Genomic DNA, 576,716 nt, shown 5'->3' on the forward strand with positions numbered 1-576,716 from the left:
AAAACGATAAAAAAGGAAACCAGCATTGTCTACGGAAAAAACGTCGCAAAAATCACGTCGTTAACGCAAAAAATAAAAAAGTTATAGCCATTTAACTAACAAGTGCTAAAAATGCCTAAACGGTGTCTGGTCCTGAAAGCTCAAAATAGCCCGGTCCTGAACTGGGTAAAGTTACTGGCCGACGCTAGGTGGGGGATTATGCAGTAAGGGGGAGGGCTAACCATCTAACTGACGGCAGCTAGCTCTATGGGGGGGATAATAGTTTCCCCCCATAGAGCTCTCTTCAGTCAATTAGACGCTCAACCCCCCCCCCCCCCCTCTTGCAGTATAGTAACTACTGAGGACCCTATGTGGGAAGGGGGGATTATTCCTAGAGCCCTCTGCCTGCAGTCAGATGGTTAGACCCCCTTGCAGTATAACTCTCCCCCCCCCCCCCCCATAGAGCTCTCAGCAGTTATTATATATATTTTTTTTAATAAAAATGTTTGGTGCAACTTTGTAATTACGTTTTATTAAAAAATATTTTCACTTTTTGAGATACAGCTGCTTTCTATCCTGTATCCGTCAGGTCAGCAGGACTGACAGCATCAGTGAAACGGGCCTGAGCTAAATTATAATCTTAGATGTGATAGATTTGAGGTAGATCCTGCGTGTCACTGATCCCGTCAGTCCTGCTGACCTGACGGATACAGGATACAAAGCAGCTGTATCTTAAAAAGTAAAAATATTTTTTAATAAAATCAATCAATCACACTGATACACACACATACATTATATATATATATATATATATATATATATATATATATATATATATATATATATATAATTATAATATAACGTTTTTAAATGTGTACATAACCTTGTGGCACTATATACAAGGGGGAGCGCTGTGAGGCACTATAAACAAGGGGGAGCGCTGTGAGGCACTATATACAAGGGGGGGCTGTGTAGTGCTATCCACAGTGGTATGTGTGTGGTGCTCTATATAGGGGGGGCTTTTTGGTGCTATTTACAAGAGGGGGAGGGCTGTGTGGCGCTCTCTACAGGGGGGCTGTATGGCACTATCTATAGGGGGCTGTGTGTAGCGCTCTCTATGGGGGGGATGTGTGATATATAGAGGGGGCTGTGTATGGCGATATCTATGGGGGTGTGTAATATCTACAGGGGCTGTGTGTGGCACTATGTACAGGGGGCTGTGTGTATGTGGTGTTTTATAGTGTGTGGTATTATTCAGACGCGCAGTGTTTGGTGCTATTATATTTAGCGGTACAGTATGTGGCACCATGATAACTTTATTTTCATTTATAGGTGTGGAAATGTTGGAAAAGTAAGGAACCAAAAACATCTGAGTGGCAAATTCTGCAGAAATGCGTTAAGGCCGGGAGAAGTCGTCATGAGCGCTGGACCGGATGGAGAAGAGGAAAAAAACTACTAGAATCTGAGACGTCGTCACCTGTGAGTCACTAGATTTATAGAGAATCTGTCACCTCTCCTGACATCTTTATTATAGGAAATCCATGTATTTCACAAAAAGTCTTTCTGCAGTCCAGGACTGATAGACAATTCCCCTTGTCAGGAGGATGTGTCCCTGTACAGTGTGATACTGTCAGTATGTAGGGACACAGCCCTGTGACAAGCGGAATCGTAACACTGTTAATGCTTGCCCAAAAAAGTAGTGTTAAAAATAGTTACGGCGCGGCGGTAAATATGGGTGGCCCAAGTTTGGGTAACAGCCCAGGGCCCATGGTCTACTTAATCCGCCACTGCTCTGGACTATAAGAAGGGCCCTGCCCCTTCCTTCATTGCCTGAGAGTTGTTTGTACCTTCCCGTGTCAGTCTTTGCAAATGGTCCCTTGACGGTTCTCCAGTTCCCAGTGTTCCCGTTCCTGCTACCTGTATCTCGTGCTACCGTGTTCCTGTGCTGTACAGAGTTGGAGTCGTGTTGTGTTGCATGCTACACCCACTGTGTTTCACCGCACCTGTTGTCTGCCTGCTGACAGAGTTCCATCCAAGCCTAAACCATCGCTACTGTTTGGATTGCCACAGGTACCTTAGACATTGACCTTGTACCCTGTTTGGCCAGCTGCTATACCGCTACGGCGGTACGGCCGGGTGGGTCCACATACCCACAGATCATGACAGATAGACTACATCATAGACATAGAGGAGATCTCAGAAGTAATCATTGACAAATTCCTGGAAGACAGCGGGAGCGTTGCACAGACCGAAGGGCATCACCAGGTATTCGCAGTGCCCATCTCGGGTGTTGAACGTTGTCTTCCACTCGTCCCCTTGATGGATTCGGATCAAATTATAAGCCACACGGAAGTCTAATTTTGAAAAAATCCTGGCTCCTCGTATACGGTCAAACAGTTCTGATATAAGTGCCAACGGGTATTTGTTCTTGAAGGTGATCTGGTTGAGACCACGGTACTCAATGCAGGGTCGAAGTGATCTGTCTTTTAATTTAGAAGAACTCGGTCCCGGCCGGGGAGGAAGACTTTGGTATGAAAACCCTCTCAAAATTCTCCTTGATATAGGCTGACATGGATAGAGTCTTTGGCAAAGAGAGAGGATATAGCCGTCCACGGGGAAGAGAAGCATTTGGAACCAGTTCAATGGGGCAGTTATAAGTCCGATGTGGGGGCAGCTTCTCAGCCTTCCTCTTGCTGAAAACATCCGCAAACTGAGCGAAATGAGGGGGTAATCCTGCCAATGACTGAGGCAGAGGAGGCTGGACAAAATTGATCTGCAATAGACAGCGACCGAGACATTTGGAGCCCCATTGGAGAACCTCTCCAGAATTCCAGTACAGGACTGGGGCATGTAGGTGAAGCCAAGGCGGGTCCAGCAGAACAGGATTGATGGCTTTGGGCAAAACAAGAAACTAAATTAGTTCCGAATGAAGGGCTCCAACCTGATGTCTCCAGGGGAACTGTGGGCAACTGGAGATGATAAACTAGATCCTTTTGGATGAAGTTTGCAGCGGACTCGGAGTCCAGATAGGCAGAAACTCAGCGCGTCTTTTCGCCGGACACTATGGTCACAGGACTGGTGAGTTTGGAATATAATTTTTTATTCGGTACCGTTCCGCCTAGGGTTGTCTCTCCAACCAATCCTAGGCACTGGGGTCTCTCTGGCCTCTGGGGACACAAACGCACAACATGACCTCCGAGGCCGCAATACAGACAAAGTCCTGAAGTGCGTCTGCGTTGTATCTCCTAGGTAGACAATTTGGCCCGGTCCATCTTCATAGGCTTCTCTGGTGGCACGACTGAAGAGGACAGTAAGGATTGCTGGAAAGCAGAAGCCAGCCTAGGAAATCCTCTCTGCTGGAGAACCTCTTGGGAACGCTCCCAGATCCTCATGTCAACCCAGGTGGCTAGTAGGATGAGATCATCCAGGGTAGGTGGCAGATCGAGAGCGGCCATCTCGTCTTTAATACCACAAGACAGTCCCTGCCAGAATGTAGCCACCACGGCCTCATTGTTCCAGGTTAGTTCAGCAGCTAGGGTACGAAATTGAATGGCATACTCGCACAAGGAGAGGTTTCCCAGGTGTAGGGTCAGCAGGGATGCAGCAGCAGAAGAAACTCTCTCCGGTTCCTAAAATTTCGAACGGAAAGTACTGCAAGTGACGGGTCTCTGGTCCCTGATGTTCCCACAGAGGATTTGCCAATGCCAGGGCTTTGCCAGTAAGGAGAGAGATTATGGAGGTGATCCTGGTATCATCAGAAGAGAAGGCCCTGGTATGTAGTCTGAAGTCTATCTGGCACTGATTCCGAAATCCCCTGCAGGCTCTCGTGTCTCCGTCATAGCGAGGAGGTAGCGGCAGGAATTGGCACTGGTACAGACAGGAGGTGTAGAAGGAGGAACAGCAGGAATAGGTGCGGTGACGACTGTGGCTTGAGCAACCAGCCGATGTGCAATGGCGTTCACCAACAGGAGGAGTTGGTCTTCCCGTGACTGAAGGTCTTGCATCTGGGCCAGCATGGCTTGTGTCAAGGTCTCGGGTTGACCAGCGGGGTCCATGGCCTGAGTGTACTGTCACGGTCTGTGGGTATGTGGACACACTAGACCGCACCGCCGTAGCGGGGAGTCAGCTGGCCAAGCAATAGAGCACCCAATCAAATACAAAGTCCCGCACTAGGGTACCTGAATAGTCCAGACAGTGGCTGAGACTTTAGCATGGATGGAAGTGGGTGCAGAAGGTTGCGCCAGATGCGGTGGATGACACTGGACGTGGCAGAAGGCAGCACGTGCAGTAGGACACGACTTCAACACTAACAGGCTCAGGAACAAGGACACAGCACGGAATACAGGTTGCAGGGCACGGGAAACAACAGGAACAGGATAACACTAAGGGACCATTTGCAAGACTGACAAGGGAATACTAACAAGGTTCAGGCAATGAGCAAAGAGACAGGACCCTTCTTATAGTCCATGGGAATCATGGGCTAATTGATGATTACCATGTGCGCACGCTGGCCCTTTAAGGCCGGGCCCGAGCACCCTACGGGATACAGCGGACCGAAGCACAAGTGAGCGCTGGCGTCTCCTGGGAAGGAGATGCAAGCCAGTGCTCACAGATCCATGGCTGCGGCTGCCGGGGGGTAAGTAATACCGACGGTCTGCGGCCATGGACGCTACATTCCCATTGGCTAAATTAACCTATTTAAAGGCGTCCCAAACACCTCCTAAATCACACCTCCTGAGAACTACGACTAAACGCGCGTCGGGGCGGTCAAACACGCTAGTCACTCCACTACTCTTGTGTTCACCATGTCATGTAAGTAAAGCTGCTTCTTTTTTGTCTGTGTGAATCATTATTTTGACATTGATATTATTAGTTGGCTATTGCTACTGACGCATAATACTGATGATAACTTATACAATATCTTTAATTGTATTTATGTGATTGTATTCTATACCTCCACTACTATTGCAAGAGTATGGGCAGATTCCATATTGGCATACTAATATAAACATGTTCTTTCGATATTTAACATAAATCTTTGCAAATAATAGGTGTAATAAAAGCGTTGTATGCATATTGTTGATCACATCCTTTTTTTTAACTCATTGTATGTTTTCACTTTGTTTCGTTTATATTATTGTCTAATAAAATATATTATATTTTTTAAATTTAAGTTATCCATCGTTTCCATGCTTCTATATTTTTTCGAGTTAGTTACAAAAAACATAGTGTAGGTGAAACACAATTTTTTTGTGACAGTGTTATTCTGGCAGCGATTCTCTCTTCTTCTCTTCACACTGAAACAATGTGTGAGGAGAAGAAAAAAGGCAGAGATTCACTGCCATAATTTTTCTATATAAACACAAATGTGATCGCTGTGATAGGTTCTTACAGCGACCACATGATCAGGGACTAACAGATTGGTCCCTGATACTCTGCCCAGGGCTGTTGGCAACAGCAGGGTTACAGGGCTGTATGCACGTGATCGCGTGCACACTATATTTTCTATGGAAATCTGTGTGATCGCTGTGATTGTTCTCACAGCGATCACTTGATCAGGGACCACACAGATTGGTCCCTGATCTTGTACCCAGGGCTGTTGGCAACATCCGGGACACAGGAATGTGTGCACGCGATCACTGTAATTAGTCTATATGGTGGACTTGAGAGACCCCGACCGCTGGCCGTAAAAACTCAGCCAATGGTCGGAAATCTGTTAAATAAGCAATACATTGTTTGGCTATCCTCTTTCTGGCTTGTTGTGCAAGAAATGTATCCGGTCTGTTATTTTGGGCATGTAATTTATATCTATGTAATATACGTTCCTGATTACGCATAAGGAGGAGTTGCAACTTATATCTAAGAGTTTTAGGTTTAGTGGATGTAGTCAATGAGAGAAGAGTTTTATTGGATGTTTCTAAAGCTGTGGTTCCCGAAACAATACCCTGAATCTCAGAATTTCTATGTTGTTTAATATATGAAGCTGTTTGCATAAAGATACCCTTCATGACCACCTTTTGGTCATTCCAAAAAGGAAAAACATGGGTGGATTTTTTTAAGGGTGCATTTAGATGAGACTTTTTTTGCTGCGCGGCGATGAATCAATCAAAAATTGTTGCAAAAACGCACATGATTTTACCAAGATTTTTCTCTGTGCAGTTTTTACAGGTGAAAATTTATTTTACAAATTTCACTTGTAAAAACTCCACAGGCAAAAACTGCTTCACAAACGGCGGCCATACCCTGTAAAACTATGTGCGTTTTGGCGCGATTTATGATGCGTTTTCCTTATTGCGCGACCAACAACTACTCATGTAAATGCACCATTTTACAATACTTGAAAGTTGTGAGGTATGTGTATACTGGCCCAACAGATGCCAAAAGGAGACTATTGTGTCAGGTGCTTTCCCAGCGTATATGCCAAACATACATTGAAGACGTACCGTAGTGTTGGAGTGGCAAGAGAGGCGAAGGTGTTCAGTACTAGGATACGTTCCCACTATTAGGTTATGTTTTTCAGGCGTATTTCGATGCGTAAAACGGTTGCATTACGCTCTGAAATACGCCTTGAAAAAACCTGCAAGCACCACAAAGCCTACAGGAGCATGGATGTTATACATAGCTAGGCTCCTGCCGGAATTGAAGAGCTCTCCAATTCTGGCAGTTTAACCCCGTAGATGCCACTGTCGAAAGCGACCATGGTACCTTATGTTTTTGACAGAGGGAGGGAGCGGCCTCTGTCACCCCGTAGGCACTCCCGCAACAAGATCGCAGAGCGTTGATGAGTTTCCATGGCAGCCGGGGGCCAAACAAACGCCCCCAGGTCTGCTTTCAGCAACTGCCAATTAGGCCATGCCAGAGGCAGTTTGAGGGTATGTTCACACTGCCTATTTTCGGGTGTTTTTTGGGCCGTAAACGCCCAAAAAACGGCCGAAAAATCGGAAGCAGAAAAAGCGTTTTTCGCTGCGTTTTTTTATGCGTAAAAAAACGGCCGAGAAAAACAAATGCAGGTCACTTTTTGGGACGTTTTTAGAGCCGTTTTTCATTGACTCTATCAAAAAAAGCTTCAAAAACGGCCATAAAAAAACGCAGCGAAAAACGCAGCAAAAATCGCGAGTGGCTTAAAAAACGTAGGAAAATCAGGAGCTGTGCTCTGTATTTTCAGACGTTTTTAGTTAAGCATGTGAACATACCCTTACACTGACAGGCAATAATGCTTTGGTATACTAAGTATACCAAAGCATTATATCTGCGAACAGAAGATCGATAAGTGAAAAAAAATGAAAAGTTAAATAAAGTTTTGGAAAAAAATAAATAAAGTAAAAATAAACCACTTTTTTCATAAGTGGTTATATTTAGTAAAAATGGCCAAAAAAAAATAACACATACATAAGTTAATCAATAAGTCCCATGTACCCCAAAATAGTGATAATGAAAACTACACCTTGTCACGCAAAAAATAAGCCCACATATATTTACATTGACAGAAAAATAAAAAAGGGGGTTTTATTGTGTAAATGTAGGAAAACATATACAACCTCTACATATTTGGTATCCCCGTAATCGAGCCGAACCCATAGAATAAAGGTAACATGTTATTTACGCCACATAGTGAACGGCGTAAATTTCTAACACGAAAAACTATGCTGGGATAACTGTTTATTGTCAATTCTCTCCTAAAATAAAGTGAATAAAAGTTAATCAATATATTATATATTCATCCAAAAATCGTGCGATTGAAAAATACAACTCGTCATGCAAAAAACAAGCCTTTATACGGCTATGTCGACGGAATAAAGAAAAAGTTATGACTCTTGGAATGCGACAGTGAAAAAATAAATAAAAATCTTTGGTCCTTAACCCCTTCCTGCACCTTGACGTAACTGCACGTCGAGGTGTGCAATAACTTTGCGCACCTCAACGTGCAGTTACGTCAGTGCTTTGACAGTTAACCACCGTGCGGTGCTACACCACAGCGGCGGTTAACTGTGCAGGGTTTCTGCCCTGCATTCCCCGTTGCTGATCAGCAGCCCATCGCCACTGATTTCGGCAGTTAACCCCTTCGATGCGGCGTTCGATTGCGATCGCCAAATTTAAGGTGTTTAGCGCAGATCGGCATCCCCCACGTGAAATCACGGGGGCTGGCGATGGTACCCATGGCAACTGGACGCCAGACAATGGCTTCCAGGCTGCCATGTACAGAAGCCTATGAGGACCAGCCAGAGGCTGGTCGCCGTAGGCTTCTTGTCAGTGTAAGGGTATGTGCACACACACTAATTACGTCCGTAATTGACGGACGTATTTCGGCCGCAAGTCCCGGACCGAACACAGTGCAGGGAGCCGGGCTCCTAGCATCATACTTATGTACGATGCTAGGAGTCCCTGCCTCGCTGCAGGACAACTGTCCCGTAGTGTAATCATGTTTACAGTACGGGACAGTTGTCCTGCAGCGAGGCAGGGACTTCTAGCATCGTACATAAGTATGATGCTAGGAGCCCGGCTCCCTGCACTGTGTTCGGTCCGGGACTTGCGGCCGAAATACGTCCGTCAATTACGGACGTAATTAGTGTGTGTGCACATACCCTAAGGGTATGTGCACACGATAACGACCATTACGTCTGAAATTACGGAGCTGTTTTCAGGAGAAAACAGCTCCTGCATTTCAGACGTAATTGCATGTACTCGCGTTTTGCGAGGCGTCAATTGCGGCCGTAATTTGGAGCTGTTCTACATTGGATTCAATGAAAAACGGCTCAAATTACGCCCCAAGAAGTGTCCTGCACTTCTTTGCCGAGGCAGTCACTTTACGCGTCGTCTTTTGACAGCGACGCGTAAAATTAAAGGTCGTCGGCACAGTACGTCGGCAAACCTATTGAAAGCAATGGGCAGATGTTTGCCGACGTATTGAAGCCGTCTTTTCAGGCGTAAATTGAGGCGTAAAACGCCTTGTTTACGCCTGAAAATAGGTTGTGTGAACACAGCCCGACTGTTATGTCACAATAACAGTTGGAATGCATTAGGGTATGTGCACATAAGAACTGTCTTTTACGTCTGAAAAGACAGACTGATTTCAGGAGAAAACAGCTGCGTCGTTTCAGACGTAAAAGCTCCTCCTTGCATTATGCGAGGCGTCTTTGACGCCCGTAATCTTGAGCTGCTCTTCATTGAATGCAATGAAGAACGGCTCAAATTACGTTGCAAAGAAGTGTCCTGCACTTCTTTGCTGAGGCAGTCAATTTATGCGGTTTCGTTTGACAGCTGTCAAACGACGACGCGTAAATGACAGGTCGGCGGCACAGTACGTCGGCAAACCCATTCAAATGAATGGGCAGATGTTTGCCGACGTATTGGAGCCCTATTTTCAGACGTAAAACGAGGCATAATACGCCTCGTTTACGTCTGAAAATAGGTCGTGTGAACCCAGCCTTACACTACGTAGGTAGTGTAATGTGTTCCAGCAGCGATCAGAGCTGCAAGTCTAAATGTCCCCTAGTGGGACAAGTAAAGAAAAAAAGAAGAAAAAAGTTTTAAAAAAAAGTGTAAAACTAAAAGTTATAAGTTACATAAACAAGAACTGCTTTTTTTCCTATAATAAGTCTTTTATTATAGGAAAAAAATGAACACGTAAAATAAACGACACATATTTGGTATCACCGCGTTCGTAACGATCCCCAACTATAATAATATAAACTATAAAACTATAATATTACTTTTACCGCACGGTGCACACCGCAAATAAAATAAATGAAAAACAATGCAAGAATTACTATTTTTTGGTCACCACCCCTCCCAAAATAAACAATAAAAAGGGATCAAAAAGTTGCATGCATGCCAAAATAGTACCAATACAAACTACAACCCGTCCCGCAAAAAACAAGCCCTTACACAGCTTTTTTGACTGAAAAATAAAAAAGTTATGGCTCTCAGAATATGGGGACACAAAAAAATAATTTATTTTATAAATAAGTTTTTTATTGTGCAAACACTGCAAAATGTGAAAAAAACTATATACATATGGTATCGCCGTAATCGTACCGACCGACAGAATAAAATATGATGGTCATTTATAGCCCAGGGTGAACACCGTAAAAAATAAATAAAAAACATTGTCACAATTGATGGTTTTTGGTCACCATGCTTGCTGAAAAATGGAATGAAAAGTGATCAAAAAAATCGCATGTACCCCAAAATGGTACCAATGAAAACTACAGATTGTCCCGCAACAAATAAGCCCTCACACGGCTCCGTTGGTGAAAAAATAAAAAAAGTTCCGGCTCCCAGAATATGGTGATGCAAAATGTGCAGTGTTCCAAAAGAGGATAAGATCGGGCGCCATTTATAAATGCGACAGTGGCCACATATCTGCGGATTATTATTTATTTACCCCATTATTATACCCTCTTATTATGCCCCTGATGTACTCTGCCCAGCCTACATATGCTCCCACATTCTAAACTGAAATACCAGCAAAACGTCAGAGCTACTACCAAGCAAAATTTGCGCTCCCTAAAGCCAAATGCCGCTCCCTCCCTTCTGAGCCCTACAGTGTGCCCAAACAGCCGTTTATGTCCACCGATATGGCATCGCCATTCCTGGGATAACCCGGTTAATATTTTATGAGGTATTTGTGGCACAAACTGGGCACAACATATAGTGCACTAAAATGGCACATCATTGAAAAATAATTTTCACTCTGCACCATCCGCTGCACATTAAATCCTTTGCGCACCATGACTTAATAGCATGTCGTGGTGTAGGGGGTGCTATATGGAGCGTCTCACGCTCTGAGCTCGCGCCATACGCTGCGGGTGTCATTAGTATTGCAGTGTATTCTACCAGTGGTCTAATGATTGCTGGTTCAAGTCCCCTAGGGGGACTAATAAAATGTGTAAAAACAAAAGGAAATTATTATTAGTGAAAATAAATAAATAAATATTTAAAGTCCAAATAGAAACCCTTTTCACATTTTTTCCCTAAAGTAATGTAAAAAAAAAAAAAAAATACACAAAATTGGTATCGCTGCGTCCGTAAAAGTCCAAACTATTTCAATATACCATTATTTAACTCGCACGGTGTACGCCGTGAAAGATAAAGAATTTTAAACTGCAAAATCGCTGTTTTTTGGTCACCTTGGCTCTACAAAATATTTAATAAAAAGTACTCAAAAAGTTGTATGTACCAAAAAAATTGTACCAATAAAAACTACAGCTCGTCCCGCAAAAAATAAGCCCTCACACCACTCTATTGACGGAAAGTTATGGCTCTCGGAAAGCGGGGAACGAAAACGAAAAAGCAAAACATGGATCAGTTCGGAAAGGGTTAATTACTTTCTTTTTTTTGTCACATTCTTTTTTATAAAATTTTTCAAATAATACAAACATGTAAGCGTGAAACAAAGCTTACGTATATAACAAAACTAAGTATACATAGTTCAGAGGTATCATAGGTATTACAAAGTAATATATTGTAAAAGAGGAAGGAACCAAAGCGTGAGACCTGGTAGTTCACATTCTACCATTTGAAACAGGGTATAGGTTATGGAAAGATGTCTCAATGAATTTCAGTACAGTGTTGACTCGAAGTCCACACATCCCATGCATTATCGAACACTCTTTTCTTATTCAAAGAAGAAGCGATCATGGACTCAAACCAGCAGTTGTTATTCATACCTTGTATCATTTCTGATAGAGAGGGGAGTCTATCAGATTTCCAATATTTCGCAATTTTTGATCTAGCCACTATAATAGCGTGTAAAATAACTGTCCTATGTGTACGATCAAATTTATCAGCATCAATAGCTAATAGACTCAATGGGGCATTTAATATGATCGGATAACCGCAGATAGAGGACAAAAAACGGCCAAATTTCCTCCACAACGCCAGAACGGAAGGGTATTCCCACCAAATGTGTATCATAGATCCCGTGTCGTTACATCTCCAACATTTCCTAGAAGCTTGGTAAGACCTATAAAGTTTGGAAGGTGTAAGGTACCATCTGTATAAAAGTTTTCTGTCAGTTTCAATATGATTAGTGCATCTAGAAATTGAGGAAATAGCTAAAAAAGCCGAATTCCATTGATTAGTGGAAAAGGTGATATCAAGGTCTCGCTCCCATTTTTGTTTATAGATATGCAGGTCGTTTGGATGAGTCCAATATTAGCTTATAGCAATAAGATATATTGCCTTTGGATAAGGAAGTAGACGATAGACACATACTAAGGAGTGATTCTGAGGAGGAAAGGGGTAGGGATGAGGATGAGATTGCATGCCGAATTTGCAAGTATTTGTAAAAGTAATGTTTGTGTAATGTGTACAATTGAACTAACTTTTCAAAAGATAAAAGCAATTAGTCATTCCATAAATCAGACACTGTATGGAGACCATTGGACATCCAGGAGGAAATATTAAGGTCCGGAATGAGAGCCATAAATAATGCAATACTGGATTTTCTATAGTCGGTGGAAAATAAACTGTTCTTAGAGACTAAATTATGCCATAAGTCCATGACCGCTCGTATGGTGGGATGAGTGGACTTCACAGGACTACCAAACAAAGAGGAAGGAGTAAGAGATCAATAGTGATGTCTTTCCCAAAAAGTAAGATTCAATAGATACCCATAATTTAGAGTCATCAAGTGACCATAAAGATTTAAGTTGGTCCAGGATGGAAGCTCGATAGTATTGTAGTAGTGAGGGGCATCCCAAACCACACTCTCGCAGGGGCCTATAGAGAATGTCTGCTTTGACTCATGGTTTGGTTTTCCCCCATATGAATTTCATCACCATAAATTGTAGTTTTATAATAAATGCATTGTGAACATTCCTAAAAATGTAGAGTATTTTAGGGAGGGTTAACATTTTAATTGCTGCAATTCTGCCTAACCACGAAACACCATGATGTTTGTAATTATGTAAATCCTCAGCAATTCTTTTATGTATAGGTGGATAGTTTTGAGCATAGAAATTTGATACTGGGAACAATAGATTAATACCTAGGTATGGGAGGGCATCCTTCACCCATTTGAACGGGAACCTCGCTTGAAGACATTGGGTAGTCTTCAGTGGAAGGCCCATATTGAGAATTTGCGATTTTGTTGTATTCATTTTGTAATAAGAGACTTTGCTGAAATCTGAAAGGACGTTGTTTATTTCAGGCAGAGATATTAAGGGGGAACAGCAAATTATTATTATATCGTCCGCAAATAGACCTATACGGTGTTCATAGTTCCCTATGGTAATACCAGAAATCAAGCGAGAAGTTCTAATTTTCTCAGCTAAGGGTTCCATTAGAAGGGCGAAAATTAAAGGGGAAAGAGGGCATCCCTGCCTGGTGCCATTTGTGAAGTCAAAGCGTGAAGATAAGAATCCTGCTGTGTACACTGAGGCAGAGGGACTAGAATAAAGAGCTAAGATAGCTCTACCAATTGGGCCCACTATGCCTATTTTATGCAAAACCGATTTTAGATAACCCCAGTGGATCCTATCGAAGGCCTTCTCCGCATCAGGTGATAAGAGCAGAGAGGGAATGTTATGTGCTTCAGCAAAGTGGAGAAGATTGATCAGTCTCCTAGTACCATCAACCGTTTGCCTATTTTTAATAAAACCAACTTGGTCATTTTTAATCAAAGAAGGTAGAATATCAACAAGCCTATTGGCTAAGACTTTAGCGTAAATTATGAAATCACTGTTCAACAATGAGATTGGTCTAAAGTTTTTGGGCCTATCTGGGGATTTGCCAGGTTTCGGGAGAGTTATTACTAATGCCTGTAACATTTCTTTAGGGAAGCAGCCAGATGCAGTTGCTTGTTTAAACACTGATAATAGATGAGGAGAAAAATGTTGAAAATATTCATTTGTAAGACCATCTGGTCCAGGTGACTTATTGATTTTAAGTTGTTTAATAACTGTTTGGATTTCCAATAACGTAAAGGGCGAGTTAAGCGTTGACAGCGTATCGCTCGAGATTGGGGGCAATTTGGCAGTGTCCAAAAAAATCCAGAAATAAGCTGTTGGGAGGATTGACTAGTGTTAGGATCTTTATTTAGGTTATATAGCTCGCCATAATAGTCAGCAAAGGAGTTAGCCGTTTCTTGGGGTTCAAAATTTTTTGTCCAGAAGAATTAATAATATAGGGGATTTTAGCTTTCAGGGTTTTGTTTTTAAATTTGTTAGCCAGCATTTTCCCAGCTTTGAAACCTTGCCAGTAGTAAAGCATTTTATTTCTCCTCAATGCGTACTCACATTTGTGATATAACAATTGATGAAGCTGAGTTCTCAGCGTTTTCAATTCCAGTATTAGGCCTCTGGATATTTTGGCCTTATTAAAGAGGCTCTGTCACCAGATTTTGCAACCCCTATCTGCTATTGCAGCAGATAGGCGCTGCAATGTAGATTACAGTAACGTTTTTATTTTAAAAAAACGAGCATTTTTGGCCAAGTTATGAGCATTTTTGTAGTTATGCAAATGAGGCTTGCAAAAGTCCAAGTGGGTGTGTTTAAAAGTAAAAGTCCAAGTGGGCGTGTATTATGTGCGTACATCGGGCGTTTTTAATACTTTTACTAGCTGGGCGCTCTGAAGAGAAGTATCATCCACTTCTCTTCAGAACGCCCAGCTTCTGACAGTGCAGACACAGCCGTGTTCTCGAGAGATCACGCTGTGTCGTCACTCACAGGTCCTGCATCGTGTCAGACGAGCGAGGACACATCGGCACCAGAGGCTTCAGTTGATTCTGCAGCAGCATCGGCGTTAGCAGGTAAGTCGATGTAGCTACTTACCTGCAAACGCTGATGCTGCTGCAGAATCAACTGTAGCCTCTGGTGCCGATGTGGCCGACACGATGCAGGACCTGTGAGTGACGTCACAGATCTGCACTGTCAGAAGCTGGGCGTTCTGAAGAGAAGTGGATGATACTTCTCTTCAGAGCGCCCAGCTAGTAAAAGTATTAAAAACGCCCCGATGTACGCACATAATACACGCCCACTTGGACTTTTACTTTTAAACACACCCACTTGGACTTTTGCAAGCCTCATTTGCATAACTACAAAAATGCTCATAACTTGGCCAAAAATGCTCGTTTTTTAAAAATAAAAACGTTACTGTAATCTACATTGCAGCGCCGATCTGCTGCAATAGCAGATAGGGGTTGCAAAATCTTGTGACAGAGCCTCTTTGAGGTCCTCTAGTTTCCTAATTTTAGACAAGTCTTGTGTTTGGGCTAATCTCAATTTCTTTGCTGTTGCCAATATTTTAAGAAGGTGACCCCTAATAACAGCCTTGTGAGCACACCAGTTATTAAAAATTTAAGTATCTTCAGAAAGGTTGATATAAAAAAAATCGGTCAATGCCTTTGTCGTGGAAATCAATGGCTCAAAATATATTAGACTGAAATTTATACGAGTCCAAACAGACTCTCAGGCCAGCCCCCATTATTCAGTATCCTAATTAGGATATTTCACCGATATACACTACCGTTCAAAAGTTTAGGGTCACTTAGAAATGTCCTTATTTTTGCAAGAAAAGCACAGTTTTTTTCAATGAAAATAACATTAAATTAATCAGAAATACACCCTATACATTGTTAATGTGCTAAATGACTATTCTAACTGCAAACGTCTGGTTTTTAATGCAATATCTACATAGGTGTATAGAGGCCCATTTCCAGCAACCATCACTCCAGTGTTCTAATGGTACATTGTGTTTGCTAACTGTGTTAGAAGGCTAATGGATGATTAGAAAACACTTGAAAACCCTTGTGCAATTATGTTAGCACCGCTGTAAACAGTTTTGCTGTTTACAGGAGCTATAAAACTGACCTTCCTTTGAGCTAGTTGAGAATCTAGAGCATTACATTTGTGGGTTCGATTAAACTCTCAAAATGGCTAGAAAAAGAGAGCTTTCATGTGAAACTTGACAGTCTATTATTGTTCTTAGAAATGAAGGCTATTCCATGCGAGAAATTGCCAAGAAACTGAAGATTTCCTACAACGGAGTGTACTACTCCCTTCAGAGGACAGCACAAACAGGCTCTAACCAGAGTAGAAAGAGAAGTGGGAGGCCCCGCTGCACAACTGAGCAACAAGAGAAGTACATTAGAGTCTCTAGTTTGAGAAATAGACGCCTCACAGATCCTCAACTGGCTACTTCATTAAATAGTACCCGCAAAACGCCAGTGTCAACGTCTACAGTGAAGAGGCGACTCCGGAATGCTGGCCTTCAGGGCAGAGCGGCAAAGAAAAATCCATATCTGAGACTGGCTAATAAAAGGAAAATATTAATATGGGCAAAAGCACACAGACATTGGACGGAAAATTGGAAAAAAGTGTTATGGACAAACGAATCGAAGTTTGAGGTGTTTGGATCACACAGAAGAACATTTGTGAGACGCAGAACAACTGAAAAGATGCTGGAATAGTGCCTGACGCCATCTGGCAAGCATGGTGGAGGTAATGTGATGGTCTGGGGTTGCTTTGGTGCTGGTAAAGTGGGAGATTTGTACAAGGTAAAAGGGATTTTGAATAAGGAAGGCTTTCACTCCATTTTGCAACGCCATGCCATACCCTGTGGACAGCGCTTGATTGGAGCCAATTTCATTCTACAACAGGACAATGACCCAAAGCACACCTCCAAATTATGCAAGAACTATTTAGGGAAGAAGCAGGCAGCTGGCATTCTATCTGTACTGGAGTGGCCAGCGCAGTCACCAGATCTCAACCCCATAGAGCTGTTGTGGGAGCAGCTTGACCGTATGGTAAGCAAGAAGTGCCCATCAAGCCAATCCAACTTGTGGGAGGGCCTTCTGGAAGCATGGGGTGAAATTTTTCCCAATTAACTCAGCAAATTAACAGCTAGAATGCCAAAGGTCTGCAATGCTGTAGTTGCTGAAAATGGAGCATTTTTTTACGAAAGCAAAGTTTGAAGGAGAAAATTATTATTTTAAATAAAAATCATTATATCTAACCTTGTCAATGTCTTAACTATATTTTCTAGTCATTTTGCAACTCATTTGATAAATATAAGTGTGAGTTTTCATGGAAAACACAAAATTGTCGGAGTGACCCCAAACTTTTGAACGGTAGTGTATATCGAGAGAGGAGAAGAAAACACACAGACGCTACTGATATGCTCAAAATACTCCTCTGAAAGTTTATTACCAAACTAAAACTGTAATACTGAAATTCAGAAGGGGTGTAGGCTTGAGGTTAACCAATCAGAGACAATGTGACAATATTTGTTATTCAGTACAAAGCATACAATAAAATACATCCCAGATACATCATTATAATTCTTCACACATTAGGTTTGCAGGTGGCCTTATCTCTCTTGGACAGAATGTTCCCGTGGAGATGGGGGAGACTCTCTTCACACACATATTTTGGCCCTCCCTTTTCACTCACTGTTCCTTCTTTGCAAGCTTCGCATGGGAACCAAGGTCAAAGATAAAACATACGAAATCAACATTACTTGTATTAAAGGAAGAATGACTTTCCTATTCACTACAAAAGAACCAAAATGGGAACTCCAGACAAGATGGCTGCTGCACGAAACTAAGTCATTTAAACATTATTACTATAATCACTTTCACATAATACATATCTTAGTAATTCGGCATCCTGCTTGATTATTCATAATGTAATTTCATACAGAGAATATAAGCAAATAAACCATCCTTCACAAACCCCCCTTTTTCTCATATTAAATTACAGATATCAATAGGGCCACAACTAATATGATGCCATAACCAATGTCCGGTTTGGGTATGGGGTCCCACCAGTGTATTGACAAGTCCTGTACATCATCGTCCTCTTCTTCTCCTGTCTTCTGATTAAAACACTTAATACTGCTGACGGATTCACTCAGGTCTTTGGTCTTTACTTTGAACTTTGCTGATGTCATCAGGACTTGGTTTGGACCTTCTCATCTGTCAGACACCGACTCTTTTAGTTTACGTCACCGGGCTGTACATAGCACCTCATGCTGTGAGCCCGGGGTGAGATCCCACGTAGGCGGATTAGTGGAGTTTTATTGTGACTACCACAAACCCTCCGCATCTGTCCTCTTCCTCCGGTAAGTTACTTGTCTGGGCGGCTGCTTGGAATTGTGACACTGCCGTCAGTTCATGACAAACGCATTGTACTGGCTCCGGCTGCGCCTGCCGCATCTCAGTGATAGAGTTCATCGTGTTAAAAGTCTTTTAGTTCATATTTACTGGCACTTGCTGGGGACCCCCAACCCTTGTCAATTGTTAAAATAAATGCTAATCTGGTGATAACAGCTACATAATATAAAAGTTGTTCTAAGAAAATACAATAACAATGTTAGGCCCTTAAACTAAATCAAACAAACACCTTTATATAAGAAAAACTTCTCTGTTCCAATGGACATGGCACCTAGAAGATGTGTAATTACTGGGTACATTTCATTTGCACTTGGTGTCACACTTTCCAGCAGGATATGTACCTTGATCTGAGCTGATTGCCTGGAACATCTTCTACCCACAGAAATATACACAGATTCCACATGTTTATCTGACAAGTGTCGCAAACCAATTTGTCTTACTCTAATTTGTATTGCATGGGAAGGCCTCTCAAAGTCGGTTCTCTTTGTGGGAGGCGGGTATGATAAGGTTGGCACCGGTCTGCCAGGACTGTTCTGTAGGCAAATCAAACAGCTCTAAGAGAATTTAGCAGCATCAGCTGTAAAGCCTGGGACATACCAATTAGATCTTACCAAATCGATCCTTGCAGTCTTGGGGCATATGTGAGGTCATACACCATCAATACAAGTGCTATCAAGAGTGCCTTGGGTGTTACCGGTTCACCTTCCTTTATCCGTCCACATTCTGTTAGAATCTGGTTCTCACGCCTTCCGCTCCCAGTTGGACTCTTCCTGTGGAGAACAAACTTTTTCATCGTATAAACATTAATTGATCTTAATCAAATAATTAATTTAAAAAAAAAACATTAACAAATAACATCTTTACATCAAACGTTCACATTGAGCAATAACTAGAAGTGATACATACAAACTCATTTTTCTTCTTTATATATATATATATATATATATATATATATATATACACACAGACACTGCACAGAATTTTCCTTTCACAATAACAACAAATAACAAATAAATAAAAATGTTTTCAAATGGGAATATTCCCCTTCTGTACCTTTTATCTGACGCATGCCTCCAATAGTAAAATGCTAAGGCTGATCCAGAACTTTACATAAAACTTAACCTCAGTATTTAATATTCCCACAACACTTCTTGAATATCGTTATTAAACAAACTAACTTTGGGATAACATCTGGAGAACTGCTGACATCTTATCATTGTACAAATACCAGTTCAATACTTGGGATAAAAACTATTCCCCTGAAGATACCGGCCGGGCTTCAGGCCCCCCTGAGAACAGGTCTACACACACGAGCCCATTGTCATACACTTCTACCTCGGGTAGTTGTATGTTCTGCAGTCGCTGGGACGGGTAATCTGGCCGGGCTGCGCTTTTCACAGGTATCTTTGCTGTTTTACCTATGTCATGCCGTGCGCACATCATGCAGGCTGCTACAAACCTAGTGGTGGCGTTATTGTATCCAGGGACAAGCCAATTTACTGACACCTGGCCGCACATTCTCTTGTTGTCAGTTCTGTCTTCTCTTGCTCTCTCAATTGGCTTACCCGATAATCCAATAAAATTCCTACTACCAATGGGCCCATAATTGTGGGCGATGCCAAAAGCGTACCTAGAGTCAGTGTAAATGTTGGCCGTCTTACCTTCTGCCAGGTTACAGCCTCAGCGAGCACCCCCAGCTCCGCTCCTTGAGATGAACAAGAAGGTGAGAGTGGTTTCTGGATAATTTACCTGGTGCATCGTATCCTGTCTTGTACATACTGTATATGATCAAGTTTCTCTTCATTACAAAATTACATTGGAAACCCATGTCACATATAGATAGAACATTTCAAAAGGGTGGAGTTTTATTGTTCCACATTCATCTGATGATCCAGGACACTTGTAAATCCCACCCAGCAGGACCTGTAAATACCTGATTAATACAAAAACAAACAAATTATGTTACTGAAATCTGGCATAAAATAAACAATGTTCAGACAATTTTTTTTTTGGTTTTGCCTTCTCCCCCATCTAAACCTGTAAAGACTCATCTGTGGGTGACGTCACCTCACCTCCTGTGTAAATTTGCTGGAGGGGGATGGTCTTTTACACAATACCTCATATTGGGTGGAGCCTACAGCACAGCATACCCAGTGCCATATTTACCGTTCTGGAAGGATCTGGAACCATCTATACAGGAAAAACCTCAAAATTATTGTCATACACATTTAATCTGGATTACTCATTAGGGTCTCATACACATTTTGTAGACCTCCTAGAACCAAATTCATTAATTCAAAACAAAATAAAACACAAAACAAAACTACCTGATCAGTCCCTTCACCATTCCCTCCTATTTGGACTCTGCAAAAGTAATGTAGCAGGGTCAAAACTACAGGTTAACATAATAAGGTTGGGCACTCTATCTGGGGGGCACTAGTTTAACCCCCTGTAATACACAACAGCCTGGAACAAAAATAACTTTCTCCTGACAAAAACACATTTTATCTTTAAAATGACTTGCAACCATTTACCTGTAAAACATCTCACATTTTCAAAAATAACATTTAGGCAGCACTATAGCACGTGCCTCATGTGTGAAAACAAAAACAAAACAATTGTAATTAGTTATTCAATAACACAGAAAATAATATATCTGGTAATATTAATTACTGCAAACCAATAAACTATACATAAAAATAGGGAACAGTGGGGGCACATACATTTTCAAGACCCCGTGTCTCACAATATCTGTATTTTAATTCATTTGAATTAACATCAAAACATTCCAACATTAAATCTTATCACATCATAACACAAATATGCAGCGTAACTTTTATCCTTTTACTGACAGATCCAGTGGTCTGTAATATTTTTCTCGCTGGATGTAGTTACAGACAACAGCGCGTGCGCAAAGATAAGACACATTCCATTAAGAAATGGAACTGATTTTAACCCCATACACAAAAGACTAAAAATTGTAGACATTACTGCTGTTAAAGATAAGAACATACAATATAGATCTGCTATATTGTGGCCACTAGTTTCAAACTTCAGACATGTTACATTACACACATCACACAGATGTCACATCACACCTGTTCACATTACACTCCCCCCGTTCTGACCCACATTAGTCACTGCAATGTACCCGGCTGCTCCGTTTTCTTCACTCTTCCAATAAAAATTTTTTTACACCTGTATTTAAATTGTTCTTTCTTACATCATCTTACTTATAACCACCTGTAATCACCTACTTTTTCCTTTTAACTTCTCAACTTTCCACAAACCATTCTATTTATCACATGCAAACATCCATTTTACAGCTGCCAGCCTCTTCAACAATTTTTTTTTACAGTGTGTTATTTTGCCTCCACATACTTTACAATGAAAGCCCCAGCTCCTTTTGCTCATTCTACTATAATGATGGCCGGGACCCGTGCCCCAAAGCATTTTTGTCTCACTTCCTCCTGACCCCATGGTCGGAGAGCAGTAGGGTGATTTCCGGTAAATCCCCCACCTCCAGGCAAACTGGCCACGTTTGCTGACAGATATCTCAGACCAGTCTATCTTCTAGACTGCCTTACCAATGCGATATTAAAAGTCGTTCCTCCAGACATTCTAGCAGTAGGATCCCCTTTCCTCTGATCCCTCACTGTATTGAACATCAAGAACAGACAAAATGCTGCCAATCAACAATTACAAGAGCAAATTCTTCAACACAATCGACATTCATGAACCTCCATTGATTCAAGCAGGAGTTGGTCATATTCATTTATGCAGAACACTTGCTGCCGGGGTGTGTCTTTCGGTTCATACAGCCCGTGATGTAGCATATATCCCAAACTCTTTCCACTAGCACTTTGCAATGGTTTCACATGCAAATTATATTTGGTAACATATATGTTATCCTCCCCGCTCAGCCGTTCACTCTGTGGGTTGTAGTTTAGGGGCCTGTTATGTATGTTGGTGATGATTTCTTTAGGGGCTCTGGGTCTGAGCCAATACCAATGTCCTTCACTGTAATTACTACTACGACACAGGTGGCACCTGGGGTAAGTGTCAGGGTCATTCATTGAATACAGGATGTTATATTACAACGGCATTCAATCCAGCAGTCTGATGGGCTTGAAAAAACAAGTGGTTTGTATATCAAGTGGAGTTCCAAAAACCGGATTGGCTTACTGTGTTGTGTGTGACAAAGTGGGGGGCCATTGTATGTGATATATGTATTGATTGCTTGCTTGCTAAAAAGTTTGCAAAAGTGACATAATTTAAAACTATTTTTTCTTTGCAGCTTACTTCCTGCTGAGCAGCTGACTAGGGGGAGGGGTCAGCTGGTCCCAGGTGGTATAAATTAGGCCTCAGTACTCTGTGGAGCCTGCTCTGTGGGCTTGAAAAAACAAGTGGTTTGTATATCAAGTGGAGTTCCAAAAACCGGATTGACTTACTGTGTTGTGTGTGACAAAGTGGGGGGCCATTGTATGTGATATATGTGTTGATTGCTTGCTAAAAAGTTTGCAAAAGTGACATAATTTAAAACTATTTTTTCTTTGCAGCTTACTTCCTGCTGAGCAGCTGACTAGGGGGAGGGGTCAGCTGGTCCCAGGTGGTATAAATTAGGCCTCAGTACTCTGTGGAGCCTACTCTGTGGGCTTGAAAAAACAAGTGGTTTGTATATCAAGTGGAGTTCCAAAAACCGGATTGACTTACTGTGTTGTGTGTGACAAAGTGGGGGGCCATTGTATGTGATATATGTATTGATTGCTTGCTTGCTAAAAAGTTTGCAAAAGTGACATAATTTAAAACCATTTTTTCTTTGCAGCTTACTTCCTGCTGAGCAGCTGACTAGGGGGAGGGGTCAGCTGGTCCCAGGTGGTATAAATTAGGCCGCAGTACTCTGTGGAGCCTGCTCTGTGGGTTTGAAAAAACAAGTGGTTTGTATATCAAGTGGAGTTCCAAAAACCGGAGTTCAAAAGAGGAGTTAAAGCCCCAGTAAGTACTCTTCTTCTTTTTCTTTTTGCATTAACAACTGTTCGCTGTTTTTTTTTTGTAACTGGGATAATGGCCAGCAAGATTGGAGGTTTTCTTCAGTGCACAGTTTGCCATATGTATGCACGACTGGAGCCAGAGTTCCAGGGTGAATATCTCTGTGGCAGATGTGAGCATGTTGGTCACCTGGAAGCTCGTATTAGAGATCTGGAGGAGCAAAATGCAACACTGAGGAGGATAGACAATCTTGAGCGAAGCATGCTGCTCACGGAGCATGCAGTTAGTGGGTTAGAACTGGAGGGTGAAGACATGGGTGAGCAGGATCAGGTAAGTAGCTGGGTTAATGTAGTTAGGGGCAGTAGAAAGGGGTCAAAGAAAAGGAAGGCCGATCCGGTTTCTGACATTCCAACCAAAATTGCCAAGTTGGATGATGATGCGAGGGTGTCTTTCTCAGAAATGGCAGCCCTAGTGGATACTGATCTCCCTAACAGCCGGGAGAACAGCCCATCTAGTAGTCGGCGGAATGGTAATGCAGGTAAGCTAAGACAATTGATAGTCGTAGGGGATTCTATAATCAGGAAGACGGATAGAATAATTTGTCGCCAAGACCACCTCAACCGAATGGTTTGCTGTCTCCCTGGTGCCAGGGTTCGGCATGTGGTGGAACGGGTGGACAAATTGCTGGGAGGGGCTGGTGATGATCCAGCTGTCGTGGTCCATGTCAGTACCAATGACAGAATAAATGGTAGGTGGAGGAGCCTTAAGATAAATTGTAAAGAACTAGGCTACAAGCTGAAGGGAAGGACCTCCAAGGTTGTATTCTCAGGAATACTGCCTGTGCCATGCGCATCACAGGAAAGACAGCGGGAGCTCAGGGAGTTAAATGCATGGCTTAAGTCTTGGTGTAGAGGAGAAGGATTTGGGTTCCTAGAGCACTGGGCTGACTTTTCATTGGGGTACAAACTGTATTCTGCAGATGATTTGCACCTAAATGGAAGGGGGTCCGCTGTGCTGGGGGAGAGAATTCTAGCTGGGGTGGCGGAGTATTTAAACTAGGGCTGAGGAGGGAGGTCAATGTAGAAAATAAAGGGGTAGCCAGGTTAGAGAGGGGTCAGACTATATTGGTGGGGGGAGAAACAGAATGTGGGGAGAGGACTAGGCAACAAGATAAGGAGATCCTTTCATTACAAAACAGCAGTGTAAATAAAAATGCCCAAATAATGTCAAATCACATTTCTGATAATAAAAGTGAAAAACTGACAGGCAAGTTAAAGTGTATGTTCACAAATGCCAGAAGTCTAGCAAGCAAAATGGGGGAGCTGGAGGCCTTGATACTGGAAGAAAATATAGATATAGTTGGTGTTGCTGAAACATGGCTGGACTCTTCACATGACTGGGCTGTAAATCTACAGGCTTTTACACTGTTTCAGAAAGACACGACAAATAGGAAAGGCGGTGGTGTATGTCTGTATGTGAGAAATTATATGAAGGCGAGTGTGAAAGAGACAATAGTGGGTGAATACTGTGAGGAGGTTGAAACCTTGTGGGTGGAACTAGAAAGGGAGGTAAAGACTGAAAAAATTACTTTTGGTGTAATCTATAGACCCCCCAATATAACTGAGGAGATGGAAGGTCAGCTATATAAACAGATGGAGCAGGCTGCACAGGCGGGTACTGTAGTGATAATGGGAGATTTTAATTTCCGGGATATTAATTGGTGTCATGGTTCAGCTTCAACTGCAAAGGGGAGACATTTCCTCAACCTGTTGCAGGAAAATTTTATGGGCCAGTTTGTGGAAGACCCGACTAGAGGTGAAGCTCTGTTGGATCTGGTTACATAGTTACATAGTTACATAGTTTGTACGGTTGAAAAAAGACACATGTCCATCAAGTTCAACCAAGGGATGGGAAAGGGGAAGTGGGATGGGAAAGGGGAAGTAAAAAATTTCTACACATAGCAGTTAATATTTTTTTGTTCTATGAAATTATCTAAGCCTTTTTTAAAGCCATCTACTGTCCCTGCTGCGACCAGCTCCTGCGGTAGGCTATTCCATAGATTCACAGTTCTCACGGTAAAGAAGGCTTGTCGCCTCTGCAGGTTGAACCTTTTAGTTCTTTTAATCTTTCCTCATAACTTAGATTCTCCATGCCCCTTATTAGCTTCGTTGCTCTTCTTTGTATTTTTTCCAACTCCAGGGCATCCTTTCTATGAACTGGAGCCCAGAACTGGACTGCATATTCTAGATGAGGCCTCACTAATGCTTTGTAAAGTGGTAATATTACATCCCTGTCCCGCGAGTCCATGCCTCTTTTGATACACGACAATATTTTGCTGGCCTTTGAAGCAGCTGATTGACACTGCATGCTGAAATTTAGTTTATGATTTACAAGTACACCCAGATCCTTCTCAACAATTGACTCCCCCAGTGTAGCTCCCCCTAGGACATATGATGCTTGCAGGTTTTTCGTACCCAGATGCATAACTTTACATTTATCTACATTAAACTTCATTTGCCAAGTGGACGCCCAAACACTTAGTTTGTTTAAATCTGCCTGCAATTCACAAACATCTTCCATAGTCTGAACTATATTGCATAGCTTGGTGTCATCTGCAAAAATAGAAATAGTGCTATTAATCCCATCCTCTATATCATTAATAAATAAGTTGAATAATAGTGGTCCCAGCACTGAACCCTGGGGTACACCACTTATAACTGGGGACCATTCAGAGTAGGAATCATTGACCACAACTCTCTGGATACGGTCCTTGAGCCAATTCTCAATCAAATTACAAACTATACTTTCTAAACCTATAGTCCTTAATTTACCCATTAGATGTCTATGAGGGACAGTGTCAAATGCCTTTGCAAAGTCCAAAAACACTATATCCACAGCGGCCCCTCTGTCTAGGCTTCTGCTTACCTCTTCATAAATACAAATCAGGTTGGTTTGACAGCTTCTGTCCTTTGTAAAACCATGCTGGCTGTCACTTATAATACTATTTATTGTCACATAATTCTGTATATAGTCATTTCTAATAATGCAGATCTTGTTGGGAATGTGAATGTTCGTGAAAACCTCGGTAACAGTGATCATAATATAGTTACATTTTACCTATACTGTAAAAAACAAACGCAGGCTGGGAGGGCAAAAACATTTAATTTTAAGAAAGCCAAATTCCCCAGGATGAGGGCTGCAATTCAGGATATAGACTGGGAAGAACTAATGTCATATAATGGGACAAATGATAAATGGGAGATTTTCAAATCTACTTTGAGTTATTATAGTGCAAAATTTATTCCTATAGGTAACAAGTATAAACGACTCAAATTAAACCCCACATGGCTTACACCTTCTGTGAAAGGGGCAATACATGACAAAAAAAGGGCATTTAAAAAATACAAATCTGAGGGTACATCTGCAGCCTTTGTAAAATATAAAGAGCTTAATAAAATCTATAAAAAGGTAATAAAATTAGCAAAAATACAAAATGAAAGGCAGGTGGCCAAGGATAGTAAAACAAATCCCAAAAAATTCTTCAAGTATATAAATGCTAAAAAGCCAAGGTCTGAACATGTAGGACCCTTAGATAGTGGTAATGGGGAGTTGGTCACAGGGGATCAAGAGAAGGCAGAGTTACTAAATGGGTTCTTTAGCTCTGTATATACAACTGAAGAAAGAGCAGCTGATGTAGCCGGTGCCAGTGCTGTTAATATATCAGTTGATAAACTGAATTGGATGAATGTAGATATGGTCCAAGCTAAATTAAATAAAATAAATGTGCACAAGGCCCCGGGACCAGATGGGTTACACCCTAGAATTCTTAAAGAGCTTAGTTCAGTTATTTCTGTCCCCCTTTTCATAATATTCACAGAATCTCTAGTGACTGGTATAGTGCCAATGGACTGGCGCAGCGCAAATGTGGTGCCTATTTTCAAAAAGGAAAAGAGAGAAGGATCGCCAACAGGCGACAAGCCCAATTTCCCAACTACCAAAAGATTAGAATTTAATCTTTATTAGCTACGTGTAGCAGAACAGACCACATAAACAACTTTAAAATTCTCACTGCCAAGGACCGGACAGCTTGCCTATAGGTGCAAGCATAGGTAAATACTGACAATGCAAGTGTTCCTAGGTACGGTAAGTTAGATTGACTAAATAGATCGTAAGTCCGGTCAGTGGTAGGTATTAAAAGATTAGAAGCCCCCCCGACATGTTTCGCTAACAAGTAGCGTCCTCAGGGGTACAAGGCTTGTACCCCCCCTTGTACCCCTGAGGAAGCTACTTGTTAGCGAAACATGTCGGGGGGGCTTCTAATCTTTTAATACCTACCACTGACCGGACTTACGATCTATTTAGTCAATCTAACTTACCGTACCTAGGAACACTTGCATTGTCAGTATTTACCTATGCTTGCACCTATAGGCAAGCTGTCCGGTCCTTGGCAGTGAGAATTTTAAAGTTGTTTATGTGGTCTGTTCTGCTACACGTAGCTAATAAAGCTTAAATTCTAATCTTTTGGTAGTTGGGAAATTGGGCTTGTCGCCTGTTGGCGATCCTTCTCTCTTTTCCTGTCAATTAATAGTGTGCCTGCCAACTACCTGGGGTCCCCCCTTGCTTTTTTGTGTTCTATTATCAAAAAGGGCTCTAGGTCTTCCCCGGGTAATTATAGACCAGTAAGCTTAACATCCATCGTGGGGAAAATGTTTGAGGGGCTATTAAGGGACTATATACAGGATTATGTGTCAAAAAATAGTATTATAAGTGACAGCCAGCACGGTTTTACTAAGGACAGAAGTTGTCAAACTAACCTAATCTGTTTTTATGAAGAGGTAAGCAGAAGCCTAGACAGAGGGGCCGCTGTGGATTTAGTGTTTTTGGACTTTGCAAAGGCATTTGACACTGTCCCCCATAGACGTCTAATGAGTAAATTAAGGACTATAGGTTTAGAAAATATAGTTTGTAATTGGATTGAGAATTGGCTCAAGGACCGTATCCAGAGAGTTGTGGTCAATGATTCCTACTCTGAATGGTCCCAGGTAATAAGTGGCGTACCCCAGGGTTCAGTGCTGGGACCACTATTATTCAACTTATTTATTAATGATATAGAGGATGGGATTAATAGCACTATTTCTATTTTTGCAGATGACACCAAGCTATGCAATATAGTTCAGACTATGGAAGATGTTCATCAATTGCAAGCGGATTTAAACAAACTAAGTGTTTGGGCGTCCACTTGGCAGATGAAGTTTAATGTAGATAAATGTAAAGTTATGCATCTGGGTACCAACAACCTGCATGCATCATATGTCCTAGGGGGAGCTACACTGGCGGATTCACTTGTTGAGAAGGATCTGGGTGTACTTGTAAATCATAAACTAAATAACAGCATGCAGTGTCAATCAGCTGCTTCAAAGACCAGCAGGATATTGTCGTGTATTAAAAGAGGCATGGACTCACGGGACAGGGATGTAATATTGCCACTTTACAAAGCATTAGTGAGGCCTCATCTAGAATATGCAGTTCAGTTCTGGGCTCCAGTTCATAGAAAGGATGCCCTGGAGTTGGAAAAAATACAAAGAAGAGCAACAAAGCTAATTAGGGGCAATGTAGAATTTAAGTTATGAGGAAAGATTAAAAGAATTAAACCTATTTAGCCTTGAAAAAAGACGACTAAGGGGGGACATGATTAACTTATATAAATATATTAATGGCACATACAAAAAATATGGTGAAATACTGTTCCATGTAAAACCCCCTCAAAAAACAAGGGGGCACTCCCTCCGTCTGGAGAAAAAAAGGTTCAACCTGCAGAGGCGACAAGCCTTCTTTACCGTGAGAACTGTGAATCTATGGAATAGCCTACCGCAGGAGCTGGTCACAGCAGGGACAGTAGATGGCTTTAAAAAAGGGTTAGATAATTTCCTAGAACAAAAAAGTATTCGCTCCTATGTGTAGAAATTTTTCCTTCCCTTTTCCCGTCCCTTGGTTGAACTTGATGGACATGTGTCTTTTTTCAGCCATACTAACTATGTAACTAGGTAACTATGTTATTCTACTACAGTGTAAAGGATCTGCCAGGCACAACTTTTGTGTATACACCCATAGGTAATCAGTCTGCACCTGAGTCTATGTCTCTGAGACTGACTCCATCTTCCACCACTCAGGATGGCAGGCTTAGGAGTGGGAGAGCCTATCGCAGCCTGGCCAGACGGAGCTAGCTCCCGCCCTCTGTCTATTTATACCTGCCTTTCCTGTTCCTCCTTTGCTTGTGATTCTTCTCGTGTGGTTTCCTGGCCCAGCTACAGCTTCTATCTATTTGATCCTGCTCCATACTGACCCTGGCTTACTGACTACTCTCCTGCTTTGCGTTTGGTACCTCGTACACTCCTGGTTTGACTCGGCTCGTTCACCACTCTTGTTGCTCACGGTGTTGCCGTGGGCAACTGCCCCATTTCCCTTAGCTTTGTGTACACTTGTCTGTTTGTCTCGTGCACTTACTGAGCGTAGGGACCGCCGCCCAGTTGTACCCCGTCGCCTAAGGCGGATCGTTGCAAGTAGGCAGGGACAGAGTGGCGGGTAGATTAGGGCTCACTTGTCCGTTTCCCTACCCCCATCATTACATAATCACAAGCCCATATACCTAGTCTACCCTGGTCCCTGACACTACTATGGACCCCCTTGAGAGCCTGGCCCAGCAAATGCAGGGTCTCTCCCTACAGGTCCAGGCCCTGGCTCAGAGGGTCAACCAGCCTGACGCTACCATGGTAGTGCCCCTCACCTCACCTCTTGAACCCCACCTCAAGTTGCCTGACCGGTTCTCAGGGGACCGGAGGACTTTTCTCTCCTTTCGGGAGAGTTGTAGGCTCTACTTTCGCTTAAAGCCTCACTCCTCAGGTTCTGAGAGCCAGCGGGTGGGTATAATTATGTCCCGGCTCCAGGAAGGGCCCCAAGAGTGGGCCTTCTCCTTGGCTCCTGACGCCCCTGAACTTTCCTCCGTTGTTCGTTTATTTTCCGCTCTCTGACTCATTTATGACGAGACTGACAGGACTGCCTTTGCCGAGAGTCAGCTGGTGACCTTACGTCAGGGTAAGAGACCTGTTGAGGAGTATTGTTCTGACTTTAGGAAGTGGTGTGTAGCTTCTCGGTGGAATGACCCTGCCTTAAGGTGCCAGTTTAGCTTGGGTCTGTCGAACGCCCTGAAAGACCTGCTAGTTAGCTATCCCTCTTCTGACTCCCTAGACCGGGTTATGGCTTTAGCGGTACGACTTGACCGACGTCTCAGGGAACGACAACTTGAACATTTTTGTGTTTTCCCCTCTGACTCCCCCATGATGCTTCCTGAGGTCCCGTTGCTTCGCTCTTCCACGGAAGAGTCGGAGGTACCTATGCAACTCGGGGCCTCCGTGTCACCCCGACAACCTAGAGAGTTCCGCAGGAAGAATGGTCTCTGCTTCTATTGTGGGGATGACAAGCATCAAGTGAACACCTGTCCTAGGCGTAAGAATAAGCAGCCGGAAAACTTCCGCGCCTAAGTGATCATCGGGGAGGTCACTTGGGCGCACAGGTATTTCCCGTAAATATGAAACGTAATAAAATCTTTCAGGTCTCTTTTGGTGGTAGGTCTGCTACCGGCAGTGCCTTCGTGGATTCAGGGTCTTCTGCTAATATCATGTCTGTGGAATTTGCTATGCCTTTGATTGATTTGCCTAAACCTGTCCCGGTAGTGGGTATCGACTCCACTCCTCTTGCTAATGGTTATTTTACACAGCATACCCCTGTTTTTGAACTCCTTGTTGGCTCCATGCATTTGGAGCAGTGCTCTGTACTGTTGATGCAGGGATTATCGTCCGATTTGGTTTTAGGCCTTCCCTGGTTGCAGTTGCATAATCCCACGTTTGACTGGAATACTGGGGAGCTTACCAAATGGGGTAATGAATGCTTGACGTCATGTTTTTCTGTTAATTCTATTTCTCCCCCTGAGGAGGTGAACACGCTACCTGAGTTTGTTCAGGACTTTGCTGATGTTTTCTCTAAGGAGGCCTCCGAAGTGTTACCTCCTCATAGAGAATACGATTGCGCTATCGAATTGGTACCAGGAGCTAAGCTCCCTAAGGGTAGGATATTTAATCCTTCTTGTCCCGAACGTGAAGCCATGAGAGAGTATATCCAGGAATGCCTGGCCAAGGGTTACATTCGTCCCTCTACTTCTCCGGTAGGTGCTGGCTTCTTCTTCGTAGGGAAGAAGGATGGTGGTCTTAGGCCATGCATTGACTACCGTAACTTGAATAAGGTCACTGTAAGGAACCAGTATCCCCTTCCTTTGATTCCTGATCTCTTTAATCAGGTTCAGGGGGCCCAATGGTTCTCTAAGTTTGATCTACGGGGGGCGTATAACCTTATCCGCATCAAAGAGGGGGATGAGTGGAAGACTGCGTTTAACACGCCCGAAGGTCATTTCGAATACCTCGTCATGCCCTTTGGGTTGTGTAATGCTCCTGCGGTCTTCCAGAATTTCATAAATGAGATTTTAAGAGATTACCTGGGGGTATTTCTTGTAGTGTACCTTGATGACATACTGGTGTTTTCCAAGGACTTGCCCTCCCACATTGAGCATGTCAGGAAGGTGCTCCAGGTCCTACGGGAAAACAAACTGTTTGCGAAAACCGAAAAATGTGTGTTTGGGGTACAGGAGATACCATTTTTGGGTCAAATCCTCACTCCTCATGAATTCCGCATGGACCCCGCCAAGGTCCAGGCTGTGGCGGAATGGGTCCAACCTGCCTCCCTGAAGGCGTTACAGTGTTTCTTGGAGTTCGCTAATTATTACAGGAGATTTATTGCTAACTTCTCGGTCATCGCTAAGCCTCTTACGGACTTCACTCGCAAGGGTGCTGATCTCCTCCACTAGCCTCCTGAGGCTGTCCAGGCTTTTGAGGTCCTTAAGAAGTGCTTTATCTCGGCCCCGATGCTGGTTCAGCCCAACCAAATGGAGCCATTTATCGTGGAAGTTGACGCATCCGAGGTGGGAGTGGGGGCTGTCTTGTCCCAGGGTACCAGGTCCCTCACCAATCTCCGTCCCTGTGCCTACTTCTCCAGGAAGTTTTCGCCCACTGAGAGTAACTATGATATTGGCAACCGCGAACTCTTAGCCATTAAATGGGCATTTGAAGAGTGGCGCCACTTCCTGGAGGGGGCTAGGCACCAGGTAACGGTCCTTACCGACCACAAGAATCTTGTTTTCCTAGAATCTGCCCGGAGGCTAAACCCGAGACAAGCTCGATGGGCGCTATTTTTTACCAGATTCAACTTTTTGGTTACCTATAGGGCTGGGTCTAAAAATATTAAGGCCGATGCACTGTCGCGTAGCTTCATGGCCAGCCCTCCTTCGGAGGAAGATCCTGCTTGTATTTTGCCTCCTGGTATAATCATTTCTTCTATTGATTCTGATTTAGTCTCTGAAATTGCGGCTGATCAAGGTTCAGCTCCCGGGAACCTTCCTGAGGACAAGCTGTTTGTTCCCCTGCAATTCCGGCTAAGGGTACTTAGGGAAAATCATGACTCCGCTCTATCTGGTCATCCAGGCGTCCTGGATACCAAACACCTCATTGCCAGAAACTATTGGTGGCCTGGGTTGCCTAAAGACGTTAAGGCCTACGTCGCCGCTTGTGAGGTTTGTGCTAGGTCCAAGACTCCCAGGTCCCGACCAGCGGGCTTACTACGTTCTTTGCCCATTCCCCAGAGACCTTGGACCCATATCTCCATGGATTTTATCACCGATTTGCCTCCATCTCAAGGCAAGTCGGTGGTGTGGGTTGTAGTAGACCGTTTCAGTAAGATGTGCCACTTTGTGCCCCTCAAGAAACTACCCAATGCCAAGACGTTAGCTACCTTGTTTGTCAAAAACACATCCTGCGTCTCCATGGGGTCCCTGTCAATATTGTTTCGGACAGAGGGGTACAATTTGTTTCATTGTTTTGGAGAGCCTTCTGTAAAAATCTGGAGATTGATCTGTCCTTCTCCTCTGCCTTCCATCCTGAAACTAATGGCCAAACTGAGAGGACTAATCAATCTCTAGAACAATATTTAAGGTGTTTTATCTCTGACTGTCAATATGATTGGGTCTCATTCATTCCCCTCGCCGAATTTTCCCTTAATAACCGGGTCAGTAACTCGTCAGGGGTCTCCCCCTTTTTCTGTAATTTTGGGTTTAATCCACGGTTCTCCTCCGTTTCACCTGGTAGTTCCAACAATCCCGAGGTAGAGGTCGTTCATCGTGAACTGTGCACAGTCCGGGCCCAAGTTCAGAAGAACCTAGAGGCGTCCCAGAGCGTACAAAAAACTCAGGCTGATAGAAGACGTTCCGCTAACCCCTTGTTTATGGTCGGGGATGTGGTGTGGTTATCGTCTAGGAACTTGCGCCTTAAGGTCCCGTCCAAGAAGTTTGCTCCCCGGTTTATTGAGGGGGTGGAATTCGAGGTGGCCAAGATTGTGGACAGCAAGATGGTCCAAGGCTCCCTCCAGTACCTGGTCCATTGGAGAGGATACGGGCCTGAGGAGAGGACTTGGGTACCCGCCCGGGATGTTCACGCTGGGGTATTGGTCAGGAAGTTCCACCTTCGTTTCCCCAATAAACCAGGTCCACTTAGAAAGGGTCCGGTGGCCCCTCATAAAAGGGGGGGTACTGTAAAGGATCTGCCAGGCACAACTTCTGTGTATACGCCCATAGGTAATCAGTCTGCACCTGAGTCTATGTCTCTGAGACTGACTCCATCTTCCACCACTCAGGATGGCAGGCTTAGGAGTGGGAGAGCCTATCGCAGCCTGGCCAGACGGAGCTAGCTCCCGCCCTCTGTCTATTTATACCTGCCTTTCCTGTTCCTCCTTTGCTTGTGATTCTTCTCGTGTGGTTTCCTGGCCCAGCTACAGCTTCTATCTATTTGATCCTGCTCCATACTGACCCTGGCTTACTGACTACTCTCCTGCTCTGCGTTTGGTACCTCGTACACTCCTGGTTTGACTCGGCTCGTTCACCACTCTTGTTGCTCACGGTGTTGCCGTGGGCAACTGCCCCATTTCCCTTAGCTTTGTGTACCCTTGTCTGTTTGTCTCGTGCACTTACTGAGCGTAGGGACCGCCGCCCAGTTGTACCCTGTCGTCTAGGGCGGGTCGTTGCAAGTAGGCAGGGACAGAGTGGCGGGTAGATTAGGGCTCACTTGTCCGTTTCCCTACCCCCATCATTACATACAGACTTAATTACTTGGATGTTATTTTACATCAAAGTGTATATGCCGGATTATCACATGTGCTAGAAATCAGTCTGTACTGATTCCCACCTTATGCCAGTCTGACAATGCATACAACTGGTTTAAGGACCGTTAACATATAAATGATTTTCTAATACAGTATTCAAAGTTTTCCCTGTTGCACTGGATTCTCCATTATCAGGACTTAACCATTGAAGCCCCTGTGGTACTACAGGATATTACTCACAACTATCCAACTTTTCTCTCACCTACAGTCAGTACCTCCCAACTATAATCCCAGACAAACGAGTAACAGAACAACTATTAATCCTCAACAATTTTACACAACTAAATAACAGATGACACTACAACAGAGCAGCAAGCACAAGTTTTTTTCTTACTGTCCAGACTGCAATCTTTTCATTTCAAATACTTCACATGTGAGTTACGACTTCTCTCCGCCATGCGCTATGTCACTGCATTTCAAAGGCGGAGGTCTTACACTTCTCACAATTTTCCAGGTTAACAATGTAATTGCTGGCAAAAATTCTCTCATGTCTTTCATATCAACAGTTTAAGATCACGTACACACCTGCAATCCTTCATCACACAAAAAGCTTCAACATACCTTTTTGGATCCATCTTTCAACCCACTGCTGAATAAGGGGGCCCCGTCCAGAAGATGTGACGTCATGTCAGCTAGATTCCAAGGCTTACGCAATACATGTGTGAATGGTGTAAGAATAAGCTCCTTACCTAACGTGGTTTTTTTGTAATTCACAGATGCAAAGCCAGACCTCTCCAGTGACAGCTTATCAGACGTGCAATCTCGCGGGTTTTATCGGCACCATTACTGTCGTGGAAATCAATGGCTCAAAATATATTAGACTGAAATTTATACGAGTCCAAACAGACTCTCAGGCCAGGCCCCATTATTCAGTATCCTAATTAGGATATTTCACCGATATATATCGAGAGAGGAGAAGAAAACACACAGACGCTGCTGATATGCTCAAAATACTCCTCTGAAAGTTTATTACCAAACTCAAACTGTAATACTGAAATTCAGAAGGGGTGTAGGCTTGAGGTTAACCAATCAGAGACAATGTGACAATATTTGTTATTCAGTACAAAGCATACAATAAAATACATCCCAGATACATCATTTTAATTCTTCACACATTAGGTTTGCAGGTGGCCTTATCTCTCTTTGACAGAATGTTCCCGTGGAGATGGGGGAGACTCTCTTCACACACATATTTTGGCCCTCCCATCTCACTCACTGTTCCTTCTTTGCAAGCTTCGCATGGGAACCAAGGTCAAAGATAAAACATACGAAATCAACATTACTTGTATTAAAGGAAGAATGACTTTCCTATTCACTACAAAAGAACCAAAATGGGAACTCCAGACAAGATGGCTGCTGCACGAAACTAAATCATTTAAACATTATCACTATAATCACTTTCACATAGTTACATAGTTACATAGTTACATAGTTACATAGTTACATAGTTAGTACGGCTGAAAAAAGACACATGTCCATCAAGTTCAACCAAGGGAAGGGAAAAGGGAAGGAAAAATTTCTACACATAGGAGCTAATATTTTTTTGTTCTAGGAAATTATCTAACCCTTTTTTAAAGCCATCTACTGTCCCTGCTGTGACCAGCACCTGCGGTAGGCTATTCCATAAATTCACAGTTCTCACTGTAAAGAAGCCTTGTCGCCTCTGCAGCTTGAACCTTTTTTTCTCCAGACGGAGGGAGTGCCCCCTTGTTTTTTGAGGGGGTTTTACAAGGAACAGGATTTCACCATATTTTTTGTATGTGCCATTAATATATTTATATAAGTTAATCATGTCCCCCCTTAGTCTTCTTTTTTCAAGGCTAAATAGGTTTAATTCTTTCAATCTTTCCTCATAACTTAAATTCTCCATGCCCCTTATTAGCTTCGTTGCTCTTCTTTGTATTTTTTCCAACTCCAGGGCATCCTTTCTATGAACTGGAGCCCAGAACTGAACTGCATATTCTAGATGAGGCCTCACTAATGCTTTGTAAAGTGGCATTATTACATCCCTGTCCCGCGAGTCCATGCCTCTTTTAATACACGACAATATCCTGCTGGCCTTTGAAGCAGCTGATTGACACTGCATGCTGTTATTGAGTTTATGATTTACAAGTACACCCAGATCCTTCTCAACAAGTGAATCCGCCAGTGTAGCGCCCCCTAGGACATATGATGCATGCAGGTTGTTGGTACCAAGATGCATAACTTTACATTTATCTACATTAAACTTCATTTGCCAAGTGGACGCCCAAACACTTAGTTTGTTTAAATCTGCCTGTAATTCATGAACATCTTCCATAGTCTGAACTATATTACATAGCTTGGTGTCATCTGCAAAAATAGAAATAGTGCTATTAATCCCTTCCTCTATATCATTAATAAATAAGTTGAATAATAGTGGTCCCAGCACTGAACCCTGGGGTACACCACTTATAACCGGGGACCATTCAGAGAAGGAATCATTGACAACAACCCTCTGGATACGGTCCTTGAGCCAATTCTCAATCCAATTACAAACTATATTTTCTAAACCTATAGTCCTTAATTTACCCATTAGGCGTCTATGGGGGACAGTGTCAAATGCCTTTGCAAAGTCTAAAAACACTAAATCCACAGCGGCCCCTCTGTCTAGACTTCTGCTCACCTCTTCATAAAAACAGATTAGGTTAGTTTGACAACTTCTGTCCTTAGTAAAACCGTGCTGGCTGTCACTTATAATGCTATTTATTGTCACATAATCCTGTATATAGTCCCTCAATAGCCCCTCAAACATTTTCCCCACGATGGATGTTAAGCTTACTGGTCTATAATTACCCGGGGAAGACCTAGAGCCCTTTTTGAAAATAGGCACCACATTTGCCCTGCGCCAGTCCCTTGGCACTATACCAGTCACTAGAGATTCTCTGAATATTATGAAAAGGGGGACAGAAATAACTGAACTAAGCTCTTTAAGAATTCTAGGGTGTAACCCATCTGGTCCCGGAGCCTTGTGCACATTTATTTTATTTAATTTAGCTTGGACCATCTCTACATTCATCCAATTCAGTATATCAACTGATATATTAACAGCACTGGCACCGGCTACATCAGCTGCTCTTTCTTCTGTTGTATATACAGAGCTAAAGAACCCATTTAGTAACTCTGCCTTCTCTTGATCCCCTGTGATCAACTCCCCATTACCATTATCTAGGGGTCCTACATGTTCAGACCTTGGCTTTTTTGCATTTATATGCTTGAAGAATTTTTTAGGATTTGTTTTACTATCCTTGGCCACCTGCCTTTCATTTTGTATTTTTGCTAATTTTATTACATTTTTACAGATTTTATTAAGCTCTTTATATTTTACAAAGGCTACAGCTGTACCCTCAGATTTGTATTTTTTAAATCCCCTTTTTTTGTCATGTATTGCCCCTTTCACAGAAGGTGTAAGCCATGTGGGGTTTAATTTGAGTCGTTTATACTTATTACCTGTAGGAATAAATTTTGCACTATAATAACTCAAAGTAGATTTGAAAATCTCCCATTTATCATTTGTTCCATTATTTGACATTAGTTCTTCCCAGTCTATATCCTGAATTGCAGCCCTCATCCTGGGGAAATTGGCTTTCTTAAAATTAAATGTTTTTGCCCTCCCAGCCTGCGTTTGTTTTTTACAGTATAGGTAAAATGTAACTATATTATGATCACTGTTACCGAGGTTTTCACGAACATTGACATTCCCAACAAGATCTGCATTATTAGAAATGACCAGATCCAACAGAGCTTCACCTCTAGTCGGGTCTTCCACAAACTGGCCCATAAAATTTTCCTGCAACAGGTTGAGGAAATGTCTCCCCTTTGCAGTTGAAGCCGAACCATGACACCAATTAATATCCCGGAAATGAAAATCTCCCATTATCACTACAGTACCCGCCTGTGCAGCCCGCTCCATCTGTTTATATATCTGACCTTCCATCTCCTCAGTTATATTGGGGGGTCTATAGATTACACCAAAAGTAATAATACATAATACATATCTTAGTAATTCGGCATCCTGCTTGATAATTCATAATGTAATTTCATACAGAGAATATAAGCAAATAAACCATCCTTCACACCTTGAATATCTGGGCATTATATTCCTCATTATTCAATAACGAATTGTTTATCCGCCAGGGAGAAGTACGAACATTATTGAATTGCTCATTGATAGACACCGAAACTGGGCCGTGGTCCGACCAAGTTATGTTCCCAATGGAAGGGTTAATGGCACGTTAAAGCAACCATTGGTCAACAATAATAAAATCGATCCTGGAGTAGCGTCTGTGAGGGTGGGAAAAGAACGTGAAATCCCTTTCTGAGGCGCTAAACGTTCTCCATGTATCGTAAAGATTTTCCCTATGCATAATATTATAAATATGTGTGTTCTTTTCGTTCTTTTTGAAGTGACTCTTATCCACCTGAGGATTCAATACCTTATTGAAATCTCCGCAGAGAACAAGAGAACCAAACTTGTTGTACTCAATTCGCTTAAGTAAGCATTTGAGAAACCTTCCCTGATGTTTATTTGGGGCATACAATGAGACCAAGGTGTATTTTTCATTATTAATAATGAATTGTAAAATTATAAATCTATTCAATTTATCATAAGTAACTTGAATAAGTTGGAAGGCCAAAGATCATTTGATAGAGATTAATTTTACCTGTCTTTTTATATGTGTTTGGGGTGCAGAATATATGTGGAAATTGTGCATTTTTAAGCCTGTGAATGTCTTTTTCCAAAAGGTGTGTCTCCTGTGCACATAAAATATCGCATTTAAGCATTTTACATTCTTTCCACATAAGAGAACGTTTAAAAGTGCTGTTGAGGCCCTTTACATTCAAGGATGAGATTTTAACCCCTTCCCTCTTTAGCCACTTTTGACCTTCCTGACAGAGCCTCATTTTTCAAATCTGACATGTGTCACTTTATGTGGTAATAACTCCGGAATGCTTTCATCTATCCAAGCGATTCTGAGATTGTTTTCTCGTGACACATTGGACTTTATGTTACTGGCAAAATTTGCTCGATATGTTCAGTATTTAATTGTGAAAAACACCAAAAATGAGCGAAAAATTGCAAAAATTAGCATTTTTCTCAATTTAAATGTATCTGCTTGTAAGACAGGCAGTTATACCACACAAAATTGTTGCTAATTAACATCACCCATATGTCTACTTTAGATTGGCATCGTTTTTTGAACATCCTTTTATTTTCTATGACCTCACAAGGCTTAGAACTTTAGTAGCAATTTCTAACATTTTCAAGAAAATTTCAAAAGGCTATTTTTACAGCGGTCAGATCAGATGTGAAGTGGTTTTGAGGGCCTTATATATTAGAAACCCCCAAAAAGTCACCCCATTTTAAAAACTTCACCCCTCAAAGTATTCAAAACAGCATTTAGAAAATGTCTTAACCCTTTACACATTTCACAGGAATTAAAGCAAAGTAGAGGTGAAATTTACAAATTTCATATTTTTCTGCAGAAATAAATTTTTAATACAAATTTTTTTATAACACAGAAGGTTTTACCAGAGAAATGCAACTCAATATTTGTTGCCCAGTTTCTGCAGTTTTAGGAAATATCCCACATGTGGCCGTAGCGTGCTACTGGAATGAAGCACCGGCCTCAGAAGCAAAGGAGCACCTAGTGGATTTTGGGGCCTTATTTTTGTTAGAATATATTTTAGGCACCATGTCAGGTTTGAAGGGCTCTTGCAGTGAAAAAACAGTAAAAATCCCCCAAAAGTGACACCATCTGGGAAACTAGACACCTCAAGGAAATTATCTAGGGGTGTAGTGAGCATTTTGACCGCACAGGTTTTTTACAGAAATTATTGGAAGTAGGCCGTGAAAATTAAAATCAACATTTCTTCAAAGAAAATGTAGGTTTAGCGATTTTTTTTCTCATTTCCACAAGGACTAAAGGAGAAAAAGCACCGCAAAATTTGTAAAGCAATTTCTCCCGAGTAAAACAATGCCTCACATGTGGTAATAAACGGTTGTTTGGAGACACGGCGTGGCTGAGAAGGGAAAGAGTGCTATTTGGCTTTTGGAACTCAAATTTAGCAGGAATGGTTTGCGGAGGCCATGTCACATTTACAAAGCCCCTGAGGGGATAAAACAGTGGAAACCCCCCACAAGTGACCCCATTTTGGAAACTACACCCATTGAGGAAATTATCTAGGGGTATAGTGAGCGTTTTGACCCCACAGGTTTTTTGCATAAATTATTGGAAGTAGGCCCTGAAAATGACAATCTAAATTTTTCAAAGAAAATGTAGGTTTAGCTAATTTTTTATTATTTCCACAAGGACTGAAGGAGAAAAAGCACCACAAAATTTGTAAAGCAATTTCTCCCGAGTAAAACAATACCCCACATGTAGTAATAAACGGTTGTTTGGAGACACGGCGTGGCTGAGAAGAAAAAGAGCGCTATTTGGCTTTTGGAGTTCACATTTAGCAGGAATGGTTTGCGGAGGCCATGTCACATTTACAAAGCCCTTGAGGGGACAAAACAGTGGAAACCCCCCACAAGTGACCCCATTTTGGAGACTACACCCATTGAGGAAATTATCTAGGGGTATAGTGAGCGATTTGACCTCACAGTTTTTTTGCAGAAATTATTGGAAGTAGGCCCTGAAAATAATAATCTACATTTTTTCAAAAAAAATCTAGGTTTGGCTAATTTTTTCTCATTTCCAGAAGGACTGAAGGAGAAAAAGCACCACAAAATTTGTAAAGCAATTTCTCCCGAGTAAAACAATACCCCACATGTGGTAATAAACGGCTGTTTGGACACACGGCAGGGCTTAGAAGGGAAAGAGCACTATTAGGCTTTTTGAGATCACATTTAGCAGGAATGATTTGCGGAGGCCAGGTCACATTTGCAAAGCCCCTGAGGGGACAAAACAATGAAAACGCCCAAAAAGGGACTCCATTTAGGAAACTACACCTCTTGAGGAATTCATCTAGGGGTGTAGTGAGCATTTTGACCCCACAGATGTTTCATAGAATTTATTAGAATTAGGCAGTGAAAATAAAAACAGTCCTTTTTCTTCAATAAGACGTAGCTTTAGCGCAAATTTTTTCATTTTCTCAACAAATAAAGGAAAAAAAGAACCCAACATTTGTAAAGCAATTTCTCCCGAGTACGGCAATACCCCATATGTGGTCATAAACTGCTGTTTGGGCAAACGGCAGGGCTCAGAAGGGAAGGACCGCCATTTGGAGTGCAGATGTTGCTGGATTGGTTTCTGGGAGCCTGTGGGCCCAAAACAGTGGAAACCCCCCAGAAGTGACCCCATTTTGGAAACTACACCCCTCAATGCATTTACCAAGGGGTGTAGTAAGCATTTTAACCCTGCAGGTGTTTTGTAGAAATTAGTGTTCACTCGATGTTGCAGAGTGAAAATGGGATTTTTTTCCATAGATATGCCAATATGTGGTGCCCGGCTTGTGCCACCATAACAAGACAGCTCTCTAATTATTATGTGGTGTTTCCCGGTTTTAGAAACACCCTACATGTGGCCCTAATCTTTTGTCTGGACATATGACAGGGCTCAGAAGTGAAGAGTATCATGCAGAGTGGAGGCCTAATTTGGCGATTTACAAAGTATTGGTTCACAACTGCAGAGGCTCAGATGTGAAATATTAAAAAGAAACCCCTGATAAGTGACCCCCACTATGGAAACTGCACCCCTCAAGGCATTTATTAAGGGGTGTAGTGAGCATTTTCACCCCACAGGTCTTTTCCATAAATGAATGCGCTGCGGATGGTGCAAATTAAAAATTTATATTTTTCCCTAGATATGCCATTCAGTGGCAAATATGTCATGCCCAGCTTATGACGCTGGAGACACACACCCCAAAAATTGTTAAAAGGGTTCTCCCGTGTATGACGATGCCATATATGTTGAAGGAAACTGCTGTTTGGGGACGCTGTAGGGTTCAGAGCCGAGGGAGCACCATTTGGCTTTTGGAGAGCGGATTTTGCTTGGTACTAAATTTGTTTGAGTATTGCTGGTGTTTTATAATGTGGGGGTACATGTAAGCGGGGCGGAGTATATAAGGGGCATAGTCAGGTGGTATATAAAAAAAAAAAATCCATAGATGTGTGTTACGCTGTGAAGCAATCCTTTCCGCACAGGCCAGTGTCGCACTGATAAATGGTGTCATTTCTTATCCCCCTTTTGGTCCACACTCCGCACCTTTTGTAGTTTGGGGAATTTTGCTGGGAAAGTGTTGTCCTGGTATAATACGGGCACTGTCGCTTCCAGCGGATATGTTTGGGCTCTCCCCTTCCTCGTTCCCTAATTTTAGGTCCTTGATAAATCGCCTCTTGAAACAGAAGAAATGTTCCCCTCGGGCACAACTGCATATTTTTTTATTTCCTGACTTATTGGAGCCATAACTAATTTTATTTTTCATAGACGTAGCGGTATGAGGGCTGGTTTGTTGCAGGACGAGCTGTAGTTATTATTGGTACCATTTTGGGGTACATGTGACTTTTTGATCACCTTTTATCCTATTTTTTGGGATGCCAGGTAAACAAAAAAACGCAATTCTGGCACAGCTTTTTTCGTTTTTTTTATACAGCGTTCACCATGCGTTATAAATTACATGTTAACTTTATTCTGTGGGTCAGTACGATTCTGGCGATACCTAATTTATAGCACTTTTTTATGTTTTACAACTTTTTGCACAATAAAATTACTTTTGTAAAAAGAATGTATTTTTTCTGTCGCCAAGTTGTGAGAACCATAACTTTTTAATTTTTTTGTCGACGGAGGTGTATGAGGGCTTGTTTTTTGCGGGACGAGCTATAGTTTTTATAGGTACCATTTTTGGATATGTGCGACTTTTTGATCACTTTTTACTCTAATATTTGTAGGGCAAAGTGACCAAAAAACAGAAACTCTGGTAAAGTTTTTTAAGTTTTTTTTTTTACGCTGTTCACCGCATGCAATAAATAATATAATATTTTGATACCTCAGGTCGTTACGGTCGTGGCGATACCAAATACATATGGTTTATTATTATTTTTCAATAATAAAGGACTTGATAAGAGTAAAAGGGGGATTGTGTTTTATTTGATTACTTGAAACTTTTATTGTTTTCAAACTTTTATTTTTTGCACTTTTTTTTACACTTTTTTATACTTTTTTTACACTTTTCTTCAAGTCCCACTAGGGGACTTGAAGGTCCAACGGTCATATTTTTTTTTTTCTAATACATTGCACTACCTATGTAGTGCAATGTATTAGATCTGTCAGTCATTCACTGACAGCAAGCCGATTAGGCTTCGCCTCCCGGCGGGGCCTAAATCGGCTTCCGTAATGGCAGAGCAGGAGACCATTGTGTCTCCTGTTGCCATAACAGCAGTCGCCAGTGCCGATTGCCTCTCAGGGCTGGCGATCTGCTAGTAACCGCTACGATGCAGCAATCGCTTTCGATTGCTGCATCGAAGGGGTTAATGGCAGGGATCGGAGCTAGCTCCGGTTCCTGCCGTTACAGGTGGATGTCAGCTGTACAGTACAGCTGACTTCCACCGCTGATGACGCCGGATCACCTCCTGACCCGGCGCCATCTTGCCGGCAGCTACGGAAGCCGATCAGGCTCCTCTGCTGGGCGGATCTTGACCGGCTTCGGTGCTAGGCAGACCGGGAGGCCAGTATTAGGCCTCCGGTTGCCATTGCAGTCACCGGAACCCCGGCAATTTCATTGCTGGGGCTCCGATGAGCTGAAAACACCTTAAGTGCAGCGATCGCGTTTGAGCGCTGCACTTAAGGGGTTAATGGCGGGGATCGAAGCTAATTTCGGTCCCCGCCGTTACAGTCGGATGTCAGCTGTAAGATACAGCTGAGATCCGACGATGATGGCACCGACTCAGCTTCTGAGCCGGTGCCAAACATTTGACGTAAATGTACGGCATTTTGCGGGAAGTCAATGCTTTCCATGACGTACATTTACGTCAAATGTCGGGAAGGGGTTAAAGACCATAAGAAAGCAACAAACAGGGTTTTACAGTGGAAGTCTTTAGGATGACCAAAGCAGTCCCCCTCCCCACAACACCATGCATAAATAACCTGGCGAATTTGGAGATCCCTGACAATATAAAGCAATATACAATAATCCTCTTGCAGTACATTAGTGATACTGTATAACAAGTAAACCTGAGAACAAGTACAAAAATATGTTCAAAGTGAACCAACCATGACCTTGTAAGGGTATTAGGCCATATGGAGGGGTGGCAAAACATTATAAGTCAAAATCTTTACAGTAGTGCCGACCTAGCCTACTGAGTGATGTAAAGGCTTATTAAATAAACATAAACCAATATGTCAGTATTTTCAAGTCATGAAGTGAATATCAGGAGCATAATATTGAGGCAGAGATCAGAGTAAGTGCAAGGGTGAACTCCACACTGTTCAACCAGGTTGAGAAGAAGATTTCCTCGGTGAACCAACATGTGTCCATTCTTGGGCTAACAGAGGGGATTTCATTTTTTTCAATGATTGTTGGTCCTGTGGTTGAAAGTCAGGAAACCATTTTTTTAATAGAATCGCAGCTTCTTTAGGCGTGTTGAGAATATGAGTATTGCCATTCCTTGAAAATATAAGCTTGACTGGATACCCCCATTTATAGGGTATTTATTGGTCACGTAGTTGCTTTGTAAAAGGCGCAAATTCTCTTCTGCGGTTGAGAGTAGTTGACGATAAATCAGCATACAATGAGATACCTGCGAACGGCCAAAGAATACCAGTAGTTTTGGTCACTGATCTTAAGATGGCCTCCTTTGTTTGGTAAAAGTGAATTCTTGCCAGCACATCTCTCGGTGTAGTTTGCGGAAGGTGCTAAGGTTTAGGCAGTCGATGCACCCTATCAATAATCAAATCTCTTTGATCTGCGTCTGGGAGCAGTACAGAGAAATAATCAATCAGGAATTCTCTAAGTTGAGCAGGCAAGATGGATTCAGGAATGTCGCGTAACGGTATATTGTTCCTGCGGGAGCGGTCTTCTAAATCAGGCAGCTTTAAAAAAAAAATGTAACTTGTTTTATTGAAAAAAAACTGTCAGTGTCAAACGTTCATATACATCAGGATAACAGTATACATCCAGCAGTCCAAATACAATAAGAATTTGATAACAATTGATCATACATTGGCCTGTCAGTGGTACGCAGACCACTTAATTGCAATACAATTAAATCAAAACAATAGTATTAATTGTGCAGTTGAATACAAGAGATAGATGCCTGCAATCCAATAACATTCAGCTAGGAACCAAAACATCCCAAAGACAAGAACACACGGATATGCGTTATGCACCAGTTTCCTTTACCCATTCCCACCCCCAGCAGATGTCAAAGCAGCAGTCAAACACTGGACCATACAGTGAGTGAGACTCGACGAGCACCAACCATCCCAAATCAGATCAAATTTAGCCGGCCTTCCCCGATGCTTATACACCACCTTTTCAAAAGTAGGAATGTCTTTAATCAATTTACGCCACTGTGCCACTGTCGGTTTCCTATCCGCCATCTATCTTATAGCCACCGCCTTCCTTGCCATAAAGAGCGACTCCCTAAGAAAGGTCCTCTCATGTACCGACCACAGCTCCTCGGATATCAGTCCCAGTAAATACACGGCCGGCCTGCGAGGTACCGTCCTCCCCATCACTGCTGTCAATAATACGACTACCTCCTCCCAAAAGCCGAGGATCCACCGACATCCCCACATCAAATGTATAAAATCAGCCCTATCCTCCCCACACCGATGGCATTGTGAGGATGTCATCCGGCCCATACGGTGCAATCTTAGGGGCGTTAAATAACATTGGTGTATGATAAACAGTTGTACCAGTTTATTGTTAGCAGTAGGTGAAACCAGCAAGTGGGACCTCCGAGCCTCCTTCCAATCCTCATCCATGAGTTCTGGAATAATTTCCCGCCATATATCCTCAACCACTAGGGGTTCGAGTCGCAGTTTAGCGTCCAATAAAAAGGAATAAATCTGTGATACAAAACCACTCATAGAGTGGGTACCCAAACATTCCACCAAGTCATAGCTAGAAATTTTTGGGGAGTTCAGCAGAAATTGTGCGGTCAAAGCATGGTGAAGCTGTATAGAGTAGATCTCATCCCCCGGTGGTATATTAAAAGCCGCTCGAATCTCACTCACCGACATGACAGAGCTATGTACTGTAAGCATTTGTGATAGGGTATGTACATCTCTAGAAGTCCAATAATTCTTCCCCAATAAACCAAAAAGATGAGAAAAGCTCGGATTATCCCACATCGGACTCCCTGCCACCACCCCCTCAAGTCCCAGTAGATCTTTAGCTTGCTGCCAGACACGCCTTGCCAACCTATGCAAGGGTAAGAGAGAACGGTGTCTAAAGTCATGCGGCTCCAAAACCGGCCATAGGATTTTAATCCCAGGACCCGAGCCAAATGACTCTCTGTAAAGGATCTGCCAGACACAGCTTCTGTGTCGACGCCCATGGTTAATCAGTCTGCATCTGTTCCTAGGTCTGATAGAGTGACTCGATTTGCTACCACTCAGGCTAGTAGGCTGAGGAGTGGGAGAACCTATCACAGCCTGGCCAGACGGTTCTAGCTCCCGCCCTCGGTCTATGTATACCTTCGGACGTATTTCAGCTGCAAGTACCGGACCGAACACAGTGCAGGGAGCCGGGCTCCTAGCATCATAGTTATGTACGACGCTAGGAGTCCCTGCCTTGCTGCTGGACAACTGTCTCGTACTGAAAACATGATTACAGTACGGACAGTTGTCCGGCAGCGAGGCAGGGACTACTAGCGTCGTACATAACTATGATGCTAGGAGCCCGGCTCCCTGCACTGTGTTCGGTCCGGAACTGCGGACGAAATACGTTCGTCAATTACGGACGTAATGACCTTGTGTGAACATACCCTAACTATTGACCTCTGCTTCTTATTGACCCTGGCTTTACTGACTACGCTCCTGCTCTGCGTATGGTACCTCGTACACTCCTGGTTTGACTCGGCTCGTTCACTACTCTTGTTGCTCAAGCTGTTGCCGTGGGCAACTGCCCCATTTCCCTTAGCTTCTGTGTACCCTTGTCTGTTTGTCTGTCGTGCACCTACTGAGCGTAGGGACCGTCACCCAGTTGTACGCCGTCGCCTAGGACGGGTCGTGCAAGTAGGCAGGGACTGAGTGGCGGGTAGATTAGGGCTCACCTGTCTGTCTCCCTACCCCGTCATTACACACTCAGCATTAGTCGTCAGGGGGGGGGGGGAACCCAAGATACCAGATACCGGAGCTGACCCGCCAAATAATATAAAAATACATCCGGCAACGCAGCCCCTGCCTCATCCTTAGGTCTCTGAAGTTTAAGTTTAGATCTCCCCCCCACACAAACGGCGCAAACAGTGAGTTCACAATTTTGAAAAAGCGTTTAGGCACTATCACATCCATGTGTTCCAAAACATACAAAAATTTGGGTAGGACAATCATCTTTAGTATATTGACACGGCCTGTCACCGACAAAGGCAGACTTTTCCACACCTGCATTTTATCCCTAAGGTAAATCAATAGGGGTGCTACATTTAGCTCATATGATCGAGAACTGTCTCTAGCAATAGTAATTCCCAAGTATTTGAAGTCAGGGTTTACTTTTAAGCCATGTGAAAATGATTAGAATATGTTTAAAAGATAACATTTTGCATGAACTCCATTTTGTATGGTAGGCGTCCATTTTGGATCATTGGAATCCATCTTTTGGCCTGAAGGAGCCATCTTGAGATTAATAAGTAAAAAGTAATATGTCAGCAGATGTCTTGAAGAAATTCTATGTAACTATGTAACTATGAATTGAATGTTTTATTACTCTTGTGAGGAGCAGATCAAATAGCCTTGGCCGAATGAACAATGACATTGTTTACCATGAGGGAAGGGGATTCAGCCCTCTGTTTAAATGATTTAAACTTATCTGCAGTCTCCATTCTCTAGTGAGATAAGAAGGAGACAAATTAACTTGTGTCTCTGAAATGTGTGTCTTCCCATGGGACAAGGTTCAGGCCACCTGGGGCTTGGAGGGTGAAGAATTATTATGATGCATTGAAATATTCTCATTGGCTGAATCAGAGTCATTATCATATTGTAGATGATTGGCTGAAACCAAAGCCTACACCTTTCCTGTCATTATACTTATATACTTGTTTGGATCAATAAACCGCAGAGAAGGATTTTGAGCATACAAGCATGGTCTCTTGTGTCGTCTTTTCTCTCAGATATATATATCTATCACCTATGATTTGGAAACTGGATAAATCACTGGAGGGCGGGTATCGGTTGACATACCCATTACAAATTTCAGTCTAATATATTTTGGCCCATGATTGCGTTAACAAGCCACAAAACTCAGTGCCCCACCCACAGCCTCAGAGGCATCAAATACGACTTTTGCCAGTTAATCAATAAACCAGAATACCTCCCGAATTCATTGATAATGGAAATGGCCCTAGGAAGAGTGGCATTAGGATTAGCCATGAATAACGCCATGTCGTCTGCATACAGCCCTATACGGTCCTCTCTGGAACCTATTCTAATCCCCATATATGCGGAATCACGCCTAATATAAATAGCCAGGGGTTTAATGGCCAATGCAAAAAGAAGTGGCGAAAGGGGGCACCCCTGCCTCGTGCCCCTATGGAGGCAGAAGGAAGGAGGCAGTACCCCGTTCACTAGCACCTGTGCCCTAGGGGAACGATACATCAAGGATACCCATTTAATGAAACCCTCCCCAAATCCAAACCTGCGCAGCACTGCCAGTAAATAAGGTCATTCAACTGAGTCAAAAGCCTTGGCAGCATCCAGAGATGCCAAGGCCCAGTCCTGCTGCTCTCTCCAACCAATCTGCGACGCCACCTGTACCCGTCGAATATTCTCCGAGGTGGATTTGCCCGATATAAAACCACACTGATCTGGATGAATAACCTCCTGTATCACAGTACATAGCCGATTAGCTAGCATCTTGGTCAAAATCTTGTAATCTACTGTTAGCAGCAAAATCGGCCTATATGAACCACATTCGCCAGGTTTTTTCTCTGGTTTTAACAATACGGTTATGGTGGCGTCACGCATGGAATCCGGAAGAGCATAACTATGCTCAAACAGGGCCAACAATTGAGGAGCCAGCAACTCCCCATACTGTAAATATACTTCAAGGGGAATTCTATTCGGCCCTGAAGCTTTCCCCTTAGACATAGACGCCATCCCTGCCATAATTTCATCCACAGTAAAAGGTGCATCTAACATCGCTACCTTCTCAGCTGTCAAAGTAGGGAAGGCTATTTGTAAGGGATTTACCAGACACAGCTTCTGTGTCGACACCCGTGATTAATCAGTCTGAATCTGCTCCTAGGTCTGATAGAGTGACTCAATCTGCTACCACTCAGGCTGGTAGGCTGAGGAGTGGGAAAACCTATCACAGCCTGGCCAGACGGTTCTAGCTCCCGCCCTTGGTCTATGTATACCTTCATTTGCTACTTGTCCTTTGCCTGTGATTCTGTCTGGTTTCCTGGCTCTGCTGTTCCTGCTAGTACTATTGACCTCTGCTTCAATTTGACCCTGGCTTTACTGTCTACTCTCCAGCTCTGCGTTTGGTACCTCGTGCACTACTGGTTTGACTCGGCTCGTTCACTACTCTTGTTGTTCACTGTGTTGCTGTGGGCAACTGCCCCATTTCCCTTAGCTTCTGTGTACCCTCGTCTGTTTGTCTGTCGTGCACTTATTGAGCGTAGGGACTGTCGCCAAGTTGTACGCCGTCGCCTAGGACGGGCCGTGCAAGTAGGCAGGGACTGAGTGGCGGGTAGATTAGGGCTCACCTGTCTGTCTCCCTACCCCGACATTACATAATCACAGGCCCATATACTTTTTCTACCCTGGTTCCCACACTACTATGGACCCCCTTGAGGCCCTGGCTCAGCAAATGCAGGGTCCCTCCCTACAGGTCCAAGCCCTGGCTCAGAGATGCAACCAGCGTGATGCTACCCAGGTAGTGCCCTCCACCTCACATCCTGAACCCCACCTCAAGTTGCCTGACCGGTTCTCAGGGGACCGGAAGAATTTTTTCTCCTTTCAGGAGAGTTGTAGGCTCTATTTCCATCTAAGGCCCCACTCCTCAGGTTCTGAGAGCCAGCGAGTGGGTATAATTATGTCCCGGCTCCAGGACGGCCCCCAAGAATGGGCCTTCTCCTTGGCTCCTGACGCCCCTGAACTTTCCTCTGTTGACCTTTTTTTTTCTGCTCTCGGGCTCATCTATAACGAAACTGACAAGACTGCCTTTGCCGAGAGTCAGCTGGTGACCTTACGTCAGGGTAAGAGACCCGTTGAGGTGTACTGTTCTGACTTTAGGAAGTGGTGTGTAGCATCTCGGTGGAATGACCCTGCCTTGAGGTGCCAGTTTAGATTGGGTCTGTCGAACGCCCTGAAAGACCTGTTAGTTAGATATCCCTCTTCTGACTCTCTAGATTAGGTTATGACTTTAGCGGTAAGTCTGTGTAAAGGGAAGTGTCTGTGTATATATATATATATATATATATGTATGTGTATATATATATAGTATGTATGTATACAGTGTATGTGTATATATATATATACACATATATATAATATATATGTGTGTGTATAGTACATATAATGTATCATGAGCCAGGGCTGTAACAACAACAGCCCTGGTCATGAAAACGGTTGGAAGCAGAGCAGGACAATTAGCATGTCCCTGCTTTGTTAGGAAACCATGGAGACAAGGGATAGTTATCCCCTGTCTCCATTTCAAGTCTCCCGCGCGCACGGACTGTCTCGTGCGGGCTCTCATGAGTCGGCTGGTGATACATTATCAGCATGCTGACCCATGCTAGCCTGGGGCAAGCGCCACACTCCCCGCTGCGAGTGTACCGACAGGGTTAAATAGCCCTGCATCGGTACGCTCAGGAGCCGAGCTCAGGAGCCGAAGCTGAAGAAGATCAGCTGAGAGCTGCCTCACACACCACCGACAACGGCTCACCTCTCTCTCTCTCCTCCAAAGACCTGGGTTCCTGCTGCTGCCTCTGCTGCTCCACAAAGTCACGCAGCAGCTACACTTAACCCTGTCTCTCCCTGTCTCCTCCTGCTGTAACCCTTGCTTCCCTGAGTTACTATCCCTACTGTCCCTGAGTTAACCCTTGCTTCCCTGAGTTAACCCCTTGATACTGTCCCTACTGTCCCTGAGTTAACCCTTGCTTCCCTGAGTTAACCCTTGCTTCCCTGAGTTAACCCCTTGCTCTCCCTGAGTAAGTTAACCCCTCGCTCTCCCTAAGTTAACCCTTGCTTCCCTGAGTCCCTGAGTTAACCCCTTGATACTGTCCTGAGTTAACCCTTGCTTCCCTGAGTTAACCCTTGCTTCCCTGAGTTAACCCCTTGCTCTCCCTGAGTAAGTTAACCCCTTGCTCTCCCTAAGTTAACCCTTGCTTCCCTGAGTCCCTGAGTTAACCCCTTGCTGTCCCAGAGTCCCTGCGTTAACCCTTGCTGTCCCAGAGTCCCTGAGTTAACCCTTGCTGTCCCCTTGTTCCTCCTTATCCCGTATTAACCCTTAGTGTATAGGGAAAGTTATATTAGGAGGGAGTGGGATAGAGATAGAGAGCGTGTGAGAATCACAAGTAACTTATGTTTATTGTGTTGTAACGTAACTGTATTCTGTGTATGTTTATGTAAGTGGGTGGCGGTATAATATCTTGATTCCGTGTTTATACTGTACGGTGATTAGTTACTGTATTATACATATGAGAGTGATTACTGTATGTTAATAAATATTACCTTTATTTACTATACGGTCTTATTCCCTTGAGTAGCCGCTAAAGCAATTAGATCGACGTTAGTATAAGGAAAAGGTAGGGGAACTAGGCATAACGCTAGTGACCATGTTTATAAAGGCGGTAGTAATAGTGGGTGTCACTAACCAGTGAATCCCGCTATTACCCAAATCCCCTTTAACATTGGCGAGCCAGCCCGAACTGTTGTCAATTTATTTCTGTATTTTTGTACAATAAAATTGTGTTAAAACGTGAACTGCACATAGGCGGCGAGGCGTGGACAGGTAACGTACGTACACGGTGTAGTGTCGTGTTATGCTGTGCGCCTAAACCTTTTTGAAGTTCAGACGAGTAACACAGTTTTATTTAAGGCTTGGTACAGGATACAATTGATCAGCGAACCTATTGTTTTTTGTTTTATTTTCTGAGGTATTAACGTCTTTTATTTTGCTTTGCGGCATGCTGCTCTACGGCGACGAATCGTCGGGCGAGCGAGCAACTTATTCAAAGGTGTTTGCAGAAGTATCAACGTCGGTGTTCTTCCGGTGAAGTCCAGCTGATCGGGAAAAGGCGTTCCGGAAGAAAAGGACCTTTTTCAAAACAGCGGGTGACAAGGAGGACAACGCAGACGGAGATGACTTCTGCAACAGTGAGTATGGACTTCTCCACACTTAAACACCTCGCCAAACACAGTAAATTTAATCCAGTAACACCCACAACATACAAGTCAGCAGGAATGCTGTGGTCCACTCTGCTGGACGAGGCTTATGCACATGATAAGTTGTGTATTAGCAAGAGGAGTGTTCTTAACAAAACCTCCAAACGTCTCCACATGCTCGCTAAACTTATCTGTGTGTAGGAGACGTGGAAACCTGATCACTCAGAAATGAAGAGTGATTCCCCAAATCTTCACTGCCATTGTTGTGTCAACAATGTGAAGCAGGTTTGTGATTTGCAGACACAACTGGCAGAGAATGCCCAATGTAGAGATCAGCAAATTTGCATGCTGGAATCGCAGGTGATAGATTTGAGAAATCGTGGTGATGATATTGATGCACGGCTGACTGGGTCTTATGCTGTCATCAATGCGTTTAAGGTTAAGGCAGCATCTACGGATGCGATTATTGCCAAGTTGAATGATGAGCTTGCTGCTAGGTCACAATTGGTTGCCAGTATGCAAAACATCATAAAATATTTCTCAAAAATGTTACCGGCCTTGTCTTTTTCAAGGCCTGATTCCGCTGTAAGTTTGCCCTCTACAGGGCAAAAAGGGGGGAGTAGTAAGAGTGATGGGTCAGATGCCCCAAATCGTGATCCCATCCGGAAACCTGAAGGTGACATTGTTACGAATGTGTTACGCAGATGTAAGCGTACTATATTTAGAAGTGCGTCCCTAGCCATGCAGAACTTTAAGAGATCATGCACTGCTGACTGCCCTAAGTCCAGCAGAGCATGTACTGTTAAATGTTTTGCATGTGCCAGATCAGGCCACATTGCAAAGTACTGCGAGTCTTTGAGTACTAAGCAATGTGGTCCTGTTAAATTCTTTAAATGTGGTCAGATGGGACATATTGCGAGGAACTGCCACGGCATAAGCAACCATGGAAAGCCCAGTGAAATGGCAATAGAAAATGGCCACGTCACAACAAAACGTGGGTTTAGACAAAATGGCTGCACAAGAGTCTCCTTACAGCCTTATGTGCTCAACCACGTGCTCAAGGATCTAAATGACTAAAGACAACTAGGGAGGAGTTTAGGAAGTTGGCCATAAATTGCATGTTCAGTCTGGTGTTACGTCTGTAATGGTTGTTTATGGTCTATTGTGTTTGTCCCCAGTTGTCCGTTTGTTTTCATTTGTATTTTTTATTTTGTGTTTCTTTCACATATTCTATTGTGGTATATCCCTGGTTATGAGTAATATGTATTTATACTATATGGGTGCTGCCTGTATTTATAATGCATAATTAGAAAACCACTCCAGGAAAACAACTGGAGAATCAACCATTGGATAGTGGTGTTTTTGCGCCCAATGTTTTAATTGCTCTCTATTAGGATAACGTTGAAGTTGTTATTATACTGTGTACTCAGGTTGGGCGGTGCGAACAGGTAACATAAGTTCACTGTGTAGTGTTTTATGTTATTCTGTGCACCTAGACCTGGGGGGTTCAGACAGGTAACACAACTTCATCTGAGGCCTATTGCGAGTGCAATTAAATACAGCGAATAACAGTATGGCTGATTCTTTTGTGTTTAACTGGAGTTAGGAAACTTTGGACAGGGGGAGGTAATCCCTGGCATTACACCCATATCTTGATTTTAAGATAATGGGTTTGGTAAGACAGGGATATAGTTCTACAAACCTGAGAATTTTGAGGAACCACAAAAACAGTGCTTCATCCACAGCCCCCCTCGGATATCCTGACCGACACCAGTGTTGGGATACCGAGGGGTCCTGTGATATGAAGGCTAATCCAATGCCCTCCTCAAGACATGGGTCAAGGATATTTGTGCTGGTATCTAATGCAGAATGCCACGCGACTAACTGCACCGAAAGAGGCATACTCCTCCCAGGAGCATACTGTACCCTTAATCCCGTATTAGGCGTTGATGTGGCGGATCAGAAGGGAAGAACTCCGGTGACACCTGAAAAAAGGCTCGACATCCGTCCAGACACCCCTGTGAGACTCCAGACGATTCCTCTTGGGTTTGGCATCGAACTAAGAAATCTCCTACTAGACTTCAATGAGGAAGAGGATGTCGTGGAGAAACTGAAAGATTCCCAACACCGAACCACTATTCAGTTGGAACATGACACTAAAAAGATCACAGGAGAGGGGCGTGACCGGATGTCAATGGAGTAGGACGCACGATCCGGAGCTCCTCTACTAACCACCCTTTTAGCAGCGGTTAATTTCGGATTTAGCCTCCCGATAAGCCCGCAAGATGGTGAAACGTGGTCCTAAGAAACCGGAGAATAAGCTGGCACCCTCCGGAGCGCCAACTCCCGGAACCCTGGAGGCATTCCTCCGTGCAGACGCGCAGACAGAGCAGGCGCCATTACTGGCACCCTCCTCGGACACAGCATCGCAGGCTTCATGGTGCCCGTCGGAAGCCCTGGAGGGAGACCCGCATACAGAACCGATCACAGGGCAAGTACAGACCCAGATACCGGAGCCACCTAGTTTGACAATTGCCGACCAGAGATATTACCAGAGGAAGGAGGGCAGCCACGTGGAGATCAGTCCGCCATCTTTGGATGCTTTGGATGCCTCAGTGCAACATGCAGAGACTCTGCCTATTTTCTCGAAGGGAGTCTTCCCAAAACACAAGAACCTGCAGGTTAGTGACTTACCTCTTACCTTGGAAGATTTCCCACTTTTGCCCAGGGCTCCGAGACCTCCGAGAGATGAGACCCCCTCCCCCTCCTCCTCCTCCTCCTCGAAACGCCTTAGGGACAGGGGAAGGGAGGTATGTGATACGGAGCGAGAAGCTTCCTCCATCTTAGTGCGTCCATCCTCATGTGACCGAACCCTTGATCTTCAGGCGGATCTCTCATCCTCAGATTCTGAGTACCCTGCACCTAAAAGGGCAGACTGGCATGCCATCTTAAGTCAGCTTCCTACCAGAGAGTATTTTAAAGTGCTTATAGCGGAGGTAAAAGATACCTGTAACGCCGCCATTGCAGCTGTAAGACAAGACATAAGATATGTAGCAAATAGAGTGGAAACGCTGGAAGATGACCACGACTCCACCCGCCAATATATTTCCCAGCTACAATCCACGGTAGTGGCCCAAAATACGGCTCTCAGTGATTACCATAACCACCTGGAAGACCTAGATAATCGGGGTAGACGCCACAACATCAGAGTAAGGGGTGTGCCTGAACAGAAACAAGACGAAAATGTGAAACAGATCCTGACTACCATTTTTAACAAAGTCATAGGTGCAGCCGCGGACCAACCTATCAAATTAGACAGAGCTCACAGAGCCTTACGACCTAAAGGAGCCAGCACCCTGCCACGAGATATAATTTGCTGTGTCACGGATTTTGAGTTGAAGGAAACCATAATGGCCAAGGCTAGAACCCAGCGAACCATTGAATATGGAAATGCTACAATCCAATTCTTGCCGGATCTCTCTTGGATAACCCTACATAAGCGGCGCCAACTGCGCCCGCTGCTCTCCATCCTGAAAGATGCTAATATCCTGTATCGATGGGGCTTCCCCTTTAGTCTTATAGCTAGAAAAGATGGACGCTCTGCAGTTTTACGGTCGCCTATAGATGTTCAGGACTTCTGCGCCACATTGGATATCTCTGCACCGAAGTTGCCCAGTTGGGATCTAATCTTACCCCCTCCACCTCCTCCACCCATCTGGCATAAAGTCCTACAAAAGAAGAAACCTGATACACGGGAGAACCCTAGTGTTGACAGGGGTCGCAGATCTCCAATCCGGAGATAAAGGAAACTGTTGCGGGAGGCTATTACTCGAATATGCACTTCCTAGTGCACAAGCCGCATTGAATGTTTTCTTGATGCAATTGTTATGTGTTAATTCTCTATCTTTTTTCTTTCTGTTCAAAAATTGTATTATACTCGAATGGGTGGGGGTGGAGGACTCTCAGGCCAAGTCACCAGATTTGGCTGATCTTCGAGGAAAGGATGCTAGGACGGGTCCTGGCTGTATCGACTTCTAGGGAAATGTATCCCCTAGGGAGACGAGTCACTTTCCTAGGGCATTATATGCACCTAGTGTTTTCATTGATTTTTATGCATAATACTAGGTTGAATTATTATGTCTCCATATGGAAAGCATTTTCCATTCACAGTCAATTGTATGACTTGATAATATTTTATGTGTTTTTATGTCTATGTCTCCCCTTCTTTCTCTGGTAGTGAAACATATATTAGGAGTTATCCTCGAGAACCTGGCTCAAAAGAAAAAAGGAGGAACTGCGGTCTCTTGCCACCATACCATGGATACAGGTTGGGCCCCTTACAGGGGTTAATATTTGTGTTTGATCAACAGACATTGGATCTGTCATGGCGCGTATAGTTTCATTGAATGTGAAAGGCCTAAACTCTAATGTGAAACGGAGATTAGCGCTCAAAGAATTAAAGGATTTGAAAGCGGATATTGCTTTTCTCCAGGAAACGCACCATGACAGATCGGGTTCCTTTAAATTTGCACAGTCCCACTTTCCTATGGTATACACGGCGACACAAAATAAGAAAAAAGCGGGAGTCGCGATTCTGGTATCTAGAGATTGCCCCCTGCAAGTTAGTAAGTCCATTATGGACCCAATGGGGCGATATGTTATCCTGGTAGGGACATTGAGAGGAGTCCCACTTACGTTATGTAATATTTATGCACCAAATACCCTGCAGGTCCCTTTCCTAGAGAAAGTGTTTGCAAAACTCGCACGTCTTCCGCCTAACACTCTTTTCATAGGGGGAGACTTTAACCTTCCAGTATCGGACATAAGGGATAGACAGTCCCTCACTGTACCCACACCACCAACAAACTTACGCAGACATACCCTAGCCTTTCGTCGACTGATCCGTAAACATAATCTCTATGACCTGTGGAGGGTAACTAATCCTTCGGCTAAACAATACACTTTTTACTCCCACCCACACAACACTCATACAAGGATAGACCTCTTTTTAGGTAATGTACCGGGCTTACGCTCTACGTCCTCGACAGATATTGGCCCTATCACGTGGTCGGACCACGCACCGATCATACTTGACCTCAGTTCGGACTTGCGGACTACAAGACAATGCCACTGGAGACTAAACGAAAGGCTGATTAAAAATCTGATACACCGAGAGGCTCTTAAGAATCACATTGACACATATTTCATCCTTAACAAAAACTCAGTCCCTACGCTATCTACAATATGGGAAGCTCATAAAGCAGTTCTTCGGGGGCACTGTATCTCTATTTCTTCACGTATTAAGCGAGACACAAAACAACAGCAGAAAGATCTGACAGTGACACTTGCTTCCCTGGAGCGTAAAATGGCTATATCGCCTTCTACAGTTACTCTCCGTCGCATTATTGAGACGCGAGGAAAATTGAAAGATCTCTCCATAGCCAAGGTGGAACGGTTATTATTATATACTAAGCAGAAATATTACGAACGGGGAAACAAGGCACACTCACTATTAGCAGCACAGTTACGTACTAAACAATTAAATTCGACCCCAGCGGTACTTAAAAACTCACAAGGACAGTTACTCTTTGACCCTAAACAACAGGCTGACCTATTCCATCAATATTATACAAAGCTATATTCATTACCGTCCCAACTCCCTACGGATCCCACAACCCGAACCCAATGTCTCTTGGAATATTTAAAACCCAGCTCTCTACCTACTCTCACAGCATCAGACATTAACATGCTTAATGCACCCATTTCGTTAGAAGAAATGCAAGATACGATCAAGGAGCTCCCTAGCGGCAAATCACCAGGGCCTGATGGTTTCTCTTATCTTTATTACAAAATTTTTCAGGACTCACTAACTCCACACATGATAGATCTCTTTAACTCTTTCCTGATGGGGGAACAGATACCTCCCTCAATGCTCCACTCTTTTATTACGGTTATTCCCAAACCAGAAAAGGATCATACTGATTGCTCTAACTATAGACCGATATCGCTGCTGAACGCGGATTTAAAAATATTTACTAAGATTTTAGCCAATAGACTGAGTTCCCTACTACCTGGGCTAGTCCACAAAGACCAGGTGGGATTTGTCATGCATAGACAGGCAGGGGATAATACTAGAAGAACTATAGACCTGATAGATGTGGTTAATCAAACAGAAACATCGGGCTTACTCCTGAGCTTAGATGCTGAGAAAGCTTTTGACCGATTAGATTGGTCCTTCCTCTTCGCCACCCTAGAGACAATCGGCATTTCTGGCCCTTTCCTCCAAGCGATACGAGCACTATACTCTTCTCCAAACGCGGCGGTAAAATTGCCACATGCTACATCCCAAACCTTTTCTATATTCAATGGTACCCGCCAGGGCTGCCCGCTCTCTCCCCTCATTTTTGTACTTTGCGTAGAGCCACTGGCTTCATATATCAGGAAAAATCCAGACATACAGGGTATCATGGTAAGAGACAGGGAATTTAAGATATCCCTCTTCGCGGATGATGTTCTCCTGACTCTACGCAATCCGCAAATATCCCTGCCTAATCTGCACTTGGTTCTGAAGGAATATAGTCGATACTCAGGTTATAAAATTAACAACTCTAAAACAGAAGCCTTGCCGATCAATCTAGCCCCAGCGCTCATAACAACCCTGCAGTCTTCCTTTAAATATACTTGGAAGACAGATACAATAAAATACTTGGGCACTCAGATCTCTAGCTCATATACCTCCTTGTACAAACATAATTATGTCCCCTTCTTTCAGGATATAAGCAAACTCATAGCTAGATGGTCTGTCCTACCCCTGTCGTTTTTTGGCAGGATATCGGCGGTTAAAATTAATATCCTACCAAAATACTTATACCTTCTGGAAACCCTCCCGGTCCCTGTACCACGAAAAGACATTTGCAGATTTCAAACAACGCTACTGAAATACATTTGGGCGGGTAAAAGACATAGAATCCCAGTATCAGTCATGCTTACATCGGTGGTGGCAGGTGGATTGGCGGTTCCAGACGTTTACCGGTACTATTTAGCGGTACATTTGAGAAGGATACCATGTTGGACCTCTCTAAGGGCATATAATAAATGGACTGAGATTGAGAAACTGTGGATAGCACCTACACACCCAAATGCATTATTATGGTCGGGGACGACGGACACTTTAGCGACCCCCCTCCTACACACAATGACATTCACTAGGAATATCTGGAGGTTATCGAAGGCGAAATATGCATTATCTTCCTTAAAGTCTCTAATGACACCTTTCCTATATAATCCCTCCCTACCAGAGAGCCTCACTACAAAGATGTCACAGCCATGGTCGAGAGCAGGATTATTTTACTTTGCTGATATAGTAGACCCTTGTCAACGCACAATTCTACCGTTTTCAACGTTGCAAGCTAAATACAATTTGCCCAACAACTCATACTACAGTTACATTCAAATCACACACTTTGCTAGCTCTATACGAACAGAACAGGGTTTCTCTAAGCCCACAGCCTTTGAAAGGCTCTGCAAAACAACTGTTTCAACTAGAGGGTTAATATCGGAGATGTATGCTATTCTGGCCGACTCCCCCCTTCAAGAGCCAGCCAGACATAGATATATGGCCAGGTGGGAGGCATATTTGGGTAGGGAGATACCCAGGTCGCTGTGGCAAATCATCTGGTCCCAGGCAGCGAAGTCATCTTTATGTGCGGCTTATAAGGAGAACCAGTATAAAATTCTAATGCATTGGTATCACACCCCGGAATTCCTCCATCGCATTTACCCGTTGGTATCGGATAGGTGCTGGAGATGCCACAGCGACGTGGGGACACTTCCTCATATTTTTTGGGACTGCAAACTAGTGCGACCCTTTTGGGGGGAAGTAGAAAATCTCATTCAAGAAGTATTTGGGAATAGACCCGCGAACCAAGCATTGACTTATCTTTTAAATGTGCCTCCGAAGGGTTGGGGGAAAGTTCAGTCACGGTTACTTCTACATATACTGACAGCAGCGAAATGTCTTATTGCGGCCAATTGGAAAAGTAAAACGCCTCCTACGCTAGAGGCCCTTTACAACAGAATAAAGGAGGTCAAGAGATTGGAATCATTGACGGCCTCACTGAATAATTGCGTAGACCGCTTTACAAGTGTGTGGAGGTTTTGGGACATGTACGACTCCTCTAAACCTCCATGAGAGAGAGAGACCACTGTTCTTAAAGTACATCCAGGTTTAATATAGAGATTAAGATATCTCCTAAAGCTACAATTCTTACCTTATCCCTTCCCTATCCTAATGTGTCTGTCGATTGTCGTGTTAGTATTGTTGGAATTAATCTTTATTTTGGGTAGGCGAGAGATACAATTGTGAATTGAGGAACGAGTTAAAACTTCATATCCTTTATTCCATACTCAGAACAGACAATAACCTCTTTAATGTTTCTCGGATATATAAATAGATAGAGGGCAATTTGCATATGGAATCCATATGCTACACTGGGGTAATAAGATGTTGACGTCTGTAAAAATGACCAATATACTATGCAAAATTTTGTCGCCTTTATTCGAATAAGATGTATCTACTTGTCTGAATTTACTACGGTTTTGTATATTTATGTTATGATAAATGAAAATAAAAAACATACAATTATAAAAATAAAAAAAAAAGATCACAGGAATTGTGAACAACCTTGAGGCGGACGCGGAAGTGTCTTGGTGGAAGAGCTTGTTCGGATATAGTCCCAAGGCCACTTCCTTATTCAACTTGCTCATCCACCCAGTGATAATCCTTCTCACTCTTGTGGCGATTATGTACGTTGGACTGTTCTGCGTGTACCGACGAATGAAAGGACTGGTTGACCAAATACAACGAGGTCAAGCAGAAAGCCACGAATACATTCGTAGACGGGGTCTAAGGACATAGTGATACAGTCCTGCGACCCAGAATTGTTTATTATTGTATGTGTATATATATATTTGTAAAGTGTAAATCTTAATCAATGGGTCGTACAAAATTTTCAAGGTGTACATATAGACATTGTAGGTGTTGATATGTGTCCGCAACATAGGCATACTCAGTGAGGACGTGCCCGTCCCACAGCGAGTGAGTATGTACATGGAGGCGGGCATATATTTACAGCCTGTAGTCACCTCATTTACATGTGTACCTTGCACGTGTTTATGGAGGAGTAGTGTGAGATGCTGTTTGAGCATGAATCTCTATATGTACATATACCTATGGTTGGTGGGGGAATATTTTTGCATGTTTGGTTATTTTTCACTTTGTTTGTATGATTGGGTAGTGTGTAGGTACCCTTAGGGACAGGTAAGGTATTCACACACCCTTGTAGGTATTTGCCACCTCAACCTGAGAACTGGTATGGTCAATATGATGATGGATTGAATGTCAGAGGGGAAATGGAAGGCGATGCTCCACCCCACAGTAGATTCCTGGGTACCAAGACCTCACCTCCTCCTCGGGGATGATAACCTGCCATGATGAAGACCTGGATATCGGCCCACAAAGATTGTTTCGTCTTCAATCAAGATGCTGGGAAAAGTTGGAAAAGTAATGGATCACGTACAAAAGGTTGTTGAAAGGCGGGCTAAGCCATTCCAAGGCTGACAATATGAGGGCACAAGTAGCCTTACACGGGTCGGCATGCTAAAATTGGATCGGCCACTGGAAAGACCTGCTGACGCCACTTAAGAGGAAGAAACTCCAAGCAAGAAAGAACAAGAAATCTGCGGTTCATGGACTTTGAGGTTGTTTGATGAGCTTTGAGGCTTCGTTCTATGGACTGTGAGTTTATTTCAACCCCGTTCTATGGACTATGAAGGTTTCTTCGTTCTATGGACTATGAAGGTTTCATTTCAACTTCGTCTGATGAGCTTCGAGGCTTCGTTCTATGGACTATGAAGGTTTCTTCGTTCTATGGACTATGAAGGTTTCATTTCAACTTCGTCTGATGAGCTTCGAGGCTTCGTTCTATGGACTGTGAGTTTTATCTCAACTTCGTTCTATGAACTAGGAGATTTAATTTCATCTTCATTCTGTGAACTTTGAGGTTTCGTTTCTTTGGACACTAGACTCCAGAGTCAGAGGACTGGCGGGAAGGTGTCCTTGAGAAGATAGCTGATGTCGAATATCTAGGTCTAATAGTATACTTCCTTCCATCTCAGACCATTACCAGTAACGGGGGAGGTTGAGGGGGTAAATAGAACCCCACAAACACTTCCCCAAATTGCATTGTCGAGACCCTGACAACAGGGGGATTGTAAAGGGAAGTGTCCATATATATGTATGTTCATATATGTATATATGTATATATATATATATATATATATAGTATGTATGTATACAGTGTATGTGTATATATATATATATATATATATATATATATACACATATATAATATATATGTGTATGTATAGTACATATAATGTATCATGAGCCAGGGCTGTAACAACAACAGCCCTGGCCATGAATACGGTTAGAAGCAGAGCAGGACAATTAGCATGTCCCTGCTTTATTAGGAAACCATGGAGACAAGGGATAGTTATCCCCTGTCTCCATTTCAAGTCTCCCGCGCGCACGGACTGTCTCGTGCGGGCTCTCATGAGTCGGCTGGTGATACATTATCAACATGCCGACCCATGCTAGCCTGGGGCAAGCGCCACACTCCCCGCTGCGAGCGTACCAACAGGGGTAAATAGCCCTGCGTCGGTACGCTCAGGAGCCGAGCTCAGGAGCCGAAGCTGAAGAAGATCAGCTGAGAGCTTCCTTCACACACCACCGACGACGGCTCACCTCTCTCTCTCTCCTCCAAGACTGCAAGGACCCATTGTCCACCTTACCTGCCCAGGACCTTATACCATCCTTCATTAAATAACACACCAACACCTTCTTTATGGAAATGTGGAAGTGGCCACAGCTTTATTATTATATTTACACCATCGGCATGAAGACATATATATATATTTCTTTCTCTCCTTCTCCTGAAATGCCGATGCTCCATGTCTCCATCAGGCATGTAGGGTGCTACCTCTGTCTTCTTCTGCCGTACTTTCCGCCAGGTGTGACATCTACGAAAAATCAGAAAAAACGCCAGAACAAGAATATAACCGTAGAAAAATTTGCAAAAAACAAAACCAACACCACCAGGGGAGGGAGGGCGGGTGTTTCTTCCACTGCAGCTTGAAGGTAAGAGGGCTTTCTGCCCCAAACCCCTGCCTTATATCTTCTTAACCACGCCCCTCTCAACCCCTTGTTCACCAATCCTGGTCCTGGGCATTATTAACACGTTCCATCCTTCTTAACCCCTTGCAGTCCCTGACACTCTCCCTAGGCGCTTCAGTGTCTGCAAGACTGCAAGGACCCATTGTCCACCTTACCTGCCCAGGACCTTATACCATCCTTCATTAAATAACACACCAACACCTTCTTTATGGAAATGTGGAAGTGGCCACAGCTTTATTATTATATTTACACCATCGGCATGAAGACATATATATATATTTCTTTCTCTCCTTCTCCTGAAATGCCGATGCTCCATGTCTCCATCAGGCATGTAGGGTGCTACCTCTGTCTTCTTATGCCGTACTTTCCGCCAAGAAGGGGAACTGAGAAACCTACTCAGTCCCCCGACTACCCCCACCAAGCAACGCCAGCCCTCTCTCGGCACCATCCAACAGATCCAATAAAAAGATATCGAGCCCGATATCATTGAGGTGCACTCCATCCGGCGCCAGCAAATCCGCATTATCCCCCTCCAGGGATTGGTGCCGCAACCCAATTCCACCTATTGAGCGAATGAACCGCGACACCCGTTCATTAATCAACCTGCGCACTCTCTCCAATGCAGCCATGTTCCTCGCTCCCCGCCACACTGTGCGCGCCACTATCTCAGACCAAACCACAACACATCGAGCGAACAGGTCCTGAAAGCGCGCCAAATCAGCCCGTATAAACGATAATAACTCGGCCATTTTAACTTGGCCGATATCATTCCCCCCGGCGTGGATGATCAGGACAAAAGGTCCTTCCGTGTGCCTCGTAACTGCCACAACCTCTGGCAGTAACTGCACCCACCGTAGTCCCCGGACACCTCTCCAGTGGACGTCGGCCTGTGAGAGGCCCAAATTCGGACCCAACGGCCTCCGTACTGCTCGGACCGCCGCCCAATGCACATATGTGTGCCCCAGGATCCACACCTGGGGGCCCGAGACCCTAACAAAAGAAAAGTCAAGCTAAATTCCCGGACAAATGCGAAAAGGATACAGACAGGATTAGCATAACACGATACCCTAAGGAAACGAGGAAGGAGGGGAGGGGTGGGGAGGGGGGGGCATCTGGGGGAGGAGGAGAAAAAAGAAACTAACAGGGGAACCACCATGATTAATCACACTTTAAAACCAAATCCGGTCGCACATACGACTTATAGCTATTAGAACACCATCTACCCAAACGCATGATAGCCACTGAATCCAAGCCCAAGGCATCTGCTTCCGTGGCAGCGCCAATCCTAAACGAATGCGTGCCAAACTCGCCCTGTGGCAGCCCCAGGTACTTTAGCCCGGCCTTAAAAACCGCCTCAAATTGAAAACGCGACATCGCTGAACCATTTTGATGTATCAAGAATTGAGCCCCGGGCGCACGTACAGACATAAATTCTTGAACCAACCTTACCGGACACTCCTGGCCCCCAATCTTCCTAATCGACAACCAAGCTCCCCTCCCTGCCGTATCTGTCTTTGAACTCCGAACGCAGACCCGGAGGGAATCCCCCAAAACCACCACATCAGATTCGAGGAGCACACCGCTTGTATTCACGCTGGGTGGAACCAGCTCACTAACCCGTAATGCGGCGAAGAAAGCCAAAGAAAAAGCCGCGCCAAACAACGAAACCTCATATTCATCCCAGCACACAAAACACAACACGGATAGAAGCCGACCCAAGAGCGCAAAAGATACTGGACGCCTCGTGTCCCTGGAAAACGCCTCTTTCCTCCACCCTTTCAAAGACTGCCTAACAACAAATTCTTTTGTAACATCTCTACATCCCCACAATTTTAACATAAAGTCCACACCTGCTAAATGTTTTCCTGCAGTGGCCGCACTGCAACCCTCCTGACGTAACTGCACCAAGCTTGCAAGGGTGATATCAAGGTGACAACCATCCTGCGATGGGAAATTACCCCCCGCAATCTCCAACCACCGATCCCACGCTCTGCAATGACTCTTCCAAGTCGCTGGCGCCACAGAACCCCTCAACAGTCTCATAAGTTGTCCTCGACCAGGGACCATAAGTGAAGGGGGGGGGACTCCCCTTCTGCCAAAGCTGCCAGGTGCAATTCCCGAAACCAGGACATCTGTGAACGAGACAAAGCATCGGCCATCACATTACGGACTCCCGGAACATGTTTTGCACGAAACCACACATTTAACTCCAAACATTTTAAAGCCAACCATCGTAATAACGCTAATACCGGCAATGAACTAGACGACAAACCGTTCACCGCGTGCACCACCGCCATGTTGTCTGTCCAAAATACAATCCGCTTATTCACCATCACGCTACCCCACAACTCTATAGCAACTATAATCGGAAACAACTCCAATAACGTCAAATTACGTACCAAACCTAACTCCCCCCAATGCGAGGGCCAAGGGGATCTACACCAACTTCGGCCCAAAATTGCTCCAAAACCATCACTCCCAGCTGCATCCGTGAACAATTCCAAATCTATATTAGACAACTCAGCGTCCTGACACACCGACCTACTATTAAATGAACTCAAAAAGGAATGCCAGACAAACAAATCCTTTTTCATCCAGGACGTTACCCGGATGAAATGATTCGGTTTCAATATACCCCTAGTGGCTAAGGACAAACGCCTAGAAAAAACACGACCCATTGGAATTATCCGACAGGCAAACACCAGCAGTCCCAATAACGACTGTAACTGTTTTAACGTCACTTTTCTAGACCCCATGACCTGGTCAACTTGCGACACCAGACTTGCCAATTTGTCATCAGGCAAGCGAAAAATCATCTGCACGGTATCAATCTCAATGCCCAAAAATGACAAAACAGTTACCGGGCCTTCAGTCTTGTCTTCCGAAATAGGTACCCCAAAACCCGACATTACCTGTCGAAACACCCGTAGCAACGTGCTGCACAACCCAGAGCCCGCAGGGCCCACAAAAAGAAAATCATCCAAATAATGAATGACCGAAGCAAAACCAGATTCCAAACGAACTACCCATTCTAGAAAGGACGCAAACATTTCAAAGTAACTACACGATATGGAACAACCCATGGAAAGGCACATATCAACATGAAAAGCATTATCTAAATAACAACCCAGCAGGTGAAAACACTCCGGATGAACCGGCAGTAAACGAAAAGCCGCTTCAATATCTGACTTAGCTAACAACGCACCCTGTCCTGCCGCCTGTACCAGCCTCACTGCAACATCGAAAGATGTATACGAAACCGCCGCATCCGCCCTGGGAATCCCATCGTTAACAGAACCGCCACGAGGAAAGGAAAGGTGATGAATCAGCCTAAACTTCCCCCGCTCCTTCTTCGGAACTAAGCCAAGGGGGGAAACTCGCAGATTCGGATACGGCGGCTCGCAGAATGGACCTGCCATTCTCCCTAACTCCACCTCTTTCGCCAACTTTAGACGCGCAATGCCAACATTCTCATTGATCGACTTCAAATTGTCAGCCAACGACAATGTTGCAGAATATTCAAAAGGAATCTCAAAACCAAACGAAAACCCGCTAGTGAGCACCTCTGCTTCCCGCCTCCTGTGGTATCGCTCTAACCATGGGACCATCTCGAGAACGTTCACCGGCGTTCTCCACTGCGCCGGAAGGAGGTGCCTTGACCGGCTGCTTGCCTCTCCGGAAACACCGGAGCGCCGAATGAGCGCCCCCACAGATGGAGCATTTATGTCGGAATTTGCACGTGGCAAAGAACCGACAGTGGCCCTCGTTGTAGAGCCAACAGGCCCCCGTGGGCCTAGCGGCCGCAGCTCCAGGGGCGGGACCTGGCGCTGCGGCCGCATCGGGAAAGGGTCGTTGCTGTCTGCTCCCTTGCGCTAAGATGAGCTGCAACTACACGTCCGTTGCCTTAGTCGCCTAACTAATATCGGGCGACAAAGTGAAACGACGCCGAAATTCTTCATCATAACGCCACCAGGCCGCACCACCGTGCAGCCTGTGGGCGCTGAAAATTGTGTCAAAATAAACAAACAACTCGGCCCCTTTCCCGGGATACCGCTGGCAAATCACGTGAGCCAGTGTAGCATAACACTGTACCCAGTTGCCAAACGTTTTCGCGACTTTTGCTTTCCTATCCGAACCTCTCTCAAAAACCCGCTCCTTATCAACAGTCACCTGCTCCACTGAGACCAAAGACCAAATATCCACAAATTCATTCTTCCAAATCTTGTCCTTGGTCTCAGCTGACAAATGAGTCCCGAGAGGAGCGACCCCACAAAACAAAGAATCTCGAAACGTCAAACTAGCTAAAGTATTTTCTCTCTCAGATGGGAGTTTAGCCCCCCTGGTGGCACAGAGGGAACCGACGTTCCCTCATTCACATTCAAACCAGCCACCACGGCTTTTAAAACGGAAATCAAATCAGCACCCGAAGCATTAGATTTATTAAGCCATGCGTCACCGCAGGCCGACTCACCGCTCCCAGAGGTCCCACCGACTCCAGAGGGTCCGTCAGCCACTTGCCGCGGCACTGGAACCACGGCCTGAACCTCCTCCACCGGCCCGGCGGGAGGGACAACCTGGGACAGCTGCTCGCGATCCACCGACAAGTGCCGCACCTCCCGGCGTCGACTGTGTCTCTGCGGCCGTGACGATCTCCGCGACGACCTCCTCCACGACCCTGACGAGGCAGATGCCGATGTCGCTGACGAGGAGGAGAATCCCTCACTGGAAGACGAGGAAGACCGCCGACCATGCCTCTTCACGCCACCTGATCACGCCACCAAATCCAAACCTGCGCAGCACTGCCAGTAAATAAGGTCATTCAACTGAGTCAAAAGCCTTGGCAGCATCCAGAGATGCCAAGGCCCAGTCCTGCTGCTCTCTCCAACCAATCTGCGACGCCACCTGTACCCGTCGAATATTCTCCGAGGTGGATTTTCCCGATATAAAACCACACTGATCTGGATGAATAACCTCCTGTATCACAGTACATAGCCGATTAGCTAGCATCTTGGTCAAAATCTTGTAATCTACTGTTAGCAGCAAAATCGGCCTATATGAACCACATTCGCCAGGTTTTTTCTCTGGTTTTAACAATACGATTATGGTGGCGTCACGCATGGAATCCGGAAGAGCAGAACTCCCATAACTATGCTCAAACAGGGCCAACAATTGAGGAGCCAGCAACTCCCCATACTGTAAATATACTTCAAGGGGAATTCTATTCGGCCCTGAAGCTTTCCCCTTAGACATAGACGCCATCCCTGCCATAATTTCATCCACAGTAAAAGGTGCATCTAACATCGCTACCTTCTCAGCTGTCAAAGTAGGGAAGGCTATTTGTAAGGGATTTACCAGACACAGCTTCTGTGTCGACACCCGTGATTAATCAGTCTGAATCTGCTCCTAGGTCTGATAGAGTGACTCAATCTGCTACCACTCAGGCTGGTAGGCTGAGGAGTGGGAAAACCTATCACAGCCTGGCCAGACGGTTCTAGCTCCCGCCCTTGGTCTATGTATACCTTCATTTGCTACTTGTCCTTTGCCTGTGATTCTGTCTGGTTTCCTGGCTCTGCTGTTCCTGCTAGTACTATTGACCTCTGCTTCAATTTGACCCTGGCTTTACTGTCTACTCTCCTGCTCTGCGTTTGGTACCTCGTGCACTACTGGTTTGACTCGGCTCTTTCACTACTCTTGTTGTTCACAGTGTTGCTGTGGGCAACTGCCCCATTTCCCTTAGCTTCTGTGTACCCTCGTCTGTTTGTCTGTCGTGCACTTATTGAGCGTAGGGACTGTCACCAAGTTGTACGCCGTCGCCTAGGACGGGCCGTGCAAGTAGGCAGGGACTGAGTGGCGGGTAGATTAGGGCTCACCTGTCTGTCTCCCTACCCCGACATTACATAATCACAGGCCCATATACTTTTTCTACCCTGGTTCCCACACTACTATGGACCCCCTTGAGGCCCTGGCTCAGCAAATGCAGGGTCTCTCCCTACAGGTCCAAGCCCTGGCTCAGAGGTGCAACCAGCGTGATGCTACCCAGGTATTGCCCTCCACCTCACCTCCTGAACCCCACCTCAAGTTGCCTGACCGGTTCTCAGGGGACCGGAAGAATTTTTTCTCCTTTCAGGAGAGTTGTAGGCTCTATTTCCATCTAAGGCCCCACTCCTCAGGTTCTGAGAGCCAGCGAGAGGGTATAATTATGTCCCGGCTCCAGGACGGCCCCCAAGAATGGGCCTTCTCCTTGGCTCCTGACGCCCCTGAACTTTCCTCTGTTGACCTTTTTTTTTCTGCTCTCGGGCTCATCTATAACGAAACTGACAAGACTGCCTTTGCCGAGAGTCAGCTGGTGACCTTACGTCAGGGTAAGAGACCCGTTGAGGTGTACTGTTCTGACTTTAGGAGGTGGTGTGTAGCATCTCGGTGGAATGACCCTGCCTTGAGGTGCCAGTTTAGATTGGGTCTGTCGAACGCCCTGAAAGACCTGTTAGTTAGATATCCCTCTTCTGACTCTCTAGATTAGGTTATGACTTTAGCGGTACGTCTGTGTAAAGGGAAGTGTCTGTGTATATATATATATATATATATATATATATATATATATATGTATGTGTATATATATATAGTATGTATGTATACAGTGTATGTGTATATATATATATATACACATATATATAATATATATGTGTGTGTATAGTACATATAATGTATCATGAGCCAGGGCTGTAACAACAACAGCCCTGGTCATGAATACGGTTGGAAGCAGAGCAGGACAATTAGCATGTCCCTGCTTTGTTAGGAAACCATGGAGACAAGGGATAGTTATCCCCTGTCTCCATTTCAAGTCTCCCGCGCGCACGGACTGTCTCGTGCGGGCTCTCATGAGTCGGCTGGAGATACATTATCAGCATGCCGACCCATGCTAGCCTGGGGCAAGCGCCACACTCCCCGCTGCGAGCGTACCGACAGGGTTAAATAGCCCTGCATCGGTACGCTCAGGAGCCGAGCTCAGGAGCCGAAGCTGAAGAAGATCAGCTGAGAGCTGCCTCACACACCACCGACAACGGCTCACCTCTCTCTCTCTCCTCCAAAGACCTGGGTTCCTGCTGCTGCCTCTGCTGCTCCACAAAGTCACGCTAAGTATCAAGTGTAGCAGCAGCTACACTTAACCCTGTCTCTCCCTGTCTCCTCCTGCTGTAACCCTTGCTTCCCTGAGTTACTATCCCTACTGTCCCTGAGTTAACCCTTGCTTCCCTGAGTTAACCCCTTGATACTGTCCCTACTGTCCCTGAGTTAACCCTTGCTTCCTTGAGTTAACCCTTGCTTCCCTGAGTTAACCCCTTGCTCTCCCTGAGTAAGTTAACCCCTTGCTCTCCCTAAGTTAACCCTTGCTTCCCTGAGTCCCTGAGTTAACCCCTTGATACTGTCCTGAGTTAACCCTTGCTTCCCTGAGTTAACCCCTTGCTCTCCCTGAGTAAGTTAACCCCTTGCTCTCCCTAAGTTAACCCTTGCTTCCCTGAGTTAACCCCTTGCTGTCCCAGAGTCCCTGCGTTAACCCTTGCTGTCCCAGAGTCCCTGAGTTAACCCTTGCTGTCCCCTTGTTCCTCCTTATCCCGTATTAACCCTTAGTGTATAGGGAAAGTTATATTAGGAGGGAGTGGGATAGAGATAGAGAGCGTGTGAGAATCACAAGTAACTTATGTTTATTGTGTTGTAACGTAACTGTATTCTGTGTATGTTTATGTAAGTGGGTGGCGGTATAATATCTTGATTCCGTGTTTATACTGTACGGTGATTAGTTACTGTATTATACATATGAGAGTGATTACTGTATGTTAATAAATATTACCTTTATTTACTATACGGTCTTATTCCCTTGAGTAGCCGCTAAAGCAATTAGATCGACGTTAGTATAAGGAAAAGGTAGGGGAACTAGGCATAACGCTAGTGACCATGTTTATAAAGGCGGTAGTAATAGTGGGTGTCACTAACCAGTGAATCCCGCTATTACCCAAATCCCCTTTAACATTGGCGAGCCAGCCCGAACTGTTATCAATTTATTTCTGTATTTTTGTACAATAAAATTGTGTTAAAACGTGAACTGCACATAGGCGGCGAGGCGTGGACAGGTAACGTACGTACACGGTGTAGTGTCGTGTTATGCTGTGCGCCTAAACCTTTTTGAAGTTCAGACGAGTAACACAGTTTTATTTAAGGCTTGGTACAGGATACAATTGATCAGCGAACCTATTGTTTTTTGTTTTATTTTCTGAGGTATTAACGTCTTTTATTTTGCTTTGCGGCATGCTGCTCTACGGCGACGAATCGTCGGGCGAGCGAGCAACTTATACAAAGGTGTTTGCAGAAGTATCAACGTCGGTGTTCTTCCGGTGAAGTCCAGCTGATCGGGAAAAGGTGTTCCGGAAGAAAAGGACCTTTTTCAAAACAGCGGGTGACAAGGAGGACAACGCAGACGGAGATGACTTCTGCAACAGTGAGTATGGACTTCTCCACACTTAAACACCTCGCCAAACACAGTAAATTTAATCCAGTAACACCCACAACATACAAGTCAGCAGGAATGCTGTGGTCCACTCTGCTGGACGAGGCTTATGCACATGATAAGTTGTGTATTAGCAAGAGGAGTGTTCTTAACAACACCTCCAAATGTCTCCACATGCTCGCTAAACTTATCTGTGTGTAGGAGACGTGGAAACCTGATCACTCAGAAATGAAGAGTGATTCCCCAAATCTTCACTGCCATTGTTGTGTCAACAATGTGAAGCAGGTTTGTGATTTGCAGACACAACTGGCAGAGAATGCCCAATGTAGAGATCAGCAAATTTGCATGCTGGAATCGCAGGTGATAGATTTGAGAAATCGTGGTGATGATATTGATGCACGGCTGACTGGGTCTTATGCTGTGATCAATGCGTTTAAGGTTAAGGCAGCATCTACGGATGCGATCATTGCCAAGTTGAATGATGAGCTTGCTTGCTAGGTCACAATTGGTTGCCAGTATGCAAAACATCATAAAATATTTCTCAAAAATGTTACCGGCCTTGTCTTTTTCAAGGCCTGATTCCGCTGTAAGTTTGCCCTCTACAGGGCAAAAAGGGGGGAGTAGTAAGAGTGATGGGTCAGATGCCCCAAATCGTGATCCCATCCGGAAACCTGAATGTGACATTGTTACGAATGTGTTACGCAGATGTAAGCGTACGATATTTAGAAGTGCGTCCCTAGCCATGCAGAACTTTAAGAGATCATGCACTGCTGACTGCCCTAAGTCCAGCAGAGCATGTACTGTTAAATGTTTTGCATGTGCCAGATCAGGCCACATTGCGAAGTACTGCGAGTCTTTGAGTACTAAGCAATGTGGTCCTGTTAAATTCTTTAAATGTGGTCGGATGGGACATATTGCGAGGAACTGCCACGGCATAAGCAACCATGGAAAGCCCAGTGAAATGGCAATAGAAAATGGCCACGTCACAACAAAACGTGGGTTTAGACAAAATGGCTGCACAAGAGTCTCCTTACAGCCTTATGTGCTCAACCACGTGCTCAAGGATCTAAATGACTAAAGACAACTAGGGAGGAGTTTAGGAAGTTGGCCATAAATTGCATGTTCAGTCTGGTGTTACGTCTGTAATGGTTGTTTATGGTCTATTGTGTTTGTCCCCAGTTGTCCGTTTGTTTTCATTTGTATTTTTTATTTTGTGTTTCTTTCACATATTCTATTGTGGTATATCCCTGGTTATGAGTAATATGTATTTATACTATATGGGTGCTGCCTGTATTTATAATGCATAATTAGAAAACCACTCCAGGAAAACAACTGGAGAATCAACCATTGGATAGTGGTGTATTTGCGCCCAATGTTTTAATTGCTCTCTATTAGGATAACGTTGAAGTTGTTATTATACTGTGTACTCAGGTTGGGCGGTGCGAACAGGTAACATAAGTTCACGGTGTAGTGTTTTATGTTATTCTGTGCACCTAGACCTGGGGGGTTCAGACAGGTAACACAACTTCATCTGAGGCCTATTGCGAGTGCAATTAAATACAGCGAATAACAGTATGGCTGATTCTTTTGTGTTTAACTGGAGTTAGGAAACTTTGGACAGGGGGAGGTAATCCCTGGCATTACACCCATATCTTGATTTTAAGATAATGGGTTTGGTAAGACAGGGATATAGTTCTACAAACCTGAGAATTTTGAGGAACCACAAAAACAGTGCTTCATCCACAGCCCCCCTCGGATATCCTGACCGACACCAGTGTTGGGATACCGAGGTGTCCTGTGATATGAAGGCTAATCCAATGCCCTCCTCAAGACATGGGTCAAGGATATTGGTGCTGGTATCTAATGCAGAATGCCACGCGACTAACTGCACCGAAAGAGGCATACTCCTCCCAGGAGCATACTGTACCCTTAATCCCGTATTAGGCGTTGATGTGGCGGATCAGAAGGGAAGAACTCCGGTGACACCTGAAAAAAGGCTCGACATCCGTCCAGACACCCCTGTGAGACTCCAGACGATTCCTCTTGGGTTTGGCATCGAACTAAGAAATCTTCTACTAGACTTCAATGAGGAAGAGGATGTCGTGGAGAAACTGAAAGATTCCCAACACCGAACCACTATTCAGTTGGAACATGACACTAAAAAGATCACAGGAATTGTGAACAACCTTGAGGCGGACGCGGAAGTGTCTTGGTGGAAGAGCTTGTTCGGATATAGTCCCAAGGCCACTTCCTTATTCAACTTGCTCATCCACCCAGTGATAATCCTTCTCACTCTTGTGGCGATTATGTACGTTGGACTGTTCTGCGTGTACCGACGAATGAAAGGACTGGTTGACCAAATACAACGAGGTCAAGCAGAAAGCCACGAATACATTCGTAGACGGGGTCTAAGGACATAGTGATACAGTCCTGCGACCCAGAATTGTTTATTATTGTATGTGTATATATATATTTGTAAAGTGTAAATCTTAATCAATGGGTCGTACAAAATTTTCAAGGTGTACATATAGACATTGTAGGTGTTGATATGTGTCCGCAACATAGGCATACTCAGTGAGGACGTGCCTGTCCCACAGCGAGTGAGTATGTACATGGAGGCGGGCATATATTTACAGCCTGTAGTCACCTCATTTACATGTGTACCTTGCACGTGTTTATGGAGGAGTAGTGTGAGATGCTGTTTGAGCATGAATCTCTATATGTACATATACCTATGGTTGGTGGGGGAATATTTTTGCATGTTTGGTTGTTTTTCACTTTGTTTGTGTGATTGGGTAGTGTGTAGGTACCCTTAGGGACAGCTAAGGTATTCACACACCCTTGTAGGTATTTGCCACCTCAACCTGAGAACTGGTATGGTCAATATGATGATGGATTGAATGTCAGAGGGGAAATGGAAGGCGATGCTCCACCCCACAGTAGATTCCTGGGTACCAAGACCTCACCTCCTCCTCGGGGATGATAACCTGCCATGATGAAGACCTGGATATCGGCCCTCAAAGATTGTTTCGTCTTCAATCAAGATGCTGGGAAAAGTTGAAAAAGTAATGGATCACGTACAAAAGGTTGTTGAAAGGCGGGCTAAGCCATTCCAAGGCTGACAATATGAGGGCACAAGTAGCCTTACACGGGTCGGCATGCTAAAATTGGATCGGCCACTGGAAAGACCTGCTGACGCCACTTAAGAGGAAGAAACTCCAAGCAAGAAAGAACAAGAAATCTGCGGTTCATGGACTTTGAGGTTTTCAAATGAGCTTTGTTCGTTTGATGAGCTTTGAGGCTTCGTTCTATGGACTGTGAGTTTATTTCAACCCCGTTCTATGGACTATGAAGGTTTCTTCGTTCTATGGACTATGAAGGTTTCATTTCAACTTCGTCTGATGAGCTTGGAGGCTTCGTTCTATGGACTATGAAGGTTTCTTCGTTCTATGGACTATGAAGGTTTCATTTCAACTTCGTCTGATGAGCTTCGAGGCTTCGTTCTACGGACTGTGAGTTTTATCTCATCTTCGTTCTATGAACTAGGAGATTTAATTTCATCTTCATTCTGTGAACTTTGAGGTTTCGTTTCTTTGTACACTAGACTCCAGAGTCAGAGGACTGGCGGGAAGGTGTCCTTGAGAAGATAGCTGATGTCGAATATCTAGGTCTAATAGTATACTTCCTTCCATCTCAGACCATTACCAGTAACGGGGGAGGTTGAGGGGGTAAATAGAACCCCACAAACACTTCCCCAAATTGCATTGTCGAGTCCCTGACAACAGGGGGATTGTAAAGGGAAGTGTCCATATATATGTATGTTTATATATATATATATATATATATATATAGTATGTATGTATACATATATATATATATATATATATATATATATATAGTATGTATGTATACAGTGCATGTGTATATATATATATATATATATATATATATATATACACATATATAATATATATGTGTATGTATAGTACATATAATGTATCATGAGCCAGGGCTGTAACAACAGCCCTGGCCATGAATACGGTTAGAAGCAGAGCAGGACAATTAGCATGTCCCTGCTTTATTAGGAAACCATGGAGACAAGGGATAGTTATCCCCTGTCTCCATTTCAAGTCTCCCGCGCGCACGGACTGTCTCGTGCGGGCTCTCATGAGTCGGCTGGTGATACATTATCACCATGCCGACCCATGCTAGCCTGGGGCAAGCGCCACACTCCCCGCTGCGAGCGTACCAACAGGGTTAAATAGCCCTGCGTCGGTACGCTCAGGAGCCGAGCTCAGGAGCCGAAGCTGAAGAAGATCAGCTGAGAGCTTCCTTCACACACCACCGACGACGGCTCACCTCTCTCTCTCTCCTCCAAGACTGCAAGGACCCATTGTCCACCTTACCTGCCCAGGACCTTATACCATCCTTCATTAAATAACACACCAACACCTTCTTTATGGAAATGTGGAAGTGGCCACAGCTTTATTATTATATTTACACCATCGGCATGAAGACATATATATATATTTCTTTCTCTCCTTCTCCTGAAATGCCGATGCTCCATGTCTCCATCAGGCATGTAGGGTGCTACCTCTGTCTACTTCTGCCGTACTTTCCGCCAGGTGTGACATCTACGAAAAATCAGAAAAAACGCCAGAACAAGAATATAACCGTAGAAAAATTTGCAAAAAACAAAACCAACACCACCAGGGGAGGGAGGGCCAGGTACTTTAGCCCGGCCTTAAAAACCGCCTCAAATTGAAAACGCGACATCGCTGAACTATTTTGATGTATCAAGAATTAAGCCCCGGGCGCACGTACAGACATAAATTCTTGAACCAACCTTACCGGACACTCCTGGCCCCCAATCTTCCTAATCGACAACCAAGCTCCCCTCCCTGCCATATCTGTCTTTGACCTCCGAACGCAGACCCGGAGGGAATCCCCCAAAACCACCACATCAGATCCGAGGAGCCCACCGCTTGTATTCACGCTGTGTGGAACCAGCTCACTAACCCGTAATGCGGCGAAGAAAGCCAAAGAAAAAGCCGCGCCAAACAACGAAACCTCATATTCATCCCAGCACACAAAACACAACACGGATAGAAGCCGACCCAAGAGCGCAAAAGATACTGGACGCCTCGTGTCCCTGGAAAACGCCTCTTTCCTCCACCCTTTCAAAGACTGCCTAACAAATTCTTTTGTAACATCTCTACATCCCCACAATTTTAACATAAAGGCCACACCTGCTAAATGTTTTCCTGCAGTGGCCGCACTGCAACCCTCCTGACGTAACTGCACCAAGCTTGCAAGGGTGATATCAAGGTGACAACCATCCTGCGATGGGAAATTACCCCCCGCAATCTCCAACCACCGATCCCACGCTCTGCAATGACTCTTCCAAGTCGCTGGCACCACAGAACCCCTCAACAGTCTCATAAGTTGTCCTCGACCAGGGCCCATAAGTGAAGGGGGGGGGGGACTCCCCTTCTGCCAAAGCTGCCAGGTGCAATTCCCGAAACCAGGACATCTGTGAACGAGACAAAGCATCGGCCATCACATTACGGACTCCCGGAACATGTTTTGCACGAAACCACACATTTAACTCCAAACATTTTAAAACCAACCATCGTAATAACGCTAATACCGGCAATGAACTAGACGACAAACCGTTCACCGCGTGCACCACCGCCATGTTGTCTGTCCAAAATACAATCCGCTTATTCACCATCACGCTACCCCACAACTCTATAGCAACTATAATCGGAAACAACTCCAATAACGTCAAATTACGTACCAAACCTAACTTCCCCCAATGCGAGGGCCAAGGGGATCTACACCAACTTCGGCCCAAAATTGCTCCAAAACCATCACTCCCAGCTGCATCCGTGAACAATTCCAAATCTATATTAGACAACTCAGCGTCCTGACACACCGACCTACCATTAAATGAACTCAAAAAGGAATGCCAGACAAACAAATCCTTTTTCATCCAGGACGTTACCCGGATGAAATGATTCGGTTTCAATATACCCCTAGTGGCTAAGGACAAACGCCTAGAAAAAACACGACCCATTGGAATTATCCGACAGGCAAACACCAGCAGTCCCAATAACGACTGTAACTGTTTTAACGTCACTTTTCTAGACCCCATGACCTGGTCAACTTGCGACACCAGACTTGCCAATTTGTCATCAGGCAAGCGAAAAATCATCTGCACGGTATCAATCTCAATGCCCAAAAATGACAAAACAGTTACCGGGCCTTCAGTCTTGTCTTCCGAAATAGGTACCCCAAAACCCGACATTACCTGTCGAAACACCCGTAGCAACGTGCTGCACAACCCAGAGCCCGCAGGGCCCACAAAAAGAAAATCATCCAAATAATGAATGACCGAAGCAAAACCAGATTCCAAACGAACTACCCATTCTAGAAAGGACGCAAACATTTCAAAGTAACTACATGATATGGAACAACCCATGGGAAGGCACATATCAACATAAAAAGCATTATCTAAATAACAACCCAGCAGGTGAAAACACTCCGGATGAACCGGCAGTAAACGAAAAGCCGCTTCAATATCTGACTTAGCTAACAACGCACCCTGTCCTGCCGCCTGTACCAGCCTCACTGCAACATCGAAAGATGTATACGAAACCGCCGCATCCGCCCTGGGAATCCCATCGTTAACAGAACCGCCACGAGGAAAGGAAAGGTGATGAATCAGCCTAAACTTCCCCCGCTCCTTCTTCGGAACTAAGCCAAGGGGGGAAACTCGCAGATTCGGATACGGCGGCTCGCAGAATGGACCTGCCATTCTCCCTAACTCCACCTCTTTCGCCAACTTTAGACGCGCAATGCCAACATTCTCATTGATCGACTTCAAATTTTCAGCCAACGACAATGTTGCAGAATATTCAAAAGGAATCTCAAAACCAAACGAAGACCCGCTAGTGAGCACCTCTGCTTCCCGCCTCCTGTGGTATCGCTCTAACCATGGGACCATCTCGAGAACGTTCACCGGCGTTCTCCGCTGCGCCGGAAGGAGGTGCCTTGACTGGCTGCTTGCCTCTCCGGAAACACCGGAGCGCCGAATGAGCGCCCCCACAGATGGAGCATTCATGTCGGAATTTGCACGTGGCAAAGAACCGACAGTGGCCCTCGTTGTAGAGCCAACAGGCCCCCGTGGGCCTAGCGGCCGCAGCTCCAGGGGCGGGACCTGGCGCTGCGGCCGCACCGGGAAAGGGTCGTTGCTGTCTGCTCCCTTGCGCTAAGATGAGCTGCAACTACACGTCCGTTGCCTTAGTCGCCCAACTAATATCGGGCGACAAAGCCAAACGACGCCGAAATTCTTCATCATAACGCCACCAGGCCGCACCACCGTGCAGCCTGTGGGCGCTGAAAATTGTGTCAAAATAAACAAACAACTCGGCCCCTTTCCCGGGATACCGCTGGCAAATCACGTGAGCCAGTGTAGCATAACACTGTACCCAGTTGCCAAACGTTTTCGCGACTTTTGCTTTCCTATCCGAACCTCTCTCAAAAACCCGCTCCTTATCAACAGTCACCTGCTCCACTGAGACCAAAGACCAAATATCCACAAATTCATTCTTCCAAATCTTGTCCTTGGTCTCAGCTGACAAATGAGTCCCGAGAGGAGCGACCCCACAAAACAAAGAATCTCGAAACGTCAAACTAGCTAAAGTATTTTCTCTCTCAGACGGGAGCTTAGCCCCCCCTGGTGGCACAGAGGGAACCGACGTTCCCTCATTCACATTCAAACCAGCCACCACGGCTTTTAAAACGGAAATCAAATCAGCACCCGAAGCATTAGATTTATTAAGCCATGCGTCACCGCAGGCCGACTCACCGCTCCCAGAGGTCCCACCGACTCCAGAGGGTCCGTCAGCCACTTGCCGCGGCACTGGAACCACGGCCTGAACCTCCTCCACCGGCCCGGCGGGAGGGAGAACCTGGGACAGCTGCTCACGATCCACCGACAAGTGCCGCACCTCCCGGCGTTGACTGTGTCTCTGCGGCCGTGACGATCTCCGCGACGACCTCCTCCACGACCCTGACGAGGCAGATGCCGATGTCGCTGACGAGGAGGAGAATCCCTCACTGGAAGACGAGGAAGACCGCCGACCATGCCTCTTCACGCCACCTGATCTGCGACGTCTGTGATGGCCGCGATGACGATGTCTTCCAGCTCGGCGTTTCCTCCCTCGCCTGGAACGCTCCCTCACCGGACCTGCAGGAGAAAAATGAGACAAGGCAGGAGAAGGGCAAAACGGGTCCACCGCTCCCCTGACCCTATCCTCACTAGCACGCTCCCCTCCCGGCCTCGACCCCTGCTGACAGGGAACCGGGGGAGATTGGAGTTGAGAAGCAGCAGGCGCAGCAGAAGCCCCCGCCCCAGGGCTATGCCGCGTATTCACCGCTCGCTTCCTTGTACTCGCCGCCATCTTCTTTCCATGGGCGCCGCCATCTTGTTTCCTGGCCGACCTGCGCCGGCCAGGAAGTCCCGCCTCTGTTCTCCCCACAGCCATTTCCGGCTGCACAGAGAACAGAACGGGGAGCGATGGCGTCGGCCCCGGCGGTTCACGGGAACCGGAAGTAAGTCCCAGCTCCCGCGAACATGCCTCGTGGTACGCGACCATGGCGGACCAGTTACCTGGGCCCGCCATACTCACCCCGCTGTCCCGGAAATCGGCCGCCGCATCCGTGCCCGCAACTGCAGCTCGAGGTGGGTTGTACCGTGCCTGCGCCGGTTTAACAGCAGCCCTCTTACCGCCATAGGGAGGGACGCCAGCGCGACGAGTGGACGGGGGGAGGGCGGCACTATGTCGACCGACGAGGCGCCAGGCGAAATAGGCCTAGGGGACCTGCTGGGACCAGCGCACAACGGTGCAGCAGTCATAGCGCCCCGAACAGCAACGGGGCTAGGGCTCAAACGAACTGGGGGGCGAATAACGCGTTGCGGCCTACCTCGGGTAGCCGCTCCCGGCTGTTCCATGACACGCTCTGATCCACTTCGTCCCCCATCAGCTAGCAGGGATTCCAGCCAGGCAGGCCCTTCCAACGCCACCCGCTGTGCAACCTGCCGCAAAAGATCTTCCGCCATCAGTCCTGAAGGATCACGCTCCGAATCTTCCAGCAGCAGCAAAGAGAGCTTCCTTCACACACCACCGACGACGGCTCACCTCTCTCTCTCTCCTCCAAGACTGCAAGGACCCATTGTCCACCTTACCTGCCCAGGACCTTATACCATCCTTCATTAAATAACACACCAACACCTTCTTTATGGAAATGTGGAAGTGGCCACAGCTTTATTATTATATTTACACCATCGGCATGAAGACATATATATATATATTTCTTTCTCTCCTTCTCCTGAAATGCCGATGCTCCATGTCTCCATCAGGCATGTAGGGTGCTACCTCTGTCTTCTTCTGCCGTACTTTCCGCCAGGTGTGACATCTACGAAAAATCAGAAAAAACGCCAGAACAAGAATATAACCGTAGAAAAATTTGCAAAAAACAAAACCAACACCACCAGGGGAGGGAGGGCGGGTGTTTCTTCCACTGCAGCTTGAAGGTAAGAGGGCTTTCTGCCCCAAACCCCTGCCTTATATCTTCTTAACCACGCCCCTCTCAACCCCTTGTTCACCAATCCTGGTCCTGGGCATTATTAACACGTTCCATCCTTCTTAACCCCTTGCAGTCCCTGACACTCTCCCTAGGCGCTTCAGTGTCTGCAAAGACCTGGGTTCCTGCTGCTGCTCCACAAAGTCACGCTAAGTATCAAGTGTAGCAGCAGCTACACTTAACCCTGTCTCTCCCTGTGTCCTCCTGCTGTAACCCTTGCTTCCCTGAGTTACTGTCCCTACTGTCCCTGAGTTAACCCCTTGCTCTCCCTAAGTTAACCCTTGCTTCCCTGAGTTAACCCCTTGCTGTCCCAGAGTCCCTGAGTTAACCCTTGCTGTCCCAGAGTCCCTGAGTTAACCCTTGCTGTCCCCTTGTTCCTCCTTATCCCGTATTAACCCTTAGTGTATAGGGAAAGTTATATTAGGAGGGAGTGGGATAGAGATAGAGAGCGTGTGAGAATCACAAGTAACTTATGTTTATTGTGTTGTAACGTAACTGTATATGTTTATGTAAGTGGGTGGCGGTATAATATCTTGATACCGTGTTTATACTGTACTGTGATTAGTTACTGTATTATACATATGAGAGTGATTACTGTATGTTAATAAATATTACCTTTATTTACTATACGGTCTTATTCCCTTAAGATAGCCGCTAAAGCAATTAGATCGACGTTCGTATAAGGAAAAGGTAGGGGAACTAGGCATAACCCTAGTGACCCTGTTTATAAAGGCGGTAGTAATAGTGGGTGCCACTAACCAGTGAATCCCGCTATTACCCCACCCCCTTTAACAGTCTGGACCGACGTCTCAGGGAACGACGACTTGAACGTTTTTGTGCCTTCTCCTCTGACTCCCCTATGATGGCTCCCGAGGTTCCGTTGCTTCGTTCTTCCACGAAAAACTCGGATGAACCAATGCAACTCGGGGCCTCCGTGTCTCCCCAACAACGTAGAGAGCTCCGCAGGAAGAATGGTCTCTGCTTCTACTGTGGGGATGACAATCATCAAGTGAACGACTGTACTAGGCGTAGGAATACTCCAGCCGGAAAACTTCCGCGCCTAAGTGACCATCGGGGAGGTCGCTTGGGCGCACAGCTATTTCCCGTAAATATGAAACCTAGTAAGATCTTGCTTCCCTTTCAGGTCTCTTTTGAGGGTAGGTCTGCCACCGGCAGTGCCTTCGTGGATTCAGGGTCTTCTGCTAATATTATGTCTGTGGAATTTGCTATGTCTCTAGCTATGCCATTGATTGATTTGCCTAAACCTGTCCCGGTAGTGAGTATCAACTCCACTCCACTTGCTAATGGTTATTTTACACAGCATACCCCTGTTTATTATTGCGGAGATTATTGCGGTGCGACCTGTTCTCTAAGTCGTCGGCTTTCTGTCGCCATAGATCCACTTTACGGTGTAAATCCTGGATAGCAGCAGGCATACTTGCAGTGCGATCCTCCAAGGATGAGATCCGGCCCTCTGCCTCAGTAACTCTCTCCCGCACATTCTGTAAATCCTGTCTCAACAGGCCCACATCCACTCTCACCTCATCAATCTTGGCAGTGAGCGATGTACGAGTATCCAGGATGGCTGTCAGCAGTTTATCCGAGGCCTCCAGCAGCGTCCTCAGGGGTACATGGGGCTAATACCATGTACCCCTGAGGACGCTGCTGGTTGGCGAAACATGTCGGGGGGGGGCTTTAAAGTGTGTTTTTAATTCCTGTCCTAGCCGAATTTGATGCCGATTCACTAAGTGTGGCTTCTATCTTGTAACTGACTCCAATTCAGTCAGTATTCACCTTGGCCATTTGAATGATCTGCCGAGCCTTCCAGCTGGCTGTTTTCACTTTCACTTCGGCACTTTGACAGTGATAATTTTAAACTGACGTTTATGTGGTCTGTCTTTTTGCTACACGTAGCTTAATAAAATTTGTTAGTTTATTTTCCTATTAAATTGTGGGTAGTCAGGAAATAAGGGTTTTTGCTTGCCTGCAGGCATTCCTGTGTTGATTATATATTTTACCTGCTGACTACCCAGGGTCACAATTGCTCTCTAGGTTCCAAAATGGGGTCACTTTTGGGGGGTTTCCACTGTTTTCATCCCTCCAGTGCATTGCAAACACGACACGGCACTGAAAACTATTCCAGCAAAATCAGAAATCCAAATGGTGCTCCTTCTCTTCTGAGCCCTGCTGTGGGTCCAAACAGCAGTTTATTACCACATATGGGGTATTGCTATAATCGGAAGGCATTGCTTTACATATGTTGGGGTGTTTTTTCCACTTTATTCCTTGTAAAATTTAAAAGTTTCTAAATTTTTTTCATCTTCACATACTAATTCAAATAAATTTAGCAAAAAAACTGTGGGTTCAAAATGCTAACTATAACCCTAGATAAATTCCTTGAGGGGTGTAGTTTCCAAAATGGGGTCACTTTTGGGGGGTCTTTACTGTTTTGGTACCACAAGACCTATTCAAACCTGACATGGTGCCTAAAATATATTCTAAAAAAAGGAGGCCCCAAAATCCACTAGGTGCAACTTTGCTTCTGAGGACGGTGTTTCAGTCCATTAGCACACTAGGGCCACATGTGGGATATTTCTAAAAACGACAGAATCTGGGCAATAAATATTGAGTTGCATTTCTCGGGTAACCTTCTGTATTACAAATAAATTTTTGAAAAAAATAAATAAATTTGTAAATTTCACCTCTACATTACTTTAATTCTTGTGAAACGCCTAAAGGGTTAAAACACTTTCTGAATGCTGTTTTGAATACTTTGAGGGGTGCAGTTTTCAAAATGGGGTGATTTATGGGGACTTTCTAATATATAAGGCACTCAAAGCCACTTCAGAACTGAACTGGTCCCTGAAAACATAGCCTTTTGAAATTTTCTTGAAAATATGATAATTCGCTCCTAAAGTTTTAAGCCTTGTAACGTTCTAGAAAAATAAAAGAATGTTCAAAAAGCGATGCAAACATAAAGTAGACATATGGGAAATGTAAACTAGTGACTATTTTGTGTGGTGTTTTACAAGCAAATAAATTTATATTTATAAAAATGTTAATTTCTCTATCAGTGCTGGATAGAGAGAAGGGACAGCCATTTCGGGCATAGTTTCCGCAGCGATAGAAAGAAAAAGAAGTTCATACGCACGGTCGCTTTTACTGTCATGTGCATGGGGCTTCAGTCAGTCCCTCGTGCCTGATTGGTTCAGTGAGAGCGAGTCCATGCAGGATCCTCCTGTAAACGATCACATCTAAGTTCAAAAGGGCTTATTCAGACGAGTGTGTAACACGTCCATGTGATGGCCGTAAAAAAAAACAGCCGTCACACGGACGCATTTATTGCAATGGGGCCATTCACATGGCCATTGATTTGAAGGGTCCGTGGAAAAATATGACATGTCCTATTTTCGTTTGTTTTTACAGATCCAGTCCAAGGATCCGTGAAAACAGGTCCTGCACAGGTGAAACTTGGATGTGAAAACTGCCGTTTGTCACATCGGAGTTTGTACTCGTTCGTGTGAATCTGCCGTAACTTAGATGTAATCGATTACAGGTGGATCAGGACTAGTGTTCCCTATAAGGTGCGTGGCCGCGCACCTTCCACGATCCACCCGCTCACTAAACATTAAAGCTTGCGCACTGTCACGGGCGGATGCAGTGGCGTCACTAGCAATGGAGGGGCCTCCGGTGCTAGCGACAGCCACATTCACTTGTATGTGCGATATAAATGAATACTATAGGCTGCAGGCAGGGCCGGCCTTAGGGGTGTGTGAGCGCACAGGTCGCTGCACCCTCCCAGCATGTAGGGGGCGCCGCTGGCCTCTGCCTCTACTCTGTACTCTGCTCTTAGTTACACACACGGAGTAAATAGGAGCTGAGAAGCAGAGGAGGAAGGTCCCCCTACAGCCTGTCCTGCAAGAAGCATGTGATCCTGTCAGCAAGGAGAGATGGTGAGTATCTATGTGTCTGTGTGTGTATATACAGTGTGTCTCTGTGTATACAGTATGCGTCTCTGTGTTTGTATGTGTATATGTTACAGTGTGTGTCTCTCTGTCTCCGCATGTGTTTATGTCTCTTTGTAAAAGTGTGTGTTCAATATTAAATGAAGATATCTGTCCTGCCTATATACCCTGCTGCCCCCTATATATCCTGCTGCCCCTATATAACCTACTGCCCCTTATATACCCTGTTGCCCCTTATATACCCTGCTGCCCCTATATACCCTACTGCCCCTTATATACCTTGCTGCCCCTATGTATTCTGCTGCCCCTTATATACCCTGCTGACCCCTATATACCTTACTGACCCCTTTATATCCTGCTGCCCCTTATATATATATATATATATATATATATATGCCTCTGTGTGTGTGTTTATATGTGTCTGTGGGTATAGTTAGCATCTTCGACATTATCTGTACCTAGAGAGTTATCACTGTGTTATCTGTGGTGTTACATAGTGTCAGGTCCGTATTTCAGGGTAGCTTCCTTCTCCCTGTTATTCCACACCGAATAACCACCTCTGTAAATTGAAGGCTGAAGGCATGCCTGGAAAGAAGTAAACCAGCCAGAGATGTTGGTACACAGCTTTCCCCAAATCAGACAGGAAGCAAACTGAACTTTATTCAGAACAAAGAAACACAGGAAAAGACACATGCCCCCTCCCTAGAGATGTGGGAGTGCCCAAGCCCCCACCGGCTTCTCAGCTGCAAGTTCTTCTGTACACTCTTCTTGCATTCCAGGGGGTGGTGTCTTCCATAGGTGTGTCCGACATGAACAAAGAACTTGTTATATATATCAGTATATTACACAAAGAACTGAAATGTATATAGATATGTGTGAGGATAATATTTTTGCAAACAATATACATGGTAATGATCCCTGACAATAGGTCTGCAGGTAACACTACTACATTATCTGTAATCAGAGTTATCACTGTGTTATCTGTGGTGTTACATAGGACTGTAGGTAACATCTACTACATTATCTGTACTCAGAGAGTCATCACTGTGTGTTATCTGTGGCGTTACATAGGACTGCAGGTGACACTACTACGTTAGCTGTACTCAGAGAGTTATCACTGAGTTATCTGTGGCGTTACATAGGACTGCATGTGAAATCTACTACATTATCTGTACTGGGTATGTATGGGTCTGTTTGTGAATGTGCCTTTTATGTATTTGTATATGCTCCTGTCTGTGTATTTATCTGCCGGTGTGTGTGTGTATATGTGTCTGTACATCTATATATTTACCTGAATGTGTGTATGTATATTTGCCTGTATGTCTAAATATCTGTCTTTAGAAGATGTGTGTCCGGGGGTAGTACCTCACATAGATGTTTGAAGGAATCTCTGGGGTAAGGTATATCTCTGTGTTTACATGCGCTAAGTTACCCTCTGACAAATGTGCAGCTAATGGTTTTCTGATGATTAATGTAACTGTATATGTGTCTGCTCTGCGTGGCAAGAACTTCTTGTGTCATTGCTATGGTCCTTTCCTTCTTGTTCTCTCTGGCTGCTTGGTTGAGTAGAAAGGGTGGGGGGTTATGGGTGGGTGTTTATTTTTGTGTACGTTACTGTATAACTTGAAAATGCACAATAAAAAGAATTTGATTAAAAAAGAAAAATATCTTTATGTATGTAGTTTATATCTTCTAGTATGTGCGTGTCTATATATGTGGTCAATTTTTGGTTTGTGTAGGGGGCGGCAATAGAGAGTCCCGCACAGGGCGCCACCCAACCTAAGGCCAGCCCTGGCTGCAGGTCACGTTAGGCCTGCAGCCTATAAGGCGCTAGGAGTCGTGCATGCTGGGGTGATGCTATCACATCATCACGCCGGTCTGCGCATGCGTCCCACCGGAGAGGCAGTGTAGCGCTCTGTCTATCACTGGAGCGTGGCAAGGTAAGTACAATCTTATTTATTTTCTTAAGGAACTGTGTGGCAGTATATACAGGGGGAAGGTGGCTGTGTAGAGCTACATACAAGGAGAGGAGGTGGGCTGTGTAGCGCTATATACAGGGGGAGGGGGGCTGTGTGGCACTATATACAAGGGGAGGAGGGGGCTGTGTAGCGCCATATACAAGGGGAGAGTGGAGCTGTGTAGCACTATATACAAGGGGAGAGGTGGGCTGTGTAGCGCTATAAACAAGGGTAGAGGGGGGCTCTGTAGCACGATATACAAGGGGAGAGGGGGGCTCTGTAGCACTATATACAAGGGGAGGAGGAGGGCTGTGTAGCTCTATATACTAGGGGAGAGGGGGCTGTGTAGCGCTTTATACAGGGGGGAAGGGGGAATTGCTGAGCAGCGCTATATACAAGGGGAGGAGGGGGGCTGTGTAGCACTATATATAGGGGGAATTGCTGTGTAGCACTATATACAAGGGGAGGGGGGCTGTGTAGCGCTATTTACAAGGGGAGAGGTTGGCTGTGTAGCGCTATATCAAAGGGGAGGAGGGGCTGTGTAGCGCTATATACAGGGGGGAATTGCTGTGCAGCGCTATATACAAGGAGAGGAGGGGGCTGTGTAGCACTACATATAGAGAGGAATTGCTGTGTAGCACTATATACAGGGGGGCTGTGTGGCACTATGTACAGGGGTGTGTGTGGCACTATCTACAGGGTGGTCTGTGTGGCACTATCTACAGTGGGGTCTGTGTGGCACTATCTACAGGGGAGGGGGTCTGTGTGGCACTATCGACAGGGGTCTGTGTGGCACTATCTACAGTGGGGTCTGTGTGGCACTATCTACAGGGGAGGGGGTCTGTGTGGCGCTCTCTACAGGGGGGTCTGTGTGGCACTATAAACAGGGGGGTCTGTGTGGCACTATCTACAGGGTGGTCTGTGTGGCACTATCTACAGTGGGGTCTGTGTGACACTATCTACAGGGGGGGTCTGTGTGGCGCTCTCTACAGGGGGGTGACACTATCTTCAGGCGGTCTGTGTGGCGCTATGTACAGGGACAGTGGTGTAAGAGAGTGATTCTTTCATTGATGCCTATAATTGGTGTTTATAACGGTCTATTTTACTGCTGGACCTGTAATATTATAGTATTTAAAAAATTAATTTAAAATGAATTTAAAATAAGTTTTCTTATTCTCTTATTTAGGCCTCATGCACACGACCGTATCTTTTCCCACCCGTAAATACTGGCGTAAATACGGGTCCGGTGTCACACGTATTCGACCCGTTTTGCACCAGTATGTACGAAACCGTGCCCGTAAATATGGGTCCGGTGTCACCCGTATTCCACCCGTATTTACGGGCTCGTTTTTGGCGGCAAAATAGCACTGCACTAATTGGCAGCCCCTTCTCTCTATCAGTGCAGGATAGAGAGAAGGGACAGCCCTTTCTGTAATAAAAGTTAAAGAAATTCATACTTACCCGGCCGTTGTCTTGGTGACGCGTCCCTCTCTTCACATCCAGCCCGACATCCCTGGATGACGCGGCAGTCCATGTGACCGCTGCAGCCTGTGATTGACCTGTGATTGGCTGCAGCGGTCACATGGCCTGAAACGTCATCCAGGACGTCGGGCCGGATGTCGAGAGGGACGCGTCACCAAGGTAACGGGCGGGAGACCGGACTGGAGGAAGCAGGAAGTTCTCGGTAAGTATGAACGTCTTTTATTTTTTACAGGTTTATTCTGATCGGTAGTCACTGTCCAGGGTGCTGAGTTACTGCCGATCAGTTAACTCTTTCAGCTCCCTGGACAGTGACTATTTACTGACGTCGCTTAGCAACGCTGCCGTAATGACGGGTGCACACATGTAGCCACCCGTCATTACGAGAGCTCCATAGACTTCTATGGACTGTCCGTGCCGTTATTACGGCCTGAAATAGGACATGTTCTATCTTTTTCAACTGCACGGGCCCCTTCCCGTGAGAAAACGGGAAGGCACCCGTCGCCAATAGAAGTCTATGAGCCCGTTATTACGGGTCGTAATTACGACCCGTAATAACGGGAGTTTTTACGGTCGTGTGCATGAGGCCTTAGTCTGCTATATCAGCGTTTACTGGGGTATTACTTTTGGTCATCAGATCGCCCACCATTGATGGAGACCTGTCCTGCTCCCTAACTGCCCCGCTCAGGAGCTGCCAAGACTAAGGCTGGGTTCACACGACCTATTTTCAGACGTAAACGAGGCGTATTATGCCTCGTTTTATGTCCTAAAATAGGGCTCCAATACGTCGGCAAACATCTGCCCATTCGTTTGAATGGGTTTGCCGACGTACTGTGCAGACAACCTGTAATTTACGTGTCGTCGTTTGACAGCTGTCAAACGACGACGCGTAAATGGACTGACTCGGCAAAGAAGTGCAGGGCACTTCTTTGCCACGTAATTTGAGCTGTTCTTCATTGAACTCAATGAAGCACAGCTCAAGATTTACGACGCAAAATGCGAGGAGCATTTACGTGTGAAACGAGGCAGCTGTTAACAGTCTGTCTTTTCACACGTAAATGCCTCTCATCGTGTGAACATACCCTTAGAGGGAACATTGCACAGGACCGGCTGACACTGAACCCGTCAGGTCCGCGAGACTGAAGGATTCAATGAAAAAGCGAACGATACTGCTATTCTGTATAAAGAATAGAGAACAGCTGTATCTCCAAAAGTAAAATAATTTTTTTAATAGAAATTAATTAAAAAGTTACACTAATCACACTGACTAATCTATTTATTAGAAAAAAAGCAAAAAAAAAAAGCCCTCAAAGCATTACGTGAGAAAGAATTGGCAGCGCATGTTGTCGCCGGGATTAATCGCTACGAGTTTATTCCTAATCATGTGACATATATGAGGGAGGGCGCTGAACTAACCGGCCTCCATTTCTCCGTGTGGGCCTTCTGACGTAAATCAAACAAGTAATGGACGCTTTAGCTGTAGTTCCGCTTTGAAGTCAAATGTTTTGGCTGTCGCGGACTGTTGCTTTGCGCTGTCGTTACAGTCACTGAGGTTACTGTGCCTCATGCGCTGCTGCCCGGTACTGTTTGTAAACAAGTTTGGGAAACCTCCATCCCCGTCCGCCTTCTCCTGCACCCGCCCACCGGAGCTTCCCCCATCCAAGATGGCGGCAGGAGGGAGCGGTGGCCTATCGTTCCCAGGGGTAGTAGGCAATAGCACCCCCAGCAACCGCGTTGGTTCGTCGGCATCCTCGTACAACTATAGCGGTGGTGCCGCGGCCTCATCCCCCGGTAACCAGGCAGCGTCTACGGTCTCCACGACCGGGGCCTCTCCTCCTGCGGCCCCGCCTCCGCCCCCCCCTGCGGCTGCTGGCCTCCTGCACCGGGAACCCGTGTACAATTGGCAGGCCACCAAGACCACGGTGCGGGAACGATTCACTTTTCTTTTCAACAACGAAGTGCTTAGCGACGTGCACTTCCTGGTCGGAAAGGGAGTAGGCAGCCAACGGATCCCCGCACACAGGTACTCAGTGTTGCATGAGGCTTACACAACATGTGATGTCACACCCACTACTGACACATTCCAGAAAGCGCTGCATAGCCGCATGTGTGTCGCATTGTCGTCTTCTAGTACTGGGTAGATTACTTATTCACGAGTGTACCGTAGCACGGAGCCATGGAAGGTTACTTCTTCTACTTGATGCGGTCAGGTGGGCTATGCATCGCTTGCTCGTTTGTGTGAGTCATTTATTTTGTCGTCCACATGATGGTAATAGAAGTGTATGATTGTCGTTCAGGTCGAAACGTCTCATTAATTAAATCTGACAGGATTTGGCGGATTCACGTTTCAGCATCGCACCTCATAGGGAGGTCATGCACATCAGCGTATTTACTCTGTGAAGTTCGTCCTTGGCATAGATGTGCTAGTGTTTCAAACAATGACAATAATTTGCAAAATTGTAAACAATGTTAAAAAATACCCTCCTATTTTTCATTATACAACATATCATCTCTCACAAGGTAAAAAGTGTTTACTACTGTTAATTGAGAGGCCACCGATAAATGATTTTTAGCAAAGTCCACTCCTTTTCAAAAGATGCCGATTAGCTGATGGTCCGGCTTACTAACCCCCGGCGATCCGCTATTGTTGCTGACACCGACTAATCGTGCTTCAAGTAACCTGAACTTGGATAACCATAGTATTCTATAATTATGACAGTACGGTTCACCAGAACTGCTGGGAGGCTGCGTTACGGCTGTCTGAATAAGGCCTTAGGATGGGGATTAACCACAGATTCAGGTAGTTTATCCAGTTCAGGATAGGGCTATTTTGCGCCTTCAGGACCAGACATCGTTTAGCCATTTTTAGCACATGTTAGTTAACCCCTTAATGACCGGGCCTGTTTGGACCTTAATGACCAAGCCAGATTTGTTAAATCTGGTATGTCTGACTTTATCAGAGAATAACTCTGAGAAAGTTTTGAATATCCAAGTAATTCTGACATTGTTTGTTCGTCACATGTTGTACTTTATTTTAGTGGTAAAAGTAGACTCATACGATTTGTGGAAATTAATTAAAAAAATAGAAAAATTGAAGAAATTTTGTAAAAATTATCATTTTTCCCTATTTTTAACTGCAATATGTCACATATGTACACACATACTGTACAATCGATCACCCTGTTTCTCCTGTTTTCAAACATGCCCCCATTGTGACCCTAATGCATTGCCTGGACACACGGCAGGGCCCGAAAGGAAGGGAACACCCGGAGGCTTTCAGGTCTCATATTTTGCTTGAAAATGTTTTAGGCCCCAATGTGCATTTGGAGAGGTTTTGAACTACCAGAACGAAAGAAACTCCCCATAAACGACCCCATTTAGAAAACTAGACCCCTTAAGGTATTTATCTAGGGGTGTAGTGAGTATTTTGACCCCACAGTTTTTTGCTAAATTTAATACATAGTTTGAAGACCGATTTCTTTGTAAAGCGACCATGAGAATGAAGAAACACACCCCAAAATCAATCACCCGGTTTTCAAAAATACTCTCATTGTTGCCCCAATCTGCTTATTAGACGTGTGGCTGGGCCAAAAAGAGAGGGAGCACCCTTTGGCTTTCAGGGCACAATTGAATAAATTCTAGGCCCCATATCATGCATTTAGAGGCATTGAGCTGCCTGAACAAAAAAAAAAAAAACACGCAGAAATTACCCCATTTTAAAAACTAAACCCCTAAAGGTATTCATCTAGTGGTGTAGTGAGCATGCGGACGAAACATTTTTTAAAGGAGGAAATAATGGGTATAATTTCAGACACTATGGGTATATAATGTTTTCTTCAAGCTTTTATTACGTTTCCACATGAAATAGAGGAGACGTGGTAGAAGGTTATTTTGTTAGAAATATTCCACATTAATAAATTTGTGCGGCATACAGAATAGAAGTGAAGCAGTGTATTCATAATGGATACATGTCGCTATAGACTTATTTGCCTGTACTTATGACTATGTCTTGCTGAAGAAGCAGTTGTCCCGCATCTGTGTCATTGTGGACAGAATTCTGTCCTAATATAAAATCAGTCAGAGAGGAAAAAACAAACTGTACTGGAGTGACGGGCAATATCTTCAAACAAATGGAGGAAAATGTACCCAACTATGATGCAAACTCGAGTCTGTTCACTAGATAGAAGAACACCTGCAGGGCTGTCATGACAAGCTTTTGTTTTTTTCAGTAACTGGTTGTACAACGTCTCTTTAGCTCCATCAATCCTTATGAGGGACGAATGTGCCAAGTGACGCGGTACACCATAACAGGCCCCTGCCCGGCAAGTTAGGAACCGCTATGTGCACAAAACAACCAATCACCTACAGAATATATAAAGGGACAGTGTCCAAAACCATCTATAGGAACAGTAAAGGAGAACTGTAACAAAGCCCATGGTGTATTGATAAGGAACAGCTCGATTATTAGAGGTCCTCCAAAAAAAAAAAAATATCATGCCCATATCACGATACAGAATTAGGAATGTAACAGCTGTATGTGGCAGGACATAGTCATAAGAAAAAGGAAATACATCCCCAATTTATTCTTGTAGTTATTGCTAAAATGCACGACTTCCACTAATTCAGAGGCGGCACGGGCCGCAGGTGTTGGATTTATCTACTAATAAATGCAATGCCCACATTTATTTTTTATTTCAAGAACACTTGTGGGGTCCATGTTCTGAATAGACAGATGTGGGCTCCTGCACAATAAACAGTATTCATTTGTGAGTGATCTTGGGGTGTGTTTCTTCATTCTCATGGTCGCTTTACAAAGAAATCGGTCTTCAAAGTGATACTTTTATGAAAAAAGTGAGATTTAATTGTCCAAGAAATGTATAAAAAAAAAAATCAAAAAGGGGAAAATTTGTTTTACAGTCTGAAACAAATAATTTACTACCTCCCCATGAGAATCCCTCCCTCCCTTGGAAAGCCCAGAAACGAAAAAAAAAAAAATATGAATAAATGAAATGGACTCCCTAAAATGAATCCCCCACCCCACCCTTTTTGTTGTTCCCTAAATTATATATAAAATCAATAATTAGAAACGGTGTGGTAGGTCTCAAAACAGGGGTAGTTGCACAGGCCTGGATTTGAAGGGCACATGGGGCAGTAAAACCGGGTATCCCTCCTCCTTCCGTGTTTACGGACGAGGGACACGATCGGTGGCAGCAGGGGGCCTAACAAGTAGTTTTTTTATCTCCTCTCACCAAACATACATAGTGAGAGGAGATAAAAACCTCATTTGCATCGGCACACTCATTGTAACGGCGGTCGCCGGTATGGTGACCGCGGTCCCCAGTCACTGCTCCAAGCCCTCAGCTACCTCCGGCAGCTGATAGCAGGGAGCTAAACCTCCCCCCGGTGGCGCTATTTTATTCCGATGCCGCGACGTAAAAAGTCTATGGCATCGAAATAAAGCCCGTTAGTGTCAGACGTAAAAAGACTATGGGTCGGTCACTAACTGGTTAAATGGCTATAACTTTTTTATTTGTTGGGCTAACGATGTGATTTTTTGCGACGTTTTTTCCGTAGACCATGCAGGTTTCATTTTTTATCGTTTTTATACACACCTTTTTTGCTATTTTAGAATTTTTATTCATAAAGTTTGAAAATAATAGTAAAAAAATAAGCTTTTTTACGTTTCAGCTATTTTTTTTTGGTAATAACATAGTTTTACCATAAAATAGACCTTTTATTTGTGATCGTCATTGTCTACCGTAAATTTTAATATATTACATGTCTAGTAAAGTCATAGCTAGTAAAAGAATTAAAAACGCCCCGATGTACGCACATAATACACGCCCAGTTGTACTTTAACTTTAAACACGCCCAGTTGGACTTTAGCAAGCCTCATTTGCATAAATACAAAAATGGTCATAACTTGGCCAAAAATGCTCGTTTTTTAAAAATAAAAACGTTACTGTAATCTACATTGCAGCGCCGATCTGCTGCAATAGCAGATAGGGGTTGCAAAATCTGGTGACAGAGCCTCTTTAAGGCTACAAACCTTTCCAAATACTTTGCTTACATCCAGTGGCTGAAAACCCTTTACAGGCTTTTTACTTCTTTGGTACGCAATCATTTTAGTTTTTTACGCCGTCTTCTAAAAGCCATAACTTTTTATTTTTCCGTCAACCTAGATTTATGACTGCTATTTTTTTGCAGAATTACAGGAGTTCTAGTTTTTAACCCCTTCTTGCAAAATCACGTACGGAAGCGCACTAGGCCCTGCCGGGAGGCGCAGCCTACTAGGCTTGCTATCAGTGAATAGCTGTCCGCTCGAATACACTGTATTATGTCGGTAGTGCAGTGTATTAGAATAGCGATCATGGCTTCATGCCTTCAAGTCCCATAGTGGGACAAAAAAAAAAAGTTTATAAAAATGTTGAAAAAAATACTAACGTTTCAAGTTAAAAAAAACAATAACCGCCTTTTTCCCATAAGTCTTTTATTATAGGAAAAAATGGAAACCATTAAAAATAGTACACGTATTTGGTATCACCACGTCCGTAACGACACAAACTTTAAAAATATCACGCTATTTTACCCGCATGGTGAACACTGACAAAATAAAATAAAAAACAATGCCAGAATCGCTGTTTTTTTGGACACTACGACTCCTCACTGCACTGGCTCTCAGAATATGGTGACACAAAATAAATTATTTTAAACAAAAGTGATTTTATTGTGCAGACGCTGCAAAACTATATACATATGCGATCGTTGTAATTGTATCGACACGCAGAATAAAGTAAATATGTTGTTTATGCTTTAAAAAAAAAAGAAAAAACATTGTCAGAATTCATGGTTTTTGATCAAAAAATCGTGTGTACCCCAAAATGGTACCAATGAAAACGACAGATTGTCCTGCTACAAATAAGCCCTCACACAGCTCCGGTGGAGAAAAAATAAAGAAGTTCTGGCTCTCAGAATATAGCGACGCAAAGTGTGCAGTGTGTTCCAAAAGCGGATAAGATCGGGTGCCGTTTATCAGTGAGACACTGGCCACATATCTATGAATTATGTATTTACCACATTATTATACCCTCTTATTATGCCCTGATGTACCCCGCACAGCTTACATATGCCCCCACATTATAAACTGAAATACCAGTAAAACCCCAAACGGAACTATTACCATGCAAAATCTGCTCTCCAAAAGTCAAATGACGCTCCCTCTCTTCTGAACCCTACAGCGTGCCCAAACAGCAGTGTACGTCCACATATATGGCATCGACATAGCTGGAAGAACCGGCTTAACAGTTTGAGGTATTTGTCTTCTGTGGCACGAACTGGGCACACCATATTGTGCACTAAAATGGCACAATACGCTCAAAAGGCCAAATGGCGCTCCTTCCAATTTTAGCTCTGCCATGTGCCCAAACAGCAGTTTAGGGCCACACATTTTGGAGTGCAGATTTTGCTTGGTGGTTGTTCTGTTTGGGGTTTTGCTGGTATTTCAGTTTATAATGTGGGGGCATATGTAAGCTGTGCGAAGTACATCAGGGTATAATAATGCGGCAAAATAAATAATTCATAGATATGTGGCCAGTGTCGCACTGATAAATGGCGCCCGATCTTATCCGCTTTTGGAACACACTGCACACTTTGCGTCACTCTATTCTGAGAGCCAGAACTTTATTTTTCTCCACCAGAGCTGTATGAGGGCTTATTTGTTGTAGGACAATCTGTAGTTTTCATTGGTACCATTTTGGGGTACACGCGACTTTTGATCACTTTTTATTCCATTTTTTGGCAAGCCGGGTCACCAAAAACCATCAATTCTGACCAAGTTTTTTCTTTTTGTTTATACGGCATTCAACATTCACCTTGCGCTATAAATTACATATTTACTTTATTCTGCGTGTCGATACGATTACAACGATAGCATATGTATATAGTTTTGCAGCGTCTGCACAACAAAATCACTTTTGTTTCAAATTAATTTTTTGTGTCACCATATTCTGAGAGCCAGTGCAGTGAGGGCCTTTGGAGTCGTAGTGACCAAAAAACAGCGATTCTGGAATGGTTTTTATTTTTTCACCGTGTTCACCATGCGGGTAAAATAGCATGATTTTTTTTAAAGTTTGGGTCGTTACGGACGCGGTGATACCAAATACGTGTACTATTTTTAATGTTTTCCATTTTTTCTATAATAAAAGACTTATGGGAAAAAGGCGGTTATTGTTGTTTTTTTTTTAACTTGAAATGTTTATTTTTTTACAACATTTTTATTAACTTTTTTTTTTTTGTCCCAGCATGGGACTTGGGGGCATGAAGCCGTACTCGGGAGATATTGGGTAAAAAAATTGTATGGTGTTTTTTCTCCTATTACCCCTTGTGAAAATAAAAAATTAGTAGCAAAATCGAAATTTTTGGAAAAAATAAAATTTTTCCTTTTCACTGCTTTCTCTAGTAATATCTATGAAACACCCGTGGGATCAAAATGCTCACTACACCCCTAGATGAATGCCCTGAGGGGTATAGTTTTCAAAATGGAGTCATTTCTCATGGGTTTCTACTGTACTGGTACCTCAGGGACTCTGCAAATGCGACATGGTGCCCAAAAACCAATCAAGCAAGCCATCTGCATGCCAAGTAGCACTTCTGCCGTTCTGAGCCCTGCGGTATGTCCAAACAGCAGTTTACCACATATGGGGTATTGCTGTACTCGGGAGAAATTGCTTTACAATTGTTGGGGTGCATTTTCTCCTTTATTCCTTGTAAAAATGAAAAAAATTTAACTTTAGTGGAAAAAATGTAGATTCCTAATTCTAATAAATTCAGCAAAAAAACAGTGGGTCAAAATGCTTACTATACCGCTAGATACATTTCTTAAGGGGTGTAGTTTCTCAAATGAGGACATTTCTGCAGTGTTTGCACTGTTTTGGCCCCGCAGGGGCTTTGCAAATCTGACATGGCGCCGCCAACCATTCCAGCAAAACTTGAGCTCCAAATGGTGCTCGAAGCCCTTCCATGTGTACAAACAGCCGTTTATTACCACATATGGGGTATTGCTGTTCTCAGAAGAGTTTTCTTTACAAATGTTGGGGTGCTTTTTCTGCTTTATTGTAAAAATGAAAAAAATCTGAGCTAAAACTACATTTTATTGGAAAAAAAAATAGATTTTCAATTTCACGGCCTAATTCAAATAAATTCTGCAAAAAACCTGTGGGATCAGAATGCTAACTATGACCCTAGAAATATTCCAACAGGGGTGTAGTTTCCCAAATGGGGTAATTTTTGGGGGGTTTCTTGGTCCCTCCAGAGCGTTGCAAACACATGGCACTGAAGACCATTCCAGCAAAATCTGCGCTTCCCTTCTGAGCCCTGCCGTGTGTCCATACAGCAGTTTATTACCACATATGGGGTATTGCCGTAATCGGGGGAAATTGCTTTACAAATGTTGCTGTGCTTTTTTCTCCTTTTATTCTTTGTAAAAATTAAAGATTTCTGAGTTTTTTTCAGAAATAAAAAGTAGATTTTCATTTTTACAGACTAATTCCATCAAGTTTAGCAAAAAATCTGTTTGGTCAAAATGCTAACTATATACCACTAGATTTCTTTAGGGGTGTAGGTTCCAAAATGGGGTGACTTTTGCGGGGTTTCCACTGTTTTGGCACCGCAAGGCCTCTTCAAACCTGACATGGTGCCTAAAATGTATTGAAAAAAATTGAGGCACCAAAATCCGCTATGCGCGCCTTTGCTTCTGAGGACTGTGTTTCAGTCCATTAGGACACTAGGGCCACATGTGGGATGTTTCTAAAAACTGCAGAATCTGGGCAATAAATATTGAGTTGCCTTTCTTGGGTAAAATCTTCTGTGTTGCAGAATTTTTTTTATTACAAATGAATTTTGGCCAAAAAATAAATATATAGTAAATTTCACCTCTACGTTGCTTTAATTCCTGTGAAACACCTAAGGGGTTAAGAAAGTTTCTGAATGCTGTTTTGAATGTTTGAAGGGTGCAGTTTTTAAAATGGGATTTATTGGGGCTTTTTAATACATAAGGACCTCAAAGCCACTTCAGAACAGTACTGGTCTCTGAAAAAATAGCCTTTTGAAATTTTCTTGAAAATGTGAGAAATCGCTGCTAAAGTTCTAAGCCTTGTAACTTCCTAGAAAAATAAAAGAACTTTTAAAAAAATGATGCCAACAAAGTAGACATATGGGAAATGTTAACTAGTAACTATTTTGTGTGGTATTACTATCTGTCTTACAAGCAGATACATTTTATATTTAGAAAAACGCTAGTTTTTGCAAATTTTCTCTGAATTTTACTTTTTTTCAGAAATACTGAATATATCGACCAAATTTTAAGTACAATGTGTCACAAAAAAACAATCTAAGAATCGCTTGGATACAGAAAAGCATTCCAAAGTTATTACCAGGTAAATTGACACACATCCGATTTGAAAAAATTGGCTGTGTCCTTAAGGTCAAAACAGGCTGTGGGGTTTAAGGGGTTAATGGCACCATTAAATGTTCCATCTAATGCATTAGTCGTCCTCAATAAATTATAATATCATCAAAAAGTTAATTTATTACAGTAATTCAATTAAAAAAGTGGAACTCCTATATTATATAGATTCATTACACACAGAGTGATCTGTTTCCAGCATTTTTTCTTTTAATGTTGATGATTATGGCTTAGGCTGGGTTCACACGACCATGTTACATCGTACATAACTATGATGCTAGGAGCCCGGCTCCCTGCAGTGTGTTCGGTCCGGGACTTGCGGCCGAAATACGTTCCGTCCATTACGGACGTAACATGGTCGTGTGAACCCAGCCTAACAGTTAATGAAAACCCAAAATTTAGTGTCTCAGAAAATTAGAATATTAAATAAGCCCAATTTCAAAAATGATTTTTAATACCAAAATGTTGTCCTACTGAAAAGTATGTACATTATATGCACTCAATACTTGGTCGGGGCTCCTTTTGCATGAATTACTGCATCAATGCGGCGTGGCATGGTGGCGATCAGCCTGTGGCACTGCTGAGGTGTTATGGAAGCCCAGGTTGCTTTGATAGTGGCCTTCAGCTCGTCTGCATTGTTGGGTCTGGTGTCTCATCTTCCTCTTGACAATATCCCATAGATTCTCTATGGGGTTTAGATCAGGCGAGTTTGCTGGCCAATCAAGCACAGTGACACTGTGGTTATTAAACCATGTATTGGTGCTTTTGGCAGTGTGGGCAGGTGCCACGCTTCGCTCCAAAAGACTGGAGGATAGACCATATCTTATTTATAGAATTGAGTAAGGGGAGGGAAAGGGGAAAGTGTGTGTGGTCTATTAATTAATAAATAACTTTTATTGGTTAGTTTAAAATAAACAAATAGGATTAAGATGGCTGAAGTTCAAAGGTGGGTATGTGTGAGTGACCCCCAAACTCACGTACCCCAGGGCCAATAAGGAATATACCAAATTGTGTCAAACTGCCAAGTAGATTGAACTTCTATATAAAATGTAAAAGCAGGGAAGCTGTCTTATCATGTGCGGTGTCAGATGGCACTTAGATTTAGTAAAGCAAAGCCCAAGTGTGTGACTGGGATGTCGCTATGGTATGTTCATGTATTATAGACTTTGTAGCAGACGGACCCCGAAAAATCAGCAGGGTATGAGTGCCATTAACTCCACCCGGTCAGGGTAGAAAATGAAGCAGAGAGATCCCTGGTTGTGAACCGGGAAGGACAAAGAAAATGTCCCGTTCGGGAAAGAGTAGCGTTTAATTGGTTAGTGCTGTGGATCCCCGAGTATCTCTCAGCGGTAGAACCAGGACCCGCAAGTTGCCCGGCAAGGACGAAGTGTCCCACCGGGAAAACAGACAGCAGTGCGCTCCCCGAGCGCCAGGTCTCGCTCTGCTGTCAGACCGGGACAGCGTGAATTCCCATGAGGTATCGCGGGATCTCGCTAGTCTTCCGGCAGAGCGTCTGACAGCTTCTATCAGAGGGCAGATTCAATTGCAGGTATGTATAGACTGCAATTGAAAGTTAGGACAGGAAGATGCACTTAGGTAGATTTAAAAACAGAGCCTTAAAGAGGCTCTGTCACCAGATTTTGCAACCCCTATCTCCTATTGCAGCAGATCGGCGCTGCAATGTAGATAAGAATAACGTGTTTTTTTTTTAAAAACGAGCATTTTTGGCCAAGTTATGACCATTTTTATATTTATGCAAATGAGTCTTTCTAAAGTACAACTGGGCGTGTATTATGTGCGTACATCTGGGCGTTTTTACTTCTTTTACTAGCTGGGTGTTGTGAATAGAAGTGTATGATGCTGACGAATCAGCTTCTGGCAGTGCACAGACACACAGCGTGTTCTCGAGAGATCACGCTGTGACGTCACTCACTTCCTGCCCCAGGTCCTGCATCGAGTTGGACGAGCGAGGACACATCGGCACCAGAGGCTGCATTTGATTCTGCAGCAGCATCGGCGTTTGCAGGTAAGTCGATGTAGCTACTTACCTGCAAACGCTGATGCTGCTGCAGAATCAACTGTAGGTTTGAAGAGTTGTTGAGGTGCCAAAACAGTAGGAATCCCCCAATAGTGACCCCATTTTGGAAACTACACCCCTCAAGGAATTCATTTATGACCACACAGTTTTTTCACAGCACCTATTTGAATTGGGCTTTGAAATTAAAAAAATTACATTTTTTCCAATAAGATGTCATTTTTGATCAAAATTTGTTATTTTCACAGGGAATAAAATATCCCATTTTGTTGCCCATTTTGTCCTTAGTGTGGCAATACCCTATTTGTGGTGATAAACTTCCGTTTGGGCCCATGGAAGGAAAGGACCCCAATTTGGCCTACTGAAGCTTTTCCGGTGCGAATTCATGTATGCAGAAGCCCCTGAGGAACCAGTACAGTTGAAACCCCCGAGAAGTGACCCCATTTTAAAAACGACACCCCTTAAGACATTCATCTAGAGGTGTAGTGAGCATTTTGACCGCACAGGTATTGTGTAAAAGGTAATGCGCTACAGATGGTGCAGAGTGAGATTTGCAATTTTCTATATGTGTATATATATATATATATATATATATCATGTCAGTGTCCGATATAGTGTGCCCAGCATGTGCCATCGTATATATACACCCCATAAGCTGTAATGTGGGTTCTCCCGGTTACGGCAATACCCTACATATGGCTGTTATCAGCTGCCTGGGCACACAGCAGGGCTCAGAAGGGAAAGATGAGGGGGATAAGCTGTGTGGAGTGCATCAGGGTAAATGAAAAATTAAGGGATGTATGATAAATTCGAAAACAATCTTTCATACAGAGCTCTGGTTTTTCGGGACACGTGTCGCATTGGTATATTGTTTCCTTCCTTATCCCCCTCTTTGAGTAGACTCTGCACCTCTTTTGACTTTTTTCCCTCCTTGCCAGTTTGGAGAACTTCTCCTGGAAAGTGTTGCCCTGGTACGATGCGTGTGGCCTCGCTTCCAAAAGTACTGGGTGCTCCCTTTTCTTGGTCCCTAAAGATTAGGTTCTTGATAACCACCTCTTGAAATTCCAGGAAAGTTGCCCTCTGGCCTGCACATCGACATAGCATGTACGCATTGTACAATGCCATCTGTATGATGTGCGCGGCCAGCTTCTTATACCACACCCTCGATTTCCGCATTGCGCTGTAGGGCTTCAGGACTTGATCTGACAAGTCAACCCCTCCAATGTACCTATTGTAGTCCAGGATGCAGTCTGGTTTGGGGGTCTCTGTACTGGTACCTCGTACAGGTACATGGGTACTGGTGTGGCCATGTATTGTCAATACAAGGACATCTCTCTTGTCCTTGTACTTGACACACAATATGTTGCTGCTGGATTGTGCCCTGCTCTCACCCCTTCTGAGTGTTTGCCCAAGCAGAGTCTTAGGGAGGCCTCTTAGATTTTTTTCTAGCAGTGCCGCATGCCACAGTACTACTGGAAGCGAGGCAGTTGAAGAGTGGGACGCTGGTGTAAAAATTATCCAGGTAGAGGTGGTAACCCTGGCCCAGCAGTGGGTGCACCAAATCCCACACAATTTTTGCATTAATTCCCAGTAAGGGGGGGGGGGGGGTGGCATTCTGGGGACTGAATACTGCTGTCCTTCCCTTCATCTAGCCTAAATTTGTACGTATACCCTGATGCACTCTCGCACAGCTTATACATCTTCACGCCATACCTTGCCATCTTACTTGGCAGGTACTGGCGGAATTGAAGCCTCCCTTTAAAATGTACCAGGGACTCATCAATAGAAATACACTTCTCAGGGTGTATGGTTAGGCAAACCGGGCACTGAAATGGTCTAATAGGGGTCTCAGTTTGTACAAACGGTCAAAACTGGGGTCGGCACTGCTCATTATTCATATAATGTAAGAAGCGAAGTATTGCCTCATGACGCATCCTGGACATGGCCATACTGTACATCGGGTGTGGTATAAGATGTCCGTGTTCCAGTAGGTCCTAATGGACAGCTTTTTCAGAAGCCCCATGTTCAAGTGAAGTCCCCAGAACTTGCCCAACTCTGCTGCATCTACAGGGGTCCACCTGTGGGATTGGGCATATAATGATGAGGGGTTCTTAGTAATATACTGTGGGGCATATAAATTCGTCTGGGAGACCGTAAGATCTATTAAGTCATCAGTGAAGAAGAACTTGAAAAAGTCAATTTCACTGAGCCCTGCCGTATTAAATTTTATCCCTGAGCTGCCCGTGTACTCTGGGATTTGGGGCTCAAATGTCTGGTGTGGGGGTCCAAATGGGGTTACTTCGCTCGGGGGCTTGAACTGCGGCGGGGTCATTTCACTCGGGGGCTTCAACTGTAGTGGTGATCCTGGGGCGTCTCCTAGGGGGTTCCTCTTCATCACTGGATGAGGAGGTGGATAAATAAGAGTCTCTCCATCTGACGAGTGTGTCGGAGGCAAGAAATGAATATTCCTCTTCGGCACTAAATGTCCGTTGGGACATGTTTGATTGCTTCCCTAACTAGGAGCAATAGGTTGCTACCTAAACCAGCCAAAAAAAATTGGTGTTTTTATTGAACGAGTGGGCTTCCCCGAGACTAAACCTAACTAGGGCGAGGGTTCCTAACACTAAACCTAACTAGATTATTCCGAGCTTCCCTAACACTAAACCTAACTACGGTGACAGGTGCCTGACACTAAACCTAACTAGATTATTCCGAGCTTCCCTGACGCTAAACCTAACTACGGTGATGGACCCCTAACGCTAGATCTAACTACGGTGACTGATTCCTGACGCTAAATTCCCTGACGCTATACCTAACTACGCTTTTTGTTCCCTGACACTAACTAACCCTAATACTAAACTAACCAGTTAAATTGTCTAAATGAACGGGGGTTTTTTTTTTTTTATGTTCTATAAAGAAAAAAAATAATCCCCAGGACCAAGAAATTGGTCCTGAAGACTAAGAAGTGGTCAGTGATAGGAGATCACTGACCAAAAACGTGGGGGGGGAACACAAGGAGGAAGGGTACAGGACTGGGTAGTGGATGGGAGAGGTGGGATGCCGAAAAAAGGTATTTTTTAGACTTTTTTTTTTTGGACTTTTTTTTTTAATTTGCTCTTCTCTCTCTCTCTTCTTACAAATGCTCTGAACGCTTCGCTATCTCCAACAGAGGCGCTCAGGGCGGGTGCGGCAGGATGTGATGTCAGGGAGAAGAAGTTTAGACGTCAATCGCCACTATTGGACAGTTAGGCTGGGTTCACACGACCATGTTACGTCATCGCCATTTTCCACCGGCGCGTGCACGAGCGGTGACAGCTGCTGTTTCCGGCAGCAGGCTATCACAGCTCAATACGCCGGGACCTGTTGCGATGGTCCCGCCTCCACGATCGCCACTATTGGTCAGACAGTAAGTAAGGCTGGGTACACACGACCATGTTACGTCCGTAATGGACGGAACGTATTTCGGCCGCAAGTGTCGGACCGAACACAGTGCAGGGAGCCGGGCTCCTAGCATCATAGTTATGTACGATGCTAGGAGTCCCTGCCTCTCCGTGGAACTACTGTCCCGTACTGAAAACATGATTACAGTACGGGACGGTTGTCCTGCAGTGAGGCAAGGACTCCTAGCAACAGGTCCCGGCGTATTGAGCTGTGATAGCCTGCTGTCGGAAACAGCAGCCGTCACCGCTCGTGCACGTGCCGGTGGAAAATGGCGATGCATTTTCCCTGCAACGTACTATTCCGTCGCTGAGCGCGAACGGGGCGGGCAGCGCGACGGAATATTACATCGCTGAGGATTAAGGGGTTAAAAAGGTTTTACCATAATTAATATTATGGATAGGGGACAAATATTTGATCGATGGAGGTTCGACCGCTGGGACCCCACTGGTCACAGTCCCATATGATTGGAGTGGTACTGTACGACCTCGGCCACCGCTCGATTCATTTCAAGAATACCAATAGATGTATATCAGATACACAAAATACTAGAGACAAATCTTTATTAACCCGTTAGTGACCGGCCCATAGTCTTTTTACGTCGGTCACTAACGGGCCTTATTCCGATGCCATAGACTTTTTATGTTGCGGCATCGGAATAAGTAAACAGAGCTGTCAAATCTCCCTGCTCTCAGCTGCCAGAGGCAGTATCGATCTCACCCGTTTAACCCGTAGATGCGGTGCTCAATAGCGAGCACCGCATCTGAGTGGTTTTGGAGAGAGGGAGGGAGCTCCCTCTCATCCCACCAACACCCGGTGATAAGATCGCCGAGTGTCTGTGTCTCCCATGGCAGCCGGGGGCCTAATAAAGACTCCCAGGTCTGCCTGGAGCGAATGCCTGCTAGATCATGCCGCAGGCATGACCTAGCAGATGCCTGTCCGTTTTAAACGGACAGGCAGTAATACACTGCAATACAAAAGTATTGCAGTGTATTATAATAGCGATCGGAAGATCGCATAGTGAAGTCCCCTAGTGGGACTAGTAAAAAAGTAAAAAAAAAAAGTTTAATAAAGTTAATAAAAAAAAAATGAAAACCCAGCTTTTCCCCTTACAAAATGCTTTACTATTAAAAAAACCAAAATAAAGTTAAAAAGTTACACATATTTGGTATCGCCGCGTCCGTAACGACCCCGACTATAAAGCTATTACATTACTTAACCCGCACGGTGAACGCTGTAAAAAATGAAGTAGAAAACGACGGAAAAATTGCAGTTTTCTGTGAATCCTGACTTTAAAAAAATGTGATTAAAAAGTGATCAAAAAGTCGCATCTACTTCAAAATGGTACCAATAAAAACTACAAGTCTTCCCGCAAAAAATAAGCCCTCAAACAACTGCATCGGCGAAAAAATAAAAACGTTACGGCTCTTCAAATATGGAGACACAAAAACAAATAATTTTGAAAAAAAAGCGTTTTTACTGTGTAAAAGTAGTAAAACATACAAAAACGATACAAATTTGGTATCGTTGCAATCGTAACAACCTGCTGAATAAACTTATTGTGTTATTTATACCACACGGTAAACGGCGAAGATTTAGGACGCAAAAAAGTGGCAAAATTTCAGATTTTTTTCTATCCCCCCCCCAAAAAAAGTTAATAAAAGTTAATCAATAAATAATATGTACCTCAAAATGGTGCTATTAAAAAATATAACTTGTCCCGCAAAAAACAAGACCTTATACAGCTATGTCGACGCAAAAATAAAAACGTTATAGCTCTTGGAATGCGACGATGGAAAAACGTAAAAAATAGCCTGGTCATTAAGGTCTAAAATAGGCTGGTCATTAAGGGGTTAAAGAGGCTCTGTCACCAGATTATAACTGCCCTATCTCCTAAATAATCTCATTGGCGCTGTAATGTAGATAACAGCAGTGGTTTTTATTTTGAAAAATTATCATTTTTGAGCAAGTTATGGGCTAGTTTAGATTTATGCTAATGAGTTTCTCAATGGACAACTGGGCGTGTTTTTACTTTTTTACCAACTGGGTGTTGTACAGAGGAGTGTATGAGGCTGGCCAATCAGTGACCAGTCAGTGTCATACACTTCTCATTGTTCCAGCCCAGCATGATCCACAGCACAGTTGCTAAAAACACAATACACGCCCAGTTGGAAATAAGAGAAAACACGCCCAGTTGTCCATTAGAAAGGCTCATTTGCATAAATATAAAATTGCTCATAACTTAGCCAAAAATGATCGTTTTTAAAAAAAAACAAAAAAAAACGTTACTGTTATCTACATTGCAGCGCCGATCACATGCAATAGGAGATAGGGATTTGATAATCTGGTGACAGAGCCTCTTTAACCCCTTAAAGAGGCTCTGTCACCAGATTTTGCAACCCCTATCTGCTATTGCAGCAGATAGGCGCTGCAATGTAGATTACAGTAACGTTTTTATTTTTAAAAAACGAGCATTTTTGGCCAAGTTATGACCACTTTCGTATTTATGCAAATGAGGCTTGCAAAAGTACAACTGGGCGTGTTGAAAAGTAAAAGTACAACTGGGCGTGTATTATGTGTGTTACATCGGGGCGTGTTTACTTCTTTTACTAGCTGGGCGTGTATTATGTGTGTTACATCGGGGCGTGTTTACTTCTTTTACTAGCTGGGCGTTCTGATGAGAAGTATCATCCACTTCTCTTCAGAACGCCCAGCTTCTGCCAGATCACGCTGTGACGTCACTCACAGGTCCTGCATCGTGTCGGCACCAGAGGCTACAGTTGATTCTGCATCAGCATTTGTAGGTAAGTAGCTACATCGACTTACCTGCAAACGCCGATGCTGCTGCAGAATCATCTGTAGCCTCTGGTGCCGATGTGTCCTCGCTCGTCTGACACGATGCAGGACCTGTGAGTGACGACACAGCGTGATCTCTTGAGAACACGGCTGTGTCTGCACTGCCAGAAGCTGGGCGTTGTGAAGAGAAGTGGATGATACTTCTATACACAACGCCCAGCTAGTAAAAGTAGTAAACACGCCCCGATGTACGCACATAATACACGCCCACTTGTACTTTTACTTTTCAACACGCCCAGTTGTACTTTTGCAAGCCTCATTTGCATAAATACGAAAATGGTCATAACTTGGCCAAAAATGCTCGTTTTTTAAAAATAAAAACGTTACTGTAATCTACATTGCAGCGCCTATCTGCTGCAATAGCATATAGGGGTTGCAAAATCTGGTGACAGAGCCTCTTTAAAGGGAATGTGTTGCCAGAAAAACATGTTTTGTTTTTTTTAATTAAACATTTAGTGTGTAGGTGATTAAACATTGTTCAAATTTTTTTTATTTTTTTCACGAGTCAGGAAATATTATAAATTAGATTCTAATTTATAATATTTCCCATTGCTGGTCACTAGATGGAGCTATTCCCAAAATTGCAGCATTGCAAAATTGGGTAAAAAGCCCTCGCTCTAGTGAGCTCTCAGCATCCCCCCCTCCTTTATCCTGGCTTGTGCCGGGATAAACGAGGGGTTTGAACGGTGTATCCTCCTACACTGTGTGTCGCCATTTTTTGAGCTAACACACAGTGTAGTAGGTTTACATACAGTAGTAAACGTACACAAACACGAACATACATTGAAATCTCTTACCGGCTCCTGCCGCCGCGGTTCCCTCCGGCCCGTCCGCTCCGTCTGCTGCCGCTGGTCCAAGTGCACAAGTCCGGAAGCCGCGACCGGAAGTAGTAATCTTACTGTCCGGCCGCGACTTCCGGTCCACAGGAAAATGGCGCCGACGGCGCCAATTTCAAATTGGACTGTGTGGGAGCGGCGCATGCGCAGTTCCCACACAGACGGCGTACATTGAAGTGGATGGGACGGGAGCCGTTCGCAGTCCCTATGGGACTGTGGCTGCCGTATTCCATGTCTGTATGTGTCGTTAATCGACACATACAGAAATGGAACAAAAAATGGCAGCCCCCATAGGGAAGAAAAAGTGTAAAAATAAGAAAAAGTAAAACACAAACACACAAATAAATATAAACGTTTTTAATAAAGCACTAACATCTTTAACATATGAAAACATTTTTTGTGATGACACTGTTCCTTTAAGGACGCAGCCTAGTTTGGGCCTTAAGGATCAGAGCCCATTTTTCAAATCTGACATATTTCACTTTATGTGGTAATAACGTCGGAATGCTTAAACCTATCCAAGCGTTTCTGAGTTGTTTTCTCGTGACACATTGGGCTTCATGTTCGTGGTAAAATTTGGTCGATATATTTAGTGTTTTATTGGTGAAAAATTATAAAATTGAGAGAAAATTTTGAAAAAAACTAGAATTTTTCAGAATTTAAATGCATCTGCTTGTAAAACAGACAGTTATACCACCCAAAATAGTTACTAGTTCACATTTCCCTTATGTCTACTTTAGATTGGCATAGTTTTTTGAACATTTTATTTTTCTTGGACGTTACAAGGCTTAGAACATAAACAGCAATTTCTCATATTTTTTAGAAGATTTCAAAAGCCTTTTTTTTAAGGTACCTCTTCAGTTCTGAAGTGGCTTTGAGGGGGCCTATGTATTAGAAACCCTGATAAAACACCCCATTTTAAAAACTAGACCCCTCAAAGTATTCAAAACAGCATTTAGAAAGTTTTTTAACCCTTCAGGCATTTCACAGGAATTAAAGCAAAGTGGAGGAGAAATTTGCAAATTTCATTTTTCTTGCTGAATTTCAATTTTATTTAAAAAAAAATTCTGTAACACAGAAGGTTTTACCAGAGAAATACTACTAAATATGTATTGTCCAGATTCTGCAGTTTTTCGAAATGTTCCACATGTGGCTCTACTGCGCTCGTGGAATAAAACACAAGCCCTAGAAGCAAGGAAGCACCTAGTGTATTTTGAGGCCTCTTTTTTTTATTAGAATATATTTTAGGCAGCGTGCCAGGTTTGAAAAGGTGTTGAGGTGCCAAAACAGTAGGAATCCCCCCAATAGTGACCCCATTTTGGAAACTACACCCCTCAAGGAATTCATTTATGGTAGTTACCATTTTGACCGCACAATTTTTTCACAGCACCTATTTGAATTGGGCTGTGAAATTAAAAAAACATTTCATTTTTTCCAATAAGATGTCATTTGTGATCAAAATTTCTTATTTTCACAGGGAACAAAATACCCCATTTTGTTGCCCAATTTGTCCTTAGTGCGGCAATACCCCATTTGTGGTGATAAACTGCCGTTTGGGCCCATGGGAGGGCTCAGAAGGAAAGGAGTGCTATGTGTTTGTTGGAGTACAGATTAGCTGGATTGGTTTTTGGGTGCCATGTCGCATTTGCAGAGCCCCAGAGGTATCAAATTAATGGAAACCCACCATAAGTGACCCCATTTTGGAAACTCCACCCCTCAAGGAATTCATTTATGGGTGTTGTGACCATTTTGACCACATCGTTTTTTCACAGAACTTATTTGAATTGGACTGGGAATTAAAACAAAATACATTTTTTCCAATAATATGTAGTTTTGGCTGAAAATTTCTTATTTTCACAAGAAATAAAATTCCCCATTCTGTTGCGCAATTTGTCCTGAGTGCAGCAATACCCCATTTGTGGTGATAAACTGCGGTTTGGGCCCATGGGAGGGCTCAGAACGAAAGGACCACCATTTGGCCTACTGGGGATTTTCTCGTGCAAAGTCATGTGTGCAGAAGCCCCTGAGGTACCAGTACAGTTGAAACCCGCAAGAAGTGACCCCTTTTTAAAAACTACACCCTTAAGGCATTCATCTAGAGGTGTAGTGAGCATTTTGACCGGAGAGTTACACTCCATAAACTGTAATGTGGGTTCTCCCGGGTATGGCAATACCCTACATGTGGCGGTTATCAGCTGCCTGGGCACACAGCAGGGCTCAGAGGGGAAAGACGAGGGGGGATAAGCTGTGCGGAGTGCATCAGGGTAAGTAGAATTGGGGTAAATTATAAAACAAGGGATGTATGATAAATTTTAAAACACTCTTTCATACAGAGCTCTGGTTTTTCGGGACACGCGTTACATTGATATATTGTGTCCTCCCTTATCCCCCTCTTATAGCAGACTTTGCACCTCTTTTGACTTTTTCCTTTCTTGCCAGTTTGGGGAACTTCTCCTGGAAAGTGTTGCCCTGGTACGATGCGTGTGGCCTCGCTTCCAGAAGTACTGGGTGCCCCCCCCCGTTCCTGGTCCCTAAAGATTAGGTTCTTGATAATCACCTCTTGAAATTCCAGGAAAGTTCCCCTCTGGCCTGTACATCGACATAGCACGTACACATTGTACAATGCCATCTGTATGATGTGCCCGGCCAGCTTCTTATACCACACCGCATGGCGCTGTAGGGCTTCGGGACTTGATCTGAGAAGTCCACCCCTCCGATGTACCTATTGTAGTCCAGGGTGCAGTCTCGTTTAGGGGTCTCTGTACTGGTACCTCGTACATGGGTACTGGTGTGACATCTCTCTTGTCCTTGTACTTGACACACAATATGTTGCTGCTAGAATGTGCCATGCGCTCACCCCTTCTTGTTTGCCCTGCAGAGTGTTAGGGAGGCCTCTCAGATTTCTTCTAGCAGTGCCGCATGCCACAGGACTGGAAGCGAGGCAGTTGAAGAGTGGGACGCCGGTATAAAAATTATCCAGGTAGAGGTGGTAACCCTGGTCCAGCAGTGGGTGCACCAAATCCCACACAATTTTTGCATTAACTCCCTGTAAGGGGGGGCATTCTGGGGGCTGAGTACTGGTGTCCTTCCCTTCATATATCCTAAATCTGTAGGTATACCCTGATGCACTCTCGCAGCTTATACATCTTCACGCCATACCTTGCCCTCTTACCCGGCAGGTACTCGCGGAATTGAAGCCTCCCTTTAAAATCCACCAAGGACTCATCAATAGAAATACACTTCTTGGGGGTGTATGCTTGGGAAAACCGGGCACTGAAACGGTCTAATAGGGGTCTCCGTTTATACAAACGGTCAAAACTGGGGTCATCTCGGGGTGGGCACGGCTCATTATCAGTATGATGTAAGAAGCCAAGTATTGCCTGATTTTTTATTTTTTTTTAGGTTACAGTTCAGTTCTGAAGTTGCTTTGAGGGGCCCATATATTAGAAACCCCTATCAAACACCCCATTTTAGAAACTAGACCCCTCAAAGTATTCACAACAGCATTTAGAAAGTTTATGAACCCTTTAGGTGTTTCACAGGAATTTAGAGCAAAGTAGAGGTGAAATTAAAAAATAAATTTTGTCAGAAAATCCTCTTTATACCATTTTTTTATAACACAAAAGGTTTTACCAGAGAAACGCAACTTAATACGTATTGCCCAGATTCTGCCGTTTTGAGAAATATCCCACATGTGGCCCTCGGGCGGTAATGGACTGAAGCACCGGCCTCCAAAGCAAAGGAGCACCTAGTGGATTTTGAGGCATCCTTTTTATTAGGCACCATGTCCGGTTTGAAGAGGTCTTGTGGTGCCAAAACAGTGGAACACCACCAAAAGTGACCCCATTTTGAAAACTAGTCCCCTTCAGGAATCCATTGTAGTTTTCTTGGGGCGCATGCGGCTTTTTGATCAGTTTTTATTCTATTTTTAGGTGGCGTGGTGACTAAAAAACAACAATTCTACTATTGTTTTTTTATTCTATTTTTTTTACAGCGTTCACCGTGCACTATAAATGACATATTCACTTTATTCTGCGGGGCGATACGATTACGGCGATACCAGATGTTTATAGTTTTTTTTTATGTCTTATGGCGTTTGCACAATAAAATACGTTTTGTAAACAATCATTCACTTTTTGTGTTACCATATTCTAAGAGCCATAACGGTTTTATTTTTCCATCAATAAAGCCGTGCGAGGACTTATTTTTTGCGTAACGAACTGTAGTTTGCATCAGTACCATTTTTAGGGACATGCGACTTTTTGATCTCTTTTTATACAATTTTTTGGGAGGTGAAGTGACCAAAGAATTGTGATTGTGGTTCGGTTTATTATTATTTTCTTTTACGGCGTTGACCGCGCGGGATAAATAACGAAATAATTTTGTAGTTCAGCCCGTTACGGACGCGGCGATACCAATTATGTATAGTTTATTTGTTTGTTTATATATTTTTATTAATAATAAAGGACTGATAAGGGAAAAGGGGGGATTTTTACTTTTAATACTTTTAGAACTTTTATTTTCTTATTTTTACACAACTTTTTTTAACTTTTTTTTTTACTTTATTACTTTGTCCCATTAGGGGACTTGAGGGCAGGAGGCCCTGATCGCTATTCTAATACACTGCACTACATGCGTAGTGCAGTGTATTAGAACTGTCAGCTACTCACTGACAGCAAGCATAGTGGGTCCTGACTTCGTCAGGACCCACTAGGCTTCCGTCGATGGCAGAGCCGGACGCCATTGTTTGGTGTCCGGTTGCCATAGCCACCATCGCCAGCCGCTATCGCGTAGCAGGCTGGCGATTGTAGCTTAACCCCTAAAAAGCCGTGATCACTATTGAACGCGGCTTTTAAGGGGTTAATCAGCGGGGACACAGCGATCGGTCCCCGCTGTAGAAGCTGTAACAGCTGCTGAACAAGACAGCAGCTGTCACAGCTCCTGTATGTGTCGGGAAGACGGCCGAAATGGCCGTTATCCCCGCGACGTAATAATCCGTCGCTGAGCGCTAACGATACAGTTAGCGCGACGGATTATTACGTCGCTGAGCGCGAAGGGGTTAAAGTCCCAGAGCACCTACCTTCTAATATAACTAACTTGTACAAGCATATAAGGATATAAGTATATAAGATATACAGTAAGTCTAAAACACTTCGGAAAATATTTTTGCTTTCACAAGACCAACTATATCTATATTTTCCTCCAGTACCAAGGCCTCCAGCTTTCCCATTTTGCTTGCTGGACTTCTGACATTTGTGAATATACACTTTAACTTGCTTTTGAATTTTTCACTTTCAGTATCAGAAATGTGATTATTTGACATTATTTGGGCATTTTTATTTTCATTGCTGTTTTGTAACAAAAGGATCTCCTTATCTTGTTGTCTAGTCCTCTCCCCACAGTCTGTTCAACCCCACCAATATAGTCTGACCCCTCTCTAACCTGACTACCCCTTTATTTTCTACATTGACCTCCCTCCTCAGACCTAGTTTAAATACCCCGCCACCCCAGCTAGAATTCTCTCCCCCAGCACGACGGACCCCCTTCCATTTAGGTGCAAATCATCTGCAGAATACAGTTTGTACCCCAATGAAAGGTCAGCCCAGTGCTCTAGGAACCCAAAGCCTTCTCCTCTACACCAAGACTTAAGCCATGTATTTAACTCCCTGAACTCCCGCTGTCTTTCCTGTGATGCGCATAGCACAGGCAGTATTCCTGAGAATACAACCTTGGAGGTACTTCCATTTCAGCTTGTAGCCAAGTTCTTTAAAATTATTTTTAAGGCTCCACCACCTACCATGTATTCTGTCGTTGGTACCCACATGGACCACGACAGCTGGATCATCACCAGCCCCTCACAGTAATTTATCCACCTGTTCCACCAAGTTGCCGAATCCTGGCACCAGGGAGACCGCAAACCATTCGGTTGAGGTGGTCTTGGCGACAAATTATTCTTTCAGTCTTCCTGATCATAGAATCCACTACAACTACCAATTGTCTTGCCTTATCTGCATTACCATCCCGCCCACTACCATCTGGGCTGTTGTCCCGGCTGTTAGAGAGATCATTATCCACTAGGGCTGCCATTTCTGAGACTGACACCCTCGCATCATCACCGAACTTGGCAATTTTGCTTGGAATATCAGAAACCGGATTGGCCTTTCTTTTCTTGGACCCCTTTCTACTACCCCTAACTATATTAACCCAGCTACTTGCCTGGTCCTGCTCACCCATGTCTTCACCCTCCAGGTCTACCCCACTAACTGCTTGTTCAGTGAGCTGCATTCTCCGCTCAAGTTTGTCAATCGTCCTCAGTGTTGCATTTTTCTCCTCCAGATCTTTAATGCGAGCTTCCAGGTGAACAACATGCTCACATCTGCCATACCGGTATTCACCCTGGAACTCCTGCTCCAGTTGTGTATACATATGGCACACTGTGCACTGAAGAAAATCTCCAATCTTGCTGTCCTTATCCCAGTTACAAAAAAACTGTGAACAATTAACTCCTTTTCAACTCCGGTTTTATAACTCCACTTATATCACAAGCCACTTAATTTGAGCTAGCCAGAAGAGAGCAAGCTCAGAGTGAGTCCTGCAGTCTAATTTATATCACCTGAGAGCAGTTAACCTCTCCCCCTAGTCAGCTGCGCTAATTCCTGTATTTCGATACTAATCTGTGCGGCCGCACAGCTTAGTATTGTAACACTGACCGTGTTACTTAGTAGTGTAATGCTGACAAGAAGTGCGTGCGCAGTCAGCATGATGTGATGTGACCGGTGCTGCACTAATGAGCGCCGGCACAGAAGACAGACATGTCGGGTGCACTATAGATATATGCCTGTACATTAAAGTTTCAAAAAAAATAAATCCCCCATAAATCACCCCATTTTAAAAACTGCACCCCTCAATGTATTCAAAACAGCATTTAGAAATTTTCTTAACCCTCTAGGCGTTTCACAAGAATTAAAGCAATGTAGGGGTCAGATTTACAAATGTGTTTTTCTTTTTACATTTTTTTTGCAGAAATTAATTTTTAATTACATTTTTTTATGTAACGGAAGGTTTTACAAGAGAAACACAACTCAATATTTATTGCCCAGATTCTGAAGTTTTTAGAAATACCCCACATGTGGCCCCAGTGTTTGGTCGTCGTGGGCCAGTTAAATGGCCCCCTAGGTCTCCCGATCTGACCCCCTTAGACTTTTATCTTTGGGGTCATCTGAAGGCAATTGTCTATGCTGTGAAGATACGAGATGTGCAGCAACTCAAACTACGGATACTGGAAGCCTGTGCTAGCATTTCTTCTGCGGTGTTGCTATCCGTGTGTGAAGAGTGGGAGAAGAGGGTTGCATTGACAATCCAACACAATGGGCAGCATTTTGAACACATTTTCTAAGTGGTCAGAAACTTGTAAATAACTCATGAAAGAATAAAGTAACGTTAAAACCAAGCACACCATTGTTTTTCTTGTGAAATTCTCGATAAGTTTGATGTCACATGACCCTCTTCCCATTGAAAAAACTAAAGTTGGATACAAAATGGCCGACGTCAAAATGGCCACCATGGTCGAAACCCAGCTTGAAAAGTTTCCCCCCTCCCATATACTAATGTGCCACAAACAGGAAGTTAAAGAGGCTCTGTCACCAGATTTTGCAACCCTTATCTGCTATTGCAGCAGATAGGCGCTGCAATGTAGATTACAGTAACGTTTTTATTTTTTAAAAACGAGCATTTTTGGCCAAGTTATGACCATTTTCGTATTTATGCAAATGAGGCTTGCAAAAGTACAACTGGGCGTGTATTATGTGTGTACATCGGGGCGTGTTTACTACTTTTACTAGCTGGGCGTTCTGATGAGAAGTATCATCCACTTCTCTTCAGAACGCCCAGCTTCTGGCAGTGCAGATCTGTGACGTCACTCACAGGTCCTGCATCGTGTCGGCACCAGAGGCTACAGTTGATTCTGCAGCAGCATCAGCATTTGCAGGTAAGTAGCTACATCGACTTACCTGAAAACGCCGATGCTGCTGCAGAATCATCTGTAGCCTCTGGTGCCGATGTGTCCTCGCTCGTCTGACACGATGCAGGACCTGTGAGTGACGACACAGCGTGATCTCTCGAGAACACGGCTGTGTCTGCACTGCCAGAAGCTGGGCGTTCTGAAGAGAAGTGGATGATACTTCTCATCAGAACGCCCAGCTAGTAAAAGTAGTAAACACGCCCCGATGTACGCACATAATACACGCCCAGTTGTACTTTTACTTTTCAACACGCCCAGTTGTACTTTTGCAAGTCTCATTTGTATAAATACGAAAATGGTCATAACTTGGCCAAAAATGCTCGTTTTTTTAAAATAAAAACGTTACTGTAATCTACATTGCAGCGCCTATCTGCTGCAATAGCAGATAGGGGTTGCAAAATCTGGTGACAGAGCCTCTTTATCACCAACCATTCCCATTTTATTTAGGTGTATCCATATAAATGGCCCACCCTGTACAATAACAACTTCATACATCGCATGAAATAACCGTACAACAATTGTCCGATAGCATTTACAATATCAAGGACGTGCTTTAACTACGTTTTGTTACATATAACATTAGAACAAATTAACTAATCAATCATAACCCCCACCCACCATAGCTCAAGGACCCATTCGTTTTTAATCAGATTGCTAAAAGAAAATAGAACATCAGATCTAGTAGTCATATCTGGCGACACCCAGAAGCATCTTATACCTCCTCTCCCAACTCCCAACCTTCACCGAGACCCCAAGTTACCAAGTGTCCCAGCAACAGTTCTGGTCAAATACCAGGACGTATAATGGAATGGAGCCATCAACTCCACAATCTCACTTGGTTGATAATGTTTACAAATAAAGATCTTCCACTTCTGGAAAAATGTTGAAGCTTTGGCTTCCGGAGTACGCTCTATATCTAATTTATCCATAAGTATACATTTGTTCATCTGGTACATAAGGTCAGTAAGTGTAGGTATAAGAGACGTAAGCCATTGGGCCAATAAGCACCATTTAACAATCCGCAGAAACTCATGAAGGGCTTGTGGTATACAATCAAGGTCAGGAAAAACATGAAATAAGAGGTAAAGGCTCCATGGTAAGTGAGATTTCCCAAGTATCCTTTATAAACTGCAATATCTCGGTCGAATACGGAACGAGTTTGAGACATCTCCATAGTCCATGAATAAGGTCCGTTTTGGGAGTGGCACATCTTGGGCAAGCAACTAATCTATCTGGCGCGTTAGGGTGTGGGGATATATTGAAACCATAAATAGCTTGATGTAAAAATTTAAAATGTGTTTCACGCCATTGCTCATTTACAACCGCTTTTCGCACTCTCATCCACCCCTTTAGAATTTGTTGAGTCAGATCCGAGACCGGAAACTCTCTATTCCAGGCCTTAAACAGTAATGAAGAGGTAGACCTCGCCTGTCGGTCCCTAAACGTTTTGTAGAGAAGTGATAAAGAGGCTTTAGATGGAGGAGAGCCAATCAAGGAATCAATAGGATTCTCCAAGCACATCAGCGAAATGTCTCGAAGTAGAGATCGTAGAAAAGAACGTAATTGGCAATAAGCCAGATAATGATGTGAAGGGACATTAAAAGTAGCTGCTATCTCCTGAAAGGACATTAAACGATTTTCAGAGGGGCGCAGGATGTGACTAAGTTGAGAGATGCCCAAGACGTGCCGCTGCCGAAAGTGAGGATTATCTCTCCCCTGGGGGAAACCTGGGTGTCCCCAAAGATTCATGTGTGTCCCCAAAGATTCAGGCGCTGAGGAAGCTTAAACGAAGACCTAAGAGACTTCCATGCCATTATAGTATCTCGTAGTAATATGCGTCGTCTCACAGTGGTAGGAAGAATACCAAAAGCAGTATGCAATAAAGAGAACTGCAGAGGATATACTATACCTGCCTCTTGAGAATAATTGGAGTAGTAGTTAGATTTCTGCATCCAATTAATCCCATGACGAGCAATCCTAAATTAAAACTACAGAGATCAGGGAAATTGAGACCCCCCAAGTCTTTAGGTATCATAAGTTTCCTAAGGGCTATCATTGGGCGTTTTTGAGACCAAATGAAAGAGGTAAAAGCAGCATTAAGTTTCAAAATATCGGTATGTTTAACCCCTTAATGACCAGGCCATTTTTTTACGTTTTTCCATCGTCGCATTCCAAGAGCTATAACGTTTTTATTTTTGCGTCTACATAGCTGTATAAGGTCTTGTTCTTTGCGGGACAAGTTGTATTTTTTAATAGCACCATTTTGGGGGACATATTATTTATTGATTAACCCCTTCCCGCAAAATCACGTACAGTTACGTCATGGGAGATGGACTGTTCCCGCATCTTGACGTAACTGTACGTCATGGAGATGAAGCTGGCTCAGGAGCTGAGCCAGCGACATCACCGCTGGGTGACAGCTGTATGTTACAGCTGGCACCCTGAGGTATCGGCCAGGACCGGAGCTAGCCTCCGATCCGACCGATTAACCCCTCACATGCTGCGTTGAATAGCGATCGCAGCATGTGAGGAGTTTATAGCCACCGGCGCCCCAGCAACATGATCGCTGGGTTGCCGGTGGCTGCAAAGGCGATCGGAGGGCTAATGCTTACCTCCCGGTCCGCCAGCAACGGAATCCTCCTATGCCCCGTCGTCGGCGGGGCCCAGGAGGCTTCCGGTACCATCGGCAAGATGGCGCCGGCTCAGCTTCCGGCTCAGAAGCTGAGCCGGCGTCATCAGCAGTGGGTGTCCGCTGTATGTTACAGCGGACACCCCGATCTATCGCCAGGAACCGGAGCTAGCTCCGATTCCTGGCATTAACCCCTTCGATGCAGCGATCCATTGTGATCGCTGCATCCTAGAGGTTTGTAGCAAATCGGCAGCCTTGCCACGCGATGGCAAGGCTGGCGACTGCTACCATGGCAACAGGAGCCCTAACAATGGACTCCTGTCTGCCATTACGTAAGCTGATTAGGCCCCGCCCAGAGGCGGAGCCTGATCGGCTTGCTGTCAGTGAACAACTGACAGTTCTAATACATTGCACTACATAGGTAGTGCAATGTATTAGAACATCAAACAAACTGTTGGACCTTCAAGTCCCCTAGTGGGACTAAAGAAAAGTGTCAAAAAAGTAAAAATAAAAGTTGTAAAAAATACAATAAAAGTTTCAAATAATAACACAAAACACAATCGCCCTTTTTCCCTTATCAAGTCATTTATTATTGAAAAAAATAATAAAGCCATACATATTTGGTATCGCTGCGACCGTAACGACCTGAACTATAAAAATATTATGTTATTTATTCCGCACAGTGAACGCCGTAAAAAAAATAACTAAAAAATACTGACATAATTGCTATTTTTTGGTCACTTTGTCTTCCAAAAATTGAAATAAAAAGTGATCAAAAAGTCGCATGTACCTAAAAATGGTACCTATAAAAACTATAACTCGTCTCGCTAAAAACAAGCCCTCATACAGCTCCGCCGACGAAAAATTTAAAACCGTTATGGCTCGCACAACTTGGCGACAGAAAAAATCCATTCTCTTTACAAAAGTTATTTTATTGTGCAAAAAGTTGTAAAACATAAAAAGTGCTATAAATTAGGTATCACCGGAATCGGACTGACCCGCAGAATAAAGGTAACATGTAATTTATAACACGTGGTGAACGCTGTATAAAAAGAACTAAAAAAATATGCCAGAATTGCTGTTTTTTGGTCACCTTGCCTCCCAAAAAAAAAAGGATAACAAGTGATCAAAAAGTCGCGTGTACCCCAAAATGGTACCAATAAAAACTACAGCTCGTCCCGCAAAAAAAACCAGCCCTCATACCACTACGTCTATGAAAAAATAAAATTAGTCAAGGCACCAATAAGCCAGGAAATAAAAATATGCAGTTGTGCAGCCCGAGGGGAACATTTCTTCTGTTTCAAGTGGCGAATTATCAAGGCCCCTAAAATTAGGGAACCAGGACGTGGGAGGGCCCAAACATATCTGCTGGAAGTGAGGGCGCCCGTATTATACCAGGACAAAACTTCCCAGCAAAATTCCCCAAACTTCAAAGGTGCGGAGTGCGGACCAAAAGGGGGATAAGTAAAGACCATTTATTAGTGCGACACCGGCCTGTGCAGAAAGGATTGTGTCACAGCATAACACACATCTATGGATTATTTTTTTTTACCCCACTATACCACCTGACTATGGCCCTTATATACTCCGCCCGCCTTACATGTACCCCCACATTATAAACGGAAACACCAGTAAGACTCCAAACAAAACTACTACAAGCAAAATCCACGCTCCAAAAGCCAAATGGCTCTACCTCCCTTCTGAACCCTACAGCGGCCCAAACAGCAGTTTACTTCCACATATATGGCATCGCCATACCCGGGAGAACCCTTTTAATAATTTTTGGGGTGTGTGTCTCCAGTGGCACAAGCTGGATATTGGCATATCTATTGAAAAACCATTTTCACTCTGCAACATCACGTGCACACCAATTTCTGCCAATCACCTGTGGGGTTAATATGCTCACTACACCACTAGGTGAATACCTTGAGGGGTGTAGTTTCCAAAATGGGGTCACTTCTGGGGGGGATCCACTGTTTTAGTCCCACAGGGACTTTGCAAATGCGACATAGCGCCCAGAAACCAATCCAGCAAAATCTGTACTCCAAAAGCCAAATGGCTCTCCTTCCCTTCTGTGCCCTACTCTGTGCCTAAACAGCAGTTTATGACCACATATGTGGTATTGTCATACACAGGAGAAGTTGCTTTACAAGTGTTGTGGTGCTCTTTTACATTTATTTGTTGAGAATATGAAACATTTTCAGCTAAAACTACGTCTTTTGAAGAAAAAGGTTTTTTTTTATTTTCACTGCCCAATTCTAATAAAATCTATGAAACACCTGTGGGGTCAAAATGCTCACTACACCCCTAGGTGAACTCCTCAAGGGGTGTAGTTTTGTGAATGGAATCACTTTTGGGGAGTTTCCACTGTACTGACACCTTAGGAGCTTTGCAAAAGTGACATGGTGTCAAGAAACCAATCCAGCAAAATCTGTGCTCCAAAAGCCAAATGGCACTCCTTCTCTTCTGATCCTTGCCGTGTGCCCAAACAGCAGTTTATAACCACAAATGGGGTATTGCCGTACTCCAGAGAAGTTGCTTTACAAATGTTGGGGTTCTTTTATTCCTTTATTTGTTGAGAAAATGAAAAATGTTGAGCTAAAGCTACGTCTTATTGGAAAAAAAGGATTTTTTTTATCTTCACTGCCCAATTCTAATAAAATCTATGAAACCCCTGTGGGTTCAAAATGCTCACTACACCCCTAGATGAATTCTTCAAGGGGTGTAGTTTCCTAAATGGAGTCACTTTTTGGGTGTTTTCACTGTTTTGGTCCCTTAGGGGCTTTGCAAATGCGACGTGGTCTACGCAAACCATTCCTGCTAAATTTGAGCTCCAAAAGCCAAATGGCGCTCTTTCCCTTCTAAGCACCGCCGTGTGTCCAAAAAGCCGTTTATGACCACATGCGGGGTATTGTTTTACTCGGGAGAAATTGCTTTACAAAAGTAGTGGTGCATTTTCTCCTTTTAGTCCTTGTGGAAATTAGAAAAAATTAGCTAAACCTACATTTTCTTTGAAAGAATGTAGATTTTCATTTTCACGGCCTACTTCCAATAATTTCTGCAAAAAACCTGCGCGGTCAAAATGCTCACTATACCCCTAGATAATTTCCTCAAGGGGTATAGTTTCCAAAATGGTGTCACTTTTGGGGGATTTCCACTGTTTTGGTGCCGCAAGAGCCTTTCAGATCCGACATGGAGCCTAAAATATTTTCTAATAAAAAGGAGGCCCCAAAATCCTCTAGGTGTTCCTTTGCTTCTGAGGCCGGTGCTTCAGTCCATTACCGCACTAGGGCCACATGTGGGGTATTTCTAAAAACTGCAGAATCTGGGCAATAGATATTGAGTTGCGTTTCTCTGGTAAAACTTTCTGTGTTACAAAAAAAATTGATGAAAAATGAATTTCTGCAAAAAAAAAAAGAAATTTGAACATTTCACCTCTACTTTGCCTTAATTCCTGTGAAACATCTAAAGGGTTAAGAAACTTTCTAAATGCTGTTTTGAATACTTTGAGGGGTGAAGTTTTTAAAATGGGGTGACTTATCGAGGGTTTCTAATATATAAGGCCCTAAAATCCACTTCACATCTGAACTGGCCCCTGTAAAAATAGCCTTTTGAAATTTTCTTGAAAATGTGAGAAATTGCTGCTAAAGTTCTAAGCCTTGTGATGTCATAGAAAAATAAAAGGATGTTCAAAAAACGATGCCAATCTAAAGTAGACATATGGGTGATGTTAATTAGCAACAATTTTGTGTGGTATTACCATCTGTCTTACAAGCTGATACATATAAATTTAGAAAAATGCTAATTTTTGCAATTTTTCGCTACATTTTGGTGTTTTTCACAATTAAATACTTAATGTATCGAGCAAATTTTGCCAGTAACATAAAGTCCAATGTGTCACGAGAAAACAATCTCAGAATCGCTTGGATAGGTAAAAGCATTCCGGAGTTATTACCACATAAAGTGAAACATGTCAGATTTGAAAAAATCGGCTGTGTCCTTAAGGGGTTAACTTTTATTTGGGGGGAAATAGAAAAAAACCTGAAATTTCGTCACTCTTTTTCGCGTCTTAAATCTACGCCGTTTACCGTGTGATATAAATAACACTAACTTTATTCAGCGGGTTGTTACGATTGCAACGATACCAAATTTGTATAGTTTTTGTATGTTTTACTACTTTTACACAGTAAAAACGCTTTTTTTTCAAAATGATTTGTTTTTGTGTCTCCATATTTGAAGAGCCGTAACGTTTTTATTTTTTCGCCGATGCGGTTGTATGAGGGCTTTTTTTTTGCGGGAAGACTTGTAGTTTTTATTGGTACCATTTTGGAGTAGATGCGACTTTTTGATCACTTTTGATCACATTTTTTTTAAGTCCGTATTCACAGAAAACAGCAATTTTTCCATAGTTTTTCATTAAATTTTTTACGGCGTTCACGGTGCGGGTTAAATAATGTAATAGATTTATATTCCGGGTCGTTACGGACGCGGCGATACCAAATATGTGTAACTTTTTAACTTTATTTTGTTTTTTTTAATAGTAAAGCATTTTGTGAGGGGAAAAGCTGGGTTTTTCATTTTTTTTCAATTTTTTTTTTAAAATTAACTTTATTAAACTTTTTTTCACTTTTTTACTAGTCCCATTAGGGGACTTTAATATGCGATTCTGCGATCGCATTTATAATACACTGCAATACTTTTGTATTGCAGTGTATTATTGCCTGTCCGTTTAACACGGACAGGCATCTGCTAGGTCATGCCTGTGGCATGATCTAGCAGGCATTCACTCCAGGCAGACCTGGGGGCCTTTATTAGACCCCCGGCTGCCATTGGAGACACAGATACTCGGCGATCGTATCGCCGGGTGTCGGTGGGGGAGAGAGGGAGCTCCCTCCCTCTCTCCAAAACCACTCAGATGCGGTGCTCGCTATTATGCACCGCATCTGAGGGGTTAAACGGGTGAGATCGATACTAATATCGATCTCACCCGGCAGAGCATGGACGCTCCCAGCCCTCAGCTGCCTCTGGCAGCTGAGAGCAGGGAGATTTGACAGCTCCCTGCTCTGTAAACTTATTCCGATGCCGAGATGTAAAAAGTCTATGGCATCGGAATAAGGCCCGTTAGTGACCGACGTAGAAACACGATGGGCCGGTCACTAACGGGTTAAGAAGAGGTATAGTCTGCATTGGATACAACAATCCAGGGAAGCTTACCATTTAACCCGTTAGTGACCGCCAATACGCCTTTTAACGGCGGCCACTAACAGGCTTTATTCTGATGCATATGCCTTTTTACGCCACTGCATCAGGATAAGTAAACAGAGCAGGGAGCCGTCAAATCTCCCTGCTCTCAGCTGCTCTGCCATGTGAGATCGATATTCGTATCGATCTCACCCGTTCAACCCATCAGATTCGGTGCTGAATAACGTGCACCGCATCTGAGTGGTTTTGGAGAGAGGGAGGGAGCTCCCTCTCATCCCACTGACACCCGGTGATAAGATCGCCGAGTATCTGTGTCTCCAATGGCAGCCGGGGGCCTAATAAAGGCCCCCAGGTCTGCCTGTAGCGAATGCCTGCTAGGTCATGCCGAAGGCATGACCTAGCAGATGCCTGTCCGTTTTAAACGGACAGGCAGTAATACACAAGTATTGCAGTGTATTATAATAGCGATTGGAGAATCGCATATTAAAGTCTCCTAGTGGGACTAGTAAAAAAGTTTAATAAAGTGAATTTAAAAAAAATGTGAAAAAAAATGTAAAACCCACTTTTTCCCCTTACAGAATGCTTTACTATTAAAAAACCAAAATAAAGTAAGAAAAATAACGCATATTTCGTATCGTCGCCTCCGTAGCGACCCCGACTATAAATCTATTACATTATTTAACCCGCACGGTGAACGCCGTAAAAAATGTAATAAACTATGGAAAAATTGCTGTTTTCTGTGAATCCTGACTTAAAAAAATGTGATAAAAAGTGATCAAAAAGTCGCATCTACTCCAAAATGGTACCAATAAAAACGACAAGTCTTCCCGCAAAAGAAAAGCCCTCATACAACTGCATCGGCGGAACAATAAAAAAAGTTATGGCTCTTCAAATATAGAGAGACACAAAAACAAATAATTTTGAAAAAAAAGCGTTTTTACTGTGTAAAGTACAAAAACTATACAAATTTCGTATCGTTACAATCGTAACAACCCGGTGAATAAAGTTATTGTGTTTATTTATATCACACGGTAAACGGCGTAGATTTAAAGCGTGAAAAAGTGTGGTGAAATTTCAGGTTTTTTTCTAACCCCCCCCCCCCCCCCCCAAAAAAAAAAGTTAATAAATGTTAATCAATATGTAATATGTATCTCAAAATGGTGCTATTAAAAAATACAACTTGTCCCGCAAAAAACAAGACCTTATACAGCTATGTAGACGCAAAAATAAAAAAGTTATAGCTCTTGGAATGCGACGATGTAAAAACGTAAAAAATGGCTTGGTCATTAAGGTTAAAATAGGCTGGTCATTAAGGGGTTAAAGTAAATTATATTTACCCATAAAAGATAGTGGCAAATGACGCCATCTCATTATTTCATTTACCATTTTAGACAACAAGGGAGTATAGTTTAGTGTATACACTGAGTCCGGGGTACGTCCAATATTGATCCCCAAATATTTGATCGAACTTTTGGAAATGACCACATGTATATTAAGAGTAGACAAGTTAGGCGAGGATCGTGTCCTAGATAAATCTAGTAATTCACATTTTGCCACATTAACCTTAAAGCCAGAAGAAACCTCAAAGGCCTTCAACAGATCAAAAACATGAGGAAGGTCTTTGAGTGGATCGGATAGAAAGACCAGAACATCATCCGCAAAATATGACGCTTTAACCACAGTCGAGCCCACCGTTATACCATGAACATCACCATCAGCCTCCAATGTCCTAATAAAAGGTTGAAGGGCAATATTGAAAAGAGGGGAAAGCGGACAACCTTGTCGCGTGCCCTTGGATAAAGGGAAAGGGGGCGACAAGAAACCAGGGGTATATACCCTTGCTGACGGTTCAGTGTAAAGTGCTGTCAAATACGTGTGAAAAGAACCTACAATGTGCATAGAATCCAGAGTTCTGCTTAACCATCCCCAGTCCACCATATCAAAAGTTTTTTCGGCATCTACGGTAAGAATCGCCGGGGACGGATGAGCAGAAGGATTAAGGTTTACTTCATCTAAGACACTCAGGATTCTACGTATATTCGATACCGCTGGACGGCCCTTGACAAAGCCAACTTGTCTAGGTGAGATTAACTTGGGAAGAATGGAGGCGAATCTATCCGCCATTATTTTAGACATCAGTTTCAGATCTAAATTAATTAACGAGATCGGTCGATATGATGATGCCACGTCAGGATCTTTATCTCGTTTCCGCAAAACCTTTATATATGCGACATTGGAGGCTGGTGGGATCGGCTGTCCAGTTAGGTAGCCATTGTAAAATTGAAGCAAACATGGGGCAATTTGATCCCTCATAGCTTTAAAATATTCACCAGTATAACCATCGGGGCCTGGAGCTTTGAGTTTCAAGGAGTTAATAGCAGATTTAAGCTCATCCTCTGTAATTGGGGAATCTAACAAAACCTTTTTTTCTTCAGTAAGAGCAGGTAAATTAAGGGAGTCTAGTGAAAGAGGAATCACATTAGGTGTATTCTGGTGGCTAGCATAAAGATTGGCATAAAAATCCTTAAAAATTGTATTTATCTGTTGGGGATGACTCTGCGGCTGACCGAACTGATCCTTCAACATTGCAATAACAGAGTGTGACCATGGACCTTTAGATAGTCTAGCCAAGAGACTGCCTGCTTTATTACCAAACCGAAACAATTTTGCCTCTAAGGCCGACCGCTTCAGTTTCTCACCCTTATCTGACCATAACTCGTAGTCACTTTTAGCTTTTTTCCATGATTCTCTATTTACTGGAGAAGGTGAATTCTGAAAAAGGGTGTAAGATTTCCTGAGAGTGTCAAACACCAATTTTTTGTTTAGTGACTTTCTTAAAGTTAGAAAAATGGACAAGGAGGCAGCACTTCCAAAATGTAGAAAAATCTTTAACCCATGCAACGTTTCAATCCCTCAGGATCTTTCTCAAGCATAATTATGCTTGAGAAAGATCCTGAGGGATTGAAACGTTGCATGGGTGAATAAAGGTTTTTCTACATTTTGGAAGTGCTGCCTCCTTGTCCATTTTTCTGCCTGATATTGAGGACCTTCGACCAGGTTCTGAAGAGGCGTGCACTCTCCTGGCGGTTCGGTGCTGTGGTAACTCTCTACTTTTTTGTTAAAGTTAGAGACATACGCCATAATGTGACCCCGCATTACTACCTTTGCTGTATCCTAGTAAAGCTGAGGGTTAATTGCATGAGCTCCATTCGTCAATTCAAATTCCTGCCACCAACCTTCAAGCCGGTTCTGAAAAGATTCCTCCATAGCTAGATTCGACGGAAATCTCCATAAGAAATCAGTACCATGGGGAAAACCATCATGAATGTCTAATAACACAGGAGAGTGATCCGAAATAAGCAGCTGCTCTATTGCACAATATCGTATTCGTTGCAGTAAAAGGGGAGATGCTAAAATGTAGTCAATGCACGACCAGGATTGATGTGGGTGGGAATAATGGGAATATTCCCTACCTTCTGGGTTGTGCAAACTCCAGATATCATTTTAAATCCGTTTCTGTAAGGAATGTCTTTAATACTGTTCCTCTTGTGGGCAAGGGATACCCTCCGCCCTGATCTGCATTGGTCTTATCTTCACTCGGGTGCAAAACTACATTCAGATCACCTCCTAAAATTTTATGCGGATGATGGTCTGCTCCAATTGTAGTGCTTAGACTATGAAAAAAGGATGAGCTACGGACATTTGGACCATATACACTACCGTTCAAAAGTTTGGGGTCACCCAGACAATTTTGTGTTTTCCATGAAAACTCACACTTTTATATTTATCAAATGAGTTGCAAAATGACTAGAAAATATAGTCAAGACATTGACAAGGTTAGAAATAATGATTTTTATTTGAAGTAATAATTTTCTCCTTCAAACTTTGCTTTCGTCAAAGAATGCTCCATTTGCAGCAATTACAGCAATGCTTTTGGCATTTTAGCTGTTAATTTGCTGAGGTAATCGGGAGAGATTTCACCCCATGCTTCCAGAAGGCCCTCCCACAAGTTGGATTGGCTTGATGGGCACTTGCGTACTATAAGGTCAAGCTGCTCCCACAACAGCTCTATGGGGTTGAGATCTGGTGACTGCGCTGGCCACTCCATTACAGATAGAATACCAGCTGCCTGCTTCTTCCCTAAATAGTTCTTGCATAATTTGGAGGTGTGCTTTGGGTCATTGTCCTGTTGTAGGATGAAATTGGCTCCAATCAAGTGCTGTCCACAGGGTATGGCATGGCGTTGCAAAATGGAGTGATGGCCTTCCTTATTCAAAATCCCTTTTACCTTGTACAAATCTCCCACTTTACCAGAACCAAAGCAACCCCAGACCATCACATTACCTCCACAATGCTTGACAGATGGCGTCAGGCACTCTTCCAGCATCTTTTCAGTTGTTCTGCGTCTCACAAATGTTCTTCTGTGTGATCCAAACACCTCAAACTTCGATTTGTCTGTCCATAAAACTTTTTTCCAATCTTCCTCTGTCCAATGTCTGTGTGCTTTTGCCCATATTAATCTTTTCCTTTTATTAGCCAGTCTCAGATATGGCTTTTTCTTTGCCACTCTGCCCTGAAGGCCAGCATCCTGGAGTCGCCTCTTCACTGTAGACGTTGACACTGGCGTTTTGCGGGTACTATTTAATGAAGCTGCCAGTTGAGGACCTGTGAGGCGTCTATTTCTCAAACTAGAGACTCTAATGTACTTGTCTTGTTGCTCAGTTGTGCAGCGGGGCCTCCCACTTCTCTTTCTACTCTGGTTAGAGCCTGTTTGTGCTGTCCTCTGAAGGGAGTAGTACACACCGTTGTAGGAAATCTTCAGTTTCTTGGCAATTTCTCGCAGGAAATAGCCTTCATTTCTAAGAACAAGAATAGACTGTCGAGTTTCACATGAAAGCTCTCTTTTTCTAGCCATTTTGAGTTTAATCGAACACCAACAAATGTAATGCTCCAGATTCTCAACTAGCTCAAAAGGAGGTCAGTTTTATAGCTCCTCTAAACGGCAAAACTGTTTACAGCGGTGCTAACATAATTGCACAAGGGTTTTCAAGTGTTTTCTAATCATCCATTAGCCTTCTAACACCGTTAGCAAACACAATGTACCATTAGAACACTGGAGTGATGGTTGCTGGAAATGGGCCTCTATACACCTATGTAGATATTGCATTAAAAACCAGACGTTTGCAGCTAGAATAGTTATTTAGCACATTAACAATGTATAGAGTGTATTTCTGATTAATTTAATGTTCTCTTCATTGAAAAAAACTGTGCTCAGTATAGTAATACATGAATGTATGGGAGCGCGGCTGCGGCTGCGGCTGTGTAATTCAGCCAACAGCCACGCTCCCGAGTCCTGGCAACCACACGGGGTCAGGATGATGCGATGCGGCCGGCGCTGCACTAATGATTGCCGGCACTGAAGACAGAACATTGGGGGCGCTCTACAAAACACCCCCATGTTCTGTCTCCAGTGCCTGAACTGCTGCTCATTAGTGCAGCGCCGGCCGCATCACCTCATGCTGACCGCGCGCGCACTTCCTGTCAGGAGCTGGGCAATGGCTATATTACACAGCTGCAGCCCCGCTCTATAACGGCGGAGATCAGAGAAACCTCTCCTCTCCGCCGTTATTCCCCTGAATGCTGCGATCACAGCTGACTGCAGCATTCAGGAGAAAATGAGAAGGGAGGATGCCCCTGGATCGCGTTACAGGGAATTCTTGTGACGCGATAGAGGGCCATACCATATATGGGCAGACAGCCCAGGGTCTATTGACGGACCCCAGGGCTGTCTTACCATATTTCATGTTGTTAGGACCATACCCAAGTATGTCCTAACAACTGCCTGTGTACTATCAGTACACAGGCTAATGTACTGGCACATATCTGATATATGTCAGTACATTAAAGTTTAAAAATAAAGTAAAAACAAAGTATTATTAAATTTAAAAAAAAATACACATTCACCTTTTTTACAATAAACATTAAAATAAGTCTCAATATATAAATTATTCACACATTCAGTAATGGCACGCACAACAATTTTTTTGCATCATTTATGATGTGTACGCTGTAAAAAAATGAAATAAACACTGCTTTCTTTCACTTATTAATGTGAGGCGCGAGGTGCGATGAATTTAACCTCCATGTTCCTCACATTAATAGTAATTAACCCCATCATGTACCTTACATATTAACCCGTTATGACTGAGAAACATGATGGGATTAATTACTATTAATGTGAGGCACATTCAAAATTCATCACACGTCGCGCCTCACATCAGAAAACGGAAGAATTTTTTTTTGTTATTACTGTTGTCAAAGTATCGAAATTGGTATCGAAATCGCAATACTAAACGAAGTATCGGTATCGCAGTCCAAATTCTGGTATCGTGACAACCCTACATTATACAGACTAATTTGTTCTGTAGGGCTAGTAAGTAGCACATTTACCCAATGTCCCTCAGAATCTTTAGACACTTGTGACACTTTATAAGAGAGCTTTTGATGTACAAGAATAAAAACTCCTGCCTTCGAGTCTATAGCCGGAAATCCAAATACCTGGCCTACCCATAGCCTTTTCATCCTAAAAAAAAAAATCTGCCTCTGACAAGTGCGTTTCTTGCAAGAGCGCTATGTCTGTACGTAATCGTTTTAGGTGGCGCAATACCATCATGCGTTTGTGTGGTGACCTGAGACCTTTGACATTCCAAGATATAATTCTCATATAAAAACAATTAATGAATACGGTATGAGTATAGGTGTCCCTGAGCATGGATTCCCTCATCACTAACAGCAAGACCAAACTTCTAACTTGCAACAACCGAAAAATCACCGCACTGGAAGTGTGGAGCATTACCCTAACTCCCACCCATTGGTGCAATAAGACTTCACTTATTTCCGACACACAGAAATACAATACTATAAAAGCATAAAAGTTACATCATAGAAAAAAATATAGTCAATGTCCTTCCTTACCCCCCCCCCCGCCTTCGTATAATCAGCCAGGTAAGCAAAGCAATAAAGACAAATTGAAATAGCTAATATGTCCATACCACCATTCCTAAAACGGCAACGCATAGGAGAAGACATGTAATGCAGCCATATCTCACCCGAATTTGGTAAGCATAAGAAGGTCCAACCCAAATCAGTCAATCATCTGTAAAGTAAGATAGTAGCTTTCCCTTTTGAGTTGAACATCTAAGCGTTGTCAGGTAGTATCTTAAGAGAGACGGCCGACCCTCTGTGGCTTCGGAGAAGACGGAGTAACTGAAGCAGTGTCCCGAATTTCTTCCTCATTCTGCCTCAGGAACCCAGAGGGAAGGTGAGTAGAGGTCGTAGGAGAATTTCTAGGTGTCGAGAACTTCAAGCCTGCTAAGGCCTCTTCCGGAGACTGAAACGATTCAAAAGATCCATCCGCGTGGAAGATTTTAAGGACCGCAGGATATAGTAAAGCGAATTTCACCTGACGATTACAGAGATCTGAGCATATTTGAGAGAAGGCTCGTCTTTTCTTTGTAACCTCCGCTGAAAAGTCTCCAAAAATGAGAATTCGATGCCCCTTGTAATCCAAACCATACTTTCTATTTTTGAAAGATTTTAGCACAGTCAGAGTAATCCAGATACTTTACAATTACTTGCCTCGGACGATACCTCACAGCATTAGCGTCACTGCGGGTGTCCAACTTTGATGCATGTAAATCGACTGCAATTCTATGTGCTCGTTCCACCCTACAAGGATGATGTATCCCCAGAGCTGCAGACAAATCAATCTCACACAGATGCCTCAAATCCTTAGATGGTACAGATTCCGGCAAGCCGACGATTCGTAAATTATTACGTCGAGATCGATTCTCGAGGTGCTCAACCTGCTCCCACAATTTCTTGTTTTCTAGATGGGTATCTCGGACATGTTGTCGCAGATCCTTAAAGGGAATGTGTCGCAAATTAAACCTTTATTTTTAAGTGTCGTTACTTATTTCTATTATATTTTTTACGTTTTTTGCTGTATTTTTTATTTTTTTTCCATATGGTGGAAAGTATTAAAAATTAAATAATAATTTGACATGTTTTCCAATGTTGGCCACCAGGGGGAGCACTTCCCAGAATTACAGCAAGGTGAATAAGGCAAAGCAACCTGACTCACAGCTGCTGTAAATGTGGGAGGGAATCTCACCCCCCCCCCCTCCCACAAGCCAGGAAAAGGTGTTTTCAAATTGCTAAGCAGTGTCCGGCAGCCATATTGGGTGTGATTCTGCAGCTGGCAGAAGTTATAGGACACACCAAAAGGCTAAGGGTATGTTCACACGCTTAAGCGGGATTCACACGACCGGGTCCCGCCCGAGCCCGAGTATCGGCCGGTAAAATCGGCCATTTTTCCCGGCCGGTTTGCATTATTTTTGCATCCGTTCCGGGCCGGGCAGATCTGGACAGTGACATCAGCGGCAACTCCTGAAGGGGAATCCCCATGTGTTCGGGGATTCCGCTTCAGGAGTTTCCCCTGATGTCTCTGTCCATATCTGGGCAGTGACATCAAGCGCTCTGTCCAGGAGCGGAATCCCTGAACACACGGGGATTCCGCTCCTTCAGGGAGCTAAAATGGAGCTAGCACATAGCAGAGTCGGGAGATACCTCCCTGCTCTGCTATAGTGGCGTCGCTACAGTAGTAGCAGCAGCAGCAGCTGCTAGCGGCGCCATGGAAGGTGTCGCCGGGCCAGGGCGCTTTTAAAACAAGCAGGGGAAGGGAGCCAGCGCAGTGTTTTCCCGGCCGTCAAAAAATCGGTCTTGTGAATAGCCCCATTAGGGGTCTATTATTCCTAATGCAGCCGGGTGCCGGCCGATTTATGAACGGCCGGCACCCGGCCGGGAAACCCTGTCGTGTGAATGAGGCCTTACTAAACAAAGGGAAAACAGCTCCTGATTTTCAGCCATTTTTTAATCAAACTCGCGTTTTTTAACGGCCGTTTTTGGAGCTGTTTTTCTATAAAGTCAATGGAAAACAGCTCCAAAAACGTCCCAAGAAGTGATATGCACTTCATTTTGGACGGGCGTCTTTTTACGTGCCGTTTTTGGAAAACTACCACGTAAAAAACGCCCTGTCGGGACGCTCCTGAGTTTTCAGCTGAAAACATTGTGTGTCAACATCCCCTTAGGGTATGTGCACACGCTAACTCATTTACGTCTGAAAGGACGGAGCTGTTTTCAGGAGAAAACGGCTCCGTCATTTCAGACGTAATTGCTCGTACTCGCGTTTTGCGAGGCGTCAATTACGGCCGTAATTTGGAGCTGTTCATTGAATTCAATGAAAAACGTCTCCAATTACGTCCAAAGAAGTGTCCTGCACTTCTTTGCCGAGCCTGTTATTTTACGCGCCGTCTTTTGACAGCAACGCGTAAAATGACAGGTCGTCGGCACAGTACGTCGGCAAACCCATTCAAATGAATAGGCAGATGTTTGCCGATGTATTGGAGCCGTCTTTTCAGGCGTAAATCGAGGCGTAAAACGCCTAGTTTACGCCTGAAAATAGGTCGTGTGAACCCAGCCTTAGAATGATGAAAGTGAAGTGAATGACTTTTCAGTTGACCGGTTTACACGCCGTGTATTTGACATGCTTTTTTTTGTGCACATTTTACGTGCAAAAAAACACATTAAAAATACGCTTGATTACACTTGATTTTGCGTGTTTGGGGGGGATTTGTGTGTGTGTGTGGGGGGGGGGGGGGGTGCTCGCCGCTGATTCTTCAAAACAGCTGATAAGCGGCTATGAAATATCAGCGGCACCCATGCACACTCCGCTCTGCCACACACACGGGAAAAGTCTTAAAGGGGTTGTCCAGGAAAACATGGCGCCGCACCTGTCCTCCGGTCGTGTGTGGTATTACAGCTCTGTCCTATTCACTTCAATGGAGGTGAACTGCAATACTAGACACAACCTGAGGACAGGTGCGGCGCTGTCTCTCCAATCCGGACACCCTTTCTGTCCTGAGATGTCCCGACGGGGGAGCCGGGTGTCAGAGCCACCCACCGCCATCACTGCAGACAGAACCATACAACTACGGAATGAGGGCAGGGCTTGTCCTGAGTGAACTGTCTCTTGTTATGGACAGATTTATATTCACTTGAACCCCATCTGATGAACCGGTAACCTAGGTCCAATCACATGACAGAGGGGGGGATCACCAAAAACCCTGTGCACCCTCAGCCCGTCCATCCAGCCCTTTCCTGGTTATATCTGCTTCAGGGAAAGCTGGGTGACCACCATTACCCCTCCTACTGGAGTGTTTGGGGATGTGACTAATGAACCTCTCAGTCTAAGCACAACAAGAGAGATTTATCGTTCAGAGGTCTGGGAAAGCTGGGTGACCACCATTACCCCCTCCTACTGGAGTGTGTTTGGGGATGTGACCAATGAACCTCTCACACTCCAGTAGGAAGGGTAATGGTGGTCACCCAGCTTTCCCAGACCCTTGAACGGTAAATCTCTCTAGTTGTGCTGAGACTGTTTGGGAATGTGACTAATGAACCTCTCAAACTCAGCACAACAAGAGAGATTTATCGTTTAGGGGTCTGGGAAAGCTGAGTATCACACGAACAGCGGGCATATTGTTTATCACCCAGCTTTCCCAGGACAGTTACATCATGTGTCCTTTATACAGTGTCTCCTGCCCGTCGGGGGAAAGGAGGAAGGGGGGGCGCCCGTTTAGGGGAGAGGGGGCCGTCGGGGGTCACGAGAGCGGGTGTCTGTGAGATAGAGAGTGGGACAGACAGACACACACCTTACCTGCAGGGCAGCTGGTCTTCATGATGGCGCCTGCTATCTCCCTGCAAACAGCTGTGTGACTCTGACCTGCGTCTGCGCAGTACAGAGCCAGAGAGCAGAGTCAATGGAACGGCTCCCATTCATTGACTCCTATGCACTGTAGCTGCCGTATTCCATCTCTGTATGTGTCGTTAATCGACACATACAGAGATGAAAAACAAAATGGCAGACCCCATAGTGAAGTAAAAGTTAGAAAGAAAAAAGTAAAACACAAACACACAAATAAAATTTATTTTAATAACATACTAAAAGCAATATTATATAAAAAAAAATAATTTTCCGCAACACCCGTCCTTTAAGCCCAGAATCCATATGCTGCACCTCCATTTCGAAGTTATCTAGGCGTTCATCATGTTTTGCCACAGAGGCATGCAACTGAGTCAATGAGGCTGCTATCGGTTTAGATAAGGATTCCTGCAGATCTGGAGATATCAATTGTGCCACCTGTATCGCCAATTTTTTTATAGTCAATGACACAAGATGTGTCACCCATGACATGTTCTTGTGAGGAACTGTGCTCTGTATGGTCAAGCGAGGTACTAGGCGGAAGAGGACCGTCCGCCATGATGGGAGACTGCTCAGCCCGGTACTGTTCTGTGTCCTGGATTTCCCCATAACGGAGACAAATCTGTCCATGCACTCACCAGACAGTCCGGTTCGGCGTCCGGAAGGTAGCTGGGTGGTCTATGCTTCCCCAGAGATGAGAAGTACAATCTGACAGGACGATATGTGGAACGGATGCCAGTGCCAGATCCCTGAACTCGTAGAAAGTCAGAATAATCTCCGCAGTGGGATAGTATGGATCAAAGAACTCATCATTACTGTAGCAACAGAGGCAAGTGCCGGGGGATGGGAAACTCTGGTTCAAGACCGACTTTTTCAGGGCAAATGGTCCAAAAATCTGGAAAAATTTTCTTCCAAATGCATAGAGCTAAGAGCAATCTGGGAATTGCTTGTAGCCTTTTCAAGACCTTCTCTTGAATCATCACGTCAGGATATACTCAGATAATTTTACCGCAGTGGCCTTCTTAAAGCATCAAGGTGGGACAAGGCACAACTTCAGTTCCTATCGTAGAAAATATTTAGATGGGCAGAATCAAGATTTCTTTTGGTTACGGCAGTTCACCTGAAAGGGGAAGAAGACTATCGGATTACTTAAGCCGGACACCATTCCTCCCGATCCAATTGTCTTTAAACCAGGAAATCTTAAACACGCTGACTATCAGATGGGGCTTTCCGGAAGTGGATCTCATTGCCCACAGGAAAAACAACAAATTGAAGAGGTTCTTCTCGTTGAATCCAAGGATCGAAGCATTTGTGATGGATGCCTTGGCACAAAATTGGAACTTTCAACTGGCACATGCTTTTTCGCCTCTGCCACGGGTACAGAGAGTTCTTAAAATCAAAAAGAAAGTCTTTGTCGCCCCATAGAGAAGCTGGTTCAGCCTCTTGAAATCGTTGGCAGTAAAGAAACCTGTTTCTTTTCCTCTGAGAAAAAAATCTTCTCCTACAAGGTCCCTTGTTCCATCCAAATGTGCCCAATCTTCATATGACGGCTTTAAAGTTTAAGGGACAGTGTTATCGAAAAAGGGTCTGTCTTCAAAGGTCCTTAACACTATCCTTGCTTCAAGGAAAAAAGTTACTTTGAAAATCTACCCAAAAATATAGACAAAATTCCTTTCATGTTGCAATGCGAACCAACCCGATCCATTTAACCCAAGTATTCCGCTGATTCTTGATTTTCCTCCTGGCTGGATTTGAGAAGGGTCTCTCTCACCACACTTAAGGCGCAAATATCACCTTTAAGTTCCATGTTCGATATAGAGTTAGCTGGTCATCAATGGATAAAGAGATTCTGCAGAGCGGTGTCAAGGTTAAAACCCAAAATTAGAAACATTACACCCCCTTGGGACCTAAAGTGGGTACTATCGGCCCTGACCAAAAAACCTTTTGGCTATTAAATTCATCACCTTACAAACTGTATTCCTGGTAGCAATTACCTCGGCTAGGAGGGTGAGTGAGCTACAGGCACACTCTATTCAAGAGCCTTTTTTGGTCGTCTAGGAAGACGGGCTTATTCTAAAGATACACTCAGCTTTCCTCCCCAAAGTGGTTACAGATTTTTATTGATTAAGGAAGAAGAATTCCATACTCTGGAAAACACATCTTAAACTCTGAAAAACGTAACTCTTAATCGTGTGATTTTGTTTTACCTTCAGTTAATTAAACCTTGGAGAAAGGATTAAAATTTGTTTTTTTAATTTCAAGGGGCCAACAAGGGCAGTAAAGCTTCTAACGGAACTATTGCACGCTGAATGAAAAGGGCTATTTGTGAAGCTTACAAGATCCTGGGAAAAGATCCTCCAGAGGCTATCCAAACTCGTTTCACCAGAGCGGTTTCAGTCTCCTGGGCTCAGAAATAATCTGCATCACTAGAGCAGATTTGTAGAGCAGCTACGTGGAAGAATCCACATACTTTCTTTAAGCACAACAGATTAGATGTACACTACTGTTCAGATTTAGCTTTTGGCCGCAGAGTTCTGCAGGCTATTGTCCCTCCCTAATTTCTTTTGATTTGGCACCTCTCCTCTGTTGATGCTGTCATGGTGAACAATATGTAAAGGTAGAATTATGCCTTACCGGCCGGTTTCACCATTCGTGTGAACAAGGCCCAAAAATGTTCTTAGATTTTTGTTTAAAAAATTATAAAAAACACATTTTATCGGCCTACTCTTACCACATAAATATAGTACAATATATCATAAAAAACAATGTCAGAATAACTTGGATACAAAAAGGCATTACAGAGTTATTTTGAAAAATGTGCACACACCAGATTTGAAAATCTGGCTTGGTCATTAACCCCTTCCCGACATTTGTCGTGAGTATACGTCATGGAAAGCCAGTGCTTCCCCAAGTTGTCGTATGCTTATGATAAGTGGATGACACGGGCTCAGAAGCGGAGTCCGTGCCATCATCCCGGGTTTTCAGCTTTATGTTACAGCTGACACCCTGCTGTCATGGCGGAGAGTGAATCTAGCGCCAATCCCAGCCATTTACCCCTTAAATGCAGCGATCAAAAGCGATCGCTGCATTTAAGGTGTTTGAATTGCCGTGGTGCCGGTGGCTGTAATGGCAACCAGAGGCCTAATACTGGCCTCCCAGTCTCATAGTATGGAAGCCGTCCATGCCCCGCCCAGAGGCGGGGCTTAAAAGGCTTCCTTAGCCGACGGCAAGATGGCGCCAGCTGCCGACTGCTGCTATGGCAACAGCAGGCCTAACAATGGCCTCCTGCTCTGCCGTTACGGAAGCCGATTAGGCCCCCGCCCGGAGGCGAAGCCTAATGAGTTTGCGGTCAGTGCAATGTATTAGAAAATAAATCAGACCGTTGGACCTTCAAGTTCTGGTTCTCACAACATGGCGACAGAAAAAATACATTCTTTTTACAAAAGTAACTTTATTGTGCAAAAAGTTGTAAAACTTAAGTGCTATAAATTTGGTATCGCCGGAATCGTACTGACCCGCAGAGTAAAGTTAACGTGTAATTCATAATGCATGGTGAATGTTGTATATAAAAAAAAAAACTATGCCAGAATTGCTGTTTTTGGCCTCCCAAAAAATAGCATAAAAAGTGATCAAAAAGTAACATGTACCCCAAAATGGTACCAAGGATAACTACAGCTCGTCCCGCAAAAAAAAAAACAGCCCTCATACCTCTACGTCTATGAAAAAATAGAATTAGGTAAGGCTCCAATAATAAAGGAAATAAAAATACGCAGTTGTGCAGGCTCGAGTGTACACTAATTTCTGGAAAACACCTGCCGGGTTCACATTCTCACTACATCCCTAGTTGGTTACCTTGAGGGGTGTAGTTTCAAAAATGGCGTCACTTCTGAGGGGTTTCCACTGTTTTGGTCCCACAGGGGCTTTGCAAATGCGACATAGCACCCAGAAACCAATCCAGCAAAATCTGCACTCCCAAAAAATTTTTTTTTTTTCATTTTCAATGCCCAATTTTAATAAAATCTATGAAACACCTGAGGGGTCAAAATACTCACTACACCCCTAGATGAATACCTCAAGAGGTGGTTTTTCGTAAATGGAGGCACTTTTGGGTAGTTTCCACTGTACTGGTATCTTAGGGGCTTTGCAAAAGTGACGTGGTGCCAAGAAACTAATCCAGGAAAATCTGTGTTCCTAAAGTCAAATGGCAGCGCTCCTTGTCCAAATTCTAATAAAATCTATGAAACACCTGTGGGGGTCAAAATGATGACTACACCCCTAGATAAATTCCTTGCTGGGTGTAATTTCTAAATTTGGTGTCTTTTTCGTTTTTTTTCTCTTTGTTTTGGCATCACAAGACCTCTTCAAACCTGACGTGCCTAAAATATATTCTAATAAAAAGAAGGCCCCAAAATCCTCTAGGTGCTTCTTTGCGCCTGAGGCCTGTGCTTCAGTCCTTTACCACACTAGGGCCACATGTGGGATTTTTTTCTAAAAACTGCAGAATCCCGGAAATAAATATTGAGTTGTGTTTCTTTGGTAAAACGTTGTTACAGAAAAAAAAAATTGATTAAATATGAATTTCTGCAAAAAGAAATACAATTTTACTACTGCTCTATTCTATTCTACTTTGCTTTAATTCTTGTGAAAAGCCTAAAGGGTTAAACATTTTAAATGCTGTTTTGAATACTTTGAGGGGTGCAGTTTTTAAAATGGGTACTTTATAGGGGTTTGTATTGTATAGGCCCCTCAAAGCCACTTCACAATGGAACTGGAACCTGTAAATTTTCTTGAAAATGTGAGAAATTTCTGTCAAAGTTCTAGGCCTTGTAGCGTCCTAGAAAAATAAAGGATGTGCAAAAAAAAAACATGCAAACATAAGGTAGACATATGGGAAATGTGAACTAGTAACTATTTTGTGTGGTATTGCTATCTGTCTTACAAGCAGTTACATTCAAATTTAGAAAAATGCAAAATTTTGGTGTTTTTCAAAATTAAATACTGAATGTATTGAACAAATTTTACCACTAACTTAAAGTGCAATGTGTCATGAGAAAACCATCTCAGAATCGCTTGGATAGGTAAAAGCATTCCAAAGCTATTACTGCATAAAATTACGCGTCTAACACTGCAGCGGGAAGGGGTTAAAGTGTTTGGCCACCATCAGTATAAAATATCCAAAGTGCCTCAGACCATAAACAGAGCCAAAAAGAACTGGTATTAGTGAAATGAAGTATGTATAGATAATATATATAGCCTCTCCACCTTACCAGGCTCCCATAATACTTCTCTCTCCTGCAAGCTTGTGTGGGTGGGACATCTGAAAAGTGTAACTAAAAATCCCAGCATACATCTCTACCTGTCATCTCATTGTGAGCGTAGCATTTCAGCCAGCGGCTCTGCTGACGTTCTACAGCTGTATAAAATGTGCCTCGCTGTACCCGAGAGAGTATAAAAAAAATTGTAATACACCCAGCCACATCTGCAAATAGTTTTTTCCCCTTCCCACTTGAAACTGTCATCTGTAGATCTGTATAGTTATCTGTTTTTCCCTAAACCGTCAGTATGTGGATGTTTGTTTTTTTTTTAATTTTTAATTCTAGACAGTTATGGATGTTATTATAAGTGGAAGTACTGCTAATGGTAATGGCTTTATTTATATTTAGAAAAGAACACACAAACTCAGCCGGTCTCCGACATTGCAGACGAGAGCAGTTGAAACTGCAGCAGGGCCAGGCAGATAGCGCTGAGTGGGCACTATGGGGAGAGATTACATTACAGTGTCTGAAGTCTGAGCAGGACCCTGTGCAGTACCGGACCCATGATGGGGTTTTAAATAAATGACATTAAGGCCAGATTCACGTGACTGTGATGGGACTGTGAAAAACCGTCCGTGTGTCAGTCGGATATCCCGACCCGACCATGGTACATGTGGACAGGACTCCTGGCATCATAGACATCTGGGCTACAGTCACACGACAGTGAAAAAAATGGCCATTAAAAATTGACCAACTGTCAGTTTTTCATGGCCGTTTTGCATCCGTGTGTCTCCAAATTTTCATCCATTTCCAGTCCATCTGTCTGTTTTTATTGTCCGTTCGTCATCCATTTTCCATTTGTTTTTCATGGGCGTTAAAAAAAATAAAATAAAAAAAAAAACGTTTGGATTTCATTTCAGTTTTTTTTTTTGGGTTCCAATCACCTGAAAACACCACAGTGCCCATGTAGATAGTGCCACAATGTGCCTGTAGATAGTGCCCACATAGTGCGATACTGCCACACCCTCCCATAAAGTGCCACAGTTCCCATTTAGATTGTGCCACACCCCCTGTAGATAGCACCCCCTTTTCAGATAGCATCACCACTCCCCATGCAGATCGCACCACCACTCCCCCATGTAGATTGCACCCTTTCCTTGTAGATCGCATCATCACCCCCCCATTTATAGATCGCCTCCCCCTCCCCCTTGCAGATCGCGCCACTGTAGTTCCCACTAGGAGCTGAATCAGCGGCCACATCGTCGGCAACCTCTGGCCGGGGATTACGCTCCTAGAGGGAGTCACTGATGTCAATGGATGCCTCACATATGGACAGTGACGTCAAGGGCTTTCCCAGAACAGAAGTCCCCGACCTGAGATCTTGCGATGCTCTGGCTGGGGACTCCGCTGCTATCGGGAGCCCCTGAAGTCACTGTCCATATATGGGCCGAGATGTCAGGGACCCTAACTAGGAGCGGAATCCTCGGCTGGTGTTTGCCGATGCCTTGGCCGGTGATTCAGCTCCTAGTGGGAGCTACAGTGGCGCTATTTTCTCAAGGGGGTTGCTACGATCTACAAGGGGGGAGCTATCTACAGTGGGGTGGTGGCGGTTTCTATAGGGTGGTGTGGCGCTATACTACAAGTCCTTCCCCACGGAACTCCTGTTTTCCGTAATGTGTAATTTTGTTCCGTACAGAACTGCAGTTCTGTAGGAAAGCCGGGACAGAACGGGGCGCAGCTTGTCAGACCAGGCAGGTAAAGAGGCGGAGCTTCCATCTGCATCGCGGCGTGACGACGCCACTAAAGAATCGACTACACGATTGTGTTAAACAGAATCGTCAGAGCCCTTGAGGGCGAATTAATTGGATTAATCACCCAGTCCTACTAGAGTGTAATTTTTTTTCAAAAACGTTTATTATTTGCAAATAATAATGTGCATTTTTCTAAATATGCTAGATTGGTTATACTTTCCGAATGGGAGGTTACTCTTTCTTTTCTCTCTGGACGTAATGTTTCCTGCGTGATGCTGTCCAATCAGCGTCATACAGTTCTTCTCTTTCCTGCCCAGCAACACAGCATGATCATATAGTATACAGCTTCCATTACTGACCTTGTTTTCAACTGGTGATACCTCTGGTTGTTTCACAGCTAGAACTGCGATCCTGGTGCCATATGACAAACTAGAATCTCATCTTTTGTATGCCACAGCCGGATATATGGCTATTTGAAGCGATCCCCCTTCCCTCCAGCCCCAGTCTCTCACACTGTGTGCGAAGCAGCTTCATGCTGATAGGACAGCGTCAGAGGCTGTGGGGTAGCGCCACCTCTCGAGAATCGCTGGTGTTGACGCCCACTTATCTAGGATAGCCTCATTTGCATATTTAGAAAAAAGCTCAGAACTTTTAAAATAATGTTTTTGGACATAATTTTCACTTACATTATCAATTTGACAGGGCTTATTAGATTAGTAATGCCCTATCTCCTAACTAAACTAGTGACAGATCCTCTTCAAGTAACTTTCCCTTTCAATCTGATCACCTGGCAATCTAATTAACAAGGCTGTTTGATATTGATATCTAAAAACATAAAAGAAAGAAAGCAAAATCTATATTTGAAAAAATAAAACCTAAATGATCATTTGACTGAAATCGTAATCATATTTAACTTGCATAATAATTTGGAACATGGTGTATAATGCCCTATAGTGCGCCCCACACAGTATAATGCTCCCATAATGCCCTCTAACAAACAGATGCCAGAGGCAGAATAGCCCTATTTCCCAGCCACCATTAAAAATATTTAGTATTCTTTATTATGCTATATTTAGCAAAAGGACTAACAGACACAACAGACATAAAGGGTTAAAATTGCCAATGCGTGGAGAGGGCTAATGAACTTAAGTACGTACGGCAGAGTGCATGTGTATACAACATCTATCAGACAAGGCGTGCAGCGTAAATACAGGGACCTCTGGGATCAGCAGAAGTCACCTAGGTATATAGGTATTATAAGTATGGCAGAGTGCACGTGTCGACAGCGTCTGTCAGATAAGACGTGCAGCCTAAATGCAGAGACCGCTGGTGTCAGCAGCAGTTATCTAAGTAAATAGATATTGAGCACAAAGACCAAGCATAAGTTAAAATTATAAGAGTAGCCCCCCCGACATGTTTCGCCACAGATGCAGCGCCCTCAGGGGTTATCGGGGCTAAATAGGCCCATAGTGCCCTCCACACAGAAAAATTCCCCCTCATTAGCCCCCTTACAGTATAATACTCCTATAGCTGCCCTCCACACAACCTAAAGCCCCCCATAGCTGCCTCTACGAAGTGTAATGCCCCATAGCTTCCCCCGGCACAGCCACAATAGTGCCTAAAAATAATACAACACATTCTGACCTAACCACATTCCAATGTAGAGTGGGGGAGATTCATCTGCTCCCAGTCTGTGTGGATTGGCACAGATTTGCGCAATGACGTCACTGTCTCGCACCTGTCGGTGCCGAGCCGCTCACATCTTTGCACAGAGAATCAATCATCTGTGCTGAATTTCGGATACTTATTTTTCTTTGATTTATTTCCCAGCCCTAGTTTGTTGGCTCCCCCCCCCCCCCCCAAATTTGTGGCCACTACATTCTCCACAGAGTTCAATGGTAACGTAGCAGCATGGTCCTCTCCATTGTAGTCTATAGGAGTTACATAAAGCAGCACTCCACTCTTTTTGTAACTCCCTTAGAATTTTAATGGACAGGGCAGTTTGCACCAGGCGCCCGTTCTCCGAGTGGGTGATGCTCCCATAGCTGGGACCTGCAGCTGTTGGACATTTATGTCATATCCTTTGGATATGCCATAAATTCTTAAGATTGGAATCCCCTTTTAAAGTACATTGTCACATTCAACATGCTGTCCTATCTGCGCATTCTTTAAAGTTTTTTTGGACGATATTTAGTATAGATTCAGTTTAATGGGTCACGCATGTGGTTGAATATTAAGTTAGTGCCATTAAAGACTTTCCAGACCTAATACTTTTCATTTGCATGAGCCTTAGGGTATGTTCACGCTGCTGAATTTTTGCAGCACATTCCGCCGCAAAACTACGTCTCCTATTAATTTCAATGGGAGCCGGATGCTTCTTTTTCCCGCTAGCTAATTATACAGCTTCCATTCCAGACTGTTTTCAACTGGTGATACCTCCGGTTGTTTCACAGCTAGAACTGCCATCCTTGTGCCATATTGAAGATCAGAATCTCATTTTTCATATGCCACAGCCGGAGATATGGCTATTTGAAGTAATCCCCCTTCCCTCCAGCCTCAGTCTCTCACACTCTATGCTGATAGGACAGCGTCAGAGGCTGTGAGGTAGCTACACCTCAGCAGAATCGCTGGCATTGACGCCCTCTTGTCTAGCATAGCATAATTTGCATATTTAGAAAAAAGCTCATAACAATTTAAATAATAAAAGTTTTGAGACAATTTTCACTAGCATTATCAGTGGGACCATGCCTATTAGATTAGCTAGGAGATTACTAAACTAGTGATAGATCCTCTTTAAACTTGTGGCCCTGTGCTCAAACAAGAAGTGGGGGTCTCCGGACATGTCTCAAATGCGTCTATCTGTTCTCAAACACGCAGAGATAAACAAGGGCAATGTCATTTCCATAAAACTATTCTCACATGGCTGTGTTGCAGAATTTGGCCTCCCCATTGAACTCAGTGGGGAAATTCTGCAACAAATACACAATATTTTCCACACCGAAATTGACCTTCACTGCAGATTTTGATATTCTGTGGATTTAAATTCCTTCCGCAAATTTTTCCCATTGAGTTTAATGGAAAGGTCAAAATTTGCAACAAAACCCAATTGTTGTGGATCTGCAGCAAAATCTGCAAGTCCAAATAGTAAAATAAGTTTTAAAAAACTATACTTGCCTCCCCTGGCGCTCCAGTGGGGGAACGAGGAATCGTTACAACGTGCGCCGCAGGAGATGTGAGTATAATTCGTGTTGTTTTGGACACTAGGCTATTGTCCACAGGGAAATCCACACGATTTGGTGCGGATTTGCCACTGTAGATTTCTCTGTGGCTGTTAGCGGATTTGCAGCAGATTAGCCTTACAACTCTTGCACATGACCGAGATCGGGCTGTGAAAAACATTACAGGTGAACGGGACTCCTGGCATCATAGACATTTCTAATGCTAGGAGTCCCTGCCTCCCAACGGAACTGTTGTTCCGTACTGTATATTTTTGTTCAGTACAGATCAGCAGTTCCGTGGGGAGGCAGGGACCCCTAGTATTAGAAATGTCTATTTTGCCAGGCGTACCGTTCACATGTACCGTTGTCGGGCTGGGAAATCTGGCCGACTCATGGACCGTTTTTCACCGCCCGATCTCGGTGGTGTTCAAGAGTTGTTACAGTTGTGCAAGAAATGTTGTTCAACTCATTGCAAGGTATTAACGTTTGCATTCATTTAAATACATTTTCATAAGACATTAGTGGATAAAAAAAAAGTTAGCCGTTTACCGTGATTACAAAATAGGGTTTATATATTCGACATTATACCTATTATACCTTTCTTATAACCATGCAGCAGTTACCGGTCTCTGCACGGTATAATGCAATGGCCAATAGAGACATAGCCACGCACACACTAACTGGAATTCAGTTAGCTACAGGGTTACATGTGCTGGGTCAACACACTAAAATGGTGGAGAAATGATTATTATTTGGTACTTCAATGTGTGTAATTACTATTGTTAGCCCAGATGTTAACAAACTTCATTGCTAATATACAGGCAACAATGTTTCATAGATTTCTAAAGGCTATCTGTAACCTTGAATATCTTTACAGCTCCCACATTTTTACAATAACATATAATACTGATGACTTGTAAAGTTTAGATTTTTTTATTTTTTTATTTTTTTTATTTTCCGTTGGAAACATGAACATCTGTTTAGTTTCGTCTCACGCCTGCACCAGTGTTTCCAATGTTCTGCTTTGTCAGAGGAGCAGAACGACAGAAATACCGCAACTTATTGACTTTAATGATTTCCGTTGGGGTAACCATGGTTTTACCGGAAACAACAGCGCAGCATGCTGCACTTTTGTTTCTGGTATTTTTGTCAAGAACTTGCACAGATGTGAACGAGGGCTTACTTAAAGCATAGCTAAACTTTTAAAATTCTTTTGTCATGTCCTAGCCGAGCGAGCTGTGTACGGGCTCATAGACTTTCTATTGAGCCTGTACACCACTTGCTCGGCTTTCCGAGGAAAAACTATCAGAAATTAAACAGTGCTGATTGAAACTTTTAACATATCGCTATGACATGTCAAGTTTTTTAAAAGTTTGGTTACCCCATATAGAAAGAGAATCTCTTTAAAAAGCTTTGTTGCTTTACATTGCATTACTTGACTTGTACTCCTCATCCCTCACTGTCTGTATTGTAGTCCAGAGCAAACTTTTCTGCAAGTTTCCGAGCTGGAATCTCCCATGCTTGCTTCAATGTATTCATAAGTATTACATGTTTACCGTATTTTTCGGACTATAAGACGCACCTGACCATAAGACGCACCCAGATTTTAGACAACAGAAAATAGGAAAAAAAAATATTTGTTAAAAAATAATTCTGTTTCACCTCATTCTGAGAGACTTATTTTTTTACACATTTTATTAGTTCCCCTAGGGGACTTGAACCAGCGGCCACTTGATTACTTGTGGAGTTATTGAAACAGCGTAACTCGCTGAGCTTCGCTGTTTCCCTAACTCTCAAAGTAGTGAATGGTCGTTACGGAAGCAGCGTAGCATGCGAGCTACCTGTATCCCGTAACTACTACGGGAGAGTACAGAAAGCTAGAACGGGGTTTAGGGGGCCCCGTTCTAGAGATATGTGCGGGTCCCAGAGGTGGGACCCACATCTACCTGACATTTATGACATATCCTGTGGATATTCAGAAAAAGCGTGGTGACCAGCAGCACACGTCTCCCAAGTTTCAATCATAAAGTTCTTTTATTGGTCAAACATCCAGTAAAAAATGGCAACGTTTCGACCCGTGACAGGTGGAGGGTCTTTCTCAAGCTTGATTGAAACTTGGGAGATGTGTGCTGCTGTTCACCACGCTTTTTCTGAACATTACATTACGTCAGACTGGGTTTGTCTGATTTTACAGCGTGACACCGCTCCTGATAACGGGATTTGTGCTGCTTCAAATATTGCATTTTTTGGATTATATCCTGTGGATATGTCATAAATGTTCTTCATAGAAAAACCCCTATAAATGCTGCGGTCGCTATTGACCGCGGCATTTAACTAGTTAAAGGGGTTTGCCATAAAACACATGTATCCCCTATCCACAGGATATAGGCTACATGACGGATCACTGGGGGTCTGACCACTGGGACCCCCAGTGATGAGAACAGGGGACTGAAAGTAACCCAGAGCGCTACATGAGAAGCCTGAACTTCCGGGTTTTGTGTCCGGCTTATTTGTTCCGCAGCTCCGTAGAGATCAATACATAGCCGCTCGAGCATGCGCATAAGAATCCCATTTATCTCTACGAAGCTGCCGGACACAGAACGCGGAAGTCAAAGCTTGTCATGTAGCGCTCTTGGTGAGTTTCGGTCCTTGTTCTCCTTATCGCTGGGGGTCATGTGTTTTATGACACAACCCCTTTAAACCTCCAGAAACAGCGAAATTGCTGTTCCTGGCTGTTACACCTGCTGTGTATGGAGCGGGCTCAGCGCGTGAGCCCGTTCCATACATCACCACCCCCGCTCCATGATGTGCCGGGAACGTCATGGGTCGGGAAGGGGTTAAGTAATGAAGCGGTCAGGGGGCCCGGGTTCCTTGACTGCGGACTATAAGACGCGGGGACTTTTTATCAAGATTTATTCTTGCTAAAAACTGCGTGTTATAGTCCGAAAAATACGGTACATAGTACGGTTGAATAAAGACACATGTCCATCATGTTCAACCAAGGGATGGGAAAAGGGAAAGGAACATTTTTTACACATAGGAGCTAATATATTTTAGTTCTAGGAAATTATCTAAGCCTTTTTTAAAGCCATCTACTGTAGCTACTGTGACCAGCGCCTGTGGTAGATTATTCCATAGATTCACAGTTCTTCTAGTAAAGAAGGCTTGTCGTCTCTGCAGATTGAACCTTTTTTTCTCCAGACGGAGGGAGTGCCCCCTTGTTTTTTGAGGGAGTTTTACATGGAACAGGATTTCACCATATTTTTTGTATGTGCCATTAATATATTTATATAAGTTAATCATGTTCCCCTTTAGTCGTCTTTTTTCAAGGCTAAATAGGTGTAAACCCTTTAATCTTTCCCTATAACTTAGATTCTCCATCCCCCTTATTAGTTTAGTTGCTCTTCTTTGTATTTTTTCCAACTCCAGGGCATCCTTTCTATGAACTGGAGCCCAGAACTGAACTGCATATTCTAGATGAGGCCTCACTAATGCTTTGTAAAGTGGTAATAATATATCCCTATCCTGACAAAGAATATACATTACCTGCAGCCAGGATGTGATGTCTATTCAGAATCCTGACACTTCGCTAACGTTTCTGTGAGATTTACAGCAAGGCAAGCGTAATCTCGTTTTAAATGACAGTTTACAGCATAATCTCGCGAGATTAGGCTTGCCTTGCTGTAAATCTCACAGAAACGTTAGTGAAGTGTCAGGGTTCTGAAAAGACATCACGTCCCGGCTGGAGGTAATGTATATTCATTGTCAGGACACTGCAGTAACGTTTGTGTATGTGGCTGCACATAGCGGTATAGCTATATCGCTATGTGCTGTGTAAATGAATGGAGAGAAGTGTATGACGCTGATTGGTCAGCATCATACACTTCTCTCCACAACGCCCACTTGGCCAAAAAGTAAAACACGCCCAGTTGTCCATTAAGAAACTCATTAGCCTAAAGCCAAAATAGGTCAGAACTCCGTATAAAATGATCGTTTTTCTAAATAAAAAAAAAACACTGCTATAATCTACATTACAGCGCCGATCACATCATGTACAAGATAGGGCACTTATAATGTGGTGACAGAGCCTCTTTAATACACTACAATATCTTTCTGGCCTTAGAAGCAGCTGTTTGACATTGCATGCTGTTATTTGGTTTATGATTTACAAATACACCCAGATCCTTCTCAACAAGTGACTCCCACAGTATAGCTACCCCTAGGACATATGATGCATGCAGACTGTTGGTACACAGATGCATAACTTTACATTTATCTACATTAACCCCTTCCCGACATTTGTCGTAAGTATACGTCATGGAAAGCCAGTGCATCCCGCAAAAGGTCGTAAACTTACGACAAATGCATGGCACCGGCTCAGAAGCTGAGTCCGTGCCAACATCTCCGGATGTCAGCTGTATCTTACAGCTGACATCCTGCTGTAATGGCGGGGACCGAAGTTAGCTTTGATCCCCGCCATTAACCCCTTAAATGCAGCCGTCAAAAGCGATCGCTGCATTTAAGGTGTTTGCAGCTCATCAACACCCCAGCATTGAAATCGTTGGGGTGTCGGTAGCTGCAATGGCCCCCTGGTGTGCCTGGCACAAAAACCTTCCAGCCCCTGCCCGGAGGTGGGGCCTGAAACGCTTCTGGAGCTGAGCCGGCGTCATCAGCGGTGGATGTCAACTGTATGTTACCGCTGACATACACCGGCAACGGCAGGAATTGAAGCTGCATCTTTATGGTTGTTAGCAGATTGGCAGCTGTGCCCTGCAATCGCACAGCTGCCGACTGCTATTATGGCAACAGAAGACCTATCAATGGCCTCCTGTCTGCTATTATGGAAGTCGATTAGGTCCCGCCCGGAGGCGAAGCCTAATCGGCTTGCTGTCAGGGAATGACTGACATATATAATACATTGCACTACATAGGTAATGCAATGTATTAGGAAAAAAATTTGACTGTTGGACCTTCAAGTCCCCTAGTGGGACTAAAGAAAAGTGGACTTTTCAAGTCCTTTATTATTGAAAGAAAATAAACCATACATATTTGGTATCGCCGCAACCGTAACGGCCTAAACTATAAAAATAATGTCATTTATTCCACACGGTGTTCGGTGTAAAAAACAATGCCAGAATTTCTGTTTTTTGGTCACTTTGCCCTACAAAAATGTAAATAAAAGTGATCAAAAAGTTGCATGTATCCAAAAATGGTACCTATAAAAACTATAGCTTGTCTTGCAAAAAACAAGCCCTCATACAGCTCCGTCGACAAAAAAATTCAAACATTATTGTTCTCACAACATGGCGACAGAAAAAAAAATTATTTTTACAAAAGTAATTTTATTGTGCAAAAAGTTGAAAAGATAAAATAGTGCTATAAATTAGGTATCGCCGGAATCGTATTGGCCCGCAGACTAAAGTTAACATGTAGTTTATAACGCATGGTGAACGCTGTATAAAAAAACAAAAACAAAGAAACTATGCCAGAATTGCTGTGTTTTTGTCTTATGGTGGCACAAGCTGGGCACCACATATTGGCATATCTATGGAAAAAATTCACTTTTCACTCTGCAATATCGAGTGCACACTAATTTCTGCAAAACACCTGCGGGGTTAACATGCTCACCACACCCCTAGGTGAATACCTTGAGGGGTGTAGTTTCCAAAATTGGGCCACTTGTGGGGGGTTTCCACTGTTTTGATCCCACAGGGGTTTTGCAAATGCTGCATAGCGACCAGAAACCAATCCAGCAAAATCTGTACTCCGAAAGCCTAATGGCGCTCCTTCCCTTCTGAGCCCTGCCGTGTGCCCAAAAATCAGTTTATGATCACATATGGGGTATTGCCGTACTCGGGAGAAATTGCCTTACACATGTTGGGGTTCTTTTTTTCCTTTTATTTTTTTAAATGTTTTGCGCTAAAGCTACGTCTTATTGGAAAAAATGTAATTTTTATTTTCACTGCTCAATTCAAATAAAATGGAGTCAAAATGCTGACTACACCCCTAGATTAATTCCTCAAGGGGTGTAGTATCCCAAATGGAGTCGCTTTTGGGTAGTTTCCACTGTACTGGTACCTTAGGGGCTTTGCAAAAGCGACATGGTGTCAAGAAACCAATCCAGCAAAATCTGTACTCCGAAAGCCAAATGTTGCTCTTTCCCTTTTGAGCCCTGCCGTGTGCCCTAACAGCAGTTTATGACCACATATGGGGTATTTCCGAACTCCAGAGATGTTGCTTTACAAATATTGTGGGGCTTTTCTACTTTATTTGTTGAGAAAATTAAAAATTTTGAGCTAAAGCTACGTCTTATTGAAGAAAAAGGATTGTTTTTTATTTTCACTGCTTAATTTTATTAAATTCTATGAAACACATGTGGGGTCAAAATGCTCAATACACCCCTAGATGAATTGCTCAAGGGGTGTAGTTTCCAAAATGGGGCCACTTGTGGGGGGGATTACCACTGTTTTGGTCCCTCAGGGGCTTTGCAAATGCAACATGGCCTCCGCAATCCATTCCTGCAAAATTTGAGCTCCAAATGGCGCTCTTTCCATCCTGAGCCCTGCTGTGTGTCCAAACAGCCGTTTATTACCACATATGGCGTACTGTTTTACTCTGGTCCAAACAGCCGTTTAGTACCACATATGGGGTACTGTTTTACTCTGGAGAAATTGCTTTACAAATGTTGTGGTACTTTTTCTCCTTTAGTCCTTGTGGAAATGAGAAAAAATTAACTAAACCTACATTTTCTTTGAAAGAATGTAGATTTTCATTTTCACGGCCTACTTCCAATAATTTCTGCAATAGACCTGTATGGTCAAAATGCTCACTATACCCGTAGATAATTTCCTTAAGGGGTGTAGTTTCCCAAATGGGGTCAATTTTGGGCGATTTCCACTTTTTTGGCACCGCAAGAGCCCTTCAAACCTGACATGGTGCTTTCATTTTCTAATAAAAAGGAGGCCCCAAAATCCACTATGTGCTCCTTTGCTTCTAAGGCCTGTGCTTCAATCCAGTACCATATTAGGGCCACATGTGGGATATTTCCTAGAACTTCAGAACCTGGGCAATAAATATTGAGTTGCGTTTCTCTGGTAAAACTTTGTGTTAAAATTTTTTATTAAAAATGAATTTCTACAAAAAAAAAAATGGAATTTGTAAATTTCACCTCTACTTTTGGTTTAATTCCTGTGAAACGTCTAAAGGGTTAAGTAACTTTCTAAATGCTGTTTTGAATACTTTGAGGGGTGATGTTTTTAAAATGTGGTGACTTATTGGGTGTTTCTGATATATAAGGCCCTAAAAGCCACTTCACAACTGAACTGGTCCCTGTCAAATTAGCCTGTTGACATTTTCTTGAAAAATGTGAGAAATTGCTGCTAAAGTTCTAAGCCTTGTAATGTCCTAGAAAAATAAAAGGATGTTCAAAACATGTCAATCTAAAGTAGACATATGGGGATGTTGATTAACAACAATTTTGTGTGGTATAACTGCCTAACTTACAAGCAGATACATTTAAATTTTGAAAAATGCTAATTTTTTTAATTTTTCACAAAATTTGGGTGTTTTTCACAATTAAATCCGAAATGTACCCAGCAAATTTTAACAGTATCATAGAGTCCAATATGTCACGAGAAAACAATCTCAGAATGGCTTGGATAGGTAAAAGCATTCCGAAGTTATTACCACATAAAGTGAAACATGTCCGATTTGAAAAATGAGGCTCTGTCAGGAAGGTCAAAAATGGCCAAAGAGGGAACGGTTTAAAATTAAGTGTTTTTGCCCTCCCAGCCTGTGTTTTGTTGTCCATTACCCAAGTTACAAAAACTCAGTGAACAATTTTTAAAGTAAAAGAAAAGAAGACGACGAGTACTTACAGGAACTTTAACTCCACTTGATATACAAGCCACTTAATTTAGCAAGGCCAAAACAGAGCTACTCTGGTGATTTGCGTTCTAATAAATGTAGTTTATAGCTATAGCACCCATTAGAGATACAGGAGTACCAACAACAGCACCCTGCAGAATGGTAAATGCAGCTCTGGTATAGAATACAGGCTGTAAAAGTCTTGACCAGTATGTAAGGTAAGAAATGTAGCCAAAAAACATTACAAATTAGGAGCGCTGAGCAAGACTGTATTTTTTAAATTCCATGTTTGTGTCATAGTAACACAGAATGTAAGGCTGAAAAAATCCATCTGGTTGAGCCTATTCTCCTGCAATGTTGATCCAGAGGAAGACACAAACCAATTTTCCTCAACTTAGGAGAAAAAAATCCTTCCTGACTCCAAATATGGCAATCTGAACAACTTTGTGGATGAACGACCCATCTACATCCAGGACCCTCTTGAACTCTTTCAGTGAAATCACCATAATAACTTACTCTGGCAGAGAGATCCATAATCTCACTGCTCTAACCGTAAAGAATCCCCTTTTTTGTTTTCTGTAGAAACCTTCTTTCTTACAGACATAAAGGATGCCCCTTGTTATAGTTACAGCCCTGGGTATAAATAGATCATGAAAGAGATTTCTGTATTGACCTTTTGATATATTTATAAATACACTCAACATTGAAATCGCAACACCAAGAAAGGAAAGTTTTGGAAATGTGGAAATCACAGGATCGATAGACATGGTAATGATATTCAAAAGATGAAAAAAATGGAAACAAAATATTCCAAACGTCTTAAATTATTGAGTATAGAGTATGAGCGCCACGCACTTACAAGCCTTGGCATACTCTCAATAAAGGTTATTAATGGTTGTCTGAGGAATGTTATGCACTCATCAAGATTGGCTGCTGGCAGCTCCATTTGCAATTGCCGACCAATGACGTCCCAGATGTGCTCGATGGGAGACCAGTCCGGAGACGCTGCAGGCCATGGTAGCACGTTTAGGCCACGCAGGCTGCGCACAATAGCATGAGCAACATGCGGCCTGGCGTGGTCCTGTTGGAAAACTGCTTCTGGGACGCTTTGGAGAAATGGCCATAACACTGGTTCCACAACCAAATCAATGTAAAGCTGAGCTGTTAGTGTACCTGAAATGAGGACTAGAGGTTTCTGGCTACAGTACATTTGGCCACTTGACACCATAAACCCGGGAGTAGGACTGGTGTCACGTTTCCTTTTGAAGGCCTCTTTATGGCATTGCCCACTTGGTCTCCAGAGCAATCTCCAGCTATCATTGTGTCCGAGACAAAAGCTGGACTCCTCGCTAAAGAGGATAGACCTCCATTCCAGCCCCCATTGCTGTCTTGTGCACCATGCTAGCCTTTGAGAGCCGTGGTGTGGGGTCAATGGAACACCTATTGCTGGACAGCTGGCTCGTAGCCCAATGTCATGCAAACGCCTTCTGATGGTTTGTGTCGACACTGGTTGCAGTCCTAAGCTTGGGATGTGACGTCCAATTTCACTTGTACAGAATTGAACCCAAGGCATGTTGATATGCACTATTAAATACACCCTGTGGGTAGCCCCTCCGTTTAAACCTGCCTCTCATGTCAGAGGCTGAAATCTTAAATTCTGTTATTGTGGACCTGTCCATGGCCGCAGGCAGTCAGGCTCACTCACCTCCTGAAGGCCGCAGCCATGGGTCTGCGAGCGCTGGCCCCAGTCTTCTCCTCAGTAGATGCCAGCGCTCACTTCTGCTTACCTCGGCCGGGTCCCGATTAACTTCAGGTGCGCGCTGGCCCTTTAAGAGTGGGCACGAGCGTGCGCGCGCCTGAAGTTAATGTTTAAATTAGCCCATGAGTACCCTGGACTATAAGAAGGGGTCAGCCCCTTCCTCCCTTGCCTAAGCGTTGTTGGCCGTATCCATGTCTATGCAGTGTTTCCCGTTCCTGTATGCTGTATCCTGAGCTATCCTGGTCAAGTGCCGTACTGAGCTGTAGTCGTGCTGTACTGTATTCCACGCCTGTCCTGCTGTTCCACGCCTGACGTCTACCTGCTGCCTAGTCCCAGCCGAGCCTGCCTTGCTACTTTCCGAGCTGCCACAGGTACACTATACGAACTATAGACTGTGAACTGCGCCCTATTGGCCAGCTGCCGTTCCGTCAAGCCGGTACGGTCCAGTGGGTCCACGAATCCAACGTGACAGTACGCTCAGGCCATTGACCCCGCTGGTCGATCCAAGACCAAGATGACGTCACAAGAGATGCGGGCGGATATGCTAGAACTTCGGTCTCGACAGGACCAACTCCTCCAGGCCTTGAACATTATTGCACCTCGGCAGGAGGTGCTAGCTGCCGTTCCTCCTACTACACCTCCTGGCAGTGTTGATCCTCGTTTTTCTTTGCCACTTCCTGACCGCTATGATGGAGACACAGGTACCTGTCGTGGATTTTTGAACCATTGCCCGATCCACTTCAGCCTGTATGCTAGGGCATTTTTGTCTGATGGCGCAAGGGTCGCTTTCATCATCTCTCTCCTCACTGGCAAGGCCCTTGCATGGGCGAATCCTTTCTGGGAGAGACCAGGACCAGAGACCCGTGACTTCCAGGGGTTCCTCCAGACATTTCGCACAATGTTTGAGGAGCCTGGACGAATTTCCTCTGCAGCGGCTGAATCTATGCCAGGGAGACACCTCCGTGGGCGGTTGCTGTCCTCAGATGCCGATCCTCCTAAGGAGTCTGTGAGGATGGACCAAAGTAAGCTATCTACCCAGGAGAGACCATGCAGACGCACCTCGGGACTCGGAGGCCATCTTGTGCATCTGTGTCCCCAATAGCCCCAAAGCCTAGGGTTGGTAGGAGAGACAACCTTGGGCAAAGAAGGGCTCCCGTCTAAATTGTCCATACCCGTGACCATAGTCTACGGCGGGAAAACGCATCTGGACTCTGAATCCGCTGCTAATTTCATTTGTAGAGATCTGGTGGATCTTCTTCAATTACCCACTACCTCTCTGGAGAGACCGTTTATGGTTGCATCGGTAAATGAACTACCTCTGCCAGAGCCAGTTATAGCTGTGACCAAGCCGCTGAGGCTCCAAGTAAGGCCTCTCCACTCCGAGCTTCTATCGTTCTATGTCTTGTCCAAGGCCGCTAACCCCATGCTGCTGGGTCTGCCTTGGCTCCGACTACATGCCCCAGTCCTGGACTGGGACTCTGGAGAGGTTCTCCAGTGGGGCCCCGAGTGTCACAGCCGTTGCCTGGTACAGAGTCGTTCGGCTCAGCCACCTCTGCCTCGGCCATTGGCAGGATTGCCTGGTCATTATGCTGCATTTTCGGACGTCTTCAGCAAAAGGGAGGCGGAGACACTGCCCCTAAACTGAGCGTATGACTGTCCTATAGAGCTGATTCCTGGTGCATCCCTTCCCCGTGGTAGGGTTTATCCTCTCTCCTTACCAGAGACACTGTCCATGTGTGCCTTTGTTAAGGAGAACTTGAAGAGGGGCTTCATACGGACGTCTTCCTCACTGGCAGGAGCCGGGTTCTTCGTCAAGAAGAAGGATGGTTCCCTGCGTCCTTGTTTTGACTACTGGGGTCTCAACCAGATCACGGTGAAAAATAAGTATCCATTGCCACTTATCTCAGAGCTGTTTGATTTGTATACATGGTGGCAAAAATTTTTCCAAACTAGACCTGCGTGGGGCTTACAACTTAATCCAGATTCGCCGGAGTGACGAATGGAAGACTGCATTTAACACCCGTGATGGACACTATGAATATCTAGTAATGCCGTTCAGCCTGTGTAATGCTCCCGCGGTCTTACAGCAGTTCATTAACCCCTTAGTGACCAGCCCATTTTAGGCCCTAATGACCAAGCTATTTTATTTGTTTTTCTATAGTCGCATTCAAAGAGCTATAGCTTTTTTATTTTTTCGTCTACATAGCTGTATGAGGACTTGTTTTTTGCGGGATTAGTTGTGCTTTTTAATGGCACCATTTTTGGGTATATATTATTTTTATATTAACTTTTATTAACCTATTTGGGGGGGATTATAAAAAAAAACTGAAATTCCGGCATTGTTCTATGCGTTTTTAAATTGACGCCGTTCACTATGCGACGTAAATAACATGTTACCTTTATTCTATGGGTCGGTACGATTACGGCGATACCACATATGTAGAGGTTTTTTTTATGTTTTACGACTTTTGCACAATAAAAACACTTTTGAACTAAAATTATTTGTTTTTGCATCATCGCTTTCCAAGAGCCGTAATTTTTTTATTTTTCCATCAATGTAGTGATTTTTTGGGCTTGTTTTTTGCGGGACGAGACGTACTTTTGATTGGTACTGTTTTGGGGTGCATGGGACTTATTGATTCATTTTTATTATGACTTTTTTGGGGGGCAATGGAAAAAAATTGCAATTTCGCCATGGTTTTTTGCGTTTTTTTTTTACGGTGTTCACTTTGCGGTTTAAATTACCTATTAACTTTATTAATGGAGTCATTACGGTCGCGGTGATACCACATATGTGTACTTTTTTTTTTTTTTTTACACTTTTACTAAATAAAACCACTTTTTATGGAAAAAAATGGTTTTATTTATTTTTTTACTGTACTTTTTATTAATAATATTTATTTCACTTTGATGACTGATTTTATTAGTCCCACTAGGGGACTTTACTGTGCGATGTTCCGATCGCTGCTATAATGCTCTGGTATACTTCGTATGCCAGAGCATTATTGCCTGTCAGTGTAAATCTGACAGGCAATCTGTTATCTGTTAGGACGCGCCGGAGGCACGTCCTAACAGGAATATGTCCAGGGCAGACCTGGGGGCTTTTATCAAGCCCCCGGCTGCCATGACACCCCATCGGAGACCCGCCGATGGGTGACAGAGGGAGCGCACTCCCTCTGTAAACAAAGTTAAATGCCGCGGTCGCTATTGACGGCGGCATTTAACGGGTTCATCAGACAGCAGAGCCCCGGCTCCTGCCTGCACGGGAGACCCGTGCAGGACTTAGACTAGGCTGACGTGAAAAGGCGTCAGCCTAGCCTAAAGCCCATTAGTGAATCACGTAAAAAGGCGTATTGGTGGTCACTAAGGGGTTAATAACATCTTCCGTGACCACCTCTATGTTTGTGTTGTGGTCAATCTTGATGACATCTTGATTTTTTTTTCTCCAGATTCTATGACTCATCAGAGTCGTGTCCGTCAAGTTTTGCTGCGGTTAAGGGAGAATCATCTGTACGCCAAGTTGGAGAAGTGCGTGTTTGAGAAAGATGCTCTACCCTTCCTGGGCTACGTAGTCTCAAATAGAGGTCTCAAAATGGATCCTGAAAAGGTAAAATCCGTCTTAGAATGGCCACTTTCTCAAGGCTTGAGGGCCATGCAGCGCTTTCTGGGATTCGCCAATTTTTACAGATCATCCCAAACTTCTCCTCACTGACATCTCCTATCTCTAACCTCACCAAGATGGATATGAACGTCAAGGTGTGGACTCCTGAGTCCGCATTCAATAGCCTGAAGAGCGCCTTCACGTCAGCCTCTATCCTCCATCATCCAGATGTTTCTTGACAGTTCTCATTGGAGGTGGACGCATCCTCTGTCAGGGCTGGTGCACTCCTGTTCCAGAGAGGTTCCAAGGGCAAGTCAATGGTATGTGGATATTTCTCTAAGCTCTTCTTTTCCGCAGAACACAACTATTCGATTGGGGATCGGGACTTACTGGCCATCAAATTGGCCCTGGAAGAATGGAGACATCTGCTAGAGGGCGCAGCTCATCCCATCCTGATTTTTACGGACCAGAAGAATCTCACCTATCTTCAGACGGCCCAACGGCTGAACCCTCGTCAGGCCAGGTGATCGCTATTCTTTACCAGTTTCCAGTTTGAGCTCCATTATTGTCCGGCCGACAAGAATGTGAGGGCCGATGCCTTGTCCAGGTCATTGGAGACAGAGGACACCATGGAGATTCCACAGAACATTATTGATCCGTCTTGCATTGTCTCTGTTAATCCCTTGCAAGTTGGGGATGTCCCTCCAGGGACTTCCTGCAGATCTGGATGCAGACTCGATCCTCCATCCTACTGGCAGTCGACCTCATGAAACGGAAGGCAGACACGAGGAGAAGAGAACCTCCTCAGTTTCTCCCTGGCACGAAGGTCTGGCTGTCCTCCAGGAATATAAGACTGAGGGTGCCATAATGCAAATTTGCTCCCATGTTCCTTGGACCCTTCAAGATCTTGCAGCAGATCAACCCTGTCCCATGCAAACTTAGGCTGCCTCCTAGCCTCAAGATCCCCAACTCCTTCCATGTCTCCCTCCTGAAGCCGGTAGTTCTGAACCGCTATACCAAAACTCCTAGCCCTGTGGTTGCCCTTCAGACACCTTCGAGGTTAAGGAGATCTTGGACACCAAGAAAGTAAGAGGAAAGACTTTTTATTTGGTGGATTGGAGGGGATTTGGTCCTGAATAGAGGTCCTTGGAGCCAGAGGAGAACCTCAATGGTCCTACCCTTCTGAAGAAGTTTCTCTCTTGCTCTGGCCTCAAGAGGAGGGCGCGTAAGTGGGGGGGATACAGTCTGGTACATGGCTGCGGGCCATCAGGTTCACTCACCACCTGACGCCCGCAGCCATGGGTCTGCGAGCGCTGGCCCCGTGTCCTCCTCAGGAGACGCCAGCGCTCACTTCCGCTTCTCCCGGCCGGGTCCCGCTATTAAAGGGCTAGCGCGCGCACCTGAAAATTATACAAAAATTCGCCCATGAGCACCCTGGACTATAAGAAGGGCCCAGCCCCTTCCTGCAATGCCTGAGCTTTGTTGTCGTTACCCTAGTATGTCTAAGAAATTGGTCTCCTAGTATTCTCCAGTTCCCAGTTTCCCGTTCCTGCTACTTGTAACCTGTATCCCGTATTATCCTTCCTGGGATTCGCCAATTTCTACAGAGAGTTTATTTCAAATTTCTCCTCACTGACCTCTCCTATTTTTAACGTAATCAAGAAGGGCATGAACGCCAAGGTGTGGACTCCAGAAGCAGAGGCCGCATTTAATAGCCTAAAGAGTGCCTTCACGTCCACCTTTATCCTCCATCATCCAGATGTTTCTCGTAAATTTTAGTTGGAGGTGGACGCCTCTTCTGTCGATGCTGGTGCACTCCTGTTCCAGAGAGGTTCCAAGGGCAAGTCAACGGTGTGTGGCTATTATTCTGAGCTCTTCTCTTCCGCAGAACGCAACTACTCGATTGGGGATCGGGAGTTACTGGCCAACAAATTGGCTCTGGAGGAGTGGATACAACTACTAGAGGGCGCAGTTCATCCCATCCTAATATTTACGGATCACAAGAACCTCCCTTATCTCCAGACGGCCCAACGACTGAATACCCGTCAGGCCAGGTGGTCGCTGTTCTTTGCCCGGTTCCAGTTTGAGCTCCATTATCGTCCGGCCGACAAGAATGTGAGGGCAGATGCCCTGTCCAGGTCATTAGAGACAGAGGACACTATGGAGTCTCCACAGCGTATCATTAACCCGTCCTGCATCATCCCTGTCAACCCTCTGCAAGTTAGACATTCCCCCGTGGAGGACTTTTGTGCGTCTGGCTGACTGGGGACACATTTCCAAATTGGCAGGTCACGCTGGTGTCCATAAGACCCGAGACCTGATTGCTTGTCAGTTCTGGTTGCCCACGCTGCCCAAAGACATCACAGACTTTCTCTTCATGCACGGTGTGCGTAGCCAGTAAGGTTGCCCACTCCAAACCAGCGGGCCTGCTCCAGCCGTTGCCTGTGCCCGATGCCCCCTGGCAACATATTGCTATGGACTTTTTGACGGACCTGCTTCTCTCTGCTGGTTGCAGTACGGTCTGGGTGGGGGTAGACCGATTCTCCAAGATGGCTCATTTCGTTCCACTGACCGGCCTACCGTCCGCTTCCCGACTGGCCAATCTCTTTGTCCAACACATCTACCATCTGCACGTCTTGCCTCTACATATTGTGTTGGATCGGGGGGTTCAGTTCCCCTCAAAGTTCTGGATAGCCCTCTGCGTACTCCTCAGGGTGAAGTTGGACTTTTCCTCTGCCTATCATCCCCAGTCCAATGGCCAAGTCGAGAGAATAAACCAGATTATTGAGAACTATCTATGACACTTTATCTCCAAGCAGCATGATGACTGGGTGCATCTGCTTCCTTGGGCTGAGTTCTCCTAAAACAACCACACTAGTGAGTCCACCGCTAAGAGTCCATTCTTCATTGTCTATGGCCAACACCCTCGTATACCTCTTCCTGTTTTGACTACGTCCCAGGTGCCTGCAGCTGACTCTGCATTCAGGGACTTTCTACAGATCTGGCAGCAGACTCGATCTTCTATTCTGCTGGCGGTCGACCGCATGAAGAGAAAGGCAGACACAAGAAGACGAGAGCCTCCCCAGTTCCTTCCAGGTACTAAGGTCTGGCTGTCCTCTAGGAATATCCGGCTGAGGGTGCCATCGTACAAGTTTGCTCCCAGGTTCCTTGGACACTTCGAGATTTTGCAACAAATCAACCCGGTCTTCTACAAGCTTCGGCTGCCTCCTATCCTCAAGATCCCCAACTCCTTCCATGTCTCCCTGCTGAAGCTGGTGATCTTCATCAGAGACTTTTGAGGTTAAGGAGATCCTCGACACCAAGAGAGTGGGTGGAACAACCTTTTATTTGGTGGATTGGAGGGGGTTTGGTCCTGATGAGAGGTCCTGGGAGCCAGAGGAGAACCTCAATGCCCCTTTTCTCCTGAAGAAGTTTCTCTCTCGTTCTGGTCCCAAGAGGAGGGGGCGTAAGAGGGGGGGGATACTGTCATGGTCGCGGGCCGTCCGGCTGACTCACCTCCTGACGCCCGCAGCCATGGAACTGTGAGCGCTGGTCCCCATCTCCTCAGGATACGCCATTACTCACTTCCGCTTCTCCGGGAAGTGTGCACCCTGGACTATAAGAAGGTCCCAGCCCCTTCCTGCATTGCCTGAGTGTTGTTGTCATTACCCTAGTATGTCTAAGCAAATGGTCTCCTAGTGTTTTCCCGTGTTATCCTGGTCAAGTGCCGTGTTGACCCAAAGTCGTGCTTTGCTGAGTACCACGGCTGTCCTGCTGTACCATGCCTATCCTGCTACACCACGCCTGGTGCCTGCCTGCTGCCTAGTCCCAGCCGAGCCTGTCTTGCTACTGTCTGAGCTACCACAGGTACACTATACGAATTATAGACTGTGACCTGTGTACTGATTGCCAGCTGCCATACCGTCAAGGCGGTACGGCCCAGTGGGTCCACGTACCCAACGTGACATGGGCGTTGTAAAGAGAAGTGTATGACGCTGACCAATCAGCGTCATATACTTTTCATCGTTCCAGCCCAGCTTCTTTCACTGCACACACAGCGTGATCTCGCGAGATCACGCTGTGCTGTCATTCACAGTGTGATCACGCTGTGCTGTGTGTGTAATTCCCACAGAAACTTTACCGAAGTGTCCGGAGTGTGAATAGACATCGCATCCTGGCTGGATGGGATGTCTATTCATTCTGAAAACACTTCAGTAAAGTTAATGTGTGAGTAAGTGACCGTATAGCGTGATTTTCCGAGATCACGCTGTGCTGTGAGTACAGCTAATCATGAATGAATAGAAGTGTATGAAGCTGATTGGTCAGCGTCATACACTTCTCTTTCCAACGCACAGTTGGTAAAAAGTTAAACGCCCAGTTGTCTACTAAGAAACTAATTAGCATAAATCTAAAATTGTTCATAACTTGCTCATAAATGATCGTTTTTCAAAATAAAATCCACTGTTCTCTACATTACAGCGCCGATCAGATTATGTAGAAGATAGGGCACGTATAAGCTGATGGCAGAGCCTCTTTAAATGCTGTGGTAAATAGCGACCGCTGTATTTAAGTGGTTTATAGAGGGAGGGGGCTCCGTCTATCACCCATCAGCGGCCCGCAAATGCAATTTCGGGCCTTCGATGGGGTGCTATGGCAGTCGGTGGCCTAACCAAGGCCCCCAGGCCTGCCCTGGCTATATATCTATTCGGCTGTGCCAGAGGCACGGCCTAATTGCCTGTCCGTTTTACGCTGATGGGCAATAATGCTTTGGTATACTAAGTATACCAAAGCATTATATCTGCAATCCGAAGATTGCATAGTGAAGTTCCCTAGTGGGACTAAAATATAAGTAATTCATGTTAAATCAAAATTATTAATAAAGATGCACAGTAAAAGGAAAAAAAAGTGGTTTTATTTAGTAAAAGTGTAAAAAAGAATTAAAAATACACATATATGTATCGTTGCATTCGTAATGACCCAAACAATAAAGTTAACATGTAATTGAAACCGCAAGGTAAGCGCCGTAAAAAAAAACCCGCAAAAAAACAAAGGTGCAATGGCTATTTTTTTTCATTGCCCTCCAAAAATAGTAATAATAGAAGTTAATCAATGAGTCGCATGTGCCCTAAAAATGTACCGATAAAAACTACGTCTCACCCCGAAAAAACAAGCCAACATATCACTACATTGACAGAAAAATAAGACCATGCAAAAACAAATAATTTTAGTTCAGAAGTGTTTTTATTGCGCAAAAGTAGAAAAACCATAAAAAAAACTATTTTTATTGAAGATTTTCAAGAAAAGATAAACTTCACATCAAACAATGCAATCAGCATCAGGGGGTCAAACCCCAGAAATGGACTCATGACAAACAAGTATATTCAGTATATTGCAACAGTACAAAAAATTATAAATCGAAGGGAGGGAAAAGGGGAAAAGAGGGGGGGGGGGAGGTAGGGGAAAGGGGGTCAAATGTCTTCTATGCAAAATGAACCTAAGAGATCATCCCAAGATAACTGAGCCATGGCTGCCAAACTTGAAGGAAGAACTTTTCTTTATCTGAGACCATTTAGTGTAAATGGTCATTGACCATAATCCAATTCAGTTTAGTCTTAACCAGGTGAAGAGGAATTACAGTATTTTTCAGGATGTAGCTATAGCTGCCAGGAAAAGAAAGGATATAAATTTGTGAGAGGCCTTTGATAATCCTGGGATGGTCTCATTAAGTAATGCCTGTGACGGGTAAAGTTTGAAGTTAATCTGATTTATAGAATATAACATGTTAAAGATTCATCTCAAAAACCGGTTAACCTTTGGACAATCCCACATATCCACAATCTCTAAAGCAAGAAGATGAGGAAGGGAACATCTTTGCCAGTCTAGAGGGAACTAAATACCATTGTAAAAATACTTTATAATTGGCTTCAGCCAGCGAGATCGGCGTAAATTTAAAACGCAAAGAACAATGGCGGAATTGCTGTTTGTTTTTTTTTCAGCCCTTATATTTACCCCAAAATGTTGCTATTAACCCCTTAATGACCGGGCCTGTTTGTACCTTAATGACCAAGCCAGATTTGTCAAATCTGGTATGTCTGACTTTATCAGAGAATAACTCTGAAAGTTTTGAATATCCAAGTAATTCTGACATTGTTTTTTCGTCACATGTACTTTATTTTAGTGGTAAAAGTAGACTGATATAATTTGCGGAAATGAATAAAAAAATTGAAGAAATTTTGTCAAAATTACAATTTTTCCCTATTTTTAACTGCAATACAAATCTGAGGGTACAGCTGTAGCCTTTGTAAAATATAAGGAGCTTAATAAAATCTGTAAAAATGTAATAAAATTAGCAAAAATACAAAATGAAAGGCAGGTGGCCAAGGATAGTAAAACAAATCCCAAAAAATTCTTCAAGCATATAAATGCAAAAAAGCCCAGGTCTGAACATGTGGGACCCCTAGATAATGGTAATGGGGAGTTGATCACAGGGGATCAAGAGAAGGCAGAGTTACTAAATGGGTTCTTTAGCTCTGTATATACAACTGAAGAAGGAACAGCTGATGTAGCCGGTGCCAGTGCTGTTAATATATCAGTTGATATACTGAATTGGATGAATGTAGAGATGGTCCAAGCTAAATTAAATAAAATAAATGTGCACAAGGCCCCGGGACCAGATGGGTTACACCCTAGAGTTCTTAAAGAGCTTAGTTCAGTTATTTCTGTCCCCCTTTTCATAATATTCAGAGAATCTCTAGTGACTGGTATAGTGCCAAGGGACTGGCGCAGGGCAAATGTGGTGCCTATTTTCAAAAAGGGCTCTATGTCTTCCCCGGGTAATTATAGACCAGTAAGCTTAACATCCATCGTGGGGAAAATGTTTGAGGGGCTATTGAGGGACTATATACAGGATTATGTGTCAATAAATAGCATTATAAGTGACAGCCAGCACGGTTTTACTAAGGACAGAAGTTGTCAAACTAACCTAATCTGTTTTTATGAAGAGGTGAGCAGAAGTCTAGACAGAGGGGCCGCTGTGGATTTAGTGTTTTTGGACTTTGCAAAGGCATTTGACACTGTCCCCCATAGACGCCTAATGGGTAAATTACGGACTATAGGTTTAGAAAATATAGTTTGTAATTGGATTGAGAATTGGCTCAAGGACCGTATCCAGAGAGTTGTGGTCAATGATTCCTACTCTGAATGGTCACCGGTTATAAGTGGTGTACCCCAGGGTTCAGTTCTGGGACCCCTATTATTCAACTTATTTATTAATGATATAGAGGATGGGATTAATAGCACTATTTCTATTTTTGCAGATGACACCAAGCTATGCAATATAGTTCAGACTATGGAAGATGTTCATGAATTACAGGCAGATTTAAACAAACTAAGTGTTTGGGCGTCCACTTGGCAGATGAAGTTTAATGTAGATAAATGTAAAGTTATGCATCTGGGTACCAACAACCTGCATGCATCATATGTCCTAGGGGGAGCTACACTGGCGGATTCACTTGTTGAGAAGGATCTGGGTGTACTTGTAAATCATAAACTCAATAACAGCATGCAGTGTCAATCAGCTGCTTCAAAGGCCAGCAGGATATTGTCGTGTATTAAAAGAGGCATGGACTCACGGGACAGGGATGTAATATTGCCACTTTACAAAGCATTAGTGAGGCCTCATCTAGAATATGCAGTCCAGTTCTGGGCTCCAGTTCATAGAAAGGATGCCCTGGAGTTGGAAAAAATACAAAGAAGAGCAACGAAGCTAATTAGGGGCATGGAGAATTTAAGTTATGAGGAAAGATTGAAAGAATTAAACCTATTTAGCCTTGAAAAAAAGACGACTAAGGGGGGACATGATTAACTTATATAAATATATTAATGGCACATACAAAAAATATGGTCAAATCCTGTTCCTTGTAAAACCCCCTCAAAAAACAAGGGGGCACTCCCTCCGTCTGGAGAAAAAAAGGTTCAAGCTGCAGAGGCGACAAGGCTTCTTTACAGTGAGAACTGTGAATCTATGGAATAGTCTACCGCAGGAGCTGGTCACAGCAGGGACAGTAGATGGCTTTAAAAAAGGGTTAGATAATTTCCTAGAACAAAAAAATATTAGCTCCTATGTGTAGAAATTTTTCCTTCCCTTTTCCCTTCCCTTGGTTGAACTTGATGGACATGTGTCTTTTTTCAGCCGTACTAACTATGTAACTATGTAATATGTCACATAAGTACACACATACTGTACAATTTTTTTTAATTAAATATATATTTCCATCTCTTTACTCAGCACTTTTGAAAAAATAAAATAAATTTTCAGCAATTTAGAGGACTTACAAATTGAATAATAATGTTATAAATTTTGAAGTACATTTTGTTTTCCTGCACCAAGCCAGGTTTTCAGAGGCTCATAGGTCTCAGAGTGATGGAAACCCCCACAAATGACCCCATTTAGAAAACTAGACCCCTTAAGGTATTTATCTAGGGGTATAGTAAGTATTTTGACACCACAGTTTTTTGCAAAATGTAATACATAGCAGGTGAAAAAAAAAATTATTTCACTTTTTTTCATAAAAGTATCAGTTTGAAGACCGATTTCTTTGTAAAGCGACAATGAGAATGAAGAAACACACCACAAAATCTATCGCCCTGTTTCTCCTGTTTTCAAAAATACCCAAATTGTGGCCCTAATGCGCTGCCTGGACACACGGCAGGGCCCAAAAGGACGGAAGCACCCGGAGGCTTTCAGGACTCATATTTTGCTTGAAAATGTTTTAGGCCCCACTGTACATTTGGAGAGGCTTTGAGCTGCCAGAACAATAGAAACTCCCCATAAACGACCACATTTCGAAAACTACACCCTTTAAGGTATTTATCTAGGGTTATAGTTAGCATTTTGACCACACAGGGTTTTCGCTAAATATATTGGAATTAGTCTGTAAAAATTAAAATGCGCTTTTTTCTGAAACATAGAAATTTTTAATATTTACAATGAATAACGAAGAAAATGCACCCCAACATTTGTAAAGCAATGTCTCCCGAATACGACAATACCCCCCATATGTGTTAATAAACTGCTGTTTGGACCCACAGCAGGGCTCAGAAGGGAAGAAGCGCCATTTGGATTTCTGATTTTGCTGGAATGGTTTTCGGTGCCATGTCGCATTTGCAATGCACTGGAAGGACCAAAACTGTGGAAACCCCCCTAAAAGTGACCCCATTTTGGAAAAACCTTCAAGGAATTTTTCTAGGGGTATAGTGAGCATTTAGACCCCACGGGACTTTTGCAGAGTTTATTAGAATTAGGGCGCAAAATTTTCTCATTTTCACAAGGGATAAAGGAGGAAAAAAAAACAACCATTTTTTATAAAGCAATTTCTCCCGAGTACGGAAATACCCCACATGGGGTCATACGTTTTTTCATTAGAAATTAATTAACCCTTTCAGGACTGATCCATTTTTTGCTTTCTTATTTTAGATTTTCACTCCCCGCTTTCAAAGAGCCATAACTTTTTTATTTTTCCATCAATAGAGCAGTGTGAGGGCTTATTTCTTGCGGGAGGAGCTGCAGTTTTTATTGGCACCATTTTTTGGTACATAAAAAGTGATTAAAAAGTTGTATTACATTTTTTTTTTAGAGCTAAGGTGACAAAGTGATTTTGGCGGTTTCAATTATAATTTTTTTTTAAGGTGTTAACTGTGCAAATTAAATAGGTGTTAACTGTGCAAATTAAATAATGGTATATTGTAATAGTTCGGACTTTTACGGACGTAGCGATACCAATTTTGTTCATTTTTTTTACATTACTTTAGAAGAAAAATTGGAAAAGGTGTTGTTTTTTTTTACTTTAAAAAAAAAAAATCTCACTACTAACTATAATTCTTCTACACATTTTATTAATCCCCTTAGGGGACTTGATCCAGCGATCATTGGATCGCTGGTACAATACACTGCAATACTAATGTATTGCAGTATATTGTTGTTCTTACAGGCTTCTGTAACAGAGCGATCGCTGTTCCTGTCCGTTAGTCCCGGGTGTCAGCTGTAATACACAGCCGACACCCGCAGCGTATGGAGCGGCCTCCGCACGTGAGACGGCTCCATACATCAACCCCCGCACCATGACGGGCAATTAAGTCATAGTGCGCAAAGGGGTTAATGCACAGCGGATGGTTCAAAGTGAAAATTGCAAGTTTCCACCGATATGCCATTTTAGTGCATAATATGTTGCGCCCAGTTTGTGCCACAGAAGACAAATACCTCATAAAACGTTAAGCGGGTTCTCTCGGGTATGGCGATGCCATATATGTTGGCGCAAACTCCTGCTTGGGCACGCTGCAGGGCTCAGAAGGGAGGGACGCCATTTTGCTTTTGGACCGCAGATTTTGCTTGGTAGTAGTTTTGTTTTGGGTTTCGCTGGTATTTCAGTTTATAATGTGGGGGCATATGTAATCTGTGCGGAGAACATCAGGGCATAATAAGAGGGTATAATAATGCGGTAAATAAATAATTCATAGATGTGTGGCCGGTGTCGCACTTATAAATGGCGCCCGATTTTATCCGCTTTTGGAATACTCTGCACATTTTATTCACTGTGCAATAGTAAATATACGTGGTTTTTCCCTTGAGTAATATATGTGTTTCACTGGATGAATACCAATGGGAATTTTTTGGTTAGAACCTAACCTTTAATGTGAGATTTATTTCATTTTTTAAGCAATTTCAGATAGTGATACAATTGTATCCATAAGGTTCGTTCACTAGCGCTTGCGCACTTTACATTGACATATGTAATAAGTTCAGACAGGACAAGGATGAGATTTAAATGGTTAATACCATCACACTCTAGTATTTATAATTTATTTTAGCATTTTCCTGGTTTTTATTTATTTTTATATTTTTATATTTTTTTATAGTTATTCAAAAAATATTATGTTTAAATATTTTTGTTCCAAGTTGGGACCGGTACCCTCCTTGTCACAAGGTGTGTGCCAGGAACTGAAGCAACATGAGCAGCTGCTCTAGGAGTTCCTCTATATGAATCTCTTGTATTTCAGCTACTGCTGCTATAGAGATGTCTGTGCAGCTCTCTTATTAGCAGATCAGCTGCTTTATCAAACCCAGTGTGTGCCAGTAGCTGATACAGCTTCAGCTGCTGCTGCTGTGGATTCCACTGTGAGGATCTCGTGTTTAGCAACACACTAATCCTGCCTATCTGTAGTTATCTAGCCCTACGCGTTTCCTTACTCATAAGTAACTCTGCAGTAATTCATCAGGGGCTCACAGAGTTAATAGATTAGACCTTCTGGCATTCCAGAGGTCTGTGTAGACAATGCACTGATTCTATGATCAAACGTGGACATAGTTGCTAGCACGAAACACGAGATCCTCACAGTGGAATCCACAGCAGCAGCAGCTGAAGCTGTATCAGCTACTGGCACACACTGGGCTTGATAAAGCAGCTGATTTGCTAATAAGAGAGCTGCACAGACATCTCTATAGCAGCAGTAGCTGAAATACAAGAGATTCATATAGAGGAACTCCTAGAGCAGCTGCTCATGTTGCTTCAGTTCCTGGCACACACCTTGTGACAAGGAGGGTACCGGTCCCAGCTTGGAACAAAAATATTTAAACATAATATTTTTTGAATAACTATAAAAAAATATAAAAATATAAAAATAAATAAAAACCAGGAAAATGCTAAAATAAATTATAAATACTAGAGTGTGATGGTATTAACCATTTAAATCTCATCCTTGTCCTGTCTGAACTTATTACATATGTCAATGTAAAGTGCGCAAGCGCTAGTGAACGAACCTTATGGATACAATTGTATCACTATCTGAAATTGCTTAAAAAAAGAAATAAATCTCACATTAAAGGTTAGGTTCTAACCAAAAAATTCCCATTGGTATTCATCCAGTGAAACACTCTGCACATTTTGCATCACCATATTCTGAGAGCCAGGACTTTTTTAATTTTTCACCACCGGAGCCGTGTGAGGGCTTATTTGTTGCGGGACAATCTGTAGTTTTCATTGGTACCATTTTGGGGTACATGCGATTTTTTTTTTTTTTGATTTACTTTTTATTCATTTTTTTTGCAATCCTGACCAAAAAACAAGAATCTGAATTTAGGTTTTCTTTTTGCGGCGTTCATCGTATGCTATAAATTACATTTTTACTTTTATTATGTGAGTTGGTACGATTACGGCGATACCATATGTATATAGGTTTGGTCCTTTTTTTTTTAGCGTTTGCACAATAAAATCACTTATTTATAAAAAAATAATTTTCTGTGTCACCATATTCAGAGAGCCAAAGCGAGTCAAATTCAGAGAGTCAAAAAAGCGGTGTAAGGGCTTGTTTTTTGCGGGACGGATTGAAGTTTTTATTGGTACTATTTTTGGGTACATGCGACTTTTTGATCACTTTTTATTTATTTAGGGAGCGGTGGTGACCCAAAAAAAAGATTGTCGTCGTTTTTTATTGATTTTTTTTGGGGGTGTTCATCGTGCGGGAAAAATAACATTACAGTTTTATAGTTGGGGTCGTTACGAACGCGGTGATACCAAATATGTGTACTTTTTTAACGTGTTCATTTTTTTTCTATAATAAAAGTCTTATTATAGGAAAAAAAAAGCATTTTTTGTTTATAGAACTTATAAACTCATTTTTACACTTTTTTTTTAAAACCTTTATTACTTTTTTTTACTTTTTTCACTTGTCCCACTAGGGGACATTTAGTCTTGCAGCTTTGATCGCTGCTAGAGTACATTACACTACACACGTAGTGTAATGTACTCTAACTGTCATTGTGACGTGACAGTCACACTGACAGGAAGCCTCGGAGGACCGGCAGGAGGCTGCTCCTCCGAGGCTTCCGTACATGGCAACCCGGAGGTCATTGTTTGACCTCCAATTGCCACGACAAGCATCGGTAGCACCCACGATCACTTCGTGGGGGCTGCCGATGTGCTTCAAACCACTTAAATGCGGCGACGGCAATCCGTCGCCGCACTTAAGGGGTTAACTGCCAAAAGCAGCAGCGATGGTCCGCTGTCCGGCGAGACTGATGTCTCAGCTGTCTAGGACAGCTGTCAGCGCGCGTCTGTCACTCTGTGTTTACACAGAGTGACAGTTTGAAATACTGACGAAAATGAACGTCATGGTGCGGGAACTAGCAGCCGACCATGACGTTCATTTTCGTCCTTGGTCGTGAAAGGGTTAAAAAATACTTGTTCCGCAAAAAAACAGTACTTACACAGCTATGTCGATGGAAAAATAAGAAAGTTATAGCTCATGGATGCATTACACAGGATTAATCAGTGGGTTATACAATTCTACACTGTGTGAAATTATTAGGCAAGTGAGTATTTTGACCATATCATTTTTATGCATGTTTCCAAATCCAAGCTGTATAAGCTTGACTTTTTATTGGATTGAAGCATATCAGGTGATGTGTATTTGTGTATTGAGGGCAGGTGTGGCCTAAGGAGATCATGACCCTATATCAAGGTGTGCAGAATTATTAGGCAGCTTGTTTTCTTCTGGCAAAATTGGCCAAAAAAGAGATTTAACGGACTCTGAAAAGTAAAAAATTAAGTCTTTCAGAGGGATGCAGCACTCTTGAAATTGCTAAGATATTGGGGCGTGATCACAGAACCATCAAATGTTTTGTTGCAAATAGTCAACAGGGTCGCAAGAAACGTGTTGACAAAAAACCCTGCAAATTAACTGCCAAAGATTTGAGAAGAATCAAATGTGAAGCGACCAGGAACCCACCTTGGATCCTCCAGTGCTGTCATATTCCTAGAACTGCAACCTCCCTGTAGTGCCCAGAAGTACAAGGTGTTCAGTGCTCAGAGACATGGCCAAGGTAAGGAAGCCTTAAACCGGACCACCACTGAACAAGACACAAAAGTTGAAACGTCAAGACGGGGCCCAGAAATATCTGGTTTTATGGACTGATGAGATGAGCGTGATTATTCACGGATTATTCACGGATGGATGGGCCTGTAACTGGCTCAGAGCTCCACTTCGACACCGACGCCAGCAAGGTGGTGGTGGGGTACTGCTATGGGCTGGTATTATTAAAGATGAGCTAGTTGGACCTTTTCGTGTTGAAGATGGACTAAAAATCAACTTCCAAACCTACTGCCAGTTTTTAGAGGACACTTTCATCAAGCAGTGGGACAGGAAAAAGTCTGCATTTTTCAAGAAAACCATGATTTTTATGCAGGACAATGCTCCATCGCATGCATCGAAGTACTCCACTGCATTGCTAGCCATTAAAGGTGTTAAAGATGAAAGAATGACATGGCCCCCTTCCTCATCTGACCTAAACCCTATTAAGAACTTGTGGGCCCTTCTTAAACGGCAGATTTAAACCGTACTCTTCTCTGAATAGTGTCTGGGAGGCAGTGGTTGCTGCTGCACAAAAAGTTGATCGTCAACAGATTTAGAAACTGACAGACTCCATGGATGGAAGGCTTATGACTTATTGAAAAGAAGGGTGGCTATATTGGTCACTGATCTTTTTTTTTGGAAATGTCAGAACTGTTTATTTGTACATTTTGAGTTTTGATTATTATTCTGACGTTAACAAATGAAAATACACAAGTGAGATGGAAAAATGTTCCTTTTTCATTTAGTTACATTATAATTCTGCACACTAAGGCTCTTCACACCACAGGGTCTGAGTGTCGGCTGATAAAAACTGCTGTTTTGGTCCATTTTTCTCGGCCGTTTTGCATCCGTTCCGTTTTCCGTTACGGGCCGTGTTTCCGTTTTTTAATGGCCGATTTTGACCCGTTTTGCATTCGTTTTTTCCCGTCTGTTTTAAAAAACTGATGAATTTCATTTGTACAATTTCCTCTAGATAATGCCACAGCTTCGTTGTAGGTAGTGCCACACAGCCCTCCTTGTAGGTAGTGCCACACAGCCCTCCTTGTAGGTAGTGCTACACAGCCCCCCAGTAGGTAATGCCACACAGCCCCCCTGTAGGTAGTGCTACACGTTCAAAAAAAGTCCGTCACACGGCGGAAAATCCCTGTCATGTGAATAGGGCCTGATAGTTGCCCAATAATTATGCACACATAGATATTCTCATAAGAAAGCCAAAACCTCACTTTTACTTTCTGAAATTTTCAGGTTTGAGGTTTATTAACATTTTGGATTGACCGACAGCACTGTAGTTGTTCAATAATAAAATTAATCCTCAAAAATACACTTCTCTAATAATTGTGCACACGGTGTACTGTGAAGAGGCAGGGGCTTACCGCACTGTTAGGATATGTAAAAATGAAAAACCGCTCCAAAACACGGCTCAAGAAGTGACATGCTACTTATTTTTATAAGCTGTTTTTTTAAAACCGTGGCATAAAAAAATGCCCAACCTGAACTAAATGCAGTTTTTCCCATTGAATTCAATGGGCAGATGTTTGTAGGCGTTTAGGTAAGGTAGCCTTTTTAACCCGTTAGTGACCGCCAATACGTCTTTTAACGGCGGCCACTAACGGGCTTTATTCTGATGCATATGCCTTTTTACGGCACTGCATCAGGATAAAGTAAACAGAGCAGGGATTGTCAAATCCCCCTGCTCTCAGCTGCTAGAGGCAGCTGAGGGCTGGGAGCGTCCCTGCTCTGCCGTGTGAGATCGATATCAGTATCGATCTCACCCGTTTAACCCCTCAGATGCGGTGCACAATAGCGTGCGCATCTGAGTGGTTTTGGAGAGAGGGAGGGCGCTCCCTCTCATCCCACTGACACCCGGCGATACGATCGCCGAGTGTCTGTGTCTCCAATGGCAGCCGGGGGCCTAATAAAGGTCCCCAGGTCTGCCTGGAGCGAATGCCTGCTAGATCATGCCGGAGGCATGACCTAGCAGATGCCTGTCCGTTTTAAACGGACAGGCAGTAATACACTGCAATACAAAAGTATTGCAGTGTATTATAATAGCGATCGGAGAATCGCATATTAAAGTCCCCTAGTGGGACTAGTAAAAAAGTTTAAAAAAAGTTTAATAAAGTTAATTTTGAAAAAAAAGGACTACCCAGCTTTTCCCATTACAAAATGCTTTACTATTAAAAAAACTAAATAAAGTTAAAAAGTGACACATATTTGGTATCACCGCGTCCGTAACGACCCCGACTATAAATCTATTACATTATTTAACCCGCACGGTGAACGGGGTAAAAAATGTAATTAAAAAACTATGGAAAAATTGCTGTTTTCTGTGAATCCTGACTTTAAAAAAATGTGATCAAAAGTGATCAAAAAGTCGCATCTACTCCAAAATGGTACCAATAAAAACTACAAGTCTTCCCGCAAAAAAAAAGCCCTCATACAACCGCATCGGCGAAAAAATAAAAACGTTACGGCTCTTCAAATATGGAGACACAAAAACAAATAATTTTGGAAAAAAAAGTGTTTTTTACTGTAAAAGTAGTAAAACATACAAAAACGATACAAATTTGGTATCGTTGCAATCGTAACAACCCGCTGAATAAAGTTATTGTGTTATTTATATCACACGGTAAACGGCGTAGATTTAAGATGCGAAAAAGAGTGGCAAAATTTCAGTTTTTTTTCTAAAAGTTAATCAATAAATAATATGTCCCCCAAAATGGTGCTATTAAAAAATACAACTTGTCCTGCAAAAAACAAGACCTTATACAGCTATGTCGACGCAAAAATAAAAAGGTTATAGCTCTTGGAATGCGACGATGGAAAAACGTAAAAAATGGCTTGGTCATTAAGGTTTAAAATAGGCTGGTGATTAAGGGGTTAAGGCATGTTACGAGGTGTTTACACCCTGAAATACGTCTGAAAATTCTGCATGTGAAGATACCCTAATAAGAATTGTATGTGAACAGAACTTCTAGTATACGTATATTGTAAACTATTCTACAAATAAATGTAAAAAATAAATAAATTGGGCAACCCCTTTAAAGGGAATGTGTTGCCAGCAAAACATGTTTTTGTTTTTTTTAGTTAAACAATTAGTGTATAGGTGATTAAACATTGTTCTAATTATTTATTTTTTTCACGAGTCAGGAAATATTATAAATTGGATTCTAATTTATAATATTTCCCATTGCTGGTCACTAGATGGAGCCATTCCCAAAATTGCAGCATTGCATGTGGTAAAGCAACCACATTGCTTTATGCTGCAAAATTGGGTAAAAAGCCCTCGCTCTAGTGAGCTCTCAGCATCCCCCCCTCCTTTATCCTGGCTAGTGCCGGGAGAAACGAGGGGTTTGAACGGTCTAACCTCCTACACTGTGTGTCGCCATTTTTTGAGCTAACACACAGTGTAGAAGGTTTACATACAGTAGTAAACACACACTGAACACAAACCTACATAGAAATCCCTTACCTGCTCCAGTCGCCGCCACTCCCTCCGGTCCATCCGCTCCGTCTGCTGCCGCTGCTCCATGTGCACAAGTCCGGAAGCCGCGACCGGAAGTAGTAATCTTACTGTCCGGCCGCGACTTCCGGTCCACAGGAAAATGGCGCCGGACGGCGCGTATTTTAAATTGAACTGTGTGGGAGCGGCGCATGCGCCGTTCCCACACAGCGGCGTACATGTTAGTGGATGGAACAGGCCCCGTTCGCAGTCCCTATGGGACTAGAGCTGCCGTATTCCATGTCTGTATGTGTCGTTAATCGACACATACAGAAATGGAAAAAAAAATGGCAGCCCCCATAGGGAAGAAAAAGTGTAAAAATAAGAAAAAGTAACACACAAACACACAAATTAATCCAAACGTTTTTAATAAAGCACTAACATCTTTAACATATTTAAAAAAAAATTGTGGTAACACTGTTCCTTTAATTTTGACTAATATTCCGAAGTCCTTTTCCATATCTGTTTTCTCTGTTTTTCCATTTATTAACCCCCCTTAACGACCGCACTATAGTGCTATTTCAGAGGTCGTTCTGGGAACTTTCTACGGCTGAGCTTTAGAATCCAATTGCAGCACTATACGCTGTACAATCCTTTTGCCCAGGTTGTTGCTAATAGCCTTGGGTGCAGATCATTGATTGGAGACGAGTTATGTTGATGTATGATCGATTAACCACTTAGATGCTGTGGTCGCTAATGACTGCAGGATCTAAGGTATTATAGCTATGGTGTTCTAGCGCTGCAATTTGATCCCTATCAGTGTACTGCGATTTATTGTGGCAGCGGGAGCCTTAGAAAAGTCTGCCGTAAGCATCTAACTATTAGGCTTTGTAGAACTGGCGGGCAATAATGCTGGGGTGACCTAAAAAAAAAGACAATTTAAGTATAATAAAGTTTCCTAAAAAAAAAAAAAAAAAGCCCCCACCTCCATGAAAAAACTAAGAAAGAAGTAATTTTTATTGCATGTTAAATGCAAAGTGGAAGCTGTAAATAATGGAAAATGGAGATAAGGGGATGTTCACAAGCAGGAGATTTTTAACATGTATTTTTTAAGCCAAATCCAGGAACGGAACCTAAACAGAATGGTGAGTTCATATGGAGGTTTTCATCGGGCAGAAAAAAATGCTTCAAAATTCCATAAGGATTTTCAAGACAGATTTTGACTTGTTAGCTTTCTTTAACGTGTTTTTTTTCTGCGTTTCTTTAGACTGTTTTTGAAATAATTCAAATGCAACGACCGTAGGTGGTTGTTAATCGAAAACCGCGCCAAAAAAAACCTTCGCACAAGCGGGGCATTTTTTTTTCTGCTACCCATTGATTTCAATGGAGGTTCAGAGACGATAGCCACTCCAAGATAGGGTTTGCCGCTTGTTGTTTTTTTCCGCAAGCGGTCAAAAGCCTCCTGGGGGAAATAACTCCCTCTGGGGCATTTTTAGCATTAATCCAGATGCTGACTCTTGTGAACTGGGCTTTAAAGTGAACTCTCCTGGATCCAATTCTGGTTTTGTTTTAAAAAAAAAAATGCATGCAAAATCTGCATTAAATATTCACTGTGTGAACAAGGCCTTAGGGTGACTTCACGTTGCAAATTTGTTGGAGTAATTTCTGTGACTGACCCATACATTCCATGGAGGTGCTCCACAAACAATCCCATTAAGGCCTCATGCACACGACCGTAAAAACTCCCGTTATTACGGGTCGTAATTACGACCCCTAATAACGGGCTCATAGACTTCTATTGGCGACGGGTGCCTTCCCGTTTTCTTACGGGAAGGTGCCCGTGCCGTTGAAAAAGATAGAACATGTCCTATTTCAGGCCGTAATAACGGCACGGACAGTCCATAGAAGTCTATGGAGCTCTCGTAATGACGGGTGGCTACATGTGTGCACCCGTCATTACGGCAGCGTTGCTAAGCGACGTCAGTAAATAGTCACTGTCCTGGGAGCTGAAAGAGTTAACTGATCGGCAGTAACTCTTTCAGCACCCTGGACAGTGACTACCGATCAGTATAAACCTGTAAAAAATAAAAGACGTTCATACTTACCGACAACTTCCTGCTTCCTCCAGTCCGGTCTCCCGCCCGTTGCCTTGGTGACGCGTCTCTCTCGACATCCGGCCCGACGTCCTGGATGACGTTTCAGGCCATGTGACCGCTGCAGCCAATCACAGGTTAATCACAGGCTGCAGCGGTCACATGGACTGCCGCGTCATCCAGGGATGTCGGGCTGGATGTGAAGAGAGGGACGCGTCACCAAGACAACGGCCGGGTAAGTATGAATTTCTTTAACTTTTATTACAGAAAAGGCTGTCCCTTCTCTCTATCCTGCACTGATAGAGAGAAGGGGCTGCCGATTAGTGCAGTGCTATTTTGCCGCCAAAAACGTGCTCGTAAATACGGGTGGAATACGTGTGACACCGGACCCATATTTACGAGCACGGGTTCGTAAATACTGGTGCAAAACGGGTGGAATACGTGTGACACCGGACCCGTATTTACGCCAGTATTTACGGGTGGGAAAAAATACGGTCGTGTGCATGAGGCCTAAGAGGTATGGAATGGATATTTCAGTCGCAGAAATGGTGGCTCAGTGGTAAGCACTGGAGTTCTAGGTTCAAATATGACCACTGGCCATATCTGAATGAATCTTGTATGTTCTTCCCGTGTTTGCGTGTTTTTTTTCCGGGGTACTCCTGGTTTCCTCCCACACAGGGCTGGCCTTAAGATAGATGGCGTCCCGTGTGAAATTATCACACCCCACCCCACCCCATCATAAAAAAAAAATTCCCCAGAGAAAAGTATAATGCCCCCCACGGTATAATATCCATTTAGTGCCCCCATACAGTATAATATTTAATAATATATTATAACCCCTTCAAGGACACAGTATTTTGTCCTTAAATTGTGCCACACAGTATATTGCCCCCTGTAGTGCCCCTACACAGTATAATGTCCGCTTAGTGGCCTCCGCACCGTATAATGCCCCTTTCCCCTGGCTGCCACACACAGACCCCCCTTGTAGATGCTGCCTCCCTGTAGATTGTGCTATAATCCCCCATCTCCTCCCTGTAGACTGTGCCATACAGCCTCCCTGTAGACAGTGCCATGATCCTCCACCTCCCTGTAGACCGAGCCATACAGCCCCCCCTTGTAGACAGTGCCCCCAAACAAAAAAATATTGTACTCACCTAGGCCCCGTTCCCATGACGAACTCAGCTGCTCCACAACGCGGATGACGGAATCCTTGTGTAGGCCGGCGTGTTCCTGTACCCTAGTACAGAGTTTCCCAACTTTTTCGGACTCTAGGCACCCCTGGAAAAAAAAAAATCTACCCGCCACTCACAGTGAAATGAGCATCAGCCCCCCACTCACAGTAAAATGAGCATCAGCCCCCCACTCAGTAAAATGACCATCAGCCCGCCATTCTTACTAAAATGACCATCAGCCCGCCACTCACAGATGCCCTCTGTAGGTAGTGCCACACAGCCCTCTGTAGGTAGTGCCACACTGCCCCCTTGTAGGTAGTGCCACACTGCCCCCTTGTAGGTAGTGCCACACTGCCCCCTTGTAGGTAGTGCCACACTGCCCCCTTGTAGGTAGTGCCACACTGCCCCCTTGTAGGTAGTGCCACACTGCCCCCTTGTAGGTAGTGCCACACTGCCCCCTTGTAGGTAGTGCCACACTGCCCCCTTGTAGGTAGTGCCATACTGCCCCCTTGTAGGTAGTGCCACACAGCCCCCTTATAGCTAGTCCCCCTCCTGTAGATATCGCCACTGAAGGAGTGGGAACCCCCTGTGTCCGGAGATTCCGCTTTTGGACAGAGGGCTTGATGTCTGTTCATATATGGACTGTGACATCAGGGGCAACTCCTGAAGCTGAATTTCTGTCCACAGAGTTGCCGACGCTGTGACCGGAGATTCCGCTTCAGGAGTTGCCCCTGATGTCACTGTCCATATATGGACAGAGATATCAAGCGCTCCGTCCAGGAGTGGAATCCCTGGCCACACGGGGATTTCACTCCTTCAGGGAGCTGCAGTGGCGCTAGTATATAGTATTTGCGTCCTAAGGACTAAGATACTATTAAATGTGGTGTCGCAGCCGGCCATGGGGGGGGCCCATCTCTATGGGCGGCACGTGTGCCCTCATGCCCGATGTCGTCGCTGGTAGCCGCTGTGGCTGCTACAGCGGTAGTGATGCCCCATAGAGAAAAAATACAAGCAGGGGAAGCGAGCCAGCGCAGTGCTCCCTTGCACCTGCTGGAGCAATGGCACAGGTTGCACACCCCTAAGGCCGTCCGACATTCCAAGATATACAGGTAGGGAGTTTAGATCGTGAGCCCCACTGGGAACAGCAACTTTGGACAACTTCTGTACAGTAAGGGATCATGCACACGACCGTAGTAGTGTGCACGGCCCATGATTTGCGTTGTCATCCGCGGGCCATCCGCAAATCGCGGGCTGTGCACATGGCCATGTGCATTCATTTCAAAGAGCCTGGACAGGCTCCCGGGCAATGCACAGACCGTGGAAACCACGATCGTGTGCATGGGGCCCATAGAAATAAATGGGACCGCAATTGCGGGTGAATTGCGGCCGCAAAAACACGTTCGTGTGCATGGGGCCTTACAGAAAGAAAGTAACAGAAATAAACAAGGCCTAATAAGAAAGGAGTGGTGTTGCCATCACTTATTTCTGTATTACATTTATGAACAATGCTGTAAAGCATAGTTTAGTAGATCTGGAGAGTGATGGAGTGAAGTGTTTAAAAAAGACACCTGATACTATTGATCATAGAGAAATATTTACGTAAATTGACTTAAAGACATCACATGTCTTTGTGTAAGGCCCTGTTCACATTAGCGTTCGGCATTCTGTTGTTCTGCTCCGTCAGAGGAGCAGAACAACGAAAATGCTAGAAAAACTGGGTCCCTTGAATAACGGAGACAACCGGCACCCCTACGGAACCCATTGATTTTAAAGGCTTCCGTTGGGCTGTCTGTGGATTTACCGGAAACAATATCGCAGCATGGTGCCTTGTTTTCGGTGGAATCTGCCACTGCGACCTCTAAAGGAGCCTCCAACGCAAATGTCAATTAGGCCTTATCGCTCTGTATGTGGGCACGTAAACCTTTTGCATTTGTGTTTGTGTGCAGTGCATTGGTTTAAAATATTTTAACGTGCAAATCTTTTGGATGTGTATTAACCTGCATGTTTTGTACTTCTTAGGTTTGTTTTGGCAGTTGGAAGTGCAGTCTTTGATGCCATGTTTAATGGTGGCATGGCTACAACATCAACAGAAATTGAATTGCCAGATGTTGAACCTGCTGCTTTTCTTGCTTTGCTGAAGTAAGTTCTTCTTAGACTGCTTTTTTTTTACCATGTTTCCTCTTTTTTTTTTTTTTTTTCCAACTTTATATTTAACTTTTATTGAAGAGATAACAGTACAATTTCAATACTGAGTGTATAATTTCTTTTTTTTTTTAGTAGGGAGGACAGGGGCGTAGCTAGGGGGGAGGCATGTTCCCCGGGCGCAACTAAGAGGGATGGTGGGGGGGGCAGGGCCGCACTGTCCATGACGGCAGCCTACTGCCTTTCTGAGGGGGTGGTGGCGCTACTGAAACCAGCCGCCGCCGCCCCCTCCTGCACTATAGACGATGAACGGCCGGGTATGTTATGTGCCCAGTCATTCAGTGCCCATTACTTATGTGCGCCGCTTGCGTCGTTGAAAGGCGCTGATTGACGGCAAGTTTTAATGCCCTGCCAATCAGCTCCTTTCAATTCTCAGAAGAGAGCAGGTCTGCATTGCCACCGGATGGTGCGGGAACTGGATAAGGTGAGTATTTAAAGTTGGTTTTTTTTTTGTAATCATAATAAGAATGAATGGCATTATCTACATGTGTCGGCGCTATATACAGGGGTGGGCTATATCTGGAGCACTATAGGGGGAGCTATATGTGAGACACTATATACAGCGGTAGGCTATATGTGGAGCACTATTTATAGCGGGAGCTATATGCAGGGCACTATCTGCAGGGTTGGGCTATAAGTTGGACACTATATACAGGGGTGGGCTATATCTACAGGGGGGCTATATTGCCTTGCAGCGCTGGGGTCCTGGGGTCAAATCCAACAAAGGACAACATCTGCATGGAGTTTATGTTCTCCCCGTGTTTGCGTGGGTTTCCTCCCACACTAAAAAAACATACCAATATGGAATTTAGATTGTGAGCCCCAATGGGGACAGTAAAAAAAGAGGACCTCTGTACAGCGCTGCGTAACATGTTGGCGCTATATAAGTAACTGAAATAAATAAATAAATAATATACAGGGGTGGGCTATATATGGAGCACTAGACGGGAAGCTATATGTGAGGCACTATATACAGGGGTGGGCTATATGTGGAGCACTATTTATAGGGGGAGCTATAAGCAGGGCACTATCTTCAGGGGTGGGCTATAAGTTGGACACTATATACAGGGGTGGGCTATATCTACAGGGGGGCTATATACAGGGGTGGGCTATATATGGAGCACTAGACGGGAAGCTATATGTGAGGCACTATGTACAGGCGTGGGCTATATGTGGAGCACTATAGGGGGAGATATATGCAGGGCACTATCTACAGGGGTGGGCTATATGTTGGACACTACAGGGGTGGGCTACGCCTACAGAGGGCTATATACATGGGTGGGCTTTATCTACAGGGGGGCTATATACAGGGGTGGGCTATATGTGGAACACTATTTATAGGAGAAGATATATGCAGGGCACGATCTATAGGGGTGGGCTATATGTTGGACACTATACAGGTGTGGGCTATATCTACAGGGGGCTATATACAGGGATGGGCTATATATGGAGCACTATAGGGGGAGCTATATGTGGAGCACTGTCTATAGGGGGCTATATGGGGGTACTATCTACAGGGGTGGCTATATATGGGACACTATAGGGGGCTGTATATGGGGCACTATAGGGGGCTGTATATGGGGCACTATCTACAGGGACTCTATGGGGGTCACTATACAGGGGATATATGTAGGGCGCTATCTACAAGGGCTCTATGGGGTCACTCTACAGGGGATCTATGTAGGCCACAATCTACAGGGACTCTATGGGGGGCACTATCTACTGGGGGTGTGGTGTGTGTGTGTGTGGGACATAGTGTATGGTGCTATTATAATTAGGGGTGCAGTGTATGGCACTATTCTATTTAGGGGCACAGTGTCTGGCACCATGAGAATTTTATCTTTGTTTATAGGTGCAGAAATGTTTGAAAAGTGAGAAGCTGAAGACATATTCGTTGCAAACTGCAGAAATGGGTTGTGACCGGGTGAAGTATTCATAGAGGACTGGACCGGATTAAGAAAAAAAGAGAAAAATAACAAATAGAATCTGACGTCACCTGTGAGTCACTTAATGTAAATGTTTATTCTGCCTCTAATCAGCACTGTAGTCACTGTATGATCTGCAGCAAGATGATGGGTGGTATGATTTTATCTTGTGAAACAGCATCTCCCAGCATATCCCTACCATTGTTTGGGCCATGCTGGGAGTTATACAATTTAGTTCAAACCTATACGGCAGGGGTTGCACTAAATTAAGCTGTATCGGTGCTGGTGCTGTATATATGTACTAAACTTGGTTCTGGTGCTGTATATATGTACTGAGCTTGGTACTGGCACTGTATATATGTAATGAGCTTTGTTCTGTTGCTGTATATATGTAATGAGCTTGGTTCTGGTGTTGTGTATATAGAACTATATTGCTTGTAAAATTTACAAATTATTTTATGCTCGAGTTACATAAAATTTTGTGGTAAAATAATGACACCTCATTGATTTGGTAGAGAAAACAAACATGTCAAGGGGAAGGAGATGTCGGGAAAGAGGTTCGGGGGGGGGGGGGGCAAACTGACTCGTTGCCCCGGTGCTGGAGAATCTAGCTACGCCTCGCGGGTGGAAGAGAAGGAAGGAAGTGATATAAGAGACATGCACAATAGGCATCAAACATGTTGTTTCATTATGTACTGCAATGTCAATTACATTGTGTTCCACGCCAAAATAAATTAGAGAGGATAACATCCATAAATCTTGTAGGTGGACCTTGGTTGGGATCAACCTGTTTATCACGTTATAAGTTCTCATTCTCTATAAGACCAGTAACACATGTTTTTTTTTGCTTTTCTTCTCTATATATAGTAATGTGTAGATGAAAAAGATTTATCACTCTAGTTGTGGTGAAATCTCCCCCTAAAGTCATAGTAAATAAACAGAATTGCTATCTCTGTGTCTGTAAAAGTTTGAACTATTATAATATAATGTAAGTTTTATTTACTGCATTATTATACCCTCTTATTATGCCCCTGATGTACTGTACCCCGCACAGCTTACATATGCCTCCACATTATAAACTGAAATACCAGCAAAACGCCAAACAGAACTACTACCAAGCTAAATCTGCGCTCCAGAAGCCAAATGCCACTCCCTCCCTTCTGAGCCATACAGAGTGCCCAAACAGCAGTTTACGTCCACAGATATGGCATCGCCATACCCGGGAGAACCCGGTTAATATTTTATGAGGTATTTGTCTTCAGTGGCACAAACTGGGCATAACATATAGTGCACTAAAATGGCATATCAGTGGAAAATTGCAATTTTCACCCTGCACCATCCGCTGCGCATTAACCCCTTCACGCACCACGACTTAATAGCATGTCGTGGTGTGGGGGGTGATGTATGGAGCGGGCTCACGCGCTGAGCCCGCGCCATACGCTGCGGGTGTCAGCTGTGTGTAACAGCTGACACCCGGGACTAACAGAGAGGAACAGCGATCGCGCTGTTACAGGAGCCTGTAAAAATTACAATATACTGCAATACATTAGTATTGCAGTGTATTGTACCAGCTTTCTACTAATTGCTGGTTCAAGTCCCCTAGGGGGACTAATAAAATGTGTAAAAATAAAAGAAAATTATTAGTGGAAAAAATGAAATAAATATTTAGTCCAAAAAAAAACAAACACCTTTTCACATTTTTCTCTAAAGTAATGTAAAAAAAAATAAACAAAATTGGTATCGCTCTGTCTGTATAAGTCCAAACTACTACAATATAGCATTATTTAACTTGCTTGGTGAACGCCGTGAAAAATAAAGAATTTAAACCGGCAAAATCGCTGTTTTTTGGTCACCTTGGCTCTACCAAAAAATATTATAAAAAGGGCTCAAAAAGATGTATGTACCAAAAAAATGGTGCCAATAAACGACCGCTCGTTCCGCAAAAAATAAGCCCTCACATCACTCTATTGACGGAAAAATAAAAAAGTTATGGCTCCTGGAAAGCGGGGAGAGAAAAAACGAATAAGAAAAAGCAAAAATGGATCAGTCCGGAAAGGGTTAATTACTTTCTAATGAAAAAACATTTATGACCAAATGTGGGGTATTGCCGTGTTCGGAAGAAATTGCTTTACAAATGTTGGGGTGCTTTTTCCTCCTTTATCCTTTGGGAAATTGAAAAAAATGCAACATTTTAGTGGAAATAATGTTGATATTAATTTTTATGGCCTAATTCTAATAAATTCTGCAAAAGACCTGTGGGGTCTAAATGCTCAATATACCCCAGATCAATTCCTTAAGTGGTGTAGTTTCCCAAATGGGGTCATTTTTGTGTGGTTTCCACTGTCTTGGTCTCTCAGGGGCTTTGCAAATTCTATGGTACACCATTTCAGCTAAATTTGAGCTCCAAAAGCCAAATAGCGCTCCTTCCCTTCTAAGCCCCACTGTGGGTCCAAACAGAAGTTTATTACCACATATGGCATATTTCCATAATCGGGAGAAATTGTTTTACAAATGTTGGGGTGCTTTTTCTCCTTTATTCCTTGTAAAAATTAAAAATGGCTACTTTTTTTCAAAAAAAAAAGTAGAATTTTTACCTTTACAGACTAATTCCAATGAATTCAGCAAAACAACTGTGGAGTTAAAATGCTAACTTTATCCATAGAAAAATTTCATGAGGGGTGTAGTTTCCAAAATGGGGTCACTTTTGGGGGGTCTCCAGTGCATTGCAAACATGACACGGCACTGAAAACTATTCCAGCAAAATCAGAAATTCAAAATCCAAATGGTGCTCCTTCTCTTCTGAGCTTTGCTGTGGGTCTAAACAGCAGTTTATTACCACATATGGGGTATTGCTATAATCGGGAGAAAAAAAGTAGATTTTCATCTTCACATACTAATTCAAATAAATTTAGCATAAAAACTGTGGGTTCAAAATGCTAATTATACCCCTAGATAAATTCCTTGTGGGGTGTAGTTTCCAAAATGGGGTCACTTTTGGGGGGTATTTACTGTTTTGGCACCGCAAGGCCTCTTCAAACCTGACATGGTGCCTAAAATGTATTGAAAAAAAAAATGAGGCCCCAAAGTCCACTACGTGCTTTTTTGCTTCGGAGGCCAGTGTTTCAGTCTATTAGCACACTAGGGCCACATGTGGGACATTTCTAAAAAACTGCAGAATCTGGGCAATAAATATTGAGTTGCATTTCTCGGGTAAAACCTTCTGTGGTACAGATTTTTTTTTTATTCCAAATGAATTTTGGCAAAAAAAAAATTAAATTTGAAAATTTGACCTCTGCTTTGATTTAATTCCTGTGAAACGCCTAAAGGGTTAAAACCCTTTCTGAATGCTGTTTTGTGTACTTTGAGGGGTGCAGTTTTCAAAATGGGGTGATTTATGGCGACTTTCTAATATATAAGGCCCTCAAAGCCACTTCAGAACTGAACTGGTCGCTGAAAACATAGCCTTTTGAAATTTTCTTGAAAATATGATAAATCGCTCCTAAAGTTTTAAGTCTTGTAACGTCCTAGAAAAATAAAAGAATGTTCAAAAGCGATGCAAACATAAAGTAGACATATGGGAAATGTAAACTAGTAACTATTTAGTGTGGTGTTACGATCTGATTTACAAGCAAATACATTTATATTTATAAAAATGCAAATTTTGGGAAATTTTCTCCAAATCTTGGTGTTTTTCACAAATAAATATTGAATTTATCAACCAAATTTTTTCACTAACATAGAGTACAATATGTCACGAGAAAACAATCTGAGAATCACTTGGATAGGTAAAAGCATTCCAAAGTTATTACCACATATATTAACACGTCCGATTTTAAAAATTGGCTTCGTCCTGAAAGCCAAAACAGACTCAGTCCTAAATGCTGCAGTTGCTATTTAACCCCTTAAGGACGCAGGCTTGTTTTGGCCTTAAGGCTCAGAGCCCATTTTTCAAATCTGACATATTTCACTTTATGTGGTAATAACGTCGGAATGCTTAAACATATCCAAGCGATTCTGAGATTGTTTTCTCGTGACACACTGGGCTTCATGTTCGTGGTAAAATTTGGTCGATATATTCAGTGTTTGTTGGTGAAAAATTGCAAAATTTTGAGAAAATTTTGAAAAAATAGCATTTTTCAGAATTTAAATGCATCTGCTTGTAAAACAGACAGTTATACCACCCAAAATAGTTACTAGTTCACATTTCCCATATGTCTACTTTAGATTGACATTGTTTTTTGAACATTCTTTTATTTTTCTTGGACATTACAAGGCTTAGGCCTCATTCCCACGACAGGATTTCCCGGCCGTTCATAAATCGGCCGGCACCCGGCTGCATTAGGAATAATAGACCCCTAATGGGGCTATTCACACGACCGATTTTTTGACGGCCGGGAAAACCGGCCGTCAAAAAATATGACATGCTCTATCTTCGGCCGGGTACCCGGCCGCCCGGCTCCCATAGAAGTCTATAGGGCCGGGTAATACACGGCCATCACCGAGATGTGTCCCGAGTGATGGCCGGGTTTTCCGGCGCTTGCGCTCTATCTCCTCCTCCTCACAGCGCAGAGTGAATGTGAGGAGGAGGAGTTGATGCCATTCGGACGAATGGCATCGCTGTACACTGTGTGGCAGGGCCGGGGTGTACAGCAGGTGGAAGGGAGCTCTGCGCTGGCTCCCTTCCCCTGCTTGTTTTAAAAGCGCCCTGGCCCGGCGACACCTTCCATGGCGCCGCTAGCTGCTGCTGCTGTTGCGGCTGCTACTACTGTAGCGACGGCACTATATCAGAGCAGGGAGGTATCTCCCAGCTCTGCTATGTGCTAGCCGCACTTTAGCTCCTTGAAGTGGCGGAATCCCCGTGTTTTCGGGGATTCCGCTCCTAGACAGAGCGCTTGATGTCTCTGTCCATATCTGGGCAGTGACATCAGGGGAAACTCCTGAAGCGGAATCCCCGAACACATGGGGATTCCCCTTCAGGAGTTGCCGCTGATATCACTGTCCAGATCTGCCCGGCCCGGCACGGATGCAAAACTTTTGCAAACCGGCTGGGCAAAATGGCCTTAGAACATAAACAGCAATTTCTCATATTTTTAAGAAAATTTCAAAAGCCTTTTTTTTAAGGTACCTGTTCAGTTCTGAAGTGGCTTTGAGGGGCCTATGTATTAGAAACCCCCATAAAACACCCCATTTTAAAAACTAGACCCCTCAAAGTATTGAAAACAGCATTTAGAAAGTTTTTTTTAACCCTTCAGGCATTTCACAAGAATTAAAGCAAAGTGGAGGTGACATTTGCAAATGTCATTTTTTCTTGCTGAATTTCAATTTTATTAAAAAAAATTACTGTAATACAGAAGGTTTTACCAGAGAAACACTACTAAATATGTATTGTCCAGATCTGCAGTTTTTAGAAATGTGCCACATGTGGCTCTAGTATGCTCGTGGACTAAAACACAAGCCATAGAAGCCAAGAAGCACCTAGTGCATTTTGAGGCCTCTTTTTTATTAGAATATATTTTAGGCAGCATGCCAGGTTTGAAGAGGTGTTGAGGTGCCAAAGCAGTAGGAATCCCCCACTAGTGACCCCATTGGAAACTGCACCCCTCAAGGAATTCATTTATGGTTGTTGTTACCATTTTGACCGCTCAGTTTTTTCACAGCACCTATTTGAATTGGGCTGTAAAATGAAAAAAATGACATTTTTTCCAATAAGATGTCATTTGTGATCAAAATTTCTTATTTTCACAGGGAACAAAATACCCCATTTTGTTGCCCAATTTGTCCTTAGTACGGCAATACCCCATTTGTGGTGATAAACTGCCGTTTGGACCCTTGGGAGGGCTCAGAAGGAAAAGCGCGCCATGTGTTTGTTTGAGTCCAGATTTTGCTGGATTGGTTTTCGGGTGCCATGTCGCATTTGCAGAGCCCCAGAGGTATCAAAGCAATGGAAACCCACCAGAAGTGACCCCATTTTGGAAACTACAACCCTCAAGGAATTCATTTATGGGTGTTGTGACTATTTTGACCCCATAGTTTTTTCACAGAACTTATTTGAATTGGGCTGGGAATTAAAACAAAATTAATTTTTTCCAATAATATGTAGTTTTGGCTGAAAATTTCTTATTTTCACAAGAAACAAAATACCCCATTTTGTTGCTTCATTTCTCCTGAGTGCAGCAATACCCCATTTGTGGTGATAAACTGCCGTTTGGGTCCATGGGAGGGCTCAGAACGAAAGGACCACCAATTGGCCTACTGGGGATTTTCTTGTGCGAAGTCATGTATGCAAAAGCCCCTGAGGTACCAGTACAGTTGAAACCCGCAAGAAGTGACCCCGTTTTAAAAACTACACCCTTTAGGCATTCATCTAGAGGTGTAGTGAGCATTTTGACCGGAGACATACACCCCATAAACTGTAATATTGGTTCTCACGGGTACGGCAATACCCTCAATGTGGCTGTTATCAGCTGCCTGGGCACACAGCAGGGCTCAGAAGGGAAAGATGAGGTGGATAAGCTGTGGGGACTGCACAGGGTAAGTAAAATTTGGATAAATTATAAACCAAGGGATGTATGATAAATTTTAAAACACTCTTTCATACAGAGCTCTGGTTTTTCGGGACACGCGTCACATTGATATATTAGGTTCTCCCTTATCCCCCTCTTATAGCAGACTTTGCACCTCTTTTGACTTTTTCCCTTCTTGCCAGTTTGGGGAACTTCTTCTGGAAAGTGTTGCCCTTGTACGATGCGTGTGGCCTCGCTTCCAGAAGTACTGAGTGCCCCCCCCCCTACCTGGTCCCTAAAGTTTAGGTTCTTGATAACCACCTCTTGAAATTCCAGGAAAGTTCCCCTCTGGCCTGTACATCAACGTAGCAGGTACGCATTGTATAATGCCATCGGTATGATGTGCACGGCCAGCTTCTTATACCACACCGCATGGCGCTGTAGGGCTTCAGGACTTGATCTGACAAGTCCACCCCTCCCATGTACCTATTGTAGACCAGGATGCAGTCTGGTTTGGGGGTTTCTGTACTGGTACCTCCTACTGGTACATCGGTACTGGTGTGGCATCTCTCTTGTCTTGTACTTGAGACACAATATGTTGCTGCTAGAATGTGCCCTTCTGAGTGTTTGCCCAAGAAGAGTCTTAGGGAGGCCTCTCAGGTTTCTTCTAGCAGTGCCGCATGCCGCAGTACTTCTGGAAGCGTGGCAGTTGAAGAGTGGGATGCTGGTATAAAAATTATCCAGGTAGAGGTGGTATCCCTGGTCCAGCAGTGAGTGCACCAAATCCCACACAATTTTTGCATTAACTCCCAGTAATGGGGGGGGGGGGCATTATGGGGGTTGACTACTGGTGTCCTTCCCTTTTATATATCCTAAATTTGTAGGTATACCCTTATTCACTCTCACACAGCTTATACATCTTCACGCCATACCTTGCCCTCTTACCCGGCAGGTACTCGCGGAATTGAACCCTCCCTTTAAAATCTACCAAGGACTCGTCAATTGAAATACACTTCTCGGGGGTGTATGTTTGGGAAAACCGGGCACTGAAACGGTCTAATAGGGGTCTCCGTTTATACAAACAGTCAAAACTGGGGTCACCTCGGTGTGGGCACGGCTCATTATCAGTATAATGTAAAAAGCGAAGTATTGCCTAATTTATTAATTTTTTTAGGTTCCAGTTCAGTTCTGAAGTTGCTTTGAGGGACCTATATATTAGAAACCCCTATGAAACACCCCATTTTAGAAACTAGACCCCTCAAAGTATTCACAACAGCATTTAGAAAGTTTATGAACCCTTTAGGTGTTTCACGGGAATTTAGAGCAAAGTAGAGGTGAAATGTACATTTTTTTTTTTGTCAGAAAATCCTCTTTATACCATTTTTTTTATAACACAAAAGGTTTTATCAGAGAAACGCAACTTAATACGTATTTCCCAGATTCTGCAGTTTTGAGAAATATCCCACATGTGGCCCTAGTGCGGTAATGGACTGAAGCACCAGCCTCCGAAGCAAAGGAGCACCTAGTGGATTTTGAGCCCTCCTTTTATTAGGAACCATGTCTGGTTTGAAGAGGTCTTGTGGTGCCAAAACAGTGGAAAACCCCCAAAAGTGACCCCATTTTGGAAACTAGACCCCTTGAGGAATTCATTGCAGTTTTCATGGGGTGCATGTGACTTTTTGATTCGTTTTTATTCTATTTTTAAGTGGCGTGGTGACTAAAAAACAGCAATTCTACTATTGTCTTTTTATTCTATTTTTTTTACAGCGTGCACCGTTCTCTATAAATGACATATTCACTTTATTCTGCGGGGCGATACGATTACGGTGATACCATGTGTTTATAGTTTTTTTTTATGTCTTATGGCGTTTGCACGATAAAATACATTTTGTAAAAAATCATTCACTTTTTGTGTTGCCTTATTCTAAGAGCCATAACTTTTTTATTTTTCCATCAAGAAAGGCGTGCGAGGACTTATTCTTTGCGTAACGAACTGTAGTTTCGATCAATACCATTTTTAGGTACATGCGACTTTTTGATCTCTTTTTATTCCATTTTTTGGGAGGTGAAGTGACCAAACAATTGTGATTCTAGTACGGTTTATTATTATTTTCTTTTACGGCGTTCACCTCGCGGGATATATAACGAAATAATTTTGTAGTTCAGGCCGTTACGGACGCGGCAATACCAAATATGTATAGTTTATTTGTTTGTTTATATATTTTTATTAATAATAAAGGACTGATAAGGGAAAAGGGGGGATTTTTACTTTTATTACTTTTAAAACTTTTATTTTCTTATTTTTACACATCTTTTTGTAACTTTTTTTTTACTTTATTACTTTGTCCCACTAGGGGACTTGAGGGCAGGAGGCCCTGATCGCTATTCTAATACACTGCACTACATGCGTAGTGCAGTGTATTAGAGCTGTCAGCTACTCACTGACAGCAAGCATAGTGGGTCCTGACTTCGTCAGGACCCACTAGGCGTCTGTCGATGGCATAGCCGGACGCCATTGTTTGGTGTCCGGTTGCCATAGTCACCATCGCCAGCCGCTATCGTGTAGCAGGCTGGCGATTGTAGCTTAACCCCTAAAAAGCCGTGATCGCTATTGGACACAGCGATCGGTCCCCGCTGTAGGAGCTGCGGCAGCTGCTGTACGAGACAGCAGCTGTCCCAGCTCCTGTATGTGTCGGGAGGACGGCCGAAATGGCCGTTACTCCCGCAACGTAATTGTCAGTCACTGAGCGCGAACGATACACTTAGCACGACGGATTATTACGCCGCTGAGCGTTAAGGGGTTAAGCATCCCTAACCTTTCAGGTGACTTTTAAGAATAAGCTGTAATGTATGTGTGTGCATGAGGAACAACACAATTTTTGGCCATTGTATGACTTGTATCCTGCATTTTTTTTGTATATGTATATTTTTCAGCAGCTTTCTTCTCTGCATGCTCTATTTCTAATTTTGTTTTCCCTGAGCTAGTAGGTAGAGTCTAACTGCTTTTATGCCTGCCATACATTTCACAAATGGGGGAGCAGGATGTTCTCTTCCCTATCTCTTTGTAGAACACCCTCTGAATCAGTAGCATCGTGGGGGGACATCATATAGCAGTACTGAGCAGTGCAACTATGAATCCACTACTGGAGTGAGAGAGAACACATGCTAGGATGCTGCTGCCGCATCTGTGTGTGTGTCTCTCTGTCTCACTCTGCTTATGCTCCCTCGTCCCACTCCCATTTTCATAGACTTCTATTGGCAGCATGTAGCCTGATCCTTCAGTAAGCTGATAGTCCGTCTCGTCTCTCAAGACGGATTTAGCAGTAAATTCAGAGTGATTGCACAAATAGATGGGGGGAAGAGACTAATAAGTGAAGAAAGGCATTTACAAGGTTTCTAATATTTGCGTACTATTGATTTATGCAACATTTGTGGCTATTAATAAGCAGCGTTGCACAATCCACACTTTGTGCTTTTACTTCGTGCCTTGTCAAAATATTCACCCTTTTAGCGTTTTTCCTATTTTCTTGCATTACAACCTGGAATTAAAATGGTTTTAAATGTGCTTTTATGTAATGGACCTTACAAAATTGTTACCGTGCAATGAGAAAAATAACTATACATTTTATTTAAAAAAAAATTGAAATGGAAAGTTTTGAATACATATGTGTTCACTTCTTTTGTTATGAAACCCCAAAATAAGGTCTAGTCAAACCAATTAACTTCAGAGGTTACATAATATCACATGATCTGTCACATGAAAGCCCCTAAGTCTGCAACACCACTAAGCAAGAAAACCAAGGAGCTCTCCAAACAGGTCAGAGGCAAGTTGTAGAGAACTATAAATCATGGATCGGATACTAAAGTAAAAATAAGAAATATCATAAACTTTGAACATCCAACGGAGCACCGTTAACCCGTTCCCGACATCCACCGTATATATACGGCGCTGCTGGGAAGGTGTTCCCGCAAAGCACAGTACAGTTACGGCGCAGTGATGGTGCGGGCTCAGGAGCAGAGCCGGCACCCTCACCGCGGGGTGACAGCTGTATTATACAGCTGGCACCCTTCTGTAACTGCCAGGACCGGAGCTATTCTCCGATCCGGCAGATTAACCCCTCAGATGCTGCGCTCAATAGAGCGCAGCATCTGATAGGTTTTTCACCCGACCGGCAACCCAGTGATGCAATCGCTGGGTTGCTGTGGCAATCGGACGCGGCGCGTCCTCATAGGCTTGCTGTCAGTGAATAACTGACAGCGCTAATACACTGCACTACGTATGTAGTGCAGTGTATTAGAGTAGCGATCAGGGCATCAGGCCCTCATGTCCCATAGTGGGACAAGTCAAAAAAGCAAAAAAAAGTTAATAAAAATGTGGTAAAACAATAAAAACACACACATTTCAAATAAAAATAAAGCTAAACTGACTTTTTTCCCATAGTAAGTCTTTTATTATGGGGAAAAACCGTAAAAATTAAAAAAAAAACTATACATAATTGGTATCGCCGCGTCCGTAACGACCCAAACTACAAAACAATTATGTAATTTATCCCGCACAGTGAACGCCGTAAAAAAAAAAACCATGAAAAACAACGCCAGAATCTTTGTTTTTAGGTCACATCTCCTTCCAAAAAATGCTATAAAAAGTGATCAAAAAGTCACATTTACTCCAAAATAGTACTAATAAAAACAACAATCCGTCCCGCAAAAAATAATCCCTGACACCGCTTTGTCAACGCAAAAATAAAAAAGTTATGGGTTTTAGAATATGGCGAAACAGAAAACAAATGATTTTATAAAAAAAGTGATTTTATTGTGCAAAAGCCGCAATATATATATAAAAAAACTATACATAATTGGTATCGCCGCGTCCGTAACGACCCAAACTAAAAAACTATTATGTAATTTATCCCGCACGGTGAACACCGTAAAAAAAAAACATGAAAAACAACGCCAGAGTCTTTGTTTTTAGGTCACATCTCCTTCCAAAAAATGCTATAAAAAGTGATCAAAAAGTCACATTTACTCCAAAGTAGTACTAATAAAAAACGACAATCCGTCCCGCAAAAAATAATCCCTGTCACCGCTTTGTGCACGCAAAAATAAAAAAGTTATGGGTCTTGCAATATGTCGACACAGAAAACAGATGATTTTATAAAAAAAAGTGATTTTATTGTGCAAAAGCTGCAATACAAAAAAAAACTATATAAATTTGGTATCGCCGTAATCGTATCGACCCGCAGAATAAAGCTAACATGTAATTTAGGGCGCACTATGGATGCCGAAAAAAAACCCAATAAAAAAACTATTCCAGAATTGCTTGTTTTTGGTAATTTCCTTTACCAAAAAATGAAATAAAAAGTGATCAAAAAGTCGTATGTGTTCTAAAATGGTAGCAATAAAATCTACAGCCCGTCTCGCAAAAAACAAGCCCGCACACCGCTCAATCACCTGAAAAACAAAAAAGTTATGGCACTAGTAATGCGGTGATGAAAAAACATCTCAATGCGCAGGCCGGAGGGGAACATTCCTTCAGTTTCAGGGCCATAGTATTTAGGAACTAGGAAAGGGAAGGGACATAACACATCCGCTGGAAGCGAGGGCGCCCGTATTATACCAGCGCAAAACTTTCTCAGTAATATTTCTGAAACTACGAAGGAGAAAAAGTCCCCAAAAGGTGCAGAGCGTTACAAAAGGGGGATAAGAGAGAAAACCGTTTATCAGTGTGACACCGGCCTGCGCATAACGGATCGCTTCACAGCGTAACACATCTATGGATAATTGTATTATTTACCCCATTATTATACCCTCTTATTATGCCCTGATGTACTCCGCACAGATTACATATACTCCCACACTCTAAACTGAAATACCAGAAAAACCCCAAACAGAACTATTACCAAGCAAAATCCATGCTCAAAATGGCGGTCTTTCCCTTCTTAGCCCTACAGTGTGCCCAAACAGCAATTTATGGCCACAACTAAGGCATTACCATACCCGGGAGAACCCGCTTAACTATTTAAAGGGTAAGATTCTCTAGGGGCACAATATCTTGTGCGGTTAATAGGCAGATCAGTGGAGAAATTGCAATTTTCACTTTGCACCATCCACTGCGTATTCATTTCTGAAAAACACCTGTGGAGTCTAAATTCTCCCTACACCCCTTGATAAATGCCTTTAGGGGTGTAGTTTCTAAAACGCGGTCACTTTTGTTTGGTAAATGCAGTGGTTTTGCAAATGCAACATGCTGTCCGCAAACCATTCCAGAAAAATCTACGCTCCAAAAGATAAATACCGCTCCTTTTCTTCTGAATGCTCCCATATATGTAAACAGCTGATTATAACCACATATGGGGTGTTACCGTACTCGGGAGAAATTACTTTACAAATGTTGGGGTGCTTTTTCTTCTCTATTCCTTGTAAAAATGAAAAATGTTGATCTAAAACTACATCTTTTTGAAAAAAAAAAAAATTTTCATTTTCATGGCTTAATTCTAATTAATTCAGCAAAAAACCTTTGGGATCAAAATTTTCACTATACCCCTAGACTCCTCAGGGGGTGCAGTTTCCCAAATGGAGTCACTTTTGGGGTGTTTCCACTGTACTAGTACTACAGGGGCTCAGCAAATGTGACATGGCGCCCAGAAACCATTCCAAAATCCAAATGGTGCTAGTTCCATTCTGAGCCCTACCGTGTGTCCAAACAGATGTTTATGACCACATGTGGGGTATTGTTTTACTCGGGAGAAGTTGCTTTACAAATTTTATGGTGCTTTTTCTCCTTCTGTCCTTGTGGAAATGAAAAAAAAATACCTAAACCTACATTTTCTTTGAAAAAAATGTAGATTTTCATTTTTACGGCCTACTTCCAATAAGTTCTGTAAAACACCTGTGGGGTCAAACTGCTCACTGTACCCCTAGATAATTTCCTCATGGGGTATAGTTTCCAAAATGGGGTCACTTGTTGGGGGTTTTCACTGTTTTGTCCCCTAGGGGGCTTTGCAAATGCGACATGGCCTCCGCAAACCATTCCTGCTAAATTTGAGCTCCAAGACCCAAATGGCGCTCTTTCCCTTCTGAGCTCTGCCGTGTGTCCAAATATCCATTTATTACCACATGTGGGGTATTGTTTTACTCAGGAGACATTGCTCTACAAATGTTGTGGTGCTTTTTCTACTTTAGTTCTTTTGGAAATGAAAAAAAAATTAGCTAAACCTACATTTTATTTGAAAAAATGTAGATTTTCATTTTCATGGCCTAGTTCCAAAAAGTTTTGCAAAAAAACTGTCCGGTCAAAATGCTTGCTACACCCCTAAATAAATTCCTTGAGGGGTGTAGTTTCCCAAATGGGGTCACTTTTGGGGGGTTTCCACTGTTTTAGTTCCACAAGACCTGTTCAAAGCTGACATGGTGCCTAAAATATATTCTAATAAAAAGGAGGCCCAAAATCCACCAGGTGCTCCTTTGCTTCTGAGGCCGGTGCTTCAGTCCAGTAGCACACTAAACTCACATGTGGGATATTTCCTAAAACTGCAGAACCTGGGCAATAAATATTGAGTTGCATTTCTTGGGTAAAACCTTCTGTGGTACAAATAAAATGGATTCAAAATGAATTTCTGGAAAAAATAATGAACTTTGTAAATTTCACCTCTACTTTGCCTTAATTCCTGCGCAATGTCTAAAGGGTTAAGAAACTTTCTAAATGCTGTTTTGAATACTTTGAGGGTGCAGTTTTTAAAATGGGGTGACTTATTGGGGGTTTCTAATATCTAAGGACCTCAAAGCCACTTCACAACTGAACTGGCCCCTGTAAAAATAGCATTTTGAAATTTTCTTGAAAATGTGAGAAATTGCTTCTAAAGTTCTAAGCCTTGTAACGTCCTAGAAAAATAAAATGATGTGCAAAAAACGATGCCAAACTAAAGTAGACATATGGGTGATGTTAGTTAGCAACATTGTTGTTTGGTATAACTGCCTGTTTTACAAGCAGATACATTTAAATTGAGAAAAATGCTAATTTTTGCAATTTTTCGCTAACTTTTGTTGTTTTTCACAATTAAATACTGAATGTATCGGGCAAATTTTGCCAGTAACATAAAGTCCAATGTGTCACGAGAAAACAATCTCAGAATCGCTTGGATAGGTAAAAGCATTCCGGAGTTATTACCACATAAAGTGAAACATGTCAGATTTGAAAAATGAGGCTCTGTCAGGAAGTTCAAAAGTGGCCAAAGAGGGAAGGGGTTAAATCCATTATAACAAAATTTAAAAAAACATGGCACAACTACAAACCTGTCAAGAGGAGGCAGCCCACCTAACACACAGATAGGGCATGGAGGACATTAACCCTTTCCTGACAAAGGATCATTGATGCCCCTGTGTCCAAGTCAATTTTCCATTTTTGATATGCACTGCTTTAAACGATAATATCTTTAGAACCGCTTTGAATATCACAACTATTTTTACTATATGTGTATATATATATATCTATATGTGTGTGTATATATATATATATATATATTTATATATATAATATATATATATATATAGCGAAGGAAATAAGTATTTGATCCCTTGCTGATTTTGTAAATTTGCCCACTGTCAAAGACATGAACACTCTAGAATTTTTAGGCTAGGTTAATTTTACCAGTGGGAGATAGATTATATTAAAAAAAAACTGAAAATCACATTGTCAAAATTATATATATTTATTTGCATTGTGCACAGAGAAATAAGTATTTGATCCCTTTGGCAAACAAGACTTAGTACTTGGTGGCAAAACCCTTGTTGGCAAGCACAACAGTCAGACGTTTTTTGTAGTTGATGATGAGGTTTGCACACATGTTAGATGGAATTTTGGCCCACTCCTCTTGCAGATCATCTGTAAATCATTACGATTTAGAGGCTGTCGCTTGGCAACTCGGATCTTCAGCTCCCTCCATAAGTTTTCGATGGGATTAAGGTCTGGAGACTGGCTAGGCCACTCCATGACCTTAATGTGCTTTTTTTAGCCACTCCTTTGTTGCCTTAGCTGTATGTTTCGGGTCATTGTCGTGCTGGAAGACCCAGCCACGAGCCATTTTTAATGTCCTGGTGGAGGGAAGGAGGTTGTCACTCAGGATTTGACGGTACATGGCTCCATCCATTCTCCCATTGATGCGGTGAAGTAGTCCTGTGCCCTTAGCAGAGAAACACCCCCAAAACATAATGTTTCCACCTCCATGCTTGACAGTGGGGACGGTGTTCTTTGGGTCATAGGCAGCATTTCTCTTCCTCCAAACACGGCGAGTTGAGTTAATGCCAAAGAGCTCAATTTTAGTCTCATCTGACCACAGCACCTTCTCCCAATCACTCTCAGAATCATCCAGATGTTCATTTGCAAACTTCAGACGGGCCTGTACATGTGCCTTCTTGAGCAGGGGGACCTTGCGGGCACTGCAGGATTTTAATCCATTACGGCGTAATGTGTTACCAATGGTTTTCTTGGTGACTGTGGTCCCAGCTGCCTTGAGATCATTAACAAGTTCCCCCCGTGTAGTTTTCGGCTGAGCTCTCACCTTCCTCAGGATCAAGGATACCCCACGAGGTGAGATTTTGCATCGAGCCCCAGATCGATGTCGATTGACAGTCATTTTGTATGTCTTCCATTTTCTTACTATTGCACCAACAGTTGTCTCCTTCTCACCCAGCGTCTTACTTATGGTTTTGCAGCCCATTCCAGCCTTGTGCAGGTCTATGATCTTGTCCCTGACATCCTTAGAAAGCTCTTTGGTCTTGCCCATGTTGTAGAGGTTAGAGTCAGACTGATTAATTGAGTCTGTGGACAGGAGTCTTTTATACAGGTGACCATGTAAGACAGCTGTCTTTAATGCAGGCACCAAGTTGATTTGGAGCGTGTAACTGGTCTGGAGGAGGCTGAACTCTTAATGGTTGGTAGGGGATCAAATACTTATTTCTCTGTGCACAATGCAAATAAATAAATATATATAATTTTGACTATGTGATTTTCTTTTTTTTTATATATATATATATATATTTCTCTCACTGGTACAATTAACCTAGCCTAAAAATTATAGACTGTTCATGTCTTTGACAGTGGGCAAACTTACAAAATCAGCAAGGGATCAAATACTTATTTCCTTCACTGTATGTGTGTATATATATATATATATATATATATATACACAAAAATACAAATCTTGCAGCACTCTGTGTTTCACAATGTGGAAAAATAGTGGTTTTATTCAGGCAACGTTTCTGTCCAACAATAGGACCTTTATCGAGCATTGTGACACACTAAGTGATAACAGTTTATATTGAGCAAAAAAAGCATGTGCATAATTAATCTCATTAAAATACAAATAAAGTGCATAGTGCAAGAAATACATTGTTTATACGATATCAAATACAATCGAAAAATGTATACATAAAGTGCAAGTGCATATACATATATAGCAAACAACAATACAACATAGCAAAAGTACAATATTCCATGATTATAGCATAATCATATATGCGCCAGTTGTGTCAGAACTAATCATGATAGTTCCACTCACCAATCAGAGCTTCAGGACCTTCTTGCTGAAAATCACCATCAGGTTGTATGTGTCACGATAATCATTCCACACCACGTTGTATTCGAAGTGTGAGTGAATTGCCGACATCCGGTTTAAGAGACCGGAAGTCCTACGTTGCTATGCAGCATGACGCTCCAAGAGCGTAATGACGACAACGTACGCTCTGCCCCGTAAACGTCACTCGCAGAGCGTCCCCCGTTGTCAGGCAACCACAGATCAATAGACCCTGTCTCCTTGGAGAGGTAAGGGTTATAGCACAATTGTTTATGGTATAGAGCAGGGGTCTCAAGCACGCGGGCCGCATGCGGCCCCTGGGGCTGTCATCTGCGGCCCGCGGGACACAGCGGCTAGTATCGGCTCTGCTCCGATACTCTGGAATTCCCTGACATCGCTGTCCACATATGAACAGCGATGCCTGGGGCTTCCCCAGAGCCGGAGTCCTGTGCAGAGCGCTAGTATCGGCTCTGCTCCGGGACTCTGTGGAATTCCCTGACATGACATCGCTGTCCATATATGGACAGTGTGTCAGGGTCTTCCCCAGAGCGGAGTCCCGAGCAGAGCGCTAGTACAGGCTTTGCTCCAGGACTCTGTGCAATTCCGTGACATCGTTGTCCATATATGGACAGTGTGTCAGGGTCTTCCCCAGAGCGGAGTCCCATGCAGAGCGCTAGTACAGGCTCTGCTCCGGGACTCTGGAATTCCCTGACATCGCTGTCCACATATGAACAGCGACGTCTGGGGCTTCTCCAGAGCCTGAGTCCCATGCAGAGCACTAGTATCGGGGGGGGGGGGGGGGGGGGTCACTGTGGCAGCGTGTACGGGGGTGGGCACTGTGGCAGCGTGTACGGGGGGGCACTGTGGCAGTGTCAGGTCCGTATTTCACACCGAATAACCACCTCTGTAAATTGAAAGCTGAAGGCATGCCTGGAGAGAAGTACACCACACAAATGTCTGAGGTACAGCTTCAATGTCAGCCAGGAGGAACTGCACTTTATTCAGAACAAAGAAACACACACAGAGAAGACACATGCCCCTCCCTATAGATGTGTGACTTGCTTGAATCCCATTGGCTCTTCTGCTGTAAGTCTTCCTATACATTCTTCTGCACACTCCTCTTTGCATTCCAGGGGGCGGTGTCTTCCATAGGCGTGTCCGACATGAACAAAGAACTTGTTATATATATCAGTATATTACACAAAGAACTGAAATGTATATACATATGTGTGAGGATAATATTTTTCAGACAATATACATAGTAATGATCCCTGACAGCAGCATGTACGGGGGGGCACTGTGGCAGCATGTACGGGGGGGGGGCACTGTGGCAGCATGTACGGGGGGGCACTGTGGCAGCATGTACGGGGGGGGCACTGTGGCAGCATGTACGGGGGGGGCACTGTGGCAGCATGTACGGGGGGGCACTGTGGCAGCATGTACGGGGGGGGGCACTGTGGCAGCATGTACGGGGGGGGGCACTGTGGCAGCATGTACGGGGGGCACTGTGGCAGCATGTACGGGGGGGCACTGTGGCAGCATGTACGGGGGGGGCACTGTGGCAGCATGTACGGGGGGGGCACTGTGGCTGCATGTACGGGGAGGGGCACTGGCAGCATGTACGCGGAGGGGCACTGGCAGCATGTACGGGGGGGCACTGTGGCAGCATGTACGGGGGGGGCACTGTGGCAGCATGTACGGGGGGGGCACTGTGGCAGCATGTACGGGGGGGCACTGTGGCAGCATGTACGGGGGGGGCACTGTGGCAGCATGTACGGGGGACACTGTGGCAGCATGTATGGGGGGGGCACTGTGGCAGCATGTACGGGGGGCACTGTGGCAGCATGTACGGGGGGGCACTGTGGCAGCATGTACGGGGGGGGCACTGTGGCTGCATGTACGGGGAGGGGCACTGGCAGCATGTACGCGGAGGGGCACTGTGGCAGCATGTACGGGGGGGCACTGTGGCAGCATGTACGGGTGGGGCACTGGCAGCATGTACGGGGGGGCACTGTGGCAGCATGTACGGGGGGGGCACTGTGGCTGCATATACGGGGAGGGGCACTGTGGCAGCATGTACGGGGGGGCACTGTGGCAGCATGTACGGGGGGCACTGTGGCAGCATGTACGGGGGGGCACTGTGGCAGCATGTACGGGGGGGGGCACTGTGGCAGCATGTACGGGGGGGCTGCCCAATCTTGACATGTGTGTCTGCTGCCAACTGAGCCTCCGGACTGCATTTAGCGACACTTAAACTGGAAAACTGGATTGTTGAAATTAGCACGTGAAGAAATCTCTCAAATTTTAAACCTAGCGGTATTATTATAGTAATGTAGTATTAATTTTATAGTAATGTAGTAGTAGTAGTATTATTATTATTATTATTATAGTAATATAGTGTTTATAGTAGTTCAAATAAGTAATTTATTAAAAATAATTTTGTATTGTATCAAATTTGAAAGTAATGCGGCCCGTCAACTTCCCATTTTTTCAATATGCGGCCCAATTACCCGGCCGAGTTTGAGACCCCTGGTATAGAGTATAGTACCAACCAAAAGAAAATCAAAACCTAATCTAGAATATGCTCCTAGGGATAATCCGTGTAGATATAATGGTACACATAGAAATGTCTAACGATTCGTGTATGTGAACAGATTAGAGGCACCAAAGGTCCACACGCGGGTATACAAGATCCCTGGCCACACTTCCGTGGTCAAAGGGTTCCAGCCCCCAGGATCTATAGGATTAAACCAATTGCATTTTCATGCATATGGGAAGTCCAAAAGATCACAAACGTGTAACGGAGCTGCGTATATCGCTGCAGTGGCTATTCCAAAATTCTGATATTTATATTAATTAAGATGTGTGTACCTGAGTTACCGACCCAATATCTCACAACTGATTATTCACAATGGAGACAAGAAATAATCAATATATATGAAAGAATACCTTTATTATATAGGTTGGGACTATACAAAACCAAAAACAATGAATTTTACAGTTTCATTCGAAAACATGATGATGTCATTATTGGTGTTCATGATGAAAGAATGGTCCTGAAGTTCTGCAGGGATCTACAATGATACAAAAACAAATATATTAGTATCAAATGAATTCTTAATAAAAAGTAATATAATTAAAACATGTGTCACAAAAAATGACCAATGAGGACCTATATACGAGAATCCGTGAGGAAGAAAGAGGGACAAAGCGTCACATTGTGATCCTATCCACATTGAACTCTACATTGAGCCCATTAGGTCTCAATGTATTTAATGAGAATATCTATCTCAATTCTCTCTTATGTAATGCCATGTGTCTATCACCACCATTATTTAATGGTGGAATGTGATCCAGGATCATGAATTTTAGATCCCTCTCGGTGTGTCCTTTCTCAGAAAAGTGTTTTTCAACAGGCAAATCCAATTTTTTTCTTCCTAATTGAGTGCTGCAAGATTTATATTTTTGTATATCGCTCTGTCTTTGGATCGGGACAACCTGCCTGGCACCTATACATCTATATTGAGCGAGTGATGCTGCTTTCTACTGTTTTTTATATATATATATATATATATATATATATATATATATATATATATATATATATATATATACACACACACACATGCTCTGTAACAATTAGTCCTCCTCTCTCTCCGTTAAAAAAATGCTGGTCAACAACGAATAAACTGTCAGTTTGTCATGGTTGTTTTGCATCAATATGTCAAAAAATTTGAATCCATTTCCCGGCCGTCTGACCGTTTTTTACCGACATTTGCCATCCGTTTTTCATGGGCGTTAAAAAAAAAAAATTGATGAATTTTATTTGTTAGGGTTTTTTGTCCCAACCCCTTTAAAACAATGCAGTGCCCATGTAGATAGTGACGCAATACCACTGTAGATAGTGCTAGTGCCCACTGTCAATAGTGCCACAGTGTCCACAAAGTGCCACAGTTCTACCTGTAGATAATGCCCACATAGTGCCACACACCATGCCCATGTAGATAGCGCCACAGTGTCACCTGTAGATAGTGCCAATATAATGCCACTGTGCCCATGTAGATAGTGCCACACCCCCTGTAGATAGCACCACACCCCCTGTAAATAGTGCCACACCTGTAGATATGTAGATAGCAACATCCTCCTTGTATTTAGCAATAAACCCGCTGCAGATAGCCCCCCCCCCCGTTAATGACACCCCCTTCCTGTAAATAGCCCCACTGTAGCTCCCTGTAGGAGCGGAATCCCTCTGGCCGAAGATTCCGCTCCTACAGGAAGCCCCTGATGTCTCTGTCCATATATGGACAGTGGCGTCAGGGGTTGACTCTAAAAGTGGAATCCCCTCCAGAGAGAGGATTCGGCTCAAGGAGTAGCCCCTGACGTCACTGTCCATATATGAATAGGGACACCAGGGGCTTCTCCAGTAGCGGAATCCCCAACACAGAGCGATCTGAGACCGGGGATTCCGCTCCTAGAGCGAGTCGCTGACGAACTTGTCCAAATATGGATCGTGACAGCAAGGGCTTCTCCTCCAGTAGCGGAATCCCCGCCACAGAGCGATCTGACACCGGGGATTTCACTCCTAGAGAGAGCCGCTGATGTAGTTGTCCATATATGGATCGTAACACCAGGGGCTTCTCCAGTAGCGGAATCCCTGGCCAAAGTGTCAGCCGGGGATCCCGCTCCTAGAGAGAGCGACTAACGTCACTGTCAAAATGGACAGTGATGTCAGGGGCTCTCTCTAGAAGCGGAATCCCCGGCCAGTGTGATCTGACACTGGGGATTCTGCTCCTAGAGTCAGTTCAGGTGGCGCTATCTACAGTGGGGGGTGCGATACATTATATGGATAATGAGCAGTTCCCACCCTGAGATGACCCCAGTTTTGACCGTTTGTATAAAATGATACCCCTATTAGACCATTTCAGTGCCCAGTTTGCCCAAGCATAAACCCCTGAGAATTGTATTTCTGTTGATGAGTCCCTGGTACATTTTAAAGGGAGGCTTCAATTCCGACATTACCTGCCGAGTAAGAGGGCAAAGTATGGTGTGAAGATGTATAAGCTGTGCGAACGTGCATCAGGGTATACCTACAAATTTAGAATATATGAAGGGAAGGACACCAGTATTCAGCCCCCAGAATGCCCCCCCTTACTGGGAGTTAACACAAAAATTGTGTGGGATTTGGTGCACCCACTGCTGGACCAGTGTTACCACCTCCTACCTGGATAATTTTTAAACCATGGTCCTACTCTTCAAGTGCCTCACTTCCAGAGGTACTGCGGCATGCGGCACTGCTAGAAAAAAATCTGAGAGGCGTCCCTAAGACACTGCTTCGGCAAACACTCATAAGGGGTGAGAGCAGGACACATTCTAGAAGCAACATATTGTGTGTCAAGTACAAGGACAAGAGAGATGTCCTTTTATTGACAACAATACATGGCCACACCATTACCCATGTACCAGTACAGAGACCCCCAAACCAGACTGCATTCTGGATTACAATAGGTACATGGGAGGGGTGGACTTGTCAGATCAAGTCCTGAAGCCCTACAATGCCATGCGGAAATCGAGCGTGTGGTATAAGAAACTGGCCGTGCACATCATACAGTTGGCATTGTACAAATGCGTACATGCTACGTCGATGTGCAGGCCAGAGGGGAACTTTCCTGGATTTCAAGAGGTGGTTATCAAAAATCTAATCTTTAGGGATCAGAAAAGGGGGGCACCCAGTACTTCTGGAATCGAGGCCACACGCATAGTACCAGGGCTACATTTTCCAGGAGAAATTCCCCAAACTGGTGGGAAGGGAAAAGTCAAAAGAGGTGCAGAGTCTGCTATAAGAGGGGGATAAGGAAGAATACAATATACCAATGTGACACGCTTTCCCGAAAAACCAGGGCTCTCTATGAAAGATTGTTTTAAAATGTATCATACATCCCTTGATTTTTAATTTACCCCAGTTTTACTTACCCTACTGCACTCCACACAGCTTATCCCTCATCTTTCCCTTCTGAGCCCTGCCGTGTGCCAGGCAACAGATAACAGCCAAATCTAGCGTACTGCCGTACCAGGGAGAGCCCACATTACAATTTAAGGGATGTATGTCTCCGGTGGCACATGCTTGGCACAATATATCGGACACTGAAATGGTATATATGTATAGAAAATTGCAAATCTCACTCTGCACCATCTGCTGCACATTACCTTTTACACAATACATATGGGGTCAAAATTCTCACTACACCTCTTAGATGAATGCCTTAAGGGGTGTGGTTTTTAAAATGGGGTCACTTCTTTGGGGTTTCAGTTATACTGGTACCTCAGGGGCTTCTGCATACCTGACTTCGCACCAGAAAAGTTTCAGTAGGCCAAATTATGGTACTTCGCTTCTGATACCTCCCACTGGCCCAAACGGGAGTTTATCACCACAAATCGGGTTTTGCCGCACTCAGAAGAAATTGGGCAACAAAATGTGGTATTTTATTCCTTGTAAAAATAAGAAATTTTGAGCAAAAACTACATCTTATTGGAAAATATTTCATTTTTTTTTAATTCACAGCCCAATTCAAATAAGTTCTGTGGAACCACTGTGGGGTCTAAATGGTCAAAATACCCATAAATGAATTCCTTGAGGGGTACAGTTTCCAAAATGGGGTCACTTTTGGTGGATTTCTACTGTTTTGGCACCACAAGACCTCTTGAAACCCTGCATGGTGCCTAAAATATATTCTTATAAAAAAAGAGGCCCCAAAATGCACTAGTTGCTTCTTTGATTCTGAGGCCTGTGTTTTAGTCTACTTGCACACTAGGGCCACATGTGGGGTATTTCTAAAAACTGCAGATTCTGTGCAATACATATTTGGTATTGTTTATCTGGTAAAAAATTGATTCAAATTGAATTTCTGCAAGAAAAATGAAATTTGCCAATTTCACCTCCACTTTGCTTTAATTCCTGTGAAACGCCTAAAGGGTTAAGAAACTTTCTAAATGCTGTTTTGAATACTTTGAGGGGTCTAGTTTTTAAATTGGGGTGTTTTATGGGGGTTTCTAATACATAGGCCCCTCAAAGCCACTTCAGAACTGGTACCTAAAAAAAAAAGGCTTTTTAAATTTTCTTGAAAATATGAGAAATTGCTGCTTATGTTTTAAGCCTTGTAACATCCTAGGGCAATAAAAGAATGTTCAAAAAATTATGCCAACATTAATTAGTAACTATTTTGTGTGGTATAACCATCTGCCTTACAAACAGATACATTTAAATAAAAAAATAGGCTTATTTTTCTCAATTTTGCTATTTTTCACAATTAAGCACTCAATGTATTGACCAAAGTTTACCACTAACATAAAGCCCAATGTGTTATGCGAATACAGTCTCAGAATCGCTCGGATAGGTAAAAGCATTCCGAAGTTATTGTCTTTGTGGAACTGTCTATTTGTAAAACAATGAATGAAGAAAGAAGTAGAGCCGCACTCACACACACACTTTTTGAGCAATAAAGCATATGAAAGTGGCAGATTTGGGTGTGTGTGTGTGTGTGGGGGGGGGGGGGGGACGGAGATGTTCACAGGCAACTGCTGTTTTGCGTAGAGGCTTGAGAAAGCGTGTCTACGCGAAACAGCGGTTGCCTGTGAACCTGTGAATCTCCGTCCCGTCCCCCACTTCTTTTTGAGCAATAAAGCATATGAAAATGGCAGATTTGGGTGAGAGCGGCTCTATTTCTTTCTTCATTCATTGTGATATTTATGAACTCTTCTTTCCGAGCTAGCACCTCCCTTGACACACACCGTGTCAGTGTACATGCTACCTGGGCAGTAATCTGCCAAACGCCTGGAGGACTATTGATTGCAGCAGTGACGACTTCTATTCTTTTGCTATTGCTACTGTCTATTAGTGAGTTCACACAATATTTAGCTGGAAAGCTGGGACTATCTGACTTTCCATCACTGATTAAACACACTGATATTTCTTGTATCTCATTTAGGACATTTTCCTGTTCTTTTTGCCGCTCATAGTAGGGCCGGAAACAAGAGTTCTTATTGGTTTGTATAGTAGGTTCTTTTGCCTATAGATTGCATTTTTAAATATTGAATACATTTCTGAATTTTATGGAAACTAGATCCACTGAACAGTACTTCTGCTGAAATCAAGATGTTCCCAATAGGCCTTAGACCCTCTTTAGGTTGACTGCCCACATTTGTTTTTTGATGTCCATTCTCACATTTCTCCTCAACCTTGATCAGTACCGTCTACTTTTTGTGAAATTTGACTACTTTCGTCGTCTTTGGCATGATTACCACATTCAGGATCTGCGTCCTCAAACATGTCCTCATCATTCCTACAAAAAAGGAAACTATCATCTGTGCCTCTTCATAGTCAGACTCCTGAAGTTTCGTCTGAAGGGTCTACCACAGTTGTAAAGGTTATTTCATGATTTACTTGGAATGTTTGAATGTCCATAGGCAGGGGCGTAACTAGGAAAGACTGGGCCCCATAGCAAACTTTTGACTGGGGCCCCCCCTCCCCTGGGTGTCACACAACCCCCCCCCTTGTAGATAGTGCCTTTTTTACAGCCCCCCTGTAGATAACGCCATACAGCCCCCCCTCTGTAGATAGTGCCATATATCCCCCTGTAGAGAACGCCATACAGCCCCCCTATAGATAACTCCATACAGCCCCCCTGTAGATAACGCCATACAGCCCCCCTGCAGAGAACGCCATACAGCCCCCCTGCAGAGAACGCCATACAGCCCCCCCCCTGTAGAGAACGCCATACAGCCCCCCCCCTGTAGAGAACGCCATACAGCCCCCCCTGTAGAGAACGCCATACAGCCCCCCCTGTAGAGAACGCCATACAGCCCCCCCTGTAGGGAACGCCATACAGCCACCCCCCCCTGTAGGGAACACCATACAGCCACCCCCCCCCCTGTAGGGAACGCCATACAGCGTTCCCCCCCCTGTAGGGAACGCCATACAGCGCCCCCCCTCCCAAAAAAATGCGACCTACAGTGTGTCCTACAAAATACATGTATCCCCTCTCCACAGGATAGGGGATACACGAGTGATCGCTGGCAGCGATAGGGAGAACGGGGGACAAAGTCCCCTGAACTTCTCCATGACAAACCTCTGACTTCCGGCGTCTGCGCAGCTCAATAAAAATGAAAGGAGCGCTGGTCACGCATGCGCTCAAGCACGACAGGCGCTCCATTCATTTCTACGGAGCTGCCGACACAGACCCCGGAAGTCCGAGGTTTGTCATGGAGAACTTCAGGGGACTTTCAGTCCCCCGTTCTCCCTATCGCTGCCAGCGATCACACATGTATCCCCTGTCCTGTGGAGAGGGGATACATGTCTTTTGCTCTATTTTGCGCCTTCAGGACCAGACACCGTTTAGCCATTTTTAGCACGTGTTAGTTAAAAGGCTATAACTGTTTTATTTGTTGGGCTAGCGACGTGATTTTTGCGACGTTTTTTCCGTAGACAATGCAGGTTTCATTTTTTATTGTTTTTATACACACCTTTTTTGCTATTTTAGAATTTTTATTCATAAAGTTTGAAAATAATAGTAAAAAAATAAGCTTTTTTACATTTCAGCTATTTTTTTGGGGGTAATAACATAGTTTTACCCTAAAATAGACCTTTTATTTGTGATAGTCATTGTCTACCGTAAATTTTTATATATTACATGTCTATATTAGGGTAATTGGGTCAGCACTAGCATTACAACAATGATTGGCGGGGGGGACTTTTTTTTTTTGGGGGTTGGTATTTTATGTGTATTTATTATTTACATTTTTTTTGCACTTTACTTTATTATTTTTTTATTACTATGGTCTGTCCCTCAAAGGTCAAAGAAGACCTTTGGGGAACTTTATATATTTTTTTTCTTTCTTTTACACCATGTTTTTCCACTGTAACTGGAGCTGCACAGCAGCCCCAGTTACAGGGGAAATCAGCCCGCTCATAGTGACGATTGTCACTAATAGGGCTGTGCTGGGTCTAGTAAGACCCAGCAGCAGCCTGCCACTAACGGCACCCGGCGATCATGTGACCAGGAGGAATAGAGACAGCGCCGCTGCTGCTCTCTCTATTCCTGTACACAGCGCGCATTCAGCACTGTGTACAAGTGAACAGAGAAGACAGAAGCAGCGAAAGCTTCTATCCTCTCCTCAAGGTCCCCGGCAGTCACTGACAGCCGGAGACCCGACATTCAGCTGCCCGATCGCGCGGGCAGCAAGTTAAAACCCGAGCTGTAGAAAGTCTATGGCTCGGGTTTTAAGGACCCTGACCGCTGGCCGTAAAAATACAGCCAGCGGTCGGGAACCAGTTAATGGCAGAGCGGGGAGATACCTCCCTGCTCTGCCGTAGTGTTCAGTGGCGTCCCGCTGTAGCAGCCATAGCGGCTGCTAGCAGAGCCTCCGGCCATGGTGGGGGCCCGTGCCGGCGGGCGACACGGGCCCCCTCATGCCGCGGGCCCCGTAGCAGCCGCTACTGCTGCTACGGCGGTAGTTACGCCATAGGCCTGCTTAGGTGCCAGCTTGTTGAAGAAAAGCCGGAGGCAAACTGATGCTAGAACGGATCCCATAGCTTTCTATGATATCGGTTCAGGCGCAGGGGACATCTGTTGTGGCACCGGACCTCCCTGGGAGCCGGATACAAAAACGTTACCTGCAGCGTTTTTGGTTCCTGCTCCCAGGGAGGTCTGGCGCTGTATCCTATGTATTCTAATTGTGGCTGGATGAACGCCGGGTGCTGCCGCATCCACCACTATACCTAGATGGAGGACACCAAACAGCTCCCTAGAAAATTCGTTCAAGATGGCCCTTCAATAGTAATGTATGGGCTCTATAGGGAACCGGGCCACAGGCCCATGAATGAGCATGGTGGTAACGGTGAACCCGCTAAATATGCAACACAACCTATAAATTGGAGTCTGACACACGAGAAATGGATAAAACAGTGAAAGTTTATTAAGTCAATTAAAATAAACAAATGTATAAACACATAGAGATGATTACCACATGGACAATGGACAACCAGAACATTGAGTGCAAATGGCGGCACTATGTAGATAGGCTAGAGCACAACTATAACAGATAACATTGATGATTGATAAATAATGTGCAAGCAGCCTACTGTCGATCACTACAAAGTGCTGGGTAATGCATGCAGTGATGATGGATGCACTGGCGTAGCTATAGGGGTCGCAGCGGTCGCAATTGCGACCGGGCCCCGAAGCCAGGGGGGCCCCCCGCACCACATCAATAAAAATTTACTATAGTAACTCGGGCCGCGGGCCCCTGTTACTATAGTAACATACTTTACTTACCTTCCTGGTTCCGGATCGCAGCGGAGGTCCTGACGTCAAGCGCTGTGCACAGCGCATGACGTCACAGCGCTATGCGCCGCGCACAGCATCGAGACGACAGAACTCCCGCCGCGGCCGAAGAGGAAGGTAACGTTAGCCCTGACTGGCGGGGTCCGACTCCCGGGACCCGCCAATCAGCTGTTTTGAAGGGGCCGCAGCACTCGTACGAGAGCTGCTCCCCTTCATTCCTGTCACTTCATTCCGGTCACAGCCCCTTCAAAACAGCTGATTTGCGGGTCCCGAGAGACACAATGAGGATAGGCCATCAATGTTTAGGGACTGTACAACCCCTAAGCCTACGATGTAGCAGGTTTAGGGGGCCCATGAGACAGGATCACAGATTGTGTGATCCTGTCTGCTGGGCACTGTATCTAAGCCAATCACATGGTAGGCTTAGATACATGGCCCATGTGTGATCCTGTCTGATGGGCCAGGTATATAAGCCTACCACACTATAGGTTTAGATACAGTGCCCCAGCACACAGTAATCTTATACTGTATAAGATTACTGTCTGCTGGACCCTGTATCTAAGCCTACGTTGTGGTAGGCTTATATACAGGGTCCCACAGACCGTATCACACATGGGCTATGTATCTAAGCCTAACACGTGTTACTAATCGTTTTTCTCTTGTGTTTTCTTACAGGTTCGGTCGTTGGACTACGTCGGATTCCAGGACTACTTCGATGACAGCTTTTTTTTTATTATCAATAAAATGGTTAATGAGGGTTGTGTGGGTTTCTTTTTTATTTCAATAAAATATTTTTTCTATGTCTTTGTGTTTTTTTTTAAACTATATTACTACCGCCTTAGTAATGGCCGCCGGCTGATTGACAGCATCCATTGCTAAGGCGGGGCTTAGTGTTAGCCGATGCAGAGGCTAACACTAACCCCCTTTATTACCCCGGTACCCACCCCCACCAGGGGTGCTGGGAAGAGCCGGGTACGATCCAGTACCCGACCATCTGCAGTGACGGTCGGCCACTGGGGTGGCCGCAGGCTGGTATTATCAGGAGGGGAAAGGCCAAAAACAGTGGCCCTTCCTACCCTGGTGATGCTAGGCTGCTGCTTCTTTATTGTATCTGGCTGGTTATGAAAAATGGGGGGGACCCCACGTCATTTAAAAATAAAATAAAAAATAATTGGAAAGAACGATGTGGGGTCCCCCCCAATTTTCATAACCAGCCAGATACAACACAGCAGCAGCAGGCAGCATTACAAGGGTGGGAAGGGCCACTGTTTTTGGCCTTCCCCAGCCTAATACTACCAGCCTGCGGCCACCCCGGTGCCTGCCGTCACTACAGATGGTCGGGTACTGGTTCGTACCCGGCTCTTCCCAGTACTCCTGGTGGCGGTGGGTACCGGGGTAATAATGGGGGTTAGTGTTGGCCTTTGCATCGGCTAACATTAAGCCCCGCCTTAGTAATGGAGGTAGTCAATCAGCCAGCGGCCATTACTAAGGCGGTGATAATAAACTTTAAAAAGATACAAGCACATAGAAAAAATATTTTATTGAAATAAAAAAACACAACCCTCATTAACCATTTTATTGAGAATAAAAAAAACGCCGTCATTGAAGTCCTCGAATCCGAAGTCCAACAACCGAACCTGTAAAAAAAACACAAACACACAAAAATAATCAGTAACACATAAAGAAGCAAAATTATTATTCTTATCTATCCTGGGTCCAGCGCTGGAGACGCAATGTCAGCGAGCTGGGCCCTGTATCTAATCCAATCATGTGTGATACTGTCTGCTGAGCTGTGTATCTAATCCAATCATGTGTGATACTGTCTGCTGGGCCCTGTATCTAATCGTATCTTGTGTGATACTGTCTGCTGGGCCCTATATCTAATCCGATCATGTGTGATACTGTCTGCTGAGCCACTGTATTTAATCCTATCATGTGTGGTACTGTCTGCTGAGCCACTATATCTAATCCTATCATGTGTGGTACTGTCTGCTGAGCCACTGTATCTAATCCTATCATGTGTGATACTGTCTGCTGGGCCACTGTATCTAGTCCTACCATATGTGATACTGCCTTCTGAGCCACTGTATCTAATCCTATCATTTGTGATACTGTCTGCTGAGCCACTGTATCTAATCCTATCCATAGTTTATAGGGTCGTAGTGCTATAGATATGCTATGCTGTCTCATATACACACTTTTTTTGGGGCGGACACATATGTATTGGGGCTATTTCCCTGACATTTTAAGCCCTGAGGGTATGTACACACGGCAGCGTCTGTTACGGCTGAAATTACGGTGCTGTTTTCAGGAGAAAACAGCACCATAATTTCAGCCGTAATGGCATGTGCAGGCGTCTTTCGCTGCGTCCATTACGGACGTAATTGGAGCTGTTTTTCTATTTAGTCCATGGAAAACGGCTCCATTTACGTCTGAAGAAGTGACAGGCACTTCTTTGATGCGGGCGTCTTTTTTACGCGCCGCCTTTTGACAGCGGCGTGTAAAAAAAAATACCGTCGGCACAGAACATCGTAAGACCCATTCAAATGAATGGGCAGATGTTTGCCAACGCTTTTGAGCCGCATTTTCGGACGTAATTCAATTCTAAAACGCCCGAATTACGTCCGTAAATAGGGTGTCTGAACCCAGCCTTAGTGACGCCCCGGCTGCTAGTGCTGCATTGTTGTCACTTAGGAGACCCAGCGATGCAGCTGAAAGCTGCGGACCGTCGGCCATGAGAAGTTTGCGGGGGGGGCCCAGTAAGAATTTTTGCATCGGGGCCCATGAGCGTTTAGCTACGCCCCTGGATGGATTCACTGTATGATGTCTCTATATAGTACATCTGGGACAACAGCCCATCAATGGTAACGAAAAGTAACTGGAACTATATGCACATCGTAATGCAAATGCCTGTAACAATGTATCAAAAATGAATCAATGTCTCTTACCCATTTTGAAGTGTCTGGCGTCCTTTGTCTGACATGTTTCTTTTGTGTCGCACACTTTTGTTTGTGCTTTGTTAATTTCCCCATAATCTATATTTATCAACTATCCACAGGATAGGTTATAAATATCTGATAGGTGGGGGTCCTACTGCTGGGTCTCCCACCGATCCCGAGAACGAGCTTACCTTGGCCTTCCCTGTGCATGTGAATAGCGTGGTACTTCGTATTCTCGAATACGAATCCATTTATATTCTGTGGGGCTGCCGGAGATAGCCATCTTGGATGACAGAAAAAGGGGCTTGGTAATCGGTGGTTCGGCGGCAGAACTTGCGGAATGGACGGCACTAGGTAAGTAAACTCTGCATTCCCGAGCAAGCGTAAATGTTTCTTGCTAAACCTGGAGGGTCACTTTAACATTTTCCCGCTACAGCCACTTTTGGCCTTCTTGACAGAGCCTTATTTTTCAAATCTGACCTGTCTCCCTTTATGTGGTTATAACTATCGAATGCTTTTACCTATCCAAGAGATTCTGAGACTGTGTTTTCTCGTGACACATTGTACTTGTACTTTAAGTTAGTGCTAATATTTGGTCGATACATTCTGTATTCAATTGTGGAAAACACCAACATTTAGCGAAAAATTGCAAAAGTTAGCATTTTTCAAAATTTTAATGTATCTGTTTGTAAGACCGTTAGACCACAAAAAATGGTTGCTAATTAACATTTCCCATAAGTCTACTTTAGATTCGCATTGTTTTTTAAACATTCTTTTATTTTTCTAGGACGTTACAAGGCTTAGACCTGTAGCAGCAATTTCTCACATTTTCAAGAAAATTTCAAAAGGCTATTTTTACAGAGGCCAGTTCAGTTGTGAAGTGGCTTTGAGGGCCTTATATATTAGAAACTCACAAAAAGTCACCCCATTTTAAGAACTTCACCCCTCAAAGTATTCAAAACAGCATTTAGAAAATGTCTTAACCCTTTAGACACTTCACAGGATTTAAAGCAAAGTAGAGGTGAAATTTACAAATTTCATATTTTTTTGCAGAAATAAATTTTTTAATACTAATTTTTTTATAACACAGAAGGTTTTACCAGACAAATGCAACTCAATATTTATTGCCCAGGCTCTGCAGTTTTTGGAAATATCCCACATGTGGCCGTAGCGTGCTACTGGAATGAAGCACCGGCCTCAGAAGCAATGGTGCACCTAGAGGATTTTGGGGCCTTATTTTTATTAGAATATATTTTTGGTGCCAAAACAGTGAAAATCCCCCAAAAGTGACCCCATTTGGGAAACTACACACCTCAAGGAAATTATCTAGGGGTATAGTGAGCATTTTGAAATCTAAATTTTTTTAAAGAAAATATAGGTTTAGCTAATTTTTTCTCATTTCCACAAGGACTGAAGGAGAAAAAGCACAGTAAAATTTGTAAAGTAATTTCTTTCGAGTAAAAGAATACCCCACATGTGGTAATAAACGGCTGTTTGGACACACGGCAGGGCTTAGAAGGGAAAGAGCGCTATTTGGCTTTTGGAGATCACATTTAGCAGGAATGGTTTGCGGAGGCCAGGTCGCATTTGCAGAGCCCCTGACGATTTACAAAGTATTGGTTCACAACTGCAGAGGCTCAGATGTGAAATAATAAAAAGAAACCCCTGAGAAGTGACCCCATTTGGAAACTACACCCCTCAAGGCATTTATTAAGGGGTGTAGTGAGCATCTTCACCCCACAGGTCTTTTCCATAAATGAATGCGCTGCGGCTGGTGCAAAGTAAAAATTTATATTTTTCCCTAGATATACCATTCAGTGGCAAATATGTCATGCCCAACTTATTCCACTGGAGACACACACCCCAAAAATTGTTAAAAGGGTTCTCCCGGGTATGACGATGCCATATATGTGGAAGGAAACTGCTGTTTGGGCACATTGTAAGGTTCAGAGCGCAGGGAGCACCATTTGCCTTTTGGAGAGCTGATTTTGCTTGGTAGTAGATTTGTTAGATTATTGCTGGTGTTTCCATTTATAATGTGGGGGTACATCTAAGCTGGGCAGAGTACATCAGGGGCATAGTCAGGTGGCATAATAATGGGTTAAAAAAACAAAAAAATAAACCATAGATGTGTGTTACGCTGTGACACAATCCTTTCTGCACAGGCCGGTGTCGCACTGATATATGGCGTCCTTTCTTATCCCCCTTTTGGTCCACACTCCGCACCTTTGCAGTTTGAGGAATTTTGCTGGAAAAGTGTTGGCCTGGTATAATACGAGCACCCTCGCTTCCAGCAGATATGTTTTGGGCCCTCCCCTTCCTGGTTCCCTAATTTTAGGTCCTTGATAAATCGCCTCTTGAAACAGAAGAAATTTTCCCCTCGGGCCGGCACAACTGCATATTTTTTATTTCCTGACTTATTGGATCCTTAACTAATTTTGTTTTTTCATAGACGTAGTGGTATGAGGGCTTTTTTTTGCACGACGAGCTGTAGTTCTTATTGGTACCATTTTGGGGTACATGCAACTTTTTGATCACCTTTTATCCTATTTTTTGGGAGGCCAGGTAAACAAAAAACCGCAATTCTGCCATAGTTTGTTTAGTTTTTTTTTATACAGCGTTCACCATGCGTTATAAACTACATGTTCACGTTATTCTGCGGGTCAGTACGATTCTGGCGATACCTAATTTATAGAACTTTTTTATCTTTTACAACTTTTTGCACAATAAAATTACTTTTGTAAAAAGAATGTGTTATTTTCTGTCGCCAAGTTGTGAGAACCATAACATTTAAATTTTTTTGTCGACTGAGCTGTATGAGGGCTTGTTTTTTGCAAGACAATGTATAGTTTTTATAGGTACCATTTTTGGATACGTGCGACTTTTTGATCACTTTTTATTCCAATATTTGTAGGGCAAAGTGACCAAAAAACAGAAACTCTGTGTAATGACCGGGGGGTAGGGAAACGGACAAGTGAGCCCTAATCTACCCGCCACTCTGTCCCTACCTACTTGCAACGACCCGCCCTAGGCGACGGGGTACAACTGGGCGGCGGTCCCTGCCCTCCGTAAGTGCACGACAAACACACAAGGGAATACAAGCAAGGGAAAGGGGCAGTTGCCCACGGCAACACCGTGAGCAACCAGAGTGGTGAACGAGCCGAGTCAAGCCAGGAGTGTGCGAGGTACCAAACGAAGAGCAGAAGAGTAGTCAGTAAGCCAGGGTCAGTATGGAGCAGGAACAAAATCGAAGGAGCTGTAGCTGGGCCAGGAAACCACACGAAAAAGAATAACAAGCAAGGAGGAACAGGAAATGCAGGTATAAATAGACAGAGGGCGGGAGCTAGCTGAGTCTGGCCAGGCTGCGATAGGCTCTCCCACTCCTAAGCCTGCCAGCCTGAGTGGTGGAAGCTAGAGTCAGTCTCAGGGATGTAGATTCAGGTGCTGACTGATTAATTAAGGGAGTTAACCCCGAAGCTGTGCCTGGCAGATCCTTTACACTCTGGTATCGTTTTTTACGTTTTTTTTTACGCTGTTCACCGCGTGCAATAAATAATATCATATTTTGATACCTCAGGTCGTTACGGTCGCGGCGATACCAAATATGTATGGTTTATTATTATTTTTTCAATAATAAAGGACTTGATCAGGGAAAAAGGGCGATTGTGTTGTATTTTATTACTTGAAACGTTTATTGTTTTCAAACTTTCATTTTTTTGACAGTTTTTTTTGACACTTTTTTTTTTGACACTTTTTTTTTGACACGTAGTGCAATGTATTAGATCTGTTAGTTATTCACTGACAGCAAGCCGATTAGGCTTCGCCTCCCGGCGGGGCCTACTCGGCTTCCGTAATGGCAGAGCAGGAGGCCATTGTGTCTCCTGTTGTTATAGCAGCAGTCTCCAGTCCTGATTGCCTGTCAGAGCTGGCGATCTGCTAGTAACCGCTACGATGCAGAAATCACATCGAAGGGGTTAATGGCAGGGATCGGAGCTAGCTCCGGTTCCTGCCATTACAGGTGGATGTCAGCTGTAACATACAGCTGATGACGCAGGATTAGCTTCTGAGCCGGTGCCAAACATTTGGCGTAAGTATACAACATTTTGCGGGAAGCACTGGCTTTCCATGTCGTATACTTACGACAAATGTCGGGAAGGGGTTAATTTGTGCTTGTTTTTGTTTCCAAATTATTATTTTTTATATATATATATAGCAGACAAAAAATGGCGACCGCACCCTGCGACACTAATGCCACCTAAACCACTAAATATAAATAAATATGCACTAAAGCTAAATCTACTTACAAATAGGGAGGTTCTTAGTGCATATTTTGATCAAAAAGTGTTAGCCCACCTGCCACGACAAGGCGACCTCTGTAAGGTGGGAACCTACGCTGCACATACACCCAGAACTGGGACTAAGCCTACATATATACCTGGGGATGGTAGGATCCAGCATTGAACTGATTAAAATCACCCAGGGCAGAATGGGAGGAGTGCAAGAACAACAAGTTGAGGCAGTCACTAACCCCACATATATGGATCCCATAAACACAACAAAAATTGAACAGCACATTCCAACTAAATGATACAAAATGTATGCAGGTGCAAGAACACCTATGACTGCAGATATACAGCAGACAAAAAATGGCGACAGCACCCTGCGACACTAATGCCACCTAAACCACTAAATATAAATAAATATGCACTAAAGCTAAATCTACTTACAAATAGGGAGGTTCTTAGTGCACATTTTGATCAAAAAGTGTTAGCCCACCTGCCACGACAAGGCGACCTCTGTAAGGTGGGAACCTACACTGCACATACACCCACTACCGTTCAAAAGTTTAGGGTCACTGAGAAATTTCTTTATTTTTGAAAGAAAAGCACAGTTTTTTTCAATGAAGATAACATTAAATTAATCAGAAATACACTCTATACATTGTTAATGTGCTAAATGACTATTCTAGCTGCAAACGTCTGGTTTGTAATGCAATATCTACATAGGTGTATAGAGGCCCATTTCCAGCAACCATCACTCCAGTATTCTAATGGTACATTGTGTTTGCTAACTGTATTAGAAGGCTAATGGATGATTAGAAAACACTTGAAAACCCTTGTGCAATTATGTTAGCACCGCTGTTAAAAGTTTTGCTGTTTAGAGGAGCTATAAAACTGACCTTCCTTTGAGCTAGTTGAGAATCTGGAGCATTACATTTGTGGGTTCGATTAAACTCTCAAAATGGCTAGAAAAAGAGAGCTTTCATGTGAAACTCGACAGTCTATTCTTGGTCTTAGAAATGAAGGCTATTTCATGCGAGAAATTGCCAAGAAACTGAAGATTTCCTACAACAGTGTGTACTACTTCCTTCAGAGGACAGCACACACGCTCCAACCAGAGTAGAAAGAGAAGTGGGAGGCCCCGCTGCACAACTGAGCAACAAGACAAGTACATTAGAGTCTCTAGTTTGAGAAATGGACGCCTCACAGGTCCTCAACTGGCAGCTTCATTAAATAGTACCCGCAAAACGCCAGTGTCAACGTCTACAGTGAAGAGGCGACTCCGGGATGCTGGCCTTCAGGGCAGAGTGGCAAAGAAAAAGCCATATCTGAGACTGGCTAATAAAAGGAAAAGATTAATATGGGCAAAAGCACACAGACATTGGACAGAGGAAGATTGGAAAAAAGTGTTATGGACAGACGAATCGAAGTTTGAGGTGTTTGGATCACACAGAAGAACATTTGTGAGACGCAGAATAACTGAAAAGATGCTGGAAGAGTGCCTGACGCCATCTGTCAAGCATGGTGTAGGTAATATGATGGTCTGGGTTTGCTTTGGTGCTGGTAAAGTGGGAGATTTGTACAAGGTAAAAGGGATTTTGAATAAGGAAGGCTATCACTCCATTTTGCAACGCCATGCCATACCCTGTGGACAGCGCTTGATTGGAGCCAATTTCATCCTACAACAGGACAATGACCCAAAGCACACCTCCAAATTATGCAAGAACTATTTAGGGAAGAAGCAGGCAGCTGGTATTCTATCTGTAATGGAGTGGCCAGCGCAGTCACCAGATCTCAACCCCATAGAGCTGTTGTGGGAGCAGCTTGACCGTATGGTACGCAAGAAGTGCCCATCAAGCCAATCCAACTTGTGGGAGGGCCTTCTGGAAGTATGGCTGAAATTTCTCCCGATTGCCTCAGCAAATTAACAGCTAGAATGCCAAAGGTCTGCAATGCTGTAATTGCTGCAAATGGAGCATTCTTTGACGAAAGCAAACTTTGAAGGAGAAAATGATTATTTAAAATAAAAATCATTATTTCTAACCTTGTCAATGTCTTGACTATATTTTCTAGTCATTTTGCAACTCATTTGATAAATAGAAGTGTACGTTTTCATGGAAAACACAAAATTGGGTGATCCCAAACTTTTGAACGGTAGTGTGTGTGTGTGTGTATGTATATATATATATATATATATATATATATATTTATTTTTACATTAAAAAAGAAACCAGCACAGCTCCAGTGGTGGGTGCAGCGCCTCCTAGGCTCAGGCTAAGAGCCCTCGATAAACCGCAAACAAGAGTTGAGGCAGCACTCCAAAGTAGTGGATGAAAAAAGTGGTGTGTATATTCACCCCACAGGCAGGCAATGTTTCCATCCGGCTTACTGGGATCTTTCTCAAGCCTATAATATAAGTTCTAATTAGTTTTATTTATTTTTAAGTGTTTTGCATTGTTTTGTCACAGCCATGTGTGCATTGTTTTTGGTTACTAAGTACCCGGGGCAGCCCCTAATGTCATTAATGGACCGTTTTGTCAGGGGCTTTTAACTATGGAGTGCCTGGCCAGAGCATCGCAAGCACTCTGGCCTGGGACACCTATCTTAAGAAAGCCCTTGATGTCACTGTCCGTGGATTCCGCTCCTAGAGGGAGCCCCTGATGTCACTGTTCTTATACGAACAGTGACATTCTGTTCTTTGAAATCCCAGAATCCCCGGTCAGAGCGCCGGTAACTTTCTGGCTAGGGATTCCGATCCTGGAGGAGCCCCTGACGTCACTGTCCATATATGGAGGTTGATGTTAGGAGCTTTAAACTACAAATTCCCCTGTCAGAGCATACGAAGCGGACAAAAGCTGGAGAAATAACAGAAATTTGTTTGTGGCACCTAACTTTTTTGTGAGGGGTGTTTCTATTAATGTCTTTGAAATTTCTTATTACCTAACTATTACAAAAATAAAACTGTCTAATTCCCTCCTGAAGACCCCTGTAATTTCTCCTCTCCTGCAATTTATGCATTCTCTAATACGCAGGTTTTGCATTGATCAGCTATTGTGTACTTGTAGATGATGAAGTTGTTAATTTTCGTTCCATATTCTTTTGCTTGCGTCTATTACGAATATGCATGTGCTGACATTGGCAACTGTTCATTACATATTTCCAGCTTGCCCACTCCTTGTCCCCTTTCCTGAATAACTGAGTCCATGCAAAACAGGGTTTAAGTGATACAGCCTTGGATTGTGTTGGATACTAAGCTGTGGAATATTGCTAGGATATGCCATCACTTACTGGTCGGTGTGGGTCCAACTGCCGAGACCCCCACCAATCCTCAGAATGAAGGAGCAGCAGCGCTGGTTGAGTGCTGTTGCCCCTTCACAGATTTTCCCTGCACAGCAACGCTCCTAGCTTGTTGTGCAGGCAACTGCAACTCAGCCCCATTTACTTTTTATATGCACTGGGAACACCACTGTGCAGTGAATAAGTAGAAGGGATCCCTTGTTATACCCAAACGGACCCTGTTCTAAGCATTGAGAGTTGGTCCGTCACCATATAGATTCATCATATGATAAATGGAAGCCATGACGCTAGTGAAAACAAAGGCTAACTAAGTGCCAAATGATTTTGGTCTTGTTACTAAACAACTAAACGTGGGATGTTTATTAGCAAGGCGAGTCCGAATGCACATAGACGTTCTATATTTGGACTTTGGAAACTTTATATCCGAGAAATGCCCTCATGCTTTTATTTATTTTTTTGTGCATTAAAACTAATTAAAAAAACTAATTTTGTTTAAGGTTCCTGTACTCTGACGAGGTTCAGATTGGACCAGAGACTGTCATGACTACTCTGTATACAGCTAAGAAATATGCAGTGCCAGCACTAGAGGCGCACTGTGTAGAATTTCTCAAGAAGAACCTTCGTGCTGACAATGCTTTCATGTTACTTACTCAGGTATGTCCCAGAATGAACAGTAAGGCCTCGTGCACACGGCCATGCTTTTGCGGCCACAATTTATCCGCTTTTTTGCTGATAAATTGTGGACCTATTCATTTATATTGCCCCATGCACACGACTGTGGTTTACACACATCCGTATGGGGGCCGCAAATCCAGACTGCAAAAGCTCAGGACGTGTCATTTTACGGTCCGGATTTGCGGATTCACCAATACTGGTGAATTGTTGTGGATCTGTGAGTCCTGATGACACACTGATGCACAACGAAGGTTTTTGTAGTCTGATGAACTTCAACAGACCCGTGGTTTTGCAGACCGCACAACCAATGCATTCGTGTGCATGAGGCCTTACTAAATTATAGTGGTTGATATTTTTTGTGTAGAATTATTCCTAATTCTTCATGGACATGTACCATTTTCTTCAGATTACATCTGTAAGTGTTCGTTTTTGTTTATTTTTTAGTTTTTTTCTGCCTATTCTTTTGTTTATTGTACTATTATTTTTTTTTTCCAGGCTCGTCTATTTGATGAACCTCAGCTAGCAAGCCTCTGCTTGGAAAACATAGATAAAAATACATCAGATGCCCTGAATGCAGAAGGTTTTACAGATATTGATCTAGGTATTGTGTTCAAAGATTGTAATATTATGAGAATTTTATTTCTGTCTGATGTATAAAGGTGCCCTAGACATGGAATAAAGCTTACAATAGACATGAGTTTAGTTTGAAGACTTCACTGATTTAGCATCTTGACAATCTTATGTTTTAGAGGGCTTGTAGACACTCATGGGAATACATTTTCAATGGTTACAGTCTGTTTCCTTTTGATATAAGAGGCTCCAGAGGTGTCTGACAGACACTTATGGCCATTTCCCCAAATAAAGCAGTATGTCCATTTAACTCAGCTGAATTACCTTGAATGACCTTGTTTGGCTTAGTAAATTTAGATGATTGTTGTCAAGGTTAGGGTGTATTCACATGGTGCGAAATTTGCCACGCTACTGAAAGCCGCTTCGAAAAACGCATGCCAGTTTACCACTACTTGCCGCAATTTGGCAAATCATGGTAAAACGGGTGCATTTTCGGCTGAAGGTCAAACACTCACGCTGTATGATACACTCTTACTCTAGTATTTATTTAAGCAAAACTAAGTCTGAAATTAATGGGTTGTCCGACGACAGAAAATTGGTTCGAAAATGTAATATACTAATATACTTTCACTCTCGAAACGGCAAGGATGTACAGATTTCTGTCCTGTGATGTTGAGCTTCTCCCTTTAGCTGTGATGTGCCAACACATCCTCAGGATGAAGGAAGTTCCCCCTCCTCTCTGTGTGTCGATGACGTGATGAAGGGGCTGGCTGCCTGGCACAGTTAATTAGATAGGCCAGCCCCTTCTCTTTCATGGCTAATACACAGTAGCTCTAGTCTGCAATTGTTCCTTTTCCTCCCTCTCTCCTTATTGTCTTCTATCTCACCCCCCCCCCCCCCTTTGACTGTCAGCAGGGAGCTATCTGTTTACAGTGTGAGCCGTCTTTATTATTATTTTCTGGCTTATACAGAAAGCAGGTAGTTCCGTGCTTAATGTCAAGGGGGGGGGGGGGGGGGGTGAGATAAAGGATAAGGAGAGCAGGAGGGAAAGGAACAAATGCAGACTGGACATAAACCTACTGTGTATTAGCCGTGACAGAGAAGGGGCTGGCTTATCTAATGAACTGAGCCAGGCAACCAGCCCCTTCATCACTTCGCCAAGACACAGGGAGGAAGGGTGGACTCCATGCATCCTGAGGCTGGGTCAGCACATCACTGCTAAGGGGTGAAGCTTCACTTCCAGGACCACATCACAGGACATCTTTGCAGTTTCGAAAGTGGAAGTATATTAGTGTACCCTGAATTGGAAATACACCTGCCCAAGCAGTTTCGTTCTGCAGAATTTGCTGCATGGTTCTAAAAAATCAATATATAGGCTCCAAAAGCAGTTATGTTAAAGGCTGAGTGATGTTTTTGAAACCAACATCCCCCCATGATTTACCCTGCATGCAGCTCCATAGCTATATAAACCCTACCAAAAGAAAATAGAGCATATAGCCAGAAATATATAAGAATATAACAATTTTATTACACAAATATAACAAACACTTGAAAAAACATATAGATACAAGACTCTAGTACAAACAATGTGGTATTATAGAGCAAGACATGGAAATTGCTGGATAATATGTAAAAAATAGAAAGGCTGTACTGACTAACCGCAAAAAATCTATTGTAGACCCAAAATGGGTTCTACACTAACTGCCTCTAGTGCCCTGTAAACATTATTGACTGGTAAAAGGGGAGATAGGAAAAAGTGTCAGTGCATGCAGATATCAGTCAGAAAGCAGCCTTACCCATTACAGCAAAAAGTGTTTAAACCAGTGTTGGCTCTGCCACAAGCAATTTCCATGTCTCGCTCTATAATACCACATTGTTTGTACTAGAGTCTTGTATCTATATGTTTTTTAAATTGTTATATTCTTATATATTTCTGCTCTATTTTCTTTTGATATGGTTCTAAAAAAACAGTCTTCTAGAAATCTTGCACAGAACAGAGGTATTTATTAGGCCTATTTCACATTACATTTTTGACAGGCAGAAAAAATCTGCCTCAAAATTCCTTCAGGAATTTTGAGGCAGATTTTGAATTGCCAGAGTTGCTTTACGCTTTTTTTATTTCGCTTCTTTTGCGGCATTTTTTTATTCATTTTTTGCGCACGTTTTTTTAAGCTGTTGAAGATAAACCAAAGAACACTCAAAACAAGTTTCCGCAGGTTTTTTCTGCCTCCCATTGATTTTCATTGGAGGTCAACCGCGGAAACCGCTCGAAGAAAGCGCATGCCGCTTTTTTTTTCCGCGAGCGGCCTCTGCAGACTTGAAATCAATGTGGGGGGGATATTTGGGCTGGTTTTTGGCGCTAAATCCTATGCGGCTTCTGCCTCAAAATCAGCGCCAAAAATTCAGTGTGAACTGAGCCTTCATTTCCTCCTGATCTCTTCAATTTTCGGCTGGCAGACAACTGGGGGTTATGCTTAGCCAAGGGACGGGCTTAAGGAGGATCTGTCACTAGTTTAGTGATGCCCAATCTTCTAGCTAAACTAATAGATGCTGTCACACTGATAATGCTAGTGAAAATTGTGTCCCAAAAAGTTTATTATTTTAAAAGTTTTTTCTAAGTATGCAAATGAGGCTATACTAGGCAAGTGGTTGTCAACACCAGCGATTTCTCCTGAGATGGAGCTACCGCACAGCCTCTGACACTGTCCTATCAGCATGAAGCTGCTTCACACACAGTATGAGAGACTGAGCCTGTGGAGAAGGTGGGTCACTTCAAATATCCATATCTCCAGCTGTGGACCACCTAGAACCAGGATTGCAGTTCTAGCTGTGAATCAACCGGAGGTATCACCAGTTGAAAACAGTCGGGAATGGAAGCTGTATACTATATGATCACACTGTATTGCTGGGCTAGGAGGACGAGAACTGTATGAAACTGATTGAACAGTGTCATACCGAAAACATTACACCACCCAGAGTGAAAAGAAAGTAACCTCCCATTTGGCAAGTATAGCCAAATTAGCATATTTAGAAAAATACACAACTTTGCAAATAATAAACATTTAAAAAAAAATTACACTGTAGTTATCAGCATCACAGAGCCTATTAGATTAGTTAGGAGATCGGGAATTAATAAACTAGTGACAGTGTCTCTTTAACATGTTTTGCCTTCTATTTGCAGACAATGCAATGGGAGAAGGCTTTTTCTGCAGCCATTTATCTCCCAACCAGACACAGTAGTACAGGAGGGGGATACCTGATTAACTCAGACACGTAAAGAATTACTTACATGTTTCAGTTTTAATTGCTATAAGGAACACAAGAGGATAAAAGGAATGACCGGTAATAAACAGGTCTCCTTTTTTTCCATAATTTGAAAAAACATGGCTGCTTTCATCCAGAAGCAGTGCCAGACCCTTTCATGAGTTGGTGAGATGCTTGGTGTTGCAGCTCCGCACTATTGAAATGATTTGATTTTACTTTTTTTTAAGTCTTTATTTTTCCTTTATGAGGAAACAAGAGGAGTGCATTGGAAACAATTGCAGCTTACTGATCTATGTTCACTGAGGTTTTTAATATAATTTTGTGTAAGCTTGGCGTTTTTTCAAAAAGTGAGATAAAAAAAATTGAAAAATAGCCACAAAACCTTCATGTGTACATTTACTCTAAAATATATAAATCTATATTTTCTCAGCCTTTCTCACAATCCTGTGTCTGGCTATAAAGAACTTTCCCTCACTGCTATCTCTGCAATAGTGACCAACCCCTCTCTTTTTTTCTAGACTTATATTTTTAAGGAGCATGCAGAATATCCTGGAGACTAAGAAATAGTATAAGCAAGTTTTCCTCTCTTTACTTTAAGCGAATGTTTAGAAAATGACTTGAAACTGACCAAAGTAATTTAATGAAAATCAACTAATATAAATCAGACATTGCTTTTGAATTGTGGTTCAACAGAATAATTTAAACAAAAAAAGAGACTTCTGCACCTGTCGACAGGTTTTTTTTGTCCACTCCACGTGAGCAAACTGCTCCAGCTGTCTCCGGTTTGAAGGGTGCCTTCTCCAGACTGCATGTTTCAGCTTGCATGTTCAAAAACATCCAAGAATGGCTAAGAGCAAAGCATTGGACTATTCTGAAATGGCCTTCTATGAGCCCTGATCTAAATCCTATTGAACATCTGTGGAAGGAGCTGAAACATGCAGTCTGGAGAAAGCACCCTTCAAACCTGAGACAGCTGGGAGCAGTATCCTCACGAGGAGCGGGCCAAAATACCTGTGAACAGGACCAGAAGTCTCATTGAGAGTTACAGAAATCGTTTATTTGCAGCGATTGCCTCAAAAGCTCCCCAGACGAAGGCCTCCGGGCCGAAACGCACGTCGGGGTTGATGCCAGACAGTGTGGATCGTGATATGGGTAAGGAGTTCTAATGCAGAGCTAACATATGATGTAGGCACTATCGCATCTTTTGTTCAAACCTTACCATGTTTATTTCTTCACCTACTCTTGTATATATCTGGTCGCTGTGACTACATTTCTTATGTTTAGTTTCAATTAACACCTTGTGAGCAGGCTCTTTTTGGTCTTCTGTGATTCTAATCAAACATATATAGATGCAATGTGTTATGTATCACAGTCCTGCCCCTCTATTACTCATATAGCACCATCTATATATATCCTGTGCATTATATTTGCGCACATCACTGTCTGGTGTCCATCCACACTGTGGCAATCATCTCTAAGTTTTTAATGTGTTTTATGTAATTTCTTGTATATTTGTTCCAATAAATGTATACCTTTTAATTGATCTCCGGTGTGTCAGACTCCGATCTTTAGTTGTTTTTTTTTTTTTTTGATTGCCTCAAAAGGTTGAGCAACAAAATATTAAAGTGTAGCTAAACGTTTGACAAACTTCTGACATGTCATAGTGCTCGGACCCCCACCAATCCAAACTTATGAAATGTCACTATGTCCGAAGTTTGTCAAACGATTAGCTACACCTTTTAAGTTAAGGGTACCATCATTTTTGTTCAGGCCAGTTTCATTAGTTTTTTTTTTTTACTTTCTCTGTTGAACCACAATTCAAAAGCAATGTTTGATTTACATCAGTTGATTTTCAGTAAATTAAAATTTATTATTACTTTTGTCAGTTTCAAGTTACTTCAGTGACCATTGTGGGTTTTTCTTTCTTTAATGGCAGGGTACCAACAATTTTGTCCATAACACTACATCTTTGTTTTTACCTTTGATGTGCAAACAATTAATAGAAGTAAAGATTTTCACTGCGATGTAGCCGTGTACAGTGTATGTCCTCCTTTTTTTTTTTTTACTTCTAACAATTGCAATAACTACTGAAGGATCCCTTTTTGTTGCTTCATTGCGAATACTGGAATCACGATCATTGTGTGTAAACAGACCCAAGCTACTGGTATATAACCCCAAACAACTTTTCAAACCACAGGGAACAATCAGTGGTTTGAAAATTATTGATTAGGATCTGATGAACATTTTCATTAATACGCCTACAAATGCCCTCTGGGCCAGGGGCGCGATTGTTGCCTTGTGGCGTCTCTCGCAGCAGCCGTGTTATGGGTAGCCTGTTGGAAATATCGTTATGAGCAAAATTTTGCCTCACCGATCCTGGCGAAGATGGCAATAGTTTTTATGGCAGCACAATCTATCAAGAGCAACGATAAATGATAGTATAATTGGTGATTTTTATTCTGTATTCACACCTGTGAATTATTGGTTTGATCGTATGGAAACAAATGAACTGTAACGATAATTGGCTAGTGTAGACTTGTCTTTAGGACATTAGGTAAGCCCTAACAAATCTCTGTACATTTTACTATGCACTTGCGTAATACAGTAGCATATAGGGTTATACAAGTACATTACAATTACAATATTCTGGTGCGGAGACCCGCACCGCTGCCTAAATGAAGGTGCAGAATCGCTCAGCGAAGCGTTCTGCATCTTTTGGTTGTGATTGGCGTTCCTCGTGAGGCTGAAGACGGGCTAACATAGAAATTCTATGAGCGGTGGCGGGAGTTTTAGCACACTGGCCCCCACTGATAAAAACATCTGATATGTCTCTGACCTATCAAATTTTGCAAAAGCGCAGTTACTCTTTAAATGCACGTATCCATAATTATCATATTTGTATTTCTCATCCCCATTATTGTAACAGCCCTTACATTTGTTCATCAAAGACAGAATTGCCCTGTCTGCTATAATAAGCAAATTAAAATAAATCATATTTTCCAGTCCCTAAAAATTGATGGCCAATCTTCAGGATAGCATGTAGCGGGGATTCACAGTATGGCAGCCTTCTCCCATTGAAGTGAATAGTGATACTGTGAACCGCCGCTACATCTGTGTTGATTCTCAGTGAGCAAGTAGAAATGAAGGGGTGCGCTACACCCGCTTCAAAACAGCTAATCCTGGGGGTCCCAGGATTCGGACCCTGACCCATCAGCTATTGATAGGCCAGAAATTTTTAGGGACTGGAAAACCTCTTTAAAGTTTAGCTAAATGTTCAAAAAACTTCTGACATGTCATAGTGACATGTCAGAAGTTTATATTGGTGGGGGTCCGAGCTCTGAGACCCCCACCAATCGCTAGAACGAAGCAGCTGAAGCGTTCTTGTGAGCGCTCAGCTTCTTCGTTTCTGTTTGGCTTTTTCCAGAAAGCCGATGTATCAGAGTACGGGGCGCATAGACTTTCTATCGAGTCCCCACACGATACATTTATTTCCGTAAAAAGCCGAACAGACACGAAGCAGCTGAGCGCTCACACGAGTGCTTCGTTCTAGTGATTGGTGGGGTTCTCAATGCTCGGACCCCCACCAATCCAAACTTCTGACATGTCACTATGACATGTCAAAAGTTTGTCGAACGTTTAGCTACACTTTAAATAACTTTCATATACCCAGTAATGGTGCTCTAGACAGTGATGTTAGGGGCTTTGAGATGCCGAGATCCCCTGCCATAGCGTTGGCTGGGGATTCCGCTTCTGGAGGGAGCACCTGATGTCAATGTCCATATATGGACAGTGACCTCAAGGGCTTTCCCAAGACAGGAGTCCCCTGGCAGGTTTCGATACTCTAGCTGGGGACTCCATAGTGGAAAGTTCTTGTGAGGGTCAGGATCCGTTTTTAACGTCTGTCACAAGGATTGATTTCAGAGAAACGGCCAGTAAAAACTGAACCATTGACTTCTATGGGGACTGTCGGGCCGTGAAAACGGCCATAAATAGAACATATCCTGCTTTTTGTCAGTCAGTATTCACTAGGCGTTTAAAAAAAAAAAAGTCTTTGTGAATACACCATAGATGTCATTATGTCTCATTTTACCTACTTCTAAACACAACTACATTTCAACTGTACAGAATTTATGTTTTCAGGCAATCTCTAAAAGCACAGGTTGCACCATTAGTATTTAGTACTTTAGCACTAGATAAAAATGTACATAAATGTTTCCAAAAACATAGGGGCCTTTTCACATTATGTTGGAGAGCTCCCAGTGCATGCGTTAAACGTATTGTAGGCCACTTTTCAAAGTGTGCTTATGGTCTGTGACGTGCTGGTATAGGTCGCTATACGTTTTTTTTCCTGCTGTATTGAATAGTACAGTCTACTGCACTATTCCATACATGGGTATACAGTAAAAAAAAGTATACAGTTTCTTACAATAAGAGGCTATGGCAGCATATGCCTGTGTATTTCTATGCAGTCGCATGTGTCGGAAGCTTATGTCCGAGGTTAAAGGCGTGAGTATCTCCGCTGTGTCAAAAGAGCCTAAGCACACATTTTGAAACATTGTTGAAATCTTTATAAAGCTTTCAAATTAAAGGCGTATTCCCATCTCGGACATTTATGGCATATCCACAGGATGTGCCATAAATGTCTAAAAGAGGCGGGTCTCACATTTGGCATCTGCACTGATCTCAAGAACGGAGCCCCCTGACCCCTATCCTACCTTCTGCAGCTGTTGCTGGATTCCCAGCCACTGACTGACAAGGTGGTTGGGTTGTTCGTAAACAGCCGAGCACATTTTGCTCAGGAGCTATGGAAACCGCAGAGCTTATTGTGCTATGCTGTTTCAGTAAATCACATTAATTTCAATCGGAGTTCCGGAAACTGCAAAGCAAAACGTGCTCAGCTGTTTCTGGAGAAACTGGCCACCTTGTTACTCAGCGGACAGAGCTCAGCAGCAGAAGGTAGAACAAGGGTCATCGAGTCTCAACTCTGGAACCTGCACCTATCGGACATTTATGGCATATCCTGTGGATATGCCATAAATGTACAAGATGGGAATATTCCTTTAAAGCCCTAGCTTTTCTCTGGCAATATTGCACATTATGTTCATAAAAATAAAAGGCATAAAATCTTTCCCAAGATTGAAACAAGTATTAATAGCGAATTCATGCATCAACTAGTTGTCCTTAGATATTTAGCTACATGCGTTAGTTTCATGAATCAAGACCGCTATAGATCTTGCTTTGGATGAGAATAACTACATAGACATGTGTTCCAATCAAGGATGTTAGAGGGACTGTATAACGTATGAGCCAAGTGTCTGCTATATGGCAAACAACTGTGGACCTCAAGTCTACAACCTCTAACATACAATAAAGTAAGGGTATGCCTTCTTTCAATAGCAGCCCCATCTACGTTTTTAAAATAAAATAGTGCTTAACACTTAAAATGAAAACTTTAAAGCGTACCTGCAATTTGAAAGAACTTGTGACATATCTTTGTAACAATTCCCAGCACCCCAGACCTCCATCGATCAGAACTGTCAGAAGTTATTTGAAATAATAATGACTTTATAACATTCTTTAAAGGGGTTTGGCAGTCCCTAAAAATGTATGGCCTATCCTCATGCTGCGGCCCCTTCAAAACAGCTGGGTGTCGGACCCCAACTGATCACATATTGATGTCCTATCCTGAACCTAGGCCATTCATTTTTAGGGACTGGAAACCCCTTTAATGCAAAAGATGACTGCATTCTCACTACACAGTATTGAAATTGTATATCTGGGATGGACAACATAAATAGGCTACTTGTATTTACACTGCATATTTCTGCTTTTGTCCAGATACCCTTGTTGCAGTCTTAGAACGGGATACGTTAGGGATCCGTGAGATCAGACTCTTTAATGCAGTTGTACGCTGGTCTGAGGCAGAGTGCCAGAGGCAGCAGCAACCGATAACATCAGAAAACAAACGGAAAGCACTCGGCAAAGCATTATCACTTATCCGTTTCCCACTTATGACCATTGAAGAATTTGCTGCAGGTATCCTTAAGTGAACATCTTTTTATTGCAATTTATTTAAACTATTGGTGGTGTGTGGGCGGTGGTGTTGCTTTGTTTAATTATTTTGGCTTTTTTCACATTTTGAACAGTGGAGATTTGAAATGTAAGCTGCTCAATCTCAGTGATATGTTTTTGAATAAGACTTGCTGTGGACAACAGTGTGGTATGGGCAAAATGCTTTCTTTATTCCATATTTAAACACATTAAGTGTATCTTCACCTTATATAATCATGTTGGTTTTAGGTAAAAAAGTATGTGCTGATTAATATCTTAAAACGTTTTGGTAGCATTCAGAGCTCCAAATCTCCTGCATGGACAGAGATTTTAGCGATAACATTCTCACTACCTGCATCCAACACTAGAGGGAGCTTAGGAACTTGCTGAGTGCATTTTAACATTGAATAACAAAGAATGCAGTAAGCTCCTAAGCCCTTTCTAGTGGTGGCTCCAGATAACCAGTTTTTATCTTTTAACCCTTTTCCTGCCAAGGATGCATGTCTTACATCCTAACTGTATGCCCTTGCCACTGAATGCTCTAGCTCAGGTTAGATCATGGCTAGGGCTGCAACTTTGGTCTTGTTTTAAAGCCAAGAATGTTGGCTGAGCTAGAGCAGGTTGAAGTGGGATCTGCATATACTTGCAGCCAGGGCCGGCCTTCGTGGTGTGCGACCTGTGCGAGTGCACAGGGCGCTGCACCCTTTCAGCATGTAAGGGGCGCCACTGGGCAGGCCGTTTTGAGCTCTATGTCCTCTTCTCTTGATTACAAACACAGAGGAAACAAGAGCAGTAACCGCAAGAGAAGAAGAGGAAGCTCCACCCACAGCCTGCCGCTTCAAAAAGCCTCTCAGCAAGGGAGGAGGTAAGTGCCTATGTGTGTATATGTGTCTGTCTGTATGAGTGTCTGTGTGTGTGTGTGTGTGTGTGTGTGTGTGTGTGTGTGTGTGTGTATATATATATATATATATATGTCTGCATGTGTGTGTATATGTCTCTGTGTGTGGGTATATATATGCTTTTGTGTGTATTTTATATGTGCTTGTGTGGGTATAGTTATCACTGTATATTATCTGTGGTATTACATAGGGCTGCAAGTAACACTACTCTTCCTGTTTGTCTAAACATGTGCCTTTTATGTATGTACAGTATATATGTTCCAGTGTGTGTGTGTCTCTTTCTCTCTCTATATATATATATATATATATATATATATATATATATATATATATATATATTGTGGTTAATTTTTGGTTTGTCGAGGGCAGAAATAGAGCATCACGCACAGGGCGCCATCCAACCTAAGGCCTTGCTTGCTCCTCTCACTTTAGCCTATGTAAAGCACGTCTGGCTGTAGATCACTTCAGAGGGAGGGATAATCTGAACTTTTGTTAATGCCCTCGTATCATTCAGACAGCCACAAACAGGGGTCTCTTTTTTTTGTTCTCCATCTCATCTAATCACTCCTCTGTGCCTTATTAGGCTGTTTACTGACTCCGTGACCTGGACGTCTACTAGCATCTGGATTGCAAGCGTCAAATAAGTAGCAATAAAGACTCGCTACAAACCTCCATAAAGTTTATACCCTTTACACAGTCCAGATACTGGTATTCTTTAGCGTAAAATCTGCTGACTGTTTATGGATTTTCTATTATTGATTAAGGTTAGAGTTCGTATTGGGGGATGGAAAATTTAATACATACATAATCCCCAATTTAATTTGTCTGCAAAAATGTTTGCTGCATTTCTGCATTCACCAGCTTATGTAGACATGTGGTATGTATTAACGCTTCACATCATACAGTTTAATGAAGAGTCCATTTTGTTTGCATAAGCGGTATGCTTGATTGTGCATTTTAGTCGCAAGTTAATAAAATTTTCCTTTTTTGCTGCTGTTTGATTCCAAGTTGTGTGAAGGTGGTTTGTGTATAAATTCTTAAGTTGTATTTCTCATCCATGTCATTGGAGGACACAGAGATCATCTTTGGTATAGCTGCTGCCACTAGGGGATGGACTCTAAATGGAAAAGTGTTAGCTCCCCCTGCCAGCTATATCCCTCCTACAGGCACTGAGCTAGACCAGTTTTCAGCTTAGTTTCTGTAGAAGGCAGACCTATCTGCTCTGCAGGTACATTTTGTGTTTTTTCTCCCTTTTTAGGCCACATGATCAGGATTCATATTACGAGCGGCGAATTTGCCGCAGCAAATCCGCAGTGTAATTTAGTAGCAGTAAAGTAAATGAGATTTTAAGTAATCTCATCTACATGTTGCAGGATTTTTGAGCACATAAATTGACCTGCGTTGCGGATTTTAAAATCTTCAACATGTAAATTTATCTTGTGTTTCAGTCTTTGTATCTAACAAGTTAAAAAAAAATACCAAAGTCTGCAGCCTAGAATCTGCACCTGTTTCCACATAGAAATGTAAAATTCACACCTAAAAACGCATTGAGAAAAATTCAATATTTAGTTCGGATTTTACCTGTGGGACTTCCTGCGTTTATCTGCATCAAATTCCGCAACGTGTGTATGTGGCCTTAAAGAGGCTCTGTCACCAGATTATAAGTGCTCTATCTCCTACATAATCTGATCGGCGCTGTAATGTAGATAACAGCAGTGGTTTTTATTTTGAAAAACGATCATTTTTGAGCAAGTTATGAGCTAGTTTAGATTTATGCTAATGACTCTCAATGGACAACTGGGCGTGTTTTTACTTTTTACCAACTGGGTGTTGTACAGAGGAGTGTATGAGGCTGACCAATCAATGACTAATCAGTGTCCTACACTTCTCATTGTTCCAGCCCAGCATGATCCACAGCACAGTGTGATTGTGCAGTGAAAGAAGTAAACACGCCCAGTTGCTTAAAACACAATACACGCCCAGTTGGAAATAAGAGAAAACAAGTCCAGAAAGGCTCATTTGCATAAATATAAAATTGCTCATAACATAGCCAAAAATTATCGTTTTTAAAAAAAACGTTACTGTTATCTACATTGCAGCGCCGATCACATGCAATAGGAGATGGGGATTTGATAATCTGGTGACAGAGCATCTTTAAGCAGATCTGGTCATCCATGTATTCCCAGCTGATTACCACGAACATAGAAGGGAGAACAATGTGGCCTAACCTCACTGTTGTCTGACATGTCTTAAGAAGGCAAGGTGGCACAGCAGACCATTTAACTCTCTGTAGACTGCCAGCGTATCGGTCACTCAGGGACTGCAATACTTTTTATCCCAATGTTTCACGCTCTCCCCGAGGAGAGGTATTCTGAAGGAATTACTCAGCTGGACATCCATGACCTGTATATGACACGATCATATATATGTGTGTGACTATATATGGAATTCTCCAGCCCCCTTTACACTTCCACACTTTCAAATCGACCTTTCAGGTCCCTTCCACCCGCACACTCTGTTTTTTGGTGCACAGTTTGGTACGCCCTCTGGCTGATTTCGCCCATCATTTCTTGACCTAGTCGGCACCATCATTCCCTTGGCATCCTTTTAAGCTCTCTTCATTTAGTCCCCAGCTTCTGGGTTTGCTAGACCGGATGCGGGGATTTTTTTATTTTTTTTTGTGGCAGGACGCTCATTGGCTGGTTGCCTTCTCAGTGGACAGATCCTTTTTTTGGTGGCAGCTCCTCCTACTTTTCTCTCTCGCCGACGGCAGAGCCTTCAAACTCTATGATCTGCACTTTTCCTGAGGATCTTCTAGGACCTGGAATGCTCTGCCCTTGGCATTTTTCTCCTCCAGATTCCTACCTGCAGCCATTTACCCCCATATTTTATGTCTAGCCAGTATGGTCTCTTATTTAGATTCAGCGCTAGACGAGGAGTAGTCGTTAAAACTCTTCTTCACAGTAGACAGCCTTATTGTGGTGAACAAAAAAAGACACTCGACGTTCAAAAAACGGATTCTCCCACCTCTTAGCCAGGTTTTTCCTTCCCGAAAACTTGATGGTCACCAAAATTCTTTCCACAAGCAGGAAGAGCTCTCACTTGCTCCAAAACAGGTCTGCTCACTCAGTTCATCCAAAACAGGAAAGGATTCGATTCCACTGATTTCGTCACTTCTCCTGCTCAGAGCCTGCTTACCAGAAGCAGATCCGTCAAGACCAGAAGAAGAAGCCATGATCCCAACAATGCCCCTCCTGACATCATCTTTCCCAGGCACTCAAGGCCACCTCTAACAAGTCCAGTTCTGCTTAAAGAGCAGACCCCCCAAGTTTGTTAGTTTGAGGGAGTGACTGCTTCTGTTTCAGATGTTTGGCGATCCCACATTCCATGATGCATAGGTAGGCATTGTCTCCTCAGGATACAAATAAGAATGACTTCTTTACCACCAAATCGTTTTTCCCCTTAGTACCAACGATACGCCATTCCAAGGGTTCTGCCTTTTTTCTGGCAGTGCTGTCCCTTCTCTCCTATAGACACTTCTTGGGTTTCCGTTCAAAACTCTTTATTGTCCCCAAAAAGAAAGGTCCTGATGGAATCCTTGAGGTCATCAAGAATGCGTACCTGCAGATCCCTATTTGCAAATCTCACCAACATTTTCTTCACTTAACCGTCCTGGAGAGACCACTACCAGTTTATAGCCATGCCTATAGGATTGGCTTTGGGTAGTAACAATGGTTCTCTCAGCGGTGATTGCCTTTCACTCTCCAGTGAGAATCTTCAGATCACCCTGGTCATGTTGTCCTGCTTTGACTGGATAATCAAAATCTCCAAATCATCTTTCTCCCCATCTCGGTCCCTACTGTTCCTCGGCATGTGTTTTAGATATAGCCTAGGCCAAGATTCTTCTTCACTGGAGAAGTTTAAATCCCTCCAATAGAAGATCCGGTCTCCATTCGTCATTGCATGAGGGTACTGGGCAGAATAGTCTCTTCCATGAGAACGATTTTATGCACTCCGTTTCATACCTTTCCCCTTTAAAGAGCTGAACTGTAAAGGCCCTATTGCACCGGCCAAAATTTTGGCGAGTGTAACGAGCGCCGATCAACGACACAGCTGGTTGATCGGCACTCGTTTGCTCCTATCACAAGGAGCTATGCATGGGGACGAGCGGTCGTTACTACGATCGCTCGTCCCCATACATTATGTCGGCAGCGCGTCAGGGAGATGTGCTGCCAACAACGATTAGTTTTTTGAAACTATACGATCAGCAGATTTACAAGCGTTTGCTCGTTCATCTGCTGATCGCTGCCCTGTTTACACAATTATCAGCAACGAGCCTTTTATGAACGCTTGTGTGCCCAATAATTTCCCAGTGTAAAAGGGCCTTAAGTCCATGGCATCTTTGGATCTCTCAATTCTTCTCCCTGTCAGTCTCACAATCATTATTGTGGTGGCTGCTCTTCCCCAACCTGAACCTGGGATGCTCCTTCCTTTCTCTTAAGTGGAAGGTCCTCACAACTGACGCCAGCCTCCTGGGCTGGGAAGGGGTCCTTCAGTTCAAGGTATACGGACATCTCAGGAGTCCTCCCTCTCTGTCTTGGAACTTTGTCTTTCTCCTGTCCCTCTGTCACTAGATTCCTCTTCTGGCAGGCTCTCCTTTGCAGGTTCACCTGTCTGGACCCACAGCCATGGCACAGACGTCCAACATACTGAGGTAGGCAGAAGCACATGTGCCAGCTTTGTCGACCGTTCACATTCCAGGTGTAGATAGCTGAATATCCAAGATGAGAATGCTTTGATCTGGGCGAGTAGGCCTTTCATCCGGAGGTCTTCTATAAAATTTGTGCCAGGTGTGGTCTTCCACACATAGACCTCATCGCCTCCAGTCTCAATCACAAACTACCCGCATTTGTGACACATGCCCAAGATGCACTGGTCGTCTCGTGGGACCAATTCCAGTTCCCATACATGTTTCCTCCAACTACCCCTCCTTTTTCGAGTCCATAAGAAGATTAAAGCGGAAGGTTTAACAGTAATTTTGCTTGCCCCTGAATGGCCCCGCAGGGCCTGATACGCAGACCTGGTCACTCTCATAGCAGGGGTCAACTATTCCATAGAATTTAGTTATTCTTCGTTTAATGGTGTTGTTGTTGAAGCCACCGTATTGAAAGCTCAGGTGTTTATGTGAGGGGGTCATTCAAATGTTACTCAAATCTAGGAAGCCTTTCCAAGTGTTGTGTAAAAACAGGATGATAATGTTTTTTCCCGCTGCTGTGAAGAGAAACTATTTCAAGGGTCAAAATTCTGCTTAATAGTTTCTCCTTCAGTGCCCCCTGGCAGCCAATTCGGCCCTGCACATTTTTTTGCAGGGAGTGGCACATGTGATTCTTTCCTACTGCCACTTACACTTCCTAGGGACCTAAAGTGGTGCTTAAGGCTCTGCAATTTTCCCCTTTTGAGCCTCTGGACAGCATTTGCCTAAGTTTCCGGTCTTGGAAAGTAGACTTTCTGATGGCTATCACCGCTAAACTTGGTCATTCATCAAGACAAGGTGGTGGTCCGCCCAATTTCATCTTTCTTGCTGAAGGTGGTGTCAGCATTTAGCCTTAACAAGTACATAGTCCTGCCCTCCTTCTTTTCGTCCCTCTTCTTCACACCCAAGTAAAAAGACTCTTCACAATGTATTATACATGTATTTCTAAAATATAGATTTTTCTTTCATAGTAGCTGTTTACGGTGTGCAGTATATATTTTTAACACGTTTGTGGATAACAGCCAAATATTTCATGGCTTCTGTTTCAATGGTTTTCTTTAACCGGTTTGTCACAAAGTTACGGGAAGATGGACATGGCTGTCCACAGGACGTCAAGACAACTGCAGTCGTCAGGCTGTCTGCTTTCAGGAAATATATAGGGTTTAAGGCCCAATGCACACGACCGTGCCCGCAATCACAGCCCGCGATTGCGGGCACGGCCGGCCGCTGACTGACAGCCGCATTTTCGGGCCGTGCTCCCATACAAAGTATGGGAGCACAGCCCGCAAAATGCGAAAGAACGGACATGTTCCATAATTCCCGGAACATTTCCACGGCACTGACACCCTTCCGTAGTGCTACGGAAAGGTGTCAGTGTTCAATGAAAGTGAATGGCTCCGTTTTTGCGGACCGCAATTGCGGTCCGCAAAAACAGAGTTTTTTTTGCTGTCGTGTGCATGGGGCCTAAGGGTGCATTTAATTTTCAAGATAATCCCTGTATTTTATAGGGTGTTTAAGATTTCCACCTTAAACATTTTTTTGGTCTCTACAGTTTTGGTTATGTTATGAAGATATGTGCATGTAGACATATGCCTAAGTGGTATGTGTGCACACCTTGATATCTTTTATTTTTTAGAATTTGGGCGGCGTCTAATTAATGCTAAGGTCACACTTTTTTAGCCACAAATATACAATTTTATGCATTTATTAATTTTTTTTAATAAAAAATTGCACTTTGAGGCAAAATATGTGGCAGGTTTCTACTATCAGAAAATACATGGGTATCCGGGTTTAGTATGATTTTTTTTATTTATTTATTTTGTAATTTAGGTTTTATTTGTACATGTCAAGTGTGAAAGTTGCCTTGGCTACTAGAGGTGCAAAATGTCCAAGCCCCTGGCAGTGAAAGGGTCAAATATGTCTATGCACAGGATTTGGAGATATAATAAAACCGAACAGAATTTTAAAAAAATTGGTGGTCAAGGGTGGACATCGCTAAAAGTTTAATCTGATCATATCCTCTCTTAGAGAATGTTAGGATGTTTGTTTCTAAAATTGGCATCTTAAATTTATCCATAACATTCCTTTCCCCTTTTAATATTATTTTTTTCTAGGCCCAGCTCAATCGGGCATACTCACCGACCGGGAGGTTGTCAGTCTTTTCCTTCACTTTACAGTGAACCCCAAACCTCGAGTAGAATTTATAGACAGACCAAGGTGTTGTCTGCGTGGGAAAGAGTGTAATATTAACCGTTTTCAGCAAGTAGAAAGTCGATGGGGTTACAGTGGCACCAGTGATCGAATAAGGTACTTATTATGACACTAAGCCGTATACAGTAAAAGTGTACATGTCTCTACAAATAAAAAAAAATCACAATCCCACAGCTGTATATTATATGTTGTGCAACTAGAAATGTACTACATACATTAGGTGTTTCTATAATTTCTGTATATGTTTATTTTCTCTCCATTACATTGTTTTCTCTCCATAACATTGCTGAGTGGGCAAGCTCTTCCTGGGGTGAACCGTATGAGCTGTGCTGTGTGCTTTGACCAGTGAGCTGCCTCCCCTCATGTATTCTGACACAGACTGTGGAAGAGAGACTGCAATTGGATCCCTCTCTCTCCTCTCTGTCCTGTATTTACTGTTTTATTCTAAATGTTACATTTTGGAGGCTCATGAGGTTTTTTAACATTTACAAAAAGCCTGCAAGCAAGGAAAAGGGAACTGCAGGCTGTTGGAAGGTGAGGAAAATGACAATTCTCCTAATACGATGTAACACATATTATTCAAATGTTCTAACAATAGGTACGCTTATGCTCATTACTTACTACTCTAATTATTTAACTAATTTTATTTTATAAAAATTTCAGGTTTTCAGTTAATCGAAGAATATTTGTTGTGGGCTTTGCACTTTATGGTTCAATACATGGCCCAACAGACTATCAAGTAAATATTCAGGTATGAGTATTGTATTTTTTTTAATATACATATATGTAAGTATCAAAATTTAACCTATATGGTTAACCCCTTCCCGACATTTGACGTAAATGTACGTCATGGAAAGCATTGACTTCCCGCAAAATGCCGTACATTTATGTCAAATGTTTGGCACCGGCTCAGAAGCTGAGTCGGTGCCATCATCGTCGGATCTCAGCTGTATCTTACAGCTGACATCCGACTGTAGCGTCGGGGACCGAAATTAGCTTCGATCCCCGCCATTAACCCCTTAAGTGCAGCGCTCAAACGCGATCGCTGCACTTAAGGTGTTTGCAGCTCATCGGAGCCCCAGCAATTAAAATTGCCGGGGTTCCGGTGACTGCAATGGCAACCGGAGGCCTAATACTGGCCTCCCGGTCTGCCTAGCACCGAAGCCGGTCAAGATCCGCCCGGCGGCGGAGCCTGATCGGCTTCCGTAGCTGCCGGCAAGATGGCGCCGGGTCAGGAGGTGAGCCGGCGTCATCAGCGGTGGAAGTCAGCTGTACTGTACAGCTGACATCCACCTGTAACGGCAGGAACCGGAGCTAGCTCCGATCCCTGCCATTAACCCCTTCGATGCAGCAATCGAAAGCGATTGCTGCATCGTAGCGGTTACTAGCAGATCGCCAGCCCTGAGAGGCAATCGGCACTGGCGACTGCTGTTATGGCAACAGGAGACACAATGGTCTCCTGCTCTGCCATTACGGAAGCCGATTTAGGCCCCGCCGGGAGGCGAAGCCTAATCGGCTTTCTGTCAGTGAATGACTGACAGATCTAATACATTGCACTACATAGGTAGTGCAATGTATTAGAAAAAAAAAAATCTGACCGTTGGACCTTCAAGTCCCCTAGTGGGACTTGAAGAAAAGTGTAAAAAAAAGTGCAAAAAATAAAAGTTTGAAAACAATAAAAGTTTCAAGTAATCAAATAAAACACAATCCCCCTTTTACTCTTATCAAGTCCTTTATTATTGAAAAATAATAATAAACCATATGTATTTGGTATCGCCACGACCGAAACGAGCTGAGGTATCAAAATATTATATTATTTATTGCACGCGGTGAACAGCGTAAAAAAAAAACGTAAAAAACTTTACCAGAGTTTGTTTTTTGGTCACTTTGCCCTACAAATATTAGAATAAAAAGTGATCAAAAAGTCGCACGTATCCAAAAATGGTACCTATAAAAACTATAGCTCGTCCCGCAAAAAACAAGCCCTCATAAACCTCCGTCGACAAAAAAATTAAAAAGTTATGGTTCTCACAACTTGGATACAGAAAAAATACATTCTTTTTACAAAAGTAATTTTATTGTGCAAAAAGTTGTAAAACATAAAAAAGTGCTATAAATTAGGTATCGCCAGAATCGTACTGACCCAAAGAATAAAGTTAACATGTCATTTATAACGCAAGGTGAACGCTGTATAAAAAACCGAAAAAAGCTGTGCCAGAATTGCGTTTTTTTGTTTACCTGGCATCCCAAAAAATAGGATAAAAGGTGATCAAAAAGTCACATGTACCCCAAAATGGTACCAATAATAACTACAGCTCGTCCCGCAACAAACCAGCCCTCATACCGCTACGTCTATGAAAAATAAAATTAGTTATGGCTCCAATAAGTCAGGAAATAAAAAAATATGCAGTTGTGCCCGAGGGGAACATTTCTTCTGTTTCAAGAGGCGATTTATCAAGGACCTAAAATTAGGGAACCAGGAAGGGGAGAGCCCAAACATATCCGCTGGAAGCGACGGTGCCCGTATTATACCAGGACAACGCTTTCCCAGCAAAATTCCCCAAACTACAAAAGGTGCAGAGTGTGGACCAAAAGGGGGATAAGAAATGACACCATTTATCAGTGCGGCACTGGCCTGTGCGGAAAGGATTGCTTCACAGCGTAACACACATCTATGGATAATTATTTTTTTTTATACCACCTGACTATGCCCCTTATATACTCCACCCCGCTTACATGTACCCCCACATTATAAAACACCAGCAATACTCAAACAAATATAGTACCAAGCAAAATCCGCTCTCCAAAAGCCAAATGGTGCTCCCTCGGCTCTGAACCCTACAGCGTCCCCAAACAGCAGTTTCCTTCAACATATATGGCATCGTCATACCCGGGAGAACCCTTTTAACAATTTTTGGGGTGTGTGTCTCCAGCGTCATAAGCTGGGCATGACATATTTGCCACTGAATTGCATATCTAGGGAAAAATATAAATTTTTAATTTGCACCATCCGCAGCGCATTCATTTATGGAAAAGACCTGTGGGTGAAAATGCTCACTACACCCCTTAATAAATGCTTTGAGGGGTGCAGTTTCCATAGTGGGGGTCACTTATCAGGGGTTTCTTTTTATTATTTCACATCTGAGCCTCTGCAGTTGTGAACCAATACTTTGTAAATCGCCAAATTAGGCCTCCACTCCGCATGGTACTCTTCACTTCTGAGCCCTGTCATATGTCCAGACAAAAGATTAGGGCCACATGTAGGATGTTTCTAAAACCGGGAAACACTGCATAATAATTAGAGAGCTGTCTTGTTATGGTGGCACAAGCCGGGCACCACATATTGGCATATCTATGGAAAAAAATCCCATTTTCACTCTGCAACATCGAGTGAACACTCATTTCTACAAAACACCTGCAGGGTTAAAATGCTTACTACACCCCTTGGTAAATGCATTGAGGGGGGTAGTTTCCAAAATGGGGTCACTTCTGGGGGGGTTTCCACTGTTTTGGGCCCACAGGCGCCCAGAAACCAATCCAGCAACATCTGCACTCCAAATGGCGGTCCTTCTCTTCTGAGCCCTGCCGTTTGCCCAAACAGCAGTTTATGACCACATATGGGGTATTGCCGTACTCGGAAGAAATTGCTTTACAAATGTTGGGTTCTTTTTTTCCTTTATTTGTTGAGAAAATGAAAAAATTTGCGCTAAAGCTACGTCTTATTGAAGAAAAAGGACTGTTTTTATTTTCACTGCCTAATTCTAATAAATTCTATGAAACATCTGTGGGGTCAAAATGCTCACTACACCCCTAGATGAATTCCTCAAGAGGTGTAGTTTCCTAAATGGAGTCCCTTTTTGGGCGTTTTCATTGTTTTGTCCCCTCCGGGGCTTTGCAAATGTGACCTGGCCTCCGCAACTCATTCCTGCTAAATGTGATCTCAAAAAGCCAAATAGTGCTCTTTCCCTTCTAAGCCCTGCCGTGTGTCCAAACAGCCGTTTATTACCACATGTGGGGTATTGTTTTACTCGGGAGAAATTGCTTTACAAATTTTGTGGTGCTTTTTCTCCTTCAGTCCTTCTGGAAATGAGAAAAAATTAGCTAAACCTAGATTTTTTTTGAAAAAATGTAGATTATTATTTTCAGGGCCTACTTCCAATAATTTCTGCAAAAAAACTGTGAGGTCAAATCACTCACTATACCCCTAGATAATTTCCTCAATGGGTGTAGTCTCCAAAATGGGGTCACTTGTGGGGAGTTTCCACTGTTTTGTCCCCTCAGGGGCTTTGTAAATTTGACATGGCCTCCGCAAACCATTCCTGCTAAATGTGAACTCCAAAAGCCAAATAGCGCTCTTTTCCTTCTCAGCCACCCCGTGTCTCCAAACAACCGTTTATTACCACATGTGGGGTATTGTTTTACTCGGGAGAAATTGCTTTACAAATTTTGCGGTGCTTTTTCTCCTTCAGTCCTTGTGGAAATTATAAAAAATTAGCTAAACCTACATTTTCTTTGAAAAAATGTAGATTTTCATTTTCACAGCCTACTTGCAATAATTTCTGTAAAAAACCTGTGCGGTCAAAATGCTCACTACACCCCTAGATAATTTCCTTGAGGTGTCTAGTTTCCCAGATGGGCTCACTTTTGGGGGATTTTTACTGTTTTGTCACTGCAAGAGCCCTTCAAACCTGACATGGTGCCTAAAATATATTCTAACAAAAATAAGGCCCCAAAATCCACTAGGTGCTCCTTTGCTTCTGAGGCTGGTGCTTCATTCCAGTAACACGCTACGGCCACATGTGGGATATTTCCTAAAACTGCAGAAACTGGGCAACAAATATTGAGTTGTATTTCTCTGGTAAAACCTTCTGTGTTATAAAAAAATTGTATTAAAAATTTATTTCTAAAGAAAAATATGAAATTTGTAAATTTCACCTCTACTTTGCTTTAATTCCTGTGAAATGTGTAAAGGGTTAAGACATTTTCTAAATGCTGTTTTGAATACTTTGAGGGGTGAAGTTTTTAAAATGGGGTGACTTTTTGGGGGTTTCTAATATATAAGGCCCTCAAAGCCACTTCACAACTGAACTGGCCCCTGTAAAAATAGCCTTTTGAAATTTTCTTGAAAATGTGAGAAATTGCTGCTAAAGTTCTAAGCCTTGTGAGGTCATAGAAAAATAAAAGGATGTTCAAAAAACGATGCCAATCTAAAGTAGACATATGGGTGATGTTAATTAGCAACAATTGTGTGTGGTATAACTGCCTGTCTTACAAGCAGATACATTTAAATTGAGAAAAATGCTAATTTTTGCAATTTTTCGCAAATTTTTGGTGTTTTTCACAATTAAATACTGAACATATCGAGCAAATTTTGCCAGTAACATAAAGTCCAATGTGTCACGAGAAAACAATCTCAGAATCGCTTGGATAGGTGAAAGCATTCCGGAGTTATTACCACATAAAGTGACACATGTCAGATTTGAAAAATGAGGCTCTGTCAGGAAGGTCAAAAGTGGCTAAAGAGGGAAGGGGTTAAGACCGGGCTGGACAAAACACAATCATTAAGTCAACTAGACAATCTCTTATGGCAACCTGATTTTGCTCTTGCCCTTCATACATTCAACAACTGTGTGCTTCCACGCTGTGCCAATTTATTGTGACAGAGCTGTGTGTTCCTTCTGGGTCCGTCTGTGTTTTAGGGACCAATGCGGGAAGCTACATACATCTGCCGGCGATAGGCTTTTGTGTGTAGGTCATGCTGTGACTATTGTTGGATGGGTGGGCTGGCAGGAGGCTCATTGTTACTGCCTGTTGATGAAGGGGCGGGTGGTTCTCTACTGTAATCATCAGTGGCAAATGTTCTACTGGCGAAATGAGCTCACGTATAATAAGCCTGGTTGTCTGCTCGCTGTGTATAAATGTATGTGTGGTTGGTAATGTTGCAAGAAAACAGCGTTCACTCATAACTTTACGCAGATATATATATATATATATATATATATATATATATATATAGATGTCCTAAAAATTCAGGGGCAAGTCTGAATGGGAATAAAATAAACATTTAAAAAGTGTATCTGCTATAATAAGTACTTGTCTTAACCCTTTAACGCATAATCACGTACATGCATGTCCTGCATTTGTACGTGCATGTAGGTGGTGGTGATCTGTGCTCGTGTAATCATCGTGGAAGCCTGGCTGTGAAACCGGAAGGTAAAAACCTTAAAAAAAAAAAAAAAGTTCTGTAATTAAATAAGCCCTTATATGGTTACATCAATGGAAAAATACATAAGTTATGGCTCTTGGAAAGCAGCGATGCAAAAACAATTAATTTTTGTTCAAAAGTGTTTTTATCGTGCAAAAGTAATAAAACGTAAAAAATACCTATAGATATTTGGTATCGCAATCGTCCCAACCCATGGTATAAAGGTAACTTGCTATTTACATAACATGCTCATTTTAACCCCTTCCCGCTTTGGCCACTTTTGACCTTCCTGACAGAGCCTCATTTTTCAAACCTGACATGTTTCACTTTATGTCGTAATAACTTCGGAATGCTTTCACCTATCCAAGCGATTCCGAGTTTGTTTTCTTGTGACACAGTGGACTTTGTTACTTGCAAAATTAGTTCGATACATTCGCTATCTAATTGTGAAAAACACCAAAATTTTGCGAAAAATTTGCATGTTTCTAAATTTAACTGTATCTGCTTGTAAGACGGGCAGATATACCACACAAAATTGTTGCTAATTAACATCCCCAATATGTCTACTTTAGATTGGCATCGTTTTTTGAACATCCTTTTATTTTTCTAAGACGTTACAAGGCTTAGAACTTTAGCAGCAATTTCTCACATCTTTAAGAAAATTTCAAAAGGCTATATTTTTACAGGGGCCAGTTCAGTTGTGAAGTGGCTTTGAGGGCCTTATATATTAGAAACCCCCAATAAGTCACCCCATTTTAAAAACTGCACCCTCGAAGTATTCAAAACAGCATTTAGATAATTTCTTAACCCTTTAGAGGTTTCACAGGAATTAAAGCAACGTAGCGGTGAAATTTAATTGTTGGTTTTTTTGCAGAAATTCATTTTTAAGCCATTTTTTTTTTGTAACACAGATCGTTTTACCAGGGAAACGCAACTCAATATTTATTGTCCAAGTTCTGCAGTTTTAGGAAATATCCCACATGTGGCCCTAGTGTTCTTATGGACAGAAGCACAGACCTCAGTAGCAGAGGAGTACCTAGTGGATTTTGGGCCTCCTTTTTATTAGAATACATTTTAGGCACCATTTCAGGTTTGAAGGGCTCTTGCGTTGCCAAAACAGTGGAAATCCCTGAAAAGTGACCCCATTTGGGAAACTACACTCCTCAAGGAAATTATCAAGGGGTATAGTGAGAATTTTGACCCCACGGGTTTATTGCAGAAATTATTGGAAGTAGGGCGTGAAAATTAAAATCTACATTTTGTCGAAGAAAATGTAGGTTTAGCTCCGTTTTTCTCATTTCCACAAGGACTAAAGTTGAAAAAGCACTGCAACATTTGTAAAGCAATTTCTCCCGAGTAAAACAATACCCATATGTGGTCATAAACGGCTGTTTGGACACACAGCAGGGCTTAGAAGGGAAAGAGCGCCATTTGGCTTTTGGAGCACAAATTTAGCAGGAATTGTTTGCGGAGGCCATGTCACATTTGCAAAGCCCCTGAGGGACCAAAGCAGTGAAAACGCCAAATAAGTGACTCCATTTAGCAAACTACACCCCTTTAAATTTTTATTAAGTTTTCAACAAAACCGTTAAGAAACAAAAAAAAAACACATTTGCACTATATAATCCTTCAGAAGAAAGGAAAGACAAAAACAATTCCATTAGTTGTCAACAGATTAGTGAAAAATCTTAATATTTTATAGTACAAATACATTAGAAATAACAAACAAGTCTCAGCTTCTTCGACTATAAGTAGTAATTTTAACAAAGAAAAAGAAAAGCTGCCGTATTACCTTCTTCCAAAACATGGAAGTCTGAGCCAGAAGTTTTCCCCCTGCCGCATTATTTGGTTTATACAGAAAAGTTTAGAAAATGGAAAATGAACCTATAGCCATACGTTGCCCCCCTGAACAACACCCATGTTACGAGGGGGTAGTGGGGGAAGTAGTCCTGGACAACCTATATTCTGACCATAGGGCCCAATGTATACGAAAGGTATTGAAAGTATTTAAACATATAGCTACCATATTCTCCATAACATAGTCAAAGTGTACTAGGTTACTTAGCTCCATTATTGTGATCGGATCTGAAGACTTCCAAGACCTAGCTATCAATAATCTGGCAGCCAAGATTACATGGCCAACAATCCACCGAAACTCTATAGGGATGTCAACAAGGCCAATAAAACATAGTTTCAGGGCTGGGGATGGAGAGATCCTGAAATGTACAATAGAAGAAATAAATGTAAAGGTTAATTTCCAAAACTTGGATACTAGAGGACAAGTCCACCATACATGCATATAACTACCTATTATTCCGCAACCCCTCCAACATGACGGAGAATAATTAACATTAAATTTAGCAATTTGGAGAGGGGTTCTATACCACCTAAGTAGTATTTTTTGCGCTATTTCTCTGTGGCTAGCTCCCCTTGAAATCCTGGAGGCCCAATGTATAGCAGAGTACCATTCACTTAGTGAAATTTCCAGCTTTAAATCTAGCTCCCAATGCAACAAATACCCAGGCTTAACTAGCGACTGAGATCGGGAAATTTCAGAAGAAAGCAGAGAGATCCCTTTTGATTTTGACGATGCTAAGACAAATATCTTGTGTGCGCTAATAGGGAAAACTGGGGAATCGACAGAACTTGACTGTAAAATATGCCGGATTTGAAAATATTTAAACAGATCATGTTTGGGAATGTGGTAACGATCTACCAAATTATAAAAAGGTATTCGTACATCTCCATCATACAATGACCCTATGTCACATATTCCAGTCTTTACCCAAATCCACAAATTAATTCCTGGCGTGAAGGAAGATAGATAGCAAATGGGAAATAACTTCAGAGATATGCACTCCGACACAGGCGTAACTGAAATAAGACATTTCCAGGAGGATATGGAAGCAACAATAGAGAGTAAAGGTCTACCCAATACTGGGCCTTTAGACCCTTTTATAGACAAAAGGGAGACAAGAAGAAACCCCACCGTGGCCCTCTCAGTCTCTACTCATCTAAGATCCGAATTACTCTGCCACCAATGGTACATATGGGTAAGAACAGTAGAATGTAGTACTTCCGGAAACTGTGGGTGGAGCCTAGTGGCCGAAGTGATGGCTGCTTGAAAGAATGTGCTCCTAACAAGCACCTCGCTCATAGCAGTAAATCCTGAGAGCTAACCCCAGGAGTTGGATGGATTACACGGGGAATTGAGCCTTCACTGCCATACATCTTGTCAGATACCCATGGAGATGAGATTTTTATATTGGCTCGGCCTGAGCGACGGCATGCTGTACGCACCTGGCGTCATAAATAACTGCTGTCCTCCGACACCATGGTTTTCCCTTGCCTCAAGTGAGCTGCATAGAAGACAAAGTACACAGAAGACAGCTGAGTATTAGTGCTGATTACTGGCGCGCTGTTGCATACATTGACTAGTGGTGTCTGTCAGAGATCTTTGTCTGAGATCTTGTCGTTTGATCCCTCTCTGCTTGCACACATATGTGGGAACTGGACTTTTGCCGATGGGATTTAGCATTCTGTTATATGGGACCAATAAGAGCTTAAGTATCCTGTGGATACCACATCTTGTGGATAACGAGTTGCTATAATTGTCTCGGCTGATACCTTCAGCAGATATTCTCTTTCACCTGCAGGTGTGAATTGGAGCTTTGAATCAGTGATATAAATTTGCTTCTCAGTAGTATCTGAGTAGCATTTGAATACATTGAGTGCAGTATATTGCAGCATTTTTCTATTGGACGCAATAGTTCCTGGGATACCTCTGTCTGTACACATATTGCCTATTTAACAATCTACTATGACTAAACGCAGGGGCAAAATGTCCCTAGGAAGCTCACAGAATACTTTGCAAACTCTGCCACAGGATGAGGGCTCTCCTGCTGATTTGCTCACCCAAATGTCTGGAGATAAGGTCATTCCTAGCCCCTTATCACATACTAATGGGGCAAGTTTTGGGGATAAAGACTTGTCGAGTGATTCAACAAGTGCTGGAGACGGTGTTAAGCGGAGAACTGTGTGCTCCCCCATGGGTTCGCTCACAAATAAATGTCCTGAAAAGGAAAAAGCTCCACAAATAGTTACACAAATAGATCATGTTTTGCCTCAGGTCCTGGTAGATGAACCTTGTGATATTGCCCAATTTCCCTCTTCCGATGATCCAATTACTGTGGACACTTTGAAGGGCATGTTAGTTCTCCAAAAAGGCATTAACAATAGTGTCTCCTCTCTTGTTAACAAGCTACAATTTAACGTGAATGCCTTGGGAGACCGTACCGATCATTTGGAACGTAAAATGGGAGATTTTTCTGTGGCACATAATGAGTTTGTGGATGCGCATAACTCACTGGAAGAAGAAGTTAAATGGCTGAGAGGGAAAGTCACTATTGCTGAACACCGCTCCAGACGTAACAATATTAAAATAAGGGGTATCCCTGAGGAGATTAATAATTCTGACTTGAAAACGTCTATTTCTTATCATTGCTCCATCTCTCTCAGATCTGGACTTGACAATTGACCGGTTGCACCGCATACCCAAATCTAAAGCAGCTACAGAAAAGGCATCTAGGGATATATTATCTAGAATACACTTTTTTCATATAAAGTAAAGATTAATGTTTGAAATAAGAAAGTCGGTTCCATTGCCCAGCCCTTATACTTCCATTTCCTTATTTCCGGATCTTTCAGCTGCCACCCTCCAGGCGCACAGAGAATTTATTCAGATTACGAAAATCCTCAGAGAGCATGGTGTTAGCCTCATTTTAAACATCCCCACTTGTATCTAAGAGTTTAAAATGTGATATTTTACTGGTACAGGAAACACATTTTCATGCAGATAAATCTCCCACACTTACTAATAAGTTCTTCCCACATATGTTTACCTCCTCCTGTCCAGCTAAGCGCAAAGGGGTTATGATAGCTGTTAAAAATACGGTAGTTTTCAATTTTAAAACAATTATTCAAGACCCACAAGGGAGATTTTCAATGTGTATTTCCCAAATAAACGTCAATATCACTATCTGAACTCCTTGCTCCCAAAAATCAAGAATGTAACGCAGGGTCTGCTGGTTATCGGGGGAGACTTCAATATGATCATCGACCCGTCTATAGACACTACGGCTAGATCTCGGCTTTCATCCCCCTTCGCTGCGACTCTCGAGGAGGAGGGTTTGTATGACGTGTGGCGGTGCCAACACGGGTGAAAGGGATTATACCTTTTTTTTCTCCCCCACATGTTTCATATTCTAGAATTGATTTATTTCTAGTAAATAATAAGGGACTTTTGCAATCTCAGTCTACTAATATTGGACAGATTACCTGGTCAGACCATGCCCCGGTTTCTCTTTCTTTAGCGGAAAATTTTTCCTCTCCTGGCATTTCCCAATGGCGGTTAAATGATTATATTCTTCACCATTCTGATCACAAAAATAAATTGACTGATGAATTGATACATTATTTTTCTACTAATATAGGCTCAGTTACCTGCCCACACGTATTATGGAACGCTCACAAGGCATATATGAGAGGGATGTTGATAAAAGCCTGTTCACAGGCCAAAAAAAAAAAGAGAAAAATACTTATTTGATTTAACTAGGAATATTTCGAGCTTGGAATTGAAAAATAAAATATCCCCTACAATATCCTATACGACAGAATTGCGTTCCTTACGTTTAAATTTACAATCCTTACTTGCTTCCCAGCACAATTTGTATCTCAAACGTATGCAAATGCATACTTACATGCATAATAATAAAGCTGGGGCATTTTTAGCTAAGGAATTAAAATAAGCAGCGCCGCACTCTCGCATTGCTTATCTCATAGATGAAAAGGGGCATAAAATCCTGTATCCTAGATTAATTGCTAAGAAATTCCAAGCGTATTATAGTACTTTATATAAAAAATACCTATAACTGTATGTGAGGACAGATATTAGCACCCCTAAGGGAAAAATATAAAACCAAATACAACCAAAGAATTTGCAAAAAATATATAATCCTTTATTACAATAAATACAAGAACATGTTGGCCATCAAGACCTAAAAACCACAAACAATTAAAATATGCACAGTGGACAACATGAGATTTATTGACAAATGGCATATATACAATAAATCAGAAAATGCCAAACAAGAGTCATACTGACAGTCATGCCATAAATGTGTATAATCAAATAAATATATAGCAGAAGCCTGGAGCTGTATCTCCAGAAAGATATGCAAAGACTGAACAGTATAATATAGACCCTGGTCAAAAATGACATGCAAAAAGGACTAAGTAGCCAACACTGAGTAGTCAGTGTGAGTATGTATGTAAAAAGAGGATCATTCCAGGGGCGCTGCTGTGTGGTGATATTGATAAGATCGAAGTACGGAGATAATCATTAATAAATGAATTTATTCGAATGAGTGGCTACGCGTTTCGACGATGAACAATCGTCTTCATGGCCTGATGAAGACGATTGTTCATCGTCGAAACGCGTAGCCACTCATTCGAATAAATTCATTTATTAATGATTATCTCCGTACTTCGATCTTATCAATATCACCACACAGCAGCGCCCCTGGAATGATCCTCTTTTTACCTGCATAAACTCTCCTCCCAAGCGGTCCTTATTGGATGCCGACTCGGATCTGGCAGCAGCACTGTGGTTTCATTTACATGCCTTTTAACTCCCTACCTAGGTGAGCATAATACCTGTATTACGGCATCATTGTCTCAACTTTACCGACTGATCTGCACAAGGTGGCGCCGTGTTTTTTCTCTCTTTATCCCAGTGTGAGTATGTAGGTATAGAAACCAGGAAATCACCTAAAGTCATAATAAGTCCCAGAAGCCATACCAACCAATATATTGCATGCCAGATCAATGAAAATGAATGTCCACAGCAAGAGCCCCATTCATTTTCATTGATCTGGCATGCAATATATTGCAAAATTTTTCATTTTCTCAACAAATAAAGGAAAAAAAGAACCCCAACATTTGTAAAGCAATTTCTCCAGAGTGCAGCAATACCCCATATGTGGTCATAAACTGCTGTTTGGGCACGCAGTAGGGCTCAGAAGGGAAGGAGCGGCATTTGGCTTTTGGAGTGCAGATTTTGCTGGATTGGTTTCTGGGCGCCTGTGGGACCAAAACCGTGGAAACACCCGAGAAGTGACCCCATTTTTGGAAACTACACCCCTCAATGCATTCACCTAGGGGTGTAGTGAGCATGTCAATTAGAAATGAGTGTGCACTCGATGTTGCAGAGTGAAAATGGAATTTTTTTCCATAGATATTTGTCATAGCCGCGGGCCATCAGGCTCACTTACCTCCTGACAGCCGCAGCTATGGGTCTGCGAGTGCTGGCCCAAGTCTCCACCTCAGGATACGCCAGCACTCACTTCCGCTCACCTTGGCCGTGTCCCGTAGGGTGCGCGCTCACGCTCGTGCCCGCTCTTAAAGGGGCAGCGTGACCGGACTTGAATGTAAAATTAGCCCATGAGTACCCTGGACTATAAGAGGGGCCCAGCCCCTTCCATCCTTGCCTGAGCGTTGTTGTCGTACCCAAAGTTTGTCTGTGCAAATGGTGTTTTGCTGAGCTGTAGTCGTGCTGTGCTGCATACCACACCTGTCCTGCTACACCACGCCTGACGTCTGCCTGCTGCCTAGTCCCAGCCGAGACTGCCTTGCTACTGTCCGAGCTATAGACTGTGACCTGCACCCTGTTGGCCAGCTGCCATACCGTCAAGACGGTACAGCCCAGAGGGTTCACAAACCCAACATGACATATGCCAATGTGTGGTGCCCAGCTTGTGCCACCATAGCAAGACAGCTCTCTAATTATTATGCTGTGTTTCCCGGTTTTAGAAACACCCTACATGTGGCCCTAATCTTTTGCCTGGACCTGTGACAGGGCTCAGGAGTGAAAAAGTACCGTGCGAAGCTGAGGCCTAATTTGGCAATTTATAATGTATTGGTTCACAATTTCAGAGGCTCGGATGTGAAATAATGAAAGAAACCCCTGAGAAGTGACCCCATTTTGGAAATTGCACCCCTCAAAGCATTTATAAAGGGGTGTAGTGAGCATTGTCACCCCACATGTCTTTTCCATAAATGGTTGCGCTGCGCATGGTGCAAAGTAAAACATTTTTCACCATTTTATTTTCAAATATGTTGTGCCACTGGAGACGCACACCCCCCAAAAATTGTTAAAAGGGTTCTCCCTGGTTTGACGATGCCATATATGTGGAAGTAAACTGCTGTTTAGACACAGCGTAAGGTTCAGAAGGGTGGGAGCGCCATTTGGCTTTTGGAGCGTGGATTTTGCTTGATAGCAGTTTTTGTTTGGGGTATTTCAGTTTATAATGTGGGGGTATGTATATGTAAGCTGTGCAGAGTACATCAGGGGCATAGTCAGGTGGTATAATAACGGGGTAAAAAAAAAAACAATAAAACAATCCATAGATGTGTGCTACACTGTGAAGCAATCCTTTCTGCACAGGCCTGTGTCGCACTGATAAATGGTGTCCTTAGTTATCCCTTACTTTTCCCCCTTTTGGTCAACCACTCCACACCTTTGCGGTTTTTTGGAATTTTGCTGGGAAAATGTTGTCCTGGTATATTACGGGCACCCTCACTTCCAGCAGATATGTTTGGGCCCTACCCTTCCTGGTTCCCTAATGTTAGGGTCTTGATAAATCGTCTCTTGAAACAGGAGATATGTTCCCCTCGGCCTGCACAAATGCATGTTTTTTATTTCCTGACATATTGGAGCATTAACTAATTGTATTTTTTTCATAAATCTAGTGGCATGAGGGATGTTTTTTTGCGGGGCGAGCTGTAGTTATTATACCTACCATTTTGTGGTACATGCAACTTTTTGATAACTTTTTATCCTATTTTTTGGCAGTCAAGGTGACCAAAAACCAGCAGTTTTTTTCGGTTTTTTTTTTTATACAGCGTTCACCAAATGATATGTTAACTTTATACTGCGGGCAAGTACGATTCTGGCGATACCTAATTTATACCGCTTTTTTATGTTTTACAACTTTTTGCACAATAAAATAACTTTTGTAAAAAAAAAAAAAAAAATTTCTGTCGCCATGTTGTGAGAACCATAACTTTTTTAATTTTTCTTCGACGGAGCTGTATGAGGGCTTGTTTTTTGCGAGACGAGCTATAGTTTTTATAGGTACCGTTTTTGGATATATGCGACTTATTGATCACTTAATATTCCAATTTTTGTAGGCAGTGACCAAAAAAATTGGCATTGTTTTTTACGTTCTTTTTTTTTTGCGCCTTACACCTTGTGGAATTAATAACACATTTTTTATAGTTCAGGCCGTTCTAGACGTGGCGATACCAAATATATATGGTTTATTTTTTTTCAATAATAAAGGACTTGATAATTGAAAAAGGACAATTTGTGTTTTACTTTTTTTTTACTAGAAACTTATTATATGATTTACAACTTTTTTTTGTTCACTTTTTTTTTTACACTTTTCTTTAGTCCCACTAGGGGACTTGAAGGTCCAACTGTCAGATTTTTTTTATCCAATACATTGCACTATCTATGTACTGCAATGTATTAGATCTGTCAGTCATGAACTGACAGCAATCCGATTATGTTTCGCCTCCGGCCGGGGCCTAGTCGGCTTCTGTAATGGCAGAGCATGAGGCCACTGTTAGGCCTCTTATTGCCATAGCAGCAGTTGGCAGCCCTGCGATGGCAGGGCTGCCGATCTGATGCCAACAACTAAGATGAAGCGATTGCTTTCGATCGCTGCATCTAAGGGGTTAATGGCAGTAATCGGAGCTTACACCGTTTCCTGCCATTACGCTGATGAGGCCAGCTCAGCTCCTGAGTCGGCGCAATCTTGCCAGCGTCTACGGAAGCCTTTTAGGCCCTGCCTCCGAGCGGGGCCTGAAAGGCTTCCATACTAGGTATACTGGGAGGCTAGTTTTAGGCCTCCGGTTGCCTTTGCAGCCACCGGCACCCGGCAATTTCATTGCTGGGGTGCTGATGAGCTGCAAACCCCTTAAATACAGCGATCGCTTTTGACCGCTACATTTATGGGGTTAATGGCGGGGATCTGAGCAAACTTCGGTCCTCGCCATTACCCCAGGGTGTCAGCTGTAACATGCAGCCGACACCCAGGGATGGTGGCACCGACTCTTGCCGACTTGTGAGCCGGTGTCCACCATTTGTCGTATTTATACAGCAAAATGCAGGAAGCACTAGCTATCTATGACATATCCATACCACAAATGTCAGGAAACGGGTTAAAATGCAAAAAACAATGTTGGAATAATGTTTTAATTTTTTTTTTCAAGTCCCTCCCAAAAAAAAGTTTATAAAACTTAACCAGTATATTATATGTACCTAAAAATGGTAAATTGAGACATTTAACAAAGTTATGACTCATGGAATGCAATGATAAACGAAAAAGAATGACTGGTTAATAAAGGGGTTATCCACATGCGCGTGGCTCTCTCCATTCTGTTCAATGGGAGCTACGGAAACAGTCGAGCTAGCACTACTTGGCTGTTTCCGAAACAACCATACACCAGAATTGAGGGAGCGGTGTGCAGGCGGGAAGCTGTGTTCATGAAGGTGTAACAGGGGGGCACACGAACCTTGTCTCTGGACACCAGTGTTCACGGAAGTGTGGATCTGGGTCCTTGAGCCTACGTATGGAGCAGTGAATGATTGAATATACTACTGAAATATATATATATATATATATATATATATATATACTCCGTTGAATACAATAGCTTATAGATATGAGATATATTACTGTGATCTATTGCATGTCCTCCTGTTTTGTTTTGTTTTATCATTAGGTATTGTTATATCTGGACCGTTGTGCTTCCCCTTACAGTTTGTTTTCAAACACATAATATAAGTAATGCACAGCTGAGATTTCTTCTGTGGTGGCCATTTAGGATATATTATGGATTATGTTCAGCGAGGTTCTTTGAAGCCTCTCGCGCCTGCGTAATAAACTACACTCCGTGTAGTTGCTATGCAACAAGATACTTCCGTTGTGATTACGTGCGTATGCGCAGTGTTGCCTGGAGGACGCCAGGTAGTTAGACTTCACATGGATGTTTGCCGCAAATTTAAAATCATGGATTTACATATAATTTCCCGGATTGGTGAGTGGCCTTGTAATCCCAACCCCTGTACACTTTGTTGCATTTATGATTAAGTGCTAATCAAGTTTATGAACGCTTAATTTTTATTGTTCGTTTATATTTTTAGCACTGGATATTTATCACTGTCACACAATTAAATATTGTACTGGATGCTTTTTTATAATTATTTATATTTGTACAATACCTGAATGTTCACTTTTTCCCTTCCCTCTTTGGCCACTTTTGACCTTCCTGACAGAACCTCATTTTTCAAATCTGACATTTTTCACTTTGTGGTCATAACTTCGGAATGCTTTTACCTATCCAAGCGATTCTGAGATTTTCTCGTAACACATTGGACTTTGTTACTGGCAAAATTTGCTCGATACATTCAGTATTCAATTGTGGAAAACACCAAAATTTTGCGCAAAATTTTGAAAATGTGCATTTTTCTAAATTTAAATGTATCTGCTTGTAAAGACAGGCAGTTATACCACACACAATTGTTGCTAATTAACATCCCCCACATATGTCTACTATAGATTGGCATCATTTTTTGAACATCCTTTTATTTTTCTAGGACGTTACAAGGCTTAGAACTTTAGCAGCAATTTCTCACATTTTCAAGATAATTTTAATCGGCTATTTTTACAGGGCCCAATTCAGTTGTGAAGTGGCTTTGAGCGCCTTATATATTAGAAACCCCCAATGAGTCACCCTATTTTAAAACTTCACCCCTCAAAGTATTCGAAACAGCATTTAAAAAGTTTCTTAACCCTTTAGACGTTTCACAGGATTTAAAGCAAAGTAGAGGTAAAATTTACAAATTCCTTTTTTTTTGTTGCAGAAATTCATTTTTAATCCATTTTTTTCGTAACACAGAAAGTTTTACCAGAGAAATGCAACACAATATTTATTGTCCAAGTTCTGCAGATTTAGGATATATCCCACATGTGGCTCTAGTGTGGTAATTTACTGAAGCATAGGCCTCAGAAGCAATGGAGCACCTATAGGATTTTGGGGCCTTCTTTATATTAGAATATATTGTAGGCACCATGTCACTTTTGAAGGGCTCTTTCCGTGCCAAAACAGTGGAAATCCCCCTATTTGTGAAACTACATACCTGAAGGAAATTATCTAGGGGCTTAGTGAGCATTTTGACCCCACAGGTTTATTGCAGAAATGATTGGAATTAGGACATCAAAATTAAATTCTAAATTTTTTCAAAGAAAATGTAGGTTTAGGTAATTTTTTTAAATTTCCACAAGAGGTAAAGTAAAGCAATTTCTCCCGAGTATAACAATACCCCACATGTGGTCATAAACGGCTGTTTAGACACAAGACATGGCTTAGAAGGGAAAGAGTGCTATTTGGCTTTTGGAGATCACGTTTAGCAGGAATGGTTTGCGGAAGCCATGTCGCATTTGCAAAGACCCTGAGAGAAAAAACAATAAACGCCCAAAAAGTGACTCCATTTAAGACACTTCACCCCTTGAGGAATTCATCTAGGGGTGTAGTGAGCATTTTGATCCCACAGGTTTTTTACAGAATTTATTAGAATTGTGCAGTGAAAATAAAAATAAACCCTTTTCTTCAATAAGACGTAGCTTTAGCTCCAAATTTTTCATTTTCTCAACAAATAAAGGAAGAAAAGAACCCCAGCATTTATAAAGCAATTTCTCCAGAGTACTGCAATACTCTAAATGTGGTAATAAACTGCTGTTTGGGCACACGGCTGGGCTCCGAAGGGAAGAAGTGCCATTTGGTGGATTGCAGATTTTGCTGGATTGGTTTCTGGTTGCCATGTCGTATTTGCAAAGCCCCTGTGGGACCAAAACTGCGGAAACCCTGCAGAAGTGACCACATTTTGGAAAGTGAGCATGTTAACCCTGCAGGTGTTTTGTGCACTCAATGTTGCAGAGTGAGAATGGGATTTTTTTCATAGATATGCCAATATGTGGTGCCCAGCTTGTGCCACCATAACAACACAGCTCTCTAATTATTATTCTGTGTTTCCTGGTTTTAGAACCTAGCCCTAATCTTTTGCCTGGACATTTGACAGGGTTCAGGAGTGAAAGATTACCATGTAAAATTGAGGCCTAACCAGGTGATTTACAAAGTATTGGTTCACAATTGCAGGGCTCTAATTTGAAATAATAAAAGAAACCCCTGAGAAGTGACCCCATTTTGGAAACTGCACCCTCAAGGCATTTATTAAGGGGTGTTGTGAGCATTTTCACCCTACAGGACTTTTCCATAAATGATTGCGCTGCGGGATGGTGCAAATTAAAAATGTTAACTTTTCCTTAGATATGCCATTTCAGTGGCAAATATGTCGTGCCCAGCTTATGCCACTGGAGACACACATCCCAAAAATTGTTAAAAGGGTTCTCTGGGTATGGCGATGCCATATATGTGGAAGTAAACAGCTATTTGGGCACGCTGTAAGGTTCAGAGGGGAGGGAGCATCATTTGGCTTTTGGTGCGTGGATTTTGTTTGATAGTAGTTTTGTTTGAGTATTGCTGGTGTTTCCGGGGCAGAGTACATCAGGGGCATAGTCAGGTGGTATAATAATTGGTCCACACTTCGCACCTTTTTTTGAAACTTTTTTTCTTTATCAACAATTTTTATTAGAACAACAAAAACATACAAAATATTGCACGCAGTGCAATGAAAATCAAGAAATACAGTTTTGTAAAGAGCATGAAGAACAATGTAGGAGGTAACCTCCCGGACATAGAAAATAATAACAGCAAATTAAAAGGATCATCGTTATAACCGCGACGTAGTGCAAAATTGAGGGAAACCAGTTCCAAAAAAAAGCTCTATACCTATGGGATATTAATTGCTAAAGTCCAAACAAGTAGAGTTACAAAATAACACAAGGACCAGACAACAAAGGGGAGACACATACATAAATGAGAGCAGCGGTATATGCATTCAAAAGAGGCAATTTAACCAAAGAGACAAATCAGAGCCATTCCAGAAGAGTGACCAGACCGTCCAAGTTTGAGCAAACACTTCGGGTCTGCTCCGATCAGCGGCCAGCAACTCCTCCATTCTCATATTATTCATCTCCGTTACCCATTCCCGCAAAGAAGGTACATTCGCAGACTTCCAATGACGAGGTATCACAGTCGTAGCTGCAATCAAAAAGGCCTAAAGACGCCCCTTTTGAGGTGTGGGAGCGACTAATGAACCATGGAAAGCAAGCCAATAGAAGGAGAAGCAGGAACAGAAGTATCAAATAGCTTGTTCCCAAGATCAAAACTTTTTTCCCAGAAAGAACAGAGCTTAGGGCAGTCCCACCAAATGTGCAACATAGTTCCAGGAGCACCCCCATACCTCCAACAATCTGCAGACACATCAGGAAATATCCTATGTAGAAAGGAAGGGCAACGGTACCATCTTGTGATAATTTTATACATTTTTTTTCCTGTGCAAAACAGGAAGTCGATAATTTGAGGGCCAAGAGGAAAGAAGTCTGCCAATCCTCCTCCGACTATTGAATGCCCATCTCTCCATCCCATGCCGTAGTGAACGCCAACTGAGAGCAAGAATAACTAGGCCGGAGGATCCCATGCAGATAGGATAGCATATGAGAAGGAGCAGAAGACAAGGACAGGTGAAGTTCCAAAGGAGTCTTATCCTGAAGCAAAGCAATACAGGCTCTCATGGAAGACAGACATGACCGCAATTAAAAGTCTGAGCACCAAATTGAGCGTCTCCCCGGGCAGGCCTCCGAAACAACAGCAAGCGACAGAATTTCACCATCACGAGTAAGGGTCTTAGACAAATACACACCATCCGGTCTCCCTCAGTAGAGGAACGTGTCTACACCCACGGCCGGTGGAAATGAAGGGTTATTAAAAAGAGTCCAGGGACCTGGATGGTCACAGAGGTCCAAGGAACCAATGACCCGTTCCCAAACTACAAGAAACTGACGTGTGAAAAGGCAGAGAAGACGGGCGGTGTGAACTAGTCAGCCATGGCATAGAGGACAATGCAAGAGAGGATATACTTTTCTCAATGCGCACCGATTTCTTACTGGCATGTGAGCGGAACCAGTCCACTAGTCTCATGAGGAGTGCAGCTTGGTCGTAACGTTTAAAATCCGGTAAACCCACACCACCCTCCAGTTTAGGACGACTAAGGACAGAGAACCGAATACGAGGTTTAGAGGAGCCCCACACAAATTTGGTTTTGGCCCGATGTAACGTCTGAAAGAAGACAGCGGGTACCGTTTGAAATACTTACAAGAATTTCGGCAGTACATCCATTTTAATAGCATTAGTGCGACCAAACCACGACATGCGCCCACCCCCATATGCCTCCAAATCCTGCAAAGTGCGCTGTAGGACAGGTGTGTAGTTCAATTTAAAGAGATCAGACAAATGAATGGGAATATGTATGCCCAAGTATTTTAGGAGGTGGGCTGCCGCTTGAACGGGAAAACCTGAGCGAGATGAGCAGCAAGAGGAGCATCCAGAGAGATATTCAAGGCATCAGATTTAGAGTAATTGACTTTTTTAAATAACTTAAGTGTCCAAATCGCTCAAACTCCCCATTCAAGGATGGCAAGAAAATCATAGGATCTGTAATGTATTGGAGAAGATCATCAGCATAGAGTGCTAACTTATAATATTGGGCACCAATACAAATGCCATTAATGTTGGGATTACTCCGCAGTGCCACAGCAAGGTGCTCCATGACCAGAACATATAACAGAGGGTCGAGGGGGCACCCCTGTCTCGTACGATTTGTGACAGGCAGGGAATCTGATAAAAGACCATTAACTCGAACTCAAGCTGTAGGCCTATGATATAGTGCCATAATCTTATTCAATATGTTAGGGTATGTTCACACGCAAATGCAAAATACGTCTGAAATTACGGAGCTGTTTTCAGGCGAAAACAGCTCCTGAATTTCAGACGTTTTTGCATGTACTCGCGTTTTTCGCTGCGTCTTTTACGGACGTAATTGGAGCAGTTTTTCATTGGAATCAATGAAAAATGGTTCCAAAAACGTCCCAAGAAGTGTCCTGCACTTCATTGACGCGGGCGTAATTTTACGCGCCGTCTTTTGACAGCGACGCGTAAAATTACACCTCGTCTGAACAGAACATCGTAAGACCCATTGCAAGCAATGGGCAGATGTTTGCAGACATATTGGAGCCGTCTTTTCAGGCGTAATTTGAGGCGTAAAAAGCCTGAATTACGTCTGAAAATAGGTTGTGTGCGCATACCCTTAGAGTCAAGTCCTACCTGAGTCAAGACACTACGGAGAAACACCCAATGCACCCTATCAAAGGCCTTTTCGTCATCAACCGAAAGCAAACACATAGGTACCTTTTGTGTCTGACTATATGAAGTTAACCCCTTGGCACACCAGGACGCAACTGTACGTCCATGTGGCCAGTGTCTTAGCGCACAGGGATGTACAGTTACTGCGTGGTTCCCGGTGCACACGGTCGTCGACCGTGTGCATCGGGAAAATGGAGGCCAGCTGTCCCTGACAGCTGACACTCCACTGTATGCCGATCAGCGCCTTATTTCCGCTTATTTCGGCAATTAACCCCTTGATTGCGGTGATCGATTGCAATCACCGCATTCAGGGGTTTCTAGCTCATCGGCAGACCTCACGATGAAATCGTGAGGTTTGTAGATGGCTAGCATGGCGATCCGAGGCCTCCATGTCTGCCATGTACAGAAGCCTATCAGGATCAGCCTCCTGATAGACTTCCTGTCAGAGTGACAGGACGTTACTGCTGTTCGCGATGCACACTGTCGACAGTGTCTGTGACCGTGTCGGCGACAGTGTGTATCGGGAACCCGGAGGTCAGCTGTCCTTGACAGCTGACACTCTACTGTTGCCGATCAGCGGCTCATTGCCACTGATTTTGGCAATTAACCCGTTACATGCGGGGCTCGATTGCGATCTCCGCATGTAGGGGGTTTGTAGCACATCAGCAGCCCCCATGCAATTGTGGGGGCTGCTGATGCTTGTGATAGCACCCGGGGGCCAGACAAGGGCCTCCGGGTCTGCCATGTATGCAAGCCTATGAAGTTCAGCCTCTGACTGGTCCTCGTAGACTGAGGGTATGTTAACACGATTAACAAAATACGTCTGAAAATACGGAGCTGTTTTCAAGGGAAAACAGCTCCTGATTTTCAGAAGTTTTTTGAACAACTCGCGGTTTTCGCTGCGTTTTTCACGGCCGTTTTTGGAGCCGTTTTCAATAGAGTCTATGAGAAAACGGCTCCAAAAACGTCCCAAGAAGTGTCCTGCACTTCTTTTGACGCGCCGTATTTTGACAGCGATGCATTAAAATGACAGCTCGTCTGCACAGAGCATCGTAAGACCCATTGCAAGCAATGGGTAGATGTTTGCCGACGTATTGGAGCCGTCTTTTCAGGCGTAATTCGAGGCGTAAAACGCCTCCATTACGTCTGAAAAGAGGTCGTGTGCACATACCCTAACTGTCAGAGTGACTGTGACGTCACACTGACAGTTGGAATACGTTACACTACCTAGGTAGTGTAATGTATTCTAGCAGCGATCAGAGCTGCAGGTAAAAAAAGAAAGTGTCAAAAGTAAAGAAAAAATGAAAAAGAAAAGTTAATAAAAATGTTTTACAAAAGTGTAAAAATAAAAGTTGTTTTTTTTCCCTATAATAAGTCTCTTATTATAGGGGAAAAATTAAACCCATAATCAGTACACGTATTTGGTATCACCGCGTTCGTAACTATAAAACTATAATGTTATTTTTACCGCACGGTGAACGCCACAAAAACAATGCCAGAATTTTTTGGTCACCACCCCTCCCAAAATATAAAGTGATCAAAAAGTTCCATGTACCCGAAAATAGTACCAATAAAAACTACAACCCATCCCACAAAAACAAGCCCTTACACTTTTTTGACTGAAAAATAAAAAAGTTACGGCTCTCAGAATATGGTGACAGAAAATAAATTATTTTATAAAGAAGTGATTTTATTGTGCAAACGCTGCAAAACATAAAAAAACTATATACATATGGTATCGCCGTAATCGTATGGACCCGCAGAATAAAGTAAAATTGTCATTTATAGCGCATTATGAACGCCGTAAGAAATAAAGAATTTAAAACGCCAAAATCACTGTTTTTGGCCACCAAAGATCTAAATAAAATGTAATAAAAAGTGATCAAAAATTTGCATGTACCAATAAAAACTACAAAAAATAAGCCCTCACACTGCTCAATTCATGGAAAAATAAAGTTATGACGTTTTGAAGGCGGGGAGTGGAAAAACTAAAATGGAAAAGCAAAAAAGGATCAGTCCTGCAAAGGTTAATTAATTTCTATTAAAAAAAAAAATTATTACCACATGTGGAGTATTGTCGTACTCGGGAGAGATTGTGTTACAAATTTAGGGCGACTTTATCCCTTGTGAAAATGAAAAAATGCAACATTTTAGTGGACAAAAATTTTTATATTTATTTTCACGGCCAAATTCTGCAAAAGACCTGTGTGGTATAAATGCTTAATATACCCCTAGAAAAATTGCTTGAGGGGTGTAGTTTCCCAAATGGGGTCACTTTTGGGGTGTTTCCACTATTTTGTTCCCTCCAGGGCGGTGCAATCGCGACATGACACTAAAAACCAATCCAGCAATATCTGCTCTCCAAAATCCAAATGGCGCTCCCTCCCTTCTGAGCGCAGCCGTGGGTCCAAACAGCAGTTTATTACCACATATGGTAATTGGGAGAAGATGCTTTACAAATGTTGGGGTGCATTTTCTTCTTTATTCCTTGTAAATATTAAAAATGTCTGTTTTCAGAAAAAAAGTAGATTTTCATTTTCACAGACTAACTCCAATAAATATAGCAAAATACCTGTGGGGTCAAAGTGCTAACTATACCCCTAGATAAATTCCTTGAGGGGTCTAGTTCCCAAAATGGGGTCACTATTGGGGAGTTTCCACTGTCTTGGCACCACAAGACCTCTTCAAACTCGACATGGTGCCTAAAATATAATCTAAAAATAAGCAGGCCCCCAAAAAAACTAGGTGCTCCTTTGCTTCTGAGGCCGGTGTTTCGGTCCATTAGGGCCACGTGGGATATTCCTCAAAACTTCAGGACCTGGGCAATAAATATTGAGTTGTATTTCTCTGGTAAAACCTTCTGTGTTACACAATTTTTGTTATTACGAATGAATTTCGGCAGAAAAAAGACTTTGCTTTATTTCCTGTGAAACGCCTAAAGGGTTAAAATACTTTCTGAATGATGTTTTGAATACTTTGAGGGGTGCAGTTTTTAAAATGTGGTGATTTATTGGGGGATTCTAATATATAAGGCCCTCAAAACCACTTCAGAACTGAACTGGTCCCTGTAAAATGTTTGCGGAGACCACGGAGAACAGTGAAAACGCCAAAAAAAGTGACTCCATTTAGCAAACGACACCCCTTGAAGAATCCATCTAGAGGTGTAGTGAGAATTTTGACCCCACAGGGGTTTCATAGATTTTTATTAGAATTGGGCAGTGAAGATAAAAAAAAAATCCTTTTTTCCAATAAGACGTAGCTTTAGCTCAAAATTTTTCATTTTCTCAACAAATAAAGGAATAAAAGAACCCCAACATTTGTAAAGCAACTTCTCTGGAGTACAGAAATACCCCATTTGTGGTAATAAACGGCTGTTTGAGCACACGGCAAGAATCAGAAGGGAAGGAGCGCTGTTTGGCTTTTGGAGCACAGATTTTGCTGGATTGGTTTCTTGACACCATGTCACTTTTGCAAAGCTCCTAAGGTTCCAGTACAGTGTAAACTCCCCAAAAGTGACTCCATTCACGAAACTACACCCCTTGAGGAATTCATCTAGGGGTGTAGTGAGCATTTTGACCCCACAATTGTTTCATAGATTATATTAGAATTGGGCAGTGAAAATAGAAAAACTCCTTTTTCTTCAATAAGATGTAGTTTTAGCTGAATTTTTTTTATTTTCTCAACAAATAAATGAAAAAAAGCACCCCAACACTTGTAAAGCAACTTCTCCTGTGTACAGCAATACCCCATAGGTGGTCATAAACTGCTGTTTGGGCAAAGAGTAGGGCTCAGAATGGAAGGAGCGCCATTTGCTTTTGGTTTACAGATTTTGCTGGATTGGTTTCTGGGCGCTAAGTCGCATTAGCAAAGTCCCTGTGGGACCAAAACAGTGGATCCCCCCAGAAGTGACCCCATTTTGGAAACTACATCCCTCAAGGTATTCACCTAGGCGTGTAGTGAGTATATTAACCCCGCAGGTGATTGGCAGAAATTGGTGTGCACTCGATGTTGCAGAGTGAAAACGGGATTTTTTTTCCATAGATATGCCAATATGTGGTGCCCCGCTTGTGCCACCATAACAAGACCGCTTTCTTATTATTATGCTGTGTTTCCCTGTTTTAGAAACACCCTACTCTTTTATCCTGGACATTCGACCAGGCTCAGGAGTGAAACAGTACCATGTAAAATTAAGGCCTAATTTGACAATTTACAAAGTATTGGATCACAATTGCAGAGGCTCTGATGTGAAATAATAAAAGGAAACTACCGAGAAGTGACCCCATTTTGGAAATTGTACCCCTCAAGGCCTTTATTAAGGGGTGTAGTGAGCATTTTCACCCCACAGGCCTTTTCCATGAATGATTGCGCTGCGGAAGGTGCAATGTAAACATTTCTAATTTTCCCTAGATATGCGATTTCATTGGCAAATATGTCATGCCCAGCCTGTGCCACTGGCGACACACACCCCAAAAATTGTTAAAAGGTCTCTCCCGGGTATGGCGATGCCATATATGTGGAAGTAAACTGCTGTATGGGCACACTGTAGGGTTCAGAAGGCAGGTAGCACCATTTGGCTTTTGGAACGTGGATTTTGCTTGGTAGTAGTTTTGATTGGAGTCTTACTGGTATTTCCATTTATAATGTGGGGGCATATGTAAGCCGGGCCGAGTATATAAGGGGCATAGTCAGGTGGTATAATAATGGGGTAAAAAAAAAATAATCCATACGTATTTGTTACGCTGTGAAGCAATCCTTTCTGCACAGGCTGGTGTTGCACTGATAAATGGTGTCCTTTCTTATCCCCCTTTTGGTCCACACTCCGCACCCTTACAGTTTGGGGAATTTTGCTGGGAAGTGTTGTCCTGGTATAATACGGGCGCCGTCGCTTTCAGCAGATATGATTGGGCCCTCCCCTTCCTGGTTCCCTAATTTTAGTGGCCTTGATAATTCGCCACTTGAAACAGAAGAAATGTTCCCCTCGGGTCGGCACAACTGCATATTTTTTCTTTCCTGACTTATTGGAGCCTTAACTAATTTTATTTTTTCATAGACGTAGTGGTATGAAGGCTGTTTTTTGGGGGGGGGACGAGCTGTAGTTTTTATTGGTACCATTTTGGGCTACATGCGACTTTTTGATCACTTGTTTTCCTTCTTTTTTTTTTTGGGAGGCAAGGTGACCAAAAAACAGCAATTCTGCCATATTTTTTTAGTTCCTTTTTATAAAGCGTTCACCATGCGTTATTCATTACATGTTAACTTTACTTTGCGGGTCAGTATGATTCCGGCGATACCTAATTTATGTCACTTTTTTATGTTTTACAACTTTTTGCACAATAAAATTACTTTTTATTTGTGAGAGCCATAGCTTTTTTTATTTTTTCGTCGATGGAGCTGTATGAGTTCTTGTTTTTTGCGAGACGAGTTATAGTTTTTATAGGTACCATTTTTGATCACTTTTTATGAATATCAACACCAGTGGCAGATATAATTTTAGGAATATAAGACGCCTCAGTACGGGGATGTAGAATCCGTGCTAAGGATTTACCACACTTGTCTGCAAATTCATAGGAGTGTTTGCGCATCCGATCCCTAAATCTAGCATGTGATTGATCAAGCAGAGAACGCAATGATTCCCCTGCAGAGGTAAGTTCCGAGAAGACATGCGAAGAAGGAATGCGTTTATGACTAGATTCCAGATCCCTTATCTGTGGGCGGAGTCGGGCAATAGCCACCCCCTTTTCCCTCTTTAATCGAGCACCATGTTGTATAAGGACACGGCCTAACCACGCACTTTAGAGCCTCCCACTGTAACGGTAAGTAGAGTCATATATATGGACAGCAAAGAATATTGTAAGCGTCTCTTTAAGAGCCGACTCGCACAACGCGTGACGTAAGAGATTATCATTAAGTTTCCAAGTTTGGAAGTTACTCACGGCATCGGGGAATGTCAATGTCAGAAAGACCAGAGCATGATCTGACCAAAGCATTGATCCCACCTCTGAGGTAGTGTGCCAGGTAAGCAAGTGGTGGCTGATGAGAAAAGCATCCAAACGGCTGTACATATTATGTAAGGGAGAGAAGTAGATATACTCTCTTACGTTAGGGTGAAGAATTCTCCACACGTCAATTAATTGCATAGAATGCATCGTAGTCTTCAAGGCCGCCAAATGTGATTTAGGAACAGAAGACCTGCCCGAGGAGGTATCAAGTCTGGAATCAAAGGTCAAATTAAAATCACCTCCCACGAACAAAACACCTTCCAAAAATTTCTCCAGCCGCCTCAGAAACAGTCGGCACACACGAGCCTGATCTTGATTAGGAAGATAGAAATTGGCAAGAGTGAAAATCTTATTTCTAATGGAGATTTTTAGAAATTCACAACGACCCTCCGGATCAGCCACTACCCCCAGAACTTTATGAGAAATTGATTTATGAATACAAATACTAGCACCCTTCGACTTGGAGTCCAGATTGGCACTGTGAAACCAAGCCGGATAATGTCGGTTAGTGAACTTCGGCGTATGGCCCACCTGAAAATGAGTCTCTTGTAAAACAGTCTCTGTTATACAGTACCTGTGAGCGTTTTTCCAGGAGATTAAGTCCTGTAACATTAAAGGTACAGATTTTCAATTGCGCCATCTCCCCTGCAAGCTAAAAACAATCAGGCCAAACGAGAGGATATAAGGCGGTGAAGACAAAAGGCAAGTCAAACAAGACAAACTGAAAGGGACAAACATACACAACAAACGAAGACAAAGTGAGATGTGATAGTGAGAACGATCACCAACTCCTTAATTCTAATCGAGGAGAAACAAACGAATAAACACTGGATGGTAACCAGTGATTCCCCAAGAGGAGAAGTGTCAGGACAGGACCAAGGCAGCGTCCCGCACCCCCAACCCTGTCAATAGTAAGAAATACATCTGCATCAAATAAGGATTGAAAATATTGGATTAAATAAGGCATGATCAGGAACATGAAAGAGAGCAAATAAGGGAACATCCCAAAGATATCCAGCGACAGCATAAATGTAAAATTAAACATATAGTGATGAGGAAATAAACATTCACAGTATAGCAGTTCCCAAAGTCCATAAATAACAGGTTTTTGCAGGCAAAATTGTGAACCCGCCAGGACATCAATATTCCAAGCTACAACAGAGGAAAGAAAGAGACCTAGGAATATCTCCACATAGGAACTCAGCAGACGACATTATCAGGTGAAGATGCAAAGTTCTAGTAGCAAACAAAAGAGCGGACATCAGGAAAGAATCACACCGGCTCTGCATTATGACCTCTAGGACGTCCCATGGGAGATTCAGGAGAACGACCACGCCTGCGTGCTTGGGGACGTAGAGGCGGAGAAGGAACATAAGGCCATTCAGGAATAGAGAGACGAGGTACATTGAGAGCAGTGCAAAAGTCAGGGACATCCAGGGTCTCTAACAGCCAGTAACATACTGTCACGTCGGGTTCGTGGACCCACTGGGCCGTACCGCCTTGGCAGTCTGGCAGCTGGCCAACAGGGCGCAGGTAGAAGTCTATAGTTCGTATATGGTACCTGTGGCAGGTCGGACATTAGAAAGGCAGGCTCGGCTGGGTCTAGGCAGCAGGCAGACGTCGGGCGTGGTATGCAGCGCAGCACGACTACAGCTCAGCATGGCACTTGACTAGGATAGCAGAGGATACAGGTATGGGAAACACTGGGAACTGGAAGACACTTGGAGACCATTTGCATAGACATACTTTGGGTACTACAACGAGACTCAGGCATGGGAGGAAGGGGCTGGGCCCTTCTTATAGCACTCTGGTGGTCACTGTGGAACAGGACGGCCGTATGTGCAGACATCTTTGGAGAGAGGGGCTTCAACTGGATGGAAGTAGTTGGTGGTCAGCGACCACGGACGTTACACATACCATCCCTGCGCACTTGCAGCTGAACGCCATTTAATAACAAATCACCTTTATCACGAGCATTCCTCATAATCTTTTCTTTGAGAGAGAAAAAATGAACACGGCAGAGAACGTTTCTAGGCCTATCAGTCTCCAGATTGCGAGGACCAAGAGTTCTGTGAGCTCTATCTAGTTCCAGATGATCATCAGCAGGACGATCCAGTAAGGAATTAAAGAGCTTCTGTAAAGTGGGAATGAGTTGCACAGGAGATATATCCTCAGGTATGCCCTGTAGCCGAATATTGTTGCAGCGATTCCTGTATTCATGATCCTCCGCCAGATTAAAGAGCATATGAATCTGATGAGTGTTGGTCCAAACGATCTGCATGTGAAACTTGTTGCACTGAGACAGCTGAAATATCCCCTTCCATGCGCTGCACTTGATCAGACAAATAAGAGAGATTAGTGGTGAGAGATTGAATGTCAGACTTGTAAGTGGTCTCCAATCGGTTAATATATCGCTCCATGTCCTGTTTAGTAGGCATAGCTGATAACTGTTGTCTCAAGCCCTGTAAATTATCCCTACGAACAGAGCCTCCTGAGATATGATGAGGCTGATGGAAGTCCCGATCTCTGGAGGAGATGGGAGGCAGCAACACAGGCCCCAACGCACATGGGGAGGAAGTAGGAGAGTGCAGGACGCCATGACAGGCGCCACGTGGGGAGCGCTCCGGAGCACGAGGTGCCATGATAGGAACAGTAGAGCTCGTCACATCCCCAGCTGGCGGGGTAGGAAGCGGGCCATGAAGGTAAGAGGTAGAGGGAAGGGTACAGCAGGTATATGTTGTAGCAGCGGATGCCACAGGCGAGGTCGCAGTCGGAGTCTCAGCACCTTCATGTCTCCCCTCCGTCGGCGCCATCTTAACGCTGTATAGAATCGACGGAAGACATCTGCCTCGTGAGATCAGGTGTCCCAGAGCTGGCCTTCGATTTCCTGACCATCAGGTAAGTTATGCAGCAGCAATGAAGGTGCTAATGTAAGGGTTAGGGCTGTGCAGGCACGGAGCTCTCAAGCAGCACGTATAGTCAGCGGCATGTCCAAGCCACGCCCCCTTTATAAATATATATTTATTTATTTTTTACACGTTTTGTCAAGTCCCACTAGGGGACTTGAAGGTCCAACTGTCTGATTATTTTTTTTCTAATACATTGCACTACCTATGTAGTGCAATGTATTAGATCTGTCAGTCATTCACTGACAGCAAGCCAATTAGGCTTCGCCTCCTGGTTGGGCCTAATCGGCTTCTTAAATGGCAGAGCAGGAGGCTATTGGCAGCCGGGGCCTAAACGGCTTCCGTCCTAGGCAGACCGGGAGGCCAGTATTAGGCCTCTGCTTGCCATTGCAGTCACCGGAACCCATGCAATTTGATTGCTGGGGTGCAGATGAGCTGCAAGCAACTTAAATGCAGCGATCGCTTTTGACCTGCTGCATTTTTTTTATTTTTTTTTAAATCAAATATTTTTTATTGTACATTTTCAACAACTACAACATTCCAAAAACAGAACCCCCCCCCCCCCCCCCCCTTGTACTTTCGGCCATACATGAGAAAAGGAAATGAACGTATACATTTGTCATACAGATATTTCGCCACTCAGGGCATGTATATATACTTCCACAAGCATGTATAATCTACATTCCACACTCCTATCCATGGGTATCATAGCCCATATTCCCACCAAAGTAGTTAGTACCCCAGAGACACAGACCAATATCAGGTATGCAAGAATTTATTCACTTACCGCCTTCTGTTTCTACATCTTCCACCTATACTCCAACCCCTTCTATACAGGAGCTGTTGGTGTCCGAATGCTCCCTTCCCCATCCCCCAGCAGTTCGGCACTCGCCAATCCATCAGAATCTAGCCACTGCCCCCACAATTTGTCAAACCTGGTAGAAGCTCCTCTTTTAAGAAATACCGCCTTTTCATTAATGAGCAACTTATTCACTATATCTACAAACTCTTGAACCTGAGAAGGCTGAATCCAATGCTGCGCTATGAGTTTCCGGGCCACATATAGTAATCGTCCCACTGCCATTTTCCCAAAGGCATACTGTCTACAAAGCCTAACAAACAAACCTTTGGGTCCCTAGGCACAGATATTAGAGAACCCCTTTCCCACAATTGCAAGTAAGTTGGACCAGTATATGTCAAGTTGCGGGCAATCCCACAGCATATGGAGGAGGTGGGCAGGCTCCAAACCGCATCTCGGGCATGTAGCATCAGGTCGAATTCCCATGAGGATGTAACACCTCAGGTGTTTTATACACCCGGTGTAATATGTAGAGCTGTGAGAGCCTGCCGCCCGCACTCAGCGAAACATTCAGAACAGCTTCCATTATAGTGGACCACTGGTCTTTTTCGATACTGGATATGTCCCTTTCCCATTTATGCATAGCCACCAAAGGATAACTATCCAAAAATGTGGTCATCAACAGTTGATATACCCATGATATAACCCCTTTCATAGTCCCAGAAGGGCCAAGAGCTTGGACAATATTATCCTGTCGTATAGTCCCTTGGGACTGTGAGAACTGTGCCTGAAAGGCGTGTTTTAATTGTAAATACCTGTAAAACCCTCTATGTGGTACATTAAGTTCTGCGTGGAACTGCTGGAAGGATTTAAAGGTAGACCCACTTGTCAGTTGAAACACCCTCGTAAGCCCCGCCGCCTTCCAGTACTCCGAACTTTCTAGTCCTATGAACTCAGGAAGCAGCCTGTTTCCCCATATGGGTGTATATTCCGTGTATCCACTCACCCCTCTCAATTGTTTAACTTTCCCCCAGATTTTATGAATAAGATCTAGTGTTGGAAACACGAATCGTCTACCCGTGAGACGTCCACCCTCAACAGCCTCTAGTAACATTTAATATTTATTTTTATTAAACAGATTTTTATTGATCCAGTATACATCTAATCATTACATACAGCAATGAAACATTGCAAACAAAGCATTAGGGTCACATTTTTTACAGAAAAACAAAAAAGAAACATACAAACAAATAAACAAAACTCCGGATCCAGACACGGCAAATTGACCACATATTCGACTAAGGTAATCATAAGAGTATGTCGGAGTACGTAGAGTCAGTCCATTGATCCCATAAGTACGAGCGTAGGACCTTTGAATAGATGCTAAAGCGCGTTCCATAACACAATTATTGTTAACATATAAAATCACTTCACTCATACTAGGGACTTTTTGTAGATTTCCAGTATTTTGCAATCAATATTTTTGCAGACAACAATACATGAAAAAGTAAGTTTAATATTTCAAATGATATTGCAATATAAGTGCAGAAGTTTCTTTCCCAGAATGCGCTCCCCATCCTTTAAAGTGTTGACACTGAGCTGCCAAAAAATAAATCCAGGGACTTGGGAGGGCCAGTCCTCCCGCATTTTTGGGCCTTTGCAAAATTTCCAGCCTCAATCTAGGGCGACTCCTACGCTAAATATGGTCTCGGCAAAGGGCATTTATCCTGTGGAACTTGGTGAGCGGGATCCACACCGGTGCATTGTGTATCAAGTATAGCAATTGTGGCATCAGAATCATTTTAGTAAGATTCACACGGCCTACAACAGAAAAACAGCTTACACCACGCACCGATCTTACGTTTAAATTTCTGTATTAAAGGCATGAGGTTAAGATTTTCAAAATCCGATATCTGCCTGGTTCCCTCTATACCCAAGTACCGCATTTGTTCAACACATTGGACCAAATTCTCTACATTTTTAATAGGTTCAACCAGGGGGGTCTATTGGGAGTAGCGCTGATTTTTGCTAGTTAATAGTAAGTCCAGATAGATGTCCAAACTCATCTACTAAGGACATAGCCGTTGCTAGAGAGGGTCCCGTATCTCCCAAAAATACCAACGCATCATCCGCGTACAAAGCAATTTTATTTTAAGGCTGGGTTCACACGACCATGTTATGTCCGTAATGGACGGAACGTATTTCGGCCGGAAGACCCGGACCGAACACAGTGCAGGGAGCCAGGCTCCTAGCATCATAGTTATGTACGATGCTAGGAGTCCCTGCCTCACTGCAGGACAACTGTCTCGTACTGTAATCATGATTACAGTACGGGACAGTAGTTCCACGCAGAGGCAGGGACTCCTAGCATCGTACATAACTATGATGCTAGGAGCCTGGCTCCCTGCACTGTGTTCGGTCCGGGTCTTCCGGCCGAAATACATTACGGACGTAACATGGTCGTGTGAACCCAGCCTAATAGTTGCCATATGTAAATCCTTTAATCGCTGGGGAATGCCTAACCGCTGCCGCCAAAGGCTCAATAGCGATGGCAAACAAAAGGGGCGAAAGTGGGCACCCTTGTCTCGTACCCCTATAAAGCTGAAATCTCTCTGATTGCCCTCCATTAGCCCTAATTCTAGCCTTGGTACTAGAGTATAAAACTTTATCCCATAAAATGAAAACCGGACCTACCCCTATACTGTCAAGCGTGTGCGATAGTTAAGGCCATTCGACACTGTCAAACGCTTTAGCGGCATCCAACGAGAGGATGGCTCTGCTACCTTCATTATCAGGCGGGATCTGTAAACTAAGAAACAGACGTTGCCTTACCTGGCATAAAGCTTGTTTGATCATGGTGAATAATGGAGGAAATTACCTTATTTAACCTGTTAGCCAGGGCTTTTGCAAGAATTTTAACGTCCGTATGCCTCTCGCATGGATTCCGGCAGATATCTCACTGCCAGGGACTCCTGAAGCACTTCTAGTAGCCTAGGCAACAGCACATCCCCATATTTTTTATACACTTCCGTGTGTAAGCCGTCTACTCCCGGGGCTTTCTCGTTGGCCATACCTCGCACAGCCATCTGTAGTTTCTCCAGGCTAAGAGGGCCATCTAACAGGGCCCTGTCATCACTGTTCAGTCTAGGTAGGTTAGCATTTCCCTAGAAACCCATATTATCTGCAGTAGTAGGGGACACCTTGGAGGAATATAAGGAAGCATAAAAGGATTTTAATATTCCCAGGACACCTGGGGTATCCGAGATCAAGGCGCCCGTATCGTCTTTCAAAGCGGTAATGTACGAGGACCCTTGTTAAGCTTTAGCAATCAAAGACAACATGTGACCAATCCTCCCCCCCCCCCCCTCTGCATAGAATCTCTGTTTAACAAACTGTTTTTCTATCTGCCACCTCTAGAAGGTGGGTCTTCAGGCAGGCCTGAGCTTGTTTCAAGCGCTCACTGGTATCCTGAGCTGGATTGGCTATAAAAGCCACCTCTGCATCCGTCACATCCACATGTAATTTATCATCTAGAGCCTTTGACTTAGATTTTATAATATTGATGGATTTAATCACTATCCCTCTTAGATAGGCCTTCATAGCTTCCCATACCGATGCACTCCTGCCGATCCCGCATTAAATTAAAAATATTCCTGTAGCAATCTCGGGACCTGTTCCCTATCGTGCATAATAGGTAACCAAAACAGATTAAGCTTCCACGCCAGAGAGCCATTATATCCTACTATAGGTTCCAGAACCACCCGCAAGGGAGAGTGGCCCGACAGAGACCTAGTCATATACTCCACCTCCCCTAGCCTAGGGAGCAGCGTCTGACTGCATAGGGCCAGATCAATACGTGATAGTGAGGCATATGTTGAAGAGCAACATGAAAACTGCCTATCCTGGGGATGCTTATCCCTCCATACATCTATAAGGCCTATTTCGGTAATAAGAACCCCAAAAGGAGGTTATTCCGATCCTACACATTGACCGGCAACTCTACATCTATCGCAGGTCGAATCAGGGACATTATTGAAGTCTCCAACTAAGAGACAGGGAATACCAGGGTGCATGGCCACAAATTCCAGTATCTCTTTCACCAGGGCAGAAGAAAATAGAGGAGGGATATATAATGAGACAAGTACAAGTATCTGTTGATCAATTCGGCAAAGCAAACCGATATATCGGCCCGCCACATCAATACACTGCGCCATGCATTGGAATGGTATGTCTCTATGTACCAGGATGCTAACTCTTCTAAAATTATGAGAATAAACAGTATGGTACGCAGAGGTTATCCATTGCCTTCTCATTAAATCCATTTTGTCCGCAGTAAGATGCGTTTCTTGCAAGCAGTATATGGCAGGTCAACACTTCAACAAAAAGTTAAATACGCTGTGTCTTTTCGTAGCATCGGATAGCCATCTGACATTCCAGCTAATTATCGGCAATACAGATATATTTCAAATTTTTAGCAGTAATACGTAGCATACATATCCACAATAGAGGGAAGTCGACACCACTCTCAATCTTCACAGCATGGAACAGGTAGATAGATGCAAGTGGAGTCAGTTTCCTCATTTAAGCAAACTTCGGACGGTGCTCCGCATAAAAACTGACGGTCTTGTAGTATGATATGAATGAGAGAAATGAAAATGCGGCACTCACCCATTTGCTGAGGTCAGAAGAAGCGCGATCTCAAGCGCGAAACAGGCTGTAACGTACAACTAGCTGTCCTCCCTGTAATGCTTTTACCCTTGCCAAGATGACACAATAAAGTTAAGAAGAATTGCAAACGGATGAGTGCCACATTTTCATTTCTCTCATTCATATCATACGTATCCGCAGTTCCCTCCATCTCCCAAACCAGATTACACAGTATGGTCGAGTCCCTTCCCTCCCAAAACCCCCTTTCCCACAACCAAACATTTCTACTGCAATCTGAACAATAGGTAGGTACAGTCTGAAAAACTGGCGTTACTATAGCACATTACCCCACCTATGCATAAACAGTGAGAGAGGCAGCAACCTCCACTCCCCCTCTACCCCCTGCCTCCCTGAGGATAAATCCAAGGGGGGGGGCAGGAGTTAAAATACAACAATATTTCTTTGCACCAACACTAATCATTCACATGGGTTCATTAATGACAAAAAGTCTGAGAAAATAAAAGTGAGAATGCCCTCTGGGGATACATCTCACATGTCAGGAGGTGCAGGCTCCAGGCAAAGTTGTCCCTCATGCTGATCAAGCCACTGCAAGGCGTTATTAGAATCTTCGAAGAAATGTGTGCCACCCAAGGCCGCCACCCGAAGTTTGGCAGGAAACCGCAATGAGTAGACCACTTTCCACTCTCTCAGGCGTTTCTTGATATCCATAAAGCGGGCCCTCCTTTTCTTAACCTCTGCCGAATAATCCGGAAAGAGAGATTTTGCAGCCATTAATGCTGAGCTCCAGCATATTCCGAGCTTTACGTAGCAGGGTGTCCCGATCTTTAAAATGAAGCACTTTGGCCAGGATTGGGCGTGGTGCACGCCCAGGTGACAGTGGTCTGGAGGGCACTCGGTGCGCTCTTTCTATGGCAAATAGTGGTGACCGTATATCCTTCCCAAATTGTTGTACAAACCAGCCTTCAATAAAGTCTGTGGAATTAGTTCCTTCTGCCTTCTCAGGGACCCCAATAGTGCGGACGTTGCTGCGTCGAGATCTGTTTTCCAGATCGTCCACTTTTTGTCCACAGAGCCATGGAATCCTGTACGGCCCTCCGAGATGTCTTCTTAATTTTAAGCATGTCATCTTCCAGCGTCGAGGTTCTAGCTTCCACCTCAGTGGTCCTCTCCGAAATCTTATGGGCATCTTGTCTAAGGACAGATCGCTCTTGTCTCATGTCTCCCACCTGCCACTACAGGGAACTGATGGCGGTGTTACATTTAGAGATAGCCTTAAAGAGGCTCTGTCACCAGATTTTGCAACCCCTATCTGCTATTGCAGCAGATAGGCGCTGCAATGTAGATTACAGTAACATTTTTATTTTTAAAAAACGAGCATTTTTGGTCAAGTTATGACCATTTTCGTATTTATGCAAATGAGGCTTGCAAAAGTACAACTGGGCGTGTTGAAAAGTAAAAGTACAACTGGGCGTGTATTATGTGTGTTACATCTGGGCGTGTTTACTTCTTTTACTAGCTGGGCGTTCTGATGAGAAGTATCATCCACTTCTCTTCAGAACGCCCAGCTTCTGGCAGTGCAGATCTGTGACGTCACTCACAGGTCCTACATCGTGTCGGCACCAGAGGCTACAGTTGATTCTGCAGCAGCATCAGCATTTGTAGGTAAGTAGCTACATCGACTTACCTGCAAACGCCGATGCTGCTGCAGAATCATCTGTAGCCTCTGGTGCCGATGTGTCCTCGCTCGTCTGACACGATGCAGGACCTGTGAGTGACGACACAGCGTGATCTCTTGAGAACACGCTCTGTGTCTGCACTGCCAGAAGCTGGGCGTTGTGAAGAGAAGTGGATGATACTTCTATACACAACGCCCAGCTAGTAAAAGTAGTAAACACGCCCCGATGTACGCACATAATACACGCCCAGTTGTACTTTTACTTTTCAACACGCCCAGTTGTACTTTTGCAAGCCTCATTTGCATAAATACGAAAATGGTCATAACTTGGCCAAAAATGCTCGTTTTTTAAAAATAAAAACGTTACTGTAATCTACATTGCAGCGCCTATCTGCTGCAATAGCAGATAGGGGTTGCAAAATCTGGTGACAGAGCCTCTTTAAGCACATCTCTCAGCATGGGCTCACCAGTAGCTCCCACAGGGCTTCCACATGTCATCTCCGCCGAGTCGGACCCATCCGGTCTGCTATTCTGGGACCATCCCTCCACTGCCGCATTGCCATTTCTGGCATACTGTCTGAGGCGGTCAGCGACATCTGACTTCCTCTGAGCCGGGGCCCCGGACCTCCGCTCCCTCTCGGCACCATCTTGGAAGTCGGCATTGCGCCCGACTTTCAAAGGAGTTTTGCTGCTTTTCCGCGGCATAGCGAGTAGCCCAAGGTATCCCTGGAGTCAGGACGTGCAGGAGAATCTTTTACAGTGCAGGAGATCCAGATATGTCCACTGTTGGCCGGTGCAAACCGGATAATTGACCGGAGTGGAGGCAGGAGTGTTGTAGCGTGTGTCTCACTCCATGCACGGTCAGGCCACAACCCCCTTGATCGCTGCATTTAAAGGGTTAATAGCGGGGATCAAAGCTAATTTCGGTCCCCGCCATTACAGCCGGATGTCAGCTGTAAACACCGCTAACATCCGGCGATGATGGCACAGACTTAGCTTCTGAGCTAGTGTGCACCATTTGTCATATGGATACGGCAGAATGCTGGTAGCACTAGCTTTCCATGACGTACCCATACGGCAATTGTCGCGAAGGGGTTAATGATCTCTAATTATGTAAATGAGACATATACTTTATATACTACGTGTGCTGATGTATCACCATACTTGAAAAAGGTCCCATAGCAGGACGGAAACGTTGCAGCTTTGTGTTGACTTGTGTTGAATAAAACTACACCTTTTGCTTCATTGCAGTGCTGTGGGATTTAATATATATACATATATGTATATATACTAGTCCTTCTCAATGAATTAGAATATAATCCAAAAAATTATTTATTCTGGTGATTCAATTCAAAAATTTTAACTCCTATATTATATAGATTTGTTACATACAGAGTGATCTATTTCCAGCATTTTTTTCTTTTTAATGTTGATGATTATGGCTAACAGTTAATGAAAACCCAGAATTTAGTCTCTCAGAAAACTTTAATATTGGGTGAAAGTTCAAGATTGTTGACTCATGGTGTCACACTCTAATCAGCTAATCAACACAAAACACCTGCAAGCCTTAAAGACGCATGCCTTGTTTTGGCCTTAATGTTCAGAGCCAATTTTTGAAATTATACACTACCTGAGGAAGAGATCAGTACGATCTCGAAACTTTTTGTTGTAATTGTACCTGAATTAAGTCCTTTTTTAGCCTGAATCACCTCTCTTGAATGAAAATATTTTTTTCCAACGAAGGATGCGCCAGAGGGAAATTCCTTTTTTTCTATCTATTCCCTATTATAATTTTTGAAATTGACATATTTCACTTTGTGGTAATAACTTCGGAATGCTTAAACCTATCCAAGCGATTCTGAGATTTGTTTTCTCGTGAGACATTGGGCTTTATGTTAGTGATAAAATTTGGTCGATATATTCAGTGTTTATTTGTAAAAAATTGCAAAACTTAGAGAAAAAATAGAATTTTTCTGTATTTAAATGCATCTGCTTGTAAAACAGATGGTTATACCACCCAAAATAGTTACTAGTTAACATTTCCCATATGTCTACTTTAGATTGGCATTGTTTTTTGAACATTCTTTTATTTTTCTTGGACGTTACAAGGCTTAGAACATATAGTTACATAGTTTGTACGGTTGAAAAAAGACACATGTCCATCAAGTTCAACCAAGGGATGGGAAAGGGGTAGTGGGATGGGAAAGGGGAAGTAAAAAATTTCTACACATAGGAGCTAATATTTTTTTGTTCTAGGAAATTATCTAAGCCTTTTTTAAAGCCATCTACTGTCTCTGCTGTGACCAGCTCCTGCGGTAGGCTATTCCATAAATTCACCGTTCTCACAGTAAAGAAGGCTTGTCGCCTCTGCAGGTTTGAACCTTTTTTTTCAGACCGAGGGAGTGCCCCCTTGTTTTTTAAGGGGGTTTTACATGGAACAGGATTTCACCATATTTTTTGTATGTGCCATTCATATATTTATATAAGTTAATCATGTCCCCCCTTAGTCGTCTTTTCTCTAAATTGGTTTAGTTCTTTTAATCTTTCCTCATAACTTAGATTCTCCATGCCCCTTATTAGCTTTGTTGCTCTTCTTTGTATTTTTTCCAACTCCAGGGCATCCTTTCTATGAACTGGAGCCCAGAACTGGACTGCATATTCTAGATGAGGCCTCACTAATGCTTTGTAAAGTGGTAATATTACATCCCTGCCCCGCGAGTCCATGCCTCTTTTGATACACGACAATATTTTGCTGGCCTTTGAAGCAGCTGATTGACACTGCATGCTGTTATTTAGTTTATGATTTACAATTACACCCAGATCCTTCTCATCAAGTGACTCCCCCAGTGTAGCTCCCCCTAGGACATATGATGCATGCAGGTTGTTCGTACCCAGGTGCGTTCGTGTCCGTGATGCTCCCGTGGTTAGACCGGTACCCCAAGAAGGCGGCCGAAGGGCATTACTAGATATTCATAGTGTCCGTCACGGGTGTTAATTGCAGTCTTCCATTCGTCACCGCGGTGAATCTGAATTAGGTTATAAGCCGCACGCAGGTATTGTTTGCAAAAAAATCTTTGCACCATGTATACGATCAAACAGTTCTGAGATCAATGGCAACGTATAGTTATTTTTCACTGTGATCTGGTTGAGACTCCGGTAGTCGATACAAGAACGCAGGGAACCATCCTTTTTCTTGATGAAGAAGAACCCGGCTCCTGCCGGGGAGGAAGACTTCCATATGAAGCCCCTCTCCAAGTTCTCTTTAACATAGGCGGACATGGACAGAGTCTCTGGCAAGGAGAGAGGATATACCCTACCACAGGGAAGGGATGCAGCAGGAACTAGCTCGATAGGACAGTCATTCGACCGGTGTGGGGGCAGCCTCTCCGCCTCTCTCTTGCTGAAGACGTCCGCAAATGCAGCATAATGACCAGTTAATCCTGCCAATGACCGAGGCAGAGGAGGTTAAGTCAAACTAATCCGTGCCAGGCAACGGTTGAGACACTCGGGGGCCCCACTGGAAAACTTCTCCAGAGTTCCAGTCCAGGACTGAGGCATGTAGTCGGAGCCAAGGCAGGCTCAGCAGCACGGGGTTAACGACCTTGGACAAGACAAAGAACGATAGCAGCTCTGAGTGGAGAGCTCCTACTTGGAGCCTCAGCGGCTTGGTCACCGCTACAACTGGGTCTGGCAGAGGTAGTCCATTTACAGATGCAACCCTCAACGGCCTCTCCAGAGGGGGAGTGGGTAATTGGAGAAGATCCACCAGGTCTCTATGAATGAAATTAGCTGCAGAACCAGAGTCCAGACACGCAGAGACCCGATGCGTCTTTTCACAGGACATTATGGTCACAGGAATGGACAATTTAGATGAATGTCCTTCTTTATCCAAGGTTGTCTCTCCTACCAACCTTAGGCTTTGGGGCTTTTGGGTACACAGACGCACAAGATGGCCACTGAAGTGTAATGGCTGCCGCGCCGTTCCCACGGCCTCTGCTCCGGATCCGGCGCCCTCCCTCATCAGCTGCCCGTCCGGAGCTCAACTTACCCGCTCCGGACGCTCTGCTGGCCGTGGACGGCGTCAGGTGAGTGCATTACCTCCTTCCGCAGTCGGCATCCTCGATGTGAGGCTGCAGTCACTAGAGGGCGCGCGCGCGGACTCGTCCTGCCTTAAAGGTCCAGCGCGCGCCTCAATTCCCAGAATTTCCTATTTAAGGTTCCTCCTCCCTTCCATCTCTGCTTGTTCAACCAAGTTCCCCCGTAAATTCCCTGTGCCCTGTTTCCATTCCTTCTGCCTTTTGTCTGGATTTCCCGTTACTGACCTCTGCTTGAACTTGACTATTCTTGTCTGCCGCCTGCCTTGACCTATTGCTGCCATACCCGTTACGACGTCTGCCGCCTGCCTTGACCTATTGCTGCCATACCCGTTAAGACGCCTGCCGCCTGCCTTGACCTCAAACACACCATCTCCCAGACGACACCGAGGATCCACGAACAAACCGGTGAGAACCGTTATACGAGGCCGCAATATAGACAGAGTCCCAAGGTGCGTCTGCGTTGTGCCTCCTGGGTATATAGCTTAAACTGGTCCATCCTCATGGATTCCTTTGGAGGGTCGGCATTTGAGGACATCAGGGGTTGCTGCAAAGTAGGGACCAGACTAGGAAGATCTCCCTCCCGACGAGCTTCTTGGAACCATTCTCGGATCCTAATATCAATACGGGTGGCCGTAAGGATGAGGTCATCCAGGGCAGATGGTAGATCTCGAGCGGCAAGCTTGTCCTCAATCTTAGGAGACACTCAATCTTAGGAGACAGTCCCTGCCAGAATGTAGCCACAAGGGCCTCATTGTTCCACAACAGTTCTCCCACCAGGGTGCAGAAGTGGATGGCGTACTCGCCCACGGAGGTGTCTCCTTCGCGTAGGTTCAGCAAGGAGGTGGCTGCAGACGAGACTCGTCCAGGCTTCTCAAACACCGTGCAAAATGTCCTCAGGAACCCGTGGAAGTCACGGGTCTCTGGTCCTTGTTTCTCCCAGATAGGATTCGCCCATGCAAGGGCCCTGCCAGTGAGGAGAGAGATGATGAAAGCGACCTTTGCACCATTAGACGAAAATGCCCTTGCATACAGGCTGAAGTAGATCTGGCACTGGTTCAAAAATCCACGATAGGTCCCTGTGTCTTTAACTTTTATTAACTTTTTTTGGGGGGAATAGAAAAAAAACAGCAATTTTGCTACACATTTTTGCGTCCTAAGTTTACGCCGTTTACCGTGTGGTATAAAAAACACTAGGTTTATTCAGTGGGTTGTTGCGATTGCAACGATACAAAATTTGTATAGTTTTTGTATGTTTTACTACTTTTACACAGTGAAAACACTTTTTTTTCCAAATTATTTGTTTTTGTGTCACTATATTTGAAGAGCCGTAACGTTTTTATTTTTTCGCCGATGCAATTGTAGGAGGGCTTTTTTTTGCGGGACGACTTGTAGTTTTTATCGGTACCATTTTGGAGTAGATGCGACTTTTTGATCACTTTTTATCAAAGAAAACAGCAATTTTTGCATGGTTTTTTATTTTATTTTTTACGACGTTCACCGTGCGGGTTAAATGATGTAATAAGTTTATAGTTGGCTTCGTTACGGACGTGGGGATACCAAATATGTGTAACTTTTTGTACTTTATTTTATTTGTCAATAATAAAGCAGTTTGTAAGGGGGAAAAGTCCGTTAGTGACCGACGTAAAAACACTATGGGCCGGTCACTAACGGGTTAATAGTAGAGCACAAATAAAAGCAAAACACTGCAATACATAAGTATAACAGTGTATTGCACCATTGATCGAAAGATCGCATGTTTAAGTCTCCTAGGTGGACTAAGAACAAAAAAATTGAAAAAAATGTTTAATAAATGTCTAATAATGGTTTTGTAAAATTAGTAAAACCTAAAAAATTAAGAAATCTGGTAGCGACCTATCGTATTGACTTGCAGAATAAAGTTTAAGGGGTTTTCCAGCAAATAAAATTGATGGCCTATCCTCCGGATAAGCCATCAATTGCAGATTGGTCGGGGTCCTATTCCCAGGAGCCCCGCCGATCAGCTGTTTTGAAGGGGGTGCAGTGCTCATAAGAGCTCTGCTTCCCCTTCATTTCTACTTGCTCACTGTGAATCATCGACACACGTCTTGCGGCGATTCACAGGTATTGCAGCCTTATTCTCCCATTCACTTCACTGGGAGAAAAGGCTGCAATACCTGTGAATCGCCGCTACATGTGTGTCGACGATTTACAGTGAGCAAGTAGAAACGAAGAGGAAGCAGCACTCATACGAGCTCTGAAACCCCTTCATAACAGCTGATCGGCCGGGGTCCCGAGAGTTGGAACCCGACATCAGCTTTTAATGGCCTATCCTGAGGAAAGGCCATATATTTTTACTGGCTGGAAAATTCCTTTAACCCCTTAGTGACCAGACCTGAAAGTGCCTTAATGACCAAGCCAGATTTTGGAAATCTGGCATGTGTAAATTTATCAGAGAATAACTCTGTAACAGTTTTACATATCCAACTAATTCGGACGATGTTTTTTCGTCACATATTGTACTTTATTTGGGTGGTAAAAGTAGACCTATAAAATTTGCGTACATTTATTAAAAAACATAAAAACTTATGAGAATTTGTAAAAATTTTCTTTTTCTCCTATTTTCAACTGCAATATGTCACATACTGTATGTACATACAAACTCTACACAAATTTCATCAAATATATATTTCCAGCTCTTTACTTTATTTTGACAGAACTTTTGATTTGGTTTTTTTCTACACTTCTGAGCGATATAGGACACTTACAAATCTAACAATACTTTTTAAAATTTTGATGTACATTTTGATTTTCATTTTGAAAACTAGACCCCTTAAGGTATCCACCTAGGTGTGTAATAAGTATTTTGACCCCCACAGTTTTTGCAGAAATTAATGCAAAGCAGGTGGAAAGAAAATGTAATTTAACTTTTTTTCACAAGTGTGTCATTTTAAGGACAGATTTCTTGTACAGCGGACATGAGAATAAGGAAATGCACCACAAAATGTATCATCTGTTTCTCCTGTGTTCAAAAATATCCCCATTGTGGCCCTAATGCGTTTCCTGGACACACGGCAGGACCCAAAAGGAAGGGAGCACCCGTAGACTTTCAGGACACACATTTTGCTTAAAGAGGCTCTGTCACCACATTATAAGTGCCCTATCTTGTACATAATGTGATCGGCGCTGTAATGTAAATAACAGTAGTGGTTTTTATTTAGATAAACGATCTATTTTCACCGTTATGACCTATTTTAGCTTTATGCTAATGACTTTCTTAATAGACAACTGGGCGTGTTTTTACTTTTGACCAAGTGGGCGTTGTGGAGAGATGCTTATGACGCTGACCAATCAGCATCATACACTTCTCTCCATTTATTTACACTGCACATAGTGATCCTGCATTGTTCATTATGTGCAGTCACATACACACACATTAATGTTACTGAAGTGTCTTGACAGTAAATAGACATCACGTCCAACCAGGACGGGATGTCTATTCATAATCCCGACACTTTGGTAACATTTGTGTGTGACTTTCAGCACAGCAAGCGTAATCTCGCGAGATCTCACTGTAAATGACAGCACAGCGTGATCTCGATGTGCTGTGTGAGTAAGTCACACACAAACGTTACCGAAGTGTCGGGATTGTGAATAGACATCCCGTCCTGGTTGGACGCGATGTCTATTTACTGTCAAGACACTTCAGTAACGTTAATGTGGGTGTATGTGACTGCACGTAGTGGACAACGCAGGATCACTATGTGCAGAGTAAATGAATGGGGAGAAGTGTATAACACTGATTGGTTAGCGTTATACTCTTCTCTCCACAACGCCCACTTGGTCAAAAGTAGAAACACGCCCAGTTGTCTATTAAGAAAGTCATTAGCATAAAGCTAAAATAGGTCATAACTTGGTGAAAATAGGGCACTTATAATGTGGTGACAGAGACTCTGCCTCTAAATGTTTCAGGCCCCATTACACATTTATAAACTGTTTTTTTTTTTTTTTCCTCAAATAGTTTTTATCTATCATTTTTAGGACATATTTATCACACAGTGCATGAAACTGGTGAAGTACGCCTTAAAGGTATTACTATTGTATGCCTTAGTATAGAAATATTCTGCATACTCATCATTGGGGGACAAACAGAAGGAGGAGTGAAATGGATTTAATATTTTTATAACTTTTTGTTGGAAAGGAGAGGATTTATACTTTTCTAGATTGAGAAATATATGTCCCTAACAGTTTCTACACCCTATGACTATGTCGTGCTAACAAAGCAGCTGTCCTGCAATCGTGTCAGTCCGTAGACATTATGTATATCAACCCGCTCTGATGTATAGTAAGTTAGAGTGGGGAAAATAATGAAACTGTGTTGGAGAAAAAAGGCAATCTTTCCAAAAAAAGGAGGAGGAATGTATCCAGCTATGTGGAAAACTCGAGCGTGTTCACAGGTTGAAAGAGAACTTGTAGGGCTGTAATTACTTTATTATTCTAAGTGACTGGTCATACAACGTCTCTTTAGCTCCATCGATCCCTATATAAGGGACGAATGTGCCAAGCGACGCGGTACACCATAACATGCCCCTGCCCAGCAAGGTAGGAACCGCCATGTGCACAAAATAACCGATCACCTGTAGAATATATAAAGGGGCAGTGTCCCACACCGTATGTATAGATACAGTAAAGGACCACTACTCCCCAAATTAATGTCGCTATTTCTAGAAGTATTGTCGGGTGTAAGAGGTCCACCAAAAACCCGAACAAAACTATAATAAAGCCCATAGTGTATTGATAAGGAACAGCTCGCTTATTAGAAATCCTCAGAATAAAAAGAAAAAATGATGCCGTATCCCCAGTCAGTAACAGCTATTTATGGCAGGACATAGTCATAACGGAAAAGGAAAAAAAAAGCTTTCAGGGCACAATTTTATCTTGAATGAATTTCAGGCCCTATTCCACTTTCTATAACCTTAGGTTATATCCCAAAATGACTCTACAAAAGTAGACTTTCCTCCCTCCCAAAAGAAAGTAATAAAAAAAGAAATCCCTAAAAGAACCCTAAATTTTGGCTCTCCTAAATATACAGTGAAGCTGCTTCCCTCAAAAAAAAAAAAAAAAAAGGTATACAGAAAAATTTAATCCTAAATAAATCCTGCATTTTAACTTATAATTTACAAAAAAAATAAAAATTGTAATGTGTGACAGTATGATAAATTTCAAAACAGGGACTTATGCATAGACCAGGGTTGGAAGGACAAGCGGAACAATAATATCGTGACTAACTTCGCAGTCCTTGTTTGCTGCAGACCTGATACTGTTTTTTGGTGTATTTTTGGTTCGGTGTTGAAGGGATGGGGTGTAAAAAATGTTTTTCAACAAGTCGGCGTACATCCTCTGACTCATGGACTACTCTCTGGTCTGCAGATTGAAATAGGAGGAGATCTTCAATCACTTTCTCCTGAAATTCAAAGAATGTAGCCCTGCCCCCTGACTTTTTTTGTACAGGACAAATGCATTGTGCATTGCAACTTGGATGAGGTATATTGCCACTTTCGTATACCATGTTCTGGTTTTCCTTTTAACCAGATAAGGTTGTAACATCTGGTCGCACAAATCTACCCCACGCATGAATTTATTATAGCCGATGACAGACACAGGCTTTTGTCTATCTGCAGAAGCCCCACGTTCTCTAACAGTTGCTGTTGCACTTGAATGGATAGTGCTGATCATGTAGACATTCTTGCGGTCACAAAATTTTAAAACCAGCATCTTCTCAACTACCCTTTGATAGTTTTTTATTCACAAGTTGACGTGGGAACCCTTTGCGATTCCTGCGTATTTTGCCACAGGCTCCGGTGTTGGCACTATGAAGGGCGCTAAACAATGGCACACTGGTATAAAAGCTGTCAGTGTATACAGGACACCCCTTGTGTAGGAAAGAGTCCATTAAATCCCACACGATCTTACCAGTGGTACCAATATATGGAGGGCACCCTGGTGGATCCAATTCAGTGTCTTTACCCTCGTAGATTTGAAACGCACACGTGTAGCCATGTGCTTTCACATTACTTATAGATCTTTACCTCGTACTTTTCGCTTTTTGAGGGTATGAATTGGCGGAATAAGAGACGCCCTTTCAAATTCATTAGATTCATCCACTGCTAAATTTTGTTCAGTGATATATGCTCCTAAAAAGGCCTTAATTTATACAGCCAGTCACTGCTTCTGTCGCTGGAAGGGGGGGGCCTGTAGGTTGTCACTAAAGTGGAGAAATCGCATAAGTATTTCGTACCTGCTGCGTGACGTAATGCCAGACAAAATGGGGGTGGCATATATAGGGCTTGATGCCCAATATGACCTAATAGAGGTTTTTTTATAATTCCCATGTTAAGGGTGAGGCCCAGAATTTTTTTTATTTTCATTTCATTTGTGGGATTCCACAACTGGCATAAAGTGACAAGGCTTGTTTGCAATGTACTGCCTGGCATACAAATTTGTTTCCTGCACAAAATGTTTCAAAACTTGGTCCGTAATAAAAATATTAAAATAATATAGGAGTTAAAATTTACTGACATTGGGATTTATGCCAGGAGTAGCAATAAAGTCATTTATGGTGGGAGAAAATAAACTTGTGGGTTCCCACACTAAATCTGTTTGGTGGGGTTGTGCAATTTCAGTGGCTGCACTTTGAACATATGTTGTGGCAACTGCACCATCTCCCATATCACTGGTACTGGGTCTCATTTCAATAGAATCCCTTGAAGCGACACTTTCGCTTTCAAGTATAAGGTCAACTACAGATGCTGAATCCGTATCTGAGTATAGCATCTGATAGGCTTCATCAACACTGTATTTTCTGGCAGCCATAATGATTATACAGTCTAAACCGCAAATAATAAATGTAACAAGCGGTTTAAAGTGTGATTAGCTGCAGAGGCGGTCACGTGGGATGAAGTGTCATCCCTGGAGGCCGGCCTTCTGACGTCATCCAGTCCGGCATGACCGCCACTACAGCCTGTGATTGGCTGCAGCTGTGACATGGGATGAAACGTCATCCCAGGAAACCGGACAGGAGGAAAATGCTGGGAGTTCTGGGTAAGTATGAACTGATTTTTTTATTTCATTCAAATTGTATTTTGCGAGCACCGAGCATGGTCATTCTTCAGCGCTAGTCACTGTCCAGGGTGTTGAAAGAGTTATCGCCGATCAGTGCAGCCCATTAACTCTTTCAGCACCCTGTACAGTGACCAGCGCTGAACAACCCTGCTCTTTCAGCACCCTGGACAGTACCATTCTCAGCGCTCGGAAATGGAAACACGAGAGTGCACACGGCCAACAAAACGGGCACACGGATCCGTCACAAACGGCCGCTAAAATGGTGATTATACAGTCTAAACCGCAAATAATAAATGTAACTAGCGGTTTAAAGTTTTTGTTATCAACTAAGAACACTAAAGTAATTAAACTTTTTATTTTAATTTTTTTATTTTCAAACCTGAACCCTACGCGTAACACAAACAATAAACCCAAGCCCAGACCAGCACCCTATGCCGTCTAACAGCGTACCCTAAACTGAAAATAATTTACAGTACGATTTTTACTATATACAGTAAATATACTTATATTAATATATATATATATATGTATACTATAAAATACTGAAAAAAAATTTGTTTTTTTTTGTAACAGTGTTTGAGGGACACTAGTGATTTTGTGTGGGGACACGAACACACTTGTATTTGTTTCTCTCTGCAGCTAGAACATAGTGAGGAGAAACAGATACATGTTTTTACTTTTATTTTACTGTAGTGATCACTATGATTGTATCTCATAGTGAACACAAAAGATCAGGAACTAATACTATTGGCTCCTGATCACTGCTCTAAGAACAGAGCTGGTAGCAACAGCTCGTTCTTAGAGCAGGAGCTGTCATTTAGACACTCCCCAGCGGCTCTGTACACAGTAACAGCATGTGACCGCTGCGATTGGCTGTCACAGCGGTCACATGATGTTACGAGGAAATCGGCCGGTCCTGATGGCTGGACTAAGAACCGGACCTAATACTTACAGCCGGTTTTTAGTGCAGACTTTATCAGGGTGCCGCTAAACCCCCTCTACTACAGCGACGCCAAAAGTCATCGTGTGTCATTAAGGGGTTAATATAGAGGAATCACTTTTTTTTCGCATTGTTTGTTTTTTTGGGGTTTTGTTTTTACGGCGTACACATTACATACACAACAAAACCCCAAAAATAATGCAGGAATCTCTTGTTTTTCTCTCAATCCAGTTTCCCAGTACATTGTATGGTTCATTCAGTGCTATTACAAACTACAACTCATACCGCAAACAACAATCACTCATATGGCTATGTCAATGGAAAAATACAAATGTTAAGGGTATGATCACACACAGTTTTTTGCCAAGCAGTAACAATTTGCCTCAAAACTCCTTCAAGATTGGAGGCAGATTTTGAAATGCAAGCTTTTTTTGATGCTTTTCATTTAAGCCAATGCAAAAACCCGTGGGGGGGGGGGGTTTGGTTAGAAACACATAAAAAAATTTACAAACAAATCTCATGGTTTTTTTTCTATGCCTCTTATTTATTTCAAAGAAGGTTTAGAGGCGGAATCCGCTCCAAGACAGGGCATGACACTACTTTTTTTCCTCCCGCTACTTCCCTTTGAAATCTATTGAGGGGATTTGGGGCATTTTTTGGCGCTGATTCAGACGCTGTTTTTCCTTATCACGCTCAGCGCAAAAAAAAACCTGAACTGGGCCTTAAAGTAACCAGAGGCAGGATAATTTTACTTTTGCTTGCAAATTTGAATGTGCACACACCCCCTAACCAATCAAGGTGCTCTCTGTCACATGTAGTTTTTTTGTTTTTGTTCTACTAAAGATTGAGAAGACAAGCAGTTGCTTCTCTAATTACCCCTTGCACCAACTGATAACACCACTTGTCTACTCCGGTACTTGATCGCAAAATTACACTTTAAATTCATAGTGATAACTATCATCGCTACGGAAAAATGTCCGACAAATTTACATCAATCAAAAATTTACATTTTTCATCCACTGATGACCGATCGCTTCTAACTAACTAGCTCCACTAAGAGTTATGTTTGTGCAAACATAGACATGTGTGGTATATATAATTTGAGCACACCTTGTTAGTTACCCAAAAAAACGGCTTAGGTTCACGCAGTGTTGATGATGGGCAGTAGAGTGGACTTATTGGTATCATTTTGGGGTACATAAGACATTTTGATCACTTGTTTTATTCTAATTTTTTAACTCCGTTCACCGCTATATACCTCTTCCGCTAAAGTATTATATTCAGGAGAAATCTTGGGGAGGGTTCCTCCAGCTCACCTTATCGTAGATATGTGGAATCGCGCACGGGTCATCGTGTCGGCGCACGAATGGATACAAAGAGAGGCAAAGAAATGGATCCAGCGCTGTGTCTTTTTGTCTTTTAAAATAGGAAACTTATTTCCAAGTTTTATTAGTTAATGAAAAAATAAAAACGATAGTGATACAGATAGATATTCCCAAAGCAATGGAGAGATTGTGGCAGTGTGAGCGGTGCATACGCGTTTCTGACGCCGCCTACTGCGTCCTTAGTCATGACGCCTACTGCGTCCTTAGCCATGACTAAGGACGCAGTAGGCGTCAGAAACGCGTAGGCACCGCTCACACTGCCACAATCTCTCCATTGCTTTGGGAATATCTATCTGTATCACTATCGTTTTTATTTTTTCATTAACTAATAAAACTTGGAAATAAGTTTCCTATTTTAAAAAACAAAAAGACACAGCGCTGGATCCATTTCTTTGCCTCTCTTATTATATTCAGGCTTTCTCTTTGGCTTCCTCCACTTACCAACGCTATTAGTCAGGGATGCCCATTATCACCGCTCATATTTGCTAAGGTTATAGAACCCCTGGCACAGTCTATTTGAAATAATACCCAAATACATTGCATCCAAATTGTCAACAGCAACAACATTTTCATGATCTCCCTCCCTCACAAATCCTTTAATTTAGCTTCAAGAGGTACAAAACCTCTCAGACCTTTTTGGATGACTTTCATATTATAAGGTCAATATAGGACCCCCCCTGCCCCCCAATTGCTACCTATATTACAAACAACTTACCGTATATATCGGCGTACAAGACGACTTTTTACACCCTTAAAAAAATGTCAAAAGTGTGGGGTCGTCTTATATGCCGGATATTGTCTACATTAGGGATGCACGTTGCAGCCGCACAGCTCAGTATAATACACATGAATGTATGGGAGCGCGGCTGCGGCTGTGTAATTCAGCCACAGCCCCGCTCCTGAGTCATGTTAAGTTCGCGGGGTCAGGATGATGCAATACGGCCAGCGCTGCACTAATGAGCGGCGGCACTGGAGACAGAACATGGGGGTGTTTTGTAGCGCGCCCGCCATGTTCTGTCTCCAGTGCCGGAACTGCCGCTCATTAGTGCAGCGCCGGCCGCATCACCTCATGCTGACCGCGCGCGCACTTCCTGTCAGGAGCGGGGCAATGGCTGTATTACACAGCCGCAGCCCCGCTCTATAACGGCGGAGATCAGAGAAACTGCTCATCTCCGCCGTTATTCCCCTGAATGCTGCGATCACAGCTGACTGCAGCATTCAGGGGAAAGTGAGAAGGGGGGATGCCCCTGGATCGCGTCACAGGGAATTCCTGTGACGCGATCGAGGGCCATACCATATATGGGCAGACAGCCCAGGGTCTATTGACGGACCCCAGGGCTGTCTTACCATATTTCATGTTGTTAGGACATACCCAAGTATGTCCTAACAACTGCCTGTGTATTATCCGTCCACAGGTTAATGTACTGGCATATATCTGATATATGTCAGTACATTAAAGTTTAAAAATAAAGTAAAAACAAAGTATTGTTAAATTGTAAAAAAAATACACCTTCACCTTTTTTACAATAAACATTAAAATAAGTCTCAATACATAAAATACACACATTCAGTAATGGCGCGGACAACAATGTTTTTGCATCATTTATGATGTGTACGCTGTAAAAAAATGAAATAAACACGGCTTTCATTCACTTATTAATGTGAGGCGCGAGGTGCGATGAATTTACCCTCCATGTTCCTCACATTAATAGTAATTAACCCCATCATGTACCTCGCACATTAACCCAATATGACTGAGAAACATGATGGGATTAATTACTATTAATGTGAGGTGCGTTCAAAATTCATCACACGTCGCGCCTCACATCAGAAAACGGAAGAATTTTTTTTTTATTACTGTTGGCAAAAGTATCGAAATTGGTATCGAAATCGCAATACTAAACGAAGTATCGGTATCGAAGTCCAAATTCTGGTATCGTGACATCCCTAGTCTACATATTGTCTACACACAGGTTGTGTGTTACCTTGTGAGCCTGCAGTCCGGTACACAGGCTCCCGGGATGCACGGAATCCGCCACGGATCTGAGGGAAGCCGGTATTAGCCGCCAGGGAACATCTCTGTAAGATCCTCTGGCCCGCCCTTTCCTCTCATTCCCTGCCTCTCAGATCTCGCACGATGAAGCAGCCTATCTGCGCATGCGCGAGTTCAAAGAGACAGAGAGTCCTGGGTCCTGCCGCCGATGGCCATAGTGAAGCGCTCCTGCACGAAATGGTGAGTATATCTTAAATTCTATATTTTAAGGGTAAAAGTTGGGGGTCGTCTTATACGCCCAGTCGTCTTATACGCCGACATATACGGTACCCTTTTTAATGGAATAAACTTAAAACTCCATATTTAGGTATTTTCCTCACTAGTTCTATCGAACAATTGTCTAAACTGAACGATAGCCTTGGACTACTTAGCATACCCCGTATTCTTTATTCTTATTCACACATTTTCTCTTGCTGGGCAGGAAAATATCCATAGTCATGATGATTATGCCCAATACCTCACTCCTTTTTTTTAAAAAAAAGCTTCAGAGCATGCTTCATCATTTCATACAGGCTGGGAGAAAGCCTAGGATTGGGTAGCAAATGTTGTCTAGAAAATGATATAAAGGAGGTATGGTAATACAAGATGTTCTAAAGTATCATTTAGCAACTGCCCTTGGCCAGATGAAATTTTGGTGTTCCTACATCTAGCATAAAAAATGGTTTTAATTTGAGCTTGTTTTGGCAGATCCGTTATCACTTTATTAAATCTTTATTACAACAAACCCCCTATTACAAACTCTCTATGGTCCGTTTGCATGAAAGTATCCCTAACTATGTGGAAAACATACAACACTTCATTACCCCCCAACGCTCTCTTGTCTATACTCAATCCCTCTCTTGTATTTTAACGGAGTTGAGGGATCTCTCTTGATAATTGGTGTCACACATTTATTGTATGTTTAATGTTGCTCAACTGTAATCATTTTCAGATTTACCCTGCACATATTCTCTTCCAAGCTTTTACAAGAAAAAAAACTAATTCTTAAAAATAAAAGTAGTTGGTGACCAGTTTTGTTTTGTTTTGTACATGAATGGTGAAAGTAGGTGATTTGTCTTGAATTCTTCTTCTCTTCTTGATACAAGAGATCTGGCCTTGCATGGTCTGGAGCATATATGTCAATGTACTATCTATGACCTGTATTGTACCAACTGTCCAGACATGGTTTGTAATTAGTATTCTGTTTTTTTTCTATGCTTAATTCACTACTTTTTTCAGTGAATACTGTCATGGTTATGCATATCCTCAAAATAAATAAAATTCTTTGATTTAAAAAAAAAATATAAAATTAGTTTTGTCTCGCTATATTCTGAGAACCATGATTTTTACATTTTTTTTTAGTCGATTGAGAGGCGTGAGGGCTTATTTTTTGCAGGGCGAGCTGTAGTTTTTATTAGTACCATTTTGGAGTACATAAGGCTTTCTGATCACTTTTTATTCTATTTTTGGTGGAAGACAAAGTGACCAAAAAATAGCAATTCTGGCATTTTACGGATGCGGCCTGCCTCTGACAGGCCTTAATAGGAGCACAAAAATGGCAGACCTGGTTGCATTCACTAGGCCCCCAGGATACCATGACAACCATCGGCACCACGCGATCCAAATGTTGGGTGTGGGGGGAATGGGCTATCGAAGGGGACATGGCCCTTTTTTTTAACAGCTTAAATGCCGCGGTTGCTATTCACTGGAACGGGCAGGAACATATATTACTATACTTCCGCAGTCAAGTGAAAGCTGTAATGTACAGCTGACACACACATTTTATGGAGCAGGCTCAGACAAATGAGCCGCTTCATACTTTCCCACCTGACTTTGGGAAGGGGTTAAAGCCCCACCTATGCCGCAAAAATTGTCTGAAGGCCTTGGTCCTGAAAGGGTTAGCTAGGGCCACACGGCAACTTTGGCTGAGATACATGTCACGCGCCCAAAGAATGCAGTGTTGCGCTGCATCACAAGGGGCTGTGGGACATCATAGGGGGTCGCTCCCGTATTTCTATCAGCTTAGGTGCCGTGGTCACTATTGACTGCGGCATCTAAGGGGTTTAGTGAGCGGTATACCTCTCGTTGCAGTGAAGTGTTGGCTGTAACATACAGCAGACACCTGCTTAGTGTAGAGCAGGCTCGGCCTGTCAGGCCTCTCCAAACTTCCCCTCACTGGCTATGACGTAAGTGTACGTCAAATCTCGGAAAGGGGTTACAAGCTAAAAGAATATCTAGCATCCGACACATTTAAATTAAATTAATGTACAACCTGAACATATGCCAAAATTTAAACGTATACTGCAAGATATATGTATTTATATTTTATATGTGGTGGCCCACTGTATTGGAAAGTGCAGCTGACTATACCTTCCTATAAAGTTTAAAAATAGAGTATATTGACGTAAACCTGACCAGCGGATGCCAAAAGCAGGGGTTTTCTGGGCTTTAAAAAAAATAAACCTTCAGCTGCATAACTAAAAAGCCCAAACTTCCCTAATAAACCCTCCACTGTTTCAGCGCTGCTGGTCTATATTTACATATCTTCTGCTATGACATGCTGACGTTGACCAGCAGTGGGGTATTTAAACCCTTAAGGACTGGCCAAATTTTGGCCTTGAGGACGAGAACAATTTTTTTATTTTTCCTCTTTGCATCTTGGCGGACATAACATATTTTTTTTTGTTTTGCAGAACGAGTTGTACTTTATGTAGGTTCCATAATTCTTTTTAAAAATATAGATATATTGCTATTTAAATTATGTTAATTTTTTTTTTTTTTTTTTTTTAAATGCACAAAAAAAGCTGTCGCTGTATTATTTTTTTCTTTGTTTTATAAAGCATATACTGATCATCTTAAATGATTCTAGAAATGTATTGTGCGGGTTGTTTTTCCGATTGTAACTTTACCAAATGATGTATGCATGATGTATATTAATTTATGTTTTGAGACATATTTAATAAAGGTTATTGCATAAAATGTGCATTTCTGTGTGTTCCTTTTTTCGCATCATTGTTACTTTTTTTTTTTTTTTTTTTTAATCCCATAGGGAGAATTTTTATTCCGATTTTTTTTTCCCCCCCTATAATGTACTTTAATAGGCTAATGTACCGGCATATAGATATATGTACTGATAGTACACAGGCAGTTGTTTGGGTATGTCTAAGTATGCCCTAACAACAGGAAATAAGGTTAGACAGCCCTGGGGTCCTTCAATGGACCCTGGGCTGTCTGCTCATACAAGATATGGGACTTGCTCGCGTCAAATGGGGTCCCCTCTCTTTTCATTTGAATGCCGCAAACAGCGTTGATCGAGGCATTCAAGAGGTTAACAGTGGAGATCAGATCAGAGGTTTCTCTGGTGTACCCAGGGCTGTGGCTGTGTATTATAGCCGTTTACTCACTCCCGATCGCATGGGCACACTTGCTGTGCCCTTGCGATCAGCAGAATGAGTATGCTCGTTCTGAAGCGCAACGTTCTGCCGCTCATGGTGAGCATACTCATCTTTATACATCTGCGTCCTGGTCTCAGGGGCTTCAATCACAGATTCCGTTGTTTTAAAATAGCGCAGTATGCATGAAGGAGACCCGACGGAACCGATTAAAGTCAATGGGTTCCGTCGGGCACCTCTCATTTCCATCATGCAATGGATCCCAGGCATCCGGTATTGTTGTTGTTCTGCTCCTATGATGGAGAACAACGAAAACTGTAACGCAGGTGTGAACGAGCCCTTTGGCGGCAAAGAGTTAAAAGGTGAGTATGGGCTTTCTTACTTAGGTTATCAACTAAAGTTGTTGTTTTTAAAGAGGCTCTGTCACCAGATTATCAAATCCCTATCTCCTATTGCATGTGATCGGTGCTGCAATGTAGATAACAGTAACGTTTGTTTTTAAAAACGATAATTTTTGGCCACGTTATGAGCAATTTTATATTTATGCAAATGAGCCTTTCTAATGGACAACTGGGAGTGTGTCTTCTCTTATTTCCAACTGGGCGTGTATTGTGTTTGTAACATCTGGGCGTATTTACTTGTTTTACTAGCTGGGCGTTGTGAATAGAAGTGTTTGTCAGCATCATCCACTTCTATTCACAACGCCCAGCTAGTAAAACAAGTAAGCACGCCCAGATGTTACAAACACAATACACGCCCAATTGGAAATAAGAGAAAACACACTCCCAGTTGTCCATTAGAAAGGCTCATTTGCATAAATATAAAATTGCTCATAACTTGGCCAAAAATGATAGTTTTTTAAAAAAAAAAACACGTTACTTTTATCTACATTGCAGCGCCAATCACATGCAATAGGAGATAGGGATTTGATAATCTGGTGACAGAGCCTCTTTAACCCCTTAAGCCCAGAAGATACCTTTTACACCTTAGTTAAAAATTCAGAATTTTGGCCAGTCGTGGAGCTTTACAAGAGCCTAAAGTTTAACTTACTTGTGTGAAGTTGTCACAGAAATCCACTGCTGTCCCCTACCAGGCTGAAGCTGGTCATAACAAATCAGTGGTGTTATGTTCCACTTTGGGTATCACCCTCTGCCTTTAAATGTCTTTTTACAACCAATTCAATTCTGTTCCAAGTAGGGTTGCATGATGCATCTAAATATCGATACTAATTCGATGCTGCGCACCCTCAAACGTTTCAATACTGTGGTTTCGTCAATTTCCAGACTAAGCTGTGCAGCCGCAGAGCTTAGTATTGTAGTACATGAATGTGGTCACTGGCATGATGTCATGCAGCCAGCACTGCGCTAATGAGCAGCGGTGCCTGGCCTGAAGGCAGAGAACATAGCGGGCACACTACACAACACCTGCCATGTTCTCTATCTTCAGTGCCAGCCGCATCACATCATTCTGAAGGTGCGTGCACAACAAGTGTGTGCGCGTGCGATCGTGAGCGGGACAATGGCTGTATTACACAGCTGCAGCCCCGCACTAATGGCGGAGATCAGAGAAACCTCTGGTCTCCGCCGCTATTCCCTTGAATGCCGTGATCAAAGCTGACCGTGGCATTCACAGGGAAAATTAGCAGTATCCACCTAAGCTTCAGGGACCGAGGCTGGGCTTATTCTGAAATCCCTTCCTTGGGCATCAAGACAGCTTCTCCCACCCTAAATTTTAAGATGTATAAATCCCTCATATTTTTATGTTTTGGTCAAAAACTGCCACTTTTAAATATTTCCCAGCCTGGAAGGAGCTTAGTTGTAAGTGACGGACGTATTTTGGCCGCAAGTACCGGACCGAACACACTGCAGGGAGCCGGGCTCCTAGCATCATACTTATGTACGACGCTAGGAGTCCCTGCCTCGCTGCAGGACAACTGTCACGTACTGTAATCATATTTTCAGTACGGGACAGTTGTCCTGCAGCGAGGCAGGGACTCCTAGCATCGTACATAAGTATGATGCTAGGAGCCCGGCTCCCTGCACGGTGTTCGGTCCGGGACTTGCGGCCGAAATACGTCCGTCAATTACGGACGTAATTAGTGTGTGTGCACATACCCTTAGGCTTCATGCCCACTTCAGTCTTTTTCTTCAAGGTGCTAGCCGTTTTTCTGACGGCTAGCACCCTGACCCATTAATTTCAATGAAGCCATGCACACTTCAGTTTTTTTGACAGTCCCGTTGCTTCGTTCCAACAAAAGGTAGAGCATGTCCTACTTTGGTCCGAGATTCCGTGACCGTGAGGCCCATGCAAGTCAATGGGACCGTCAAAAATACTGAAGGCACATGGAAGGCATCCGTGTGCCATCGGTGTGTGACGGAGCCATTGCCTAGCAACGGCTGGGCGGGCAGAAGTGTATTACAGATATTACACTAATCGGCAGCCACTTTTCTCTCTATCAGTGCTGGATAGAGATGAGGCTGCTGATAAAAATAAAATAAAAAGCAGTTCATACGTACCCCGGTCATTGTCTTGGTGACGAGTCCCTCTTCTTCCTCCAGTCCGACCTTCCTGTATGACGCGGCAGTCCATGTGGCCGCTGCAGCCTGTGATTAGCTGCAGAGGCGGTCACGTGGGATGAAGCGTCATCCCTGGAGGCCGGCCTTCTGACGTCATCCAGTCCGGCATGACCGCCACTACAGCCTGTGATTGGCTGCAGCTGTGACATGGGATGAAACGTCATCCCAGGAAACCGGACAGGAGGAAAATGCTGGGAGTTCTGGGTAAGTATGAACTGATTTTTTTATTTCATTCAAATTGTATTTTGCGAGCGCCGAGCATGGTCATTCTTCAGCGCTAGTCACTGTCCAGGGTGCTGAAAGAGTTATCGCCGATCAGTGCAGCCCATTAACTCTTTCAGCACCCTGTACAGTGACCAGCGCTGAACAACCCTGCTCTTTCAGCACCCTGAACAGTACCATTCTCAGCGCTCGGATACGAAAACACGAGAGTGCACATGGAAACCACACGGCCAAAAAAACGGACACACGGATCCGTCACAAACGGCCGCTAAAATGGTGAAGGAAGTGTTCACGATCCCTAAGTAGAGAGTGGTAACTGATATATGGCTGACTCAAATACTGGCCTGAAAAAATGTGATCCCTATAGATAGCTGCCACTTCATGGTACAATGTGGAGAATATTCAATAACTAGAAGCACAAGTTTAACATCACGTTCAGAAGCCCTTAAAGGGTCACTATCTGTAAAGGATCTGCCAGGCACAGCTTCGGGGTTAACGCCCATAGGTAATCAGTCGGCACCTGAGTCTATGTCTCTGAGACTGACTCCAGCTTCCACCACTCAGGCTGGCAGGCTTAGGAGTGGGAGAGCCTATCGCAGCCAGGCCAGACGGAGCTAGCTCCCGCCCTCGGTCTATTTATACCTGCCTTTCCTGTTCCTCCTTGCTTGTGATTCTTCTTGTGTGGTTTCCTGGCCCAGCTACAGCTCCTGACTATTTGATCCTGCTCCATACTGACCCTGGCTTTCTGACTACTCTCCTGCTCTGCGTTTGGTACCTCGTACACTCCTGGTTTGACTCGGCTCGTTCACCTCTCTTGTTGCTCACGGTGTTGCCGTGGGCAACTGGCCCATTTCCCTTAGCTTTGTGTACCTTTGTCTGTTTGTCTCGTGCACTTACTGAGTGTAGGGACCGCCGCCCAGTTGTACCCCGTCGCCTAGGGCGGGTCGTTGCAAGTAGGCAGGGACAGAGTGGCGGGTAGATTAGGGCTCACTTGTCCGTTTCCCTACCCCTATCATTACACTATCATTTTCAACTTTTTTTTTTACATTTGAACTCCTTTATTTGCAAAATATAAATTATTGAAAAATTATGACTGTTACTTCTTTTTTTTAATCCATATCCCCTGTTGCTAAGTTCTCCTACTAAATAAATACTCCACTGGCCATCTCCAATGGAAAATCCGTATACAGACTAGCTATCAGTGCATACGGATGTCTTCCTCTCCTCCCTAGTGTGCGCGCTCCTGTACTCTTCCTAATGTTATAATGTTTAATGTTATCTCTAACTTTTGTCAAAGTGTTTGATCGTCGTTAAGTTTTATGATCATCCAGACCTGCTAGTTTGTTTATCTCTATATAGCTTTTCACTTCATGTGTCTAGTTGATTTGCTTAATAGCTGAACGAGCTTAATTAGGCCTAGATCTGAGCATCTACTCCCCTATAAATTTAGATGTAGCATATGGGGAAGGCACTTGTGCAGGGAGGCACAAAGGCAGAAGTCATCTCTGTGTAAGGCTGGGTTCACACAACCTATTTTCAGGCGTAAACGAGGCGTATTATGCCTCGTTTTACGCCTGAAAATAGGGCTCCAATACGTCGGCAAACATCTGCCCACTCATTTGAATGGGTTTGCCGACGTATTGAGCAGACGACCTGTAATTTACGCGTCGTCGTTTGACAGCTGTCAAACGACAACGCGTAAATTGACTGCCTCGGCAAAGAAGTGCAGGGCACTTCTTTGCAACGTAATTTGAGCCGTTCTTCATTGAACTCAATGAAGAGCAGCTCAAGATATACGAGCGTCACAGACGCCTCGTATATTACAATGAGCATTTACGGCTGAAACGACGCAGCTGTTTTCTTCTGAAAACAGTCTGTCATTTCAGCCGTAAATGCCTGCTATCGTGTGAACATACCCTTAGTGTCATACTGTCAAAGTGTCCTGGCAGTTATACATGGCAGTTAGACAGGGTCAGTGACAAGTAAGCTGTATTAGCAGAACAAACAAACTATCAAACGCTCTAATTATTAGATTCCAAACTCTATCTGTTTACAAACATGTTTGCTACCGCGCTCATCATTATAGCTGCTCTTGGTTTACAATCCTATCGCCCATTTAGGCCTTGGCAAAAAACAGTCTACATCAGTCCCTCTTTCCTTGCCTCGCCCATGTACAGCTCCCATGCACTATTCACTTTCCTCTGCCAACTTAACCCATCTCATCCCACCTCTCAACATAAAAAACGCTCTCATAAATCACAGAACCATCTGCTGTCTCTCTCCATTCTCCTGCTACTAGCTGCAGGGGACATCTCTCCCAACCCTGGTCCTCCCTTTTCTTCTGCCAAGCTCAACCACTTACCTGCCACACATAGAAACCCTGCAAATCTTCTTACCATTCCTTGTACGTCTTCTCCTGTCTCTTTTAAATGTGCTCTCTGGAATTCTCGGTCCGTGTGCATCAAACTCACCTTTATTCATGACTTATTCCTTTCTAACTCTCTCAATCTTCTGGCTCTTACGGAAACATGGCTACACCTGTCTGACACTGCTTCCCCTGCTGCTCTATCTTATGGTGGTCTCCAGTTCTCTCATGCCCCCAGACCTGAGAACAGGCAGGGTGGAGGAGTAGGTATACTTTTTTCCCCACACTGCACTTTTCAGGTCATTCCCCCGGTCCCCTCACTCACATTTCCCTCTTTTGAAGTCCACACCCTCAGACTCTTTCACCCTTTTTCCCTCCGAGTGGGAGATGTCTACCGCCCCCCGGGCTCACCCCGCCAATTCCTGGATCATTTTGCTGCCTGGCTTCCACAATTTCTATCTTCTGAAACACCCACTCTCATCATTGGTGACTTCAACATCCCCATTGATAACCCAATCTCCCCATCTGCCTCCCAGTTTCTATCTTTAACCTCATCCCTAGGTCTGTCACAACTTACTAACTCTCCTACACATGAAGACGGGCATTCGCTTGACCTGGTCTTCTTCCGTCTCTGCTCAGTTTCTGACTTTACTAACTCTCCTCTCCCGCTCTCTGACCACAATCTTCTCTCCTTTACTATCAAATATTCTCTGCATTCTCAGGTCATCCCTACGTATCAGACATACAGAAATCTACATGCCATTAACACTGTGAAACTCATAGACAGTCTACAGTCCTCATTGTCCACTATCACTTCCCTCTCCTGTCCCAATCTGGCTGCCAAACTTTACAATAACACTCTCAAAAATGCATTGGATGAAGCAGCCCCCCTTACAATCCGAACCACCCGAAAAAGACGACGACAACCCTGGCACACGGCTCAATCCCGCTTTCTTCAGCGGTGCTTGAGATGTGCCGAACGACTGTGGAGAAAATCGCATTTGGATGCAGATTTCCTCCATTACAAATTTATGCTCAAAACGTACAACACTGCCCTTCACCGAGCCAAACAAGTCTATTTCACTTCTCTCATCTCCACATTATCTAATAATCCGAAACGCCTCTTTGATAATTTTCACTCCCTCCTTAGTCCTAAAGTGCAGATCACAGATCTCTGTGCTGAAGACCTGGTCAATTATTTTAAAGTTAAAATTGACAACATCCGGCATGATATTATTTCCCAGTCCCCTAGTAACATCGATCCCCTTCCCTCCCGCACTCCCTCTTCTTCACTCTCAGCATTTGACTCAATAACTGAACAAGAAGTCTCTAGGCTCCTCTCTTCTTCTCGTCCTACTACCTGCCCTAGTGATCCTGTCCCCTCACACCTCCTCTAGTCCCTCTCCCCAGCTGTCACTAGTCACCTCACTAAAATATTTAACCTCTCTCTTTCCTCTGGTATCTTTCCCTCCGCTTTTAAACATGCCATTATAAACCCATTACTGAAAAAAACCAACTCTTGACCCATCCAGCGCTGCTAACTACCGACCAGTCTCTAATCTGCCCTTCATCTCCAAACTCCTGGAACGCTTGGTCTACTCTCGCCTTATCCGCTATCTCTCTGCTAACTCCATTCTTGTCTGGTTTCCGCACTCTACACTCCACAGAAACTGCCCTTACTAAAGTCTAAAATGATCTCTTGGCGGCTAAATCGGACGGTAAATCCTCTCTCCTGATTCTTCTGGATCTCTCTGCAGCCTTTGACACTGTAGACCACAAACTCCTACTTAACATGCTCCACTCTATTGGCCTCAAGGACGCGGCTCTCTCTTGGTTTTCCTCCTATCTCTCTGACCGCTCATTCAGTGTGTCATTTGCTGGTTCCACTTCTTCTCCTCTTCCCCTTGCTATCGGGGTTCCTCAGGGATCAGTCTTAGGTCCGCTTCTCTTTTCTCTCTACACAGCTCCTATTGGACAAACTATCAGCAAATTTGGCTTCCAGTACCATCTCTACGCTGATGACACCCAATTATATACCTCTTCCTGTGACATCACCCCTGCTCTAATACAGAACACCAGTGATTGTCTGTCCGCTGTCTCTAACATCATGTCCTCTCTCTATCTGAAACTGAATCTTTCTAAAACTGAGCTCCTTGCGTTCCCACCATCTACTAACCTCCCTAAACCTGATGTCTCCATCTCTGTGTGTGGCACTATCATAACTCCTAAGCAGCACGCCCGCTGTCTCGGGGTTATTTTTGACTCAGATCTTTCCTTTATTCCTCACATACAATCACTTTCACGCTCCTGTCATTTTCACTTCAAAAACATCTCCAGAACCCTCTCTTTTCTTACGGAGGAAACCGCCAAAACTCTGATTCACTCTCGTCTTGACTACTGCAACTCATTACTAGTCGGTCTTCCCCTCACCAAACTCTCCCCTCTCCAATCTATCCTCAATGCAGCAGCCAGGCTCATATTTATGACCAACCGCTACACCAACGCCTCTAATCTGTGCCAGTCACTGCACTGGTTGCCCATCCCCTTCCGAATAAAATTCAAACTTATTACTCTCACCCACAAAGCTCTCCACAGTGCTGCACCTCCTTACATCTCCTCCCTCATCTCTGTCTACCACCCTACTCGGGCTCTACGTTCTGCCAACGACCTTAGATTAAAATCCTCCATAATCCAAACCTCCCACTCCCGTCTCCAAGATTTCTCTCGTGCTGCACCCGTCCTCTGTAATGCGCTACCCCAGACAATCCGATTAATTCCCAATATCCACAGTTTTAAACGTGCCCTGAAAACACATCTATTTAGACAGGCCTATAACATTCCCTAATCTGACTCCTTTCCATGGCCCTCCTTTTAGATTAGTCATCAGAATAAGATTCCCTCACACTCCTTCTCTTCATGTCCGTCATACACGGATACTGGCTGGTGACCGGCTCATGCAGCTTTATGTTACCACCGCATGTGTATAAAAATGGCCGGACCATTGTACAGAACAAACACTGTTACACTTTGTGTCTCCCTTGTTTCCTCATAGATTGTAAACTCTTGCAAGCAGGGTCCTCACTCCCCAGGTTTGAATTGTAAATGAACTTTGTCACTATGTAATGTCTGATATTGTTTGTTTCATGTTCCCTCTAAATTGTAAAGTGCTGCGTAATATGTTGGCGCTATATAAATAAAGATTATTATTATTATCTTCCTGAAACACTGACTGCTTGTGATTAGGCAATTTCCGACATCGCTCGGCTCCCTTCTGACATCATATATTAGAGGCAGCAGCTCACACTTACTTTTCACTTGCTGTCATTGTAGTATGCGCTCCTGGGGAACTGGCGCCAGTACAGAACGTACTGGCAGAACACCCAAGTCAGAAGGCATACCACACAAAATAGTTAATAAAATGTAACATATATCTACTTAATATTGGTATAATTTTTTTAAACATACTTTTTAGGAGGTTAGAAAGAATTAAAATATTTTTACAATAAAATGTAGTTTTAGTTTAGACAAGAAATAAAAACACCCAAACAATTGTAAAGCAATTTCTGCTGCTTACAGCAATATCACATATGTGGCCATAAACTTCTATTTGGGCACACATCAGGGCTTAGAAGTGAAGAAGTGCCATTTTGCTTTTGTAGCGCGGATTTTGCTGGAATGCTTTGTGGACAACATTTCAACTCCCTGAGGTACCAATACAGTGGGAAAACCCTCAGAAGTGACTTCATTTGGAATCTACACGCCTCAAGTAAATCATCTAGGTTATAGTGAGCATTTTTACACCACATTTTTTTGCTGAATTTATTAGAATTTGGACATGAAAATTAAAACCTACATTTTTTTTTTTCAATAAAATGTCATTTTAGCTCAAATTGTTTAATTTTCACAAAGGCTAAATAGGAGACAAAGCACCTCACAATTTGTTATGCAATACCCCATATGTGGTCATATACTGCTTTTTGGGGGCACAGCTCAGAAGGGAAGTAGCGCCATTTAGCTTTGGGAACGCAGGTTTTGCTGAAATGGTTTTAAAGGGAATGTGTTGCCAGCAAAACATGTTTTTTTTTTAAATTAAACATTTAGTGTGTAGGTGATTAAACATTGTTCAAATTTTTTTTATTTTTTTCACGAGTAAGGAAATTTTATAAATTAGATTCTAATTTATAATATTTCCCATTGCTGGTCACTAGATGGAGCTATTCCCAAAATTGCAGCATTGCATGTGGTAAAGCAACCACATTGCTTTTTGCTGCAAAATTGGGAAAAAAGCACTCGCTCTAGTGAGCTCTGAGAATCCCCCCCTCCTTTATCCTGGCTTGTGCCGAGATAAACGAGGGGTTTGAACGGTCTAACCTCCTACACTGTGTGTCGCCATTTTTTGAGCTAACACACAGTGTAGTAGGTTTACATACAGTAGTAAACACACACAAACACGAACATACATAGAAATCTCTTACCTGCTCCTGCCGCCGCGGCTCCCTCCGGCCCGTCCGCTCCGTCTGCTGCCGCTGGTCCAAGTGCACAAGTCCGGAAGCCGCGACCCGAAGTAGTAATCTTACTGCCCGGCCGCGACTTCCGGTCCACAGGAAAATGGCGCCGGACGGCGCGCATTTCAAATTGGACTGTGTGGGAGCGGCGCATGCGCAGTTCCCACACAGATGGCGTACACAGAAGTGGATGGGACGGGACCCGTTCGCAGTCCCTATGGGACTGTGGCTGCCGTATTCCATGTCTGTATGTGTCGTTAATCGACACATACAGAAATGGAAAAAAAATGGCAGCCCCCATAGGGAAGAAAAAGTGTAAAAATAAGAAAAAGTAACACACAAACACACAAATTAATCCAAACGTTTTTAATAAAGCACTAACATCTTTAACATAAACAAATAACATTAAATAAAATATTGTGATGACACTGTTCCTTTAAGGTGCCATGTCGCGTTTGTAGAGCCAATGCGGTACCAGTACTATAGAAACCTCAGAGAAGTGACCGCATTTTGAACTACACCCCTCCAGCTAGAAATTTAGTGAGCATTTTGACCCCGCGTGTTTTTCATTAGTTCACAGTGGATGTTGCAGAGTAAAATTGGTAATTTTGTCATAGATATGCAATTTCAGTGCCCAATATGTTGCCCCATTCTAAAAAGACAACTCTCTAATTATTATGCGGTTTCCTGGTTTAAGAAAGACCCTACGTGTGGCCCTAATCTTTTGCCTGGACAAGCGACAGGGCTCTGGAGTTAAGAGCGCCATACGCATTTGAGGCCAAATTTTATGATTTACACAGCATTAGCCCCGCAATTGCACAGATTCTGAGGTGAAAGTAATGGAAAAACAATTAACCCTATTTTGTAAATTACACCCCTCAAGGCATTTATTAATGGGTGTTGCGGCACTAAAGACACACTCCATAAATTAAGTGAGTTCTCCTGGGTATGGCTGTGCCATATATGTGGATGTAAACTGCTGTTTGGGCAGACTGGAGGACTCTGAATGGAAGGACCACCGTGTAGATTTTGGAGCATGGATTTTGCTTGGTAGTAGTTTTTGTATGGGGTTTTACTTATATTTATCAAATGTATAATTTTGGGGCAAATGTACGCTGTGTAGAGTATATCTAGGCTTAATAAGATGGTATAATTATGAGGTAATAAATATAATCCATGGATGTGTGGTATGCTTTGAATCAATCCTTTATGCACAGGCCAGGTTTTTCGGGGCTGGCGTCGCATTGATAAATGGTATCGTTTCTTATTCCCCTTTTGGGACAGACTCTGCACCTTTTTGTGTCCCCATCTTTTTTTTGTTGTTTGGGGTACTGCGCTTGGAATATGTTGCCCTGGTACAATACAGATGGCCTCTTTTCAGCGGAGATAAAGATATTCTGAGGCAGATGTGCCTGGACCCTCCCATTCCTGCTTCCCGAATATTAGGGCCTTGATTACCACCTCTTGAAACACAAGGAATGTTCCCCTCTGGCCTGCACATGGGGGTGTTTTTTCATCCCTGTCTTACTAGAGACATAACTTACATAGATGTAAATGTGACTTTTTGATCACTTTTTATTCCATTATTTGTGAGGCAAGGTGATTAAAAACCGCAATTTTGGCATTCATTTTTTTACACATCGTCTTTATTCTACATGTCAGCACAATATCGGCAATACCAAATTTATATTGTTTTTTTTTTATGTATTACAACTTTTACACAATGAAAACCCTTTTTATCAGGGTGTTGTGTCATTTTCTAAGAGCCATAACTTTTTTTATTTTTCTGTCAAATGAGCTGTGTAAGGACTCAATTTTTTTGCGGTTCAACTTGTAGTTTTAATTGGTACATCTATAGAGTACATGCAAACTTTTGAGCACTTTTTTTGTTCCATTATTTGGAGGGTAGGTGACCAAAAATAACCAATTCTGGCTTTTTATTTTTTTTGCTACAGTATTTACCGTGCAGTATAAAGAGTTTGTTTTTTGTTTTTTTTTCTACGCCCGTTCATTACAGACACCACGATACCAAATATGTATAGTTTCTTTTTTTGCTATCATAAAAGGGAAGGAAAAAAAGTGATTTTTATTACTTTAAACTGTAGGTTTTTTTCTGAAACATTTTTCCCTTTTTGTTTTTGTCCCATTGGGGACTTGAAGCTCTGTTTGATCGCTAGTATAATAAATTGCAGTACTTATGGAGTGTATTGTAATGGTCACGGGGGGCGATAGGGTACAAGGTGAGCCCCCCTCCCTATGTCAACCACTAAGATGTCGCAGTCAATGCTAAGAGCTCAAACACCGGCTGTTACAGCAGAGTGTCAGCTGTAGTAAACAGCCGACATCTTATGCTTATGGTGCGGGCTACCTTCCATGGAAAATTGTGGTAACCCCTTGCCCACCGTGATGTACAGTTACGTCAAATGTCGGCAAGGAGTTAAAGTCTGTGTACACACTTTTGGGGTCTTTTTTTTTTAAATCATTCTTTGTTTAGTCATCAAAACCGATTTTGTAATCGACTTTCACTTTATCAGGTCTGAGCTTAGAAAATCACTCAGGAGCACACAGAATCCGATGTCAGTGGAGTGGTCTGTGCAGTTCACTGACAGATTCATCTCAGAAAGGCTTACTGCAGCTTTTATGTACTGTGATACATAGGAGCTGCAGAAGTGAATTTAATAAGTCAATCACAGAACTTGTATTTATAACTAAATAAATGCTTGTCATAAATCAGAGGTCCCTTTATGTTTAAACTAAGGTATAGTATGGGCCCATAGCAGGTGATCGGCCTCTTATTCAGGATCCATGTAATATGGATCCCAAATAGGATCATGTGTATAAGGCATTAGGAGGCTGAAATAAAGTTTACCATAGCTCTCTGTTGACGGATAACCATGAAACTTTTTAAAAGTGAGAATCCGTACGAACTGATGTAGATATAGTGGTTCTATGCTTTCTATATGTATACTTAGGGCATGCTGGCTAAGCAAAACATTCTTTATTCTAGCATATGCTATTGCACAATTCTGAATTAAAGTACAGAAAAAGAAAACTTCCTCTGCTTCCTCATTCCTAATTTGCTTGCATTTTTATTTTTTTAAAAGGTGTCATAGTGTTTTCTCTCTCCCTTTTTTATTTTTAGATTATTCACACAGACAGCAACACAGTGCTTGGACAGAATGACACAGGCTTCAGCTGTGATGGTTCCTCAAACACTTTTAGGGTAATGTTTAAAGAACCAGTGGAAATTCTACCCAATGTCAACTACACTGCGTGTGCCACACTGAAGGTCAGGATTATGTTATTTCTTGTCTTGGAAATGGCATGCAGTATTATATCTGCATCTTGTATGTGTTGATCTGAATCCATTTAAAAGGCATTCTGTTAAAAGGTGGATGTATACTGGAAAATAAAAATGTATTTAAACCACAGAATACATAAAGGGGTTGTCCAGCCACATAATTATTTTTTTTTATTATGCTATAAAATACCAAAATAAGTCAAACTTACTGTACCATTCCCCTGCCGCTCCTATGCTGACGCTTACCAGGCCGCACGGGAGCGGCGAGGGATTAGTAAGGAGAGTATTACTTCTTTTGATATTTTATAGCATTGTAAGCTGTGGTTAAAAAAATAAATAAATAAAAGGATATGGCTGGACAACCCTTTTAACTGACCAATATATTTATATGAGCAGTGTAAAACTACAGCAAACATTTTGACCAAACAGAACTTAGTCTGTGCTGTTGTTGCTCATTCTCCATATATTGATGGGCAAGAGCATTAATAAATATCAATTGGGCTTAAGCGAGTACAATAAAAATTCTCTCCTCTACTATATAGTAGGGACAGGCTGGCGGCAGCTATAACAGGAAATTTCTAGGATGTCTTGTGTAAGGAAGAGCCCCAATTAAAACTCATGGAACTCCTTGTGGAACAATTCCCCCTATAGGTAGAGCCTGCATTTCTGGACTCCAGACTAAAAATAAAACATTTCCTATATGCCAAATTGAAAAACATATGTAATTAAAGATTCTCCGGGACTTTTATATTGATGGCCTTTCTTTAGGATAGGTCATCAATATCAGATTGGTGGGGTTTCTGCTCCTGGCACCACTACCAATCAGCTGTCTAAAGGGTTCGTGGCAACGAACGCCGCAGCCTCTTCATGACTTACCAGGTACAGCGCCGTACACTTCCATAGTGGCTGTCTCTGGAAATGCAGTTCTCTGCAACCCAGTTCCATTCACTTAAATAGGACTGAAATGGCAAACCCAGGCACAGCCGCTAGAGAAGTGTACGGCGCTATCCCTGGTAAAATAGGAAGCGGCTATCAGCTGATCTGTGGGGGTTACCGGGAGTCAGACCCCCACCAATCTGATATTGATGGCATATCCGAAGTATACACTGCATTTGGAAGGTCAAGCCCTTTCACTTTTTTCACATTTTGTTATGTTGAGGCCTTGTGCTAAAAAATTTTTTTAAAAAAAATCACGTTTTCCCCACCATTCTGCACTCAATACCCCATAATGACAAAGTGAAAACAGAATGTTAGACATGTTTTCAAATTTATAAGAAATTAAAAACTCAATATTTCGCTTGGACATAAGTATTCAGACCCCTATTACACTTGAAATTTAGCCTCCCATTTCTCTAGATCATCTTTGAAGTGTTTCTACGCCTTGATTGGAGTCCACTTGTGGTAAATTCATTTGATTGGACATGATTTGGAAAGATACAGCCCCGAAGACGCAGATACAGTTGAAACCGGAGAAAAAATATGACTAAACCACCGAAATGTGCGAGATGACGTCTGTTAATTGCACTGAATTTTGTGGTTTTTTTTTCGATTAATTGCCCATCCTACCCCTTAGAATAAGCATCTATCCTCTGATTTGCTGCACATGATCCCCGGCGGCCAATCGCGGGGGTTCAGTGGAGTTGCATTTATCTCCCCCGCTCTCTCTCTCTCCTTCATTTGGACAGATGGTGCTGGGGATACAAGACCTCCTGACCGAGTATTGCTGCCTTTGGAACAGTGCATACACTCCAGGAACTGGGTAGGACCTCTCTCACACTTTCTGTCCCTGAGCATTTTTTTTACTCCATGTTGGAGTATTTTCCCTAGCAGACCGAGGCAGTCATTACCCCCTTTCCTGAGGTAGAATTATTGCTTTGCTGTGCAGTACCTGAATGGACTCATTGGCCATCTTACCCCTTTTAACATAGTGTGTGATAGTCGTTTAACATAGTGTGTGATGAACCACTTTACTGCAATTTCTAAACCTAGGGGGAGTGCCCCCTCATCTGAACAGTCCATTATTCCTGCTCTAAATGCAGCACTAAACTGTCCCCGTCACAGGCATTACTTAATGGATTATCTAAAGCCTCTCAGAAATTTGTGTCCTTTCCTTTCCTGGCAGCCAAAATTGCTATAGCTACATCCTGGAAAAGCCCTCTGATTCCTCTTCATCTGGTGTAGAATAAACTGAATTGGATTATAGTCAATGACCGTTTACACTGTATGGTCTCAGATAAGGAGGAACTTTTTCTTCAAGTTTGGCATCCATGGTTCAGATACCTTGGGACGATCTCTTAGGTTCATTTTGCCTATATGACACTTGACCCTCATTTTCCTGTCTTTCCCCCTTCTTTTCCCTCCATCTCTCCCTCCCTTTTATTCCTTCCTTATTTTTTTTCCTCTTCTTTTAGGACATATGGCACTCCTTGGAATATATTAGTATGTTATGATTTGCTTTTCGGGAAATGCCCCCGACTGTTATTTGTATTGTTTGATGTACAGTTTACCTTTCCTTGTAAACTGTCATGTCCGTGGCTGCGGGCCGTCAGGTTCACTCACCTCCTGACAGCCGCGTCCATGGGTCTGCGAGCGCTGGACCCAGTCTCCTCCTCAAGAGACGCCAGCGCTCACTTTCACTCACCTCGGCCGGGTCCCGTAGGGTGCGCCCGCACGCACGTGCCCGCTCTTAAAGGGGCAGCGCACGCACCGGACTTTAATGGGTAATCAGCCCATGAGTGCCCTGGACTATAAGAAGGGCCCAGCCCCTTGCTTCGATGCTTGAGCGTTTTGTTGCATCCTAGTTTGTCTAAGCAAATGGTCTCCTAGTGTTTTCCAGTTCCCAGCGTTCCCTGTTCCTGTATCCCTTGCTATACTGGTCACGTGCCGTGCTGTGCTGTAGTCATGCTGTGCTGTATTCCACGCCTGTCTAGCTACTCCACGCCTGATGTCTACCCGCTGCCTAGTCCCAGCCGAGCCTGCCTTGCTACTGTCCGAGCTGCCACAGGTACCCTATACAAACTATAGACTGTGACCTGCTCATTGTTGGCCAGCTGCCATACCGACAAGGCGGGAATTCCACGAACTCAACGTGACAAACCTTCAATAAAAAATTATTGAAACATAAATGCAGCACTAAATTTTCCTGTGGTCCGCCTGCTTCCCTATGTGATGCATGACGGTCTCCTTACCAAGCATCTGTAGATCCAGAACTACACCACCCTCAGCGTTGCCCTTGCCTGGTATTGTGGGAATTGACTCGGACAGGGCCCATTCCCTTTCTAGGACCGTTGGTAACCTTGCGGACATCTCTTAGTCTGTGATGCGCATGATGGTTCACCTTTCTGACCAGCCACCTCTGTACTCGTGAGGTCCACTAGAGTAACTTCGCTTTTACCAGCCTCCTCTGCCTCGCCTCCAATGGAGTGCAGTCCGGTGTCTCCTCTCTGCCTAGGGGGGGTATTAGTAGATGGGGGACTTTCTCATTTCGATTCAGATCCGGATGTTATGGCGTCTTCCAAACTCTCCACTTCTGCTGAAGTGCTCATTAAGGCGGTCTGTGATACTCAACTGGTCACTGATGCAGTACCTTCTCCTTCGTCTGATTCAGTTTCCTTCTTTCAGCTTTAATGGTCTCAGAAGGTATTTCCAGCTCATATCAAGCTTAACGGCATAGTTTCCAAGTAATAAAAACACCTGGACTAGAAGTTCACTCACTGTAGCTGATTGAAAGTTATGTATCTCTTTCAGGAAGGGGTCTCTTCTAAGTGGGTTAAGTCTGCGATGGTGCACCTCCAGGTTTCCTGCCTGGCCAAAACTACTGCTTTGCTCATGGTAGATGCAAATTTGTTCAAGGATCCTTCGGACCGCCGAGTGGAGTCCTTTGCCAAGTTTGCCTTTGAGGCCACTTACTATGCCTAACGTCCTATACATATTCTTCAAGTACTTCAAGGATGTCTGGCTTTTCCATATTTCGGGCGCCTGGGTTTAACAAGTGGTATCTGGATACAAAATGTAATTTACCAGTCTTCGTTCAGGGCATTTCTTGCAGTCCGCTTTTCCGCATTCTCCCTACGCCTTTGTTCGAGCAATTGACAGTCTGCTCATTTAAGAAGTCGTTATTCAGGTTCCCTCAATCCAAAGACCTTGGGAGGGTGGTTATACTCCACGTTTTTGTCGTACCAAATAAAGGTATCTCGGTTTGATCCATCCTAGACCTCAAGCGTCTCAACGAGTACATCAAGGTCCGCCATTTCTGCATGGAATACCTCCAATCGCTTCCATGGAGCGGGGAGTTTGTTTCCTCAGTGGGCATCTTTTTGCCAGTCCCACCAGCGCTTCCTGCCCTTTGCAGTGCCTCCTCACCATTATCAGTTTGTAACTCTTCCGTTTTGTCTGACTGCAGTCCCGAGAGTTTTTTCACAAAATCCTATCTGCGGTGATAGCGCTCCTTTGGACCAGGAGGATGTCAGTCACTCCGTACCTGGATCACATTTTGATCAAGTCTCCTACCATGAAGGACTGCACTCCAGATCACTCTGGACACCTTGTGCCGTTTCGGTTGCATTTTCAACCGCTCCAAATCTTGCCTATTCCTTTCCCAGCAGATTGAATTCCTGGGCGAGGTCTTGGACACTCAGTCAGCGAGGGTGTTCCTTCCCATGGAGTGTCCATTAGGTAGGAATTCACTCATTTTGGACAGCTGCGGGACCTCTCTCCCTCTTTAATTTCAATAATTTCACGGTGGAACCTTTCTCTGGACTTGGATGAACGGATTCTCCTTCCTCTGTCTGTTGAGCACTCCCAGTGGTGGATCTCCTCCCTGGCCTTTCCCTGTGGTCGCTTCTTCTGAACTGGCAAATCATTTCCACGGAAGCTAGTCTCAAACGGTGGGGAGGAATATTTTGCAGCCTCATGGTTCAGAGACTGTCGTCCCCACAGCAATCATCTCTTCCCATCAATCTGCTGTTGTTGAGAGCCATCTTCCTTTGCCTGCTGCACTGGACATCGCTCCTGTCCAGCCATCTGGTGTGAGTCCAAACGGACAATGTCATGGCCGTGGCTAATTTCAATCACAAAGGCGGGATTTGAAGTGCAGCAGTAATGGCCGAGCCCGCAAAGATTTTCAGCACTACACATTCCATCGGTCGACAACGGTGTCACCGTTTTTCTAAGTCAAGAACGGGTGGATACCGGGAAGTGCTCCCTCTACGCAGGGGGTCTTCGACCAGATTTGCACCAGATGGGGGAGGTCGGATGTGGACCTGATGGTGTACAGGTTCAATAGCAAGGTTCCCTTCGTCATCTCCTGAGCCCGGGATCCAGGGGCCTACGCCGTGGACGCTCTCGTGGCTTTGTGGACCTGCTTCTGGCTCCTCTACATGTTTCCCCCTCTGCCTTTCATGCCTCGGCTCCTCCGACGGTTCAAGACCGAAGTGATTCCAATCATCCTGGCAATGCCAGATTGGCCGCATCATTGTTGGTACGCAGACGTGGTGTCCCTGCTAGCTAAACCTCCTGTGGCCCTTGCCTTTCCATCCCTACCTCCTCTCTTCCACCAGAATTTGAAGTTGCTACGTTTAACGGTGTGGCTGTTGAGGACATCGTTCTAAGGGCTCGCGGTTTTTCAAAGAGGGTAATTCTTACCATGCTTAAGACTCTGATACCGCCTTTGGCCCGCATTTATCATCGTACCTGGAAGACCTACTTTCGTTGGTGTGAGGATCGCAATCTCCCTCCCTTGTGATTTTATCTTTCTAGAGTTTGTTCCTCCTCCTGGGTTTCTTGGTTTAGGGTTTGGCCCTTAGCTCCCTTAAGGGACAGGTGTCTGCACTTTCCATCTTGTTCAGTTGCCCGATGGCCTCTAAATCCGCTGTGAATACCTCTCTACTTAGGGTTGCTCATTCAGTTCTGCCTTATTGACCTCTGATACCTTCATGGGATCTCAACTAACTTGGTTTTGGAGGTTCTGCAATCTGCTCCATTTGAACCTTTTCTTCATCTCATGCAAGCTCTCACTTTCGGATTTGGCAGTCCGTTCCTGACTCTTCATCTGGATAAGGCGGTGCTCCGTATGGTGCCCTCCTTTTTGCCTAAATTCGCCTTGGCTTCTCACCTAAATTAGGACATTGTTCTGCCGTCTTTTTGTCTGTCTCCCAGTCATCCGAGGGAGTGTTCTCTCAACAACCAGGATGTTGTCTGTAGGTGGGGTATATCCTGTAGGAGGAGCCACAATTTTGAATTCCTAGTGGCAACAGAATGTACGTCCCCAATGAACTGGACAATAAAAGAATTTATCTCCGTAATTGTACTGGCCTGCAGAATAAACTTAACTCGTCATTTATACCGCGCAGTGAACGCTGTAAAAACAAAAACAAACTAATAAGCAATGCCAGAATTGCTGTTTTTTGGTCACTTCACCAAAAAATTTAAGTGATGAAAAAGTTACATGTACGCCAAAGTTATACCAAAAAAAACTACAGGTCGTCCTGCAAAAAACAGGCCCTCACACAGTTCCATCGACGGATAAATAAAAATGTTACTGCTCTAACAAGATGGTGACACACAATCATGATTTCTTTTAACCTTTTAATGGCAGCCCATTGTCTTTTGACTACGTGCGATGCAGGTCCCAAGTCTATAGCGACATCTTTTGGCGTCGCTGTATAAGAGGCTAACGAGTGCTACAGTGAGCGCTCATTCTCTAAGTACAAGCTGTTACTATCAGCTCCTGTTATGAGAAAAGTTGTTTTTTTTGTATGGCTGGATCAACCTCTGTTTCTGTCCATTTAACCCTTTGATTGCCATGGTCCGTGGCTGCGACATGAACAAAAGCAACTTCCCCTTCTTAATTGCATCACTAGGTACGAGTTCACGAGGAACGGGCTGTTTGTTCAGTAAGCTTGCTGTTAGGGCACACTATGTGTTGTCCTAATAGCAGCCTGTGTCATAGTGACACAGAAGATAATATATTTCGATATATATTATAATATAAACTTCGATACGGTTTCGATACCGTGCACCCTCAAACGGTTCGATACCGTTAATTCATGTATTTCGATACTAAGCTGTGCGGCCGCACAACTTAGCATTGTAACACATGAATGTAGTCGGTGGGGCTGCGGCTGCGTAATACAGCCATTGTCCCACTCCTGAGTCCTGACAAGTGCACGCGCTCAGCATGAGGTGATACAACCAGCGCTGCATTAATGAACGGCGGCACTGAAGACAGAACAAGGCGGGCACACTGCTAAACACCCCCATGTTCTATCTTCAGTGCCTTTGCCGCCGCCCATTAGTGCAGCGCCGGCCGCATCACCCCATGCTGACCGCGCGCACACTTGTTGTCAGGAGCGGGGCAATGACTGTATTACACAGCTGCAGCCACGTGGCGGAGATCAGAGAAACCTCTCATCTCCGCCGTTATTCCCCTGACTGCTGTGACCAAAACGGACTGCAGCATTCAAGGGGTAAATTGGAAAGGGGATGCCCCTTGGATCGCATCACAGGGAATCCCTGTGACTCGATTGAGGGTCATACCATATATGGGCAGACACCCCAGGGTCCATTAAAGGACCCCAGGGCTGTCTGACCATATTTCCTGTTAGGGCATACATAGGTATGTCCTAACTGCTGCCTGTGTACTACACAGGCTAATGTACTGGCATATAGTTATATGCTAGTACATTAAAGTAAAAAAAAAAAAAGTAAAAACATAAAGTAATGTTAAATTAAAAAAAACACACATTTTTTACAATAAACATTAAAATAAGTCTTAATACATAAAATATACACATATTCGGTATTGGCGCGGCTGTAATAACCTGCACAACAATTTTTTTGCATCATTTATAATGTGTACGCTATAAAAAAAACAAACTAAAAACTTCTTTCACTTATTAATGTAAGGCACGAGGTGTAATGACTTTAACCTCCATGTGCCTCACATTAATAGTAATTAACCCCATCATGTACCTTACTCATTAACCTAATGTTGTCCATTATGAGAAACATGATGGGGTTAATTACTATTAATGTGAGGCACATGCAAAATTCATCACACCACGTGCCTCACATCAGAAAATGGAAGAACTTTTTTTTTTTTTTATTACTGTTGGCAAAGTATTGTTTTGGTATCGAAAATCGCAATACTACACGAAGTATCGATATCAAAGTCCAAATTCTGGAATCGTGACAACCCTAGTATACAGGAGTATACTAATACATTACAAGTTTTTGGGTTTGTTTGTTTTTTTTTTAAAAAAGCTGTAAAATAGTAATCCCTTTGAGACAAATGTTTCTTGTAAAACATTCATTAATAATAAAAGATGTCCGCAAAAAAGTTTTTTTTTACTATAAAAAACATTCTAATGTGAATACCCTACATAAAAGCTAAAAACCTACACATGTTACGTATCCACGCGACCGTAATAACCTGCGGAGTTGACCAGAATATTTAGGGTAAAATGTGAACATGGTTACATAGTTGATAAGGTTGAAATAAAGATATAGTTCCATGATGTCCAACCTATAATCCGACAATGTTAATCCAGAGGAAGGCAAAACCCCCATGAGGTTGATGCCAATTGCCTCATTAAGGGAAAAATATGGCAAGCAGAATAAATCCCTGTATCAATGTCGCATCAAGGTCCTTCTTGAACTTGTTCAAAGAATCAACCATCACAACATCCTGTGGCAGAGCGTTCCATAGTCTCACCACTCTCACTGAAAAGTATACCCATCTGTGATGGTGGTGAAACCTTTTTTCCTCTAGATGTAGAGGATGCTCCCTTGTCCTTGTTACAGGCCTAGGTGTAAAAAGATCAATAGAAAGATCTCTGTACTGTCCAATTATATATTTTGAACATTGTAATTAGATTGCCCCATAGCAGTCTTTTTTTTTTTTAACTGAATAGACCCAAGTTTGATTTTATTTGCCTTTGCAGCAGCAGCTGGCACTGGTTGCTGAAGGTAAATGTACTGTTCACCAATATCAGTAAATATTTACTGTGTAAACCTTCTACAAGGTCATTTATAAACATATTTAAAAAACGAGGGCCCAATACTGAACCCTGTGGAACTCCTCTGGTAACTGTCACCCACTCTGTACCATTAACCCCTTAAGGACGCAGCCTAGTTTGGGCCTTAAGGCTCAGAGCCCATTTTTCAAATCTGACATATTTCACTTTATGTGGTAATAACGTCGGAATGCTTAAACCTATCCAAGCGATTCTGAGATTGTTTTCTCGTGACACTTTGGGCTTCATGTTCGTGGTAAAATTTGGTCGATATATTCAGTCTTTATTTGTGAAAAATTGCAAAATTTAGAGAAAATTTACAAAAAATAGCATTTTTCAGAATTTAAATGCATCTGCTTGAAAAACAGACGGTTATACCACCCAAAATAGTTACTAGTTCACATTTCCCATATGTCTACTTTAGATTGGCATCGTTTTTTGAACATTATTTTATTTTTCTTGGACGTTACAAGGTTTAGAACATAAACAGCAATTTCTCATATTCTTAAGAAAATTTCAAAAGCCTTTTTTTGAAGGTGCCAGTTCAGTTCTGAAGTGGATTTGAGGGGCCTATGTATTAGAAACCCCCATAAAACACCCCATTTTAAAAACTAGACCCCTCAAAGTATTCAAAACAGCATATAGAAAGTTTTTTAACCCTTCAGGCATTTCACAGGAATTAAAGCAATGTGGAAATGAAATTTGCAAATTTCATTTTTTCTGCTGAATTTCAATTTTATTCAATTTTTTTTTAGTAACAGAGAAGGTTTTACCAGAGAAACACTACTAAATATGTATTGTCCAGATTCTGCAGTTTTTAGAAATGTCCCACATGTGGCTCTAGTGCGCTCGTGGACTAAAACACAAGCCCTAGAAGCAAAGAAGCACCTAGTGCATTTTGAGGCCTCTTTTTTATTAGAATATATTTTAGGCAGCATGCCAGGTTTGAAGAGGCGTTGATGTATCAAAACAATGGAAACCCACCAGAAGTGACCCCATTTTGGAAATTACACCCCTCAAGGAATTCATTAATGGTTTTTGTTATCATTTTGACCGCACAGTTTTTTCACAGCACCTATTTGAATTGGGCTGTGAAATGAAAAAAATGATATTTTTTCCAATAAAATGTCATTTTTGATCAAATTTTCTTATTTTCACAGGGAACAACATACCCCATTTTGTTGCCCAATTTGTCCTTAGTGCGGCAATACCCCATTTGTGGTGATAAACTGCCGTTTGGGCCCATGGGAGGGCTCAGAAGAAAAGGACCACCATTTGGCCTACTGGAGCTTTTCTGGTGCTAAGTCATGTATGCAGAAGCCCCTGAGGTACCAGTACAGTTGAAACCCCCGAGAAGTGACCCCATTTTAAAAACTACACCCCTTAAGACATTCATCTAGAGGTGTAGTGAGCATTTTGACCCCACAGGTACTGTGTAAAAGATAATGCGCAGCAGATGGTGCAGTGTGAGATTTGCAATTTTATATATGTATATGCCATTTCAGTGTCCAATATAGTGTGCCCAGCATGCGCCACCGGAGATATACACCCCTTAAATTGTAATGTGGGTTCTCCTGGGTACGACAATACCCTACATGTGGCTGTTATCAGCTGCCTGGGCATACGGCAGGGCTCAGAAGGGAAAGATGAGGGGGGTAAGCTGTGCGGAGTGCATCAGGGTAAATTAAAAATCAAGGGATGTATGATACATTTTAAAACAATCTTTTATACAGAGCCCTGGTTTTTCGGGACACGTGTCACATTGGTATATTGTGTTCTTCCTTATCCCCCTCTTATAGCAGACTCTGCACCTCTTTTGACTCTTTCCCTTTCCACCGGTTTGGGGAACTTCTCCTGGAAAGTGTTGCCCTGGTACGATGCGTGTGGCCTCGCTTCCAGAAGTACTGGGTGCCCCCCCTTCCTGGTCCCTAAAGATTAGATCTTGAAATTCCAGGAAAGTTCCCCTCTGGCCTGCACATCGACGTAGCACATACGAATTGTACAAAGCCATCTGTATGATGTGCCCGGCCAGCTTCTTATACCACACCGCATGGCGCTGTAGGGCTTCAGGACTTGATTTGACAAGTCCATCCCTCCCATGTACCTATTGTAGTCCAGGATGCAGTCTGGTTTGGGGGTGGCCTTTCCTTCATATATCCTAAACCTGTAGGTATACCCTGATGCACTCTCGCACAGCTTATACATCTTCACGCCATACCTTGCCCTCTTACCTGGCAGGTACTGGCGGAATTGAACCCTCCCTTTAAAATGTACCAGGGACTCGTCAATAGAAAAACACTTCTCGGGGGTGTATGCTTGGGAAAACCGGGCACTGGAACGGTCTAATAGGGGTCTCCGTTTATACAAACGGTCAAAACTGGGGTCATCTCGGAGTGGGCACTGCTCATTATCAGTATAATGTAAGAAGCGAAGTATTGCCTCATTTATTTATTTTTTTAGGTTCCAGTTCATTTCTGAAGTAGCTTTGAGGGGCCCATATATTAGAAACCCCTATCAAACACCCCATTTTAGAAACTAGACCCCTCAAAGTATTCACAACAGCATTTAGAAAGTTTATGAACCCTTTAGGTGTTTCACAGAAATTTAGAGCAAAGTAGAGGTGAAATTTACTCTCTTTATACCATTTTTTTTATAACACAAAAGGATTTATCAGAGAAACGCAACTCAATACTTATTGCCCAGATTCTGCAGTTTAGAGAAATATCCCACATGTGGCCCTCGGGCGGTAATGGACTGAAGCACCGGCCTCCGAAGCAAAGGAGCACCTAGCGGATTTTGAGCCCTCTTTTTTATTAGGCACCATGTCCGGTTTGAAGAGGTCTTGTGGTGCCAAAACATTGGAAACCCCCCAAAAGTGACCCCAATTTGGAAACTAGACCCCTTGAGGAATCCATTGTAGTTTTCATGGGGTGCATGCAGCTTTTTGATCAGTTTTTATTCCATTTTTAGGTGGCGTGGTGACTAATAAACAGCAATTCTACTATTGTTTTTGTATACTTTTTTTTTTACAGCGTTCACCGTGCGCTATAAATGATATATTAACTTTATTCTGCGGGGCGATACGATTACGGCGATACCAGATGTTTATAGTTTTTTTTTATGTCTTATGGCGTTTGCACAATAAAATACGTTTTGTAAACAATCATTCACTTTTTGTGTTACCTTATTCTAAGAGCCAGAACGTTTTTATTTTTCAATCAATAAAGCCGTGCGAGGACTTATTTTTTGCGTAACGAACTGTATTTTCCATCAGTACCATTTTTAGGTACATGCGACTTTTTGATCTCTTTTTATTCCATTTTTTGGGAGGTGAAGTGACCAAACAATTGTGATTGTGGTACGGTTTATTAATATTTTTTTTTACGGCGTTCACCGTGCGGGATAAATAACAAAATAATTTTGTAGTTCAGGCCGTTACGGACGCGGCGATACCAATTATGTATAGTTTATTTGTTTGTTTATATATTTTTATTAATAATAAATGACTGATAAGGGAAAAAGTGGGACTTTTACTTTTATTACTTTTAAAACTTTTATTTTCTTATTTTTACACATCTTTTTTTAACTTTTTTTTTACTTTATTACTCTGTCCCACTAGGGGACATGAGGGCAGGAGGCCCTGATCGCTATTCTAATACACTGCACTACATGCGTAGTGCAGTGTATTAGAACTGTCAGCTACTCACTGACAGCAAGCATAGTGGGTCCTGACGTTGTCAGGACCCACTAGGCTTCCGTCTATGGCATAGCCGGACGCCATTGTTTGGTGTCCGGTTGCCATAGTCACCATCGCCGGCCGCTGTCGCGTAGCAGGCCGGCGATGGCAGCTTAACCCCTAAAAAGCCGCGATCTCTATAGAACGCGGCTTTTAAGGGGTTAATCAGCGGGGACACAGCGATCGGTCCCCGCTGTAGGAGCTGTGACAGCTGCTGAACAAGACAGCAGCGTCACAGCTCCTGTATGTGTCGGGAGGACGGCCGAAACGGCCGTTACTCCTGAGACGTACTATTACGGCATGGAGCGCGAACGATACAGCTGCCATGACGTAATAGTACGTCAAGGAGCGGGAAGGGGTTAATAACTAGCCTCTGTTTTCGGCCACTGAGCCTGTTGTTAACCCAATTACACATATTTTACCCCAATCCCAGCATTTTTATTTTATATACCAACCTTTTATGCGTCACAGTTTCAAACACCTTTGAAAAGTCTAGATACACCACATCCGCAGCCTTAGGGCCTGTTCACATCAGCGTTGCCCTTCCGTTGAGGTTACCGTCGGGTTAACCCCTCAACGGAAAGGCAAACCGAAACCTTAGGTTCCTTTTGCATCACCATTGATCTCAATGGTGACGGAAACATTGCTAAAGGTTTCTGTTTGTCACCGTTATGACAGGGTTCCGTTGTTTTGACGGAATTAATAGCGCAGTTATTTATTTTCGTCGCAAACAACGGAACCCTGTCACAACTGTGACAAATGGAAACCTTTTGCAACGTTTTCGTCACAATTGAGGTCAATGGTGATGCAAACCAAACCTAAGATTTCCCTTTGCCCTTCCATTGAGGGGTTAACCTGGCGGAAACCTCAGACTGAACCCCTCAATGGAAGGGCAACACTGATGTGAGCACAGCCTTACCCAGGTCCAGTATAGAACTTACCTCATAGAAGCTAATCAGATTAGTTTGACATGACCAATCCCTCATAAACCCATACTGATGCTGCATTAACAGTTTTTGGATTGCGATACCCAAGAATAGCATCTCTTAGGGTGCGTTCACATATTTCAGTTGCATCTGCCTCAGTTTTTTTTGTCTCACAAGTAATTACAACTGATGCAAACATGTATCGGTTGCCATCAGGCTTTTTCACAATTTTTTACTACAAAACCATCAGTTGTCATCAGTTTTTACCATCCATTTTTAACATCAGTTTTTAGCACAATGGTCCACCAAAAAGGTAGTCCAGGGTCTGAAAATGTGCCAATTTTATCAGAATGGTATATAGTTTGTGATTGGATAAATGATAGATTAGATACATGTTGTGTACTTGTCATTTCACAAAACTTCTAACATGATCCTGGCATGTAAGAAGTTATTTTTTTTGTTGGGGTCCAGATGCAGGTACTCTTACCAATCACTAAAGCAAAGGGGCAAAAACCTCTCTGATCAGCTTTGCTTGGTTATCGTGGAAGAGGGAGCAGAGCCGTGCATGCAACCTGCAAAGGTGCCAAACACGAGCCCTAACTTCAGGGAGGAGCTAGTTCTTGGCGCCTTTACAGCTACCCAATCCCACACCACGCCGAGATTTTGTTGTTTATACTCAGATGCCCATACCTCCCAACTATCAAGTATCGCAAAGAGGGAAAATCGATGCGTCGTGTGTCAATTTTTTTTCCTTTTAAGCCATGCCACTAACCCTGCCCAATCACTGCCCATACACACCCAGTTTAGCCCACACAGGATTATGCTCCCATAGTGCCTCCCCACAGTATAATGCCCCCATAGAACCCCCCACAGTATAATGCCAAATAGCTGCTCCCACACAGTATAATGCCCCATACAGTATAATGCCCACATAGATGCCCCCATACAGTATAATGCCCACAGAAATTCCCCCATACAGTATAATGACCCCACAACTGCCCCATACAGCATAATGCCCCCATAGCTGCTCACCATACAGCATAATGCCCCTTTAGCTGCCACCATACACTATAATTCCCCCATAGCTGTCCAGATACAAAATAATGCCCCTTAGCTGCCACCATACAGTATATTGCCCACTTAGCTGCCCCCATACAGTATAATTCCCCCCTTAGCTGCCCCATACAGTATGATTCCCCTTAGCTGCCCCCATACCGTATAATGCTGCCTTAGCTGTCACTATACAGTATAATTCCCCCCTCAGCTGCCCCATACAGTATGATTCCCCTTATCTGCCCCGATACAGTATAATGCCCCCTTAGCTGCCCCTAGTGCCAATGCCCACATATAAAGTGCCTGTGCCCACATAGAGCCACAGTGCCCATATAGATATCACCAGTTTCCCCTGTAGTTAGTGCCCATATAGTGCCACAGCACCCATGCCTACCTTGAAGATAGTGCCACTCCCCCTGTAGATAGTGCTACACCCCCCCCCCCCCCCCTCTGTAGATAGCGCTATTAGGAGCAAAATCCCCAGCCAGAGAATCCCTGTCAAGAGCTTTGGCAACGCTCTGGCTGGGAAAAGAGCTACTGGAGTGAGCCCCTACCGTCACTATCCATATGTGGATGGTAAGTAAAAAGGAGGCGGCACTCCAAGCAGAAGTTATCAGAAAAAAGGTAGATTTATTCTCCCATAAGTGCAAAAGACAGTGCAACGTTTCAGCTGCTCAATAGTGACCGCGGCATTTATAGTGGTTTTCGCATGAAGGACATTTATGACATATCCACAGGATATCAGAAAAAAGGAGATTTTTGAAGCAGCACTAGTCCCGAGTATGGTGCGGTGCACGCTGTCAAGCCAGGCAAACCCACTCCAGCACGATGTATATCCAAAGAAGTAGTAGGACAACAGCACACGTCTTCAAATCATCAAAGTGGTTTTATTGTCAAGACATCCACAAACGACAAGCAACGTTTCGACCCATAGTGAGTGAAGGGTCTTTGTCAAGCCTAACATTATGTGTTTTTAGACATAATGTTAGGCTTGACAAAGACCCTTCACTCACTATGGGTCGAAACGTTGCTTGTCGTTTGTGGATGTCTTGACAATAAAACCACTTTGATGATTTGAAGACGTGTGCTGTTGTCCTACTACTTCTTTGGATATCCACAGGATATATCATAAATGTCAGATAGATGCGGGTCCCCCCTCTGGGACCCACATCTATATCTACAACGGGGCCTCCTAAGCCCCGTTCTATCTTACCCGGCTCCGCTGTCTTCTGGCCACTTCCTGCTTACATGGTCAAGTCACGGAAACAGCGTAACTCGCTGAGCTACGCAGTTTCCGTAACTCCCATAGAACTGAATGGTAGTTACGGAAACAGCGTAGCATGCTACGCTACTTCTGTAACTCCCATTCACTACTTTGGGAGTTGCGGAAACAGAGTAGCTCAGCGAGTTACGTTGTTTCCGTAACACATCCATGTATTGCAGTGTATTGTACCAGCAATCTAATGATCGCTGGTTCAAGTCCCCTAGGGGAACTAATAAAGTGTGTAAAAAGAAAAAAAGTTAGATAAATATTTAGGGGTGTAAAAAAAATGGAAAAGTTTTAAAAAACCTTTTCCCATTTTTCCCCAATCACAAAGTACAAATAAAAAAATTGGTATCGCTGCATCCGTAAAAGTCCGAAACTATTACAATATAGCATTATTTGACTCACACAGTGAGCGGTGTAAAAAAAATACATTTAAAACCCCAGAATCGTTGTCTTTTTGTCATTATAGCGCTAAAAAGAATGAAATAAAAAGTGATAAAAAAATCGTATGTACCAAAAAAATGGTGCTAATAAAAACTACAGCGCGCAAAATAATTTTTGGGTAACGCATGTCTTTGAATCTTTGCTGCCTTTGTCTTTTACACAACTTATTGTTTAACCACATTGGTTTCATCCTATTTCTTGCTTGTTTATTACCATAAGGTATATATTTTTCACAGGAGCTATTTAAGGGGCTTTTAAAAAATTCCTATTTAGTTTGTGCGTTTTTATTTTTGAGGACATTGTCCCAGTTTATGCCCTTAAGGTCATCCATTAGCCCATGCAAATTGGCCTTTCTAAAGTTTAGTGTTTTTGTAGGTATTCTACCAAACATCTTATTAAAGAATACATAAAAACTTATATTGTGGTCACTATTATTAGCTAAGTGACCCCTAACCTGTATATTTCATATCCTGTCCGGCTTATTGGCTAAAATAAGTCTAATTATTGTCAAATACCTGTTTCCTTTGTTGGACCTGCAGGTTTCTGCCTCCCACTTTATATCAGGGTAGTTAAAGTCCTCCATAATAATGACTTCATTATGGTTTTCTGCTTCTTCCATTATATTTAGAGACTTCTAAAAACGCCCATCCATAATTTATTATTCTTTCCTTATTTCCACCCATAGGGACTCCACATGATCATTGCCCTGATAGACATTATCACGCAGGATGGGCTTTAGGCAGGATTTTACATATAAGCAAACCCCTTCCCCTTTCTTATTAGTACGATTATTCCTAAACAGACTGTCACCCTGCATGTAAACAGCCCAGGCATAACTGTCATTCAGCCGTGTCTTACTTATCCCCACTATGTCTACAGGGGACAGGGGGGCGTGAGTGGCGCTGTCTACAGGGGGCGTGGGTGGTGCTGTCTACAGGGGGGTGGGTGGCGCTATCTACAAATTAAATTCATCCCTTTTTAAAACAGTCAGTGGAAAACGAATGCAAAACGGGTCACAATCGGCCCTTTCAAAAACGGAAACAGGGAACGGATGAAAACTGGTAGTTTTTAATGGCAGACACCAGGACCCTGTCGTGTGAATAGAAACAGCAGCAATCCCGGCGTGATAAGAGGCGGGTAGGAGATGCGGGGTGGGATTGGGTAGCTGTAAATGTGTCAAAAACTAGCTCCTCCCTGGAGTTAGGGCTATTGTTTGGCGCCTGAAAAAGGGCTCGTATGATCGTGGGGTTTACTGGCTACTGTCACCCCCTCTTACTGCCTCCTTTATATCAGGATCTCTAGGGTTAAGCCTAGCTGCCCTACCTTTTTCCTTGTATTAAAGCTATCTGCTTTGCCACTAAGTATGCTTGTGTACGCGGATTCACGACACAATAGTATAATAAAAGTAATATTTGTTAATACAAACCACACTTAGATATAAAACACCAATCACACTCACCATAAATATTTATTCACAATATAGCATCAGTACACCTTAATACATATAATAACTTAAAATGTAGCTAAACGTTTGACAAACTTCTGACATTTCAGTGACATGTCAGAAGTTTGGATAGGTGGGGGTCCGAGTACTGAGACACCCACCAATCGCTAGAACGAAGCAGCTGAAGCGCTTCGTGTCTGTTCAGATTTTTCCAGAAAGCCGATGTATAGGAGTATGGGCTCATAGACTTTCTATTGAGTCCGTACACCGATATGTTTATTTTCGGAAAAAGCCGAATAGACACGAAGCGGCTGAGCGCTCACACGAGCGTTTCAGCTGCTTCATTCTAGCGATTGGTGGGGGTCTCAGTGCTCGGACCCCCACCTATCCAAGCATCTGACATGTCAGAAGTTTGTTAAAAGTTTAGCTACACTTTAATAGGTGTTAAGTATTCCAATACTACACGTGGCACAGTACCAGTACAATATATTACAATACTACACTAACACCCACCCACGTACCTAAACATAAATATATATTCACTGTATAGTATCAGTATACCTCAATACGTATAATAACGTAATATGTGCTAAATATTCTATTACTACACGTGGCATAGTATTATTGACTATACTAAATCAGTTAGGCTGGGTTCACACACACTATTTACGGACGTAATTCGGGCGTTTTAGCCCCGAATTACGTCCGAAAATGCGGCTCAAAAGCGTCGGCAAACATCTGCCCATTCATTTGAATGGGTCTTACGATGTTCTGTGCCGACGGTCATTTTTTTACGCGCCGCTGTCAAAAGGCGGTCGCGTAAAAAAGACGCCCGCGTCAAAGAAGTGCCTGTCACTTCTTCAGACGTAAATGGAGCCGTTTCCCATGGACTCCATGGAAAAACAGCTCCAATTACGTCCGTAATTGACGCAGCGAAAGACGCCTACACATGCCATTACGGCTGAAATTACGGAGCTGTTTTCTCCTGAAAACAGCACCGTAATTTCAGCCGTAATGGACGCTGCCGTGTGAACATACCCTCACAGTGCACTCTTGCTTCTGTGACCTATCCCATCTGGCTCTAACTGTCCCTGTTACTAGTGGGTTAAATACCAGGGGAAAGTTGTAGACTAGGGAAGGAAAAGGGTTATTTGTTCAGGGGAAGTAGGGGTTACATAGTTCGTATGGTTGAAAAAAGACACATGTCCATCAAGTTCAACCAAGGGATGGGAAAATGGAAGGGGAAAATTTCTACACATAAGAGCTAAAAAATGTTTGTTCTAGGAAATTATCTAAGTCTTTTTTAAAGCCATCTACTGTCCCTGCTGTGACCAGCTCCTGCATTCACAGTTCTCACAGTAAAGAACGCTTGTTGCCTCTGCAGATTGAACCTTTTTTTCTCCAGACGGAGGGAGTGCCCCCTTGTTTTTTGAGGGGGTTTTACATGGAACAGGATTTCACCATATTTTTTGTATGTGCCATTAATATATTTATATAAATTAATCATGTCCCCCCTTAGTCGTCTTTTTTCAGGGCTAAATAGGTTTAATTCTTTTAATCTTTCCTCATAACTTAGATTCTCTATGCCCCTTATTAGCTTCGTTGCTCTTCTTTGTATTTTTTCCAACTCCAAGGCATCCTTTCTATGAACTGGAGCCCAGAACTGAACTGCATATTCTAGATGAGGCCTCACTAATGCTTTGTAAAGTGGTAATATTACTTACATCCCTGTCCCGCGAGTCCTTGCCTCTTTTAATACACGACAATATCATGCTGGCCTTTGAAGCAGCTGATTGACATTGCATGCTGTTATTTAGTTTATGATCTACAAGTAGACCCAGATCCTTCTCAACAAGTAACTCCCCTAGTATAGCTTCCCTAGGACATATGATGCATGCAGATTATTGGTACCCAGATGCATAACTTTACATTTATCTACATTAGACAAGTGGATGCACAAACACTTAGTGTGTTCAAATCAGCTTGCAATTTATGAACATCTTCCATAGACTGAACAATACTACATAGCTTGGTGTCATCTGCAAAAATAGAATTAGTGCTATTAGTCCCATCCTCTATATCATTAATAAATAAGTTGAATAATAGTGGTCCCAGCACGGAACCCTGGAGTACACCACTTATAACCGGGGACCATTCAGAGTAGGAATCATTGACCACAACTCTCTGGATATGTTCCTTGAGCCAATTCGCAATCCAATTACAAACTATACTTTCTAAACCTATAGTCCTTAACCTCTTCATGCGCTGCTCCGCAATAGTACGTCCTGCAGAGGGGTTAGTTCCCGCATCCAGACGTACTATTGCGGAGTAGTTCCCGGCGCACACTGTCCTAACGGACAGTGTCCGGGAACTGGGAGGTCAGCAGTCCCTGACAGCTGACACTCCAGCCTTGCCGGTCAGCGGACCATCGCCGCTGATTTCGGCAATTTACCCCATAAATGCGGCGACGGATTGCCGTCGCCGCATTTAAGGGGTTTGAAGCACATCGGCAGCCCCCACGAAGTGATCGTGGGGGCTACCGATGCTTGTCACGGCAATCGGAGGTCAGACAATGACGTCCGGGTTGCCATGTACGGAAGCCTCGGAGGAGCAGCCTCCGGCCGGTCCTCCGAGGCTTCCTGTCAGTGTGACAGTTACGTCACAATGACAGTTAGAATACATTACACTACGTGTGTAGTGTAATGTGTTCCAGCAGCGATCAGAGCTGCAAGTCTAAGTGTCCCCTAGTGGGACAAGTGAAAAAAGTAAAAAAAAGATAAGAAATTTTTTTTCAAAAAAGTGTAAAAATAAGTTATAAGTTATATAAACAAACACTGCATTTTTTTCCTATAATAAGTCTTTCATTATAGGAAAAAAATGAACACGTTAAAAAAAGTACACATATTTGGTATCACCGCGTTCGTAACGACCCCAACTATAAAACTATGATGTTATTTTTCCCGCACGATGAACACCCCAAAAAAAATCAATAAAAAACGACACCAGAATCGCTATTTTTTGGTCACCACCCCTCCCAAAATAGAGAATAAAAAGTGATCAAAAAGTCGCATGTACCCGAAAATAATAACGATAAAAACTACAACCCGTCCAGCAAAAAACAAGCTCTTACACAGCTTTTTTACCTGAAAAATAAAAAAGTTACGGCTCTCAGAATATCGTGACACAGAAAATAAATTATTTTATAAAAAAGTGATTTAATTGCGCAAACGCTGCAAAACATAAAAAAAAAGCTATATACATATGGTATCGCCGTAATCGTACCGACCCGCAGAATAAAATATAATGGTCATTTATAGTGCACGGTGAACGCTGCAAAAAAAAATTTAAAAAACATTGTCAGAATTGCTTGTTTTTGGTCACCCAGCTTGCAAAAAAATGTAATAAAAAGTGATCAAAAAAATCGCATGTATCCCAAAATGGTACCAATGAAAAGTACAGATTGTCTCGCAACAAATAAGCCCTCAAGCAAAATGGCGTCCCTCCCTTCTGAGCCCTGCAGCGTGCCCAAACAGCCGTTTGTGCCCACATACAGTGAAGGAAATAAGTATTTGATCCCTTGCTGATTTTGTAAGTTTGCCCACTGTCAAAGACATGAACAGTCTAGAATTTTTAGGCTAGGTTAATTTTACCAGTGAGAGATAGATTATATTTAAAAAAAAAAAGAAAATCACATAGTCAAAATTATATATATTTATTTGCATTGTGCACAGAGAAATAAGTATTTGATCCCTTCGGCAAACAAGACTTAATACTTGGTGGTAAAACCCTTGTTGGCAAGCACAGCAGTCAGACGTTTTTTGTAGTTGATGATGAGGTTTGCACACATGTTAGATGGAATTTTGGCCCACTCCTCTTTGCAGATCATCTGTAAATCATTAAGATTTCGAGGCTGTCGCTTGGCAACTCAGATCTTCAGCTCCCTCCATAAGTTTTCGATGGGATTAAGGTCTGGAGACTGGCTAGGCCACTCCATGACCTTAATGTGCTTCTTTTTGAGCCACTCCTTTGTTGCCTTGGCTGTATGTTTCGGGTCATAGTCGTGCTGGAAGACCCAGCCACAAGCCATTTTTAATGTCCTGGTGGAGGGAAGGAGGTTGTCACTCAGGATTTGACGGCACATGGCTCCATCCATTCTCCCATTGATGCGGTGAAGTAGTCCTGTGCCCTTAGCAGAGAAACACCCCCAAAACATAATGTTTCCATCTCCATGCTTGACAGTGGGGACGGTGTTCTTTGGGTCATAGGCAGCATTTTGGTCATAGGCGAGTTGAGTTAATGCCAAAGAGCTCAATTTTAGTCTTATCTGACCACAGCACCTTCTCCCAATTACTCTCAGAATCATCCAGATGTTCATTTGCAAACTTCAGACGGGCCTGTACATGTGCCTTCTTGAGCAGGGGGAACTTGCGGGCACTGCAGGATTTTATTCCTTTACGGCGTAATGTGTTACCAATGGTTTTCTTGGTGACTGTGGTCCCAGCTGCCTTGAGATCATTAACAAGTTCCCCCCGTGTAGTTTTCGGCTGAGCTCTCACCTTCCTCAGGATCAAGGATACCCCACGAGGTGAGATTTTGCATGGAGCCCCAGATCGATGTCGATTGACAGTCATTTTGTATGTCTTCCATTTTCTTACTATTGCACCAACAGTTGTCTCCTTCTCACCCAGCGTCTTACTTATGGTTTTGTAGCCTTGTGCAGGTCTATGATCTTGTCCCTGACATCGTTAGAAAGCTCTTTGGTCTTGCCCATGTTATAGAGGTTAGAGTCAGACTGATTAATTGAGTCTGTGGACAGGAGTCTTTTATACAAGTGACCATTTAAGACAGCTGTCTTTAATGCAGGCACCAAGTTGATTTGGAGCGTGTAACTGGTCTGGAGGAGGCTGAACTCTTAATGGTTGGTAGGGGATCAAATACTTATTTCTCTGTGCACAATGCAAATAAATATATATAATTTTGACTATTTGATTTTTTTTTTTTTTTTTATATATAATCTATCTCTCACTGGTAAAATTAACCTAGCCTAAAAATTCTAGACTGTTCATGACTTTGACAGTGGGCAAACTTACAAAATCAGCAAGGGATTAAATACTTATTTCCTTCACTGTATATGGCATCGCCATACCCGGGAGAACCCGCTTAACGCTTTATGATGTATTTTTCTTCAGGGGCACAAACTGGGCACGACATATGCACTAAAATGGCATATCAGTGGAAAATTGCAATATTCACACCATCCGCTGTGCATTAACCCCTTTGAGCACTATGACTTAATAACACGTCATGGTGCGGGGGTTGATGTATGGAGGGTTTCCCCTGTTTTGGTCCCTCCAGGGTGTTGCAAACGCGACATGGAACCGAAAAGCAATCCAGCAAAATCCGTGCTCCAAAATCCAAATGGCGCTCCTTCCCTTCTGAGCCTTTCTGTGGGTCCAATCAGCAGTTTATTACCACATATGGGATATTGCCGTAATTGGGAGACATTGCTTTACATATGTTGGGGTGCATTTTCTTTATCATCTCTTGTAAATATTAAAAATTTCTATGTTTTTTCAGAAAAAAGTAGATTTTCATTTTTACAGACTAATTCTGATAAATTTAGCGAAAAACCTGTGCGGTCAAAATGCTAACTATACACCTAGATAAATTCCTTGAGGGGTGTAGTTTCCAAAATGGGGTCACTTTTGGGGTGTTTCCACTGTTTTGGCACCACAAGACCTCTTCAAACCTGACAAGGTGCCTAAAATATATTCTAAAAAAAAGGAGGCCCAAAATCCACTGGGTGCTCCTTTGCTTCTGAGGCCAGTGCTTCAGTTCATTATCACACTAAGGCCACATGTGGGATATTTCTAAAAATTGCAGAATCTGGGCAATAAAATATTGAGTTGCATTTCTCTGGTAAAACCTTCTTTGTTACAAAAAAAAATGTATTAGAAATGAATTTCGGCAAAAAAAATTAAATTTGTAAATTTCACCTCTACTTTGCTTTAATTCCTGTGAAACGCCTAAAGGGTTAAAACACTTTGTGAATGCTGATTCGAATACCTTGAGGGGTGCAGTTTTCAAAATGGGGTGACTTCTGGGGATTTTCTAATATATAAGGCCCTCAAAGCCACCTCAGAACTGAACTGGTCCCTGAAAAAATAGCCTTTTGAAATTTTCTTTAAAATATGAGAAATTGCTGCTAAAGTTCTAAGCCTTGTAACGTCCTAGAAAAATAAAAGGACGTTCAAAAAACGATGCAAACATAAAGTAGATATATGGGAAATGTTAACTAGTAACTATTTCGTGTGGTATTACTATCTGTTTTACAAGCAGATACGTTTAAATTTAGAAAAATGCTAATTTTTGCAAATTTTTTCTAAATTGTGGTGTTTTTCAGAAATAAATACCAAAATTATCGACAAAATTTTTTCACTAACATAAAGTACAACATGTCATGAGAAAACATTCTCAGAATCGCTTGGCTAGGTAAAAGCATTCCAACGTTATTACCACATAAAGTAACACATGTCAGATTTGAAAAAATTGGCTGGGTCCTGAAGGCCAAAACAGGCTGGGTCCTGAAGGGGTTAATTTACCCATTAGACGTCTATGAGGGACAGTGTCAAACGCCTTTGCAAAGTCCAAAAACACTATATCCACAGCGGCCCCTCTGTCTAGGCTTTTGCACACCTCTTCATAAAAACAAATCCGGTTGGTTTGACAACTTCTGTCCTTCGTAAAACCGTGCTGGCTGTCACTTGTAATACTATTTTTTCGTCACATAATCCTGTATATAGTCCCTCAATAGCCCGTCAAACATTTTCTCCATGATGGATGTTAAGCTTACTGCTCTATAATTACCCGGGGAAGACCTAGAGCCCTTTTTGAAAATAGGCACCACATTTGCCCTGCGCCAGTCCCTTGGCACTAGACCAGTCACTAGAGAATCTAAGTATTATGAAAAGGGGGACAGAAATATCTAAACTAAGCTCTTTAAGATCTCTAGGGTGTAACCCATCTGGTCACTGGGCCTTGTGTACATTTATTTTATTTCTCGGACCATATCTACATTCAGCCAATTCAGTATATGAACTAATATATTAACAACACTGGCACCGGCTACATTCACCTGCTCTTTTCTTCTGTTTCTTCTTTCTCTGCCTTCTCTTGATCCCCTGTGACCAACTCCCCATTACCACTATTTAGGCGTCCTACATGTTCAGAACTTGGCTTTTTTGCATTTACATACTTGAAGAATTTTTTGGGGATTTGTTTTACTATAATTAGGCACCTGCCTTCCTTTCATTTTGTATTTTTTCTGATTTTATTACCTTTTTACAGATTTTATTAAGCCCTTAAGGACATGGACTAGTTGGCACGTTCAGGACGAAGCCCCATTTTTCAAATCTGACATGTCACTTTATGTGGTAATAACTCTGGAATGCTTATACCTATTCCAAGCGATTCTGAGATTGTATTCTCGTGATACATTATACTTTAAGTAAGTGGTAACATTTTGTCGATACATTTAGTATTTTATTTTGAAAAATGTTGTGCAAAAGTGCAAAAATTAGCATTTTTCTAAATTTAAATGCATCTGCTTGTAAAACAGATATTAATACCACAAAAAATAAATGCTAATTGACATTTCCCATATGTCTACTTTAGATTGGCATCAATTTTTGAACATGCTTTTATTTTTCTAGGACGTTACAAGGCTTAGAACTATGGCAGAAATTTCTCACATTTTCAAGAAAATTTCAAAAGGCTATTTTTACAGTGAAGAGTTCAGCTGTGAAGTGGCTTTGAGGCACCCATACTATGCAAATCCCCATAAATCGCCCCATTTTAAAAACTGAATCCCTCAAAGTATTCAAAACAGCATTCTTTTTTTAACTTTTTTTTTACTTTATTACTTTGTCCCACTAGGGGACATGAGGGCAGGAGGCCCTGATCGCTATTCTAATACACTGCACTACATGCGTAGTGCAGTGTATTAGAACTGTCAGCTACTCACTGACAGCAAGCATAGTGGGTCCTGACGTTGTCAGGACCCACTAGGCTTCCGTCTATGGCATAGCCGGACGCCATTGTTTGGTGTCCGGTTGCCATAGTCACCATCGCCGGCCGCTGTCGCGTAGCAGGCCGGCGATGGCAGCTTAACCCCTAAAAAGCCGCGATCTCTATAGAACGCGGCTTTTAAGGGGTTAATCAGCGGGGACACAGCGATCGGTCCCCGCTGTAGGAGCTGTGACAGCTGCTGAACAAGACAGCAGCGTCACAGCTCCTGTATGTGTCGGGAGGACGGCCGAAACGGCCGTTACTCCTGAGACGTACTATTACGGCATGGAGCGCGAACGATACAGCTGCCATGACGTAATAGTACGTCAAGGAGCGGGAAGGGGTTAATAACTAGCCTCTGTTTTCGGCCACTGAGCCTGTTGTTAACCCAATTACACATATTTTACCCCAATCCCAGCATTTTTATTTTATATACCAACCTTTTATGCGTCACAGTTTCAAACACCTTTGAAAAGTCTAGATACACCACATCCGCAGCCTTAGGGCCTGTTCACATCAGCGTTGCCCTTCCGTTGAGGTTACCGTCGGGTTAACCCCTCAACGGAAAGGCAAACCGAAACCTTAGGTTCCTTTTGCATCACCATTGATCTCAATGGTGACGGAAACATTGCTAAAGGTTTCTGTTTGTCACCGTTATGACAGGGTTCCGTTGTTTTGACGGAATTAATAGCGCAGTTATTTATTTTCGTCGCAAACAACGGAACCCTGTCACAACTGTGACAAATGGAAACCTTTTGCAACGTTTTCGTCACAATTGAGGTCAATGGTGATGCAAACCAAACCTAAGATTTCCCTTTGCCCTTCCATTGAGGGGTTAACCTGGCGGAAACCTCAGACTGAACCCCTCAATGGAAGGGCAACACTGATGTGAGCACAGCCTTACCCAGGTCCAGTATAGAACTTACCTCATAGAAGCTAATCAGATTAGTTTGACATGACCAATCCCTCATAAACCCATACTGATGCTGCATTAACAGTTTTTGGATTGCGATACCCAAGAATAGCATCTCTTAGGGTGCGTTCACATATTTCAGTTGCATCTGCCTCAGTTTTTTTTGTCTCACAAGTAATTACAACTGATGCAAACATGTATCGGTTGCCATCAGGCTTTTTCACAATTTTTTACTACAAAACCATCAGTTGTCATCAGTTTTTACCATCCATTTTTAACATCAGTTTTTAGCACAATGGTCCACCAAAAAGGTAGTCCAGGGTCTGAAAATGTGCCAATTTTATCAGAATGGTATATAGTTTGTGATTGGATAAATGATAGATTAGATACATGTTGTGTACTTGTCATTTCACAAAACTTCTAACATGATCCTGGCATGTAAGAAGTTATTTTTTTTGTTGGGGTCCAGATGCAGGTACTCTTACCAATCACTAAAGCAAAGGGGCAAAAACCTCTCTGATCAGCTTTGCTTGGTTATCGTGGAAGAGGGAGCAGAGCCGTGCATGCAACCTGCAAAGGTGCCAAACACGAGCCCTAACTTCAGGGAGGAGCTAGTTCTTGGCGCCTTTACAGCTACCCAATCCCACACCACGCCGAGATTTTGTTGTTTATACTCAGATGCCCATACCTCCCAACTATCAAGTATCGCAAAGAGGGAAAATCGATGCGTCGTGTGTCAATTTTTTTTCCTTTTAAGCCATGCCACTAACCCTGCCCAATCACTGCCCATACACACCCAGTTTAGCCCACACAGGATTATGCTCCCATAGTGCCTCCCCACAGTATAATGCCCCCATAGAACCCCCCACAGTATAATGCCAAATAGCTGCTCCCACACAGTATAATGCCCCATACAGTATAATGCCCACATAGATGCCCCCATACAGTATAATGCCCACAGAAATTCCCCCATACAGTATAATGACCCCACAACTGCCCCATACAGCATAATGCCCCCATAGCTGCTCACCATACAGCATAATGCCCCTTTAGCTGCCACCATACACTATAATTCCCCCATAGCTGTCCAGATACAAAATAATGCCCCTTAGCTGCCACCATACAGTATATTGCCCACTTAGCTGCCCCCATACAGTATAATTCCCCCCTTAGCTGCCCCATACAGTATGATTCCCCTTAGCTGCCCCCATACCGTATAATGCTGCCTTAGCTGTCACTATACAGTATAATTCCCCCCTCAGCTGCCCCATACAGTATGATTCCCCTTATCTGCCCCGATACAGTATAATGCCCCCTTAGCTGCCCCTAGTGCCAATGCCCACATATAAAGTGCCTGTGCCCACATAGAGCCACAGTGCCCATATAGATATCACCAGTTTCCCCTGTAGTTAGTGCCCATATAGTGCCACAGCACCCATGCCTACCTTGAAGATAGTGCCACTCCCCCTGTAGATAGTGCTACACCCCCCCCCCCCCTCTGTAGATAGCGCTATTAGGAGCAAAATCCCCAGCCAGAGAATCCCTGTCAAGAGCTTTGGCAACGCTCTGGCTGGGAAAAGAGCTACTGGAGTGAGCCCCTACCGTCACTATCCATATGTGGATGGTAAGTAAAAAGGAGGCGGCACTCCAAGCAGAAGTTATCAGAAAAAAGGTAGATTTATTCTCCCATAAGTGCAAAAGACAGTGCAACGTTTCAGCTGCTCAATAGTGACCGCGGCATTTATAGTGGTTTTCGCATGAAGGACATTTATGACATATCCACAGGATATCAGAAAAAAGGAGATTTTTGAAGCAGCACTAGTCCCGAGTATGGTGCGGTGCACGCTGTCAAGCCAGGCAAACCCACTCCAGCACGATGTATATCCAAAGAAGTAGTAGGACAACAGCACACGTCTTCAAATCATCAAAGTGGTTTTATTGTCAAGACATCCACAAACGACAAGCAACGTTTCGACCCATAGTGAGTGAAGGGTCTTTGTCAAGCCTAACATTATGTGTTTTTAGACATAATGTTAGGCTTGACAAAGACCCTTCACTCACTATGGGTCGAAACGTTGCTTGTCGTTTGTGGATGTCTTGACAATAAAACCACTTTGATGATTTGAAGACGTGTGCTGTTGTCCTACTACTTCTTTGGATATCCACAGGATATATCATAAATGTCAGATAGATGCGGGTCCCCCCTCTGGGACCCACATCTATATCTACAACGGGGCCTCCTAAGCCCCGTTCTATCTTACCCGGCTCCGCTGTCTTCTGGCCACTTCCTGCTTACATGGTCAAGTCACGGAAACAGCGTAACTCGCTGAGCTACGCAGTTTCCGTAACTCCCATAGAACTGAATGGTAGTTACGGAAACAGCGTAGCATGCTACGCTACTTCTGTAACTCCCATTCACTACTTTGGGAGTTGCGGAAACAGAGTAGCTCAGCGAGTTACGTTGTTTCCGTAACACATCCATGTATTGCAGTGTATTGTACCAGCAATCTAATGATCGCTGGTTCAAGTCCCCTAGGGGAACTAATAAAGTGTGTAAAAAGAAAAAAAGTTAGATAAATATTTAGGGGTGTAAAAAAAATGGAAAAGTTTTAAAAAACCTTTTCCCATTTTTCCCCAATCACAAAGTACAAATAAAAAAATTGGTATCGCTGCATCCGTAAAAGTCCGAAACTATTACAATATAGCATTATTTGACTCACACAGTGAGCGGTGTAAAAAAAATACATTTAAAACCCCAGAATCGTTGTCTTTTTGTCATTATAGCGCTAAAAAGAATGAAATAAAAAGTGATAAAAAAATCGTATGTACCAAAAAAATGGTGCTAATAAAAACTACAGCGCGCAAAATAATTTTTGGGTAACGCATGTCTTTGAATCTTTGCTGCCTTTGTCTTTTACACAACTTATTGTTTAACCACATTGGTTTCATCCTATTTCTTGCTTGTTTATTACCATAAGGTATATATTTTTCACAGGAGCTATTTAAGGGGCTTTTAAAAAATTCCTATTTAGTTTGTGCGTTTTTATTTTTGAGGACATTGTCCCAGTTTATGCCCTTAAGGTCATCCATTAGCCCATGCAAATTGGCCTTTCTAAAGTTTAGTGTTTTTGTAGGTATTCTACCAAACATCTTATTAAAGAATACATAAAAACTTATATTGTGGTCACTATTATTAGCTAAGTGACCCCTAACCTGTATATTTCATATCCTGTCCGGCTTATTGGCTAAAATAAGTCTAATTATTGTCAAATACCTGTTTCCTTTGTTGGACCTGCAGGTTTCTGCCTCCCACTTTATATCAGGGTAGTTAAAGTCCTCCATAATAATGACTTCATTATGGTTTTCTGCTTCTTCCATTATATTTAGAGACTTCTAAAAACGCCCATCCATAATTTATTATTCTTTCCTTATTTCCACCCATAGGGACTCCACATGATCATTGCCCTGATAGACATTATCACGCAGGATGGGCTTTAGGCAGGATTTTACATATAAGCAAACCCCTTCCCCTTTCTTATTAGTACGATTATTCCTAAACAGACTGTCACCCTGCATGTAAACAGCCCAGGCATAACTGTCATTCAGCCGTGTCTTACTTATCCCCACTATGTCTACAGGGGACAGGGGGGCGTGAGTGGCGCTGTCTACAGGGGGCGTGGGTGGTGCTGTCTACAGGGGGGTGGGTGGCGCTATCTACAAATTAAATTCATCCCTTTTTAAAACAGTCAGTGGAAAACGAATGCAAAACGGGTCACAATCGGCCCTTTCAAAAACGGAAACAGGGAACGGATGAAAACTGGTAGTTTTTAATGGCAGACACCAGGACCCTGTCGTGTGAATAGAAACAGCAGCAATCCCGGCGTGATAAGAGGCGGGTAGGAGATGCGGGGTGGGATTGGGTAGCTGTAAATGTGTCAAAAACTAGCTCCTCCCTGGAGTTAGGGCTATTGTTTGGCGCCTGAAAAAGGGCTCGTATGATCGTGGGGTTTACTGGCTACTGTCACCCCCTCTTACTGCCTCCTTTATATCAGGATCTCTAGGGTTAAGCCTAGCTGCCCTACCTTTTTCCTTGTATTAAAGCTATCTGCTTTGCCACTAAGTATGCTTGTGTACGCGGATTCACGACACAATAGTATAATAAAAGTAATATTTGTTAATACAAACCACACTTAGATATAAAACACCAATCACACTCACCATAAATATTTATTCACAATATAGCATCAGTACACCTTAATACATATAATAACTTAAAATGTAGCTAAACGTTTGACAAACTTCTGACATTTCACTGACATGTCAGAAGTTTGGATAGGTGGGGGTCCGAGTACTGAGACACCCACCAATCGCTAGAACGAAGCAGCTGAAGCGCTTCGTGTCTGTTCAGATTTTTCCAGAAAGCCGATGTATAGGAGTATGGGCTCATAGACTTTCTATTGAGTCCGTACACCGATATGTTTATTTTCGGAAAAAGCCGAATAGACACGAAGCGGCTGAGCGCTCACACGAGCGTTTCAGCTGCTTCATTCTAGCGATTGGTGGGGGTCTCAGTGCTCGGACCCCCACCTATCCAAGCATCTGACATGTCAGAAGTTTGTTAAAAGTTTAGCTACACTTTAATAGGTGTTAAGTATTCCAATACTACACGTGGCACAGTACCAGTACAATATATTACAATACTACACTAACACCCACCCACGTACCTAAACATAAATATATATTCACTGTATAGTATCAGTATACCTCAATACGTATAATAACGTAATATGTGCTAAATATTCTATTACTACACGTGGCATAGTATTATTGACTATACTAAATCAGTTAGGCTGGGTTCACACACACTATTTACGGACGTAATTCGGGCGTTTTAGCCCCGAATTACGTCCGAAAATGCGGCTCAAAAGCGTCGGCAAACATCTGCCCATTCATTTGAATGGGTCTTACGATGTTCTGTGCCGACGGTCATTTTTTTACGCGCCGCTGTCAAAAGGCGGTCGCGTAAAAAAGACGCCCGCGTCAAAGAAGTGCCTGTCACTTCTTCAGACGTAAATGGAGCCGTTTCCCATGGACTCCATGGAAAAACAGCTCCAATTACGTCCGTAATTGACGCAGCGAAAGACGCCTACACATGCCATTACGGCTGAAATTACGGAGCTGTTTTCTCCTGAAAACAGCACCGTAATTTCAGCCGTAATGGACGCTGCCGTGTGAACATACCCTCACAGTGCACTCTTGCTTCTGTGACCTATCCCATCTGGCTCTAACTGTCCCTGTTACTAGTGGGTTAAATACCAGGGGAAAGTTGTAGACTAGGGAAGGAAAAGGGTTATTTGTTCAGGGGAAGTAGGGGTTACATAGTTCGTATGGTTGAAAAAAGACACATGTCCATCAAGTTCAACCAAGGGATGGGAAAATGGAAGGGGAAAATTTCTACACATAAGAGCTAAAAAATGTTTGTTCTAGGAAATTATCTAAGTCTTTTTTAAAGCCATCTACTGTCCCTGCTGTGACCAGCTCCTGCATTCACAGTTCTCACAGTAAAGAACGCTTGTTGCCTCTGCAGATTGAACCTTTTTTTCTCCAGACGGAGGGAGTGCCCCCTTGTTTTTTGAGGGGGTTTTACATGGAACAGGATTTCACCATATTTTTTGTATGTGCCATTAATATATTTATATAAATTAATCATGTCCCCCCTTAGTCGTCTTTTTTCAGGGCTAAATAGGTTTAATTCTTTTAATCTTTCCTCATAACTTAGATTCTCTATGCCCCTTATTAGCTTCGTTGCTCTTCTTTGTATTTTTTCCAACTCCAAGGCATCCTTTCTATGAACTGGAGCCCAGAACTGAACTGCATATTCTAGATGAGGCCTCACTAATGCTTTGTAAAGTGGTAATATTACTTACATCCCTGTCCCGCGAGTCCTTGCCTCTTTTAATACACGACAATATCATGCTGGCCTTTGAAGCAGCTGATTGACATTGCATGCTGTTATTTAGTTTATGATCTACAAGTAGACCCAGATCCTTCTCAACAAGTAACTCCCCTAGTATAGCTTCCCTAGGACATATGATGCATGCAGATTATTGGTACCCAGATGCATAACTTTACATTTATCTACATTAGACAAGTGGATGCACAAACACTTAGTGTGTTCAAATCAGCTTGCAATTTATGAACATCTTCCATAGACTGAACAATACTACATAGCTTGGTGTCATCTGCAAAAATAGAATTAGTGCTATTAGTCCCATCCTCTATATCATTAATAAATAAGTTGAATAATAGTGGTCCCAGCACGGAACCCTGGAGTACACCACTTATAACCGGGGACCATTCAGAGTAGGAATCATTGACCACAACTCTCTGGATATGTTCCTTGAGCCAATTCGCAATCCAATTACAAACTATACTTTCTAAACCTATAGTCCTTAACCTCTTCACGCGCTGCTCCGCAATAGTACGTCCTGCAGAGGGGTTAGTTCCCGCATCCAGACGTACTATTGCGGAGTAGTTCCCGGCGCACACTGTCCTAACGGACAGTGTCCGGGAACTGGGAGGTCAGCAGTCCCTGACAGCTGACACTCCAGCCTTGCCGGTCAGCGGACCATCGCCGCTGATTTCGGCAATTTACCCCATAAATGCGGCGACGGATTGCCGTCGCCGCATTTAAGGGGTTTGAAGCACATCGGCAGCCCCCACGAAGTGATCGTGGGGGCTACCGATGCTTGTCACGGCAATCGGAGGTCAGACAATGACGTCCGGGTTGCCATGTACGGAAGCCTCGGAGGAGCAGCCTCCGGCCGGTCCTCCGAGGCTTCCTGTCAGTGTGACAGTTACGTCACAATGACAGTTAGAATACATTACACTACGTGTGTAGTGTAATGTGTTCCAGCAGCGATCAGAGCTGCAAGTCTAAGTGTCCCCTAGTGGGACAAGTGAAAAAAGTAAAAAAAAGATAAGAAATTTTTTTTCAAAAAAGTGTAAAAATAAGTTATAAGTTATATAAACAAACACTGCATTTTTTTCCTATAATAAGTCTTTCATTATAGGAAAAAAATGAACACGTTAAAAAAAGTACACATATTTGGTATCACCGCGTTCGTAACGACCCCAACTATAAAACTATGATGTTATTTTTCCCGCACGATGAACACCCCAAAAAAAATCAATAAAAAACGACACCAGAATCGCTATTTTTTGGTCACCACCCCTCCCAAAATAGAGAATAAAAAGTGATCAAAAAGTCGCATGTACCCGAAAATAATAACGATAAAAACTACAACCCGTCCAGCAAAAAACAAGCTCTTACACAGCTTTTTTACCTGAAAAATAAAAAAGTTACGGCTCTCAGAATATCGTGACACAGAAAATAAATTATTTTATAAAAAAGTGATTTAATTGCGCAAACGCTGCAAAACATAAAAAAAAAGCTATATACATATGGTATCGCCGTAATCGTACCGACCCGCAGAATAAAATATAATGGTCATTTATAGTGCACGGTGAACGCTGCAAAAAAAAATTTAAAAAACATTGTCAGAATTGCTTGTTTTTGGTCACCCAGCTTGCAAAAAAATGTAATAAAAAGTGATCAAAAAAATCGCATGTATCCCAAAATGGTACCAATGAAAAGTACAGATTGTCTCGCAACAAATAAGCCCTCAAGCAAAATGGCGTCCCTCCCTTCTGAGCCCTGCAGCGTGCCCAAACAGCCGTTTGTGCCCACATACAGTGAAGGAAATAAGTATTTGATCCCTTGCTGATTTTGTAAGTTTGCCCACTGTCAAAGACATGAACAGTCTAGAATTTTTAGGCTAGGTTAATTTTACCAGTGAGAGATAGATTATATTTAAAAAAAAAAAGAAAATCACATAGTCAAAATTATATATATTTATTTGCATTGTGCACAGAGAAATAAGTATTTGATCCCTTCGGCAAACAAGACTTAATACTTGGTGGTAAAACCCTTGTTGGCAAGCACAGCAGTCAGACGTTTTTTGTAGTTGATGATGAGGTTTGCACACATGTTAGATGGAATTTTGGCCCACTCCTCTTTGCAGATCATCTGTAAATCATTAAGATTTCGAGGCTGTCGCTTGGCAACTCAGATCTTCAGCTCCCTCCATAAGTTTTCGATGGGATTAAGGTCTGGAGACTGGCTAGGCCACTCCATGACCTTAATGTGCTTCTTTTTGAGCCACTCCTTTGTTGCCTTGGCTGTATGTTTCGGGTCATAGTCGTGCTGGAAGACCCAGCCACAAGCCATTTTTAATGTCCTGGTGGAGGGAAGGAGGTTGTCACTCAGGATTTGACGGCACATGGCTCCATCCATTCTCCCATTGATGCGGTGAAGTAGTCCTGTGCCCTTAGCAGAGAAACACCCCCAAAACATAATGTTTCCATCTCCATGCTTGACAGTGGGGACGGTGTTCTTTGGGTCATAGGCAGCATTTTGGTCATAGGCGAGTTGAGTTAATGCCAAAGAGCTCAATTTTAGTCTTATCTGACCACAGCACCTTCTCCCAATTACTCTCAGAATCATCCAGATGTTCATTTGCAAACTTCAGACGGGCCTGTACATGTGCCTTCTTGAGCAGGGGGAACTTGCGGGCACTGCAGGATTTTATTCCTTTACGGCGTAATGTGTTACCAATGGTTTTCTTGGTGACTGTGGTCCCAGCTGCCTTGAGATCATTAACAAGTTCCCCCCGTGTAGTTTTCGGCTGAGCTCTCACCTTCCTCAGGATCAAGGATACCCCACGAGGTGAGATTTTGCATGGAGCCCCAGATCGATGTCGATTGACAGTCATTTTGTATGTCTTCCATTTTCTTACTATTGCACCAACAGTTGTCTCCTTCTCACCCAGCGTCTTACTTATGGTTTTGTAGCCTTGTGCAGGTCTATGATCTTGTCCCTGACATCGTTAGAAAGCTCTTTGGTCTTGCCCATGTTATAGAGGTTAGAGTCAGACTGATTAATTGAGTCTGTGGACAGGAGTCTTTTATACAAGTGACCATTTAAGACAGCTGTCTTTAATGCAGGCACCAAGTTGATTTGGAGCGTGTAACTGGTCTGGAGGAGGCTGAACTCTTAATGGTTGGTAGGGGATCAAATACTTATTTCTCTGTGCACAATGCAAATAAATATATATAATTTTGACTATTTGATTTTTTTTTTTTTTTTATATATAATCTATCTCTCACTGGTAAAATTAACCTAGCCTAAAAATTCTAGACTGTTCATGACTTTGACAGTGGGCAAACTTACAAAATCAGCAAGGGATTAAATACTTATTTCCTTCACTGTATATGGCATCGCCATACCCGGGAGAACCCGCTTAACGCTTTATGATGTATTTTTCTTCAGGGGCACAAACTGGGCACGACATATGCACTAAAATGGCATATCAGTGGAAAATTGCAATATTCACACCATCCGCTGTGCATTAACCCCTTTGAGCACTATGACTTAATAACACGTCATGGTGCGGGGGTTGATGTATGGAGGGTTTCCCCTGTTTTGGTCCCTCCAGGGTGTTGCAAACGCGACATGGAACCGAAAAGCAATCCAGCAAAATCCGTGCTCCAAAATCCAAATGGCGCTCCTTCCCTTCTGAGCCTTTCTGTGGGTCCAATCAGCAGTTTATTACCACATATGGGATATTGCCGTAATTGGGAGACATTGCTTTACATATGTTGGGGTGCATTTTCTTTATCATCTCTTGTAAATATTAAAAATTTCTATGTTTTTTCAGAAAAAAGTAGATTTTCATTTTTACAGACTAATTCTGATAAATTTAGCGAAAAACCTGTGCGGTCAAAATGCTAACTATACACCTAGATAAATTCCTTGAGGGGTGTAGTTTCCAAAATGGGGTCACTTTTGGGGTGTTTCCACTGTTTTGGCACCACAAGACCTCTTCAAACCTGACAAGGTGCCTAAAATATATTCTAAAAAAAAGGAGGCCCAAAATCCACTGGGTGCTCCTTTGCTTCTGAGGCCAGTGCTTCAGTTCATTATCACACTAAGGCCACATGTGGGATATTTCTAAAAATTGCAGAATCTGGGCAATAAAATATTGAGTTGCATTTCTCTGGTAAAACCTTCTTTGTTACAAAAAAAAATGTATTAGAAATGAATTTCGGCAAAAAAAATTAAATTTGTAAATTTCACCTCTACTTTGCTTTAATTCCTGTGAAACGCCTAAAGGGTTAAAACACTTTGTGAATGCTGATTCGAATACCTTGAGGGGTGCAGTTTTCAAAATGGGGTGACTTCTGGGGATTTTCTAATATATAAGGCCCTCAAAGCCACCTCAGAACTGAACTGGTCCCTGAAAAAATAGCCTTTTGAAATTTTCTTTAAAATATGAGAAATTGCTGCTAAAGTTCTAAGCCTTGTAACGTCCTAGAAAAATAAAAGGACGTTCAAAAAACGATGCAAACATAAAGTAGATATATGGGAAATGTTAACTAGTAACTATTTCGTGTGGTATTACTATCTGTTTTACAAGCAGATACGTTTAAATTTAGAAAAATGCTAATTTTTGCAAATTTTTTCTAAATTGTGGTGTTTTTCAGAAATAAATACCAAAATTATCGACAAAATTTTTTCACTAACATAAAGTACAACATGTCATGAGAAAACATTCTCAGAATCGCTTGGCTAGGTAAAAGCATTCCAACGTTATTACCACATAAAGTAACACATGTCAGATTTGAAAAAATTGGCTGGGTCCTGAAGGCCAAAACAGGCTGGGTCCTGAAGGGGTTAATTTACCCATTAGACGTCTATGAGGGACAGTGTCAAACGCCTTTGCAAAGTCCAAAAACACTATATCCACAGCGGCCCCTCTGTCTAGGCTTTTGCACACCTCTTCATAAAAACAAATCCGGTTGGTTTGACAACTTCTGTCCTTCGTAAAACCGTGCTGGCTGTCACTTGTAATACTATTTTTTCGTCACATAATCCTGTATATAGTCCCTCAATAGCCCGTCAAACATTTTCTCCATGATGGATGTTAAGCTTACTGCTCTATAATTACCCGGGGAAGACCTAGAGCCCTTTTTGAAAATAGGCACCACATTTGCCCTGCGCCAGTCCCTTGGCACTAGACCAGTCACTAGAGAATCTAAGTATTATGAAAAGGGGGACAGAAATATCTAAACTAAGCTCTTTAAGATCTCTAGGGTGTAACCCATCTGGTCACTGGGCCTTGTGTACATTTATTTTATTTCTCGGACCATATCTACATTCAGCCAATTCAGTATATGAACTAATATATTAACAACACTGGCACCGGCTACATTCACCTGCTCTTTTCTTCTGTTTCTTCTTTCTCTGCCTTCTCTTGATCCCCTGTGACCAACTCCCCATTACCACTATTTAGGCGTCCTACATGTTCAGAACTTGGCTTTTTTGCATTTACATACTTGAAGAATTTTTTGGGGATTTGTTTTACTATAATTAGGCACCTGCCTTCCTTTCATTTTGTATTTTTTCTGATTTTATTACCTTTTTACAGATTTTATTAAGCCCTTAAGGACATGGACTAGTTGGCACGTTCAGGACGAAGCCCCATTTTTCAAATCTGACATGTCACTTTATGTGGTAATAACTCTGGAATGCTTATACCTATTCCAAGCGATTCTGAGATTGTATTCTCGTGATACATTATACTTTAAGTAAGTGGTAACATTTTGTCGATACATTTAGTATTTTATTTTGAAAAATGTTGTGCAAAAGTGCAAAAATTAGCATTTTTCTAAATTTAAATGCATCTGCTTGTAAAACAGATATTAATACCACAAAAAATAAATGCTAATTGACATTTCCCATATGTCTACTTTAGATTGGCATCAATTTTTGAACATGCTTTTATTTTTCTAGGACGTTACAAGGCTTAGAACTATGGCAGAAATTTCTCACATTTTCAAGAAAATTTCAAAAGGCTATTTTTACAGTGAAGAGTTCAGCTGTGAAGTGGCTTTGAGGCACCCATACTATGCAAATCCCCATAAATCGCCCCATTTTAAAAACTGAATCCCTCAAAGTATTCAAAACAGCATTTAGAAAGTTTATTAACCCTTTAGTCGTTTGACAGGAATTAAAGCAAAGTAGGGATGAAATTTACAAATTTCATTTTTTTTGCAGAAATACATTTTGACCCCACAGTTTTTTGTTGTTTTTTTTGCTGAATTTAGTGGAAAGAAGGCGTGAAAATGAAAATTACATTTTTTCCAATAAAAGGTAGAAATTTTCTACTTTTTCAACGCATAAAGGAGAAAAAACTGCCCAAAATTTGAAAAGCTATTTTTCCCGATTACGGCAATACCCCATATGTGGTGATAAACTGCTATTTGGACACGGAAGGGATTAGAAAGGAAGGAGCACCATTTGGCTTTTTGAGCTCAAGTTTTGCTGCAATGATTTTCGGGTGCCGCATTTGCAAAACCCTAAGGTACCAGAGTACAGTAGTAGCCCCCAAGAAGTGACCCTATTTTGGAAACTAAACACCTCAAGGCATTTAACGTTTGCCTGGACATATGACAGAGCTCAGAAGTGAAGAGCAACATGCGCATTTGAGGTCTGTTTTGGTGATTTTCACAGCATTGGACCATAATTGCAGGGCTCCGAGGTCAAATAGTAAAACAAACCCCCAAGTAGTGACCCCCATTTTGGAATCTACAAATCTTGAGGCATTTTAAGGGGTGTAGTGAGCATTTTGCCCCACAGGTGTTTTCCCATTAATAATTAATGTACAGCTGATGGTGCAAAGTGAAAATTAAAATTTTCCGCCGATATGCCAATCTGGTGCACAATATGTTGTGCCCAGTATGGCTCAGCTGATTCTCTCGAGTATGCCGATGCCATATATGTGGACGTAAACTTCTGTTTGGGCACGCTATAGGGTTCAGAAGAGAGGGAGCGCCATTTGGCTTTTGGAGCGCCGATTTAGCTTGGTGGTAGTTCTGTTTGGGGTTTTGCTGGTATTTCAGTTTATAATGTGGGGGCATATGTAAGCTGTGCGTAGAACATTAGGGTATAATAAGAGGGTATAATAATGCAGTAAATAAATAATATTTCAGAGATATGTGGCAAGTGTCGCACTGATAAATGGTGCCCAATCTTATCCGCTTTTGGACACTGCACATTTTGTGCCGCCATATTCTGAGAGCCAGCACTTTTTTAATTTTCCTTCAAAAAAGCTGTGTAAGCGCTTGTTTATTGCGGGAAGGGTTGTAGTTTTTATTGGTATTATTTTGGGGTACATGGGACTTGATGATCTTTTTATTCCATGTTTTGTGATGGGTGGTGATAAAAAAAAATTGCGATTATTTTTCACCGTGCGGGAAAATTAACATTGCAGTTTTATAGATTGGGTCGTTACGGACACGGTGATACCAAATATGTGTACTTTTGTTTTAACGTTTTAATTTTTTCCCTATAATAAATAGCTTATTATAAGAAAAAAGTCAGTGTTGGTTTTTACACTTATATTTATATATATAACTTTTTTTCAATTTTTTTTTTCTGTCCCACTAGGGGACTTGAGGGCCTGCACCTCTGATCTTTACTCTAATGTTTTGCACCACCCACGTAGTACAATGCATTAAGAGCTGTCAGTCATTCACTGACAGCAAGCCTATTAGGTCCCATCTGTGGGCGGGGCCTAATAGGCTATCGTACGTGGCAGACCAGGAAACCATTATTAGACCTCCGATTGCCATAGCAAGGATCGGCATCGTCACAATCACGTCGCATTGATGCCAATTGTTACCAACCACTAAGATGACGCGATCGCTTTTGATCGCGGCATCTAAGGGGTTAATGGCAGGTTTCGGAGTTAGCTCCATTCCCTGCCGTTACAGCACAGTGTCAGCAGTAACATACAGCTGACACCAGCGGCTGATGTCGCAGGCTCTGCATCTGAGACTGCGCCATCTTGTTACTGCGGCCGGATGCCTTTGAGGCCCCGCCTCTGGGCGGGACCTAGCAGGCATCCATTCTAGGCAGACAGGAGGCCATTGTTAGGCTTCCGGTCTGCCAGAGCAGTCATCGGAACCCCGCAATTTCATTGCAGAGTTCCGATCTGCTTGTAAACACCATAGATGCAGCGCTCGGTTTGAGGGCTGCATCTAAGGGATTAATTGGCCGGATCGGAAGCTAGCTCCGGTCCTGGCCTTGAAGCAGTGATCGCGTTAAGATATCACTGCTTTAAAACTGTGTCTGCAGACGTGTCTTCAGACACAGTACACTGTTAACGCGATGAAGTAATAGTACGTCAGTTCGCATTAACAGTCCACCGCCCGTGACGTAGTAGTACGTCACAGGGCGTTAAGGGGTTAAGCTTTTTATAATTACCGAAGGCTACAGCTGTACCCTCAGATTTGTATTTTTCAAATGCCCTTTTTTTTTGTCTCATATTGCCCTTTTTACAGAAGGTGTAAGTCATGTGGGGTTTAATTTTAGTCGTTTATACTTGCTACCTATAGGAATAAATGTTGAACTTTAGTTACCCAAAGTAGATTTGAAAATCTCCCATTTATCATTTGTACCATTATTTGACATTAGTTCTTCCCAGTTTATATCCTGAATTGCAGCCCTCATCCTGGGGAAATTGGCCTTCTTAAAATTAAGTGTTTTTGCCCTCCCAGCCTGTGTTTGTTTTTTACAGTATATGTAAAATATAACTATATTATGATCACTGTTACCGAGGTTTTCACGAACATTGACGTTCCCAACAAGCTCTACATTATTAGAAATAACCTGATCCAACAGAGCTTCACCTCTAGTCGGCTCTTCCACAAACTGGCCCATAAAATTTTCCTGCAAAAGGTTGAGGAAATTTCTCCCCTTTGCAGTTGAAGCCGAACCATGAATCTCCCATTATCACTACAGTAGCCCCCTGTGCGGCCCACTCCATTTGTTTATATAGCTGACCTTCCATCTCCTCAGTTATATTGGGGGGCCTATAGATTACACCAAAAGTAATTTTTTCAGTGTTTACCTCCCTTTTGTAATTCCACCCACAAGGTTTCAACCTCCTCACAATCTTCACCCACTATTGTCTCTTTCTCACTCGCCTTTATATCACTTCTCATGTACAGACATACACTACCGTTCAAAAGTTTGGGGTCACCCAGACAATTTTGTGTTTTCCATGAAAACTCACACTTCTATTTATCAAATGAGTTGCAAAATGACTAGAAAATATAGTCAAGACATTGACCAGGTTAAAAATAATGATTTTTATTTGAAATAATCATTTTCTCCTTCAAAGTTCGCTTCCGTCAAATAATGCTCCATTTGCAGCAATTACAGCATTGCAGACCTTTGGCATTCTAGCTGTTAATTTGCTGAGGTAATCGGGAGAAATTTAATTCCATACTTTCAGAAGGCCCTCCCACAAGTTGGATTGGCTTGATGGGCACTTCTTGCGTACCATACGGTCAAGCTGCTCCCACAACAGCTCTATGGGGTTGAGATCTGGTGACTGCGCTGGCCACTCCATTACAGATAGAATACCAGCTGCCTGCTTCTTCCCTAAATAGTTCTTGCATAATTTGGAGGTGTGCTTTGGGTCATTGTCCTGTTGTAGGATGAAATTGGCTCCAATCAAGCGCTGTCCACAGGGTATGGCATGGCGTTGCAAAATGGAGTGATAGCCTTCCTTATTCAAAATCCCTTTTACCTTGTACAAATCTCCCACTTTACCAGCACCAAAGCAACCCCAGACCATCACATTACCTCCACCATGCTTGGCAGATGGCGTCAGGCACTCTTCCAGCATCTTTTCAGTTGTTCTGCGTCTCACAAATGTTCTTCTGTGTGATCCAAACGCCTCAAACTTCGATTCGTCTGTCCATAACACTTTTTTCCAATCTTCCTCTGTCCAATGTCTGTGTGCTTTTGCCCATATTAATCGTTTCCTTTTATTAGCCAGTCTCAGATATGGCTTTTTCTTTGCCACTCTGCCCTGAAGGCCAGCATCCCGGAGTCGCCTCTTCACTGTAGACGTTGACACTGGCGTTTTGCGGGTACTATTTAATGAAGCTGCCAGTTGAGGACCGGTGAGGCGTCTATTTCTCAAACTAGAGACTCTAATGTACTTGTCTTGTTGCTCAGTTGTGCAGCGGGGCCTCCCACTTCTCTTTCTACTCTGGTTAGAGCCTGTGTGTGCTGTCCTCTGAAGGGAGTAGTACACACCGTTGTAGGAAATCTTCAGTTTCTTGGCAATTTCTCGCATGGAATAGCCTCCATTTCTAAGAACAAGAATAGACTGTCGAGTTTCACATGAAAGCTCTCTTTTTCTAGCCATTTTGAGAGTTTAATCGGACCCACAAATGTAATGCTCCAGATTCTCAACTAGCTCAAAGGAAGGTCAGTTTTATAGCTCCTCTAAACAGCAAAACTGTTTACAGCGGTGCTAACATAATTGCACAAGGGTTTTCAAGTGTTTTCTAATCATCCATTAGCCTTCTAACACAGTTAGCAAACACAATGTACCATTAGAACACTGGAGTGATGGTTGCTGGAAATGGGCCTCTATACACCTATGTAGATATTGCATTAAAAACCAGACGTTTGCAGCTAGAATAGTCATTTAGCACATTAACAATGTATAGAGTGTATTTATGATTAATTTAATGTTATCTTCATTGAAAAAAACTGTGCTTTTCTTTCAAAAATAAGGAAATTTCTAAGTGACCCTAAACTTTTGAACGGTAGTGTACACCACCGCCTTTCCTATTTGACCGGTCTTTCTGAAACAGTGTAAAACCCTGTAGATTTACAGCCCAGTCGTGTGAAGAGTCTAGCCATGTGTCAGCACCACCAACTATATCTATATGTTCCTCCAGTACCAAGGCCTCCAGCTCCCCCATTTTGCTTGCTAGACTTCTGGCATTTGTGAACATACACTTTAACTTGCCTTTCAGTTTTTCACTTTCATTATCAGAAATGTGATTATTTGACATTATTTGGGCGTTTTTGTTTTCATTGCTGTTTTGTAACAAAAGCATCTCCTTATCCTGTGGTGTAGTCCTCTCCCCACAATTTATTTCTCCCACCACCAATTTTGTCTGACCCCTCTCTAACCTAACTACACCTTTGTTTTCTACATTGACCTCCCTCCTCAGCCCTAGTTTAAATACTCTGCCACCCCAGCTACGACTGTCTTATTTCTTATTCTGAAGCACTTTCCCACAGGCATATACACACCTATATCTGATGGGATAATAGATAAACACATATATATATATATATCCATATACACGTATATAGATATATTAAACACTTCCCTTTACAGATTCACAAGGCTGCTTCGAAGATCTGAGGTGAGTGGCAGCAGCTGCCTTCTGGGCTCTCCCTCTCTGCACCGGCCTCGGCGTTTAACTGAATATGACACACTTGACATTACAATGTGTGTTACATTTCATTGTGTGTCGTTGACTGTGTCTGTCACGTGGTCTACAGTGCTTAACTTCCGACCGGAAGTAGGTGCCGTGTGAGCCGCGCGTCAGTATAGTGCCGAGGCCAGAGCAGATAAAGAGCTCTGACATTGGGTCACTTCAGAAGTTTTGTGAAATGACAAGTACACAACATGTATCTAATCTATCATGTATCCAATCTATCACAAACTATACATCACTCTGATAACATTGGCACATTTTCAGACCATAGACTACCTTTTGGTGGAAGATTGTGGTAAAAACTGATATTACTAGCGGATGGTAAATACTAATGACCACTAGCGACAACCGATGAAAACTGATGGTTTTGTTGTAAAAAATTGTGAAAAAGCCTGATGGCAACTGATACATTTTTGCATCAATTTTTGCATCAGTTTTTGCATCAGTTGTAATCACTTGAGACACAAAAAAATGATGCTGATGCAACTGATATATGTGAAAACACCCTTAGAATATGACGACCCAAACCAAAATACTTTTAAAGAAAGAGTTTTTTTGTGTAAAACATAAAAACCTAATATAAATTTGGTATTGCCGTAACCGCAACGACTCGCAGAATAAATTACTATGTTATTTATACCACATGGTAAACGGGGTAAATTTAACATGCAAATAATAATTTACGAAATTTCTCGGTTTTTGCATTACCCCCAAAGAAGTTAATTCATCAATTATTTGTACCCCAAAATGGTGCCGTTAAAAAATACAACTTGTCTCACAAAAGAACAAGCCCTCACATGGCTATGTCTACGGAAAAATATAAAAGTTAGTTTTTTGAAATGCGACGCTCCAAAGGACGGGTGTCGCGAATTATTTTTTTTTAATATAATATTGCTTTTAGTATGTTATTAAAATACATTTTATTTATTTGTGTGTTTGTGTTTTGCTTTTTTCTTTTTTCTAACTTTTACTTCACTATGGGGGCTGCCGTTTTGTTTTTCATCTCTGTATGTGTCGATTAACGACGCATACAGAGATGGAATACGGCAGCTACAGTGCATAGGAGTCAATGAACGGGAGCCGTTCCATTGATTCTGCTCTCTGGCTCTGTACTGCGCAGACGCAGGTCAGAGTCACACAGCAGAGCAGCTGTTTGCAGGGAGATAGCAGGTGTCATCATGAAGACCAGCTGCACTGCAGATAAGGTGTGTGTCTCCGTCTGTCCCACTCTCTATCTCACAGACCGCCGCTCTCGTGACCCCCCCCCCCCCCCCCCGACGGGTGCCCCCCCCTCCGCGACGGGCCCCTCCCCCAACGGGCCCCCCTGTAGTCGTGCAGGAGACTCTGTATAAAGGACACATGATGTAACTGTCCTGGGAAAGCTGGGTGATAATATGCCCGCTGTTAGTGTGGTACCCAGCTTTCCCAGACCCCTGAATGATAAATCCCTTTTGTTGTGCTGAGACTGAGAGGTTCATTAGTCACATCCCCAAACAGTCTCAGCACAACTAGAGAGATTTACAGGGGTCAGGGGTCTTGGAAAGCTGGGTGACCACCATTACCCCTCCTACTGGAGTGTGAGAGGTTCATTAGTCACATCCCCAAACACTCCAGTAGGAGGGGTAATGGTGGTCACCCAGCTTTCCCAGAAGCAGATATAACCAGGAAAGGGCTGGATGGACGGGCTGAGGGTGCACAGGGTTTTTGGTGAGCCCCCACTGTCATGTGATCGGACCTAGGTTACCGGTTCTGATGCAGACGGGCTTCATGTGACTATAAATCTGTCCATAATAAGAGACAGTGCACTCAGGACAAGCCCTGCCCTCATGCCGTAGTTGTGTGGTTCTGTCTGCAGTGATGGCGGTGGGTGGCTCTGACACCCGCCTCCCCCCCCGTCGGGTCATCTCAGGACAGAAGCGGTGTCCGGATTGGAGACACAGCGCCGCACCTGTCCTCAGGTTGTGTCTGGTATTGCAGTTCACCTCCATTGAAGTGAATAGGACAGAGCTGTAATACCACACGCGACCTGAGGACAGGTGCGGCGCCATGTTTTCCTGGACGACCCCTTTAAGACTTTTCTCGTGTGTGTGTGTGGCAGAGTGGAGTGTGCACGGGCGCCGCTGATACTTCATAGCCGCTTATCAGCTGTTTTGAAGAATCAGCGGCGAGCACCCCCCCCCACACACACACACACACACACTCACAAATCCCCCCAAACACGCAAAATCAAGCGTCTTTTTTTAATGTGGTCTTTTGCACGTAAAATGTGCAAGAAAACAAAAACGTGTCAAATACACGGCGTGTGAACCGGTCAACTGAAAAGTCATTCACTTCACTTTCATCATTCTAAGGGCTCATTTACACGAGCGTGTTATACGTCCGTGTGACGCACGTGGTTTTCACGCGCGTCGCAGGGACCTATATTAGTCTATGGGGCCGTGCAGAGAGGTGCGTGATTTTCACGCAGCGTATGTCCGCTGCGTAAAAGTCACGACGTGTCCGTTCTTTGAGCGTTTTTCGCGCATCACGCACCCAATGAAGTCAATGGGTGCGTGAAAACCACGCATGTCACACGGAAGCACTTCTGTGGGACGAGCGTGATTCGCGCAACAGCTGTGAAAAGGATGAATGAAAACAGAAAAGCACCACGTGCTACAAACATCCAAACGGAGTGTCATAACGATGGCGGCTGCGCGAAAATGACGCAGCCACGCATCATACGCTGATGACACACGGAGCTGTTAAGTGCCTTTTGCGCACGCAAAACGCAGTGTTTTTTGCGTGCGCAAAACGCACACGCTCGTGCAAACCCGGCCTAAGGCTGGATTCACACGAGCGTGTGCTTTTTGCGCACGCAGAAAACATGGCGTTTTGCCTGCGCAAAATGCACTTAACAGCTCCGTGTGTCATCAGCGTATGATGCGTGGCTGCATGCTTTTCGCGCAGCCGTCATCATTACGTGGTGCTTTTCTGTTTTCATTCATCCTTTTCACTTCTGTTGCCCGAATCACGCGCGTCCCACGGAAGTGCTTCCGTGTGACATGCGTGGTTTTCACGCACCCATTGACTTCAATGGGTGCCTGATGCGCTAAAAACCCTCAAAGAACGGACATGTCGTGACTTTTACGCAGCGGACTAACGCTGCGTAAAAATCACGCAACTGTCTGCACAGCCCCATAGACTAATATAGGTCCGTGCAACGCGCGTGAAAATCACGCGCGTTGCACGGACGTATATCCCGATCGTCTGAATAAACCCTAAGGGTAAGGCCACACACAATGTTTACAGCTGAAAAATCTGCGTTTTTTACGTGGTCGTTTTCCAAAACCGGCACGAAAAAGACGCCCACCAAAATGAAGTGCACATCACATCTTGGGATGTTTTTGGAGCCGTTTTTAGAGCCGTTTTTAATTGACTTTATAGAAAAACAGCTCCAAAAACGACCGTAAAAAATGTGAGTTTGATTAAAAAATGGCTGAAAATCAGGAGCGGTTTTCCCTTTGTTTAGTAAGCGTGTGAACATAGCCATAGCCGTTTGGTGTGTCCTATAACTTCTGCCAGATGCAGAATCACACCCAAAATGGCTGCCAGACACTGCTTAGTAATTTGAAGACACCTTTTCCTGGCTTGTGGGAGGGGGGGTGAGATTCCCTCCCACATTTACGGCAGCTGAGAGTCAGGTTGCTTTGCCTTATTCACCTTGCTGTAATTCTGGGAAGTGCTCCCCCTGGTGGCCAACATAGGAAAACATGTCAAATTATTATTTCATTTTTAATACTTTCCACCATATGGAAGAAAAAAAAATGCAGCAAAAAACGTAAAAAATATAATAGCAATAAGTAACGACACTTAAAAAAAAAAAAAGTTTCATTCGTGACACATTCCCTTTAAGTTGCAAAATAGGGTGGTCACTAAAGGGCTAAAGAATAATGCCAAGATAAAGTAGACGTGGTAAATGTTAATTATTATCTATTTTGTGGGGTATGAATATTTGTCTTCTAAGCAGAGAAATTCAAATTTAGAACACTTCAAAATTTAAGTAACATTTTGTTTTTTCTTCACAAATAAACACAAAATCTGTTGACCAAAAGTTACCACCAACAAATTACAAGATAACAATCTCAGAATTGCTTGGATAAGTAAAAGCATTACAAAGTTCTTTGCAAAATGAGGCTCTGTTAGGCTATGTTCACACGGAGTATTTTGCAGGAGGAATATCTGCCTCAAAATTCCGTTTGGAAGTTTGAGACCGATTTTCCTCTCCCTGCACGCCGATTTTCGCACCGTTTTTTCTCCCGCGGCCATTGAGCGCCGCGGGCATAAAACACCGCGAAATACGCTTTCTCTGCCTCCCATTGAAGTCAATGGGAGGTCAGAGGCGTAAACGCCCGAAGATAGGGCATGTCGCTTCTTTTTCCCGCGAGACAGTTTTACTGCTCGCGGGAAAAAGACGCCTACGCCTCCCATTGAAATCAATGGGAGGCATTTTAGGTCCGTTTTTGCCGAGTTTTGCGACGCGGTTTCCGCGTCAAAAAATCGGCAAAATACTCCGTGTGAACATAGCCTTAGAAGGGTCAATACTGGCTGCGGCGGTAAGGGCTTAATGGTTGAGCGCTATAAAGCTTGAACTTCCATGAAAGTTGGAACTATTGATGTAGGCCCTAGCTGCATGAGTCTTAGGCCAGATTCACACAAACGTGGGGAAACTGGGACGTGAAAAACGTGACTTTTTTCACATCAGAGGTTCCCCTGTACGGGCTCCATTTTCACGGATCCCTATAGACTTAAAGAGGCTCTGTCACCACATTATAAATGCCCTATATTGTACATGATGTGATCGGCGAAGTAATGTAGATTACAGCAGTGTTTTTTATTTAGAAAAACGATCATTTTTGACGGAGTTATGGCCTATATTAGCTTTATGCTAATGAGTTTCTTAAGGGACAACTGGGCATGTTTGAAACCTGTCATTTCAAACGAGATTGCGTTTGCCTTGCTGTAAATATCAAAGACGCTACAGAAGTGACAGGATTCTGAATACACATCACGTCCTGGCTGGAGGTAATGTATATTCATTGTCAGGACACTGCAGTAACGTTATAGTGTGTTTATGTGGCTGCACATAGCGATATAGCTATATCGCTATATGCTGTATAAATGAATGGGGAGAAGTGTATGAGGCTGATTGGTCAGCGTCATACACTCCTCTGTACAACGCCCACTTGGCCAAAAAGTAAAACACGCCCAGTTATTCATTAAGAAACTCATTTGCATAAAGCTAATATAGGTCATAACTCACACTGCTGTAATCTACATTACAGCGCCGATCACATCATGTACAATATAGGCCACTTATAATGTGGTGACCGAGCCTCTTTAAGTCTATGAAGGGATTCATAAAAATGGTACAAAATAGGACATAGCCGTTGTTTCAACGGACCATGTGAAAGGTCCGTTGAAAAATAGAACGTGTGAACGGCCCCATTGAAATACATGCGTCCATATAAAGCCGTTGTTTTAACTCCCGTCACACGGACGTACTCTACATTCGTCTGAATTCGGCCTTAGGCAGCTAAGATGTATATCTACAGATTAGTGGTGGCAAAGGGTTAAGAAATTGACTTAGTTATCAAAATACAATACAGTGAAGGAAATAAGTATTTGATCCCTTGCTGATTTTGTAAGTTTGCCCACTGTCAAAGTCATGAACAGTCTAGAATTTTTAGGCTAGGTTAATTTTAACATTGAGAGATAGATTATATTTAAAAAAAAAAAACAGAAAATCACAGTCAAAATTATATATATTTATTTGCATTGTGCACAGAGAAATAAGTATTTGATCCCCTACCAACCATTAAGAGTTCAGCCTCCTCCAGACCAGTTACACGCTCCAAATCAACTTGGTGCCTGCATTAAAGACAGCTGTCTTAAATGGTCACCTGTATAAAAGACTCCTGTCCACAGACTCAATTAATCAGTCTGACTCTAACCTCTACAACATGGGCAAGACCAAAGAGCTTTCTAAGGATGTCAGGGACAAGATCATAGACCTGCACAAGGCTGGAATGGGCTACAAAACCATAAGTAAGACGCTGGGTGAGAAGGAGACAACTGTTGGTGCAATAGTAAGAAAATGGAAGACATACAAAATGACTCTCAATCGACATCGATCTGGGGCTCCATGCAAAAATCTCACCTCGTGGGGTATCCTTGATCCTGAGGAAGGTGAGAGCTCAGCTGAAAACTACACGGGGGGAACTTGTTAATGATCTCAAGGCAGCTGGGACCACAGTCACCAAGATAACCATTGGTAACACATTACGCCGTAATGGATTAAAATCCTGCAGTGCCTGCAAGGTCCCCCTGCTCAAGAAGGCACATGTACAGGCCCGTCTGAAGTTTGCAAATGAACATCTGGATGATTCTGAGAGTGATTGGGAGAAGGTGCTGTGGTCAGATGAGACTAAAATTGAGCTCTTTGGCAGTAACTCAACTCGCCGTGTTTGGAGGAAGAGAAATGCTGCCTATGACCCAAAGAACACCGTCCCCACTGTCAAGCATGGAGGTGGAAACATTATGTTTTGGGGGTGTTTCTCTGCTAAGGGCACAGGACTACTTCACCGCATCAATGGGAGAATGGATGGATCCATGTACCGTCAAATCCTGAATGACAACCTCCTTCCCTCCACCAGGACATTAAAAATGGCTCGTGGCTGGGTCTTCCAGCACGACAATGACCTGAAACATACAGCCAAGGCAACAAAGGAGTGGCTCAAAAAGAAGCACATTAAGATCATGGAGTGGCCTAGCCAGTCTCCAGACCTTAATCCCATCGAAAACTTATGGAGGGAGCTGAAGATCCAAGTTGCCAAGCGACAGCCTCGAAATCTTAATGATTTACAGATGATCTGCAAAGAGGAGTGGGCCAAAATTCCATCTAACATGTGTGCAAACCTCATCATAAACTACAAAAAACGTCCGACTGCTGTGCTTGCCAACAAGGGTTTTGCCACCAAGTATTAAGTCTTGTTTGCCAAAGGGATCAAATACTTATTTCTCTGTGCACAATGCAAATAAATATATATAATTTTGACTATGTGATTTTCTGTTTTTTTTTAAAATATAATCTATCTCTCACTGGTAAAATTAACCTAGCCTAAAAATTCTAGACTGTTCATGTCTTTGACAGTGGGCAAACTTACAAAATCAGCAAGGGATCAAATACTTATTTCCTTCACTGTATATGGTTTGAATTGACTTTTCAACTCCCTAAGGCTGGTTTCATATTGTGCGTTTTTGTTGTGTTTCTAATAGTAGCCAATGAAAATCCATCTAAAAAAAAACATGCATTTTTTAAACACCCACACGTTTTTTTTAACCCCTTCCCTCTCCTGGACGTACTATTAGGACATGGTAGCTGTATAGTTCGTGCTCCATGACCTAATAGTACGTCACAGGAGTAACGACCATTTCGGCCGTCTTCCCGACACATACAGGAGCTGTGTCTGCTTCTGTCTCGTACAGCAGTTGCCGCAGCTCCTACAGCGGGGACCGATCGATGTGTCCCCGCTGATTAACCCCTTAAAAGCCGCGTTCAATAGTGATCTCGGCTTTTTAGGGGTTAAACCACCATCGACGGCCCGCTACACTATAGCGGCCGGCGATGGTGGCTATGGCAACCGGACGCATAACAATGGCGTCCGGCTATGCCATCGATGCTTGCTGTCAGTGAGTAGCTGACAGCTGTAATACACTGCACTACGCATGTAGTGCAGTGTATTAGAAAAGCGATCAGGGCCTCCTGCCCTCAAGTCCCCCTAGTGGGACAAAGTAAAAAAGTAAAAAAAAAGTTTTCAAAGTAAAAATCCCCCTTTTTCCCTTATCAGTCCTTTGTTTATTTATCTATTTTTATTAATAATAAACTATACATAATTGGTATCGCCGCGTCCGTAACGGCCTGAACTACAAAAGTCTTTCGTCATTTATCCCGCGTGGTGAACGCCATATAAGAAAATAACAATAAACCATACCAGAATGAAACATTTTTTGTCACTTCACCTCCCAAAAAATAAAATAAAAAGAGATCAAAAGGTCGCATGTACCTAAAAATGGTACTGATCGAAACTACAGTTCGTTACGCAAAAAAACAAGTCCTTGCACGGCTTTCTTGATGGAAAAATAAATAAGTTCTGACTCTTAGAATATGGCAACACAAAAAGAAAATTATTTTTTACAATAAGTATTTGATTGTGCAAACGTCATAAGACATTAAAAAAAACCTATAAACATATGGTATCGCCGTAATCGTATCGCCCCGCAGAATAAAGTGAATGTCATTTATAGCGCACGATGAATGCTGTAAAAAAAAATACTATAAAAAACAATAGTAGAATTGCTGTTTTTAGTCACCACGCCACTAAAAAATAGAATAAAAACTGATCAAAAAGTCGCATGCACCCCGTGAAAACTACAATGAATTCCTCAAAGGGTCTAGTTTCCAAAATAGGGTCTTTTCTGGGGGGTTTCCACTGTTTTGGCACCACAAGACCTCTTCAAACCGGACATGGTGCCTAATAAAAAGGAGGCCTCAAAATCCATTAGGTGCTCCTTTGCTTCGGAGGCCGGTGCTTCAGTCCATTATCACACTAGGACCCCATTTCTCAAAACTGAAGAACCTGGGCAATAAATATTGAGTTGCGTTTTACCGGAAAAAATTTAATAAAAAGGATTTCACCTCTAGTTTGCTCTAAATTCCTGTGAAACACCTAAAGGGTTAATAAACTTTCTAAATGCTGTTGTGAATACTTTGAGGGGTCTAGTTTTTTAAAATAGGTTGTTTGATAGGGGTTTCTAATATTTAGGCCCCTCAAAGCAACTTCAGAACTGAACTGGAACCGAAAAATAAATAAATTAGGCAATACTTTGCTTCTTACATTATACTGATAATTAGCAGTGCCCACCTTGAGATAGCCCCAGTTTTGACCGTTTGTATAAACTCAGACCCCTATTAGACCGTTTCAGTGCCCGGTTTTCCCAAGCATACACCCCTGAGAAGTGTATTTCTGTTGGTGAGTGCCTGGTACATTTTAAAAGGAAGCTTCAATTCCGCCAGTACCTGCCGAGTAAGGCTGGATTTACACGAGCACATTACGTCCGTAATGGACAGAACGTATTTCGGCCGCAAGTCCCGGACCGAACACACTGCAGGGAGACGGGCTCCTAGCATCATAGTTATGTACGACGCTAGGAGTCCCTGCCTCTCCGTGGAACTACTGTCCCGTACTGAAAACATGATTACAGCACGGGACAGTTGTCCCACAGCAAGGCAGGGACTCCTAGCATCATACATAACTATGATGCTAGGAGCCCGGCTCCCTGCAGTGTGTTCGGTCCGGGACTTGCGGCCGAAATACGTTCCGTCCTTTACGGACGTAACATGCTCGTGTGAGCCCAGCCCTCGATGGCAAGGTATGGCGTGAAGATGTATAAGCTGTGCGAGAGTGCATCAGGGTATACCTACAAATTTAGGATATATGAAGGAAAGGACACCAGTATTCAGCCCCCAGAATGCCCTACCCTGACGCGCTCCGCACAGCTTATCCCCCTCATCTTTCCCTTCTGAACCCTGCTGTGTGCCCAGGCAGCTGATAACAGCCACATGTAGGGTATTGCCGTACCCAGGAGAACCCACATTACAGTTTATGGGGTTTATATCTCCGGTGGCGCTTGCTGGGCACAATATGTTGGACACTGAAATGGCATATATATATATATATATATATATATATATATATATATATAATATAAAATTGCAAATCTCACACTGCACCATCTGCTGCGCATTACCTTTTACACAATACCTGTGGGGTCAAAATGCTCACTACACCTCTAGATGAATGGCTTAAGGGGTGTCGTTTTTAAAATGGGGGCACTTCTCGTGGGTTTCAACTGCACTGGTACCTCAGGGGCTTCTGCATACATGCTGTAGCACCAGAAAAGCTCCAGTAGGCCAAATGGTGGTACTTTCCTTCCGAGCCCTCCCATGGGCTTAAACGGCAGTTTATCACCACAAATGGGGTATTGCCGCACTTACGACAAATTGGGCAAAAAAATTGGGTCTTTTGTTACCTGTGAAAATAAGAAATTTTGATCAAAAATGACATCTTATTGGGAAAAAATAATTTTTTTTAATTTCACAGCCCAATTCAAATACGTGCTGTGAATAATAAAGGCGGTCAAAATGGTAACAACAACTATACATGAATTCCTTGAGGGGTGTAGTTTCCAAAATGGGGTCACTTTTGGGGGATTCCTACTGTTTTGGCACATCAACACCTCTTCAAACCTGGCATGCTGCCTAAAATATATTCTAATAAAAGAGAGGCCCCAAAATGCACTAGGTGCTTCTTTGCTTCTGGGGCTTGTGTTTTAGTCCATGAGGACACTAGAGGCACATGTGGGACATTTCTAAAAACTGCAGAATCTGGACAATACATATTTAGTAGTGTTTCTCTAGTAAAACCTTCTGTGTTACAGAAAAAAATATGGAATAAAATTGAAATTCAGCAAGAAAAATGAAATTTGCAAATTTCACCTGCACTTTGCTTTTTTAATTCCTGTGAAATGCCTAAAGGGTTGAAAAACTTTCTAAATGCTGTTTTGAATACTTTGAGGGGTCTAGTTTTTAAAATGGGGTGTTTTATGGGGGTTTCTAATACATAGGCCCCTCAAAGCCACTTCAGAACTGAACAGGTACCTTAAAAAAAAGGCTTTTGAAATTTTCTTAAAAATATGAGAAATTGGTATTTATGTACTAAGTCTTGTAACAGCTAAGAAAAATAATATTTTTTTGAAAAACCGATGCCAATCTAAAGTAGACATATGGGAAATGTGAGCTAGTAACTATTTTGGGGGGTATAACTATCTGTTTTACAAGCCGATGCATTTAAATTCAGAAAAATGCTATTTTTTCAAAATGTTCTCTAAATTTTGCAATTTTTCACAAATATACACTGAATATATCGAACAAATTTTACCACTGACATAAAGCCCAATGTCTCACGAGAAAACAATCTCAGAATCGCTTGGATAAGTTTAAGCATTCCGACGTTATTACCACATAAAGTGAAATATGTCAGATTTCAAAAATGGGCTCTGAGCCTTAAGGCCAAAACAAGGCTGCGTCCTTAAGGGGTTAAAGTGTTGTAGCTGTAAGTTTATGATTATTAAATTTAACAACCAGATTACAGCTGAAACATTTAAAAAATAGCATGCGTTTCTTCAGATGAATTTCTTTTGGCTGCGTTTCAAAACGCAACAAAAATGCACGTTGTGAACCCAGCCTTATGAAATAAAATAAATAAATAAATAGTTGATTCATAATATTACCGATTTTTAATTTATGGTTTTCCACATCTTTATTTTAGGGACCGGACTCACACTATGGTACAAAAGGACTGCGCAAAGTTATCCATGAATCTCCAACTACTGGTGCAAAGACATGCTTTACGTTTTGTTATGCAGCTGGTAATAACAATGGGACTTCAGTTGAGGATGGACAGATCCCTGATATTATATTCTACACATAAACTGCTCCTACTCAGATAATATAAGACCTTCTCTGCATCTAATTTTATATCCAATGGATTTATTCCAAAAGTCTTGATTGTGTGCCTAGCATAGGACAACGTTTTCAATTGGGAAAGTGTGGACTAGATTATTGGACCTTTGCCGACTTCCCCCTATTGCCATCTTTCCCACATTTAGCAAGTCTTCAGCACTTGGCATGGCTAATAAACATCATTTATCGTTACCTCATCTCAGCCAGAGACCTGTTTTGTGCCAAAAACTGACTTTGGTCCTTCTGTGCCACTTAAATAAATTATGTTCTATGTAAGTAGTAAAACTGCAGCCTCTGTGTGGATGATATACTTAAGGTTTCAAATATTGGGAAACAATTTAAGATAAAGTTTATTGCTATCAAAAAAATTATGCGTTTCTTAGAAGAAAAAAAAAGGCGAAATCTTGGTAAATAATTAGCAGAAAGAAGCCACCAACTATACTTATTAACATAAGGTACTCATAACCTCAAGCCCTACATTGCCCTGTTTTCTATGGAGCTGAGCTAGGAATAGAAATTAAGTTGGTATTCTAGTATTGAAGGACTGCTTGTAAATTACTTTTCCATTTTGTCCCCCATGACGCACACCTGAAGGATGGCCCCTTGAACTCTGTAAGGACAGGAACAGAGCGAGTTTAAAAGGCCCCACTGTCAGCCTCCCACCAGTATCTTCCTGTCCCTACAGGGTCAGGATGGAGAGAGTATCCTCTCCCCTCAGAAGGGGGGGGATTTCAACTGAAACATGGTGGCCTAGATCGAGATATTCCCTCCTTCTGGCCGTGCAATCATGGGGGAAGCGTACTCTTCTGTTTCCCTCCCTCTGGTTTCTGGTCCATCTGCGGTCCCGGGAGGCTAACGCTGGATGGGAGTATGAAGATCCACCCTGCTGCTCGACGCCCCATGGAGTGTCCTCCGGCGTTGACCGCGTCTGTCACATGGTCTACAGTGTGTGCCGGGTCAGGAGCAAGGTAAAGGTAAAAGACCGTATGTGACTGCTACATTACATTCTACTCTGCGGTCTTTGAGAGAGTATGGGACAATTTTCCAAAAAATAGACATACAGATGGCAAAGATAGACAAACAAACTTCCCTACCTTTTTGAAGATTTGGCTCATCTCGCAGATCCCATGGATAGAAAGTTAGACTGCCGTTTGAAAAAAGCATGGGAGGCAGCCATAATTAATGTGAAGTCTGATATTGCTCCTACTTCTGTAGCAAGAACCATTTTATATGGATATGCGAACTGGAAAACCATCTTAAAGGGAAAACGCCTAAAGATCAACTGGTAGCATCCATTGCTCTTTTAAAATCAGCAACAGGGTTCCTGGCTGACACATCCACAGAGTGTATTCGATTTGCAGCCAAAGAAAGTCCTCTTACAAACGTCGCAAGAAGATCTTTGTGGTTAAGATACTGGCGGAAGGGAGACACCTGTTCCAAGAATAAACTCTACATTATTACTTTCCTAGGCGAGTATGTATTCGGACCAGATTTGGATACAATTCACAGAAAGCAGTGGATAGGAAAAAAGGTTTCCCAGAAGAAAGACCCTTTAATAGGAAGTATCCCTCTAGAGCTTTTCAAAACCAAAGATAAACAATGATGCCATAGTCGGGGGGGGGGGGCAACGTTAAGATTCTTCCACCAGTGGGAAAACATCACTCAAAACAGGTGGGTCTTAGACGTAATCAAGACCGGATACAGGATAGAATTTTCAGCCCTTCCTCAGAAAGGATTTATGGTAACCACTCAACCATCAACCCTCCTAAATTCGAAAATGTGTGAAAACTTACAAGATCTTTTACAGATGGGAGTAGTGACTCCGGTTCCTCAATCTCAGTAGGGAGAAGGCTATTACTTTTCCCTTTTTCTAATCAAGAAACCAAGCGGTGCGTAAAAACTCATAATAAACCTAAAATATCTGAACAGGTGAATCGTGTATAGGAGATTCAAAATGGATTTAATGGCATCCACAACACCACATATAAGACAGTGGGCATTTATGTATACTTTAGCACGGAAAGATGCATATTATCACGTCCCCATTCTTCAGTCCTCGCAAAAATTCCTCAGGTTTTCCATACAAATCAACAGAATTTACATTTTCCGTTTTAAGTTTACAGTCCTATCCTTCAGGATTTCATCCACTCCAAGGGTGTTTACAAAGATCATGATGATAGAAGCAGTGGGGTGCATTCACAGCCAAGTAATTATGATAGTCCCCTACTTAGACTTCTTAGTCACAGCAGAATATCGAGGGGCACGAACATCTCAGGCAAAGATGGTAATAGAACTGTTGTCAAACCTAGGTTGGATAATAAATTACTAAAAATCAGATCTTCTTACAGAGACGAAAAATAAATTCCTAGTAGCCCTTCTCGACTCATTGGCACAAATATAATTTCTTCCCGGAGAGAAAGGGGATAACTAATCTCCAACATAAATTTTTTTTGGTTACCACCTGTTGCAAGATAAGATCAGTGATCAATCTATTGGGACAAATGATCGCCTGCATACAATCTGTAGCCTGGAGTCAGAATTTTTGCCGGCAACACCACAGTTTGTGTAAAGGATCTGCCAGGCACTGCTTCAGGGTTAACTCCCAGAATTAATCAGTCAACACCTGAGTGTACATCCCTGAGACAGACACCAGCTTCCTCCACTCAGGCTGGCAGGCTTAGGAGTGGGAGAGCCTATCGCAACCTGGCCAGACTCAGCTAGCTCCCGCCCTCGGTCTATTTAAGCCTGCTCTTCCTGTCCATCTGTGCTTGTGATTTCTTTCCTTGAGGTTTCCTGGCCCAGCTACAGCTCCTGCTACTTTTTGATCCTGCTCCATACAGACCCCGGCTTACCGACTACTCTTCTGCTTTTCGCTTTGTACCTCGCACTCTCCTGGCTTGACTCGGCTCGTTCACTACTCTGTTGCTCACGGTGTTTCCGCGAGCAACTGCCCTTTTCCCTTGCTTGTATTCCCTTGTTTGTTTGTCGTGTTTGTCATGCACTTACTGAGCGCAGGGACCGCCGCCCAGTTGTACCCCGTCGCCTAGGGCGGGTCGTTGCAAGTAGGCAGGGACAGAGTGGCGGGTAGATTAGGGCTCACTTGTCCGTTTCCCTACCCCCCCCACCATTACAAATTCACAAGCCCTATACCTAGTCTACCCTGGTCCCTGACACCATTATGGAACCCCGTGAAACCCTGGCTCAGCAAATGCAGGGTCTCTCCCTACAGGTCCAGGCCCTGGCTCAGAGGGTCAACCAGCCTGATGCTACCTTGGTAGTTCCCCTCACCGCACCCCTTGAACCCCACCTCAAGTTGCCCGACCGGTTCTCAGGTGACCGGAGGGCTTTTCTCTCCTTTCGGGAGAGTTGTAAGCTTTACTTTCGCTTAAAGCCTCACTCCTCAGGTTCTGAGAGCCAGCGGGTGGGTATAATTATGTCCCGGCTCCAGGAAGGGCCCCAAGAGTGGGCCTTCTCCTTGGCTCCTGGCGCCCCTGAACTTTCCTCCGTTGATTGTTTCTTTTCTGCCCTCGGACTTATTTATGACGAGACTGACAGAACTGCCTTTGCCGAGAGTCAGCTGGTGACCTTACGTCAGGGTAAGAGACCTGTTGAGGAGTATTGCTCTGACTTTCGGAAGTGGTGCGTAGCTTCTCGGTGGAATGACCCTGCCTTAAGGTGCCAGTTTAGGTTGGGTCTGTCGAACGCCCTGAAAGACCTGCTAGTTAGTTATCCCTCTTCTGACTCCTTAGACCAGGTTATGGCTTTAGTGGTACGACTTGACCGACGTCTCAGGGAACGACAACGTGAACGTTTATGTGTTTTTTCCTCCGACTCCCCCATGATGCCTCCCGAAGTCCCGTTGCTTCGTTTCTCCCCTAAAGACTCAGAAATACCTATGCAACTCGGGGCCTCCGTGTCCCCTCAACAACGTAGAGAATTCCGCAGGAAGAATGGTCTCTGCTTCTACTGTGGGGATGTCAAGCATCAAGTAAACAACTGTCCCAAGCGTAAGAATGCTGCCAGAGAGCTCCCGCGTCTAAGTGATCATCGGGGAGGTCACTTGGGCGCACAGGTATTTCCCGTAAATATGAAACGTACTAAGATATTGCTTCCCTTTCAGGTCTCTTTTGGTGGTAGGTCTGCTACCGGCAGTGCCTTCGTGGATTCAGGGTCCTCTACTAATATCATGTCTGTGGAATTTGCTATGTCTCTCGCTATGCCTCTGATTGATTTGCCTAAACCTGTTCCGGTAGTGGGTATCGACTCCACTCCTCTTGCTAATGGTTATTTTACACAGCATACCCCTGTTTTTGAACTCCTTGTTGGCTCCATGCATTTGGAGCAATGCTCTGTACTATTGATGAAGGGATTATCGTACGATTTGGTTCTAGGTCTTCCCTGGTTGCAGCTGCATAATCCCACGTTTGACTGGAATACTGGGGAGCTAACCAAATGGGGTAATGAATGTTGTACGTCATGTTTTTCTGTTAATTCTATTTCTCCCCCTAAGGAGGTGAATACGCTACCCGAGTTTGTTCAGGACTTCGCTGATGTTTTCTCTAAAGAGGCCTCCGAAGTATTACCGCCTCATAGAGAATACGATTGCGCTATCGAATTGGTACCAGGAGCTAAGCTTCCTAAGGGTAGGATATTTAACCTTTCTTGTCCCGAACGTGAAGCCATGAGGGAGTATATCCAGGAATCCCTGGCCAAGGGTTACATTCGTCCCTCTTCTTCTCCGGTAGGTGCTGGCTTCTTCTTCGTAGGGAAGAAGGATGGGGGTCTTAGGCCATGCATTGACTACCGTGGCCTGAATAAGGTCACGGTAAGGAACCAGTATCCCCTTCCTTTGATTCCTGATCTCTTTAATCAGGTTCAGGGGGCCCAATGGTTCTCTAAATTGGATCTACGGGGGGCGTATAACCTTATTCGCATCAAAGAGGGGGATGAGTGGAAGACTGCGTTTAACACGCCCGAAGGCCATTTCGAATACCTCGTCATGCCCTTTGGGTTGTGCAATGCCCCTGCGGTCTTCCAGAACTTCATAAATGAGATTTTGAGAAATTACCTGGGGATATTTCTTGTAGTGTACCTTGATGACATATTGGTGTTTTCCAGGGACTGGTCCTCCCACATAGAGCATGTCAGGAAAGTGCTCCAGGTCCTTCGAGAAAACAAACTGTTTGCCAAAATCGAAAAATGTGTATTTGGGGTACAGGAGATACCATTTTTAGGTCAAATCCTCACTCCTCATGAATTCCGCATGGACCCTGCCAAGGTTCAGGCTGTGGCTGAATGGGTCCAACCTGCCTCCCTGAAAGCGCTACAGTGTTTTTTGGGGTTCGCTAACTATTACAGGAGATTTATTGCTAACTTCTCGGTCGTCGCTAAGCCTCTTACGGACCTCACTCGCAAGGGTGCTGATGTCCTCCATTGGCCCCCTGAGGCCGTCCAGGCTTTTGAGACCCTCAAGAAGTGCTTTATCTCGGCCCCCGTGCTGGTTCAGCCCAACCAAAGGGAGCCATTTATTGTGGAGGTTGACGCGTCCGAGGTGGGAGTGGGGGCCGTCTTGTCCCAGGGTACCAGCTCCCTCACCCATCTCCGCCCCTGTGCTTACTTTTCTAGGAAGTTTTCGCCCACGGAGTGTAACTATGATATTGGCAACCGCGAACTTTTAGCCATTAAATGGGCATTTGAAGAGTGGCGCCACTTCCTGGAGGGGGCTAGGCACCAGGTAACGGTCCTTACCGACCACAAGAATCTGGTTTTCCTAGAATCTGCCCGGAGGCTAAACCCGAGACAAGCTCGATGGGCGTTGTTTTTTACCAGATTCAATTTTTTGGTTACCTATAGGGCCGGGTCTAAAAATATTAAGGCGGATGCACTGTCGCGTAGCTTCATGGCCAGCCCTCCTTCGGAGGAAGATCCTGTTTGTATTTTGCCTCCAGGTATAGTCATTTCCTCTATCGAGTCCGATTTAGTCTCTGAGATTGCTGCTGATCAAGGTTCAGCTCCTGGGAACCTTCCTGAGAACAAGCTGTTTGTTCCCCTGCAATTCCGGCTAAGGGTACTTAGGGAAAATCACGACTCCGCACTATCTGGCCATCCAGGCATCCTGGGTACCAAACACCTCATTACCAGAAATTATTGGTGGCCTGGTTTGCCTAAAGACGTTAAGGCCTACGTCGCCGCCTGTGAGGTTTGTGCCAGGTCCAAGACTCCCAGGTCCCGACCAGCGGGCTTACTGCGTTCGTTGCCCATTCCCCAGAGACCTTGGACACATATCTCCATGGATTTTATCACCGATTTGCCTCCATCCCAAGGCAAGTCGGTGGTGTGGGTGGTGGTAGACCGCTTCAGTAAAATGTGCCACTTTGTGCCCCTCAAGAAACTACCCAACGCCAAGACGTTGGCTACCTTGTTTATCAAACACATCCTGCGTCTCCATGGGGTCCCCGTCAATATTGTTTCTGACAGAGGGGTACAATTTGTTTCATTGTTTTGGAGAGCCTTCTGTAATAAGTTGGGGATTGATCTGTCCTTCTCCTCTGCCTTCCATCCTGAAACCAATGGCCAAACGGAGAGGACTAATCAGTCTCTAGAACAATACTTAAGATGTTTTGTCTCTGACTGTCAATTTGATTGGGTTTCTTTCATTCCCCTCGCCGAATTTTCCCTTAATAACCGGGTCAGTAACTCGTCAGGGGTCTCTCCCTTTTTCTGTAATTTTGGGTTTAATCCACGGTTCTCCTCCGTTTCACCTGGTTGTTCCAACAATCCCGAGGTGGAGGTCGTTCATCGGGATCTGTGCACAGTCTGGGCCCAGGTTCAGAAGAACCTAGAGGCGTCCCAGAGCATACAGAAGGCTCAGGCCGATAGAAGACGTTCTGCTAACCCCCTGTTTGTGGTCGGGGATCTGGTGTGGTTGTCATCCAGGAACTTGCGTCTCAAGGTTCCGTCCAAAAAGTTTGCTCCCCGGTTTATTGGCCCGTATAAGGTCATTGAGGTCCTCAGTCCTGTCTCTTTCCGGCTGGAGTTACCCCCGTCTTTTCGTATACACAACGTGTTTCATGCCTCCCTCCTGAAACGCTGCTCCCCGTCCTTGGCCCCCTCGAGGAAACCTCCTGTTCCCGTCCTCACCCCTGAGGGGGTGGAATTTGAGGTGGCCAGGATCGTGGACAGCAAGATGGTCCAAGGCTCCCTCCAGTACCTGGTCCATTGGAGAGGATACGGGCCCGAGGAGAGGACTTGGGTACCCGCCCGGGATGTTCACGCTGGGGTATTGGTCAGGAGGTTCCACCTGCGTTTCCCCAGTAAGCCAGGTCCACTTAGAAAGGGTCCGGTGGCCCCTCATAAAAGGGGGGGTACTGTAAAGGATCTGCCAGGCACTGCTTCAGGGTTAACTCCCAGAATTAATCAGTCAACACCTGAGTGTACATCCCTGAGACAGACACCAGCTTCCTCCACTCAGGCTGGCAGGCTTAGGAGTGGGAGAGCCTATCGCAACCTGGCCAGACTCAGCTAGCTCCCGCCCTCGGTCTATTTAAGCCTGCTCTTCCTGTCCATCTGTGCTTGTGATTTCTTTCCTTGAGGTTTCCTGGCCCAGCTACAGCTCCTGCTACTTTTTGATCCTGCTCCATACAGACCCCGGCTTACCGACTACTCTTCTGCTTTTCGCTTTGTACCTCGCACTCTCCTGGCTTGACTCGGCTCGTTCACTACTCTGTTGCTCACGGTGTTTCCGCGAGCAACTGCCCTTTTCCCTTGCTTGTATTCCCTTGTTTGTTTGTCGTGTTTGTCATGCACTTACTGAGCGCAGGGACCGCCGCCCAGTTGTACCCCGTCGCCTAGGGCGGGTCGTTGCAAGTAGGCAGGGACAGAGTGGCGGGTAGATTAGGGCTCACTTGTCCGTTTCCCTACCCCCCCCACCATTACAGTTTGTTTTCTGTCCCAAATTAAAAGAATCAATCATCCCTGAATTCCAAAGTATTAATTCCATCAAAAGTGAAATCATCTCTGCTCTGGTGGAAAAGTCAATCCAATCTCAGGAAAGGTGTTGCATGGCACCCATTTCCATTCAGACAGACGCCAGCAGTCATGGCTGGGGGGCAGAACTCCAAGACCGATACCTTCAGGGGACATGGTCCACTACCATTACCAATCAATCCTCGAATTATCGAGTATGGGAGACTAAAGGCAACAGCAGGTTCAGTGCAGAAAAGTCATGTAAGGATCCTATCCGACAATATGATGACAGTGACCTTTATCAGTCATTCAGGGGGCTCCAGGTCTCGCGGTCTCCTTCTGTCTCAGAGAATATTTATCTGGGCAGAAGCCCATCTTCTCTCAATGTCAGTGGTCCACTTAAAATGTTCGGAGAACAGGGAAGCAGACTCCTTCAGCAGGAAATGTCTAGATCCAGACGAGTGGTCATTAAATGTAGAAGTCTTTTCTCAGTTAACTCATCGGTGGGGACTACCTCAGATAGATCTATTTGCCAACAAAGCAAACGCCAAAACCGATTTATTCTTTCCCCTGAATCCTCAGGATCAGCTATTGCAGTTAAATGGACTATGGATCTAGCATATGCCTTCCCTCCGTGCCCCCTAGTGTCAAGAGTCATTAAAAAAATGTAGAAGATAAATTTGGCTGAAATACTAATAGTTCCATTCTGGCCAAAAAAATAATTGGTTCCCATTATTACAAAAACTAGCACTAGAAGATCCTGTAATACTTCCCTCAAGGCCGGATCTTCTATGCCACGGCTCCTTTCTGCATAAGAATCTCCAGAAACTCCAGATGTTAGGTCTGAAGAGCTAAAGAGTGTCTTTTCAGGATCCAGGCTGTCAGAGAAGGTTATAAAGACTTTAAAATCCAGGCGTAAACCAGTTATATGGGCAATATACTTGAAGACATGGAAGACATTTACTTCCTGGTGTGGGGATCGCCCTCCTGACCAAAACCATCCAGTCATTCATCAATCCTAGACTTCTTAGAGCAGGGGCTAGATTTAGGCCTCAGACCTTGCTCCCTCAATGTCCAGATCTCGGCTCTGAGCACATTCTTTGACACCCCTCTGGCAGACCACAGGTGGGTAAAAAGATTTATGTTTGCAGCAACTAGACTCAGACCCACTATTAGACAACTATCACCTGAATGGGATCTTAACTTGGTTCTCAGGGTTTTGACTAAACCTCTTTTTCAGCCTATCGACTCTAGATATTAATCATCTGTCATTTAAAGTTGCCTTTCTTATTGCTATAACTTCAGCAAGAAGGCTTTGTGAAATTCAGGCTTTATCAATGAATGAACCACTTAGAGTATCTGAGGATAGAATCATATTAGAATTAGACCCTAATTTCCTTCCAAAGGTTGTTTCTGATTTCCATAGGAAGTTTGCATCGTATCAGTGTTTCCGTTTCCATCCATGTGCTGTGCGTGATTTGTGCATCAGTACCATTAAAAAAAAATGTGCTTTGCGAGTGCTTAAAAAACCCATGTCACTCGCAAATCACAGACACAATAACGCAATGCACACGGACCAGATTTTTAAACGCGTTTTTTAAACGCGTAAATCTGTCATGCTCCTGTGAATGTAGCCTAACTTTACCAAAGCATTATATCTACAATCCCATTGTGAAGTCTCCTAGTGGGTTAAAGAAAAAAGAATTAAATAAAGTTTAGGGGAAAAAAAGATCACAGTAAAAATAAAACTTTTTTCCACACATATGGTATCACCGCGTCGGTAACAACTCGAGCAATGTCGTTAACACATTGATTAAATAGCCGGGTAAACGGCGTACACAAAAACTCTCAAAACAACTGCAAAATGCCTTTTTTTTTTTTTTTCCATTCCCCCACGAAAAAAGTTAATCAATAAGTCCCATGTACTCCAAAATAGTACCACTGAAGACTACACCGTGTACCGCAAAAAGAAACCCACATATGGCTACATCGACAGAAAAATAAAAAAGGTTACAGGTCGTGCAGCTTGAAATGCAAAACTCCCCAAAAATGTAAAAGGGTTTTAGTGTGCAAACATAAAAAAAATATACATCTTTAGTATCGCTGCAATCGTACCGGCCCATAGAATAAAAGTAACATGTTATTTACACTACATAGTGAATGGCGTAAATCTAAAATGTGATAAAACAGTGCTGGAATAGCGGTTTCTTTTTCAAGTCCCTCCCAACAAAAGTTAATAAAAGTTAATCAATGCACTAAGTGCACCCAAAAATGGTGCAGTCGAAAACTACAACTTGTTCTGCAAAAAAACAAGCCCTCATACGGCTATGTTGACCGAAAAATAAGAGTTATAACTTTTAGAAATGTGACCGTAAAAAAACGAAAAATAGTCTTTGGTCATTAATGCCAAAAAAAGGCCTGGTCATTAAGGGGTTAAATGACCTTAGGGCAGAATATCATATACCTTTTGTTCATGTTATAAACCCCTTTATCAGTTAGAGCATATTTGTTACATGCAGGTTTTTTTTTTTTCCAGAAATGTATTAAGGCACATGCGCATCTCATCACCCCTCTGTACCTAATGCAGATCTCTGTGTCAAGTAAGTCGCACCACACACACATACATCAATAGAGTGGATACATTTTTACATTGTCCCTATCCTGTTCATATCTGATCTTTAGCATAAAATCCTCTGACCTTCCTCACAATATACTGCAATACATTAGTATATTAGTACATCAGTATATATGCAGTATACTATGTAAGCGGTTCAAGTCCCCTAGGGGGACAAGTAAAATTCAGTATAATAAATTTTAAAATAATTAAAAGTTCAAATAACCACCGTTTTCCCTCAAGCACAACGTAAAGAAAGTTTAAAATTAATTTAACTGGTATCGACGCATCCGGAAAAGTCTGAATAATTACATATACCATTATTTAGTCCATACAGTGAACGCCATAAAAAATTCAAATTGCCAGACTCGCTGTTTTTTGGTCACGTCATCTCCCATACAAAATCGTATAAAAAGTGATCAAAATTTCTCACGCACCCCAAAATGGTACCAATAGAAACTACGGCTTGCCCTGCAAATAATAAGCCCTCATACCGCTCAATCGACAGAAAAATAAAGTTATGGCTCCCAGAATGTGGCGACAGAACTCAAATTTTATTTGAAACAATCCGTTTTTTTCTTGTAAATGTAGTAGAACATAAAAAAAACTATGTAAATTTGATATCACCATAATCGTATTGACACACAGAATAAAGTTAACGTTTTTTACTGCACGATGAACGCTGTAAAAACAAACCCCCCCCCCCCCAAAGGATTGAGGAATCGCTGTTTAGGTATGGTGTTTTTTTCTGTACTGCTTTTTTACATGTGTTCTAGAATGCAAACGAAGCTGGGCAGCCACATAATTTTGCTGCATCAACTGCTACAGGAGAAATATGATATTATATGGTGCCCATTCAAATAAATGGGCGAACATGTAATACATGGTTGTGCGAAGTCCTCCAAATTCAGAGATGCTCTTTCAGCAGCTCTCCCCTCTGGCTGATAGAGGGTGGTCCTGAGCATGGGATCTCCCGAATAGGGAATATGGACTAAGGTTGTCCTAATGGAGAAGCCCTTTTAAAGGAACACTAAATGTAGAAATGAATGCTATATGTAAACGGGAGATACATTTTTACATTTTCTATGTTTGGTGTTGCTTTAAATAGCCCAGTATATTTAATGACCAATCCGCTTTAAAGAGGCTCTGTCACCAGATTGTAAATGCCCTATCTCCTACATAATCTGATCGGCGCTGTAATGTAGATAACAGCAGTGTTTTTTATTTAGAAAAATTATCATTTTTGAGCAAGTTATGAACAATTTTAGATTTCTGCTAATTAGTTTCTTAATGCCCAACTCGTCATTTTTTAACTTTTGACAAGTGGGCGTTGTAAAGAGAAGTGTATGACGCTGACCAATCAGCGTCAAAGATTTCTCTTCATTCATGTCCATTTGTATTCACAGCACAGCGTGATCTCGCGAGATCACGCTGTGCTGTCACATACACCCACATTAACTTTACTGAAGTGTCTTGAGAGTGAATAGACATTGCCTCCAACCAGGATTCGACGTCTATTCACACTCCCGATACTTCGATAAAGTTTCTGTGGGACTTACTCACGGCACAACGTAATCTCGTGAGACAGTAAGTCCCACAGAAACTTTACCGAAGTGTCGGGAGTGTGAATAGACATTGCATCCTGGCTTATCGTTTTTCAAAATAAAAAACACTTGTTATCTACATTACAGCGCCGATCAGATTATAATCTGGTGACAGAGCTTCTTTAATAAAGAAATACACTAGAGCACTTTGATATGTGTTCCTTCATGGCATATAGTTTCTGTTCATTAATGGGCTTGCCCAGTTAAACTAGTATTGTCGTCAAATATATGTGGCTGGAAGGACAGAAATTCTTAATTGGCAGTTCCAGTTCATGAAGCTGCAAGACAACCGAGAACCTAAACAAAAAAATTGTAGATTGCTCAGATGTGCCGCATGACGTTTAAAATTATCACTTGCTTCTCAATAGCAGCAGACCACAAAATATCACTCTTTTTTTATTCTTTTCATTTAAGTGAATGCTGACTGAGACTCTGAAAGGCAACTGAAACTTTTAAGGGTGTATTCACACGGCACAGTTTTGCCGCTTGGCTGAAAACCGCACCGTGTGAATACACCCTGACGTCACTGTCCATATATGCAAAGCTAAAGAGTATGGGCAGCACAGCAGAACTAGATAAGCCTCCAGGGCCCAAATGGGTGCCAGAATCCAGGGAACTGGCTTGTAGATCCCACAATGTCCAAACGAAAAGTAAAACAGGGAGGCGGCACTCCAAGCAGATGTCAGAAAAAAAAGGTAGATTTATTCTCCCATCAGTACAAAAGACAGTGCAATGTTTCAAGCTGCTCAATGCAGCCTTTGTCAAGCATCAAAATACAAGTGAATCAGACTTTTATACTCCTGTGGATGGGATTATGACAAGAATTAACATAGTGATTAAAATACAGGTAGCAATATATTGCATGAAATGTTTTTTTTTTAAGAGAAACAACATTGCCATTAAAATTCAAAATTTTCTAATGGCATATCGGTAATACATCCAAAAAAAATCAGTGAATAAAGTGTACAAAACATTACATTCCTAAAGTGGGGATAACACCTGAGATCATTAGGTATTCAAAATAGATGTTATGTGTTTCAACTGACTAGGCACTCACCCAGGACTAAGAATCAATCAACGTGGTCAGCTGTAGTACACACAGCAAGCATCCGGTCTCAGAAACACATGACCAGAATCTGTTCATGTGAAATTAACAACACAGCAGGACCGGAGGCATAGCAAGTTGCCAAGGCAACAATCGGCGTCATGTTACATAGTTACATAGTTAGTACGGCTGAAAAAAGACACATGTCCATCAAGTTCAACCAAGGGAAGGGAAAAGGGAAGGAAAAATTTCTACACATAGGAGCTAATATTTTTTTGTTATAGGAAATTATCTAACCCTTTTTTAAAGCCATTTACTGTCCCTGCTGTGACCAGCTCCTGCGGTAGGCTATTCCATAGATTCACAGTTCTCACTGTAAAGAAGCCTTGTCGCCTCTGCAGCTTGAACCTGTTTTTCTCCAGACGGAGGGAGTGCCCCCTTGTTTTTTGAGGGGGTTTTACAAGGAACAGGATTTCACCATATTTTTTGTATGTGCCATTAATATATTTATATAAGTTAATCATGTCCCCCCTTAGTCGTCTTTTCTCAAGGCTAAATAGGTCTAATTCTCTCAATCTTTCCTCATAACTTAAATTCTCCATGCCCCTAATTAGCTTCGTCGCTCTTCTTTGTATTTTTTCCAACTCCAGGGCATCCTTTCTATGAACTGGAGCCCAGAACTGAACTGCATATTCTAGATGAGGCCTCACTAATGCTTTGTAAAGTGGTAATATTACATCCCTGTCCCGCGAGTCCATGCCTCTTTTAATACACGACAATATCCTGCTGGCCTTTGAAGCAGCTGATTGATACTGCATGCTGTTATTGAGTTTATGATTTACAAGTACACCCAGATCCTTCTCAACAAGTGAATCCGCCAGTGTAGCTCCCCCTAGGACATATGATGCATGCAGGTTGTTGGTACCCAGATGCATAACTTTACATTTATCTACATTAAACTTCATCTGCCAAGTGGACGCCCAAACACTTAGTTTGTTTAAATCTGCCTGTAATTCATGAACATCCTCCATAGTCTGAACTATATTACATAGCTTGGTGTCATCTGCAAAAATAGAAATAGTGCTATTAATCCCATCCTCTATATCATTAATAAATAAGTTGAATAATAGTGGTCCCAGCACTGAACCCTGGGGTACTCCACTTATAACCGGGGACCATTCAGAGTAGGAATCATTGACCACAACTCTCTGGATACGGTCCTTGAGCCAATTCTCAATCCAATGACAAACTATATTATCTAAACCTATAGTCCTTAATTTACCCATTAGGCGTCTATGGGGGACAGTGTCAAATGCCTTAGCAAAGTCCAAAAACACTAAATGTGATTTCAAGAAGGACACATGACCACAGCGTCATCCATAATCCTCATTAACAACCAGGGAACCCTGCTTAATAAAACAGCGCGTGCATGCAAATATAATTAGCATCGCTCCGCTTATAAAGAAAGACCGCATATTGCGATATAATTGGAAAATCTAAACAGTGGGATAACTTTAGACAGCTCCTATTTATGTCAAGGCGAAAAAAAACATTTCATGCAATATATTTCTACCTATATTTTAATCACTATGTTAATTCTTGTCATCCCACCACTAGGGTGTGTATTAAAGTCTGTGATTCACTTGTATTTTGATGCTTGACAAAGGCTGCATTGAGCAGCTGAAACGTTGCACTGGTTTTTGCACTGATGGGAGAATAAATCTACCTTTTTTCTGACATCTGCTTGAAGTGCCGCCTCTCTTTTTTACTTTTCGTTTGGACACTGTTCATATATGAACAGTGATGTTAGTGGCTTTAAAATTACGGAATCCCTGGCCAGAGCATTGGCAACTCACTGGCTAGGGATTCCGCTCCTGGAAGAGCCACTGACATCACTGTCCAAATATGGACAGTGATCTCAAGGGCTTTCCCAAGACAGGAGTCCCCGGCCAGAGAACCTTTGGCACAGCCTAATAGGTATATTGCTATGGCAGGCATGAGGGCCTTTTATTAGGCCCCTAGCTGCCGTCGCAACCCATCTGCGGCCACTGATGAGAGACAGAAGGAGACCCCCTCCCTCTGTAAATCACTTAGATGCCGTGGTCACTATTGACTGCGGCATCTAAGGGGTTTAACGGCTGCGATCAGAGTTAACTGTGATTGCAGCAGTTAGAGTAGGAGCTGACAGCCGAGCACCCACACCTCCCACCATGGAACACTCGTGCCTGGCATATTCCGATGCGCTGTAAAAAGGCTTATGCGGGGTGGAGCTTACCACGCATCGGGATGGCAGCATAACTCCGGAGCTCCTCACTTTACCTCTGGAAACAATGGCTTTTACGGTTTATTTTGCCTGGAAAATAGTTAAAACATCCAAAGAAAAATTCAAGGACTCTCCTAGCACTACAAAACGCGGAAAAAAACTGTCCGAAATGGACAAATTTCTCAGGAAGAAACTCACATCTCTGTCCGGCCGAGACAAGATGGCGCTGGAATGATAAGCAGACAGAGCTCACGAGGAAGACTCTGATGAGGGCAGTTCTACTGTTTACTCAGATGCAGCGGTGAGTAGAGACATCTTATCTTACTCTTGCTTCAAGAAAGCCCTGACTCAGGCTATCTCCCCGGTCATGAAAGAACTTGCGATATCAAGCAGATAGGTCACCAACAACATCTTAATAACGCTCACCTAATGATCGAAGATCAGGAGAATCATAGCCGTCGTTGGAACATAAGACTTCGGGGACTTCCTGAATCTGTGGCGGCAGAAATCTTGCCACAGACGACGATCCAGGTTATTAAGCTTCATAGATACTTCGAATCAGCTCAAAGCAGCGAGAGAGCATCAAGACCTACAATATGAAGGTTCGAAAATATTACTTTTCCAAGATTTGGCTCCAAGTACCCTAGCAAAACAGAGGATTTCAAAAGCCAATAACTAACGCTCTCAGAGAGAAGAAGTTACCAGTGCGATGGCTATTCCCATTTGGTCTAGCGACCATAAAAGATGGACGTCAAATTATAATCCGCACCCCGGAAGACCTCCCCAAATTTTGGGGAAAAAAATGGATATACAACCTATAGATATACCATCCTAGCTTCCTGCACAAATGAACCCTGATTTCCCACATCTACCTACCCAACAGGTCTGGCAAGTGGATTCTAGGCTGAAATCTCCAAGGTACAAGAACTCTAATAAAGTCAACTCGATCACTTAACTCAAGGTCGCAGATAAAAAAACAACTTCCATTTCTTTCCTCGAGTTTTGACTTCACAAGGTTACGTGAGTGACTGTCCATTGTAGAGTTGCATCTTAAGCAGCTCCTTTCTGGGATGTTTACCGTGTTTGAATATATGTTGCTTACATGTACGACTTTAATACTGTGCATAATATTTGTTTTCTCTAATATCTGCATTTTAACATATGTTATGGAGTTAAGAACTGTAGCCATATTACACTTCCACAATAATGCTTATCTATGCTATACTTTAGCCCTTTGGATCATAATCTTTTTCTAGGATAACACCCTTTATGGAGTTGTGTCTGAAAACCATATCTTTAATGCTAAAATCCCCTGTGGATTTACACACTCGAACATCTATTTGCTCACCTTTCCACAACGCACATGATTTTAGAGATGTATATCACAAACTTTTGTATATAGTTTTGGGTTCTATGTTATTGCTGTGGTCATGTTTGGGCAACTTTGCGCCTGGCTCATTAAAGGGATCTTATAATGGCTTTACTTAAAATTTTAATCACTTAATGTCCAAGGTCTGAATATATCTCTCAAAAACGAAGTCAAGTGGTCACCATGTTAAGAAGAGCGGGATCTGATTTGTTTTTTTTGCAAGAAATGCATTTTAAAACCAATCACATCCCCTCACTGCCCAACAAGCCATTATAACAAATGGTTTCACTGCACATATCATTCGAGTGGTGTCTCCATAGCAATACATGACACTGTACCTTTTGATCTGGAAGCCTCACAAATTGATCCTTTTGGAAAAGGAACTATACAAAACATGAAAATTATAGTGAACCTGTATGCTCCTAATGTGAGGCAGGCAGAATGCATAATTGATATATTGACACACTTTTTACGAGGGTAAGTGATGGGAGGAGACTTAAATCTAGTATTAGACCAGAACATAGATTTGTTGTCTATGTCACATATCGCATATAAAGCCCTTAGACGTCTTAAAACTTACTTTAAAATGCAATTGGTGGATGTATGGAGGATACGTAATCCATCTACGAAGGATTATACCTTCTACTCCACGCCACACGATTCGTTCCATCGCTTGGATTATTTGTTCCTGTCTGAGAGGTATCTACCAGCTGCTCTCTCCTTACGTATAGGTAATCTAACGTTCTCTGACCACGCTCGAATTTCTATTATAATTTAGTTAAAAGATCTCACTGTTCCCTCTCATATTTCAAAATCTATCCTTTGGGAGATGCATAAAGCCTTTGTGAGGGAAGAGTTTATTGCTTTCGTGACCCGAGTAAAGAAAGAAAGATCTAAACAAGTTAACTCTGAACTGAGGCAAGCTGTGAGCATTTGTGAATATTTTCTAAGGCAGATATTTGACCCAAAACAATCTGAATTGCAGAACCTCAGACAGAGATTGACAAACATTCCAAATGTGAAATCAGCTAAATCCCTCCAACTGTTGAAATATAAAACTTACGCACATGGGGATAAGGGTATAAAAGTGATGTGAACTCTCATTAAACGACAATGAGAGAAAACGATTCATCCAGAAAAAGATTCATCCATAAAAAGTTCGTCAGGCATAAAACTTACAAAGACGGATCTGAGAGCTAAATAATTTCAGACATACTATGCTGAACTGTACAATATTAACAGAGAGTCCTTTCCAGATACCCCTTTATCTCATGCATGGGCTATACAAAATTATTTACAATCCATTGATGCCCACTCCTTAACGGAAGACAATCATTTATCCTTAGTGGCTCAATTTAATATTTTATCTAATTCAGATATTGTAAAGACAATACCTACTGGGAAAAGTCCTGGTCCTGATGGACAACCGATTATTTATTATGAAAAATAAAAAACGATATGCTGAACGGGTCACATTTTCCTACCCAAACCATGAAGGCTCACATCGCAATACTTCCTAAACCAAGTAAGAATCTGGAAAGGTGCAGCAGTTACAAGCCCATCTTCCTCTTGAATTAGTTGACTACGCTATTGATTCCGTCAAAATGACGGAACACTTGCACAACTGAGACAAACGGAAACCATTGGGACCGGAACCGTCACCATTGAAATCATGTCTGTTAGGGCTCCATTCCGACGGAACGTCGGAACACAGCCCTAGCACAGATGTGAACGAAGCCTTACTGCTTTTGTCCTTTTTCAGGTCTTATACACATTACAGTCACTTCCAATTGACATACATACTTACCACTTTATGAAGTTTAGACGCCTATTTACAGGTTTTCTGTGGAATAACAAACACCCTAGAATAGCATACACACGACTCACGCAGAAAACGCATAATGGGGGACTTTCGTTACCCGACCTTCACGCTTATTAAAAAGCTATACAACTCTATAGATGGACACAATTAGCTAATTCTACTATTAAACTCCCACATGTTGATATAGAGCCTTGTCTGATGGGGGAAAATCTTGTTTCTTATATATGGGTCGATGCGCAATTGCTATGATATGACCAGGAGACTTATCAAAGTCTGCCAAATCTCGCCAGCTCTACACATATAAGGAAACAAATTTTCATTGCTGACCCCACTCTCAGTCCTTCCTTGTCTTATGAACAGGAAATCTATTCTAGTTCCAAAAACTTGGTCACAACTTTAGCCTTTAAAGATAGCTAGAATTTTTGAAACTGCAAGAACTCATACTTTACCAACATTACATGAGGAATTAAACATTGCCCCTCCCTCTAGCATACAAACTTTAGATTCTTCCTCTACTTGTCAGAAATTCATGAAATCTTCTGATATACACACATCAGACCCAATCTGGTTGGAGAATTATGTTTTGCTCACCTCTCTACCTCTAAAATCTTTCTAAAATATATTCTGGTAAATTAAAACACACTTGCCCCACCCCCAAATTTCATAAAAGCTTGGGAACAAGAATTACAGCATACCTTTTCTCCGGAAGAGACATTCTACATTCTCAGGCACTCACATGGATTCTCAAGGTGTGTAATATTGCAAGAGAATTCTTATATAAGAATTCAGGTGTTTTGTACCAATGTGTGAGTATCTTATAAGATTCACCTCGCGCCTTAAAATCTCTGTTGGAGATGTCACAAGGAGATAGGTAGTATCTCACATATTTGGTAGTTATGTGCCCACATACAACAATTTTTAGAGGGGTTGAATCTTTGATGTCAGAAGTTTGTTCCACCTCATTTACTCTTATGAAAGAGTTGATTCTACTATGGTTGCCACTTGGGGATCTCACACCCTCACCCAGAATTCTTCCCACTTTCATAATCACAGCGGCCAAACTGCTGATTCCATCCAAATGGAAAGTGCCATCTTCCCCCACTATTGACCAGCTAGTTTCCAAATTACATCAACTTTGTAGGCTAGAAGAATTAGCCGAATGGGAAAATAAAAATAAGAAATCTTTCCTCCAAGTTTGGCAACCTTGGTTAGATTACAGTGACCGACCACAGTTCTTGGGTAACGATACGTCCTGACTCTGATTTTTGACTTCTTTATTATGACAAATGAGACCTATTCACTGCGCAAGGATTCTTTATTACATTAATAACTTTGCTCAAGACAGGGCCACAGATGTTTATTGTTATTCTATGTTATATCTGGGTTATTTCTCAAATGACATTATTAAGCAAGATTCAGTGTTAAGATATACCAGTTATGATGATTTATTTTATTTGACAGCTGGAAAATGGGGATACTTTCTGTGCATTCTTATTTTTGTATGTTCACATGATATTTACATATGTATACTGGTGATGGCTCTCTAGCATGACATTCTAGCATATCATGTATGTAGGGTTTCTTGGACTGTTTCACAATCCTATTCATGGCATGTCATAACAATATTTTCCTTGATTTCCTTGTGTACATCTATTTTTTCTACGGATTCAATAAAAAGAGTTTATAAAAAAAAAAAGGCTTATACTTAGTGACTGCTGTAAAAAATCGTAACGGCGGTCACTTAGGGGTTAAACTAACTTAAATAATGTTAGTTTATTTTGTTACTTGCGGATTTTGTTGCAGATCCGCAGCAAATCCGCCGCAAATTCTGCACCAATTGCCATTGCACCACTTAAAGGGGTTGTCCCAAGTTGATAAATGGAGCTATAAAGCTCCCCCATGTAAAAATAAGAAGAATTCTAATTACCTGTCCGTCGTCCAGCGATGTCGTTTTCTTGATATCGTTGATTGAAGTTGCGGTCGGTCCCTCTTTGTATCCTGCTCGTTGCCTAGGTTCCCGGCCACCGCTATTTACCTTTAGCGGTGGCCGCGCATGCGTAATGACATCCTCTGCGCCCTGAGCAGAGGATGTCATTTGCTCGTGAACGCGCATCTCGGCGCTTCTCGGCGCATGCGCAGAAGATGCAGTGGAAGGCACCCGTCGCAAGGAGAAGTCTGCGCTCCGCTAAAGGTAAGTGTGTATATGTTTGTGTGTGTGTGTGTGTGTGTGTGTCTGTGTATATATGGGTGTGTTTGTGTATATGTGTGTGTGTGTGTGTGTGTTTATGTGTGAGTGTATATATGGGTGTATTTGTGTGTATGTGTATATGTTTGTGTATATTTTTGTGTATATGTGTGTGTGTGTGTGTATGGGTGTGTTTGTGTATATGTTTGTGTGTGTGTGTGTGTTTTTGTATGTGTGGGTTTGTGTATATATGGGTGTGTTTGTGTACATGTGTGTGTATATGTTTGTGTGTATATGTGTGTGTTTGTGTATATATGGGTGTGTTTGTGCATATGTGTATAGGTTTGTGTGTATGTTTGTGTGTGTTTTTGTACATACATGCAAATATACACATACATGACAACATACATACAAAAATAAACTCACCTAAGACGTTCCCACGAAGAGCTGAACGGTCCCGTCACTTTTCTTCTTACTGCTCCCATTCACAATAACATAGCGGTGGGCGCAGATGACGTAATCACGTGTGCCTGATATGATTACGTCATCTGCGCCACAACGCATTGTTACTATGAATGCGAGCGGCGCCAAGAAGAAGGAAGAAGGCAAGTGACGGGACCGTTCAGAGCGCCGTTAGAACGTCTTAGGTGAGTTTATTTTTTTTATATATTTTTTGTTGTTCGCCGTGTGCTGATGCAGCACCGGTGCGGCGGATACACAAATTACATGTAGTGACAGGGGGGGAGAGAGAAGTTGTTTGCCGAAACGGGGTGAATGTAGTGTAGTGTAGTGTATTGTAGGGTTGATGACATTCACGGTAAGTTCGTCTCAATCGGGCTTACCATGCCCGCTTGAGACGAACATTCTCCCGATGTTGCTAGAACTACAGTATCTAGCAACATCGGGAGCGCGCACACTGCAGAGCGGAGCGGCTTGATTGACATCCAGCCGCTCACGCCCCTTTTTAGAAAAGATAACCAGCACTTGCTGAGTTATCAAGTGTAAAAAAAAGGCACTTAGGAAATGAATTTTTTAAAATTTTTAACAGCAAATGTTTTCAAATTCATTTCCTGCTTAGAATGTTTAAAAAAAAAAATTTGAGTCAACTTGGGACAACCCCTTTAATGTACCACATATCGTACTGGAAAAATGAAAAAAAAATCCTTGTGGGGTGGAATGGGAAACCATTTCTGTGTTTCGTTTTCACTGTTTCTTTTACAAGGAAAAAAAAATTTGTATTATTTTTCTGACAACCCCTCAAGAGCAAAACTGAGCAGTACAAATCCAACACAAGATTAGCTATTGAGTACAAACATTGTGACCTTGACCATAGTAAGTCCGGCATGGAACCAAATCATTTGACGGTACATCAGAATAGTAGTGACAACCTGTGAATTGAGTCAAATTAGTATTAACCAGATGGAGGGGGACCAAACTTTGACAGGATGTAGCCCGTATAGGGCTTGGGTACATGCAACTTTTTGGTCACTTTTTAAAAAAAAACAAAAACTTTTTAGGTAACCAAAAAAAACTAGTGATTGCATTGTGATGGTTTTTTTTCTACGGCGTTCACACAGTGGGTTAAATAACCTGATATTTTAATAGTTCAGACTTTCACAGAGGCAGCCAACAAATTATGTTTACTTTTATTAATTGCCTGCATAATCTTTGTGAAAAATGGGCAAAGTGTTTTCTTACCTATTTTTGTAAACATTTTTGTTTCTTTAAAGACTTTATTAAATTATTTTTATATTAAGCCCTTTAGGGAATTTAAACATGCAGTGTATTGCATGAGCGATCCACGATTGCAACACTTCTGATTTGCAGTGTACCCTTGGTTAACCCTGGTTCAGGCGACAAGACTCCTGCCACAAAACTTAAGTCTCGGACTTTAAAATGTGCAATATTGATGTTAGACGAGTGGAATAATCCAGATAGGAAACTGGTTATTCTTATAGAAATCAGGGACAGACTTCCCTTTAATCCTGAGGATACAGAGGTTAAATTCCAAAGTTCGATGTACATTTTTCGAATCTAGCCTATATACATCTTATCCCCAAGCCTCATAAGGATCACACAGATCAGGCTAACTATCGCCCGATATCCCTTCTTGATGTGGATCTTAAGATTATGACAAAAATTCTGGCGGTTAGATTGAATTCATTCCTAGCCACATATATACATAAGGATCAGGCGGGATTTATACCCCTCCGCCAGGCGGAAGACCAGACGAGACGGGCTGTGGACATTATCTCAGTTGTTCGTTCGGGGTGGGATGGTACTTCCGGACGTCAAAGTATGTTATTAAGCCTTGACCTTCAGAAAGCCTTTGACTCGCTATCCTGGGACTATTTGTTTTATGTCCTTGAGAGAATGGGCTTCGGTACGGGTTTTTTGTCTATTCTTAAGATCTTATATTGTCTTCCTACAGCAAAAATAAATTCTAGGGGATTTATGTCGGGAGCTTTTCCAATATGCAGAGGAACGCGACAGGGGTGCCCGCTATCGCCTTCCCTGTTTGCGCTGGCTATTGAGCCATTGGCCAACCTCATACGAGATTCTCCCGACATTAGGGGGGTGAAGGTGGGAGGAGTAGAACACAAATGTGCCTTGTTTGCGGATGACATACTGCTTTTCATATCGACACCTCTCACATCCTTGCCGAATCTCTTTCATATTCTTGATCAGTTTGGCAAACTGTCTGGGCTTAAGGTCAATCACTCCAAGTCGGTGGCAATGAATCTTACATTGCCAATAGGGGTAGTGAAGCTCCTAAAAATTAACTTTGATTTTCATTGGGATGCACGTAGATTGACGTATTTAGGTATTAAATTGACGCCCACCATAGAGTCCCTCTACGAGGACAATTTCCCTCCACTTTTTCAACAAATAGCTACGGATCTCACTAGATGGTCCCCTCTTAATCTTTCATGGTTTGGCCGCATTGCCTCCATCAAAATGACGATATTGCCCAGATTGCTATATTATTTTCGCACGCTCCCTATTGTGGTCCCTCAGAAGGCGCTTAGACAAATCCAAGGGCTCATCATGGGGTTTATTTGGGGTTCTAAAAGACCGAGAATACAGAGACAAACTTTATTCACCCCTAAAACGGCGGGGGGTCTGGGGGTTCCCAATATCCAACAATACTATCACGCAGCACGTCTGGCGCAATTTACAGATATGTATGCGAGACCATACTGTCCCCAGTGGACGCAAATTGAGACGGCCGCATGTACCAGTTTCCCGCTGGAAACGCTACTGTGGATGGAGTCCTCGGACAGGCCTCCGGTTCTCTCCCCTGTGCTTTCTCAGATGTTACAGCTGTGGGACTCGCTTAGAAAGAGATTCCATATTAAATCACTCCATAATCCGCTCATGACCATCACGGGTAATTCTGCCTTTCCTCCGGGTCTGCGTAGAATGGAATTCCGGTGGTGGCTCAATAAGGGGTTTTACAGGATTAAGGACTTTTTTGTAGGGGGGGACATCAGAACTCTGGATTACTTTAAGGACTCACACTCGATGCCCCCATCGGAGCATTTTAGATATATCCAGATACACCACTTCTTGTTGAACTGGAAATCCAGGAGGGGGGACATCAGCACATTGACCACTTTTGAACGGCTGTGTTGGCTTTCTGGCCTACGACATAAAATTTCCACGATATATTCCGATCTGGTTACTCCGGAAGGTAAACTCCCTTACATGACCCGATGGGAACATGATTTAGGTACGGGAGTGGAATTGGAGCAGTGGCGGGAGATGGCATGTACGACCTCAAAACTATCTATCAATACATCCTTGGTGGAAGCGGGTTATAAAGTATTAATGAGATGGTATATGGTCCCTACTCGGATAGCTCGCTTTAACCCATTGGTGGATAAGCACTGCTTTAGACAATGTGGTGCGGAGGGTACACTAATGCATATTCTATGGGAGTGTCCAGTGGTAGCCACATTCTGGAACCAGGTATACCAGCTTATTAACACAGTGATCCAAGTCAAACCCCCCAGGGATGTGATTACGGCTCTGCTATGCGGTCCTATTCCCGAGGCTCGGGCCCCCGCATGTAAATTTCTTCGATATGTGTTTCTGGCAGCTAAAATAACTATTGCTAGGGCCTGGCGAACATCCACGTTGTCTATGGATATGTTGATCGCTAAGATCTCATGGATAATGGTTAATGACCGCCTAACACATCTGCTGGCGGGTACATTAGACAAATTTGATGCCATTTGGGACCCATGGAGGAACCACACATTTTCGTGAATACATAGAGATGGTTAGGATACCCTTCTACCCTACACCTTTCCTTCCCCCCCTCCTTATCCTTCTTTTGTTTATTGTGTGTGTTTTGTTTTTCTCTCTCTTATATTTTTTCCATAGAGGCCAAGTTAAGGTACTCTATAAAGTAATGTGATGTCAAGATTGGTTACCTATGTTAGTAATGAAGACATTTATATACTATATTTTTGGCAGGAGTGTTGACATCATGAATGATATATAATGTGAGATTTATTGGAGACCATGTTGGTCTAATACTTTGTTTAATTGTATTATTGATATGCAAAAGTTGAGACTCTGCGAGTCTGTGTTATTATTATATTACAAAAAACTGTTTAATAAAAAACTATTGAAAACAAAGTTCGATGTACAAGTATACAATGTTGTAAAAAAAACAGCACTTCTGTTTGAAAATGCCTCACAGTTAAGAGACCCAATGGACAGAAAAATGGATGGGGTTCTTAGAAAGGCCTGAGGGGCATTCACGTCACTATTTAAACCTAATTTGGTGGCCAGATTCTTATACATCTAGTTATAGCAGCTTGAAGATCACGTCACGGAGTAAAACACTTAGGGATCAGATCTTATCCTTAACTGCTTCCCGACCGCCCACAGTAAATTCACGTCGGCGCTTGCTGGGCTCTGTGCAGCGCCAACGGGAATTCACGGTGGGTGTTAGAACTTCTCTGAGACACCCGGATCGCTCTTTTGACACCCGGAGTGCGCTGTTAACCCCTGCCTCTGGTACCATACTGAAAACATGATTACAGTACAGGACAGTTGTCCCGCAGCGAGGCAGGGACTCCTGGAGTCATACATAACTATGATGCTAGGAGCCCGGCTCCCTGCAGTGTGTTCTGTCCGGGAATTGCGGCCGAAATACTGACTTATTCCTTTCTAACTCTCTCAACCTTCTGGCTCTTACAGAAACATGGCTACACCTGTCTGACACTGTTTCTCCTGCTGCTCTATCTCATGGTGGTCTCCACTTCTCTCATACCCCCAGACCTGAGAACAGGCAGGGTGGAGGAGTAGGTATACTTCTCTAGCCACACTGTACTTTGCAGGTCATTCCCCCTGTCCCCTCACTCACATTCCCCTCTGAAGTCCACACCCTCCCACTCTGAGGGAAAAAGGGTGAAAGAGTCTAAGTTGTCTACCCCCCACTCACCCCCCTCCCCCGGGCTCACCCTGCCAATTTCTGGATCATTTTGCTGCCTGGTTTCCACAATTTCTATCCTCTGAAACACCAACTCTCATCGTGGGTGACTTCAACATCCCCGTTGATAACCCAATCTCCTCATCTGCCTCCCAGTTTCTATCTTTAACCGCCTCCCTAGGTCTGTCACAACTTACTAACTCTCCTACACATGAAGACGGCATTCACTTGACCTGGTCTTCTTCCATCCCTGCTCTGTGTCTGACTTTATTAACTCTCCTCTCCCACTCTCTGACCACAACCTTCTATCCTTTACTATCAAATATTCTCTACCTCCTCAGGTCATGTCTACGTATCAGACATACAGAAATCTACATGACATTAACACCCAGCAACTCATAGACCGTCTACAGTCCTCATTGTCCCCTATCTCTTCCCTCTCCTGTCCCAATCTGGCCAACAAACATTATAATAACACTGTCAAAAACACATTGGAAGAAGCAGGCCCCCCTACACTCCGAACCACCCGACAAAGACGACGACAACCCTGGCACACTCCGCAATCCGGCTTTCTTCAGCGGTGCTCGAGATGTGCTCTTTGATACTTTTCACTCCCTCCTTAGTCCTAAAGTGCAGTTACCGATCACAGATCTGAGTGCTGAAGACCTGGCCTCTTATTTTAAAATTAAAATTGACAACATCCGGCATGATATTATCTCCCAGTGCACTAGTATCATCGATCCCCTTCCCTCCCGCACTCCCTCTTCTTCACTTTCAGCATTTGACCCAATAACAGAAGTCACTTAGCTCCTCTCTTCTTCTCGTCCCACTTCCTGTCCTAGTGATCCTATCCCCTCACACCTCCTTCCCATCTGTCACTCGTCATCTGACTAAAAATTGTAACCTCTCTTTCTTCTGGCATCTTTCCCTCCTCTTTTAAACATCCCATTATAAACCCATTACTGAACAAACCAACTCTTGACCCATCCAGTGCTGCTAATTACCGACCAGTCTCTAATCTACCCTTCATCTCCAAACTCCTGGAACGCTTGGTCTACTCTTGTCTTATCCGCTATCTCTCTGCTAACTCCATTCTAGACCCCTTACAATCTGGTTTCCGCACTCTACACCACAGAGACTGCCCTTACTAAAGTCTCAAATGTCTTGGCAGCTAAATTGGACGGTAAATACGCTCTCCTGATTCTTCTGGATCTCTCTGCAGCCTTTGACACTGTAGACCCCAAACTCCTACTTAACATGCTCCACTCTATTGGCCTTAAAGACACAGCTCTCTCTTGGTTTTCCTCCTATCTCTCTGACCGCTCGTTCAGTGTATCATTTGCTGGTTCCACTTCTTCTCCACTTCCTCTTGCTATCGGGGTTCCTTAGGGATCCGTCTTAGGTTCGCTCCTCTTTTCCCTCTACATAGCGCCTACTGAACATACTATCAGCAGATTCCCAATATCCACAGTTTTAAACGTGCCCTGAAAACACATCTTTTTAGACAGGCCTATAACATTCCCTTATCTGACTCCTTTCCTTGGCCCCATTAGTCATCAGAATAAGAGTCCCTCCCACTCTTGCACCGTACTGTATTTCTTCTCCGTCATATAGGGATATTGGCTGGTGACTGGCTCATGCAGCTTTATGTGTACCACCCCATGTGTATAAAAAATGGCTGAACAAACACTTTTACACTTTGTAAGCTCTTGCAAGCAGGGTCCTCAATCCCCCTGTCTGAATTGTAAAATAGCTTTGTCGCTATGTAATGTCTGATATTGTCTGTTTATGTTCCCTCTAAATTGTAAAGTGCTGCGTAATATGATGGCGCTATATAATAAAGATTATTATTACAAATGAATTTTAGCAAAAAAAATAAAATTTGTAAATTTCCCCTCTACTTTGCTTTAATTGCTGTGAAACGCCTAAAGGGTTAAGAAACTTTCTGAATGCTGTTTTGAATACTTTGAGGGGTGCAGTTCTTAAAATGGGGTGATTTATGGGGGTTTCTAATATATAAGGCTCTCAAAGCCACTTCAGAACTGAACTGGTCCTTCAAAAATAGTGTAAAGGATCTGCCAGGCACAGCTTCGGGGTTAACGCCCATAGATAATCAGTCTGCACCTGCTTCTATGTCTGTGAGACTGACTCCATCTTCCACCACTCAGGGTGGCAGGCTTAGGAGTGGGAGAACCTATCACAGCCTGGCTAGACGGAGCTAGCTCCCGCCCTCTGTCTATTTATACCTGCCTTTCCTGTTCCTCCTTTGCTTGTGATTCTTCTCGTTTGGTTTCCTGGCCCTGCTGCAGCTTCTTGTACCATAGTCCTTGCTTCATATTGACCCCGGCTTGCTGACTACTCTCCTGCTCTGCGTTTGGTACCTCGTACACTCCTGGTTTGACTCGGCTTGTTTACTACTCTTCTGCTCTGCGTTTGGCACCTCGTACTCTCCTGGTTTGACTCGGCTTGTTCACTTCTCTTGTTGCTCATGGTGTTGCCGTGGGCAACTGCCCCTTTCTCACCCTAGCTCTGTGTACCCTTGTCTGTTTGTCTGTTGTGCACTTATTGAGCGTAGGGACCGTCGCCCAGTTGTACCCCGTCGCCTAGGGCGGGTCTTTGCAAGTAGGCAGGGACTGAGTGGTGGGTAGATTAGGGCTCACTTGTCTGTCTCCCCACCCCCGTCATTACATAATCACAAGCCCATACCTAGTCTACCCTGGTCCCTGACACCACTATGGACCCTCTTGAGACCCTGGCTCAGCAAATGCAGGGTCTCTCCCTACAGGTCCAGGCCCTGGCTCAGAGGGTCAACCAGCCTGATGCTACCATGGTAGTCCCCCTCACCTCTTAAACCCCACCTCAAGTTGCCCGACCGGTTCTCAGGGGACCGGAAGACTTTTCTCTCCTTTCGGGAGAGTTGTAGGCTCTATTTTCGCTTAAAGCCCCACTCCTCAGGTTCTGAGAGCCAGCGGGTGGGTATAATTATGTCCCGGCTCCAGGAAGGGCCCCAAGAATGGGCCTTCTCCTTGGCTCCTGACGCCCCTGAACTGTCCTCCGTTGATCTTTTATTTTCTGCTCTCTGACTCATCTATGACGAGACTGACAAGACTGCTTTTGCTGAGAGTCAGCTGGTGACCTTACGTCAGGGTAAGAGACCTGTTGAGGAGTATTGCTCTGACTTTAGGAAGTGGTGCGTAGCTTCTCGGTGGAATGACCCTGCCTTAAGGTGCCAGTTTAGGTTGGGTCTGTCGAACGCCCTGAAAGATCTGCTAGTTAGTTATCCCTCTTCTGACTCCCTAGACCAGGTTATGGCTTTAGCGGTACGACTTGACCGACGTCTCAGGGAACGACGACTTGAACGTCTTGATGTTTTCTCCTCTGACTCCCCCATGATGCCTCCCGAGGTTCCGTTGCTTCGTTCCTCCCCGGAAGACTCGGAGGTACCTATGCAACTCGGGGCCTCCGTGTCCCCCCAACAACGTAGAGATTTCCACAGGAAGAATGGTCTCTGCTTCTACTGTGGGGATGACCAGCATCAAGTGAACAACTGTCCTAAGCGTAAGAATGCAGCCGGAGAACTTCCGCGCCTAAGTGATCATCGGGGAGGTCACTTGGGCGCACAGGTATTTCCGTAAATATGAAACGTAATAAAATCTTGCTTCCCTTTCAGGTCTCTTTTGGTGGTAGGTCTGCTACCGGCAGTGCCTTCGTGGATTCAGGGTCTTCTGCTAATATCATGTCTGTGGAATTTGCTATGTCTCTAGCTATTCCTTTGATTGTTTTGCCTAAACCTGTCCCGGTAGTGGGTATCGACTCCACTCCTCTTGCTAATGGTTCTTTTACACAGCATACCCCTGTTTTTGAACTCCTTATTGGCTCCATGCATTTGGAGCAGTGCTCTGTACTGTTAATGCAGGGATTATCGTCCGATTTGGTTTTAGGCCTTCCCTGGTTGCAGTTGCATAATCCCACGTTTGGAATTCTGGGGACCTTACCGTCAAAGTGGGGTAATGAATGCTTGACGTCATGTTTTTCTGTTAATTCTATTTCTCCCCCTGAGGTGGTGAACACGCTACCTGAGTTTGTTCAGGACTTCGCCGCTGTTTTCTCTAAGGAGGCCTCCGAAGTGTTACCTCCTCATAGAGAATATGATTGCGCAATCAATTTGGTACCAGGAGCTAAGCTCCCTAAGGGTAGGATATTTAATCTCTCTTGTCCCGAACGTGAAGCCATGAGAGAGTATATCCAGGAATGCCTGGCCAAGGGTTACATTCGCCCCTCTACTTCTCCGGTAGGTGCTGGCTTCTTCTTCGTAGGGAAGAAGGATGGTGGTCTTAGGCCATGCATTGACTACCGAAGCTTGAATAAGGTCACTGTAAGGAACCAGTATCCACTTCCTCTGATTCCTGATCTCTTTAATCAAGTTCAGGGGGCCCAATGGTTCTCTAAGTTTGATCTACGGGGGGCGTATAACCTTATCCGCATCAAAGAGGGGGATGAGTGGAAGACTGCGTTTAACACGCCCGGAGGTCATTTCGAATACCTCGTCATGCCCTTTGGGTTGTGTAATGCTCCTGCGGTCTTCCAGAATTTCATAAATGAGATTTTAAGAGACTACCTGGGGTTATTTCTTGTAGTGTACCTTGATGACATACTTGTGTTTTCCAAGGACTGGTCCTCCCACATTGAGCATGTCAGGAAGGTGCTCCAGGTCCTTCGATGAAACAAACTGTTTGCAAAGACCGAAAAATGTGTGTTTGGGGTGCAGGAGATACAATTTTTGGGCCAAATCCTCACTCCTCATGAATTCCGCATGGACCCCGCCAAGGTCCAGGCTGTGGCGGAATGGGTCCAACCTGCCTCCCTCAAGGCGTTACAGTGCTTCCTGGGGTTCGCTAATTATTACAGGAGGTTTATTGCTAACTTTTTGGTCATCGCTAAGCCTCTTACGGATCTCACTCGCAAAGGTGCTGATCTCCTCCACTGGCCTCCTGAGGCTGTCCAGGCTTTTGAGGTCCTTACGAAGTGCTTTATCTCGGCCCCGGTGCTGGTTCAGCCCAACCAAATGGAGCCATTTATCGTGGAGGTTGACGCGTCCGAGGTGGGAGTGGGGGCTGTCTTGTCCCAGGGTACCAGGTCCCTCACCCATCTCCGTCCCTGTGCCTACTTCTCCAGGAAGTTTTCACCCACTGAGAGTAACTATGATATTGGCAACAGCGAACTCTTAGCCATTAAATGGGCATTTGAAGAGTGGCGCCACTTCCTGGAGGGGGCTAGGCACCAGGTAACGGTCCTTACCAACCACAAGAATCTGGTTTTCCTAGAATGTGCCCGGAGGCTAAACCCGAGACAAGCTCGTTGGGCGTTATTTTTTACCAGATTCAACTTTGTGGTTACCTATAGGGCTGGGTCTAAAAATGTTAACCCCTTCCCGCTCCTTGACGTACTATTACGTCATGGCAGCTGTATCGTTCGCGCTCCATGCCGTAATAGTACGTCTCAGGAGTAACGGCCGTTTCGGCCGTCCTCCCGACACATACAGGAGCTGTGACGCTGCTGTCTTGTTCAGCAGCTGTCACAGCTCCTACAGCGGGGACCGATCGCTGTGTCCCCGCTGATTAACCCCTTAAAAGCCGCGTTCTATAGAGATCGCGGCTTTTTAGGGGTTAAGCTGCCATCGCCGGCCTGCTACGCGACAGCGGCCGGCGATGGTGACTATGGCAACCGGACACCAAACAATGGCGTCCGGCTATGCCATAGACGGAAGCCTAGTGGGTCCTGACAACGTCAGGACCCACTATGCTTGCTGTCAGTGAGTAGCTGACAGTTCTAATACACTGCACTACGCATGTAGTGCAGTGTATTAGAATAGCGATCAGGGCCTCCTGCCCTCATGTCCCCTAGTGGGACAAAGTAATAAAGTAAAAAAAAAGTTAAAAAAAGATGTGTAAAAATAAGAAAATAAAAGTTTTAAAAGTAATAAAAGTAAAAGTCCCACTTTTTCCCTTATCAGTCATTTATTATTAATAAAAATATATAAACAAACAAATAAACTATACATAATTGGTATCGCCGCGTCCGTAACGGCCTGAACTACAAAATTATTTTGTTATTTATCCCGCACGGTGAACGCCGTAAAAAAAAATATTAATAAACCGTACCACAATCACAATTGTTTGGTCACTTCACCTCCCAAAAAATGGAATAAAAAGAGATCAAAAAGTCGCATGTACCTAAAAATGGTACTGATGGAAAATACAGTTCGTTACGCAAAAAATAAGTCCTCGCACGGCTTTATTGATTGAAAAATAAAAACGTTCTGGCTCTTAGAATAAGGTAACACAAAAAGTGAATGATTGTTTACAAAACGTATTTTATTGTGCAAACGCCATAAGACATAAAAAAAAACTATAAACATCTGGTATCGCCGTAATCGTATCGCCACGCAGAATAAAGTTAATATATCATTTATAGCGCACGGTGAACGCTGTAAAAAAAAAGTATACAAAAACAATAGTAGAATTGCTGTTTATTAGTCACCACGCCACCTAAAAATGGAATAAAAACTGATCAAAAAGCCGCATGCACCCCAAGAAAACTACAATGGATTCCTCAAGGGGTCTAGTTTCCAAATTGGGGTCACTTTTGGGGGGTTTCCAATGTTTTGGCACCACAAGACCTCTTCAAACCGGACATGGTGCCTAATAAAAAAGAGGGCTCAAAATCCGCTAGGTGCTCCTTTGCTTCGGAGGCCGGTGCTTCAGTCCATTACCGCCCGAGGGCCACATGTGGGATATTTCTCTAAACTGCAGAATCTGGGCAATAAGTATTGAGTTGCGTTTCACTGATAAATCCTTTTGTGTTATAAAAAAAATGGTATAAAAAGAGTAAATTTCACCTCTACTTTGCTCTAAATTTCTGTGAAACACCTAAAGGGTTCATAAACTTTCTAAATGCTGTTGTGAATACTTTGAGGGGTCTAGTTTCTAAAATGGGGTGTTTGATAGGGGTTTCTAATATATGGGCCCCTCAAAGCAACTTCAGAAATGAACTGGAACCTAAAAAAATAAATAAATGAGCCAATACTTCGCTTCTTACATTATACTGATAATGAGCAGTGCCCACTCCGAGATGACCCCAGTTTTGACCGTTTGTATAAACGGAGACCCCTATTAGACCGTTCCAGTGCCCGGTTTTCCCAAGCATACACCCCCGAGAAGTGTTTTTCTATTGATGAGTCCCTGGTACATTTTAAAGGGAGGGTTCAATTCCGCCAGTACCTGCCAGGTAAGAGGGCAAGGTATGGCGTGAAGATATATAAGCTGCGAGAGTGCATCAGGTTATACCTACAGGTTTAGGATATATGAAGGAAAGGCCACCCCCAAACCAGACTGCATCCTGGACTACAATAGGTACATAGGAGGGATGGACTTGTCAAATCAAGTCCTGAAGCCATACAGCGCCATGCGGTGTGGTATAAGAAGCTGGCCGGGCACATCATACAGATGGCTTTGTACAATTCGTATGTGCTACGTCGATGTGCAGGCCAGAGGGGAACTTTCCTGGAATTTCAAGATCTAATCTTTAGGGACCAGGAAGGGGGGGCACCCAGTACTTCTGGAAGCGAGGCCACACGCATCGTACCAGGGCAACACTTTCCAGGAGAAGTTCCCCAAACCGGTGGAAAGGGAAAGAGTCAAAAGAGGTGCAGAGTCTGCTATAAGAGGGGGATAAGGAAGAACACAATATACCAATGTGACACGTGTCCCGAAAAACCAGGGCTCTGTATAAAAGATTGTTTTAAAATGTATCATACATCCCTTGATTTTTAATTTACCCTGATGCACTCCGCACAGCTTACCCCCCTCATCTTTCCCTTCTGAGCCCTGCCGTATGCCCAGGCAGCTGATAACAGCCACATGTAGGGTATTGTCGTACCCAGGAGAACCCACATTACAATTTAAGGGGTGTATATCTCCGGTGGCGCATGCTGGGCACACTATATTGGACACTGAAATGGCATATACATATATAAAATTGCAAATCTCACTCTGCACCATCTGCTGCGCATTATCTTTTACACAGTAGCTGTGGGGTCAAAATGCTCACTACACCTCTAGATGAATGTCTTAAGGGGTGTAGTTTTTAAAATGGGGTCACTTCTCGGGGGTTTCAACTGTACTGGTACCTCAGGGGCTTCTGCATACATGACTTAGCACCAGAAAAGCTCCAGTAGGCCAAATGGTGGTCCTTTTCTTCTGAGCCCTCCCATGGGCCCAAACGGCAGTTTATCACCACAAATGGGGTATTGCCGCACTAAGGACAAATTGGGCAACAAAATGGGGTATGTTGTTCCTTGTGAAAATAAGAAATTTTGATCAAAAATGACATCTTATTGGAAAAAATATCATTTTTTTCATTTCACAGCCCAATTCAAATAGGTGCTGTGAAAAAACTGTGCGGTCAAAATGATAACAAAAACCATAAATGAATTCCTTGAGGGGTGTAGTTTCCAAAATGGGGTCACTTCTGGTGGGTTTCCATTGCTTTGATACCTCTGGGGCTCTGCAAATGCGACATGGCACCCGAAAACCAATCCAGCAAAATCTGGACTCCAACAAACACATAGCGCTCTTTTCTGAGCCCTCCCATGGGCCCAAACGGCAGTTTATCACCACAAATGGGGTATTGCCGCAGTAAGGACAAATTGGGCAACAAAATGGGGTATGTTGTTCCCTGTGAAAATAAGAAATTTTGATCAAAAATGACATCTTATTGGAAAAAATATCATTTTTTTCATTTCACAGCCCAATTCAAATAGGTGCTGTGAAAAACCTGTGCGGTCAAAATGATAACAAAAACCATAAATGAATTCCTTGAGGGGTGTAGTTTCCAAAATGGGGTCACTTCTGGTGGGTTTCCATTGCTTTGATACCTCTGGGGCTCTGCAAATGCGACATGGCACCCGAAAACCAATCCAGCAAAATCTGGACTCCAACAAACACATAGCGCTCTTTTCTGAGCCCTCCCATGGGCCCAAACGGCAGTTTATCACCACAAATGGGGTATTGCCGCACTAAGGACAAATTGGGCAACAAAATGGGGTATGTTGTTCCCTGTGAAAATAAGAAATTTTGATCAAAAATGACATCTTATTGGAAAAAATATAATTTTTTTCATTTCACAGCCCAATTCAAATAGGTGCTGTGAAAAACCTGTGCGGTCAAAATGATAACAAAAACCATAAATGAATTCCTTGAGGGGTGTAGTTTCCAAAATGGGGTCACTTCTGGTGGGTTTCCATTGCTTTGATACCTCTGGGGCTCTGCAAATGCGACATGGCACCCGAAAACCAATCCAGCAAAATCTGGACTCCAACAAACACATAGCGCTCCTTTCCTTCTGAGCCCTCCCATGGGCCCAAACGGCAGTTTATCACCACAAATGGGGTATTGCCGCACTAAGGACAAATTGGGCAACAAAATGGGGTATGTTGTTCCCTGTGAAAATAAGAAATTTTGATCAAAAATGACATCTTATTGGAAAAAATATAATTTTTTTCATTTCACAGCCCAATTCAAATAGGTGCTGTGAAAAACCTGTGCGGTCAAAATGATAACAAAAACCATAAATGAATTCCTTGAGGGGTGTAGTTTCCAAAATGGGGTCACTTCTGGTGGGTTTCCATTGCTTTGATACCTCTGGGGCTCTGCAAATGCGACATGGCACCCGAAAACCAATCCAGCATAATCTGGACTCCAACAAACACATAGCGCTCCTTTCCTTCTGAGCCCTCCCATGGGCCCAAACGGCAGTTTATCACCACAAATGGGGTATTGCCGCACTAAGGACAAATTGGGCAACAAAATGGGGTATGTTGTTCCCTGTGAAAATAAGAAAATTTGATCAAAAATGACATTTTATTGGAAAAAATATCATTTTTTTCATTTCACAGCCCAATTCAAATAGGTGCTGTGAAAAAACTGTGTGGTCAAAATGATAACAAAAACCATAAATGAATTCCTTGAGGGGTGTAATTTCCAAAATGGGGTCACTTCTGGTGGGTTTCCATTGTTTTGATACCTCAACGCCTCTTCAAACCTGGCATGCTGCCTAAAATATATTCTAATAAAAAAGAGGCCTCAAAATGCACTAGGTGCTTCTTTGCTTCTAGGGCTTGTGTTTTAGTCCACGAGCGCACTAGAGCCACATGTGGGACATTTCTAAAAACTGCAGAATCTGGACAATACATATTTAGTAGTGTTTCTCTGGTAAAACCTTCTCTGTTACTAAAAAAAAATTGAATAAAATTGAAATTCAGCAGAAAAAATGAAATTTGCAAATTTCATTTCCACATTGCTTTAATTCCTGTGAAATGCCTGAAGGGTTAAAAAAACTTTCTATATGCTGTTTTGAATACTTTGAGGGGTCTAGTTTTTAAAATGGGGTGTTTTATGGGGGTTTCTAATACATAGGCCCCTCAAATCCACTTCAGAACTGAACTGGCACCTTCAAAAAAAGGCTTTTGAAATTTTCTTAAGAATATGAGAAATTGCTGTTTATGTTCTAAACCTTGTAACGTCCAAGAAAAATAAAATAATGTTCAAAAAACGATGCCAATCTAAAGTAGACATATGGGAAATGTGAACTAGTAACTATTTTGGGTGGTATAACCGTCTGTTTTTCAAGCAGATGCATTTAAATTCTGAAAAATGCTATTTTTTGTAAATTTTCTCTAAATTTTGCAATTTTTCACAAATAAAGACTGAATATATCGACCAAATTTTACCACGAACATGAAGCCCAAAGTGTCACGAGAAAACAGTCTCAGAATCGCTTGGATAGGTTTAAGCATTCCGACGTTATTACCACATAAAGTGAAATATGTCAGATTTGAAAAATGGGCTCTGAGCCTTAAGGCCCAAACTAGGCTGCGTCCTTAAGGGGTTAAGGCTGATGCACTGTTACGTAGCTTCATGGCCAGCCCTCCTTCGGAGGAAGATCCTGCTTGTATTTTGCCTCCAGGTATAATCATTTCCGCTATTGATTCTGATTTAGTCTCTGAAATTGCGGCTGATCAAGGTTCAGCTCCCGGGAGCCTTCCTGAGAACAAGCTGTTTGTTCCCCTGCAATTCCGGCTAAGGGTACTTAGGGAAAATCATGACTTTGCACTATCTGGCCATCCAGGCATCCTGGGTACCAAGCACCTCATTGCCAGAAACTATTGGTGGCCTGGGTTGCCTAAAGACGTTAAGGCCTACGTCGCCGCTTGTGAAGTTTGTGCTAGGTCCAAGACTCCCAGGTCCCGACCAGCGGGCTTACTATGTTCTTTGCCTATTCCCCAGAGACCTTGGACCCATATCTCCATGGATTTTATCACCGATTTGCCTCCATCTCAAGGCAAGTCGGTGGTGTGGGTTGTAGTAGACCGCTTCAGTAAGATGTGCCACTTTGTGCCCCTCAAAAAACTACCCAATGCTAAGACGTTAGCTACCTTGTTTGTCAAACACATCCTGCATCTCCATGGGGTCCCTGTCAATATTGTTTCTGATAGAGGGGTACAATTTGTTTCATTGTTTTGGAGAGCCTTCTGTAAAAATTTGGAGATTGATCTGTCCTTCTCCTCTGCCTTCCATCCTGAAACTAATGGCCAAACTGAGAGGACTAATCGGTCTCTAGAACAATATTTAAGGTGTTTTATCTCTGATTGTCAATATGATTGGGTCTCATTCATTCCCCTCCCCGAATTTTCCCTTAATAACCGGGTCAGTAACTCGTCAGGGGTCTCCCCCTTTTTCTGTAATTTTGGGTTTAATCCACGGTTCCCTTCCGTTTCACCTGGTAGTTCCAACAATCCCGAGGTAGAGGTCGTTCATCGAGAACTGTGCACAGTCTGGGCTCAGGTTCAGAAGAACCTAGAGGCGTCCCAGAGCATACAAAAAACTCAGGCAGATAAACAAGGGGTTAGCAGAACGTTTTCTATGGTCGGGGATCTGGTGTGGCTATCGTCTAAAAATTTGCGCCTTAAGGTCCCGTCCAAGAAGTTTGCTCCCCGGTTTATAGGGCCGTACAAGGTCATTGAAGTCCTCAATCCTGTCTCCTTCCGCCTGGAATTGCCCCCATCTTTTCGAGTACACGACGTGTTCCATGCCTCCCTCCTTAAACACTGCTACCCGTCCTTGGCTCACTCGAGGAAACCTCCGGTCCCTGTTCTCACCCCTGAGGGGGCAGAATTCGAGGTGGCCAAGATTGTGGACAGCAGGATGGTCCAAGGCTCCCTCCAGTACCTGGTCCATTGGAAAGGATACGAGCCTGAGGAGAGGACTTGGGTATCCGCTCGGGATGTTCACGCTGGGATATTGGTCAGGAGGTTTCACCTTCGTTTCCCCAGTAAACCAGGTCCACTTAGAAAGGGTCCGGTGGCCCCTCATAAAAGGGGGGGTACTGTAAAGGATCTGCCAGGCACAGCTTCGGGGTTAACGCCCATAGATAATCAGTCTGCACCTATGTCTGTGAGACTGACTCCATCTTCCACCACTCAGGGTGGCAGGCTAAGGAGTGGGAGAACCTATCACAGCCTGGCCAGACGGAGCTAGCTCCCGCCCTCTGTCTATTTATACCTGCCTTTCCTGTTCCTCCTTTGCTTGTGATTCTTCTCGTTTGGTTTCCTGGCCCTGCTGCAGCTTCTTGTACCATAGTCCTTGCTTCAAATTGACCCCGGCTTGCTGACTACTCTCCTGCTCTGCGTTTGGTACCTCGTACACTCCTGGTTTGACTCGGCTTGTTCACTTCTCTTGTTGCTCACGGTGTTGTCGTGGGCAACTGCCCCTTTCTCCCCCTAGCTCTGTGTACCCTTGTCTGTTTGTCTGTCGTGCACTTATTGAGCGTAGGAACCGTCGCCCAGTTGTACCCCGTTGCCTAGGGCGGGTCGTTGCAAGTAGGCAGGGACTGAGTGGTGGGTAGATTAGGGCTCACTTGTCTGTCTCCCCACCCCCGTCATTACAGTAACAGTTTGAAAATAAAAGTCATTATATCATACAACTGTATTGTAATATATTTTTTTCATTTATCCTGATCATAAGGACACCTGACTTGGAGGTGTAGTTTATTTTTTTTTTACCAGAAATATGACCAGAAATATAGTATAAAACACAAGTGCCCCTTTTTTGAATTGCGCACTAAAATGCCTTAATTTAGTTTTTTACACCATGGTAGTAATGTATGGGTAATGGACTTGAAGTCCAATAAATAATGGTAAAAAACATTGTGTTTTACAAACTAGACACACTAAAGTCTATTTCTAGCTGTTCAATTTCTGTTTTAACCCTTCACACTTTTTACAGAATTTGTCCAAACTTGGGCCAAAAAATAGTAAATTGCATTTTTTTTTAGAAAAGTGGCACTTTTCTTAAGCCATTTCGAAACACCATATGACATACTGGTAAAAGTGACACCTTTCCACATTCTGCTATTTCTCCCGTGTACGGTGATACCAAATATGTGTGTCTAATCTATTATACGGACCCGTTATAGGGCATATAATAGAAGAAGTCCATTTTAGCTTTCGGAGGCCTGTCACACCAGAATTAATTTTAGTGCACCATGCTGCATTTGCCATAGTACTGGAGTGGCAGACTGTCAGAATTTACCAAAAATTACCATGATACGAAAAATACACACCCCAAATTCTATTTCTAGTGGTTCAATTTCTGTTTTAACCCTTCACACTTTTTACAGAATTTGTCCAAACTTGGGCCAAAAAAATGTACATTTTTTTACAAAAGTGCCACTTTTTTTAAGCCATTTCGAAACACCATATGACATATTGGTAAAAGTGACATCTTGACACATTCTGCTATTTCTCCCGTGTACGGTAATACCAAATATGTGTGTCTAATCTATTATACGGACCCGTTATAGGACATATCATAGAAGGAGTCCATTTTGGCTTTTGGAGGCCTTTTTACGCCATAGCTGATTTTAGGGAACCACGCTGTATTTGCCGTGGTACTGCAGGTCATTTTGACAAGTACAAATGTCCTGCTAATATTCATCTAGGTGTATAGTGAATATTTTAATAATAGGTGGAAAGAAATAAAAAATAGGTTTTTCCAGAAAATACAGTATTGCTGCATTTTTACCGTGAAACATTATCCAATAAGCAACCCTCCCTTTTGGTTCTCCCTACAAGTGTGAAAGTAAATGAGTTAATAATGTGGGTAATATCATGGTCTTTGCCTTCATAGATTCTGAAGGCGGATGTGTAGCCTGTACCGCTCTCACAGAGCTTGTAGATTTTAACCCCATATTTTACTCGCTTTGAGGGGGTGTACTGGCGGAATGAGAGCCTGCCTTTGTAACTCATCAGCGATTCATCCACCGCTAGGTATTTTTCGGGGTTGTACACCGGTCTTATTTTATACAGGCGGTCACGGCCTGGATTACTACGGGGGGGGGGGGGGGGCCTGGTGATTGTCGTTAAAATGAAGGAAGCGCATTAGCACTTCATATCTGCTTCTGGTCATAACAGGTGGAAAAACAGGTGTGGCATGTGTAGGGCTTGTTGCCCAATATGACCGGATTGAGGGCTTTTTCACTAACCCCATGTTGAGGATGACCCCCAAAAATGTTTTAAGTTCAACAGTATTTGTGGGGTGCCGCTGCTTTGCATAGGAGGACGTTGGCTTTTCAGCAAAGAATTGGCGATTGGTTTGGTTAACAACCAGCTCCAATAGTTCATCTGTAATGAATATTTTAAAAAAATCGGGGGCTGTAAAATTTTCCACATTAATATTTGTCCCTGGTGTGGCAATAAATTCTGGGATATTAGGGGAAAATTACTTTGTGGGTACCCACTCAATATATTCTGGGGGAATAGAGTGGGCCATGTTTTGTGGTACTTCTGCGACATGCCCTGTGAGTGTGGACACTGTCGTCGCTATCACTGGTAGACAACATTTCTACCTTGGACGTGGTTTCTGTATCACTCTCATCAGAAATTAACATGGTGTATGCCTCTTCCACCGTGAACCTTCTATGGGCCATTGTAATTACACACACGTACAACAAAGACTGTAACCAGACGCACACGCAGACAAATTTTATCATTTTTTCTTCTCAACTTTTTTTTTTTTTACACCCAAAAAATACACAGATGTCACACTCGTACTCTAGAATAGAACCTAGAATAACCCTAGACTAATCCTAAGGGCATGTTCACACGTGGTGGAATTGCTTTGGAATTCCGCTGCAGACAGTCCACAGTGGAATTCTCCTGCGGCCGTTTTTTACATTTGTTTGTATCCATTTTTAGGCAAGTTAGTTCAGACGTTGCGGAAAACTCCGCTGCGGACCATAGGCTGCGGTGCAGAATTTCCCCTCCGCAACATGCACTGTCTGTTGCGGAGAAGATGCATAATTTCACTGCGGATTTCAGCCTTTGCAGGGCAAAAACTGAAATCTGTGGCAAGTCCGCTGTGTTTTCTGCAACGTCTGAACTACCTGTCAAATATGCAAATGTTGGTGCAGATTCGTTGCGTAATTGCCCCAAATCTGCACCAACCTTTGCAGCGGAAAAACTCTGCCACGTGTGAATGTGCCCTAAGGATAACCGTAGCCTAGGTATGCAATTGAAGTTTATATAAAGTTTATATATTAGATTTTTTGTAATTTAGTGTCTTTGGTGTCCCAGTAAAATTCTCTATCTGTCTCTTCTCATACAGAGTAACAAGTGTGAGGAGAGACAGAGAGACAGGTAGGAGAAACACTTTGTTTTTCATTTTGTGATCACTGTGAATGGTTCTCACAGTGATCACATGAACGGAGACCATTGTTATTGGTCTCCGATCATCACTCTGAAGCCAAGGCTGTTGCTAACAGCCAAGGCTTCAGAAGCAGATTACCCGATGACCGGGAAAACTGCTCCGATGCGGCCCCCTCCCTCTCAAACCACTCAGATGCGGCACTTGCTATTGAGTGCCGCATCTGAGGGGTAAAAACTGATCGGAGACCACTGCTAGTGGTCTCTGATCGTTGCCCTGAAACCCGAGGCTGTTACTAACAGCCCGGTCTTCAGGAGATCCCAGAGAAAACCGCTCCGATGCGGCCCCCTCCCTCGCAAACCACTCAGATGCGGCCGGCACTTGCTATTGAGTGCCGCATCTGAGGGGTTAAATACGATCGGAGACCACTGCTAGTGGTCTCCGATCGTTGCCCTGAAGCCTGAGGCTGTTACTAACTGCCAGGGTTTCAGCAGCACCACGCACAATGACAGAAAAGTTCTTCTGAAGTGCCGACGTGAAAAGCCGACACTTCAGATGAACTACCCTAAACGACCGACGTAAAAACAATATATACGCCAGTCATTAAGGGTTTAATAAACTTTAAACCTTCTAAGGTTAGTTAGTGTTGTAAATTGCATAATGTCGGCTGCTGGGGTTGTACATGCGACTAAACTAAACAAAGGATCGATTGTGTCGTGTTTACTCTGCTCCAAACACAGAGCAAACAAACGCAATTCCTAACTTAAAATAAGCACATACATAGAGTGAATATTTGGAACAAACTTTACCATACCAAAAACTTGTCACAAATATGTTCAGAAAAGTTATAAAATACTGTGCCTAGCCAGTTAAACGAAGGTTATCCAGGTATAGAGTTTAGAAATATATACAATCACGACATTAAAACACAGAGATTAAAGTTAATAACTGGGACACATGGGCCGTGAGGTCTGAGTGTGCAAAATGGCATCTGTAGATATTGCAAACTAAATGCATGCTTCAAAACCGTTGCTAACATTGTATATATTGCATTGCGGCATCTAAATTTGAAGAAAGTATAGGAATACACGCAAAAGTGGCTAGACACGTTTGTTTAAAGCTGCACACACTATGCAAGTCCAAACATTTTTAGCCCTAAAAACATGGATACACCAAAGCAAACAACATAATTGGTTTAATGTGGTCCTTACCTTGGAGATCAGTGCATCAACATCAATATGCATCCTGCTGTACGCTCTGGGTGCCATTGGGAAGCTCCTTCAGTTTTGCTTTTAAAGCACCTTGCTTGAACCATAAAATGTCCTTTCAAACCGCTTGGGGGAGTGTTGGCCAAGATTGAGGCGTATTTTGAAGCGTTTTTTGCAGCGTAAACGCCTCAAATTACGCTCCAAATGTGTGCCAAACGGCTGCAAAATTGTTTTTACGCCTCCCATTGACTGCAATGGGAATTTGATCCATAAAATACTCCTGAAGATGTGACCAGCACTTCTTTTTACGAGGAGTCTTTTTACGCGCCGTATTTTAAAACAGAGGGGTAAAATTACGCCCCGTGGGAACAGAACGCCGTATTTCCTGTTGAAATCAATGGGCAGATGTTTGTAGGCATTCTGCTTCCGTTTTTCAGGCGTTTTTTTGAGGCGTAAACGAAAAGTTAAAACACTTTCTGAATGCTGTTTTGAATACTTTGAGGGGTGAAGTTTTCAGAATGATTTATGAGGACTTTCTAATATATAAGTCCCTCAAAGCCTCTTCAGAACTGAACTGGTCCCTGAAAAAATAGCCTTTTGAAATTTTCGAGAAAATGTGAGAAATTGCTGCGAAAGTTCTAAGACCTTGTAACGTCCTAGAAAAATAAAAGGACGTTCAAAAAACTATGCAAACATAAAGTAGACATATGGGATATGTGAAATAGTAACTCTTTTGTGTGGTATTAGTATCTTTTTTACAAGCAGATACGTTAAAATTTAGAAAAATGCAAATTTTTGCAATTTTTCTCATAATTTTGGTAATTTTCACAAATAAATATTGAATTTATCGACCAAATACTTTTACTATCATAAAGTACAGTATGTCACGAGAAAACAATCTCAGAATCACTTGGATAGGTAAAAGCATTCCCAAGTTATGACCACATAAAGTAACACGTTGGATTTGAAAAAATCGGCTTCGTCCTCTAGGCCAAAACAGGCACAGTCCTGAAGGGTTTAACATAAATTAATATGAACAATTTTATTTAACATCTGAGGATATCTCATTACACCATCTTCCCCATCACTAAAAAAATGCTTTTGTAGCTGCCACGGACCGCCGTTCCTACTCACCCCTCGATGGCTGCTTCCATGGATCTGTGAGTGCTGGCCGGCATCTCCTTCCTAGGAGACGCCAGCACTCGCTTCCGCTCCACTCGGCTGTGTCCCACAGCACGCCAGCTCGCGCACATGAATTATATTCCAATTTAGCCCTAATCACTCTGGACTATAAAAGAGGCCCTGCCCTTTCACTCCCTGCCTGAGTGTTATTTTTATTTCCCATGTTAGTCTTAGCAAATGGTCCCTCAGTGTTTTCCTGTTCCCAAGTGTTCCTGTGCCCTACTACCTGTTCCTGTATCCTGTGCTGTGTTGGTTCCTCACCCTATCGAGTGTTGGAGTCGTATTCTGTCATCGGTCATGCCTGCTCTCGTACAACACGTCTGGTGTCATCTGCCACGCCTGATGCCTTCCGCCACGTGTGGCATCCTCTGCCATCTGAAGTTCCATCTGTCCCTTGCCACCGTGACTTTCTGGACTATTCAGGTACCATTGTGCTAGACTTTGTATTAATTGAGTACTCTGTTGTTTGGCCAGCTGCCTCCCCGCTACGGTAGTGTGGCCTAGTGGGTCCACATACCCACTGATCGTGACAGCTTTAGTTGCTTTCACACTTTTACATGAAACTCCCACAACATGGATATACCTTAGGACCGTCACCTTCCATTCCTTCCATCCCGAGGCTACATTAGTGTCACGGTCTGTGGATATGTGGACCCACTAGGCCGCACCGCCGTAGCGGGGAGGCAGCTGGCCAAACAACAGTGCACCCAAGCAATACAACGTCCCGCACTATGGTACCTGAATAGTCCACACAGTGGCCGAGGCTTTAGCATGGATGGAGGTGGGTGCAGCAGGTTACGCCAAACGTGGTGGATGACAGCAGGTGCAGCAGGTTAACACTGGTCGTGGCAGATGACACTGGACGTGGCAGAATACACTGGACGTGGCAGATGACAGCAGGTGCAGTAGGACACGACTCCAACACTAACAGGCTCAGGAACAAGAACACAGCACGGGATACAGGTAACAGAGCATGGGTAACAACAGGAACAGGATAACACTAAGGGACCATTTGCAAGACTGAAATGGGAATACTAACAATGATCAGGCAATGAGCAAAGGGGCAGGGCCCTTCTTACAGTCCAGGGGAATAATGGGCTAATTGATGATGATGATGATGATTCCCATGTGAGCGTGCTGGCCCTATAAAGGCGGGCACGAGCGTGCGCACGCACCCTATGGGACACAGTGGACCAGAGGGGAAGTGAGCGCTGGCATCTCCTGGGACGGAGATGCGATCCATCTCTCACAGATCCAGGGCTGCGGCCGCCGGGATGTAAGCGAGAGAGGAACTTTTTAATGAGGGCAGGAGCACTGAGGTTCTCTTCCGGCTCCCAGGACCTCTCCTCAGGACCAAACCCTCTCCAGTCTACCAAATAGAAAGTCCTTCCTCCTACCCTCTTGCAGTCCAGGATCTCCCTCACCTCAAACACATCAGAGGAAACCGTTGGGAGCAACTGCGGGACTGGGAGTCTTACTGTAGCGGTTCAGGACCACTGGTTTCAGGAGGGAAACAAGAAACGAGTTTGGGATTCTGAGGGTAGGAGGCAGCCGAAGCTTATGGGAGACAGGGTTTGTCTGTTGTAATATCGCAAAAGGTCAGAGGAACCTGGGAGCAAACTTGTTTGAAGGCACCTTTAAACGAATGTTCCATGAGAACAGCCAGACTTTGTTACCTGGAAGATACTGAGGCGGCTCTCTTCTTTTTATATCCGCTTTTCGCTTCATGAGATCGACTGCTAGCAAAATAGAGGACTGGGGCTGTTTCCAGATTTGCAGAAAGTTCCCAAATGCAGAGTCAGCAGCGGGTACCTGAGATGTAGCCGACACAGAAAGAGGGACTCTAGGATGTTGACTGTACACAATGTAGAATGGTGTGGAAGTGGTGGACTCACTCTGTGGTTGTTCTACGAGAACTCGGCCCATGGAAGAAGCTGTACCCAGCTATCATGCTGCAAGGAGATGAAGTGGTGGAGATAATTTTCCTTGATCTGGTTAATCCTGTTGACTTGCCCATTGGACTGGGGGTAATAGGCTGAGGAAAAGTCCAATCTCACATTCAGGAGTTTACAGAGGGCTCTCCGGAATTTTGAGGTAAATTGAACCCCCCGATCGGACATGATGTGAAGGGGTAAGCCATGCAAGAGGAAGATGTGCTGAATGAAGAGACTCGCCAGTCATGGAGCAGAAGGTAGGCCGGTCAGTGGGATAAAATGTGCCATCCTCGAGAACCGGTCCACCACCACCCAGACAGTGTTGCATCCAGCTGAGGGAGGAAAGTCTGTGACAAAATCCATCGCAATGTGCTGCCAGGGGACATTGGGTACAGGCAGAGGTTGAAGCAGGCCAGCAGGCTTGGAGTGAGCAACATTGTTAGAAGCACACACGGTGCAGGAAGAGACAAACAACGTCTTTTGGTAGCGTAGCCCCAAGAAATGACGAGTAATCAGGTCTCGGGTGTGCCCAGCCAGTTTAGAGTTGTGTCGGATCGGGGGGTTCAGGTCACCCCAAAGTTCTGGAGAGACCTCTGCGTATTCTTCGGGTTGAAGTTGGACTTTTCCTATGCCTATCATCCCCAGTCCAATGGTCAAGTCGAGAGAATAATTCAGATTATGGAGAACTATCTATGACACTTTATCTCCAGGCAGCATGATTACTGGGTGCAGCTGCTTCCTTGGGCTGAGTTCTCCTACAACAACCACACTAGTGAGTCCACTGCTAAGAGTACATTCTTCATTGTCTATGGCCAACACCCTCGAATTCCTCTTCCTGTTTCCACTATGTCCCAGGTGCCTGCAGTTGACTCTGCATTCAGGTACTTTCTACAGATCTGGCAGCAGACTCGATCTTCTATTTTGCTGGCGGTCGACCGCATGAAGAGAAAGGCAGACACAAGAAGACGAGAGCCTCCCATGTTCCTTCCAGGTACTAAGGTGTGGCTGACTCTAGGAATATCAGGCTGAGTGTGCCATCGTACAAGTTTGCTCCCAGGTTCCTTGGACCCTTCGAGATTTTACAACAAATCAACGTGGTCTGCTACAAGCTTCGGCTGCCTCCTACCCTCAAGATCCCCAACTCATTCCATGTCTCCCTGCTGAAGCCGGTGATCTTAAAACGCTACTCCAAGACGTCCACTCCTGCAGTGGTTCCCAGCGGTTCATCAGAGACTTTTGAGGTTAAGAAGATCCTGGACACCAAGAGAGTGGGTGGAAGCACCTTTTATTTGGTGGATTCGAAGGGATTTGGTCCTGAAGAGAGTTCCTAGGAGCCAGAAGAGAACCTCAACGCCCCTACCCTCCTGAAGCAGTTTCTCTTTCGTTATGGTCCCAAGAGGAGGGGGCGTAAGTGAATGGATACTGTCATGCCCATGGCCGCGGGCCGTCAGGCTCACTCACAATTCCATGGCTGCGGGCGTCAGGAGACCATTTGCTTAGACATACTCACCTCCTAAGTGGCTTCCAGTTCCCAGTGTTTCCCGTTGCTGCTACCTGTAACCTTTATCCCGTGCTATACTGGTCAAGTGCCGTGTTGAGCCAAAGTCATGCTGTTCTGTATACCATGCCTGTCCTGCTACACGATGCCTGGCGCCTGCCTGCTGTGTAGTCTAAGCCGAGCCTGCCTTACTACTGTCTGAGCTACCACTGGTACACTATACGAACTATAGACTGTGACCTGTGTCCTGTTGGCCAGCTGCCATACCGTTAAGGCGATACGGCCCAGTGGGTCCACGTACCCAACGTAACATTAGTATATCATCTGCATAAAGGGATATCTTCTCACCTCTCTCCGCACATCCAAACCCTTCCACTTACTAGCCAAAACTTCAACAACTAGGGCAAAAATGAGAGGGGACATCCCTGCCTCGTACCTCGAGCCAGTGAAAAAATCTCGGTTGGAACCCCATTTACCAGAACCCTGGCTACCTATCCCTCATATAGGGCTTTCAACGAACCAATAAATCTGCTTCCAAAACCATAGTTTCTCAACACTTCCCGTAAGATGGACCACTCCACTCTGTTAAACGATTTTACTGCGTCTAATGACAAGATGGAGCGGTGGTGAATGACTTAATAAATGTGTTGCATCTTTTGGCTGGCCATGCACCAAAGTTGTGATTAAACTACTGCAGGCTTGCGCCATCCATTGTCCCCTTCACACAGGACATAAGATATAAAATAAGTATGCTCACCTCACCTCTTCTCCCTGTCACGATGCGGGGTGTGGACCCACTGGACCGTACCCCGTAACGGGAAGGCTGCTGACCAACAGGTGTAATACAAAGTCTATAGTCAGAGAGGGTACCTGTAGCAACTAGGACAGCAGCAAGGCAGGCTCGGCAGGTACCAGGCGGCAGGCAGACGACAGGCGTGGCGTACCACAACCAGCGTGGAATGCAGCACAATATGACGACAGCTTCGCCACGGTACTTAATCCAGATAACACGGGAAACAGGATACAGGAACAGGGAACACTAGGAAACTGGAAGACACTAGGAGACCTTTAGCAAGACAAACTAGGGTAACAAACAATGCTCAGGCAAGGATCAAGTGGGTGGAGCCCCTTCTTATAGTTCAGCAGCAATTTGGGCTAATATTGAATGATGACAGCTGGACACGCACTGGCCCTTTAAGGCCATGCATGCGCGGGCAGGCGTGCCCTGCGGGAACCAGTCCGAGGACCCGGAAGTGAGTACTGGCGTCTCCCTGGAGGGAGATGATGCCGGGAAGACAGATGTCCATGGCCGGAGCCGTCAGAGGGTAAGTCTGAATGACGGCCCTCGGCCTCAGACGTTACAGTATTCCCCCTCTTACGCCCCCTCTTCTAGGGAACAGAGCGGGAGAGAGATCTCTTCACGAGGACAGGGGCATCGATGTTCTCCTCTGGCTCCCAAGACCTCTCCTCTGGACCAAATCCCCTCGATTCCACCAAATAAAACATCCTTCCTCCTACTTTCTTGGTGGCCAGGATCTCCCTTACTTAGAAAGTTCCAGACAAACCGCCAGGAGCCACTGCGGAACTAGGAGTCTTGGAGTAGCGGTTCAGGACCACGGGCTTCAGCAAGGAGACATGGAAGGAGTTAGGGATCTTAAGGGTAGGAGGCAGTCGAAGCATGTATGACACAGGATTGATCTGTAGCAGAATCTCGAAGGGTCCGAGGAACCTGGGAGCAAACTTGCAAGACAGCACTCTCAGCCGGATATTCCTGGAAGACAGCCAGACCTTTGTACCTGGAAGAAACTGGGGAGGTTCTCATCTTCTGGTGTCTGCCTTTCTCTTAATGCGATCCACCGCCAGCAGAAAAGAAGATCCTGTCTGTTGCCATATCTGCAGAAATTCTCTGAAGGTAGAGTCAGCTGCAGGCATCTGGGACATAGTAGAGACAGGCAGAGGTATTCGAGGATGTTGGCCGTACACTCTGAAGCAAGGACTGGAGGTGGTGGACTCACTGGTATGGTTATTATAAGAGATCTCAGCCCACGGGAGCAGCTGCATCCAGTCATCATGCTGCCGGGAGACAAAGTGCCACAAATAGTTCTCCATAATTTGGTTAACCCTTTCAACTTGTCAATTGGACTGTGGATGATAAGCCGAGGAGAAGTCCAACTTTACACCAAGGAGGCCGCAGAGTGCTCTCCAGAACATCGAGGTGAACTGGACCCCTCAATGAAGAATAGTGGCTAACGTGAAGGCCTTTTTTAAGGTTTTAAATGCAATTTCCGCCTCTGGAGTCCATACCTTAGCATACATACCGTTTTTAGTGAGGGTGGAGATGGGACCTGTCAAAAAAGAGAAGTTGGGAATGAACAGTCTCTAGAAGTTGGCGAATCCCAGGAAGCGCTGTATGGCCCTTAAGCCTTGAGGGTGTGTCCATTCCAAGACAGCCTTTAGCTTCTCGGGGTCCATCTTGAAACCCTGATCGGAGATGATATAGCCCAGGAATGGAAGAGACTTCTTTTCAAATACGCATTTCTCCAGCTTGGCATAAAGATGATTCTCTCTTAAAAGAAGCAACACCTGGCCGACATGACTAATAGTTACTAGATCTGGGGAAAAAATCAAAATGTCATCTAGATAAACCACAATACAAACATAAAGCAGATCACGAAAAATGTCATTGACAAATTCTTGAAACACCCGGGGGGGGGGGGCGTTACATCGGCTGAAGGGCATAACTAGGTATTCATAGTGCCCATCACCAGTATTAAAGGCAGTCTTCCACTCGTCACCTTGACAAATCCGGATCAAATTGTAGGCCCCTCCAGGTCCAATTTAGAAAAAAAATTTGCCCCCCGTATACGATCAAACAGTTCCGAGATCAAAGGCAAAGGATACCTGTTCTTCACTGTGATCTGGTTGAGGTCTCGGTAGTCAATGCAGGGTCAGGGGGATCCATCTTTCTTCTTGACAAAAAAGAACCCAGCTCCGGCCGGGGATGAGGATTTACTGATGTCATGTAAGCAGACATAGACTGGGTCTCTGTACCGCGAGGAGGGGACGACTCAGGCACTGTGTACCCTCTCTCCTTGCCAAAGTCGATCAGACAATCATATGCTCGATGTGATGGCAAGGTCTCAGCCTCCTTCTTATCAAAGACATCAGAGAACATGGCATAACAAGAAGGCAATCCTGCCAATGACTGAAGCGAAGGAGGCTGCGGTGGATGGATATGACCCAGACAGCGCTCGAGACACTTGGGACCCCTCTGGAGAACCTCTCCAGAGTTTCAATCCAGGACTGGGGCGTGCAAACTGAGCCAAGGCAAACCCAGCAACACGGGGTTGGCGGCCTTGGGCAGGACAAACAGGGAGATTAGCTCGGAGTGAAGGGCTCCCACTTGAAATCTCAACGGCTTGGTCACAGACACAACTTGGTCAGGCAAAGGCAGTCCATCTACCGAGGCAATGATCAACGGCCTTTCCAGCAGGACAATGGGCAACTGAAGGAGATCCACAAGATCTTGGCAGATAAAATTGGCTGCAGATCCAGAGTCCAGGTAGGCAGAGGTAGGTGGGGCCTCTCATCAGCCATGATGGTCACGGGAATGAACAGTTTGGAGGAGAGTTCTTAATTACATGAAGTAGCGCCCAGGGTCTTCTCTCCAACCAAATCTAGGCGTTTGAGTTTTTTGGCTTCTGAGGACATAGACGCACGACATAGCCAGCGAGGCCGCAATATAAACAGAGGCCAGAGGTGCGCCTGCACTGTTTCTCCTGGACGGACAATTTTAGCCGATCCACTTGCATCGGAACCTCGGGCAAAGCATTGGAAGAAGGCAAGAAGGGTTGCTGGAAGTTGGGTGCCAGTCTAGGAAGCTGTCTCTCCTGACGAACCTCTTGATATCGCCCTCCGCCTTATGTCCACCCGAGTAGCAAGCAGAATAAGTTCGTCCAAAGCAGGTGGCAGATCTCGAGCAGCCAGTTCGTCCCTGATCTCGGGCGACAGACCATGCCAAAAGGATGCCACCAAGGCCTCATTGTTCCAGGGCAGTTCTCCTGCCAGGGTCCAGAACTGGATGGTGTATTCGCCCACAGAGTAGTCCTCCTGGCGAAGGCTAAAGATAGCAGTGGCTGCCAACGAAACTCATCCTGGCTCCTCGAAAACAGTCCCGAATAACCGCATGAACCCCTGGAAGTTTTGGGTCTCGGGTCCCTGATGTTCCCAGATGGGGTTTGCCCACGCCAGGGCCTTGCCGGCAAGTAGAGACACGATAAAGGCGATCTTGGTTCCGTCCGACGGAAATGCTCGGGCATGCAGGGTAAAATGGATAAAGCGTGGATTCAGAAAACCCCGACATGTACTTACTTCTCCATAGAATCGAGTAGGTAATAGCAGCGAGAATCGACGATCTGAACCGAAATTGCCAGGAGGTGTTGCAGGAGGGTCTATCTGAGAAGCTTGTAAAGAAGCAGGAAGGGAAGCAACTAGCGCCCCTAGCTGCTGTGCCAATGAGTCCACTGCCACAAGAAGTTGGTCCTGTCTTGCTCGGAGATCCTGCAGGTCCACCTGTATGGCTTGGGAGGGTGACATGCCCTTGAATTGGCCAGTGGGGTCCATGGCCTGAGCGTACTGTTACGATGCGGGGTGTGGACACACTGGACCGTACCGCGTAGCGGGACGGCAGCTGACCAACAGGTGTAATACAAAGTCTATAGTCAGAGAGGTTACCTGTGCCAACTAGGACAGCAGCAAGGCAGGCTCGGCAGGGACCAGGCGGCAGGCAGACGACAGGCATGGCGTAGCACAACTAGCGTGGAATGCAGCACAATATGACGACAGCTTTGGCACGGTACTTGATCCAGATAGCACGGGAAACAGGATACAGGAACAGGGAACACTAGGAAACTGGAAGACACTAGGAGACCTTTAGCAAGACAAACTAGTTTAACGAACAACGCTCAGGCAAGGATCAAGTGGGTGGAGCCCCTTCTTATGGTCCTGCAGCCATTTGGGCTAATATTGATTGATGACAGCTGGACGCGCACTGGCCCTTTAAGACCGTGCACATGCGGGCGCGCGTGCCCTGCAGAAACCAGTCCGAGGACCCGGAAGTGAGTGCCGGCGTCTCCCTGGAGGGAGATGACGCCGGGAAGACAGATGTCCATGGCCGGAGCTGTCAGAGGGTAAGTCTGAACGACAGCCCTCGGCCATAGACATTACACTCCCCTCTGGGCAACCTCATGCTACCTTAACTAATACAAGGTCCTGATGCCAAGCAACATCAGAGCCTAAAATGCAATGCAGCACTCCACGTCCGCAGTGCTTCGTCACATACACCCTCCTGACGCTGCCTGTCATCAGTGCATTGTAAGGGTATGTTCACACGGCCTATTTACGGACGTAATTCGGGCATTTTTGCCCCGAATTACGTCCGAAAATAGCGCCTCAATAGCGCTGACAAACATGTGCCCATTGAAAGCAATGGGCAGACGTTTGTCTGTTCACACGAGGCGTAATTTACGCGCCGCTGTCAAAAGACGGCGCGTAAATAGACGCCTGCGTCAAAGAAGTGACCTGTCACTTCTTTGGCCGTAATTGGAGCCGTTATTCATTGACTCCAATGAATAGCAGCGCCAATTACGTCCGTAATTGACGCAGCGTTCAAGCGCCTGCACATGCCGTTACGGCTGAAATTACGGGGATGTTTTCAGGCTGAAACATCCCCGTAATTTCAGCCGTTACGGACGCCCTCGTGTGAACATACCCTAAGAGCCGCGGCATGCTGAGGGAGCCTGAGAAGGCCCAGAGGGGAAAAGAGCGGTGAGGTGAGAGTAGCTGCGGCATGCTGTGAGAACGGGCCATAGAAAGGTTAATAAACTCCCTCCTATGTGTTCTATATTCTGGCTTTTTGCAGCTGCCACTATGGGGAGAAGAGGAGATCCCTCAGTATGCAGCAAGCTCCCTCTAGCAGCGGCTGCAGATAAAAAAAATATTTGTTTGGGTGCATTTGGCTCCAACTTTTAAGTCTAAAAATAGGAGACAAATTATATTTTTTGGTTGCATTGGATATAATTTTAGTCTCCATATGGAGCCCTATATTATATGTACCGTATTTTACTGACTATAGGATGCACTGGACCATAAGACGCACCCATAAATTGTAGCATAAAAGAGGAGAGAAAAAAAGGTTTTGCCTTGAACTGTACCTTTCCTGGTTAATGAGAAAATACGGTACCATAGTGCCCCATAACTATGTCAGACACAGAAATACAAGATATTGGCAGTTAGTGCTCTCACCCTCCTCTGATGTCTGGTGAGTTCAGGGATGTGGAGTGGCAGGGGTTAATGGTGTTGCATCTGCTCTTCTTGCTGCTTCTCTGTACATAGGAGGGGGCATGGCTAGAAGGTCCTTGCAGATCAGTGCCTGCACAGATTTACTGTGCTGTGTGTACTAATGTCTGTGTTATCTGCCCACTGAACAGACTGATTTGACAGAACTTGGTATGTAAGATGTGACTGTTTGGCCCCATGCACACGAACATAAAAACGCCCGTAATTACGGCACGTTTTTACGGGCCCATGTACTTCTATTGGCCACGGTTACCTCCCCATATGCTTCCGGGAAGGTGCCCGTGCCGTTGAAAAATATAGAACATGTCCTATTTCAGGCCGTAATTACGGCACGGGCAGGCCCATAGAAGTCAATGGGGCACCCGTAATTACGGGAGCATTGCTAGGCGACGTCAGTAAATAGTCACTGTCCAGGGTGCTGATAGAGTTAAACGATCGGCAGTAACTGTTTCAGCACCCTGGACAGTGACTTTCCGATCACAATATAGATCAACCTGTAAAAAAAAAAAAAGAGGTTCATACTTACCCAGAACTCCCTGCTTCTTCCTCCAGTCCGGCCTCCCGGGATGACTTTTCAGCCCATGTGACAGCTGCAGCCAATCACAGGCTGCAGCGGTCACATGGACTGGCGCGTCATCCAGGGAGGTCGGACTGGATATCAAGAAAGGGACGCGTCACCAAAACAACGGCCGGGTAAGTATGAATTTCTTTTACTTTTTCTACGGAAAGGGCTGTCCCTTCTCTCTATCCTGCACTGATAGAGAGAAGGGCTGCCGATTACTGCAGTGTAATTTTGCAGCGAAAACGCGCCCGTAAATACGGGTGGAATACGGGTGACACCGGACCCGTATGTACGGGCATGGGTCCGTAAATACTGGTGCAATATGGGTCGAATACGTGTGACCAAGGACCCGTATTTTCGCTAGTATTTACGGGAGGACAAAAATACTTTCGTGTGCATGAGGCCTTAGTGAGCAGAAAACACCGAGATCTTTTACACACAGCACAGGACATGCAGCTTCCAACACACTGCACTGCAAGGACCTTTGAAGCTCGGAGCTCCGGCTTCTTCACACATTGGCAGCTATTTGCCTTCAGGAGAGAAGAATCAGCAGAAGATTACAGCACAGATTCTAAGGGTATGTTCACATGCTTAGCTCTGTATTTTCAGACGTTTTTTGCTGTTTTCAAAGGAAAACAGCTCCTGATTCTCAGCCATTTTTTAATCAAACTCGCGTTTTTTGCTGCGTTTTTTACGGACGTTTTTTGAGCTGTTTTTCTATATAGTCAATGAAAAACATCTCCAAAAACGTCCCAAGAAGTGACATGCACTTCTTTTTCGCGGGCTGTTTTTGGAAAACGAGGCGTAAAAAAAAGCCTTGTCGGAAAAGAACGTCGTATTTCCCATTGAAATCAATGGGAAGATGTTTGTAGGTGTTCTGCTTCCGATATTTCAGCCGTTTTTTGGGACGTTTAGGCCCTGAAATATGCCTAAAAACACTGCGTGTGAACATACCCTGAGGCCCCATGCACACGACAGTATTTTCATCTATCCAGAAATACTGTCTGTAAATACGGATCAGTAGGCATCCATATTTCATCCGTATTTATGCAAGGGTGTCAGTAAATACGGTCCGTGTGGCATCCGTAGTCTATCCATATATATGGATCCTTACGAAAAGAGGGCGGTTACAAATGATGTTATCAACATGTTACCTAGCAATTCTTAAAGGGAACCAGCATTTCACCTATTGAACTTTACTTATCCCTCACTGGCCGCTGCTATCAAAAGTTCATTGCCGTTATCCTCTCTCCTAAACTCCTCCTCCGACTGTAAATAACGGTCTGCAAACATTTTGCGCTTTTTATGGTAATAATCCGGTGTCTCTTTGTGCGCACACACCAGAATAGGACATCAATGCACAAGCGCAGGATTTTGTGTTCTGGGGGAAGGCGAGGAGCTGTCCATCAAAAGTAAGGAGGCGGGGTGAACTCGGAAAGACTTGAGGAATGAAGATTTGACTCTTTTCAAACGATGATATGACTCTTTTATGCTCATTAGCATACGGTGTGGGAACACTAAAAAACGGAATACTAAAGCTACAGAGCCGACTAAGAAGACAATTATAGGTTATATCGAAATGATTTTTCACTCACTACCCCCAGGTATTGCTAGTTTAATAGGTGAAATTCTGATGACAGGTTCCCTTTAAGTATATATGGACGTTATACGGATGCACATCAGTGGCTGTCCGTAATTACGGAAGCTCCCATAGACTTCTATGGGAGAGTCTTTGCCGTAATTACCGACAAGAATAGGACAGGTTCTATGATTTTTTCAGCACTGACACCCATCAGTAAAAATACTGAAAGGTGTCCGTGGCCAATAGTAATTACGGACCCATTCATTCCTGTCAATATTTACTGTCAGTAATTACTGTTCAAAAATACTGTCGTGCATGGGGCCTAAGAGAGAAACTACGAGTCCAAAAAATACGGTATATTATATAAATATTTTTTTTTATAAATAAATGTACGCTAACCACACCACAGTAAATTTTACTAATAGGGAGATCAACACAAAGAGGGCGTAAAATCTGAAATCTGAGTAGTTGCTTATAAAAAAAAAACATTTCAAAAGTAGCTAACTTTTTTTTACACTTGAAGTGCAATTTCAGCCAAATATAGAAACTTCAAAATGTATAGAGTGCCTACCGGCAAACAGAGCCCTTGTTTCCCAACCACAAAAATTAAAATATAAAGTTTTAATTGGTATAGACGACCATCAACAGACTACATAGAAGTTAAAATTCCTGGTCCATTGCTGATAGAGATCAGCATAGTGCAATGTGTGGTTATTCAAAGAAGCAAGGTGCTAACAGCTGCAGACCGCAGCACCACGTTGTAAGTTAAATTACTAAGAGACCAGCAGGACCAGAGTTAAAAATTCAAAAGAGCCCCCCCCCGACATGTTTCCCTACCGACGTAGCGTCTTCAGGGGTATAGGGGCTAGTGACAGCGGGCGGCGGAATCCACATACCTATATATGCAGAGAACTATCTGCAGCTGTTGCTGCACTTGGTTGAGAGCCAATCAAAAGAGGAGCGGAGAGACAGAAGCCACCAATAGGTGCAGTGCCGGCGCACATGTGCAGTAACGAAAAAAACGGAGATAGAAAAAATCCGGTGATTACGACAGTGTATCGATGCATGCATATTGAATTGCATACATATAACGTGCTATATAGCTGTTAGGTAGAAAATAGTTATTAAGTTAGTGCATGACCGGCAACAAGAATGATAGTTCACCAATGAATAGGCAGATAGCCCTGTACCTAGTACAGTAGATCGTAGAAATAATTGGCATATGTATAATGCCAACCATAAAGTGGCCAGGATAATGGCACCAGTTGATTGGCTCTCAACCAATTGCAGCAACAGCTGCAGATGGAATCCACATACCTATATATGCAGAGAACTGCCGCCCGCTGTCACTAGCCCCTATACCCCTGAAGATGCTACGTCGGTAGCGAAACATGTCGGGGGGGCTCTTTTGAATTTTTAACTCTGGTCCTGCTGGTCTCTTAGTAATTTAACTTACAACGTGGTGCTGCGGTCTGCAGCTGTTAGCACCTTGCTTCTTTGAATAACCACACATTGCACTATGCTGATCTCTATCAGCAATGGACCAGGAATTTTAACTTCTATGTAGTCTGTTGATGGTCGTCTATACCAATTAAAACTTTATATTTTAATTTTGGTGGTTGGGAAACAAGGGCTCTGTTTGCCGGTAGGCACTCTATACATTTTGAATCCTTTGCGCCCACCAACTACTGAGGTCCACCCCTTAGTAATTAAATATAGAAACTTGGCTATTGTTATGGGGGGAATTATTACTATTTCTACGCCAGGGAATAAAAGTCGTAGCCGCTCGTTCTTGTTTGCCACGAGCAGAAGTGAAAGCAGACTGCTTAGAAGCTCCTTCTTTGACGTTTTGGCTGTTCCTAAGGTTGTCTTTTGACTCGTAAGTCATAGCCGCTCGTTCTTGTTTGCTTTCACTTCTGCTCGTGGTAGACTGCTTAGAAGCTCCTTCTTTGACGATTTTGGCGTGTCCTAAGGCTATCTGTTGACTCGTAAGTCATAGGCGTTCGTTCTTGTTTGCTTTCACTTCTGATTGTGGCAGACTGCTTAGAAGCTTCTTCTGTGACGTTTTTTGTTGGTCGTAAGGCCCTTTTTTTACTCTTTAGTCATAGCCGCTCGTTCATTTGTGCTTTCACTTCTGCTTCTGGCAGACTGCTTAGAAGCTCCTTCTTTGACGATTTTGGCGTGTCCTAAGGCTATCTTTTGACTCGTTAGTCTTAGAAGCTCCTTCCTTGACAATTTTGGCTGGTCCCAGGGGCGTAGCTAGGGGGGGGCAGGCGGGGAAAGTGCCCCGAGCGCAGCTTAGAGGGGGGCGCCAGCGCCACCTCCTCCTGCACTATAATTGTACCTGTGTCACAAAGACACAGGTACAATTAGAAGCATTCAGCGCCTTTCCACGAGTGAAGCAACTGGTACCTTTTGTACCAGTGAAGCTTCCGTCGATTAAAGGCTCTGGCTGGGCAGGATGACTTTCCCTGTCACTCAATCAGCGCCTTTCATAGACGCTGCGTTTAACCCCCAGGAGAACTGCGCAGAAGAGAGCAGGTCTCCATGGTTGCCGGACGGTGTGGGAGCGGGATTAAGGTGAGTTTAAATTTTTATTTTTTTTAAATTGTAATAAAAGTGTGTGCCTGTATCTACAGGGAGGACTTTATCTACGGGGGGACTTTATCTACGAGGGGGCTTTATCTACACGGGGGGGGGGGCTTTATCTACAAGGGGGACTTTATCTACACGGGGGGAGGCTTTATCTATGGAGGGGGGACTTTATCTAAGGGGGGGGCTTTATCTACACACGGGGGGCTTTATCTACAGGTGGGGCTATATACAGGGTTGGACTATCTATGGAGCACCATATACAGGGGTGGGCTATAGCTACAGGGGGGGCTATAGTATATAGCCCCCTATTGATATAGCCCACCCCTGTATATAGCCCCCCTGTAGATATAGCCCACCCCTGTATATAGTCCCCCTGTAGATATTGCCCACCCCTGTAGATATAGTCCCCCTGTAGATATAGCCCACCCCTGTATATAGCCCTCCTGTAGATATAGCCCACCCCTGTAGATATAGCCCACCCCTGTAGATATAGCCCCCAGTAGATATAGTCCCCCTGTAGATATAGTCCCCCTGTAGATATAGTCCCCCTGTAGATATAGCCCCCCAGTAGATATAGTCCCCCATTAGATATAGTCCCCCTGTAGATATAGTCCCCCTGTAGATATAGCCCACCCCTGTATATAGCCCCCCATTACATATAGTCCACCCCTGTATATAATGCTCCACAGATAGCCCACCCCTGTATATAGTATATACAGGGGTGGGCTATCTGTGGAGCACTATATACAGGGGTGGACTATCTAGTGGAGCACTATATACAGGGGTGGACTATATGTACAGGGGGCTATATACAGGGGTGGGCTATCTGTGAAACACTATATACAGGGGTGGACTATATGTAGAGCACTATATACAGGGGTGGACTATATGTGGAGCACTATATACAGGGGTGGGCTATATCTACAGGGGGGCTACATACAGGGTTGGGCTATCTGTGGAGCACTATATACAGGGGTAGGCTATATCTACAGGGGGGTTATATACAGGGGTGGGCTATACGTGGAGCACTATATACAGGGCTGGGCTATATCTACCCGTGGGCTATATGCAGGGGTGGGCTATATCTACAGGGGGGCTATATACAGGGGTGGGCTATACGTGGTGAACTATATACAGGGCTGGGCTATATCTACCGGGGGCTATATACAGGGGTGGGCTATCTGTAGAGCACTATAGGGGGAGTTATTTGTGGGACACTATATACAGGGGTGGGCTATATGGGGGCACTATCTACAGGGGGCTCTATGGCAGGCACTATCTACAGGGGGCTCTATGGCAGGCACTATCTACAGGGGGCACATTGTGTGTGTGTGTGGGACACGGTGTATGGTGCTATTATAATTAGAGGTGCAGTGTATGGCACTATTATATTTAGGGGCGTAGTGTGTGGTATAATGATATCTTTATATTTATTTATATAAAAATATTGGAAAAGTGAGAAGCTGAAGACATCTGAGCGGCAAACTGCAGAAATGAGCTGTGACCGGGAGAATTCATCATAGAGGTCTGGACCGGATGGAGAAAAAGAACTAGAATCTGAGACGTCACCGGTGAGTCACTTAATGTAAATGTTCATTCTGCCTCTAATCAGTAATGTAGTCACTGTATGATCTGCAGCGAGATGATTATGATAGGATTTATTTTTTGTGAAACTTCAGCTCCCAGCATGGCCCGAACAATGGTGAGGATATGCTGGGAGTTGCTGTTTTACGCCGTACATACCTATACGGCAGGGGTTGCACTAAATTGAGCTGTATTTGTGCTGGTGTTGTATTTATGTACTGAGCTTGGTTCTGGGGCTGTATATATGTAGTGAGCTTGGTTCTGGTGTTGTGTATAGAACCATATTGCTTGTAAAATGTACAAATGTTTTTATGCTCGCGTTACATAAAAAGAAATGTGGAAAGAAATGACACGTCGATTGGTGGAGAAAACAAACACGGTGAGGGGAAGGAGATGTCGGGAAAGAGGTTGGGGGGGGCGCCAAACTAAATCTTTGCTCCGGGTGTTGGAGAACCTAGCTACGCCTCTGGCTGGTCCTAAGGCTATCTTTTGACTCGTAAGTCATAGGCGCTCGTTCTTGTTTGCTTTCACTTTTGCTCGTGGCGGACTGCTTAGAAGCTCCTTCTTTGACGATTTTGGCTGGTCCTAAGGCTATCTTTTGACTCGTACGTCTTATACGCTCGTTCTTTTTGCTGTCACTTTTGCTCATGGCAGACTGCGAAGCTCCTTCTTTTACGAGTCACAAGAGGGCCTTAGAAACAGCCAAAAACGTCAGTCTTAGGTGCTCGTTCTTGTTTGCCACAAGCAGAAGTGAAAGCAGACTGCTTAAAAGCTCCTTCTTTGATGATTTTGGCTATTCCTAAGGCCCTCTTGTGATTCGTAAGTCATAGGCGCTGGTTCTTGTTTGCTTTCACTTCTGCTCGTGGCAGACTGCTTAGAAGCTCCTTCTTTTACAATTTTGGCGGGTCCTAAGGCTATCATTTGACTCGTAAGTCTTATGCGCTTGTTCTTGTTTTCTTTTATTTATGCTCGTGGCGGACTTCTTAGAAGTTCCTTCTTTGACGTTTTTGGCTGTTCCTAAGGCTATCTTTTGACTCGTAAGTCATAGGCGCTGGTTCTTGTTTGCTTTCACTTCTGCTTGTGGCAGACTGCTTAGAAGCTCCTTCTTTGACGTTTTTATCGGGTCCTAAGGCTATCTTTTGACTCGTTAGTCTTAGGAGCTGGTTCTTGTTTGCTTTCACTTCTGCTCGTGGCAGACTGCTTAGAAGCTTCATCTGTGACGTTTTTGGTTGTTCCTAAGGCCCTCTTTTGACTCATAAGTCATAGCCGCTCGTTCGTTTTTGCTTTCACTTTTGCTTGTGGCGGACTGCTTAGGAAAAGCCAAAACGTCAAAGAAGGAGATTCTAAGGCCATCTTTTGACTCGTAAATCATAGCCGCTCGTTCGTTTTTGTTTTCACTTCTGCTCGTGGCAGACTGCTTAGGAACAGCCAAAAACGTCAAAGAAGGAGCTTCTAAGCAGTCTGCCACGAGCAGAAGTGAAAGCAAACAAGAACCAGCGCCTATGACTTACGAGTCAAAAGATAGCATTACGAACAGGCAAAAACTTCAAAGAAGAAGCTTCTAAGCAGTCTGCCACGAGTAGAAGTTAAAGCAAACAAGAACGAGTGCCTATGACTTACGAGTCAAAAGAGGGACTTAGGAACAGCCAAAAACGTCAAAGAAGAAGCTTCTAAGTCCCTCTTTTGACTCGTAAGTCATAGGCACTCGTTCTTGTTTGCTTTAACTTCTACTCATGGCAGACTGCTTAGAAGCTTCTTCTTTGAAGTTTTTGCCTGTTCGTAAGGCTATCTTTTGACTCGTAAGTCATAGGCGCTGGTTCTTGTTTGCTTTCACTTCTGCTCGTGGCAGACTGCTTAGAAGCTCCTTCTTTGACGTTTTTGGCTGTTCCTAAGGCCCTTTTGTGACTCGTAAATCATAGCCGCTCGTTCTTGTTTGCTTTCACTTCTGCTCGTGGCAGACTGCGAAGCTCCTTCTCTCCTTCTTTGACGATTTTGGCGGGTCCTAAGGCTATCTGTTGACTCGTTAGTCTTAGGAGCTGGTTCTTGTTTGCTTTCACTTCTGCTCGTGGCAGACTGCTTAGAAGCTCCTTCTTTAAAGTTTTTGGCTGTTCCTAAGGCCCTCTTTTGACTCGTAAGTCATAGGTTCTCGTTCTTGTTTGCTTTCACTTCTGATAGGACATGTCTTATTACGGCTGTATTTTGCGGTCCAGGCTCATTAAAACTAATGCACACGGCCATGTGCATGGCCCACGATTCGCGGGTGGCCCGCATATGACACTCCGTGACCGTCCGAGCTGCGAATCACGAGCCGTGCACAATACTAAGGTTGCGTGTATGAGCCCTTATTTTTACATCACAATTGCAGAGCATTGATAAACAAAGGTTTTTTCATTGAATTTCTCTTTAACACTGACCAAATATCATTATGATTGGTCAGAAACTAGCAAATCATGATGATAATTGGCTAAAGTAAATGGGCCTTTAATATGGGGGGAGTATTCAGGCTCAGTGCCTAGGGCAGCGTGAGCTTTAAATACGGCCCTGGCAAGAATGATAAAACCTCTCAGTTTATCCTACGTCATCTGTAATTCTGCTGAATGGTCTCAGTCTCCTGTCTGTTTAACTGATTGTTTGCCTCTCAGCAGCGATTAACATCATCATGAGACCACCTCGCAAGGACTCATCCCACAGGAAGTCGACGCAGTCGCAGAATAGATCTGAAGCTTCTCATCAATCGCCGCCAAGTAAGAGAAAGTTGCACCTTGATCAAATTATCACTCTCATTATGTATTTTAGTTCAGAAATTGATTCCGCAGTTAACCTCGGGTCATGTAATACTCTATTGTAATCTGGTTCTCAGCTTTATATCTTTAGGCCCCATGCCTATATCACGGACTGAACACGGTCGTGTGCGTGGGGCCTTAGAGGGTTTTATTCTATGCAGTTAAATATTTGTTATACATACAAATTTCTGTAGCACAAGACCGCCACTAGGGGGTGTAAACTGAAGACTGATAAACAACGGGGGCTGTATTAATGCACACAGGGGCTGTATAAATATGTGCACAATAGTCTCCCCCCTAGTGGTGGTTTCAGGAAGCACGTTACTCTATGGCTGTGTGAAGGGGATCAGAAAACATATCTGCTAAGGTGTGAGAGCTCTATTAGTGTAGTTGAGGGTCAGTTCAATTACTAAACTTTTTTTTTTTTACACCATTTATTAGCCCCCCTAGGGGACTTGAACCAGTGATCGTTAGTACAATATACTGCAATAGTAAGGTATTTCAGTATATCGTCTTTTTCACAGGCTTCTATTAAGCCATGCTAGAGACACGGCTTAACAGAGGCAGACAAAAGGCAGACATTGGAGCCTTCATTAGACCCCTGGGCTGCCAATTGTGACCGCAGCATTTAAAGGGTAAATGGCCAGGAACAGCACGATCGCTGTTCCCGGTCGTTAGCTGGTGTCTGCTGTGCTCTACAGCTGACAGCCCAGACTGAGTATGGAGTGCGCTCAGCCTGTCAGCGCCCTTCATACATCCCTATGCCGCTTATCACGTGCATGTACGTGATAATGCGTCAAGGGGATAATAGTGCCCCCATACAGTAATAATGCTCCCTTTGTGCCACAATAAAGTAATGCCCCCTTTTTGCCCCATATAGTAACAACGCCTCCTTTAGTGCCCCCTTTGTACCCACATACAGAAATGCCTCCTTTATTGCCTCCACACAGTAATAATGTCCCCTTTGTGCCCCATACAGTAATAGTGCCGCCATTAGGGGCCAATTTGCTCCAAATAAATGATGTCCTCTCAGTCCGTGTTCTGGGAAAACATCTACCCACTGCCACCGACGGACCCCCTTCTCCTTCGGGCCCAGTCACAGTTTTAGGCGGTGCAACTTGGCTCACAGAGGAAAGGGGCCTGCAGATGCCAGCAAGCTGATATTTTTACACCTCTGACAGGGACCCCTGAGGGGAGCGGGGGCACTGGGCAATTGCCTAGTTTGCCCCCCTAACGCCGCCCTTGTAGAATTCTGCTACCTGTCAATGAAAAAAATCATCCGCCTGGCAATTAGAAATGATAGCAGAAAAGTCATCCCCCACAGGGAAATATGTTTCCTGACAGAGTTACATAAAGTAGAATTATTTTGCTATTGACCTCTTTTCTATTGCTGCACAGGAGAGAAGAAAGAAGACAGAAGATTGCTGTGAGTGAGGATACGTTTTACATTTTCATACTGCTAACTTTTTTTTGTGGGTTTTGCTGGACCCTTTGGACTACGTTGTAGATTCGTTGGACTATTTAGATGAACTACGTGTTGGGGATTTTTTTTTTAAATAAAACATTTTTTCACTTGTGACTTTCACTATTTTATTAAAAACAAAAAATAATAAAAAAAACACGTAGCTCATTGACATAGTCCAACAAATCTACGACATAATCCAAACGGTCCAGCGGAACCTGCAAATCAAAAACAGAAAAATCACAAAAGCAGTATGAAGAAAAAAAATAAAATCTTATCCTCACTTAGGGCAAAGCCACACGTGGCGGAATTCCTCTTGAATTCCGCAGCGGACACTCCGCAGCGTTAATCCGCAGCGGAGCCATTTATCCATTGACTTCCACTTTTATTTAGCAGTGTTCGTTTAGACGATGCGTAAAATTCCGCTGCGGAGCATAGGCTGCGGAGCGGAATTTGGTGTCCGCAGCATGCTAGGGCTGTTGCGGAGTTGTTGCGGACTCATGGCGGAATTTCTCCATTGACTTCAATGGAGATTCTAAATTCCGCAATGAAGTCCGCAGCTGTCATGAAAATGTTATATGTGCTGCGGATGCGTCTTGCTTTTTTGACATGACAGGTCCAGCCAGAATGAAGAAATATGTATTTCTAGGTCTACAGCCAGACTGAGGACTTCCTCAGTCTGGCTGTAGACCTAGAAATGGGGCTCCCGTAATTACGGGAGCGTTGCTAGGAGACGTCAGTAAATAGTCACTGTCCAGGGTGCTGAAAGAGTTAAGCGATCGGCAGTAACTGTTTCTGCACCCTGGACAGTGACTACCGATCCCAATATACAGCAACCTGTCAAAAAAATAGAAGTTCATACTTACCGAGAACTCCCTGCTTCTGTCTCCAGTCCGGCTTCCCAGGATGACGTTTCAGTCTAAGTGACGGCTGCAGCCAATCACAGGCTGCAGCGGTCACATGGACTGACGCGTCATCCAGGGAGGTCGGGCTGGATGCCGAAAGAGGGACGCGTCACCAAGACAACGGCCGGTAAGTATGAAATTCGTTTACTTTCACTAGGGAAAGTGCTGTCCCTTCTCTCTATCCTGCACTGATAGAGAGAAGGGAAGCACTTTTCCCGCAGTCCGCAGCAGCTAGTCCGCATCAATTTACTGCACATTTTGGGCAGATCCGCTGCAGAATCTGCAACGCAGATTCTGTGCGGCATTGATGCGGACAGTTGCGGAGGAAATCCGCCACGTGTGGGCATGCCCTTACAGTAATCTTTTGTCTTCTCCCTTGCGCAGCAAGAGAAACTAGAGGTCAATGAACTGTAGTTTCTACTGTGGCGCACGGGACCTAGAGATGCGGCAGAAATATTATGTGTATGTGTCGTGCAAAGACAACCGGGTGCTTAAAAGATGGCTGCCCCGACAAAAAGAAAAAAATGGTAATAAATAAAGTTACATTAGGGAACACATTGAAATAATTAGAAAAAATAGGCCCATAACTTAAAACACATAAAATAAAAAAACTATTTCGTAGCATCTTTCCTTTAAAGCCTCATGCACATGACCATGTTTTTTTGTCCGTGTGCTATCCGCTATTTTGCGGATAGCACACGGACCCTGTCATGCACACAACCCTGAAGTTCCCGGAATCGCAAAAACTCAGGACATGAAATTTTACTGTCGGTATTTGCGGATTATGTGACCTACCCAGGGGGTTCCAACTTGCTTTTTTTGTGGATCCATGAATACTAATGACACACAGATACACTACAGGTTTTTTTTTTTGTGGAAAAATGGACCGCAAATACAGACAACGGATCCGTACTGGTTTATCAAACTAAAAAAATTACCACAGTTATGTACATTAGCCCCCCCCCCTGTAGTATAAAAGCTTCTGAGGACTCTTAGGGGGAGATTACTCTCCCCCCCCCCCCCCATAGAGTCTTTTGCAGTCAGTGAAATCCTCAGGCGTCCCCTTGCAGCACTGTGTAACACTCAACCCCCCGCCCCAGGCTCCCTAATCCCTAGCGTCGGCAGATCACTTTTTTTTTTAATGAAATAGGGGAAGAACCAGGAGGCTGAGCTTTGTGTAAAAAGTACTGAGCGCTGTTCACTGAGCTGCTGCTTACCTCCCAGCTCAGCCTGGTCCTCAATGTCTTCTCTGGCGGCTATGATAGCGTCAGGGGAGGGGTGTGTTCTGGCAGACGTGCCTGTTGTCGCACGTCTGCTAAATGAGGCAGGAGACCCGCCTCTTAAAATCATAGCGTGGCCACCGCCGCGAACGGCCCTATTAGTATGCTGCCCCCCAGCCCAGCCCGCCCCTGTAGGTAAGTGTCAGTATATGGTGTCCAAAGGGATGACTGGAATGTTCAATCACTGTATGTATGTATGTATGTGTGTGTATATGTGTGTGTATATATGTATGTATGTGTATATGTTTGCATAACAAATAAATAAATAATTGGAAAGGATGATGTGGGGTTCCGCCTTTTTTATAACCAGTCAGATACAACACAGCAGCAGCAGGCATTACCAGGGTGGGAAGGACCACTGCTTTTGGGCTTTCCCAGCCTAATAATACCAGCCTGCGGCCGTGCCATTGCCCAACCTTCAATACAGATGGTCGGGTACTGGATCGTAGCCGGCTTTTCATGGTTTCCCTGGGGGTGGTGGGCACCGGGGTAATAATGGGGGTGTTAGCCTCTTCATGTCTAACATTAAGCCGCGCCTTAGTAATGGACATTGTCAACTTTGATGCCAGCTTTCATGCCCAGAACCTGTTTGGGCCAGGCTGAACATTACAGACTCTGACCAATAGGCAACTACTTTTATCAGTAGTGTCCAGAATAAAAAGAATACGTCATTTCTAAATGGTTTAATGTAGATAAATGTATAGTAAAAAGGGGGCGGGGAGGGAGTTATCCCAGGAGGCTGGCCTGTAGGAAGAAACACGGACTCCTGAGTAACTATAAGATTTTTATTTTTTTCTATGTTGCATTTTTTGCGGCGGAATTGCTGCGAACCCACCGCAAAAATCTCAACAACTGCTATTTGTTAGGGGCTTTTCCTCACTATTGAATTTAATGGGGAAAACCCGCAACAAATAAGCATAAACAAATACTATTGACATGTGGAATAAAATTCCACACCACTGCGTAAATACTGAGCGGAAAAACTGCTCAGAAATTGACCTGAGTGTGTATGAGATTTGTTTTATCTCATCCACTTTGTTGCTACTGTATTTGCTGTGGATTTTCCGCAACTAATTCCGTTGCAAAAAAACAGCAATATTTACGCAACGTGTGAACTGACCCTAAGAGTATATTCACGTGTTGCAGCCATATTGCAGTTTTTGCTGCATTTAAATTTGTGAAAAGTGCATGTCCTATCAGACATTTTGACATTTTCACAAGGTTGTGCACAACTTTTTTGTTCTCATAGTGTTATCTAGTCACTGTATGACGGTATTATTCAGTCTCTGTGTGGAGGTGTTATTTAGTCACTGTAGGCTGGTATTATTCAGTCAATGTATGGCAGTGTTATTTAGTCACTGTATGGTGGTGTTATTTAGTCACTGTATGTCGGCATTATTCAGTTATTGTCTGGTCGTATTATTCAGTCACTGTATGGTGGTGTTATCCAGTCACTATATGGCGGTATTATTTAGTCACTATTTGGAGGTATTATTCTGTCAGTGTATGGCAGTATTATCTAGTCACAGTATGGTGGTTTTATTTAGTCATAGTGGTAATATTTAGGCATTGTATTATTATAGTTTGGGGGTAGGGCTAATCTACGGATTCAGATTCCAGACTCAGGTACAGCATAGTGTGGCCTGTATTTCCCAGTAGAACTCATAGGTGGTGTGGACTGTGTTCCCCAAAACTCGACACCTCGTCATTTAAAAAAATAAATAAATATTAATAATTGGAAAGAACGATGTGAGGTTCCCCCATTTTTATAACCAACCAGATACAACACAGCAGCAGCAGGCTAGCATTGCCAGGGTGGGAAGGACCACTGATTTTGTGCTTTCCCACCCTGATAGTACCAGCCTGTGGCAGCGCCAGTACCCAACCGTCATTAAAGATGGCCGGGTACTGGATCGTACCTGGCCCTTCCTGATACCATTGGTGGCGGTGGCTACCGAGGTAATAATGGGGGTTAGTGTTAGCCTCTTCATGTCTAACATTAAGCTTCGCCTTAGTAATGGACGTTGTCAATTCGCCAGCGGCCATTACTAAGGTGGTAGTAATAAAGTTTAGAAAAATACAAAGACATTTGAAAAATATTTTATTGAAATAAAAATCCCACACCACCCTTGTTAACCATTTTATTGAGAATAAAAACGCCGTCATCGAAGTAGTCTTCGAATCCGAAGTAGTCCAACAATCGAACAAGCATCCCAAAAAAATTAGTAACACATAAAAAAGCATAACAATTATTATTCTTACCTTTTCTGGGTCCAGCACTGGAGCCGCAATGTCAGCGAGCTGGGCCCTATATTTAATCCTATCATGTATATATCACTGTATCTAATCCTATCATGTGTGATACTGTCTGCTGAGCCACTGTATCTAATCCTATCCATAGCTATAGGGTCGTAGTCCTATAGATATGCTGTCTCCTATATACACATACCCCTCAAAAAAATGTGTGCGCGTGTATGTATATAAGTATTCGGACTATTTCTCCTGACGTTTCAAGACTTTAGTGACGCCCCTGGTTGCTAGTGCTGCTTTGTTGGGTCACTTAGGAGACCCAGCAATGCAGCTGAAAGCTGCGGGCCATCGGCCATGAGAAGTTTGGGTGGGGGGCCCAAGAAGAATCCTTGCATCTGGGCCCATGATCCTTTTAGGTTCACCCTCCTGTATCTGAGCGGTAGCAGCAGCAGCAACCCTCCTCAGGAAGAGTGCAGACATAGTTCTTGATCATAAACTCACCATTATGGTTCCACACACAGTCACAGAGATACTGCAGCAGGTTCAGAACAAGTACTTGCACATCTCCAGACTGACGAAATATGACGCTACTTTGCTTAGCCTCCCTCAAGTGACAATCCAGAGGTGCACCACACTAAACCCCGCCACTCTCATTCCTATGGGTTTAGTGAGGGGGGAGTTAGCATATGAATTAGCAAATGAGAAGGAACGATTTGACATGACTCATAACCATGACTGCCTTGCATTAATGGAAAGTGAAACCCAAGGCCTAGAAAACATGTCTCGCATACCACTCACCAACCCTGGCTTTGAGTTGTTTGTAGATGGCTCCAGATCTTTCCAGAGCGGCAAATATCGCACCCGGTATGCTGTAGTCACTCAACATGAGGTATTGTGTAACAGACCACTCCCCTCCAGCAATTCTGCACAGGAGGCTGAACTGATGGAACTCGCGAAAGCTCTTAGACTGGCAGAAGGTAAGATTGTTAATATTTACACAGACACCAGGTATGCCTTTGGAATTGCCCACGATTATGGCCCCATATGGAGAAGTCACCACTTATAGAATTTGCAGGGTAAATCCATAGCAAATGCAGAATCAATAGCAGCTTTAATGTCAGCTTTACAATTGCCTCAACACTCAATCAAAGACACGACTCCAGAGGCATTAGGTAACAAACTTGCAGACCAAGCAGCTAAGGCTGCAGATCTACAAGAGCTTGGGGTGACTATGGTATGCCAACCAGAGGTGAGCACGGTCAGCCCAGAACTGCTGAGAACCCTCCAGACCCAGGCCCCTCTCACAGAACAAAAGGTATGGATGGAGAAGGGAGTCACACAAGAAGAAGGAGGTATTTGGTCAGTGGGGAACAAATGGTGCTTGCCCAGAATTCTATATCACATGATGGTCCAATTGGCCCACGAGCCCACCCATGCGTCTAAGGACGCCATGTTTAGTAAGTACTGCATGGGTGTCACCTGGATTCAATAACAAGGCTGCCATTACCAGCCATGACTAAGGACGCAGATAGCGTCAGAAACGCGTAGGCTTTTTCTACACTGGATATTTTCCTCACACTCCAGGATCTTACACTTTCAACCAAGTCTTATTCTTTTTAGAATTATTTGATTAATTAAACTTGGAACTCGTTCCATTTTAAACGCATCCACGCTGGATCCATCTTTCCCCTTTTTTGCTGCTATACACCATCGTGAACCGACACGAGGATCCGTGCGGGGTTATTCTAATGAACTAGCAATACAAGGTGAGCTGGAGGCTTTCTTCATTTCTTTGTTACTAGTATTTTCTCTGGTTTCTCTGTGGGCCTACCCACGAGTCTAAGGACGCCATGTTTAGTTAGTACTGCATGGGTGTCACCCGGATTCAATAACATGGCTGCACGGTTTGTTCAGGGTTGCATTGTATGTGCCCGACATAACCCAGTTAAGGAAACCAAGGTACCAGGTAAATGCTCCCCGAGGCCAGACTACCCATTTCAGCGACTGCAGATTAACTACATTCAGCTACCAAAGGTAGGCGTATATGAATACATACTTGCGTGTGTTGACCTGTTTTCTGGTTGGCCGGTAGCCCGACCGGGTAAGACAGCAAATTCTAAAAATACTGCCAAGAAACTGATGAATGAGGTAGTCGGCAGGTATGGGGTATCTGAGGTGATAGAGTCAAACAGAGGTACACACTTCACAGGGGAACTGATGCGGGAGGTAATGGCAAGCCTAGGAGTTGAACCATTCTACACACCGTATCACCCACAGAGCAGTAGGAGGGTGGAAAGGCTGAATGGCACACTTAAGTTGAAAATTCAAAAAGCTATGGAAGTGACTGGAAAACCATGGACAGAATGCCTTCCCATAGCACTCTTCCTGTTAGGGGTAACTCTCACAGCGTAGACAGGTTTATCTCCTTATGAAATCCTGTTTGGTGGCCCTCCAAAGACAGGCTGTTATTTTCCAGAACAATTGCAGACCCAACATGGCAGTCTGACTACCTATCTCACCTACCTGCATAAGTGTTTGACTGAGACTCATAAACATGTGTTCTACTCAATTCCAGACCCTAATTCCAGGGATGGGACTCACCCTCTGCTCCCAGGGGACTGGGTGGTACTAAAGAGGCATTTAAGGAAAAGCCTGCAACCCAGGTTGGATGGTCCCTACCAAATCCAGTGGGTAACCTCGACTTCTGTCAAAGTAGAGGAGAAACCCACCTGGATACACGCCAGCCAGTGCAAGAAAGTTCTGAATCCTGAAGCCTAGGATGTTGTATTTTCTGCTGAAATGCTTTCTGGTGATGTTGCCCTTAGCGGGGACTTCACATGACATGCTTAATGAACTTATTGTCCCAATGTTCCTTTAAAATCACCAGAAGATAGTGGAACTTACCAATTTAACGGACTGCTGGATCTGTACTCATTCTCCTATATCTGCTAAATCTATGCCTTGCCTTGCAGTTCCTGTTCCAGAAGAAGAGCTGTTTGCATCTTGGTGTTGGGACATGTACCAATTGTACCTGGGAGGAACCTATGGTAAAACGTCAGTGGCACTGCCAGTAGCAGGATGGGTGCAAGACCCATGGTGGCAGGTTAATTTGACAAAACGGGTTGGGAATTGGTTTGATTTAAAAAAAGTAGATGAACAAATCTGAGGGTACAGCTGTAGCCTTTGTAAAATATAAAGAGCTTAATAAAATCTGTAAAAATGTAATAAAATTAGCAAAAATACAAAATGAAAGGCAGGTGGCCAAGGATAGTAAAACAAATCCTAAAAAATTCTTCAAGCATATAAATGCAAAAAAGCCAAGGTCTGAACATGTAGGACCCCTAGATAATGGTGATGGGGAGTTGATCACAGGGGATCAAGAGAAGGCAGAGTTACTAAATGGGTTCTTTAGCTCTGTATATACAACAGAAGAAGGAGCAGCTGATGTAGCCGGTGCCAGTGCTGTTAATATATCAGTTGATATACTGAATTGGATGAATGTAGAGATGGTCCAAGCTAAATTAAATAAAATAAATGTGCACAAGGCCCCAGGACCAGATGGGTTACACCCTAGAATTCTTAAAGAGCTTAGTTCAGTTATTTCTGTCCCCCTTTTCATAATATTCAGAGAATCTCTAGTGACTGGTATAGTGCCAAGGGACTGGCGCAGGGCAAATGTGGTGCCTATTTTCAAAAAGGGCTCTAGGTCTTCCCCGGGTAATTATAGACCAGTAAGCTTAACATCCATCGTGGGGAAAATGTTTGAGGGGCTATTGAGGGACTATATACAGGATTATGTGACAATAAATAGCATTATAAGTGACAGCCAGCACGGTTTTACTAAGGACAGAAGTTGTCAAACTAACCTAATCTGTTTTTATGAAGAGGTGAGCAGAAGTCTAGACAGAGGGGCCGCTGTGGATTTAGTGTTTTTGGACTTTGCAAAGGCATTTGACACTGTCCCCCATAGACGCCTAATGGGTAAATTAAGGACTATAGGTTTAGAAAATATAGTTTGTAATTGGATTGAGAATTGGCTCAAGGACCGTATCCAGAGAGTTGTGGTCAATGACTCCTACTCTGAATGGTCCCCGGTTATAAGTGGTGTACCCCAGGGTTCAGTGCTGGGACCACTATTATTCAACTTATTTATTAATGATATAGAGGATGGGATTAATAGCACTATTTCTATTTTTGCAGATGACACCAAGCTATGTAATATAGTTCAGACTATGGAAGATGTTCATGAATTACAGGCAGATTTAAACAAACTAAGTGTTTGGGCGTCCACTTGGCAAATGAAGTTTAATGTAGATAAATGTAAAGTTATGCATCTGGGTACCAACAACCTGCATGCATCATATGTCCTAGGGGGCGCTACACTGGCGGATTCACTTGTTGAGAAGGATCTGGGTGTACTTGTAAATCATAAACTCAATAACAGCATGCAGTGTCAATCAGCTGCTTCAAAGGCCAGCAGGATATTGTCGTGTATTAAAAGAGGCATGGACTCGCGGGACAGGGATGTAATAATGCCACTTTACAAAGCATTAGTGAGGCCTCATCTAGAATATGCAGTTCAGTTCTGGGCTCCAGTTCATAGAAAGGATGCCCTGGAGTTGGAAAAAATACAAAGAAGAGCAACGAAGCTAATAAGGGGCATGGAGAATTTAAGTTATGAGGAAAGATTGAAAGAATTAAACCTATTTAGCCTTGAAAAAAGACGACTAAGGGGGGACATGATTAACTTATATAAATATATTAATGGCACATACAAAAAATATGGTGATATCCTTTTCCTTGTAAAACCCGCTCAAAAAACAAGGGGGCACTCCCTCCGTCTGGAGAAAAAAAGGTTCAAGCTGCAGAGGCGACAAGGCTTCTTTACAGTAAGAACGGTGAATTTATGGAATAGTCTACCGCAGGAGCTGGTCACAGCAGGGACAGTAGATGGCTTTAAAAAAGGGTTAGATAATTTCCTAGAACAAAAAAATATTAGCTCCTATGTGTAGAAATTTTTCCTTCCCTTTTCCCTTCCCTTGGTTGAACTTGATGGACATGTGTCTTTTTTCAGCCGTACTAACTATGTAACTATGTAACTATGTAACTTATGGGTACAACACGCCATATCCCAATGCAAGTTGGCAAAATAACAACAGATGGATTAAAAGATTGCTTTTCTGCTCAAGGTAAGAATGCACTGGGAATGAGGGAATGTGAGCATGGATCTTGTGCTCTGCGACATATCCATGATCCCATGTGGTCTAAGATATCTAACTTTTTGCCATGTAATGAGACCTATTGTGAATCTATTGGAGCTTATGTGTGGAGTGTGGTAGGTTTAGAGGAGGAGGAAAATTGTGGGCCATTCCATTATTATAGTCCTATGGCTCACAATAAAAAATGACTCTTGGTGTTTCTTTAATGATTCTACTCTTTTAATGCATATAAAACATGTACTAACCAATGGTATACAGTACCAGTTGCCCAACGGCATATTTGTAGTGTATGGAGATAGTGCATATAGACAGTGGCGGATTAAGTAGACGATGGGCCCTGGGCTGTTACCCAGACTTGGGCCCCCCTTGCGCACCGCCGCTCTGCCGCGCCGTAAATATTTTTAACACTACCTTTTTTGGCAAGCATTAACAAATGGTTGTTACGATTCCCCTTGTCACAAGGATGTGTCCCTACAACTGACCGTATCACACTGTGCTGGGACACAGACAATTGCCCTTGTCAGGAGGATATCAGTCCTGGACTGCAGAAATGTTTTTTTGTGAAATACAAGGATTTCCTATAATAGTCTGTCAGGAGAGGTGACAGATTCTCTATAAATCTAGTGACTCACATGTGACGACATCTCAGATTCTAATAGTTTTTTTCCTCTTTCCTTCTCCATCCGGTCCAGAGCTCATGATGACTTCTCCCGGCCATGACTGATTTCTGCAGAATTTGCCACTCAGATGTCTTCAACTCCTCACTTTTCCAACATTTCCCCACCTATAAATGAAAATAAAGTTATCATGGTGCCACATACTGTACCCCTAAATATAATAGCACCAAACACTGCGAGCCTGAATATAATAATACCACACACTGTAAAACACCACATACACAGCCCCCTGTACATAGTGCCACACACAGCCCCCTGTACATAGTGCCACACACAGCCCCCTGTACATAGTGCCATACACAGCCCCTGTAGATAGTGCCACACACAACCCCTGTACATAGTGCGACACACAGCCCCCTGTACATAGTGCCACACACAGCCCCTGTAGATATTACACACCCCCATAGTGCCACACACAGCCCCTGTGGATATTACACCCCCCCATAGATAGCGCCACACACAGCCCCCTGTAGATTTCACACATCCCCATAGTGCCACACACAGCCCCTGTGGATATTACACCCCCCCCATAGATATCTACAGGGGGCTGTGTGTGGCGCTATCACACATCCCCCCCGTAGAGAGCGTTACACACAGCCCCCTATAGATACAAATGAATATCCCCCCAAACGTTAATCTTTAGCAAAGTTTCCATCACCATTGAGATCAATGGTGATGCAAACGGAAGCTAAGGTTTCCATTTGCCTTTCCGTTGAGGGGTTAACCAGACGGAGCCCCTCAACGGAAGAGCAGCGGTGATATGAACAGGGCCTTAGATACAGGGCCTTACATGCACATGGGCCCTGTATCTAGGGTCCTGTATCTGTGATACTGTTTGTTGGACCCTGTATCTAAGCCTAATGTAGGCTTAGATACAGGGTCCAGCAGACATACTGCATAAGAATACTAAGCTGGGGCCCTGTATCTAAGCCTTAGTGCGTGTGCACATACCCTAATTACGTCCGTAATTGACGGACGTATTTCGGCCGCAAGTACCGGACCGAACACAGTGCAGGGAGCCGGGCTCCTAGCATCATACTTATGTACGATGCTAGGAGTCCCTGCCTCGCTGCAGGACAACTGTCCCGTACTGAAAACATGATTACAGTATGGGACAGTTGTCCTGCAGCGAGACAGGGACTCCTAGCATCGTACATAAGTATGATGCTAGGAGCCCGGCTCCCTGCACTGAGTTCGGTCCGGGACTTGCGGCCGAAATACGTCCGTCAATTACGGACGTAATTAGTGTGTGTGCACATACCCTAACACACGGTAGGCTTTAAAGCCTGTCCAGTTCCTAAACATTGATGGCCTATCCTCAGTATAGGCCATCAATAGCTGATGGGTTGGGATCAGACACAAGGGGTTGCAGCCGCTCGTACAAGCACTGCTTCCCCTTCATTTCCCTCACTTGCTCACGCTGTGAATTGCTGACACGTCCATGTCGGCGATTCAGCGTGAGAAAGTGACCGGAATGAAGGGGAAGCAGCACTAGTACGAGCGGCTGCAACCCCTTCAAAAAAGCTGATTGGCGGGGGTCCCGGGTGTCTGACCCCAACCCATCAGCAAGACACCAACATTAAACTTACTTCATGGAGTGAGGACCTGCGGCCGAAGAGGAGGTGTCGGGATGCTGTGCACGGCGCATAGCATTGTGACGTCATACGCTGTGCACAGCGCTGTGACGTCAGGACGTCCGATGCACTCTAGGAAGAGGAGGGGTAAGTACTGTCAGTTACTATAGTAATAGGGGCCCATGTAGTTTATTACATAGGCCCCAGTTACTATAGTAACTTTTCATTGATGTGTGAATGTGGCTGCCGCTAGCATCGGGGCCCCCTCCGGTGCTAGCGACGCCACATCGGGCATGAGGGCGGCCATGCGATCATGTGTGGTTTGGCCTGCCATGGGCCCCCCGGGAGCCTTGGGCCCCGGGCGGCCGCCCGAACCGCCCTAATGATAATCCGCCACTGCATATAGATGGATCCCTCAGGGAGCTGAGGGAACATGTATTTTGGCCAGACTGGAGCCTGCCACGTGGATATGGGAAGATGCAGGTCAAGCATGATATAGAACAAGCCAATGAAATAAAGGAAGAGTTCAGGAAAGCCAATTCTAAAGATGATTGGAACCTGGAGTGGACAGATTGGTTGTCATGGCTCAATCCCTCTAACTGGTTTAAGGGTATTGAGGGATGGATAATGGGGTTGCTCCAGAGTGTCCTGCAGGTTATTTTATTATGTATTGCATTATATTTGCTTCTGCGCCTTTGGCAATGCTTTGCAGCAAAGGTTTAAATGATTACCCATAATCCTACATCCTTTTACTCATAGGGTACGCCCGATCAAACAATTATGTGAAGGAATTTTGGGGATGAGGTGAAAAGCTTAGGTAAGTCCTCAAGGGGGGATAAGTCCTCCTTTAGGTACCTGGCTTGGATACAAAATGTCCTCAAATAAACAAAAGGTGGGAAATGTGAAAGTGATTGAAATAATGTTTAAAATAATCCATTTTGTGCAGCGGCCATCTTGTCTGGAGTCTTCATTTTGTTTCTTTTGTAGTGAATAAGAAAGTAATTGTTCCTTTAACCCCTTCCCTCTTTAGCCACTTTTGACCTTCCTGACAGAGCCTCATTTTTCAAATCTGACATGTTTCACTTTATGTGGTAATAACGTCGGAATGCTTGTACCTATCCAAGCGATTCTGAGATTGTTTTCTCGTGACACATTGGTCTTTAAGATAGTGGTAAAATTTGGTTGATACATTCAGTATTTAATTGTGAAAAACACCAAAATATAGTGAAAAATTGCAAAAATTAGCATTTTTATCAATTTAAATGTATCTGCTTGTAAGACAGGCAGTTATAACACACAAAAATGTTGCTAACTAACATCCCCCATATGTCTACTTTAGTTTGGCATCGTTTTTTGAACATCCTTTTATTTTTCTATGACCTCACAAGGCTTAGAACTTTAGCAGCAATTTCTCACATTTTCAAGAAAATTTCAAAAGGCTATTTTTACAGGGGGCAGTTCAGTTCTGAAGTGGCTTTGAGGGCCTTATATATTAGAAACCCCCAATAAGTCACCCCATTTTAAAAACTGCACCCCTCAAAGAATTCAAAACAGCATTTAGAAAGTTTCTTAACCCTTTAGACGTTTCACTGGAATTAAAGCAAAGTAGAGGTGAAATTTACAAATTTCGTTTTTTTTTGCAGAAATTCATTTTGAATCCATTTTTTTTTGTAACACAGAAAGTTTCAACAGAAATATGCAACTCAATATTTATTGCCAAGATTCTGCAGTTTTTAGAAATATCCCACATGTGGCTGTAGCGTGCTTATGGACTGAAGCACCGGCCTCAGAAGCAAAGGAGCACCTAGAGGATTTTGGGGCCTTGTTTTTATTACAATATATTTTAGGCACCATATCAGGTTTGAAGGACTCTTGCGGTGCCAAAACAGTAGAAACCCCCCACAAGTGACCCCATTTTGGAAACTAAACCCCTTGAGGAAATTATCTAGGGGTATAGTGAGCATTTTGACCCCACAGGATTTTTGCAGAAATTATTGGAAGTAGGACGTGAAAATGAAAATCTACATTTTTCCCAATAAAACGTAGGTTTAGCTAATTTTTTTTCATTCCCACAAGGACTTAAGGAAAAAAAGCACCACAAAATTTGTAGAGCAGTTTGTCCCGAGTAAAACAGTACCCCACATGTGGTCATAGACTGCTGTTTGGACACACGGCAGGGCTTAGAAGGGAAGGAACGCCATTTGACTTTTGGAGCTCAAATTTAGCAGGAATGGTTTGCGGAGGCCATGTCGCATTTGCAAAGCCCTGAGGGGACAAAACAGTGGAAACCCCCCACAAGTGACCCCATTTTGGAAACTACACCCCTTCAGGAAATTATCTAGGGGCATAGTGAGCATTTTGACCCCACAGGATTTTTGCAGAAATTATTGGAAGTAGGACGTGAAAATGAAAATCTACATTTTTCCCAATAAAACGTAGGTTTAGCTAATTTTTTTTCATTCCCACAAGGACGTAAGGAAAAAAAGCACCACTAAATTTGTAGAGCAGTTTGTCCCGAGTAAAACAGTACCCCACATGTGGTCATAGACTGCTGTTTGGACACACGGCAGGGCTTAGAAGGGAAGGAACGCCATTTGACTTTTGGAGCTCAAATTTAGCAGGAATGGTTTGCGGAGGCCATGTCGCATTTGCAAAGCCCTGAGGGGACAAAACAGTGGAAACCCCCCACAAGTGACCCCATTTTGGAAACTACACCCCTTCAGGAAATTATCTAGGGGCATAGTGAGCATTTTGACCCCACAGGATTTTTGCAGAAATTATTGGAAGTAGGACGTGAAAATGAAAATCTACATTTTTCCCAATAAAACGTAGGTTTAGCTAATTTTTTTTCATTCCCACAAGGACTTAAGGAAAAAAAGCACCACTAAATTTGTAGAGCAGTTTGTCCCGAGTAAAACAGTACCCCACATGTGGTCATAGACTGCTGTTTGGACACACGGCAGGGCTTAGAAGGGAAGGAACGCCATTTGACTTTTGGAGCTCAAATTTAGCAGGAATGGTTTGCGGAGGCCATGTCGCATTTGCAAAGCCCTGAGGGGACAAAACAGTGGAAACCCCCCACAAGTGACCCCATTTTGGAAACTACACCCCTTCAGGAAATTATCTAGGGGCATAGTGAGCATTTTGACCCCACAGGATTTTTGCAGAAATTATTGGAAGTAGGACGTGAAAATGAAAATCTACATTTTTCCCAATAAAACGTAGGTTTAGCTAATTTTTTTTCATTCCCACAAGGACAAAAGGAGAAAAAGCTCTACAAAATTTGTAAAGCTATTTCTACCGAGTAAAACAGTACCCCACATGTGGTCATAAACAGCTGTTTGGACACACGGCAAGGCTGAGAAGGGAAAGAACGCCATTTGGAGCTCAAATTTATCAGGAATGGTTTGCAGTGGCAATGTTGCATTTGCAAAGCCCCTGAGGGGACAAAACAGTGGAAACCCCCCAAAATTGACCCCTTTTGGGAAATCATGCCGCTCAAGGAAATTATTTAGGGGTATAGTGAGCATTTAAATAAATGATCCAATTAAAAATCCATGGATGTGTGATAAACTTTGAAGCACTCCTTTATACACAGGGCAGGTTTGTCGGGGCAGGTGTCGCACTGATAAATGGTGTCTCGTCTTCTTCCCGTTTTGTAACAGACTTTGCACCTTTTTTGGCTCCTTCCCTTTTTACTAGTGGAGGGGATTTCGCCGGGAAAATGTTGCCCTGGTACAATACGTGGACCATCGCATCTAGAAGTACTGGGGCCCTCCCCTTCCTGGTTCCCAAATACAAGGGCCTTGATAACCACCTCTTGAAAATTAAGGAATGTCCCTGTCCGGCCTGCACATTGGTATAGCACGTAAGCGTTATAAAATGCCATCTGTACCATGTGCACGGCCAGCTTTTTATACCACACCTTTGTTTTCCGCATGGCACTGTATGGCTTTAGTACTTGATCAGAGAGATCAACTCCTCCCATGTACTTATTGTAGCCGAGGATGCAGTCTGGCTTGGAGGTCATTGTGGTGGTACCTCGAACAGGTACAGAGGTGCTGCCACAACCATGTATTGTGGTCAACATAAGGACATCCCTCTTGTCCTTATACTTGACCAGCAACAAGTTATCGCTGTGTAGTGCCCTGCTTTCTCTCTTTCTTAGTGGTTGCGCAATCAGATATTTAGAGAGGCCTCTCTGGTTTTTGCGCACGGTGCCGCATGCTGAAGTATTTCTGGTGGAGAGGCATTTAAATAGTGGGATGCTGGTGTAGAAGTTATCCACGTAAAGGTGATAACCCTGGTCCAGCAGTGGGTGCATCAAATCCCACACTATTTTCCCACTAACTCCCAGGACAGGTGGGCATTCTCGGGGTTCTATCCTGGTGTCCTTCCCTTCATAAACCCTAAACCTATAGGTGTACCCTGAGCTGCTCTCGCACAGCTTGTACATGTTAATTCCGTACCTCGCCCTCTTGCTTGGCAGGTATTGGCGGAATTTTAGTCTCCCCTTAAAATGTACAAGGGACTCGTCTATTGCTATATTCTTTTCGGGGGTGTACACTTCAGGAAATTTGGTGCAGAAATGATCAATGACTGGCCTGATTTTGAAAAGGCGATCGTATGTGGGGTCATCACGGGGTGGGCACTGTGCATTATCACTATAATGCAAAAATTTCAGAATGATTTCAAATCGTGTCCGGGTCATTGCCATGCGGTATAATGGGGTGCTGTATAAAATGTCCGCACTCCAGTATTGCCTAATCTCTGGCTTTTTTACTAGGCCCATATGTAGAACAAGGCCCCAAAATGTCATCATTTCTGCTGCCTCTATGGGGGTCCACCTAGCAAATGATGAAGTGGGGTTTCGGGCTAAAAATTGCTGGGCGTATAAATTTGTTTGGGCCACCATTAAATTAACCAAATCCTCAGAGAAAAAGACCTTGAAAAAGTCAACTTCCGTGAGGCCTACAGTCTCTATCCGAATTCCTGAGCTTCCTGTGAAATCCGGAATGTGAGGCTCATAATTATCAGGGGGTGGGTTCCACACGATATCACTAATTTGGGGGGTTGCCTGAGCTGATGCCCTGGGGCGCCTTTGTGGGGGTTCCTCATCACTGGATGAGGATGATGAGGAGGAGGTCAAGATGAATGGGGCAATTTCCTCTTCTCCCTCGCTGGCCGATTCAGTGTCAGAGGCCAGGATGGCGTATGCCTCCTCAGCGGAGTAGAGCCTTTGGGATGATTGGGACATTTTTATTAGGGGGGTATGTAGTGCTTCAACACGTGTAATAATTTATTTTTAGAGGTGGTTGTGTGTTGTGCTTTTACACGTGTATATGAAATTTATTGAAAAAAAAAAAAAGGAAGAGAAGAAAAAGAAAAATTCCTGACTACCTGACACTAACAAATAAATAACTAACTCTAACTATAACGCTGTAAATTTACTCTAAAACTGTCGCTACGCTATCAAAAATTTAGTGAACGGACTGAATGTCCGTCACTAAACGGACGCTGACTAGAAGATATAAATTTATACTAAAACTGTCGCTACGCTATCAAAAATTTAGTGAACGGACTGAATGTCCGTCACTAAACGGACGCTGACTAGAAGATATAAATTTATACTAAAACTGTCGCTACGCTATCAAAAATTTAGTGAACGGACTGAATGTCCGTCACTAAACGGACGCTGACTAGAAGATATAAATTTATACTAAAACTGTCGCTACGCTATCAAAAATTTAGTGAACGGACTGAATGTCCGTCACTAAACGGACGCTGACTAGAAGATATAAATTTATACTAAAACTGTCGCTACGCTATCAAAAATTTAGTGAACGGACTGAATGTCCGTCACTAAACGGACGCTGACTAGAAGATATAAATTTATACTAAAACTGTCGCTACGCTATCAAAAATTTAGTGAACGGACTGAATGTCCGTCACTAAACGGACGCTGACTAGAAGATATAAATTTATACTAAAACTGTCGCTACGCTATCAAAAATTTAGTGAACGGACTGAATGTCCGTCACTAAACGGACGCTGACTAGAAGATATAAATTTATACTAAAACTGTCGCTACGCTATCAAAAATTTAGTGAACGGACTGAATGTCCGTCACTAAACGGACGCTGACTAGAAGATATAAATTTATACTAAAACTGTCGCTACGCTATCAAAAATTTAGTGAACGGACTGAATGTCCGTCACTAAACGGACGCTGACTAGAAGATATAAATTTATACTAAAACTGTCGCTACGCTATCACAAATTTAGTGAACGGACTGAATGTCCGTCACTAAACGGACGCTGACTAGAAGATATAAATTTATACTAAAACTGTCGCTACGCTATCAAAAATTTAGTGAACGGACTGAATGTCCGTCACTAAATGGACGCTAACTATAAGATGTAAATTTATTCAAACTGTATAAAAAAATATATAGCTATAACTTCTGCTATATATTTTTTTTTACAAAATGGTCCGCTACTCTAATGCTACTCTTTTTTACAGTTTTAGAAAAAAAAAAAGGCCAGAAAGAAACCTGCGTAAACAAATTACCACTGAGGCTGATTATTAGACTCAGCACTCAGTAGCCGCAGGGCGCACACAAAAAAAAAGGTGCAGTAATAAAAAAAGGCCAAAAAATTTAAAAAATTACCACGGATGCTGATCAGTGATGGCGGTCACTGATCAGCACTCAGTGGCCGCAGGGCGCACACAGGGAGATGCAAAAATGCAAAAAAAAAAGTAAGTCCTGTGCCAAAAATTGGCGGTCAGTGATGGCGGTCACTGATCCGCAGCCGCAGGACGTAAAAAGGGAAAGAGGGGGAGGGGGGATGGGGGGGGAGGGTACAGGGATAAGACATTTAGGAAAAAACAAGTGCTGCTGCTGCTGCAAAAAAAAAAAAAAAATCAGCAGCAGCACAGATGATGATGATGACGGTTCACTCTGCAGCAGGAAGCCGTCGGGTGAAGACGTCACAGCAGGATCGCAGCACAGAAGGCCTCAGATTCGGTAAGTTGGCTTCACAGACGGTCACACCAGCTCTGCTCACCGTTCCTAACCGGAATGAGGTGGGCAGGGCTGGTGAAGGGTGTTTCAAACACCCGCCATGGCTGCGATTGGTCGGTCGGTGCAGACCGACCAACCGTAGCGATCGGGGGGCTGGCATCACCGCCATTTTTTACGTGGAAGATGGTAGTGATTGGTGCTGTCCTAGACAGCACCAATCACCGCCATATCACTGTGCCCTGTGGCACAGTAATAGGCTAAAGCCGCAAACGGCCGGAATTGGCCGGTCTGAATTGACCGGCCAATGGCGGCGATCGCCGATGCGGGGGGGAGGCGACACCCCCCTGGGCATCGTGTACAGATGGCCTGCTGTTATGAACAGCAGCCATCTTTACTTTAAAACCTTCTCATTTTTTTTAATAACTGTTTTCCCGTTTGACGTACATGTACGGCATTTTGCGGGAAGTCAATACTTTCCATGACGTACATGTACGTCAAATGTCGGGAAGGGGTTAAGACAAGGATATTAATGTTGATTTCATATGTTATTAAAGTTTGTTATCTTTGGCCTTGGTTCTCATTCAAAATTCAAGGTTAAGAAGGAAAGGGGAGTAAGATAAGAGTTGTATACACATTCACATATGTATGTGAGTATGCCTCCCCCATCTTACAAGAATATTCTTGCCAAGAGAGATAGGCCACCAGCAAACCTTGATGTGTGAAGCATTATAATGATGTATTGAAATATTCTTATTGGATGAATCAGAGTTATCATATTGTAGACGATTGGCTGAAATCAAGCCTACACCTTTTCTGAAATCATATTATTGTACTTGTTTTGATCAATAAACTTTAGAGGAGTATTTTGAGCATACAAGCAGCGTCTGTGTGTCTAATTCCTCTCTGATATATCGATAACCAATAACCACTGATATTATTTGTACCTGAACAGGTGTACTGATCCAGGTATTGGTTGACACACCTACTTAAATCTTCAGTCCAATATATTTTTGGTGTCAACACATAGTACTGCAGGTAACATCTACTACATTATCTGTACTCAGAGAGTTATCCCTGAGTTATCTATGGTGTTACACAGGACTGCATGTGAAATCTACTACCATGTACACGTGTGATCGGAGGTCTATGGATCCATTTATCGTATGCGGCAGACGCTTTCCCGCTACATACAGTAAACTGATAGAAATACCTTGGTGTGAAAGAAGCCTTAGAAGCTTCCACTGCAGGTAAAAAAATTTTTTTAACCAAAACAGTGCAGTATGCTGTGCTATTGTGTCCGGTAAAATGACGGGCAGCAAGTGGTAGGGATACTATGGGGAACAGAAAGTGGCAGTGGGGTCTCATGGGGTGCAGGGGATACTGAAGAGGATTTTGAACCTTTATTTGTGGTGGGGACAAAGATGGAGGCAGAGGCTCTGTGGGAGGAGGAGGGGGAGGGAGCACTTTTAGTCCTGATGCCCCCTATCACTCCTGAAGTTACGGAAACAGCGCAGGATCCAGAAAAGGTAAGTATAATAATTGATTTGCTTTTTAATGTGCTACTATTTATTTTTTGGTGTTTTTTACAAATTCGGTTTGTTGGACCACCTCAAATTAGAGGACTACTTCAATGATGGCCCTACTGATGCCCATAAAGCTAACTGATTAGGTTTAACGCAACTAGGTTGCTCTTAAAGGGCCAGCGCGCGCATAAATGGTAGTCATCATCAACTGCCATGATTCCCTGGACTATAAAAAGGGCCCTGCCCTTCTGATCCTTGCCTGAGCATTGTTAGTTTATCCCATGCCAGTCTTGCAAATGGTCCCTTAGTGTTATCCCGTTCCTGTTGTTACCCATGCCCTGTTACCTGTATCCCGTGCTGTGTTCTTGTTCCTGAGCCTGTAGTGTTGGAGTCGTGTTTCACTGCATCTGCTGTCATCTGCCACGTCCTGTGTCATCTGCCATGTCCAGTGTGGTCCGCCACGTCTGGCGCAACCTGCCACACCTGCTGTCATCAGCCACGTCTGGCGTAACCTGCTGCACCCACCTCCATCCGTGCCAAAGCCTCGGCTACTGTCTGGACTATTTAGGTACCGTAGTACGGGACTTTGTATTGCTGGTGTGCTCTGTTGTTTGTCCAGCTGCCTCCCTGCTATGGCGGTGCGGCCTAGTGGGTCCACATACCCACAGATCGTGACAGTAGCACATTTACGGCCCTAGTAGTATTATTTCTGGTTTCTCTGTGGGCATGAATCCAACCTGGTCTCGATGGATGATATGTTGTAGCATTGACCAAATATCATTATAATAGCGGTACGATACAAGGCAATCTTCCTAAGGGTTTGAGAAATACGCGGTTTTCTTCCTCAGGGGACATCAGGTTTATTATAAGTGATCCACTAAGCAGTATGATATACATCCACATTACTGGTAGGATTTAGGTTTGGAGTTTTGTGCTAGTGTCCCAATTTAAAGCACCAAATTAGTCGATTACATTGTTGAACAAGAGATTATTTGCGGCACAGTGTCGCCTGTACCAATCACTTCTGCCAAAACTGCCCGCAACCCACACACACACAACTAGCGGACGCCTCCAACTGAGAATCACTGCTCTACAAAAATATACTGTAAAAGACTAGGTCAGGACATTCTTATTCACAGACTTTGACAACGAGCAGAGATCTTGTAACAATTAGAAAGCGGCAGAAAATGATACAATGACGAAGCTCTATTTGCATAGGACTGTACCAGTTCTATACGTAGGATACATATTTTGCATTCCGGTTAACATTGATGAAGTCACCTAATCCGACTGGCAATGTCACATTGACACTACATGTAAGTCATCCGATCGAGTCATTTATCTATCTCATAGATATCTATCTATCTATCTATCTATCTATCTATCTATCTATCTATCTATCTATCTATCTATCTCTTTCTATCCAGGGGCGTAGCAAAAGGCTCATGGGCCCCGATGCAAAGATTCTTCTTGGCCCTCCCAAACTTCTCCTAAGTGACCCAACGAAGCAGCACTAGCAACCAGGGACGTCACTAAGGTCTTGAAACGTCAGGAGAAATAGCCCCAATACATATACCCCTAAAAAAAATGTGTGTGCGTGTATGTATATGTGTATATAGGAGACAGCATATCTATATACAGTGTCTCAGCAGACAGTATCACACATGATGGGATTAGATACAGTAGCACAGCAGACAGTATCACACATGATAGGATTAGATACAGTGGCTCAGCAGAAGACTATCACACATGATAGGATTAGATATAGGGCCCAGCTCACTGACATTGCGGCTCCAGCGCTGGACCCAGAAAAGGTAAGAATAATAATTGTTTTGCTTTTTTATGTGTTAAAATAAAACAAATCTCATCCACACTCTAAACAAATACAATTGACATGCGGAATAAAATTCCACACCCGCAGGTCAATTTCTGAGCGATTCTTCCGCTCAGTATTTACGCAAACGCTGCTTATTTGTTGCAGGTTTTCACCATTAAATTCAATAGGGAGGAAAAGCCCCTAACAAATAGCAGTTGTTGAGATTTTTGCGGTGGGTTCGCAGCAATTCCGCCGCAAAAAATGCAACATAGAAAAAAATAAAAATCTTATAGTTACTCAGGAGTCCGTGTTTCTTCTACATTAAACCATTTAGAAATGACGTTGTTTTTTTAATTCTGGACACTACAGACTCTGACCAATAGGCGACTATTTTTATCAGTAGAGTTCAGCCTGGCCCGAACAGGTTCTGGGCATGAAAGCTGGCATCAAAGTTCACAATGGCTGATTGACAACGTCCATTACTAAGGCGAGGCTTAATGTTAGACATGAAGAGGCTAACACCCCCATTATTACCCCGGTACCCACCACCCCCAGGGAAACCATGAAGAGCCAGGTATGATCCAGTACCCGACCATCTGTAGTGAAGGTTCCGCAATGGTGCGGCCGCAGGCTGGTATTATTAGGCTGGGAAAACCCCAAAATATTGGTCCTTCCCAACCTGGTAATGCTAGCCTGCTGCTGCTGTGTTGTATCTGACTGGTTATAAAAAAGGTGGAACCCCACATCATCCTTTCCAAATATTTATTTATTTGTTATGCAAACATATACACATACATACATATATACACACACATATATACACACACTTACATACAGTGATTGAACACTCCAGTCATCCCTTTAGACACTATATACTGACACTTATCTTCAGGGGCAGGCTGGGCCAGGGGGCAGCATACTAATAGAAAATAAAGACAAAATATAGCGAATGGCCCTAACTCGCGGCTGTGGCCGCGCTATGACTTTAAGAGGCGGGTCTCCTGATACATCTAGCAGACGTGTGACAATAGGCACGTCTGCCAGAACACGCCCCTCTCCTGACGCTACCCGCATCGCCAGAGAGGAGCAGGAGCGCCAGGGAAGACATTGAGGACCAGGCTGAGCTGTGAGGTAAGCGGCAGCTCTGTGTAAAAAGGAATGAGCGCTGCTCACTAAGCTCAGCCTCCCAGTTCTGCCCCTATTTCATTTTAAAAAAGTGATCCGCTGACGCTAGGGATTAGGGAGCGGGGGGGGGGGGGGTTGAGTAGTACCGCAAATATAACCTGTAGTGTATCTTTGTGTGTCATTAGTATTCATGGATCCACAAAGAGGAAGTTGGAACCCCCTGAGTAGGTCATATAATCCGCAAATACCGACAGTAAAATTACATGCCCTGAGTTTTTGCGGTTCCGTGAACATCAGGGTTGTGTGCTTGAATGGGTCTGTGTGCTATCCGCAAAACTGCGGATCGCACAAGGACAAAAAACCATGGTCATGTGCGTGAGGCTTTAAAGGAAAGGTGTTATGATTTTTTTTTTTTAATGTGTTTTAAGTTATGGGCCTATTTTTTCTAATTATGTCAATGTGTTCCCTATTGTAACTTTATTTATTAACATTTTTTTCTTTTTGACTGTGCAGCCATCTTTTAAACACCCGGTTGTCTTTGCACGACACATACACAGGTGCCATATTGCGCACACACACTGCATAGGAGAGTATGGACGGGAGCCGACCCTATCTCCTAAACTGGAGCAATATTAGCTTTGAATGCAGACCCGCCAGCAATTCATTTCAATTGCCGCCTCCTCCCGCACCCCCACATCTACCTAACACTAGATATAACCCTCGTGACCCTGTTATAAAGGAGGTAGTAGTAGTGGGCGACACTAACAGGTGAACCTCACTAATACCCTACACCCTTTTACACTGAACAAGCCCAATTTTTCCAGCCTTTCATTGTAAGCGACACATCCCATCCCATTTAATAATCCCTTTGCCCGTCTTTAAACCCGCTCCACTTCTCCTATGTCCTTTTTACAAAATGGAGCCCAAAACTGAATTCCATATTCTAGATGGGGACTTACAAGGGATATTTAGAGTGGTAATATTACATTTTTAACTCTGTTTTTATACACCCTATAATTCTATTTGCTTCTATATGTCAGGGCCCATGGTACAATTAATCCGCCACTGCTCTACAGTCCCCAGAATGCCTAATTTGCATTTGCGTTGGGAGCAATTCAAGACACCAAGATTCCCGTCTCCCATGTCATGGCCTCCCCCTGAAATGTTATCTCTGGAACTCAGACTGTCTGTGGAGCTTGGAAAGTCTACCTATTGCCCAATGTCACCTTCAACAACCTCCTTTTCTCTCTGTTGTGATCCTCTTATATGATTAACAATCCCCTCAGATCCTACCAGTGTTTTGTTAACTATTAGGCTGCTACCGTGAAGGCAATGTGGGAACAGGCAAGGATCTATTTTACACCTGTATAGTGCTATAGAGAGTAAGGCTATTTTGTAATATTTTTTTGTCACATACATTTTCCAGAAATAAATAGTTAAGGCTTAAGATAAAACTGTACTAGTTTTATTGGCAGGCCCATCCTTCACTGCAGTGTTACGTTTCTTGCATTCTCATGTTACCAAATTTTGTCAGGCATTTCTCGCATGTACTTTCTGTTATTATGGAGCCATTCAATAAAGAACTTTCATCTGCAGTATTTCCTGTGAGGAAAGCTTATGCTGTATGCACAGAGAGCACTGGTGATGTCATTATTTTATAATTTGTAGGAACACTTGTGTACAGACTGTGGTGCCAAGTTGTTACATGAGACATGAGTGACACACATTTAAAAAATGATGCAGTAACTGGAAGAATAATGATGTAAGATGAATAAAGCAGCTCCTAAGGAACAGGGATTTAGTATGAAATCCTGAACAGAGAAGAATGTCTAATAGGAACCATAGAGCACTTCTCAGTAGAGGAATGGAATGCTTAAGGGACAAAACTCTAAATCAGAGTAGCAACGTTTTAAAGCAGTGAGGTTTTGGAAAATGGAAGGGCAGCTACTAACTCAATACTCCATGGAGGAAGAAACAGAAGAACCACTGTATCAAGACTATAAACCACCAGCATTAGATGCTATCCAGTTGCCAAAATATGTCCTGTACTTGTTGATGGCAGCACTTGTAGTTATTGTAGTAGCATATGCAATTGTGGGTCATTTGATGAAAGATCTTCTTCATGATATTGCAGGTAAGCAACATATTACTAAGTTAAAACATGCTTTTGCTGTATATACCAGACAAAAATGAACAGTATTGAATTGAAAAAACTGATGCAGGTAGAAAAGTTCATGAATAAATAAATTAAATTGTTAGCAAGTATAATTGCAGAGATTTATTATATCTATCAGATATATTCTATATAACAGAAAATTCTGGATGACGTCAATTATGAAATATTATTTTCTAGTATTTATTTATTTATTTATTTTTTGAAACATTGGATTTTTATTGTTAGTTTTTCATAGAAATCAAGTTACCAAAGAGATGTACATTTGCAGATGGATATTGATTAGATTACATGCGTGTGATAGGTAAACAAATGCAAGATCAGTTTCAGATACATCATGAATGCATGTAATACAGGCAGTACATCTAAATGGATAGAACAAAAACAAGAAATAACAAGAAAACATAAACTTGTATACTATGGCATTGTGTAAGAAAACCTGGGTATCAACTATACTTTCCTATCAATTTTGAACATCATTCAATCAGAGATGGGCGTTGGTAAGGGTATTGTGCTATCAGCTCTTAGGGTCGATGGTGGAATGATTGTATTTACTCTTGAGCCACGTGCCCCATCTCTTCTGAAACAAATCAGATTTTTGAACTACAGATGCAGACATACATTCTAGCCAGCAGTTATCATTCACACTACTGATAATATCTTCTATCTTAATGCGGGATTTTTCTTTCCAAGTGGAGGCAATTGAACGTCTAGTGGATATCAATAATTGTTGAAGAATGGTTTGAAAGGAGACTGGAAATAAATGTAACCCTATTGAGAGAAGTGCTAATTCCGGTTTTGGGGGAATATTGGAACCATAAAGCTCAGAGAGCAATTGGAATATTTTGAGCCACGCTGTGTTGGCTTTTTCACATTCCCACCACATATGCATAAAAGTGCCTCTGTGATTATCACATATCCAGCAGTTAGAAGATACATTTGGGAATATTTTTGACAATCTGTTCGGGGTATAGTGCCATCTCTAAAATATGTTTTGCTGTATTTTTTTTTTACTAGTATTTATTTTATGTTTCAAAACAATAAACTAAAGTGTTCAGGGGTCAGTCATGGTCTTTCTGGTATTCTTGTTGTTCATGGCTCTAATATAAACAGAAGCCATGAGGCTCGTGTGAACAGAGCCATAGTCACTAAAACATGGATTGTGGATCATACTTAGGACAGTTAGGAACCTTCTTACTGAAAAGTAGCTTTTCTGATGACATTTGTGTTAAAAAAGATCTCATTATGGGGACATGGTAAGTGTTAACATATGTCTGTTGTTTCGCTAATGTTTGAATAACTGACTATTCACAGTTATACTGTAGGAAGACTGGCATATGAACCCTGTTAAGACAGTTACTAAAACAGTGATGTAAATGCTGTCCAGCTGCTGAATTTCTAGAGAGCTGAATAAAATTGAATGAATATATTTAATATATGGCCTTCTCATTGCAGTTGTCAATTTCAATTTCTGACGTGCGCCTCTAGAGAAATTGAATGCATTGTACTCCATTGCACTTCAGTTTAAGACTGGCGTATGAAGCACCAGTTTCAGTAAATTGGGGAAGTTTTATGGGGATATTCTTCACTCTAGTTGTCCTAGTTGGAGGTGATGGCAAATTAATCATGGTTTAATTCAAGTCTATAGAAATCGCCCTAATAGGAATAATGTAAATACTATTCTATACTACTTCCACAAAACTCGATTAAGACCTGCAGAAAAAAATTTGTTTTCAGGCTCTTTTATCATATTCCACAACCCAGTCGTTAATGTACTGGCTCTAATTCTCAAAAGAGTGATCTTAAGACAAATTTACATACTAAAAATGTGTTATACAACACATTAACAATATCTGAATCCTGAAATATTTTTATTTTTTGGTCTAATTTTGTTTATTGAGAGCTTATAAGATGTAAAAAGTATAAAACAAGTTTGATGTCGCGCAGGACATAGCAAATAATAGTAAAATAAACAGTGTAGAGTGATAAATTAGAGGATTACAAGAGGATGAAAACCATACATCCCATTTGTTACAAAATATATTACTTTTGTTTAATGATGAAACAATTGTAGATTCATGCCAACAGTTATTGTTTAGATTGCAAGTAATTTCTGTAAGTGAAGGTAGTTTATCGGCTTTCCAATTTCTGTGAAAGAAATGTTTTCAGCATTTATGGCCAATAAGGCCAAAGGAGCATCCAAAATAATGGGGAGACCACAAATTTGGGACAACAATCTTCCTACTAGTTTCCATAGTTTCAGAATTGTACCACAGTCCCACCAAGCATGCTACAAAGTACAGCTCCCACAGGTATCTGAGATACCATAGTATCGAAGAAGTTTGTCACGAGTAATATACCATTTATATAAGAGTTTTCTGTTTATCTCTATGTGGTACAACTGGATACAGATGTTATTGCAGAGTAAGCAGAGTTCCATTGGGAGTCGGTAAACTGCTTATTAAAGTCAGATGCACATTGGGACCTTTATTTGTTTAGCTCATTAACCCCTTCGCGCTCGGAATAGTACGTCGCAGGAGTAACGGACATTTCGGCCGTCCTCCCGACACATACAGGAGCTGTGGAAGCTGCCGCAGCTCCTACAGCGAGGACCGATCGCTGTGTCCCCACTGATTAACCCCTGAAAAGCCGTGTTCAATAGTGATCACAGCTTTTTAGGGGTTAAGCTACAATCGCCAGCCTGCTACGCGATAGCGGCTGGCGATGGTGACTATGGCAACCGGACACCAAACAATGGCGTCCGGCTCTGCCATCGACCGAAGCCTAGTGGGTCCTGACAACGTCAGGACCCACTATGCTTGCTGTCAGTGAGTAGCTGACCGCTATTCTAATACACAGCTCTAATACACTGCACTACGCATGTAGTGCAATCAGGGCCTCCTGCCCTCAAGTCCCCTAGTGGGACAAAGAAATAAAGTAAAATAAAAGTTAAAAAAAAGATGTGTAAAAATAAGAAAATAAAAGTTTTAAAAGTAATAAAAGTAAAAATCCCCCCTTTTCCCTTATCAGTCCTTAGTTTATATATTTTTATTAATAATAAACAAATAAACAATACATAATTGGTATCGCCGCGTCCGTAATGGCCTAAACTACAAAATTATTTTGTTATTTATCCCGCGCGGTGAACGCCGTAAAAGAAAATAATAATAAACCGTCCCAAAATCACAATTGTTTGGTCACTTCACCTCCCAAAAAATTGAATAAAAAGAGATCAAAAAGTCACATGTACCTAAAAATGGTACTGATCAAAACTGCAGTTCGTTACCCAAAAAATAAGTCCTCGCACGGCTTTCTTGATGGAAAAATAAAAAAGTTCTGGCTCTTAGAATAAGATAACACAAAAAGTGAATGATTTTTGACAAAACGTATTTTATTGTGCAAACGCCATAAGACATAAAAAAACCCATAAACATCTGGTATCGCCGTAATCGTATCGCCCCGCAGAATAAAGTGAATATGTCATTTATAGCGCACGGTGCACGCTGTATAAAAAATAGAATAAAAACTGATCAAAAAGTCACATGTACCCCATGAAAACTGCAATGAATTCCTCAAGGGGTCTAGTTTCCAAAATGAGGTCACTTTTGGGGGTTTTCCACTGTTTTGGCACCACAAGACCTCTTCAAACCGGACATGGTGTCTATCAAAAAGGAGGCCTCAAAATCCACTAGGTGCTTCGGTCCATTACAGCACTAGGGCAACATGTGGGATATTTCTAAAAACTGCAGAATCTGGACAATACATATTTAGTAGTATTTCTCTGGTAAAACCTTCTGTGTTACATAAAAAAAATTGAAGAAAATTGCAAATTTCATTTTTCTTGCTGAATTTCAAATTTCACCTCCACTTTGCTTTAATTCTTGTGAAATGCCTGAAGGGTTAAAAAACTTTCTAAAGGCTGTTTGGAATACTTTGAGGGGTCTATGTATTAGAAACCCTGATAAAACACCCCAATACATAGGCCCCTCAAAGCCACTTCAGAGCTGAACATGTACCTTAAACTGCAATTTCTCATATTTTTAAGAAAATATCAAAAGCCTTTTCTTTATGTTCTAAACCTTGTAACGTCCAAGAAAAATTAAATAAATGTTCAAAAAACGATGCTGGGGGGGGGGGGCGTGGCTAGGCACTGGAGAGCGGACGCACCTAAAGAGAGCTCCAGGCCAGGTCCGTGAATAACGGGAGATTACACCGCTGAAATGGGGAAAGCTAAGACCCGTAGCTCCCTCAAGTGCCCACAGACACCGGGCACGTCGGACGTACATATCAGCAACTTTTTTCAGCCGCTCCAGGAGCAAGCAGATCCGGACGAAGAGGGCGCCGGGTTCGTAGGCCTGCAGGCGCCATCTTGCCCGGACCATGAGACAGAGGCGGAGGCGCATCATCCGGAAATGGAGTTGGACCAGGGCCTCTGCCCCGACGATCAGCCCTCAGATAGGGGGGAAGGAGAGCGGAGTCAACGCCATCACCAGCCCACGGGACAGCGAGACTGGGTGGCGGCGGTTACAGCTCCCCAGCTGCAGGACCACGTGGCAACCTCCCCTGCACATTACCTGGTACAGCATATATCGTCTTCTCCTCCTGTTAGTCCAGCGCACTCCCTGATACACCCAGGAGACGCCGACAGAGTCCTGAACCCACCGGCGAAGAAATCGCTGTATACACCTAAACCAAGCCCCTTACGAGGCATAAGTAGAGAGAGGGGCTTTTTAGGTGTGGAGGCAGACCCCTTACATGTCAGGGAGCTGGGTCGCGATCACCATGGTCACTGGCCACCTAAAATGGCCGTGGGAGCGAGATCCATGCAGGGGCTGCCCCCTCCTGATGAAGCAGCGTTTACCCTGAGGGGACACCCGGAGCTACAAGCACTGCTTGCCCTCCTACCCACAAAGAACGACATGTCTCTATTAGCTGCAGACCTTAAAGCAGCTTGGCGTCAAGATCTTCAAAGAGTACAAGGTGTGGTCACGACGCTACATGCCCGAGTAGACGACTTGGACGAGTTTAAAAGTCATATCTCGCAATCCGTACAGGATTTGGAAAGAGTCACTGAGACTCAAGCTGTGCAACAACGATTTATGGCGTCACAACAAGATGATTTGGAGAATAGAAATCGAAGGAATAACATACGAGTGCGCGGCCTTCCAGAAGCGACACGCACGGCTGACCTCTTTCCCACCCTTAGAGGAATCTTCAATGGCCTCATGAAAAAACCTGTGGAGTCCCACATCGAAATTGATCGAGCACTCAGAGCCCGCAGCAATGATCCCAGCAGGCCCTGGGACGTAATTTGCCGTATCCATTACTTCGCAGTCAAAGAGGAAATTATGCAGCAAGCAAGAGCTCTTACGACCATTGATTTCGATGGAGCAACGATCTCACTGTTTCCAGATCTCTCGCGGCGAACCTTGCGACAAAGAGCAATTTTGAAACCATTATTATCGGTTCTCCAGTCCCGGAACATTCCTTACAGATGGGGATTTCCTTTTGCTCTCCATGTAAAATGAGGAAACACGATGGCAAGCCTTGCGGTACCGGAAGAGCTTCCTACTTTTTTACGAGAATTAGAACTGCCGCGGATGTCCCTCCCGGCCTGGGAAGGCTTCCTACGAGAGCCATCGGGCACGTCGTCTTCTCTTGGGATCTGAGGATTGCTCCTGAGCGACTATCATCGCCGAGACCAGAGCGCCTGCGTCACAGACCTGCCACTCCACCGAGACGACCCCGGGATCGCTGACCCCTCACTTCCGCTTCTTTTATCAGCTTCCAGTGGGTGAATATGCTACGGCCGCTGATGTGATTGCATATTTATACCAATGTTTTTCTTTCTCCTTAAATGTCATTTGCATTCTCCTGTTTCATATGTTACTGATTGACTTATAGGGTTAGACCTGGCCCTTCGGAGGGAATACTTGTTTTCTGGTCTAGTCTTCTGTGACCCCCCCCCCATAGGGTCTAAACTAGTTTGCTAGTAAAGAATTAGCGCGAGTGTGCTTCACTGATAGATTATCCTGCTGACAGTATCTACTGTCGCTTATTTTTGTTCCTTTTCCTCACCTCTCCTTTTACCTTGCCCTTTTTGTTCCATCACTTTACTTTCCTATATTTTTTATTTTTTTGTTTATTTTTGAAGAGACAGACGTGGTTTGGGGTGCTCGCTTCTTAACAGGATGGCTGATATCAATGTGGCCTAGTTTAATGTACAGGGGTTCAATGTCCCCCAGAAGAGCCCCAAGTCCTTTATGCAATGCACAAGCAGAAAGCACATATTGTGTGCCTACAAGAAACCCACTTCCACACAGACCATTTTCCTGACATGAAGAACAGATATTATACATCCATGTATCATAGTACTAATCCAGAGGGTAAAACAAAAGGGGTCTCCATTTTTATTCACAAATCTCCCCCACAAAGTACTTCAGGTCCAAACGGATCCCGACGCACGTTTCCTCTTCCTTACCTGTGAGATAGGGGAGCAAATATACAAGATTGCGAGTTTATATGCCCCAAATATAAATCAGGTTGCATTTTTAATTAAGACACTAGAAGCACTGCAAGTCTTCAAGAAGGGGAGCCTGCTTTTATGCGGTGACTTTAACATACCCCTTAACACATCCTGGGACACCTCATCTGGGAGATCTAGCATTGCACATAATAAGCTGAATAAGATCAAAAACCTCTTCCATGACATGCAGCTCTGCGATGTATGGAGATTGGCGCACCCGTCGGACAGGGACTACACCACCTTTTCCCACGTTCATAACTCTTATAGTAGGATTGACTACATTTTGTCAAACCATAGTTTGCTTCCTCAAATTACCTCGTCACGTATTGGGAATATTTTGTTGTCGGATCATGCACCTTTCTTCTGTGCGATCACCTTACTCCCCAAACAGAGGGGTTCTTTCACATGGAGGCTCAATGAGTCACTCCTACAAGACTTCGAATATGGGGCGGGAGGTGGGCGGTCTTAAGGTATGTGTCATGTGACGCTTCAATCGTCACACTGGGGGTGTGTAGACTCAGGATCTGCAGACTGATGTAGCTGATAAGGGGCGTGTCTTAACGTAGGGAGTTATGTACACTCACAGACTTGTGTTGTGGGACGGCCATGTTTATGAGCGTCATGGAGGGTGTCCCTGAAGATTAACACATCATACGTAGAGACGAGTAGGGGGTGTGTCCAATTGTGAGTACTACGTTCCCTCCCTGTTGCTGCTAGAAGTCTGACCATAAACGTTGAGAGAAGGAAAGAGCTATAGCAGGCAGGAGGATTGTAGGAAGTGTCAACTAATCCATGAGAGAAATATTCATTAATCTCATCTTCATGAAATCTTATCATCATGAAATATAACTCAGTGACTGGTGTGACCGCAATTTGAGTCACGTTACGCCTTGATCTCCATGCAGGTTCAAATCAGGTGGGGGGGGTGCGAGCTCGGAGAAGCAACAGATACACTGAGACGTTTCTCAAAGTAAAAATCCTTCTGCCTTTATTTAACCGTAGTGGTCGCTTTTATAGCATCAGAACAAAGAACATTCCATAACATATGAGTCATCTGTATATTCAATCCTTACATCCTTCTTTCCCATAAAGCCCATTGGTGGAGAACCAGGTATTCCCTTGTGTTTCCTTTATGCTTAGGGGGGGTGGTCAAGTGATTGACCGCCATCTGTTTGCAATTTCAAGGGACGGCAAAGCAGCTGCAAACTATTTCCTCTCTTCACCTTTCTAAAATATTCATTCTATTGTAACACATGTTCTCCTTTGTAACCTTTCACTCCTTGGGGCCCCAGATACATTATACATATATTTATACCATAACAATCCCTCCTTTTGTGATTTTACCAACACCTAAATTCCAATGCTACTTCTATCTCCTGATAGCAAGGCTTCGATCCATTTCTTCACTTGATTCACACAGGTATGTAGGTGGGGTAATCTCACAACACTCTTTCATCATAATGTATAGGCCTCTGATTGAATGCTTCCCTTATTTTGCAAAATGTATAACAATTGAAACATGTAAGCAATATAAACAATATTATGAAACATATCAAGGGTTGGAATAACACATGCAGTATCTTAGTGGCAGTGGGGGAAAATCCTGTAAATATGTCATACCAATGATGGGCACTGGCATCTTTTATTGCTGACGATAAATGTATTACTTCCTTAGCTGCTATTGTAGCCAATACTTTCACTTTACTTAGAGTTACATTATGGGCTGCTATCAATTTCTTTACGTCTTTAGACTTTTGTAACACTTGTTTTAACTCTTCCAGTGGCAAACTAAAATTTCCATAGGGCAAAGGTTCAGGTACCCATACAGTGGACATTATTTCTTCTAAAGTAGGCAGGAACACTATAGTTTGGTTCCCCCAAGTCAAATGCGTCACATTGTATAGACATCCTGAAAAAGGTCCTATGAGATTAAACTGGCTAAGGGTCTGCTTGTCGTTAGTTATTAAACATACATGCTGTGGACCTACTTCAATATATACCTGTAGGTTAGCTTCTGGGATTATAGTGAGTGCGCATACATTATCCTGGTGCTGCATTAGACAGGGTTCATATATCCCTGACTGTTGATTACATACATATCCTTGCTCTGTTAATTGGCACAAATCTATATTCCTCGTCTTATTTTGAGAATCTATGTGTGTTCCTTTCATTTCTGGCATCCAATATTGTCCTAATAATGTCACCGGATCAATCATTACCATTGGCATAACAATAAATTTGCATAATAGAGTAGGATTTTTCACATTAAATGCTATTAGTCTTCCTGCACACCATTTAGGTGTACACTCAGTATACTCAGGCTGTAACAATAACCACGTATCATTTCTCTCTCCTACGGGCAGAATGTCTGTCCATTGCCTAACATGACTACTAAACAATTTATTCTTAAAATTATTCATCTGTTCTTGTTGCCACATCGTTTTAAGCGTACATACTGTCCAATTTACAAAAGTTGATACATTCTGTAATGTTCTATATTCGGTTAGCATACTTTCATTAAAAACATTTAGGAACAGTTGATCTATAGCTAACCCTTTCTGTTGTATGGCAAAGGTAGTAGGTAACCATGACGCACCTATCCTTAATGCAGTAGATGTGTCATCTCCCACTGAGTTTAATTTGTTCATAACTGTTTCTAACTGTATACCATTCAATACTCCTAATCCCGTTCCTACCCCTCCTAATAGCGTGTCATACCATTCTCTTTTTTGTCTATGACAGCTGGGGGATTCAGGGAAGGAAATATTGAAGTGTACATTCTCTTTCTGCTGTTGGGTTACAGCATTCTTACATGTATGTGGTATTCTTTCTAAATTCTGTTCAGTAACATTTGGTTTGTGGCCATCGTGTAAAAATTCAACACATAACACATAGGTAGTTCTATTTTCGATCTTGGTGTTATTGGTGCACCAAAGTCCAAACATATTTTGATCAATAGAGAAAGTATCAGCCAATTTTGGATATTTGTATTGTGTTTCATTGTAGAACCTCCATCTGTCCGTATTTCTTGGGGCATCATATTTCATCAGAAACCCTACCTGTCGCTGTTCCTGCATAAATGTTCCTTTTGGTATCTGATAACAATCAAGATACCCTTTTAATTTCATAGTTATATTATCACCATCTTTGGGTATTCTTACATACAACATCCGTGAATCTGGGGGTCCATTTTGACATAAGGCTGGTGCAGAGATAGAAATATTGGCAATAGTGCAAAAACTACTCCCGTTCGCTTTTTCCGGAGGGGAAGGTGCACACGTAAAGTTACCGTGTTCTGTTTGGTTGCTCTTCTGTAACCATCCTGCTTTAAAACTTCCACAATCCTGAGGAGGTCGTGTTAATTCTGACGGTGTATGGGGGGCAATTTCTTTCAAGATTAGAATTCCCAACATCCACATAAAAATTCTAATCATCTTCTTTCGTTTGTACTGTAATTTTTTTTGCAATGGCTGGCGTGAATCCAACTTGTCTTTCCTTCGAGCTTTACAGAGGTGCTTGTTGTGAGTAGGACTTGAAACGGTCCGTCAAATCTTGGGTCTAGACTTTTCCTCACGTGTCTCTTAACGACCACCCAATCTCCCGGTTCCAGCTTATGCGTCCCTTCAACTGAATCGGGATCTGGAATGGAAGCAAAAACTTGTGCATGCACCTTGGTCAATTGTTTGTTCAGGGTTGACACATAATCTGTTAGTCTACCATACTGCATTTGGAGCACCTGTGGAAAATAACATCCTAATCTGGGAGCCGACCCAAATAAGATCTCATATGGGCTGAGACCTGTTCTTTTTGTGGGCGTGTATCTTACTGAGAACAAGGCTAATGGTAGACACTCGGTCCATGGTTTCCCGGTTTCTACCATTGCTTTTTGGATTTTCAATTTGAGAGTCCCATTTAGTCTCTCAACCTTCCCACTACTTTGTGGATGGTATGGTGTATGTAGGGCTTGACTTATGCCTAGAGCTGACAACACATAGTTCATGATTTCACCCGTAAAATGAGTTCCTCTGTCGCTCTCGATCACCTCTGGAACTCCATATCTGCATACCACCTCGTTGATCAGTTTCTTTGCTGTGGCTACGGCTGTAGCTTTGGTTACTGGAAAAGCTTCTGGCCATCCTGAAAAAAGATCAATACAAACAAGCACATACTCATAGGTACCGACTTTTGGTAATTGAATATAGTCTATCTGTAGTCTCTGGAACGGATATATAGGTCTGGGTGTGTGCTTCTGTGGTACTTTTACAGTTCTTCCAATATTATGTGTTGCACAGATCATGCATCCTTGTGTAAAACTGCTGGCCATCACACTAAACCCTGGGGCATACCACACCTTGTTTACCAAGTCCATCATTGCCGTTTTTGATTGGTGAGTCGCTCCATGTGTTATTTGGGCCATCATTGGGAACATTGTCTTAGGCAGGCACAGTTTATTCTGGCACTGCCAGAGGCCATCTTTTCGTAGCGTTGCTCCTTGGGCCGTCCACTTGTCTTTTTCTTCTTTTGTTGCTTGTCCTTGAAGTTTTTGCAGTAGTTCCGGGCTTACAGCTGGTCTTGTTTCCTCTGGATCGTTTATCTGACATACGGCTGCTAACACGGGTAGCTTCTGTGCTGCTTGCTTTGCCGCTTCGTCTGCCAGGGCATTTCCCCTTGCTTCTGGTGTGTTGGCCGTAGTGTGAGCTTTTATCTTTATTACTGCTACCTCAGTAGGTAACATCAGGGTCTCCATCAAGTATTTTACAAAGTCTGCATTCTTTACAGGTGTACCTGCAGAGGTCAAAAATTGTCTTGCCCTCCATATGGGGCCATAATCGTGTGCAATCCCAAAAGCATATCGAGAGTCAGTGTATATATTTGCTGTCTTTCCTTCTGCATGTTGGCATGCTGCTGCCAGGGCCTTAAGCTCCGCTTCTTGTGCTGAGCGGGACGCTGGTAAGGAGGCTGCTTCTAGGACTACATCTTCGGTGGTTACTGCATATCCTGTAAGAAAAGATCCTTCTACACAATACCTTGAACCATCCACAAAGAGTATTAGGTCTGGGTTTTGGAGTGGGGTATCTTTTACATGTGCGAACCCCACTGTTTCCTGGGCCATAAGGGCCATACAATCATGTTCATCAGTTTCAGGCAAAAATTGTGACCATACTTTACCTACGTCTTCTCCCCCTTGCTCCAAAGGCAGTAAGGTAGCTGGGTTCAATGTAGTACAGCGGTATAAAGTAACCTGCTCAGGAAGAAGAAGAGCACAGGTTAATCTCAAATGTCTTGCAGTTGACAAATGCTTCGGCTGTACTCGAGTAAGAATAGCAGTAATATCATGTGGTGCAAAAACTTGGACTGGAAATGCCAGGACCAAATCTGAGGCCTTGTTTAACATTGAATTTACAGCAATGATAGCTCTCACACATGATGGGGAACCTCGGGCCACAGGGTCTAGTCTAGCTGAATAATATGCTACTGGGCGCTGCTGTGGTCCATGACTTTGTGTGAGAACTGCAGTGGCATGTCCATTTTGTTCAGTACAGTACAACCTGAAGGGTTTGTCATAGTCTGGAGTACCAAGGGCTGGAGCTGTTTGTACTACTAATTTAAGGCTATGAAAATTCTCTTCAGCTTCTGGGGTGAGTCCGAATGGCTGACTTTTTAGGCAATCATACAGGGGCTGCATGAGGATCGATGCTGATCTGATCCAGGGCCTGCAGTAAGAGACTAAACCTAAAAATGTACGTAAAGCATTTAAAGATTTGGGCACTGGTATTTGTACAATAGTTTCTACTCTGCTGTGTGTGAGATGCCTCGTGCCTTGTGCTACACAGTGTCCTAAAAATACCACTTGTGTGCAACAAAACTGCAACTTGTCTTTTGATGCTTTGCAGCCATGGTTAGCTAGGAACGTGAGGAGTGACACAGAAGCCTCTGCGCACTCTTGTTGGGAGGGACAGCAAAGGAGTAGATCATCAACATACTGTAATAATACTATTTCCTCGGGAGGCACCCATTCTGCAAGTACCGACTGCATTGCGGCCGTATAGGTACTTGGAGAGTTATGTGCTCCCTGGGGCAAAACAGTCCATGCATACTGTTTTCCCTCATGTGTGAAAGCAAAAAGATACTGACTATCTGGGTGCAATGGGACTGAGAAGAAGGCGTTTGCCAGATCCACCACCGTGAAATGCGAAGATGCTGCTGGGATCTGAGCCAATAATACATGGGGATTTGGCACTATCGGTGTGTTAAAAACTGTTGCCGCATTTACTGCCCTCAGGTCTTGGACCATCCTATACTTTGTAGGTTGGCCTTTTTCTGATTTCTTTTTAACAGGGTATAAGGGAGTGTTACATGGGGACACTATTTCCCTTAGTACTCCTGCTTGTAGGAAGTCCCTGATGCTACTGGTTATAGCATCTGATTGGGCTTGACTGAGGGGGTATTGTTTCTTTTGAGGTAGTGGATGATTGGGTTTCAGTTTGACCTCTACCGGGGGTACTGGCAGTATGCCTACATCTGTAGGACTTTTTGACCACAACTTGTGTGGTACATATTTCAAACATTGTTCTTGCTCTGTGGGAGTATATGCTTGGACGTATGCTTGCGTAGAGGTACTCCATGGATTGGTGTCACAAGCCGCTACCAAACACAACTCCTCCTCATTCAGCTGGCCACATAGTTTTACCGTCCCATCTGGCAAATACTCGATGGTGGCCTGTAATTTTTGTAACAGGTCAGCACCAAGCAAGCAAGCAAGCGGGAGTAGTATCACAAGTGACCAACCTAGTAACGAGCGAGCTGTGTGGTCCAAATTGGAGTGTGACAGGTTTACTTATTTGATTTTTCACCACAACTCCTCCCACACCCACACATTCTTGATAATCTGGGGACAACATCTCGGAAGGAAGTAATTGGGTTTTGATGACAGTCATGGCTGCTCCCGTATCTATAAGGAAGGGTATGGAGGGACCTCCGTTTATCTTTAACGGGACCGTAGGGGCGGGGCCTAAGGAAACTACTTGTATCTGTGTTACTGCCCCTTCCTCGGGATTGCCACTGTCCTATGCCTGGTATGGCTGCATTTGTCGTGTCTGTGGAGGTGCCGTAGGCTGTGCGCCCTCCACTTGCGGGAACTGTCGTGGACGTTTTGGACCTCTACAGTTCCTGGCTATGTGTCCTTGCTCCTGACAATTATAACAAGTTATATCCTTCCGTAATGGCCTTTGTATCTGTTCCTGTTGCTGGTACTGAGGCTGGTATACTCCAGCACCAACAACTTGTTTCTTTCTTTGCCCTTGTGCTTTTTGACCCTGCTCTATACCTTGTGCTATTTTTAACAGGTCTCCTGGGGCCAAACTTCGGTACTCAGGTCTAGCTACTAACAATGCGTCTTTTATGTGTCGTTTTAGCCCGTCTACAAAACAGTTTGTCAGTAGTCTAGTGTCTAGTTGGTTATCTCTTCTGTATCCCATATTTTTCCAGCTTGTCTGAAGTCTAGCATAAAATTTCTCCACTGTTTCACTTCCATCTTGCGTAAGGTCTGTCAGGTTAAGTCCTAGCTCTGCCTGCTTTCTCACTGCCCATTCCTTCAATTGATTTACCATGTCCTGTCCTGATGGCTCCGTCTGAGCCCAATTCCCTCCTACCGGGGGAACTAAATCATCCATGACAGTAGAGCTATAGATTCCCATTTTGGTATGTATGAGCTGCACTAAGTCTTCCCATGTTGCTGAATACATTTTCTGAATTTGTTCTATATATCTCCAAAAAGGGACAGGCTCTGTCTCCGGGTCAGGGGCTTTCTGAACTAAAGTCAACGCATCCCTAGGGTTCCATGGCTTATATTTATGTTCTCTACCTTTATTGAAATTTTTGTCAGCTTCAGTCGCAAATAGGTCTGTCAACACTTGTAACCTTTTTCCCACGTTTTCTAATGCTTGCGTCGTATCTTTTGACTCGGGAAGCTTCCTTGCTGCTTCTGCCTGATCCATATTACGCTGATGTCTTTCCCTTTCCTCTTTCTCTTCTGCCTCCTCTTTTTCTCTTTAAACGCTCTAGTTTCTACTCTTTCATCTGTTGAGCCCTCGGCTCCTCCTGTTACTGGGGTTATTCCTGCCAACACTACAGGGGCCAACCCTATTGTTTGTTTATATGGTTCTGGTACTTGTTGAGGTGAGGGGGCAAAGGGGTTTGTGCTACTCATTCTTGGTACCACTGGATATATCCCTAGGGGATTTTTCCCTCCTGTTCTTGCTGCCCCGCATGCAAAACAAGTATCCCTCCATGCTTGATTCTGCTGACCACACACTCCACACGTCCATCCCCCTGGTCCCTGCATCGTGACTACCCCATACCCCGGTGGGCTACTTGCTATTCCGTTTCCTTGTTTACCACCTTCATTATAACAAGTGTAGTAAAACTTATCTTTACATTCTGTTTCCCTGAAACCTCCTCGTACTACTTCTTCTGACACTTTTCTCCATGCTTCTGCTTTCCCCTGTAACTTTTTATCTTTCAACCATCCACGTTTTGTGTCACAACATTCATTCCATTTTTCCAGATCTAATCTTCCCGCTTTTCCCATTCCACATGCCTTCATTAACTGATTCGTTCCTTTTGTCACATCCTTTCCCTCTCTTTCCGCCACTACCTGTTTGGCTGTCAGTCCTTGTGGGTGCTCATCTCGTAATAGGGACACCAAGTTCCCCATCTCGTACTCTTGTTACAGATTTTAGCTACTGACAGATGAATTCCATTCTCATCTGTTTTAGACAGTTTCTAATTTCCGTACTTAATAGGGACACCAGTTCCCCATTGTCTAGTTATAAGTGGTCGCCTATAGGCAGACCCTAAGTTATGTAGGGGGTAATTTTCCTGATAGGTGAATTCCTTCCTCACCTATTTTAGACAGTTACTTATCCCCTCAAAACTCTTTTTAAACCTTCTTCTACTCTGGCCAGAGAATTAAATTCCTTTTATAACTAGCTTACTTTCTTCTTATTCACTTTAAACACCACTCAAGGAGATATCCTCCACACCATAACAGTCATATGAGAAATATTCCTAATCCAAATAATAAGGCAAACGTAAAATCAAGCTGTTCATTTGACATGCCGGATTATCAGATTGCAGAAAATTCTGGAATTTTGAGCTGAAAATTAGTGCATGATCTCCGCAAGTACCTCAATGCTGTACACACATTTTCGGTATTTTGCCGGATTATCAGATTGCACAAAATTTTCGATTTCCGGGCTTAAATTTAGCCTATCATAATCCCCGTAGTCACCTGAAGCATGTACACATGTTTCTGGTAATTTGCCGGATTATCGGAAGTTTTTTCCCAAAAACAATTTCCTTATTCTAAAATGCATTTGTGACACAAAACTGGGTTTCTACAACATTCATACAAATACTGTCATGGAGATCAGGCACTTTATCCTGAGGGTAGGATTACATATAGACTTGACCAGATTGTTACACTAAAAACACCCTCATATGGCCCCTCTATTCCTCAGGAGTACTACCGGGAAGGTGACCTACCAGACAGGAAGGTGCAGAGCAGAGTTTGTAAGAATTAAGTCTTCTTACCTTGCTGCAGCAGTGGTCTGCCCGTTCCTTCGTCCGGGAGGTCGCCACTCTAGTCCCGGGAGATCCCCTGGGTGGGGTGCCGTCCTTCTGGTCAAGTCCCTGTTCGGGCGCCAATTTCTGTGACCGCAATTTGAGTCACGTTACGCCTTGATCAACATGCAGGTTCAAATCAGGTGGGGGGGGGGGTGCGAGCTCGGAGAAGCAACAGATACACTGAGACGTTTCTCAAAGTAAAAATCCTTCTGCCTTTATTTAACCGTAGTGGTCGCTTTTATAGCATCAGAACAAAGAACATTCCATAACATATGAGTCATCTGTATATTCAATCCTTACATCCTTCTTTCCCATAAAGCCCATTGGTGGAGAACCAGGTATTCCCTTGTGTTTCCTTTATGCTTAGGGGGGGTGGTCAAGTGATTGACCGCCATCTGTTTGCAATTTCAAGGGACGGCAAAGCAGCTGCAAACTATTTCCTCTCTTCACCTTTCTAAAATATTCATTCTATTGTAACACATGTTCTCCTTTGTAACCTTTCACTCCTTGGGGCCCCAGATACATTATACATATATTTATACCATAACACTGGTAAACCACAATCTGGGCTAGTTTCCATGATGCATCTTAGTAGATTATAAGTAATGTTATAAATAAAGTTATATCTATATGCATGATATTGTTGTACTATGTAGTAAATATGTATTACCACTAAATCACCAATCATATTAGACTTACTACTATGTACTATAATTTTTTTCAAGGATACCGTGGTCCGATATGGTCAGATGTTGGTGTGTATATACCATAGAGTAGATCAGCGTGTCTGTTGTGGAGTAAAAAAGTTTCATTAATCATTATAACTCAACGTATTAAGATCATAATTCTGCATACAGTCATATTCTATGTTCATAAAAAGCTGCTAACTTCATACTTCCTATTCAAGCCTCGGGGTTCAAGTGTCTGCAATCTATGAATCCAATAAGCTTCTCTGCGTTTCAATGTCCTAATTCTATCTCCTCCTCTCCTGGGCGCTGGTACATGTTCTATGACCTGGAATTGTAGTTGTGAAATGTTGTGTGCTCTTGTTAGGAAGTGCGCAGGGATAGGTAGCAAGGTTTTTTTACAGCGTATGTTACTTTTATGTTGTCCGATTCTGTCTCGTATGCGTTGTGTCGTTTCACCAACATAGGCTAGTCCACAGGGACATTTTATCATGTAAACGACATAATTGGTATTGCATGTAAAGTATTAGTTTACTGGTATGCGCTCACCTGTCTGGGGATGTTGTAATGTATTACCCTTGATCACATGGGAGCACTGCATGCAGGATCGGCATGGGAAAGTACCTTGTTTAGGGGTGTTCAGGAAGGTTTGTCTCGGATACCTCTTAGCTGAACCGACATCCGCTTTTACCAACTTGTCTCTAAGGTTGCGTGGTCTTTTGGAGCAAGGGAGGAAAGGAGCTTGGAATTCCATAATTTTGGGATAAGCTTCTTTGAGAAGGGGCCAATGTTTTCTAATTATATGATGTACTTTATAGGCGCAGGGATGGTATATATGTACAAATGGTATGCGTTTGGGTTTAACCAAGTCCCTATTGCTGACGGTATTAACTTGTGCCTCCAATAGTGTACGAGTCGGGTAGCCCCTATCCCAAAATGTTTTTGTCATGTTAGTCATTCTCATGGTTCTATTTACACTGTCGTCCACTATCCTAGTGACTCTGTTAAATTGAGACTTAAGTAGGGATTTTTTTGTTGCTATGGGATGACAACTGTCATAATGTAGGAGCCCATTCCTGTCTGTCTCTTTGATAAACAAGTCAGTGCTGAGAGAGCCCCCATCTCCCTTGATGACCATTGTATCTAGGAAACTAATCCTGGATGTATCATAGTTAAGAGTGAATTGAAGTTCTGGCCAAATGTTGTTGAGGTATTGCAAGAATACCAGTAGTGACTCATTTGAGCACTTCCATACACAGAATATATCGTCGATATATCTTTTCCAAAGCAGGATGGGTTCCTTAAAAGTGTTTGTAGGGTAGACAAAATTTTCCTCAAAATGGGCCATGAAGCAATTGGCATATGGTGGTGCCACGTTAGACCCCATGGCCGTGCCTCTCTGCTGAATATAATATGTGTCTTCAAAGAGGAAGTAGTTATCAGTAAGGATCACATTTAGTAGATCCAGACCGAGGTCTATAATCTGTCTTTCCTTATCTGCCTTGGTCAGCATTGCCTCAACTGCTACAAGCCCTTTAGAGTGTTCAATAGATGTATAGAGACTACATACATCCATGGTCACACGGATGGTGTCAGGAGGTAGTTCATCCAAAGTGTGAATGGTTTCTAAAAAATCGGATGTATCTAATAGGAAAGATCTTGTATCTTTCACTAGAGGAGTGAGCAATTTCTCCATAAACTTGGAGAGTGGAGTGAATACGGAGTCTGTTGAAGCTACTATCGGGCGGCCTGGAGGATTGTCAAGGCCCTTGTGTATCTTAGACATCCAGTCACACCTGTATTTTACACACTACCTATTGGTCAGGTAGGACACCGTGTCCTGGTCTATCGTGCCTAGGGTCATGTGTTTTTTCAGAACATTTTGGATCTTGAGAGCGATCCTATTCGTGGGGTCCTGGTTCACAGGTAAATAGACAGAGGTGTCCTGTAATTGCCTGTGTATTTCCCTAAAGTAGGTAGATTTATCCATGACAACAATTGCTCCCCCCTTATCCGCTGGTTTGATAATCAAATCCTTGGTCCCGGTAAGGGAGGACAAGGCTTGTCTGTCCAGGTGTTAGGGATCTGCCAGGTACTATGTCCTAGGTATACTCCTGGGATTAATCAATCCACACCTGAGGCTAGACCTGTTAGACTGACACCGTCTCCCACCAACCAGGGTGGCAGGCTCAGGAGTGGGAGAGCCTATCGCGGCCTGGTCAGTCGGAGTTAGCTCCGCCCCCTGTCCTTTATTACCTGCCGTGTTCTCTTCCTCAGTGCTTGTAATTCTTCTGGATTCCTGGCCCCACTGCTGCTTGCTCCAGCCTTCTTCTGCCCTGCTTCTGCCTTGCTGCAGTTCCGCTTAACCTGCTTCGCTTTGCCCCTGGCTTGCTTCCTTCTCCGTGCTCACGTTGGTATACCCCACTTCATCCTGGTCCTGACTACTCATTCACCGCTCCGTTTCCTCGCGGCGTTCCATGGGCTACTGCCCCTTCCCTTGCGTGTTCCCTGTTTGTTCTCCCGTGCACTTAGACAGCGTAGGGACCGCCGCCCAGTTGTACCCCGTCGCCTAGGGCGGGTCGTTGCAAGTAGGCAGGGACAGGGCGGTGGGTAGATTAGGGCTCACTTTCCCTTCTCCTCCTTCCTGCCATTACACCAGGTTACTTAGATTGGCCTGGCTCTTAAATTGGTCCAATCTAAAGTCGTGACTGAACCCGTCCACATCTCTGTAGATCAGGTTAATGAATGTCTCCAACGCTGGTGAGTTCTTTGGAGGGTTAAAGAAACTCTTGTTTCTTAGTCCAAAGTCTCGACTGGTTATTATAGGACTCCCTACTGGGTCGGTTGTTGTCCCATCGTTCCTTCGGGACTCCCCCAAGTTGGAGAAGTAGACCCGGAGGCGTAGGGATCTGAAGAAGCGATTAAGATCCATATCAAGCTGGAACAAATCGTATCTATACGAGGGGCAGAAGGATAAGCCCTTTTGTAGGAGGAGTAGCTGTGCTGGACTAAGGGTCTTGGATGAAATATTAACTACCAATGACTGTGATATTGGAGTCATACCTGCGATCTCGTCTCCATTGTCTGGTTGACTTCTTCCTGAGTGTTTTCGGCCTCTCCTCGTCCTCTTCTTGGGCGTCTGCCCCGTCGTTGACCTAAAAAACGACTCCCATATGATCTTCGTTGTTGATAGTCGTGTCCTTCGCCGCCAGATCCCGAGTAGGAAGAGCCTGAAGAGTTGTATCCCCCTCTCCTTGTTGATCTGCCGCCAGCAAATCCCTCATGCCACCTGTAGACCCTCTGGTTATTATAGTCGTCCAGGTCCCTTTGGAATCTCTTCCTCTTCTGTTGTTCTATCTCCGTTCTGTGTGTGTTCAGAATTGCTCTCAATTTATCATCAAAGGTATTGTAGTCTGCGACAGACATTGTAGTCTTCATCTGTTGTTCAGCCATCGTGGTTTGTTTCTTTAAATCTGTAATACTCGTTTGTAGATGTGATATTGTCAACGTCATCAGATCCAGTGAACATTTATTCAATATATGTTCAAACTGTGTACAGTATTCTTGATCTTCGTTGAACATAGTTGGTCTTATGGGCACCCGTAAGCCCCTCGGTCTTCGTTGCACTCTTACATATTCCGCTAGAGTTGCGCTGTGTAATTCTTGATTGATCAGGCGTTTGGAGATTTTTTCTAGGTCCCGAGTGCGGACCTCTGCTGGTGGTGTTTGCAGGAAATCCCTGGAGATCGTTACCCTGGAAAGGATGTCATCCGTCTGTTCGCCAAAACGAAGCGGCAAGCCGCCATACTGACTGCAGCGCGATATAACGAAAGAATCATACGCCAAGTGGGATATAGGTAAAGAGCACTTTTTACTACTATTGTCATGCTGGGTATCGTTGCATAAGACTATGTTCTTTTGCTGTGCAATCTGCCGACTTTGTCTGGCAGAGCCTGGGGCTATATGCGCTCACAACGTCCTGACAGCACCTCAGATAGGGATACATATGAGTCTGCAGGCATGCAGGCGCCACCTAGTGGATTCCCTCTGTTATGTCAATATTACTTATGTTCTGTCTATCTACGTTCTATGATCTATGCTATCTATGCTACCATGCTAGTTTCCTTAAAGATTTGAAAACAGATGTGTGGAATCTCTTCTGGATCACAGATTACTTCCCTCTTTCTATATATCTCGCTCTGTTGTTCACAGCTATATGACTTACTATTACATTGTGTTTATCACACTTGATATAAATTGTCTAAAAATGACTATGTGATACTCGATAATACACCGCTATTTTTGTACTTTGTATATCTTGCAATTTTTGTATCTAATGTTTGTGCACTGGCTAAATAGTCACCCACTAACATACATTGGGCCATATTTAAATAAAGATGCATGTCTATATTTGGAGGCTTGTTCCCAATAAAATAGAAGATATACAGTGTTCATATCCAGAAAGTATGTGTCTTGACAAAAGACTCTGTTCTTGTTTTATACCTTTTTATATTTTATTTTTCATTTCTTAGTTTCTCTTTTCTCTTTTGCACCATTGATATAATGCATTGTTATTGTTGAAATGTGATGCCAATATACTCATGTGTAATATTTTGTACACCTGCAGTGCCTGACGAAGGTCGTTGAACCGAAACGTTGCACGCACATTGCCCATGTCATCAAATTTAATAAAATTGAAAAATTGAACCACATTTGTTTGTGTGCCGGATATTTCTACATATACAGGTCACAATCGTGGCAGAGTGAAAGAATTGCATCATGTAGAAGACTACTTGTAGTCTTACCTTAGTCCCACTGGTCGCTGGCATATCCAGTAGCTTGGCGCTGTCATTCGTGTGGCGGGCTAACCGGTTATTTTTGGCGCTAATAGTAGTGGGCACGTCTGCAGTTTAAATGCTGCAGATGTGGGACGGGCAGTGGGCGGTCCTCAGAGTGCGTTGTATTGCCAACGTCACACAGAGGGCATTCTAGTGTGAGGCTGGAGGAGAGCTCAGGGCTTGTGGCTGTGAAGCATGACGTGACCGACGGGGGCTTGTCTTTCTAAAGACGTTCTACAGTGTCGTTAGTCTGGCTGGTTGTCGGATATGCAGGAGTTATTTGATACTGCCGCACTGTGTCCTAGTTTTCCCACTATGTCAGCAGAGAGAGGGGTTTAAGCAGAAAGGATAGTGATTGTAGTTATACTTGATCTATCAGATCAGGGGTAATGTTGTCCTAACTTGCACTGTATCACAGGAAGAAGGGATATTATGGGGAAAATGGTGTCACATCAATATGGTATCGCATTGCAAGGATGTGAAATTTGTCATAATCTTGCATGATGCATGTAATAATGTTCTATCAATATCGGTACTGCTAAATATCCTATGTATATCCCAACTAGTTTACATAATATACAAGACTTGATATTCTCAAGGATACTGTAGCCTGGATTTGTCGGATGAAGGTGGCTTGACACCATGTAATAGATCAACATGTCTGATATGGGATAAAAAGAGGCATTAGTATCCATAAATACCATTTTTCTAATCATTATTATATGCACTTCTCCAATGTTATTCTTCAGTTATAAAAAACTACTGACTTCATATTCCCTATTCAAGCCTCGGGGCTCCAATGTTTGTAACCTATGGATCCAGTATGCTTCCCTGCATTTCAGTGTCTTAATTCTATCCCCTCCTCTCCTGGGGGCTGGTATATGTTCTATCACCTGGAATTGCAATTGTGAGATGTTGTGTTTTCTTCATAGGAAATGCGCTGGGATTGGTAGTAAAGTTTTATTGCAGCGTATGTTACTCTTGTGCTGTCCAATTCTATCCCGTATGCGCTGTGTTGTTTCCCCAACGTACGCCAGTCCACATAGGCATTTTATCATGTATATGACATAGTTGGTACTACATGTGAAGTAGTCATTCACTGGTATACGCTCGCCAGTTTGTGGATGTTGTAATGTGTCTCCCTTTATTACATGGGAGCACTGCAAACAAGATCGGCACGGAAAAGTCCCTTTCTTGGGGGTGTTGAGAAAGGTTTGTCTTGGGGGGTCTCTTGGCTGAACCTACATCTGCTTTTACCAATTTGTCTCTAAGGTTCTGTGGTCTTTTAGAACATGGGAGAAACAGAGTTTGGTACTCTGTAACTTTGGGGTATGCTTCTTTAAGCAGGGGCCAGTGTTTTCTGATTATATGGTGGACTTTATATGCACAGGGGTGGTACGTGTGCACAAATTTATACATTTTGGTTTATCCCTGGTTCTATTACTGACTGTATTTTATTGTGCTTCCAAGAGTGTACTGATAGGATAGCCTCTGTCGCTAAATTTTTGGGTCATGTTAGCGGTTCTCATGGTCCTATTGTCGGTGTCGTCCACTATCCTGGTTACTCGATTTTGGCAGTAATTTTTTGGTCGCTATTGGGTGACAGCTGCTATAGTGTAGGAGGCCATTCCTATCTGTTTATTTTGTAAACAAATCTGTGCTAAGGTGGCCTCTGTCATCCTTGATGACCATGCTATCCAGGAAACTGATCCTAGATTCGTCATAATTAAGCGTGAATTGTAGTTCTGGCCAGATGTTATTAAGGTACCCCGTGAATTCTAGTAGTGACTCATTCGTGCACTTCCATAAACAGAATATATCATCGATATATCTTTTCCACAGTAGTATATGTTCATTAAACGTGGTTGTAGGATATACAAAATTTTCCTCAAAGTGGGCCATGAAGCAGTTTGCAAATGGCAGTGCCATGTTGGACCCCATAGCCGTGCCCCTCTGTTGGATGAAGTGTGTATCCTCGAAGAGGAAGTAATTATCAGTTAAGATAATAGTTAGTAGATCAAGACTGAGGTCTACAACCTTTCTTTCTTTATCTGCCTTGATCAGTATTTCCTCGACCGCTAGTAACCCTTTTGAGTGTTCGATAGAAGTGTAGAGACTACATACATCCAGGGTCACTAGAATGACGTCTGGAGGGAGTTCATCCAGTGTGTGGATTGTTTCTAAGAAATTTGATGTGTCCAACAGAAAGGATCTTGTATTCTTCACTAGGGGAGTGAGCAATTTCTTCATGAATTTGGAGAGTGGAGTAAACAGTGAATCTGTTGAGGCAACTATAGGGGCGGCCTGGAGGATTGTCCAGGCCCTTGTGTATCTTAGGTAATGTGTAGAACACGGGTATGACTGGGTGTCTATTAGTCAACTAAGACACTGTGTCCGCGTCTATCGTACCTAGAGTCATGTGTTTTTCTAGGACGTTTTTAATCTTTAGTGCGATCTTATTAGTAGGGTCCTGGTTTACAGGTAGGTAAACGGAGGTGTCCTGTAATTGCCTATGTATTTCTCTGAAGTAGGTGGACCTATCCATAACAACAATGGCTCCCCCCTTGTCCGCAGGTTTAATAATAAGATACACAAGGGCCTGGACAATCCTCCAGGCCGCCCCATAGTTGCCTCAGCAGATTCACTGTTTACTCCACTCTCCAAATTCATGGAGAAATTGTTCACTCCCTAGTGAAGAATACAAGATCCTTTCTGTTGGACACATCAAATTTCTTAGAAACAATCCACACACTGGATGAACTCCCTCCAGATGTCATTCTAGTGACCCTGCACTTGATGGAGTGATTGTATGAGCAGCACATAGCTATTAACCCCTTTCCGCTCTGTGCCATACTATTGTATTGTGGCAGAAAGGTAGTTAAAGAGGCTCTGTCACCACATTATAAGTGCCCTATCTTGTACATAATGTGATCGGCGCTTTAATGTAGATTACAGCAGTTTTTTTATTTCGAAAAACGATCATTTTTGACAAAATTATGACCTATTTTAGCTTTATGCTAATGACTTTCTTAATGGACAACTGGGCGTGTTTTACTTTTTGACAAAGTGGGCGTTGTGGAGATAAGTGTATGACGCTGACGAATCAGCGTGTAAAGGATCTGCCAGGCACAGCTTCGGGGTTAACTCCCTTAATTAATCAGTCAGCACCTGAATCTACATCCCTGAGACAGGCTCTCCCACTCCTAAGCCTGCCAGCCTGAGTGGTGGAAGCTGGAGTCAATCGCAGCCTGGCCAGACTCAGCTAGCTCCCGCCCTCTGTCTATTTATACCTGCATTTCCTGTTCCTCCTTGCTTGTTATTCTTTTTCGTGTGGTTTCCAGGCCCAGCTACAGCTCCTTCTATTTTGTTCCTGCTCCATACAGACCCTGGCTTACTGACTACTCTTCTGCTCTTCGTTTGGTACCTCGCACACTCCTGGCTTGACTCGGCTCGTTCACCACTCTGGTTGCTCACGGTGTTGCCGTGGACAACTGCCCCTTCCCTTGCTTGTATTCCCTTGTATGTTTGTCGTGCACTTACTGAGTGCAGGGACCGCCGCCCAGTTGTACCCCGTCGCCTAGGGCGGGTCATTGCAAGTAGGCAGGGACAGAGTGGCGGGTAGATTAGGGCTCACTTGTCCGTTTCCCTACCCCCCGGTCATTACACAGCGTCATACACTTCTCTCCATTCATTTACACAGCACATAGTAATCTTACTAGATCACAATGTGCAGCCACATACACACACACTAACATTACTCAAGTGTCCTGACGGTGAATAGAGATCACTACCAGCCAGGGCGTGATGTCTATTCACAATCCTGACACTTCGGTAACATTTGTGTGAGATTTACAGCAAGGCAAGCGTACTCTCGCGAGATTACGCTGTAAAATGTCATTTAAAACGAGATTACGCTTGCCTTGCTGTAAATCTCACACAACGTTACCGAAGTGTCAGGTATTGAATAGACATCACGTCCTGGCTGGTAGTCCTCTCTATTCACTGTCAGGACACTTGAGTAACATTAATGTGTGTGTATGTGGCTGCACATAGTGATCTAGCTAGATCACAATGTGCTGTGTAAATGAATGGAGAGAAGAGTATGACGCTGATTGGTCAGCATCAAACACTTCTCTCCACAACTTTGTCAAAAAGTAAAACACACCCAGTTGTCCATTAAGAAAGTCATTAGCATAAAGCTAAAATAGGTCAAAACTCCGTCAAAAATTATAATTTTTCTAAATAAAAAACACTGCTGTAATCTAAATTACAGCGCCAATCACATTATGTACAAGATGGGGCACTTATAATGTGGTGACAGAGCCTCTTTAACATAAATTGCCATAATATTACCATGCCGAATTAATAGTACCTTGATGGCTGCTGTCGTAGGGGATGGTTCTAAGTCGGCGATCGCTGAGATTGGATGGTTAGTGACGACTGACCAATCCCAGCCATTGTAATGGTTAGGTGCCATTTTTTCAGTTTAGCACCCACCCTGAACTTCTCAGTTGGGTTCAGTGAGTCTTTCAAAGAGGGTGTTTAGGAAAGTTGTATGCTTTAGAGAGCTTTTATGCTTTTATTCATCGCCAAATTACCCTCTCCATACCCCTCCTTACTCCCTATCCACTTCCTTGTGTCAACCACTTTTTTTCCTCAGGGATGCCATGATCAGGGATCAGTGATCAGACTTTCAGGGGCACTTTTTCTTGGTCTTTGGAGGTTTTTTTTAATTTTAATTTGTTCTATAAAACTATACAAACAAAGCAAAATAGAAAAATATAAAAAGTTTATTAGTTTAGTTTAGGTAGGTGTTTGCCGCAGCAGACAGTCCTGTCCAAAAGTTTTGAGACTGAAGCAGCAAGCTTTGTGAAAACCAAAATTTGTATCAGTTTTTATAGTGGCAACTTGCATTAACTCTAGATTGTTATAAAGATGATCAGAAGAATTGCAAAGTCATTCCTTGCCATGAAAATTAACTTAAAGGGGTTTTCCAGGGACACTACATTTTTGGGTGGGCCGCGCACGAGCACTGTGGAATAGCAAGAACACAAACAAATGGGGCGAGCATTGAGGCGTAAACAAAGAATTACACAGGGTGGGCATTCAGGAGGCTGTGGACCAATAGGATGCTTCAAACCCGGGACTTCTGGCGTATACCCGGGTTTCAGGCATTCTATTGGTTCACAGCCTCCACAATGCCCGCACCGTTCATTCTTTGCTTATGCTTCAATGCCACACCTGTGTCGATACTCAGTGAGGTATCGACACAGGTCTGCCTGCATAATAACGCTCATGCATGAGCGTGTGTCAAAGCAAAAAAACACTAGGATGAAAAGCAGAACTTCCGGCCGCCCAGAGGTAGGGTGAATAGGAACAAATGTGTTCCGATTTTTGACAGAATGCATATTAGGAAGTTTATTTAATTTTTTTTTTTTTTATCACATTTGTTTTTATTGAGTTTTTCAAATCGAACATACAAGTAAGCAGGAACTAAGCTTACTTACAAAACTTAACATAGTAAAAATAGAAATAAATTTACATAACTTAACATAACAAAGGTATCAGTACAATATCATAGCTTTGTGTACAATAAATCATTATGAACAATAAAACAATATGTAAGGGAATACATCAGGGAGTCTCAATGGTATTTTTGCACAATAATATATGGTTTGTATGTGTGAATATCCATAAATCTAGTGTATCGCATTACAATACTGGCTGGAGGTCCAAACATCCCACATGTTATCAAATGAGCTTTTTTTATTTAAGGAAGAGGCGATCATAGATTCAAACCAGCAGTTGTTGTTTATTCCCTGAATAATTTCTGACAAGGATGGGATTTTATTGGTTTTCCAGTATTTTGCTATTTTGAATCTAGTCACTATAATAGTGTGTAGGATAACTGCTCTGTGAGTGCGATCATACTTGTCGGCACCAATTGCCAACAAGCATAATGGGGCATCTAGGATAATTGGGTAACCACATATATTTGACAGAAAACGACCCATTTTTCTCCACACTTCCAGGATATGTGGACACTTCCACCAGATGTGCAACATAGTGCCTGTATTACTACATCTCCAACACTCTTTTGATTCTTCGTAAAATTTATGAAGTTTCTCCGGGGTGAGGTACCATCTATACAAGAGTTTTCTGGCTGTTTCAATATGATTAGTACATCTGGAGATCGATGAGACAGCATAGAAGGCCGAGTTCCATTGATCTTCAGATATAGTGACCTCAAGATCATGTTCCCACTTTTGTTTGTATATATGCAAGTCATTTGGGAAGGAGTTTAGTAAAAATTTATAACATTGGGAGATATTACCTCTGGAGGATGAGTTATTTGCTAACCATTTGCTTAATTTGGATTCTGATGTTGGGAGAGGTTTGGGTATGGATGTCAGTGCATGCCTAATTTGTAGATATTTATAAAAGTCATGTTTCTGAATATTGTACATTTGGGCCAGAGTTTGGAAGGGTATCAGGATGTCATTTTCCCATAAATCAGACATGAGGAGTAATCCATTAGCCATCCAAGTAGAGATGTCAAGATCTGGAATGAGAGCCATCAGTAGTGCAATACTAGATTTCTCATAATCCGTAGAATACAGGCTATGTTTAATAACTAGGTGGTGCCATAACTCCGTGATTGCCCTTATTGTAGGATGTGTGGACCTCATATGGTTCCCAAATAAAGAGGAAGCAGATAGGGATATTGCTAATGAGTGCCTTCCCAATACAGATGATTCAATGGAAACCCAATGTTTAGAAGCATCCTGTGACCATAACGATTTTAATTGGTCGAATATAGCGGCTCTATAGTATTGTAATAGAGTGGGGCATCCCAATCCCCCCTCACGCATGGGTCTGTAAAGAATATCTGCTTTAACTCTTGATTTGGTTTTCCCCCATACGAATCTCATTAAGATGGATTGGAGTTTATTTATGAAAGTGTTTGTCACAAATATGGGAACATTCCTAAAAGTGTATAGAATCTTAGGAAGAGTTAACATTTTGATGGCAGCTATTCTACCTAACCAAGAAACACCGTGGTGTTTATAGTTATGTAGGTCCTCAATGATTTTCTTGTGGAGAGGAATATAATTTTGGTCAAACAATTTTGAGACTGGAAATGTTAGATTAACCCCTAGATAAGGCAGGGCGTCTTCCACCCATTTGAAGGGGAATGATGCTTTAAGTTGTGCTACCATTTTCTGGGAAAGCCCCATATTCAGAATTTGTGACTTAGAAGTGTTTATTTTGTAGTAAGACGCATTACTAAATTCTGATAAAACTTTACTTATTTCTGGAAGGGACGTGGTTGGGGAAGAGCATATTATTATTACATCATCCGCGAACAGACCTATACGGTGTTCCTTTTTCCCTATTGTGATTCCAGAAATTGAACTAGAAGACCTTATTTTCTCAGCCAGAGGTTCCATTAAAAGCGCAAAAATTAAAGGGGACATGGGACATCCCTGTCTAGTTCCATTTGTAATGTCAAAGCGTGAGGATAAAAATCCGGCTGAGTATACGGAGGCGGAAGGACCGGAGTATAGAGCTAAAATGGCTTTCCCAAACGGGCCCACTATTCCTATTTTATCCAGAACCGACTCTAGATAACCCCAATGGATCCTATCAAAGGCCTTCTCTGCATCTAATGATAGGAGCAGAGAAGGGGTGTTATGCGTTTCTGCATAGTGAAGGATGTTGATTAGTCTTCTAGTTCCATCTACCGTTTGTCTATTTTTAATAAATCCTACTTGATCAATATTGATTAGAGAAGGAAGGATATCGACCAGCCTGTTGGCCAACACTTTTGAATATATTTTCAAATCGCAATTTAGCAAAGAAATTGGTCTAAAATTTTCGGGTCTGTCAGGAGATTTACCTGGTTTCGGGAGGGTAATTATTAGTGCTTGTAGCATTTCTTTAGGAAAACGACCTGAAATAGTGGCCTGATTGAACATTGATACTAGGTGAGGGGCTATAATCTGAGAGAACTGTTTATAATATTCGTTTGTTAGACCGTCTGGTCCGGGAGATCTATTAATCTTGAGTTGTTTAAAGGCATGGTGTCGCCCCAAAAACATGTTTTTTTTAAAAAATTTAAACATTTAGTGTGTGGGTGATAAAACATTGTTCAAATTTTTTTTATTTTTTTCGCGAGTCAGGAAATATTATAAATTTTTTCAAATTTATAATACTACCCATTTTTGGTCACTAGATGGAGCTGTTTGGAGCTAGTTCCCAAAATTGCAGCATTGCAACATTGGGTTAAAAGCTATCGCTCTAGTGAGCGCTCAGCATCCCCCCCTCCTTTATCCTGGCTAGTGCCGGGATAAACGAGGGGTTTGAAAGGTTTAACCTCCTACACTGTGTGTCGCCATTTTTTGAGGTAACCCACAGTGTAGTAGGTTTACATGCAGTAGTAAACACACACAAACACTAACATACATTGAAATCGCTTACCTGCTCCTGCCGCCGCGGCCCGTCCGCTCCCTTTGCTGCCGCTGTCCCATGTGCACTTGTCCGGAAGCCGCGACCGGAAGTAGTAATATTACTGTCCGGCCGCGACTTCCGGTCCACAGGAAAATGGCGCCGGACGGCGCCAATTTCGAATAGGACTGTGTGGGAGCGGCGCATGCGCAGTTCCCACACAGACGCCGTACACGGCAGTCAATGGGACGGGAGCCGTTCGCAGTCCCTATGGGACTGTGGCTGCCGTATTCCATGTCTGTGTGTGTCGTTAATCGACACACACAGACATGGAACAAAAAATGGCAGCCCCCATAGGGAAGAAAAAGTGTGAAAAAAAGAAACAGTAAAACACAAACACACAAATGAAAATAAACGTTTATATTAAGGCACTAACATCTTTAACATATAAATAAAATATTTGTGATGACACTGTTCCTTTAATGACATTTTGTACCTCTGATAATGTGAATTGTGCATTAAGGAGTGTCATTTGATCACTCGGGATCGACGGTAAATTGACCGAATCTAGAAAGCCATCTATAAGTTGCTGCGTAGGTTGTTTGGTGAGAGGATCTTTGTTTAAATTGTATAAATGACCATAATATTCAGCAAAGGCTTCAGCTATCCCCTGTGGGTTTAAGATTTTATCCCCAGATGGTTTAAAAATATAGGGTATTTTAGCCTTCAATGTTTTGTTTTTAAATTTGTTAGCTAACATCTTCCCAGCCTTATTACCCTGCCAGTAATAGATCATTCTGCTCCTTCTCAGGGCGTATTCACACTTGTGATATAACAATTGGTGAAGTTGTGTTCTTAATTGTTTTAATTCGATTGTTAGACCTCTCGTGGTTCTCTTTTTATTAAGATCTTCTAATTTCTTAATTTTAAGCAACAATTCTTCTGTTTTAGCTAATCTTATTTTCTTTGCTGTTGCCGCAATTTTGATAAGGTGACCTCTGATTACTGCTTTGTGTGCACACCAGTTGTTAAAGGTGGACGTGTCATCCGGTTTATTAGTTTCGAAAAAGTCAGTCAACGCTTTGTTTATCTGTGCATTGTATTCCTCTTTGTTTAGTAAGGAGTTGTTTATGCGCCAGGGGGAGGTGGGAACTCGATTATATTGCTCATTAATAGAGATAGAGACTGGGGCGTGGTCCGACCAAGTGATTGTCCCGATGCTAGGGTTGATCACACGCTGGAGTAACCATTGGTCAGCAATAATAAAGTCAATTCTAGAATAGCATTTGTGGGGGTGAGAGAAAAAAGTATAATCTCTTTCTGAGGCATTACAAGTTCTCCATGTGTCATAGAGATTTCCCCTGAATAAAATGTTATAGATATCTGTGTTTTTTTCTTTTGGTTTGCTCCTACTCTTGTCTAATTGAGGAATCAGTACTTTATTGAAGTCCCCACATAGTATTAGGGAACCAAATTTATTATTCTCAATTCGTTTAAGTAGACGTTTGAGAAATCTGCCTTGATGCTTATTAGGAGCGTATAGTGAGACCAAGGTGTATTTCTCATTGTTAATGAGGCACTGTATGATTACAAACCTATCACATTTATCATAAGTTACTTGTATAAGTTGAAAGGCCAAAGAGTTTTTGATAGCAATCAACGTCCCCTTTTTCTTGCCTGGGTTTGGGGTACAAAAAATATGGGGGAACTGTGCATTTTTAAGCCTGTGGATGTCTTTCTCCAAGAGGTGTGTCTCTTGTGCACATAACACATCACATTTCAGCATTTTACACTCTTTCCACATGAGAGAGCGTTTGAATGGACTATTAAGGCCCTTCACATTCAAAGATGATATTTTAAAGACCATTATACCCTAAGAAAGATCGATACTGTGTACTCTTGTAGCATACCTGATCTCTAAATATCTCCCCTACGTGAGTAATATTATGTGAGTGAGGACCGCTCATCCCCGTTATTCCCCGACAAGAAAGACTATATGCACATAACGCATTTTTCTTATCAATCAGTAGTGATACCTTGTAACATAAAAACCTGAGAACACATATGAAAATATGTTCAAATATATCTAGCCAACTCCTTGTAAAGGTAGTTGGCCTCATGGGGGGGGGAAGAGACACAACACGAGTAACATAAGTGCCTTCCTAGCCCACATGGTTATTTAAAGGCACAGTACAACCTGCAGCAATAAGATTATCAAAAAGAAAAAAAAAGGATATCAGACAACACCGTGAGTTCCTTATTCTGGATTCAACAGGGAGTCCAAAATTCTTGCTGGGTCATTCTCCTCTATATTCAATCAGATTGAAATCAGGGATTCTTAGGAGATCCAACCTGTGTCCATTCCTGGGATAATACCGGTGGTTTCTTTTTCGCCATCATTTGATGATCTCGAGGCTGAAAGTCGGGAAACCATTTTGCTAGAAGAGACGCTGCTTCTTTGGGTGTGTGAAGGACATGGGTGGCTCCATTTTTCGTGATGAGGAGCTTGACCGGGTAACCCCATTTATAGGGAATTTCTTGGTCACGTAGATGCTTTGTGAAAGGCGCAAATTCTCTTCTGCGATTCATCGTGGTTGGTGATAAATCTGCGTACAACGAGATGCCCACAAACCGCTCAGGGATGTCGTTATTTTTAAACGCCGACTTCAAGATGGCCTCTTTTGTTTGATAAAAATGGATTCTTGCCAGAACATCTCTCGGCGTTGTTTGCGGTAGATGTTTGGGTTTTGGCAATCTGTGTACTCTATCAATCATCAAATCTCTTTGATCCGCCTCTGGGATTAAAGCAGAAAAATAATCAATCAGGAACTCTCTGAGCTGCGCTGGCATGATGGATTCCGGTATACCGCGGAAACGAATGTTGTTCCTTCTGGAGCGGTCTTCCAAGTCAGCCAATTTTAATTTTACTGCTAGCATGTCTTCATCTGTCTCATTTTGAGCGTCCACTAAAGTATTAAAAGCAGAGGAAAATTCATCCATTTTTGTTTCAAGATGAGCTGTGCGATCACCAATATCTCTAATGTCCTTAGACAGTGTGGTAAAGGCAGTTTGGAAATCGTTTTGCATGGATGTCCTTAATTCTGACAATAGACTCCTCATATTAGATAAGGTGATGGCTGATTCCTCAGACGGGCTGCTTTCCCTAGATTTCCCCAGATTGGGCAGACTAGGAGGGAGAGAGACTGACCTGAAATCCAGTGCATACAGCTTGTCTGGTGTGCTTGAAGTTCCTTCCACACTTGGACTGCCTGCTGTGCAATGTGCTGCCTGGGAGAGGATAGGAGCTCCTAGGACCGGAGCGTTTTCCTGCAGAGTGTGGCCGGCGCCATTTTGTGAGTTTCCCGCCGGGGGATAGAAGGACGTGAGTTTAACCGGGGCAGCCGGTTTAGATCTTCCTCTCACCATCCCTGCTGCTTTGTGGCTACTTCAGGAGTCTCCAGGTATATTTTTGTGTCGGTATCCGACCTTTAAGGGTGGTTATGAGCCGCTTTATCTGAGGCTAGGAGAGGAGCTCCGACTTATGTGACTGCTCTCCTCGGCATCCGGACACGCCCCCTAAGTTTATTTAATTTTGACGTAGAGTATTAGTACACAAATTTTGTATCCCTGGAAAACCCCTTTAATCACAAAAAGACATTTCCACTGCATTTTAGCACCGCCACAAAGTGACCTTCTAACATAATTGCAGCGATCTTCTCGTTAGCTCAGGAGAAAGTGTTAACAAGGACAAGGCAGTTGATATCACTCTGTCATGCTGATTGAATTATAAGAGCAGACTGGTTGCTTTAAAAGGGGGTGGTGCTTGAAATCATTGTCTTCTTCTGTTAACATGGTTACCTCGAAGGAAACCCGGACAGTCATTATTGCTTTGCATCAAAAGGGCTTTACAGTCAAGGACATAGTTGATTAAGAGGCAGTCTTACAAACAGCAATTTACCAGATCATCAAGGAGAAGAAGGCTTGGGGCACCCAAGAAAGTCCAGAAAGTGCCAGGACAAGTCTTAATGCGAATTCAGCAACACCAGTGCAGAGCTTGCTCAGGAATGGCAGCAGGTAGGTGTCCGTGCATCTGCACGCACAGTGAGGCGAAGGCTTTCGGAGGCTGGCCTGGTGTCAAGAAGGCCAGCAAAAAAGCCACTTCTCTCCAAGAAAAACATAGAGAACAGACTGATATTCTACAGGAAGTACAGGGTGTCACGGCTGTGGGGGGTATGTGGACCCACTAGGCCGCTCCGCCGTAGTGGAATAGCAGCTTGCCAAACAATAGTCAATGAAAGTCTTTGGGACAATAGTACATGGGTAGAAGATAGACAGATACTTGGCGTAAGGACACGTGGTGTGGGGACATTTGGCGTGGGGACACTTGGCACAGATGACACTTGGCACAGATAAACTCGTTTTTGAAACTATACTTTGTACTGTAACAAACACAATTACTGGATATGGGATGCAGGATACGAGAACGCTGGGTACAGGATACAACTAAGGGAACATTTGCTAAACGAATATGGGTAGACTCAACAACGCTCAGGCACAGGAAGGAATGCAGGATAGCTTTAAGTAGGACAGGGTGCACAGGGATAGGCTAGGGAAGGTTATAGTGGTGCATGCTGGCCCTTTAATAGAACACCAGGGCGCGCAAGCGCACCCTACAGGAGCAAGCAGCGGGCTGGAGCAGTACATGCCAGCGTCCCCGAGGAGGAGGGTGATGCCGGCACAGAGGTAAAAGATGCTAGCGCCCGCCGTCATTACAGTACCCCCCCCCTTTACGCCCCCACTTCTTAGGACCAGAGCATAGAAGGAACATTTTGATGAGCGCACTGGCATCACTATTTTCTTTAGGTTCCCACGATCAGGACCAAACCCCTTCCAGCAAAGGGGTAGCTAGGGGTTTAGCACGGGGGGCGAAACACATCTGCGTCGAGCTTTCGAACATGGGTTCCATCAGACCTTTCCGTCAGGGGGACCCATGAACGGACCGAACGGAAACCAAACGGAAACCATTGCTTTCTGTTTGCATTACCATTGATTTCAATGGTAACACTTTTGTTGCATATGGTTTCCATTTGTCTCCATTCCGTAGGGTTTCCGTTTTTTCGACGGATTCAATAGCGTAATCGAATATATACAAGAATAATGGCTGGTATATACAGGGATGATGGCTGCTATATACAGGGTTGATGGGAGTTATATACGGGAATGATGGGGTTTATATACATGGATAATGCCTGGTCTAGCCATCATTACTGTATACTGTATAACTCCCATCATCGCCGTATATAACCCCCATCATCACTGTATATAACTCCCATAATCCCCGTATATAACCCCCATCATCCCTGTATATAAACAACATCATCCCTGTATATCGAGAATGCTAGTTACAGGATACAACAAAGGGAACATTTGCTAAGCGAACATGGGTAGACACAACGCTCAGGAAGGAAGGCAGGATGGCTTTAAGTAGGACAGGGTGCACACGGATAGGCTAGGGAAGGTTATAGTGGTGCACGCTGGGCCTTTAAGAGAACACCAGGGCGCACGCGCACCCTATGGGAGCTAGCAGCCGGCAGGAGCAGTACTTGCCAGCGTCCCGTTGAGGAGCCATCACCTTGTATATACCAGACATCATTTCTGTATATAACCCCATCATCCCTGTATATACTAGCCATTATTCCTGTATGAACCAGCCATCATCACTGTATATAACCCCATCATTCCCATACCAGGGCGAATTTCAGTACACTTGAAAAAGAAGGGTCAACATTATAAATCTTGAGTCTTTGCATAAACTTGTGTTTGTCCATAAAAATTTTACTTATTCTGGGAAGGCCTTTTAAAATATTTTGGAGTGAGTATGTGGAGATTTTTGCCCATTCATCCAGAAGAGCATTTGTGAGGTCAGACACTGATGTTGAACGAGAGGACCTGGGTCTCAATCTCCGTTCTACTTCAATGGGGTTGAGGTCATGGCTCTATGCGGGCCAGTCAAGTTTTTCCCCACCAGACTAACCCAATCATGCCTTTGTGGAACTTGCTTTGTGGACTGGAGCAATAAAAGGCCTTCCCCAAACTGTTCCTACGTAGTTGGAAGCTTACATTTGTGTAAAATGTCTTGGTATGCTGAAGCATTAAGATTTCCATTCACTGAAACTAAGGAGCCTAGGCCAACCCCATAGCATTATCCCTCCGCCACCAAACTTTACAGTTGGCACAAAGAAGTCAGATTCTGCTGCATTCGCCAAACTCAGACTCGTCCATCAGACTGCCAGATAGGAAAGTGTGATTCGTCACTCCACTGAACATGTTTCCACTGCTCCAGAGTCCAGGTACACAACTCCATCTGATGTTTGGCATTGTGCTTGGTGATGTAAGGCTTGCATGCAGCTGCTTGGCCATTGAAACTCATGCCATTGTGATCGCAATGGGGTCACTTTACGCCTTGATCTCCATGCAGGTTCAAATCGATAGGTAGGACGAGCTGCTCGGAGAAGTAACAGATACACTGAGACGTTTCTCAAGGTAAAATACTTCTAATTTATTGAACTACAAACGTTCATACTTATAGCATCAGACGAACAAAGAACATTCCATAACATATGAGTCATCTGTATGTTCAAGCCTTACATCTTCCTTTCCCATATAGCTCATTGGTGGAGCACCAGGTATTCCCTTGTGTTTCCTTTATGCTTAGGGGGGGTAGTCAAGTGATTGACCACCATCTGTTTGCAATTTCAAGGGACGGCAGAGCATCTGCAAACTATTTCTTCTCTTAACCTTTCTAAAATACCCTGTAATACATGTTCTCCTTTATAACATTTCACTCCTTATGGTCCCAAATACATTATATATGTATATTTATACCATAACACCATGAAGCTCCCTGGGTACAGTTTTTGTGTGGATGTTAATGACAGAGGAGGTATGAAACACTGCAGTTATAGAGTCAGCAGAGTGTTGGGAACTTTTATGCAGTATGCGCCTCAACACTTGGCAACCTCACTCTGTAACTTTACATGGTCTGCCACTTAGTGGCTGGGGTGCTGTACTTCTTGAAGGCTCACAGGCGTATTAGCTTCTGAGACTGTTGTTGGTCTAAAGGGTTAAGGTAAAAGGTTAAGTAGTTAGCAGGGGGGAGGGCTTTCCTTCCCTCCTTTTTGTGCAGGGTTAGTCAGCTATTTTGAGGTGGGCGGAGGGTTGGGAAGGGGGGTTGTTAGGTTAATTAGGGATGGTATATAGGAACCCTTCCCCACCTCACTTAGCTCTTTGGCTGAAATTTTCATGGACCGACAGGAGCTTGTGAGGGCTATTCACAGTGCCCTGGCGGCGGAAGGGAGTGAGTGGTTGCAGTCGCTCCTTCGGGATGCGACTGTCACAGCTCCCCCTTCATCATCTGGCAAGGTGGCGCCCACCCGTCTATCTCCCAAAGACGCAGGTAGTTTGTGGCCGCGTGTAGTTCCGCCCTTCCCCCGCTGGCTGTACTCTCTCCTCCGGAGCCGGCGCCTCAGCCCTCGGCGGCGCCGGGGTCCGTAGCGGGGCATGTCATTCCTCCTACCCTTTGTGCCCGTGTGTCCTCCGGGTTGGGGAGGATTAGGCCCCGCCCTTCATCTGGACGGGGCTCTGTGATGCGGGCCTTAGCCTCGGCCTCGGTGTCTGCAGCTGCTTCCCCTTCCGGATGTGTCCTCTTCCTGCTGGCTGCTGAAGGTGAGAGAGAATGGGGGTAGGTGTTTCTGCACAGGGGGATAGAGAGGTAGAGCAGTTTAGTGGGGCATGGTTGGACCATTCACCGCCCGAGGATGAGGGGTCAGAGGAGGGGTCGGAGATCTTTTTCCTACGCCGGTTTGTCAGGTGGTGGCCCCTCCCGCTTTAGTGGTTACCCTTTTGCCAGTGCTTCTGTCTGGGAGCCCGGGTTCTTTGTCACGGGATGGTGGAGCTCGGTCTGGGGTTCCTTCCGATAGGAGTGGCGGTGGTAGGTCCTTGTCCCGTCATCACCGGGGTTCGCACTGCACTCGATCCCGCCGTTCCAGCAGGCGGCGGGCTCGGAGGTATCTCCTTCTTACTCCTACTCCTCAGATGTTTCTCGGGGTTCTGACCGTGGAATTCGTAGTCGAAGCTCTTCAATGGGGACTTGGAGGTCCTCGTCGCCTGTTTTGGCTGGGCGCCCTGCGGTTCCAGTGCCAGCACCTGCGGTGGCGGCTCCAGCTGTTCCGGTTGCTACGCCTTCTCCTGGACATGGTAGTATTCCATGCCCGTATGCAGTCAGACTCACCAACATGTCTGATGATAATTGGTTGTCTGTTGTGCGATCTCTGTTAGCTGGTGCCGCTTCATCCCCCGTTGTTCCATCGCCTCCGTCTGGTTGCTAAGGCCATGGTTGAGGCTTCTACGTCCACGTCGACACCTGCGGTGTCCGCTTTCAGAAATATGTATTTTTGTAGAGTTTCGCCTTTGGGGGCTCATGTATCTGATGAGGTTTGTGATAAAAGGGACCAAATATCAATATATTGATTTTTACCACTTTTGTCAGTCGATTTGTCTACAGTAGATAAGGAACTCCATTTTGAGTGGGGCGTTCTGAGCAAGCCTAGGGTAATGAAGTCGTTTAATAATTGCCTGCAGGCCTTTGCGATTTTAGGGGGTGTGATTAGTCAGTGTCGACCTGATTGTGCGGGTCAGTTGTTTGTGTATTTGGATATTATTTTCAGTACCTATAAATCGCATGGCGGAACTGCTTGGTGGCGGTACGATGAGGCGGCTGAGACAGAGGCCGGTTGTCGGGTGCGATACCAAAGCCACCAACGTATTGTTGCGTGTAATGAGGTCTCAGAGGCCCTTTCAGCAGGCCGGCCCCGTCTCCTCATCTCCAGCCGTTAGATGCTCCTGGAGGGTCGTGGGGTTGCCCGCCTTGTGGGTATTGGTCGGGGTGAGGACGCCAGTGCACGTGTCCGGCCTTCTAAGGGTTGGATTTTGTTATGGTTTTTTCTTTCCGTTTATGGCTCGGGTGCCCAGGTTTTGTTGCGGAATTTGAAATCGGCTTTTGAATTTCCAGATGCGATTAGGGATAAGGTGGCGAAGGAAGTCGAGCTAGGCCAGATGGTCGGCCCGTTTTCGGTCTTGCCTTTTTCTAACCTTCGTGTGTCCCCGCTCGGCGTGGTTCCTATGAAGGAGCCTGGTAAGTTTCACCTCATACATCATCTTTCTTATCCTAGAGGAAGGTCGGTGAATGATGGTATTAGCAGAGAAATTGTGGCAGTGTCGTATGTTTCTTTTGATCGGGCTGTTGATTTTGGGTGTCGGGCGGGGGCAGGCGCCCTTATGGCTAAGTCTGATATTGCGTCCTCTTTTTGTTTGTTGCCGGTTCATGCGGATTGGTTTCATTTGTTGGGCTGCTATTTGGAGGGGTTTTTCTATTATGACATGTCTTTGCCCATGGGATGCTCGATTTCTTGTTACTATTTTGAGGTTTTTAGCTCTTTTTTGGAATCGACGGTGCGGGAGGTTACGGGTTGTGGCGCTTTTACCGATTTATTTAGATGATTTTTTTGTTTGTGGGTCGTTCTTCTGCGCAGTGTCAGTTTTTGTTGCGGTCCTTTCAATTTATTTCCCAGGGTTTCGGGGTTCCTCTATCTGAGGAGAAGACGGAGGGCCCCATTACGGTGTTGTGTTTTTTGGGTATCGAAATCGATTCCTGTGCCATGGTTTTTCGTCTCTCGGCAGAGAGGGTTGTGAAGTTGCGCTTGGCGTTGGATTTGGCGTTGTCTGCCAGTAAGCTAGAATTGCGTCAGATTCAGTCTTTGTTAGGTTTGTTGGTTTTTGTGTGTCGGATTATGCCCATGGGGCGGGTTTTTTCCAGGCGGCTGTTCCTGGCTACGGTCGGGGTGTTGGTGCCGTTTCATCATGTGCGGATTTCTACTTCCATCAAGGCTGACTTGCGGGTCTGGCGTACCTTCCTGGAGGATTATAATGGGCGTACGTGTTGGAGGTCGCCTACGGTCTCTAGTGTTGATTTGGAATTGTTTACTGATGCTGCAGGGGTGGTGGGTTTTGGTGCTGTGTTGGGTTCTGCTTGGGGTGCTGATTCCTGGCCTGATTTGTGGAGGGCCAGGGGATGGTGTGCGAACTTGACATTGTTGGCGCTTATTCCTATTGTGGTTGCTGTTGACCTATGGGGGAAGTGCTGTCCAATCGTTCTGTGGTGTTTTAGTCTGATAATATGAGTGTTGTTTTTGCTGTTTATCATCTTACTTCCTCCTCCGGTCCGGTTCTGGCTTTGCTTCGCTACCTGGTATGTAACATTCCGTTTCGGGCCCGCCACATTCCAGGCGTCCAAAATGTTGTTGCTGATTCTTTATCTCATTTTTTCCAATTCAAAGTTTTTTATTAGTTTTAATACAAACACTTTCAAAAACATACAGAGAAAATGTGTCCCCATAATAAAAAGAACATGACAAATAGGGCGCAGCCCAAACAGAAGGGTAAACATCACTACCCATGAAGAGCACACAGTACCACAGCCATCTGGGCATCATAAAGGGAAGGAGCATAACTGAAAAGGAAGTGCTGAGAAAAACAAAACAATGTGTGATACGTCAACTTCCTGTACATCCTGAAAGACTATGGCCATAGCATGGTAGCACCATCACAGGAAGCAAATAACCCTTCAGAATAGACACAAGAAAGAAAGGGAAAAACAGAATAGGAGACAAATAAGGCAGGGAAGAGACCAGGGTAGTTTGTGGTGTGCCTGGGCTCCAGTTCCGGATAATCATGAATACATAAAAGTAAGAAAAAGCGGCTATGCACTTAATAAATACCTGAGTGAGACGAGCACACCGGCAATCCCCTCCACACTCGCACGCAGTCCCCTCACAGACAAAATATCATAGGGAGGGATGGGCACTGGGTCTCAGGCCACTACAGTGCGGTAGGTGGGAGAGGAGAGCAACAGAAGCCATGGAGACCACGTATCTGTATATCGTGCAGAGGCAGCTGGGGATTGAGCCAGGAGGTGTTCCGTACGTTGTATCAAGGCAACCTCCTGAAACAATCATCCAAATGTGGATGAACCGCCACCCTCCACTTGCGGGGAATACCTAATTTAGCAGCCTGAAGGAGGTGCCTAATTAGGGAGCGCCTGTAGATGGGTAGTGGCATAGGGAACATAAATAAGAGGGCCGCCTCGGGGGAGCTAGGAACCGAGGCCCCCGAGACTTCCAGTATGATTTTAATAATTGCCTCTTTATCTCATTTTAATTGGCAGGTCTTTCGTTCCCTTTGCCCACAGGCAGATCTCGTGGGGACCAGATGCCCGGACTCCTTGTGGAGGCTGCTGGATCGCAGCTAGTCCCGTTGGTGAGGTCCTCCTTGGTGCCCTCTACCTGGGCGACTTATGATAATGCATTGGAGGGAATGGTTGAGTGCGGCTGGGGATAGACATGTGGGGGAGGATCCTGTCTTGCGTACAACCGTGGCACTTATCTGCGTTGCATGAGCGTTGTGTTTCGAGTATGGTGGCTCAAAGGCGTCTCGCCGGGGTCGCTTTCTTTTCCAAATTGCGGGGGTGGTCGGAAGTGACTAAGTCCTTTTTTATTCTGCAAGCGTTAAAGGGGTCGAAAAAATTGGTGTCTAGGCGGGAATCGCGTAGGCCCGTGTCTTTTTCGTTATTAAAAGAGCTGTTCGGGGATTTATCGTCGGCTTGTTCTTCCCCTTATCAATCAGTTTCATTTGCCGCTGTGTTTTTGTTGTGTTTTTCCGGGGTCCTGCGTATTTCTGAATTATTTCCCATGGGGGCTGCGCGCCCCCGTGGCCTTCTGTTCGAGGAAGTCGTGGTCTCTCCCCCGGCCCTTCGTTTGCGAATACGCCTGTCTAAGACAGATGTTTTTGGGCGAGGTTGTTGAGTTTCGCTTAAGTCAGTTCCGGGGGCGGCTTGCCCGGTGGAGGCGGTAATGAGTCTCCTGAGTATGCGTAGAGAGGGGGGGTGCAGTTTTTATCACATTTCAGATGGTAGGCCCCTTACGCGTTTTCAATTTTCTACTGTTTTTCGTAGGGCTTTGGTTCATGTTGAGTACCATACTCCCCAGGGGGTTTACCATTTGTTTCGGATAGAGGCGGCTACGATGGCTAGCGATCTGTGGTTGTCAGGTGCGGAAGTGAGAAGTATTGCTCGCTGGCGATCGGATTGTTTTGCTGGTTATGTTCTTCCTGATCTTATGTTGCATTGATTAAATTTTTTATTTTAGGTTCCAGACCGTCTATATGGATTCTCGGGCATTCCTTCGTGTTTTGGGCGGAGCATTGGGCAGCCATCCGACTAATGTTGGGCATTGGAAATGAAGAAGTCTATTGGAGAGGCCTCCGGGGTCTGCGCTGGTTGCAAGCTCTGCCCGAGGTGGTCGAGATAAATCAGCATCGGCTTGTGACCATTGTTTTGGTTCTGCACTTGGGTGGTAATGTTCTGTGCTCGGTCCGGTTGGGGGAATTGATTTCATTGATCCATTCGGACCTGGAGAGGTTCGCTTCATTTTTTCTCCGGTTAGTGCTTGTATGGTCGGAGATTATTCTCCGGTTGGTCTGGCAAGGCACGAGGGATGTTAATGCCATAGAGAGGGGCAGGCGCCTGTTGAATACACGGGTGTCTAGGTTTGTTCGGGCGGAGTGGTTATTCAACATCGGGAGTTGGAAGGTGATAACAGGGGATTGTTGTTGCCCGACGGGGTTCATTTGACGGATATTGGGTTGGACATCTTTTTATCTGGATTGCAGGATGGGGTTGAGCAGGCCTTGTTTTTGTTGTTTTTTTGTTGTCTGTGAGCCGTGTAGGTGAGGGATTACACAGTCACCTTATGGCGGTATTTTAAGGGGTATTTACTGTGATGGATGGTCAAATTGCTTATGTTCTCTGTATTAAATTACACTATGAATTATAAAGCAGGATGCCGGATTATGAAGATATGTATTTTCCATTTTGTAATGATCTCTTTCTGGTTCTGTTTGAATCACAAGGGAATAAGTTATTTCTTCGTGTGGCCTTCAAAACTGGCAGATAGGAGTCTGGCAGAACGCCTAGACCTGAAATAATCATTATATTTCCAATTAATTCTTTTTCTCAGTATTTCACACATATATATGAAGTCACCACATACACTTATGAAAACCTCCTACATTTCTATTGTTTGTAGGCCAGGATTTGCAGGTGTTAGAAAGATCACGTGACCTCAGTGGGAAGGTACCCTATGACGTATTTTCAGTCTACGTGTAAAATTTTATGATTGGTTGTTCCATGAGAGGTAACACCCTGATTAGAGGGAATGCCCTGAGGGTATATTAACTTATGTATCTTGATAATAAATGAGAATATTGATTGAGACAACAGATTGCTATTGTCTTTATTGATCTCCCGGTGCACTGCTGATACTTCAATTACCATATTTGAATACCACCTGACAAAGCAGAGGGAGCCCATTAGAGCGCCCATCCCAAAAAGGATCTGCCAGGCACTTCTGTGTATACGCCCATGGGTAATCAGTCTGCACCTGGTTCTATGTCTCTGAGACTGACTCCATCTTCCACCACTCAGGATGGCAGGCTTAGGAGTGGGAGAGCCGTGGGCAACTGCCCCATTTCCCTTTGCTTGTGTCCGTTTGTCTGTCGTGCACCTACTGAGCGTAGGGACCGTCGCCCAGTTGTACCCCGTCGCCTAGGGCGGGTCGTTGCAAGTAGGCAGGGACTGAGTGGTGGGTAGATTAGGGCTCACTGTCTGTTTCCCCACCCCCTGTCATTACAGATGGTATATAGGTTCCTTTCCGCACCTCACTTACCCCTTTGGCTGAAATTTTATTTAATTGGGACTGAATGAAACACCTGAATTCAATGATTAAGAAGTTTGTTCCAATCCTTTTGTCCATATAGTGTACGTGTGTATAGACACAAAACAATTTGATAAATGTGTATATACACCGCAATACCTTACTACAGTACTTGACGCTAACTGTCCTGTTTCCTGTTGCTAAACCTAAATACGCTTTTTTACAGTAAGTTCCCTGACACTCGACCTCCCGCTAAACCTTACTACAGTCCTGGCCAAAACCTTTGAGACTGACACAAATTTTGGTTTTCACATGTTTCTATGGTATATTGATAAATGCAAAATATTTTAAAAGGCCTTCCAAGAAGAAGGGAATCTGTTTTAGCTGCAAAGGGGGGACCAATTCCATATTAATGCTTATGGATTTAGAATGGAATGTCATAAAACTCTGGTAAGTGGTTTTTTTTTTTTTATCTATACACATATGTCTAACAAAAACTTTATATTATAAAACCAATATTATTTTTTTTATAATTTCTGTCTTCAAAAATAAACTTTTATTGATTAACCCCTTACAGCACCAGGACGCACCGGTACGTCCTGTATTGCAGTGCTTTAAGGCACCGGGACGTACCGGTGCGCCCTGGTTAAAAACTGTCACTCTGTCAAAGGACAGGGTGACAGAACTGTGCCATCAACTGTTTATGGCAGTTGATAGGCACAGTAAGACGGGAGGGGACAATCACAGCGGCTGTCCGACACCCTGCTGTACTGGCCAGGACCGGAGCTAGGATCCGATCCGGCCGATTAACTCCTTAGATGCAGCGATCGCTGCATCTAGGTGGTTAGATTGCACCCTATGGTTGCTAATGGCAACCATCGGCAGCCGCGGGGTTGCTGATGGTTGTTGTGGCAACCGTAGCCTAACAATGGCTCTCGGGAGGCGAAGCCTATTATGCTTGCTGTCAGTGAATAGCTATGTAGATAGTGAAGTGTATTAGAATAGCGATGAGGGCTTCATGCCTTCATATCTCCAAGTGGGACAAAAAAAAAAGTTAAAACAAGTTAATAAACATGTTGTAAAAAAGTTAAAAAAAATAAAAGTTTCACGTTAAAAAAAACTACAACAGCCTTTTTTCCCATAATAAGTCTTATTATAGGAAAAAATGGAAATTTTTAAAAAAAAAAGTACATATATGTGGTATCACCGCGTCCGTAACGACCTGAACTATAAAAATGTCATGCTATTTTACACGCACGGTGACAACCGTAAAAAAATAAATAAATAAAAAACAGCATTTCTGGAATATTTATTTAGTCATTACCCCTCCCAAAATAGAATAAAAAAAGGGATCTAAAATCTGCATGTACCCCAAAATTATACCATTAAAAACTACAGCCTGTCCCACAAAAAACAAGCCCTTACACAGCTTTTTTGACTGAAAAATAAAAAGGTTATGGCTCAGAGAATATGGCGAAATAAATTATTTGAAACAAAAGTGATTTTATTGTGCAGGCGCTGCAAAACATAAAAAAAACTATATACATATGGTATTGCCGTAATCGCATCAACCCGCAGAATAAAGTAAAATTGCCATTTATATCGCATGCCAAACGCTGTAAAAAAAAGAATAAAAAACATTGTCAGAATTGCCGGTTTTTGGTCAACTCAAAAGTGATCAAAAAATCGCGTGTACCCCAAAATGGTACCAGTAAAATCTAGAGATGGTCCCGCAACAAGTAAGCCCTCACACAGCTACGGTGGAGAAAAAATAAAAAAGTTCTGTCTCTCAGATTATGGAGATGCAAAACGTGCAGAGTTTTATGCCCTGATGTACCCCGCACAGCTTACATATGCCCCCACATCATAAACTGAAATAGCAGCAAAACCCCAAACAAAACTACCACTAAGCAAAATCTGTGCTCCAAAAGCCAAATGGAGCTCCCTCCCTTCTGAGCCCTGCAGCGTGCCCAAACAGCACTTTACGTCGACATATATGGCATTGCCATACCCGGGAGAACCCGCTTAACAGTTTGAGGTATTTGTCTTCAGTGGCAGGAACTGGGCACAACATATTGTGCACTAAAATGGCATATACCTGTGGAAATTTTACATTTTTACTTTGCACCATCCACTGAGCATTCATTTCTAATTCTAAAAAAAACCTGTGTAGTCAAAATGCTCACTACACCCCTTAAAAAATGCCTTGAGGGGTGCAGTTTCCAAAATGAGGGTCACTACTTGGGGGCCCTGCCATTTGGCCAATGCTGCGAAAATCATCACAATAGGCCTCCCATGCGCATTTGCTCTTTGACTCCTAAGCCCTGTCATATGTCCAGGCAAATGATAAATGCCTTGAGGAGTGTAGTTTACAAAATGGGGTCACTTCTCAGGGTTTTATACTCTACTCTGGTACCTAAGGGAGCTCTGCAAATCCGACATGGCACCCGTACACCAGTCCAGCAAAATCTGCGTTCTAAAAGCCAAATGGCGCGTCTTCCATTTTGAGCTCTGCCATGTGCCCAAACAGCAGTTTAGGGCCACACATGGGGTATTGCCATACTCAGGAGAAAAAACAACACACTATTTATTACCCAATTTCTCCTTTTACCCCTTGTGAAAAAATAAATTGGCCGCAAACCACATATTTTTGGGTAAAAAATTAATTTTGCATTTTTACTGCCACATTCTAATACAATCTATGAAACACCTGTGGGATCAAAATGCTCACTACACCCCTAGATGTTTACCCTGAGGGGTATAGTTTCCAAAATGGAGTCACTTCTCAGGGGTTTCTACTGTACTGGTACCTCAAGGGCAGGGCTGGCCTTAGGGGTGTGCGAGCTGTACGAGCACACAGGGTTTGCCCCCTCCAAGCATGTAGGGGCGCCACTGGGATCTGCATCCACTCTTTGCTCTGTTCTTAGTTACACACACGGAGTAAATAACAGCCGAGTAACAGAGGAGGAAGCTCCGCCCACAGCCCATCCTGCACGAAGCCTGTGTTCCTGTCAGCATGGAGAGACGGTGCGTGTCTGTGTGTCTCTATGTATTTCCGTGTGTGTATACAGTATGTGTCTGTGTGTATACAGTTTGTGTATATGTTACAGTGTGTGTGTGTGTGTCTGTGTTTGTATGTGTATATGTTACAGTATGTGTGTGTGTCTCTGTGTGTATACAGTGTGTGTCTCTGTGTGTATACAGTATGTGTCTCTGTGTATACAGTATGTGTATGTTAGTGTGTGTGTCTCTGTGTGTATACAGTGTGTGTCTCTGTGTGTATACAGTATGTGTCTCTGTGTTTGTATGTGTATATGTCAGTGTGTGTGTGTGTGTGTGTGTGTATAGAGGAGCAAATTGGTGTGCAGAAGCACAAAAATCCCAATTTCCCAGCTGCTATTTGAATTGTTGAGTGCGTTAAAATATAACTTTTATTATTTAGTTTAGAAATAAAGCACAACACAGAAAGAGTAAACGTACAACATTGAGATGGGTTAAAATTGTTCAGAGTCGGTTAGCGTTGTGTTTGAGATGAGGTGTGTGTTAACATCTCATGGACATGGTGTGGCTGGCACGGTCAGCAGCTGCAGACTGCTTTGAGAGCCTCTATGTCACACTCAGGTAAGGTGCGATAGCTAACGATGACTGTGGTGATTAAAAGAGCACTAGCCCCCCTGAAATGTTTCGCTGCTTCAGCAGCGTCCTCAGGGGATAGATTCGGGGTTACTACTCTAGTAGTAAATAAATAATAAAAGTTATATTTTAACGCACTCAACAATTCAAATAGCAGCTGGAAAATTGAATGCTGTTTTGAATGCTTTTAGTGGTCTAGTTTTTAAATGGGGTGATTGAGGGCCTTATATATTAGAAAGTCCCCATTAAAGCCAATTTAGAACTGAACTGGTCTCTGAAAAAATAGCCTTTTGAAATTTTGTTGAAATTGTGAGAAATTGCTGCTAACGTTCTAAGCCTTGTAACGTCCTAGAAAAATAAAAGGACTTTTAAAAAACAATGCAATCATAAAGTAGACATATGGGAAATATTAACTAATAACTATTTTGTGTGGTATTACTATCTGTCTTACAAGCAAATACATTTAAATTTAGAAAAATTCAAATTCTTGCACATTTTCTTAGAATTTTGTGGTTTTTCACAAATAAACTCGGAATATAAATCGACCAAATTTTACCTATGACATAAAGTGCATTGTGTCACGAGAAAACAATCTCAGAAACGCTTGGATACATAAAAGCATTCCAGAGTTATTACCACATAAAGTTACTCATGTCAGATTTGAAAAAATTGTCTGTGTCCTTAAGGCCAAAACAGGCTGTGGTCCTTAAAGGGTTACATTTTTGTATATTTTTTAGAAATTGTATTAGTGAAGTTTTCCAAAATTGACACGTGTGAACAACATATATACAGTGGCCGATCATCATTAGGGCGGGCCCAAGGCACCCAGGGGGCACATGGCAGCCCAAACTGCACATAACAGCACAGGCCCCCTCATGTCCAATGGAATCGCTAGCACTACAGCCACATTTACTTGTATCTGCATCCTCAGGACGCAGATACAAATGAATACTATAGGCTGCAGGCCACGCTAGGAAAAGAAGGCAGCTGTGTGTGGTTGTGTTGTCTATGTAATGTATTGTATCTTGATGTAATGTATATTACTTGTTACTTCTATGTTATGAGTAAAGTATTTTTATATATTTAAGTATCTGCGAGGGTTGTAAAGGAAGATAATACAGATAGTCAAAAGTCTCCTATTTCAAAAACTTTTTTTTTTTAAAGGTAATTTTATTAAGACCACATACAAAAACAATGATACAGGTACAGAAATATAATAACCTGAGTGGTACACAGATTAAGTAATACAACAGTACCAAATACATAAGATCAATTATGAACAAAGAACACGAAACTACAGTTTCCCACATTTGATATGCAGATTAGTTAAAAAAAAACTATGAAAGAATAAAAAAACTAAAACACTAATTAACAGCCTTTATTTATCAGCAGTACATAGAAAATACATTCTGAATAGGATCAGTCAAAGGGAGATTTCCAATTGAGGAATGGGTGAGCAAACAAAGACGTCAGCAATCTGACGGCCATGTCAGCTCTATAAACTGGTATGAGGGTTGGCTATCCACGAGCTCCATATTTTGACAAATTTATCAGGACATCCACACGCTTCATAAGTGAGCTTAAAAAGTGGCAGGATAGTGTTTACTAACGCAAGCCATGCTGACAATGTAGGAAACTTAGGATGCTTCCAATTCAGGAGTACAGTTTTTTTTTGGCATAAAATAATAATAATAATAATAATAGGATTATCATAAGAGATCTAACAGCCATAATAGGTATACGTTTTTCGACCAGCTATAAAAGACAATCCCTTGGTTCAAGTATACGAGGGAGTCCTACTTTAAGTTCCAGGAATTCCAATACTTCAATCCAGAAAGCATTAATAATTCGACACTCCCAAGACATATGCAAGAAAGAGCCTTCAGCTCCCTGGCAACATGGACAGACAGGAGTAGGTATACGTCCCATCCAAAATAATTTGGAAGGATTGTAATAGATTTGGTGAAAAAAATTTTATTGGATAATTTGGTCTCTTGCTGATATTAAGGGGCCTGTTCGAGCAGATAGACTCTTTCTTCTGTATCTCCTGACGACCATAAGGAAATGCTAAGACCTGTGGTCCAAGACTCTACCAAGTTTATTGGAAGATACCTTCAACAACTGCCTATAAAGCACAGATAACTGTTTAGTCAATGTCTCCTGTGTCACCCAATCCTCCACCGGGGATGTGCATAATCTAACATAATATCCAGTAAATTGTGACCAAAGAGCGTGTCTGAACTGGAAATACCGGAACCTGAGATGGGTCGGGATCGGTGCTTAGTCCTAAGTTGTGTAAAGGTGGCCACCTTATCCTCTACGCCCACATCCTCCAAAGTCAGTATACCCAAATTTGCCCACTCACCAGTATTGGGAAGTGTTCGCAACTGTGGTAGAAGCATGTTATACCAGAGCGGTGTCCTAGGCGACCAGGACTGCTCCTCTGAGTTAAAGAGCAGCATAGATCTCTGCCAGACCTTCAGAGTAGTCTGCATTGGAGTTGTAAGTGAGTGCCCTGGGGGAGGCGGAGCTGTCTATATATATATATATATATATATATATATATATATATATATATATATAATTCTCCAGGGCTTTATAGAAACCAAGGAGGGAGGCTTCCCGTTCAGTACAGGGATTAAATTGGTGGTGGTTTACCCATAACCAAACATATACCAGTTGGCTAGTAAGGAAGTAGAGATATAAATTTTGGGAGGGCCAGCCCATCCTGCTCAGTAAGTAGTTGTAGTGTACTCAGAGCAATTCTAGGAGTACCGCCTGCCCAAATAAAAGATCCTTATAAAGAAATCCTTATCAATATTGGAGTACAATCACAAAGGCAGCCATACTGGAGAATTGTGGAAGAGATATAAAAATCTAGGTAGGGCCTTAATTTTGAACAGATTAATTCTGCCTGAAACTGTGAGGGGGAGGTTTTTCCATCAATCAAAGTCCACCTTGAGTCGCTGCACAAGTGGAGTAACATTATCAGGTATAAAATTATCAATATTGGAACTGATCACTATACCTAGATAAGTGATTTTGTCTGCCCATTGTATCGGGGAAGGAAGTACAACACTCCTAGCCATTACCAGAGATTTCGACCAATTCTGCAGAGATGGACCCACATCATTGAGGAATAGAAGAGTATCATCTAGGATGGGGGAGAGGGAGGAGCGTGTCTCCCTATATGCAAAGTCCTTTATATCAGGAGAGGCTCTTATAGCAAGTGCTAGTGGCTCAATGGCCAGTGAAAAAAGGGAGGGAGACAGCGGGCAGCCTTGCCTAGTATTTCGGGCTAGCGTAAATGAAGGGGAAATATGACAATTAGTTTTAATACTTGCTGTAGGTTGGGAGTATAGTAACTGTACCCACTGGATAAATCTGGGGCCAAATCCAAATTTGCCTAGCACAGACCATAGATAGGACCACTGTACCGAGTCAAATGACTCCATATTAGATGATATGTTAGTGAAGAGTCTTCGGAGATTAACATCAGTGGCTTTCCCTGGCATGAAGCCAGATTGGTCTGGATGAATAACATGAGATATGATCTTTTGCATACGCATCGCCAAAATTTTGGCTAATATTTTGATATCACAATTAAGGAGTGAAATAGGTTGCTATGAGCCACAGTCTCGAGGATTCTTGCGTGGCTTGGGAATCAGTAGTATCACCACTAAAGGATTGAAAAAAGGGCGAGCAAATTAGGGGCAATCAGGTCAACATGCAATTTATACCATTGTATTGGGAGACCATCCAGACCCGGGGTTTTCCTGTTTGGGAAGGAACTAATAGCCTCTGTAACTTCTGCTATGGTCAGATCAGCTTTAAAAAAAAATCTACATCTTCACTATCCAGGGTGGGAAATATAATGTTATCTAGGTATGTTTCCAGCTCTGACGGGTCATTTGAAGCCTTAGATGAGTACAAATCAGAGTAGAACTTAGCAAAGACTTCCTTAATGGCTAAGGGGTCATTGACAGGCAACCCAGTAGACAAGGTGATTTCTAATATAGGATTCGGTGTGGTGTCCTCTTTAGCCAAGTAAGCCAACAAGAGACCATTCTTATCCCCCTGTTCAAAAACCCTCTGTTGGGAATATAAGGTTTTCTTCCTAGTAAACTCAGTAAGTAGAAGGTTAAACTCACTTTGCTTCACCATGAAGGTAGTAAAGGCCGAGGCGTCCTTAGTCCGAAAATATTCCTCCTCCCCCACAGCCAGTTCAGCCTCCAACCCTATACACTGTTTAGCTAGTCCCTTTCTATGTGAGGATATGATTCGTATGACCACCCCCCTGATATACGCTTTGAAGGCATCCCACACCAGATTGCTATCAGTAGATCCCAGGTTAGTATGTCAGAAATCAGTAGTTTCTTGTTCTAAAGAAAATAGAAGTTTAGAAACTTGGCAATGAAGGTACGTGGTGGCGCTCAAGGTGGAGAAGCTCTGGTCGGGATCCGATGTGCACATTCCACACAGAAAATAGGAGAAAAAGCAGTATCTCCAAATATTGACTTGAGACAGTTTTCTAAGAACGTAGCAGGGTCAGGTTTTTCCACACCCTCAGGCAGGCCAATGAAGCGGACATTACATCTTTGCAAATGCTTCTCCATGTCATCAAGTTTCGCCCGCCATGCCCATTGTTGCGTCTCTAAAGAGCCGACCCTCGTTCTCAGGGGAGTCACCACATTTTCCAAGTCAGAATTACGCCTCAAAGACTCAGCAGCTCTTTCAGATAACGTGTGTACATCAGCTCTGAGAAGACCAAAGTCTGTCTGAAGGGCATCAATTTTCTCAGTGAGAACCGTAAGAGGTTCCGTAATAGCCTTCAGTACATTTAACATGGACGGTTGAGGAGGGGAGTCAACAAGAGTCGAAGATGAGGCAGAGGCCTCAGTAGGCCGCGAAGCGCGGGGCCCAGCTGCAGCACCAGTGGATTTATCTATTTTGCCTGTAATTTTAGATTGCTTGGAGGGAGCCATTATGGGAGAACCCCGGATAGGAGAATGGTGTAAGAGCGGAGAGTTACCTCAGATTGGTGCACAGTCAAACATACGTTAGCGGATTATAGACATAAGGAGGCAGGAAGGTCCTTCATGCGTCTTACAGTGTCCAACTCACATCTGTGCCATATAGGGAGAGACAGGAGGGAGATCGTAGCATACCCACAATGTCAGTGGCAACAGGCTGTTAAAGTCACTCACCACTGGGGTGGCGGAGTATTCAAACTAGGGCTGAGGGGGAGATCAATGTAGAAAATAAAGGGGTAGTTAGGTTAGAGCAGGGTCAGACTAAATTTGGTTGGGGGAGAAATAGACTGTTGGGAGAGGACTACACAACAGGATAAGGAGATCCTTTTGTTACAAAACAGCAATGAAAACAAAAATGCCCAAATAATGTCAAATAATCACATTTCTGATGCTGAAAGTGAAAAATTGAAAGGCAAGTTAATGTGTATGTTCACAAATGCCAGAAGTCTAGCAAGCAAAATGGGGGAGCTAGAGGCCTTGATACTGGAGGAACATATAGTGTAGCGTCCATGGCAGTGGACCATCGGGTTTACTCAAACCCCGGCGGCCGCAGCCGTGGATCTGTGAGCGCTGACTTGCATCTCCTTCCCAGGAGACTCCAGCGCTCACTTCTCCGGTCCGCTGTGTCCCACAGCGTGCGTGCGCACACTCGCGTCCGGCATTAAAGGGCCAGCACGCGCACATGGGAAATCATCATCATCATCATCATCATCATCATCATCATCATCAACTGTCCATGATTTCCTGGGCTATAAGAGGGGCCCTGTCCCTTTGCTCATGGCCTGAGCATTGTTAGTTTTCCCATGTAAGTCTTTCAAATGGTCCCTTAGTTACATAGTTACATAGTTTGTACGGTTGAAAAAAGACACATGTCCATCAAGTTCAACCAAGGGATGGGAAAGGGGAAGTGGGATGGGAAAGGGGAAGTAAAAAATTTCTACACATAGGAGGTAATATTTTTTTGTTCTAGGAAATTATCTAAGCCTTTTTTAAAGCCATCTACTGTCCCTGCTGTGACCAGCTCTTGCGGTAGACTATTCCATAAATTCACCGTTCTCACAGTAAAGAAGGCTTGTCGCCTCTGCAGGTTGAACCTTTCTTTTTCCAGATGGAGCGAGTGACCCCTTGTTTTTTTAGGGGGTTTTACATAGAACAGGATTTCACCATATTTTTTGTATGTGCCATTCATATATTTATATAAGTTAATCATGTCCCCCCTTAGTCGTCTTTTCTCAAGGCTAAATAGTGTTTTCCTGTTGTTACCCGTGCCCTGTTACCTATATCCTGTATCCCGTGCTGTGTTCTTGTTCCTGATCCTGTTAGTGTTGGAGTCATGTCCTATTGCACCTGCTGTTGTCTGCCATTGGCTACCACATCCAGTGTCATCTGCCACATCCAGTGTTATCCGCCACGTCTGACGCAATCTGCTGCACCCACCTCCATCCGTGCTAAAGCCTCGGCCACTGTCTGGACTATTTAGGTACCCTAGTGCGGGACTTTGTATTGCTTGGTGCTCTGTTGTTTGGCCAGCTGCCTCCCCACTACGGCAGTGTGGCCTAGCGAATCCACATACCCACAGACCGTGACAGTACGATCAGCCTATGGACCCCGCTGGTCAACCTGAGACCTTGACGACACAAGCCATGCTGGCAGAGATGCAAGATCTTCAGTCACGGCAAGACCAACTCCTCCTGTCGGTGATCGCCATGGCACATCGACTGGTTGCTCAAACCACAGCTGTCACTGCACCTATTCCTGCTGTTCCTCCTGCTACATCTCCTGTCTGTACCAGTGCCGACCCTCCGCATGCTTCCTGCCGCTACCTCTTTGCTATGACGGAGACACGAGGACCTGCAAGGGATTTCTGAATTAGTGCCAGATCCACTTCAGACTACATGACAGTGCCTTCTCTTCTGATGACGCTAGGATCGCCTTCATAATCTCTCTCCTTACTGGCAAAGCCCTGGCATGGGCAAATCCTCTTTGGGAACATCAGGGACCAGAGACTCGTGACTTGCAGTATTTTTTACGTACATTATGTTCGATATTTGAAGAACTTGGGAAAATTTTATCTGCTGCGGTATCCCTGCTGACCCTACACCAGGGAGACCTCTCCGTGGGCGAGTATGCCATTTAGTTCCGTACCCTAGCTGCTGAACTAACCTGGACCAACGAGGCGAGGCCTTGGTGGCTACATTCTGGCAGGGATTGTCTTCTGGGATTAAAGACGAGCTTGCCGCCCGCGATCTGCCACCTACCCTGGACAAACTAATTCTACTAGCCACCCGGGTTGACATGAGGAACCGGGAGCGTTCCTAAGAGGTTCTCTGGGAGAGAGGATTTCCTAGGCTGGCTTCTTCTTTCCAGCAATCCCTACTGTCCTCTTCAGTCACCCCATGAGAGGAGCCTATGCAGATGGACCGGGCCAAATTGTCTACCGTGGAGAAACAACTTTGCTTAACCGGATTGGTTTGGTGTGTTCCTGTGTATGAAACTGTGTTTGATATATGAATTGAGTGCTTGCTAATAGAAGCAAGCAAAACTGACACAATTTAAAACCCTTTTTTCCTTCTTAGCTTCTGTCCTGCTGTTCAGCTAACTAGGGGGAGGGGTTAACTGCTCTCAGGTTATATAAATTAGCCTGCAGGCCCCAGTTCAGCTTGCTCTGATTTGGCCTTGCTAAATTAAGTGGCTTGTATATCAAGTGGAGTTACTAAACCAGAGTTGAAAAGAGGAGTTAAAGTAAAAGAAAAGAAGGGTATTTACAGGGACTCTAACAATTGTTCACTGTTTTTTTGTAACTGGTATAATGGACAGCAAGGTTGGAGGTTTTTTCAGTGCACCGTTTGCCATATGTATGCACGACTGGAGCCGGAGTTCCAGGGTGAATACCTCCGTAGCAGATGTGAGCATGTTGTTCCCATGGAAGCACGCATTAGAGATCTGGAGGAGCAAAATGCAACACTGAGGGCAATAGACAATCTTGAGCGGAGCATGCTGCTCACTGAGCAAGAAGTTAGTGGGGTAGAACTGGAGGGTGAAGACATGGGTCAGCAGGACCAGGCAAGTAGCTGGGTTAATGTAGTTAGGGGCAGTAGAAAGGGGTCCAAGAAAAGGAAGGCCAATCCTGTTTCTGACATTCCAAGCAAAATTGCCAAGTTGGGTGATGATGCGAGGGTGTCGGTCTCAGAAATGGCAGCCCTAGTGGATACTGATCTCCCTAACAGCCGGGAGAACAGCCCAGCTAGTAGTCGTAAGAATGGTAATACAGGTAAGACAAGACAATTGAGTGTTGCAGGGGATTCTATAATCAGCCTCAACCGAATGGTTTGCTGTCTCCCTGGTGCCAGGGTTCGGCATGTGGTGCAATGGGTGGATAAGTTACTGCAAGGGGCTGGTGATAATAAAGGTGTCGTGGTCCATGTGGGAACCAACTACAGAATAAACGGTAGATGGAGGAGCCTTAAGAATAATTTTAAAGAACTAGGATACAAGCTGAATGGAAGGAAAAATTTTATCTTCGTTTATAGGTGCAGAAATGTTTTAAAAGTGAGAAGCTGAACACATCTGAGTGGAAAACTTCAGAAATGGGTCATGGCAGGGAAAAATCCATCATAAATGTCTGGACCGGAGGGAGAAGAAAAGAAAAAAAGAAGAACTAGAATCTGAGACATCACCGGTGAGTCGCGTAATGTAAATGTTTATTCTGCCTCCAATCAGTACTGTAGTCACTGTATGATCTGCAGCGAGATGATGGGTGGTATCATTTTTTTTTGTGAAACTGCATCTCCCAGCATATTTCACAAACCATTGATCGGGCAATGCTGGGAACTGTAGTTTTACACCTTACCAACCTATATGGCAGGGGTTGCACTTAATTGAGCTGTGTTTGTTCTGGTGTTGTATATATGTACTGAGCTTTGTTCTGGTACTGTATATATGTACTGAGCTTGGTTCTGGTATTGCATACAGTGAAGGAAATAAGTATTTGATCCCTTGCTGATTTTGTAAGTTTGCCCACTTTCAAAGACATGAACAGTCTAGAATTTTTAGGCTAGGTTCATTTTACCAGTGAGAGATAGATTATATAAAAAAAAAAAAAAGAAAATCACATTGTCAAAATTATTTATATTTATTTGCATTGTGCACAGAGAAATAAGTATTTGATCCCTTTGGCAAACAAGACTTAATACTTGGTGGCAAAACCCTTGTTGGCAAGCACAGCAGTCAGACATTTTTAGTAGTTGATGATGAGGTTTGCACACATGTTAGATGGAATTTTGGCCCACTCCTCTTTGCAGATCATCTGTAAATCATTAAGATTTCGAGGCTGTCGCTTGGCAACTCGGATCTTCAGCTCCCTCCATAAGTTTTCGATGGGATTAAGGTCTGGAGACTGGCTAGGCCACTCCATGACCTTAATGTGCTTCTTTTTGAGCCACTCCTTTGTTGCCTTGGCTGTATGTTTTGGGTCATTGTCATGCTGGAAGACCCAGCCACGAGCCATTTTTAATGTCCTGGTGGAGGGAAGGAGGTTGTCACTCAGGATTTGACGGTACATGGCTCCATCCATTCTCCCATTGATGCGGTGAAGTAGTCCTGTGCCCTTAGCAGAGAAACACCCCCAAAACATAATGTTTCCACCTCCATGCTTGACAGTGGGGACGGTGTTCTTTGGGTCATAGGCAGCATTTCTCTTCCTCCAAACACGGCGAGTAGAGTTAATGCCAAAGAGCTCAATTTTAGTCTCATCTGACCACAGCACCTTCTCCCAATCACTCTCAGAATCATCCAAATGTTCATTTGCAAACTTCAGATGGACCTGTACATGTGCCTTCTTGAGCAGGGGGACCTTGCGGGCACTGCAGGATTTTAATCCATTACGGCGTAATGTGTTACCAATGGTTTTCTTGGTGACTGTGGTCCCAGCTGCCTTGAGATCATTAACAAGTTCCCCCCGTGTAGTTTTCGGCTGAGCTCTCACCTTCCTCAGGATCAAGGATACCCCACGAGGTGAGATTTTGCATGGAGCCCCAGATCGATGTCGATTGACAGTCATTTTGTATGTCTTCCATTTTCTTACTATTGCACCAACAGTTGTCTCCTTCTAACCCAGCGTCTTACTTATGGTTTTGTAGCCCATTCCAGCCTTGTGCAGGTCTGTGATCTTGTCCCTGACATCCTTAGAAAGCTCTTTGGTCTTGCCCATGTTGTAGAGGTTAGAGTCAGACTGATTAATTGAGTCTGTGGACAGGAGTCTTTTATACAGGTGACCATTTAAGACAGCTGTCTTTAATGCAGGCACCAAGTTGATTTGGAGCGTGTAACTGGTCTGGAGGAGGCTGAACTCTTAATGGTTGGTAGGGGATCAAATACTTATTTCTCTGTGCACAATGCAAATAAATATATATAATTTTGACAATGTGATTTTCTTTTTTTTTTTTTTTTATATAATCTATCTCTCACTGGTAAAATTAACCTAGCCTAAAAATTCTAGACTGTTCATGTCTTTGATCCCTTGATGAAATTGTAAGTTTGCCCACTGTCAAATACTTATTTCCTTCACTGTATATGTACTGAGCATGGTTCTGGTATTGTATATATGTCACAGCACTAGACCCAAGCTCTATTTATGTACTGAGAGTTCTTGTGGTACTGTATATATGTACGAGTTTGGTTCTTGAGCTGCAATTATACAGGATATATTTATAATAACAAAAACGCAGGGCAGATAGAATTGTTTTTAATTCATTTTATATTTAATAGGAACCTGTCAGGTAGTTTTAACCCCTTAAACTGCCACCATGCAGTAATACATGACCTGACAATGTTTCCAAATGTATGTTTTTTTCAGATGCAGCAAAATCTATTAAATCAACTTTTAATTGCCTTGTACTACTTGGTGGCTGTATGGCACTATATACAAGGGGGAGCTGTGTGGTACTATATACAAGGGGCTGTGTGGCACTATTAAGGGGGACTGTGTGGCACTATCTAATAAGGGGGATTGTGTGGCACTATATAATAGGGAGATGGCTGCGTGGCACTATATACAGGGGGAGCTGTATGGTGCTAAATACAAGGGGGCTTTATGGTGATATCTACAGGGGGGCTGTATGTCACTATCTACAAGTGGGGTGTGACACGTCTACAGGCAGGGCTGCATAGCACTGTCTACAGGGGGGCTGTATGGCATAATCTACAGGGGGCACAATCTATAAGGGGGGCTGTGTGTGGCACCTGGGGGGCCCAGTCAAGAGTTTGCTATGGGGCCCAGTCTATCCTAGATATGCCCCTGTTCCTGAGAACACTACCTTGGAGGACCTCTAAATATAATAGCGCCATACAATGCAATACAGATCTGCTCTCTTCTGAGCAGGTCTGCTGGAGCTGAACGACGCAAGCGGCGCATAGTTGGAAGGCGCTGATTGACAGAGCAGAATGACTTGCCCTGTCAATCAGCACCTTTCAACCACGGAAGCAGCACGATTATGTTATCGGGCTGCTAGCGTCATTGAAAGGCGCTGATTGGTGGGGCAAGTCATTTTGCCCGGCCAATCAGCGTCATTGTAAGGCACTGCAGGGTCGGGCTATTCAGCGCTAATGCATGTATTTGTACCTGTGTGCTATAGATGCAGGTACAATTACTGCAAGAAGGGGTGGCTGTCACTAGCACCGGGGCCCCCTCCGGTGCTAGCGACACCCCCCTGCATGAGAGGGCCCGTGCCGTCCTGCCCATAAATGTTAGAAGCCCGGTGGTGCGGGCCCTGTAGTGGCGTTGCTACCACTGTAGCAGCCATAACGGCTGCTAGCGGTGCCACGATGCATATGGAGGGGCGTGTCAGCGAGCGGCACGGGCCCCCTCATGTCTTGGGCCCCGTAGCAGCCGATGTGGCTGCTACAGAGGTAGTTACGCCACTGCTCAGGAATACTGCCTGTGCCATACGCATCACAGGAAAGTCAGCAGGAGCTCAGGGAGTTAAATGCATGGCTTAAGTCTTGGTGTTGAGGAGAAGACTTTGGGTTCCTAGAGCACTGGGCTGACTTTTCATTGGGGTACAAACTGTATACTGCAGATAATTTGCACCAAAATGGAAGAATTCTAACTGAGGTAGCGGAGTTTTTAAATTAGGGCTGAGGAGGGAGGTCAATGTAGAAAATAAGGGATAGTCAGATTATAGAGGGGTCAGACTATATTGGTGGGGGGAGAAATAGACTGTAGGGAGAGGACTACACAACAGGATAAGGAGATCATTTTGTTACAAAACAGCAATGGAAGCAAAAATGCCCAAATAATATCAAATAATCACATTTCTGATACTGAAAGTTAAAAATTGAATGGCAAGTTAAAGTGTATGTTCACAAATGCCAGAAGTCTTACAAGAAAAAAGGGGGAGCTAGAGGCCTTGGTACTGGAGGAACATATTAATTTGTATCATGGTTTGACTTCAACTGCAAAGAGGAGAAATTTCCTCAACCTGTTGCAGGAAAATTTTATGACCCGACTAGAGGTGAAGCTCTGTTGGATCTTGTCATTTCTAATAATGCAGAGCTTGTTGGGAATGGCAATGTGCGTGAAAACCTTGGTCTGATCACAATATAGTTATATTTTACCTATATTGTAGAAAACAAACACAGGCTGGGAGGGCAAAAACACTTAATTTTAAGATGGCCAATTTCCCCAGGATGTGGGCTACAATTCAGGATATAGACTGGGAAGAACTAATGTCAAATAATGGTACAAATGATAAATGGGAGATTTTAAATCTACTTTGGGTAATTATAGTGCAAAATTCATTCCTATATGTAACAAGTATAAACGACTAAAATGAAACTGCACATGGCTTACACCTTCTGTAAAAAGGGCAATACATGACAAAAAAAGGGCATTTAAAAAATACAAATATGAGGGTACAGCCTTTGGTAATTATAAAGAGCTTAAAGAGGCTCTGTCACCAGATTCTCAAATCCCTATATCCTATTGTATGTGATCGGCGCTGCAATGTAGATAACAGTAACGCCGATCACATGCAATAGGAGATAGGGATTTGAGAATCTGGTGACAGAGCCTCTTTACTATAAATCTGTAAAAAGGTAATAAAATCAGAAAAAAATACAAAATGAAAGGCAGGTGGCCAATGATAGTAAAATAAATCCCCAAAAATTCTTCAAGTATGTAAATCCAAAAAAGCCAAGGTCTGGACATGTAGGACCCCTTAATAATGGTAATGGGGAGTTAGTCATAGGGGATCAAGAGAAGGCAGAGTTACTAAATGGGTTATTTATCTCTGTATATACAACAGAAGAAAGAGCAGCTGATGTAGCTGGTGCCAGTATTGTTAATATATCAGTTGATGTACTGAATTGGCTGAATAATAGATATGGTCCAAGCTAAGTTAAATAAAATAAATGTACACAAGGCACTGGGACCAGATGGGTTACACCCTAGAGTTCTTAAAGAGCTTAGGTCAGTTATTTCTATTTTTGCAGATGACATCAAGCTATGTAGTATTTTTCAGTCTATGGAAAATGTTCGTACATTGCTAGCTGCTTTGAACACACTAAGTGTTTGGGGATCCACTTGGCAAATTAAGTTTAATGTAGATAAATGTAAAGTTATGCATCTGGGTACCAACAATCTGCATGCATCTTATGTCTTAGGGGGAGCTAAACTTGGGGAGTCAGTTGTTGAGAAGGATCTGGGTGTACTTATAGATCATAAACTGAATGAAGCAGCTGATTGACATTGCATGCTGTTAGAGGCCAGCAAGATATTCTCGTGTATTAAAAGAGGCATGGACTCGCGGGACAGGGATATAATATTACCACTTTACTAAGCATTCGTGAGGCCTCATCTCGAATATGCAGTTCAGTTCAGGGCTCCAGTTCATAGAAAGGATGCCCTGGAGTTGGAAAAAATAAAAAGAAGAGAAAGAAGCTAATAAGGAAAATGGAGAATCTAAGTTATGAGGAAAGATTAAAATAATGAAACCTATTTTGCCTTGAAAAGAGACGACTAAAATGGGACATGATTAACTTATATAAATATATTAGTGGCACATACCAAAAATATGGTGAAATGCTGTTCCATGTAAAACCCCCTCAAAAAACAAGGGGGCACTCCCTCCGTCTGGAGAAAAAGATGTTCAATCGGCAGAGACGACAAGCCTTCTTTACTGTGAGAACTGTGAATCTATGGAATAGTCTACCGCAGGAGCTGGTCACAGTAGCTAAAGTAGATGGCTTTAAAAAAGGCTTAGATAATTTCCTATAACAGAAATTTTTTAGCTCCTAGGAGTAGACATTTTTTCCCATCCCTTTTCCCATCCCTTGTTTGAACTTGATGGACATGTCTTTTTTTCAACCGTACTAACTATGTAACTATTAACGCAGACGCATTTCAGGACTTTGTCTGTATTGTGACCTCGGAGGCCATGTGGTGCGTTTGTGTCCCCAGAGGCCAGAGAGACCACAGTGCCTAAGATTGGTTGGTAAAACAACCCTAGGCGGAACGGCACTAAATAAAAAACAAATTCTCTTCCAAGCTGACCATTCCTGTGTTCATAGTGTTAGGCGAGAAGACGCACCGGGTTTCTGTCTCTCTGGACTCAAGGTCCACGGCCAACTTCATCCAAAAAGATCTAGTGGATCATCTCCAGTTGCCCACATTTCCTCTGGAGACGTTTTTGGCTGTTGGCTCGGTGAGTGGACTGCCTCTGCCTGATCCGATTGTATCTGAGACCAAGCCACTGAAGCTCCAAGTTGGAGCCCTTCATTCGGAACTAATTTTGTTTCTTGTTTTTCCCAAAGCCGTCAATCCTGTTCTGATGGGTCTGCCTACATGCCTCAGTCCTAGACTGGAATTCCGGAGCTTATGACTCCCCTATTGAACTGGTTCCAAATGCTTCTCTTCCCTGTGGACTGGTATATTCTCTCTCCTTACCAGAGACTAAATCCATGTCGGCTTATATCAAGGAGAATTTGGAGAGGGGTTTCATACGAATGTCTTCCTCCCCTGCACGGGGCCAGGTTCTTCTTCGTTGAAAAGAAAGACTAATCTCTTCGACCAAGAAATTGTTCTTGACCGTTATCTGGTTGAGTCCACGGTAGTCAAATACCCATTGCCACTAATATCTGAACTGTTTGACCGTATATGAGGGGCCAGGATTTTTTCGGACTTGTGTGGGGGCTTACAATTTGATCCGAATCCATCAAGGTGACGAGTGGAAGACGGCGTTCAACACCCGAGACAGGCACTATGAATACCTGGTGATGCCCCTCGGACTTTGTAACGCTCCCGCGGTCTTCCAGGAATTCATCAATGATATATTCCGAGATCTAGTCTAAGTCTGGGTTGTAGTCTATTACGATGATATTTTGATTTTCTCTCCAGATCCGACAACTCATTGGAGGCATGTTCGTAAAGTGCTACTGTGATTAAGGGAGAATCGTCTGTATGCTAAGCTGGAGAAGTGCATATTTGAAAAAAATTCTCTGTCCTTCCTGAGCTACATCATCTCGGATCAAGGTCTCAAGGCCTGAGGTCCATACAGCGTTTTTTGGGATTTGCCAACTTCTACCGGCAGTTTATCCCAAACTTCTCATCACTAATGGCTCCCATCTCTACCCTTACCAAGAAGAGTGTTAACGCCAAGGTGTGGACTCCAGAGACAGAATCTGCATATAGCAGCCTCAAGAAAGCCTTCACTTCAGCCTCGATCCTCCATCATCCTGACATGTCTCTGCAGTTTTCATTGGAGGTGGACGTTTGTTCTGTTGGTGCAGGTGCACTTCTGTTCCAGAGGAGCTCAAAAGGAAAGGCAGTAGTATGTGGCTATTACGCGAGAATTTTTTCCTCTGCAGAGCGCAACTACTCTATTGGGGATCGGGAGCTACTGGCCATCAAATTGGCTCTGGAGGAGTGGAGACATCTGCTAGATACACCGACCACAAGAACCTCAACTATCTCCAGTCGACTCAACTACTAAAGCCCCGTGAAGCCAGGTGGTCACTGTTCTTCACCCGTTTCCAATTGGTGCTCCACTACCGTCCCGCTGACAAGAATGTGAGGGCCGATGCCCTGTCCAGGTCATTTAAGACTGATAACACGGTGGAGTCCCTTCAAAGTATCATAGACCCGTCCTGCATTGTCACTGCCAATCCTTTGCAAGTTAGAGACATCCCTCCGGGGAGGACTTTTGTGCGGTTGGCAGACAGGAGGAGAATTCTCCGCTGGGAACACAGCTCTAAACTGGCTGGACACGCTGGTGTTTGTAAGACCCGAGACCTGATTACTCATCATTTCTGGTGGCCCACGCTACCCAAATATGTTGTGGACTTTGTCTCTTCCTGCACTCTGTGCGCTTCCAACAAGGTTGCTCACGCCAAGCCCGCTGGTCTGCTCCAACCTCTGCCTGTGCCCAATGCTCCCTGGCAGCATGTAGCAATGGACTATATCACAGACCTTACTTCCCCTGCTGGATGCAATACGGTCTGGGTGGTGGTGGACCGGTTCTTGAAAATGGCTCATTTTGTTCCGCTGACCGGCCTACCTTCTGCTTCTCGACTGGCTAACCTCTTCATCCAACACATTTTTCGCTTGCATGGCTTGCCTCTTCGTATCGTGTCTGGGGGATTCAGTTTACCTCGAAATTCTGGAAATCCCTCGGTAAACTCCTAGATGTGAAGTTGGACTTTTCCCCAGCCTACCATTCCCAGTTCAATAGTCAAGTCGAGAGGATTAACCAAATCATAGAGAATTATCGCCACCACTTCATCTCCATGCAGCATGATGACTGGGTACAGCTTATTCCATGGGCCGAGTTCTCATACAACAATCACACAAGTGAGTCCACCACTTCCACACAATTCTACATTTTGTACAATCAACATCCTAGAGTCCCTCTTCCTGTGTCAGCTACATCTCAGGCTCCCACTGCGGACTCTGCATGTGGGGACTTTCTGCAAATCTGGCAACAGACCCGGTCCTCTATTTTGCTAGCAGAGTCCCCAAATGCAGAGTCGATTGCATGAAGCGAAAAGCGGATATAAAAAGAAGAGAGCCGTCTCAGTATATTCCAGGTACCAAAGTCTGGCTGTCCTTATGGAATAATCCTTAAAGGACCAGTGTCACGAAAAAAAATTTTTTTTATATCAATTTGCTTTTAGTTGTAATGGCAGGGGGGTAGGGAAACAGACCATGCGCCCTAATCTACCCACCACTCAGTCCCTGCCTACTTGCAACGACCCGCCCTAGGCGACGGGGTACAACTGGGCGACGGTCCCTACGCTCAGTAGGTGCACGACAGACAAACGGACACAAGCAAAGGGAAATGGGGCAGTTGCCCATGGCAACACCGTGAGCAACAAGAGAGGTGAACGAGCTGAGTCAAACCAGGAATGTACGAGGTACTAAACGCAGAGCAGGAGAGTAGTCAGTAAGCCGGGGTCAGTATGAAGCAAGGTCAAATAGCTAGGAGCTGCAGCAAGGCCAGGAAACCACACGAGAAGAGTCACAAGCAAAGGAGGAACAGGAAAGGCAGGTATAAATAGACAGAGGGCGGGAGCTAGCTCCGTCTGGCCAGGCTGCGATAGGCTCTCCCACTCCTAAGCCTGCCATCCTGAGTGGTGGAAGATGGAGTCAGTCTCAGAGACATAGAACCAGGTGCAGACTGATTACCCATTGGCGTATACACAGAAGTTGTGCCTGGCAGATCCTTTTCATTAGTGTTTTATTTAAAAAAAATTGTATTTACTTGTGTGTTTGTGTTTTACTTTTTTTTATTTTTTCACTTTTTCTTGTTCATGGGGGCTGCCATTTTTTTTCCATCTCTGTATGTGTCGATTAACGACACATACAGACATGGAATACGGCACATACTGTCCCATAGTGAATGCGACGTCCGGCGCCATTTTCTTGTGGACCGGAAGTCGCGGCCGGACAGTAAGATTACTACTTCCGGTCGCGGCTTCCGGACTTGTGCACTTGGAGCGGAGGTAGCAGACGGACCAGAGGGAGCGGCGGCGGCAGGAGCAGGTAAGTTAGGTCTGTGTATGTACGTGTTTTACTGTATGTTAACCTACTACACTGTGTGTTAGCTCAAAAAATGGCGACACACAGTGTAGGAGGTTTGACCGTTCAATCCCCTCGTTTCTCCCGACACTAGCCAGGATAAAGGAGGGGGGATTCTGAGAGCTCACTAGAGCGAGTGAGTTTTCTCAAATTTTGCAGCATAAAGCAATGTGGTTGCTTTACCACATGCAATGCTGCAATTTTGGGAATTGCTCCATCTAGTGACCAGCGCTGGGAAATGTTATAAATTAGAATCTAATTTATAATATTTCCTGACTTGTGAAAAAAATTAGAACAATGTTTAATCACCTATACACTAACAGTTTAACTAAAAAAAAAAAGAAAATAATTTCTAGCGACACATTCCCTTTAAAGGTGCCTTTACAAGTTTGCTCCCAGGTTCCTCCGACCCTTTAAGATACTACAACAGATAAACCCTTTGTCCTATAAGCTTCGGCTGCCTCCTACTCTCAGAATCCCCAACTCCTTTCATGTGTCCCTTCTGAAACCGGTGGTCTTGAACCGCTACAGAAAGACTCCCAGTCCCGCAGTTGCTCCCAGTGGTTCATCTGATGTGTTTGAGGTGAAGGAGATCCTGGACTGCAAAAGGTTAGGAGGAAAGACTTTCTATTTTGTGGACTGGAGAGGGTTTGGTCCTGAGGAGAGGTCCTGGGAGCCAGAAGAGAACCTCAATGCCCCTACCCTCATTAAGAAGTTCCTCTCTCGCTATGGTCCCAATTAGAGGGGGCGAAAGATGGGGGGATACTGTAACATCCATGGCCGCGGACCATCTGGATTTCTCACCCCTCGACAGCCGCAGTCATGGTCTGGTGAGCGCTGGCCCGCCAGGAGACGCCAGCGCTCCCTTCTGCTCCACTCCCGTAGGGTTCCGTGCCCGACCATTCAGTGCCTTACAATGATGCTGATTGGTGGAACAAAACTACCTGCCCATCAGCGCCTTTCAACGACGCTTCCATGGTTGAAAGGCGCTGATTGACAGGGCACGTCATTCTGCCCTGCAAATCGGCACCTTTGAATGATGCGCCACTTGGATCATTCAGCTCCAACAGACCTGCTCAGAAGAGATCCAATCTGCATTGCCACCGGACGGTGTGGGAACGGGATTATGTGAGTACGTAAGGTTTTTTTTTCCTACTAAAACTGTGAGTGGCATTATCTATAGTGGGGTCTCTATCTACATGGGGGGGTCTATATGTGGCGATGTGGCGCACTATATACAGGGGGAGCTATTTGTAGGGCACTATCTATAGGGGGCTATATGTAGGGGACTGTCTGAAGGGGTGGGCTATATGTGGAACACTTTATACAGGGGTGGGTTACCTTAAGGCACTATCTACAGGGGGCTCTTTGTAGGACACTGTCTACAGGAGTGGGGTATATAACCAGGGACACAGTGTATGGCGCTATTATAGTAAGAGGTGCAGTGTATGGTGCTATTATATTTAGAGGTGTTGAGAATTTTATCTTCATTTATAGGTGCAGAAATGTTTTAAAAGTGAGAAGTTGAAGACATCTGAGTGGAAAACTGCAGAAATGGGTCGTGGCTGGGAGAAATCCATCATAGAGGTCTGGACCAGAGGGAGAAGAAAAGAGAAAAAGAACTAGAATCTGAGACGTCACTGGTGAGTCCAATGTAAATGTTTGTTCTGACTCTAATATTTTTTTTGTGAAACAGCATCTCCAAGCATATCCTTACCATTGTTCGGGCCATGCTGGGAGTTGTAGTTTTACGCCGTACAAACCTATACGGCAGGGGTTGCACTAAATTGAGCTGTATTTGTTCTAATGTTGTATATATATATAGAGCTTGGTTCTGGGGCTGTATATATGTACTGAGCTTTGTTCTAGTGCTGTATACAGTGGAGGAAATAAGTATTTGACAGTGGGCAAACTTACAAAATCAGCAAGGGATCAAAGTCATGAACAGTCTAGAATTTTTAGGCTAGGTTAATTTTACCAGTGAGAGACAGATTATATATAAAAAAAAAAAAAGAAAATCACATTGTCAAAATTATATATATTTATTTGCATTGTGCACAGAGAAATAAGTATTTGATCCCCTACCAACCATTAAGAGTTCAGCCTCCTCCAGACCAGTTACACGCTCCAAATCAACTTGGTGCCTGCATTAAAGACAGCTGTCTTAAATGGCCACCTGTATAAAAGACTCCTGTCCACAGACTCAATTAATCAGTCTGACTCTAACCTCTACAACATGGGCAAGACCAAAGAGCTTTCTAAGGATGTCAGGGACAAGATCACAGACCTGCACAAGGCTGGAATGGGCTACAAAACCATAAGTAAGACGCTGGGTGAGAAGGAGACAACTGTTGGTGCAATAGTAAGAAAATGGAAGACATACAAAATGACTGTCAATCGACATCGATCTGGGGCTCCATGCAAAATCTCACCTCGTGGGGTATCCTTGATCCTGAGGAAGGTGAGAGCTCAGCCGAAAACTACACGGGGGGAACTTGTTAATGATCTCAAGGCAGCTGGGACCACAGTCACCAAGAAAACCATTGGTAACACATTACGCCGTAATGGATTAAAATCCTGCAGTGCCCGCAAGGTCCCCCTGCTCAAGAAGGCACATGTACAGGCCCGTCTGAAGTTTGCAAATGAACATCTGGATGATTCTGAGAGTGATTGGGAGAAGGTGCTGTGGTCAGATGAGACTAAAATTGAGCTCTTTGGCATTAACTCTACTCGCCGTGTTTGGAGGAAGAGAAATGCTGCCTATGACGCAAAGAACACCGTCCCCACTGTCAAGCATGGAGGTGGAAACATTATGTTTTGGGGGTGTTTCTCTGCTAAGGGCACAGGACTACTTCACCGCATCAATGGGAGAATGGATGGAGCCATGTACCGTCAAATCCTGAGTGACAACCTCCTTCCCTCCACCAGGACATTAATAATGGCTCGTGGCTGGGTCTTCCAGCAGGACAATTACCCGAAACATACAGCCAAGGCAACAAAGGAGTAGCTCAAAAAGAAGCACATTAAGGTCATGGAGTGGCCTAGCCAGTCTCCAGACCTTAATCCCATCGAAAACTTATGGAGGGAGCTGAAGATCCGAGTTGCCAAGCGACAGCCTCGAAATCTTAATGATTTACAGATGATCTGCAAAGAGGAGTGGGCCAAAATTCCATCTAACATGTGTGCAAACCTCATCATCAACTACTAAAAATGTCTGACTGCTGTGCTTGCCAAGAAGGGTTTTGCCACCAAGTATTAAGTCTTATTTGCCAAAGGGATCAAATACTTATTTCTCTGTGCACAATGCAAATAAATATATATAATTTTGACACTGAGATTTTCTTTTTTTTTTTTTTATATAATCTATCTCTCACTGGTAAAATGAACCTAGCCTAAAAATTCTAGACTGTTCATGTCTTTGACAGTGGGCAAACTTACAAAATCAGCAAGGGATCAAATACTTATTTCCTTCACTGTATATGTACTGATCTTGGTTCTAATGCTGTGTATATGTACTTAGCTTGGTTCTGGTGCTGTATTTATGTACTGAGGTTGATTCTGGTGCTGTATTTATGTACTGAGCTTGGTTGTGGTACTGTATATATGTATGTGCTTGGTTCTGGAGCTGTAATTATATAGGATATATTTATAATAACAAAATTGCAGGGCAGATGGAATTGTTTTCAATTCATTGTATATTTAAGGAACCTGTCTGGCAGTTTGAACTCGTTGAACCGCCACCATGCGGTAATACATTACCTGACAATATTTACAAATGTATGGTTTTTTTCAGATGCAGCGAAATCTAGAAAATCAACGTTAAAAACGGTGCACACTATATGCTAATTACTCACTAAAGACTCATGGGTCGGTGCCGCTATCCTGAAGAGCCACATAGTCCTGCCTCCAAACCCACCTTTGCATGTTTGATTGACATCCCCCTGGCTGATACAACTTTCTCAGATGCGCCATTGCCTTGTACAACTTGGGGGCTGTGTCGCACTATATACAAGGGGGGGGGCTGTGTAGCACTATATATAAGGGGGAGTTGTGTGTCACTATATACAAGGGTCTGTGAGGCTCTACTAAGGGGGGCTGTGTGGCACTATCTACTAGGGGGCTGTATGGCACTATTTACAAGGGGGAGGGCTGTGGCTTTATCTACAGGGGGCTGTGTGTGGCGCAATCTATAGGGGTCTGTGTGGAACTATCTACTAAGGGGGGCTGTGTGGAACTATATGCAAGGGAGGGGGGCTGTGTGGCACTATATACAGGGGGAGCTGTATGGCGCTATAAACAGGGGGGCTTTATGGCGATATCTACAGGGGGCTGTTTGGCACCATCTACAAGGGGAGGTTGGGTGCGCTATCTACAAGTGGGGTGTGACACGGTCTACAGGCGGGGCCGTATAGCACTGTCTATAGGCGGGCTGTATGGCACAATCTACAGGGGGCACTATCTATAAGGGGGGCTGCGTGTGGCACCTGGTGGGGCCCCAATCAAGAGTTTGCTATGGAGTCCATACCTGCCGAACTTCTACCAACCTCTAAGATGCAGCGATTGCTTTCGATCTCTGCATCTAAGGGGTTAATGGCAGGAATCGGAGCTATTACAGGTGGATGTCAGCTGTAACATACAGCTGACATCCACCGCTGATGACGCAAGATCATGAACCAGTGCCATCTTGCCTCCGAGCGGGGCCTGAAAGGCTTCTGTACTATTCATACCAGGAGGCTAGTGTTAGGACTCCGGTTGCCTTTGCAGCCACCGGCACCCCAGCAATTTCATTGCCGGGGTGTCGATGACCTGCAAACCCGTTAAATGCAGTATTCTCATTTGACCACTGCATTTAAGGGGTTAATGGTGGGGATCGGAGCAAACTTCGGTCCCCACCATTATCCCAGGGTGTCAGCTGTAACATACAGCTGACATCCGGGGATGGTGGCACCGACTCAGCTAGTGAGCCACTGTCCACCATTTGTCCTATGGATACGGCAAAATGCGGGAAGCACTAGCTTTCCATGACGTATCCATATGACAAATGTCGGAAAGGGGTTAAGTGTGCTGGAATTGTGTTCCAAAATAAGTTGTTCTTCCTCTAGAAGGATAGTAATAAATCTAAGTGAGCTTTCTGTGGCTTCCTTCTCCCACTTAATATTAAGTGTAGGAGAACTCAACCTTTTAGCTCGCACTATCGGAATCCTCAGACCTCTAGGCACAATCTTGTGCTCCAAATAATTGTGCAATCCCTGTACTTCCCACCATGATCTAATATAAACTGTATAGACAATTGTAAGTTATATAAATATTTGTTTAATGGAAATGGATTGTGATGATATCTATAGTTCGCTCTGTTTTAGCTTTATCAAGCCTTTTATCTGTATTAATATTACATGACAGAAAGCCTGCTATGTCTAAGATAATAAATTGATCACAAAGGATTAAGTAAATTACTGATCTTTAAATACTTCACTGTACTACTAGGATTTAGTAGAGTTGGATCAATATATCTATCACTGACGCTCTTGTGGATATAATGTCGTAAGACTTCTCTTTTATTAAATATGCATTAAAAATAAAGATAGCACTTGGATTCCATTCTCTATTCCACCTAAAATAATTGGTTACTGAGGGGGAGTAGTTGCTGAATGAGACAGCTCAGTCTAAGCTCAGACACTAATAGATCAACAGGCACCTCAGGAGACTATTTTCGATTAAATATTGAGATAATACCAATTAGTATGAGCTTGAATATCAAAACTCCGGCGGCCACGATGAGAGCCACACGTGGTGGCATAGGTACCGAGCTTGTAAGAGCTAAGCCCAGTCCTCACTAGAGTGACGTGCACTGGGACTTCCTCCCACATTTCGATCTGAGCCAATGAGATCGCAGGCAGGTGAGGTGGTTTCGGTCGGACAGGGAAGTAAGCCCCCTGTCATCTGAGGCCTAGGGATGTGCAGGAATTACTGGGTTGTGTGAGGGAATTAATGGCTCGTTGCGATGGCGGCGGCTTATCGCATGCCCACTCGCCTGTGGCTGCGTGGGTTTCGGCGCCGGTTGGGTTGTCCATTGGGGAGGCTCAGGCCGCGGGGGTCAGGTCTTTGGCTAAAGAGTCGGGGTAGACAGTGTCGGGCCAAATGGACATGGATAGGGAGGTGGACAGGGTGCGGCTGGACGCTAAAGCTAAGGGGGAGGATTATATGTACTGTGAGGGCCCTTTAGGCGCGCATTTGAAACAAGAGGTCGGGGAGAAAATATGGAAGGATGAGTATGTGGAGATATATGCCCTTCTCCCCCTGGAAAAGTTCAATCTTGACAAGGAGAAACGGTTTGAGAGCAAGAAAGAGGAGGAAGAGAAGCGTCGGTACCGTTTAATTCCACAAACTTTCGTGCACTGGTTGCAAGCGTTTGCCATCCTGGCGTGTGTTATAGGTGAAAAGGCGCCGGAACATTGTCCTACTCTTTTTTGTTATGTGGATGCTTTTGGTGAAGCGCGTCATGTTTACGGGGGTCAATCGTGGTTGCGTTATGGATGAGCAATTCCGACAGAGAAAAGTGGTTCGTCCTAACATTAGGTGGGATAATAAAGATACTAGTCTGTGGTTGCGCGTTATGGCTCCGGTTTGTTTAAGTCAGTCCTTTCCGGTGCGGCCGGCCACTCTTCACAATCTGGCCAGGGTGGTGCTGGATCGGGGGAAAAATCCGGCCAGTGCTGGCAGTTTAACGAGGGCCAGTGCAAGTTTGGAGCATGGTGCAAGTTCAAGTATTGCTGTTCTTCCTGTGGCGGGATGTCACGCGGAGAGGCTAAGTGTTTTAAAATAGGTAAGGGAAACTGGGCGGGCAGCAGTCCTAGCCATGGGTCAGACGCTAGAGAATCTGTTCGAGATGCAGCCTTATCTAAATAGATTTCTGTATAGGGCTCGAGCAGACCTATTGCCTAAAGGTTTCTGGTTCAGTTTCAGGATCCCTTCTCCTCCTCACGAGGTCCCCTTTTCTTTGCCCCAGGCCTTCTAATCCTTGCCTGAGCGTTGTAAGTTTTCCCAGTCTGTCTTGCAAATGGTCCCTTAGTGTTTCCCGTTCCAGTTATTACCCGTGCCTTGTTCCCTGTTCCTGTTTCCGGTGCTGTGCCTTTAGTATCTAGTCGTGCCACGTCGTGTGTCATCTGCCACGTCCAGGGGAATCCGCCACGTCCTGTGTCATCTGGCACGCCCGGAGGAACCCGCCAAATCCTGTGTCATCTGCCACGTCCAGAGGAATCCGCCACGTCTGGCACAACCTGCGACACCTGTGTCATCCGCCATGTTTGGCGTTAGCTGCTGCATCTCCATCTGTGCCAGAGCTGCGGCCACCGTCTGGACTATCCAGGTACCCTTGTGCGGGACATTGTATTTCTGGGGTTTCCTGTGGTTTGGCCAGCTGCCTCCCTGCTTCGGCGGTACGGCCTAGTGGGTCCACTAACCCGCATCGTGACAACATCTGAGTGGGCCCCAACCTAGTGGGCCCTCCAACACGTTTACAACTGTAGAGGCGCATCCGGCAAGGTAAGGCTTATTTATACTGTGTAGTTTGTTGTGCTACTGTCTCTGTAAACTTCCATAGAAGTGAATGGGTGTTACCGAAACAGCGTAGAATAGTGAGCTACACTGTTTTGTAACTGTATAATGCCCTCATAGTGACCCTCACACAGTATAATGCTTCCATAGTGGCCCCTACACAGTATAATGACCCCTTAGTGGACCTCACACAGTATATTTTACCTATAGTTGTCCACACACAGTATAATGCCCCATAGTGGCCCCACGCAGAATAATTCCCCTATAGTGCCTCCCCACACAGTATAATGCTCCCATATTGGCCCCTACACAGTATAATGACCCCTTAGTTGACCCACACAGTATATTGCCCCCAAAGCTGTCCCCATACAGTATATTACCCCCATAGCTGACCATACAGTATAATGTCCCCATAGCTTCCCCATACAGTATAATGCCCCATAGCTTTCCTCATACTAGTATAATGCCCCATATCCTCACCATACAGTGTAATGCCACCATAGCTGCCCTATACAGTATAATTCCCCATAGCGTCCCTCAATCCTTCATACAGTATAATGCCCCATAGCATTCCTCATACAGTATAATGACCCCATAGCTGCCCCCATACAGTATAATGCCCCCATAGCTGCCCCCAAACAGTATAATGCCACCATCTCAGTGGGACCGGGGCCACCAACCCTCTGCCCCCTGCTAGCTACGCCTCTGTTTCTTTCATTTGCTTTACAAGTGCCTTTATCTATATAAGGCCTCATGCACACGGCCGTTTCCGTAATCACGGCCCGCAATTGCGAGGACGGCCGGCCGCCATCGCCTGCGGGCCACAGCCCGCATTTTCAGCCCGTGCTCCCATACAAAGTATGGGAGCACGTCCCGTAAAACGCAATACATAGGACATGTTCTTTCTTTTGCGGTAGTGTTCTACGGTATGGACACCTATTTGTAGCTATACGGAAAGGTGTCCGCGGCCAATAGAACTGAATGGGTCCGTAATTGTGGACCGTGTTACGGTCCGCAATTACGGAGATTTTATACAATCGTCTGCATGGGGCCTAAGGGTTTAAAACTTTGTTAAAATCCATGCATAACAAAAGTGCACTAGATTTTTCCCAATTAATTAGGCGTAAAACATGTTTCAAGAATCTACCCTGTTGTTTGTTGGAGGGGCATAATTGGAAACTATGGTAAATTTTACATTATTTATAATTCAGTTGAGTAGAATATATCTACCATGTATGTCAGATATTATTTTAATACTCTAAAAAAAAGTGTTGGTTTCCATTAGGAACTCCTTGTCTTTTCAGAGTATTAGTTGTACAATAGATGTGGGCGTAATTTTTAAGTTTTACTCTGTGCACATCTTCTAAAAATAAGTGCGTTTCCTGCACACAAAATCCCTTAATTGTGACATTCTTTGTTTCCCTGCATAATAAAGATCTTTTAAGAGGGCTATTCAAGCCTTTTACGTTTAATGCAGAAATTGTAAATACCATGTTCAGGCGAGAAAGATTTTACTCAATGGCAGTGCTTTCAATTGTAGAATTTTGAAGGTGCAGGTTGGTCCCCCAAAGAACTCCCCCGGCTCAGAGCAAATACAGTGCAAAGTACATGAAAAATTCTAAATAAAAATAATGGACAGGTGTGGTGATATCGGGTGCTCGGTATCGCCGTTGTGGGTGAAATAATCCAGACGGACACAGAAAATAGTTTAATAGTTAAAACAGCGTGTTTATTTGAGGGAGACACAGAGGGGGCTCAGTAAACATACGACTTGCTGTGATAAAGTCTATTGGTTGATGATAAATACTTAGCCATTTTTTTAGACTGGGAATCCTGGGTAAAGAAAGCAGACTCAATCCTTCAACTGCTTTTTCCTACCAAATGTCATGCAACAACAGCCACACCTCCTGTGCCCGGAACAGTCCAAAAGGAAAATTCTGTGCGGGGAGATAGAGGAAAATAATGGGAGAGTCCAGGAGGGGAAATAGAGGGGAATAAAGGGACGATACAGAGGCCGATCACCGGGCTTCATTTAAGAACAACTGTCTAAAGGGTGAGAAAGACTGAGGTTCTCTTCTCCTCGTGTCCGCCTTCCGCTTCATGCGGGCTACCGCCAGCAGGATGGAGGATCGAGTCTGCTGCCAGATCTGCAGAAAGTCCCCAAAAGCCATGTCAGCAGCTGGCACCTCGGACGTAACAGGGAGTGGGAGAAGAATTTGTGGGTGTTGGCCATAGACCATAAAGAACGGTGTATTCTGTGTGGACTCGCTGGTGTGATTATTGTAAGAGAACTCCGCACATGGAAGCAACTGCACCCAGTCATCATGCTGCTTGGAGATAAAGTGGCGTAGGTGTTTCTCCAAGATCTGATTGATCCTCTCAACCTGACCACTGGACTGAGAGTCCAACTTTATACCTAGGAGTCCGCAGAGGGCTCTCCAGAACTTCGAGGTGAACTGAACCCCCCGATCAGACACAATATGCTGCAGCAAGCCGTGCAGGCGGAAGATGTGTTGGATGAACAGCTTGGCCAGCAGAGGAGCAGAAGGAAGATCGGTCAGAGGAACGAAGTGGGCCATCTTTGAAAATCTATCCACCACCACCAAGACAGTACTGCATCCGGCAGATCAGTAATAAAGTCCATAGCTATATACTGCCAGGGAGCATTGGGCACAAGCAATGGCTGGAGCAGACCAGCAGGTCTGGAGTTAGCGACCTTGTTGGCTGCACATACTGAACAGGAAGAAACAAAGTCCATAATGTCCTCGGGCAGCGTGGGTCACAAGAAATGACGAGCAATCAGATCCCGGGTCTTACGGGTCCCCGCGTGACCTGCCAGTCTAGAGGAGTGTCCCCAGCGGAGGAGTCTTCCATGGTCACAAAAGTCCCCAACTTGCAGGGGATTGACAGAGACAATGCATGACGGATCAATAATGTTCTGTGGAATCTCCATGGTGTCTTCTGTCTTGAAAGACCTGGACAAGGCATTGGCCCTCACCTTCTTGTCGGCCGGGCGATAATGGAGCTCAAACTGGAACATGGTAAAGAACAGTGACCACCTGACCTGACGGGGGTTCAGCCGTTGGGGCGTCTGAAGATAGGTGAGGTTCTTATGGTTCGTGAAAATCATGATGGGATGAGCTGCGCCCTCTAGTAGATGTCTCCACTCCTCCAGAGCCAATTTGATGGCTAGTAACTCCAAAACCCTTCTTACCTTGGATGCGGAGAAGGCATTCGATCAGGTTCATTGGGGGTACTTAAGGGAGGTATTGGGGAAGTTTGGGACCGAAATTCTTTTTTATCTGCCATTATAGCCATCTATACCTCTCCCTCGGCTCAGGTTTATAGCACAGGCGCGTTATCAAGTCCCTTTTTTATAACCAATGGTACAAGACAGGGATGCCCTTTATCGCCCATGATATTTACATTGGCGATGGAGCCCTTTGCTGCGGCGGTCAAAATATCATCCCATATTAGAGGAGTCTCCATAGGACACACTGAACATCGTATAGGTCTCTTTGCGGATGACGTTATATTGTGTTTGTTCTCTCCTGGAGACACTTTGCCTTATATACTCCGACTCATCCAGGAATTTGGGGAGATCAGTTATTATAAAATCAATACATCAAAATCTTTATATTTTGGAATGCCCATGTTTAAAATTACACAGTTGCAATTACAAAAGAAATTTCCCTTTAAATGGGCTGAAGGAACAATTACTTATTTAGGGATTTCTCTTACCTACCCATGTGGTAAGTTGATGTCGGTTAACTATAACACTTTAATGCAGGTTTTGAATAAGGACATCATATCCTACTCTAGATTTCCTTTATCCTGGATGGGCCGTATTGCAGCCTCTAAAATGCTACTTCTCCCAAAAGTGTTGTATTACTTTCGAAACCTCCCAATCCCAATTCCCAAATCTATTCTAAGACGTATTCAAATGGTGTTTACAAGATTCATTTGGAATGGGAAGAAGCCAAGGGTTGCAGCAAAAATACTGCATTTGTCTGTAGCTAAAGGAGGTCTGGGATATCCGAATATTGTTGCTTACTATAATGCGGCTATTCTGGACCAATTAAAACATTGGTGGTTATATGATAAAAATAAGCGCTGGGTGGAGTTAGAAGCGCATATATTACACAGTTCAGACTTAAAGGATGTGTTGGGCTCTGTGAGGATGGGGGAACACATATTGGGTAAATTATCCCCTACAATTAAAGCATCTATTCAGATTTGGAAGGGTGTGTCTGATAATGCCTCTATTCTTCCTCTTAGACGTAGTATGGTTTCCTTAGCTATGGTGCAACGTTGCATACCTAATTCAAATTTTTCAGAATGGACTACTAAAGGTATTAGTTCATTGGAATTATTATACAATAACAATTTATTGTTACCCTATTCTATAATTTCTTCTAACTATGATCTAAACCCTAAGGATTTTTATAAATATTTTCAGTTGAGACATTTTCTTTCCACTGTTAAGTTTACAGTCAATGCCCCCACTTCTAATTATGAAAAATATTTTTATAACCCCAAGTTGATAACTAAAGGAATATCTAAAGCCTATGAGGCAATTCATCAGGATGAATCTTCTTTGCCTACCCTTCAATTCCCATTTTTGTATAAAATTGAGTTGGGAGGTACATATAGTATTTAACAGTGGGAGGCGGCTTTTAAAATCTGTTCTAAGTCTTCCCACTGTGTAAATCATCTGGAAGCCTCTCGAAAATTGCTTTATAGATGGTACATGACTCCATACCGCCTACCCAAAATGTTTCCTATGGAGTCCTATATCTGTTGGCGATGCAACGCTTCTGTTGGCTCATTATTACATATTTGGTGGAGTTGTGATGTCATCGCTCCGTTTTGGGTAGAGATACAACGAATGTTAACCAGCATAATCGGTTTTCCGTTTCCTTGGGGACCAGAAGTAGCACTGCTTTCTTTGAAATTAGAGGATATAGGCATTGAGAATAGTACGGTTATGGTACATGGGTACATGTGCTAACTGTAGCGAGAACAAGTATTGCTCAGACGGAATAGAAGCGCTTTTCCATCTCTAAGGTAGAAATCTTGCACAAGGTTCAGTACAATTGTATTATGGAACATTTAATTTCCACAAGACTACATAAGACACAGGAATTTGTTTACAAATGGTCTAAATGGCTTGCTTTTAATGGCTCACAGCTTCCTTTATAGAAAGACCTCATAAAAGTGTATTAGGGTCCTTCTGTATATTCTAAATCCTAGAGCAGGGACTTTGTTTGTCTGTATGTTTTTACGTTTTTTGTGTTTTTGTGTTTTTTTTGTTTTTTGTTTTTTTTTACATTGGAAAGGTGTAAAATAGTAAAAATTAAACTTATGGAAGTTCAACTCTGGTTACATTATTAATTAACGACACTATGATTATCTTACATGTATTAGAAACATACTGGGTACATAGTATGTGTATACTGACTATTAGATTAACTTTAAATCTTTATGCTTTTTGCGATCTCATAAATTTGGAAAAAAATATTTCCAATGTTAATGTCTTGTTTATTTTTGTATAACTTTGAAAAACCTTTAATAAAAATTGTGTTAAAGAGAAGGGGAGATAGGGGCAGCCCTGTCTGGTACCGTTGTTTATTTTAAGAGTAGAGGATAGCTGACCGTTTATCCTAACCCTAGCTTGCGGGCACGAATAAAGCGCTTTTATACTCTGCAGCATGGATGGGCCTACTCCAATTTGCTCCAGAGTCTTCCACATAAATCCCCAGTCCACCCGGTCAAAGGCCTTCTCAGCATCAAGTGAGAGCAACATGCAGGGGAGTGAAGTCCGCTTTGCATGGTCTATAAGAGAGAAAGATTTCAGAGTGTTGTCTTGGGCCTCTCTGGTGGGGACAAAGCCAACCTGATCCAGGTGGACTAGGGATCCCAGCAGGCCTCCCAATCTATTCGCCAAGAGTTTTGCGTATATTTTTGCGTCTGTGTTTATCAAGGAGATAGGGCAAGGATCCACAATTGTGCACTAGCTGCCGACCTCTTTGGGAATAACGGTGATATGAGCTAGTAAAAACTCAGGTGGTGTCGGCGCCCCTCCAGACAGCGCCTGTAAGGAACGTAACAATGTTGGAGAAATTCCGTCGGACAGAGACTTCTAAAAAGCTGCTGTGAACCCGTCTGGACCCGGGCTCTTACCCATTGGCAGCTGTTTACATTAGAGGAATTAACGACTGTAATTAAAGGGGGACTCTAATAGCTCAATATCTGAAGTGGGCAATGTGGGAAGAGCTGTGTCTAACACGTACTTCGTCAGTGAGCGAGGTTCCCCAAACGGGCTCTGGAGTTCCGTCGGAGCGGGGAGGTTGTACAATGCTCTATAATATTGCAAGAAAGCTTCTGCTATTTTTTCTGAGGTATGTACTGCTACCCCCGCCTCATCTTTGATCGAAGGGATATAGGAGGCTGACATCCGGTTTTTAAGCGCTACGGCCAATGTTCTTCCAGGTTTATTTCCCCATTCATACATGGAGCTGGAAAATATTTTTTATTTAGCACATGCTGAATTTTCTGTCTTTTTAGGAGTAATTTTTGTAGTGCATCTGCCTGCAGTGTACGTTTATGTTGGGTGTCCTGCGCGTGCAGTTCGGCAAGCAGGGAGATGAGTTTAGTGCTCTTTTTTAGTGCCTCTTTTTTGATTCGCGCTCCGTGCTTTATAAGGATCCCTCTCAACACGCATTTGAGTGCTTCCCATTTAATTGGCGGGGAGGTAGAATCGTCAGCATGATCCTGTTCAAAGTGCGTCACTGCTCTCTCAAGATCAAGCTTACATAAGGAGTCTTGTAGGAGTGACTCATTGAGCCTCCATGTGAAAGAACCCCTCTGTTTGGGGAGTAAGGTGATCGCACAGAAGAAAGGTGCATGATCCGACAACAAAATATTCCCAATACGTGACGAGGTAATTTGAGGAAGCAAACTATGGTTTGACAAAATGTAGTCAATCCTACTATAAGAGTTATGAACGTGGGAAAAGGTGGTGTAGTCCCTGTCCGACGGGTGCGCCAATCTACATACATCGCAGAGCTGCATGTCATGGAAGAGGTTTTTGATCTTATTCAGCTTATTATGTGCAATGCTAGATCTCCCAGATGAGGTGTCCCAGGATGTGTTAAGGGGTATGTTAAAGTCACCGCATAAAAGCAGGCTCCCCTTCTTGAAGACTTGCAGTGCTTCTAGTGTCTTAATTAAAAATGCAACCTGATTTATATTTGGGGCATATAAACTCGCAATCTTGTATATTTGCTCCCCTATCTCACAGGTAAGGAAGAGGAAACGTGCGTCGGGATCCGTTTGGACCTGAAGTACTTTGTGGGGGAGATTTGTGAATAAAAATGGAGACCCCTTTTGTTTTACCCTCTGGATTAGTACTATGATACATGGATGTATAATATCTGTTCTTCATGTCAGGAAAATGGTCTGTGTGGAAGTGGGTTTCTTGTAGGCACACAATATGTGCTTTCTGCTTGTGCATTGCATAAAGGACTTGGGGCTCTTCTGGGGGACATTGAACCCCTGTACATTAAACTAGGCCACATTGATATCAGCCATCCTGTTAAGAAGCGAGCACCCCAAACCACGTCTGTCTCTTCAAAAATAAACAAAAAAATAAAAAATATAGGAAAGTAAAGTGATGGAACAAAAAGGGCAAGGTAAAAGGAGAGGTGAGGAAAAGGAACAAAAATAAGCGACAGTAGATACTGTCAGCAGGATAATCTATCAGTGAAGCACACTCGCGCTAATTCTTTACTAGCAAACTAGTTTAGACCCTATGGGGGGGGGGGTCACAGAAGACTAGACCAGAAAACAAGTATTCCCTCCGAAGGGCCAGGTCTAACCCTATAAGTCAATCAGTAACATATGAAACAGGAGAATGCAAATGACATTTAAGGAGAAAGAAAAACATTGGTATAAATATGCAATCACATCAGCGGCCGTAGCATATTCACCCACTGGAAGCTGATAAAAGAAGCGGAAGTGAGGGGTCAGCGATCCCGGGGTCGTCTCGGTGGAGTGGCAGGTCTGTGACGCAGGCGCTCTGGTCTCGGCGATGATAGTCGCTCAGGAGCAATCCTCAGATCCCAAGAGGCGGCAGAAGACGACGTGCCCGATGGCTCTCGTAGGAAGCCTTCCCAGGCCGGGAGGGACATCCGCGGCAGTTCTAATTCTCGTAAAAAAGTAGGAAGCTCTTCCGGTACCGCAAGGCTTGCCATCGTGTTTCCTCATTTTACATGGAGAGCAAAAGGAAATCCCCATCTGTAAGGAATGTTCCGGGACTGGAGAACCGATAATAATGGTTTCAAAATTGCTCTTTGTCGCAAGGTTCGCCGCGAGAGATCTGGAAACAGTGAGATCGTTGCTCCATCGAAATCAATGGTCGTAAGAGCTCTTGCTTGCTGCATAATTTCCTCTTGGACTGCGAAGTAATGGATACGGCAAATTACGTCCCAGGGCCTGCTGGGATCATTGCTGCGGGCTCTGAGTGCTCGATCAATTTCGATGTGGGACTCCACAGGTTTTTTCATGAGGCCATTGAAGATTCCTCTAAGGGTGGGAAAGAGGTCAGCCGTGCGTGTCGCTTCTGGAAGGCCGCGCACTCGTATGTTATTCCTTCGATTTCTATTCTCCAAATCATCTTGTTGTGACGCCATAAATCGTTGTTGCACAGCTTGAGTCTCAGTGACTCTTTCCAAATCCTGTACGGATTGCGAGATATGACTTTTAAACTCGTCCAAGTCGTCTACTCGGGCATGTAGCGTCGTGACCACACCTTGTACTCTTTGAAGATCTTGACGCCAAGCTGCTTTAAGGTCTGCAGCTAATAGAGACATGTCGTTCTTTGTGGGTAGGAGGGCAAGCAGTGCTTGTAGCTCCGGGTGTCCCCTCAGGGTAAACGCTGCTTCATCAGGAGGGGGCAGCCCCTGCATGGATCTCGCTCCCACGGCCATTTTAGGTGGCCAGTGACCATGGTGATCGCGACCCGGCTCCCTGACATGTAAGGGGTCTGCCTCCACACCTGAAAAGCCCCTCTCTCTACTTATGCCTCGTAAGGGGCTTGGTTTAGGTGTATACAGCGATTTCTTCGCCGGTGGGTTCAGGACTCTGTCGGCGTCTCCTGGGTGCATCAGGGAGTGCGCTGGACTAACAGGAGGAGAAGACGATATATGCTGTACCAGGTAATGTGCAGGGGAGGTTGCCACGTGGTCCTGCAGCTGGGGAGCTGTAACCGCCGCCACCCAGTCTCGCTGTCCCGTGGGCTGGTGATGGCGTTGACTCCGCTCTCCTTCCCCCCTATCTGAGGGCTGATCGTCGGGGCAGAGGCCCTGGTCCGACTCACCCTCCACTGAGGTTGTCCCCGGGCTTGGCTCCATTTCCGGATGATGCGCCTCCGCCTCTGTCTCATGGTCCGGGCAAGATGGCGCCTGCAGGCCTACGAACCCGGCGCCCTCTTCGTCCGGATCTGCTTGCTCCTGGAGCGGCTGAAAAAAGTTGCTGATATGTACGTCCGACGTGCCCGGTGTCTGTGGGCACTTGAGGGAGCTACGGGTCTTAGCTTTCCCCATTTCAGCGGTGTAATCTCACGTTATTCACGGACCTGGCCTGGAGCTCTCTTTAGGTGCGTCCGCTCTCCAGTGCGCCTAGCCACGCCCCCCCCCCCCCCCGACATCATTTTATGAAAATTTATTTTATTTTTCTTGGACGTTACAAGGCTTAGAACATAAACACCAATTTCTCATATTTTTAAGAAAATTTCAAAAGCCTTTTCTTTAAGGTACATGTTCAGTTCTGAAGTGGCTTTGAGGGGCCTATGTATTATAAACCCTGATAAAACACCCCATTTTAAAAAGTATTCAAAACAGCCTTTAGAAAGTTTTTTAACCCTTCCGGCATTTCACAAGAATTAAAGCAAAGTGGAGGTGAAATTTGCAAATTTCATTTTTCTTGCTGGATTTCAATTTTATTCAATTTTTTTATGTAACACAGAAGGTTTTACCAGAGAATTACTACTAAATATGTATTGTCCAGATTCTGCAGTTTTTAGAAATGTCCCACATGTGTCTCTAGTGCGCTCGTGGACTAAAACACAAGCCCCAGAAGCAAAGAAGCACCTAGTGCATTTTGAGGCCTCTTTTTTTATTAGAATGTATTTTAGGCAGCATGCAAGGTTTGAAGAGGTGTTGAGGTACCAAAACAGTAGGAATCCCCCAATAGTGACCCCATTTTGGAAACAGCACCCCTCATGGAATTCATTTATGTTTGTTGTTATCATTTTGACCGCACAGTTTTGTCACAGCATCTATTTGAATTGAGCTGTGAAATTAAAAAAAAATCAATTTTTTCCAATAAGATGTCATTTGTGATCGAAATTTCTTATTTTCTTAGGGAACACCCCATTTTGTTGCCCAATTTGTCCTTAGTGCGGCAATACCCCATTTGTGGGGGTAAATTGCCGTTTGGGCCCATGGGAGGGCTCAGAAGGAAAGGAGCGCTATGTGTTTGTTGGAGTCCAGACTTTGCTGGATTAGTTTTCAGGTGCCATGTCGCATTTGCAGAGCCCCAGAGGTATCAAAGCAATGGAAACCCACAAGAAGTGACCCCATTTTGGAAACTACACCCCTCAAGGAATTCATTTATGGGTAATGTGACCATTTAGACCCCATAGTTTATTCACAGAACTTATTTGAATTGGGCTGGGAATTAAAACAAAATAAATTTTTTCCAATAATATGTAGTTTAGGCTGAAAATTTCTTGTTTTCAAAATAAATAAAATTCCCTATTCTGTTGCCCAATTTGTCCTGAGTGCGGCAATACCCCATTTGTGGTGATAAACTGTGGTTTGGGCCCATGGGAGGGCTCAGAAGGAAAGGACCATTATTTGGTCTACTGGGGATTTTCTGGTGCAAAGTCATGTTTGCAGAAGCCCCTGAGGTACCAGTACAGTTGAAACCCCCAAGAAGTGACCCCGTTTTAAAAACTACAAGCCATTCATCTAGAGGTGTAGTGAGCATTTTGACCGGAGACATACACCCCATAAACTGTAATGTGGGTTCTTACGGGTATGGTAATACCCTCAATGTGGCTGTAATAAGCTGCCTGGGCACGCAGCAGGGCTCAGATGGGAAAGACGAGGGGGGATTAGCTGTGCGGAGTGCATAAGGGTAAGTAAAACTGGGCTAGATTAAAAATCAAGGGATGTATGATACATTTTAAAACACTCTTTCATAGAGAGCCTTACTTTTTCAGGACACGTGTCACATTGATATATTGTGTCCTCCCTTATAGCAGACTTTGCACCTCTTTTGACTTATGCCCTTCTTTCCAGTTTGGGGAACTTCTCCTGGAAAGTGTTGCCCTGGTACGATGCGTGTGGCGTCGCTTCCAGAAGTACTGGGTGCCCCCCCTTCTTGGTCCCTAAAAATTAGTTTTTTGATAACCACCTCTTGAAATTCCAGGAAATTTCCCGTCTGGCCTGCACATTGACCAAGCACGTATGCATTGTACAATGCCATCTGTATGAGGTGCCCGGCCAGCTTCTTATACCACACCACATGGCGCTGTAGGGTTTCAGAACTTGATCTGACAAGTCCATCCCTCCCATGTACCTATTGTAGTCCAGGATGCAGTCTGGTTTTGGGGTCTCCGTACTGGTACCTCGTACAGATACCTGGGTACTGGTGTGGCCATGTATTGTTGTCAATACAAGGACATCTTTCTTGTTCTTGTACTTGACACACAATATGTTGCTGCTGGATTGTGCCCTGCTCTCACCCCTTCTTGTTTGCCCTGCAGAGTCTTAGGTAGGCCTCTCAAATTTCTTATGTAACACCACAGATAACACACAGTGATAACTCTCTGAGTACAGATAATGTAGTAGATGTTACCTGCAGTCCTATGTAACACCACAGATAACACAGTGATAACTATACCCAGGGCCGGCTCCAGCTTTATGTGGGCCGTTGGGCAACAAAAACTTAATAGGCCCCTTTGCAGGGAACTCACAGAAGTAAAACGGCAGAAAACATCACTTTGTACCCCCATATAGATGTTAGGACCTGTTTTTGCCCCATATAGAAGTTAGGCCCCCAGTTTGTACCCCAATAAATTTAGTGCCCTCTGTAGATAGTGCTACCAGGGTTGCACACAACCAATTAATTTTTTTCTGGACAAGTTGGCCCAAAATCATGGACAAACATGTTTCTTGAACTTAAAACATGAATATAAGCAGGTTAGCTATGTCAATTGTGAATTAGAAAGTGATAATAATTAAAGATTATAATAATAGGTTCAGGTGAACTTTTCATTTTTACTTCTTGTAATGTTCTGGTTCAGTTCAAGGCTGCGGCACTAAAACTCGCAGACAAGACGTACTCAGCTCTAGGAAGATCGGTGCAATGTACAAAGAGTGCGACGTGGATCACTGGAGATATAGCTACGTACTACATATACACGCACTAAAAACATACATACATACTGCACACACTACATCTACACACTGCACACATACATACATACATACCGCCCACACGCTACATATACACACACACTGCACACATACATACTGCACACATACATACTGCACATATATATACTGCACAGTGGCGGATCCTCATGTGGGCTGTTCGGCGGCCGCCCGGTGCTCCCAGGGGGCCCATGGCTGCCCAAACCGCACATCAGTTAAAAAAGAACTATCTGGCTGCCGCATTGTTTCGGTCATCGGCCCCACCTGCTGATGAAGGGGGGCATGTGCACTCAATTGCGGCCATGGAACAGGGAGCTGGTGGCACAGCAAATCAGCTGTTGAGAGCGGACTGTCAGAGAGAGTGATGGGCAGGTGCTGGAGTCTCTCTCCCTGACAGTCAGCTCCTCTGTGCTGCTGTGCACTGTCTCGCCTGTCTAAACCTCCAGCAGCTGCTTGATAACAGCAAGACTGCAAGTAGGAGGTGAAGGACCTGTGGTGACATCACAGTCACATGATCAAGGTCCTGGAGGCAGCATCCGAGCACAAGCACCGCAGAGGAAGAGGCTGTGGTGTGTGTGTATAGCGAACATATTGTAAGTGTATGCGGTGTGTGCTGTGTATAATGTCAGTCTATATAGTGTGTGCTGTGTATAATGTCAGTCTATATAGTGTGTGCTGTGTATAATGTCAGTCTATATAGTGTGTGCTGTGTGTATAATGTCAGTCTATACAGTGTGTGCTGTGTATAATGTCAGTCTATACAGTGTGTGTGCTGTGTATAATGTCAGTCTATATAGTGTGTGCTGTGTATAATGTCAGTCTATACAGTGTGTGCTGTGTGTATAATGTCAGTCTATATAGTGGGTGCTGTGTATAATGTCAGTCTATACAGTGTGTGCTGTGTGTATAATGTCAGTCTATATAGCGTGTGCTGTGAATAATGTCAGTCTATATAATGTGTGCTGTGTATAATGTCAGTCTATATAGTGTGTGCTGTGTATAATATCAGTCTATATAGTGTGTGGGTGTATGTAGTGTGTGCTTTGAATATATAGTGTGTGGTGTTAGTGTGAATTGTATATAGGGTGTTTAGTTTCTAAATTTTTGTGTGTGAAATGGTTTCCCACCAGTAGAGCACTCAGATGCTCAGAACCCCCCCCCCCCTCCCCTCCTTGCAGGATAATCTCCCCTATAGAGCCCTCAGTAGTTATTATACTGCCAGGGGGAGGGTGTCTGACTGCTTAAAGGGTATCTAAACTTTTTTTAAAAAAAATTGACATATAGTGACATGTCAAAAGTTCCGATTGGTGGGGGTCCGGGCACTGAGACCCCACCGATCGCTAAAACAAAGCAGCAGAAGCGCTCAGGTGAGTGAGGAGCCACTTTGTTTCGGATAGTCTTTCCTCTGATAGCCGAGCAAGCGGTGTACGGACTCAATAGAAAGCCTATGTGTCTGTACACCACTCCGAGGAAAGACTATCAGAAATGAAGTGGAACAGTACTCACCCAGGCGCTTCTGCCGCTTTGTTTTAGTGATCGGTGGGGGCCTCAATGCTCGGACCCCCATCGATCAAAACTTCTGACATATCACTATGACATGCCAAAAGATTTTTAAAAGTTTAGTTACGCCTTGGGGACTGAATTTATTGGTCTGAATTAATGTATGGGCCTGGGGTCTTAATTTGCTTAGGAGTTTGGTCTCGAGTATAAAACAATTTAGGGTGTTTAGTTTCTGAATTTTTGTGTTCTATAGACTGAAAATGGCTCTAGAATCGAGGGGCAAAGATTTCTCATCAGGAAACTCTGCAGTCATCAGGAGAAGTCGCCATAGCGGTCTGTGTTAGATGGAGAAGAAATGAGAACGACTCCCATCGGAGAAGACATCACTTGTGAGTCATTGAATTTATAGATCTGTCCCCTCCCCTGACATGTCCATTATAGGAAATCCTTGTATTCTATAAAAAGTCTTTGTGTACCCAGGACTAATAGACAAATGCGTGTTACCATTTCCAATGTCAGGAGGATGTGTCCCTACACAGAGTGATACTGTCTGCAATGGTTGGAGACTGTCAGTTTGTAGGGACACAGCCCTTTGACAAGGGGAATCGTAACAACCATTTGTCAATGCTCACACAGAAAGGTGGTGTTTAATATAGACATGACATGGCAGGGCGGTGGTGGAGAGGGGGGCCCAAGCTTGTGGAACAGCGAAGGGCCTATGGTCTACTTAATCCGCCACTGATACTGCACACATACATACATCTACTCACTTGCACACATACATATATATATATATACTGCACACTTCATCTAAACACGGCATACATACCTATACACAATGCACACATATTACATATTCACACACTGCACACATAAATACATACTGCCCACACTGCATACATATATACTGCCCACACGCTACATATACACACACTGCACACATACATACTGCACACATACATAAATACTGCCCATGCACTACAGATAAATACAATGCACATATACATACTGCACATAGGGATGCACGATGCATCAAAACTTCGATACTGTTTCTATACTGTGCATCCCCAAACGGTTTGATACCGTTATTTCATGTATTTCGATACTGAGCTGTGCGGTATCACAGCTCAGTATTGTAATACATGAATGTATGAGAGCGGGGCTGCAGCTGTGTGATACAGTCATTGCCGCGCTCCTGAGTCCTGTTAACAAGTGCGCAGGGTCAGGATGATGCGATGCGGCCGGCGCTGCACTAATGAGCGGCGGCACTGAAGACAGAACATGGCGGGCGCACTGCAAAACACCCCCATGTTCTGTCCTCAGTGCCTGCACCGCAGCTCATTAGTGCAGCGCCGGCCGCATCTCCTCATGCTGACCGCGCGTGCACTTGTTGTCAGGAGCGGGGCAATGGCTGTATTACACAACCGCAGCTCCGCTCTATAACCACAGAGATCAGAGAAACCTCTCATCTCCGCCGTTATTGCCGTGAATGCTGCGATCCCAGCGGACTGCAGCATTCAGAAGGGGGAAGGGGGGATGCCCCTTGGATCGCGTCACAGGAATTTGTGACGTGATTGAGAGACATACCATATATGGGCAGACAGCCCAGGGTCCATTGAAGAACCCCAGGGCTGTCCTACCATATTTCCTGTTGTTAGGGCATACTTGGGTATGTTCTAACAGCTGCCTGTGTACACAGGCTAAAGTATTGTAATACAGATATATGTACATTAAAGTAAAAAAAAAAAAAGTAAAAACAAAGTAATATTAAATAAAATATACTGACACACATACTGCCCACACACACTACATATACTCACACTGCACATATATATACTGCACACACATACATACATACATACATACATACTGCACACACAAATACATACATACATACTGCACACACAAATACATACATACATACTGCACACACAAATACATACATACATACATACATACTGCACACACACTACATACATACTGCACACACACTACATACATACTGCACACACACTACATACATACTGCACACACACTACATACATACTGCACACACACTACATACATACTGCACACACACTACATATATATATATATATATATATATATACACACACACACAGAATGCACACAAATACACACGCACACATATTACATACACACACAAACTGCATATACACACATATAGAGCCATTACACAAACTACATACATACTTACATACATACATACATACATACATACAGGGGCGTAGCTAAAGGCTCATGGGCCCGGGTGCAAGAATTCAGCTTGGGCCCCCCCTACCCCTCCCCAGCACCACCATAATCATCAGACCCCTGCGCGCTCCTATGCTCAAACGCCTTGCCCAACAGCCCCCATAGTATAATGCCCCCACACAGTTAATGCTCCCATAGCTGCCCCCACACAGTATAATTCCCCCCATAACAGCCCCATACCGTATAATGCCCCCCATACAGTATAATGCCCCCATATGTGCATAATTACTTACCTATCCCCGTTCCCACGTCGAGTGGAGGATCCTTCGCCTCCTCCGGTGTGTGGTATGAGTGACTCAGCGCAGGAAGGCGCTACATCCCGCCTGCCTGCGTCGAGCCGCTCAGGGCACAGGGAATGCTGGATCAAGGAGATGTCAGCTCCTTGCTCCAGCATTGATTGGAACGGGACCTCGGTGAGTGACTCGCGACCCCCCAGGGGGACGCGACCCACAGTGTAGGGAAGTCCCGATACCAAAATTTGGACTTCGATACCGATACTTCGTTTACTTTGCCAACAGTAATATAAAAAAAAAAGTTCTTTCGTTTTCTAATGTGAGGCACGAGGTGCGATGATGAATTTTGAATGTCTCACATTAATAGTAATTAACCCCATCATGTTTCTCAGTCATAATGGGTTAATATGTAAGGTACATGATGGGGTTAATTACTATTAATGTGAGGCACATGGAGGTTAAATTCATCATCGCACCTCGTGTCTCACAATTAGGCCCCATGCACACGACCGTAAATAACCTAAGTTTTTGTGGACCGCAATTGCGGTCTGCAAAAATGGACCCATTCACTTTCATTGAGCGCGGACACATTTCCGTAGCGCTACGGATGGGTGACCGTGCCGTAGAAATGTTCCGAAAATTATGGAACATGTCCGTCCATTAGCATTTTGCGGGCCGTGCTCCCATACTTTGTATGGGAGCATGGCCCGAAAATGCGGGTGGCAATCGCGGGCCGTGATTGCGGGCACGGTCGTGTGAATGGGGCCTAAGTGATGGAAAGCAATTTTTTTTTTTTTTTTTTTTTACAGAGTACACATCATAAATGATGCAAAAAAATAGTTGTGCAGGTTATTACAGCCGCACCAATACCGATTATGTGTATGTTTTATGTATTGAGACTTATTTTAATGTTTATTATAAAAAAGGTGAATGTGTATTTTTTTAATTTAACATTACTTTGTTTTTACTTTCTTTTTAAACTTCAATGTATTGGCCTATATCAGATATGTGCCAGTACATTAACCTGTGGACGGATAGTACACAGGCAGTTGTTAGGACATACCTCAGTATGCCCTAACAGGAAATATGGTAGGACAGCCCTGGGGTCCGTCAATAGACCCTGGGCTGTCTGCCCATATATGGTATGTCCCTCAATCGCGTCACAGGAATTCCCCGTGACGCGATCCAGGGGCATCCCCCTTCTCATTTTCCCCTGAATGCTGCAGCCCGCTGTGATCGCAGCATTCAGGAGAATAGCGGCGGAGATGAGCGGTTTCTCTGATCTCCGCCGTTATAGAGCGGGGCTGCGGTACTGTAATACAGTCATTGCCCCGCTCCTGACAACAAGTGCACGCGCGGTCAGCCTGAGGTGATGCGGCCGGCGCTGCACTAATGAGCGGCGGTGCAGGCACTGAAGACAGAACATGGGGGTGTTTTGTAGCGCGCCCGCCATGTTCTGTCTTCAGTGCCGCAGATCATTAGTGCAGCGCCGGCTGCATCGAATCATCCTGACGGCGCGAACATGTCAGGACTCAGGAGCGGGGCAGTGACTGTATTACACAGCCGCAGCCCCGCTCTCCTAGTCATGTGTACTATACTGTATATTGTGCAGTTTGCGGTGGAGGAGGGGGGGGCTGTGATTTAACGCCCCCCCCCCCCTCTCCACCGCAAACACCACAATACATTACAAGGCATCACAACACAATACATTACAATACATAACATTACAACACAATACATTACACTGCAGCTTATACTGCAGCTTACCTGGAGTCCTCCGCATCGACTCTTCTGCTCCGTCTGGAAGCCGTGTCACGTGACAACACGGTCACGTGGTACACTAAGTGTACCATGTGACCGTAGCCAGGAAGTGCCGGCTTCACGGAACAGAAGATTGTTTGGAAACATGCTGTATGGCAACGGGGGCCCGTGGGCCCCCCAGGCTTAGGGGCCCGGTCGCAACTGCGACCGCTGCGACCCCTATAGCTACGCCACTGCATACATACATACATACATACATAGAGGCACACTCCAGTCACCTCTTTGTCTTTAGACACACTGACACTTCTCTCCTTCCTGTAGTCTGCTCCTTCGGCAACTTCTGTCTCCTCGCACTTCTTCAGCACGGGGTGGTACTCCAGTGCTGGGGGGGAGGGGTGTACAGAGGGAGATTAAGAACTAAAGGGGCTACTCAAGGGAGTACTGGGCTGTACAGGGTTTAGGAGACATTTTGGCAGCAGCTATACAGGTCAGTGGTGCAGACACAGTGAAGGAGGCGGGTGCTGCTGACCTGTACAGCTGCTGGACAGTGAATTAGATACAGAGCAAGGCACCGGGCAGGGGCTTCACATATCAGCAGTACAAGCTGAAGTAACGGCAGCCCAGCGTCCTGCTCTGCATAGATTCTCCTGTGTCACCTGTCAGGTCCTGGCCAAGCCGCTCTCTCTCTGCTGTCGGATTTCCTCCTCTCCCTTGTCCTCCTCCTCTCTGGCGGGCAGGAGGCCCCTCTAGTACTACACACCAGACGTGGTACGCGGAGGCTGGGAAGGCAGCTAACAATGTGCTACATGAGAGGTCATCACGCAGCGTGCATGTGACCCGGCGCATACAACTTGCACATGCGCAGCTCCTTGCACAACAAAAAAATATACAAATCACAGATGCATTCTTTTTATTCCGGACAGTTGCCAAAAGTCCTCTCATTTCACGGACTGTCCATGAATTAAGGGATGGTTGGCAACCCTGAGTGCCACACAGCTCCCCTGGGACTCCTCTCCTCCCAACATTACGGTCCATATTTGGACAGTGATGCCGTGATGACATCACCCGGCGGCCAAGTGGGCCCCCCCCAAGGGTAGTGGGCCCCGGCACTTGCCAGCGAACGGTCGCTGACGATGGTCCTGACTATACCCACACATATATAAACACATACAGAGGCATAAATATATATACACTAACATAGAGACATATATACACATATACACACAACACACATAGACACTTACATCTGTCCTTGCTGACAGGATCACAGGTTTCTTGCAGGACGGGCTGTGACTGAGCTTCCTCCTCTGCTCTTGCTCCTCGGCTCTTGTTTCCTCCGTGTGTGTGTAACGAGGAGCAGAGGACAGAATAGGGGCAGAGCCCAGTGGTGCCCCCTACATGCTGGGAGGGTGCAGCGCCCCGTGCACTCGTACAGGTCGTCCCTAAACATCGTCTCTTACACAGACCTCAAGTCTCTCGCTATCTATTATCCGCTCAACTGACACCTGCAGTTCTATGGAGACGGCTGGTGCAGAGGAACTCTGAGGATGGGATCATTCAAAGCGTCCAATCAGAAGCTGCCAACTGGTTTGTACCACTAGGTAAACTACAAGGGTAGGCTCGGCTCAAACCAATGACGGTTTTTGTGCTTGTTTTAATAAAGTAGCAAGCTGTTATATGTTTTACACACACATATATATATATATATATATATATATATAGGACAGAGCTGAAACGTTGCACATGGGGCAATAAAGTACACACTCTTTTTCACAAAATTTCACTTTTGGTCTTTTTATTCCTGTCAGTGAGTTAATTGTAAAAAAATAAAAATTCGCCCAATATCCACGTTTTAATGTTCTGTTAGTGTCTTCATCATACTGTACGGGTGAGATGTGATTGATAGATGATAAGTGGCGGTTTCCCTATTTATGGCGGTATCACAACAGTAACCACATTGGCCTCTCACATTATTAATGAATTGCTGCGAGGCCTCCCCTCCTGAATAGTGGATGTATGTAACGTATAGGGTAAGGACACACAGGGGGGATACGCTGCGTAAAAGTACACAGAGTATCCGCCATGGGAGCCGCAGGGAATTTCGCCAGAAAAACTGCACAGAATTGTGGTGCAGTTTTTTTATTGGAATCTCCACTGCGGAAATACTGCTAGAAAAAAAAAAAACTTTTTTTCGGATTCCCGATTTTTGCAGGCGGAATCTCAACTTTTCCATTGCAAAAATCACAACATTTGCCTATTTGTTGCGAGTTTTACCCCCCATTAAATTCAATGGGAAAATCCCGAAACAGAAGAGCAGCGATTCCGCAGCATAAATTGACAGGCTGCGGATTACATAAACGGTTTCTTAGCATATTTGTTCAAATTTTATCCACTCTGCTGCTACTGTGATACGCAATTAAGTCAGTTTTAGAAAATCAACAGTGTTTACGCTGAGGGTATGTTCACACGCTAAAATAAAATCAGCTGTAAAATACGGATGTTTTTAGGGGAAAACAGCCTCCGATTTTCAGCTGCTTTTTACGCATCAAACGTTTTTTGGAGCTGTTTTTTTATTGACACAATGAAAAACGGCTATAAAAACGACTCAAGAAGTGACATGCACTTTTTTTTTGACAAAGTGTTTTTTTTACTACAGGGTGTAATACTGTCTCATGCCTCCCATCCAGCAGATGGCTCTGCAGGAGTGCCAAGAACACTCCCCCCTGACAGCTGCACCATCCTGGCCTGCCTCCGGTCCCCTGGCCAAGCTCCAGATGGGCTCTCCAGGTGAGCTGAACCGACAATGAAGGAAGCCTTTCCTGCCGACCGAGCCCACGTTGCACTATCGGCCTCTTCATTCGGCTGCGGTCACACGGGCCGATGGCTCGCCGCAAGCTGCTCCGGACGGCAGGGGCCCAAACGCTCCTCCCTGCTGCCCTCACCCGCAAACTGCCGCCATCTCTCCCACTGGCCTCGGACCGTCCACGCCACTGCTCCCGTCCTCCGGGAACCTCCACAGCAGGTAAGGGGGGTCACACTCCTCCGTCTGCTCCGAGGAACCGACGATGTAGGGCTGAGGCGCTCAGGCAGCCTGGAACGCAGAGCCCTGGGGGGGGGGGGGGACACACCCTACAAGAGACCCCACAAAGGCCCCTAACTGCTCCTGCACCCACCCTAGCCCCTTTTCCACTGCCTGTACCCTAATCCTCTCCAGCAACTGCTCTAAGCCCTCCATCTCTAGTCTAGGCCCTAAACTGACACAAAAACTTATAGGTACCCTGACACTGGCTGCACACACCTTCTCCTCACATACTATTTCAAGCCATAAAATAGCTTCCCTACCTACCACCTATATATATCCCCTAACTCCAACCCCAATACCCGCAGCCCAATAGTAACGTTCCTTACTTAAACCCACCCACCAATCTATAATCACAATATCCCTCTAGTTGACCCCTTGCAGGCCCAGAACCATCATGACCGCCCTCTGCCCAGCTTTGCTTAGCTCTGGGCTCACAATAGCGACTGTGGCATCTAAGGTGTTAAGAAGAGGGGTGACCCCCTCTAATAGTCCATCGCCCAACCCAACGACGTGATCACTGGCTGCGGATGATTGGCATGGCAACCTGGGGGCCTAATGATGAGCCCCAGGTCTGCCATCTCTGCACTCCTATTAAGCCTTGCCTCCGGCAGGGCTTAGTACGAGTCTGGCAGAATCACGATATACTTCAATATATTAGTAGTGCAGTAGTATCATGCAAGCGATGCAACGATCGCTGGTTCAAAGCCCCTGAGGGTATGTGCAACACGAGTGCCTTTTACGTCTGAAAAGACAGACTGTTTTCAGGAGAAAACAGCTGCCTCGTTTCAGACGTAAAAGCTCCTCCTCGCATTATGCGAGGCGTCTGTGACGCTCGTAAATCTTGAGCTGCTCTTCATTGACTTCAATGAAGAACGGCTCAAATTACGTTGCAAAGAAGTGCCCTGCACTTCTTTGCCGAGGCAGCCAATTTACACGTCGTCGTTTGACAGCAGTCAAACGACGACGCGTAAATTACAGGTCGTCTGTACAGTACGTCGGCAAACCCATTCAAATGAATGGGCAGATGTTTGCCGACGTATTGTAGCCCTATTTTCAGGCGTAAATCGAGGCATAATACGCCTTGTTTACGCCTGAAAATAGGTCGTGTGAACCCAGCCTTTGGGGACTAATCTAAAACAAAGGTTTATTTTTATGCATGGTAAAAAAAAATATAATAAAACATAATTGGTGTCGCCGCATGCGTAAAAGTCTGATCTATTACAATATAACATTATTTAACCTGAACGGTGAACGCCATAAAAATAAATCCCTTTAAACCGCCAGAATCAAAGTTTTTTTTGTCACATCATCTCTCACAAATTTTTTGATAAAAAGTGACTACAGCTCGTTCCACAAAAAACAAGCCCTCACACAGCTCAATCGATAGAATAAAAAAAAAAAAGATGGCTCTATGTGTCATCAGCGTATGATGCGCGGCTGCGTAATTTTATGACACTCCGTTTGGATGTTTGTAAACAGAAAAGCATGTGGTGCTTTTCTGTTTACATTCAGAGTTTGACAGCTGTTGCGCGAATCACGCTGTTCGCCCGAAAGTGCTTCCGTGTGACATGCATGGTTTTCACACACCCATTGACTTCAATGGGTGCATGATGCGCGAACAACGCACGAATATAGGACATTTCGTGAGTTTACGCTGCGCAAAAATCACGGACTGTCTGCACTGCCCGTAGATTCACATAGGTGCGTACGACATGCGTGAAAAGCAGGCGCGTCGCACGCACGTAAATCACGCTCGTGTAAATGAGGCCAAACAGTGAGAACAGTATACAGGGAATATAGGACATACAATGAGGCTAGTATAATGGAAATATAGGACATACAGTGAGGACAATATACAGAGAATATAGGACATACAGTGAGGACAAGTTATTGGGAATGTAGTACATATTGTGGACAGTATACAGGGAATATAGTACATATGAGGACAGTATACAGGGAATATAGGACATACAGTGAGGACAATATACAGAGAATATAAGACAAAGACAATACAATATACAGAGAATATACTACATACAGTGAGGTCAGTATACAGGGAATATGGGACATACAGTAAGGACAGGATACTGGGAATTTAGTACATATAGCATACCTCCCAACCTCTGAATTCGGAAAAGAGGGACATTTTAAGCCACGCCACCTAACTACGCCCAATATTCCGCATAAGCACATCAAATCACGGCAAGATCCTTCTTCAAATAACGTGCACACATTCTCACTGCGGATCTCTAGACTGTCTGGATGTCACAGATATTATGGATCCGGATATGTCGTCTCTGTGTTACTTTTCCTATCTTGGGTATAACATTTGCTCATCACGGCAGCAGCAGCTGCAGGACAAACCTAAAGGCTGAGAAGAATGAAAGTCAAAAAGGAGACCCTGTGGTGGATGACTTTTCATTTGACAGGTAGCAGAGTTACATGATGGGGATTTTTTTTTTCCTGTTGTGTAACTCTGCTACCTGTCAATGGAAACACTATCTGCCAAAGCAAAAAATGTTTCCCCATGGTGGAGTACCACAAAGAAACACCTGGGAGTCAGACATGATAGGGAAACGTTTTTCCCTGTGGTGGATGACTTTTCAGCTGACAGGTAGCAGAGTTACATGAAGGGGAATTATTTTTCATGGACATCTAGTTTCTATTGCACCGCAGAGCTGAAGGCAGAAGTCGCTGGAGGTGGGAAGTTTTTTTACTCTTCACATTACTAACCTTATTTTTTGGGGTTTTGCAGGTTCCGCTGGACTGTTTGGACTACGTCGTAGATTCATTGGACTACTGCGATGATCTACGTTTTTTTTAAATAAAACGGTCAAAGAGGATTGTGTGGGGGAGTTCTTATTTCAATAAAAAATATTTTCTTATGTGTCTCTGTTTTTTAATACTTTTAGCGCCTTGGCAATGGCAGTAGTCTGATTGACAGTGTCCATTACTAAGGCGGGGCTTAGTGTTAGCCAGTAAAAAGGCTACAACTAACCCTCATTATTACCCCGGTCCCCCCTCCCGCCTCTAGGGGTGCTGGGAAGAGCCGGGTAAGATCCAGTACCCGACCATCTGTAGCGACGAGCGGACACTAGGGCGGCTGCAGGCTGGTATTATGAGGCTGGGAAAGGCCAAAACCAGTGGCCCTTCCCCCACTGGTAATGTTGCCTGCTGCTATGTTGTATCTGGCTGGTTATGAAAATGGGGAGGACACGATGTCGTTTTCTTCATTTATTTTAATTTTTTTTAAAAACGAGGTGGCGTCCCCCCATTTTTCATAACCAGCCAGATACAACACAGTAGCAGCAGCAGCCGAGCTTTACCAGGGTGAGAAGGGCCACGGTTTTTGGCCTTTTCCTGCCTCATAATACCAGCCTGCGGCCGCCCCAGTGTCCGACCATCGCTGCAGATGGTCGGGTACTGGATCGTACCCGGCTCTTCCCAGCACCCCTGATGGCAGTGGGTACCAGGGTAATAATGGGGGGTTAGTTGCAGCTTTTTACTGGCAAGCACCAAGCCCCACCTTAGTAATGGACGCTGTCAATAAGACTACTGCCATTACTAAGGCGCTATTAAAGTATTAAAGAAAACACAGACACATAAGAAAATATTTTTTTATTGAAATAAGGACTTCCCCACACAATCCTCTTTCACCATTTTATTAAACAAAACAGATCATCGCAGTAATCCAATGAATCTACGACGTAGTCAAAACAGTCCAGCTGAACCTGCAAAACAAAAAAAAATAAAGTTAGTAATATGAAAAATAAAAAATCTTATAGTCACCTTCAGCGACTTCTGTCTTCTCCCCTTTGACGCAATAGAAACTAGACATCAATAAACTTCTGAAACGTCATATATTGTGGGTTTTCCCCACAAACACAGGTATCGCCTATCCACAGGATAGGGGATACATATGTAATCGCTGGGGGTCTGACCACTAGGGCCAACAGCGATGAGAACTGGGGACCGAAGTCCCCCGAAGTGGCCAGCGCTTCATTCATTTCTAGGGACTTAGGGGACCCCTGTCTCTGGCAGCTCCATAAAAATTAATGAAGCACTGGTCGAGCAAGTGCAATAGCACTCCATTCTCATGGAGCACTTCGGGGGGAATTTCAGTCCTCCGATCTCATCGCGGAGGGCCCCAGTGGTCAGACCCCCAGCGATCACACATGTACCCCCTATCCTGTGGATAGGCGATACCTGTGTTTGTGGGGAAAACCCTTTAAAGGGGTTTTGCAATCCCTAAAAATGTATGGCCTATTCTCACGATAGGCCATCAATAGCTCATGGGTCGGGGTCTGACTCCCGGGACCCCTGCCGATCAGCCGTTTTGAAGGGGGTGCAGCGCTTGCTGCATCTTTGTCGGAGATACACAGTGAGCAAGAAAAAAACGAAGAGGAAGCAGCGCTTATACGAGCGATGCATCCCCTTCAAAAATGCTGATCAGCAGAGGTCCTGGTAGTCGGACCCCGACCCATAATCTTTTGATGGCCTATCCTGAGGATAGGTCATGCATTTTTAGGAACTGAATAACCCCTACTCCATACGGAGCATCCATTTAGCCATTTTTATATTTATAGTGTAAGTAAACATTTAACAAACTTCTGACATATCATATTGACATGTCAGAAGTTTGTATTGGTGGGGTCCGAGCCAAGAAACCCCCACCAATCGCTAAAATGAAGCAGCTGAAGCGCTCGTGTGACCGCTCAGCCGCTTCGTATCTGTTCGGCTTTTTCCGGAAAGCCGATGTATCAGAGTACGGCCTCATAGACTTTGCATTGAGCACGCCCTCCGATACATTGATTTCCAGAAAAAGCAGAACAGACACGAAGCGGCTGAGCGCTATGACATGTCAGAAGTTTGTTAAACGGATAGCTACACTGGCGGGGGGAGGGGGCACAAAAAGAATATGCCTGGAGACACAACAGTTTCTGAAATCATAAAATTTCATTTATTTATGATTTTAGAAACGCAAGTGTTTCCAGGCACTAAATATAAACTCTGTACTCACTGTCCTGTGGCTTCTGTTCTCTGCAGTGCTCCCCTGCTCTAGGCAGACTGCTGCTGTGTTGCGCTAAGCATCACAGTGATGTGGTCACACTATGCGCAGGCAGCATCGTTGTGGGGGGGGGGGGGCGTGGCTGGCAATCGGGAGGGTCCGGAGCAGGGCGGGACATTGTTCAGACAACCCGGGACAGCGGTGAAAAACCGGGACTGTCCCGCCGGATCCGGGACGGTTGGGAGCTATGCATATAGTGATGAGTCTACAGGGAATATAGTACATATAGTGAGGACAGTATACAGGGAAAATAGGACAGACAGTGAGGACAGTATACAGGGAATATAGGACATACAATGAGGCTAGTATACAGGGAATATAAGACATATAGTGAGGGCAGTATGCAGAGAATATGGGATATACAGTGAGGACAGTGTACTGGGAATATAGTACATATAGTGGGGACAGTCTGCAGGGAATATAGTACATATAGTGAGGACAGTATACAGGGAATATAGGACAGACAGTGAGTACAGTATACAGGGAATATAGTACATATAGTGAGGACAGTATACAGGGAATATAGGACATACAGCAAGGACAGTACACAGAAAATATAGGACATACTGTGAGGACAGTATACTGGGAATATAGTACATGTAGTGAGGACAATACACAGAGAATATAAGACATACAGTGAGGACAGTATACTGGGGAAAAAGTACATACTGTAAGGAGAGTATACAGGGAATATAGGACATATGGTGAGGACAGTATATAGTGAATAGAGGACATACAGTTGGGGCAATATACAGAGAATATAGTACATAGATTAAGGACAGTATACTGGTAATATAGCACATATAGTGAGGACAGTATACAGGGAATATAGAACATACAGTGAGGAAAATATACAGAGAATATAGTACATAAAGTGAGGACAGGATAGTGGGAATTTTGTACATATAGTGAGGACAGTATGCATGGAAAAAAGGACATACAGTGAGGACAATACACAGAGAATATAGGACATAGTAAAAACAATATACAGAGAATATAGTACATACAGTGAGGACATTATATAGAAAACATAGGACATACAGTGAGGACAGGATACAGGGAATATAGTACATAAAGTGAGGAGAGTATACAGGGAATATAGTACATATAGTGAGGGCAGTATACAGCGAATATCGGACATACAGCGAGGACAGTCTACAGGGAATATAGTACATATAGTGAGGGCAGTACACAGGGAATATAGGACATACAGCGAGGACAGTTTACTGGAAATATAGGACATACAGTGAGGACAGGATACTGGGAATTTAGTACATATAGTGAGGACAGTATACAGGGAATATAGGACAAACTGTGAGGACAATATACAGAGAATATAGGACATACAGTGAGGACAGGTTATTGGGAATATAGTACATATTGTGGACAGTATAAAGGGAATATAGTACATATAGTGAGGACAGTATACAGGGAATATAGGACATACAGTGAGGACAGTATACTTGGAATATAGTACATATAGTGAGGACAGTCTACAGGGAATATAGTAAATATAGTGAGGACTGTATACAGGGAATATAGGACATACAATGAGGCTAGTATACAGGGAATATAGGACATATAGTGAGGGCAGTATGCAGGGAATATAGGATATACAGTGAGGACAGTATTCTGGGAATATAGTACATATAGTGGGGACAGTCTACAGGGAATATAGGACAGACAGTGAGGACAGTATACAGGGAATATAGGACATACTGTGAGGACAGTATTCTGGGATTATAGTACATATAGTGAGGACAATATACAGGGAATATAGAACATAAAATGAGAACAATATACAGAGACTATAGGACATACAGTAAGGACAATATACAGAGACTATATTACATACAGTAAGGACAGTATACCAGGTATATAGGATATACAGTGAGAACAGGATACTGGGAATTTAGTACATAAAGTGAGGAAAATATACAGAGAATATAGGACGTACAGTGAGGACAGTATACAGGGAATATAGTACATATATTGAGGAGAGTATACAGGGAATATAGGATATACAGTGAGTACAGTATACAGGAAATATAGTGCATACATTGAGGATAATATACAGAGAATATAGGACATACAGTGAGGACAGTATACTGGGGATATAGTATATAGAGTGAGGACAGTATACAGGGAATATAGGACATACAGTGGCTACAATATACAGAGAATATAGGACATACAGTGAGGACAATATACATGGAATATAGTACATACAGTGAGGACAATATGCAGGGAATATAGGACACTGGACAGGATAGTGGGAATTTTGTACATATAGTGAGGACAGTATACAGGAAAAATAGGACATACAGTGAGGACAGTATTATGTTTTAGCTAAATGTCAGGGGAAAAAAACAGTAATTACAAACTCCTTTATCGGAGATGAAGACGGCCTGCAGGGGACTAGATCACGAGAAGTCACAGTTTACTGTGTTTCCAAAGAATATCAGTCTAGAAAAGTCTATAAGACCCCTTCACATCACGTTTTTAGCCTCCACTTGATGTATATGCCAGGAACAAATAAACAGTGGCATCTGTCAAGCGTAGACTACAATGGCGTACGTTAAATGTATATGTCATTAACTCTCATGACCCATTTCAAGACATATATACGTTAAACGGATGCCATAATAGCCTATAGGTGAGGGATGCCACTGTTAGGGGGAGTTCACACAGTTTTTTGTAAAGTTTTTTTACGCGGAAACCGCGTCAAAAAACGGCCTAAAATGCCTCCCATTGATTTCAATGGGAGGTGGAGGCGTTTTTTATTCCAGCGAGCGGAAAAACCGGCTCACGGGAAAAATAAGGGACATGCCCTATCTTTGGGCATTTACGCCTCTGACCTCCCATTGATATCAATGGGAGGCAGATAAAGCGTATTTCGTGGTGTTTTATGCCCACGGCGCTGAATGGCCGCGGGCGAAAAACACTGCGAAAATCGGGGGTGCAGGCAGAGGAAAATCTGCCTTAAAAATCCAAACTAAATTTTGAGGCAGATTTTTCTCCTGCAAAAAACTCAGTGTGAACCCAGCCTTAGGCATCTGTCATAGGCATCCGTCACCCATAGACAGATCAATGTAACATATACATGTCATGAAAAGCTATTGTAAATCCTATGACGTATACATTAAACGGAGGCCTGTGACGAATGCTATATAGTGGTATACGTCACCCATAGTCTCCCTTGCTCAAAAACATATACCACGCATTGTACATTTCTTGAGGGATTCCGTTGTATGGAATAGCGTATGCCAGCCTGACTTAGGCCAAAAGGACACTTTTTTTTTTTTATCTCTGTCGGGCTAGTGGAGACCTATGAACACCTTACTATGTAGGTTGGGAAAGCTCAACTAAACGTAGGGCTAATATTGATCATATCATGTCAAAATCTATCAATTACAATATATGTAAAGGGATAAAAGGGGTCTTTGAAAGAAAAAAAACAAAATTAACATATTTTGAATTATGTTAAAGAGCACCTGTCACTAAAATAATCCTTTTCTATGTCTTTGGAGAAATCACTGTAGAATCATATGATAAATATCTCCTGTACTATGTAACTGTGATTTCCTTCCAGTAACATACACCACAGCTATCCTGAATTTTATCTATGTATCTTAACAAAATGGCTCATAATGAACATTAATAAGGGGGTTCCACCCATGTTCAGACCTCTTTTTAACCCCTTAAGGACGCAGCCTTGTTTTGGCCTTAAGGCTCAGAGCCCATTTTTCAAATCTGACATTTCACTTTATGTGGTAATAACGTCGGAATGGTTAAACCTATCCAAGCGATTCTGAGATTGTTTTCTCGTGACACATTGGGCTTTATGTTAGTGGTCACATTTGTACGATATATTCAGTGTTTATTGGTGAAAAATTGCAAAATTTAGAGAAAATGTATAAAAAAAAAATAGCATTTTTCAGAATTTAAGTGCATCTGCTTGTAAAACAGACGGTTATACCACCCAAAATAGTTACTAGTTCACATTTCCCATATGTCTACTTTAGATTGGCATAGTTTTTTGAACATTGTTTTATTTTTCTTGGACGTTACAAGGCTTAAAACATAAACAGCAATTTCTCATATTTTTAAGAAAATTTCAAAAGCCTTTTTTTTAAGGTACCTGTTCAGTTCCGAAGAGGCTTTGAGGGGCCTATGTATTACAAACCCCCATAAAACACCCCATTTAGAAAACTAGACCCATCAAAGTATTCAAAACAGCATTAAGAAAGTTTATTTAACCCTTCAGGCATTTCATAGAAATTAAAGCAAGGTAAAGGTGAAATTTGCAAATTTAATTTTTCTTGCTGAATTTCAATTGTATTCAAATTTTTTTGCGTAACACAGAAGGTTTTATCAGAGAAATACTACTAAATATGTATTGTCCAGATTCTGCAGTTTTTAGAAATGTCCCACATGTTTCTCTACTGCGCTCGTGGAATAAAACACAAGCCCCAGAAGCAAAGAAGGACCTAGTACATTTTGAGGCCTCTTTTTCATTAGAATATATTTTAGGCAGCATGCTAGGTTTGAAGAGGTGTTGAGGTGCCAAAACAGTTGGAATCCCACAAAAGTGACCCCATTTTGGAAACTACACCCCTCAAGGAATTAATTTATGGTTGTTGTTACCATTTCGACCCCACAGTTTTTACACAGCACGTATTTGAATTGGGCTGTGAAATTAAAAAAATGAAATTTTTTCCAATAAGATGTCATTTTTGATAAAAAAATTCTTATTTTCACAGGGAACAAAATACCCCATTTTGTTTCCTAATTTCTCCTGAGTGCAGCAATACCCCATTTGTGGTGATAAACTGCCGTTTGGGCCCATTGGAGGGCTCAGAAGGAAAGGAGCGCTATTTGTTCTTTGGAGTCCAGATTTTGCTGGATTGGTTTTCGGGTGCCATGTCGCATTTGCAGTCCCAAAGGTATCAAAGCAATGGAAACCCACCAGAAGTGACCCCATTTTGGAAACTACACCCCTCAAGGAATTCATTTAATGGTGTTGTGACCATTTTGACCCCATAGTTTTTTAACATAACTTATTTGAATTGGGCTGGGAATTTAAACAAAATTAATTTTTTCCAATAATATGTAGTTTTGGCTGAAAATTTCTTATTTTCACAAGAAATAAAATTCCCACGTTTGGGCCCATGGGGGGGCTCAGAAGGAAAAGACCACCATTTGGCCTACTGGGGATTTTCTGGTGCGAAGTCATGTATGCAGAAGCCCCTGAGGTACCAGTACAGTTGAAACTCCCAAGAAGTGACCCCATTTTAAAAACGACACCCCTTAAGGCATTAAAGGGAACCTGTCACCAGCATTTTAGCTATAAAGCCAGCAATACCTGGTGAAAGTGGGTGAAAAATCATTGTCATCTAAGCTATAAATATGTTCTAAGTAAGCTCTGTACCTTTAGTATTCCGTTTTTCAGTGCTCCCACGCCGTATGCAAATGAAGATTTGACTCTTTTCAGATGAAGATTTGACTCTTTTCTGCTCATCTGAAAAGAGTCAAATTTTCATTCCTCCAGCATCTCAGAGTGGACTCCACCTCCTTCTTTTTGATTGACAGCTCCTTAGCCAGTCAGGGCCGGACAGGTGGCAACGGTGGGCGGGGTAAAGAAGCTGCGTCCCAGAGTGAAAAAAATTACCATAAAAGGCGGGAAGAGTTTAAGCGACGATATTTACAGACAGAGGAGGACTTCAGGAAAGAAGAGAACAGGAACGAACTCTGGACAGCTACGGCCATTGAGGGGTCAGGCGAGTTTAACAAGTAAGATGTTGATGACAGGATCCCTTTAATCTAGAGGTGTAGTGAGCATTTTTACCGGAGACATACACCCCATAAACTGTAATGTGTGTTCTCACTTGTATGGCAATACCCTCAATGTGGATGTTATCAGCTGCCTGGGCCCATGGCAGGGCTCAGAAGGGAAAGATGAGGGGGATAAGATGTGCGTAGTGCATCAGGGTAAGTAAAACTGGGGTAGATTAAAAATCAAGGGATGTATGATACATTTTGAAGCACTCTTTCATACGGAGCCTTAGTTTTTCGTGACACGTGTCACATCAATATATTGTGTCCTCCCTTATCCCCCTCTTATAGCAGACTTTGTACCTCTTTTGACTTTTTCCTTTCTTGCCAGTTTGGGGAACTTCTCCTGGAAAGTGTTGCCCTCGTACGATGCGTGTGGCCTCACTTCCAGAAGTACTGGGTGCCCCCCTTCTTGGTCCCTAAAAATTAGTTTCTTGATAACCACCTCTTGAAATTCTAAGAAAGTTCCTGTCTGGCCTGCACATCGACGTAGCACGTACACATTGTACAATGCCATCTGTATGATGTGCACGGCCAGCTTCTTATACCACACCGCATGGCGCTGTAGGGTTTCAGGACTTGATCTGACAAGTCCATCCCTCCCATGTACCTATTGTAGTCCAGGATGCAGTCTGGTTTGGGGGCCTCTGTACTGGTACCTCGTACAGGTACATGGGTACTGGTGTGACATCTCTCTTGTCTTGTACTTGACACACAATATGTTGCTGCTAGAATGTGCCCTGCTCTCACCCCTTCTTGTTTGCCCAAGCAGAGTCTTAGGGAGGCCTCTCAGATTTCTTCTAGCAGTGCTGCATGCCTCAGGACTTCTGGAAGCGAGGCAGTTGAAGAGTGGGACAGTGGTATAAAAATTATCCAGGTAGAGGTGGTAACCCTGGTCCAGCAGTGGGTGCACCAAATCCCACACAATTTTTGCATTAACTCCCAGTAAGGGGGGGCATTCTGGGGGCTGATCACTGGTGTCCTTCCCTTCATATATCCTACATTTTTAGGTATAACCTGTTTCACTCTCGCACAGCTTATACATCTTCACACCATACCTTGCCCTCCTACCCGGCAGGTACTGGCGGAATTGAAGCCTCCCTTTAAAATGTACCAAGGACTCATCAATAGAAATACACGTCTCGGGGTGAATGTTTGGGAAAACTGGGCACTGAAACGGTCTAATAGGCGTCTCGGAGTAGGCAATGCTCATTAGGAGAAGCGAAGTATTGCCTCATTTTTATTTTTTTTTAGGTTCCAGTTCAGATCTGAAGTTGCTTTGAGGGGCCTATATATTAGACACCCCCATCAAACACCCCATTTTAGAAACTAGACCCCTCAAAGTATTAACAACAGCATTTAGAAAGTTTATGAACTCTTTAGGTGTTTCACAGGAATTTAAAGCAAAGTAGAGGTAAAATTTACATATTTATTTTTGTCAGAAAATCCTTTTTATACCATTTTTTTCTATAACACAAAAGGTTTTACCAGAGAAACGCAACTTAATACTTATTGCCCAGATTCTGCAGTTTAGGGAAATATCCCACATGTGGCCCTAGTGCGGTAAAGGACTGAAGCACCGGCCTCTGAAGCAAAGGAGCACCTAGAGGATTTTGAAGCCTCTTTTTTATTATTCACCATGTCCGGTTTGAAGAGGACTTGTGGTGCCTAAACAGTGGAAACCCCCCAAAAGTGACCCCATTTTGGAAACTAGACCCCTTGAGGAATTCATTGTAGTTTTCTTCGGGTGAATGCGGCTTTTTGATCCGCTTTTATTCTATTTTTAGGTGGCGTGGGGACTAAAAAAAACAGCAATTTTACCATTGTTTTTTTATAGCGTTCACCGTGCGCTATAAATGACATATTCACTTTATTCTGCGGGGCGATACGATTATGGTGATACCAGATGTTTATAGTTTTTTTAGGTCTTATGGCGTTTGCACAATAAAATAAGTTTTGTAAAAAATCATTTACTTTTTGTGTTACCTTATTCTAAGAGCCATAACTTTTTTATTTTTCCATCAAGAAAGCCGTGCGAGGACTTTATTTGCGTAATGAACTGTAGATTCGATCAGTACCATTTTAAGGTACATGCAACTTTTTGATCTCTTTTTATTCAATTTTTTGGGAGGTGAAGTGACCAAACAATTGTGATTGTGGTAGGGTTTATTATTATTTTCTTTTACGGCGTTTACCGTGCGGGATAAATAACAAAATAATTTTGTATTTCAGGCCGTTACGGACGCGGCGATACCAATTATGTATAGTTTGTTTGTTTATATATTTTTATTAATAATAAAAGACTGATAAGGGAAAAAGGGGGATTTTTACTTTTATTACTTTTAAAACCTTTATTTTCTTATTTTTACACATCTTTTTTTAACTTTTTTTTAACTTTATTACTTTGTCCCACTAGGGGACTTGAGGGCAGGAGGCCCTGATCGCTATTCTAATACACTGCACTACATGCGTAGTGCAGTGTATTAGAGCTGTCAGCTACTCCCTGACAGCAAGCATAGTGGGTCCTGACTTTGTCAGGACCCACTACGCTTCCGTCGATGGCATAGCTGGACGCCATTGTTTGGTGTCCGGTTGCCAGAGTCACCATCGCCGGCCGCTATCGTGTAGCAGGCCGGCAATGGTAGCTTAACCCCTAAAAAGCCACGATCTCTATTGAACGCGGCTTTTAAGGGGTTAATCAGCGGGGACACAGCAATCGGTCCCCGCTGTAGGAGCGGTTACTCCTGAGACGTACTGTTAGGTCATGGAGCGCGAACGATACAGCTACCATGACCTAATAGTACGTCCAGGAGCGGGAAGAGGTTAAGTAGCTGATTGGTTGATCATGTCATCTGATATACCATGCTGAATCTGATTGGTCAAAGCCCTCACTGAAGCTCCAGCCTTTAGACTCATTCAGACACAAGCCAATACTTCAGACTCATTCGCCTCTAAATGAAAGTTACTGAAAAAGAGACTAAAAGAAGTAAAAGGTATAATTTACTTGAATGTTCAGAAAAGGATATATCATAAGCGAATACTGATTACACCCAAAAAAAATTGATGGCAGCTACACTTTAAAATGAGGCACGATAGAAGTGTTGTGCACAGCTGATAGCGTACGGGATATTCATCTGAAATGTCGGTTCCCGTTTGGGTAAAGGACCAAAGAGCTGTAATTAATATTGAGTTTGTGATTTGCGCCCTTGGGTAGGTGTGGGCGGCTGAGGGTAATGGTGGTTGAGACCAGTTGAACTGAAGAAGTACGTTTAACAGAGGTGAATGAAAAGGTTTACACCTTCAATGATTTATTTTTGCTTTGACTACATTTGAATAATAAAGTATATGCTTGATATCTACTTGCCAACTTTTGGAAATGGCTTTTAGTGAGATTTTGTACTTTGGCGCGCAATGTTACAACAGTTCAGCTGCCAGAAAGACATTTGTGACATCACAGCATCTTACCCGACTAAAACATTTTTGGTGATGTCACAGCAGCTTAGCTGACAGAAACACGTGTTATGTTATAGATGCTTACCTGACAGGAAGATATTTGTGATGTCACAGTAGCTTACCTAACTAAAACCGACTTGTGATGTCACAGCAGCTTAACTAATTCAAAGTTGTATCTGATGTCACTACAACTTGCCTGACAGGAAGATATTTGTAGTGACAGGAGCTTAACTGACTGAAACTCACTTGTGAAGTTATAGCAGCGTACCGAACAAAAAAACATTTGCTGAAGTCACAATAGTTTATTTGACTGAAACCCTCTTGTGATGTCACAGCAGCTTACCTGATGGAAACACTGACAAATTACACCGTCATAGCAGCTATATGCACAAGCCACTAAGGGACGATCACTACATAAAGATGTACAATTACACCCCTTGAGTTAAACACTAGCTATATAAATACATATTTAGTGAACTCCCCCTAGTGACTGATGTGATATACAGTATATCTCTGGGTGTATACAAGTCAGAAAACAGAGCTCCCCAGATAGATCATGAAATTTATTGGCACAGAATTTTGGATCCAAAAACATAATGAAGGATATTACCTTTAATAAAGGTGTAGTACACTTGCTGGAGCTCTCAGTTGGACGTGGGACCCATTCTGAGTTTTGCTTTAGGGCCTTAGGATTTTTGTATATGATCCTGGTCACAAGTGTATAACAACCAAGGTAGAAGGCTAGGGGCAGACATATTATTGGTATTGGGCCCATATACTGTTCAGCTGTAGCAGACATAGCAGCTTTTATAGATTCCAGCATCTAAGGGGTCATCTCCAAATTATTAAAGGTGAGGAATAGTTGGGATTCACGGTGCATGATGGAGTGGTGCCAGAATTTATTTTTGTGCACCTACAGGGACTGAAAACCATACAAATCATAACTCTCAATTTCCTGGACTCACTTGCTGCTGGTGATGATCATCTTTGCAGTGACGCCCGTTCTGTTTTTCTCCTGCACCCCATGGTTCCTTGTTACACCCCTGCTTAGGGAGCCACATTTTATACAGTTAGGTCCAGAATTATTTGGACAGTGACACCGTCTTCATGATTTGGGCTCTATTAAAATGAAACAACTGAGATGCAATTGAAGTGTAGACTTTCAGGTTTAATTCAAAGGGTTGAACAAAAATAACCTGTGAAACGGTTAGGAATTGTAACCATTTTTCTACACAACCTCCTCATTTCAAGGGCGCAAAAGTAATTGGAGAAATTAACATTACCATAAATAAAATGTTTTTTTTTAAATACTTTGTAGAGAATCCTTTGCAGGCAATGACTGCCTGAAGTCTGGAACGCATGGACATCACCAAACGCTGGGTTTCCTTCTTTGTGATGCTTTGCCCGGCCTTTACTGCAGCGTCTTCAGTTGTTGCTTGTTTGTGGGTCTTTCTGCCTTAAGTTTTGTCTTAAGCAAGTGAAATGCAGCTCGATCGGGTTAAGATCTGGTGACTTGGCCATTGCAGAATATTCCACTTCTTTGCCTTAAAAAACTCCTGGATTTCTTTCGCAATATGTTTTGGGTCATTGTCCATCTGTAATGTGAAGCGGCGTCTTTGCTGCATTTGGTTCAATCTGAGCAGAAAGTAAATCCCTGAACACTTCAGAATTCATCCTGCTGCTTCTGTCTTCAGTCCCATCATCAATAAACACTAGTGACCCAGTGCCTTTGGCAGCCATGCATGCCCATGCCATCACACTGCCTCCACCATGTTTTACAGAGGATGTTTTGTGCTTTGGATCATAAGCATTCTCCATACTTTCTTCCTCCCATCATTCTGCTACAGGTTGATCTTAGTTTCATCTGTCCAAAGAATGCGGTTCCAGAACTGGGCGGCTTCTTTAGATGTTATTTGGCAAAATCTAATCTGGCCTTTCTATTTTTGAGGGTGATTAATGGTTTGCACCTTGTGGTGAACCCTCTGTATTTGCTCTCATGAAGTCTTCTCTTTATGGTAGACTTAGATACTGATACACCTACTTCCAGGAGAGTGTTCTACACTCGGGTAGATGTTGTTCACCATGGAAAGGATTCTGTGGTCATCCACCACTGTTTTCTTTCGTGGACGTCCAGGCCTTTTGGAGTTCACGAGATCACCAATGCGCTCTTTCTTTTCAAGAATGTAACAGTTTATTTGGCCACTCCTAACATTTGTGCTATCTCTCTGATGGATTTCTTCAATTTTTTCAGCCTAACGATGGTCTGTTTCATTTGCATTGAGAGCTCCTTTGACCTCATGTTGTGGGTTCACAGCAACAGCTTCCAAATGCAAATGCCACACCTGGAATCAACACCAGACCTTTTACCTGCTTAATTGATGAAGGATTAACCAGGGAATAGCCCATGAAGCCCATTAAACAGCCATTGAGATAATTGTTCAATTACCTTTGGTCCCTTGAAAAAGAGGCAGCTACATATTAAAGAGCTATAATAAGACAATCCTCAAATTAGGATGTGAATATCCTCAAATTAAAGATGAGAGTCTGCACTTTAAGCCCATATTGATTATATAATTGTATATTCAATATGTTTTAAAAAAAACAAAAAAAAAACGCTAAAATGCCAAAACTTGTGTCACTGTCCAAATAATTCCGGACCTAACTGTAATGTAAGACTAGTTAATGAATTGGAGCTCCCGTAAAGCTTGGTTCTTTGTCAGAGTGCAGTATTATTCTGGAAATCCAACATGACCTGACAGATCCCAGATTATCAGACATTCTGTACGATTAGATGAAAAATAAACAAGTTTATAAAATGTCCTTGTAGAAATCCGGGAGTCTCATCATAGCTTCTCCCTCCTAAGTCTTCTGCTTCTTGTTTTCTGAGATTCCAGATTATCTTACAATTTGGAGTCGGTTTATCAGAATTTCCGTAATACTGAATTCCAGATTAAAAGAACTTTACTCTTTTTTGTATTACACACATAAACCAACACTCAATCACCGGTATAAAAAAAAGAGACAGACGACAAGAATAAGTAGTAAACAGCGAAACCGTTTATTATAACAAATATCCACAAAAGCAGCAGAAACAGATTCAAAGATTTTACAAATATTTTATAAAGGTCCAAAACATGTAGAGAATTGTTATATTTCATACATTACAGGGGTTGTCTGGCCCTACTACAGCATTGTTATATGGGGGCACTCTTATTCAGGACCCTTATTCGTCAGCGAAGCCCAGAGCAGCTACAAAAGACGTCTCTATAGATAGATTATAGTAACTCACATCAGTCCCTGTCCCCAGAGGGGCTCACAATCTAATTTCCTCATCGCACTTACACACCAGGAACCCTTTCACTTCCAGCACATGGGAAGGATGCACCATTTTATAAAAAAAAGTGACACCCCACCCCATTGTGGCACCAAAAACTAGAAAGAACATAAAATTACTCTATTAATAAAAAATACAATTTCTTTCTTATTTCTGGATAAAGCTAATTTTTCAAATCCTAAATTGACCAATCCCTATCAAATCTACACTAATTTCCTTCTTAACAGATCAACTAGATCACTACGGACATTGTATAAATAGGTCTATGAAGAAGAAATTTCAGAAAGATTTGTATAATTCTTCACTGTTAGGAATATATCTGAGAATTTCTGTAATTTGCTTTTTCTGTTTATCAGATTCATATAATTTTGATTATTTTTATTGCTTTATATTTTTGATTTGGATCTGAATAAGTAGCTTTGTTCCTTTCTCACAGTCAGGTAGCTGCTGTAAAGGCCCATTTACATGAGGAGATTATCAGGATAATGTACTTGATATAAAGCATTCTTATAAAAAAAAAAAAATGATTTGTATCTGAATGTAAATATAACTGGGATAGAATTGTCCCTTATAAATGGGCCTTTACTGATCTGCTCTGTCACTCCATGACTAAAATTATATTCACTACTGGACTTCACATAAGGGTTTAAGCTTATAGAAAGATATAACAAATCATTAGGTGCTTTTCTCACTATATGAATATGTATCATCATCATCATTATTATCAGAAGTGCATGGTATTAAACACAAGCACAATTCTCAGCAGTGACAGAATACAGCAGGAGAGAGGCAGCGGTGCCGCTGTGGGGGATACAGAGGTCACATTCACAACTGGGCCCTGACATCTTGTGGGCCTATAGTTCACCCAACATAAAGAAGCAGAATTATTAGCAGGAGGAGCGATGATTTCCATTCACATAGTTATATAGTTACATCGCTGGGAAAAGACACATGTACATCAAGTTCAACCAAAGCATCAGAGGGGATGTGGATGAAGGTAAGGGGTAGCGGTAAATTTTAGAACATTGTTTCCTCCTACTGATCAAGAGGAAGGAATAAAACAAACTCATATCTGCCCAAAAGGGAAACATTTCCATCCTGATCCTATGTGGTGATCAGACTGGATAATTGTTCATACAAGAATTCTATACATTTAAGTAAATGTGGATTTTGTTTGCCGTAAGAAATTATCTTTGCCTTTTTTGAAGCCATCACCTGTCCCTGCTGTGACCAGCTCCTGAGGTGACTATTCCCCAGATTCACCGCTCTTACAGTAAAGAAGGCTTGTCGCATCTGGAGACTGAACCTTATTTTCTCTAGATGGAGGGAGTTCCCCCTGGTCTTTTAAGGGGATTTTAAAGGGAACAGCTTTTCACCATAATTTTTTTGTACAGGCTATTTATATACTGATAAAGATTTATTATGTCACCCTTAGACATCTCTTCCCAAGACTAAAAGGTACAACTTCACACTTATCCACATTCAATCTCATTTGCCAAGTGGATGCCCAAACACTCATCAGGAGGTGATGTGCAGGCAAGCTGTGGACTGCGTACTGCTACTGAAGCTGGCAACTCTGCACTTACCTTGTACGCCACTTTGGCTGGCGGCACATGTAAGACCCCTTACAGAATAGCATTGTAGAACGCATCTAAACCCTGGAGGGTGCCGACTACAAACAAGGAACTATTCTCCTGTTTTAGTGGTGGCTGCAGGAGGAAAACGTTTACTACTGGAAGGGGTGTAATTGAACCTTTCTTTATTACCTAATAAGTATTGAGAACCAGCGCAACAAAGAAACTTCTCCATTCCAAAACACATGTTACAACTTTAAGGGAGGTTTAACTTTCTTGCTTTAAATCAGTTTTCTTTCAGAATTCTCTGATGGGTGGTGGAGGGATAAAGAAGAACAACAATTGGGGATTTAACTGATCCCACACAGAAAGTAAGTTTACAGGAGGGCACAATTTCACAAATGGCGGAAGTAATGGTGGCCTCTAGTACGGACACTCTGCAGATACCGCCAGCGCTAATAAAAAAAACAATGGAGGTTGTGATGCAAAGGATAATGGCCGAGAAGTGAAAACAAATTAAAATGGATTTTAAAGAAGTAAAAGATTATTTGATCAGTTTGAACACTAGATCTAACCAATTGGAATATCAGACTACATGCATTACTCACAACCTTAAAGAGGCTCTGTCACCAGATTCTCAAATCCCTATCTCCTATTGCATGTGATCGGCGCTGCAATGTAGATAACAGTAACGTTCATTTTTGGCCAAGTTATGAGCTATTTTATATATATATATATATATATGCTAATGAGCTTTGAAATGGACAACTGGGCGTTTTTTTTTCGTTATGTCCAACTGTGTATTGTGTTTTTAACTGGGCGTGTTTACGTGTATGACGCTGACCAATCAGCGTCTTACACTCCTCTCCATTGATTTACACAGCAGCGATGTGCAGCCACATACACAGAGATTAACATTAATCAAGTGTCCTGATAATGAATACACATGACCTCCAGCATGGACGTCATGTGTATTCAGAATCCTGACACTTCTGAATCTTTTCTGTGAGATTTCCAGCAAGGGAAACGAAATCTCGTTTACCTCCGTAATCTCGGGAGATTACGAGTGGCTTGCTGGAATCTCACAGAAAAGATTCAGAAGTGTCAGGATTCTGAATACACATGACGTCCAGGCTGGATGGTCATGTGTATTCATTATCAGGACACTTGATTAACGTTAATCTCGGTGTATGTGGCTGCACATCGCTGCTGTGTAAATGAATGGAGAGAAGTGTATGATGCTGACTGGTCACTGATTGGTCAGCGTCATACACGTAAACACGCCCAGTTGGACATAACGAAAAAAAAACGCCCAGTTGTCCATTTCAAAGCTCAATTTGCATATATATATAAAATAGGTCATAACTTGGCCAAAAATGAACGTTTTTAAAAAAAAAAAAAAAAAACGTTACTGTTATCTACATTGCAGCACCGATCACAAGCAATAGGAGATAGGGATTTGAGAATCTGGTGACAGAGCCTCTTTAATGTCCTTCTAGGCCGTAATCTATTCATGGAGGAAGAGATAAAGCTATATAATAATAAACTTCTGGACCTAGAGAATAGGTCTTGTTAGATAACATCTGTCTATTTGGAATGCCAGAAAGTAATAAAAATGATCAGCTTGAACGATATATTTGGGAATAAACTTTGCAGTCCTACCAGAGGCAAGTTTTTTGGAATAGACTTTTGAACGCACTCATAAAGTGTGGAGATCTCCAGGAGCCCCGGAGTAATCACATATCTGTATGTGTGTAATGTGTATATATGTATGTGTGTAATGTGGATATATGTATTTCTGTAATGTGGATATATATATGTGTGTAATGTGGATATATGTATGTGTGTAATGTGGATATATGTATGTGTATAATGTTGATATATGCATGTGTGTAATGTGGATATATGTAAGGGTGTAGTGTGGATATATGCATGGGTATAATGTTGATATATGTATGTGTGTAATGTGTATGTATATATATATATATATATATATATATATATATATATATATATAATGAGAAAAAGAGTAAAGCAGCACAGCAACAGCAGTGGGTGCAGGCCTCCTAGGTTGAGGCTAGGAACCCTTGTTAATGAAATCCCAAAAAATTGAAGAGGCAGCACTCGTTTCGATCCGTCTCTATGGGATCTTTGTCAAGCCATATATATATGTATCTATGTGTAACATGTATGTGTGTATGTAATATGTATACATATGTATGTGTATAGTGTGTATATGCGTGCCTATGTGTGTAATGTATATATATGCATGTATCTATGTGCAACGTGTATGTGTATATATGTAGGTGTGTGTAATATGTGTATATATGTATGTATAAGTGTGTATGTTTGTTATGTAAATATCTTTATAATGTGTATATATGTATGTGTATATGTGTGTGTAAAATGTGTATATATCTATGTTTATGTGAGTAATGATGGATACGTCTCCCGTAGCCCCTGGGCACAGCGCTACTTTAAGCGCTGAGCCCGGTGAATCCCCTGATGTCACTGTGCATATTAGGACAGTGATGTCAGGGACTTTAAAATGAATGTAAGGTGCTCTGGCCTGAGATTCTTTACCCTAACTGGAACCCCTTAAGCTTAACACCCTAACCCCATAATTCTAATCATAACTCTTACCCTAAGCCACCAACCTTCGAACCCTAACCCCCTAACCCTATTGCTAAGCCCCAACCCCTACCCTATCGCCTCACCCTAACCTCAACCGCTAACACCCTAAGCCGCTAATCCAAACCCTAACACTCCCTAACTCTAACCTAAACTTAACCCTAACCCAATCCCCTAATACTAGCCCCCTAAACCATAATGTTAACTCCCTAAATTTCTAACCCTAACCTTACACCTTACTCCAACCCTACCCCTAACCTTCACCCTCTTCTTAACCCCCTAAACCTAACATCCCAACCCCCTGAACCAAAAACCATAACACTCTAACCCTAATTCCCTAGCCCTAACCCCTTAACCCTCACATTCTAAACCTAACTCTTACTCTAACCCTATTCTTAACCCTAACCCCCAACCCTATTGCCTAACCCTAACCTCAATCCCTAACTCCCTAACACTAACCTAAACATTACCCCCTAAACCCAACCCATAAGACCTTGATGCCAAACCTAACCCTATCCCCTAATACTAAACCCCAACCCAAACCCATAATGTTAACTCCCTAACTTTCTAACCGCAAGCCCCTAACCCTAATTTCAATCCTACCTTTAACCTTCACCCTATAACTAACCCTCTAAAACTCTAACACCCTAATCCCCTAGCCCCACAGTCAAAAACCTAACCCCAACCCTACACTAAAACCATAACCCCCTATACCTAAGTCCAACCCTAACACTCTCACCCTAACCCTTTTCCTAACCCCAACCCCCTATCCACAACCCTAACCACTTATCCTCCCCCTATTCCTAACCCCAAACCCTAACCTCAAAACCTTAACCCCGACTTTTACCACTACACTACCCACTCACCCTCACCTTAACCCTATTCATAATCTCCTACTCTATTTCTAACCCCTAACAATCTAAACCCTTCTCCCAATTCCTAACCCTAACACTAAAACCCTAACACTATTCTAAACCCCCAAACCTAACTTCTAAATCCCAGCCCCTAACTCTAACCCCAACCCTACCCCCCTCATCCTAACCTTTTCCTAACCCCAAATGCTAACACTCTAACCCCCTAACCCTATTCCTAACCCATAATGGCTCTGGCTTGGGATTTTGCTCCTGGAAAAGCCTTAACCCCCAACTCTCTAACCCTAATTCTATCCCAAACTCTAACCCTAAACCCCAACCCTAACTCTTTGACCTTAACCCTATTCCTAACTCTAAACCCCAACCCTAACCTCTTAACCCTAACCATATCCCCTAACCCTATTTCTAACCCCAAACCCCTTTCCATAACCCTAACCACTTACCCTCAACCTATTCCTAACCCCAAACCCTAAGCTCAATGCCTTCACTCCCTAACCCCAACCCTACACCCTAACACTATTCCTAAACCCATAATACTAACCCCAACCCATAACATCCTAACCCTATTCCTAACCAATTATGGCTCTGGCCGGGGATTTTGCTCCCGGAAAAGCCCTAACCCACTATACCCTAACCATAATTCTAAACCAAACTCTAACCATAAATCCCTAACTACAACCCTAACAACCCAACCCTAACCCCCATCCCTAACCTCTAAACACTAACCATTTTCCTAACCCCCTTACCGTATCACCTAACTCTAAACAATTAATCCAAACTCCAACCCCCTAACCCTCTAACTCTAATCCCAACCCCCTAACCCTTTAGCCTTAACCCTATTCCTAACCCCCAATGCTAACCTCTAAACCCATTCCCCTTACACCAACCCTATTCCT

The 576,716-nt window shown here is 43.5% G+C and overlaps 1 protein-coding gene across 4 annotated transcripts; it reads left to right on the forward strand.

Moving 5' to 3' along the window:
• Window positions 1-91,139: 91,139 nt before the first annotated feature.
• On the forward strand, window positions 91,140-368,354 carry BTBD2 (BTB domain containing 2). 4 transcript variants are annotated; one of them, XM_075863971.1, is made up of 10 exons: window positions 91,140-91,720; window positions 182,079-182,198; window positions 223,610-223,766; window positions 224,283-224,388; window positions 233,460-233,657; window positions 234,451-234,537; window positions 241,439-241,631; window positions 242,199-242,286; window positions 311,988-312,134; window positions 367,876-368,354. In XM_075863971.1, exons 1-10 carry the CDS (start codon window positions 91,263-91,265, stop codon window positions 368,035-368,037), a joined length of 1,716 nt encoding a protein of 571 aa, XP_075720086.1. In that variant the 5' UTR covers window positions 91,140-91,262; the 3' UTR covers window positions 368,038-368,354. The 4 variants fall into 4 exon arrangements, with proteins under 4 accessions (XP_075720086.1, XP_075720093.1, XP_075720073.1 ...); XM_075863966.1 differs by lacking the exon at window positions 91,140-91,720 and adding an exon at window positions 91,811-91,935; XM_075863978.1 differs by lacking the exon at window positions 234,451-234,537 and having other exon boundaries at window positions 91,142-91,720.
• The last annotated feature ends 208,362 nt before the right edge of the window (window positions 368,355-576,716 follow it).

This window comes from Rhinoderma darwinii, chromosome 1 (genome assembly GCF_050947455.1).
Source record: "Rhinoderma darwinii isolate aRhiDar2 chromosome 1, aRhiDar2.hap1, whole genome shotgun sequence".
NCBI lineage: Eukaryota > Metazoa > Chordata > Amphibia > Anura > Rhinodermatidae > Rhinoderma > Rhinoderma darwinii.

Coding starts and splice junctions, on each gene's coding strand:
- BTBD2 (XM_075863971.1), top strand. CDS start 91,263: ATGCGCTGCTGCCCGGTACTGTTTGTAAACAAGTTTGGGAAACCTCCA. Junction 234,538..241,438: donor GCCTCTCAGCAAGGGAGGAG/GTAAGTGCCTAT, acceptor ATTTTTTTCTAG/GCCCAGCTCAATCGGGCATA. Junction 241,632..242,198: donor GGCACCAGTGATCGAATAAG/GTACTTATTATG, acceptor TAAAAATTTCAG/GTTTTCAGTTAATCGAAGAA.